Consider the following 557,241-nt stretch of genomic DNA (forward strand, 5'->3'; position numbering starts at 1 on the left):
AAAACCAAGTCAAACACTTGCACAAAGTCATTATATTTCAGTCTAAGGACGTTCATCTGAGTTTCCTTCACATCTGATGAAGGTCACAAAATAAAAAATATGCAGCCTTGGTTTACAGTAGTCTTGAGTCTTTGTTGAATTGTATCTCTCCCAGATGTTGTTTTGAGCAGAGAATGTCCTCATGAGAGAGAGAGAGAGAGAGAGAGAGAGAGAGAGAAAAACAGCATTTGTCATTTCTTCAAATGCCTAAAACAGCACATGTGCCAGTTCCCCTGACAAGAATTTCTAGTGACTGTGAATTATGATTCTTGTCTGTCAGGAACAAAGGCAGGGGCACAGTGATGTTGTTATTGGGGCTGCAAAACCTCTTACACAGAAGATCAAAGTGGATGGATGGCTGGAAAACAGGTGTGACTCGGAGGCTCGGGAGGCCGTTGTCCGTTTCCCTCTGGCAGTTCAATACTGGTTTCATTTGACCATCACCTTAGAGCCATCTTTGTCAACCCTTAAAGGTAGAGTAGGAGATCCTGGAAAGACAGTTCGGGCAGGCTACATTTTGAAAATACACAATTCAAAAGCTCAAGAGCCACGCCTCAAGAGCAGAGGAACGCGCAACACGTGTTCTTTTCTTCCATAACGTTGCTGCAACTGTGTCATTGAATTTAGCAAGCTAACATAAGCTCTGGCTCTGGCGTCGTCTTTTCCGTATCGTAAATTGTTGAAGCTGATTGGTGCAGAGGGTGGAGGGAGGGGCAGATGGCAGTTTGATAGACGCATCATGAGCCGATGAATCTGTTTGTGTTGTTCAAAATGATTGGATGATGTTTTTACAGGATTGTCCGTTCCACATGTGACTGACATTTTTCATTTTTGTGAAAAAACATTTAATCAATTGGTTGCAGTGGATGTGGAGAGGATTTCAAGCATTCCAGTAAAAAATGCTGCAGAAAAAGAACTTATTTAGGTGTTATCCAAGATTTTTATTAACTCAAACAAATTGTTCCTATCCTTAGAGTGAGTCTGTAAATGTACTAAATAGTGGCCAGTGCAGCCAAAAGTTCCAATTACAGGATAGTGTTCAATTCTAAAATGTGCAACAGTAGCATGAGCACAGTCAGTAAACTTCCTCAATAGTATCAGTCACAGTGATTTCTAGATCAAGATGCTGCTCAGCTGTACAGTAGCAGGGAAAGCAAGGAGTGCAATTAATTGCACAAAGGTGCTTTTATTGCTTAAAAGTCAGCCTTTTAATTTGTAAAGGGAAGGATGTGTCATCTCTGACCCTCACTTCTGAGAAATTGTTTCTGTGGCAAAACCCAATAAAAGTTTAATCATAGTGGCGGAACATTAGAAAACAGGATGAATCATTTATCTGTCACTGAGAATGACATCTCATGGGTTGACCACAACAGGAAAATTGTCACATAACGTTTGGAAGGCGGTGACAAATAGCACATATTATTGTCCAGTTGGAACAACATGTCAAACATCCTCATGTGGACTATTACTGCAACTGATCTTCTCTTTAATGAGCGTTTAGACCGTACGCCTCTAAACTTTGTTCCCTGAGCCCAGAGCTCACTCACACACACATCCCCCCACAAACAGCTGAAGACGAGTGTCTAGTTGCCTAGGCACTCTAAGCACGGCTGCATATGTAAGTGTCAGCACTGTGGAGATGATAATTCCTAGGCTTGCTACCATGGATAAACAGGGAGAATGGCTTCTGCATTATTGGATTCATTTGCACAACAACTGTCCCCAAAAGCCTTAATTTTCCTGAACAGCTTTATGTTTGGCAAGAGTTTCTTACAACAGCATGGTGAGTAGCAGTACAGAGGTTTTATAGTGCCGTGCATCACTTTATGGTGTTCAATTATGTTTGTGTCTCAGGTGCTTAACTCCCTGTATTTAGTAAATCCATTGTTGGCAGCTGGAAATGTTGCATTAGTATGTTACACACACAATTATACATATCGCCATAGAACCCCGAAAATGTTGGTGTTTACAAGGAAATTGACATTGAAATGAGCTTGTTGTTATACAAATAACTTGGCGCGGAAAGGAGGTTTGTTACATTTCCCCACCCTCGCCTCCCTTTACTGCATGTTTTTATCCATTAACATTTCATAGTGTTTGGCTTGGGGTGTACTTAAATACAATTACAAAAATAAACAAACCAAAATAACACAGTCTTTTCAGCCCCGCTGTAGAAGTTATAAATTTCCTGATTTTCAGTTCCTTCTATTCAAAGGGAAACATTAAGTTTAAGTAAGCATTATAATGAACTTGCAAATACACAGCTTGTGTTGTGCTTTAAAATGCAGATTGTGAGGTTGATTCGTATTTACTGTCTTCTATAGCACCCAGAAATACACAAATGTACCTTATTATGTATTAGCGTAAGGCAGCTAAAATGGGTGCCAGCGTGTGGTAACAATTGATGCAACATGCTGCTGTATAGATTTAATTAAGTTAACTTATTAAATAAACAAACGGTTATTAAATTATTCTCTTTACATGTAACAGTTCATATTTATTTAATGCATTGGATCCATGACTGTGGCCACATTTACCATGGGGATGAATCTACTGTATTATGAAATCCTTGAATCTAGTAATAATAAATTCCAATAATAAGAAAAAGAAAAAGCTGCAAACACATCACCAACTTTATAAGTAAATAAGTAAATACCACAATTTTGTTTTTCTAGCAAGCTGTTTCCAAACTACACATCCAGCAGCTGCAGTGCAACAAATAACAAGCAGCAGGAAAATGCTGCACACACATCACCAAAAATGATTTCAAGTTAATGCTGTTAAAGCAGATATCAGCTTCACGGCCGTTTCGGCTAATGCTGCGTTCAAGGCAGGCTTTTGAAACCGTAAGTTACAGCTTCAAGTCACAACTACGACTTGGTAGCGTTCCAGGTAACCCGTAGCTCGTGTTTTTACCATCCTGTTGTCTGTGAAAGTTCCCTATAACGGCCACTCGTAACTTCCGACCCGTGAACTCGTACCAGATCGAACTGGTATGACTTCACAGGAAGGAAAAACACAAAGTACGAGTTTCTTTGAACGCACCATGAGTTAGCAGCCCCCGCCCTTGTCAGGCATCAATTGGTCCTCGTGCTACGTCACCACATTCACGCGCATCCCTTGGCTGCACACACAGCCCTTCATGCCGTTCTCTCTCCTCATTGGATAACACTTGTATCCCACAAGGAAAATTTTCTCCTCGGGTTACAGCAGAGCAGAGTGACGGAGAGACTCGTGTTTAGGCTGAAATACTTCATGTAAGTGATTGCTGACGGAAAATAGGACTATTTAGGACTTATATTAACAAAAACATTCCACTGATATCTGCTTTAACTATTTAGCTAGCAAACACTTCCCTAATTGCAGATGCAGTGCAGTTTGGTTCCTTCTATCTTTCTAGCGTCCTGGCTAATACTGGTTCTACTTTTAGTTCTGTTTTTGGTCTCAACCTGCGCCTGAGGGAAATATCTGTCATCTAAGTTCTCTGTGATATGTTTACAAGCTAGTTGCTGGTTTGCCTGTACATGATTTGGCGCTGAGCAGACGACAGTCAGGTTTCTCCACCTTAACCAGCAAGAATGAGCCAAAACAGTTACACAGCACACCTGAAAACCAAAACAGTGAATTGAGAGTTCATCTCCACAACAGACCTCTTTTGCATTTAATAGTCAAGCCAAGCGGTTCTTTATATATATATATATATATATATATATATATATATATATATATATATATATATATATATATATAAAACTTATTATAGCAGCTTTAAAGTTGCCAGTGTCCAACTTGTTGAAACTTGTTGGTAGATGTAGATTATTGTAATGAAACAGGTCTGAACCCATCTGTTTTCTTCCCCTGATGATGATTTCTCTGATGTTTGTATTTTGATGAACTTGAGTGAGTGGGTGTTTAGTTTTGATTTACTGAAAACATTTCACCGCAAAAACTGAACTCCAGCTATTCAGACGAGGAACATGAGAATGAGTTTCATTTTTTAATTCCTTGAAGGACACTTATTGAGAAATGTTTTTTGTTGTTGTTTTTAAGTGACAGCAGAGTTGTTATCTTTGTCTTGAGGACTGTTGATTTAACACTGATCTTATGAAATCTCCTTCAGCATGAAGTGAGGAACAAATCCTTACAATCCCACTGGCTCTCAGACTGGCAATAATAGAATATACGGTATTCTTTTTTTATGTTGCTGATGGAAGTATTTCATGAGCATAAAATCTGACTTGTATGATTTCTCGCAGTTAGCTATTGATTCTCATTTGGGAGGCTCTGACTTTTGTCTGATTATAGAGTTTTCCTTTGCTTTGCAACTTTGAATGAGAATGCTTAATAGTGACAAGAGCCAGAGAGAGAGAGAGAAACCCTTTAAATCTCTAATTATATACTGATTTGCAGTTGTACTTTACCTTCTTTTTCAAAAAGGAAACTATTATATTCATGCGGTTCAGGGACGTCTTCTTTTTACTTTTATGATTTTCTCTTTTTTACCGCAAAGAAACAGATATGGAAGGGTCGAACCTGCCTTCATTTCCATGTTTTTGAAATGCTTCTTCCATGTCAGCTGAGGATGTGCAAAACTGCTTATACTTTAATCATGAAGAGTGTGTTATTCAGAAGATAAAAAGGAACTGATTCAACTTTGACTAGTATTCTATTAGTCTGTTGGCATCTGCATCTCCAAAAGTAGTGTAGAACTCGTGTTGCTGCTAATACGGAGACCGAGGCTCTTATTTCGCACTTCCTGTGTATTTTATGTCATAGAGATGGCAGCAGTGTATTGCATGGCACTTAAGGCGTTGCTTTGAAGCTACCTGGTTTATGCAAGCGTAATGGCAGACGCCTTTGGTCGGTGCCTCTACCTGGAGAAATCCATTTGCATCAGAGGGGGCTGCATGGAAAGCAGTGCTAGGGAGAGATAACGCTGCATCTTTTCAGAACGCCAGGCAGTCGGTTATTTTTCATCGGGGCCTTCTGGAGTTCACGGTGTTCCTCCGACAGGAAACAAGTGCAAAAAAAAAAAAAAACGTGCTTCACCCCAGTCTGTGCTCACATGGGCTCATTAGCTGAGCGCCAGGTGAGGGAGTGAATGATTAGTTGTTATTGTTTGATTGTAATTGGGATTATTAAAGTGATTAATTGGCTGTTTGGGTGATTGAGAGGTGGGATGTTGGCTGGTTCAGTGCAGCTGGTTGGGTCAGCAACAAAAAAAAAAGATCAAAGATTTTGGGCTATTTCTGAACCTTGAGTTTCCTCCCCCAAATGAAATGGTATCTGGATATCTATCTGCCGGAGTTGGATACAATTTTGCAAATCAGTTCCTCACGCCTGTTTCATGCCATGCCCGGCCGAAGAACTGCAGTCAAAGGGACAGCTGGAGTCATGGGAGATGTGGAGGGATCCTACCAAGAAGGAGCTTCAGCAGCCTCCAGCAAACTGATCTGTGTGAATAATTGGCTTCCAGCAAGAAGGATGGCCATTAACTCTTCTTTGAGGACAAACTGTAGAGGAAAACAACAACAGATGACAACATATGTCATGCATGGAAACCCCTTCCCCCAGGAGAATGCAACATGAATTCATTCACTTTTTTATATTTTGTTGTTGTTGTTGAAAACATTCCTCATTAAACCACACCATCTCATCTGCCACACCCAGAACACTGTGTGGTGTTTATCTTTCTTTCTTTTCTCTCCACTCATCTAAAATCTTCAGTCTGCTTATACTTGATTCAACTATTGATGGACAGCTCTTATACCAGTTGCATTTTCAAGAAACATTGAATCTTTTAGGAGAGAGATGCGGCGGATTTGGCATTAATATTGCAGCTATAGGGCGCACAGACAGAATGCAATATAACGCAGGTCTCCATTCCTCCAGCCCAAGGCGAGAGAATCTCGTGTAGGTAGGTGGAGAGAGGGGCTGGCTCTGGGTTTTGGTAGCATGTTATCTCGTGTTTGCTGCTAGGTGGAGCCCGAGTATACGGCGAGAGCGGCAATCCACATCCGAGATTTTCCTCTCACCTTTCACTGGCTCTCCAAAGCCTCTCTCGGTCCTCCATACAGAATTACTCCCAGCCAGTGCGCACAATTGGTTTGTCATAGTCGGCGGAGAGCTCAGTTTTTTCGGACCCAAACAACTTAGATCCTCTGCGGAGCTTTTTCTCTCAAGACGCCCCCCCTCTCCCTCCTCTTCCTCCTCTTCCTCCTCCTGCTCTTCTTTTTAAATTCTTCTGGATAGTCTTTTATTTTTATTTTTATATTATCTCTCTTTATTATTGTTATTATTATTACCACCATTGTGGTGCGTGAGAGAGCTTGAAGGCTGTTGGCGTTTTCATGGGACGTGATGTAGCCCCCGCACAGAAGGACGCCTCGTGCCATAAAGGGATGTAAGGGACAGTACCGTGGATACAACGCCAGGAACCTGCTGGGCTTTTTTTTTTTCCTCCTCCCGCGACACCACAACCAGGACTCGGGATTCTGGCCGCAGCAGCAGCAGCAGCAGATCAACCTCTTCCCCCTCAGAGAGGATATTCACCGGGAGCGACAGGAGAAACTATTTGGATTCGGTGTTGTCCGTCCATCCATCGCACGCAGCGCGTTAAAGGTTTACCCCGACGGGCTGGACAACAGACAGTTGAAATGATCGCCAACACTTTGGACGGAAGGACGTGAGCTGTAGCCGCTCGTTTTCCAGCAGCCGTTTGTCCTCCCTCCTCCCTCTCTCCCTCCAACCCCGAGCCTCGGTAAGTGTGATGTTCCTCAACAACAACAAAAACAACAAGAGTAGAAAACGCATCGGTTCGTTGTGTTGGTGCATATCCACACTGAGCTCGGCGCTCGGTTAAAGCTCATGAATGGAGCCACTGCAGCGGTGTGAGTCTCTGGACTAATGTCAGTCTTGGCATGCGCTCCCCACTCTTAATTACTTTAACTGGGCTTATCGATGCGTTCAGGTGTAATCAGCCCCCACGATCAAAAGCGCAGCATAGGCTATTGATAGCCAATATGAAAATTTCCAATTTCCCGTTGGACCAGTTCAAGCCATTCTGTTCAGAGAGTTACAGTGAATGAATGGTCCCTTTCCTCTCACATGGTGCTTAAAACAGTGTTTACTCCTCTAAAAGGGCTTTGCAGAGAACTTACCTATTGGATGCATGTACCTCTGAAGGAAGTTAGAGCATTTTGCAGTATTTAATTTTTTCCCCCAATCCCCTCCCCACCTTACCTTCCTAATTAAATTGAATATTCCTCTGTGACAAAGTCAGCAGCTGAGTGCAAAGCCTCATTTGTGGGGCTGAATCCAGAAATGTGATGCAGGCCTCTGTATGTATATATAAATATATATTGTCCTGTTGCAGTTTGTCTTTAGGAATCTACCACAGTGGATGGATGCACTGGTCTAAGCGTATACATTTTTCATGATAGGTCGACTATATGTGAAGAATAGAATATTGAAGTTAGAGGCTATGCAGAATTTTCATGTATATTTCACTGAGCAGCGCCTCGCAGTCCTTTGACTCTGAGGCATTTTTCTCCAAAAGTGCCAGTATCGGCTTTTTTTTTTCTTTGCAGCATGCCGTTGTGGGGGAAAAAAAACATAAATACTGCACAACAAATATCATTATTGAATGCACACATAGGGAAAGAGGGCCTTGCCTCTGCTGCTGAGGAAGACATGCTGTCCTGTGTCTGAGAGAGACGCAGGGTTGAGGGGCCACCGTACTGAACGCTTTGATGTGAGGACAGCACACTGTCTTTCAACATCAAAATCAAAGTGGAAAAGGTAACTAAGCCTCTCACTTTGAATTTCGTCTGAAGTTTTCTCGTCTCTGCCCAACGATTCCCTTCGTTTCCTATTAATCGTTTGGGATATGCTTCTATCTCTTGATTTCTTGTCTTCCTCCTCCTGGATATCATAGCAGCTGTGGACCTGCTGGTGATCTTTCATGAGTGGTTTTTCAGCCAGCGTTTGGCTTATTGTGTTTCAGTGGTGTGAATAACTTTTGTGTGATATCTGTCCCCCCCCCCTCCATGTAATTCACAATACCATCAAGATTGTTGTTGGTTGTATCCTTATCTGACAATTATATTCATTATGTCCCGGACTGCAGCACCATCTGTCACATAATCTGCATTGGTGCAAGTGCCCTCAAGCAGATGACACACACGCACACACACATGTACACGGAGACACACACACACACACACACACACACATGGAGACACACACACACACACACACACACACTCAGTTTCCTGTACCAACAGAGACATCCTTGACTTCCTTCTCCAGGGGGGAGACTCAAGGGGACATTTGATGCTTTCTGACTAAACACTGTTGTCGACCTGCGCTTTTTGTTTCAGTGCGACAACGAGCATTTTTGATTCAGCTAAACGCTGCTCCTCATGGAATATATTCTAGGCTATATTTATTATAACAGCAGTTGAACTTAGCGTCTGGTGTGATACCTGATGGGACGGCGCTGCATGAAAATAAAATAATTGTTCTCTTGCCTTTCTCTGAGCTGTTGCAGTCCATTATGGGAGGATAATGTGCTGTATGTGAGCCACGGTGGCACACACAGGTCGTCTTAGGTAAATAAACACAGCGAGATAGAGATGGATGGATGGAAGAAAAAATCAAAGCAGCTGATTCACACTGTATCCAGAATATATGAGACAGTTTGCGTCTCATTTTCTTACAGTTTAAGCCCAACACTTTGTGCTGGCACAGTCATTTCGTTCTAGTGTATTGTTTTTACACTAATATGGGTTAATTTGCTGCGCCCTTGTGGGTTTTCTTTGTTGGGTCATTTGTATTGTTCTTCACATGTAATCCCACTCTCTGTGACATTCCCCTTTTCTCACCCATTCATGTACTGGAGTTTTTTTTTTCCACAAAGTGAGTCTCTTTCAACTGGCATTTCCATTTATGTGATTTGATTTTTTTTTCTTTTTGGACACAATTGCCAGACAAGGGGGGTGGGCAATTTGCTGCTTCAGTATGAATGGAGGCACGGACCAATTTTGTTCATTAGTGCAGTTTATGTGGGGCACACCTAAAACGGCTCAGATTATGTACAGTGAAATCTTTTTTTTTTAACTGGTGTATCAATGCGGATAGCCATTCTTCAGAGTGTCGTATTGTCGGTCGCACACAAACACACACTCCATGTCGTGTTGTCTACGCCATGTGGGGGTAGTTGTGATAAATTGGAATAAATGAGACCCTCACTGTCATAATGCTGTGAATTCTCCTCTCTCCTCTAGTGGAAGCCGTGTTAAAAACTACGTCCAGATACCGTGACACTCCACCCTGGGCTGAAAAGCAGTGTAGCAGAGAATAAAACCCCCGTTTTTCTGTCTTTATCTAACTGCTTTGTCTGTAGTGATTTGGTGAGCCGCTGTACAACAGATTTGAACGCTCAAGGTCACACACGGCGCATGCTTTCCCCAGATGCAAGATTCATATTTCATCGCACCGAATATACAGTCATCTCTTTCAGGATCAAAGGCCGTGGATTGGTTGTGATTCACTTTTCATGTTCTTCCCTCCGCCCCGTGTGCGTTAACACTAATGAGGGAAATTATTTATTAGTGCTTTTGTTTGTCAGAGTCAAAAAAAACAACAACAAAAAAAATCATTGGGCAGTAGAGGTGGGGACAACAAAACATATTATTAGTACTGGAGAGTTAGCAATTACAGTTATAGGCTGTAGCAAGTGGTCTCCATGGCTACCACTCAGAGGCGCTTGAACGATATGCTGAAATCTCATTCCATTTATTTAGACGGATATTGCGACAGCGATATGAGTCATGAGTACTGGAAATTTCTGTACTTAATAAAAATGAATTTTCAAGCTATAAATGATAAAAGAATATATATAAGAATTATAGCTGCTGCGCAGCGATGGGTCGGGTCCGGGCTACTTTTGGGCAAATTTAGGCAATTCTGAGCAACAAACAGGAGAATAGGAAGACAAGACAGTTGACCTTATAATGTTCAATTTGCATCAGTTGAGGATTGAACCAACAACCTCGGGAACCAAAGACCATTGTCTATCGCACTGAGCTAATTGACAAGTGGCAGATCAACAGTGGCTTCACAAATTGAGTAAGCCATTCACTGTCGTGTAGGCAGATTTGAAACCACAGTAAAAAGAAAAATCAGTTTTTGAGGTAAAATAATGATATTTGTCAAACATCTACTATGAGTCTAAGATGTTAGGAGCCTTCGCGCATGGACCAGTCCAAGCTATTTGTTTGTTTTTTTTAAATTTAGAGGCTTGCTGTGATGCCACCATTAGGACAATTGTCTTGTGTTTCATATTGAGGTCAACTGACATTTTGATCTGTCATCATCATCATCACCCTTGCTGGGTCTCGAACTCACAACCTCTGACACCAAGAACCAGCTCCTAACTCGCTGAGCTAATTGGCTGGTAGTGAGACCTGCTGTGTAGCTTCATTTATCCACTCAGGGAGTCAGTGCCCAGGCAGCTGTTGTCAACGCAGATTTCAGAAAGTCAGAAATTCTATTATCTAAACAGAAATCTGTTAAAGCAGTACTAAAGAACTTTCAGTTTTGGTTGAGTTTGGCGGCGCCTGTGGACCAAAGCGGTAGTGTTTTGCCTGAAGGAAGACTCCATTTCCCATGAACACTAGCGTGAAGCCCTGTAAATATCCTGCATTAAAATTAACAAAAGACATCAAAACTAAGTTTCTGTATCCAGTGGATCATTTCAAAGTGAAAACACAAACATAATCCATTGCTAAAGTGCTGTTTTGCCTGTTCCCTCCTTGTTGTGACTCGCAAAAGTGAAAGTGAAGGAAGACTCCATTTCCCATGAACACTAGCGTGAGAGCAGTGTTCCTACCATGCTCCTCAAAGCTGCTTAGTGCCAGAGAAAGAGATACAGACCCCCTCAGGCCATGACAGAGGTGTCATTCAACTTGTTGTAAGTCGATGTATCATCACAAAAGTTATGAAAATATTTTATGAAGGTTGAAAAGTTCCTTAGTGTTGGTTTAATACATAAATTGCATTTAGACAGCAAAACAGCTTAAGGACATGTGACATTTTGATCCCTCATCATCATCATCATCATCACCCTTGCTGGGTCTCGAACTCACAATCTCTGACACCAAGAACCAGCTCCTAACTCACTGAGCTAATTGGCTGGTAGTGAGATCTGCTGTGTAGCTTCATTTATCCACTCAGGTGAGTCAGTGCCCGGGCAGCTGTTGTGATGAAATGGTCAAAATTTCAGAAATTCAGTCATCTAAACAAAAATCTGATAATACATAAATTGCATCTTGACAGCATGGAACTGTTGGTGATTTGTTTTTAATGATAAGTGTTTTGCTTCATAAGAGAAAATATTATGTTTATAAATTCCACTCTCACATTGACTGCAGTTGTTCCCATGAGAGCAGAATTCAAAATGTTCTAGAAAATTCAGTTTTTGAGATAAAATTCTGATATTTGCCAAACTTCATCAACCATGACTCCAGAATATTGTCATTTTTTTTCAGGAAGATTGAAAATGTATTTATCAAGAATTTGATGGTATATGTTTACAGTAGTGTTTATAGTCAAACGTTTTCATGCACTGTAGGCTCAATTTTTGCTTAATCAAAAATCCGAGAAACAAGTTTTGTGGAGGAGGGTCTGGAGATGCTCTGTAGCAAGTTTGGTGTCAATTGAGCAAAAATTGTGGGAGGAGATACATTTTAAAAGTTTTACAGTTATTGAAAAAAACAGAGTGATGGACTTCATAATTTGTAATAAGTTTAAGTGGACAAAAGTTTCAGCAGTATTGAGGCTACATTGTGGTGAAGTTTCAACTCTGTAGCATCTACCGTTGGTTTGGTAGGAATTTTTAAAGTTTTTAAATTTAAACGCTTATTGTGCCCCCCCTAGGAGGGGGGGGCACATGTCCTTGGAGTTGAGTGAATCTGGCATGGGACTGAACCTTTGTGCAAAGTTTGGTGAGTTTTCGCCCATGGGAAGTATGACTTCCTTGGAAGAAGAAAGAAAGAAAGAAAGAAAGAAGAAGAAGAAGAATTCCTAGGAATACAATAGTGTCCTGTCAGCTGCGCTGCCCGGACCCTAATAATGATGATGATGATGTAGTGTTTCCTGGGTCTGGACCCAACAAGCAGGTTCCTCTAGGTCTTGAGAATATGATTTGTGGGTGAAAGCATCTCTGTAGCACCACAATGCTTCATTTGGAAAGGTGTGTTGTGTTGTGTTGTGTTGTGTTGTGGATATGGCCAGATTACAGTTTTGATAATATTATTATTATGGAGTCTACAGTATTGCTGGCTTCAGGTCTCCCAGCCTCCACCCCTCCTGTTCACTTCAGTGCTAGGTACTGTGACTGCACGCGCTCCCTGTAGAGCTGAAACAATTAGTTGATTAATCAGTTAGTCATTTGAGAAATTTGCTGCTTTTTTGTCTTCCGTGATACAATTTGTTAGTGAAGTTTTGGAGTGCTGATGAGACAACACAAGTGAGATGAAGGCATTGTATTAGGCTGTGGGAAATCGTGATGACTGATGATTCATCAGCAGATTAAATCATGGTGTCTTGTGTCGGTGTGATGCTGCAGCTGGACTGGCTGGATATGAGTTCAGAGTCACTTGTTCAACTTGAAAACCAGCCACTACAAACACTGTGTGGAACTGGAGAGGTCATTAATTGCCCATCACTGTATTTAGTCAAATATTAAACTGCCAGGCTGCAGACGTCAGTGTCGCTCTCACATGTTTACAGTCTATTTAATAATTACTGATTATCTACATACGAGCCTTATCAGGACAAGTTAGCTTGGTTGACTTGAGGCCAAGGTTGCATAGATCCTGTAAAAACAAATCTCTGTTAAATCTCCTTTCACATGACATGACTGTTCTCATCAGATTAGACAGGTTTTTTTGACGTCTCATTGGCAGCCCTGCATGAGATCTTTGACAAGTTAGAAAATAAGGACACTGCAGAAGAGGAGTGTTCTGAATTCTTACAGAGGCTGTCACAATGATGGATTTGAAAACTTATTTTGCAGTCGAATGATTGTTTATCCCCACGGCTGGATGCTGACATGTTAAGCATCAGGAAAATATCTTCAGAGAAGAAAGATGATGCTTTATATTTGTTTGGCTGATTTGCTTCCCCCCCTGTGAATTTTAAAGGGACAATATGTAGTCATGTGTTTTTAGTTTCAAAGTTTCAAAAAACTCAAGATTATCAACAGATTTTGAGAAGCCATAACTTTTCTCTCTGCGGATATCTTCTGAAATTACCACGCAAACCAGCTAGCCTCATCCGACCCTGCCTTGTAATAATACCACACACCTCCAGAGGCTGTAGTGAGTCGCTCCTTCCTGATGTCATTTCACCACAACAGTTTCTTTGTGCAAAATCATAATTGTTGGTCTAACGCTAACTGAAGAAACAGTCAACCAGTTAAATATTAGACAACCAGGAAAACATTAGCACAAAACGCTAGTCCCCTTCTGCGCACCCTGAACAACAGGCACATACACAGGCCTGGTATCAGCTTAATGAATGTTTTGACGGTCCACCTATTTGGTGGCCTGCTGGGATTTGTCCTGACATGCCCAAAGGCCAGTCTGACTACGGCACAGGGGAGAGGGAGGAAACACAGAGTGTATCTGCCTGTTTCTCATGAGAGCGATGGATGATTTTCTGCTAGTCTGCTGCGCCTCTGTATGAATTTGACAATTGTCCTTCACACAGCAACTATAAATAATAGGTTGCTGTACATCAAGAGAAACCTTAAAGCCAGTCTGGCCTTGGTGGCAGAAAACACACTCGCTTATCAGCTCTAAACACAATTTATTATAATTTCTTTAAAAATTAAAAAAAAAAAAGATATTTAAACCTGTGGCAAAGCAGATAAGTCCGACCACCCACTGTATTGTATTCATGTTGTAGGCCAAATCTCACCCACTGCTGCACTGAGGCCCTTGGTTTTTTCGAATGTCCCAAAGAGCAGAGTTATCATGCTGTTAGGACTGAGACAGGTCAGTACGCGGGGGCCTTTTCTCTGGCAGGAATGTCACAAAAGAAGAAAAGCAAAAAGCTGAAAGTGAAAAAGAAAGCGTATGGCTGAGGAAAGGTCCTCGAGGTCTGTGCCTCTCAACACTTTAGCTGCCCTGTCTCATAAAGACCCTGGACACAAAGGTTTTGACACAAGCTTTCACAACCCCCTGAACACTGAAACTGCAGGAAATGGCTTTACAGTTGAGATGGAGACTTCAGCTGGTGCTTGATGGGAAAAAAACAAAACAATTAGTTCTACGATTCTGCACAGCTCTGTGAGTGACCTGAACGTTCCCGAGCATTTTAAGTTTAAACTTCAAAGAAATCAGTAGATAACTCGCTGAAAGTGACTTCTAAACTCGTGTGTTTTGCTAGAAATAGAGCACATGATGAAACCTTTGAATATTTATGGTCCAGAGGCTTGAGCACTTTTCTTTTTCTTTTTTTTTTGTGGAAGGATGTGAGTGTTTGGCATCAATAGTTTTTGAGTGTTTATCACAGCTCTGCATCTAACATCGGAACATAAAAGCTGAGTTTTGATATCTATAAAATGGAAAAGTACAAATGCAGCCTGATATCTGTGATAGGTAAAAAAAAAAAAAAAATCTACCGCTGCAATAATCTAAGAGGTTTGAAAAACATGGTGTGAGGCAATCATAGCTATCTGTGAAATATAGAGAGCAAAAGAAAAATCAACACTGTGTGCTCATCTCTCATTTCGGTGCCCAACCTTTGTTTCCAAAGTGCGTCTATTATTTGCCAGCATGATGATGGGGATTATCAAATTAATTCTGGCCCCCTTTTCTGTGTGCCTGGTTTACAACCAAAAAAAAAAGTGGTTAGGATGAGACCGAGAGGCTGTGTGGGGTATTGATGAGCCTCTTTAAATCACTAACGGATTTGCGGGGGATTTTATAGCACTCCAGTGAGTCTGTGGTGCGTTGAGGGGTAGGGTGAGGTCATGGAAATATTTCACTGGCTCTATCTCTTTGACTTGTAATCCTGACAACCAATAGGAATACAGTACAAGCATTGGGTTTAGGCAGGGATGCTACATCGTGTGGAAGTACAGTAGAAGATAAGATCATTGGTTGACCATGAAATCAAATCAGTTTGGGCTACAGCGTCTTTTTTTTTTTTTTTTTTTTTTTACACTGCTGCCTTCACAAAGCACGATACACAAAGCTTCGACCGTGTTTTGAATTCCACTTGCACACTGCTGTAATTTGTGCATTCAGTTTTAATAAAGGCCTGAAAGGCTGGTGGGTCAACAAGCTCAAGCTTATACGTTGCTGTGACCGGTGACAGTGTGGTTTGAAAAAATCAAAACCAAAGTTGTTGTAGGTTGCAGTTTTAATTATCTGCAAGCAAACCTTCCGTCCTTAATTTGACACTTAGTTCAGTTGTTCCTGGGGGGTTAAAACACTTAACGGGTGCATTTTAACAATCAACAACCTCCGCAGGCAGAAATACAAAAGCTGCGCGGCAGCAGGGGATGTGAGTGCAAAGAATTAACTAAGCTTGTGCAGATACAGATGTATATTTGTTTTATGAACTGAGATGCCAACTTTGTGTTGCAGGACGGATTCTCAGCATCTCTTTCAGATAAAAACCCACTGTAGTTTGTGCGACCGCCGAACAGTAGAGTAATCAAATCCATTTCTTTGACATTTTCAGGAATTATACCTGAGCTCCAACAAAGCAACTCGTTGTGCAACGTTGTTAACTCGAGCTTGGCTAAACTGACCCAAGGAAAATGAATTTTTAAGGCTGGAAGGGATACTTTCTCAGCTGGAGTGCAGATATGGAGCAAAAATGTCAACTTAGCATTTAAAACAATCCAAGCCACTCTTATGACCCTGTTGGTGGTGTTAAAAGGTATCCAAAAGCTATCAAACTGACAAAGCCTGACGGAGCCACAGTATATCAACCTCTTTACTACTCTGTAAAATCTGATACATTTGTCTATGTGCATTTTACAGTATGACACCAAGTTTTTTTGCAACAATATTGATGGCTTTCCTTTGTACAAAGGTTTTTTTTCCCCCACCGTGAACTTTAGACCAGTGAAGAGGATTCAAACAAAGATGCAATGCTTCTCTGAGGCCGAAGCTCTAAAAGAAGTTAATTTATGGCCTGTTTGGGAGGCAGGTTTGGGCCTGAATACATAATGAGGTAGTGCACCTGCAGCTGCATACAAATGAATGGAAATGACGGTTAGTATTTACGCCTCCCTAAACCACTGGGACCTCCTGATCTGACCACTAATTGGCCGGCGAAGAGAAATGAAGATAGCTTCCTTGTTCACAGGCTGCTGTATCTGCAAATATCAGCTGCAGATTTGCACATAGATCCCGGCTCACCAGTTGTCAGAAATGTGCGGCCACGACCGCAATGAAGCAAAAGAGGAATGTTCTTTATTCATGGGTTGCGTTTTTTTTTTATGTGATCATATTAGGTAGATGAGAGAATTGACATGAATAAACCTTTTAGTCGTGTCAAAACAATGCTCTGTAGAAATGAGGTGATATAAAGTAGTGCAGCTGCTTAGATTGGACAGCTTCTGAGATCATGGGCTCCTAGTTGCAGTCATGCTGAGCACCTTACCTCTCCTATGCAAAAGCCCCAGACTGACAAATGCATTGAATGTCTACACATAGCATCACCATTTAGATACATTTTGTACAAATGTTTTTTTTGTTTCTTTTTAGTCATGTTGTGGCTCTTTTGGACGTTCCGCCCGGCTCAGTTGTTCTGCATCTCTTTGTGGTTGTATGGTGTTGGTTTGTAGTTGTTCTGGGTCTTTTTACAGTTGTCTGTTTTTCTACAGACGGCCTGCGCACCAGAAGCTGCCTTCATCAGCTCATGTTGACTGAATAATTCCATTTCAGTGTTTCTTCCATATTTCATATTGTAAACAGTTTTCTCATCTGTACATAACATCTATTGCACATCTGCCCGTCCTGTGTGAGGGTCTAAGGGCAGAGGATGTTGTTATAATGCTACTGTATGTTTTTTTTTATTTCAATGTAAAGCCCTTTGAGACAAGCTATACAAATACATTTCATTTCATTTCAAACCTTTATTTATTCTCGAAAGGACATTGAGGTTTTACCCTCATTTGCAATGTCGTCGAGATCACAGCAATATTCAAAGCGAAACACAATGCACAGCACAAGTCACATATAGTTAGGATAAAACACAGTTACAAAAGTTAAATACATCTGATTCATATCAAAATTTAAAAACAGTTACAGGCTGTGGTAAAGAGGTTTGAGATGATATTTTTATAATGCTGATAGGATGGAGGAGCATTGATTTTAAGTATGAGTTGAAGATCGTTCCAGGAGGCAAGGGCAATAGGGCATCATAGCAAAATGCAGATTTACCAAGTTGAGTTTGTACCCGGGGGACTTTAAAAGTAAGCCAGTCATTGGAGCGAGTTGAATATGAACCTTGATTTAAATCTAACAGTTTTGTAATGTATGGTGGGAGTTTTTCCGTAATGGCGTTAAAGATGAAGAGATGTCAGTGATTGTTGCGTCTTTCTGACAGGGAAGACCAACCTACTTTTGTGTACAGATTACAATGATGAGTGCTATAACTATCGCCGGTAATGAATCTAAGAGCAGAGTGATAGACCACATCTAGAGGTGAAAGAGTTGAAAGGGCAGCATTCCTATAAATAATATCACCATAGTCCAAGACTGCTTCAACAATCCTCTTTCTGCAGATCATAGGGAAAATAGATTTATTTCTGAAATTTGTCTTGGTATCACTCTGTTGTCTGTCTTATATTTGTTTTGCATCCTTTAGTCATTCCTGGGCATCTCTTCAAAGTCATTTTGTGTCTTTGTAGTCATTTTGCATTCCAGTGAGGTCGTTTCACTTTCCGCGGAGAAACATCAACATTGACCTAAGACACCTTTAACCCTTTGTAACTGTCCAGTAATCCATCTGTTAGCTCATTGACTGACAAACACAAGTTTTAATGAGATTCCACTGCTTTTTTTGGAATAATATTCAATTTCAGATTTTTTTCATTCATGCCACACTCTCAGCCCTCCGGTACGAAATCTTCTGGTAATGGAACACAAAGCTTGAGTGCCTTGCAGAAATGTTGATTACAGTATCTTCATGTTTTTTAAATTAAAATACCATTTCCTCCTTCATACCTGATACGATTCACGGGAGGTAACAAGCCATTTTTGCTGGCAGATAATTACAACATTTTCACACAGGTGGAAAGCTCCACAATGAAGCGTTTCTACTCCGAACATGTGAGGCCTCTTCTCCTGCTTCTTGATTAAGAGGAGGAGTGTTTGTCATGCATTACACCGGGGTGTATTCGTCGACTTGATCAGAATCTGATTCCTCCGGTGACTTCAAAATGTATTGCAGCATTTCAGCATCTCCCTCTGTGCTTGTGACTTAGACCAGATTGATTTTCTTAATCGATAAGATAGGATTGGATTTAGGAGTGTGGGAGTAGGGGGGTGGGATCTGGCAGGAAGGACCGTCTCAACCAGCAGGCTCCTCAAGAGCACTCCTTTTTTTTTGCTCGTTCCCGTCTTTACCAGCGTGTGTTCGCGAGGAGCGGTGCATTTTAAATCTCGCCTGCTATCCTGCCTCATCTCAGGTTGGTATAATGACAGCAGAACTGTGTATACACTGGCAAATATAAACTTCCCTGCCAGCCCTTTGTCACCTCTGGAATGGAGATGACTGAATTGATGCACCGCCCCAGTGGAGCAAAACCGTTTAAATGACAACACATTTTTGTCTCACCTTGAACTTAATTGACTGCCTGAAAGCTGGCGTTTGAAAAGTGCTGACGGAACGACTTCTCTGGCTGTTCAGGAACGGCAGCTATTGACAGAGATGGTTTTGAGTTGTTTTCAGACTACTGTGGCACCTGAACGCATCCCTAGAACACATATGTAAGGATGCACATACGCTACGCCGCATTATGGACAGTCCATGTCACGCATATTACTCCTAATAGGCTTAATGTCTGTATGCATTAGTATGTGTTGCATTTCTGCAGGGAGGAGAAGTGGTAGATGTGCCCCTTGCTATTCAAGGGGGAATTAAAAAACATGCATCATTATTTAGTCACAGTTCTTGCAGGTTGGCTTTAGGAATAAAAATATCTCATTTTACTCCCATTTAGTCACAAGAAGCAGTTGTTAACAAGCCACATGATGACAAGTGGGTTGATGACCCAACTGTCCACCAGTGTCTCTGTCAGTCTTGACAGCTGGAGGACTGGGTAGCAGTTACGCTGTCACTGGAAAAGACCGGCCACCCCCTTCATCCTCTCCCCCCCCTCATCCCGTCCACTTTGTACGTTGGTCTTGCCTGTGATGCTGAGCCTCCGCGGCGCAACGGTGGCAACTGTGGGATTTCTTCGAGGGGAGCCACAAGACTGTAATCAGTCATTATGTCAGAAGCGATCCCCGTGAGCCCCGCCGCAGCTCATTCAGCCAAATAATAAGCAGCCCATAACAGCGCCGGCGTGCAGGCAGCAACCGGAGGCCCCACGGGCGGCGAGCTGGGTGGGGGGTGGGGGGGCTTTCCACTTCTGGTCTGCCTACACGGGGACGTCACCTTGGTTGAAGGGCTGGGATGGAGCGTTCGGTACGGCGGGGCTGCAGGTTTTTGGCTGTTGTTCAGAGCTCTCCCTTCTGTTAAGGGCAAACGCACCTTGAGGCGCTAACGGGGATTGTGTGGCATCAGTCGAGAAAATGATCCTCATTGTCCGACCGCATGAGCAAAAGAGTCCCGTAGACAATACAGATCAGGTAGCGCCGTGGCAACACTGACCTCCAGCACTGACACATTCTGATAGCTTTATCTAGCGCTTCAATATGTTTCTTTTTCTAAAGGATACACATGTGGAAAGGTTTGTCTTGTTTACCAGTAAGCAGGTTGTGTAAATGCCATGGAAACTAATGAAATAGTATGTCCATGACCTATTGATAATATCTAAAAGAATGATATATCCTCTATTAGGGATGCACATTTAGAATTTTTTTTCCGATAACCGATGCTCGTTAACCGAATATTAAGTTTAAAGAGACCCCGAGGAGTTTGTATTTGGTTATAAAAGAGTCTCATATTGATGTGGATGAATCTACGTTACCCACTTGTTAATGGGTTAATTTTCGATAAATATATCGTTTTGTCTTTATAGTTATATTGATATTATTATTTAGTGGTTGGCTCACCCAGCACTTCCTACTTTCGGTTTTGCGGACGCTGCCCGGCGGTTCATGGGAATAACGCCGCTGGATCGTCATTTATAGTCAGAACTGAATCGTCTTCCAACCTCCGACTTTCATTCTTGTTGAATGAAAACATTCCTTTAAATGTTAAATGTTTTCACTTGCGTCTGTCTTGCCCTGGTCCAAGAATTTCACCGTGCGCGCGGAGGCTCATGGGAAATGTAGTGTGAAAACACTTTGCTTTCCAAAACTCCTCGTAGTCACTTTAACACACACGTGCTCTGCCTGATCATGCTCATATGGAGGTTAGATCGTCCAATATTGAATAGTTTTCATACAAAGTGCAGCCAAACACCAGACTGAAGAGAGAGGAGCAGCTGGTCTGTGGAGCTGCAGGTGAACCGGCTGAAGGGGACAGTGACAACCCTTTTTTTTTTTTTTTCTCCGCGCAGCTCTGTTGTTACGCCCTGTGAAACTTTTTTTTCCTGGGAGATATGACTGAAGGCCCGTGGAAGACTGAAGACACGCCCACATGAGTTAACGACAGAAGGAGCTAATAATAAAAAATGAGAAAAAATGGTAGTATTAATCGGTCAAAGTTCTTGTCATCGATTAACGGTTAAACTGTTAATCATGTGCATCCCTATCTTCTCCTATATGACAATGTTATAAGCCATGGGATGTGAATGAGCTTGGTTTCAGCATCTCTATAGACATTTTTGCACCATTAAATCAGTAGAAGAGCACAACAAAACTGCTGACATTGAAATATTGACCTAAGAAAACACCTCCCACTTGCAAGCCCCGTTCTTTCTCCCCCCTCCACCCTCATGGAGTTTTGTCATTCCATAACAAGGGTCACAGTCTCCCATTGTCTCACTCTGGCATTCCTGGGCACCGTGGTATTGACTGGTTCTGCTGGGGGAGCGGTGCCATATAACATCCATACATCATTGGTAAGACAGGAGTGACAGACAGACAGTGGGAGTTGAGATGTCAGATCCTCTTCTCCAGTCAACTGACATCCACTCCCTTCCTGTTCCTCACAGTGATACTCTATCTTCTGACAGAGGCTGCATTGATAGCTGCAGTCGCCGCTTCCGCACCTCTCCAGTCCACTTGACGAGCTCCTGATATACATTTTTTTATGGTGGATGGTGCAGGAATAATTCGGCTCCCAATTAATGTTTTTTTTTCCGCTTTAAAGGTTCCCAAGCAGCTCAGAACACAGTCATCGACTGCCACAGTGTAATTGGTTCGCTACTGTATGCATGCAAAGATTGATAGCTAGATTAATCTCATCAAAATGTTAAGCTTTTATAATCTTCTCATGGACCCCTTTTACCTTCTCATACATAATAAATGTTGCTAAAAGTCAGCGCGACATAGGGCACGTAGCTTAACACAGTAGCATACTAGTTCCACTTGGAAAATATAAAACTACAGCATGCCACTAGACAATGAGCTCACTCAGGTCAGTGTAGGGCAAGCCTTTATGGAATTTCTGCCCATAATGATTAATAAGGTAGGTGTAGTTGCAGCCGGAGAAGTCATCAGTGGAATGCTGGAGTAAAGCAGATATCTGTAATCTGCTTTCATTACACCTGTGCATGCAGTTTCTCTTTCTTATTGTATTGTTCTGTTTTTTCTCCCCTATGTGCGATGCACTCTCTACAAATGAGCAGCCTATTATTAATTGGTATTGACAACAAGGAACGCTCCGCTCCACTATTTCCTATCGGCTCAGTCTCCACTGAGGGGTATCGGAAAGCCGAGGAGAGTCAATCCAGCGCTTTTGACGGCTGCCGACCAAAGGTCCATTTAGCAGGGGGGGGGGGGGTTCTGTTGTCACTCATGAGCACTTTAAAAGGTTAGGCTCCTGTAATCTTGTTTATGTTTTTGGTCAGTAGTAAGCCCCCCCCCTAAGCCAGCTTTGTGTCAAACACAGCTGGAAAGGCCTTTACAATTTCACCGGAGCAGAAATAATTGGTCCAGCAGCTTGGATGCAGCCATGACACACAGGTAATTTGCTAATTTCTGTCTCTCAGCTGGTGTTATCAGTGCAGTTTTCAGAAAGTGTGTAAAAATGATTCTGGCTCTTCATGTTGCTTTGGTAGAAATGGAAATTAAATGGGCTTTGATTTGGGTCTCTGTGCCAATAGCTTCAAGCCATGATCCCCTATTGTTTGATTGTATCTTCAAATGGGAAAATCAAATTGTGATAGTATAATAATTAAACACATTAACCCCCCAAATCTTTGTTGTCTTAACCTATTTCTCATATGTTTCTGTTTGTACAAACAAACCGCTCAATGATTTCAGTAGCACAATCTTCAGCAGTGTGAGTCCTGTTTACATGTTGCCATAACAATCCAAACAGGCACCTTTTCCCCTGAATTTAGCCCTGATGACTTTGAGTCAGGCCACCTCCAAGCTGACGGAGAAATCTGGATTGGAAAGTCCGTCGAAGCCACTTTTAATTATACTGCCAGCAAAGGATGAAATTGACCAGGAATGAAGTGCTTTTTGTTCATCGATTTTTTCTCTCGCATCTTTGGACGCACCGAAGAGAGGGAGAGACAATTGTAACCTTCTCCATCACTGCACTGCAGACAAACAATGGAGGGGGGGTGGGGGGCATTGGTCCACGCTTGGCCATTTTCTTCGGCTTTCTCTTTAATACAATGAGAGCATGTACATCAAACCATCCTTCTCATCTAATTAGAGAATGCCATTGAACCAAACTCAGGCACTGGGGCCGGTCTGGACAGAGGCCACACAGCCACTTTACCTTGAGAGAGTTGGGATGGTTTCTGTGATCTGTTGTGACATCTGACAAACCTTGACCAACCTTTGGTGTGGATTTTTGTAACTTGCATGACAAGGTGTGGCAAGACTTGTGGATGGGTCCTTTAAGCTCTTCCTACAGATTTTCCCCTGAGGATTTAGGCCCATTTCAGGCGCTGTTCCAGTGGTCTTAAGCCTTTATTGCGGCAGAATCTTTTCTCACCTGGGTATCGGGAGAGTGACTGCCACCTTGATTGCCCTCGGGTCCCCGCAGGTTTCCTGTCCGACTCGGCTACCTCAAATGGCACCGGACTATAAAAAGATCAGTTTCTTTGGAAACAGATGACAGCCCGGCTTTTGTTGGCTTGTTTTGAGATTACGCTTCCTCCCTTTTCTTCCTCCTCCTTTTCTTGAGAACTTCCCCTGACCGAAAGCTTTGCACAGTCACACCAGCAGATGCGACAATTCGTCATGCATAAGAAACCCCACTCCGGCGGCCATCTGTCTACTTGTGTCTGTTACCATGCACCGGCAGTTTGTTTTCAAATGCCCATATACAATTTTAATGGCATGAAGAATATGCTGAACCAATCTCATGACCTCTGAACCTGATTCTAAAATCTCATTTGTGACCTATACGTGACCTAAGTAACAGAAACCAGAAAAATGCTGACTGTCACCATGTATAGGTTCTGAGAGTTGAGGAAAGGATTGCCATTTGGTGGCCTGCTATACTGTTACCTCCACTGGATAGCTGGAATGAATTATTATGCCCAGTTAAAATGAAATTTGACTCCTGACCTGATTCTTAAATGGCCCAACAAAAACAACATACCATAACAGGTAAAAGCAAAGAGGTCAGAGGGATCGCTTTAATAACCAAATTCAGCAGCCTTTTCTCCATTTCACCCTGTCATCCAGGAATAAGAATGCATAAATATAATGTAACATGGTGTAAAACGCGACCAATGCTGTTTCCAGACAAGAGCATTAGTATTGGCCGATTCTTCAAAAACCTGGATTATATTTGGCTTTCTATAACATTTCTACATGGTAAAGGTTAGGAAAAGATTGTGATTCATGTAAATAAACTGTTGGCGATAGGAAACTAAAGCATCTGCTTGAGGGGATGGTAATGGTTAAGCAGTTACAAAAGTAAGGCATGGTTAGGGACGTTGATACCGTTAATAAACATGGTCAGTTGTGTGTCTACAAGCGGGGGTTAACTTGACATGACAGTCAGTCATTCTATACACCTACTCCACTTGGCTTCTGAAAGGCTACACTACTTCCTGCTTTGTCACTGGACATAAATTATAGTTCATTCCAGTATTTTAGGACATTATTCCTAAAGTACAAATTCTTGTTGTTGTCTTGTTTAAAATATGTTCAAATTAGAAAATAACAACAAGAAGATTTTTGGAACATTCAAAACAAATTAAAATCTAAGTTTCCACTAGTGTGAAGTCGAACCCTTAGCACTGGTAACCACAGCAGACTGCTGCTTACCATTATGGTTGTTTCTGGTTTCTTCTCCCACCCCCACCTCGTTTTTTTCCCTTTGCATAGTCTGTTCAGATGACTATATTTGAGGTATCTGGTGAGAGTCTTGACGTGGGAGGTGGGATATGGGCTTCATGGCTGCATTTACAGTGTTATATAAAGGATATCCATACCTTGTTCTGTATGTAGTTCAAAACATCCAAGCTTTTTACTCCACCTTTCTTCTATTCAGCCCTTTCGTGTAATTTATAGCATGAACACACAGTTCCCCCCCCTCCTCACAGCGGCCATTCATTAACAAGGATAGCTACTGCTTCCTTCCCCATCCATTCACGTCAGTCCCATTTGCTCATTGAATGTGACTCATCGAGAATATGACCCTTATCGCTGGCTGCGCCCGCGAAGAATTGAACACCTATCCACAGCCCATACTGTGACATTAAAGCAGTCGATGGCCACATGCTATCACATCAGCCTCTAGCATGAATTAATGCAGTGCAGGCTTTCAGTGATAGAAAGATGTCTATCATTCTTTGCTGAGCCTTTTCCCTCCTCAGGGCTACGTGTTTAATATGACTCTACAAATGTGATTTAGTGGCCAGATAGCCTTGGGACTCAAGAGGTCACAGCTCCACAGACCTGTGGTGTGTACTGTAGTATGTGGCAACAGTGTGTGTGGGGTAAGGTTATCTCGCTGGTGCTGGATAAGTTGTGGAACTAGATGTAGCATAAGAAATTCCTGCAGATAAAGTGTGGATGGGGTGAAGGTTTATGGAGCAACCACCATTGCTTTTAGCTTCACGTGCAAAAAAACGGCGCCATTTCCTGCAGTTTCCTTCACCTGTGATAATTTGTTGCCGATCCCTTTGAGCATCCTGCATCCTCTCACGGAGCATCAAATTCCTACGACGCGTATTGCCTCAACTCTTCATCCCGCCCTGTCTATATTCATCCTCGATTCAATTACTTTTTGGTTTCAGCAGAGACTCGCTCTATACTATATTGCTCTCCGATGCGTGTCGCTACCCCACAGATTTATGTCGGAGCTGAAGGATGGCTGTCCAATTTTCTGCTTGGATAGCAGTGCTGGTGGCATTGTGTGTGTTTTAAAAGCTCTTGCCGGACGCGCGTTAAGGACGTATGGACCATACAGACATGTAATTCTTCAAGCCACTGGCCATTTCTGTCACATCCTGCAATTAGGTTGTGTATAGCAGTGATTTGTCGTGTTGAATGAAAAACTTAGTATGAGTATATAGGTGCATGTTTGTGTGCATTGGTATGCATCGGGCCGTATTTGTTCAGTTACTGCATCTAAGTACTTAAATGATAAGATGGAAAAAATAAAAATAAAAAACAACTTTTTATGCTCACTGGTTATTAATTTCAGAGATAATATAAAATTGTACCACCTCAGTGGTCACTTTGTTCATCCTTGTAAATAAGGAATGTAAATAAATTAGAAATTAGTCAAAGTGGTTACATTTGTTGTTTTTAACTTTACCAAAATAAATGATGGTGGAAATTGTTTTTTAGTGCTTTTTTTTTTTTCCATTCAGTGTTTTTCCTTTAGCACCGATTTGCCACATACTGTAGATAAAAACAGGACTCTGCTACATTATCAGTGTAATTCCAAAGTGTCTCCACGCTTGGCCGGTATGACTCGCCTCTGTTCGCCCATTACACACCATAGCTCCACATAAAAGCCTCAGCATCAGGTATCTCAGAAGACTCCGACTCCGTCCACAGAAGTAACTGCTGGCAACATAAATCCGTCACATACCGGTGGACATCCAGCCAGCATGGGGTCACACAGCCCATTACTGTGTTGATGCAGTTATGGTTATGTCTTTCTTTGTAGTCACAGTGAAAGGTTGACGTGCCCCCAGATGACCGCCCCCACGCCCCCCTCCCTCCTCCCTCCTCACGGGGGTCCTGCGATATCTCGCTTGTCTCCTTCCAGGCCTGAATGGGCACATTGTGCCGCTGCTCCCAGACCACTAGCTCCTCCACACACCTGTCAAGCCTTGTCCTTGGCGCCTTGGGTGCTGAGAAACTCCAGAGCCCCCCCGCCGCACACATGGTCACTGAACCCCACACGCACCCACGCACTGCACTGCACACAAACGCAGTCGTATGTGCACAAATGATCGCATGTGGTTATGCAGACTGATGGAACGACACAGATATGTATACACATGCAGATATGAGACATGCACAAATCACATAAACAGAGCGTGCATACACACCTCAGCACACACACACACACAAAGACTTGAGTTTATTGGAAACACACCTCACTCCCCTCGCCTATGCCAAGGTTATATTCAGTGTGCAGGTCGGCCTCAGAATTCAGAAGGGGTCAAGTTCCATATTTGTCAGGTTGGGGAGGGCAAGGGCACAGGAGGTTGGCTGGGTTGCACATGCTCGCACATGGAAACAGGACTGAGAAGTAAACCGTAACTCGATCCACGTCTTCAATCAGTTGCAGATTTTCTGTTTTGAAGTTGAGGGGGAGAGCGTTGAAGGCTCACATACAGAACATATGTGTGCTTTACATCAGGACTGAAGTGAGAATCCATCAGATAGCATTTTAAAGACTAGTTCAACCACGGGATGATTTCTGTATCAAAACAACAATAACCACAATTTTGATCAAACCATAGCTGTTTGTTAGAATAACAAAAATGCCACAAATGATTTGTGGTTAGAGCTCCTGGATTGTGAATATAACTGGTTTCCTTAGTCTCTTGTGATAATGGAATGAATATTTTTGGATTTTGAACCATTGGGTGCTTGAAAAACAGACACCTTAAAATCTTTTGGGATGTCAGTATTATGGAGATTTGTCATTATTATTTTATCAAATTTTATAAACCAAACTGATACTAAAACTTGAAAATAAACAAAACCATCAGTTGTTGCAGCCATCAATCTTTGGAACTAGTGTTGTCAGAGAATAATAACAAATACTTGAAGGTTCTCCACAAAGCAACAGTTTGTAACTTTTCCCTGTCGTCCATCATTATAAAACCAAATCCCTTTAAGTTTTTTAACAGTTTTTTTTTCAGTCAAAATAAGTAAGACGACGGCACTCTGGGACCATACACCGAAACTTCTTCTCAGACATTTAATAAACTCAATACCCTCTGGGTTAGTCTGAAAAAAATATTTGATATTTGATTTAAGAAAGAAAAAAAATTAGCTGCAAATGACTTTCTGTCAAATCTGTGTCAAAGAGACATTGTTTGTATTGTCATTTCTAAGAGCAGTATATAACTCACAGCCCATCGAAGGTAATCCTTTTTTCTGATATCTGCAGCATCTCACCACAGGCAGATCCTCTCTCTCTCTCTCTGTCTCCCTGGCCTTGGCCGGTAACCCTTCACAGAACAAATGGGACTCCGTGTGGTGTTATCATCAAAGGAGAAAAAAAAAAAAGCTAAACGGCTGATTGTACATGCACACAACGTGCACCCTCGTGAAGGACCTATGGTGTCAAGTCCCACTTGTGTCACCCATACAATTTTCCCCTCTATTGACTTTTATGTTCTCCTGCAAGGTTGGTCATCGTGGCGGGAATATGTATGTATTCCAAATAAAGACAAGCGTGATTATCATAATGATATTCCCCCGCTAAGGTAAACAGCTCTGTGGCCCCAGCAGAGGAGAAAATTGCCGTGTGAATGTATGGCATCCTGACAGCTTCTTTTCTGACGATACATTTCATGCATTTAGTATTGGGGCGTGATAAACATAAAGCCTTTTAAGTATTGACTTTGAGCTCGGATTGCTGGTGAGATCATGTGATAACAGAAAATCCCCGTTCTGGCTGGGAAAAAGCAATCTAGGGCCCGAGGACTACAAAAACACGATATTTACATAAATATTCAAACACATGAGCTCGCATACACCCACGTATGAAATTTTAAAAAGGAGGTGCTGTGTACCACTTTAGCTGAATGCATTATTCTGGGGGGCTGTGTGTCTTCATGGCTGCTTTTTTATTTTTTTTATCCTTCCACAGACACAAACAAATGGACACATGCATGCGATACATAGAACACCCTACAGACTCACATCCCAGGGTTCATCCATCTCCAATTAGGGCCAATTAGAGTCTGCGTATGAGGAAGTCTTCCGGGGACACACTCCAGTGTAACGTGCTATATATTCTCCATCACCCCTTCCCATTGGTATGCCAAGTCTGAGTGCAAGAGAGAAATAGGAAGTGTAGGAAAAAAAAAAAAGAAAGGTAATGATAGAGGACATGTAGAAAGAAGTGGGCACTGAGAAAGTGAAGAGGCAGTGATTTAGAGTCAGACTAAAGAATGAGGAAGCAAACACGTTACTATACATAATCCTCCTGCAGTTGCCAGCATCCTCAGTCAATTGTTATCAGCTTCCTTGAGTTTAATGTGACCCTTGGGGGTAGGGATGCTGCCCATGCATTATAGATGCTGCCCGTTGCCCCCACGCCCTCCCCGACTCCCTGACTGGCTATGATTACTTAACAGGCAACGGCACTGCAATATAATATGTTAAAATTTACATTGCATGAACAAAAGACTCATTTACACTTCATATTTTGACGCGGCGATGAATTGTTCACCTTCCCGAGGTGTCGCCGTGGATTTAGGTGTGTGCGAAAATATACGCAGACACGTCGTCGCGACATGAGAGGTGTAATCGTTACATTGGGAAGTCATGGTGTGTTCCACTGGAAGTGCAGTTTACCTGAGGGGCGCGAGTGGAGACTTTATAGAGCCGGGGTTGTTTCTGTGACAGAGTGGAGCTTCATTTTTGAAACGTGGTATAATCTATGAAATAGCAGCAAGAAGATGAATAAGTGCTAATGGCGGATATTGAGTACTTCACATGGAGGGGATGTAGGTTACCCGATGCTGGGCCTGGCTTGTACAAGACGCCACTGTTTCAGTAGGTTTTCTGTTCATTAGCCATATCTCCTTTGCCTTTGGCCTCAGCATGCATAGGCCGGCTCGTCAGTTACAGTGTCACAACCACAGGGTCATTTAATTTCGAGCCCTGCTCCGCCGATTAGGGCTTTTGTTGTGAGCGGCCGCGACTACTGTAACACGGGTGTTTGGGTCAGCGATGGGCACAATAGCTTAGTTACTCTCGCTGACTTCCTCACTATTGCCTCTCTCCCCTCTTTCTCAGCACATTTTCCACTTGGCTGATAAAATAAGCCAGTCTTTGATGAGCTTTGGGCAGGCCACGGTGCCGTGCCTCAGTAAATGCTTTTATAGAGACACACCACAGGCTGTCAACTTGGATCAGCCGTACAGCGGCTGCATGCGTCCAGTGCTTTTCCTCATATGTTCTTTTGTCTCCTGATAGCAGGGCTTTTTGACACACAGCGATAAGCCGCTGCTGATGAATTTCAAGAATGTCCCAAAACCACAATGTCAAAGTTTTTGCCTGGAGGCAGAGAGGTTATTCTTCGTCCTGACCTGTTCTATTGAAATGGTCCGATTCACACCCCAGTTCCTGTTCTGTTTATATTTATATAACTGGAGTCTAATTGATTCATAAAAACAGTCATTAGATAAAGTTCAGATCAGTTCAGTTTATTTTTTTAGTCTCACTTTACAATAATCAATTACAATATAATCAATCAATCAAGGGCAAAAGTAGACAGGCCAAACAAGCAAAAGAACACACAAGAAAAAACAGACATGGACCGGACAATTAGAAACTCAAGTTCCACCAAAATATTGGTGAGAAAGGTATGTTTGAAGTGATTTAAGTATTGCAGTGGAGGTGGATTCTTTAGTATATCAGGAGGCTATTCCATAGGTAAGGATACAGTAGGTGTGGGAGGAGAAGGCCCTGCAACTAACTGATTTTTTTATCGACTGAGGGAATGACCAGAAGATGTGAGTTAAGGGAGCGAAGAGACCGAGGTGGAATATAAGGTGTGAGTAATTCACATAGGTAAGAATGATGGGGCAAGGTCATTTAATGCCTGATAAGTTAAAAGAATAATCTTAAAATCAGCTCTGACCTGGACAGGCAAGCAGTGGAGAGATGCTTAGAGTTATATGATTGCATTCACTAGTTTTGATCAGAATTGTAGCGGCACAAGATGAAGGCCAGAGAAAAGAGCATTACAGTAGTCAAGAGCATGGAGGACAGTTAAGTTAAAGAATGACAGATCAGACTAATAATGTTATTATTATTAAAATGTTCTATAGGTAGTGTGAATTATTTGACATTTTGATATTGCTAGTAAGTATATACAAATGTAAATGAGTCAAGTGAGTCATCAACAGAGACTTAACTCAACTCAACTCATTCATTTCACTTTACTTCATTACTTCATGTAATAATTGCTTCAGCTGTTCAGCTGCTGCCCTGTGGAGAGAGAGTCCATATCCATTATAGAGTTTATGTTACATGTGATCAGTTGTTGGAAACTCACTGACAGCTGAGATCCTATTGTTTTATTGAAATGAGCATTTAGGAAGCATGACGGAACTCTTCCCATTGTCACAGGCAGCGTTACTGTCGAGAAGTGGTCAGAGAATACGGCCCGATGCTCGGCAGCGATATCCAGCATACTGTTGTCACAGTGAATCACTTGTTTTTAGGGGGGTGTGAAATCAAATTTGGGTGTAAGTTCATGGGCAGCGACAGCAAGATAGTCAGGCTGTGTTTCATCACTTTGTAATTTAGAAAACACTCTGAGCACCATGGGAACTAGAGGAAAAACAGAGCGCGCTGTAACATGTGGAAGAAAAGAGGCCATAGAGGCTCTGATAGGACCGTGTGTGTGTGTGTGTGTGTGTGTGTGTGTGTGTGTCTGTGTACATTTCATCAATGGGGAATCATTCACTCGCAGATATGAGGTGTTCCTGGCTAGCTACTTGGCAGTCCAACAAAAATCTTTAACATAGCTTTACTGACCAGTTGCATATCCTCCACAGTCAGTGAAAGGTTAACAATGTGATATAAAAGCACAGATTGAATGTACAATAAAAAATACAATATCACTTTATGAAACTGAATTGTTTAACCGTTTTTTTAAAATATATTTTTAGGCTTTATTGACCTAGAAATCAGATAATTTTGAGATTATGCTCAGTACATGTACACTGGACCACAAATCCAGACTTACAGTATATAGCTATATACTACAGTATTGCTCAGAAAACCCCCCAAAACAAAACAAAAAACAGCACAGTCCAGAGTAACTCAGTGGTTTTGCCTTCATTAACAAGCATCTTGGCATTAATAAGCATGTGTTCTCCCTCAGTGTCATGTTGGGTCATCCATGCCTTGTACTTCAGAGGAATGGCATATCTTTGGAATGAACATCCTAGTAGTAATGGTGCAAGATTGCCTTAGGTGCCTGGAACTGCCTGGTGTGCATTTCTCTGGTCCAAGCGCCTTTGAAGATATTTTGGAAGCTTCAGTTCCCGACTAATGCCAGTACTTTAACAGCAGTGATTATAAGAGAGCAGGTTTGAATTTGGCTTTGATAGTGTCTGTGCTCAGCGAGGACGACCAGGCAGAAGAGCTGTGAATATGTAAAACTAAAGATCAGGACAATTGCTGCAATTACAAAATTAGATCTGAAGGAAAAACAGGGTCCAGTGCAAAGCAGATGATGAAAACCAGCTCGGGCCCATTAAGCTGTCCGGGGGATAGAACTTTTATTTTCTGTTGTCTGCGAACTCTCCGCTCCCTTTGTGCAACAGTTTGTGCTCAGGATTGTTACAATATGGTGCAATTGTGTTCCTTTCCAAACACTTCCAGGCTTCCGCTAAATGACTGGCAGATGCTCCGCTGGCCAAACTAGCTTCGGCGGTTAGGCTGCGTCGACCTATGGCATCTGCTTTCTCCGCCAAAGCCTCCAATCCCATCAAACATAATGAACAACAGATTTGATGAAGCACGACCCCGGCAAGTGTTTGGAAAGCCAAGATCGGTGGGGCCGTTGTGCCCACATGTTTGTTTGTACAAGTTTGGCAATATAATTGATTAAATTTTTTCCTTTGGTAGCATCAATTTGGAAAAAAATCCCCCCAAAAATGTTTTATCTGGCACACTCGTGCACAAAATCAACCCTGATGGCAGCCACAAACGACACCTGTTTATTTAATATAAGTTAGTTATCAGTTATTCTGTATATGACTTGTTAGGAACATTTAGGTCGTTTTTAAAGCTTTTTAACAGGTAGGTTCACATGTGACAGACAGCTCAAAAATAGGTTGAAAAGAAATTAAGGTGTTTTAATTCCCTCAAATCCAATATCAGCCTAATTTGCATAGTAAACACAGTACCACTGATTAATCCTTCTTAATTTTGTCTTATTATTCAAGACCATAACCTGCTACAGACACCTCAATTACAGAAGTGTTGGTGCTCATCACTTTTATTATTGCAGGTGAGATTTAATTAGAAATCATGTAAAGATAGTTTGCATCACAATAAGGTGAGGGAGCGAGGTGGCATGTTTTCCAGCGCTGCAGGTAAAGGAAGAAACACTCTTTTCCCTCCGCTGTGAAAAAAAACTGTACATGTTGCCCATTAATTCATCCATAATTAAGCTTCACCACTTCACCCATGCAGCGTTTACGCTCACATCAGCCTGGCGAAGGTTTATTCAGAGTATTATTGTAGAAAAATGTAATGAGCGGAGTGACATGCAGGCTGAAAGACAGAAAGTGGCATGTGTGAGAGATGGATTGAGACAAAGGCTAAGTGGCAGAGCGGCAGGGCAAAGTGTGCAGAGGGGGGGGGGGAGGGGGGGGGGGGGGGGGGGGGGGGGGGGGGGGGGTGGCGCAAAAGGTGAGCGAGGGAGGCAGTCATCAAAATGCTAATGTTGTATGGGATATTTACTGCGGAGTGTTAATGCAGTTTAAAACAGGCTCTTTGTCCTGCGGCCCATCACCAAGCCCCTGTTGGGGCCTAATAAATCAGCCATTAAAAGCTGATGTGACCTGAATAGCACTTCATACAGCAGACAATCCGGCTCTATCACCAGCGTGCGAACCAGACAACAGCTGAAAAATTTATGAAGATGCCACATATTAACGGCCGTCCCAGAAGAGAGCGAAAAATATAGTTTGCGTGTGATGCGGCTGTGATAAACTAACAATCCAGGCATTAAAAAGATGTGATTTTGGGAGTTTTCCGCGCGTTATCATAGTAAATCTTAAATGTGCGCAGGCCTGTTAACGGTGACTTAAAGTCAAGCTGGCAGATATTATAAGTTCCTGCTGCTGGACTCTTTAATTATCTCCCCTGTCACCTATTTTGACGGAATGAGTGTCGCCCGCTCTCTAACGCTCCTAACTCTGCTTCCTCTCTTGTGTTTCCTTCCAGGGCAGAACATGTTTTTATTACCTGGCATGTGATACACTGGATTTGTGAGGACAACCACAGAGAATCACTCACCTCTTCAAACCAAGGTATTGTACTTTTCTTTTCTTTTTTTTATCACAGCATCAGTCCTGATAAACGGAGCTGAAAATGTCTCATTACAAGTTGCAAATAAATCCGCAGCAGATCCCACAGTTCACACACAAGCCCCCGTCCTCTTCCTCTTCTCCAACATGGTACAATAATGAAAAAGCGTTCATGTGGGCCAATCGGGCTCCTTCTTTGTATGCAATAGGATGTTTATGAAAATGATGGGTACTCATCTTCATCCTATGCAAATCTGGGCAAGGAGGGCTTCTCTTTTTTTTTTTTTTTTTTTTTTACAGTTTTTCTACTTCTTCTACTTCTTCTAGGTTGGTTACCACATCAAGCTCGTGCTCGTGTTTGGATTTCATTCCCAGATGCAAATGATGTTTTCAGTGTAATCATGCAAAAGCGCAGCTGGCTTCCATTTCTCCACGCCCTGTGTCTCTTACCCCCCCCCCCAGACCTCCATGCACCAACCAGCTCTGTCTGTCTGTTTGTCATTGTTGTTCCTCTACAGCCCTGTGTTTGCTCTCTGCCTCTCCAACTTACCCCCCCCCCCCCCCCCCCCCCCCCCCCCCGTCTGCATCTCTTGCTCACTTGTCATGCCAGCCTAAACCCTCCCCTCCTCGTCCAATCGACACACACACTAACTCTTCCCTCCACATCCACCTTCCCTCTCCATAGTGAATGGAGCCACGCTGCCTCCTGTGGTGAGGCTGGATTGAATTCAATTAGGGAGATTGTTTGCCCTCCAGAGTTTACTGGTGGGCTGCGTGGATGATAGGTTTGCCTGCCGACATCCCCACTCACTCACTCACTCTCACACACACACACACACACACACACACACACACACACACACACACACACACACACACACACACACACACACACAAACACACCCCGCTACATCCATCTAGCCTGTTTCCCCTCCATCTGACTCCATGCCTCCACCCCTCCTTTCCTCTTTTCCTAACTACTTCCTTGCGGCAGTGCATATTTTTTTTCCTACCATCAGTTTTTTTTCCCCGTGCATACATTGTTCACAGGTTTCGAGGCCCTGTTCATGTTTTTATGTTATTTTACGCCATTGTATTCAATAAGATCAAGGCATAAAAACTGGCACCGTGGGAGAATGTGTCATATCGCCTTTTTGATACGGCCCCAGGGGCTCGTACGCCTCATGCGACTGTTTCAGCAGGGGCTGATGTGATGGGAGTTTTCACCGGAGAATAATTGGGAGCCACATTTGAGCTCAATCCCGGCAACTACGAACACTTCCAGGGATAATCCCATTTCTTCCTTTTTATTAATTCGCCATTTCGTCAGCACATCCCGCACGGTAAATGTTGCTGACACAGGAGTAACGGTCACATTATAGTCACAAGGTGAAAATAGAATTTTGTCGTCATTTGAATAACATTGAGAGCAGCGGGAGGCGGCTGTACGCGGCGCTGGCTTGTGCTTTTCAGATGTGAAGTGTAAATCTGGCGCAGACATAATGGCCTCGGTCTCCATTCCGGGGGGGCAACCCAATTCAGCGACTTGTCCTGCAACCCGCTGCTTTTTCCTCCTGATGTCACGCTGTGTGACCGTGTACTGGAGCCTCTCAGAAATCAGATACTGTATTAGTGCTGAAAGATGTCAAATGAATTAAAAGGTGGGAGCCGCTTTGACGGTAAATATCCTAATGGCACTCGACGTGGAATTACGACCTTCATTTGATGCACCTTCTTTTGCCTAATTTGTGGTCACTTTGTATTAAATCCAGTCTGCTTCAGGGAGTAGCTACAAAATGCTGCTTGTGAATTGCATGCACTATTTTGTGTGATAGCATTTTCTGCAACCAAGATGTGAACCCAACATGAACACTTCCTTCCAGCCCTCTGCACCCTCCTATGGTGCTTTGCATACCCAACATGGTTGCCCATAGCATCCTCCATTCAGGTTAGTTTGACCATAATGGGCTGTGATGACATTAGCCCGGCCAAGTTTTGGTTCTGTTATCTTAAAGCCCTGCCATTTGTTTTCATAGTGTGATCTTGCCCAAACTGCTTGAAATGATGCAAAGCAGGTCATTTGAATGGGGAGGGAGTGAAATCCTTTTGGCCGATGTCAGCTGCGTTCTCGAATTTGAATCCTATCCAGAGGTAGTTGACTTTGTGCGTCTCTGTTGTTGTTGACCTGTTACTCGGGGCAACTACGGCCAGAACCAAAGCAGCCTGGCTCAAGGGTGCTAGCGCCAAAACCTTCTAAATGACCGAATTATTTCGAAGGCACACATTGCATTGATGTAGTGCATGCCTGATAATGGCAAATTTGTTGACCCTTTAGTGCAAATTGTTGTTGTCAAGACAACGGCAACCTGCTGGAAATGTAGCTGCTCAGATGTGTGTGTGTGTGTGGCCATATTTGTCCCAACAGGTGAGGAGTTCATGTGAGAACGCTCCTGAAGCTGCATGAAAACATCACTTAGTCATTTCATCATCACTTTAGCACATTGAAACTGTAAAGTATGAATATGGTGCAAAAACATGATGTGTTTACATGCCAGATCTTCAAATCATCTCATTATTAATGGTTTTAACCTGAAGCAATTTCACATACATTCATTAATTTGCTCTTAGAATCATTAAAGAGCATTAATTAGGCCATTTGTGGATGGGTGCCTCTTTTTTGAATAAATTAAAAGTAGGTTCACACAACAGCATGCCACATTAGGACGTATATTTGCTTTTGTTTTGCTCCGAACTCAGGCAGCTGTAACTTTAATTATTCACAGCGTTGTTGAGATATATTTATCTGTGTGCATGGCGGGTCATACTTGATCAGCAGCTGGTGTGTGTGTACACGTACAGTCAATGTCTATGTACCTCCCTTTAATGTAGCGATTGCTGAGACGCTGTGCATGTCCTCCCCCCCCTGCTTCTTCCAATGCAATATTCATGTCTTCAGCGGCTCTTCGTCACTTTCCTGCACTGCATTATCATCATAAAAGCACTTTTTTTCCTCCTACTGTGTTTTCCGGAGACATCCATGCATTTTAAATAGTGTATTTCCCTAAATAAGAGGTTTTAAAGGAGCTATTTGTAAGTTTTACTATTGCAGTGTAGCTAACATTAGCATAACAGCTGTACACTTACTAGTCTTGCCAAGAGCGTCAGCCATTGTTGCATGTATAAGACAAGGGGTTTTAACAGACACTGAACAGCGCTACTTCTTCAGGACAACTACAGTGTTAGAAAGTGATGGGCCGGGGCTAGCAGGTTAGCATGCTAACTTTAGCAGAAGAAAGTAAGTGAAAGAAAAAGAAGTAATACAAAAGTTTTTGTTGCTTTTTTTCACCATTGAAGACAACTGTAAGTGAGTAAATGAGTAAAGTTTGAGCTTTGACTGATTAGTAAACAGCTGAAATGCTAATTTTGGCTAGGCAAATATAGCATAGCTCCTTTGATACCTTACAGCGGATTGTTAAACATTCAAACAACTGCAGAAATCAATAGCTCAGTTGCAATCATTTTAAGTTGAAAACCATTAATGGAGTTTTTGTTTTGTTTTGTTTTTTGCCATGGGTTATATCAAGAGGTCGATACATCGGCTAGCTGCTTGTCCAAAGTTAGCAAAATCCACACAGCAACCTTCTACTCAGCTCCCTAATTAACACATATCTTGGTTTAAATACAAAAAAAATTCACAGTCAGGCCCAGGCTCCGTCTTATGTGTTAATTGGTGAGATTCAGTTAGTGAATCTTGTTAGCTCTGAACGCAGCCAGGCTAGCTGTATTCCCTTGTTTCCAGTCTTGCTACAAGCTAATCTGACCGCCCGCTGGTTGTAGCTTCATATTAATGCAGACGGATAAAGTGGTTTAAAAAAATCTTCTCTTTCAGCTCACAGATTTCACAGAACTTCAACCCTTTCTTTAACATTTTGTGGAGTAGCCTACAGTGATTTCTAGAAAGAAACACACTTTGGTTACAACTTAGTATCTTTCTCTCTCCCAAATAAATTCACACCCACACACACACACATGATGCTGCATTGTTACTGCTTGTCAGAGTCCACCTCCTCAGCAGCGGAGGGCTATGCAGGTGAACACTTCACTTGTCTTGATTGCCAGAGGGAAGAGTCCCTTCGACAACAGTGCCCCCTAAGTCTGACAGAGGGGACGGTAAATTTGGACAGAGCTATTTCAGTATGAGAAGGGGTTAGTGCCATGTTAGCACAAGTGTCTTGTCATGTGCCTGGCTGCTCTCCTGTTACCTGCCCTGACAGTTTGGGGCATCTTGATGAAACAACACCCTTGACAGCGAACTCACACAGCAGCTCCTTGGGTCTGTCTCCATCTTCTTCTGCCACTCTTTCCTCACCCGCTGTGTCTGTTTCCCTCCTCCTCCTCCTCGCCGTGACCATTTATGCTAATGTAAACGAACAGGATGATCTGTTGATGACGATTAGATTCAAGCACTGCTTGCACCTCTGGGGCTCGGGTGATATCATCTGACATGACAGAAGGATCCAAAGCAGCAATGGCTTTAATTTAAAAGACACTGATGTTATTTGAGCTCCAAGGCATCGGGGTTAGAGATATGGTAAGTGGATACTGAAGCCACATGCTGGTAAAGTAGAAGCTGTTCAAATGTACGAAGTCCAGAGAGATGGCCACTAACTTGAAGAGTTTTTTGTAACACTGAGCCTCCCTTGAACTTCTACTGCTCCCTGTCCAAAGCTGCAGCTCCAGCAAGGTGTGCGGCTCTAATCAGCCCTGTTTGATGTGTGGAGGCAGCGGGCTTTACGGAGGAGCCAAGATCTCTTAGGACATTAAGGGGAGAAGAGAGGGAGGAGAGGCAGAGATTACTGCTGGTCTTTTTATAGAGGATCACTCCATCTTGTTCTTTTTAGCTCACTCATTAGTTCTCGCTTCCCCCCGGAGGGTGATTCTCTCTTTCTGTCTCTCACCAAGACCAAGGCCACTTTTCTCACGTTGGCGAGGAACCTGTCTGGCTATCAGTTAACCAAATATGACGCTCCAGCCTTTCTGTCTTTATCAAGTCATAGGCAGAAAGCACTCACGTAGACAGAGCTACTCCTGTTCTGGTAGGTATGGGTGAGAAGAAAAGAGAAAAAAAAGGGGAGAATCAGCCCAGGAGAGGAAAGGGTAGACAGATAAATAATGACTGCACACACTTGCCTTTGTTGGCAGCGGAGGCTGTGGATCTGATGACATGCCTTTTCTTCATTTTCTCCCCCTAATTCCCTCCATTTTCCTCCCTACCTTTGGCTGGTACCTGTGAAATCAGACATCCCAGTCTGTGCCCGTCAAAAAATAACCAACACTCTGCCACTCGGCAGCTGGCTGTCAGGGGAGTTCAGCCGCCTGACAACCGGGCGCACACACTGAGGTAATCAGAAGTTGTCAAACGTGAAGTGTCCTCTGCTATGACTGAGAGCGCTCCGTGTTTGCCTGTCCAATGTAGGTAGCTCTGGCGACAGTGAAGGTGTACTAATGGCCTCTTTATCAACAGGGATCATTAAATAATGTCCCGCGACTGCGTATTTGGCAGCAAAATTGTTGTTTAGCACAGGAAAATGGAGACACAGATGGATAATAGGAGCCCGTTGTCACTGCCAGCCTACTACCCAAACCCAGTTGCATGATGGAGCACTTTCCTACACTTTCATGACCTCTTATGATTATACATCATTTTCAAGTGTACGCCGAATGTTGCTCCTTTTCCATGTTCCCAAGGGCTTTATGAAAATTTAATTTACATATTTTGTTCTCCATATGCACGACCTGCTCCGCAGCTCCTCGTTAGAGGAGGAGGAGGACGCTTGTCTTGTAAAAGCGCATCCAGAGAAATTATTGATTTGCATCTGTTTACCCAGGATGCAGCACAGCACCCTCCCCCATGTGTGAGGATCCCATAGGGTGTCATCACACCCGTCTGTCCTTTTTTTTTTTTTTTTTACACTAGCTCTAAACCGCGGACAGGGGCTGTGCAATCTGTTTCCGCCTTCCCTTGAATTTTATTTACAGCCCCGGCCTAGCAATAAAGCCCAAAATTTATGACTTACTTTTTAATTAGAAATAATGTCTTGTAGAGTTAAAGTGATGGATGGTTTAATCAATATATAGACTGCGGCTGGCCGTATGATGAACGTCGCTATTGACAACGCGCAGTAGTAGCCTAACTTAACACTTTGTCTTTCAAAGAAATATGTAGTGTTTTGTTTGGTGATGGAAGCCGTACACGACCCCCTCTCTATGTCCCTCTTCATTCTGTCTCCCTCATCTCACTGCCTCCTGCTTCTCTGTCAACACTTTCTCTTAACAGGCAATGTTTTCTCCGGAATAAATCAACCCTCTTCAGTCACACTGTATTGAAGCAATTATTTTACTTCAGTGAAAAACCCCCATTGTGTCATGGTCCTCATTTGCTCAGGTTTAAATAAAATAAGTGCTGAAGGAGGGTTCTTGTGAATGGAAGCTGACAAGCTAGGAGAAATGCAATTCTCAAATAGGTTGGGATTTTTTCTTTTCTTTTAATGGGAAAAAACATTCTTTTCTCCCCAGGTTTAGAGAAAAGAAAGAGCAGGAAGGTAGAACAATTAAATAGGAATCAGGTAAATGGGATTTGTTTCCTGGCACTGTGGATGATTGCGTAATATACACCGGGGATGGAATTATGGCACTTGACAAGTGAAGTTCAATTTTGTCACTTGTGACTCATTGTGAAGTGCTCTACTGTGAACGGGGCTGTGGGGCTTTTCATTTGCCAGACTCTAAACACCAAACACCGATCAGACGTGGGACAGGTGTTTGATTTCTCCATTGCCAAATAGAAAAAATGACATTTTCATTGCACACGCCAAAGCTGTGAAAGTTTTCCCACACTGACTTTACATACAGTACATGTCCCATTTTTAATAGATTCTTGATTTAAACGATCTAATCTATGAACAGAATTTTCCGTCAATCAGACGTGCAGGAGATGCACTTTTAATTTCGTTGTTGTGGAAATGACAATGACAATAAACGTATCTATCTATCTATCTATCTATCTATCTATCTATCTATCTATCTATCTATCTATCTATCTATCTATCTATCTATCTATCTATCTATCTATCTATCTATCTATCTATCTATCTATCTATCTATCTATCTATCTATCTATCTATCTATCTATCTACTGAACTGTGAAATGTTCAAGTGTGCTTTATGTTGTATTTTAAAATCTTGAAAGAATGCGCCAATTTCCATAGGAATTGTCTCTTTTTTTCTAAAACTACAAAAAGATCAAAGATAATTCTTTTCAATATCCTTTATCAAACAATAGTCACATAAAAAAAATCCACACATAGGGCCTTTAACTTTAAAAAAGTCAGTACAGTTTATTTGTTCATGCACGTTTCAAAAGCATAACACCAAGGGTGAATATATTACACAGGCTCGAGTCAAAGTTAATAAAGTTAATAATTAGAAGCTGGAAACAGTGACAGAAGGTGAATCACATTTGGGCCACAGTATTTTTGTGTCCTTCCTTCACGGTCACATATTAATCATTGGAACGGGATGCTTGTCGCTACCATCCAGACCACCTACCTCAGAGAGAGCACTAATAAACAGGATAATCTTATCCACACACACACACACACACACACACACACACACACACACACACACACACACACACACACACACACGGAGCAATATAATATCACCTGTCCTCCAAAACCAACCACAATACCTTTCTTTCTCATTGATTAGTGTTGCGTTCACTGCCCAGGGCCAGCAGAGGCCTCAGTAATGACTTTCTGCTTTGTTTCACGGTCTTTGGAATAGAATAACCATGGATGACATGGATCCTGTGCTATGAGTCCCTCTAGTCAATGGTTAACTGTTCTGCGGCAATTCAAAGCATCCGGGCTCTGTCGCAACTGACCGCTCTCCTGTAGATCTTGACCTGGGTATGTTTTCTTCAACCTCTCACTCACCCCCCAGCCCCCTCCCCTTATCCTCCATTTCTGCTCTTTCCTCCATTCCATCGTCCTGCTGGCATGTCTTAGCTTATCTGCCTCCTTTGTGCAACATAAGCTTGTAGATAAGCAGTATATTGGGCAGGGTTACTCATGTCTGTCTTGTTCATTCATCAGAATCCCCTAATTCCCCCCCAGAAACCTATTTCCCAGGCTGCAGGTGGCCCGTGTTGCAACACGGAGGGCACGCCTGATCTCTCCAGAGCAAACATAGACGTTTAGTCACCGCCGCCGCTTTTGTATTCCCTACGAGTGCCGGCAGTGCCCCGATACGTATGTGCACTGTGAGTGTACACATGACTAATCTGGGAGACAGTGCAAAAACATGCCACTGATGGGTACGTAGCTTCAGTCGAGATTAGCCGGGAAGTCGGGTTAGGGGGAATTATTCACTTGTTGCATTTGCCCCTTCGTCATTCTCTGTTGACAGATAGGTGGCATGTACAAAATAAACAGAATCCTGCCGAAGGTCTTAAACAGCGGTTACCCGTAAGCTCTAAAGTCCACAGGTGTTTCCAGTTGCGCTAAGTCTGGAAAATGCATGGCCTCCAGCGGGCTTTAGGTCGTCTCTCCTCAAAGCATGACCCAGTTCCGTGACACACAGCACTGTAACCACGTCAGAGGAGGAGTTTTATTAGAAATGAGCAGTTACAAACCTGAGTAAGAGTAATAATGCCCTGGGACTCCAACTGGACTTGCTCATTGGTCGGGGTCACCGCCGACCATGATCTCTGTCCTGGGCAGTTAATTAGGAATTAGAACATGGCGTGACCCTCAGGATGTTCTCCATGGTTAGAATAATGAACACCTGGAAATGGCGAGGAGCGAGAGCAGGAATGAAAAAAAAATCCTTTGGCTTATGCACAAGTCATTCCATTAAGACTTCTGAACTCTGGTGGCCTTTCTAGTTGCACAGCTTTTTTTTTCTCCATCATTTCTTCCCAGTCTTCTGACATCAAAGTATGTATGTTTTTTTTTTCCTTTTTTTCTTTTTCATTAATTCTGGACAAATGCGGGCATGAAGCGGTGGTCTCCGACTGGATAAATTGGATTCCTATTTGACACGAGATCTATGATATAATAGAGTTTGAGATACACTGAAATTTATTAAGCACACATTACATTTAATGAAATCCTACCCAGTGCCAATGAAATACTTTGCAAACCAATTTAACTCTCTTCCCTCTTTACATTAATTAGATTGCTGTAATTTCATAATTTGACGATTCTTTCAAGTTTGCCTGATTATTTAGCCCCCATTCCGTAATTTCATTTAGCAGTTTATCAAGTAGCCCGTTGAAAGAATGGCACAGTAATATATCATCTTTTTGAAAAAGCCTTTCTTGATTACCACGTTTCACCGTGCTCTTGAGTTATCGCAAATATCCGCCTGCAAAAGAAATAAAGTCAAAGTGAAAAAAAAAAAAAAAAAGTTCAAAGTGTGAGATAACGTGAATAAAAGAAAATAAAATATAGTCTCCAGCAATCCACCCTAGTGTGTGTGTGTATATTGTTTGGGGAGTGTGGAGCATAGCCTGGCTGTAATTCCTAGTGAAATCAGTGTTGCCTGGCTATATCTAGTTTTCCATTTGTATCGTCAAAACAACAACAACAAAAAAAGTGCCTGGGCGCTGTTTGTGTATTCAGAGAGGAATGCGTGCAGCGCAGGTGGAGCGTGGGTTCCACTGCTAAAAATACAGTCCTCAAAAATTACATATACATGCTCTCTTTAAAAAAGATATATAATTTAACCCATAATTCTCATATTGCTTTCCTGGTGCAGCTTGCTGTGTCTGTATGAGGGCGGCAGAGATTCCAACATTCCTTGTGTATATTTCCCCGTGTGCCATATCATAATGATTTGGCTGGATGCCTTGATTCCAATTGGTGGATTTTCACACCCTGAGCGGGTAGAATACGATACATCTGCTCACAGGACACATTATTTTATCAACTCGCATTTTCAGGTCACAGTGCAGTTCAGAAGGTTTGTGTGTATGTGTGTGTACGCTGGCAGTGAGCATGCCCCAGCACACACAGTCCCTAGATGCAGTCTGGCAGGCCCAGTGAATCATCTTCCCGTCACAGGTGGAGGAAATACACCAGCGGGATTGGCAGTCCAAAGGGTGGCGTCTGGCCCGCTGTTGAGTGAGGTGTTTGGCTTGCTTTCTCGGGAAATGAGGATATTTTTTCATGCAGGACAGGGAAAGTTTTTCTTTTTCTCTACCCTGAGAGGAGCGGGGCGGCAATGATGCAGCTTTTAACGTATATACTATATATATATATATATATACAGTATATATATATGTGTGAATTTCTGAACATATCTGGGATCAGTCTTCTTGTCTGCTTGTACAGTTGTGGGAGTATTCACCTGCTTGTTTGTACTTTTGCATGTCTTCCAGTGTACAGTAGTTGTACTTGCTCTCCTCTCCTCCTCGGTGTGTGTGTGTGTGTGTGTTTCATCTGAGCTCTTGTAGGAGCGTGCTTGCGAGGGCCGCTGATCAAAGGCATGAATCCTCAGGGCCATCGGGGGCCCAGCGTGAGCAGCAGATGTTTCCCGTCTCTGTTAGTGACTCAGTTAAAGCTATCCTTATTTAACCAGGTCCGACTAATGGCCCCCACACCGGTGTCGGATGCGCCCCGGATCACTTTTCTTCTTCTTTTGTGCGCGGAACATAGGACAGAACGCGAAACGGCGGGGATATCGTGTTCCTCTGTGACACTCTCATTGTGCTCCTCTGTGAATTTCTGGGCGGAAAAAAAAATTCCTTTCATAGTAATTGGGTGTGAATGAAGCACTCGCGCTCGCCTATTGTCTACAGTACAGTGTTGCATTCAGGCCAGTGGTTAAACAAGCCAACAGACGGGGCAGGAAAGGGCAGAGGAAAACAGAGGGTGGCCGGTCGTAGGAAGCAAAGTGCAAAGGCAAAGAGAAGGCATGAGTTCAGAATAAAAGGAAGGAAGACGTTGAATATTAAGCACAAAAATCCGAGAAACAATATAAAGGGTTTGCAGCATGTGATGATAAAAACAATTTGCAAACAAAGGAGCGGAATAGAAAACGGACAAGCGCATCGGTTTAAGAGGAAGAGCCAGCTCGGGTCCAGGTTCTTCATATGGCGTGCAGGAGATTGATTGAGAGATGCGGTCGGTCTAATTGTGCTGCACCATCTGCCCAAGTTCCAGAACCTGCCAGGCATGTGACAGTTTCCAACGGGCTCACTGACGAGCAGATGTGTGCAGGAGTGTGTGTGCGTGTCTAAGTGTGCGTATGTGTGTGTATTTAAACATGTCAGTCTCTCTTTACTTGTGATCACATCATTTTTTTCCCAGGAATTAAGATGAGGATTCCTGTCTGCAGAGAACTGACATGCGAACGCACGTCGTGGGAGTTCCTACAATCAAATGTCCAGACGCGTGGCGCTCTCCTCGGCTTCTTTTGTTCTTCCTTGGCTCCATCTGCGACGTTGCAGTGGTCATTGTTGCAGACTGTATTGCGATTGATACAACAGCCTGACAAATGTCATAGCCCGCTGAATGAATTTCCATAAATCAATCAAGCGTTCTCCCCAGTCATTTTCCACAATGAAACAAAGGAAACAACAAAATGCTCAGCACAAAACATGCATACTAATTCATCCAGATAAAGTCATTTGGTATTCAGCAAGGTGGCCGACAGGGAATCTTTTTTTTTATTATTATTTCCTACCAGAAGTGCGGTCGTCACATGTATTAACAAGGCACCTACGGAAAACCCACAGGAATTCCGCATATTAATTAAATCAATTAGTCCAGTGAGATTTGTGATTTAAAAGGAATGGTTTGATCATTTTGAAAATGCACTTATTCACTTACTGTTAATGTGTGCATTGTGGGAGACGTATGACCCAAATAATATCCCAGCCCCCTCACACAAACCCACCCAGCCCCAAATGGACCATTACACTTCTATAGTTCCAACCACAAAGTTGTATTTAGATCAATACAGTGCAACTCTCAGTTCAGTTCTAGCGACTCGATAAGTAATTAAAACAGAATGTCACTTAAACGTAAGAACAAAGACGACGAGGCTTCGCTTTGAAGGTGAAATATCTCCACTATCAGACACCAGAGAGCAAATAAACAAGTAATGAAGCTGTAGGGCGCTGCTCTGTATTCACAGATAGAAGAAGTGATAGGTCTCACCTGAAATTGGACACCTTTGTCTCAGCAAAGGGACACAAAGGATTAGCAAATAAGGTAATTGCATTTGCATATCAAATCACTAACAACCATCCCCTTGCTGCTTCCTGTGAGCCAGGGCTTTACTATAATTACCTATTTGTTAAGGTAGTAATCTACACATTGTATCTGTACTCCCTTACATATAGTATAAATATATTTATAGGAACCGGCTGTTTCAGGAAAATACAATTTCCTAGATGTTCGTTCATCGTCCTCTATAAAATCCAGCTGAACTCTGTTGTCCCCCGTGTGAATATTTAACGGCCTTATTCACTGAGTTATCAAGCCGCAGTATCTCCAATTTACATGGAATCCTTGTAAATGTCCAACAGTGATACAAGCCACTAAACATGACAATAAAGTAATGGATTGTTAATTTACATGCCCAGGCCGGAGGTTTCATAGGTGCCAGTCCTACAGATGATGTTAACAATATGACAGTCGGAGCGGTCGAGGGCTTAAAGCGATGAAAACGTCGGGCCGTTGGGCCGCGGAAGAGTTGACATAAGAGAGGACGATCAAATATAGAAAGATAAAGGAAATAAAAGTCAGTGTCTGCTGTGTGTTTCATGATGTCCTGCAACCCCCACCCCCGTCTCCTTGCCTTGATTTAGCCACCATCGACAGGGGACGTTGGCATGTGTTTCATATTCTGCATACTCATATCCCTAAGTCCCTCTTGTAATTATTATTCAGTAGATGCACTGTTTGGCACAAGGACAAAAGTTTGCATAATTTATGCAAGACCGTCATCAATTTTTGAAAAACGGCCCCGGCCTCTTCTCATGCTTTTAACTAAATAGATGCACTCCAGCCATGGACATAAAACGACCGCAAGGAACAGAGAAAACTTTATTTATATCTTTACCTAAACTCTGATCCGACGCAGGCTGGAGAGAGAGTATATTAGGGTTGCAGTGTCCGGCCGAAATATAATTTATTCGAGTCGTCCTCCTGAGCCTTGCTCCGCTCTCCCATCGGGATAACGCCGACACCTGAAAAACTTCAAAATAATACTTTTGCGAGGCGTCTCCTCTGCCTTCTGAAGAAGTCAGTTTCTCAGATAAAGTGCTCGGAGATGAGCTGGGTATGAGAACGTACAGCACACTTCCTCTGGATGTGTCCCTGAGGGCTCTCACCTGAGGACTTGGAGTTATTTCCAGCTGAGTGCTCACAGGAGGAGGTCCTCTGAGGAAAAAAAAGAAAGAAGAGGGACTTTGTTATTCTGCATCCCAGGAGAAAGCGCTCTATATTTACTTTAATGAAGAAGAGAATGATGTAAATAAATTCCCTTTTATTGTGAACCTCTTCTCTTGTCCATATAATCCCACTTTCCATCATGCCCCCCCCCCCCCCACTCTAATCCTGGTTGTAAATGTTTTCCCACTGCATTGTCCCTCAGTAATCTATGGGTTGGACATTTTAATCCACCCGTGATGCCACAACTGGAAGAGGGATGCTGGATGTATTTTTTTCTGGCTCTTTTGTTGAATGTCCTATAAAAACGGAAAATTGGCATTTGTCCCTGAATTTCTAAATGGGCTATGTTTAGTGGAAAGGAGAACCATTATCCAGAAATCTGGAGGTAAATGGCAAGATTGAATAATAAGCTCTTGGCTCCTTGTTCAGTCCGGTGATTGAGTACAAAAAAGAACTTACAATGCTGTGTTTATCTGTTCTGCTGCACAAAATTCCTTGCTGCCTATACTAAAAGACATTAATCTCCAAAATTGTAATTCTGTTATTATATTTTCCTCATATAAGCACAATTCAGAGTTTGAATAATTGTTCTATAAGATGTCTTTGGTTAAACCAGATCATTAATTCTCATCACACTGAACAGATTTAATCGATCATGTTTGGCCAAAAAAAAACAACCTCTCCACCACCTAATCATTTTCACTTCTTGTGCACATAGATTCATTATATACTCCACGTCGTTGCCATACAGTCATTTCAGTGAAGACACATCAAATGAGATGAGGCTTCTATGCGGACTGAGCCCCATCAGATCATATTACTTTTCTCTCCATGCAGACTTCGCATTTCCATTTAAACCTGCTGCTCGCTTCTGTGGAACCAATCAATAACCCAGCGGAGTGTGTTACTTGCATGATAACTCATGTGGAGATCACAAAAAGAGTAAAAAGCTTTGAAAGGAAGTTGCTCCATTAGAGACGCAGTCAGGATGTCTGACGGCAGTTTGCCCTTTGACCTTCAGAGAGCGAATAGGATTCTGAGGTTATTATTAATTAGTGTTTGTACGGGATGATGCAGATACTGTTTATATATATATTTTTTTTTTATTTTATTTTATTTATTTATTTATTTTGGGGGGGGGGCTGGCTTACTAGTAAGTGTCTTTTCCCAGTTTCTCATTTTCATTCCGGAGGAAAACAGATCGATGTGCTTCACTTGGTTTAGGGGACCCTTGGGATATATTACTTGTCCGTGACAAGAAGCTCCGAAGCCGAGGGTTTTTGCCAAGATTTCAGGATGCCAGACAAATACATAAGATACATCTCACTTCATATCCTGACCACCAATGGCACTGTGAAATTTAAATACGTTTGTATAAATACAGAATAATATTTGGGCATTTCCGGGCCTCCACTTACCCTGTGCCATCTATTGTGTTGTCAGATGTGAGCCTGACCATTTATTATAGCCTATAAGAACTGGTGTGGAGACAGTGATGGAGGATGCTGAATACTCAACTGTATTTCTAAGTGGGTTTCACTTCAAGATAAACAATAATAAGTGGCCTCAGCAATACATCCTCACTTAGTGTACACAGCAAGGCTGAGCCAATATTTGTCACCTTTAGCTTAAGGGCCTATAAGGAAGAAAGTCTAAAAGGAATAACTTGAGGCGACGCACACCAGCGACCAGAGACAGCCTGTGTTTGTCCTTTTGTCCATCAAGTGTACACACAACACTGAAAGTTGATATGAAGCCATATGGCACTCTGAACCCTCAAACTGCAGTTGTCTAACTGCAAAGTGCTTCATTTTTCACGCTAGCACGAGGTCGCTTGTATTTATAATTCATTTAGCGGAAGGGCGAGCTTCACACGCTGTGGACCCGACATTATATGCATATTTAAACTATTTAACACCCACAAACTGCGATGCCTTGTCTCTGCTAGTGCTCTACAACATTTTCATTTTTCTTTTTTTTTTTTCCTTTCCGACTGTAGCTGTTTGAAGATGTGACCCAGGATATGTTGCCCTATTAGAAAGCAATAACGGATAAATTGCTTTGCAGATGTATAATAAAGGAGCACTGTGAAAGACTGCAGGCGCTAAATAATTTCATTTTCAATCGTTAGAATATGACACATTATTAAAATTCAAAGCCAGTGTCTTTTTTTTTCTAACTTTTCTTTTTTTCTCCCTCCTTGACCTGCAGGCCGTCTTGTTTATTTGCTGGAATATATCATCCACTGTCTGACTCATAGTTTAGACATTATCGCTCCATACGTTTGGACTGAGTGGTATGCAGTCAAGGCTTGTTCCCTAGCTGCATCGTTCCAACACAGACGCAGCATTCATGCCTCTCACACTCAATTTAGTGTGAAACTCGAGCCAAGTTGCGGGGCTCGCCTTAATAGCGCTGCTCCGGTGTCTTAATGCGCAGGTCGTGCAGGCGGTAGCGGCGCGATGTGCAAGCGCTCCATGGGAATGAAGACATGCTTCCGACTCTGGCATGTGCGCCTGGTGTGTTTTGATTACAGCTGCACAGCGCTGACACACCGCTGTAAGAAAAATGAGCTGCTCAAATCCCACATGGAGAGGAAGGAGGGAAAACAACGTTTTTTTTATCACATTTAGCCGGAGGTAACGGTTTCCTTCTTGTTCAGCCAATCAGTGGGAGCACCAACACTTAACCGTGGTGATACTGAGCTTGTTTCATGATCCGTCCTGAATCGACTTTTCGATAAGCCCCGCCTCTCTTGGTTACCGTTGCTAGGCCTGTTTAGGTTGCTGTTCAGATCATGTTGGCTGCGTGGGCTTCATGGCCTTGATTCAAGTGCATTCAAGACACACTGAAAGTCACTGACAAGATAAGGACCACTTACATAATACTCCACACAAGAACAATCATTGTCAGCATTGATCGCCGTGTCGAAAACACCTGAGGCGAAGAGCAGCGGCATTAAATTTACAATTTTTTTTTAATGAAACCTGTCACATAATCATAATCCGCTCAATCTGAGCGAATGCTTACAATGCACATTTATGCATGGAGCGTCTCTAGCTCGCCCTCGTTCCCACGCTCAGCGCGGCCCGTGCCGTCTCCGCGGTGCCACTCGGATTTTTAAGGTTTCGTCAGAAGAGAAAATATGTCAGCATCAGGAGGAAGGATCGCTCAAGTGTATCGAGCTATTGGTGCCATTCAGCGCGAGCATTAGTGCATGGATACGAGCTCAGATAGCTGCCTCAGTCTGAATAATGATTTGCACAGTCAGAGCCGAACAGAGCCGGGCCACTTAACATGTGCCAGTCTGATTCTGGTGTCATGTTCCTGTGTTTGACAGAATATCTTTAGGGACGGTTGTGGAAAAAGCTGACGTGCTGTTGTGTGCCTTACCTCACATGTAACTCTGGCAATGAATATAATGTCTGAGTCTTTCGAAAGAACAATGAAATGGAGATTTTGAATCAACCCAGTGGTTACTGCAGACAACTGTATGCGATCATCCTTTGAATTACACCTGCTTCATTGTTTTTTTTTTATTTTTTATTAGAAAGTAGTTTAATTATCGTCACCACCTCATTTCCAGTATCTAATTTGTGCAACTATAAGTATCATGAAATTGCATTAGCCTTTGTGAACCTTATTTTCCATTATGATTATTCTGAAAAGTCTCTCTAATGCTCGCATCGCAGCTTAAGCACAGCGATGGGGACACACACGTACAGAGACTATGTTTTTTTTTGGCTGATGTCTGATTTTAGCTCTGGGCAGGGAGAGAGGTCAAAAACAGACTGGGCCCATATGCAGATGAGGCAGCAGCGATCGGAGCAGGAAGGATTGCATATTCAAGCTCCTGTTCTTCACACAGTTAAAGACAACAGAAAACAGGGGCGCAGCCGTACATGTTGCCATCATCAATCAACACGCCGACTCGGTCGCTGCGACGTGTCAAAGACAGATGAAAGGCGTGATGCTCAATGATCAGGCTGTAAGAGGGATCTGGGATCAGGAAGCGTTTTTGGTAGGAGGCGCCATCGGAGCTGAAAACCAGCAGGGGGAACTCATCATCTCATGGACTGTGTTTACATGCACATTGCACATAGGAAACGGGGCTATTAAGAGAAATCAAGCACAGAGGCAGGAAATCAGACATCATGTATTGTAATGATTACTCTAAACACTGTGTTTGCATGTTCATGGTCAGCAGCAATCAGACTTCTGTCAGACCCACTGCTGTATTTGTTAACCAAAGCAGGCAAAGTTTTATTGGCAGAAAGGCCTGTTTGTTTCTTGTGTGGACGTAAATCTTTACGAATAATTTACATATATATAGAGTTACAATATAAAAAGCTGAGTAATTTCCTGAAACAGCTGGCCACTGTAGTTTGTATCAAATGCAACTCAATGAAGAGTGAGTGGGGACTATTTTCAGCTGCGGAATAAAACACTTCTGCTGCTCTCGGGAGTATTACCGAAGCAGGACGACTCAGCATAAAGTGGAATGCCTATGTAGGACCATTAGAGCCAGCCCAGCAGTGTGACTCATGTTTTTCAATAGTATTTGGACAACAATGGAAGTGTACGCACAGAGGAATTTCAGGCTTTGGCTATATAAACTCTAATTGTTAAAGATAAAACTACCACTTGTTTTGATCTTTACACGGGATTTGTTTAATGAGAGAATAACATCACGAGACTTATTCATTAAGTATATGTAAATACACTGAAATTAATATGGAAGACACTACAGCATTAAGCTCCCTCTTAATATTTATACCTTTTTGCTTTAAATTCCATAAACTCCACCACGGGAAGCTTCCAAAATAAATTCGAGCCAGTGATACAAATCTCATCGACATTTCTGAATCATTACGAGTCAGGTGAGTTTAACTCTTCCCACTGGCTGCATCACATTACTTAGTTTTCAATTTCGAATTTGGAAGTATCCATCAAATTTGCTGAAGCCTCTCAAACACAAGATGGTAACAGACTTTTAGAGGGAAGGCAGCCCCTGTACTGGGAGTTCTAAGTCATCTGTTAATCAGAGACAACCATAATTATACTTGTTGTGTGGCAGTGCCTCGTTTTTCAATTTGTACACGCAGCTTTGCCAAAAGTTGCCTAACTATATCCATTCTAAAATTCTTGACATGAGCATTGTGGTGTTGGCTGCTCATGTAATATTTCCACTCCTCCCGATGGACATATTGGGTAATAAATATGAAATCCACCAGTAATGTCTCGCACAGATGATGTTATTAGACTTGCCAGCCTGAGGCATCAGCTGTGTGCATTGGACGTCTGTCAAAGTCTGTCAGAGCCCCCGCCCCCCACCACCACCACCCCACACTCCAGACTCCCCCCCTGTGCTGATACCAACTGGTCCAGGAATTGCATGCCAGACTCTTGGAGAGTCCCAGAGACCCCTTTTTGCACCGTGGCCAAGTCAAAAGAAAGAGTTTGGCATTCAAACAGACCCCTCTGCACTCATCATATAGAAGCAAAAAAACATTCCTTGCACTTCGCCAGCCTCACTTGGAGAGTCAGGGTGGGGTGGATTGTGAAGGGGTAGTGGGTAGGATAGAGTTTCAGAGTTTGCTTTAAAGGTGGTCACCCACCCCCATCCACGCACATTCCTGATGGCCTGTTGTGCAGGTTGAATAACATTCCAGTGTCGGATTGATACAGAAATGAAATGAGGAGAATGGGAAGAGAAAGGATGGAGGGGTGGGAAGCCCCCTTCAGCTGGGCTGGGGGCAGAGGTAGCTGACACGACTCCCCAGAAAGGCAGTCAATATTGTTCTGTGTGAGAGGGTTTGTGGTTTTGGATCAAAGGGGGATAATCAGCGATGCAAAAAAAAAGAAGAAAACTGCCACTGTGAGATTGGCATCAGTGTCAAGAAGATTTGCCGCTGACGCCATGAGTCGCTTTCCACAATCCTGGGATTTTCTGTATTTGCAACAAATGGGAATTCAGATGAGCATTATGGCGTCACATGTTTGCCCTCTGGGTTTGTGAAAACTATGGTCGCCACTCTGCATTAAATCGCATTTAGGATCTAAATCAACTCTAGCAGCTGCAGGGCTGCATGTAGTTATATCGGTGCTTTGGCAATATGGTTACAATGACGACAAGTAAAGGTATTTACTCCCTTCAACATCCTCATTTAGTAGCATGCTAATCTTTGCTAATTGGCATCAAACTGTCTACTGGAGGCCGACTGCATTGGTTGGTCCCATTGGTTTTGACATGATGGTGTCAGGAGACATGAAGTCAGGTAATTAGCAATGGTATTACATTCAACCAGAGGGGGTCATGAATGTCTGTATTCAATTTCATAGCAATCCATCCAGTAGTAGTTCAGTAGTTATTGAGATATCCCAGTGTTAGCCAAATGGTTTTAATAAATGACTGACCATCCTCAAGGCCACGCTGCTAGTTCATAGTAGAGAGATTTATCCATGAATCTTATTTGGCTGCAAAGACACCATGAGGATGGCTAATTGGGTTAAAAAAAACATCATGACCTTGGCAGGAAACAAAAAAACTAGCTGGATGACTTTTCTCTAAAACCTTGCGGGACAGTCCTTTTGACTAAATTATATACAGGTTCCTCCCATAGACCTCCCAGCCTTGATATGCCCAATATTGATTGGTAAAAGGCCGGTGCCATCAACCAAGAGTCCTCTGTTATCCCGTCGGCATAAACAGGAGGCAATCTCATTAAAAAGCCTGCGCTCCGAGTGGGTCTGCAAAATTTCCACATATTTGGGGTGCGGTACTCAGGGAAAGTCAAAAGCAATTACCGACTTCCTCACTTTCATCCTGTGGAGAGGGTAGAATGGTGTTTGTGGCCATGGCATAAGTGGACGAATAACATTACACCAGAGTGCAATTAGGACGTGGACCAGGGAAGCACAAGTTCTGATGATTCTACTCCGTGTCAATTAAAGTGTGTTTTAGAGAGACAAGGAAGGAATAAAGGGGAGAGTAGGGGGCTGGGGATGTGAGAGAATCTGACAGAGCAATACAACATTATGTGTGCGCGCCCGCTTGCTCTTCCAAGCTGCCCCAGCTGCAGACAAACACACAATATTTCATTTTGTACAGGGGGATCTGGGTGCAAACCCTGTTATTATGCTTTTCAGTCCAATCATTGCACAATTGTTAGGCCTTCCAGGTCCTGCCATCCAAACCCTTGATTTGAATCCATATTGTGCATTTTTAATTCTTGGACTAAAGGCTGTTCCTGTAACAGATTGTCCAGTCTAGCAGCCTGTAGCAGCACACGGTGTGTGTGTGTGTGTGTACATGTGTGTGAGCTCCAATCACAGCGCTGTAAAAGCCACGGTTTACAGTCTGTTCCTGTACTTTGACATTCGCTAACTATCCCCCACCGCTGTGTGGCCGCCTCACCCCGGGAGACCTCCGCTTTTAGATTTAGAAAGGTTGCCTGCTGAGTCCAACCCAAACACATTCTACCGCTCAGCCAAGAGACACAGGGCAAGGTCACTGGAGTGTGTGTGTGTGTGTGTGTGTGTGTGTGTGTGTGTGTTTTCACGCCGCTCCCCCAATGTGTGTGCGTCTGAGTGTACAAAAAGCACAAAGGCAGGTTACAGAGCGTCCTGTGTTCTGCAGGTTCTCTTAGATGTTTTACCTGTCAAATCAGAACATGAACTAACTAACCCATCCTCACCCACCCCCCCACCCCCCCTCACCCCCCCTCACCCCTTCACCCTCATACACAACGCAGATGGAACAGCCACTGATAACATCAACATGATGTCAATGTGATTCTCCCTTTGTGGTCCCCCAATTGACTTCATTAAATCCCTTGTGTTTACAGATTTGCACTTCACACCAAGTCTTTAATGACTTAATTAGAATTAGTCAGCATCTAGTGGAATTAAACCAGTACAGGCTAAATGGCTTTTTTTTTCTTTTTCTTTTTTTTCCAACTTGTGCAGCATGAAAGCCCATGCTGCTGAGTCTTATTACACAAGTGCTACATTAGTTGGAGTCACGATTTATGCAGAGCAGCTAAAACAAAATCTCACATTTCTTCACTTTTTCTTCCCGTGTTCAGTAATATGTACTAAATATAAAACTGCCAGGGGGGAAAAAGAGGAAGAAAAAGATTAATTGAAATTCCATAGACATTTAGATTGAGGTTGACACAACCCTGGGCGCCCAGCTATCTCATCAGGTTGTAGAATCTGTGGTGAGACTCGGCACCTCAAGACCAGCTGTGATTTGTCAGGCCTGAGAGCATTCGCCACGACAAGAGAAGAGAGTATTGCTCTTTTTGTCCGGGGATATACCCCATGAGGATGTTTGCCCAGACCAATCAGACTTTCATCAAACTCAATTCTATAGCAGCCTGAGTGAGGACTGAGGGACACTGCAGCCTGCCAGCTCCCTGCACATCCTCCATACTTTACCCGGCAGGCACCTCTTCCCCTACAGCTTTCGGAAAAAACAAAATGCCCCAATTACTGATGATTATCTCTGAGCATTTTGTGATAAGTTGGACTCGGGAAAGACAGGAGGAATAAGTGTTGGCAACAAGGAGTGCTTCTTGGGGGTGACCTGGACCGTAATGATTCGGAAATGGTTCATAGGAGCTCGGCTGGGCAGGCAGCTGTTGCCAGTGCACTCTAGCTTTGTTTTTTTTTTCTTTTCACAGCAGTCTGTGTAGGCTGGACAGTCAAGTGCGTGAAAACCAGCAACAAAAACTGGTCTAAAATGAAACATTTTACATCTATTCCTTCCCAAAAAACCTTGTAGTATCGTCTGCTGGTTGCTGGTCGATCACTCCAAAGCCAGGTCATGGAGGTCTTGACATGAGAGGCTCTCACATTTCAGCCAGCGTTTTCTAAAAGCTGCCAAACAACAAACCAGGAGGGGGGAGGCAGGCAAGAAAGCAATTCACCACGATGACCCTTGACCTCCGTGTCAACTATGTTTGGATGATTATTTACCTCGAAGCGCCGGCTGAGTAAGAACGTCTGATTCAACAAGGAAGTGGACTATTGTCGACTGAGAAAAAGAGCAGTTGAAGTGTTTGCTGGTTTATACCCCTACATTTTTCATCCTTTTTGTCTTTTATTGACTATTTGAAGCCAAGTTTCACACTCATTCAGGTCAGAGCAGCACAGAGAACACGCTGGTATGAATGTCATCCAACTACGAATGACTAATATTTCAAAGAATAACCAAACAATGATATGTCATCACTAACGCTCTATTTCTGTGTGAAGGGTTGAGGACAGAGGTTAACTCACAATAGTGGGCTCAATCCCTTGTGGTAGTATAACTTAAAAAAATGTAACAGTCATTTTTAGAAAGCGCAAGAATTATTCATTTATTGACTCTTTTATTTTGAAGTTCTTTCAGTTTAACAAGGTTAAAGCAGAAGTAAGCCATATTTTTGTGTTAATATAAGTCTGAAATAGTTATATCTTCCAACAGCAATCACTTACATAGAGTGTTTGGTCTGAAACACGGGTCTGTCAGTCACTCTGCTCTGCTGTAAGCCGAGGAGAAAACTTTCCTTGTATCCTACAAGTTGTATCCAATGAGGAGAGAGAACGGCATGAAGGGCTGTGTGTGCAGCCAAGGGATGCGCGTGAATGTGGTGACGTAGGGACGAGGACCAATAGATCCATGATGAGGGCGGGGGCTGCTAACTCCATCGGCTGACAAGACGTTATGGTGCGTTCAAGGCAACTCGTAGCTTGTGTTTTTTCGACCTGTGAAGTCGTACCAGTTCGATCTGGTGCAAGTTCATGGGTCGGAAGTTACGAGTGGCCGTTATAGTGACTTTCACAGGCAACAGGTCGGAGAAACGCGAGTTATGGGTTGCCTGGAACGCTACAAAGTCATAAGTTGTGACTTGAAGCCGTAACTTACGGTTTCAAAAGCCTGCCTGGAATGCAGCATTAGCCAAAACCACCGGATCGCTTACTTCTGCTTTAAAGTGCTAGACAAAAGATAAGACTTGGACCTCAGTGTTGCTGCCAGAGAATCAATAACATCTTGCAAACAAAACAAAACACACCAACAACATATTTCTGCATTGATTATTTGCTCATGTTTTGGTATTGGTATTTGCACATGCAGGGACATATCCAGGAGCAGGACATTTGGCACAATAACAGGCAGCAGGCTTCAACAAAAGCTGTTTTGACTGAACTGTCAGCTGTTAAGCTTCAATAACAAAAAAAAAGAAAAGGAAGAGCCTTGAAGAGTTCTCTCTTTTACCACAAATAATACTCACAGACAGGGACCTCATTAGCGTTTATTTAAAGTGTTTTCATGTCGCAGTAAAATGATGTCATTGGGAGTAATGTAGAGTGAGACATCAATAAGGGAATGCAGGGTACGGTTAAAAAACACTTGTCATGTTCAAGTAAGCAAAGAAGTCGATGGCTGTTCCTGTGTTAGTAGCTTTGCTAATGCACACACACACACTTCCTTTCATTTATATCCATGAGTTGAACATTTAGTAGACACTGATGGACATGCAGAGTACGTGTGTGTACACACTCCTGTTCTAACCCTCCCTCCTCCTCCTCTACCAGTCCCACTCTGCCTCTAATTGAACTGCAAGTGGAGTCCAGGTGGAAGCCATTTGAATTCCCTGTGGTCGCGACCACTGTGGTTGCCTGTGACACAGCCATACCTCTCATTTCCAGACCATTTACAACATATTCTTGCCATCAGTAACACTCACGGCGCGGTCATTATGCCACCTTGACACACAGCCGTCGAAAAATTTGTGGTCAGAAACACTAACACAGACACGCAGGGCCAGATGGAAGGCAGAATTAACATTGTAATCAAGTCAGCACTGAGCGCACGCGGCATGATACATAATGTACGTGCTGAAAATGTGCATCGCATTTGCCTAGCCGGGGATGCTATGCAGTTCATGTTTTAAGATTTCATTATATTCTGTGCACTTGGCTCAGCATCAAATAATGATATTGAAATGCATGCGCCATTGGGATCAGTGTTATTGACATTGGAATTTGCTGTACCCCTGATTCAGAGGCTGAGCTGAAATGGCTGTTGTTATTTGTGTGCGTGCGTGTGTGTGTGTGTGCATCTGTGTGTGAGTGTGTGATTGTTTTCTCCATTCTCAAATCTGGCAGGGAATGAAGTGTCTATTGGAAAATTATGCAAATGCAGTTAGAGGGAATACAAAATGCAGGGAAATTGAGACCTGAAAACCGTCACGTTCAAATAAAAAGAAAATAAATGGAGGTGTTTTGTGAGCAGATGTCCTCCAAACGTGGCTCAATCAAGTTCAGGTTGTGAGCAGTAATTAGACAGATGACTCGGCTTGGCTGTGTTTCATGTGTGGAAGGGTGTGTCCTGTATTTAGTTTCTTTGTTAGCTTCTGTAGCTCATAGTCTCAGGGTCTGCAGCTGTCCTCTGACCATATGCTGTCCACTTTGAGAACAGTAGGGTTGTATTAGATGGCTGGTCATACCATGTTGTTAGCCAATTAGACGGTCTAGTTTTGATAGCTGCTCTACAATTCTTTAAGCTAGCTGGTATTATCAAACATATAGTTTTAGCATACAATTGATCCCATTTTAGTGTTAACTCTTTCGCGACCATTGACGAGTTAACTCGTCACAGCCTGCCGAACGTTCACGACCATTGACGAGCAAACTCGTCAAAACCGTTTTTTTTACAGATTACGATAATAGACACTCTGAGGTACCCTGTGTGTGAATATGGTAGTCCTCTGATATGTAAAACTGTTTTAAACTAAAATCAAAACATAATGTTTTTTATAAACTGTGTGATTTTGGTTTTGTTTGAGTAATCGTTCTCCTTGAATGCTGCTCTGGGGACAGCGTGCTGCGCTGTGCGGCTGTCGGCTACAGTGTTGCCACTTTCTCGCTGAATCTGGCGACTTTCCAAACCCTCTTTTGACAAAAGCGACCGACGACAAATGTGGCGACTTTTACCGGTGCTGTTACAAACGTTTATGGTTTGGAGACTCGGATCTGAAAGCCCGTTATCACGGCTGTTTTCACGGCGCTGTGCAGCAGAGCGGGCGCTCTGCAGCGGGGGCTGTGACCGGCCGCCCCCGCCCCAGAGCACTCATCGCCGGCCAGTCACACAGCAGTGTCCCGGAGCTGCTGCGCTGCGGCCAGAGACCCACACCGCTGCACCGCTGCTCTCCAGGCTGCCACACCCCCCAGATATGCCTACAAATATATTTATTTAGCCGTAGAAATGATTTGGGAGACATGCCACACTGCAGAGTAGCGGTAAAATGAGCAGATTGCCACTTGACACAAAAGTGCGTTTTTCTCTGAAACTAGAGCGGGAGCTCCGTTTTTGGAGAAACCCAGCTCTCTTCTTCTACTTCGTCCTCACGAACGAAACGGCGGAAAAACTCGCCGTTTTTTCGTGGAGCACGTTGTAAAGTCACTCTTCAATCACGTGAAGACCGTTTGTTTCTAGGTGACGTACAGAGTTCGGTTCGACGTGAGATAAAAGGTAAACAAATAGCCAAAAACATGTGGTCCTGAGCGGATGTGCTGAGGAATTAGTGTGGTCGCGAAAGAGTTAAAGGGGAACTATGCAAGTCCTGTTGCTTTTTTGTTGTTTTGGCCTTTTTTTTTTTCTCTACGGAGCTCCCCCTACAGTTTTGGAGTGCATATTTTCACTGTCATAAAAATTGACCACTCACCTTCCTCCCTCCCCCGTCGGCCATGTGCATTTGTTTTCAACGAAGCCGACAAAAAGGCAATCCGTAGAGCACTGTCTACTGAGGTGGGTAACGTTAGCAAGATATTATGGATTACTGGTGCGTGTTTGTGTCGTTGTGTCTTAGTGCCGTAAAGCGGTCCGTGCTTCCCACGAGACAAGATCTGGGACACCAGGGGCGCTGATCTTACATGATTGGTTTTCGGCCAAGAGACGTTAGGTGGAAGGCAGGGAGTCTCCATTCTCCCTGTAACAAGTCATTTAACCATCACAATTACTCCAAACATGTTTAATTAAGGGGCAAATCTTGCATAGTTATATGCATATTTGGCCTATAATATTTGGTAATTAGCATCAACTGTCACTTAACTTTCTCAGCCAATGAAAATATCCCCCCAATGAGGGCAAACTACAATATTATGCAATCACCAAAGTTAAGACAATCCTGTCATGGATCCATTCCATAATTGTTGAGACATTCCAATCTAACTTCTGTTGTTGAGACATTCCAATCTTCTCCTAACGTGGTTGAGAATAATGTTCCAGCTGTGGCGCCGCAGATGAGGCCATGATGTTTCACAACATATCTACCACAGCTGTCGCCCTGCCAACACCATCAACCTGCTCCCTTGAAAAACATGGCTGCCACCACAATGCATCAGCCATATATTGACGCTGCCGTCTGAAAGGAAATCCATACAGTGCATTTCATTTACCTTTAAGGTTGCAGTGTTTTGTATCTATAGGCTTCACCCTCTCTGTTTCTTAGTATTCGTATTTGTTGCAATGAGCTCGGTGCAGGTTTGGTTTCTGGAAGCCGTGCCGCCTCGTAAGATTGGATCCAAAAAAAAAAAAAAAATCAGGCCTGACCACATGATGACTTGCAGCGTTAGTGGGCACAGCATGCCAATTGCTCCTGGTAGGTGATTAATGGCCAACAGGTGAGGTTGTCATGGTAACCTGCCCACCTGAGCCACTATAGCAACAGCATCTGAAATTAGGCTGTACGTTTGGGTTCGCTCACACCACAATTCATGACCTTTAAACGGCAGCTGATTTCCCTCCTTTCCCTCACATCTTCATCTCTTGTCTTTTCTTTTATGTTTTTGTGTTCATCCACAAACCCATTTAATCCATCCTTTCCAATCTCTCTCCATTTATCTCTTTGATTTCCCTCCTTTGCCTGTCCTCCCACTCTGCTATCCTCCATCCCTCAATCTTATGCATTCCTCCCCTCCCAATTCTTGATAGTCCATCCCTCTCTCTTCCCTGTCCTGCCTATTACCCTGCCTCTTCCTCTCTTTTCTTGCTTTGCCGGAGATCCATTTGTGCTGCATTAGGCAAGATATGCTGAGAGAAAAAGCGGGAGAGGATAAAAAAGAAGGAAGACGTGGAAAATGGATAGTGCATTAGAATGGAGAACTGTCTCAAGGCGGATTCGCCCTGCCCTTAAACGATGCATCTATCTGCATTTATTCACCCCACTGAACGTCCGCTCAGGCCTACGTGCATGTATTTCCCTCCCTCATGGGAATGTAACCCATTCCTATTGTACGCCTCTGTATGTGTTAAATATTTGTAATGGTAATTCGTATTATATGTTTTGCAGCTAGGCTTTTTTTAGACATTGTGTGTACAAGTAATTTCCGCTAATGGATTGTGTTTCTATTGTCTTGTAGTTTGGAGGTGTTGTGTGTGTCAGGAGGGGCTGCTGTGCCTTTGTGTGCCTGGAAGGGAGGAGGGATGGTCCCATTATTTAACCCAGCCATCAGTCACACTCAACAAGCCTATCATATAGAACCATTCAGAGACTGTGCAGGCTAAAGTTAGCACTATTATCTGCCTGTCACTGGCTAGCTGTGTTGGGGTCCCTTGTGGAAAACCAATTGTATGAGTGAATGCCTTGCTGCTCACGCTGTCAAGCTCCAGGGATGCACACAGTGCCTTAAAAGAGCACTCTCCATTTACCTTCAGTATTTCACACCTTTCAAGTCACATTAGAAAAGCATGATTTTGACTCTTCAGATGTGTTTAGAGTTACAAAATTGACCGCTCAATCTTAAACCATCTGCCAAACCAAGTGGAAAAATATAATATTTTTTGACTCTGGAAGGAAAGGATCATCTCGGTTTTAATCATCTCAGCTCATCTCCTAAGATTTCCGAATGAATGCTCTTCAATCAAACTGTATGCAGACAGTGTGCTTGATTAATATTCATTTTGTACGAGACACTTCATTTGCATGAACACACTTTTCTGTCTCATAAAAACGAGCAGACCCTCCCCTCTGGTGTGATAAGCATCTGGACATGAAACAGTTGAAAATCTGAGACATGGTACTTAACCCGGCAACACGATCCCACTTCATTACATAGTGTTACGTGGGAGGGCTTCAAGCAGGCGTGACTAGTAACATCATACTTAGTGTGCCCCAATCAGATAACACTGAGGATCAAGTTTCACTTTGTTGCGGCAGCATTGTGTGGAACACCTCTGGAATCATCTTTGGCTTCCTCGGGTCAGGAAGTGACAGATGGGGAAGTGCCTCAGGTGGTGATGTGCATCAGCGTGATGGCGGTCTCACCAGTCATATTCAGCATTACAGCGAGGAGACTGCTGCATGTGAGGGATTTCATAGCCATCGCTAAAGTCATTTAACATGAAAATGTTTAGGCACTGCTGGATGGGTGAAGTTACACACATCCAGATGTTCTCTGTGCATGCAGGAGTCAAAACAATTTGTGTATTGATTGATTACATAATTAACACAAACATTCTCTGTTGTTAGCTACTTTGGAATTGAAGCAATTCGATGACATCACCTTGGGCTTTTCAAAGCTGCGTAGGCAATTTTCACTATGCTCCAAAATTTTATAGACTAAATAATTAACAGTTTCATTGAGAAAATAATCACAGGACTAATTGGTAATGATCTGCATTAGCTGCAACCAAACATATTGAGCAACAGACTCAGACTAGGAGAACGATCTCTATTCATGGGTCTTTCTGCCCATTATGTGTTACGTTAAAGTCATAATCAGTGTGTTTAGCATGATTTGTTTAAATTGAGACAAGAGGTATGTGATGTGAGGCAGTAGATTTGACACTTTTTATTTGTCTGTATCTTTAACATTCTGCCTGTTTGACGGCGTTAACAATAAATAGAATGCAGATACAGTAGATCCACAGTCTATTGTGTAGTAGTGGTGTGTTTAATTTATTGGTTTTAAGCAAAAAAAAAACCAACAACTTAGATTTACAATTGGTTGTGTTCATTTCCAATGGTTTCCCAATTGAATTTCCAGAAAATATACAGTATATTTGATAGATATTGGGTGCTGTTGCTTGGGATTTGGTGGTATAGGTGAAATATTTGAATCTGATGTAAGTCATCCCATGGCACTGAGATCTTCAACAGTTGCAGAAGGTGTTCTTCTGCAACTGTAGTGCATGAATCAGATGTTTTTCCACTTGCAGAAGGTGTTCTGCAACTGGAAAAAATTCTGATTCATGCATTACATGTCACATATCAGTCATAACAGTCACAGAACTTCTCCTGAAGGCTTGTTCTTCTGCAACATCTGTGTTTCAGAAAGGATTTGGCTTCTTCTTCTCCAGTGAGAACAGGGTTCAGAAATTGCAATGGTGGGACCGTGACTCATATGTAAACTTGTAGTTGTGTATTTAAATATGAGGAGTATATGCAAACACCATGTAAAACAGTTGGCATACTGGAGTGTACCTCTGGCAAGCTTACTTAGTATGAATAAGCAAAGCCAAACACTTTCTTTTGTAGCGTTTGACACTGAAATCTTGTCGTAACTGTGAGTGTCGGCGTCACCTTTGCAGAAAGGTGTTATAAATATTGCTACAAATGAATAATGAATGTGACACAGACATTTTTTTCATTGTTTTTTCTTTTTTTTCTTTTTTTGTATTTTTACTCTGAATTACTCTCAAGCCCCTCGACTGCAGCCTTAAATTTAGATCTGACTTAAATCTTCCATTAGTTTCCATTTCCCTCAACGCTCTTTGCCTCCCATTTGTCTCCCCCCACCAAATCACATCACATCGCTTATCAACCACTGTTCTTCCTGTCCATATCACCGGGCTCTCATTTTTTGCTTTAACTCGATAGAAGAGTCAATTAATTAAAACTGTCAGGTTTCTTCTGGGCCCCCGTTGGCGCACACATGATTACTTCTTAAATAACAAAAACAACAACATCACTGATTAGGAACAAAAAAAAGTTGCTGTGCAGGAAACGGCGAGGCAGTAATGAAGAAGTCTCCTTGATGTGGCGGAGAACAGACGCTGCCATCGCTGCTAGGCCCGCTAAATGTTGGCCAGCTTATCTAAGGGAGTTATCCTAAATCCCCCTCAGAACAAGTACCCTTGAAACGTCAGCACCATAATGTATCATAAGGCTCCTTCTGGAATACAAGACGAGTTGGCAATGCCGGACTGCCGCTCTGTTTTCTTTTTTTTCCCCTCCTCTTTTTTTTTTCTTCTCTTCATTGAACTGGGTCCAAGCCCTTCTCATAAATATGTATTTATGATGTGTTCTCTCGGTAGTTGATAACAGTTCCTGTACCTAAGCCCACACTTTTTTTTTTCCTCAGAGCAAATGAACAACTGTGATAGTGAAGTGTTTTTTTTCATTTCATGTGATAATTTCCAAGTCACACCTGTGTAAGTAGTTGAAGTAGTCGCTGCTTTATCTGCCGTGCATAAAGTGTGACACAGAGACACACACACACACACACACACAAGCATGTACGTGCTCCTGCAGCTCTCTGCAAACTTACAAATAAAACCACATGTCAACAATCACAGCAGACAAATCAGTGATAGTTTGCCATGTTTGATCATATCATATATTTTTATCATGGCGCTCTGCCTCAGCCTTCTCTTCACTCTGTAGCCCCGCCACCAGTTTAGAAAATGTCTCGCCGTATAAACTTCAGGTCCAATTTGCCGCATGGACAGTGTATTTAAATGTGATTATTTTGGGAGTAATGTATTTTTTTGTCAAGGGAGTCACAGTATCTGATTTGATGTCATATTTAATTTAGCTCTCCAGCAGCTGTCAGGGCGTTATATTAAAAGCACTGTTTACTCACAAGGATGCGTCTTTGATCAAACACACACTTTCACATCGCTATTTTAAAGTATTTAAAGTCCTGTCATGATATATATCTATATGTGTACGCAAGGAATAAAGTCAACAATACAGGACATCTGGTTCCGGCTCCCGTTTTGTTCAGATGCAGATTCTGCTGATGAGCACACTGACTTTTAACCTTTTAATATTGCCCAAATGGTCTGTGTGTCTGTGCACAGACAGATACTCTGGTAAACCCATTAATATCTGCAACAACAACAACAACGAAAAAAAAAAAAAATCTGATTACTTTAATCTAGGATTTTTTCATTTGGGATTAAGAGCTAGATTATGATGGGAAATGTCAGCATGCACTGACACAGGGAGGGAAAAAAAAACTCCATACAGGGATGGACTGTCTGATAAACGGCTGAAATTGTAGTGTTGGTATAAATTGAGATTTTGATGTCAGCCTCTCAGAGTGGTTCGTCCTTTGATGCAGTGCTCAAGTTTTGACCTTTTGTGACCAGGTTTTTATTTCTGGCGTGCTGCAATGGAATTAACTCCCTGCAATATCAAATGCAGTATGGAATGCCTAATGTGCATGGATAATGACTGTGTAGGGGATCGTAGGCAGCGTTGTGTTGTGTTGTGTTGGCTCTTTGGCTTGTGTCATTTTGCAGAGATTATACGTCTGCAGCAGATCATGGCTGATAGTGGATAATAGGAGGGTTCGGATGGTCTAATCATCAAAGCTGACTTAACCTTAATATCATGATATGGGTTTGATGGGGATAATCTTGAAAATCTCATCAGAATTTAGATTATGAAATCTTTTATCCCCCCACCCCCACCCTTCTAACAATGTTTTCTATATTAATGCTTACCTTATGGGATGTGGAGTTGCAAATTTTCACGCATCATTTTTTTGAGTGTTCCACACATCCAGAGTGTTAATTTCACAGCAGTCACAAGGCAACACCATGTAAATCACATTTGATGTTTTCCGCTCCTTTTATGTTAACTAGCAATAGCTTCGCGATGACTTCATTCAGTGTCAGAGGTTCACTGACGACGGCGCCGAGGCAGAGGTCGGGGGGGGGGGGGGATGGGGGGGCGATGCCGGCTCATTCATCCATCTCTGGGCGGTTTGTGCGGTCTGCGGGCACAGTAGTCGTTTTCTTAGGCTTGTGTAAATACATTAACAGGTGTAAGGACTCAAACTGTGACGTTATGGCACATGCCCACAGGAAAGGGAAAACACCGCCGCGTTTCTTATGTCGGTTACCATCCGGCCTCGCAAGAAAACACACAAAAGTCTGGAGCGAATATGCATGTGCAATGACACACACATATACACACATGCTAGTCTACCAAAGCCCAGAGCAGTGCGTGCTTCATCGCTCACTCCTTGTCTCTCTGTGGGGGTGATTTGTTGTTAAGGTGGGGGAGTTAACACTTCATTGAGCAAACAACAACAGAATATCCAAAAATATATATTTTTTGCGGTCTGCACACTCTTTGTGTTTGCTTGATCACACCCGGTATGACTTCGAGCTGGCTGGAGATTGAGCAACTCGCACCGTGTCACTTGATGACAACTTGAAACCCACAGAGCCATAAGGACTGTGCATGAGCATGATAAAGCCATGGTGCATCCATCTGCTGTGTCTCTTACTGGAAATGTCACACTTTTATTGTTGCTGTAAAACAATCATTCACTAAGTAGAAGTTCTACAGAGACCCTCGGCCTTGTTGGTAAATTCCTCTGTTAAGCTAACATGTCTTTTTTTATTTTTTCATGACAGATTTTGGAAGGCATCTGGCACCAGTGCAACAGGACTTGTGGTCTTGTGGGAAGAAGAGCGGCGCAGTGGAGGGAGCCGTGCCATAAAGGAAAGCACCCAATCGGGGCATTTGCCACTAAAAAGACTGAGCACTGAACTCAACTGGGACCTTCAGCGGGGGGCGGTAAGAGGAGGAGGCCATGTGGACCGCACGCCTGCTAGTCCTCGCCAGCCTCTTCGCACCAGCCGCTCTGGGTGAGTCTGGGGCTCATCAGAGTAACAGTGCCTTGTGTGTCTGTGCAGATCCTGCAGATGTGGGCATGAAAACATAAACCTAGGGCTTTTGTTGACTGGCATGGTTCTGAAGCCGTATCAGAATTTCATCCATCTGTTATTTAAGTGCCAGATTCTGTCAGCCAACTGCGATAAAAGACTCTGACTTTATGTCTCTCGTTTTCACCGTCCTATCTATCTCCACTCACTAATTAGTCCTTTTTTTACAGCCTAAAGTCTGTGAAACTTTTTTCTCTCTACTCTTTTTTTCTTTTCTTTTTTTTTACTGTTTCTTTCTCTGATTTTCTGTCTATTTTTAGATCTGTCCCTCTTTCTGCTGGCTCCGTCTCTTGATCTCCTGGCAATTGGAAATGAACTGAAATTACTTTCAAAGAACCATTTACACTGCTTTGGCTTTGTGACGTATGTTTACGGTAGTGAAAATTGGAGGAGGAGGGGGGGAAAAAAGACTTTATCATTTAACGCATCAGAATCTTAAGATTAATTTGCAAGGTCTTTCTTTTCCAACGTCTCGGAAACTGCTTTTTTTGTCTGCAGCGTTTCCCTTTGGCCTTCTGTGAATTGTTCTTGAGGCAAAGTAAATGAAGTCATTTAAATTAAGATTAAAATAAGTCAATGGTGGTGGTTGCCTGCTTTGTGGGTGTGTGGAAGTGTGTGTGTGTGTTGATGGGGCGGTTGGTCACAATCAGTAAAGGTTTAGATGTAAGGAATGTTGGGAGCGGGGCAATGGCCCATAAAAATGTTAATTTGGTATGGCTAAAACCATTAATGGGAGATTTGAAGCTAATTGAATTGTTTTTGTGCTGTGATATCTGTGGGAAGGCAGTAGTGGTGGTTGGGTTTGTCATCCGCTGCGAATGAAAGCACACTTCTCTGGCATTGTTAGTTGTGTTATTGCTCACTTGGAAGAGGTCAGTGGGCAGCTATATGTCAGGCCTATCTCCTTATAGAGCGCTACAGACCAGGGCCTGAGGCATTACCAGGCATCTGAGGCTGCATTTTTAAAGTGATATTAAAGTCAGAATGTGTCCAATGACTGTGTGAATGCTGCTAATTTCATTGGTCCAATGTCGTGTGGTCAGGCAATAAATAGACATTGTCACACAGGCAGTTAACCAGCTGGACACCAACATGGTTAGCCATTGTTCTCAGTTATCTGTAATTGAACACACACACACACACACACACACACACACACACACACACACACACACACACACACACACACACACACACACACACACACACACACACACACACACACACACACACTGACTCTGTCTTAGCTGTGTTGTGATAACATGACGTTTTAAGTGTGAGCTTTGAAACTGAAGGGTCGTTCAGGTCATTTGTCCTCGCCACAAAAAACCCCATAAAAGGGAGACAGCTAATGCTAGCTAGGACTACAGTAGGCCTAGTTTCAATAATACAGGATTCATACACTTTGTGTTTGAGAGCTGTTGGTGACACGAATACGAAGTAACTTTGGGAATCAGTGCTAATGGTGGAAAGCTAAGCTAACTAGTTTCCACTTCCCTTGTGGAATCCAGCTAGCCCACCATGCTAGCTCCCCCTCAGGAAGAAAAAAATCTAAATATCACGGTCCCTTCAGTTCTACAGGACTGTGTGATGTGTTCAAATTTCAGTCCACTGACTCCCCAAACTGCTGTCAACCTTTTAAACACTGACCGGCCATATTGATCCCTCAAAATAACTTTTCTTCCAACTCAACAATTTATCGGCAAGAGATTTGCCACACTAAAAATAAAAATCAAACAAACAAAAACAAAATGCTTCTCGCTGGCTTTACTTTGAGTTTTGAATCATTTCTCCATTTCTATTCTGGTTGTTCCTCTTATAATCTCAAGATAATTTTTTTTTTAAAGATTCCTTTAAATAGCATAATGTTGAAACGATCACATTCTAGGACAGTTTAGTCAGAGACATAGTAACATTCAACTATTTTCTGTATCCAACATCAAGTTCAAGGCTCATGTGAGGCCCCACACACACTGTTACGAGGGACACACACAGGAAAGCGGATCCACGCACAGCATTGTCTGTGTGTGGTCAGCGCAATTGGTCTTTATTGTTTTAACCTTTTGACCTTGTGTTTGATCAGCAAGTGCAGTCGACAACAGAGTGTGTCAATCACACAGCATGTAATCATCTCTGGACCGACCCACGCAAATCTGTTGTGTGTCTGTGTGTGTGTGTGTGTTTGTCGTCTCGCCTTTTTAAAAAGCTTACACAGCCTTCTAACCAAAACATTTGGAACAAAAAGCATTTAAGCATGTCCTGGGATTAGAGCGATGCATTTTGAGGCTCCGTTGGCTGGACAAACATTAGCTGTGGTCTGAAAAGCAGCCATAGCCAATTAGAAAGTGTCATGAGGGGATGGATGTGAAGTGGTTTAGGGAAGATGTATGTCTGAGAAATGCTTCTGAAACGTGTCCGTCTTAGACACCCAGTGACAGTTTATTTAAAGGACGCAAGCTGTGTTTCTGCATGTTCTAGCCCATTTACCACAAATGTAATATCCACATTAGCGCTGTGTTACTTTTTCCACTTTACTGTCGACATTTTCATCCATGGACTTCTGGATTCTGTATTTTCCTTCTGCCTTCCAGACTGCCATTGATTTGAGTTTATGTCAGTGTGGTATGAAAAGGGAGGAACAAAAACATTCATCAATCTTCAAAAAATTGTTGGAAACATGTGGGAAATGTCCATCATCTGCATGCATGATTTGTCATAAATGGGCTGAAACATGCAAAAACACCTGCACAACCCTTTAAATCAATCATTCCGCTTTGTTACTCCAACCCTCAATAATCAATCACTCATTGATCCCGAAGGAAGAGGTGACATCAAACTGACAAAGCAGCTAGCTATGTTTTTTTTAATGGTGTAACTAATGCGCTAAAGGAATCAGGGGGTGAGCATTTCGGGCCTGTTTGAACAGCAGATTAAGTGGTTGACACCGCAAGTAAATAATTTGGCAGCTTTATTAAGAAAAAGCAATCACCCAGCCATGGTGCTATAAGCAGACACAGCCAGATGTTTCCAGTGAATTGTTCTCCAGCTGTGGAAGCTTTACTGGGAATATTCACCACAATGTCATTGTGCATGTTTCTCCCTGAGAGTGTTGGAAATGTGTACTCCAGGGGATGCTGGCCTACTTTGGGATCTGTAGTCCCTTTTGTCTATCTACAGTCAGGCATGGGCATGTACACACACATGTGCACGGATGAATGGAGTCAAACACAGGCACTAGCTCTTCTGTTGACACACATGCCAAGTCTCACATGTTATAATCACAACATACATGCAGAAAAATGCACACAGGCGCACATAGCGTGTCAGCTGAGAGCCTGGCCGTTGAGGCCGCACGTCGCGCCGCCCTTTCTTGTCTTTATTTGTATGTCAGCGCGCACCCAGCAGTCTGACACTTTGCACTTGCGTGACGAAAATGAGGAATATTTCTGGACAAGCATCACAGTGGCGAGATAAAAGAAAGAAGAAAAAAAAGAAAGTCAATGAGAGGACGCAGCTCAGGGAGCGATGGGGATGTGTGGCTGTGTGGGTGGTGGACTTATGTCTCCTTTATTTGTATGTGTGTGTGCTTATGGACTTGCATGTTATTTCAGTTTTTGTGTGGACTAGAAAGCCTTGTTGGATTAATAAAAAGTTCCATCACAGATGCTGTCACTGGGTCGAAAAATAAGTAAAAGGCATCCTTGTCATTGTTTTTGGTAACGGTGAATAACAATGGAAAAGCAATGCTCCGAACACTCTGGCCATGCCTGAGCAGCACATTAATCATGCGTCTCTGTGCATGTAAAATGCTCCAGGAAGGATTTTTATATTCATTCCACTTAATACCACCCCATGGAATCAGAGACAGAGCTTCTATAATGGATGACGACTGCCGGACCAATCCGAGATGCGAAAGCGTGAAGTCTGACGCATATTTTTCATGGTCAGATACCGGTGCATACATCAAGCCTGGAAGCAGATATTGTCCTGCCAGGGGGTGGGGTGGGGGGGTGGGGGGGGGACATAATGAGCGATGGATGAGACAGTCAGGCAGATGTGTGCCAGACGCATCTGTTCAACATATGTGTGTGTTTGTGGGTTGCTGCGGCTCTGAGAACAATACCAGGTAAATAGCGATACTGCAAAAAAATACAAAGGAAACTATGAAAGAAGACAAAAGCATCCATGTTGTTTTATCTTCACCTTCCTCTACCTTGTTTATTCTCTTGAGCAGCTTACGCAAAGTTTGAATCCAAGCCAGCGTTGCACCTTGCAAACACCCTCTGTCGCTCACATCGGGGCGTCGGCGCCAATATGCTAAGGTTAGCTGTATCAAACCAAACAAGAGCATTAAACTCCGTCAGTCTCATTGTTCCCGTAGCCGATCCACTTAATTAATCTCCTTGTGCCAGGGCACTGACTCCATCCGCCAAGGCATCCCTGGATTTGCCTAATTTGCTTAATTAATTAAACAAATGATTTATTTGAGCTCATATTTCAAAGCGGGAGAGAAAGTTCTTTGTAGAGCCCGCTGAGGCTTGTAGTGCGTTTGTCGAGATGCCTCTTGAAGCACTGAAAACAAGCGAGCTCCGGATGCGGATGGATGTCAATCATTTGCTTGCGGCAGCAGAATGTACAGACAGATACAGCACTTCAATGAGAGTGAATTCTATATGCGTTGGTATGCGACATTAAATCAAGCAAATAACCTTCTGTGTGTTATTGAGGGGAAGTAAAGGAGCGACTGCAGCTACATTGTTTCGCTTGAGTGAAAATAAACAGAAACACGGTTTAATGGCTGTTGGGTTTGTGCAGCCATATTCCCAAGCAGAAGAAGCCAGGTCTTATTTATTATATTTTGTGGTAGATGCTTAAATTTAGGAAAGTAGGATTCAAAACTGGAAGCACTTTGATTTTTTCAATCTGTAACTCATAGCACTTGTAAGATAACTGCAGTTGTTGGTCAAGTGTTAGGCCAGATCTGAAGCACAACACAAATTGTAAATTTGACTCAGTGAGACTGCAAAAGGAAACAACGGTTAATCACAGTCTATCCTCTGGCGACCTTGAACGTCCCTACCCAATCCCATGGAGATGCATCCAGTCCGGGCCGTCGTTTCCTGTCTCGTCACACGCCTCATTCACGCTGGATGAGCCGTGCCGATGTGATTAGGGGGTTTGGAAATGCGACGTGCAACATCCCTCAAACTGAACGCTTGAAATGCGGAATGTGTTGCACATGCTGGTGCAATAAATGTCAAGGCAAGGCCACAAAGGTACTAAATGGACACAGGCAGGGAAACATCATCTCATGCTTGTTAAAGCAGATATCAGCTTCACGGCCGTTTCGGCTAATGCTGCGTTCAAGGCAGGCTTTTGAAACCGTAAGTTACAGCTTCAAGTCACAACTACGACTTGGTAGCGTTCCAGGTAACCCGTAGCTCGTGTTTTTACCATCCTGTTGTCTGTGAAAGTTCCCTATAACGGCCACTCGTAACTTCCGACCCGTGAACTCGTACCAGATCGAACTGGTATGACTTCACAGGAAGGAAAAACACAAAGTACGAGTTTCCTTGAACGCACCATGAGTTAGCAGCCCCCGCCCTTGTCAGGCATCAATTGGTCCTCGTGCTACGTCACCACATTCACGCGCATCCCTTGGCTGCACACACAGCCCTTCATGCCGTTCTCTCTCCTCATTGGATAACACTTGTATCCCAGAAGAAATGTTTTCTCCTCGGGTTACAGCAGAGCAGAGTGACGGAGAGACTCGTGTTCCGGTCGAAACACTCTATGTAAGTGATTGCTGACGGAAAATATGACTAATTAGGACTTATATTAACAAAAACATTTCACTGATATCTCCTTTAATGTTAGCCCCCACCCTCTAGCCCCGGTGCACGGTCACTGCACTTGATCTGTGTTGGCATTTGAATACGGCGCCATACGTGATGATAAACAGGAGGGACGATAAGACAGGAAAGATATTTTTAAACAATGAATGAATAAGTGCAGCTTTTTAGCAACAGAGGAGCACGCTCACTTGCAATCCACAGATATGAATCTAATGATAGAGCAATTTATTGCAAGCGCAAGGTGTCGTTTAAGTAATTTTGTTACTTGACTTTCAGATAAAAGTTTGATTGCTTTGAAAATGGGTTTGACGATATTCTTAAAAAATGCCTCTAGTTTATAGCTTAAACTGATTTTGTGTGTGTGCCTTTACCTCAGAATGGATTATAATTTCTCCCATAAGCCACACCAGGCTTCCTGAAAATAGATAATAGTGTTGCAGTTATGGGGGTAAAAAAAAAAAAAATTACTTCGTTTTTATACCCTACCCTGAGGGTGGCCTCCACAGCTGTCATTTGGATGCCATTTTATTCCATAGCTCCTTTCTGAATGCTGATTTGTTTTTGCGTTTTGTAAAGCAGTTCTAGTAGGTCTTTGCTCCGCCAGGACCCCGTGGCCTTATTTGAATAGAATTGTCAGATTCTGAAATTCAAAGTAAATAAACTGGGTTTCAAAATCCACTTTTCTTTGTTTTCACTCTAGCATCTCACTTCCATGTTACCTCACTCCCTGGAACATTTTGCGTGGCATTTGGCATGGAGCTCTGAAATCCCCTTCTCTTTTTATGTTCTTCTATAATGAGTGAAAAATCAATACCTGCTTGATACGGGGGAATAAAAAAATGGCCTTTGCTGCCCGTGGCATCCGTAGTGACTGCTTGACATTGCCAAATTGCTGTCAGAACTTGCAACCCAAGAGGAATGAATGACAGCAACATTACGAATGTCAGGGTGGGGTTAAATACCTCTGCATGTTTTATAGGTGGCCGTACCGGGACCTGTGTATATCTTCCAAATAAATGAATCAGACTGGCCGTCCTCTGAGCTCAGTTGCACGGGCATAATTTGGTAAGCACCGAATGATGCCATTTAAAGTGGACTTGCAGCTGGCCGAATGGTGTTTAATGAGGACAGATATTGACAGCAAGGTCAAGTGGCAGTGGATGTTAGTTTACATTACAGGCTGCATAATGCTGGCGTGCGCTGGGGAAGGAGGGCATGCGTGTGTTTGTGGTGTCTGGTGGCTGCAGAGAAAATTGCTAAGTAACCCGGCGGACCGGCTCACAGGGCAGAACTGGTGGGCGTGTAATACCACAGGGTTCCCGCCACGGCGCAGCAGCAGGGGTCAGCCAGTCATTCTGGGGTGTGGGCGGAATGTGAGGAGCAGGAAGGGCAAACAGAAACCATGCGGAGAAGACAATGCAGCGACCTGCACTTTAGTCAATTTGTGAAATTAATTACTTTTTTTTTTCCTTTCCCGAGCCACATTGCGAAACGCGTACTACAACACAACACACTGTGTGTTTTGCATCCTACTCCTGTAAACTGAATCCAAAAACGTGTTTCTATCTGAATTGTGATGATGCGAGGACGAGTCGGGCACATTGTGCAGCACACCACGGTGCCGTATGTGCAGCTTATCATCACGGGTGAGGGTATGATGGTGGTGTCAGTGAAGCATTGTGAGGCTGTCTGTCCGCCCACCCACATAATGAATTGCTACTGCAGCAGCGCATGACTACAATAACTGCCTCAAGGCCACGCTGTATGCATTTTGCTAATTATTCAGATTAGATTCTCCAGGTTTAAACATGTTGCTAATGACATGCATTGATATTTAGTTCCGTGTGTGTGTGTGTGTGTGTGTGTGTGTGTATGTGTGTGTGCTGGGAAGGTTTGGGAGGTTATCTACATTAGATGAGTGTGTATCCTCCTCTCCTACAGTATTTCAACATGCATCCACATCTGCACAACCCAAGATCACAGATAAATTAGTCACCAGCATAGAGTAGGATTTTATATTTTACATATTATAATAAAGCAATTATCTGAAACAAATAGTTTTCTGGAACCCCCCCCCCCCTCTGCCATGCAAATAGATGTAGTGATACACTGTGTGAACACCTGGCTATTATGAAACTAAGTCTTTTAATACAGCTAATGCAAAGCAAGGACCCTTCCATCTATTTGTAGCTATACGACGTTCTAAGTGGTTCCGTCTCCTTCTTCCACGTCAGACAGACTATTGATCAGGTTGTGCTGTTTTTGACTTTGTTGGGAGACATTGAGACACGCAGCTCTGGTCTGAATGGAGGCTCTCCAGGAGAACTGTGCATGCCTTCTTGCCCTTACGTAACATGTTGCTCAATGGCCACACAACAGTAAACAGTGAAGTGCTGCTCCAGTCACTGCAGCAGCTTCCATACTCTTTATGCTTAAACTCACTTATACTCACTTTATGTTGATGGAAGAAAAAACACCCTGTCACCAGAGCAGGAAAGCAGTCTTGCAAACAAAGACCAGTTTCTTTCACATGTTTTCTTTCCAGAGCGGTTAGAGAGCATCTAAACAAGCGGCTCTCTGCTTTCACTTGCACATTGTCAGGAAGTCTTGATTATAATCCCGTACCGGTACATGTGGGATTGTCGCTGCAGAGAGAGAAAACACAGGAAAACACTTTTTATTCTGACCAACAATCGGATTAACTGAAAGAAAAAGTGCAGTACAAGATTTAGTCGTTATTGCCTCTTTTGACATTTCTTTCTCCTTCTTAGCACTTGAGTTTGTCAGGGTTGAATTTCTTAACGTGTTCACACACAAACGGAGAATAGCGGAGCTCAGACGCTGCTTGGCTCAAATGAAATTCCGCTGCCTTGTGACCCTGGTCTCTATTCCCTCAGCTCTGTCATTGAGTAAACCAAGCATGCACAGTGACCGGTTATTTGGCCTCAGCAAATCAATATGAAGTATTGTAAAGTCTGCATTTGGAACAAAGGGGGTGGTTGGTGGTGGAGGGAAAGGAGGGGGTGGGGTGGGGGGGGGGTCAAATGATACTGTGGCACAGATTAGCCCAGGAGACCTTGAGGATAAGAAAAGGAGAGAGAGAGCGAGTGATAGAGAGGTGGTGGTGGTGTAAGGGGGGCGATACTGGAGATGGCCTTCAGCATGGCCCAGTGGCCTTGTAGGGGAATTCAATACCACCATTGACAAAAGAAGGCTTCCATTGTGGAGGAACCGGCCTCCTTTGGGAAGCTGTTCCATTTCCTTATTAATTGTGCTCTCATTAAAATAAAAGGAAGCAGAGAGGGGAATGGATAGCCACAGAGTAATGGTCCTGTAGCTCTTCAGTGCGGCCTCCTCATTTGGAAGGATGCCAGGGTCAAGTAGTTTACAGTTCCAGTGCTCCACACAGGATGGGGAATCCACTGTAGCCTATGTGTTTTATGTACTGCACGTTTGGTACACGCACGCTCACTCCCTCCCTTCGTCTTCCGTCTCTTCCAAATACAAGAACACAAATCTTTCTAACTGCCTACGGGGAGACGTCCCCTCCACCACCAGCATGTCCTCCACAGATGGAGAGCATCAAGGCTTCAGGAGGTCAGAGTTTGGCTGCCGCAGCTGTCAGCCATGGGAGGAGTGGAAAGTTTAGGCCATGGATCACTGATAGTCTGACCAAACACACTCCCTAAAGCAGCCTATGACCTTTTAGCCTAGAGGATCAATCTGGTTTATTACAACTTATGCAAGAAACCGTGAGGAGATGATCAGATTTGGCCTAAACAAGACAGGAATGCTCCCATGAAGATATAAAAGTGAAAAAGGAATTCAACCAAATTGTTTGTAATCATTCCTATTTGCAGAACAAAAGTGTAATTGGACGGTCAAATATGAACCAAGAAGGAGTCTTTGAACTCTGATGGATGTTTTACAACAGGTACATGGTTCTTGTTGCCATATTTCCCAGTGTCAGCGCTGTACAAGGAGTGAACGATGAATTTCTGATCCATGCTGCAGTAAACCCCAGTCGTCTTGAATGTTCCTGCCATGTTCAAGCAACTGTAAAGAATATAACATGACAGTTGATTGATTGGAGTGTTAAGCATCCCCATGGGTGACGCAAGACAGCACCAACAACACACAGTTTTGTACACCTTGACCAAACAGAAATATCTTTATTAAGCTTCTCATCATCTTATCTTTAGATGACTAAATATAGAAATCCAATAACTGATTGAATCTGTTCTCTATTTAAACTGTATTTATTGAAATGTTGTAGTCAACAGCTCGCTCCCATTTTACACAAATAGAACATCTATCCCTCTTTCTGTCTGTCTTCAGGAAAATCTGAAAAATACACTAACTTAATTATCTTAAAGGTTTGAACTGTAGCAGCACTTCATTGACAATATCACTGCATCCTAAATCACATCTCTTTGTGTCCGTCTCATTCTAGCAGCCTCCTCTAAAATGCTTATATCCTATATTTTGGCAGTAGTGTGTCATACTCACCTCTGCAAGGTAGTCCCTAATATAGAATTATAATAGCGATGGCCACAGTCTGAAATGTTCCATCGACCTCTTTGAGGATGTCCTCCAATAAAAAGCAGCCTCGCAGGTCGTCTCTTTAAGCAGCTTATTACGACCCATAGTTCTGTTTTATTCTTAGACAACCTTAAGTGGTTGTAGCAATTATGGTGGAGGCAAAGGAGGAAGTCAGGTGACTGGTACAGGGCTACGGTACATATGGACTTTATGATGAGGTATCAGGAGGAGGGAGGATGGTTGGATGGATGGGGTTGTTTTTTTTAATTTTACATCACACCCTTAAAGGGATAGTAGCATTTTTTTTAAAGTGGGGTTGTATGATCTACAAATAGCCCCTAAGTACTTTAATTGCAGTAGAAGACTCTCTGCACTCCTCCCGTTAGCAACGCCAGCCCATAATAGCCCTGCCCAGAGATTTACAACATACAGTGTTGTGAACAGACCCAAAGAAACAGCCTATTTTCGCAGCCTAAATGAGGTTTTACCTGAAAAAAAATACACAGTTCCATTGTTCGCTATAATATAATTTTTTCCAGCCCCTGAAAGTGCAGGAAAAACACAGTTTTATTTGGACCTAACCAACTGCTGATCGGCGGATGCTAACCCTGGGCGGAGGGATACGTGAGTTGGAGAGTCTTCTACTGCAATTAAAGTACTTATGGGCTATTTGCAGATCATACAACCCCACTTAAAAAAAAAAAAAAAAAAAATTAATGCTACTATCCCTTTAACCTGTGTTTATTATTGTAACCATGGTGACAGAGGTCCTGTAGGCCTGCTGCTTGTTTGCTCCCGTGAGGTTTAGAGGGTTTTGATAAATGTCCCATGGGGATGTTTAGATTTTACTTTATTCTCTGCTATCTTTGTTTTTCTTCTCCCATATGGATCTGCAGCTTGTTACAAGTTTTGTTTATGCCCCCCCTCCAAAAAAACCCCCAAAACACTCCTGTTCTTGACACGGTCCATTCTCAGCAGAGATGGAAAACACCATAGTGAAGATGAGTCTTTAGTGGGGGGCGGTGGGGGTAGAGGGTCAGGAGTCATACGTTTCACAGACATCTCCCTATGCCTCAGACCTCACAATACACCAACTGTGTCAAATGAGAAAAATTGCAGGTGCACATTCCCCAGTGGTGCACTCCCTCTTCCCTCCCACTCTCTTCACACATTAACACTTGCAAGTACGCACACACACACACACACACACCCCCCGAACCTCCGTGATCACTGCCCCTCATTCGGTGGCAGGAGGAGAGGAGGAGGGAGGGGGGGGGTGGGGGGGGGGGGGATTAGACGGAGATCCTTTTTCACTGTGATAATACACTCCTTTCTCTGCTCCGAGATGGACGGAGGGAAAGAGCTGAAACTGGAGAGGCAGAGTGAGCCGTGTCATTCCACAGCAGGCAGCGCATCAAACAATACGCCATGCCATTTTTATAGGCCCACTGCAGATGTTTCTCAGCTGCATGTTAGCCCCCATCTGCACAATGGTGGCTATTTTGTATTGGGGTCACGGTGAAGGTCATGGGGGCTGCCATTTAACTGGGAGGTCTGGATTCTGCACCCCCCCCCCCCCCCCCCCCCGCTGTCATTTTTTTGGTGTCATAAATGAGTCAGATGAGAATACCAGCACAGTGTTCGCATTCAGCAGCACTCAGATCTGTAACGTGCTGATATTCGTTGCAACATTACACATCTTGTTTACATCATTGAAAGTAGTGGCTCATACATATGACCCTTAAAATGAAGCAGTGCAACATGGGATACATTGTGATTTGAAGTTGGAAACTATGTAAATGTAAATGTACTTTATTTATACAGTCCTTTACAACAATCCTTTCGGTGTACCAAAGTGCTTTACAGCAGGTTTAAATAAAAAGAATAATAAGTAAAAACAATTAAAAACAATAAAAGAACAGTGAAAGCAATAAAATACAACAAATTCAAATAAGATAGAATAAGATACAAGTGTCATCATACCAAGCCATCCTAAATAAGTAGGCTTTTAGGCTAGATTTGAAGAGGCCAGGGTCAGAAATAAGATGGGGAGCTTATTCCAGAGCCTGGGGGCAGCAATGTAAAAACAAAACTACTAACATAAAGCATGATGGGAAATGTAGTGCCGTAACTCAAAACATATAACCAATAAATACAAACAAGTGAAAAAAAGATGAAGCCAAACCAGCATGGTTCTTGTATTCATGTAAAACTGACATTTTCCTCTCTTATGTTCAGTCTATATATTTTTGATGTGTCAAAAAAAGTCTTTTCAAATTCAAAACGATTTTAATTTGCATTCTGGAGCGTTTGCCAGAAGATGGAATTTCTAGGTTTTTTTAATGCCATATGTAGCAAACACATGCAGTGACTGTGCTTTAACCCTCAGAGTGAAAGCGGAGCTTTACGCATCCCGTCTGTGGGAACATCTCAGATGATGACCAGATGACTCCGCTGGTCGCAGGAGTGTTTAAGATTGATATGCGTGGTTTTAGAGGAAGCAGCTCAGTCCTAAAGAGATATGCAGCCACTGGAGCGTTTGTTTCCCAGGAACAGCTTCTCCAAATAAATTAGTTGGGTTTTATTTTCTTCGGAAGTGCAAGCCTGTCTCAGTGTGTTATTGTATCACTCATCACGGCTCTACACCTGCTTGTGTGAAACCGCGTGTGGCGTGTTTTGCCACAAAAAAAAATAATCTCGCATTCCTCCCCCATTTCATGCTTCCTATGCTTCTGGTCGGGGCTCCAATATGCCACATGTTAAGATTTGCAGCCGGATGATTTGATGCGTGAGCGCCACGCACATGTTGCTTCATACATATTCACTGCTCTTTATCTCTGCACAATAACCCCGTGTCTGATACCTTTCATTTTGAATACAGAAGAAAAGACAATCAAAGGGAGATCATCATAGCCCGGTGCCTCAGATGTAGCGTAGCCACCCAGGCTAATTTCAGCACTGCTGCCTTGATTGCATGCATGTGGAATGAGATTACTTTTCACTCTGTGGGTGGTTGAGGAATCACTTTTTTTTTCTATACTGTTTTTTCACAGTTTTTGTCTTGACACCTTTTTTTAAAACCCACTTTCTACTTCTTTCCTCACAATGTTTTTATCTCACTCATTTCCTTGTTACTTTCTATCCACAAATCCACCTTTGTAGCAGTGTAAGTCACAGATTCCCATCCTCTCTTTTCTGTTTCTTTTCAACTCTTTGACGAGCAGAATGTCAATGCTAAACATTCAGCTTAGCTTCTAGGTTGCACCATTAGCCACTATGGTCTCCTCTGAAATGGTAAATGTGTGCAGGATGGGACGAGCAGCGGCCTACGGCGCAGCTTGTCCTATGTGAGACGACAGGCTGGGGGCACTGAGACAGGACTGACATGAGATTGAATCAGTGCAACACCCTGCTAGTGATGTCGTAGCTTAAGGAGGAGGAGGTGAAACAGAGCAAACAGGGGGTCTGGTTTTAAAAAGGAAAAAAAAAAAATGTCATCCTTGAACAACGTCTTGTTTTGTATGTGTAGGTGTGTGCGCCAGATATCGACGTTCCCTCGGGAGAAACGGCCCCGCCCCCCTCCCAGCCGATAAATAATGTATTAAAAAGTGAGCATGTGCACACACACACACACACACACACAACCGCACATGTGAGAGTGAACAACAAACCACAGGGGAGGTAACAAAAGAAGCTGGTTGCAGTTAAGTACGGATCCAGACGGCCTTTAATCTGTTGATGCCACCCTGCACATCAGATTGCACCACCCTATGGCTTCATGTAAACCCCCCCTCCCCACTTCAGCCTCTTATCTATAGGCATTCAAATACCTTTGAATTGTATCTCTCAGGGATGTAATGTGCTCATGTATAGTGTAGTATAGACACTCCAGTGGATACAGGAAGAGCTGCAGTAGAACCTGATGCAGAGTCAAGTGCTGCACTGTGTTTGAGACTAAACATGATTACTGTGGCCGCTGTGTAGATATTATGTACGTGGCTCCACGGGTACAAACGGTTTGAGGAAAAAAAAGTAATTAAGTAATGTCTGTGTTAACCTAAAACATAACAGATGAATATGCATGAAATCACATTTTAATTTTTTCATTTGAATAATTTTTTGTTCTTCATTATGTAAGTAAACATTACAGCACCGTGCTTTAATTTGTATTAATTCATGCTTTTTGCCCCTCAGATATTACACTGCAGTAAGAAGGGGGAAAAAAATACAGTTGCAGAAATATGAGGAAAGAGAATTGGCCTAGGTTTATTTCTAAACGCGTTCGGTCGCAGAAAAACAAATCATTACAAACGTAATTCTCAGAGTTTGGTTCTTGTGCGAGGATGCTTTTGATAAAACGGAATGCAAACAAGTTCATACAAGGACGATGTGAGAGGTAGCTTCAGTTGCCGGATTTTTTTTTTTTTGTCTTCAAATGGCTCAAAAATTTAAAAAGCCTCATTCTTACTTCCTGCAAACCCAAAATCCAAACAAGGCCAAGTTTTTTTTTCTCTGCACAGCCTTCATCACACAACACAAAAGGAAATTGCATCTCCAGATTTCATCTACAGGCAATATGCTGCTTTATGTAAATTGCATCGCTATCTTTCCTCCGGTTTGTGCTTGTTTTCAGGTTGAGAAATATCCATCCCAACTAATTATTATTGCATGTTGAGTTGATTTGATGTGATGTGTTGAGGTTCATTTTGCCGTTGCCATCTGATTGGGGTCATTATACGTAAAGTGCTTTTATGCTGTCACCATGATCAACACACACACACACATATACATATCATAATATACAGGAGCAAAAAAATACATGATTACCATTTCATTTATGACAACAGGCAGGATGCTGACTTGGAGGCCAGTTCATGCTGTAGTTCAGCTTGATTTGCTCTAACTATTGCACTTTTAATACAAGTATAATACGAGGAGCCCCAGGGATCCACTCAGGCAGTGAGATTGTCTGCTTTCCTCTTCATTACCAGAGAATGGATCTCTAGATGTTGTCATCAGTTTGTCCTGGACAGCATCTCATGGTTGAGGCCAGTGAGCAGTTGTAGGTTGCTCTGTCAGACAATGTCGTTGTTGACATTTCCAGAGTCAGTACATCTTTAAATTAAAGTCCTATGAAGGTCTGTTGTTTTAATATTAGAAAACTGCTGATTCATGTTAACCATTAATGATGGTTACAGGCAAACATGTCAAAAGTTATGTGTATCACTGTGGTTAAAATATGTATTCCTCTAGATATTTCATAATTACTGACTATTTCCAAATTCTTCTCCTGAACACATTAAAAATTCACTTAACAACATTTGCCCGAGAGCTGCTGAACTGCTGAGCTTGTTATTTTGAAGATCAGGTTTATATATAATGACATATTGATTCTGCATCATTATAACTTTTGATACTTTTTGTATATTCTGGTCAGACTTTTTGACTTTTTACTTCTTTATAATGAATATTTTTTCTATGAAGATACTTTTTACTTACTTAACAGTATTCACATCTTTTCTTTTGAGGTAGTTGACAGAACTTTTGTAGAGAAGAAAAAAAGGAAAGCGATCACATACAGTAGAATGGATTAATGCTTTGATTACTCTTTCTGTCTACATCAGCTAATGTCAGATGATTCCTCTGTAGCAGGTTGGTCAGGAGTTGTTTCAGAAATTGAACCTTTTGGTAAAAAAAAAAAAAAAAAGTACCTGACAGGATCAGATCTACTACAGTCACACGCTCTCCGACTCTCACCAGAATAGCTCCCTCAGGATGTTGTAGAAAGTGTGTGTCCCTTCATGGTGTTAGCTTGGTTCCTTGTATGTCAGTGTGTTGTTGTTGTTTTTTTTCTTGTCCCAACACTGAACAGCCTCTTGTTTCCTGAGAGGTTCAGATTAGTGAGGTCGCACTGCACTTTGTCTCAGTTCACAATGCTAAACTCAGCCTGGCTCTTGCCTCCAGTGTGCTGTTGGGCAATTCCATCTGATGATGTGGTAAAAAGAAGAGTGAGGGGAGGGGAACCCCCCCCATCCCCCCATCCCCCCCATCCTCCTGCAGAAGAGGAAAATCAGCCTGTTGTTTCTTTTCTTTGACCTCAATTACTGTCAGGGCATGTGTTACTATGGGGGCCTGTTGAGTCACGCCTGCTCTGGGAGTTGTGTGCGTGTGCGACAGTGTGCCTCTACTACGTGTGTTTGTGTGATGGGAGATTGTGTTCATTTTAGCCCAGGAGGCGGTGTACGGTCAGTCGGGGGGGCAAGGTGCATTAGTCGTGGCTGAGATGCTCCCATGAGTGATGCCGGCACATGTGGGCGGGTTTCAGGAAGGAGGGAGGAAGAGAGGGAGGGAGGGAGGGAGGGAGGGAGGGAAGGAGGAAAGGAGGAAAGGAGGAAAGGAGGGAGGAAGAGAGGGAGGGAGGGAAGGAGGGAGGGAGGGAGGGAGGGAAGGAGGAAAGGAGGGAGGAAGAGAGGGAGGGAGAGAGGGAGGTAGGGAGGGAGGGAGGAAGAGAGAGGGAAGGAGGGAGGAAGCAATGAAAGAGGAGGAAACAGCAAAACGATGTCAGACATGACGGGAGCTGAACAAAGCCCAGCTCGCTGTCAGGAGCCGCAGCTGCCAGCATCACACACTCACACACACTCTCACACTCTAGCTCAGTCCATGTGAAAAGCAGAAGTTGGCTGATAGAAGCCAGGACACACACACACACACACACACACACACACACACACACACACACACACACACACACACACACACACACACACACACACACACACACACACACACACACACACACACACACACACACACCTCTGCTACATGTCAAGCAAGGCAAGAACTGGGAAAAGTTTGCACAAAAGTCAGTATTTTTCACACTATACAACATTCCCAATGAAAACTGCTGAGTTTTAAAAACAATACAGCTCATCTGCTTTAATGGCGCTGAATGGGAATCACACATTTCTCCTTCGCTGGAGTGGATTTGACCTAAGAAACTAATGTTGTAATTTGCACACCGAAGTGGTTTTTAACATAAGACCTTGATGGGGCGACTTGTTTCCCATTCCCACTTCCCCTGCTTTTTTTTTCTTACCACAGCCATGCACTTAATGAATTGAAGTAGCGATTAATTAAATGGAAGTGCTTGGTGGATGGAAAGACACTTCACCCCTGTGTTCTGAGTATGTGAATCAAGTCTTTATGGAGTAATGGCAGGGTACTTGTATTTGTTACTCGTGTATATGCAAACATGAGGTTACTGTCTGCTGGAAGTATATCACGGAGGGAAGTCGCTGCGCTCCGCACATTTCCCCTCCTCCCGTCTCGCAAAACCCAATTTATTAACTTTCACAGTTATTAACTTTCACTGTGTCAATACATTGTTGCAGAGGGGAAGAGAAGGAGCGATACACCGCTAGTCTGTGATGATACCATCTTGTCAGTTTCATCGGGTTCAAGTTGCACGCAGCTTCTCATGAAAAAAAAAAAAGAAGCAGATCTAATATTCACACTGTGAGGAGCATGATGGAATAAGGTGCAGCCGTTTATTATGGCTGCACAGTATCTGGTCCTCCCTCGGAGCTCATTTGTTAACACTGAAGTGCTAATTTCCCTCCAGGCATCATGGGCAGTTTGACTGGCAGTTTGAAGCTCTGCATTCACATGTTGTTGTTGCCCTGCGAGAAAGAAGAGAAAAAAATAAAAAAATAAAAACTGCACATCAGTCCCCCACCCCCCCCCCCCCCCCCCCCCCCCCTGCTGGAATTTGTAAGTGCGTGGTGCGCTCTCAATTAATGTGTTGAAACGCGTGTCAGCGAGCGCGAGCGGGAAGCAAAACAAATGTCTGGTTGATTGGCCTGTGTAGAATGGATATCTGGGGCCTGTCACAATGAGTAATGCTAATTGTGCTTAGCAGCATCGTCGGTCAAAGTGTCATAAGCCATCAGGTGGATTTGAGAAGTTTGTCAAGATCGTTCCTGCGCTCGCCTCATGAATTCATCATCACTGAGGTTCTGTCTGTCATCAAACCTGCACGTATCAGTCACACAGCTTATTTCACTTTTTTTTCCCCCAAAAGTTGTCCGAGCGGCTTCGTAGTGGAAGGTATATGAGCGATCACACACTGATTCCAAGTTCCTTAAATTCTCCTCATGCAGCACCAACGTTGTTTTATTGATGCCGTTCTCTTAAATGCTCGATCTGCAGAGTTCTTTGACAGTTCAGTTCCTGGATAATTTTGCTCTCCGTGCGGAAGCCTTTGAGATTTTGCTCGCCTTAGGCCATGTGTAAACGTAATTTACTTGGGAGAACAATTTGCCTGAACTGTTTCTCACTTCAAGATAAATAATCCCTCATGCATTATTGAAAATGCTTTCCTTTTTTTTCTTCTTTTCTTCCAAGTTGCAGTTCACAAGATTTCTCCCCCTCATTGCAAAGTGACTTATTTTCCATATATTTTTTTCCCAACTCCCCAGAAAATGTCATTTGTTTCAAAGTAGGAGGTGGGTGTGACAGGCTCCCATTGGTCTAATCAAATAACGCCATCCAGATTCATGTGCTAATTAATCACTAGCGCTGGGGGCCGTACCCATCCAGAGACTCTCACTGGAAAAAAAAAAAAAAAAGACATTTGATCTGTTGAATCAGCTCCTGCTCCTTCTCCTCCCCTCTCTTCCATCTATCCTCCATTAATTCAGCCAAGTCAGAGTTCATTTAAATGCAGCCCCCCACCTCTTTCTCCCACACACACATAAAGTTTTCAGTTTGTATCATCTTCTACAAAAACTCAGCCTCCGTTTAAAAAAAAAAAAAGATGTCTCCTCACACATTAACATCCACAACATTTCTTTTCCCTGGGATCATATTTGGCTTTTTGCCAGACTGACTATAATTGCACAGAGCATTAGTATTTATTGGGAAATTACCTGCTGTGTCTGAGCTACAGTTGAAGCATGAAAATGATCTAAAAGAGTTTTTTTGTGTGTTGTTGAGAGCTGTCACACTTCCCCAACATCTGTTTATCCCAGTGACGGCGGCTCATTTAGTCAGGCTCATTGTTATTGTGTGTGGTGGTTGACCTTAACACTGTTCTCTCTGACACATATTCTTGGGAGATGAAATGAAATACAAGCCCCCCCACCCTCCCCTCCTAAGGCCTCTGTGTTTGGTACTAATGATGACTTTTAAATGTCACTGTTACTCTGCTCTAGTACATCGACACTTCTCTGCCTGCTGGTTTGGGTTAAGGTAACGGGTCCCAGAGTAAACTCTGCTTTTAAACGTCAGGGTTTCTCCTGTTACTGCTCAGCGTCACCACTAACAGACCCACAATCAAAACTCCAGAGCATTTTTTTCCCCCCTCGGAGCCATTTTTAAAAGCTCTGCGGGGCAGCGACATTTTCCAAATGGCCATTTTTCTCTCTGACCTTTCTGTTGCCCTTTTTGGTGAGTAATTGCGTTTTTTGAAATATTCATTTGTGAATTTTGTCATCTGCGAGCATCATGATTAAAAAAAAAAACAGCGCTCTGTGGTGTGAAAAGTAATGGAAGTATCCAGGCCTGACCCCTTACAGCTTGCTTTTGCTTTACCCAAACTACTACTACTTTATTTTCCCCCATATTCAGCAGTGTACTTTTCCGAAGAATTATCCAGGGAGAATCTGCAGTGGAGGGGGAAAAAAAGAAGAAGAGATACGCGGTGCATATAAATACTCCTCTGAAGTATTAGCTGGGAGAGCGAGGAAGCGGGTGGAAGTGAATAGAACACGGGAACGTAGATAAGAGGATGGACTTTCAATAAGAGTATTTCGATTTTGGATAGCTCTGTCAATGCTGTGTGCAGGTGGACAGCGATCCGGGTGTGAGTGGGACAGGATGCCGGCTCTGGCATCCGAGGAATATGAGCCCTATCAATCACCGCCTCCGGGCACAAATGTAATTACGCTAAAGTTGTTGACTAGCAGGGTAATCCGAGACATCACTGGCATGCATCCGCCCGCTTACATTAGGGGATTGCGTGGTGCCCATGTTGACAGCATTGTGTTGCTATACTCTGATGTTTCTCTTAATGCCTCTTTTGGGAACGCAAGATTGAGCCCTCCTCGCTCCCGGGTTACAAAGCCTAATGGACGAATTCCAAGCTGTTTGATTTTATAGCAAACCATATTGATCAAATTAATCAATTTCACAATATAAGGTTGTAGAAAAGACCCTATATAATTGGGTTTTTTGTGTGTTTTTTCTACACACAAAAAAGAACCTGCAAACAAAAGCATGAGAATCAATGAACAAAGGCAAGATTGGTCTTTTTCATTGAGTGTCAATTATTCTGTCATTTATTGAAATGCACCTGCCTAGGTGAACTTGTGTTATCCCCTTTCTCTGCTGTTGTCACTTTCAAAGAAGTTTGGTGTGATCCAGACCAGCACTTTTCAGGGGGGCGGAATAAATCTTCCCATTAAGAGGAAGATAATTGATGGCTTTCATCACCAAATTGAATACAATTATTCCTTTCTGTGATGTTTCAATGGCAAGTGCGCTTTACTGCACTGGGGCTTGAATGATTTATGAGACAAATTGAAATGACACGATGACGGGGGGGCAATGTGTGGCGGGGGGGCTTTTATTGTTGCCTCACCTCAATGTGTGGCTTTGAGTTTTCTCCTATGTGTGTGTTTGTTTACTTTCAGGTAAAGTTTAGAAGTGGTGTCTGACATTTGGAAAACTGAAATGGCATGGATGTACAGTGTATACTTGCAGGAAAATGCAGTGTAATGACTACCTGTGTCAATCCCACAGACCCATTACATGTTCCGTGTGTACTCTGTGTGATTTTATTTTTGTAAGGATATAAATTGACAAGCTGGACCCCACAGAGTTCTCTTTTTCTACTGAAGTATGTGGTAGCTGGTGTACAACGGTGAAATCTCCATGTTTAAAGTTCCTAAAACATGCGACTCTGTCACAAAACTGTTCTCAAACTGATTATTACACATAACTCAGTTCAACCAATGGGCAGCACATGAAGCAACGCCAGCAAACTGTGGATTGTTCACATGTCTATAGACGTTTAAGTTTGTTTCCTAAAACCAGCTCTTAGTCGCTAAATGCTAACAGCTCCTTACTAACTGTATCTGTGCTGTTGCATGATGCACATGTAGCATACGCAGTAGTTGGTCATTAGAATTTTCCAGTCATAAACAATGCTGATAGAAACAGTGAAGTTGTGGACCTTATTCAAAAACAATCATTTTAATAAAATGCTTAAAGGGACAGTTCAACATTTTAGCAAATTGGCCCATTGCCATAATCCCTATAGTCATAGCAGTAGGTTCGTTACCTTTAATTGTCGGTGCAAGCTATTTTTAGAACGGCGGAGCAGAGCCGTGAGCTGCTCAGAGCTACGCTACGGAGGCTCATGGGATTTCTTGGTTACCCTCATCAAACTCATCAAATACACAATCCAACAACTCCACAACGCTCTGGTGGACAAGTTGTGTGACCTGCACATTCACCACACTATGAGATAATAACACAACGTTACCAGACAGAGTTGTTTTAGAGGGAAATACATGCAAAACCGCTGATGCGTGTTCCTGTTGAGGGCAGTTTTTCATCAAGCATCAAGCAGTCTATTTCCCTCTAAAACAACTCTGTCTGGTAACGTTGTGTTATTATCTCATAGCGTGGTGAATGTGCAGGTCACAACTTGTCCACCAGAGCGTTGTGGAGTTGTTGTGTATTTGATGAGTTTGATGAGGGAAACCAAGAGCCTCCGTAGCGTAGCTCTGAGCAGCTCGCGGCTCTGCTCTGCCATCCTAAAAATAGCTTGCACTGACAATTAAACCTACTGCTAAAACTATAGGGATAATGGCAATGGGCAAATTTGCCAAAATGGCAAACTATCCCTTTAAGTTTTAACAAGCAGGAGATAAGCAGTTTCATGTTAACGAATGGTCACTGGAACAGGATGCAGATAAAATCTCATGAAAAATCAAGTAAGTGGAGATTTGGTCCCAGATGCTGAAGCTGCTTGCTGTTCATGCATCTGTAATGTTTCCTAATGTGATAGTTGCAAGAGATGTCATAAAGCCTGTTTTCACAAAGAGCATGTGGCAGCTGTTCTGGAGCTTTCAGTCAGGTGACCTTGGAAACACAGATGATCACAGCGACAGTTTCATTACAGTGGAGAAAACCTCATCTGCCTGTGAAGGTCATGTGATATGATTGAAATACAGTAAACAGACTTTGTGGAAATATTGTTTCCAATAAACCTGGAAGGTAAAATTAGTTCTTTAATTCGTTCGGTGCGACAAATTGATGAGACCCAGAGAATCTCGTGCACAAATGTGACAATCAATCACGGTATTGATTTTGGGTGATAGGGCCTTGCCTTGTTTTCACATGTGGAAACACTCTCTCTCTCTCCATCTGTCTGCCTGATGAATGCCTGTGCTGCATGTCGTCTAGTGGCTGCTGCAGCCCTGACACTCGTCTGAAAGGATGTTTATAAAAATCTATAACTGCCACGCTGCTCCCACAGTCACTCAGGCCAGTGTTTACGTTTCTCGCTCATTTTTTATTCCCGCTGTAAACACCGAAACACTCCTCCAGTCTGTCGTCCTTTGGGGGGGGGGGGGCGGGGGGCGGCAGGTGCACGGGGTCTTTGAGCCTCTGCAGCGTGTGTGCGTGGGCGTGCGTGCGCGCTGTCTGTGTCAAGGAGAGCGAAAGCAGCAACGTCCAGACCGCCGCCGCTCGGCCCCACCAGCCCTCATGGCCGTTTTGGCTCTGCAATAAACACTTTTTTTTTCTTTTTTGCCAAATAGAATCTCAGCTTTGGCTTGAGGCAACAAGCACCTTTTGACCCTCTGCCTCCTGCCTGTGTGTAGCTCCACCAAAACGCACCGTGTCACCTTAACATGCAGGAAACGAAGCGGCTCTTCTGATCCGGTCTGAAGGGAAATTGAAGCAATTTACATGTCTCTGTGTTTCTCTGTGTCTCTAATTTTTCAGCTGGATGCCCATATAATGAATGTTTATTTTCTCACAGCCGAATGCAAACACCATGTCTATTTCCTTATGTTTGATTTGTGTCAATCTCACACTCTCTTTTTCCAACACTCTGACCTCTCCAGGGCCCTTGTGGCATTGCTCATCCTCCCACGCTAAACAAACCAGCATCCCATCCACCCACACTCTCTAGACCAGGGTGGGCGACCTCTCCTCGTGTGTCTCAGAGTCAGACCTTTTGATTGCAGGTCCTCCCATCTGTTCTTGTATTTTCCTGCAGGAATATTCAGATTGTTTTTTTTATTATTAGTCGGCTCTGACCTAACCCAAGCTCCAAGATGAAGTGGTTTTCATACTTAAGTGCAGAAATCTTGCAATGAATTAATGAATATAAATAAATCTTTTTTTATTTTTATTATTGCTCTGCAGCCTTCAGTCGAGCACCCATCCCCATGGCAGTGGTGAGGAGGGAGCTGTCGTGCGAGGGTTACCCCATCGAGCTGCGCTGCCCGGGCACCGATGTCATCATGATCGAGAGCGCCAACTACGGCCGCACCGACGATAAGATCTGTGACGCCGACCCAGCGCAGATGGAGAATACCAGGTGTTACCTACCAGACGCGTACAAGATCATGTCGCAAAGGTAAGGACTATTTGTGTGCTACGATGCACTGTAAAGGGTTTAATCAATGATACAATAACAGCTATTAATTCATTTTGAAAGCTCTGTCAGTGGTGACACTAAATGAGTTGTTTGGGCTTCCATTCAGAATAATGAAAAGTGAATATTTGCATGCATGAATATGTACACACACACACAGCCATACTCAGAGTTGCACTTAAAACCGAAATTCACTTTATGCCGTTAAGTAATTGAGTCAAGTAGCTGTGTTTGTTAAAGAAAACATAATCAGCAAGTCTTCAGTTAATGAGAGATGCTGTGATTCATACCTGGGGTCTGCTGAAGTGGGATGAAATGTGCTTCTCCTCGAGACATGTTTACTTCACCAAATAACTATTGATTTTGCATTTCACTTTCCAGAAGATGGAAATGTAACATATGAAAAAAACGTATTTGAAATGGTATTTAGATGTTTAACATGTAGAACACACAGTATCTCCGATCCGTCTTCATGCCATAGAAATCAGGATTGGCCTTTTGAGATTTGTTAAGAGTGTGGAAAAGAAACAAACATAGGGGTGATGTTAATGAAACCACTTGTGGTTTAAAAAAAATTAATACAAAAGCCCTCCTGTGGATAGGTGTGTGCTTTAGTAACATATTCTCAGCTCCGGATTAATTGGGTCAAGAATCCCGGTGAGCAACGGAACACCTTCAATCATGTAAACCTCTCCACAAACCTGGCCACTCGCTGGCTTATACCCGCAGTAAATTTCCTCCGACACAAATCAATGTTCATTTGAAACGATGTGAATACATTAGCAGTTATTTGTCAAAATAAAAATGTGCTCGATGAGCCTTGTTTTCAGAGTTATGGCTCCCGTTGTTCGCAAACGGGAGCGTGAGGACCTATTCGTCAGGGAAGACCGACTGTAGTCTTCCCATACTTGGGCATTTGCTGTGTAATCGATTGCTAACATTAAGTTAATATATACATAAGTTTCAGGGATTTTAAAGCAAGTAGCCTTGATTGAAGAAAAAGTAGAGCTCAAGGCGAGTGTGGAGTGGACAACATACAGTATGTATAGTCCATCGTAAGGTCTTTTGTTGACATATTGCAGTACTCCTCTGGTGGATATCATCCTGAATACAGTTTCTCATGCCTCTGAGGTCAAAACACCCTTGAGCATTCAGAAGGAATAGACTTTATCTAAATTGCTCTTTGGCGCTAACGTTTGTCTACCTCCTTTTATTTCCAAAGCTTAACATATGTCCACCTCTTTTTTTATTTCCAAAGCTTTAGTTCCACATTGGACTTTCAGAATACTAATGGACCTTTGGACTTTATCAAACAATTGCTCTTGGCTTTGCAGTTCGCTACCATAGAGTTCAGATAATCAGCTGTGTGAAAAGCAGCTGATAGTTAAAGAGAAAAAAAAAGAAAGGGGGGGTAGTTTGAAACATGTTGTCAGATAATTGATGCACCCTGTGGCTCCCTTGTTCTCCAGCCGCCCACTCAGACTAAAAAATCCCTGCAGGAATGAATCAACGGGTCTGCTTCTGTCAAGAACACAAAACTAACATAAAGTAGCAGGGAAAAGCACGTCTTATTAGCATCTCGTTGCTACCGAGGCTTTTCACTGATGCTAAAAGGTAACCACAACCCCGATTCAGAGCCGGAGCACTTTGTCTTGGGAGAGGAAGTTGCTAAGTGGATGGAGGGTGTGGGTGGGATGAATTGAGAATAGGTGGGCAGGGGAGGGAGGGAGGGAGGGAGGGAGAGGATTCAGAGATATTTTTGCTGCTGTGGAAAGTAGCAACACGGCTACCCATTATCATGCAGAGGTTAGCACAACAAACACACGCCACCCCCGACTATTTCATTGTCGGGCTGTCAGGGCCGTTGCTAGGTACTTGCAGCTAAGCTCATTAGAGCTAAAAAGAAAATGAGAGTAAAAAACAGAAACAAGCTTATTTGAACTTAAGATGAAGCAGATGTTAAAGCAGCATAAAAATGTGACTATGTATTTGACATTTAGATGTTGCTTCCTCTTTTTAAATGACAATGAACTTACTTTGATCACATTTGTAGTCTGTACACCAGTGTTTATCGCTTTGTAATTATTTAATTTATTGCACAGTGAAACTTTTTTTTTTCTTCAGTAGCTTGTCTGCTTTATAATCTCCAATGACTCGATATCAGCAGTGATAAAATGGAGCTTTTTCATTCATATCTGAACTGGATTTTCCTCTCTAATCTCACACTTTCCTGTCTCCTGTCTACTCATTATGCAGTGTATTTGCATGCACACTATAGCTCAATCACTGGAAACAGCTCAAACTATGTAAATTGTGTGATTAAAGCATTTACATTGTTTGCAGTAACCTGATTTCCCCAATAATTGTGGCTTCCATGATTGCTCGGGTAATTTCTGATAGGCTGTGTTGTAGTAGGCTATAGAAAACAAGAGGAACGCAGGAAATGGACAGACTTCACTCATCTTTTTGTGTGGTTGGCAGTGATGAATGAACATAAATGGGCCAGCAGTGCTAACCAGCAGTGTTAGCTATGACACACAAACGCTTGCTGTTTTTATAATGGCATAAACACGTACTTTACCCTCTTAATTATAGCTGTATAATAGCTGTGTCCCAATTGGTGGTCTACAGAGGCACCTCCAACGGCCGCGTCAGCCATGGGTAAATGGGACGGTCCAGCCATTTTCTGATTTCTGAGCACTCAATGTCCTAACATTAAACATTTGAAATTTAATTTCTTTCTTTTTTAATTGTAATTTCCAATGGCTGCTCAGCTCCTCACCTCAGGCTACACGGCCAGTGAGGCCCCGCTCAGCGACCAACCACCACTCCAAGTCGGCCCCAGAGCGAGGCTGCCGTGGCTATAGCGTGGAGCCGCCTTAGTGTTATGATAGCTAGCATGCTAGGTGGCGGATACTAACGGCACGCAAAGAATCTTGGGATACGGGAGGACACGAAGGATGGGTGCGGTGTGTCTCCTAGAACAGGCAAAGGAAGGCTGGATTTGGAGGAACCTTCAGATTGGGACAAGCCCTGTTGCTATGTTGTGACATAATCAGCCTTCAAATAAATTGGGACACAGCTAATGAGTCAGGGGCCGTGTCCACTCACAGCGTCTACTTTCTATCCAGATCCTATGAATTTTGGCCTTCACAGCACTAAAAAATGCTCTGGGCAGTGACTGACTCTTGGTCGCTGCACTCATAGCACTATTGGTGCTTTTCCACTACACTTTCACAACACGGAACGGCTCGGCTCGGTAAAGGTGCTTTTCCACTACAGTACGAATTCTTTAGTACCTCCTCAGCGGGGGCGGGGTCGACACGGGGGTGATCGCGGAGGCGGAGTCTCTTTTTTCTATCCGCTCGTCAGCTCCAAACTCACTGGTCTGCACCTTGTTACAGATCACAGTGGTTTTGCACACAGCAACATTTAACTCAGGTGAAGGAACAACAACAGTCTGATACAGATCAGCTGGCACTGTTGCCGCTCTGTTTTTGAAATTTCCGGGTTTGATTCTCATGTCGGACGGCGCGCTCGCGCTGACGCTCTGTCCAATCAGTGGAAGGCAGTCGGCTGACGTCACGTTATAGTATCGCTTGTGCTCGCTTGGGACCAGGGCCGAGGAGGAACTAAAAATGGTACCTGGTACCAGGTACTAGGGCTAGTGGAAAAGCAAAAAAAGCGCGCCGTGCCGTGCCGTGCCGTGCCGCGCCGTGCCGCGCCGTGCCAGTGGAAAAGCGCCATATGAATTGAAATCTGTTCAAATTTCAGATCAGCGCTCGTCAATGTCACTTTGAACGATCAAAACCCAAGGAGCGGGACATTCGTTACCAACAACAACACAACCGGAGACATGGCTCGGTTTATATCATGCACCGTCCCGCACTCGTTTTGAAGGTAGTCCCGACCTTAGGGTCCATGTTGAAAGCTGCCGTGCTGTATTTCTTACACTTATTGTAGCGTTCACACTAACAAGGCAGGAACACGCAAGTGTCAGAGGACTCATTTTGTTTTGTTGGTTTCTATATTTTATGCAGCACACTCTCAGTGTCGCCAACAATTCTTTCTCCAAGCTGAATACTATTTTCATCAAGCTGATATTGACCAATATTATCATTCTAGTGGAGTCAGGCTGTAACAGAGACACCGGTGTGCACCTTGTTAACACTGACGTCTCTGGTGAATGTCTGCGGGCCCTGACATCCCCCCATCTGATCCGCTCGTGTTAAAATTTTGAGTGATGCAATCTGCGAGACATCTTGTAAACATTAATGGTTTTTGATAGGACTGGGGCTCACTCATGTTTGTACTTGTGGCCCCTCCAGGAGCAGAAGGGACCTAACACCCTCACAGTGGGCTGATGACAAGCCGGAAAACCTGTTCTGACAATTTGACTCGAATCTTACTTGAAGGTGACCAGAGTATGTGCCATTTACAAATGAAGGCCCACCATAAGGAAATGAAAACTGTGCCCCAAATTAAGTTTTATATTTTTAGAAAACCCTATCCTCCCTTCTTTGTGAAGGTTAATAGGCATCAAAATTTTAAAGTTACACTTTGATTGATTGAGAATTTATTCATTTCCCTTTGGTATAACGCGGTGAAACATGTTGATTTCTTTCATTCTCACTGCTAAATTTGAACATTCAGCATGAAGTAGGCTATATCACCAAGACACAGCTGTTAATCCAAAGATTGGCAGCTAATCTAATCTAATTTCAGTCTTAATTTGACAAAGAAAATAATAAACTGGTTAGAATGTGTAATAATCTGAGCATTACCTTAATAGAATTAGCACGCTTGTGAATGCACTGATAGTATTTGACTCTTGTGGGACTCTAGCCTGCTCTCTTTTTTTCCTCCTCTAGCCTGTGCACCACCTGCCTCTCCTGTGGGCACCGGTTAAGTCGTGGTGACTGGCAAGCGGAGTAGTTAGCATTCACATCCCGTCTGAAGACGAGCCAAGCTGCTGCCGGCTTAGTCTCTGTGCCAGATTTTGCATCCATCACCAGTAAATGCCCAGTCATGTCACCGGCTCTCGCGAACTGTCAATACACATTTAGTCTCCTCCAGCTACTAAGAACACTCCATTGATAGTCATCTATCAAACCCAAGAGCTACCTGTTTCCAGTTTGTCCCACTTCTAAAGCTTCTAGCCGCTGTCAGGGCCAGGTGGGTGCTTCCATTACAGTTTTTAGAAGTGAGCACATCCCATGCTCCTGGTATGGCAGCGATCAGCGCGCCACTGAGCTTGTGAGTGCAGCGTTGCATCTCAAAGTGACGGTTGTCTCGCACCACGCTGTTACAGGGTGGAACTAATGGCTCTCTCTCATTAGCCGTCCCACCTTTTTTTTTTGCTGCAAACATCACGGCCGTGCAGAAACTGCCTCGGGATAAATATCATCGCCTACAGGTGGTGCCGTGCTGTAAGATCCATTGAGGCTAATGATGTAATTGAAACCACCAAAGATTGATATTGCACAATTTAAAGCCATTTACACTGTAAACAGGGCACAATGGAGGCAATTCATGTTGTTACATGGCAGCCTTGTACTAAAATGATTTAAATTAATTTCTTCCCCACATCAGCCGACACTCGATGCTCTGTGATGAGTGTTTTCCTAGAGCAAACTAAGCACTCTGGAGGAAAAGGGCCTTGGTAAGAGAGATGACCAAGAGCTCAGTGGTCAGTCTGGCTGAGCTCCAGAGATCCCGTGTGGAGATGGGGAAACTTCCAGAAGGACAACCATCACTGCAGCACTCCACCAATCTGGGCTGGAGTGGCCAGACGGAAGCCTCTCCTCAGTGAAAGAGACATGATAGCTGATTGGAGTTTGCATAAAAAGAAAGAGCTGAAGGACTTTCAGGCTCTCTGCTCTGATTAAACCAAGAGTGAACAGTTTGGCCTCAGATCTAAACATGTCTCATCACCTGCTGAAGATTCACCTTCCAACAGGACAATGACCCCGAAGCACAAAGCCAAAATAACACAGGAGGGGACTCTGGATGACCTTGACTCGAACCCAATCGAACACCTCTGGAGAGACCTGAAAATGGTTGATGGCCTCAATCTGACCTGACAGAGAGGATCCGCGGAGAAGAATGTCAGAAAATCCGCAAATCCAGAGGCACGAAGGTCGCCGCGTCACACCCTCTGCACAGCTGGAAGGTGGCGATCGCTGCCAAAGGCGTCTCAACCAAAAACTGTCAATGTCAGACTTGAGTTTTTCCTTTTCAATCATCTCGCAGTCTAGATTGATGATGGACAAAATGAATTCCATGATGATTTTGGTGATTTCAGGATAAAGCTGCAACATTACAAAATGTGAAATAAAAAAAAAAGCTCTGGGGTCTGTGTACATGCACTGTAGACTTGTGTTTTTGTAATCACAGCCTCCTCCCTCTTGGGATATTTCTGGAACGTATTGTTTTGGGAGCCGAATCGTCTGTTGAATGCACCTCTCTCCAACACATGTAGTACAGATCTAGTGCCACTTCCTACTGTGTGAAATCGCTGGAGAGGCTGGACACTTGTGCTATCAAAACAACACTGACCCTTTTCTCATCAGAGCCTCCTTTGTCTCTCTCCTCCCTTTTTTTTTTTTTTTTGTGTTCCCCTTTTTTTCTTTCCCCGACGGCGGTGTGGCCTTCACGGCCAGTAATTACAGGCTATATCAAAGCTATATATCACCTTATATCGCAGGAGGCTTGGGCGGGCACCTTAAGGGACAGCTGATAGCATTGTGTCAGGCTTGTGCATGACCCCTGAAGGAGAAAAGCAGGTTGGGAAGGAGCACAACACCTCCCCTACCCAACACGCCCCAAACCAACACACATAGACACCTTCTTGTTCCTGCCCGCCCAGCCTCACCTCATGCTGTTTTTTTTTCTATCACTTTAATTTTGTTTCTGCGGTCTCTCTGGGAATTCACCGCCGCTACGCCGCTGTGTCATCAAACTTGTCATTTCGAGGGAACAAAGAAGAGCAGAAGATATTTTTGTCGTCTCGCGTCTCGTGATGGCGCGCGACACTAATGATGAAGGTTAATGGACGCAACAGCTTGATGAGTCTCGTGAGGACGATAAAGCTAAACGGATGCCACCTGTGATATGAACCTGATGGCACTCTGACAGTTGACATTTGACAACCTTCCTGTTAATGACACGGACGCACAAAACAAATGCATCCTGAGCCGTTATTTTCTTCGTCGAGACAAATTACTTTGCCCCCCACCCCCTCCCTCCCTGTCGGATGAAAACATGTGCTGACAGAGGGACAAGAGTGATTGAGGGATAAGGAGGGAGAAGCAGATGGGAGGATCCTTTCTCCTTTGCAGATGATCTTTCCCATACGTTCCAGTTCTCATTATCCTTGGCTTTTGACCTTATTTCAGAGTTGAAGGATTTGATGAGATGTTTGTTTGAGCAAGGGAGAAGGATTAGCTGAAGAATCCCCTTCTTCATTTAAATCCTCTCATCTAAAGCAGGATGTCAAGGCCGGGCGTAGCCTAGGTTTCTATGGAAGAACAGAGAGAGAGAAAAAAAGCAGAGGTCAGCTGCCAAAAATACGGAGGTATGGAAATCAGGGGAGGGAGTCGCGCTCTTTTTCCACAGTTTTAATATTAAATTTCCCTATTTAAGTCATGGAACAAGTTGAGATGAGTGATTCAAGCTAAGTGTTAATCATACACAGAATATGCAAAAAAGTACCAGACTGGGTTGTTGTATTTCCTAACAGCTTAAAAGACACAAGCACGTGTCCACCTGTCCTCACGTGCCCGCAGCACTGAGGGTGGCGAGGTATATGAGAACACCACCATCTGCTTCTCCTCTCCTCCTCATAGCTCTCGTCTTAGGTTGGTTTTTAGCATAAAGTGATGAAATGTGGATCAAATAGATGGTTTAACTTGTTCTGTATGTTTTGACATCAAAGAAAATACCATAAAAGAATGAAATGTTTGACAGCGCGCAGACAGGATAGTACAAATAATTTCACACTGTGTCATCTGGCTGTTGAGGTTGTAGGTACAGGAGCGCGTTGTAAAGAAAGTCGCTGTTGATTATCTGTCATTTTTCATTAAAGATCAACAGAAGTCATCACAAGGAGTATAACTCAGGTTGGAAAAACAGATGTATTATGTCTTCTCCAACTCTGGATAGTGTGTTTCAAAGGTCAGTAATGAAAATGAAAAAAAAGCTGAGGTAACTCTGATGACATCACTACGACATCATCGATGTTATCTCAGTGATAACAGAGATTTATTTTATTATTGTTTTTACAGGAAGCCTACATTAAAACCAGAATGTCAGGATATATGGACACGTGTGACCGTTGTGCAAGTGACTCCCTTCAGTTTAAAGGATGTTCAGTGTTCAACTCCCACTGGGAATTTCATTTAATCTGGTGTCAAACATTCACTCCGCACTTGAGGATGAACTGGTTGGGGTCAGAGGTCACTGTTACATCATTCAACACGTTTTTGGACCATAACTCAGGAATTCTTGCGCTAATTACAACACAATTGAACACTAATCTCTAATGGGATGAAATGATGAAGTGATGACATTTTATAGCCAAAAGGTCAAAGGTCAATTTCACTGTGAAATCATAATGTTCCGCACCTCTGGCCATTATTTAACACTGTAGCACAAAAGGGGGAGATTGTGTGAGTGTATTTCCTGCAACCTGACTGGCTGCTGGAGGTGAAACCAGTAATTCTGCTTTCTTCCTTCATTCACCAGAGTCTTTAATATAAGCAAATAGGCAGCTGCCATTGATGGGAAGAGCGAGCTTATCATGCTGAGCAGATGTGAGAGTAATACCATCATTGTTCATGCATGACCCCCAAAGCCCAGCCACAAGTGGCCTCCCTTGTTTAAAGTCGAGGTTTGCATAAACATTTAACTCCCCAAACAATGAGATGGCGCATGAATTAATGCATGACTTAATGTTGGAAGTGCAAATATCACACAGGTGCTGCTGCTCTATATTAATGGCTCTAATACGCAGATTTTAATAAAGGGGGCTCTGTGGTCCTTAATTATAAGGAATGATCCACAACCGCTGCTACTTTTAGGGATTTGATTCCTACTGGGCTAACCAAATTAGAAATACAAAGCATATTCATGCACTTAACAGCATATATTATATTATATTGAGAGCGCATTTTGCATCAATCACACAGCAGAGTTTTGCCGAGGTCCTGGCTCCGAGCTTTTTCTCCCAGCCCACCCCCTACCCCTCCCTGTTTATGCAGGATTCATTGGTTTGTCTTGCTTACTCTTGGTTGGAGGCTGTTTTTCCATGATACAATTATGTGTTGAGCACCTGACAATTACAGAACAAAAACATGACCGATGAGCGCAGCGGGGGGACAACTGCCTGTTGTAATAGTATGAACAAACAGAGAATGGTGGGTGGTTTTTTTTGCAGCCAGCGTTAATATGCAAAAGGATATTAATAAGAGCTTTGACAGGAAGAGGAGATAAAGACTCTCTTTTGCTATAAAGCAAACATGCAAATTGATAATAAACACATTTTGAAATTTGTTGGATTAACTGTAGGAGTTTAAACTGCCTTTCCATCTGTGCACGACTCCCTCCTGCCCTCTTTTCCATAAAGACTTTTCAAATCAAGGAGGTTTATATCTTCCACATTCTATTCTTCCCCTGCATTAGATGACATCACCCGACATTCATTATCCTGTCTCATTTTTCAGCCGCGTCCTGCCTCTAACCCTACTCCAATCCTCCTCGATAAGAACGTGCCGCACTTAATTTAGGCCAATTAGTTTCTGTAAATTTCAAGCTGGCTGCCTATCCGGCCGACCCGGGTCTCCAGACGTGGCCGTACAAGACCACGGTGGTGATTAGTCGGGAAAGAGGAATCCCAGGGTGGCAAATGGGAAATGTTTAAGGACATCTCCCCATGTGAGGCGGATTGGTATCTCTCAGGAGATGCTGATAAAAGAGCAGCGGATTGACTGCAAACCAAGCCAGTGGTTTGAATCGACCGTAACGGTGTCCATTTTTGGATTCTGAGCTGAATGCCCTACAGACTTTATTATACCCGTACAAGTTGAGCGCTTTGGCAAAGAATCCAGAAGTTTTGGAGTTTTGAGAAATGTTTTTTTTTTTTTTCTTTTTCTTCTCAGCCCCCTTCATATTCTCCCCTCAGAAAGCCTAGAAACTGGTCGTGGGGTCTTTTGGTGTCAGATTAATAGCCATCACAGTGGTGGCTCACTAAACATGGGGTTTTATAATCTGTTAAAAAATGGAAGTAGGAGGCCTCAGTCCATTTGTCAGCTAGGGGAGTGAGTTTCACTTGGATGAGTCCAAACAGTAAAGAAAGGGCTAATTCAGACAGGAGCAGGTGGTTAGTCAGAGTGCAGGGAGCACACTGGGCCTGCTCCCGAGCTCTTCTGATATTTGCCCTTCTCTGCACTGCGCTCCATAGTCTTTCATCCTTATTCTTCTAGTTTTCTGCTCCTTTTTTTTTTTTTAATTGGCAGGTGGGAGTAGCCAACATACACATTTGATGTCCACTGCTCTGTGTCTTCCTCCTGCCCTGGAGCGCCCGATCCATTTTTTTTCCCTCCAACATAGAGAGGGGGCATGCAACTTCTTGTGACCTTTGATAACTTTGCCGGCTATTCATCATCTCTCCCCCAAGATAAAAACAACAGCCTTTCATGCTGATTTGTGGTCCTTTTTTTTTCTTTTGGAATGAGATCCAAAACGCCTTGTGGCTCTTTCATCCCCCTTTAGTCTATCACTTTGCCACATAATCTACTTTTTACTCTGATAGTATTTCTACAGATTAACATCTGCAAATCTCAAGATGTAGTATTTTAATTAAGAGCCCGACTGGAGGAAGTTATCATAAGAAATGTTGTCAGCTTGAGGGACAGTTAACTGAACTGAGTAGATGATTCTGTTAATTGATGCCAAGTATTACATTTTAGCTAAGGCTTTCATCTGTGGGGACCGGTCCCCTGGGCTGCAAGTCATTCCAAAAATGTGGTGGAAAAGGTGAAGTGAAATTCAAGTTGTAGGTGTCGGTATATTGGTGAACTCAATTTCAGCTGGTGATGAAATGATGATAAAACTGCACCATAAATACCACTATTGCTATGTTTTATCATTTACACACTACGTTATCCAGTAAGCTTGAATGTGGTTATTAAAAGGAATCAGTTTCTTTGATTACGTAGCAACCGACATCCAAGTCACACACACAATCAACACCAGACTGCTACATAACCAACCAGAGTGTGTTTGTTACCATGGTATTCTCCCGAGGTAGACATCACAGACCATTAGCTGGAGGATATGGTGACTTCCTAAGGGATGCATTATTGGACATACAGTTCAAAGTGAAAACTCTTAAGTCAATATATATAGGTTCTCTCTTCTCTCCACCACTGAATGATCTCTGGACCTTTTGTTCCTGCCGGTCTACTCAGTCTGTCCTCGATCAAAACCCCTGGGTTGCCAAGGGCAACGGCTGCGTGAGTCACAACAGTGCTTTCAGCCTGTCTGGCAAAACTAGCTTAGAAATTAACTCTAATAATCATTAGAAATGTCTTAAAGATGGTGGTGTAAGGTTGTGCAGCAGTGGTGTGATTAGAATTGTTCTTGATGAAATCTGATGGGGTGAACAGGAAGTTTGTCTTTGGGGATTTAGTTTTTTTTAAATTACAACTTTCTCCGTGAAGTGATGTAAACAGGATTAGAATGGGGAATTGTCAGTTTGTCACATAAACAGCTTAAACAAACTGCTTCAGTCTGAGTTTTGGCAGTGGCGGCCTTTTTTTTTGTGGCGTATAAAAGTAAGCATATCTAATTGCATCCAGCCTCATTAATCACTTAAGTGAAAGAATGGCAAAACATCAAAATAATGTAATACATGACTCATTTAGATGTACTACAGGGCAAGTGTGAAACTGAGGATCATTGTGTTGCAGAGTAAAACTTTCAGTATCTCTACAAACACACAGGTACATCAGTCGTCTTTGCATTTGCACCTTTTCCACTCTGAATCTCCCTGACAACAAAATTATTGTCGCCCCGTTTTTGTCAGTCACCGCTGTGTTTTGGCTGGAGCTGTTTAAAATGTAAGAGGCCGGCAAATTGTGACCGGCCGAACCGATGATTAATCACCAAACCCCCTTTAAACAGCATGCTGCGCTTCTTGGAGAATCACCTTTAAGATGCAGCGTGGGGCGGGCGCGGGTGTGACGGACAAGGCATCGCTCCATCCTTATGAGAGAACATCATCTTGACAAGTTGTCTTTGTTGCGGTAAAAGGTCACCACAGTGAGGCCACTTGTCAACACAGTAGAAACCTACATTAACGGTTGAATTGATTGGGTCAGCGTGCGACTCGGAGCTCCTTCCCCTCCCCAGTGCCACAAAGGTCACGCTCCTCTGGGCTTTGGGGAACAGGTGTATATCTAAGGTATGAGATTTGATTTTTTTGGTTAATGTCAGATTATTTTAAATGTCAACTCCCCAACCAAAATGGGTTGTGTATCCCAATGTCAACGCATCCCTCCATATGAAAGTATCTGGTAGATCTTGTTTTGCATCCAGTGACCTTCAATAATTCATTGCATCTTAAGCAACTTTGATTAATGATGTTTTACAAGCCATGTTTTCCATGGACTGAGTTTGTGTGTGTTTTTTATTTTATTATTTCTTAGGTTTTGATTAGTTTTTATCACTCGCTGGGAAACTGAGTCATTCCTAAGCACCGTGCAGCTTTTTGTCGCACTTCCAGGAGTCAAGCCTCTCTTTGACCCCTACGTTAACAGGGCTCAGCTTCCTTGTGTTTTTGCCTCACTCCAGGCATTCATCATGGATGTTTAAGAAAAAAAAAAAAAGGGTGATTGCTCTCTGTGTGATTTTGTGTCGACGTGAAGGGTGATGTTTGTCATCTGGCGAGGTTGGCATCGAGCGTTGCCCGAAAATGACTCATCGTGGAGAGTTGAGGCCTGCAGTGAGGCGCTGTAGTCCCACGCCGACACGACGGATGGCTGGAAGTGCTTGGCTGGGAAAAGCCTCCAGTCGTTGCTCAGCCCAGCATTACAAGACACTGTCTACCTCTCTTAATCCTGCTATCTCCCCCCTCTCTCTGTCTCCCTCCCTGTCCTCTCAATTACTGTTAGACTTCAAATCTCCTCTGCTCTTCTTAGCACTTCTTTTCCACCGTCTCCCCTTTCCTCCTATTTCACTTTAATGCTTCTCTTCTTCTTCATGTCTTTGTCACCTCACCTCTTTTTCTAATGGGCTTACACTCGCCATGACTGAGTAGCCACAGCCCAAATTCTGCAGGCACCGTACACGCGAGGAGAAAAAAGTGTGAAAGTTGGATCTACATTGGCGCCACACGGCCTCTGACCTTGGCGAGATGAAATCAAGGGAGCGAGACAAGGAGCGGTTTCACCTCCGTGACTCTCTGATGACTGCTCACGGTTAGCACCTCACAAAGGACCTGTTTTATTAGCCCGGTCTCATTCACCTGCAGTCGCTGCTCTCATCTGCTCCCTCATTTCCATTTTTTGGCAGGAAGATAGAGCTAGAATTGTGTTTAAGATGTGTCTGATACCGGCTTCAGAAATTACATTCTTCTGATAAATGCCACAGAGTTGTTTGTGTTTATCTGGTGGGGTTTCTTTTGTAGATCTTGGAAACCCATTCACAAAACCTCGTTCTACATTTTGGCTGAGTCTTGCTCAAAATGAGTTCAGATGTTTGCATTGACACATGACAAGCTTCAAATCCTAATCAATTAAATCAATCGACATGCATTGATCTCAGATGCTTGAACCTACCTGCATGGTAACAGGAAATGGAAAACTACAACACAACGTATCAATCTTTAAGCCGAAAAACTGATGACACTCTCTCAAAATCAATGTTTCATGGCACGATTGCATAATTCACTTTGATCTCAGCCAATCAGCTGAATATTCATAGAGTAAGTATGGGCTGAACTCTTTACACATCCAGTGGTCTGTATGGAAACACAGCAGTGGGTTGGTTTCTATAGGGATTTTGTTGTGCGTGCCTTTCAGTGCATTTAGAGTTCATGACAATGGATGGATTTAATTACGCACCACTCGTCAGTTAAGTGACTGACATTGTTTGAATTGTTCCGATAATCATAATCAGGCTAATTGGCCATTTGTCACCAATGACATCCTGGTTTAATGGCGCTCATTTCTTTTGACCTTTCACTTTATAACTGTAACCTTTGTCACTGCTGTGAAGGAAGGCCATGGAGTTCTGATGGTGCTCACCATATTCTATAGATGTACACCCAAGAGGTGACCTGCTGATTATTTTATTGTATTTTATTAAATTATTTATTTATTTATTTTTAGTTTAGGTTTATCTGTCTTCAATTCTCAATTTTTAAACTCTGTAGTCTCAAAACAGTTGAGTCCAAGTCTCTCGTTTGCTCAAACCATAATTATCAAGCAAAAACATAGTTTCTTTTAGTTTGTATTTATGAAAAAGTAGAATTTTTAAAAACATCTAAAAGTTTTAGTGTGTGACGACAGCAATCTCGGATGTATAATCCCAAAATGAATTTCCTCTCTGAGCCAGCATCCGTCAGCCCTCTCTGACCTGTCAGCTTGTTATCAGCCTCCAAAAACTGTCTAAACAAAAGTTTTCTTCAGTTGTTGTGTGAATCTGACTGCACTTTGTTTAAAATGCAATAAAAGTAACGGGCTCCAAATGCAATAAATAGCAAGTTGTAACTTATCCTAAGCCTTTGACAAAGCCAGCTCCCCTCGCTGTCCTTTTACTCTGCAGGTTTTACTTGACACGTCTCAGACTCCTCAGGCTTAAAAGCTCAGGTACAGAATCTGCTCTTGACCTTCAGACAGTTGACAAAACAAGATGCATTTACCGCTACTCACCGTCCAGGAGCTTCCTGTCATATTACATGATCTGGATTAGGTTTTTATGATTTCATCGACAACTATCACATGTTACTATTTTGATCTTTGCCGTCTTGATATCGTAAAAAATGATACTATCTTTAATAATGTGGCAATATATATTTTACAGCTCTGCAAATCAGGTGACTCCACATTGACCTCCGGTGCCAGGATATAAAATATTCAGCAGTAAACTGTTCTGTGTCGTCGCCCCGACTGATTGTCCCCTCGCCTCAGCCTCATTCAGCGGCACACGTTTCTCTGGACGCTTTGTGTCTCTCCTGCTGGCCCCCATACTCGCCTGTGAAAGCTAATTATGCCGGGCTATTTTCTGACCAGGGTGCATGTCAATATTACACAGTGGGAGAGCTCTCCTTCGCCTCACGCTGCATTGTTATTCATGAGCCTTAATTCCTTCGATGGCCTCCTCAACCACTGGACCGTGGTTGCTCCTCTGTTGTGGCGGCGGTGTGAGTTTAAGGAAAGGGCTTTTAGCTGCCACAGAGTAATGTTACACCATGAGGAAGAGTCACTTTTAGCTCCGCCCACTCGCCTTTTAGTTTAGAATATGCTGCAAGGAGACATCATTAGGAGGTGCAGATACTGTATGAATCTAAGTCTCTGGGTGCTGCGTGGCGGTGGTGGAGGTTGTTAGGGATCTTGTCTGTGCAGTGGTTTGGCAACATTATTCTGGATCGACTCCTTATTTGGATTTTAGGATAATTACAAAAGGCAAAATCCCATCTGCATCAATTTCACTATCTAAGCTTCCTTATTAACACTGGAAAAAATTGAGGTCTAACAACACGGATGAGGGCAAACGCTGCCCTGAAAATTCCTGATAGCTGCATTCAGTCTTTTTTTTTTTTCAGTCAACTGATTATGTGATTTCTATTCTATCCAGTAATTTCCATTGCCAATAAAGGAGAAGATAACATTTCAAGTTTTAATTTAATTGAGTTCAAAATATAATCACTTGATACAGATAGGCTATTTCAAGGATAGCATTATGTGGTGGAGCCAAAAAGGAACAATCCCAAACATTCAAAGAGAAAAACTGTCAGGAGAAACTTACACTACTCAGAAACAGTTAGGGGTGTTGCGCTTTTGGATGCAATTTCAGAATGCACAGGTGAACTTAATTTGACCTTTTCTAAACTTTTGAATGCACATGTCCAACTGTTCAACATTTCAGTACTTACAACATAACATGCTGTTCTCTAACAAGCTGATTAACCACAGAAATCACAACAAGTGTATATCCCTTATATCCCTTACTTCTTGAGAGTAGTGTGTATATCATTTGTAACCCACATAAAATATAGGGCTATTATATGTTGTCAAAACATGCAGATGTCCTGTTTTTCCAGTAAAGAGCACTTGATGCTGTGTATATTCAGTATAATGTTAAGTTCCATTAAAGCAGAAGTCAGCGATCCGGTGGTTTTGGCTAACTTCCTGTCAGCACATTCACGCGCATCCCTTGGCTGCACACACAGAGAGGACCGCCCCTTTATGCCGTTCTCTCTCCTCATTGGATAAAGGTTGTAGGATACAAGGAAAGTTTTGTCCTCGGCTTACAGCAGAGCAGAGTGACTGACAGACCCGTGTTTCAGACCAAACACTCTATATAAGTGATTGCTGTCAGAAGATACAACTATTTAAGACTTATATTAACACAAACATTCTGCTTACTTCTGCTTTAAGCCTGCACCTGTATCACATCAGGTCACATCCTGTTACAGCAATTCCTATTAACATCTCTTGCAGACATCTGTAACATTTTCCAGAGCTCTTTTTTGTGATGTTGTACACATCCAGCAGAGGTGTAAATGTTGATTAATAATGTGTTAAAGGAATTAAAAGCGTCAGCTGCTCAAACCAACACTCCCTTTTTGTGAGTCACTTAAGGTGTATACTCCCGTAGGACCTAGATTTATGTCCGTGTCTCATCTGTCCAACCAGGTTAGCAACACGCTTAAAAGCCTCAGTGATTGATTTGAATTTCATTCTGTGGTGTAAGAAATTGCCGGTGCAATTTTTTGGCAAAGTCATAAAAACAGTTGGAATTTGTCTGCGCTGTATCACAGATGGGAAGGAAACATGTTTGGCCCCACCACTGCACGAGTAGACTTTATGTGTCTTTTTTTTATTTTTTTTTTACCTCCACTCAAACAACCTGACAATAAAACAACCACGAATGGTTAAAGAATTTAAAGGCGCAGCTGCAATCTGAGACAAAGGCCAGGGAGAAGGAGGCAGCAGGATACACAGGAGTTTAGAAGGAGGAAGTGAGACGAGGCTGCAGAACGACAGAGAGGGAGGCAGCAGAGATAAAAGATGCTTCATCTGCACTCCGCTGCCTTTTTTTCCTGCTGATACTGTTGCCGTACCATCAGGTTTCTCATGGCACCTTGAAACGCTGATGGAATTTACTTTACGTCCGCCCGCTCCCTGATACTCCTGCTGGAGCTCTGCTCCCTCTCAACTTTGCACATCTGTTGGGGTTTGATTAGTTACGGGATCAGAATTTAAATTTCTCCTCCTCAAGGATTTTTGGTTTTCGACATCCCAACTTTACCGAGACAGTCTTTACGGACAACTGTTGTTTGTCACGGTCTGCGAATTTTAAATACGGAGCGTTAACATTTTCCGGTCATCTTTTTTTCCAGCTCTTATTCGCCCGCTGCCGTCTCATTATACTGTCTTTTATTTTTTTCTTGAGCCGTTTCAAAAAGCTACCTCAATTGCTTCCTTGGCTGTCACACCTTAGGCCTTCCTCATGATGCAAGTTCAGATGAAAGAGCTGAGGACTGTAGCAAAGGCAACGACTTGCTGTCAGTATATTTAATAAAAGATGATAAAAAAAAAGAAAAGAAAATGATGGAAGTGTTGATTCCAGTTGGGAAATTACCCTGCTGCAGCATGAAATGGTAGAACTCATGGATAAAAGACCCAATACAAATGGAGAGTAAGAATATGTCGGTTGAAAAAAAAAGTTATATAACAATAAAAGCAGTATAATGGCATAACCGAATTGGTCATGAATAGTCCTGCTCTTTTCTTTATGCTTCTTATAAAGCCTTGAGCTTGAAGGGAATGCATCACATATTGGATACAAGGACACACTGCATGTTCTGTATGTCATAACTGCAGCGATAGAACTGGAAATACATTGAACCAGGCATTGCCACTGATAATAATAAATACTTGACTGACTCTTGATCCTCTTTTATAGCCAGAATGGAAAACAAATACTATTATTACTGACTAAATAAACTGTTATCTACTTGTAAAGATGTCACCCGCAGCTCCTTTGTTGTGACATGTGAGTGCAATACTCTCGTCTCCACTGGCTCCCTGCTGGAATGGCGGCTCCACTTGCCTCACAATCGATTGTCGAGGAGGTTGCGTGTTTACCCGCGTACAAAAAAAAACAGTGAGATATTTGGTCCGCAGAATTGGAAACCATGGCAACAGAGCTTGGGTTTGAACTTGAGATGTCTTTGTGAGGCACAGCGAGGGTTAGGGCTCAAAGTTAGCTCGCCCCATCCGCTAATCCCACTCCGCGAGACAGGCCTCCGGTCATAAGAGATCCCAGCGAAATGATGGAATTAGGCGGAGGGATAACATGTTCGCTGTTCTGTGCAACAGCAGAACAACACCCCCCCCCCCCCCCCCCCCCCCCCCCCCCCCCCCCCCGCGCTGCAAAAAAGTGTCATTCTTCAAAGTGTTTTGCAATAAATCTTCCGCCGCAAACAGACGATGACACCAAATGCGTAGCGCCGAGTTTGGGAAACAAGCCGAGCTGAAACAAACAGACAGGATGACACACTCAAGACTTTGTTTTCCAGCAGAAACCACCAGCACCCCCCCCCCCCCCCTTTCTCCTCCTCAGGCTGTATCTCAGGAGACCTGTTGGTATGGAAGAGAAGTTAAAAGACAGCTAAATGTCTCGGCTTCCCCTTGACAAATTCAGTTGGACAGCGGTGCTGCGTGGGGTGGGCCCCCGTCACCTCTACCAGTGCAGAGGAAGGACCAGAACTATATTAGTCTTTGTACTTCTCGTTCTGTCCTTGTTCACCTCGCTTGCACTCCTGGTCTGTCAAAGAAAGCTCTGCATAAATCTGAGGCAGTCACGCCGAGGGCTCTTAAAACGGGGCATCTGAATTAAAGTCTTCAGAAGAAGACTTTATTCAAGGAGAGAGCCTTGAATGTTTCCACATCCAAAAGGAGAAAGAGAGTTTCGGTATGTAAAGGATTAATCAATCAAAAATGTTCAGTTATTTTCCAGGCAGAAATTGCACAATATGAAACTTTGACACTTTTTTCTCCTGTGGACATTTTTGGGCCTTTTTCCCCACAGTCTTTTGTTTTGCTCATGAACATGTGACATTTACATTTACAGTATGACTTAGTCTTCTCAGTAACACTTTACTTGGCAGATGGATGCATACTGTTGCACATTCATAAGACATAAGGTGTTCTTAATGCATTGACAGGCTATTAGACTTTACAACAGACAAGGAGACTTTTATCGCTCTATTTATATCCTGTTTTGCCTTTTATTTCATGTGATTCTGGGACAAACTCATTTCCCTCCTCGGGGATCAATGAAGTTGAATTGAATTGAATTCACGACAGGTTCATAAGGCATTTATACATCTGGTTGCATCGCTATGGAATAACCAAATTTGGATGTTTTTTTCAAAATAAAAGTCCTCCATTTGCACCTAATAATATAAGAACATGTACTATACAGTCAGTGAAGGCTTCATAAGGGCTAGGAGTTATTTGTAAATCTTTCATGGATGGTTTATGAATGTTACTTTGCATGTCTTTCCTATACCGCTGGTGAAGGATTCAGAACTGAATTACAAATGATGCTACCACTGGGATGGTTTGGTGTCTGGGAAACTTTGGGTGACAGGAACAAAGCCTTTGTACAAGTTGGTGTAATGTGAGTATGCCTACTTCCAGGTGCAATAAAGGGACATTGACGAAACATCTGGGTAACACACTATACATTTGACTGTTTTATGAGGCCTTCATGAACCGTTGCAATAGAATGCTGAATAAGGGTATTTTGTTCTTAGATTTACAGGTGCAATTAGGGGACTTCTATTTTGAAAAAAATATTCTAGTTTGTTATTCCATAACAATGTAACCCGATGTATGAATAATAATGAAAATAATATGTTTTATTTCGAATGCATTTTTCATCAAAAATACAAGTCATGCCTTATGAAGCCGTGGTGAATGCATTACGAACACCTTATGAAAGGTTTTATTAATCTGCTATGCACCAATCCGTCAAGTAAAGTGTTACCGACTTATCTTTGATATTGTGATTTCCAATGCACATGAATAAACATCCAAAACCCTGCATAGAAATCAGAGGATAATAACTGAAGTCTCAGGTTAAGTAATCCAGTGATGCAGACAGGTGAACGTTGCAAAACCAGTTTATTAATCAAAAAACAAAACAGTGTTTTCACAGATTATGCTTTGATCTTGATATTTATCTGTTAAAAAGCATCAACAGGCTCAGCTTGTGCCATGCTCCTATCACCACTGACTGCTAGCATACATCTTATTATGAGTGAGGACCACTGTGCCTTCATGAAGCAGTAAATTACTTTCCCCTCAGACTTAAGTTGTGACTGACAGTACCTTGGGCGTATTGACACACAGGAGACAGGAGAGTTCAGTCAAACCCGAGCTGTTAATCCCAATCGTGCTTCCTTCAGGACAATTCCTTAAGACCTGCGGTGATTTCCCGCATGCCGATGCAGGCCTGGACCCTTGCCGAGCTATCGACGCCTGACCCCTTCCTGTAGCGAGCGCCGAGGTTACTCATAACCCCCCTGCTCGTCTTTCATTATTGAGATGTGAACGAGGAAGGTCAGGGGGTGGCTCCCATCGATCGGTCAACACAGGAATATTTGATTGTCGCCCGGGCGGCTCTGCCAAGACACTCTTCATCACGGCAAACCAAAGTGGCCATTTTGAATGAACAAAGAGGTTGAGCATGTACAGTAAACATGGACTCCTTAAAATGGCTGTTTAAAAAAAAAATCTGCAAGGTCACGCTCAGCCTTTTTCATTCTCTTCTTTCACCTGAGGGATTACAGAGCTGCAGCTGTGCAGAGAAATGTACTCAATGCTAAACCTTGTGGCTTGTGCAGATAGAGCCGTTTGTTTCTGAGGCACCTGTTTGTCCTTTTGTCATGTGTGGTAATTAGCAGCTAAACACCCTCCTGGAATCTAAGAGCTGGGCTGACCCGCTAGAGAAGCAATGCAATGTTAGGCTTTGAGAAATGGCTTTGAAGAAGGAAAGTGCTGGAAGCACATACTGGCCCAAGTTGGACATTGGAAGTTACCATGGTGACAGCGACTAGAAATGAAAAATCTGTGCTTAAAGGCAGGCCTTGGTGTGTGTGTGTGTGTTAGAGTGAGTGTGTGAACGTGAGAGAGAAAAGGGGGATCAGTAATACTGTATGCTCATTGATTTGTGTGTAGATTATCAACAGTGAATGGATGGCTATTCAGTTGGACTGTTGTTGTTTCTTCAATTCTTATTTCCAGATGAACTTCAGGGTGTCTTTTCTCCAGTTTTCCAAAATAAGGACTTGAATGACAGTCCAAGGGAAGGATTAGAATCTTTTTTGTTGTTGCCGTGCAGCGCATGCAGCCACATAAGCCCCCTAAAGCACTCCTTTGACTCACACCAGCAGCAGACGTCCCTCTTTGTGCGTAACAAACAGGACTTGATGCCTTGAAAAAGTCAAACTAGTGGCATTTCTGCCTCTCTCTTGCTTTTCATTCCCCGCCCGTCTGTCTATCTGAAGGCCAAGCACAGCGGTGGCACCACCGGGGGTATCTGGCCCAAGAATCTGGCGCTTGCAGAGATGCTCTTGAGATAGGCTCAGAGTCCCAGCAGGAGCGGTTCAGAAAGGCTAACCCCGCTCAGCGCTGTAATGGGGCTGTCGCCCGAATATTTCAGGGTAGAAAGGAGCGTGTTGGGTGTGTGGTGTGGACGCATGTGACTGTGTGCAGCCGGCTCACACAGATACCAGTGCTCATTCATAGGCTATTTCAATTCTGATGCACAGATGTGTACACACACACATGCATCAGACATCTCCATCCACACCTTGTCAAATTATCCTTTTTCTTCAATATGTGACACATTAATATTCATACAACCGGTTGTAAAATACGACCCAATCCTCACTTTTATTTCCCCCCCCCCCCCCCCCCTCCCACACACACACACACACACACACACACACACTGGAATGAAGCTTAGCCCCAAAATGGCGCCTGCAGGCTGAAATAAAAAGTCCCCCGGGGAGCCCCCGTCGCCCGGGAGATAAATCAAGCGTCACCGGGAAGATAGGGAGCGGCATCATTTGTTGGCAAGAATAGAAAAAATTCATCCTGGAAATCGTAAATCATTAGACGGGCAGGCCCCAGTGAATAAGCCTCACCCAGCAAACTAATCGATTCCTCAAGTTATTGCACATTTCAATCCTCCCTCCCGCCTCGGTCCGGCACCTGCAGAGAGATTTACATACACACACACCAGCAGATTAGACGCTTCTTGTTTTTTCGACAGTGACACATATTTAAAATCACACGCCGAGCTTTATTTATATGTTTACTTTTTAATGGGAGAGATGTATTTAAAAAATGTGTTATTAAAGCCTGGGTAATGAATATGACTTTCAGCAGATTAGTTTCATGGTGTGGATGCCTGGAAGAGGAGGAGGAGGAGGAGGGGGCAGGGGGAGGGAAAGTGCTTTTCCAATCAATGCCTATTCTTCTCATGGCAACAGATTTCAAAACATGTCTTAATGAACTATTGTCCTGAAGCTAGTGGAAATAACTTTTTCTTTTCACCCATTTGACTCAGTAACAATCTATCTCAAAATAAAAAAAGACCTCCTGCCTGGAGACTCATGCACACAGAACAGATCACATCCAGCCTCCTATCGGTTTTCAGGTCCAGACTTTTATTGCAGTTGCTAAACAGTGTGTTTCGCTGTATGAAATAAAATGGAAAGCTTCCCAGACAACTGACGGGTTACTTACTGATCACAACTGAAGGGGAACGGCCACCTCATGGGAAATGATCAGAGAATCCTTCTATATTGGATCTTATGAACTGTCACAGTTTGTATGCTAAGTTGTCAGAAATCCCCGTTCGCCTCGTCTTGAATGGGAGCAGTCATGGTGAGGGGGGGGGGGGGGTGTAATGACAGAATCCTTGAGCTGGCGTTTTAATCAGTCACTTGTCGTGGCTGCTGCATCATCTAAATCATACATGTCTGTGTGCATGATAACATCATTTACACAGCTCTGCTCCCCAGCCAGTTTATTTTTTTTTCCTGATTGTTACCGCAGTGTAAATGCAGAGACGGTAATAATGAGCGATCATCTGTGTGGAAACTGTATTATTTCAATAAACATTAGCGGCGGATTCAGTTGATTCACAGTATAAAACAAAGAAAATAGAGTGCAGATGATCAGATGATGCATTATTTATTGGAATTTTCACGCTGGCTACAAGGTCGTGGTTCAGCGTGTGTGTGTGTGTGTGAGAAGGAGTCTGCCAGAGCGATATTTAAACTAATATTGGCAGAACTTGGAATCACTATCAAGTTTAAACAAAACATTGTTCTTCACTCTCTTCTGGAGCTGCGAAATTTTCAAGATGTGTATCTGCAGACATCCAAGGAAATGGGGCTGAGGATTGTTCTGCCAAGTTTATCTTTGCCCTTTTGAGACAGACACTCGTGTGTGTGTATTGTGTATGTGTGTGTGGTGTGTGTGTGTGTGTGCTCCACACGGCCACTCTCCGAGTCCCAGCCTTGAAAGCAGAGATAAGCTGTACATGTGAATGCATGTATGAAAAAGGGCCGAGCATTGATGTCAGAGAGGATTCATTACATGAGCTCTATTGTGTTGGAAAAGAATGGTTGTATATTATCAGCGTGTGAAAAAATACAATTGAACTCTAACACTCCTCTAAATTAATTATCTTATAGGGCCAAGTGTTCTTTGCATAATTTAAACAATACATCTGTAATATAAACTCCAGCTGCACTCCATGCTATTAAAGCAGCTCTGCTGGATTTATTTACATCAGGACTTTCCTTCATGTTGAATTTGGAGGCATCAAACTCCCCAAGGACTCCCCAGCATGCGCCAAATTTATACTTTAATGGAATTTCGGTGCACACAGCCAGATAGATGTCGACAGCATGTGCAGAATCACGGACTGACCTTTCAGGTGGAGAGAAAAATTGCATCACCTAATACCTGTTGTGGCACCAAAAGAGATGGATTAATTTCAAAGAGGCGAGCGGAGCAAGTTTGATCTGTCTGCAGCTGGATTACTGCTCCATCAAAATAACAAGAGCCCCAGTCCTATTCAGGATTCTCTGCTTAGGAATTACAATGGCCCTCCTCGTCACAGGGGCTTATGTAAATACAATCAAGTATTTTTAACCGAAAAAAAAACAAAAGCAGCAGAACGTACGGTGTGTAGATACAGACAGTATGCTAGTCTGCAACTGCTCTGCAAACACATTGGATTCTCTTTTGTTTTAGCTGTTATTTAGTAACACACTTCATAATGACTACACACTATAAAGCATCAGTTAATAATGTGTTTAATGATTATTTTTCATACTCAGTTGATGAAGGCTTCAGATTTATAAATCAAGTATTATATCATTTACAAAGTGTGAGTAAATGATTAATGCACTGTTGTGCGTGTTAGTAGATTTATGCTGCACTTTACACATGCAATGATTTAGACATGGACTAATGGGTTAGTGAGCGTGTTAATAGACGTTTTATTATAGATGAGCTAATTAATCGAGACTTAAAAACGTTTATAATTGCTAATAAATTGCACACTAATTAGTATCAATGTAGGAAATATGGTTTTTAAATGATGAATTAAGTATTAGCTAAGGCTTGATAGTGTGTAGTTATTATAAAGTGTTACAATGTATTTTAATATAATATACAAATATAAAAGCAAATCATATCTTATCCTATGAGAGATAATATAACAGGTAAAAATCAGTCTTGTTAATAAATAAGACTCTTTAGTTTGTCTTGATGTAAGTCCACATGTATTTTAAGTGTGCTCTTAACGACGTCAGTGTCAGTTCAAATTCCTCCACTCCCACGAAACCTCCCCTGGTTTAAACCGACTGAGAAGAGCAGCCAACCTGAAGTAAAAGCATTCCCCTAAGAAGCAGCGCTCATCCTGGGAGGAGTGCATCCCCTGAGGTCGTAACCTCTGTGTGACCTGCCCTTGAATCCTTCTGCCTTGTCTGACAAAGTAGCAGCAACTGGCTCTCCTGCTTCTTTTCTCTTCGGCCGACAAAAAGCAACATTATATGGTGTTTACAATTACAACACAGCACACATTGATATTATACATGGTTTATTTAGTGATTGTTACATGGTAGTATATTGTAAAATGGAATAGTTCAAAATTGTGTCAAATTGGCCCATTGCCATAATCCCTATAGTCATAACAGTAGGTTTGTTACAGTACCTTTAATTGTCGGTGCAAGCTATTTTTAGAACGGCGGAGCAGAGCCGTGAGCTGCTCAGAGCTACGCTACGGAGGCTCATTATGGGATTTCTTGGTTTCCCTCATCAAACTCATCAAATACACAATCCAACAACTCCAAAACGCTCTGGTGGACAAGTTGTGACCTGCACATTCACCACGCTATGAGATAATAACACAACGTTACCAGTTGTTTTAGAGGGAAATACATGCAAAACCGCTGCTGTGCGTTGCCTTCAGGGACAGTTTTTCAGCAAGCAGACTCTGCATTTACCTCTAAAACAACTCTTAATGTTGGATTATTATATCAAATCACTGGGAAAAAGTATAATGAACACATGAAGAGCTAAAGTAGATGTGTAATTATAATGTGCATGTGTTAAATGTTCTCGCTGATAGAAAAAAGAAACCTGTGGGTTGCTGCTGTGTTGCATTCAATCGACTGGAGGACTAAATGTCTGCAACTTGAACTTTTAGTGACCGCAGCCATAGACATGAGTCTTTCCCCTGCAGACTGTTTTCATGTAGTTGACACTGTTGAACACACATTATTGAATATACAGCCTCTAAAGTGCTCTGAAAATAGCAGTGGATACATGCCTTCTGTTAAAGGATGTGGTAATAAAAAAAGTGCCGTGTATCGGATTTCATCTTCAGTCGGTGGGTGAACGTACAAATAGAGCGAATCGGAGGAGTAAAAACGCAGCGACCATTGTTTATATTTGTCTCATCCATCACTCTGAGCCATATACAAGCATGATCTCTCGTCTCGGTTACAAAGTATTATTTTTGTCATCACCTCGGAGAAAGTGCCCACTCGTTCCAGCATGTGTTTATCAAGCTGAGCTGGCACTTCGCTTTAGGTCGTCTCTCAGCCCAGATCCAGGCGGAGGACCTTGTGGACCAATCCGTATGTCACCCCCCCCCCCCACCGCCGGAACCTCTCAGTATGAACTCTACATTTTTCAAATCCTCCAGAAGTCTGTGTTCCAGTTCATCATCTCCCTCCATCCAGAGTCGTGGCGCTTTTCAGCCACTGGATTTTTTTTTTTTCCCCCTCAGCTTGTTGTTGCATTGGGGTGAACTGCAGCTTATCTCCCAAATACAATATTAGAGAGAGGGAAAACTGTGTGATGTAAAAATCTTATGAAAGCTACTAATCTGTGTGAATGGCTAAGAGGGATTACGCTTGTCAGGAGGGAAAAAACGAGCTCAAGATGCTCACTTCTTCTTCTTTTTTTTTGGAGGGGGGGGGGGGGGGGGGGGGGGCTAGCACTGAATTTATGTAAGAAAAGTTCATGAGAGATGATCAGTCTTGACCTTTGTTTGACCACTCCTAATGTAACTCTTATTCCATACTTAATAGAGCCTGATAAAGGTCATTCATACAGCTCCTGCACATAAACATCCATCTTCCCTACTGAACACTCACTCTGTGCTTTATTCATTTCTACTTAGTTCCACACACTTAATCCTGTGAAAAAAAAAGGAATATGGCTGATGTTTTGTCACCATAGTGTTTGTGCAAACAGTCTGACAGAGCTTGATGATTTTTATTTTTTTTTCCTTTGGGTTTGTGGCATGTTGCTAATGCCACCCGGTAGGCAGGAGATGCAGCAATGTGTTAATCTGAAATCCGCTCGTCTCTCCGTCACGTTTATCGATCATCTGTTGAATGTGGAGGTGTGTGTGTGTGTGCGTGAGTGTGCTGGAATAAACATGTACGTGTTCATCTGTGTTTGCGCGGCGCTACACTCTGTGATCTTAAGTACTTGAGAACAGTGAGCCCCTTCAGTGATTCATGTTAAATCCTCCACACCCACACTCGGCCATTCAATGTATGTTGCATACATTCATTTCCAGTCTTCCTCTCGCAGCTTTTTTTAATCTGCCTTGAACAGCTCCCTCAGTGTTTTGGGAAACAAGCTGTAGCTTCCAAACATAGACTGAATTTTGCAGGTGGACTCAGTAGAATAAAGTAAGTATTTATAGATTATTGGTTAGAGGTGTTCTCCCGTATACAGGTGTGAAGTAGCTCTGTGTAGGCTGAACATGTATCTAACACAGAGAATGGCTAAAACAGACTGACTGGCATGTCATGTTTGCTGAACTGGTATATCTCCTTAATATTTCCTCTGGGGTGGAACAGTTCACAAAATCCACGTTTCGGTATCACAGTTTTGTAGTCACGGTTTTCAGTTTGGTTCGGCATATGTTGTTGTTTTTAACACCACAGAAATACCATCAACATAAGATATATATCCCAAAAATATATATCTACAGTATAATGTTTTGTATAGTCACTGTAATAATAATACAATAAGGTGGTCCACTGCAATTATTTTAACAAAAAAAAAAGGACTTTATACTTTGTGTCCAATAAAGCACTTCACTGAATAAAGTATCCCTACTCTATACATACCGTAGATGTATTATATATCTCCTTATAGTATAGAGCACATTAAAGCTCAGGCTGTTTATATTTGCATTTGTCTGTCTCATATTTACATATTATTACACATACTATTGCAAAACATTTTCCCAATATGCCCCACTTGGAAGAGGACCAGAGATATCGTTTGCTTGGTGAGGTTAGTTGCTAAGTAGCTTCTTGCTGCTAGCCTCAAGCTTAAGTAAGTAAGCAGCCGGCTAAAGAGGTGTGGTAAACTCACATCTTTCTGGTTCCACTCCTTTTCAAACCTGCAGTCTATTTTCCAGAAGTTTTGAGGCTTGTAGGTGTTTGGCATATTTTAAACAGGCATGGCGTAGGAATGGCTTTCTCTGGCAACTCAAACCATGCAGCCCAATTTTATTCAAATGCCTGCTTATTGTGCATCTCCAAACATCCACACTGCTTTTCCTTACAGAAGCCTGGATGTCAGCTCAAGTTATTTGTGTTTTTTTCCTTTGTATCCCAAACAATTTTCCTGACAGTTGTGGCTGAAATTTTTGTTGGCCTACCTGACCCTGTCTTGGTATCAACAGAACCCCTCAATTTCCACATCTTTATAAGAGTTTGAACACCGATGATTGGCGTCCTTAAATCTTCGGATATCTTTTGTGTATCCTTTTCCGGTTTTATAAAGTTGAACAATCTCCTCCCTCAGGTCTTTTGATAGTCACTCGCTCAGAATCCAGTAAAGTCAGCAGTGGATGAAATGTGCAGGTGTTTGTCAAGAGCCCAGAATCTCACTTTTTATACGCAGACACAAATTACAGTACAGGCAAACAAGTCCCAGGTGTGTTGTAGCCATTTAAACCTGCCTGTGTCGGTCCGTCTGTGTATTATCACACCAAACCTTTGAGGGTATGTAAACTCTTGATCGGGACCATTTGGGTTATGCTTATTGTTATAAAGCCTTGTGATAATTCATGAGTGTTTATAATGTAATGATAGTTATACACGTTTATAAGCCAATTAACACATTATATATTTATAATGCATTATCAATGTGGGCATTGTCAGCGAGTTACTAACAATTATAATGTATTATAATACCTGACCTTATAAGTCATGATAAAATGCTTTATAGTGTGTTATGATTGTAGTTATAAAGGATTACAATCATTTCACTATAGTTGTACAGTGCTATAACTGTGTTATAACTCATTGTAAGTATGTTATAATGCATTATAAAGATAGGTGACAAGTAAAGTGTTACCAAATATGTTCATCCCCCCCTTCCTTGCGCCTCTGGTTGGGTTTGGTGATCCGTGTGCTTGTACAGGAGGAGTTAACTAAATCAGCGCTGGTTTTCCGTGAATTCAATCGCACGCGCCCCAACCCTCCCGAGCACTTAGAGAGCATTAGCATGGTTGTTAGAGTTTATTTGATAATCCCCAGCTTGGGGTATCTTTTCAAAAGTAACTCCAAATAATTGGAACATAGTGAATAAAAAGATACATTATATTACACTCTGCGGCGGCTCGACAACAGAAAACTTGATACATACGCCTTAACAAGCTTCTCTACGTGAACAATAGGCTTCCGCTGGGACCTCAACCGATAATTCCTCTTTCTGTAAAGGAGCTGCACTAATTGACACTCAGCTGTTGCCCTTTAATACTTCTCGGTTTGACTCGAGAGCGAAATGCGGAGTGTTCAAGGCCAGAGCTTCCCTTCTTCTTGTAGTGTTTTATTTTTTCTTGAGCTTTTCATGGGAGTTTTAAAGATTTTTTTTTTTGTGCTGCTCCACGAGACAGGCTGAATGAGAGAAGATGGATGCTGCGGCGTGGAGCTTGGAAAGATAATGAATGAAGTCGACCATGGGTGGCAAACACCATCACTAAAGCGTAATGGGTCCCAACAGAGGGACGTGGATATTGACCCATCCCTCACTTTTTTTTCTCTTTTCTTTTTTCCCCCATCCCTTCACACTCCCCTCCACCTCCTCTCTTACAAATACAAACTCTTACAAGTGTGTGCACAGCCTCTCACACACACACACACACACACACACACACACACACACACACACACACACACACACACACACACACACACACACACACACAGTGTACACATAAAACAAAACAATACCAACATGCTCTCTGTCTGGGCGCTCGCCCCTCGGTCCCTGAAGCGCCCGTGCATCTCTTTTCTCTTTTTGATAGCGGCATGTGTGTGTGTGTGTGTGTGTATTTTTCTTGGAGGTGAGGCAGTTTGGATGTGTTTGCTCTTCTTAACTGAAAGCAAACGGAGAGTTTGCGCTCCCTGACAGGGACTGTTTCATCAAACATATAGGAAGTGAGGGAGAACTCCAGAGACGTCCCCTCCGTGCAGAACGCCAGCTGAACCGTCTCCCTTCTTATTTGACTTACTTCAGGCAAACTTCTTTGATATGGATTCTATGGAAAATCACTCAAAGCAATTTGGCATGTTGGAAGCAGATTCAGCACAGCTTTGCGGTTCTCTTCTTTTTTTTTCTTCCCTACCTGAACTTTAAAAACCTTTCTCTCCCTCCACTTGGTTTGTATTTTTTCCTCCTGATATAAATCACTGAAGCATTTGTCTTTATCTTTTTTTACTCTCCGATGTGGACAAATCTGTCCAGCTTCGACAGTAACCACACTCTCCCTGTCTTATCTTGGGCTTTTTTTGTTTTCTTTCTCTTATTCAAAGATTGATTGATTGATTCACTCATTCATTCATATTATTTTATTTTGGTCCTGGGGTCAGAGGTCAGCAGACTGAGTGACTCAACCCACATACTGCCATCAGAGGCAGCAGTGGGATCAGCCAGCGATTATAGTGATTACAGTTAGTGCTTACATAGGGCTGTGGTGCTTTGTGCCACATCTCCCCCTGTCAGCTGGCAGTCTGAGCTCCAGTCTGCCAGTTAGAACAAACAGCAGACCAGGGAACAGGAGGGAAAAAGGAAAGCTCTGAGGGAGGAAAACCCAGAATCCTGATAGGAAGAGTGCCATCGGTGGGCGGAAATAGCAAAATCAAGTTTTTTGTCCTTTTTTTTTTTCAATATCTTCACTCGTGTAGAGTGTTTCATCCAGACGACAGTGTAATCCTTCATCATTTGCTGTCACTGTATGTCTAGTAGTGAGTTGGTAACACTAGAATTAACAAGCTTTGTATGCATCCTCTTGTATATGGTTTGCTCGTGGAAGCGGCGCTTCAGTCCGTGTAGCCGGCAGAACCATCCAACCACCTGCTGTCTACTTCCTCCTATAGTGCGGATGTAAACTGCATACATATGTGAACACATCAGTCAAAGGGAATCCATTTCCCTCCCTCGCGCCCCCACCTGCCGGTTCAAAGGGGCTCCATCAGAGCCAAGTGTCTGATGAAATCCTGATTACCCCCCTAATTGGTAATTGTGAAGTCGTCGTGGCACGTGGCGTGGGCAGCTTCTCCCACGATCGATTCCCTCTACCTACTCCGCCATTGATTTGTGCTTAATACATTTAATTGTAATTATTTCTCCACCTTATTTTATTCCCTCACAATGCCTATAGGTGCCTTCAGGACACTAACAGGAAAAGCGATCTGAGAGGGGAGGGGGGTGGGGGGGATTTGTTGCTGTGTGTGCAGAAGTAAAAATGCACAGCAGTGATAAAGGGGATTTTTTGAATGTGGGTCAAGATTGATGTTAAGGCTTGGGATTAAGTTTGCAATCCACGGTAAATACACATTATGATGTTTAATCCCTCAAGAGGAAGTTATTAAAATCTGTGATTAAAATTGTAGATTTGGTCCCAGCTTGACTTCTAGAGGAAGGATGGACGACAAAATATATTTGAGTTGTCCATTTCAGAATTTCAGCTGTCCAGTTTTCAGTAAGAAACAGAGAGGAACAGCTACGTGGAGGCTGTTAGCCAATGAACTGCATGTGCATGTCCATGTCCGTGTCTGTGTCTGTGTCTCCGCCAAAAACCTCTGGCTAGTTACATCTCCTCTATCCATCTCGCGTCTAATTCTATGTGACACTTAATCTTAACTTGTGTTCTCAGCCGCTGATTACAAAACCCTCCCGGTTCTAAACAGAATAAACCGCAACATGGTGGCGAGGAGGAGACAGCGGTGGCGTGGAGACGAGGCGGCATGCCTCTGTAATTGTTTCTCAGTTTCATGAGCTTGACCTCCTTATTTATTTGACTGGCATTTACTGCCCGGGAATTAACTCTTCGCAGGCCGCAGACAGCCGAGCGCGGGTGAGTGAGTGAGTGACAGAAGGTGAGGGAGGGTGAGGCCGGGTTCATGAACCCATAAAGCTCACATGGGAGAGACTCGGCAGACCATATCTCATTACCGGCCTGGCTTGAAATGAGATGGGGCCCTTTTTTGCTTGTCCCTCACTGGTTTCCATTGATTAGTCGGCAGCCAATCAATGTTAATTAAGGTGTAGAGAATCCTTTAATTGTGGCGTATGAATCATTGTGTCAGACCCCGCCTTGACCTTCACAAGACTTACACTGTGAACGGCCGCGCGACGGAATAAATACCTCTTTATGTATTGTGAGATAATGGTAGTGTGGTAAACGAGTATGGATTTGATGGATGGCCATGCTGTGTACTGCAGCAGGCAGCTCAAAGAGAAGCTCAGACCAACCTTCATATCCTGTTTTTCAGCTTCGCAAACAGAGCGCGGACAGATCAATACTTGACAAAATGTGTAAGAGTTAATGTTGTGAGATAAGTGTTGCTATTATGTGCAGCGAGAGGCCTCTCTGTGCATATGAAGTGGGGCTCTGATTGATGACTGCCAAAACCAGAATGGCACATGAGAACACCACCGGCACTGTAATTGTGTTTTTTAATGAAGACCTACATTTCACGTTAGAGCCGATTTCGCACTCAGTTGATTGTGTCTACACCCCCCCCCCCCTTTCACCACCACTGCACCGCTGCACCATCCATCATGTGGTATTAGCAGTGTGACCTGTACCTGCTTTCAGTGTCTGACAGCAGGTGTACGACTTTCACCTTTACTCCTCAACAGGTTTTAACCACCATGCTGATTTCTGAACCTTTGGAAAAAAAAAGAAAAAAAAAAAAAAGAGTGAACTTCATCATGTCGCACACTCACACTGCTCCTGTGCACAATCCCTGTGTATTCACTTCTGTTGCCTTAATCTGGGTGGTGGTGGAAACTAAGTCCTGTTTTCTTGCAGTCTGTGCTCGACTATAAATCCAGTGTAAGGCAACGTTACAATAAACCTCTTAAAACAGCTTATACAAACCAATATACAGCAACCAACTCCTCCAGATATATTTGTTTCAATGCATTATGATGTGTTTTCTCACTTTATTAAAACACAAATTAAATCCATTGACAGTGTCAATAATGGATTCATAACCCTGAATTAATTGTTTTTAAGCTGTAATAGCTGCTACTCATTGAGAATTTCAATTATAATACAGGAAAATATAGTGAAGCTAATACTCATGATGATAATAATGTGAAATGTGAAGCCTAATAATCAGTGACTGTCGACCAGAGATATGCTGTATACTGTGAGCTCTTAGGTCTTTAAAGCACTTGACCCCACTGTACTGTACGTCTCTACACTCTGGCCTCTCATCTGGTCCTTGTTGGCTGGAAGCGCTCCTCCCTCCTCCAGTCATTTTAGTGGTGCACTTCCATAAAGCTGGGGGACTTACAAGAGTCATATTCAAATACGAGATCAAAGACAAAGCGACTGAGGGCAACTGGACAGTGTCTTTTCATTGGGTCTTTAATGTCTGTCTTAAGCACTATTCTTTTTTGCCAGACTGCAATATTTTACAGGTTGAGTCATAATATCGGAGTCAGTTAACCTGAAGCTGATGTGTAAAAGTGTTGGATCAGTCCTTTAAAATACCAAATAAAGAAATCCTGACTCAGTTCATATATATCAAAGAGAACACACTGGATGGATGGATCTCTTTCATAACCACTAGAGCTTCATAATCTTCAACTTCATTAACCACTAATCTAACTAATGTGGTCTATGCTGTGGCCAATCAGAGTGATGCGATTGTGTGCGGTTGATATTTGTGCTTTGTTCATTTTAACTGAAATGACCTTCCCTGTGTTTTCAGATGTAACAACCGGACCCAGTGTGCCGTGGTGGCCGGACCCGATGTCTTTCCCGACCCCTGTCCCGGAACCTACAAATACCTGGAAGTCCAGTATGAATGTGTACCTTACAGTACGTACTCAGTCTCCAGTCTCTCTCACACTCACAATAACACTCCTAGTCCTGACCCATCATCACTCCCATTAACAGCAGTGACTCATCAACAACACAATCAACATGCTATGCTAGTAATATTCCAAATGTCCAAAATATCAAATGTGTCATCCATCGTAACGGGACGGATAAGGATTGCAGGAGGAGATGTGAGGACGAGTGATAACACAACACCCTGTATGATTACGGGAAATATTATTGACAGTGTTGTTTACATGTGAAAAACAATCCAGCATATCAGTGTGATGCAGCGTTTTCCCATTGACGCCACATTTTTTTCCCCTTTTCTTTATCAGTCATTCAAGTCTTTTGTTGCCACCGACAGGACGTTTTCTTCATTTTCCTCATCCCGTACGGCATCAATTGTGTCAGCATCGCGCCATCTTCACATCGAACATCCCCTGTGGAATATTGGTTATGTAATTTATTGATGATAAAGTAAAGGAATCCCACGTACACGCCATAGATACCGTATTTAAAGTGATACGGCGGGCAAATAATTTGAGACTGATGTGGATTTGTAAGCCAGAGTGACGCTGCTGTGTGGGGAATAGTGTTTTCAACAAAATGCTAAAAGGAATAACAGTGCGTATCCATTAATGTATTCAGTCAGAGATAGTATTAGCTGTGTTTCATTTTTAGATGGTGCCTGTCACAACCTTCCCATCAGCTCCCCCAGTTCACAGCACTTTTAATATCTTTGAGGAATCATGTCTGATCATGTCGTGTCTCTGTTGCGGCGGCAAGAAAGGGCTGTTTGACTTTCATCAAAATGAAACGCACTTGTTTTCCAGTTCAGTTCAGCTCGCTGGATGCCAGTTAATGTTTCAAGCCACCGAGGCGTTTCTGACAGGAGTAAATAAAGAAGGGTTTGATTAGAGTGGCAGGTTAAGAGAAACAGAAATGATAAAACAGCACCGTCTCATGACCCGAGTGGGAAACATTTGGGCCGGGACTGGACGGATCAGCATGGGGGCAACAGGATGAGCATGCAGAGAGGAAGTCCAGGTGAGGCCGGGGGAAGTGGAACGGACATGGCCGTATGACCTCCGGCGTTGTGTTTCCTGACCTTTTGGAAAAGTCAGAATAATTACGTCTGCACAAAATCCTGACATATCGCACAGTTTGCTCCGAGACGATATAAAAGTGGAAATATTCACTCATGGGTTTTTTTTGGTTTTTTGTATCTGTGTAGTCTGCAGCTGCTGGGCCCATGTGAACTCTCCTAATTCCAAATCAAAACCTCCTCCTTTTTTAACATTTGATGTCGTGACGTGGCCGCCTCAGTAGTCTGTGACAGGAGCTTTCATGTTGGGAAGTAAAAAAAATCATTTCTACCTGTGATCCAGAGCTGACAGATGGCTCCTTTATACCTGGCTCTTTGCAGTATCCACATTTTTACTATCTCAGCCGCCCAGTGTCAGTGTCTCTCTCAGATGTCCATGTCCAGCGCTTATACAGTAGCTGACATGTAATGGGCAGAAGACAACTTTAATCAAGTCGCCAAAAAGCTCTTGAACAGCACTGGGGTTATTTATTTGATCTTGTTTTGCCCAATCCACATTTACTTTCCTCCTGATCACCCACTAGTTTGGGTTGGGATCCCCTTCTGATCCTGTCACTTCCACTCAAGCAAAAATGATGTCTCTTTTCCAAATGTATGTGGTGGACATTATTGCAAAAGTGTCATCTGTCCACTGCTGAATCTTGTTTTTTTCCTTGTGCGTCCTGACCTCAGCGACAGAAAGGACTCGCCTTCCTGTCTGACGGGAATTCAGCGTTCCCAGTCAGTTGACTTCCCTGACTTCCATTTCTAGGAACTGATGCAGGAGTGACTCTTAAAATCTTTAAAGGGAAACTTTGCATGTCCGGTCGCTTTTCCGCTGTTCTGCTCTCTGTTTTGTGCATTTGTTTTTTAACGAAGCCGCCAAGAAATCAATCCATGCAGCGGAGGATAACATCATATCATATACGTTATGATGTGTATATTTGTGTAATCTAATCCATCATAAACAGATGTGACGGGTTATGTAGCGCGTTTGTGTCGTGGTGTCGCAGAGACGAGAGCTGGGACACCGGGTCAGGGGCTCTGATCTTACCAGGTTGGTTTTCAGCCAAGAGACGCTGGTGGAAGGCAGAGAGCTCCATTCTCCCTGGAACTAGTTACAAGTCATTGATTTAAAGCAGAAGTAAGCGATCCGGTGGTTTTGTCTAACTTCCTGTCAGCAGATGGAGTTAGCAGTCCCCGCCCTCGTCCCTACGTCACCACATTCACGCGCATCCCTTGGCTGCACACACAGAGAGGACCGCCCCTTTATGCCGTTCTCTCTCCTCATTGGATAAAGGTTGTAGGATACAAGGAAAGTTTTCTCCTCGGCTTACAGCAGAGCAGAGTGACTGACAGACCCGTGTTTCAGACCAAACACTCTATAGAAGTGATTGCTGTCGGAAGATAGAACTATTTAAGACTTATATTAACACAAATATTCACCTTACACTGCTTTAACCATCACAAATACTGCAAAGCTGTTTCATTAAGCTAAAAATGTAGCATAATTCCTCTGTAAGGCCACTTATGTCCTTTATTGGGGATATTTATCACATTATGTTGGGTCTGCTGCCTCGTCCGGATCCATCCCCATTCCCATCATCTGCCTTAACTTCCAACCTCCGCGTTCATTTCTAATAATATCCTCATCTTCCTCCAGAAAAGCCCAAGTGAAAACACGGGCCGTTCATTCAATACTGTTGGAGAAGTGCTTCTGGCAGCTTTGTTGCTCTAACATTTGGGACGCCTATTAGAGGTGCACTGGGGAGGAGAGCGGCTGCACCTTGTGTGGTAGAAGTATTTGCCCAGAGCGATCGTACAGTAGCACAAAAAAAAAAAAGAAGAAGAAATTCTGCTGGCAGCGCATAAACATTACAGAAGTCATGTAGGCGTTTATTTGTATCTTGAGTGGGGAACCAAAGTGTAATCACTAGCGGTCACTGGAGACGCATTTCGAGATGCATTTTATAGCCGGGTGTGAATGCAATTCATTTGTGACCGCCCAGTGGACTATCTTCTTACCTCCCAGAGGAAGCAATCAGATCCTTATGGCTGGAATGAGACACATTTTAGAGGCAGAGCTTTGTGTCGCTGTGTCTCGCTTAAATTTTGTATAACTTTACCGATCTTACATAATTAATAATACACACAACTGACAAAGCATGTTGATATCTACCTTTAAAAAAAAAAGAGGTCAAACTGGTTAGTAATTGGTGACAAATCATCAGGGTGTAGAGGTATGGTTTCACAAAACAGCTCAATTGTGGATGGGCTTTTAACACCAGTCTCTCTGCTGAGTTCTTGAGACAGAGTGAAGGATCTGACTGTTTAATAAGAGAAGCAGCCACCCGTGACTCCCAACTCTCCTTCAGCGCTCCAAGTCCGGACTCTGTATTCCACTGACAGCCTCTCCCTAATACTCTTTTTCTTCCAAGTATCCCTCTCTTTTCACTCAGATTTTGTCCTTTAAGTGCTCTCACTGCCCCCCCACCCACCCTCCTCTATTTGCTCCACCTGTTTCCTCGTGGTGCCGCAATCTCACTCGCCCCGCCACCCGTCCCTGCCACCTTCTGCATTCTGCTTGCGGAGCATCTTTTTTTTTTTTTTTTCCTTTTCCGAATAGATTACCGCTCACTTCTTCCGTATCTTTATAAGCCGGGGCGAGATTGCACAACCGGAGACGGCATTAATAATGGCAGAGGAGTGTGCTAAATCGATGGACACATGCCGCAGATACAATATTGATTTTATTAATTTGCAATTTGATCCGCTCCATCAGTTGTAATGGGATAAAAATGTTACAATTACCACTAAGAGTGTCGTCGTGCGCCCCGTGCTGTGTGGCGGTGTCACGGCGCAGTGGCAATCCATCATATTTTTTCATTTGAGCTGCTGTCTGGATAATTATTTGATATGAGTTGTGTGTGTTTCTTGTGAGGAAATAGCATCACGTTGAAGAATGAGAAAGGCAAAGCAGCGCTGATAAAAAAAAAAAGGTGCAACAATAAAAACAGAAATTGATACATCTTGTATTGTGCATAATACATAGAGCTGAATACAATTTGCTTGTATCTACTGGTGTATGTGTGTGTGTGTGTGTGTGTGTGTGTGTGTGTGTGTGTGTGTGTGTGTGTGTGTGTGTGTGTGTGTGTGTGTGTGTGTGTGTGTGTGTGTGTGTGTGTGTGTGTGTGTGTATGTATATATATATATATATATATATATACAGTATATATATCGCAGGAATGTGAGTATCTGCACTAACTCATTTGTCATCTGCCAGAGTACTCTTTCTACTTTGTAGTAGTGCTATGTGTGCATGCTCCCCCATGCACTTTACAGATTAGTAAGGCTACCCTCAGGCAGAAGTAATGTGCTGACCCTTTATGATGACTCATAAACATGACTGTGCTCCATTGGCTGACATCTGTCTCCGCCTCGCCCTCTCACCCCCAAGACTTTCCGCGGTCCACGGCTCTTCTCTCAGTGCCCTATTAAAGCCTCTGTCTTCCTCTCCGTGGAACTTTCCTGCCTTTTTCACAGCTCCTCCCTAAAGGTTGAGCTCATGAGAGGTCGCCACAACCGTGTCTCCCTCCAAAACCCCCACACGCTGCCGCTCTGGCTTCGTCGGCGGTAATGAAGCGCTTACATCCACTCGCTGGCCTCACCGGCTCGTCGTCGCACCAGAAAGCCAAGTGGTGATGCCATGTCTCTCTGTTGTTGAACTTGAAAGCTTGCTGTTACTTTTTTTTTTCTCTTTTTGTCCTTTTCCCCTGAGTCAACCACCTCTTTCCAGTAATTAGATGTAGCTCTTTGTGTAGTTTCCATTGCAAATTGACTCATTTGGTCCAGATGACCGGTCAAAACCTTCACCCTCCACTCCAAAAACCCCCAAAATAAAATAGACTTACAGTACAGTAGGGGCTAATTGCATGTCCTGCCAGGGAACCGCTTGTTCAGTTCACTTTTCAAAAGCGACACTTGGGTGTGTGCAGCTGATGAAGTGGAGGGAAAGTGAGAGACGGCGAGGCAGAGACAAGAAGGGAGTGGGAGAACAAAGGAAGAAAACCTGCTGGCAGGCTGTTGCTATACATAAGCCACTAGTTCCCCCCACTGTTTGGAGCTAATAAGGACAATGTAGAATCCTGCCTCACACAGTGGGATCCAGCTCAGCCCTGTCAGATATGGCTCATGCTTTGGGAAGCTAAGCCAGGGCATATAATCATGCAATCAATTTTCCTGATTTGAAGGGAGCGCCGTAATCCTGAGCCTCATTCCTCATTTGAACTTGCCATGTAATGTGCTCTTTTATTTCCAACTTACCTAATTTGTTTTTAATTCATTTTGCTAATAATAACAGCGCTTGCAGGTTCAGGAGGGGGCCTAATCGAATAATGGAATAGATTGTTTTGGCAAGTTTTGCTCAGCACCTGCTACCAATCTCCGTGTCCTTCTGTGTTGGCAGGTGAAGCCATGAAATTGATGCTCTACACATGGATATCATTTACAATGCAGTTTTGGGGCATAATGTAGTGTGATTACAGGGCCTGTTAGTCAGTGGTCACACCTAAGGTAAACAGCACCTGTGCGACCAGGATGGGACTGCACGGCTGTGATCGTTGTTATGCCCCAGAAATCTGTGTCTGATCAGTCCGCCTCATGTCCGCACACACATCTAAGGATTTTTAGATTAACAAAAGAAAAAAAAGATGTCTCAGCTGATGCTCGAATGAAAATGTGCTTTGATATTTGCCCACACTTAGTATTCAAACATCATCAGCGCTCTACCTTACAAGCACCCGGGCGGTTCTCTTTGCCCGGATAATCTTTCTGCAACTTTTAAGCTTCTTGGAGAGTAGATCACTCTATGTGGCGTTATCAGTAAATCTGCTAAGCAGATTGTATGGAAGTTCAGTGGCTTTTTTGCCCTTGAGCTCCTCAATCCACCTTCATCAGGTCTAGTGTGGGAGTCAGCACCGTGACAGCAGATACATCACACAACCTCCCCCCTCCCCCCCTCGCTCCCCGCTGAATGCCAGTGAGCATTACCCTGCGTGTTCAGACAGTCTGGGCTTGTTCCCTCCTTCTTCTTCTCTTTGCTCTTCCTCCCTCCACCTGAGTGACCATCTCTTCTTCTCTCCATGTGTGATGCCATCTCATCACTCAGTGACAGCTGACCACTCCCAGACCCCAGACCCAGCTCTGATGACCATGACTTTCTGTCACATATCTCACACCCACAGATTTGCAGCAGTGTCACAGCCTGATTTTGCAGGGATTGATCGTGTCACAACACATTCCTCTGAAACTGCAGAGACTATATACACACACACACACACACACACACACACACACACACACACACACACACACACACACACACACACACACACACACACACACACACACACACAGCCTATATATGTATCTATATATCTATTTAGACAGTATGTGTGTGTATATATAGAACTAGTCATTTTCCCCCCAGCCTCAGAGTGGGCGTGTCTGTGTGGTGTTTGATGGACAGCCCAGTCAGCATGCTGATTTGCTGCAGAGATGCAGAAACACAAAGTAAACAAACATGGCCTCTATAGCTTCCAAGCCAGCGGCAGTAGGAGACATGTTATATAAGATCTGTGCTACACAGCGCAGCCAGCTGCTGGCCAGCTGTGGTTGAATGGTGATGTTACTCCCACTGTTACACAAAATTTGAGTGAAATCATTTTATTGGCTTTGGGCCAGACGGGAATAGTAGACTGGCCGACTGACTAACAGCACAGACCGGGGCACAAGCAAGAAAGCAAAAAACTATTACAAATACAAATGTCTCCCTTTGGGTGCAGAGGAGGGAGAGTAGAGAGTGTGTGATGTAGGAGCAGAAAAAAGACACAAAAAAATCATACAATAGAAACATTTTGGTCATTATGTTTCAAAATGTATGTATCACAATTGGCTGATAGAGGAGAATATCTCAGATAATTAAAGCAGAAGTAAGCGATCCGGTGGTTTTGGCTAACTTCTTGTCAGCAGATGGAGTTAGCAGTCCCCGCCCTCGTCCCTACGTCACCACATTCACGCGCATCCCTTGGCTGCACACACAGAGAGGACCGCCCCTTTATGCCGTTCTCTCTCCTCATTGGTTAAAGGTTGTAGGATACAAGGAAAGTTTTCTCCTGGGCTTACAGCAGAGCAGAGTGACTGACAGACCCGTGTTTCAGACCAAACACTCTAAGTGATTGTATAAGTGATTGTTGTCAGAAGATACAACTATTTAAGACTTATATTAACACAAACATTCCGCTTACTTCTGCTTTAAGTTAGTGTTTGTTGCAGTGACCAGTGTTTTTAATTAGAATATGTGAGAAACGAGTCATTTAGACATGACGTAATACCATCACAGTCTCATACAATTAATAAAAAAAAGTTAGCAAACAGTCCAGCTTTATCACCTGCTTGATAATATACATACAAGCTACATATTTACTGTTACATAATGTTTACACATTACAAAGTGTGGTACGTATAAAGGCTGTTTTGGGGGTTAACAATGGTCTTTCTAGAGGGGGGAAAAAAGATGGAGCTTTATTTTCCCAGTTGGGAGGTGGAGATAATTGCGCAGTGATTACCAGTGTGGATAAATGGTGGTATGAACGAGGTGAATCTGGACATGTGGAAACTGTTTCCCCCCACTAATGGCTATATAAGGCGGTGTAATCTATCAGGTTCTTGTTCTGTAGCAGCTGCACTCTTGCTCTGCAGCGTACACGCAGGATCATCCCCCTGTTTCTTCACGGGTGGAGACAAAAGGAAAAAAAAAGCTGTGACATATCGGAATTAATGCTCTTACAAGCTTCCAGAAATGTTCATAAACATTTCCATTTATGCGACACAAGCGCAGCCTTTATTTCCACGTTCCCCCCCCACCAGCTCACTCACTCACTCACACTCACACACACACACACACACACGTGCACCCACACACGTCTAAAGACTTGTTGGGGTGCCAAGTGTCGAGGATATAGCACTAATTAGAGATTGGTCTCTTCAGGGGGTCTCTCCTTTTAATGATCACCCTACTAATCAAAGCTCCTTTTCCATTTCCTTGTTTTTTTTTTCTTTCTTTCTTTGTTCAGCGGGTGCTCCACCACATCCACCACCTACCCCCCACCCATCCACCTCTAATATTCCTCTGTTCTCCTCCATAATTTCAAGGTCCTTGAAAATCAAGACATATTTTAGAAGGTGCAATTAGGTTATTTCTGCTCCAGTTGCTGCAATGTTCCACAAAAATGTATTTAATTTTGTTTTGCCTAGGCCGCACTTGTCTTTTTCCTCCCTCTGTTGGCTGGTCCCACGTGGGTAGCAGTCTGGATGAGCGCCAAGTCCTTGCACCTGTCCCTCAAAAAGAGACAAACACACACGCACACATACGCATGCCGACATGTGTGCGCGCAGACAGAAGAACGAGCACACACGCATTAGCATCCTGCATTGTCAAGGTTATAAGATAGCATAGCTGCTTCCCAGTAGGAGGGAAGGAGAGAGAACGTGATGGAGACGGAAAGGAGACACCAGGGAGGAGATTGAATAAGTACGAGAAGGGAGCACAAAGAGAGCAGACAAGTGGTTGAAAGAAAAAGAGGGCTGTTGAGAAATGGAACCTGTAATGATGGTATGGGAGACTCATGAGCACCAGCGGAGGGAAATGATAGGAAAAAAAAATGAAGGAGCCGAGGAGAGAATTCAGAGAAAGAGAGATGGTAGCCTGCGTGTCCTCCCCCATCCTTAGGCACATGCTATTCAAAGCCCCGTAATTTGTGTCATTAATTAAAAAGCTGATGGGATGGAGTTAAGGGGTTTGCACTCTGCAACTCCTTGGCTGAGAGAGAGCGAATGGAATAAAAAAAAAGAAAGGAAGGAAGGAAGGGTGGAGGGTGGGGTGGGGGTGGATATTGCAAAAAATATTGCAGCCATTCCGCCATGAATCTCTATTAGTGGCTAATGATACCATTCTGATACCTCTCAACCATTAGTGTGAAATTGGGAATCGTTAATTATTCAAATGAAAATCCATACGGCTGCCGCTCACATGACGGGGTCTTTGCTCACAGCAGCTAAAGGTCTCCATTGTTAGCTGCTCTGTATGTGTCTTAAGCAGCCAGCAGACTACAATGAGCATGCAGAGCCACTGCTCCGCTGAAAATGATATGGGAAATTATGCATTATCTGAACAAATAGACTGCATTATAAATCTGCAGTTCTACAGGGCGAGGTATGGTAGTAACTCCCAGCATTTCCTGCTTACACTACGTGCACTGTCTAAGCTGAATTACGTGCACACAAACCAGTTTTTTTTTCTTTGCATTTACTGTAAGTTTTTTTTGGGTTTGTAATGAGCAGCTGCTGCATTCCTTTATAACCAGGGAAATGTGTTATTTTAAGGGGAAGCCATACATGTAGGTCGCTTGTTCGTCTTATTAAATTTGCTACAACAGCTTGACCAATTAGATAAGCCGCAGAAACGGCCGTGTCGCCTTTTCCAGCTTTGTGTTTGGCAGGGTGAACCAGCGAGCAGCCAGACTGTTACAAGCTGAATGCACACGGATCAGCCAGTTATTGTTTTTGCCCAAACCTGTTGCCAGATTTGGCTGCAACGTGGCCACTGGTTCATTCACCTTAACCGCGGCCTGGTAGAACACCTACTTTACAGAAACCAACCTGAGAGATTGATAATAAAAGGGGGTGGGGGGTAATTTAGATGGAAGATAATGTATTGATTTAGAGGTGTTGGGTGTTTCCAGATCATTGGAGCTAGCTGTGTTGGAAAGTGAAGGATCAGCATTTTAACCCCCCACACAGCCTCACTGGAGCTTATCAATGGCTAAAAGATAAGTCTGTTTGTATTGGCTGCTTCCAGGTGTTATTGTGTGCAGGGTGTTGGTAAAAAAAAGCTAATTTGTTCCATGGTGAATCTACACCAGTTATCAAACTGTTGTCAGTCTGAAAAACCCAGGAGATCTGAAAATGTATTAAGGAATTTATTGGGTTTTTCTTTTCTTTTTTTTTCATTGTCACTGATGGCGTTCTCTCCTTCTGATTTGCTTTGGCATCCAAAGAAGAATAGTCACAGCTGGTTATCTTCTCCCTCAAGGAAAGAAATCTAAACAAAAAAACGCAGCAGACGTTCTTCAGTCTTGATGGTGCGTCCAACTGTCACCGCCAGAACGGAGTGATGGATCAGGCAGCAGATTCCACCCATCGTCCATCAAATTGGTGACAACTAATTGTCGAAATTCAAACTTAAAGCATCAGCTGCAGTTGCAGCTCTGAGTGTGGCCCCAGAACCATTTTGGAACTGTTATTTATTATCATTAATTAAAAAAAAATTTTTTTCAAATTTATCTCAATCCCATATCTACTTTTAAAAAATTAGAGAGCCACTCAGTGCTCATCAACTCTTATTCAAATAATAAGCTCATCACCTCATTCAGTGTTTTTAAAGTTGATTTCATTGAAGCACAGTGTGTTGGAGAGCAATGTGATTAGCATTAACATCACCATCACACAATTCACTAGAGTGTCTCCATTATCTGCATTTTGTATATCTTTCAGATGGTCTCCATGCGAGTGGACAGTGAGTAAAAAGCTCCTGTTGTTAGTCTTAGTGGGATGAGAAAGGAAACGGAGGGACATGCTGAACTGTCTATTGTATATGTAATCCATTAAATTGTCCTCATGTGTCCTTGATGATCAACACAAAAGGCTCAAGTGTTTTTGGGCAGAAGCACACACACAAAGTTTTTTCATCAGAGCCAGTGAATGAGATGAGTTTCTTTTGTGGATGTAACCCTTTTAGAGGAGCTCCGAAATAACTACTTTTTTCTATTTGAATTTATGGGCATATTTTGACACCAGACAGGGGACAAGGAGAAGAGAGAGAGAAAAGGATGAGAGAGCTAAGTGCTTTTTAGTTACTCAGTGACAGCCGTGACCAAAATCGTATTAAGGTCACAATGGGGGTGGTTGGGTGGAGTAAAGAAGCTTTTCAAATGAATCAATTCCCCTTCTCACTCTTGCCTTTTCTCCTCGCTGCTCGCCTTGTATCTCCACAAGTGGGTATGGGAGGCCGGTCCGTCTCTGCGGCGTATGTAGCCATACATGATGGGACCTGACGTGGACAAATAGGTGTGAGTGATGTGAGCGACGACCTTGCTGCGTGGCGTTGGTGTCAGACGAGGGGCCAGATGCTGCGTGTAGCCCTGGGAGTGGCACGTTTCCTTGTCGGGGGATTTCATCCACATCCTTTTACTTCCTCCTCACCCCATCTCCCCCGGCGATTGCGTCGTATACCACTTCTCACATCCCCGCCGCTAATGCCTTTTTCTATAGATCATTACCCTCCTCTCCCCTCGCCACTGTTAGCGACCGCTCAATCAGAAACGCCGGGGCCCCCCCGCGGCCCCTGTTGTGTGGCTGTTGCTCACGGGAGGTGAAGAGGCTTCGATCGCCAACGTTTTGGCAGTTTGCTTTGATTTGATCTATGGCGTCCGCATGCGGTTTCCCAGGTATTGGCGAATCTGAGTCACCAGTAATGTCAGGTTGAGCTTTCAGCCCCCGGAGCTGTTGTTGCTCAGGCCTGGTTTGGACTTATGGTGTTTCAATGGCAGCTGGAGTATTTGCTGTTGATGAGGTGCCATGCTGTAGCTTTATGATCTGACAAACACACACTACTTGTTGAAAGCCCCCCCCCCTAACACCTTTCACTCCGCCCGACACTGCTTCACCTCATTTTTCTGTTTTGCATTGGCTCACTGCCTCGCATTAATATTGTTCTCCTCTAATAACTTTCCCATCTTTCAAACTTTCCCCCCACCGACGCCTACCCACTGACCTCCATACCTCACTCGGTTGCACTCTCCATTTGGAGGAGAAGACTCTTGTAAGCCCTGGTAACAGAGGTTAATCCTCTCTTATTAGAAGCAGGATTACTGGAGGGGAAGGGACAGGAGCAGGCTTGCTGGGCGGATGCTAACCCCTGCTACAAATGGAAGAGACCAGCAAAACGCCGTGACTGACATAGAAAGCCTGTCCATAGTGGAAGTGATATATAGAGTTAAGATGTAATAGCCTAAGTGGTTTTTCAACAGGCCTTCAGTGTACTTACTGTTGTACTTGAGTTGTAGAATCGAAACAGCTCTCACTTTTCACTTAGAAGTGGCAATATTCAAATTAAATCAAATACGTGTTTCATTAGAGAATACAGTTTTACCTCCAAGTTCTTCCAAGATCTCTGTACTGTTTAGTTTTTTATGATCTTCTACAATAATGGTTTGATTCATTCTCTCTGGTTTTGTCAGATGTTTTCAGAGTGAAATGCTGCAAACCCCACCGTACACACCGCAACCGGCAGAGGAGCAGAGTTAGAGCCGCTAGCTGGTTAACATGGGACATTTATGAGCTAAAACATCACATATGACTAGTGGTGGTGGAGGCGAGAAAACATCCAACACTATAGTCTTAGATTTGCCAGGTGGATTTCAAAATAAAGCTGGTGTTGCTCGGTGTTGCGTAATGTTAGCCATCCTGGCTTTTTGAGGTGTTTCTCAGTTACTTGTTACACCAAGGTGAACAAAAAGAAATCAATTCACACAGGTTTCCACCACTGATGCTATCTCATAATAGAGGTGTGTAGTGATATGCTAGCTTCATCAGTCAGATGATAAATGATAGAGGAGTATCAGTTTGAGACCACAACACTGCACAGTGTGATATGGACCCTATTTGCATTCATCCATTTTTCCCCTCTAGTTGTACCTTTTAAACTGAAAAGCTTGCAACCATATGTTTGAATGTTTTTTTGTTTTTTTTATGACTATGGAAAAAGTCGTATGCCGTGCATCTGTTTTACACATTCCCATCCCTCGGCCATCTCCAACAGTTTAAAACCTGATTGATCTTGTCTTTTTCCTGCAGGCTGGAGTGTGTGATGCAGTTTCTTTCTCTCCACTAACCTGATGTTCTATTGTGTGACTGTTAGAGAATAAAGACAGTTATCACACCATTAACCTGTTCTTTATTTGTTTTTTCTGTCTTTCTCTCCCCCTTCATGCCTAAACATAGAAGTGGAACAAAAAGGTAACTAAATGCCAACAACTTTTCATTTTTCACCTGCATATTCATTTTGGGGTATATGCTTGCTTTTTGTTTTTGTTTTTAAATCTCCTTTGGTGACGGGTTCAGGCATTTTTATGGGATCACTCTCATTATGTGGTTCATCGATGTGGTCTAACATGTCATTCATGGGGAAAATGAAATAGTAGAAAGTGTATTATAAATAAACCCAAACCAGCATGATTATTATTGTGTCTGATGTGTACATGTTGCAGCATCTAAAGCAACTCCTACTTCATTTCTTGTTCTTCATCAAGTCTTCTGACATTGCCACATACTGTATATATAATGGTTTTCGACCAGTGAGGTCACTACAGGCCTGCTCACCGCTGAAATCCCATAACTCTGATGTTTTTCCTTCCTGTAATAACTGAAGATTATTCCAGCTCTGCTTTATCAGCTGCATAATATTAAAGGAGAGGGCTATACAGAGTGATCAATAACTTGTCCAATAAGCTGTCAGCATTTTTGATTATGGCTCTAACATGATGATGGCTATAACCTTCAGGGACTCACCAGCCAATACTGGGAGACGGATCATAGCAGTCATATTCTTACCTTATCAGCAGTGCATGATGCTTGCAGAACATATGCTAAATCTTCACTGGCGCCCCCAGGAGCTTTGTGTTTTATTGCGCGAGTGGAAAACATCTCCTTTGTCAGATGTTAAATATAAAGCTGGATTGAAGTCAAAGATGGGAAAAAGGAATCATTAAACCAGAGTCGAGAGTTCTGCTTTAACAGCTACGCAGTAAATTTTTTTTTTTTGAGTCTCAAAGACGCCGTTAATTAATGACGTACCTCTGAAATGTGTGGCAAAGAGAATGAGAAATGAAGGTGACGGGAGAGTTGAAAACATTTTTGTTGGAAGCGATTGCGCCGCTGCAGTCGCAGTTTCTGTCAATTCCCCATGAAAGCCATGATTGCTTTTTTGTATCACTCCCTCTAATATCTTGTCATTTGCTGCTCCATCCCTGTGCTCACACATCCTTAAGAAAGCATATTTTACAACCTCCTCCTCAGAGTCCTGCGTGCTGCCAGCACAAACCTCACCCACTCTGACCTTGTACCTCAGCACATCTTGCCTTTTTTTTCTTTTCTTTTTTTTTCTTCCTCCTCCTCCAGCCGTAGAAACAGCACCTCTTAGCATTTAGCAGAGCAACCGCTGAGATGTGTGCTGAGGCGCTATGTCAACGGGACGCATCTTGCCACATTTTTCACCTGCAGGTAGACAACATGTTTAATCTTAAGAGATTACAAGAGGGGGAAGAAGCCTCTGTTTTCGCTGTCTCTTTCTCCTGTTCCTCCTCGGAGCACGCAGCTTTTACCCCTCCATGGATCTGCGGCTAGAACCTGTCAGCGCTGTGTCAGGCTTCTGGCCCATTACAGCGGAAGGAGCCTCCACACACACACACACACACAGATACACAAATACACATGCACTTTGTTTGTATTTGTGATTTATTCTGAGCCCAAACCTGTGGGAAAAAAAGGCAAACTCCACTGTATGAATAATTTATTGTACCTTATCAGACTTGCACTTCAGCCTGTGTTTATTTTATTTGTTTATTAAAAATGTAAAGATTCATCTAAATCCATGAGCTACTATGGATTTCTAGTCATTGCAACCCTGAATCCAGATGTCATCTTTTTAGGGAGACAGAAAATTACAATTGCCTCAGTCTCAGATAATCCATAATGAGCAGAAATTAGCTTTCGCAAACGGAGCCCACTATTGACCTGCTCCAGCTGTATTGCCTTGGCCTAGCTTTATCAGATTTGAGTACAAACCAGTTCACATATAATTAGTTTCCCGTGTGCGGTGTCGTAAATCATGCCGCAGACTAAAAATGTCATGTGAATGAAATAATGGACCGGCAATCATTATATAGATGATGTAATTACTGTATTTTTCCCTTTCGTTTCGTTCTCTTCCTCCTAAAAAGCTGCCTCGGCCGATAATTGAAGCTATTTATAAAAATCTTTTAGTTTTGTGTTTGCATGTTTAATACTATTTATTAAGAAATAAGCACAGTGTTTAAATGAAGAAAATAATTAAATCTTTTTTTTTCTGGTGCAATTATGTTTAATTTGGAAGGAAAAAAAACAACAAACAATCTGAAGAGAACTTAAGTAAGTGCGTGTTTGTGTGCATGTGGGTAAGTCAGCCTGTGATAACACCCTCTGATTTGGATTAAATCAGAAGTGATAACCCTCAATTAATCTATTCACCTCTCCCCACAAGCTGGAGCTGTGTTCATTCAATGACACTGTAGCTAATTGCCTTAAGGATCAGAGAGTGAATCAGAAGTATCTTTTTACAAAAGCCGCAACAAATGAAGACTTAATACATGTGTAGGGATAAGTGCTGCATTGAAAGTATAGTGACCACAGTATAAGGGTATGGTTGAACTACTTGTTCCTTCACAGTGGAGAAGACTCAGACATAAGCTCATTTTTGTTGCATTCAGTTGCCTCTCTGGTTTAATACCTGCCAATGTAACTCTGTACTTGTTTTTCCCCCATTTTGGCTCCTCAGTATTCCTGTGCCCAGGGCTTCTGCGCAGGGTGTACCAGAGCGAGCACCTCTTTGAGTCGGACCACCAGTCAGGAGCCTGGTGCAAAGACCCTCTCCAAGCCTCCGATAAGATCTACTACATGCCCTGGACGCCGTACCGCACCGACACGCTGACCGAATACTCCTCCAAAGAAGACTTCATCGCCGGAAGGCCCACCACCACCTACAAACTCCCGCATCGTGTGGACGGAACCGGCTTCGTGGTCTACGACGGGGCGCTCTTCTTCAACAAGGAGCGCACGCGTAATATCGTCAAGTTCGACCTGCGGACTCGTATCAAGAGCGGCGAGGCCATCATCGCCAACGCCAACTACCACGACACGTCTCCGTACCGCTGGGGAGGGAAGTCGGACATCGACTTGGCTGTCGACGAAAACGGCCTATGGGTGATTTACGCCACGGAGCAGAACAACGGGCGGATCGTCATCAGCCAGCTCAACCCCTACACCCTGCGCGTGGAGGGCACCTGGGACACGGCTTACGACAAGCGCTCGGCTTCCAACGCCTTCATGATCTGTGGAATCCTCTACGTGGTGAAGTCGGTGTACGAGGACGACGACAACGAGGCCACAGGAAACAAGATCGACTACATCTACAACACAGAACTAAGTAAAGATGGCTTTCTGGACATCCCTTTCCCCAACTCCTATCAATACATCGCCGCTGTGGATTATAACCCCAGAGACAACCTGCTGTACGTTTGGAACAACTACCACGTGGTGAAGTACTCTCTGGATTTCGGCGCATTGGACAACAGACTCGGTAAGACCATTTTTATTCATCCATTTCCCTAATATTCATTCAAATCAGTGCAATGTAGTATTTCAGCGGTCCGTCCAACCACACCCCTAGAACAACCCTACTCCGTCCCTGAGGGATTTAGCATTTCAAAGTTGGACAACTACATTTAGCCTTGCGAGTTGAAAGGCTTCAAGAAGGGCAAAACTCTCAACATGCTGTTTGTTCTGCTCAACAGTTTTGTGTCGTGGGTTGTAAAGAACAGCTTGGCATCGCAAAGTGTTTACACTTTCTTTTTCATACTTTCGGTCAAGTATAAAGACGTAATTTAAAAATACTTATATAGAGAATGTGTCACCTCAAGATAGTGTAGGCTGGTGACAATTGGCAACACAGTATGAAAGGCTGCTCATTGTGCCCCCAACACACAGACTGTAGATGGCCAAAATAATTCACATAATGTGTTTTTTATCAGTTTTCATGTTACCATAGTCTGATAGTGGCGCAAAAAGATAACTAAATGAACAGACTCTCAGGTCTCTGACTCGTTGAGGGTTTAATACTGAGAATTTCTCACATTTGTGTTTTTTTAAGCCACAAGCTTGAGTCTTTCGCTCTCTCTCCTTGGTGCCTTTGCAAAGGAACTAACGGCTGCTCGCATTAAACTTCCACAAACTCGTTTGAAAAGTCTAATTTCTCCACTCCATTGTTCTTTTTATAAATTGGCGCTTGTTGGGAAGCATGAAACAGGAAAAAAAGAACCCGTTTTGACACACCAAGGTAATTCTTTGTGCTATCTCATCAACAGCTCTAGTCAAAAATGTCACAAGTTATTTGACTGTGAAGTCCCTACCTCGGCTTTCTCCTCTGGAGCTTTCTCTACCTGCCGCTTGCCACTTTAATTTGTTTTCCTTAGCTGGCTGCGACTCTACCCCAAATTTTTTTTTCCTCATCCCTTTTTTTTTTTTAATACACTGCGTCCTGCTTCAACACACCCCATAATGTATTCATTTATTCAGTGACCGTGCCTACAGTGTTTGCTTTTGATGATACACGGCTACCCATAATATAATTTGATGTAGTTAAGGAGAGTGAAATTGTGTTGTTATGTGCTTTCTGTATTACATGATTGTCCATCAATTTTTAACAGTGGCACACAATGATCACACACACTTCCATATGCACGCACACACACACACGCACACACTCACATGCAAGTGCACATTCTCTGCACTAGACTTCCTAGTAAGATGTTGAGCTGTGTGTTTGGCTTTTGTTGCACAGAATAGGCTGCGTTCCAAAGAGTTTGCTGCATGAATATAGATAGTAAAATGTTGCATTAAGTGGATGGATGGAGTCAGAGAACAAATATAAATGTCAGATAAACAGACTGATAAGGAATGAAAGAGTGATTGAATGGACTCTGGAGTAATAAACTGTTTAGTTTGATCAACTCCCGGACCAAGTTCAGTACGGACTCGGGGGTACAGGCTTATTCTGGATAAAGCAAGCGTTGCCGGCTGTGCACATTTCCCCACAATCCTCTCTCCTGAGGAGACTAATTTTGAGACAGTAGGATAGTTGCAACAAAATTGTTTGAATCAGCATCACTGTCAGCCACATCACGGCACACAAATTAGCTCCTGTCTGTTGCTGCGTTGTATTGTTTGCTCCATTTATGTGCTTCTCCGGTGAGGATGCGTAAAAAGATCAGAGAGATAAATGTGACTGAGGCAAAGTGGAAATATCAGTCACAACAACAGTGGCTGCTGCAGGAGAGAGCCACAGATGTGCAGAGGATGTGGTGCAGATATTACATACTAAAAAATAAAGTTTGACCACAGGCAAAGGTACTGGATCAAAACAGGATTTTTTTTTTCCGCCAGCTGAAAAACCCAGTGGTTTGATAATCTGAAGAAGAGGCAGTCATTCAGTAAATCTGGCCAGATAAACCAAAAAGGAGTCTAACGCCAGTGGAGTAGCTACTTCCCTTTTGCCGTAGACGTGTAGCCTCTGAAATTCCATCCAGTGTCATGATCACAGCGCCTGTTAACACTCCCAGAAAGGTGTCAGTCTCTGATCGCTCTAACGCACGCTCCTTTCCACCTCCATGAGCATGCATGACCTGCCGTACCAGTGGAGCATGCTATTTGGGCAACAGAGCAGGAGAGACACGGCCAGACCCACAGCTGGGGCTCCGGTGCCGTGTGCCAAACCACATGGGCCAGGGCACAGCAGCACATGCTGCAGCGCATTAGACAGGGGCACGGTAATGATATCTGGACTTCAAACTTTTACTGTCTCTTTTAATGATGTTTTATGCTTTTTGATCCTTTGGAAAAACCTGTTTTTGCTGCTGTTTGGGCTCCGGGCTTGATTTTCTATCTTCTAACCCTTCCAAAAAAAAATAAGAAAGAAAGAAAAAAGAATCGGAGAGTGACATTTGTTGATATTAACGAAAATAAACTTCTGCATTCAGAATACCTCCCACAAGAACCCTGTGCTAATCTGTATATGCGCTGCAGTCACAGAGCCCAAACAGCCTGTTTTCAAGGACAGATGATCTATGCCCGGGAGTGCTTCCATGACAACTCCATTGATAATTAAATTCACTGAATTGGTGATAAAAAAAAGTGCTTCACAGACTGCTGTTAGCAGGCAGATATAAAAGCTCTCTTACCATCAGTCCCCTTTTCATGATCAGATTGAATGCAGAACATGCAAGGACAAGTGCAACAGAACGCTCTGCGGTTCCAACACGAAAATAGCCAAAGCATATTGCAACACTTGAATAGTGAGGAGCATTCAGGAAGTGGAGGCAATTTTTTTTTTTTTTTTTTTTTAAACAGCAATATGACTTTTTTATTAAATAAATGCAAACTCATTCACAAAGGTCACCCTGATCTTCTGAGAAGATGTCGATTGTCCACCGTCCACTCCTGTGGGTGGGGACAGTTTGGAAGACACAGAGAGGGTTTGCAGGTCGGCAGGTCTCAGCGGAGAGAAAGCTGCGTGAAATCAGAGTCCAGATTACAAGCAGCAGAACTGTCACTGACCAGTAAATCACCTTTGGGGGGAAAAGAATAGGACTGTTCTATCAGAACTAGTACATCACATCATCTGAACGCTGTCCTCCTGAAAGCATGTTGCTGCTTATCAAGCCAGCCATGTGTCTATTCTTCAGACACACATAACCTGGTCACAGGTCAATAAGCAATCTATGACGGATATATCAGCCATGATCTCCAGATATGACTTATATGCTTATTACTGTGATCTTAGTGATGTTTTTACTTCTATATAAACTACTTTATATTCTCCATCTCCAAAAGTTACACATAATATCAAAAGTAGCTTGTCTGTGCCACATAATGATACTTGTTGCATTGGCCCTTTATGTTTATGGTAAAACTTTATTTGACGTAAAATGCATTATAACCATACTTATAATGAGTAATAATGCAGTTATAGAACTGTATAACTATAGTTATAAACACTCATAAATGATCATAATGCTTTATAACAATAATCATAACACACTATAAAACATTTCATCATGACTTATAAGGTCAGGAATTATAATAGGTTATAATTGTTAGTAACTCACTGACAATGCCCACATCGATAACGCATTATAAATATAGTTATAATGTGTTATAATTGGCTAATAGACGTGTATAACTATCATTATAAACATTCATAAATTATCATAAGGCTTTATAACAATAAGCATTACACATCACAGAACATTTTATAATGGCTTATAAGTCAAGTATAATAGAGTTATAATGCTCTATAATGTGTTGTGATTATTGTTATAAAGTCTTATGATAATTTAGGAGTGTTTATAATGATAGTTATACATGTTTATAAGCCAATTATAACACATTATAACTATATTTATTATAATGCATTATCGATGTGGGCATTGTCAGTGAGTTACTAACAATTATAACGTATTATAATAACCTTATAAATCATGATAAAATGTTTTATAGTGTGTTATGATTATTGTTATAAAGCATTATGATCATTTATGAGTGTTTATAACTATAGTTATACAGTTCTATAACTGCATTATAACTCATTATAAGTATGGTTATAATGTGTTATAGAGATAGGCGTCAAGTAATGTGTTACCATGTTTATGTTTTTATTATTATTTCTCGTCATGTTTTAGGTTTACACGGATCTGATCCACTAGATCAGCATCTGTTTCAATATTGGCCTTATTAAATGTTTTGGGTGTCGGAAACATGAGAGGGATCCACATCAATTACACTTTCTGTGTCAGTGTAATTTTTAAAAAATTCTCTGTTTTCACCACCAGTTCCACTCATTCAGTCACAGCAGGATACTGGATGAGTATGAAAAGCCTCATGTTACGTTACATAAAAAAATGACACCAGTGAGCACTGTGCTGGTTCAGTGTTGGTATCAGATCAGATGGAACTGAGGTATTGGAACCTACAGTATCAGTAACACACTTCAACAAAGTGTATTTTTTTCTACAGTTATTTAAGTTTCCAGGACTGTAGTTACATGCAGGGTTTTTTCTTCAAACTCAACAGGAGAAATGACTCCCGGCCTCACCTTTACCTGACTTACTCTGCCGCTGCGAGCTGGAGGCAGCGGCTGCATTCACTCCACAGGACTGCAAAGACGAGGGCAGCCACATGAGAATATGTGCTTCAGTCTCTCACACCTGCTGTTGCTGCTGTCAGCGGCACCAGTGTGCTTTCTTAACATAAGAGCATGTGCTGCTCATTAACACTCTTTCCTATAGGTACATCCCTGCATTAATGTACCTTTTTGATTGATTACAATGATGTGTTCACTGTTTTTATATGAACACGCACTGGGAGACTGTTGGTGATTCCTATCATTCACCCTGAGTGTTTACAGAATAGAGTGATCACTGTCTCTGAGTGTGTTGATACTTCTCTGCAGTCTGTCTGTGAAGTGTTCCCTTCATCTCATATTTCAGCGAGACAAACCTCTGAAGCCTGAACGCGCCGCTGCAGGAGTGATTTCTTTTGTTGACTCATAATTGGTGCATAAGATGCGGGCGCTGTGGCTGTCACAGATACATTGGCCTGTCTGGTGGCTCTGTAATTTTGCCACATGTTGCCATCTGGCCGGGGCACGGCGCCAGGCCTGCTGGCGCTGAGCGGCGCTCCGCAGACGCGGGGACCCGACCCTTCGTGGCGAAAAAACAGCCGACGTTTTGGACGCTCAGGCCCGCCTTGGCTCTGTTTTTGGAAGTGTCTGACACGTGCTAAATTCATTAAGACTGTCTGAGCAGTGGATGCCTGGCTGGCAAAGTCTGGTGGAGATAATCTAAGCGTGACTCAGTGTGCTCAGAGGCAATAAAAAAAAAACTGTTGTGTTGTTTCTGCTAACCATCCAATACCTTTCATTTTTCCTTTTGATTGACGCACTCTGACGTTCCATTATGCAGGTTCTAGTGACACCCCACAGTTGTCATGCGTCATCATAGATTAATTTCTCTCTTGATTACAAAGCTCTAAGGAAATATCTTGCTGAGCAATTCAAACTAAATGCTACTCTTCCACAAAAAAAAAAAAATCAGCCTTTTGCATGCTGCATGAAGCCCTTTTTGATGTCGAGGCTTAGGAATGTAGGCTACATGCTTATTTGCAGGCTACGCACTTATCACATGCCTGATGCACCTCTTGCAGAGGGCAATTTTGTTCGAGGAAAACTGCGAGGCTTAGGATTATACTTTGGAATGATTTCTCCAACACATGTGCACACACACGCACAAACACATGCACAAATGCACGACCCTTTTAATGCTGCGACACAATGGGGCTCTGTTAGTAATGCAGCTTTAGTTTTTTTTAGCGCAGAGACAGAGAACGCTTTGTTGGTACACAGCCTCTTTCAGCCATAGTCCCTCATGTAAGAATAATTTGTGATATATTATAAAATGTAATCATTGTTATCCCATTAGTGCTTGTGTTTTACGTCTCGTTATGGATTTTGAATGACGCCTTTGTCCACAGGAGCAGTCGAGCTCATATTTCAAGTGGTTTGCAGCGTGGCGCGTTGGTTGGCCCGGTTAGCGATAGCCCCGTTATACATCTCATGATTTTTTGACTGGCGTCCCTCCCGCTGACTGGCCATCCATCACCAGCCTCGCCGGCTCCACCTTGATCCAGAAACCATACACAGATCACCTGTGTAGTGAGAGCAGTGGCAGGCAATCCTTCAATTAAGGCCAACAGCCTATTCATCTCTCCTGACATGTGCAGAAATTGTGGAGGGAGGAAAAAAAAACACAAGCTACAAGTAAAAATCAAAGACTTTTGTCTCATGTGAAACACCTGTTTTTGTGCTGTTTTTTTCTTTACTCATTTATGTAAACGTACCACTAGCTACCCTCACACACACAGCCAATCAGCACCACTAGCTATCCTCACACACACAGCCAATCAGCACCACTAGCTACCCTCACACACACAGCCAATCAGCTGGGCCGTGTGTGATCTAAGCCTCTGTTTGGCAGCGGTTTCAAAAATGATGAATGTCAACTCATAGGAGTAAAACAAAACAAAAAAAAACTAGGTATATAACTGAGGTTAAGCTGTATTGTTCGGGGACACCCCTCCTCCCCACTGCTCTTTCACTCACTCCTGATGTGTGTGTGTGTGTGGCTACTGGTTTCTCTCGAGCCCCCAAAATTGCCACATTAAATTTAACAGGCTTGGTGGCACACAAGCTCAAAGTGATTTATTTTGGCCAATCAGCCGAGCAAATCTGATTGGAGGCCTCTGAAGCATCTTTAACTCTCTTTATCACCGGTGTCAGAGTTCCTCTGCACAGCTTTGCCTTATCCATTTTGGCCCATTCTACTGTTGGGTGACAGTTTTTGAAAAAAAAAAAAAAAAAAACTGACTGGAGGTTTTTTTGGCAAACGGCGAGGCCTTGGAGGGAGCGTGTCTTTGCTCTTAGTGAGTCTGAAATCCCCCCCTGCTCATGTGCTCACACTCCCCTGTCCTCCTTTTTGTTCCCCGCTAAGTCTAACAATGTTGGGTTTTGTCAGTAGCTTTACTCAAGCAGGTTTGAATTCAAACATTTCTTCATCTTAACCAGAAAATGTTGCTATTTTCTTCAGTTTTGAATGCAGACAAATAGTGCTATGAATGTTTAGATGCCTGACATTATTAGGGTTCTGAGACAGTTTGAGATTATATGAAATAAATAAATAAAAATCAAATGAGCAAAATCCTCTTTTGATGAGCTCATTTGCATGCAGCACGTTAAGGAAACAATGGCACTTGTATTTTAGTGTCTTTGTGTGCGTTTACAGCACATCTGTGCAGGGATTTTCAGCCACCAGTGCTTCACTGTAGTGCATATGCAAGCAGACGCGGCTCACATCTCCTCTGTCATTTAACTCAAACACACAGCCAGCGTCTCTGCGGGCTGGCGTCTCCGTGTGCATACATATCAGCCCAGTGCAAACGCTTCTCCCAGGGCTGCGTGACCTCCATAGATGCCCTCTCAAGTCCTGGGAAGAGAGCCTGGGAATGAGAAATTAATTGCCAAACAATGCATAGCTCCCATCCATTACGGTTCTCATCATGTCAGATGATATCGAAGCATTACCGGATGTCTGGCTGCATAATTTACCGCACCTCCAATCCAATCCAATCCCTCCACCACCGCCACCCAGACACACACACACACACACACACACACACACGTCCCTGTTGCACTCTCTGATGGATTTGTGGGCCCACCACAAAAGGCTCCATTAAATGACAGGACCTTTATCATCATTTTATTTTCCGACCATTCTCCTCACTGTGCGAGGACACATGTAGTGTTTATTTGGTGGGATCGTGTGACATAAACAGTGGGGAATTGATAACACTGGGAGTGAATCAGGCCATTATGGAGCAGGTACTGATGTTGGGAGATGGCTCAAAATAGTTGTTGAGCCTCGATAGATGGTTTTTTCTTTTTCTTTTTTTTGTCTAATTCACTCTGGTTTTGTTTCCTAACTGTTCCACTGGGACAGATCTTTTATGATTAAGCTCAAATTTGTCAGATTTCCATATTGGACCAAAATATGAAATGATCCTCATTATAAGCAGACAGATGAAATAAGAAATACTTAATCAGACTAGTCCTGTTGCATGGGTTTTCCTACATGAAATATAAATACCGCATTTGTATAACTTCTCGTCTTGAAGTGCTGCCAGTTCTTCCTTCTGTCATTCTCTCACACTCTCTGAAGCTTCTGAGCTTCTCATTATGACACTTTGTAACACCGGTAATCACTGGCAGCTTGACAGATGATTTGGTTCAAGGTTCATGTTTAAAGCAAAGACATCAAGAGACGCTTCCAACTTGCTTTCAGTTGTTAGAGATGAATATTGTGTGACTCGCTTAGTTGAATATTCCAGAAACATTGTTGGCTGAGTTAGAAGAGAGGATCTGTAGAGTAAGTACAAGCAGCCGGTTAGCTTAGCATAGCAGCCGGTTAGCTTAGCATAGCACAAGGACTGACAACAGGAACATTGGACCCATCCCAATAAATCCATAAACCATAAAAGAGCAAACAATAGCATAACAGCTAATGTAATCAGAAGACATAAAGTGTGTTGCTGTCTCAGCCAGCAACACCAACATTCACTCTCATTTCTATCACACTTTTTTCATTAAATAAAAAAAAAAGTTAGCATGCTAACCAGCTAGCCCCCGCTAAACCGTTTTCCAATAGCGACTAACTGCAGCAGGTGTAAAATCGCCACCATCCACTTATGGCAAGAAACCAAACAATCAAACTTAAAAATAGACCTACCTTTCAATCTCTTGAACCAGATCATCTGTTGAAGACACTTCCTGGTTAACATTCTTATAAGCTTGTCATCTGATACTGTGTAGAGTTTGCTAACCAGTGCGAACCTTGGTTCTGACAATGTTAGCACTAGTGCCTGAACCAGTCGAGTTGAAATAGTGAGGACCATAAACAACTGCCATGTAAATTGATCATAATGATGAACCAAGTTTGCCTGCAGGTAAAACAAGTTCTGACATCAGACCTATAACTTTAAGAGAAGCAGACTACAGAGTGAAAGCAGCACCCTCAGTTCAAACAGCCAAATATATGGTAGTAATTTATTTCTGAGAGACCCATTAACAGACATGATCATGGATTTGGGCTTCAAGTACACTTCAGTCTAAAAATACGTGTCCCAGCTCCCCAAAATCCCATTTTGCGGACTTTAAAACAGGCTCGTCGAAAGCAAGTGGGTGACATCACGCTTAGACTGTCCAATATTTTCTACAGTCTGTGAAAATGCCTACTAAAGATGTAACCATGCATAAAGGTTCAAATACTAAAATTAGGAGGTAATTGGGTTCAGCACAAGGCTGGAAGAGTCACTTTACCGTCTGATGCTCGTTTCATTTTTACCCCCGAAAGCCCTTTCCACCTCTTTTGATCTTGAGTCTGCAGAAGTTTCTCACAGAGCCGACAAACCCGCTCTCGGTGCGGAAATGGCAAGCCATATAAACCGGATTCATTTCATAATAGCATAGCAGGTTTTTTTCCTGGAGCGAAGTAGAGCGGGCTTATCTAATTGTGGAAGCCACGAGCCCAGGGATACAGAGAGAGAGGCTAATTAGTTTGAAACGAATGCTTTGAAATGAAGCACAAAGCTCCGTGTGTGGTGGAAACAGACTTCATGCGTTTGGTGAAGGGGATTTTGTGTAATAGAAGCGGAGCGTAAATGATGAGTGGAGTTGGTGTTTCAATGAGAGGAAGCCAGGAGAAGTTTGCCTCTGTCTTTTATGAATGAGAAGGTCGTCTAGGTAGGTGCAGGATCACTCTCAAGTCCATTGGTTTAAGACTCATGAATAGCTGACTAAGTTTTATTCACTCTTAATGAACTTAGTCTTAGCATTGAAACTCAACTAATTACTTTGAGGGTTCAGGTTATTCACTTGAGCTATGTTAAATTTTACCTTGTATCATTATGCAATACCTACTCTAATTAAACCTACTGCACAGAGGTTGCATTTGTTTAATTGACATTGAAATAAGAATTTTGTAAAAGCAATTTAGTGTTCAGGTTTGCGTTGTTTCTTTATCCAGCCCATTCTAAAAGTCCCAGCTAAAACAGTTTCTTGCTGTAAGGTCAGTGACGAGTCCCTCGGAGCATACTAAGAACTTGTTCACCTCCATTGGTGCTCTTGAGCTTTGTTTTCTTTTTCTTCTTTCTTTCATTCTCTGTCCTCATCCTTTTGGATAGAATGGGAAAGCTAGCAAAGCAAAACAAAATGTCCTTGTGTTGTCTCCAAGGCGATAGTGGCTGCAGACTGTGACTGCTGTCTGCTGCTCTGCTTTCTTCCCCCCTCCCCTCCCTCCTCTTCTTCTCCTTCTTCTTCTGCCTTTTTTTTTTTCGTGCCCATCTCGTGGAAAAGATGTACATGTTTGCTCAAGGACGCTGTCTTCTCTTCCACCTCTGCTCTCTGTCTCGCGCGTGTGTGTGTGTGTTTGCAGGCATATTTAACATACCGTGTGTAGACAGAACACTCTGAAAAATAATTTAACAGTGGACTTAATGGGATCATTGGGGAAGTATGGAATTACATTCGAGACAAGGTTCCCGGTGACTTTGAATTGAACTCATGCTGCGATGGTGATTTCTTTGTGCCATATTTTCTCTCTGTAATATCATATTACCTCCGGCACTGGAGACAATGCTGTGATAACTTTTATCATTATTATTTAAAAAGTGACTGGTTAACAAAAGAGAGACAATGGCAGCCAGTTATTGACTTCCCACAGTAACGACCGTCACAGTGACACAATGAGAAGAAGAAACTGCACATTCTTTCTCTTACAAATAAAAGAAGTTGCGTTCATAAGCATCTAACACACAATGCTGCACACTGCAGAACATGCTGTAGTGTTGTGCTAGAGCAGGTAGATACTGTATCTCTGTGTCAGATTAATGCATTGCTATCGATGCGTCATATTTTACCAGGTCACAGGTCAACATCTGAGTGGTCGATGTAAAACAAGATGTAAACACAGTGTTTGACACCAGAAACATGCCAGTAACTTGTGGACTCGCCCCAGCTCTCATGTTGCATTCACATGCTGTTGGCAGAATACGAAAACTAGGAATCTGTCCTGTTAATTCACCTTGGCAATGTGATTCAAAGCTTGTTAGTCCTACTGTCAATCTGGTTGTCACTGCTAGCGACTTCACTTGAATAAGCAACATTGCTGCTTTACTTTGCACTACTTGTACTTGCAAAATGCATGCAGCTCCTTGTAAAACTAGAGTGTAGCTAAGGGCTGAACACTGTGACGCGTGTGCAGCATCAGTCAGGTCACCAAATGGACGTGTCTGATTGAAAACAATCTTTAGAATCTGAAGGATGACTCAGTTATTAGTCATGATGATCCTATAGTTTACATGGAGGCCACTCTGCTGACTCACTGCTGAGCAGTGGACCGGGTCCAGAAGCAACGTCTCCCTGTGGGAAACAGTGTGATGAGGCCTTAGTTTGTGCTACAGTAAAACATTTACACAACAGGAGCACAGCAACAGAAACAAGAGGGAAGCAAAAGTCTTTCATACAGAAACATGAGTTACACACACACAGACTTTTTTTTTTCTCAAACTTTATTGTGTTCAAAATGTACATACATTCTCAAACAGGAAACTGTTGCATTCTTTTTTTTATTTTTAGAAGACATTACTTTTCTTACAATAAAAATAGAAAATTAAATCTACAAGGCTTAGTACTGAATAAGTAAATAGCTATGTTAAATATGTGAAAAATAAATAAATAAATAAAATAAAAGGTATAACACAAGTTGAAGGCATTGTACTTATTGGGACTCTTCACAAATAAACAAATTACATCGTATTGCAATTTCCATCATACCATTAATTTTTTCATTTCCATCTGCCAGTAAATTTAAGGAACTAAAATATTTGTTTAGTTCATTTTTAAAACAGATTATTGACAGGGATTTATTTTTCCATTTACAACAGTGTATATGGTATTTGCCCAAAAGTAATACTATATTTAACAAATTTGACATTTTTGAGGGGGCATCATCTTTGAAAAAAAAAGGATGTGCTCTTTATTAAAGGGTGTGACATTTTCTATTTCATTTTTTAACCAATCAAACCCTTTTTTCCAAAATAGTGTACACACAGACATATAGTATATGACTTAATTGATCAATAGTGTGAATTATTACTTACGAGTAGTGTTCAAATCTTGTTTTAAACCATCCAGCTAATGGATATCTTTGATATTTGTAACTGCAATGTTTTGATCCAGATATCATCTGTCAGTTTGGTTTCCTTATAAAACCGCTCCGCCACATGTCTGTACACCATTTACTGACTTGGCTAAAGCAACGAACCCCCTCAGCAAAAAGAAAAAAAAGTCAGTCACAGTCAGAATCTCTCCTGTATCAGCCACCCTGACCACTACAATAATTCCCTTATCCTAATAGGCCCATCTGCACAGCTTTCTAGCCGCTAGCTTATCTGAGCCTTGCACTGTGACCTCCACTGACCCCAATATGAGCTGTGAATTTCCATGATCAGATTTCCATGAGGTACTTTAATGGTCTCCTCCACTATATGCAGTTTAAGCACCACCGGGCAGATTTCAATTATACTGAAATTGATGCCACTCCGCTTTACCATGAGTGTGTGTGTGTGTGTGTGTGTGTGTGTGTGTGTGTGTGTGTGTGTGTGTGTGTGTGTGTGTGTGTGTGTGTGTGTGTGTGTGTGTGTGTGTGTGTGTGTGTGTGTGTGTGTGTGTGTGTGTGTGTGTGTGTGTGTGTGTGTGTGTGACATATTTTGGATTATCATCACTCCTCCTCACACACAGATGCATAAATAAGCTCTTTCATAAATAATCTAATAAATAGACTGTGTGTGTCCTTGAAGATATTTCTCCCTCCTGTTTTCATGATCATTACAGTCTGCTATGGGTTGCCATGGCGCAGATTGATGATGATGTCTAATAGTGGTTGTAGAATGTAAATGGTGATGTCTCTGGCTGGTGGAAATGTTAAATACCTATTTGAGCATTCATGTGATTTTTTTAAAGCCTGGTTGATGGGTGGTGGTGTCAGTTTACGTTGGTTGATGAGGGCTTGTGTTTGAGTGTGCGGCTGTTGGTGTGTGTACACACTTTTGTGCTGGCGGAGTCAAGTGTTTACATCTGTATAACGGTGTCTTTTTCAAGTTTTCGTGTTCTCGACTTAACATTTGCTTCTGTATACTCGGCAGATTTTTTTTCCGCCCCTGTCTGTGAGAGAAAATTATACAAGCTGCATTACCAGGTAGTCTGGGAGTAAAAAAGCTCTTCTTCTTGCCTCTACTTCAGATTGCAGCTCAATGAGATTCTTGTTATAGTTCCACTTTACTGATGGAGTGGCTCCGCAGGAGTGTCCAAGATACCTGCGGATCTTAAAAAACACAACAAACTCCTTTTGTTAGCGAGAGAGAAAACAAATACTCAATCAGCCGAGAAGTCTTGCTGCGGCAGCAACCTATTTAATCAACCTTGACTGTCGTTGAATGCTGTTAAGCGTTAAACGCATCGACTGCTGATAGTGCGTGTGGCTGGTGTCATTACAGCCTCTGGGCGTCTGTGCCGTTCCCCAAACAATGGCGCTAATTTATGCTGTCTAACTTTCAGCTCTCTCAGATTCACAGAGAAAATGGTCCTGATTTGCAAATTGAATCTGGTTGAGCTGGATTTGGGCGGTGGTGTCTGTTATCTGAGCTCTGTGATGTCCATTACACCTGCCATCCTAAACTCGACCCTCATTAAAATTTGTTTTGCTCCCCTTTCATACAAAGACTGGGACCATTTGTCACTTCTGTCATTTTGATTGTATCTCTGCATTAGGTGGAAACAGCGCCCCAAATTGCAGCTTTGCAAAGACCCAGTGTGTGTGTGTGTGTGTGTGTGTGTGTGTGTGTGTGTGTGTGTGTGTGTGTGTGTGTGTGTGTGTGTGTGTGTGTGTGTGTGTGTGTGTGTGTGTGTGTGTGTGTGTGTGTGTGTGTGTGTGTGTGTGTGTGTGTGTGTGAACGTAGTCTCCCATGAGAACTTATCTATAGGGTCTACAGCAGTGTTTCTCAACCAGGGGTACTTGGACCCCTAGTTCTTGGTGTAATTGCAAGGGCTACTTAAAAAGATAAAATATCATTTTATTGCCTGACATGTATCATTTTAATAATAATAATAATAATTGTTTCGATTTATATAGCGCCTTTCAAGACACCCAAGGACGCTACTAAAATAGTGACCGTAGCCATCATCATTGCCTAAACTGCAGGAGCTAAGCTAAGTGTGTTTTCACACTGGTGCTGAACCTCGATGATATATTTTTTTCAGCTAGTATGGTTCACACTGTTTTCACTCTGCTTCAAACCCTGCACCACTGGAAGAAGAAGCCAGAGGTTCTCATGTTTACATGACCCCACCATGCTAAAGTGAAGGTCTGAGGAGTAACGCTGAACTTAAACAATGGAGACACATGTACACAGTACACACGTACGCAGTACACACATACGCAGTACACACATACGCAGTACACACATACGCGGGTTATTTGTAGACAATGCACTCGGCTAACTACGGGAGCCTTTGTAGCTCTAACTGGTGGAGTATACAAGGCAGTTGAAATTTGCTGTTCATTGCACATATCTTAAAAACACAATATTGAAATCACATATTTGCCTTTAGAAATGTTAAAGGGATAGTTCACCCAAAATTCTAATTTCACTCATTATCTCCTCCCCCTCATGTGGACTAAGGGCTGGGAGAAGTTTCAGAGTCCTCCGTGGCTTCTCTGAGTTACAGCGGGGCTCTGTGCAGCACTGCATGTCCATATGACGGTTGAGAACGGAGCTCAATTTTCTTCGTCCAAAAAGACACACCAAAAAACATCCAAATACCTCCATGCTGCTCGTCTGTAATGTCCCTCTTGTATTGAAGCCCCAACATGAGAAATTGTTCCAAAAAAATTAAATAAGTCTATATTTTAAGCTTGTTTGTAGCGGAAGCTCCCAGTGTTGCTCTGCCGGAATCTTGCGCGATTTGCAGAGCCGTGAACTGGGTGTCCATGCAAATCGCGCAAGATTTGCACAGACACAGGCAGAGCAGTGAACTTAAAGACACAGAAGAAAGGCCAGCAGCACTCGTGTCCTTCTCATTGTCCTTTATTGCATACTTTTTTAATTGGTCTATTTACCTGTGGATTTACCTATAATATTTGAGATGTCTGGGTTGTTGAATATTTGTTATATTTTTCTATATATTGTTACATTTTTCTACATATTTCTATTTTTCTGATGTCTGTTATTTGTTATTTGTCTCGAATATTAATACTGATCAATCAAGTGATTAACCACACCTGTGAGTATTTAAATGCATCACTTCCTGCTGTATTTTGCACACTGAGGAAGGCGTTGTCGAAACCGGTCTGTGCATGTTAAGCATCGACGCAGTACAGTATGTAATAAAGGACAATGAGAAGGACACGAGTGCTGCTGGCCTTTCTTCTGTTTCTTTAAGTTTATCTTTTGGCCGTGCACCTCTTTAGTTTGTTCCTGAGAGTTTTGTTGGAGAGTGCGTGTTTTTCTTTGTTTTCTACTAGAGCAGTGAACTGAGACACTGGGAGCTTCTGCTACAAACAAGCTTAAAATATAGACTTATTTAATTTTTTTGGAACAATTTCTCATGTCGGGGCTTCAATACAAGAGGGACATTACAGACGAGCAGTATGGAGGTATTTGGATGTTTTTTCGTGTGTCTTTTTGGACGAAGAAAAGTTTCGTTCACAACCGTCATATGGACATGCAGTGCTGCACAGAGCCCCACTGTAACTCAGAGAAGCCACGGAGGACTCTGAAACTTCTCCCAGCCCTTAGTCCACATGAGGGGGAGGAGATAATGAGTGAAATTTGAATTTTGGGTGAACTATCCCTTTAATTAATATGCAATTAAAAGGCTATTTCTATTTCTGTTTAATTGGTTTTGGACTTTTTTGCCCCCCACCTTATGCCTGGGTAGTGTAGTGGTGAGGGGGGGCTGAGTCCAGTGCCTACGGTAAACTTTCTTTCAAACTTAACATAGTAACAATCATGACATATATGGCAGATTAGGGAATGATGCAGAACAATGTGTCAAAATAAAGATATTTCACAGAAAAGGCCTCTGATATATGATGAAGTACGGCCTCTCTGCGTGTCCTCTGACCCTCTGTGGTTTAACTGAGTCCACACTTTCATGAGAAGCCTGTAACTAAATGAATTTAGGGGCGCTGGTTTCCAATCAGGGACACGAGGGAAGGAGTATCAAGCAGACAGGATGGACGAGCAGATTGGATGATTGATGGCGGAGTGTGCAACAGCTCTTTGTGCATTTTAGCTGGGAAGAAAAGGATTACCGAGCCGGTGCACGGGTACATGTCGTCACGTGTGCACTTGTGTGTGTGTGTGTGTGTTTGTGTGTGTGTGTTATGATAGCCCTCATCTCACACAGCTCAGGTAAACAGAGTCATTAGCCAGCCGCCTCCTGGAGTGCAACCACAGGGAGCACTCCCATCCATGAAATAGGTATTCCAGTTTGTCCCGGCTGACCCAGAAATAGCTTGTAGCCGCGAAGCTCGGCTATTGACTGGCAGAGATATGCCCGTCGTCAATGGCTACATTTAGAGTGCACAGCTGGAGGCGTGTGTACGTGTGGCCCGGTGTGTGTTTGCGTGTATTAGCTTAGCTAGCGGGGGGTCCCGAACCAGGCGCCCGTTCATGCCTATTCAAGTCACACCTGCCAGCTCCAATTGATCCTCTTTGAACTATCTTCTCTTAAACTGACACGACCAAAGGAGGGAAGAATAGAACCCCCCTGCCAAAGCTCTGTCTTTTCTTCACCAGCACTAAAATAAATTTTGCTCTTCGACACAAATGAAGTGTGACTGAAAAGACAGAAAAGAAAAAAGACATTTACTCTCAATCTTTTCCCTGGAATATGTCGTTCATTGTGTTTTGTTTCATTTTTCTCAGAAACGTCCTCCTCTGTGATGGTCTACATGGACACCACCACCACCACCACCATGAGGACCACCACCCGACCCAGCACCGTCACCATGATGACCACCACCACGGCCAGGGCCACCACCACCAAGGCGCCGGCCACCACGGCCGCGGCGGCCCAGTGGCCTCGGACCACGTCGACGGCGCCGCCGCCGCTCCAAACGCTGGTGGAGGGTTTGACCCCCGAGGACGACGACAGAGCGCCGCCTTCATCCAAGCTGCCCAACATCAGGCTGGAGTACTGCAACCCTCTGGTGATGATGGACATCTCCTGGCCCAAGACCAAGCAGGGGGTCGTCGCCAAGATGTCCTGTCCAACTGGAACCATAGGTAATGCTTCCCCATCCAGATCCTCCATTTCACTCTCTACAGAGCACGGCTCTTCAACCCCCAACTAATGGAGACATGAAGCAGGAACCCCCTACTTTAAATATTTATTTTTTTAAAATGTGTATTATATTAAACTGGGCTTAGTATACCCTGGATTTAATACTAAGCTATCAAACAATACACAGGTTCATATTCATGTTTTTATTTTAAAGGTACAGTGAGTAAGGTGGCCATGCCGCTGTCATTTATAAACATACCTTGTTATATCAACAATGTCTGTCAATTGCATGATAATCATTAGCCTCGTAAACCAGCCTCTCGCGGAAATGCATTTCATTTCATTCCGAGGGAGAGTCTGGCCTCATTGCCGCTGTAAGCGTTTGGCCTGAAACCCTCAGAAGGCCGAGCCAATCAGCGTCGCCCGCTGTGATTGACACAGCACGTTGGCCAATCAGGGACCGACTGGTGCAACGCCCCGTCACTACACCAACTTGCTGATTGGCTGAATGGGGTTGTCTGTCAACGCTACTACCAAAGATATTAAACCGTCTTTGCTACTACTCCCGCCCAGCTCCCGCCCACCCCAAACGCTTAGAGGGGGGATGAGGCCAGACTCTCCTGAGAAATGAAATGAAATGCATTTCCGCGAGAGGCTGGTTTACGAGGCTAGATAATCATGGACACAAGCCACGCCACGCCACTAAACAACAATAACACAAACGCACCGTGCCGTGTCACAGCCTCTCGCCGCGGAATGTGATGGTCTCTGGGCCACAGCAGGTCGGGAACACCGGCCCCACCGGTGGTCGCAGTCCGTCTGTGGTACGGGTCGGTGCCGGCGGTCTGCTTTGGCCCAGAGACCATCAGATTTTACCGCGGGAGGACCTTGGGGAGGACACGGTGTTGCTCCAGATGAAGACCGGCGGGACCGGCGGCTGAGAGCTTCCTGTTTCTGCTCCGAGCTGCTGCAGCCTCGCGGGTGAGAGCGGAGCAGCTGCTGCATCCACATGCAGAACTCCGTTTGTAAAAGCCGAGTTATGATAAAAACTTCCAGATCATGAGCTGTCAGGAGTTTTTGATCGACATCTATTTCAGTTCTGCTCGTCGTAGAGTCCCCAAATTTACACATAAGGTGTGTTAAAGTGTCTAGTTTCATAATATAAAAAAAAGAAGCAAAAAACGTAAAATTACGTTATTGGCACTCAATGAGTTAATGATAAACGTGGAAACAAAACAATATACAGAATTGTATAATCAACAAAAAGTGTCATGACCCCCTGCAGTACCTCTGTGGACCCCCTAGGGGTCACGGACCGCCTGTTGAAGGCCTCTGCTATAGAGAATAACACATGACATCATTTGTAGTCACATGCTGCCAACTTGATAAATCATCCAAAACCTCTGTTTAAAAATGCAGCCCTGCTAGTGAAATATATATGTTGTTTCCCTCTGCGAGGATGTCAATACTCTCGTTAGGAGGATCCAGTCGGCTGTGAGCCCCTTCGCCTTGATGTCTTTTCGCTGGTGTGTGTTTTGTTTATGTTAACACTCCCCCTGCAGCTACTCGTTGCCTCGCTTCCCGTCCTCCCTCCTCACACTTTATCCCTGAATCACCGACGCAGGGTTAAAGATAGCTTTGCAATCGCGTACGTATGGAAACTAGTTACTAAACTAGTACACAACACACCCGCATTCATTTCCCTCGTCTCTGAGGACGCAATCGTTGTAATTAATTAGTGGCTAAACATATTTGTGCTTGGCGCTTTGAAAGAGCTGTAGTGCTTTGTTTATCCAGCATCATCCGACCGTTTGTCCCTGGATGTTGTGTTATTCCGGCTCGATACTGTGATTGTTAACTCCACTGTAAATAAAGATACGTTGAATGTGGGCTGCTTTATGTCAGAGTGCTGATCTCAGGTGGCAGACCATATTAAAATGAGACCTGACCACTGTGTATAGACGTTTACATTTTTTAAGCAAAGAGGCTGAAGATCATGCAGCGTTCTGGAAATGAGGACACGGAATAGCAAGGAAAGAATCAAAGCTTAAAAGGTAACCTAGAAACCATTTTATAGCGGCTTTCTGCTGTCAGACAGTATTGTTGCATAAATAAAGCAACTCAGTGGTTGTGATACATTATTACACACTGGGGAGAAAAAAATACAGACATAATGCACAGTAGATATGTAAAAAATGCTAAATGTGCTTCTGCTAATGAACTTTCTGGAGCTTTTTCATAGACCCAGTTACTCTACATCGGGTAGTGACATCATGCCCTCAAATCTGGCCATGAGCCTAAAAAAAATATTGCTCATTTCATCAATCATCACACAGACTCACATACACACACACACTCACATACATACAGGCTTCATTAATGGGCAACAGCAGCACCCGTCGAGACCTCACTAACAGCCGTCATATGGCAAGATAAGAGGAACACATACCCCACCTCCTCTCGGCGCACTCTTCAAAGCCATCGCTCTTCACACGACACTGCCAAGCAGAACACGACTGTGTGCGCTTCCTCTTCCACTCTTTGAAAGTTCCTCGAGCTCCCCCTCCATCTACAACACTTCTCTCGCTGTCATTCTGTCCCCCCCCCCTCCTCCTCCTCCTCCTCCTCCTCCTCCCTAGACCCCTTTCTCTCTTTCTCTCTGCTTCGTGCTCCCTCTCCTGCCTCTCAATATAGGAGCAAATGCAGAGTCCCTCATCTTATAAACCCATCAAACATAAGGCTGTCCAAGGTGGACCGGGGGAAGGAAATTATATGTCAATCAAAATTTATATCTGTTAATGCCGGTCGTCTCACCCACCAACACACCCTCCCTTTAAGTACAAGCAAGGGCAATTTAATGTCAGCGTGCCGTGTAGCCTTGCTGATGTCAGCTCTGAAAATATAGACACGACTTATTTGAAGTGCGTGGGAGAAGGAGTCAGGAGACGCTGTTTGTCTTTCTGAATCCACCGCATCCATAACATCCGTGGCAAAATAACAGCAGAACAGACACATTTCAGTCAGGAGAGACAGTCCTCTCCAACCAGCTTTAATTGACCTTTCGTGATGAATCCAGCTATAGCAGAGTTAATTGGCACCTATTTTGGTGAGTTTTCTTTCTCATGCAGGGCTCGAACTGTCACACACGTGCAGACGCCGTCTGACTTTTAATGATTAAATACAGACGCTGTCTGGGCAGGCTTGTCTGGCCTCAAGTGAAGCAACTTCATTCCACTCAGTGAAAGATAAAACCATCCAATTACATCCTGCTACATCCATTCATTTAATCACTTAAAGAATTGTGTTTCTTGGGAAGTGGCAGTTTGATTTGGACTAGTTTTGCAAATAAGAAAAAGAACTCAACATATAGAAGAATTGAACGTGATCCAAATGTTTTCCAGCTCTATCTCAACAATGTGGAGGAAAGAGTAAGAAAAGGGTCAATTTGATGGTCATGAACTTTCAGAAACGCAAACATTGATAGACATCTCTCTGTTCTTCATCAAACACAGTTGTGTGTTGTAATGTTATTTTATGCCATTGCTTTCAATAAGCAACTGTCTTTGTTCCCTCTCCAGGCACGGCTTCATACATGTGCATGGGTCCAGAGGGATACTGGGACCCCCAGGGGCCCGACTTCAGCAACTGCACCTCCCCGTGGGTCAACCTCATCAGCCAGAAGGTACCCAGAATGCACGACGTAATGGGCAGAAAATGTTTCCCTTCAACCGGCATCACACTCGCTTTGGTTAAGAAAGTGTCGTTTGTACTTGAGATATCATCACACATTTCTCTTCAGACAACACCCACAGAAAAAAGCATAAAGATAGCGTGGAGGAAGTGGCATTCAGTTTAAATGTTATTTTGATGTGGAAATTTGTTCAAGACGGCCTTTTAAAAGAACCGTGCCCTTTTGACCTCTTCTAAATGGCATTTGGAAAGCTCAAAGTGCAAATCAAGGCTGAATACTTTATATGGGTTGTACTCAGAGGACTTCAGTTTTTGTGGGTTTTCTATTTTGTCCTTTGTCTCTTCTTAATTGGTCTATTAATGTCATTGATTAGCCAGCAGGTTTACTCAATGGAAGTGGTATGCCATGTGTGTATATGTGTGTGTGAGTGCGTGTTTGCTGGACGTGTGGTTGGACGAGGGCGGAGTGAAAACCAATACCACAGTGCCATAGCCTAATGGACGGCTGTGGCTAACAGCTAATCCAAACCACTTTCTCTCCTGTGACATGATACAGCGCTTATTTGCATTCCATACTTCTCAAGCACAAACGATTTGTATCTGGTCTTCTGCAGGCGAATCATTATGCAAAGCCCCGTATAAAGCTTCCCATGTTTAAATCTGCAATGGAATCCAATCAAAAGAGGGGAAGGTAACTGCTGGTGAGGATCAGGGGTTCCAGGTTATGAATTGCAGGTAATGTTGGAAATGTTCTCCCTTAAACTCATAGGACCCCGAGGCGCGCATGTTATAACACTTATGATCTACTCAACGGCATAAAGCTCGGCCCATTAAACAAACGGCAGTTTGCAGATATGGATGGAGAATGGCTGTTGGGGAACAAAATAGAAGGGAGAGAGATTACCAGGTGCATTTCTGCGCAGCACAACGCCATTTGAGCGGTGCAATAAAGCCCCACCACAGGCTGTTGTTTGCAGAAAATAAATACAGCAAAGTTCTGCCTGAACTTGCTTCTACAGGCTGTTTTGGTTTGGCCATGTTGGTTTCTGATGTAGAATATTTCCAGTTAAAATATAGAAAGAAGGGACTGAGTTATATTTTTTAAAAGTGTTATAATCTCTCCTTTGAAAAATAAAAAAATCACCCTTGAGCCGTGTGGCTGTCGCCTTACAGACAGGAAGTCTTTAATGAAGATCAACCTGTCAGAGATCTGGAAAGTCCATCTGGCATTTTGCGATTTTATATCCAGAGCCACTGTCCTGTATGTGGCAGTGCTCATTACCAGATGGTTCAGTCGACATCAGATGAGCAGAAAGAGAGGAAAAAAGCAAAAAAAAGAAAAGAAAAAGGAAAGTAGAGCTATTTACCCTGCATCCCTGAGCGGCCCTCATTAAAACACAAGAGCAGGAGGAGAAAGAGAAAAACATCCTCCAATGACACGTTCCTCCACATGGATCTGTGAAGACCAATCTAAGCAGCGCAATCACCGTCACTAATACACAAGCTTCACAGGTGATGTCAGATTAAATCGGTATGAACCAGATTTATAGAGGCTCATCTCACTGCAACAATTACTTTGTACTTTTACGTCAGTGACCTTTCAACCATAAACATACACAACACAATGCTTCTAGCTCTGGTTCAATGTTTTGGTGCAGTCTGAGTCTTATCAGTCTGATTCACTGACTTTCAAATGGCTTCCATGTCTTTTCAACACCCATCAAAGTTGTCTATTCTTCAACAGGTATTTCAGGTTATTTATTTATTTATTATAAAAACGTGGCCTTGAAATATATATACACTGAAAATGATGACATTTCTCTACTGTTGAATAAAATGATTTTCTCTGAACACCATGCCCAAGCAGCTCGAGAATTAAAAGGACCTGAAGTGGCTGAGATTGAGGGCCAACTCTTTACAATCCCAGGTTGAGATGTACACTGTAATTTGAAAACCAGGATAAAGAAGTGCGCCGAGTACAAAGGTGTTTGTGAACCACCTTTCAGGGTTTGTTGTGGGTCTCATTAGCCGGTGAAAAGATGCCTCCATAACTCACAAGTTGTATATGAAGAAGTTTCCTCTGCAAAAGAAGTAGCAGAGGAAACTTTCCCCCCCTATCATCAGCAAAATGACATCATAAATTGAACCCGCTCCCCTTAGTAACTGTTGCTACACCTGTCTAGATTTCCACTTCTCCAAGCTGTAAGTAAGCATTTCTTTTTTTAAACAATGAAACACTAATTTTTGACAACTGTAACAAAAAGCAGAGTGGGAGGTCTCATTTCAGCCAGCGGCAAATCAGTTTTGTCGACAGAAATGACAAGCATCAATTAATTAATATTTCCAGGTGACTCTTTTCAAATGAAAACAGTGGAAATGGCTCTTAACTTGAAGGCTACATGTATGATGTAATGCTTTTTTTTCAACTTTTTATTAGTTTCCATCAGAAAACATAAAAACAAGACAAGAGCAGAAAGAGCTCCCTACAACAACAACAAGGCAATATATATATATATATTGACCAAGGGTATATATATATATATATATATATATATATATATATATATATATATATATATATATATATATATATATATATATATATATATATATATATATATATATATATATATATATATATATATATATAGCTGCGCAATTGACCCTTGGTTAGCTGCTTCATTCAATGTATCCGTTTGCTAGTATATTTATACAGTCATAACATGCTCCTTGGATTTGGAAGTAATGCTCACTCAGCTAGTCCAGCTGGTGCTACAGTAGCAATAGCAGTTGATGTTTTATCAGCTTTGTAAGTTACATTCATTCATTTGTGCTACTATTGTTAGGTTTTTGGATTTGGGAATGCCCAAAAAAAGAGAAAAAAAAAACTGTCCAAACTAAGGTAACTCCACTTCCATAATTTAAGTGTGTGATAGTGAAAGTTTGGGAAAGATAAAAAGGTAGAGAAGAATTAAGGCTAGAGGGGAAAAACAGGAGAGGTCTGCAAAACAAAGTGAAGCAAACAGTCGTAAAAAAAACCAAAAAAAAAACCACATTAATCCGTCTTTTTTTTCCCCAGCAAATCCCAAGACATAAAAATCGCATAAGCTTTCTAACATAAGGAAAAATGAATATCCACGAGCATCTGTCCTCTGTGTACCACATACACTGCTTCCCCCCACGCTACACTGCTCCCCATTAGTTTCATAAAGGTCTAAGGCTATCTGGGGAAATTCCCTCAATAGTTGATTTTATAATTGCTTCCGGGTACAATATTGAGTACCATCTCACCACAGTAATTGTGTGCAATACAGCAGCACTCAAGGAAAATGTGTAGACTAAACTGCATTTATTTTAATCGGCTACATATTTATACATTGCAAATTGGCATGCTTCCCCATGTTTTCCAGGCTGTAGGCTGTGAATAATACAGTGATGGTAAAGGAAATGTATGTATGAGGCTGGTGTTTGTTCAGCTGTGGAGTAATGAATCTTGAATGAAGTTTTCGTTCGTTTGTTTGCAGATAAAAGTCGGAGAGACAGCTGCAGTCATTGCCAGGGAGTTGGCAGAGCAAACTAAGAGTAATCTCCAGGCGGGGGACATCACCTACACAGTGAAGGCCATGGTTCAGCTGGTGGATCTCCTGGACGTGCAGCTGAGGAACCTCACGCCGGGCGGCAAAGACAGCGCAGCGAGAAGCCTCAACAAGGTAGAGAGAAAAAAAAAAGAAAACGCTTTTGTGAGAAATATCAAACCTGCCCTATATCCACCTCTCCTAAAAGAATATTCTCACTGGCGAACAACCTGGATAAACACGACCCAAAGGAATCGTGACCTGTCCCTCTTCTTGCCCGCTCTACTCAAAATGAGGGAATTTTCGGTGTAAGGTTTTATTCAATATTGCAATTTTTGTGAGTTAATGATTTCATCTTGACTCTGAAACCTTTTGGACTTTCCAAAATGGAGGCCTACCTACCACAGGACTCTAATCAGGTACAAGCTGAACACTTGGTATTCTCTCAGTTCGGCCCTGTGCTCTCCGGCAAAACGATAACCACCATTTTTTCTGTGCTTGGGTGTATCCTTCACTTTCAATGCTTAGCTCAAGCACATTTCCCTCTAATATCATGTTTTATGCCACTGCTTGTGCTTTGGTGTCGTTCAAAAGATGCCATCCATATGTTGTGTTAGTCAAAAGCACTACATATGCACCACTTGATTTCATCTAATGGGACAGGCAGAGATCAGTGGGCTTGATCTAAGCTGTGTGGGGGATGCAGGTTGTTGTTTTTTTTTCTTTTTTCTTTTTTGATGAACTTGAAACCAACGTGTTCATCCCCCAATTCACAGCAGAGCACATTATGGCGAAGTCAGGCAAAGTGAGCTGAAATAATACTTTCTGTCTGCTGAGTAGCCAACAGAAAAGCAAACATCAGTGAAATTCAAAATGTCAGTCGTTAATTTGCTGGAGCGGCTTCACTTGTAGAGGAGCCTGAACACCTGTTCTCAGATAGCTTTTTCAGGATGGTTTTTATTTCATTGCCACAACAGACACAGATGTCCCCATTGAGATTTTAGTGCCAGTTTTCTCCAATGGAGAGGGGAGGCAGTGATAAAGATGGCCAAAAGGCCTCAGAAGGGAATGTAACGGGTAAATTCACATTGAGGAGCAACTAGAGTTTATAATACCTCTTGAAAAAAAAAAAAGTTTCTCATAAAACACAGCATTCAAGGTGGAGGAACTGCTGCGGCTGAGATTGCTGTTGTAGTCTTTAGTTCCTCCCATAAAAATCAGGATGTGGTATGAAGGAAAAAACAGCTGGGCTGAGAGTGAAACAGCCTCTGAAACCAGATAATTTATTCAAGGGGTCATGGACTTACCTTTGATTTATAATTCTCTGTCCACTGATACACACTCCATTCTTGCAGTATGGTTCATCTTTGAAAAAAAAAAAAAAACTCCCCACTGCTTTCTCTTGTGTTCATCTTCCTTTTTGCCAGTGAGAGTTTTCCCCGAGGAAGCACCGGAGCCCACAAAACTCTTCCTCTCTGCTCTGGCAGTGGCTGATGTTTACCTCCTGAGTTCAATCATTTTGACACAATCTGCATAGAGCTAAGCGAATTAAAGATTTTTTTTTTGATAGCGAAGCACAGTGCTCTCTGCCAGCAGACAATGAAAGGATTGAGTTGGCAAACGGCGAGATCAGTGTCGTTTTCATGATCAAAGGGTAGCTGGCTAACGGTACGGACGGGACCATTTCCAGGAGAGTGGGCTGTGATGTAGAGCAAGAGGCTCCTTTATGAGGGAATGCTACTCTTTGGAGCTAATCTGCATGGGATTTAGCATGGTACCAGAACCTGGCTGTTAAGCCACACACTAGCTCTGCTGGCTGCACTGTTTGAATCAGAAGTCAATTCACACTCCACGCGGTGCTATCTTTGTGCTCTCTGTCTTTCTTTTTTTTCTTGTGGTTTCCTAAATCGTCGCTAGCATTATCTCTCCTTCAGTGGTTACAGGAGTTTGAAAGGATAAATTGCTCTCCAGAGTTCTCACACAAAGTGAAAAGTAAAAATGAAAGAAGGTGATAACATTCAAATGACATTTAAGAGCATCATAGGCGTTATCCCACTTGTCTCGTATGTCTCCATTCAGTTTAATTAACACAACAGTTTGTGCTGATTTCCTGATGGTCCGTGTGTCGTCTGTTTTTCACACAATTTTTATGAAGTTAGTGTCTAACTTTCAAGAAAGAGATGAGTTTTTTTTCTCACTTTGAACTTCAACCACAAATGTATTTCAAGTGGAATTGTTTGAGTTGTTGACCTTTTGCTAACTCTTGCATTTTCTTTGGGTTGCAGCTGCAGAAAAGAGAACGCTCTTGCCGGTTTTATGTTCAGGTATTTGGACCAAATTTTCCTCATAAACCCCTCTCCATCCCCTCATTATGGCAACCTCGCTGTCGCTTCCATTTTTTTTTTACTGTATAATTTGAAATTTGACCTTTTTTGAAGTGGAAATAACCAGGAAGGAACTGAACCGTAAACCACACTATCAGAAGTCGGCATACAGTATTTGTGTTATCACATACATGTACTGTATGTTTGGTAAAACTAATGTTTGATCAAAAGGTCAAATTTCATCAGTATCATCACATCCAAGTAAATAACATCAGTGCCTCCAACCCACCCATTTATGAGTCACATGTAACCATTTCCCCCTGCATGGATATGTCTTGATATTCCCTTCCCTCTCTAATATGCATGGCCTGAGCATGTGGCTGAGAATTTTAGTATTTTCAGATGCCGTATCTCTATTGTGGATTTCTCAAATGTCTCAATCGCTAAAAAAAAAAAAGTCCCAAAACTATCACATCAGCAGTGCTTTCCAGTGAAATAACTCACATAAGTGGATAGCATCAGTCAAAAATAAAGCTCTCAGGCAAGTAACACACTTCTACATTTCTCAGCAAGTGCTTAAGAGCTGAAAGAAGTGACCTCATTATACAAGCAAGTCAACTTCTAACTACTAAGTCAGCCAAAGTCATGGCATGTTATGATTCTCCCTAATGCATTATACATATGTGTCCCAATTTAGGAGGGTCTCATAGCTTCACTCAGCTATTTCTCGGGCTACTAGGTGATTCTGTTATCCCCACGATGACATTTCAGCTGTCGCTCCAAAAATCATTTCTACCTTGACAAGAGGAGGTGGAGGAGTTGACATCCCTGTCTTCCGTACAGATGGCTCCAATAAAGCTGCACATTAGAGCCAGATGTTGTGTTGTATGTGCATGCTCTGCAGCACTCATGTTAAGCAACATGTATTTTGCCTGAATTCCTCTGAGGCGTGTCAGGAGGCACTTAGTTATGTATAGTCATGTGATTATGCAAATGAGTGGTATGTGTGAATATGGTTGAGTGTTCTCACATGTGCAGATGAGGGCTTTTCTACCTATATACTGTATAGGTATGTTTTGTATTGTAAACAACTGCAACACAGTAGAAAGACCAACCAACCAGATTGTTTGTGTTGCCAAAAACCTGATATACAGGTGTGGTCCAGAAGAGTTTTGAGTGACACATAATTTTCATTTTTTTTGTTTGAAACAAACTCATCAGGATGTGACTGAAGTGTTGACTTTCAACATTATTTCAAGGGATTTTACAAAAATATCCCTTTTTGCAATCATGGCTATTTTTAAAACAAAGTGCCTACATTTTCAGAGGCTGGAAAGTAATTGGACAAACTAACATAATTATAAATATGGGGATTATTTTTAGTACTTGGATGAAACTCTTGCTGGAAATCCAGAAAGTATGGACATCACTAAATTCTGGGCTTCCTCCCTTGAAATGGTTTTGTGGGTTTATTTCTATAGCTGCTGTCGGTTGCTGCTTGTTTTGGGGTTTTTCTGGTTTTTCAGTAAGTGAAAAGCAAGCTCCACTGGGTTGAAGCGAGGCTGTTTGGTTGATGTATATTCAATTTCTTTGCTTTGAGAAGCTTTTGGGTTGCTTTTGAAGTGTGTTTTGAGTCATTATCCATCTGTACTTTGAAGCACCGTCCTATCAGTTTTGCAGCATTTGGCTGAATCAGAGCAGATAGTATGGCTCTATACACTTCAGAATACATCCTGCTATTCCTGTCAGCAGTCACATCATCAATAAACACTCACGACCCAGTTCCATTGGCAGCCATACATGCCCATGCCGTAGCACTGCCTCCACTATGTTTGACAGATGATGTAGTGTGCTTTGAATCACGAGCTGCTCCTTTGATTCTCAGTGCTCGTCTCTTCCCATGATTCTGGTACAAGTTAATCTTGGTTTCATCTGCCCGAAGAATCTTGTTCCAGAGCTAGGCTGGCTTTTTTTCCCTTCATGTTTTCTGCCTCACTCTAATCTGGCCTTTGTGTTCTTGAGTGTTCCCAGTGGTTTGTGGGAAACCCTCCATATTTGCATTCCATAAGGCGGCTGTTGATCATAGACATTGAAATGACTGTCGGTGAACTGCAATATTCACATCTTGATGACTTTTGGTCCAAATCCATTGCAGCAGTGTGCAGAGGTGAAATTAGTGTCATGACAATTAACATGGGCACTGTAGTAATGAAAAAAGAAAAAGCTCACGCACATTCAAAATGTAGCCAGGTGCTGAGTCCAAGAAGGTAACGGGACAAAAAGGAGGGAAACTCGCCACACTGTACATGATGAAAGGACAAGGACAACGTTTCGAGCATTTGGCTCTTTGTCCCTAAAAAGTAAGGGAAACTCCTTTCATAAATGATTTGATATTTTGGGAGAATACAGTGTGGCGAGTTCCCTCCTTTTTGCCACTGTAGTTATGAGCCATAGATGTTATAAGAATATGATGTTCCAATAAATGCACTGTTAAAAACTACAATGCCCAACATACTGAGGGAGTTAAAGTGTTAACAGATGTACTAACACTGTCAGTTTCAAGATTTCCAGGATATTGTGACGAGAATAAAAACATAAAGGCCGGTCTTATCGTTCTGCTGACATGCACAGAGTCACAATGTTCAGCCTGTGCCAAAACGATGTTTAGATGAAGCGTCAGAGGAAACGACAGCCAAGCTCCCGGCGTTTTTGTCTCGTCGCCGCATCTGGGTTTGTGTTGACGTATAGTCGACGGCCGCATTCACGATGGCACACGCCGGCGCCGGGGCTGTTCCACCTCCTCTGCTCCGGCCCTGAGCTGGGATGGCAAATTCAAACAACAAGTGAAGTGCTTTCACTTGATGAACCGGAATAATGGAGGAACATCTGTGGCCTTAGGTAAACACAGACATCGACTGCACACGTTGTCAGCCTTTGAGGGACTTTTTCATTGATTAGGGAAATTGGGCAATGTTTTCTCCAACGGGGCCCTGGTGGTTGACGTAAGTGGGATTAGCAGAGGAATACAAAAGCAAATGAGAGGTGCACCTGCCTCCGCCGTCCCTCGGCTCGGGGGCTACGCACACTTGCGGAAAACAGGCTTTGGCGGGGTACTTGTGTGTGTGTGTGTGTGGGAGGGGGGGGGGGGGGGGGGGGGTTGCTGATTGTGTGAGTGAAGGAGAGTAAAGTACACGGCCGATGCGCGATGCGGAGTGATTCTGGCCGTGATTGAGTGGTAAACAAGTAGATGACACTTGAATTCACCTGGTGCTGAGATCTTTATCTCATTAAGCTATCAGGGGGCGTTCAAGACAAAGAGCTTCATTCAGTTGCAGATCCACAGACCCGTGACTGCCTCCCTGCCTCAGTCCAACCTTCGCAGATGAAACAAATGATTTAATGCGACTACTTTTGAATCCCGCAGTTGTTCATAAACAGCGATATCTGCTACACGCCACAGCCGGTTTAATCCCGCTGAACAGAATTTTTGCCTTGATAAAGCTACAAAGCGTATAATGATCAACTCCCAGTGTTGTGCTTTTTCCCCCTGCAGGAATGTTTCTCTGTTGTGCCCTTTGATTTCAAACAAACATGATAAAAATGACGGCCTTGCTCCTGTGCCTTTTGGCCATATTAATGGCTGCTTGTTTATAGGTAGTGACATTATGGTCGTCCAATTACTCTGATTATTTCCATGAATGTTGTACCACGCTGGAGTCTAAACACGCTACCTCCGAAATGACCTCTTCCCACGGCATTTGTTTCGTTTCCAGTTCAGAAGTGTGTGGGATTGACGGTGAAGTAAGAAGCCATGCATACCCTGTGGATCAAAATGATATCTGGTGCCTCAGCAGAAGACAAGCCAATGTGAATATTGCCAAATACAGAGGGAGGATATACTGTACCGAGCTCCGACCCCTCATTAAAACGACACCTGTGCATGTAAAAGATGAGCAGTGGGAGTGTCACAGCGCAGGATGACCTTAGAGCAGGCCAAACGGAGGGAGCTTCCTCCTTCGGGAATGTAACAAAGTGATAAAATTTCCCTGGTAGTCAATTTGTTAAAAGATGAAGATAACCACATCCTCATAAACAGAGGCCTCCTCATCCGGCCGCACTGCAGAGTTCTGCTTGAATAATCTGTGAGAGCTGTTTCTGCTCACAGTGGGGAGAGTGGAAAGATATCTCTTTTTTTGCCATCGAGGGCACAATTTTCCTTTTATCAAGTCTTTTTTTCTGTTGAATTGTAGATCTATGTATAGCGCATAAAACCAGCAGCTATTAAATAAAAGCCAGTGTTTCAATAATCTTTTGGCAGGACAAACAGATAATGGTGGTCATTAAAGACTGGGTGAAAAATAGCAATTAGGTGTTACATTACCTTTACTTTGAGAGATACTCCTGGTTGACCACTGTTGATACAACACAACTGATGCTCTCATGAGCTTTTCTATGTGGATCCTGGGTGTTTTTTCAGTGTTGTGTGCACATGGAGGCACGTGTACACTGTTTGACTGATTGACAGTTGATGAAAATGCAGAGAAAAGTAGTGAGTCTAGGAAGAAGAGTGCTGTACACAAAATACTTACCGTAAAATTCGGTGTATAAGTTGCACTTTTTTTCCTTTCTTTCATCTAAAAAGTTGGGTGCGGCTTATACACCAGTGCGACTTATAGACCAAGGTAAAGGTCAACCCCGTTTAAAACTGGTATTAACAGCGTTCTCAGTGATCAGACCGCAGTCAGATAGAGCTGGACCACTTGAAAGTAAGGCAACCAGGTGCATTGAGGACGGATTGTGATCCGATGGGCCAAACCACCTCCTGGAGGCGGTCGGGGTCGGGGTCGCATTGTGATCACGTGTGTGTGAACACAGGTGTAAGCGGTAATGTGTCCTGTATCCGCATACGACCACGCGGGCAGAACGGCGTTTCTGATGACGGTAATTAACGAGACTCATTTGGGCCCGCCATAGTCTCCGACAGAAAATAATATTATTGTTATGGGTTTTTATTTTTAAAACCACCGTCTCTCATCTCTGTCAGTCAGCCCCTCCTCCTGCTACTCGGTCTCTCTCTCTCTCGAGCAGGCGCTCACAAGCACACACACGTGTGCATGGAAAACTAATAAACGCTATGCACTATATCGCGCTGTACAGTGTTTAATTACCCCGCGATCTCTTTTCTTTTTAAATATAAAATAACAAGAAAGAGCTACACCGCAGCACAGAAACATGTGGAACATGTATAATGTTTTTATTACCAAATAGCAATAGAAAACCTTGTTTTCCCAGTTTGAGGCCCTCAAAAATAGGCTGTGGCTTATATACCAGTGCGACTTCTATTCCGAATTTTACGGTAGCTGTAATGTTCATTTCCACAACACAAAATCCATCTGTGCAACACTGCCATGCTTTACTGACCAGTTTATGTACAATGCTGGCAGCTGACTGATCTTAAAGTACCTGAGCTTTTTGTTTTTTGTTTTTGCCACCAAACATAATTTCATTTTTTAATGTTCATGAAATATGCAGATGGTTGCTCTGAGTGCAATCAGATCAAGTGAGTCCTACTGTTTTTATTCACTTTTAACTTTAATATTTGGTATGTCCACCTGTTGCAGCAATTGGAGCAGCATATTTCTCTGGCATAGTATCTCTATAGATAGTCTCAATATATTTTCTGAAAACTTCAGCACTAATGTTGCCCCATGCCTTCTGCTACTCAAGCCAAAGGTTTTCCCTTTGAACGTATAATAGATCTGTCCAGTTTATCTTCCAACTTGCCCCAAATTTCCTTAATGGGGTTGAGACTTTGTAAATAATTTGGCTTCTTCTGTAAAGGAACATGATTGTGTGACATTGACAGTGAAATAGACCTAGCTTGTTTTTTGTAAGGCAGATTACCTAAATCTTCTTATGATGGCTCTGTTCACGACCGTACTTTTGATTCACCATCAGTGAATGTCAACACTTCCTGGACATCATGTTTCAAATTACAAGCCTGGAAAAAATGATTCCATGTGGAAGGCTTTTAATGTGAAAAACCTGCTCAGGTAACAGTGAATGACAAAGTTTGTAAATGAAAACAACTGGCTGTGATTATTAAAAAATAAAAAAATAAAAAGTACACCAATGCGGAAAATAAATGTTGCTGACTTTAAAAAGACAACACGTTAAACATGAGTTTTAAATTTGATCGAACAGCACCAGCAGCAAATTAAAACAGCAGGAGCTCAGAAAACAGGAAGGCCTCGTGCTCAAATACTATGAAACACACTTCTGAAAGTAAGAAATAAAGGTATTTCTTTAATATTAGTCTGTTTTCAGATGAAGGTCTGTCGATCTCTCCAGCTGAGGCAGGCTCCTGCTGGGGGAATCGTTCAGTAGTAAGATGAAGCCTAAGAAATAAGACAGGAAGCACAAAGGTAATCCCTGAGTAACTCACGTATAGATATATACACAGACACAACCACCTGCTTACTGGAGAGAGGAGCTTCCATGAAATTTTAAAGAAGAAGGGCGCAGAGATTCTGAGAAGAGACAGATGATTTGGTTCGCAGGTTAAATGAAACAGACAAAAGAAAGAGAGAAATGGTGCAACGGCTTCACCTGTACCCAGAGACATCCCGCCAAATAGAGGAGGACAGCCAGAACAAGATATCCCACCTTGTTTGTGTTGTTTTCTTTCTTTCTTTCTTTCTTTTTCTTTCTCCCCCTTATTTTGAGATCAGCTCTCGACGCTGGTGAGAGAAAAGCCAGAGGAACCAACCGCTGAACGGGAAGGGAGGAGGTCTGGAGAGGAGAGGAGAGGAGGGGGGAGGGAGGGAAGAGAGAGAGGGAGATCAACCTCAGCCAGAATCAATTTCCCAGACCCAGAGTTCATTTCATCAATCAGCACACAGATAGAAGCACACACACCACGGGGGTTGGCCTGGACACGCGCCAAGCCGACACACTGACGTCCACCTCTCCCTTTCCTTCCTCCTGCACGGTGTACACATGGCCCCATGCAGCAGCTCTTCACGCCCAGTCCTCGTCCCCGTTTCAAATGGAACATTCCAGCGGCGAGTCCAGTTGACAATAAGTTGTTGTTTTTTCCCCCTTCATTTTAGCATTTAGGAAAATAAAGTAGTTTGCAGCAGCAGCAGACTGACAGATGGAGTGGCAGTGTGCTAATAGGAGGAAAATACTGTAGCAGCAAAACACCATCACAGCTCTATACGAGCATGATGATGATGATGATGATGATGGTGGTGGTGGTGTGTAGCCTGGGTGCACCCCACCACCCACCCACCCTCACTTCAGTCCAGTCCTGTACACTTTTCCCCCCACCGAGGCTGGGAAACGATGCCGCTCTCACACCGATCTCCTGTTTTTTTTTGTCGAACAAGGCGTTCGACGTTGTCAGACTGTAATTAGCCTGCACCCCCCCCCCCCCTTATGGGAGCAGATTACACAGAGGATGGCACAAACACAACACATGAAGTAGCATCGTGGGAAAAGAAAGCAGGTGGAGAAATACACCATTTTACTTTTTTTAAAAGTCAGTTTCCCCACCACCTTGGACCTTTTAATTTCCTATTAGCATTACCAACTCAGCTTAAAGTTAGCGTATGACATTTTGGTTGCCTCCAGGAAGAAGTCACTGTGCCCATTTTTGTATGGATGAAACAAACAAGATGCTGTATAATTAGGAGCTTAACAAGGCAGCTACTGGAGGTGGAACTGCTGTTTCCAGCTGCGTGGACAGACTCAGACTCAGGCCTGGACCCTGACTGACTGAACTGAGGTCAGCTGTAAGAGACTGAGTGTGAGAGTCTGTGAGGGTCCAGATGCTGTAAACAGGAATGGAACAGCACTTACCCCCTTTCACGTTACCTTGACAACAAAATATTGTTGACTCTCTCCGGTCTGGGACTGATAACTTAGCGTTTACTTTCAGCACACACAACGTGGCGGACAGACTTACAACATCTTTTTTCACATCAGATCTGACCATATCGTACAGTAATCACAAACTACACACAGTTGTGACACGCAACGTTGATACTCAGCCTACAGTCAACTTCTTTTTCCTTGGAGCTCTCTCTGTCTACGTTTGTTTATTTAGGGCTACCGTTTGTTTGTTTTTTTTTTACTTCTGTTCCAACGGCTGTCTTTACTCTAGACCTACATGGATCAAGTGGCCCGATTCTGATTCCGAGGTGGCTGACCTGGGTTACCATGGCCAGCTGTGGTCACTGTCACAGGAATTATTACACTGTTTCATTTTCGTGGTTTCCGCACGTCTGTAATCTACAAATAACATCAACCAGATAGGGAATGTACCAACTCCGGGGTTGAACCGGAAGGAATATCGGGAGCAGCCAATACGAGTTGTTGCAATCCCCGTTGGAATGATGGTAGAACGGGCCATTTGGTGCAGGCAGATCAGCGATGTCTTCCGTCTCTCCGGAATGAGAGTGTCACAAAAGACGCTTTCAAATCCTATTTGAGCAATGACACCGTTCGCATCGAATCAGATCTCTACAAATCAGATCAGAATCGCATTTGAAACCACCTCCATATGCGGTTTGCATCCGTTTTGGAAAAGTCGGATCTCATGTGGTCAAAAACCAAACTACAATCCGGATATGCCAAAGACTGGATTTGGAGTGGCTGTGTGAGCAACAGTTTGAAGTCTGATTAGGGGTTGTGCTAACATTGAGAGGTTTTGGTGTTTTTCATAGTTTTCCATTTGGAGCCAACTGAATCCATCCATTTACCCTTAAGAAACCATAAGAATAGCTTTGAGGTCTTTTTCCATTGAAAGCTTGGGATTCAACACATTGGGGTGTTTGGAGTTTAGAAGTAGGCTACAGGCTGCAGGTTTGCTGTGCACCTTCTTCATGGCCTCAGAAGAGAAAAGGAAGGGTGAGTTTATCTGCTATCCTGAATGACAGCCAGTGCTTCTTTTCACTAAATGTGAGGATGTTGTCCCTCAAATAAAATAGTTTACACAGATACCTCTTACCTCGACCAATTCGAAATCTACAATGACATTTCATTGGATAAACTTTTTTATTCGCCTCTGGGTGCAAAATATGTCAGAGAAATATTTGAACACCTAATAGGAGGGGGAAAAAAACAAGAGGCTTTCATATGAAAACACAAAAAAGTGTATTTTTTTTAGATGTATTTGGCATCACCGCCAAAAAAAACTCACCAGATTTATAAAAAATATTAAAAACCCCAGAGGGGTCAAAAAAAAATATGAAGGACATGACACCCTTGTCCTCAATGATAGCTTCAGCACTGTTTGTCATACAGATAGCTGAACAAAACACTCAGGGACACGAGGCAGAACCACAGAAAGGGCATTTTTCATTCAGTATGACCTTTAACTAAAGCTATTTTACCTGTCTAAATTGTTGATAACAGTTGCCAAACTATTTTGTAGAGCACAGATTCAGTTCCATGTACAGTGTTGTGATGGAGAAGTGTAATTGTCCCCTCAGAATTTTCCTTTTCATACGAGCTTCTCTTTAGCCTTCAGAAACATTTGGGACGAATAAACTTTCTTTCTTTCTTTTTTTTCTTTTGATGATGAGAAACATTAAAAAGAGAGTTTTTTTTTAATATCCCATCGTATGTGTGGTGCTTGCATGTACTAACAGTGCACAGGGTAATTGTCTTGTCAGTGAAACATAGTGTGACTCACCTCCCTTCCAACATGGAGACAATACTCAACAGTCATTAAGCCATAATTTATGACATGGTGTTAATACGCATATTAATAGTAGCAATGGATAATTAGCACCACAGTGACTTGGTTATCTATTGCATCACAGAGTGAGCTTGATTGCTATCCTTAGGTTGATTATATATATATATATATATATATATATATATATATATATATATATATATATATATGCCTGAAGGGCTAATAAGAATCAGATCTTCAACCTACAGTAATATGAATTTTTGATACGTCCAACCTCACAGACCTGGTCTTTCTGTGCATGTCTTCTACATGTGAAAAAGTGAGACTGCCTCTTTCCTCCCTTCAAGTCCATCAGTTCCTGCCCCCAAAGAATCATTATTTCAGTTTTTTTTTAAGAAGTACTGGGGAGGAGGGAAAAAAAAGAAATCTTGCAGTTGTGAACAAAGAGAAAAAAAAATGTCAGTGTGCCTGAAGAAAAGGAGCTCCTTAATTGAGAGTGAATCAACCTCTGCCTCTAGCAGAATGTCAGAAGGTGTGAATGGAGATTGGCTGCAGATAATGAATAATTACATCAAAGTTGGTAGATTGCTTGTGCACGTGTGTGTGTGTGTGTGTGTGTGTGTGTGTGTGTGTGTGTGTGTGTGTGTGTGTGTGTGTGTGTGTGTGTGTGTGTGTGTGTGTGTGTGTGTGTGTGTGTGTGTGTGTGTGTGTGTGTGTGTGTGTGTGTGTGTGTGTGTGTGTGTGTGTGTGAGAGAGATTTTGAGCGTGTGTGTGCAATGCAGGGTTTTGTTTTTTTTCCAGCGTGGTATGTGTGCGTGTGTGTCTGTGAGCTGCAAGGTTGTGTAGGTCTCTGTATACAGGCAGGTGCCGAGGTGTGTTTTCACTCTTGCATCAGGCTCTCACAGTGTGTTTGTGTGTGTGTGTGTGTGTTAGGGGTGGGGGGTTGTGCTTGGTTGTGGGTGGCTTAATGTGTGCAGGGTATGTTTTGAATGAGGGAAAGCCAGCTGGTGCTATTTGAAATTCTCAGCCAGCGCCAGTGAATTGAATACAATCAGTCGTCCGTCTCCTCTTGCTATCACATTGATTCCAAACAAACATACAGCTTAACAGTAGAAGGTAATTGTGGGGGTCCATTACACTCACTCTCTGTGACTGTAAAGTCAGATTTTACCCTCTCTCTCTCTCTCTCTCTCTCTCTCTCTCTCTCTCTCTCTCTCTCTCTCTCTCTCTCTCTCTCTCCTCTCTTTTTTTGATCAGGAATTCATTTGCTACACTGGAGCACGAGATCTCTCTTGTTGCCTTTGGCTTTATCCTCATGCTGTTTTGGAGTCACACTAAAACTCTTACTCCCTTTCATAATCCGTTGATCAAAAGGGGGATCTAAGTGAAGTTCAGAGAGAAGTTCTGTGGCACGGCACCCCCTGTTTTTACATACATCATAGCCTCCATCTTCGGGATGTCACAAGTGTGTAAAGTGGCTTTTGAAGAAGTGCAAAGTATTAAAATGTGAACCATTTTTTTCTTTATATATATATATATATATTTTTTTTTTTTATCAGATGTGTGATTTTCCCCGCAGAGCTCAGAGTTACTATTATTAGCAGGGAAGGAAATTCTCATAATTATGCATTTGACCACCTACTGTACTGTACTGGCTTAGAATGAGCTTTTATCTGAGGGCAGTCAGGCTCATTTTGCTCCTCGGAGCGCTGGTACTGGGAATGAATCGCTTTGCTTGACCAATTAGTATTCCATTCATAAATCTTGCCATTGGCATTTTTAAATCTTTAATGGCTCTTAATTTTTCATCTTGTCTTGAGAATGTTCTTGTTTCTTCCCTGCTTACTCGCTTTCGCATTGTTGTGGGGGGAGATTAAGGAAGACGTAATAGTTGTTGAATATCATTAATATGCAGCAAAGATCGGGCTTACTGGCTGCTGATAGCTACTACCAGCAGATACTTTGTAAATCCATTGGTATGTCTAAGTGTTGTGTTTTTTTTTTGTGTGTGTGTAGTGCCTCTGTGTATTGGGATTGTCTGCATGGAAGAACATTTATCACAGCAATTAAAGACTCCAGCCTCAGGTCATGTTAGAAGTGGCCTGTAGTCTTGTAAGCATTGGCTCTGATTCATTTACATGATTAATTCTTCCTGTAGATAAAAAAGGAAACGGCAACAAAAGCAAGCTAACAACAGATCCAGTGTCATTTCACATTCAGGCCGTCGCTGCTCCAAGTTGATGATCCATGTCCAAAGGCATGACTTGGAAATGAATTGGGGGAAAAAGGGTCATGAAATTGCTCAGTAGAAAGCAGATAATAGAATATTCCCTTCAAATAAAAAAAGAAGAGGAAAAACTCTTCATGCTTCTTCCTTGCACAATCCCACATGATTGTGTGATGTTTTTTTTTTCCTCTCCAGTCCTCAACTCTCTTTCATCCTCCTTCACTCAAACCGTTTACCAAATCGCCATGCAAACAAAAGCAGTCCCTGGTTCAGCTTAGCTTCTTTTTTTTTTCACTAAATCAATGATGTGGACTCCCTGCAGGCCATGGTGGAGACGGTCAACAACCTGCTGCAGCCGCAGGCCCAGGCGGCGTGGAGGGAGCTGAGCACGGCCGAGCAGCTGAGGGCCGCCACCATGCTGCTGGACACGGTGGAGCAGGGGGCCTTCGTCCTCGCTGACAACCTGCTGAAGACCGACATAGTGCAAGAGAACACCGACAACATCCGTGAGTACTTCAGACCTTTATTGGTTCTGTTTTCTGCTGATGCCGAGTCCAGATGTGAATGCAGTACGGCCTTTTTCCCAAATGTTAGATCTGTATAAAGGGATGAAACTTACAGTACTCGGACCATTCCTATGTATTTTTTTTTTCTATGTATTACTTGAAACTATCTGTCCATGCTGCATGATCATTTTCTTGACAAGAAATCTTAAAGTAAGTTTGTTCCAGTCGACTCTGGTAAGTGCTCAAATTCAAATGACTTTATATTAGAAAACACAGTTCTAAGTGAGATGCACTGACACATACATCTTACATCAGGAGACTGAAATGGACCTATCACAAGCTGTGGTTGAAGTCTTTACTGTATCTGTATGCTTATGTAATCAACAGCATAGGTTTTCTAAGAAGGTAGGGTCACCTGAGGTTGAAACCGTTTTTTTGAGTGAAATAATATAGAACAAATTGCTTGTTTTGATAGTAAATTACTGAATTTTAAAATCTCCCTGCTAAAGGAGGCATAAAAAAACACATTAAGAGACTGAAACTAGTAAATAACTTTTAAAACAAGTTAATTAAATTCATATATTCCAGATCTAAGCTTTGACATCTTGACAAGCACTAGATTATTTTCAGCGTCGACACACATACAGTTTAGGAATGGTACTGTAGGATAACACGTGCTGAAAACAGATAAAAACCTATGTATACTGTACTCTATACACTCGACAGTCTGTCATTGCTGTGCTTCTGTCGTCAGTCAGTTCCAGTCTAATTCCAGTGTAATGTGCTTGATATGTGTATCCGGGCTCACTGTAATCGTAGGCAAACAAATGGCTTGATTTGTTTGGCACGCGGAAAAAGTGTTAAATGTATCTGCATTTCTATTTTATTTGTTGTCAGGGATGACAACAGCGTAAATGGAGCACTTGTGGTACTTACTTGGCTGTCACTGTTTGCATGAGTAAACCAGCTCGTGCAGAATTGACTTAATTTCTCCTCAAGCCTGTGGGAAGCAGATTATTAACCGAGCCGAATGACTCAACATAATCAGTTTTGATATTTAGCGAACGAGGAGCTGAATTTAAAGAGCTCATATCTGTAATATTTCCCATCGGTGTCTCTTTCGGTGCGCGAGGCGTTCCATTGTACAGAAGTCACCAAGTTCACCACACCGCTATTGATCCAGGGTGCCGTCGTATTGACAGCAGAGCACTGGAGGCCGCGGAGCCGCTGTGAAGGTCACTGGATGAATGGTTTGGCCTGGGCTGCCTATGGCTGATGGCAGTTAACTGTAAATTGACAATTATCTCAAATGATTGTGTTTATATTCGTGTCAATTATTAGCTGGAATTAAGCAGTAGTCGTGCAGATCAGGGATCAGTGCTCATTATTCAGTGTATAAATACCAAGTGAGCACAGATAATGGAACTTCTGTCATTACTGTTTTCCCTAGTGGGGCTTTTGAAAACCGGATACATCAGTTGTTGAGTACAATTTATTAAATCTGCATCAAGAATCATTTACAAAGCACAAAATAGTTTTTTTTTTTTTTTTTTTTGCACACAGTCGCTACTGGGGCAAAGGGAATTAAGAAAAAAAATCATGTTATGATGTATCACCATCTTCCCTGAACATGTTTTTTTTTTTTTTTTTTTCAAGTTCCTGCTGCCATGGTAACCTAAAAATATAGGTCTACTGACTTAAAAGGAAGCGTAAGGAGAATTAATAAAATGGATTTTATTGTATCTGGCACACAATTCATCTGGGTATTAAGGAGATTCTGGGCTCGTTTGGAGAAGGGGGAATGAGACGATGCCTGCACAACTTTATAGCGCACAGTGGTTGCCTGGTTAATTATGTGCTGGTGACATGTTTACTAGGCCTTCTCTCTCTGTTTGCTCTGCTTCTTTTTTTTCAGCCAGTTGGCTCCTGCAATCCCTCATGCCATGCAGGGTAGTTAAATGAGAACAAGGAGGCCCATTTAAACATTGATAATCACCACAGCAGCTCATTATTGATCTCTCACATTGAATTACTAGTAAAGTGAAGAGTGCAATGTGTTGCAGGTGTGTTGTTGTAGCTCCCACACATTGTACCAGGTGATGTGCCCTCAAGTGTCGGAGTGAGCCGGTTTACAAAGTGAATCTTCAACAGTGGGAACGCCTTGTTCCAATTTTAGGCTTAAACTGATAATGAGATCTATTTTCTTTGCTTTCAGAGAAAAGGGATATTTCCTCACCCATTGTGTCTGTGTTTGTGTTTACACGTCACAGTGCATGTGCTCGTCGCGGGCTTTGTCTGCACGCGAGGATGCTTCACTCTCTGCACGATAATCTTATGAACAGATTTCTGCCGATTAGCATGTTATTTAAACCGGCTTTGAAGGTATAGCCTTCGGGTCCAACAACTACTATGGCATCAAAGAAATTCCCCAAAGCCCGTCGTAAGCTCTTTTGCACAACCACACAGGGGAAAGAGAAAGAGAGAGGGAGAAGAAAAATGCTTCCTTTATTCTAAAGGCAGGCCTGGAATCCAGGGAATGGTGAGCTATCTGGGGTATTGTCTTAGCTAAGTTGAATAGGAATGTATCACCCAAACCCCCTGGCCTTTGCAAGTGACTGGAGAATGTTAATACAAACGTTTTTTTCTTCTTCTTCTGTCCCTTATGAGAAAGTGTGGGAAGCCACGGCGTGCATGCAGATACAAAGGAAGGATTTAATGTGGCCTCCTTTGTAGCTTTTTCCGGGCGCTAACCTTTATCAAAGTCAGAGGTGTCATAGTCCGGCGACACGTCAGCTGAATGTCTTATCAGGCTTAATGATGTTTCTACACCTCATGCTTGACAAAGTTGTATCTCAAGTTGAGATTCTCCGCTGCAATGACTCGTCTGCCAGGCGGCTGAAGTGTCGACACATTGGGCGCCATTAGCATAGCACAAGCCAACACAGTGTCAGTGACGTGAAAATGTCGATTTGGACGACTCAACTGTCCCTGGGTTTTTATTACTAACAAATCCAACCTTGATAAACATGAATAGATATGAAATAATATTTCAAATGAAAAAAAAGGCACATATGCGTGGGGGTGAGGGTTGCTGTGGGTTTTGTGTTAGAAGTTAAAATAGCGGTGCTGTACACCTGTAGCAGCGAGATTGGACATTTACCTGTCAGCCGGTGGCTCCAAAAGGCTGATGAATGGAGCCGCTGACTTTGAAAGATAGATGAAGCAGCTGGTGCCAGTTGAGCTTCAGTTGTCTGCCTCGAACTAAAAAAACTGTGCTCCACTTCTGTCGCAACTTCTGTACAGGAAATGAAGACGGGCAGGCCTCGCGGCGCGCCCACAACCAGGCTGCGTGTCGGCGTGCCGCCGGTTTTTCACACCGTCTCTGATCTATATGCAGAAGCTGTACAATTATGGTTCAAAAGTGTCACCGGCTGCGTAAACTACAGCTCACCTCTTTTCCTTTGGAGTGTGACATTTTCTGCAACTTCCTCCTCTTCATTTCTCCCAGGTACTGTAATGAATCAGCAGATTCATCTCAGCGCGTTGGGAGTTAATGTGACATTTAGGAATGCCTAGACTTCACACAGGTCGCGGCACTTGAGATTAGAGCACACTCAGCTGCTTTATTAAACTGAGTTGTATCATACTGTACTAACTTTGATGGAATGAGTTTTTTTTTAAATTTCAGCCAGGCTCCTATCAGCAGCTCATTTTCCTCTGCTGGATGACGCCAGAGTCTTTGAACCATAAATTAGGAGCCTCCGCTTCAGACACAACAGCTGTTGAGCTGCTGCAGAAGCGAGCTCGTCTTCCCTCGCTGCTCTTTATCTCCTCCTAGTATCTCTCTGCTCTTCATGTGGAGAAAGATTCCTTGAAATGAAGGCATCTTTTTTTTTTAATTCAAAGGATAAAGACTACCTTTGTTTTTCTTCTTTTACGGTTTAAAAAGAAACACTGACACCTAAATGCTCGATAATCACTTGATTAAGAAGCCCTATAGTGAGACACTAACCTCCCCCCGGCCCCGGCATGCAGAGAGTGGAGGGGGAGGCCGTCCTTCAAAGCGCTCGTGAATCAAGAAAGGATGCGTTGCATTTACTGCTCGTCGGAGATCGGCTGATTAATAAAAATCAGCTGCTGCAGGAGGACGGCTTTGTGAATCAGTGAAGTGGCTGGAGGTGTGTTTGAAGTTCGCTGCTGTCTCAAGTAGCTCACAGAGAGGTCAGGAGCAAAGCATCCGTGATTAGTAGTTTTATTGTTCATTTGGTTTTACACTTTGATTCTGACATTTTGTGCCGGCTGCGAGAGCGCTCCGTTTCAAGTGTCAGCGCCGGCACATTTCAACCGCAAGCGTCAAAGCCGTTCATGTGAGCGTAGGGATAAAAGGTAGAGGCAGCGGGGAACTTCCAAGTGTTTATAACTCCACATCAGCAGAGAACTTAAAACTGTGGCGTACGGTCAGTTGAGCACATTTAATTCCATTCAATTTAATCAGTATGAATAATGGACTTTTAGCTCATGTGACACATCCATTTATCCCCAAGTCGTATGTATTGTAGATTTCAGAAAAGACTCTCATATCGACGAGAACGACTTATTTATTTTTATCTTCTCTTCTTATTCTCTGCCAGAATACAAATGAGTGTATTTCCTAAAATGTTCAACATTCAGCTGTTCTGCCTCTGCAGTTCCTTGACAGTTTCTTCTAGTGTAAGTTTGTGTATGATGAAAAAAAAAAAGTGAATACTAAATGGTTTTCTTGCTGTGGTTTGGTGTGTGTCTGTATGTGTGTGTGTGTGTGTGTGTGTGTGTGTGTGTGTGTTTTGCAGAGCTGGAGGTAGCGAGGATGAGCACAGATGGGCATTTGCCTGATCTGAAGTTCCCCCAGACCGGAGGACAAGGCAACTCCATCCACCTCTCCGCTAACACACTAAAGCAGCACGGACGAAACGGTGAGTTGTGGAATTAGCTTCATCTGATCCCTTATTGTTAGTTAGAAGAAGAAGATGGCTTTTACACAGCTTCACTCAGGTTGGTGATAAAACAGAAATGTTACTTGACAATAACAGAAATCCTTACAAGATCCTCTGTAATGAATCAAAAATTCTTTTTGTTATTTATTTTTTCTTTTTCTTTTCCACTTCTGGATGTGACACTGGTTTTTGTTGGAATTCCATTACACTACCTTGTGAATAACTTTCAAATAGCTTTGTTGGGCTGCAGATAAAGCACTGGGACGGTTCTGCAGTCTTCAAACAGGGCCCCGGCTGTAGAATTAGTTACGTTCAAGGGCTTCCTCTAAACTGTAAATGAGGCAGTTAGACACAATACATAGCTATATTCAGGAGCAATGCAGCCCCATTTTTAGATTTTATTATCAGCTCATGCAAATCAGGAATCGACTCAAGCTGGGCCCGGTGCCTCGCCGCTGGATGACTAAGTCCATGTCCAGCCGAGCCCAGGCGGATCATTATAGCCGAGCGGCGGATATTTCGCCGTCATCCAGCGCTATAGCACCCAAATTGTTTTCTTTTCATCTGAGTGAGTGATCTCAGTAACGGCAGGAGGGAACTTTCTTTCATATCGGTGCTCAAAAACGAGACGGCAGGAGGCGAGAGAGGCGTGCAGGAGAGAGAAAGAGAGGAGAGGAAATTATTAACAAGAAAAATGCCTGCCTTTGTCTGTGCCAGCAGAATAGAGTGGTAACCACATTTTTTGAATACTAAATTGAAATAACTGTTTGTTGATGTAGGAAAGATTTCTCCGTTTCTTCCCTCCTCCTGTGGAACGTTGCCAGCCTTGACATTGGTTTCTTTGTTTGACAGTTTTACTATATACAGTTTCTGAGTCTTGTGTTAACAAGGCCACGACTGAGAGATTGTTTCCAGTTTCTTTCGTTATTATTTTCCAGTGGGTTTTTTTTTTCTGGTGTTGCTGACGTTCAGCAGTCCAATTTATAAGCCACATAAATAGCATAAAGCTGGACTTCTTGCTTCTTGATAGACTGCAGATGGAAGCGGGGAAAAAATGGATCATTGTGCACAAAAATGTGGATGATGTGGACATACAATACTTAACCACAACAATTAACTTGTGTGGTTTGTGTAGTTGGTGACACAAAATCTTAATGTGACAATATCAGTTATTATAATATTTGAGACAAGAGAGCTATTCCAGCTTGAGGTAGAGCATTTCCTCCATCCACATGACATGTCTGTACTTGGGAAGGACACATTTCTCCAGCTGTGTGACCAGCTAATGACCTGCAGCATACACCACACTGCTGCCATCTACCCACTATAATATCAGAAAGCAACTAAGTAAAGTGGGTTGAGCCTGAAATAGGTCATTGTTTATTGTCTCGGGCCGGATAATCAAGCTTTGAAGCTGATGTTGCACCAAAACCGTCTCCCTTCAATGAGGCGTTAGCTCGTTTTCAGTCTAAAAGTTTTTTTTTTGCTCTACAACTTTGAGAGGGAGAAAAAAGGGGAAAAAAAATGATCTCCTGTATCTTCAGACCCTGGAAGGCAGCAGGACAGAATGTTGGCAGCGGTGGTGGGAGCTGTCTGAAAGCCCCTTAAAAGTATTTGAGAGGATCTCTTGACCCACCCAACACTTTTGGGATGAGTCAGACATCAGACTGCGAGTCAGGCCTCTTCTCACGCATCAGTGGCCGACCTCACTAATGTTCTCGTGGCTAGAATGGAAGACAATCCTGCAGCCAGGCTCCGAATTCACAAAAAGCAGAGGCTGAATGAGGAGTTTAGCTGCAGTGGATGTATCTAATGTATTTGTTGTCTCTTGTGAAGCACTGACCGACTCTTTGTTCGATCGTCATATTGCAGGGGAGATCCGGATAGCGTTCGTCCTGTACAAACACATCGGGGTCTACCTTTCAACAGAGAATGCCAGCATGAAGCTGGGCAGCGAAGCCATGGCTACCAATTACTCCCTCATTGTCAACTCACCAGTTATCACGGCCGCCATCAACAAGGACGCTAACAAAGTCTACCTCTCTGACCCAGTCATATTTACCATCAGACACCTCCAGGTAATCTCCTCTGTCTGTGTATGTATCTGTGAGTGGAAATGTGTTTTGTTTTCACTTTGATGTTACCGCTTCTGTGTTTAATGTGCTTTTTGTCCTTCCACACAAAAACACACTTGCACAGACACTTTCTCGACAGAACCCTTCCATTACAATTTTCTCTGTCCCTGAAGTGCGACGAAAAATGTACAAATCCCTTCTCAAACCAGGAAAATTAAGTTAAATGAGGAAGTTTTATTCAAAGAAAGGTGTGAAAAATTAAATTGTGGAAAGCAAAATTGCTCACAAGGTGATGCCGGGGATGCATGTTGTCGTTTATTACTTTGAACAAATACCAGCCTGATCTCTTGAACAAATATCAGCCTCTTTGAGCCTCACTGGAGGCTGCTTAGTCATTGTGGGAGTCGCGACTTCTCCCTCTTGACTCCATTATCTTCTCCACACTCTGCTACCCTCGAAATATCCCTGTTTTGTCTACGAACAGCGCCTCCGGCGATTATCAGGGATGTTGAACAACCATAAGAGAATTGCAGCGCGTCTCATGTGTAGGAGGGACCTGGAAGGAACCAACAACAGCAGAAAAACACAGAGGGATATATATAGAGAGAGTAAAAGGACACCTGGCTTATAGATGTCAAAATTTAATGGCTGGAAAATGTCAGGGGGCAACGTCAGCGTAGTTATTGCCGTGACTCACCTGCCTTAAGTGTAATTTGTAATTCGGACTGTAGATTCAGTAATTTTACTGTTGGTCAAATGTTGGGGCAGTAGCGCTTTTATACCCTTTTCTAACTCAGCTCAATTCATTTCAATAAAACAGTGCCCTTTTGAATAAGTGTGTTTTCTGCACTGTGGCTTCTTCCACTTCCCACACTGGAGCACACACAGGGACTTGCTAACACAGTTGTCATTTCACCACATTAAAGTGTCATAAACATACAGACATTTACATATAGAGTACATTTTGTGTACACCGAAGGCTGTACAATTAATCATATAATAATCATAATGAGAAATTTGGCTTCTGCAATTAATTAAACTTGATTGGATGCAATATTGATGTTTTGTGCATAGAGCACTTGCTCTGGTGCATTTGATCAAGAGCTCCCTACTCTCTGGTAAAGCACTGAACCAATCAGAGGTGTTGTTAAGTGAACGCTCTGATTAACTGGTCTCTGCTTCCCGGGCTCAGCTGTGGCTACAGGCAACTGCGTTTTTCTCAGACTTTTCTGTGGAGATGAATTCTTTTTATTTTGTTGTACACTCCCACAAATTCCCTCACACTGTTTTGTTATAATGCTTAGAAAATGTATATTTGCCTTGAAGAATCAAAGAATGATAAATAATAGTGATAATCATAATTGCCTCATTAGCCAGAAGTGAAAGAAAAACAATAATTTTAGCTGAAATAATATTAAAGTAAAGAGTAAATACTACGTGTAAAATGTTCTATATACTGTAGGTGGTCTCCACACCAAATTAAAGGTTTTAATTATGTGGGTCAACTTGAAAATGAACCTTGGTTATCTTGACTCTTTCCAAGCAGGGGTTCCTGTTTTTCCGGCTCCACAGTTAAGCCCCCCTCTCAACCATGAGGTTTTGGATCACTGGTCCCCTGGGATGATGATGTGTCCTCTAGTTATTGTTTCGCTTCTTTGCCTCACCACTTAATGGCACCAATTACAGCCATTAATGGGACAGAGGGTCATCCTATCTTCTTGCTGTGGAATATTTTACACAGGGTTTGGGTGTGTGAAGGGTAAACTCAATCAGCGGCAAATTTACATTCACAGAGGATGAACCTTATTAGACTAATTACCCTAGAGCAAGTGTGAAACTATGAAAAACCCCAGCTCCACACGGTGTTTATAGTAAGAAAACGGATGCGTTTAACCTTGGAAGCTGTGAGTCACCAAGGAAAGGTGCTTTTTCTTCTTTGTTTCCGAAGCTACAAAAGAAATTGGACTCAAGAGGAAAAGGCTGTTGATGTATCTATTTATCAGCAGTTATGTTTTGCTGTGCCTGTGTGTTACCCAACCTCAGTCGCGTCGGATGTCTTTTATAAAATGGCAAGCGAGATAGCGGGGAGGCGTTGCTCGTCGTTAGGGCCGTAGCCCGGCGCAGGCAGCGGTGGTGCCCATTAAACAGTGGGGCAGTCCATTGTCACACAGTGAAAGTTAAAGAGAAAGGTCAAAAAAACAACGAAAAACAGGCATGGGGCCGCTTGAAGCTGTATGACAGGAAAACCACCTGCTATTCACTTCTGAATGGATATGGATTGCAGTGGGGAAAAAATAGCCTGTTTTGAGACTGTGTACTTGGCAAACAATGGGAATGGACAAAGCTAATGTGTTATTAACTCCAGATCCCTGTGTTTAACCTAGCAAATGGACACTTGTGTATGTTTTTATCTATTAATTCTCTTTTATGTCTGATTCTTCTATGTCTTAACAGCAATCTGAGGAGAACTTCAACCCAAACTGCTCATTCTGGAGTTACTCAAAGAGAACAATGACCGGTTACTGGTCGACGCAGGACTGCCGTTTGCTCGGCACCAACAGGACGCACACCACGTGCTCCTGCACCCATCTAACCAATTTTGCTGTCCTGATGGCTCATGTGGATGTCAAGGTAGGCCGGCTCTTGCTCCTCCGAGGAGCCATTTATCCTTAAAACTGTGCCATTTACAAAATGCGCTCGGGAGAAATGAAAATGCATTGATCCATCATGGTTTACAGTCCGTTCCAAGATGATTGGTTGACAAGAAAAGTAAGGTCCTGGCAGTGTGCAGCATTGTGAGGCCGAATGCATCCTTTCACTGCTGTTTGTCAATATGTTTTATATTTCCCTTGCTTTTTAGTTCAGAGGATAAAATTGACTGATAACTGTTTTCTGACCTTCACAGCACTTGTAGGCTAACATTTAAAAAGGCCATTACACACTCTATTCATATAGTTTAAACATTGACCTTGTCAGTGTAAGTGTGTATTGATTGCAGCCATTTTAAACCTGAATGGAGGAAGCAGCCCAAACATACAGTATATATGCTATATGCCTCAGTGTTTGGTGTGCTTTGTGTTAATAAGCAGCATACAACAGTTATTAACATCACATTTTGTACATGGGTAATGGGAATGATTATTTGCTTTGACCTTCAAATCTGCTTTGAGCTTCAAATTCTGAATATGGTCTCAGAACAGGCATTTGTTAGCCTAGCAAAGATACGGCTTTCACTGTTTGTGTTCCACATCGCTTGTGTTGTGGACTTGTTGTGGAACACCTCATCACATCTTATCTTGTAGCCGACCTTGTAGCCTTTTCTGTTAGCAAGGAACAGTTTAGCTTTGTAGCAAATATGTCATTTGAATGCGAATACATTACTTTTAGTTTTCTGTATGTCAATATTAAAGGAATAGTAAGACATTTTGGAAAATTGTTTGCTTCACTGGCAAAAGTTAGATAGCAACCTCGCATCTGTGGTCATTAGCTCATAATGAGAATTAGCTTAGCCTTAAAACTGGAAGCATAAGGAAACAGGTAGTCTTATTCTATTCAAAGTAAACAATCTTAATCTTAGGCATAGTATCATACAAACACAGATTTTTTTCCGCTTGTCCATGCACAAATTACAATCAAAGCAGAACAAAGTAGATGCTAGCTACTGGTGCTATATGGCAACAAAGAGTTGTTTCTAAAAGAGGTTAGATGCAATAATTATTATTATAAGTTTGTAAAATGAACAAGTTTGTTCATATACTTTTCTTTTGAGTCTTATTTTGTCTATTTTTTGTCCACCAGTTACTGTAGATGGTTATTATTGGAAAATGTATAACTGTTGTTTAGGATTAGCCAGGCTACCTGTCAAGTCCAGTCTTACTTTAAGTCAAGCTAATTGGCTGTTAGCACAAGCTCTGTAGTTGGTGCACAGCATGCTTACTTACAATTGCTAAGAGCAAAACATTAATGTACTTATTAGAGGATTTATGTAACTTAGTGTCAGACTCAAAATATTGAACCCCATATCTTAATATTAAGACGTTAGTTAGTGTAAACCTCAATGCTTCTTTATGTATTCATTTATTTATTCATGTAAATACGAAAATGAGACAAAACATTTACATTGTATCCCCATATTGCAGGGTTTTCTCAGTGTACCATTTTTTTTGCCTTCAGGGTAGCCACAGAAACAAAGTGGAATAAGTAGAGCACAGTAAGTACAATGTCGAGTGGATGGGCAATTAACAGGAAGGTGCCAATGGAAAATGTACCAAAAAACCCCAGCTTTAGTAGGAAAAAATAGCTGATATGTAGGGATTATTCTGGGTAGCTCTCAGGAAGCTGAAAAGATGGAAATGGAAAGGAGGTAGAGAGGACAGAAATGGAAAGATGGAGTGAGTTGAAGATGGAGAAGGTGGGAGAATTATCGGTCAGGGAAGAGGCTGTGTTGTCGCTCTGATGCTGACTGACGGCTTAATTATTTCTGTCACAGGAAGTTTGAGGAGCTTGCTGCTGACATAGCAGAGTAGTTCTGGGTTTCTGGTGTGGCATCTGTCTCTCCAGAGCCTTTCTTCTGAGTCAGTGGGAGAACAAAAACAAAACACACACACACACACACACACACACACACACACACACACACACACACACACACACACACACACACACACTCACACTATCCCAGTTGGCCTCTGTCCATGAAACCACTAGACCTTCTTTCACCTCCCTCTTATTCCCAGTCCAGCTCTATCTTTCACACAGATATGGCGCAGAAACCCAATTGCAAAAACATTCAAGCAGATGATTGTGCATAAAATCTAAAAATTTAGTATGTATGTGGGTTTTTTTTGTTTTTTTCCTGTATACAAATGATTCCATGGGGGGGAGGACTGCTACGGGGAGGTTTACTCCCAGCTAAAGAGAGCCACTGTTTGTCACTCAGCAGCATGACTTTTGGACCCACTAAGCTCTCTGCAGGGCTGAAGCCGAGTCTGGAATAGAGAGGGAACCGCAAAGAATGGGAGCCTTCACGCAATGAAAGAGGAGGAAAAAAAAAAAAGAAGCAGTAAAAGGAACGCTTTCAGTCAAGCCAATCCCTAACATTTTGGAAAGCCTGGCTTGCTTGTGGCAAAGCATTCACTGGAGGAAAGTGGTCAGTGGTTACACCCCAGTTCTGACTGATAGTGTTTTTTTTTTCACCTTCTCTTATTCTTTATCTTTTCCACTTGGATGTAATAAAAGGCAGCTTGTTGGAAGGTGCCACTGAATGGTAGATTTGGAGGCTTTCTATTTGACAAACTGTCACCGTGTGGTATCTGAGAACACAGTGAATGGAGGGCAAGTGGGAGTGTGTGTGCGTGTGTGTGTGTGTGTGCGTGCATGCACAAGAGAGAGGCAGAGAAAGAAATTTTATAAATTGAAGAGACTATCTGTTTTTGTAACCATGGCAACCGAACATACCACGGCTCATCTCTGCATTGTTATTACTCATTACCCTCAGAGCAACAGATTATATTCTAACCTTGTTTATTTCTCAGTGGCATCTCAGAAAGAAAAAAAGAGCAATTACAATTTTCTTTTGGAGGACAGAGGCTCGCTACACTAGAACCATCATCTTTCATCTTGCTGATGTTTCCTTTTTTCTTTTCTTTTTTCTCTTTTTTCTCTTTTTGGCCAGTGGATCATGTGCATGCTTGCTCAGAATAATGATAGTGTTATATGCAGACATCTTTATGCTTCTCTTAATAAGCTGACACCTGTATCGCGCTTGCAGTGTTACATTTTTAGCACCAAAGTTGGGATTGCATTCAAAGTGCCACACACTTCCCTCCGAGTGGCTAAAGTGTTCCCCCTCGTGTGTGTGTCAGAGAAGGAACACTGTCATTTTTTTGCACTTGATGGTGATTTTAAGTTGCTGCATGATTTTTGGATGCTCAAATTTTAACAGTTTGCACTCAAGGAAAATGCAAACGAGGGGACTTGTGTGAAGCGACTCGTAGCAAAAGAGGCCGGTGCTGTGTGAAAGGGTTAATTTGCAGGCACTGATTGTCTCGGTCTGATCCGATGCATTGGCATTTGAAAAAAGGAATAATTATACATTAATTTTGTACAATCATACCTGATGATGTCTGCTCCAGGCCTTACTTCAGTTACCCACCATGAACTAAGGCACTCCCAAGGTCCTCCACTGCTTGTTAAACTTTCATCCTAAGAGACCAAACATTGGTTATAAAAATTAATATATGTGCACTTTTAAACAATAAACCTTGTAATCAGAGCCAACCTGACACTGATTGTAAGTGTGGGCAAGGTAAGACCTTTGCCCACAACTTCATATTCATTAAAAGAAAAAGAAAAAAAGCCCTTCAACTCAAATGTACTGTACAGAATGTGAGATTATTAGACACACTCAGCAGTGGGGGAACTCCAGACTGTGCCTCTCCGGGATTAATTATGTTTGAAGTCAATTAGTTCCTCCGAATAATTTCCAATTCACATATTGTAGATGTTGGAACATTGTTGAAAATTTGCAAGCGAGGACCCAAAGATGTTTAGAGCCTTGGTGGTTTCTGATGTAATGGTCTAAACCAAATTAGCAAATTAATGAAATAAAACTCACAAGAACTCATTACTCAAAAATAATATCCAACCCAAACCTCCTTCTTCTCAGGAGTACACCCACTCAACATGATATCGGTCACATGCAGTGTTGGGATCAGGTTACCGCCACTTTAGACAATCACAAGGGCATCAAGTGCTGTCACTGCTGCCTGTGTCACCACTCCAGCCCCCTTTTGTTTGCTAATTTTGAGCAATCTAGCCAGAGAGCTGATGCCTCCGACTGATCCCTGCAATCCGAGCGGAGCGGCGCCGTCGGCCGCATAAACAAATTAGAACCGTACTCACAGACGGCAGCTGCGTGTGAGAGATTATAAGTCTCTTTTGTATCTTTTCAGAATGAATGCAAGCAGGGTTTTTCGGAGGGTTCGATGGTAGAGTGGGCGTACTTTGATGTGACTTTGCTAAGAACTCTGATGATTTTAACCTCGAGATGTCCTGCTACTGAGCCTTGAGACATTTTTACTGCGATCAAAGATGCTTAAATGCATTGGAAATAAACTCACTCCACTCCACTCGGTACTGAAAGGCAGGGGGGGGGTTAGCCCTGTCAGCGGTGGTGTTGAACTTACGCACACCAAGCAAATTGCTCCAAATGAGATCCTTTGACCCCACGTATCAGCTGATAATAGTGGTGGTGTTTACTTGTTTTCAGTGCGTAGATTAGTCTCTTTGTTGCTTAAACCTTTCTGGGTCACTTGGGCTAGCTTCAGTGGATGGCCAAGCTCAATGAGTGTCGCAGCAAACACATCACGGACCGCTATCTCATCAGGGTCCGCTTTTAGACATATTTTTAAGACTCCCTCATGGCTCATGCCCATTCAAGCTCCCAAGACTCCTTATTGAACCCTTTCCTTTGAATTTAAGTCTTCCATTTGTGAGGATAGCTAGTGGGCATTAGGAAGAAGAAAAAAAATCTTTTAAATATGGGCTAAAGCACAAGCCCCAGCCAAAGAATTATAGACCTGCTCTGGTTCCACCTACAGGCCATTATTTACGTAGTAGATGTGTGTGCTAAGATAGGCCCCAGGGAGGCATTGAGCTACTGGTAAGTGGCACTATTCCCGACAGACCAGTAAGTATAAATCAATGGCACATCCCAACCAGATGATGGAGAGGGTGATATTTTGGCAACATCCATCACTGTCCATGCAGAACGTCTCCACGCTGGCACCATCAGACAGTAACTATTATGAGGAAGGACAGTCAAGGTTGGTTGTATGTTTTATGAAGTTACATGGATGCACTGGTACAGTGCTGCACACACAACAGGAGAGTTGCTGGTTTAAAAATAAACCCATTTATATGTTTAACGCACAGAAGGAGAAGATGGAGACCATGTTAACTGCCATAGCAACCGAAATGCATCCTTGAGCATTATATCATAGTTATGGTAGCTCGGAACACAATGTGACATTAGGTGCATGTGCTGAATGTCAGCTCCCTCCCTGCGAGCTCCAGTCTCTCGCCCCTTGCCTTTTTGAAATGTGACGAATTTGCCAGAACCCATGATTCATACGCCCTCTTCGCAGCTGTTCCTCGTCCCTATGCAGATCATAAATCCTTGGTCATACCGTAGGTGAACTTGTCACATGACTCCCTGCAGTGGGCCACTACCCCTTAGTGCAACTGTCTGCCCCGCCTGACCGTATTTCATGAGTCAAAGCCCCAGCTCTGGAGGCATATAGGGAGATTTATGCATTTTAATTGGATTGGCTTCATGGCCTCACGCTGAGAGCGTTTCTTTGAGGAATAAAGGATTGACGCTCACTTCTCTTCACCACTCTTGCGCCTTTTTTTTCTCCAGAGACCTGGTTCATTTTGGCCTTAAATGCAGGAATGTCACGGTTATTAAACACATATGATGTGATGTGAGGTTCAAGATGGCTCGGCCCCCGGAACGACCGGCGCTCATCCGCCGCGGCGTCTGCTCCTCCTTCGCCCAGAAACTTCATTTAGTGCCGAGTGTGAGCGGATCTCGAAGCAAGGCTCCTCAGGAATGAGAAATACTATGTGTGTTTAAGAAACAAGAGAGAAATGTCAGGGTGAACGATTGCAAGACAAATCGGTTGATAGCTAGGCAACGTGGATGCTGTATGACTCTGCCGCAACCTCGCAACACAGTGAGTGAATTTCAGAGCAACTAGAATCCCATCATGGAGGCTGCTCGTGTGAGGTTGGGTGCAGAGGCTTTGCAGATCCCATCATTTGCCATCCCGCCTGGGCAGAGCCCCCAGTGAAAGGCGACTTTTCAGCAGCGACATTGTGCCTAGCGACGTGTCAGCCATCATCCACCTCCCCCAGAACAAAGAAATCTTGCTCCAGTAAATCCATCAACCTGGGTGTAGATATACTCCCTGCCCTTCTCTCTCTGTTTCTACAGCTTTGTCTCCTTTTCCCTGCCTGGCCCTCTCTCTCTCTCTGACCTGGCCTCTCTCCAACTGAAGGTGAGGTTGTGATGGATAGAGGCTGCGGCCGCGGCGCCGGAGCCCTTACAGCGTACGGCGTCGGCTCACGGCCCCGGTGACACCCATCGCATCAATACCTCTCGTCATGCGCTGGACTGAAAACAGACTTAGGTGTCACAACGCGCCACACACCTACAGAGCTCAAACATCAACATCTGTTACCACCCACCGCCTTGGTGGCAGTGCTCCTCTAAAGTAAAGGGGAGGGGGGGGGCTGAAATCAGGCTTACTTTCATATACAGACAAGACACACATACACACACAGAGACGTCTGCTCCGTATAACATCTTGCCAGCCCACCACCCCTCCACAACCCCTCCAACATATACACAACGGCTCATCAGGCAGGAAAATCAAAAGAGTGCTCTCCCCAGACTCAAGGAGCACTGCGGCTGTTATTGTACCAGAGCCCCTTAATGATCAGCATCTGTTCCCCTCTCTGCTAGCGTTAGCTGAGCTGCCACTAAACAAGGCTTTTGTGCAATACTTCATCCCCCCAAGTTTCCTCACTGTAACCTAACTGGGAAGAGGAAGGAGGGGGGGATGCACCGCCCCAGGAGGAGGAGGAGGAGGGATAAGAAAAATGTTGATATGTTGATGTTGATCGTCCTCCAACCTGGAAATCCTGCTGACTGAGGTCGAAATATGATTTAAAGAGGTGCTTGTTTGTTAGACATATTAGACATACTGCACGCTTTTGCGCCGTTATTTCTCAACGTAAGCAAATATTGTCTCGGATTTCGTACGGCGCCGTAGCTCGGAGTCATTCATTATTTTGCTAGAGGCCAAAACTTGTGCGCGCATGCAGCCTTTTGATATCAAACAGCCGAACTGTAGTTGAAGCCCTGGCAGTTAATGCACGGTGTCAGTGTTTGATGTATACACCGTTAAGTGGAGTTTATCTTTAGCCCTCACCTAAATCTCCAACAGCCTGTCCGTGCGGATAAACTGTTTGCCTTTTAAGTGTTTTCAACATTATTCTGTGTTGAAATAATGTCTGTTTGATCCTCATTAGCATTCAGGCGTAGTCATCATGTCAAAGCCTCAGATAGTCCATCCCCGAGTCCCAGCAGGGATGACAGTCGATTGTAAGGAGGTTGGCAGATTTCTTTAAAATTACCCACGCCCTCCTCCACTTTCACTTTTTTTCCTCCCCCCTCTTTTTTTATTTCTTAAATCAATGCCCATCAGGCTGAAAAAGAGGACAATTCCTTTGGGAAATTAGGAAGCCTCAGAAGCTGACCAAAGTGTTTGGATGCAGTAATTATGTTTAGTTAATAAATCAAGATGTCACTCCTTGATGCTTATCTTCATTACATGTTTTACATATAGGACACTGTTTTTTCTTCTTTTGGCATCAGACTTGACATGTCTTTTCTTCCCGTTTTGTAGCATGATGCAGAATAGTTTGTTAATGAGTGATTGTGTACTTCCTGATTCCAGATGGGACTTTCAGAGGAAATCTGTCTCAGTAATGTTTGATTGCGCAATGTTAGATCTTTTTACAGCAGCGTTTTTTGTTTTTTTTATTGCCAGATGTGTTCCCACAGACATGTCGGATGATCTCAGCCCCCCCATCATGCTCCAAACGTGTTCATGTAAACTGCTTATTATGTCACAAAGTGGGTGTGACGGGGACAATAGGGTCATCTGTTTTTCTACAGTTGTAGTTCCTTTCAGCCATTGAGGCCACCCTTTGCTTTTACAGTGAGAGTTCACCCTTGGGTGCAAGAGGATATCCATGTAGACTGCTTAAGAATCAAAACCTAAAACTTTGGATGGAGTTTACTGGTAGGATGCCACCTACCAGTCTTAAGTCTTGGCAGGTTCTGATGTTGCGTGAGACGGGTTCGGTTTAATGTGCCTCTCCCCACTTCTGCCCAAGTATCCCTACATGCACTTAGCTTTTTATGGACTGATGTAAATTTTCCCCTCCAAGGCCGCGGCGGAATCACCGTCGATCCTTATCTCTCCTGTAAAGCCACAAATTTATTGTCGGCGAAAGGCTTTTTAGCGGCGAAAACTAGCTGTGGTGACAAATCACGGTTGGAGAAGAGAGGAAATGATCTAAAAGCAACAGTGAAAGTCATTGACCACGGTGCGGTTTGATTGTATTCCTCCGTGGTGACGGTCTGAGACACCTGCGGCCCTCTGGACCGCTCACTTTGTTTCACTTTGTTGCCAGACCAAAATGAAACAATAGGGAGGGGGCAGCTCAGATTGATTCACACTGACTAATTCATGATCCATATCTGCCACCTGTGGCTCGCTGTGTAGTGGTTTATTGAGGGTTGAGTGAATCCACTTCACATCCACCACCTTGCCCTAGAAGAGGGAAAGAAAAACGAAAATAAAAGCCGTGGGGATGTCCCGTAGACACAACGGTGATTTCATTTTATGAACATTGGTGTGTTTTCGTTTTACAGATGTGATTGTGGATACAATTATATATAAATGTGTATACTTATTCTGTCAAAGTATGTATTTTTCTGCTATAATGCGAACCGACAGTGAAGTGGGTGTTTTGGTCTTCTCTCAGAACACGGGCCCCTTCCACGACATGCTGCTGGATGTCATCACCTGGGTGGGGATCCTCCTGTCCCTGGTCTGTCTGCTCATCAGCCTCTTCACCTTCTGCTTCTTCCGCGGCCTCCAGAGCGACCGCAACACCATCCACAAGAACCTGTGCATCAGCCTGTTCATCGCCGAGTCCCTGTTCCTGGTGGGCATCAACCGGGGAGACCAGCCGGTAAGTCGTGTCACCGTGGCTTTGTAGCTTAGCCATGAAAATATTAGTGATGGAAGAATTTATTGATAAAGGCATCAGTTGACATAAAGTGTATGTGCATGTAGAGGTAAAAGAAAAAAGAAGTAAAGGGTCATTTAGAGAGCAGAGACCTAAACCAAGGTCAGTTTCAGAAGTCATGCACCAATCTTTAGAGGAAATTCAATTCACATTCATAGTAAATGATTCTTTTCACCTCACCCATGTTCACAAATCAATTCTCCTACTGAAAAATAATAAGCCACTGAGGGAAAACACAACGTCTTTGGTGAATGCAATGAAAGGAATAGTTTGGAAATACTCCTTTAGGCTTTCTTGCTAAAGGATCAAAGTTAATTTGAAGTCTCAGATGTTGGTTTGAAATCTGTGCCATTGGGTAATTGGGTTATCTTACAGAGCTGAAGGTGGCAAAAATGCAGTGATTTTAAAAGTGTAAAATGTTGACGTCCATATTGTTTGGCAGAAACATATACAACAACTGGAAGTCGGTATTTATATTATATAATCCAGCAAGAGGTGCATTGACGTCTTAATACAGTACAAAACAAATAAGTAACTCTTTCTTTGTAGCCTGCAGAAAAAGAAAAGAAAAAAAAAACTCTTGAATCATTAAATTTGTTGAAAATCTTTTCATATGTACATACTAGGGCCCGACCGATATGGATTTTTTGGGGCCGATGCCGATTACGATTATTAGGGGGGAAAAAACCCGATAACCGATTAATCGGCCGATTATTATTATTTTTTTTAATTAAGTTTTAAAATTGTATTACTATAATAATATATCTATATATATTATATAATATATAAATTAGGGCTGCCTGGTCGACCAAAAAATCATTAGCCGACTAAAATTTCATTGGTCGATTGGTTGCATGAAAAAAAAAAACATTTGAAGCCCTGTCTTGTCAAAATGAAGTCAAAATCAATATGGGCTTTTATTTTGAAGGGCCAAATACAGGAAGTCATGACACGTGATACTTTTTTGTTGTTGTTTTTTTTACACGGCACGGCGTCTCTCTCTCTCTCTCTCTCTCTCTCTCTCGCTCTCGCTCTCGCTCTCTTCAATCAAAAGCGATCAGCGGTTGCTGCCGTGCCCGGCACCGTGTCAAAGCGCTCACCGGCGGTCAGTCTCACAGCAGTGTCACGGAGCAGAGACATCATAGTCCCCGCTGCAGTCAGAGTCCCGCACCGCTCCACGCCGCGGACCCCCCGCCCCACCCGTCACACAGCCTCAGCTCAGTCACTCCCTCCCTCATCTACTGTGTTTATTGGTGATAAATGAGCATACTGCCGTGCCGGTATATAACGGTAAAACCCGACCCCGACCGGCTTGTTGAATCTCGGACCCAACACGGCCGGAGACGAGCATTAATTAATTAATTCACAACCCGACCGCGGTAAAAAAAAAAAAAAAAAAAAAGGTAAACAGAAAGCCAGTGGCAACACTGGTTTTGAGACAGATCAGTCACTCTGCTGTGTGCTGTGACTGAGGTGGTAGTGGATGGAGTTTGTCATGAGGTCGGCGCCGGTGCGGGGGAATCTTTTCAAATTAAAACCAAGTTTTATTCCCTGCATTTTATTCCTGAAAATATCGGCGACAATCGCCGAGTTTTGGCCGATTACCGATTAGTTTCAAACGGGCTATAATCGGCCAATTTAATCGGCTCGCCGATAAATCGGTCGGGCCCTAGTACATACTCCCCAGGGGCTGCTAGACATGCTCCCTGGAAGCTTCGTATTAATCTCCAGTGAAAAATGTTCAGTTTTCTTACTTTGATTTTTTTTTTTTCTTGAAAAGACGTAACCTCTGGTGTCACACATTGCTGCGAGTGGTAGTTCCCAGTGAGTGCCAGTGGCCCTGAACTTTTTTTTTTTTTGATTCCTCATGTCTGAATGAAAAGACTTGAATCTCTTTATTTTACAAACACTCTCTTCCTCGGTTAACGCACTCAAACGTACTCACACATACAATGACCCAACTCATATCTAAATGACTCTTGCACCTCACATACGTACACTCCCGGTGCATTTTTCCAATTTGTATACACTTGAGATTTATCTATATGAAGCTGTTTAATCCATTAAAGCTTCTTCTGGTTGGGTAACTCCAGTGTGGAGTGCTCCTCTCCTGCTGTCACTGTTCAGTCATTGTCAAGTGTGCGTGTGTGTGCTCTGCAGCCATGCTGTAGACAAAATGTGCAGTCATTACATGTATGCAGGGATGGCAGAGGCGCTTTATTCCACCTACAGCTTCTTGCAATCATGCCATCTTCGCTTGCTAATGAGGCAGAGTACACAGTTAGTTTTGCTCTCCGAGGGGGGAGAAGAAGAAAAAAAAAAAAGGAAAGGAGGGTGAGTCACTGTTAAAGTACTGTCTGTGCACGGTATAAAATGATCTCCGTGCCTATAAATTTATAATGGGGTCAAGCACTGGAATACATCTTATAGCTAACAGTCTTTTTAATAATTTGAGTTATTTATTTATTGTCATCATATGTATCATATTATCCCACACGGTTCAGTGAAGAAGAGTGATCTGTCCTTCCATCCAACCTCATGCTATCAAAACAAATCTATATTCTGCCCTTCAAATATCACTCCAAGTATCTCAACCAAAACTCACAGGCCCACAGTTTAGCAGCACGGCCACTTCCCTGTGAAGTTATAGGTAATACTTTGGCCCCACACCTTTTCCCTTCCATAACATTTTATGGGGTGTGATTCACAGCCCCGGCTTCCAAGATCACTCTCCTGGACCGCAATTAATGTCCACTCAACCTTTTTAGTTATTTAATTGAATCCATTTCGGTGACAAAATACGCCACTTATGTTCAACTGTGCCAATAATTAGATCGATCTACAGTATGTGAGTATTGTGCGGGCGTCGTTATTGTTAAGGGAAGAAGCGTGCGGTGGCGTGCTGCTGGTGTCGGAGGAGGAGGAGGAGGAAGTGTAACTACATTGTGAGCTTGCACCTGGCCGCGGCGTACGACGGCACCCAGCTCCAAACGGCTCCTGGGCTGTTGACTTCACTTCTTCATTCATAACTCTCTCTTTCATCCATGCCAGCTTAGCAAGCAAACAAACAAGACCACATGGACCCCGCTAGCTGCAGCTTCTTCTTCTTGCCAGTCACTGCAGGCAAACATCCAATCACTTCAGCCAAACAAAGCTTAGCGATGCTAATTGTTGGGAAGACACAAACATGGAGGGGTCAGGAAATGCTGCGTGGTTATAGGCACTTGGATGACACACGTTTGCCTGTCATATTATGCCCTTTAGCAAGGCATTTAATCCTACAGAAAATGAGTTAAATGCCCAAAAGGGATTGGATTGAAATATGTTTGGGCAGTTAATGCTCATATTTCAAGTCTTTCTCCCCTCTGCCTCTTTATCTCCCTCATTCCCTCTGTCTGCCCATAAAACTCTTTTCCCAGATCGCCTGCGCCGTCTTTGCCGCCCTGCTCCACTTCTTCTTCCTGGCGGCGTTCACGTGGATGTTCCTGGAGGGTGTGCAGCTCTACATCATGCTGGTGGAGGTGTTCGAGAGCGAGCACTCTCGCCGCCGCTACTTCTACCTGGTGGGCTACGGCGTCCCCGCGCTAATCGTGGCCGTGTCGGCCGCGGTGGACTACCGCAGTTACGGCACCGACCAAGTGTGAGTACATTAGACTTCCCAATCTGTCCCAGTGCTGCAGGGGGGGGCTGACATTTCCAGTCTGCGTGTTAAACTTGAATGTTGCCATGGCGGCAGCTTTTCTAGACAATTCGTTTTAGAAAATCTTTTATTTAACACTCAATTTTTTGCGCCAGTAGAATTCAAACCCATGCATTACTGAGGAGTACGTGGACGGCTTCTTTGAAAAGCGCATTAGTTCACTTAACCAACAGATCCTTTCAGGGAAGTATTTAATATTAAAGGACAACTACGCTGATTTTACACATTGAGATTCATTTGCTAGTCATGAGGCATAGCTACAAAGCCTGTGAAAGCAGTTGTATAATGTCTTTTGTATCTCTGGAGGCGCATGGGGGCACAGGACTGGAAAGATGTGGGTGTAGAAATACATGCAAACTGCATGATGGGAAGTGTAGGATCCAGTGATTTTGCAGCTTCTTCCATTCTAAGGGACCCGATATGGGATATCTACCACTGCTGCATTGATTGTTATCAGTATCTTTTTGATCTGTGTGTTGTCACTCAGAAAGCGAGCGATATTAATTGTTCTTTATAAAAATGTACAGATGTTTAAGACCAAAGGGAATTTTTTGTTTCCTGTCACACATGCTGTATTACACACAGGGTTCCTACACAAGTATGGAAAAGTATGGAATTTGATTTTATACATTTCCAGGTTTGGAAAAGTATGGAAAATGGCAACTATTATATGGAAATGTATTTATCTGAATACTTATCTGGGTTTGACCTTATCTGAAGTTATTTGGGTTAATTATTTTGTATGCGCTATTGTACCTAGCTACAATCTCCTGGAAATGATTTGGTGACATAATGGCATACAAAATCAGAATAATGGAAACAAATGATTAATTGCATGATTTAATTTTATGATACACATCTATTTACTCAAATGTCACAAATTATTTGAATTTTTTGGACAGAGAAGTCTGCAAATAAGGGTCTGGAAAAAGTTTGGAATTTGGAATTTTAAAACGTGTAGGAACCCTGTATACAGCAATTTGACGGTCAAGGACATTCAAGCACCTCATGATCCTAATGGTACAGTACGTTCACACCCAAACTGTCAACGGACGTTGGCGTTGGAGCATCAGCAGCGGCGAGCGTCCAGAGCGTCAAATTGAAGTTGAGAGAACTATTTTATGTAATGAGGAGCGTCGCAGCCGAAGCAGCAGCCAATTGCAGACCAGGATTCTCACAGCAGGAGAGATTGAGGGAGCCTGAATGGACACATCTGTCCCGCCCCTTTTGGCCGCCGGCCGCTGGAGCTGGCAGGCGGCGAGATGCCAGCCACCAGAGCGTCTGCAGACCATAATGACGCTTTTGGTGTGAACGTACAGCAACCCTGAGCTACAGTATAGTGTCTACCTGATTCACTTCATCAAGACACCAAAACAACTCTCCCAGAGTATTTAGAAAACAGTGGAGAATCTAGTTATTGAGTGGACAAGTGATCTACTTGGATTAAGTGGAGAAAAACAAACAAAAAAAGGCCTTTCTTCACTTAACCTTGTCTCTCTGTGTGTATCTACAACCGCAGACACCCTGCTAACAACTTGACAACTGTTTGTGTTGGTTCGAGGGGCTTTAACAATGTTGCAGATGATGCTTCAATAGCTATCGCTCATCATCAACTTTTAATGAAGCAGAACGGTTACTCAAGCTGCGTACATTTCCCCCGCTGCTGAATTGACATTGTTTTGACAGTGAAAAATGCTAACTTCAGGAGATAGTATTGCGGGATGAATGTCAGCCCATTGTGGTTAATGTCTTCAGCATTTTTTAGGATGCACAAATTACAGCGCGCGGATGGAGGGGTTTAGAAGGAAGGAGGTGGGAGTATGTTGAACAGGGAGATGGAGAACGGAAGACACGGAAAAAGACGAGAGATTAGCAAGAAACAGAAACGGGGAGCAGCAGCCTCCAATAAGGAATAATCCTCCAGCCTCTTTCCTCTTTAATACAAAGTGGTCTATAAAGCAGTGTAATGCCGAGCAGAGGATCACCCACCATTCCTCTCTGTTAATTTGAAACCCATTTGAAAATAATGAAGACCAGCATCAGCAGTTTGTTTCCGAGATGTTTATCATATACGGCACACACACACACGCGTGCACACACCCACGTCCACACACACGCAACTGGTAGACAGTGCATTTGTAGATTGGCGGAGCAATAGTTCTTGGTGATGGATGAGGTGATAGCTGCCACCGCCTGAGCCTTGGCATCATGTGAATAATTAAAGCCTGCCACCGGTGGAACAATTATACGCAGCCATTGAAGGATGAGGGAAGGGACAAGGCGTGACACGTGGTGAATAGCAGAGCGTGGGGGGAGGGCACGCAGCCCCCACCTCCTTGGCCGCAAATTGATTCAGGGACAGCGGCGTGGCCTTATTTTGAGCAGAAATATCCAACAAGTTTTCGGTGAAAAAGTGACCCTGGTGCAATAGATGAAGCAGCGTCCAGTGACTCATAATAACTGAGCACATAACAAAAAGAAGAAGAAAAAAAAAGCAGGCCGCAGCAGCCTGAAGGTCAGCTAGCTTGTGAAGTCACCTCTTCAAAGTCAGAGATCAAATAATAATATGTGGTCCCAGGAAAGAAGTAAAGAAGGATCTCATCTCAGTCGCTCTTAGTAATTACAGAAGGTGCCCTTGAGCAAGGCACTGCACTGGCCCGTGGTCCGGTGGGACAGCTTTAATTGTCAGCAAAATAAGCATGTGATTCAGTGTAACTGGTCCGGTTTTAATGAAAGCAATACATCAGCCATGTGTAGGCTTAGGAACTGGAATTACATTTTGAGTTTCAGTAATCTAGTTGATGTTACAGTGATTCTGTTACAAGGGTTCTGTTAAAGGTCCAGTGTGGAGCTTACTCACAAACAAACACTCATGTTTACGTTCAGCATGTGTGTCCTTGAGCGGCTAAACATACATACGTGAATTCAGTTCCAACATCTGCAAGGCCTTTTTTTTTTTTTTTTTGTATCATATTGAACCTTGTTGTGTTTACATGCTACATGTTTACAGGCTGGATGTTCTGGGCTGTAATCTGATTGGACTATCTGCTAGCTAGCATAACGCTCTTTGTTGTGCAAGCTCTTATCATATCCTGTGGCTTCAACCTTGTTGCTGTTGGGGGCTCATTGTAACACTTTAACAATGGATTAAAAAAAAAAATGTGTGTATGTATTATATATATATATATATATATATATATATATATATATATATATATATATATATATATATATATATATATATATATATATATATATATATATATATATATTTATTTATATAACTTCTGATGATAAGGGTCTGGGAAGCATCTCCTACTTTTAAAACATTAATTTTATGATTTGTTTGTATACTATAATGTCCTATTTGAAAAAAGATAAATGCCAGGCCATAAGTCTTACCATATCTCCTCCCACAATCATTTAGTGATAGTTACTTTGTTAAAGTTGAATAGATCTGGAGGAGGAGGGAAACCAAGGAGCCACTGGTGGTATAAACTCCAGGGTGCCTTTAACCAGAGCAGCACACCAACATACAGATGTTTAAGGGCAAACTTTGCCTCAGGACTTGAGACCCAAGCAGAAAGCTGTCAGTCATCTCCTAGGCCTGAATATTTCACTTTCCTTTCCCTTGCTGGCTGGCTCGGTCACCAGCTCACCATCGCACCAGTGAAATGACTATCTCTGCTGCAGAGATGTCCTTGCAGATAAAGTTGCCTTTGGTCAAAGCCCATCCTGTGTCAGATTGGTGCCACGGATGAGGGAGCTGAACTCGGCTCAAAGGGCTGGCACAAGCCTGGCTAGTGTTGCGTCCGGCACATGTTAATGTCTTCTATTGCTCGGTCACTAAAGGAATTGTGCAAAAGGGAAAAAAAAAAAAAAAGTATCACAGCACGAGTTGAAATAAAACTCAATGTGCTCCAGAAGCCAAATGCAACCATGACTCAAGTGGAGAAAGGGAGGTAGAGAAGGCACAAGAAGAAAAAAAATGACAGCCCGCAGCTCCTGCCGCCCACCATGTCTTTAAATCTTTCTATGATCTGAAGAAGAAGAAGGCAAAAAACGAACAATAGAACCTTCAGCATAATTTATAACAGCGCCGTTCGGAGCGAGCGCTTTGATGAGCTGCCAGAGTTCTGTGCGTGTTCTTCAGCTTTTGTTTGCGCTTGTTCACTTCTTTGTGCGTCCATATGTGTTTTTCTGTGTTGCCTCCTCTCATCCATTGATATCAGTGAGGGGGAGACGTATCAAGTCGCTGGAACAGCAAAGGAACAGTCAATTTTGGTCCTGTCACTTCTTATACAGTATTCTCTCTTGTTTTGTCTGCCAGTTCTTTGCCGACAAAAAAGTGAAAGATGTACAAACTTGTCCACGGCGGTTGAGTTTTTGTTTTTTTTTCCGCCTGGATGTTGAATTGGTTTGGGGCTATATGGCTGTGAATAACGAAGACGCCTCATTTTGTTTTTCCTCCGAGGGAGTGGGACCAAAAATAGCAATCATCATATCATGGTTAGCTTTGTTTCGCTCTCACATCGTCTGCATTGAATCAGACAAGGTTTACGGACAAAAGACACCTATTTTAAAGCAGACTGAGACATGTATAATTTACTCTTTTTTTTTTTTACATTTGTGTCTTTTTTTCAACCAGAGTCTGTGTTTAAAGGCCATTGAAGCCTCCTCATGCACCTCAGTTTGCCTGAAAATGCAGTGGAATTACAGTTATTCTCTGCCACTTCCATTTCCCCTCTCTGGCCTCTTCTGACTGACAACACGCCTGTATGAACTGTAATTTTCCAGTGGCCAAAAATGGAGGCGTGTATCTGCTGCAGTAGCGGAGATTAAAAGATTAATAATTCAACAACAGGTCATGTATCAAGTTTTTTTTTCTTCTTTTACTTTTCCATTTCAAAAGGGAGGCACTGTGGCCTATCCACCGGCCCTGTTGCTTCTGGCCTGTATTTAATTTAGCTGGTGGAGGAGATCTGACCATGTGTACTATTTTTGATATGAAGTACGAGGTCAGAGGAGCAGCGTTATTTCATTATTGACGTAATTACAGCAGTTGCAGTTAACGGGGGACGTGTGAGACACTTTGTTGAGCGCTTAAGGACTGTGTGTGGTCAAGTCTGTCTGGGTCAAGGTCAATCCAATTCCTTTAGAGTCATACAGTTAGAATTCAATTGAGAACTAATTGAGTCATCCATAAATAATCATCTGCGGTCATAATTTTACGCTTCAGCCATAAAAATCGAAAAAGAATTTAACTGAGGTTCAGTTACTGTCTGCCATCTTTCTCTGTTTTAGCTACTTCCCTTCTCTGTTTGCTGTTTTACTTTGAATATTCCACCTGTTTTGCCTGTGAAAGTCCGTCACTGCTGGCTGCCGTTGGCACTGAGAGACCTCTCTCTCCTCCAAATTCTTATAATATTTCAACCCCCTCGCTACGAACTGTGTTTTGAAGTGTCTATTCCTCTGTGTCACTCCAGCCTCTCCCTCCTGATGTATATCCCCTGAGCTGGATATGAAGCTATAACCTCAAATATTTCTTCTCTCCCCCTCTTTCCTCACTTTCTCCATTCATATTGACCATCCCCTCTCTCTCACTTCACCCCCCCCCCCTCTCTCCTCTCACTCTGTCTCTGTCATTGCAGTTGCTGGCTTCGCCTGGACACCTACTTCATTTGGAGTTTCATAGGACCAGCAACCTTGATAATTATGGTAAGCGTGTCCCACCCCCCTGTCTGCTCATTAACCCTACTTAGCCTGGGGGTCGTCGTTTAAATGGTCCGCCGAGAACCCTTTTTTACATTTTTTTTATTCCGGCTCCCATCCTCCCTCCTCCTCCTCTCTGCCCTGTTGAGCATATATGCCACCGGCAGGCACAGAGCCGTCCAGAAAAACGAATGAGGGGTGTAGAGAATGTATTGCAGTTTGTCGCCCCGCTGCAGTCACCGGCTGAGACAATTTTGGGGGGAGGAAGCAGAGTGGGGTGGGTGGGTGGTGGGGGAGCCAGAGACAGAGTCGGGGAATGAACTCTGCTCAGTATGCAGTGTTGGAGTAATCCGCACTGCGATTATGATTGATTCTGTTCCCGTTCCAACTTGTACTCTACTACCTTTTCCCATCTCCTCCTTACACACACACAGACACACAGAGCCCTGGGTGCAGATACACAAGCATTATGCAAGGAGGACACACACACACACACACACACACACTTTTGGTGTCGTTCCCAACTAGGACAGGCCTAATTTTCTAATAAAATAGCTCATTTATTGATCCAACTGCTTTAAATCTAATGTCAGACTGCTGTTCATTAAGCATTTCAGCTAAAGCCAAGCCGTAAAGATTACACTGCCACCAGAGATGTGCTCCTAATTCTCCAAGACACCAGTCAGCCATCATTACACACATTTGGAAACAAGTAAATCAACTTATGAATATCCCTGACAAAAAAAAAACAAGTGACAATATGCTCATCCAATGGGATTATTCACTTCAAAAAACCCACAAAATGTCTTTTTTTCTCCAGCAATTTTTAATACATCTCTCTCTTGCTATACGGCTACAATCTGGTTGCCAAATCCAAACATGCATAATACACTTTCACGCTCTAGTTTTAGGAGTAATTACTCACAATACATCTGTGTGCACATCATGACTCACTCCTTTCACTTTTAGATGAACAAACAAGTGTATCTATGCTGGAAAGACGGTTAGAGCTCACATCCAACTCTGCGGCTGGGAGATTGGTGATGGTGCAGTTCAGGAAAGTGAGCTTTTGCAGGGTTTTTCAAAAAAATCATATCACCTCATATTAGGTGAATGTCACTTGTGAAAAGAAAATATCTGACAAGTGAGGAAAAGCTTACTAATTGCTGTCATTTTTGAGGAGTCATTCTGAAAAATCCTCTTGTGCCGCGACCAGATTCGACTCATTGTATACTTTTATGAATATGGACTCGCAGGGAAAAAGGAAATAATGAGATACGCCAGACTGAGTCTGTTTAATGTAAGTTTTTTTTTAAATATCCAACAGTCTAACATGAGTCCATTTTTTTCCCTGACTAATTACAGTATGTTTGGCAAATGGTGCAAAAGTTCAACTCTCTGAGACGTGCCTGACACAACTTCTTTGAGTTTGTTTTTGAGTTGTGTTCCCTGTTCCTACTTTTGTAAGAGAAATATCCACTGGATGGAAACAACATAGTTATAGTTAAGTTCCTCAAGCAAAACACACACACAAGTGTTTTTTTCCCCCCAGATGTAATAACAGCAAAAGAAAACAGCAGTGTTACAGTCATTCTCTGTGGCTGCCTTTAAGTGTGAATATGAGGAAGTCAGATGGAAAGGCTCCCTCATACAAGTATGCAGCTGTCCTGTTCCACCCTTCCCTGTTTAGTCCGTTGTACCACCGTAGTGGTTTCATAGGATTTTGCGCTCTGTTTGGCAAAGTGGGAAACCGAGTCCGGCTGCAGCATCCCCAGCTTTGTGCGACAAAGTGCCCTGATTTAAAATGAATAGAAGCGAAACAGGAAACATACAAGCTTCATTCTGTCATTCTCTCTTCTCTCTCTCTGTCTTTCACAGCTCAATGTAATATTCTTGGGCATCGCTCTCTACAAGATGTTCCATCACACGGCCATCTTGAAACCAGACTCCGGTTGCCTGGACAACATCAAGTAAGAGCACTCTGATCACTCAGATATCTATTGTTTCTAACAAGAGTATGATGTTCTCAACAGCTGTATGGTACTCAGTTCCAGCTCAGTTTACCTTAACTTTACTTCCTGTTTCTTGCTCTTTAATGAACTGAGCAACTTTTAGTGGGTACTCTGTATTCTAGCCGGTGTTCCAGTGCAATTCAAGTTGTCTTGCCTCCCCCTTTGATATTTTGAAACCTCATTAAAAGCACTTAAGGTTGTGAACACCCAACCCAGGGGCCTGAGTGTCTGAGCCTGCAAGGTAAGCACCTCCCATTATGCTGAAAGGTTATGTCAGGCAGGGTTAAAATCAAACAGGTAATTCTGTTGTGTCTCCATCATTATCTGAAGAACACTGTTGTCGGCGCGAAAAGGCCAGGAGACAATCTGACAGACCTGACCTGGTGTTATCTTGGTGTCAACACGCTGTCGATGAATATTCATATTGCGCGCGCGTGTTATGTGTGTTTGAGTCAGTTTATCTAGCGTATGCCTGGCTGCTTTCAGATAATGTGGGGCCTCAGGGACAATGATGATTATAAAGCTTTGATACAATCCTTCCTGGCGTGTTTACACATTAGAAGTTTAAATATCTTGCCATACATTTACTGTAGGAGTGAATCAACCTAACGAGGTTCTTCAAAGTAACAAACTTTAAGTAACAAAGATGCTGCTGTCAAACTTTCAAATGGTAGATTTCTGTACTGCCAGAGAAGTGCCACAGCCTAAATTGGGGAATTAAATAAATGATATATCTGCTTGTAAAGTTTCTTATTAGAATTCATTTGGAGTCCCATATCCATGTCCCTTGTTGCCCTGTTTTGGTCTCCACCAGAAAAAATATGGTGATCATCAGAAGCTATAATTATAGTAAGTAAACTGCTGAGATGATGAGTAATCCTCAGTGGGTTTGTACCTTTCAAATGACGCATTACTAAATTACATCCAGTAACAAATGTTTCACCAAGTTGTGGAAGATGACATTGAAAAGTTGTTTTTATCATCCCGTCCCATTGCCCCGTAGGATGACACAGCATTTTCTGTCTCTGTCTTTGAGGAAAGCTCCAGCTACCATGGTGTCAAGGCAGAGCCATGTCCCACAGATGGTGTAAAGTTGTTGTGCTGCCTGTTTGCCATGATGGATAAGGGTCTCTGCACTGTTTTTGCTGTCTGCCTTGCTTTTTTTTAAGCCACTCTGGACACATTAGTCTACTTTATGGCTGGCGTTTCGGAAGGTTTTTTTTTTTTTCTTGTGTGTGTGTGTGTGTGTGTCATCACATCACCAGTGTCTCAGCACAGTGGCCCCTGTCTGCCCTGCTTCTCTCAGCACAGTGATACACACATAAAAAGATAATCTTCTTCAAGCATGATATAGCATGCTTTAGCTGCGCCATGTCAAACCATACTGCGCCACTGTGTTTTTCCATCACAAATGCACTGCAGGATATTCCCAAGCCAAACTGTGGTTTGAAGAGCTGTTTTTCGAGCAGGACCAAAGTGTGACCTGTATACTCACAGCACAGTCACCTGGCAAGATGGAGGAGGAGGTGACGGCAAATGTTACTTGTTATGTCTGTGAAATACAATATTGTTGCCACTCTTTTTGTTATCCTTGGTTATATTTCATGAGCTTGAATATAACCTAACTTTAATGTAATTGTTGATTCAGTGTAGAAGCACTAAACCAGGTTGCACTGCACACACTAGCTCTAAGATGGAGGTGGCTATTAGCTAACACATAACCAACTAAGCTAACATTAGCTTGCTATTACATCAAGCGTTTGAACAGTTTAGAAACTTGACACATCTGACCTGGTCCTGGATAAAAGGCTGTTTAGTAAATAAATTACAAAAAATAATAAACAAATAAATAAATAAATGAAAATAAACAACAAAACATTATGCTAGTGTAATTTGACTGCTAAATTAGCATAGCATACATAGATGTTTCCTATATTTTTCTAAATAACAAATTAATTCATGTATGTAAATCAAACACAGCTATACCTACTTTTATCAACAAGTGCTGAGAGTAAAGCATATTGTCCCCTAAAATCTTTATCTTAAGAAACTATGCTACAGAACGTCATGCTAGTGGCTTCCTTCCTGAAACACTAGTAATAGGCTAGATTTGTGAAGCTGCTGTAGCCTAACCAAAACAGTGTCATCGTTGAACTGATCGGAGCCTCTCTGTTTTCTGATCCTTTTCCATTTGGTGTGCTTTGTCAAAGCTATAATGAGGTCCCCTACTTTCCTGCAATGTTAATAACATGTTGATCCAAATTTGACACCCCCTGTAGTGGCTACATGGTGAAAACCATCCATTTTCCATTCTTTCTTTTTTCCCGTTAGATTCTGCTGAAATAACTGGCTGTGTGTTTTGGTCCTGTTAGAAAAATGTGAATCGATACTATGCACTTTGCAAAAATGAAAGAAGTGAAATTGGGTTACGGCTAGGGATTTGTGAAGCGGCTGCAGGAAGTGTTGACACAACCATCAAGGTCAGACAAGGGGAGCTTCAATTGTAGATGATCTGAATCTAGGTTTGGGTTCCTGTCCTCACAGTGTGGATTCTGATCACCAACTGATCTGCCAATAGAAACCAACATGCCCAAGCATTTAGATTCTCACACAGATACGTTGTTATTCATACTGTGACATATTTATCTGTGCAAACAACCCTTCTCAAATATCCAACAACTTGCAAAACTTGTACCCTATTGAATATGCGTTATGGAAATAATGGAATGTAAAAAAAAATTAAAAAAATAAATCTGAGATGATTATTGAAGGTAATGCAATAACTAATTTCCTGATTAGTTCACATTTGGTCAACATTCTCCAAGACCATTTTTTAAGATGCATTGTGGAGTTTTCTTGCTATCCAGAAACATATCGACTTCCAGAGTTCTCAGTGTTGTATGATTTATAACACCGGCCTCCCATCATGTATTAAACAACTGACCTCCTGACCCCACAGCTTACTGACTTCCATTGGAAAATGCTATGAAGCCGTGTTGCCTTTGTCAGTGCTCATTCATCTGACGCAGTTCTTTTTTTTTCTTCCTTTTTCTCTTTTTTATTTAACTCATAACCCATTGCTCAACCCACAACTGCAAAGACGCACTGAGTTAAACCCGCCTGAGAATTGTCGACTAAATGCTGCAGCTTCACTGTACACATCTCTACATCACCAACAAGTCATAACAAAATGACAAAAAAACGTGTTTTTCCACTTTTTTAGTCGGATAAAAATAACATTCTCCGTGCTCTCCAACTATTACAGCTGATCTTTTCAGAATCATTATTGCTGTATTTTTTTTTTTGCAAGCTTTTCTTTGAGTTATCGAGGTGAACTGGTTTGATGATCATGATAGCATGGGCTAATTAAGTCAATTTAGCTTAGTTTAATGAGGTGTATCTGCTTTTGTCTCATCTTTCTGCTCTTTGGTTTCTCTTTATGTTTTGATGTCACTTTTTCTGTTCAGATTTCATCATGCTGCCTTGTTTTAATATGAATGTTTCATCTCTCTTCCACTGTGTATCTCTTTCTCCCTCCCTGCTTTTTCTTCTTTTGATTAGCACTGGCATCCTGCCTTTTTATCTTATACTGTGTTTATCTTTAACATCTTTCTGTTTTTCATCTTTTCGTTTTTTTTCCCCTCCTTCTTCATTTTAGCTACCGTTATTATGATGGATGTGTTATTGTAGAATGGCACTGGTAAGATGCAACATTTCTCAGTAGAGAGTGTAGAATAGAATTAATATTGTGTTTGATGTGTTTTTCTCCCCCGCCTCACCCATAATGGAGACAGCGGCTGCCACTGCCCCGTGATTCATGGAATACAACATGACTTTTGCAACCAGGGTGACTTAAAATACCAAACCTGCCTCTGAATGCAGCATATTTAAAACACGACACGGGCTGAACATTTTTTTTTCTTTTAAAGAAAGGTGTGAATTCTATCTCGCGTAGCTTCTTCCCTGTGCCGATAAAAAACTTCAAATGAAATATGCTAACGAGGATGATGTCAAAGATAAAAAAAAAAAAAAAAACGTCTCCACCGACATCAAAAACTTTGCACTATTGATGTCTTAAACACTTTGAGGTGATTAGCATTTTAAGCATACCTTTGGTTAAATAATTAACACCCTGTCGGGCTGATCACAGCACTTCCTCTCTTCCTCCCAGAAGCAGCCTATAAAATGACTTTATGCAGATTTTAAAACAGGTTGAATTGACCAATTGCAATCTCATACATAAATGATCTGTGACATTGCAATGAATGGCACCTCTGCAAATTAAGTCATTTTGAAGGAAATTGGTGGTAATTTGATGCCACATTCTGAAGTAGTTCTCTGACAAAAATTGCTCTTTTTTCCTCTCTTTTTTTTAAACATTTCAGCTCTCACTTTTTCTGTGCTTCAGACATGTAGAGGTGCTCTGCTCTGCTGCAGCCCTTGGGCGTGGATAGTATATCCATATCCATATATTGTGCAGTCATTCAGATGCATCTGCGGTCTCACAGTTGAGCATAAGTGCTTAAATTGCTGCATCTGACATTTAAAAAAAAAATCAGTTTGACATTTTTTATTATAATTATTCATCAACTATTTCCATCCTAATGATGCACAGAGGATCAGTGAGTGATATTGTATCACTGGCTTTTGGGCGTGCATCAGTCCTGGCAGGGGGAAAATGCACCCACTTCATTTGGAAGTGAGTTGTGATGCTTCTCAGTGGCTCTTGTGCTGTCTCAGAAGTTTTCTTTGCCTCGAGGCTGCTACCATGCAGCTCTCAAATTCATCCTCATATTTTTATCAGATAACTCCAGAAGAAGATAAGCCGCGTGCGATATGAGTCATAGCCTCTTCATATCCTGTCGTCTCGGACGCATTTCTCATGACCTCTTGTGTCTTTATCATCCACCATCCTTTCACCGAGTAAACTGCCACTAGTTAGAGGACGGTATTTTGTTCTCTCTTTGTGCCCACACTGCTTGTGTTTCTGTGTCCATTCCGGGGGCAATCGCCTTGATGAAGTACCTCTCCCACCAGGTCATTAAGACAGCCCTGGGAAAGTTATGTTTAATGGTTGCCCCGGCGAATTCATAAATCATTTATTTTGCCGCACACCTGGCCCATTTATAATATCTTAAATGCGAAGGTCTGCCAGCATTTATGAGGGCAGCTAGATACTTCTGTGAACCGAGATAATTATGGTTAGCGCCAGTAAATCACTAACAAATCCATTCCCAACATGTCTGAATGTCTGGCCTTGATGTTTGGATGTGGATGCTGTGAATGTAGCTTTAATCCCCGCTGCCAAAATAAGCCGTCTTCCTTCCTCGGTGTATTGTTTCCCTCTAATGTCTAAATTTGTACATTGTATTTGTGGCCACACATTTTGGATTACACCTCTCCATCTCTTTTGTTATGTGATTTGATTCATTTCTGCCTGTTTTTTTTCTTTCTTTTTTGTTGTTATTTTCTCCTTGTCATCTTGCTCAGCTATCAGGATTATGAACCTGAGATCAAGTAAGACAAAATTGGAGGGGGGCTCGTTTTTCCCCCATAATGCCATGTTTGACCCACTCCCCCATATGAACAAAGTACTGTAGGACCTGATCCATCTCACTACCTCTCTGAATCATGAACATCATTTGTTGAGTGCTCAGTCATGTTGAGGGCTACATTAGTGTTACATATACATGGCCACACATGTGACAGGTAAGATGGGTTTTAAATAGCAACTGTATCTTCACAGTGCACTATATAGACATATTAGTATATATACATATAAATGAATAATAAGATATATAGATAAAGTACTCAGCATTTGGCCATAGGAAACCATATATTTTTTCTATCTGCATCCAGTCCACAAATGCATATCTGTTGCCTTCCCATCCATCCAGATCTCCATTGTCATACTGTATATATGAATCTGCAGTTTTATCATCATCTGTGGCACAAAGAGTGCAAATCAGGGAAGGATCAAGTTTCTAAGTGAAGGACAGGGAGAGAAAATAAAGATGATTAAATTCATTGTTGTTTCTAATCACTTAGTTTTCCCTCTGTGTTTGTGACGTGCCCTTTCTCCCGTCATAGAAAAAACCTTGGTTTTTCACTGTTTTCTGATTTTCTTTTGCATTTTTAGTTTAATTCACTGGCAGTAAACACTCCAGTTAAAGTAGTGACTAACTCTAACTTTTGCCAAACAGATTAGCTGACTGTGTGATGTTTCTTTTGTATCCTAGATCGTGGGTGATTGGGGCCATTGCCTTGCTGTGTCTGCTGGGTCTGACCTGGGCCTTTGGTCTGATGTATGTGAATGAGAGCACGGTGGTCATGGCCTACCTGTTCACCATCTTCAACTCCCTGCAAGGAATGTTCATCTTCATCTTCCACTGTGTGCTGCAGAAAAAGGTGCAGATTCATTTTTAAGACCGGCTGGTACCTGACAATGATATTAAACCGTTAACCACACAGAAATCGCATATTGTGACACTAGTCGACCTGATATGTTATTAAATTTATCTCATGCCTGAGTAAACATGCTGAAAAAATATAAACCTGCCCTGTTAATTTGTTTCTGCTCTGTCTTTGCTTTGGTTTCACTTTGTGCAGGTGCGTAAGGAGTACGGAAAATGCCTTCGCACTCACTGCTGCAGCGGGAAAAGTGTGGACAGCTCCATCGGCTCTGGAAAAGGCACCGCCTCTCGTGCTCCAGGACGCTACTCCACAGGGTCACAGGTGGCACGACACTTTTCATGTCCCCCCTTTTGTTGTTTTTGTCCTTTTTAACCTATTTTGTTACCTGCTACTTTTACTATGCATGTGTTTTACTACAATTTTTAATATTAAATCAGCACAAAATGAAGGTTTTTAAGGTTACAAGTCTGCATACAAGAGGTATGAAGATACACAATCCTGAGTAATCCACAGATCAGCACAGAACAAATGAGGAGAGATTTTAAAGGTGACAGCGTAACGTACGTGGGGCAAACGTCCTTGTCTGGGAGTGACAACAGCAGAATGCAGTGTGTGCTGGTTTTAGCATTCCTTTAGTACATAAAGTCAGTCTGCAATTCATTTTACTGAAGCAGGGTCTCGGCTGCACACTGGCACAGGAACACTGACTCACTGACTAAAGTACTGGCTGGGGCTTCGTGAGGAATGTGTTCATGCTCACGAATGCAGATTCCGAGCGGCTCTGCCAAAGATACGTGAATTCCGTGCGCAAGTGGTAAGTCTGCTTGTAAAGTAAATTGTCAATCGATTCCTCCCACATTTACATGAAGTATAGGATAAATTGCCATGATACACTATAATTGAACATCACATCCACATTCCAAAGAGTGTCATTTCCTTCCAGTGTTTCAATTATAAATAGTCCTCAGAGTCGAGCATACAGTGGCAACCCACGATACAAGCTGGATTCTGCATACAGATCAAAGCCGTTAATTATACACAGTGCTGTGACAAGATGGCTCTAACCTCATGCTCAGTCGCTTTAGATGAGTGAGACAGGAATGGAAACACTCACAAAGACGTGGTTGTTTATTGCTAATTCTGAGGCAACTACATGAATGTGCAATCAGCAAAGTGCACACTAACCTAACCCACTGGCTATGAGAAATTCAAGATTTTATCAGTCCAAGAAAAGACAAAAAGAGAGAGAGAAAGAGATTGCAATGTCACTTTCCACCCATCTGTGTCTCCAGACAACCTGACATATGATATGTTAATGAGATAAGCTGTGTCACTGTATGTTGCTGTTGGGACGTAGGAGCTCGCGCGTCACACAGGGAGCGGTATCGATCACGGAACACCTGCGCGTGGGCTTTTTTTTTTTCTCGTGCTTCATTAACCGTGGGATGTGATGATTAAGCTTTTCCATATAAATGTCAATCTGCAGTGGAGAATTTCAAGGAGAGATTAGACGACGTCCAAATGTAGCTAATGGCAATGGCAGCGGCAGTGACTTAATTAAGCTGAAACCTGTCTGACTCTTAAAAGCATTTGCGCCATCGCCACTGCATGACATCACTCTTAAAGCTGTCAGTTTTTGCTCAGACCCCTGCTATTATGTGTGTGTATGTATATGTATATGTGTATGTATATGTATGTGTGTGTATATATATATATGTTATATTTTGTATGTGGTTCGCAATGGATCCCTGTAATAGGAGAGCAGAGAGTGCAGTGTCAGAGATCAGCGTGTGAGTGAGTCATACCTTGACAGGTTAAAACGCAGGATAATTCCAGTTTATTACATCGCAGGTCTTATTTTTGAGTGCCGGGCATCGTTTCTATCACCTATGATAGATATATAATAGATAAATGATGGATGGATAATTGCTGAGGTCTGGTAATGTGTGGACAAGTGGTCACAAACTGTTATTTATTTGGAGGTAAAACCGAAGGTAAGTGCACTCAGAAGAAATTGCCAATAATCTCTCATTGCTCAGGGAAACTGTGCACATACACAAGTATGCTAAGTACAGTTAAATCTGGGAAATAATCAAGTTTTATTTAATCAAAAGATTGCTGCTGACCCTATCAGTTAGACAGAGTTAACAGAGATAACGTCCTATAAATAGCGTCACTCCAGGGAGCTGTAGACGGCGCTGAGGATCCAGGACTGCAGTAAAGGCAGACAGGTGATACAGGTAAGGCAGGTTAAATATCATTAACAGAAGATGGTGATTGGATGTCGGGAAAGCCATGAACAAATATTCACAACAGAAAGTTTTAGGTTTTAGGAGTTCACAATTTGCCTTCAACCTTTTACCTCCGATTAAAATCAGTGCAACTTGGGCATTTGATTAAAACTTGTATGATTGTTTATTGTGTATGTAACCAGATCTCAGCAACTTGCTTGAGTACAGGGTTATTTGGAGTATTTATGAAGGACGACCAAAACTACAAAATAGGACCCAAATCATCCCAAATTATTGTAATAAACCAACATCATTCTTCTAGTAAAGCATTTCGCTGCTTAACATCACCTGACCTGTTGTACTGTATATTCCTCTGAACTCTAATGAGAAGCTGCTCTGGCACAGGATAGGAAGTGTTCATCCAGCCCACAGGACTCCATCATAATTAACCAGAATGAACTCCTCTTGGATTGAGCCTCTGCATCCTGACACACTGATTCAGGGAGTTTGACTGATGGTTTTATTATTGACTTCACCTACCTCAGTTCTAATGCTCATCTTCAATTGGGGGGGTTACTTATTCCCACAGCTGAAATGTTTCATGGTTTGTCTGTTGTTGTTGCCTCACGTGTTTATTTTCTCCCTCCTTCAAAACAACAAGTCGACACTTGTTTATGTCTGGATCATGTTCATTTAACTTTTCCTTTTCTTAGTTGTGCTGCTGTCTGGTGTTCAGAGGGAATATTTTCCGATGTCTTCTGACGCCTGTCCTTTTTGTCTCCGCAGAGTCGCATCCGTCGGATGTGGAACGACACAGTCAGAAAACAGTCCGAGTCCTCTTTCATGACTGGCGACATCAACAGCTCTGCGTCACTCAACAGAGGTACAGTACTTGGCTCTGCACCAAATATTTTCCCTCTCAACACACCGGCCTTCACCAGACTACATAATTAATACAGGGTACTTTTTTTTTACACAAAAGGTGACTATTTTCTTGATTTAATGTCACCCCAAGGGCTCCAGACTATCAAAAGCCTTTTTTCAAATAAGTAAAGCTTTCAACCACAAACCTTAACCGAACAAGTCAAGTCAAGGCCAATCAGTCACTTCACAATAGCGACGCTCAGATGCTTAAAATGATTTAAATTCTAAATAAAAGGCTTTTTTTTCCACTCACCAAATGTTAAAAGACGCTCTAAAGCAGTGGTTTCCAACCTGGGGGGCGGGACCCCCCAAGGGGGGCGCCAAAGATCCAAGGGGGGTCGCGAAGCCCTCTTGATTTTAAGGGGTTTAATCATTTTAATGTAATTAAAATGTTAAATAAATGAGTAGGCTAAGCATTTAATTCATATATGTGACAAAATCAACTAAATTCAAGGGCCACATTAAACATTTATTTGTGTATTTAAATAGATAAACAAATAAATTATAGGCCTATATCAATAGATGATTGAATATCAACAGTTTTAAAAAATACATAATATACAGCAGGGCAATATCAGTCACAATGAATTTGAAAAACAGCATGGAACAATGGGAAAAAACCTGTAAAATTACAACATATTCTTCAGAACTTGTACTTTTAAAAACACAATTATGTTTTTAAAAGTACAAGTTCTGAAGAAATATGTTGTAATCATACACAGGTTTTTTCTCATTGTTCCATGCTGTTTTTCAAATTCACCAAAGTTTTCAATGGTAAAAATATGGGTCCCTTAAGAAAAAGGTTGGGAACCACTGCTCTAAAGGATGAGAAATGAAATGCATCAGAACTACTGTCAATAGACATGTGACGCCCCAATAGCTGAATGTGTTTGTCAACTTTTTTTTTTTTGCCTGGATGAAAGTGAACGTGATCGTGAATACAAGGCAGAGATCGAGAGGATAAACTCCTTTGGTGTCACACTGCTTCAGAAACTTGTTTATCACGTCGGCTGTTTTTTGAAGCATCAACAAATCATCTCCGCAGTCGAGTCATTTAAAGGAGCACACAGTGACAAAAGATGTCGGTTCTTAAAGACATTCATCAAAACGTCCGACAATAGAAATTACAGGAGAGCAAATTTCATACTCATGCATTTTATCCGACTTTTTATGAAGATAAGTAATTTTGGTAAAAGTATAAAAATGCCTTTTTCACCCCTTCTCAAGTGATGTGGCGTCTGAATGTTAAAGCCTTGAAACAGAATCTGGGTGTCCTGTCAGGGAGGGAAAAAAAAGTGCTGAACAACAACCTAAAAAAATCAATTCAGTGGAATTCCCTTTCAGAACCCTGTTAATAAAAAGCATTTTACCATAATGCATTTGACAGCGGCACAGTGGATAGAGTTAACTTCCCTCTCTCTGAGGTTGCTACAGAAAATAGATAGCAGGCTGCATCACATCAAACAGCAAAGAGCGCCCTGGCTGGCATCTTTCCCTAACACTCTCCCCAGTCGTCACATCTCTTGATGGAGGGCTCCAGTTCCACACTGCTCCCCATCGAAATTCGCTCTGGGCGCCTGCACGCGCAGACACTAATGCATAGTTAAAATGATGGATTAATGTTCGACACAGGGAGGAAGTGTCAAGATCTCGGTAATTAGGCACTCAGCTTAGCACCATCAACAGATACAGCTTTTATCCATTGCTGAAAGAGGCCGAAAGGGAGGTGGGGTGGAAGGCGGAAGGAAAACCGACATGGATGTTCCATAAAGACAAAGGCGGAGTTAGAAATTATTAACGCACTTTTTTTTTAGAAGCCCTGACTTTTCTCCCAGGCTGGATGGGGATAGAGACCACGCTCACAGGAGCTCGGGAATGTGCCAGAAAGTGCGTTCCGCCGCCCCAGAGCATCATGGGGAACAGATGCAAACGGAATTGCACTCATCCACGCCTGCTCCCATGTTGTTATTAAGGAATTACGTTGTGGAGGGGGTGGATATTTGTTGCTGATTCCTCTTTTTCATCCTCCACCGATAGAGCCCCACCACCACCACCTCCATCTCCCCTCCTCGCCCCGCTTTCCTTCGCACGTGAGGGAACAAGCTTGCAGCTGACACTCCTCTGGAGAGCCGTGGCGTGCAATCATCCTGATAGCGTCGCATGTTCAATTTATCCCAGCATTCAGGATTATTGCTAAACAATCAGTGCGGGTTTTTTTTTGGAAATTGTCCAATTTATCAAACACAGACACAATAAGTGGGTGATCTGTCACTGGGAGGATTTAAAAGGAGGACGCTGTTTATGGAATACACTGTAATTAGGGCAAGCAGCAACAGCAACAACAAATTACTGCGTTATATATTTTTTTGTTTGTAATTTTTTTTTTTCTAAATCAAAACAACGCTGATTTCCAAGCAAAACCATATTATGCCTAATTAATACTAAACTAGAATTAGAACAATAGTGGAAGATGAGCCTAAATCAGCAGTACTGTACTCTGTTCATTAAGCACAGTCCTCCAAGATAGTAAATATTTCTGCAATTAAAATTCCATCAAAAAGTACACAAGCAACTTTGAAAAGATGAGGGGAGTCACAAGGTAACGTAAAAACCTCCATCCGTGTGACAGATTCGGAGCATTTGAAAAGAACAGGACGCTCAGCCGGGGAAATCTAATTGCTGTGTACCAGTACTTGGGATAAAAGATGTTTATCCGCTCTGGCAGAGAGTGTGTAACGGAAGCACATGCATATCGACCTCATAAGTCTTAGATTGGGGTTCTTTAAATATAATATCATCACATCATGTTGACAGGGGAGAGGGTGGGCTTGTAAACAGGACATGAATGCAAGTCACAAACATTTTCAGCATACTTGACATTCTCTATAATGTATCCAAACACTTAAAAATAAATTATTTTCATCACAGCTGACGAAAAGGAAAAAAAAATAAAATAAAACAAACATCAGGGAATGTGCAGCAGTCATGTTTAAGGTTCTGCAGCTAATCACGGGGGCTCAGACTCTGAAGGCTGCTTTGGTGTGGTGCTATGTGGTCGGGGGGTAAAAAACTGATGAGTCATTCAAGCAAAGATCCTGGCAGCAAGTATCTGAGGACAAGCATCACATAAATAGAAGATGAGCCTGTGTTGTGTTTGCGTAAAAAGGAGGCGCGGCTGAAGCAAAGTAATGACCGTCTCAAACTAAAGAGAGGATGCGGCTTCAGTCGGAGGCAGCAGCACGTAGAGGATGAGACCAAATATGAACTTTGATCTTCGGAGAAAAGGAAAATAATGAAACCACTTCAGCTCATAAGTCTGGCAACGCCACAAACAATAACACTCCCTCCCCTTTCATTCTGATATCTGTCCTCGCACACCATATGTGCAATTTAGAATAATAACGGCGCTACATTTAACACTCGAAAAGTCTTGGTTATTTTTGAAACAATGATATGAATGACTCATTTCTCGTGTGCAGGCACCGCACCTCAACTCAGAGTTTTGGGTTTTGGACAGGAGCAGAGGAGGAAGTTGATATATAGAGTGTAGAGGCTGCTTTAGGAGGAGGATGTCTGGGGCCGCACTTGTTGCTTTATAGCGAACAAACGGCCTGTGACGAGAATTGAAAGCACTTCCTTTCTGTTCATTAGTTCAGCCTCAAAGACCAATCACCGTCCTGAGTGGTTCCTGTACTCTTGTCCTGTTTCAGTGTAGAACTGTAACACTACATGTGTCGTGTTGGCCGTGTCAGTGCTTCCTTTGATTTCTTTATTTTTCTGTAATGTATGTCTGTTAGCTATTGTACGCTGCCTGAATGTGGAGCTCAAAAAAAAAAGTGGAGAAAACAGGCTGAAAACTAATGGCCGGCATTAACAATACAATTAATACACTTTCCATTGGTCCCATTAGCCATGTCAGTTCAGCTCTGCCACTTTCATGTAGCGAACCCCCCTCACATTAATGTGATCATCTGGATGTTAATGGCTGTCATTGCTCAGCTGCATCTGCCCAACTGATATGAATGTTCTCTCTCTTTCTCTCTCTGTCTATATATCAATTTATTCTCCCACCTACCTTCTTCTGTCTCTCCACTCCTTTTTTTCTATTCTGTCTCACTCTGTCTCTTTCTGGCTGCTCCAGGGGCTATGGCTAACCATCTTATACCTAATGCACTCCTACGTCCTCATGGCACTAACAATCCCTATAATACATTGCTTGGGGAATCGGCAGTCTATAACAACCCTCTGGGCATGTACAACACACAAGGTGTGCTAGCTTCTTTTCATTCTTTAACATTGTGGCTGGGGCAGTGTTGTTTTATGTTCATGTGCAGTCCTGTAGAAACCGTGAGGCTGCACTACAGGGTCTTTGTTCCTGGCCAACCACTTCATCATTGGAGAGCTAAAAGTAATAGATTTGCACTAAACTAGAATTCCTGAGTGCAACCTCGAAGGTTTTTTACAGGGCTTTAATTAAAATAACACTGCTCTAGATGTTTGTGTTAGCTTTGAACCAACTGTAGCTTTATCACAAAAAATCCCTCAGGTTTTGTCCTGTGGGGTTTTTGTAATGGAGGTGTGTCATGGCTTCTGGTCAGGGCGTGCAATTTGGTCACACTCAAGTCGTAGCTGTTTGGCTGACAAAGAGAAAAAAGAAAAGAAAAAGAAAAACCAAGAGTGTGTCCCCATAGGGAGCCGGATACATCCCCAGTCATTTATTTTAAATGTGCTCTAATGTTGTCAGTGAAGCTTGCGTGCCATGTCTCCTGTCTCTCTGTTTTTACTGTCAGCATTTCTTTCGTTTTTAAAGCGCTGTTGGATTGTCAAACATTGTTGTTCTGTGATAAATGTCAAAGAATCTGATGTAAAAATCCAAAACACATGCAACACGATTATGCGGCGCAAAGCCTGAGCAAACAGGAAGGATTCCCTCACTTTGGCTCAGGGCTTTGATATTTCTGTAAATATAATTCCATCTGCAGTTGAACAGACACTAAAGCCTTTAATGGTGCTAATTACAGCTTCATATATTAAAAATGTGGGACAACAAGTCAACATATTTGATCCACACATTATTTTTTTCAATATACTGGTTATTACACTGATATAAAATATCAGACCCGATCAGTCATGGAGCAATCAACTGTTTTCTGAAATTTCTGAAATCATCAAATGCTTGCCTTCCCTCTACAGAGGTGTTGTGATTTTTTCTAACTCTCTCAGCTCAATAGATGATTGCTGTATCTCCAACAGTCCGTAAACTGAGAAACTTGTGTAAAACTGAGATTTAAAAAAGAGCTTTGATCAGTGGATAATTTATGTATGCGATACAAGTGCTGCAATGGAGCTCTTGACAGAGGGCTATAATTCACTAACACTGCCACAGATGTAAAATAAATATCTGGAATGCTGAAAATGCTAATGCATCAAAAGATTTACAGGCACATTTGATGCTCAAATCCATCAGCCATGTTTTACTCTGAGGGTCCTTCAAAAAGACGTTTTTTCTTCTTTTTCTGTATACTGCTGTGTTGCAGTTCTTTCTCTGGTTACACAAAGTTTTTGCATGGTGACTTTAAACAACTGCCTACTAGAAACATATTCTTGATGCATCATCTGCATACTGTATGTGCACATTTCTCTTTCGACCTGTCACTGTTATGCTTATTGTGTTTTCTTTTTCTTCTTTCCTTTCCCTCATGCTGTCCCTTAAAGAGCCCTACAGAGAGACAAGTATGGGAGTCAAACTAAACATTGCTTATCAAATGTAATTGACTTTGGCTTTACTTTCTTTTCACTCGATGCTGACAAAAAGGGCTGATGAAAAAAAAAACTGTAATTCCCTTTGGAAGTATTAGTATTCTTTTTTCTGACAAAGGCCCACAGCCTTTTTCAAACAGACCTGTAAGAATTTGGTGATATCACTTCCTGAATACCACTGATTTGTGTTGTTTGCACAGCCAGATGTATTTTAAACACTTCAGGCATTTGCTGTTTCTTGAAGGCACATATCCATTGGCTCATTTGGTATCACAATCAAATCCAATTACAGCCAACATTCAGACTCACCTCAACATTTCATAAGGCACCTCAATATGAATCGATCTACATTTTATTCAGCAAATACTGAACAGCTGTGCCTTTTGTTCATTCACTTTTTAAAATTAATTATAATACATTTATTTCTACCGTTCACTTTGATCGAGCTGGCGCAGCCCCTTCGAAGGTCTCAGAAATACGTCTTGTCAAATTTTCAAGAGGTCAGACTGTGGGCTTGACACTTTTAACAAGCTGGCTGGCCTTGTCTGAGGTAGTTTGAACTATCATCAGAAATATCCTTTGATCTTGATAGCCCGGACTTCAAATTGATCAAGTATGAAATCTACATTACATGTTCATGCAACGGGGAGAACAGAAAGTCTCCTTTTCCTCCAGGGTGGTTTGATTTTGAAATAGTTGGAAATGATGGTTCACAAGGATAAAACGTATAAATAAATGTTTTCTATCCTCCAAGTATTTCACTGTGAAATTTGAATGCTCATATGGGACAATATGGCCGGGGTCCAAATTTACAGCCGGTGCTGTGGTTTGTGTTTACTTTGTGAAGTGTGAAATGCATGGCTATGTTTTTTTTGTTTTGTCATTGCTTGCTTAGTGCGTAAGTGTTGTGTTTTTGTTCCGTGCTTGAGCTTTGTGTTGTTGTGTGTCACACATATATCAGTGTTTTCACCACTCGCCATTGACTTATCAGTGAAATTTATTGAAAAGTGAAATGTGGTCATAGAAATTGTCTTTCATAATAAGGTAAGTTTGTATGACGCTCATTTGCGGTGTATAGGCTTTTAATGTAAATGCAGTGCTTTATGTCTTATCTAATCCCAGTCCTGTACAGTCCTTATTTCCACAGAGTGCACTTTATAGAATTGTGGGTGACATAAAGTGCTGAGAGTGCTTGAGGGTCAGGACATATTCCTGAATATATGGGCTACAGTATGTGATGGATGTAAATTGTGTTTGTAAAAAAAAAAAAAAAAGGCTGACATTTAGCTGTGGCAATTACATCCCATCAGATTTCACCCTTCTCATTCGCCCACTCTACCTCCCCCCAATCCCAACCCATGTTTGTCATTCCAGAGGGAATCCTGAACAATGCCCGGGATACAAGTGTCATGGATACTCTACCACTGAATGGTAACCATGGCAACAGCTACAGCATTGCTAGCGCCGAGTATATGAGTGACTGTGTCCAGATCATTGACCGGGGCTATAACCACAAGGAGACCACCCTGGAGAAGAAGATCCTGAAAGAGCTCACCTCCAATTATATCCCCTCCTACCTCAACAATTCCCACGAGCGCTCAACCGAGCAGAACCGCAACCTCATGAACAAGCTGGTCAACAATGTTAGCAACGGCGGCAAGGACAGCGGCTATGGGATGGGCTTGGGAGTGGGGATGGGCATGAACGTGGCGCTGGGCCTGGATGACCACTCCACCTTCGGTCCGCACCACGACGAAGGCCTGGGGCTGGAGTTGATCCGCGAGGAGTCCAACGCCCCGCTATTGCCTCAAAGACCGCCCCCCTCCCTACAGGCTGTGGACAACCTCCACAGCCACCTCCACCAGTCGGTGCCGCCCCCCCTCCCCCTGCCCCACCACCCCTTCTCCTCCGCCACCACCACCTCCTCGTCCCGGCGGAGGATCCCCCAGGAGAACAGCGAAAGCTTCTTCCCCTTACTCACCAACGAGCACACCGAAGACGAGGGCTCGTCGCCCACCCACAACCACCAGAGAGACTCCCTCTACACCAGCATGCCCATGCTGCCCGGCCTGCCTGACGTGTCTGCAGAATCCGCCGACGGCTCCAAGGACGGCGGGGACACCAGGAGCCCGGAGGCCAGCTCGGACGACGTTTACTACAAGAGCATGCCCAACTTGGGCTCGCGCAACCACCTGCATCAGCTGCATTCCTACTACCAGCTAGGGCGGGGCAGCAGCGACGGCTTCATCGTACCCCCAAACAAAGAGGATCTATCTCCAGAAGAGCCCCCTCAGGAGCCCTCGCACCTGGTCACCAGCCTATAGGCCCAGACAACCCCCCAACTAGTGTCCCTCCTATTACCGTAGTCTTCTCTCCCCCCCGTGTCCTCTTGTTCCATCAGTCGTTGGCAGTGGTAGCCTTTCTTTTTATTCTGTGTTCCGAAGACTGAGGCGGAGCAAAGGACTATTCTCTCGCTGTGACTGACCACGGCCAGGATAATAATTGTATGGGGGCCTAATCTGTGACTATATTTGGTTAGATATTGCGGGAATCTGTTGATGTTGTGTTTCCCTCCTCAAACCCCTGTGTGGTTTGGCGTGTTTTGTCTCGGTGTGAAAAGAGACAATTGCTCACACAGGATTTTTAGGTCTCTGAGATATAGCCTGACAGTCGAAAAGGAACTGCACAGCCCCAGCGCGATACAAGTCTAAACAATAGACTTCACCGGAATAAATGAGAAATTAAAAAAAAAAAGGACTATTTTATTATACTTCTGTATCTATATTGACTTTTTGAAAGATTTTCTTCCTCTTTGGTGAGTTGCAGCACATTTTGTTTGCTGAAGTGTCCCTTCAATGAAAAAAAAGAGAAAAAAAACAAACAAAAAAAATACACAAACATTTTGAACAATTACCATGAAGGATTGATCGTATGCTTTCAAGCATAGCTGTTCTTTTTTTCTTTCATTTTACTGTAATAACAGTTGTTAAAAAGAGGGAGAAAAAACTAATAAGAGAATTATCAGATATTTCTATGTAATTGTACAGATAACTAGCTTTGCACATAATAGTATGCTTTTTTGTTCCGAGCAAACCCTTTGTCTCTGTAAATGTAGTGGTTAGGAGCAATTTTGTTCTGTTGTGCTGGCCTTTCTGGGTTTCTGGTACCAGTCTGTCAGTCTGATTTCATTTTGGGTTTTTTTTTTCCTCTTTTATAACTTTCCAAGAAATGACCATCTAAATAGAAACAAAATAACACAAAAAATATCACAACACTTATCGTGCAGGCATTTTTGTGTAAATTATCACCTATGTTCTTCGGTCTGTTCTCCGTTTCTGTTTGATTTCCTGTTTTATTTCCTTTTTTCCCTCTTTATTTTTTACTGTGTAGATAGCAGAGCTCTGATTCACAGATCGTCAAGGAGGCAGAGTCAGTCCAGTTAATTATGGGGTGTCCCTCAGAAAAGTTCATAGTGCATTCTGCATCTCTATTGGCATTCAGAAAAATGCTTGTGCTTCTCAGAAGAGAAGGAATTGAACATTGACAAGCACTAGGCACTTGTACAAAAAAGAAATATGGCTGTTTTACTTATTAAAGAAAGTGCTTTTGGAGTGAGAAAAACTGGAAGTGTTTTCTTTTTCTTCCTTGTGGAGAAAAAAATATTTATTTATTTGTTCAAATAAACAGTAATAAAATGGAGAATGGGAGTAACTTTTAGTGGCACAGATATTTTTTATTATTGGCTATGACTATGGCTTCATATTTATTCCTTTTTGTATCGGTTTCCAAGGTGAATGACCTCATAACTAATATTTGTTGTAACAGTGAAACTTGTTTGCCAACAAATAAATTACTGATTAAGATTTATCGCTTAGCTATGACAAAAGTTCTGCTGATTTGTCTTGGAACACTTTTATATGGAGTACAGGGAGGGACCTCCAAATGATGGAAATGATCAATTCCTTTTTTTAATTACCAGTTAATACCCCTCATTAGCCCACTGTCCATTTCAGTGCCAAATAAATTTTGCCCAGCAACAGTGGATGTGCTCTGTATGCTCTGGTCTGCTTTACACTAGAAGCAGTGATTTCATAAGCTGTAATAAATATTTCAATATCATTGCTTGTGTAACCAATGCATTCTTTATGGATACTGTACAGTATGTTTAACGTGACTATGATCGGCTGTGCAGGGCAACAAAGTCAACGGGATCATTCCTCCTGGCAGAAGACATGAACACAGGTAAGTGTTGTTTATCCTACGGTAACTTTTCGGTCGCTTTCACACAATCACATTTTATTGTTTCATGGTGTTGAGGCTAAAACACACTGTGGTGATGGTCACGATCAGATATTCAGAAGCCTATATGTTCTTCAGCATTAATGCAGAACATTGGTTGTTGGACTTTAAAGGATTTGTGAGTTTTTCAGTCACTCCTTGGCTAACATGAGGAGCAACATCAGCAATGGATGTTTAATTAGCCCAGCACTCTTCGCATCAAACTGTACACCTTTACTTGCTAAAAGCTTCTCCAGCATTGGAAAGCAATGTCATTGTCGACTCATACACCATCTCATATACCGATCTCAGCTTTTCCTTCCTGAATTCCCCACGCTGACCAGCTCTTTAGCACTGTCTGCCTTGAAGATGCATTGCTTGGTTTTACACTACTCACAAAAAGTTAGAGGTATTCGACTTTTGGGTGAAAGTTAATGCTACAGTGACACCATATCATTAAAGTCGGACATTTAAGTAGAAGTATGGAATGATAATATATCATCTTAAACAATTCATTACATCAGAAGCTAACATCAGCAGTGGGTATACCACAACAAAAAACGTCTCAATAACATGTAGCCAATGGACGTCCACTTCTCTGCCTCTCCATTGTTTTCCAGCTTTACTAAGCAGTCATTCTGAGTCATAACCAGCACTCAACAAAAGCCAGACATACTTAGGGACTAGCCAGTGAATGTAGTGCCCCCAATTAAGTCTCAGATTCTCAAATAAAGTAACAAAGTTAACACTGAAGCTGACCAGAAACATTACACTAAATGAATGCTAATGTTGCTTTGAAAATTGACTTCATAATGTCTATAATGTAAAATAAAAACACAACTGTAGACAATACACATCAGAACATGAAAGTGAAGCATGTAATTGTATGACAACAAAGGAATCATATTGCTATAGACATTTGTATAAACCTTTCAGGGTACAATTTTACTGTACAGCAAAGTCCATTCCTTTCATTTATCCATTGACGTTAATTCAGGGTTATTGTATTCCAGTTAATGATTGTGTTTTTGTTGAAATCAAGAGCTTCTCGACTAAAAGAAGGAAACAGAAAGACATTAAAACAATCCCCGGCTAATCAGCATTTAGTCTCCAACTTGTTAGCAAACCCGCAAACTAACATTTCCAGCTGACATTGAGCAACATGAGCATCCCATTGGAGTTGTTCCTACCCACTCGATGAATGTTAAATCAATATTTGCTTGCCTAGACAACCAACTGCTGAGAAAAATATCAGGGTCTTTGGCTATGTAAACGTTCAACTTTCGTCTTTAGTCAGTCGTTTATTTTGCCCCTGCTGCTCAACGGACAAATTAAATGATTAACAGCAGAGTTTTCTAAAGCCAACATTTCAACCACTGGCAGATAAGGGACTAAACTGAAAATGTGAACTAAGTGAATGATACTGCACTTAAATATTATGTCACTACAGCAGTAAACCAAGTTTACAAGGCTCTTTATACACTAGTGTTCTATGTAGTAGACATCCCCACTGGACCCATATACAGCATATGCATTGAAATAGACCAAGTTCTTGCCTGTATCTTATTATAGCATGCATTTGAAGTGTGCTGTAGAATGAACTAGGAAAAAAAGACCAGCCTATTTGCACAGAGCTGGTTCTGTGATGGGGAGCTGAGTCATTGTGAACAATTGCCAGAGATGTGAGACTCCCTGTTATCACAGCCGGGATCCTGCGTCAGAAAGATGTAGGAGGAGGGGGGGTCCAGAACTCCGGACCTCCAGTCCTCCTCTCTGGCCATATGCTTAAGCATGGATCTTCACTTAGAGATATGACTCGGGTGGACAGAAAGTGCTCTGGCTGTCACCGCTGCATCACTTTGACTGGCATTTGCAAACCCGGGCGAGTTCATGAAATGTGCTGAAGATGTGACTCTGGTCCCCTCTCCACTTTCTTAATGAGTTGTTACGCAAGCCCATGAGCCACCCTGGGCCCCCTAACGCTGCCCACAAACATGCTTGCGTGGCACAAAATGCCACTGGGAATAAGAGGCACTGCAGCTCACTTCCCATTGACCTGGGTTACTTATAATGCGAGACACAGACACACATTAAAATGATACAGATTGAAGTCAGTGTATACTATTTGTATTTTTTCAAAGCCAAACTGTATCTTTTATCCACACTCTTTTTCAGAATTTCTGAATGGCATATGTGCGATGTATTGATTTTTCTGGCTAAGCTAAGCCATCACATTTTAGATTGAAATCTTTAACTGCGAAAGGTTTTCTGCTTACCTCTCGAACAACAAAGTAACTCTTGACATATGCTCACAGTTTTTAAAGTAGAGCACCGTGAAGCTCCCAAAGAAGTAATCAATGAACTATAATAGTGCTAGAATTTTTTATTTATTTCATTTTTAAAGCTGTCGCACTCTTTGAAGATCCTAGAACATACATACAACCTTATGTTTATGTCTATATCTGAGTATTTATCTGACAGGTTATCACACTGTAAGGGATTAAAAACATTTGACAAACTACATATTTTAAGCCCCTGATGAAGTTGTCAGTGGCGAGCTGTTTGATTGGACAGTGCAGACGATGGGAGATATCCTTGTGGTTGACAGTGAAGGGTGATGTCCACTTTCCACACATCCCTCCTCTAACACTTAAGTCTCCCAACACCTCCTATCTCCTAATCCAGGACTGATTTATTTCATATGATCTTTAAGTTCATCTGTCTCTGCTGAGAGTGTTACTACACAACGGATTTAATCTCCTCTGTGAGTCTACACGCTATTTTCTTGTCTTATGTGGTGACTGTACATCCAATTACAGAAGAAAGATCTGTTAAACAGTTCCAGTCAGAAGAGGAAACTAGAGTAAAGACACTACGGGTGTGCTGATGAGGACAACTGTCCATTTGTGAGCTGCCTGTCCGAGGCCACTGCATTGGAAATTGTCTCTCTGTTGTCTCTCTGATCCTGAGCAGTGGTGCGTGCCCATGGATGTGCGGCGTGCGTGAGGACATGTGTCCTCATGTATGGACACGTGTGAGAATGAGGGCACAAGGCAACAAGAGCACCTGTGTGCCATCATGTGAACAACAATGTATGAGTAGCTCAAATGTGAAATATAGAATAGCACATTCCATATCTGGCCCCCCTGGTGAAAAATCAATGGCCGAATGGCTGGCAGAATTCCAAATGAAAGGTGAATCAATGTCATCTCCAGCTCTGTGTATTGGGACAGCTTGACAGCCTTAGCACATAAAAGAAAAACCCTCTCTGGCTTTCTAGTCAAGATAACATTGATTTAAGGTGGGGGTGGGTGGGTTGGGGGTTGTCAATGTTTGCCACTTCGCCTCCCAAAGTGCTCAAGACTTTGGGCTGTGGTTGTACTTGAGATATTAAAAGTTGGTCAGCAATGCAACTTATGTAATGTTGAAACTAAGACATCGATGAAACCTTATAATGTTTATCAAATAGACAAATATCACCGGCACTAATTTCAGTGTAAAGACTTGACCACTGTCAGTCAGATCAGATCAAATACACCCACACTGCCATGAGGTTGTGATTATTAAAACATAACGAACAGCGACAGATGTTTGTTTTTTCTCAGATTTGATAATGACTGCTACTCTAGTCTTTAAAACTATTTGTTACAGCTTATTCAACATGAGCATAGTATCTTACATTTCCTTAACTCTATTACAACTGTTAAAGTGCAGCAAATACTAAATCTATCAGCACAAGTTTGGTGACTCCATAGCCGTAGCATTGCTTTCAACCTAAGCCAAGATGTAATAACTGAGACATGAGATGTTTTCAGTTAAAGCTGTTGCATTGTTAGTAATAAGAGGGAACTATGGGCAGAAACTTGTGCCACCAGAAATTGAATTTGAATCATTTATATTTGAATTTGAATTGCAAAACTTGAATAATTTAATTGAAAAATGTAATTTGAATCACATAATTTGAAATTGTATTGTTTAATTTGAATCATTGCATTGAAAAACTGTATCTGAATAGTATAATTTGAAATTGAAATCCAATGAAATTTGATCCTCACTGAAAATCCAACTCTCTCACAATTCAAATTCAGTTTTCAAAATTCAGATTCAATTTATTGTGACAGACATCCGGGTAGTTAAAGGATGAAGGAAGAGCAATCGAGCTCAGATATACAGGACTCCTCTCGCCTGTGTATCTGAGCTCGTAGAGAGAGTGTAGCTGTTCTCAACTGGTTCAACTCTGGTGCCTCCACAGAAATCAGAGCCACGCTCCTCATACAGGAGCTGCTCCTGTCTTTGCTGCTGCGGCGACAGTTGCCCATAGGGAACAGCCTTTTGTTTCCTGTGAGTTGATTATGTTGTTAGCTCGGGATAACAAAGCTCATTTTGTCCATATTGTCATTTTTAGGTTTGGTACACATTAATATGTGGCCCTAATGCCACCATTACTTTAAGAAAGGGTGGTTTTTATGGGATGTTTAGTCTAAATCTAGCCAGCGAGTTCTGACATTTGGAGAAGTTCAGCTCTGCTGCTCCAGTTCGTCGGCTCCAAAAATGTCAAGTAAACTAAGCTGAACGAACAGCTGTTTTACTGGGTTAGTTCTCAGTGTTTGGCTGCAGAGGAAATGCAGTGGGAAAATGGGACCAGAGCACGGAACAATGGGGTCGGCTGTGGGTCAGGAGGTACAAGAGGTCATCCATGAATTAGAAAGTGGGTGGTTTGATCCCCAGCTCCTCCAGGCTCTATGTCCAAGTGTCCTTGGGCAAGACCCTGACACATTACTCCTGATGGCTGTACCACCGGTGTTTGTGTGTACTGTGTGTGTGGTATTGTCAAGCACTGAGTGTTGAGAAAGACACAAGTAATATATAACCATAGAAATTAAGACATTTTTTTGTTAGGTAGTCTGTTCCCATAAGCAGATTCAGATCTAACAGTATCCAAAAGATGTTAGTTGTGTTACAGTAAGTCTAAATGTTACCTCATCAAAGCTTGTTAAAATCTTAATTCAAAATAAGAGTCTTACAGTAGGGACAATGTCATCAGCTAGCAGGAAACAGACATGAGTTTTAACCTCAGTGCAGTTATAAACTCCACAGCTTGTGTTCAGTTGACTGGCATTTCAGCATTGGCAGCTGGTTATCAGCACTTTGACATTTGAGTTTTCAGAACAACACAAGACAAATAACAGTTGTCTTAAAAAAAAAAAAAAAGGTTCTCACATCAACTGTGGCCAAATTGCAGGTGCTTTCTGTCAAAACAACTGTAAGATGATTGTTTGGCGCTGCAGGAGACTCCACCAGGCAAACACTCAGTGTAAAGGAGCAGGTGAATGTAGTGTTGTTAAGGCTTCAACCAGCAATTATGTCCAATTCTTTCTTTTTATGACCAAGTTTGGTCTGTTACATGTCACAGGATAGATGAAAATTGCTCATTGCAATTTTCCAGACAGTGTGCAGACATCTTTTTTTTTTTTTTACATTAAAAAAACATAGAGAAGCTGGGGTAACGTGATTTTTTTTTTAGAAGTGTTTGCAATGTTGATTTAGTCAGTTAAAGATGTCCAAGGTAGCAAAATCAAACTTCTGGTCCAACATATCTCGGCCCAAGTCTGGCTCATATACTGTAGTTCCACATCTGGGCAGAGTCAGTAAAGGAGTATGATAGCTGGAGGTTTTCTGTGTGTGTGCCAGAATAGGTCCAAATGTTGAGGTAGCATCTTACAGTCGTGCTGCAAACAGGCCAGATTCTCAGGCTCACAGAAACATCATCGTTAAATCTTCCCCTCCTGCCTCTCTCTCCGTATCTCACACTCGGAGCCGGTTACTCTCGTCACTTTTGGTCACTCGTAAATACACCTCATCATGTCCTAGCGCGACCTTGTTTTATGACAGAACTGGATAAGCAGCAGAAAACCCTGTGCACCTTCAATGGCTGACAGTATCCCAACAATTACTCTACAGGGAGCGGCAAACAGGCCTCTCATGCCACGGGCAAACAGGTTACGTGACATTCACTAGAATCCTCTGTGAGTTCATTTGGGAGGTAATTTTCAGTGTGAGGGGCCACGAGAGAAGGAGCATCGTAGCCAGGAAACTGGTAATGGCCACCCAGGGAATTTTTGTGTGTTACTGCAGGTCATAGAGCGGAGTGTGTTATACATAACCAGCAGGACTGTGCAGCATGATGTACAGCAGTTCACTTGATACTTTTTTCTTTAGTTTTTTTGGTGTGAAGGCTCAGAGGTCACTACAGCTGTGGTCCTGTTTACTTGTTTACAGTCTTGACATTAGCTGACATGTTGCAGCGTGCTGAAGAACTGGATTGGATTGTGTTTTAACTTCAATACTAATAATAAGAGTTGTAATTTTTTTTTAAAAGAGATGGATTAATTTCCTGTCAGTTCGAAAGTAATTGAATCAACCACGCTTATGTATTTATTTTGTTTACATATTAACCATGTCAGTTAATTAATTGATCAGATGATTGATAGGTAATTAAGCAACTATTCTAATAATCTAATACATTTTAAATATGAGCATTTAAAACTTTTCTTGTCATGTTTGGATGTCAAATTAATCATGTTGTAATAAATTTTCCCGGGGCAGTGGGAAATAAAAGCAGACATGGCGTAAAACAAATGATTATCAATTAAAAAACTGAATAAGCGTTAGCTGCAGCGATACTTAAAGAAAAGTAAAGTAATATATCATCACACGTCTTCTACAGTTCCCCACATTTTGTGTCGCACTCTCAAAGTGTATCAGTGCATTGTAGTGGAACACAAAGGTCCTTTTCGGTGGGTCAGCGATAAAAATTTTGTTGTTGCAAGGTTGTGACAACCATAATGACACTGTAATTATCCTCTCACACACCTCTAGATGAATGATAAAAAAACGCGGCGATAAAGGTAAAATAGTTCTGTCTCGGAGCCAGATGGCAGGCGGTGATGATGTCTGGCTCGCAGTCAAGGTGGACGGCAGACGGGGCCAGTATTCTGACAAGCCAATAGATTCCATACTCGCCGCTGCCCCCCCTCCTCCATCCACCCCACCTCTATGGCCAATCAACAAAGATAATCTTTTGAATTAAGAGAAAAAATCCAGGGTGAACACTTTGATGAGATAAGTACCCTTTGTCAGTGCAGGCAATGGTATTTTAATTAAATATATGAACACATGGTCCTGCCCCAGATGCTCAAGTCTAAACAAAGATAGCATCATCTAATCAAAGCCAGGCCCAGAGTGTTTCAAGGGCAGAATTATTTTCTATTAGGACCCCTCTCCTCAGGGATTGAGCCAATTTTCTTTATTATGATAGAATCAGCATATTGTAGATTGAATCTGGAGATAGTGTCACGGCAGGGTTGGTGCGCCGGTCCCAGATGCACCACCCGCATCTTAAATCCTCCAAACATACTGATTGTGTCTTTTCTTCTTCTTCTTCTTCGTATGTCCAAACTGCAGTAATTTCTCTTTTCCCTTTTGATTACTGTTACAGAAAACCAAAGAATTAAGTGGTACAGTGTTTTGATATTTAGTCCACGAGATCACAGTGTGTGGTTCACATTATCTCACTGATCCGTTAATCTCTTGACCTTGCTTGATTATGATCGGTTTCCTTCAAAATATGCCATCGAGAGCCAAGATAAGGCCGTCTGCTGCGGAGGGCTTCTGTTTCAACATGCTAATCAAAGGCTTGGGAACATTGTGAAGGCAGAAATCAGCTCTATACGCAGCCCCTGCTAAGATAATAAAAAATATTTTCATCTGGATTCTCTGTGGATACTGTTGATTGGACACTACAGCGATCCAGCAATTTTAATGAGATCTCCTAAAGGGATGCTCTCACTAATGTGTACACATCTGCTTTCATCACAGGGGTTGGGTATGGCTGGATGCTAATACCAACATCGGATTTTTATCACGGATGCTAGGATGCACTGGTACACAGTTAGATATAAATGATGGAGCTGTAAAGTGCCGTGTTTTCTAATTGGGTCGCTGAGCAGCCCAGTTGAGTCTGGATTTCCTGGAGGAGCAGAGACACCCTCAGGAAACCAAGGGCTGCAGAAAATCTGCCAAAGTAGAAACCTTTGGATTGTGAAATAAAAAGTTTTGATTTGAATCTGTGCAGCAATGTTACAGTAGTTTGTCATAGGAATGGGTAAACAGGGATGTTCATTAAGGGGTGATTATATTTTATTGTTGAAAAAGCTAACACAGTGGAAGAATGACAAATTAGATTTGTTAGTGTCTGAGGCTTGAAGTAGTTTGAAGGAGTTTGATTTCAGGTTTTTGAACAAAGCCCTCAAACCTCTAATTGCCTGTTTGTCCTTGTGCATTCTTAATTGTCTTAATTTCAACGAGTGGCTCTGTGAAACAAGATGGTGAGTCAGACTGCTCTGAATTCAATCATTGTTGCTTGTTTACACTGCCACAATATTTTTCATCATAAAGTTCAGACCTTCTCAGGAACTATAGCAACTACATCCAAATGTTTGAAATGCAGAGATACAGTACAGAGATCTGTGCGTCTAGGAAAAACATTTAGTCACAGGTTAGCCTCTCGAATTTTAATACGAATAGAAGCTGTTTCTCTTTTTCATAAACAGCTAGTAGTTGTAATTAAATAAAATCCGCTTAATGTAGCAAACATGGCTAGCTTCTCTTCAGACCAATTATTTAACCAAGGTCTAATCTTAAATTGCATCCTTGGCTTTTGTCTTTTGAGAATAATTAGAATGATGTAATTAAATCAGTTCAGTTTGGACTGGGTTTTTGGGACGAGGCCATGTAGTCTGATACAAAGGGGGGAAGCGCATCTGAAGTATTTGTAATCACATTACAGCGTCTGAGGGCGAGGCACAGAGGAAAAGCTGTGAGGGTTAGGAGAAGGTTTAACCCTTTAAAAAGAGCATGGCGTAAGAAGGTCTTCACCTGCCAGTATACTGATGTTTCTATCAAGTTACATATTAATGGATTGTGTGTAGGTTTGATAGGCTTTGGAGAGACAAAGGATGAAGTGAGTTGGACAGTGGGCCGTTGGGTGGGGTGGGTGGGACAGAGGGTCACAGTATGGAGGGGTGTGTCTCCCAGGGAGAAGGCTGCGGGCCAGCATCCACACTGCACCACATGGTCTGCTCTGCAAAGCACAAAAGAATTACATAAAGCATTTTGAATTGCATCATCAAAGTGAAATCACTGTTGTTGTTGCTGAATGTGGCCAATATGGACGCCCCAGTAAATATACAAAAATATCATCACTCCCAAAACACCTACAGTACTACCTCCTTTCTTTTCTTTTTCTGGAGAAACTAGCAGAAAAACAAACATTAAAAGAGACCTTACCTTTTTTTCTCAAGTGGTCTATGTTGTTAAAGATGTTGGGGAGCTTTTTCATGATTTCAGTGAACAATATCAATAACTACTGAGAATCTGTCTGGAGGAAAAGACAGAGGTAGAACAAAACCTGGACATCCTTTTGGAAGGCAATATATCTGATGCATTGTTTTCACTAAATAGTGAATTTACCAGTATTGCATCAGTGTATCCACCAACTGAGAATCGACTGGAACATGATGGACAGCCACAATATACTATATATGGGATTCAATCAGTTTTGCCTGTGGAATAAAATATGATGCTTTGTGTTATAGGTGAAACTCCAATGAAAAGGCTCTGGCCATTACAGTACATCATAGAAAGGTTGTCTGTTGACTCTAGGCGCCACCTTTTATAGGTACTACTGTATGTAGAACCCACTGAAAGGGTTCCAGGTACAAGAGCAAAGGGATGTTGTTGTGTAGTTGAGCAGTGAATCATTAGTGGCATCTGTTACAGCTGAAAGGGGTTCGGCCCAGACTGTAAAAAACATAGACGTAGCATCCCCCCCCCCCCCCCCCCCCCCCCCCCCCCGTGGTCCTATCAAAAATTCACAGAGGAAATTTTCTAGTTAGATTTGTTACTTTGGTCCTGGGCTGTCACTGAAGTTAAAATGTGTTTAATTTTCTAACAATAGAATAATTACTGAAGTCTCTCATCTAGTTTTATGATACTCCCATTTCCCTTCAACTAGCTTGGGGTTCTATCATAAAGTTTTCATAAATATATGCACAGTTGCTCATAAGGTTCGAATAATTTTCTTTTCAGACACATTTCTCTTTTTATTTCTATTATTCAGATTAATTGTGGTTTAATTTTCACAGTAATATGTTTGGAAGAGATTGATCAATGAGATTTTGAGATTATATCCACTTTATTTATCAAGAATAAATTACATTGTCACCATTATTTCATGAGAAGAGGTAATAATAATAATAATAATAATTCCAACTTTATGGGCAACAGCGGTATGTTTTTGATTGATTAAATTGACTCATCTGTACCATTGCTTCTGTTAAATAATTCCCACAGACCTGTTTGACCCAGCACCCTTGACTGCCACGTATACTGTATATCCTTTACATTATTTCTGACAATACCACATGGCATGTTATATTGGTTTAAATTACTGAATGTATTTCTCTTACCTTCAGGGCGACCATTGATTTTCATTCATTTCTGTAACCCATGACAATCAGTCTTTACACTTGCTGGAGTTCAGTAATTCATCACTGTGGGGAATACCTTGTATGTTTTTATTGCTCTGTAAACTGTGTAATTGTTTCAGACTGTGTAATTGTAATCTGGATTTTTAAAAATCACCTTAGAAAATCTGTGGTTAATGTATCAGATCACAGACCAATTCTCTGAGAGCACGTCTCATGCATCATGGGAAAATAAACGAGTATACCCGTACAGACCACAAGTCTAAAGGATTTATATCAAGTCATGAGGTATATCCATCCATCCTCTTTGAAAATGAATGTGGCTACAGACGCTGTGGCAAAAACAAAGGGGCGTATGTCCGATAAAGACATTTTTTTAAAAGACAAAGGGCAGCGAACACAATCAGTTTATCTAAAATCTGTGGGACTTTGCGTTTGTATCAAAATGTCATGGGACCGGGAGTCAATAACTCACATTGAATGACTGAGAGAGAAGTTGTGGTTTCCTTTAATGAAGCAAGAAAACAGTTTATCTGGCTAGATTGACCTTAGGCAATTACTTTAAGCGCATTCCACAATCAATAAAACACTAGTTCTGTTTGTGTGTGTGTGCGTGCCTGTGTGTTTGCAAGCTTCTTTGCTCTTTGTAACTCTACACATTTGATTGCATTGGATATGTTGCTTTTGTACAATATTTTGGCCTGTCATGTTTTTCGAGTTTCAGCGCTGTTGAAGTATTTCATTTGAAAAGCATTGCAATACAGGTTGTCACTGCGTACCTTTGCCATCATTTTTAATGGATAAGAACTGATCCAATGATAATGACAACATTTTAAATTTGAGGTTCTTGGCCTTTAGGTATTTTGTATGTTTTGTGTGACCTCACTGTGGGCTCTGAACAGCAGCTGTCAAAACCAAAAGCCCACTGGCTCTTTTTTAGACAATACAGCTATAAGTGACCCATTGCAAATACTCTAAGCTCTGTTCCTGCCTGGGGTTTTGCAGTCGGGTAAAATAAGAAATCACATTGCAGATGAATATCAGCACAATGGCCCTTTTGTTCTGTATGCTGGGATGACCTTGTAAGATCTAAATTCCAGATACAGTGTAGAGAGGATGCCTCAAATTAAAGCTTTGCACAGGAAATTGAACTGTCAGACAGATGGAGAGGGAAAAAGAGCCGGTTTGTAATATGGTTGATTTTTATGCCGAGGGTCCGCTTGTGCAAATGTCAGACTTAATGGCAGTTATCCTGTATGAAATACTGTATTTGCGAGGGAGACTATATATTCACGTATACCTACCAAGCTTTTATCATGGTGATCCACTGTTGAGGCGGAGGCGGTGCAGTTATAGGATGTTGTGTATAAATAACATAGAAAAGTCATATGTTCACTGAAATGAATGCTGATTTTAATAATGAATGAATAGTAGTCGGAATGTGGAGATGCCAGAAAACTGTATGAAACAGGAAGCATAGAGATGGAAATAGAGATGCATTTTCAGGAAGTGATATCAGTATAATTATTAACCAAATGACCATTTTAATTTATGTAGCATGGACTTTCATGTTGCTCCTACTATTAGGAGGACCAGAATATATACGTAGACTACTTATTAATGATTTGTGTTCCTGCTATGAAGGCAATCAAATAGATTCAGTTCCAATAAAATTGTTATTTAGTAAATCTATATGTGTACTGTATATCAATTCATCATGCATATATGCAGTTCTTGGAATTTCCTTCCAAAGTAAAGGCGTGTGCCCACACAAGATTTTTCAACTGTGTTTATCAGTCTCAACGTGCATGTCTCAACGATGAAACAGATATCTTGTTATTTAGATGTGTATCTCTCTGTGACTGTGTAATGGCTTATATGAATGGCAATGTATGCACGTAACTGCAACCCTGTGCATATTTTTACATTTCAGATCTGTTAGAGAGCTGATCAGTCATATGACCATCCACTCTCAAAGATTTTCAAGTCATATCGGCCCTGTTCAAAAAACATCCTGAGGCTAAAGTAGCTGCTAAGTGGCTAAATTATTGGAGAATATGACTTCACACCTTCTGAGTTTTCAAACTAGTATTCTAATTCATAAATCATGTTGTGTCTGAAAGTATTTCCTCAGTCCTGAGACGTTAGAGGCACTACTTGTGTTGCAGGTTATACTGTATGCTGCTTCATGTCAGAGTACTGGAGAATACTACAGAAATGAACTTTTAACATTGAACAAACACGACAACAGCAGGATGTACGATCTGCATGTTTGATTTGGCCCAGATTTTACACTGCCTGTCCTCAAGCAACCCCTGCAATTTATCCAAGTTGGTACAGGCAATATTGTTTTTTATTAAATCCTTGTATTTACATTTAATTACATTTCAAATGAATTTTTTAATTTGATGCAATACATTTTTTTCATTTAGTGCTACTGTAGGTATTCAAATTAAACTACATTCCTTTTTTAATTCAGATTCATTGACTAAAAACAAAACAAAAAATAGATTTTTAATTGGTGAGTGCAATGATAGGGATTTCGATTTCGATTTCCAATTTACTGTAATTTGTTTAATTAAACTCAATTACATTTGAATACAAAGAATTACATTTTTTTCAGTTTCAATCTAATACAATTGAATAATCCAGTCAATTTTGCCTTCACACTCCTGTATTCATTAATGTCTAATATCACACACACTGACGCAGACTGGTCACATGTCAACAGATGCTGGTGTCGTCTGTCACAAACGGTGAGAGAATGGCTGAGAAAATTGTGTGACGCTGTCGTGAATTTGAATGAATTTTGCAATATGTGGTGAAGCTAAACCATGGTGATGATATAAACGACTGTGGAAGATGAATTCACATGCAGCGATGCTCAGATATGTTCCAGATGTAAAATTGTAGCTTGTGAAAATTCGAGTTTTTGCTACTTTTGTTTTTGTTACAATGAGACCAGAGTCAGAGACAGAGACAGAGTCTTGGGATTTTTTGACAATCAGCCTGTCAGTATATACATTCAGGCCACAAGCATCCCCTTCTTCAAACTCGTCAGCTCCCTGGTTTACACTGACAGCATTTCTGTTTTTTTGTGGTTTGTCACCTTGTCAGGTCACACCTATGCTGTTTGACAATGTCAATAAAATATGTCAAAAAGCGAGGCTGCACACTGGCAGGGACGCTTTTCATGCTATCTTTGTATTTTTTGCACACTGAATTCAAATGCTGAAGCTACTAGTCAAGTTTTGAAAGGACTGGCATGCAGGATTCTCCATCTTTAGGAGCCTGGGCCTGCCGCCTGTCTGTGTGGAGTTTACCCACTCTCCATGAGTCTGTGTGGGTTCTCCAGCTCCCTCCCACACTTGCACATTAGGTTCATTATCAACTCTAAAGTGCCCATAGGTGTGAATGTGGGTGCTTGAGGTTGTTTGTCTCTAAATGTCATTCTTGTGATGGACTGGTGTCCTGTCCAGTGTGTAGTATGTCCTCACCCATTGTCAGCTGGGATTGGTCCTAGCCCCCCTGTGACCTCACATGGATAAGCGGTATCGTTGATGGATGATAGTCCTGGCTGTCGGTGCTGGATGTCTCTCTTACACACTATCGTAGGGTTTGATCTTCTCTTCATCTCTCCTTTTGATGCCATCTCACAATTCAGATTTTGACTTTTAGGTTTCTTGTCTGCCCTGCCTTGCTGTATTTTTCCTTGTGTAGCTTATAGGTATCATACTGGGGACCATATATACCCGAACCCCAATACGTTATACACAAATAATGCTTTGATCCAGAACAGTTTTTTTCTGTCCGAAGTTTCTCCTCATTATTTGGGAGCTTATTTCTAAAGAAAAAGAAACGTTTGGATGTGTGTTTTGAGCATGATGGAACAAAAAAACATGTTGGTGGCTGTTTTGAGCCAATCACATCCATGCATGAGACTGCCACAGTTTGGTTTTGGTGAAGACAGCCCTCAGGCTCAGTCGCTTACCTTATCGCAGAGGAGCAACAGCACATACTCTGGTTCACACTCCAACACAGTAGGTGGCGGTGATGTACCTTAACGGGAAAAGAAGCGGCTATAAAATTGTGGATACGTTTTTTTTTGAGTGTCACAACCCCACGAAACGACTCATTTCACTTCCAGAATTTGATTCATTCAGGCGGATTATGTTTGGAAAGTCTAGAAGAGACCTTCTGGATAGAGAGAATGCCAAAACTCCTTCCAGTGACTTGCATAAAAAGATATCAGCTTTAATAAATTATGAACATAAGAAGATACTCTCGGCAAAGATTAGTAAGGCATTTTTACTTTCCAAACAGAAATATTTTGAGTTTAATGACAAGCCATATAGACCCTTAGCCTGGCAACTCAGAAAACAGGAAAAAGATCGCACAATATATAAAATTAAATCTGATATAGGTGAGATTCTGATCAAACCCAAGGACATTAACGATCGATTTCTCCAATTTTATAAAAAAAATTGTACACTTCCAAAAATGATACTACAGACTATTCAGCTATGCAGGATTTCTTAGATAAATGCAATCTCTCCCAACTAGATGAAAATTTCTGTTGAAGAAGAATCACTTCACTTAAAAGCAATAAAGCTGCAGGCCCTGATGGCCTTCCAGGTGAGCTGTATAAAAAATGTAACAAAACCCTCTGCCCATATCTACATAGGGTGTTCACTCAAGCCCACACTGATGGTGTCCTACCTCCTACTTTAACACAAGTGGTCATTACAGTGATACATAAAAAGTGTTCCAGAAGAGGTTGGCTCTTCTCGCCCTATTTCTAACCTCTTACCACTCCTATAAATTCTGTAATATTCGCCTATCCAAGGCGTACCCAAAGTAAATTGAATGCTGTTCTTGAACTGTTTGGAGAATATGGATGCTTGGTCTCTTTTGAAAGGTAACACTCTGAAGTTTTTCCCCAAACTGAAATAATCACTATAAGTGCTACTATCATTGATTAATCTAAGTGGGAACACACTGAATAGAATGTTTTTATTCTCGCCTGAATTTTTTTTTTGCAATCAGATGCCTGAAGATGAGTGTAGCTGGGAATTTTAGCTGGAAAACACAATGGGACCACAGCATGAAGCCTTACCTGGCCCCAGTTCAAATTTGATAACAATCCTGCTAAAAATGAGTATTTTACACATGTTTTTCTAAGTGTATATCTAGGCGTTTTCCTAAAGTTGCCATTGAGAAACAATACATGCGCCAAAGTGCAGCTTTTGCACAGTTACGCATGAAGATGGCAGTGCTGCCTTTTCCCAGGGACCGTGAATGCAGCACATCGTTTTTTTCGGAATTTCATTGGCTATTCAATGCATCAGTTGCCATCGGGATCGGTTCCTATTGGCTGAAGTCATTCAGCGCTGTCGGAGGGGATGTTCCTCATGAGACACAGCCACTCATTCGCTATTGCAGGCGGCAGCCGGGGACAGGGAGCTTGTGATTGGTCGAGTGAGCTGTCAATCGAAAGGTCAGAGTGCAGCGCCATTTTGTGAAGTGAAATAAACATTGTTTTCATGTAAACGCCGGACATATGAGGAGAAATAAACGGATTTACTGGATATACAATGCGTAATTTCATAAGATGCAGCAGCGGGATGAGGTTATCTACCGGTACAACCGTGTGTTTTGGACTAAATACTTTACTGGATTGGATTTACTGGACTTTTCTGTCCTGTAACGACATCCAGTTTGTGGGGAAACCCTGTGATCCTGAGCCTGCCCTGACACAAATCGTGAGTTATATCGGCTTTTTACGAACTTTGTTAGCATGTTTATAGTCTGATTCGAGTGTTGCTGTGATGATTATATTTAGGAATGGTCGGCATATCTTTAATCACAAGAGTTTTAGCTTTCCAACGATATGTGGCATCACTATTTCAAGTGACTGGTGACATCCTCTATGACACCTCCCTGTTTAAAACCCCCCCGGGGGCCCGTGGGCGGGCCGTTGGAACGGGAAGAAGATGGGAAATTATTTTCTAAAATTTTGGCCAATAGATTGAGCCTTTTTAGATAAATTAGTTAGGGATGTGAACGTGTACGAAAATATGTACACGTGTACACTGTGCATTTTTTTTCGTGTACACGTGTACATGCTTCAGGACCGCTATAGAGCTCCGGACCCCACGTGACCTCCAGCGTTCGAGCGGCCATTTTGGCAGGAAACTGATCAGTGCGGAAGCATTGACTGTAAGCGCCGAAGCCCACATGATCTCACTTTAATTCCAACACATTTGACTTAATATAAAAAAAACTAAATGGATTAAATATTACCGACCCTTATAATGCCCCCGGGGTGCTTTTCAAAAATATTTTTGCCTAACAGGACGTCCTAGACCTGCAGTATCTGGACACAGTTACCTGATCAACTACTCTACAAGCATACAAAAGCCAGCTTTATGCTCTTTGTGCTCCACAAAATGACACAAGCAGGAAAGACGGTGACAAAAAGAAAAGAAAGAGGCAAACACATACAAGATGTGAGTCTCCTTCGCCTCCAGCCTTTCCAAGCTGACCCAAAGCCGGTCGCAGCGCACCGCCGCACCCGCCGCGGGCTGATCAGCACCGGGGAGAGCTCCCGGCCGGCACCCCGATAGCACCCCGGACAGCTACGAGCTAACGTTAGCATGCTACACTGCATTAACTGGGATGATACGACACTTACCCTTCTAGTGAGGATACAGCAGGTTTTTGCTGGTAGATTCCACAGCTGGACGTTCATCACAAAGCCAGACTGCGTCCATGTGTAACCCTCCAGGCTTGTGTATGCAAAAGCAGCAGCGCGATGCAAAGTTGATCAGGTAGCTTAGCTGTGTCCGCATACTGCAGGTCTGGGACGTCCGCCGTCGGCCGGAGATACTTTTGAAAAGCACCCCGGGGGCATTATAAGGGTCGGTAATATTTAATCTGTTTAGTTTTTATATTAAGTCCAATGTGTTGGAATTAAAGTGAGATCATGTGAACAGACGGCTTAAAATCTTCCACTTTAATTTAATTATTATTTTTGTTTAGTCTGATATGTGCAGCCGGTGGAAGCACTGACACTGCAGCCACCGTGCCGGTGTTACACCGGAGCGGAGGAGACCCGACGGCGGATTCGTCCCGCCCCCCTCCCCCGAAACGCACCGCACCGTAACTGGAGAGATCTGCCCGGTGAGCGTTCAGAGTCGACCCCCGTACCCCCGAACCCCCGTACCCCCCCCCCGCTGCAAGTTGCCAGAGCCCCACGGAGCCCAGTCTCCCTCCTCTCCCACACTTCAGCACCTGTCCTGGGCTACAGCTTGGCTTGCTCCACCGTCCTTTATTTTTGAAGTATAACTAATAATAATGCAACGTATAGCCTAACTATACACGCGTATGAGTGATCAGAACAGTAAATTGTTCCTACTAAGGAGTAATAAGTCATTTAAAACGAGGAGCGAGCCGAGCCGACACGGTGCAGTCTATGGGTGCAGCCCAGGACAGGTGCTGAAGTGCGGATGAGAGGAGAGGACAGACCGGGCAGGAGCAACCAGCCCAGAGGCGTCTCGTCGGTCCTCGGCCGTCTTCAGTGTCTCGAGACACCCCTTTCAATTCTTTTAAGGTTATTTGTTTGTGTTTAGGGAGGCTATATTTGCATAGAATCTTTTTTGGCAACCAGAAAAGCAATGTCTGACCCGGCGTTTATTTCGGATGGGCGTTTAGGCTACTCGGTGGCGGCGCCATCAGACTCGCTCGCAAAAAAAAAAAGGAAAAAAAAAACTCACTCACGCACATTTTGTCTGGAGGAGGGAAGCGCGTCACAGCATCATTTTTATTAAATCATAGTTTTCTCTAAATTAAGACAGTGTGAGGGACTATTTTTCACCCAGCCCCCCAAAATGTAGGACGCTATGTAAAAAAATAAAAAAAAATAATAATTGCGTGTATCGTTTAGGGATTTTTTACTAAACGTTTACAGTTTCATTCCGTGTAAACGTTTACACGTGTACACAGTCACACCCCTAAAATTAGTACATCCAGACCAGACTGGTTTTATACCAGGTAGAAATTCTTTTTTCCATCTTAGACGATTATTTAACATCATGTAGCCTATGCTGTATTCTAAGGAGAGGTTAGGCTACATGGAATATACCCTGATGTCCCCTTTATGTGACAGATGCTTTGTAGCAGAAGACATGTTGCTTCACAGTTGCTTCTTCGTCCTGTGTCCCAAGGTTAAGACCTTTTGGTTAAAAAAAACAACTTTGGATTCATTATTCATATTCGGGAAGAAACCGGAAGTGGGTACACTTCAGCCAAGCTAGCGGGCTAACTTCCGCTTTAGCTCTCAGCTAACTAGAACGGGAATAAAATTATTTAATTGTGCGGCTCTTCTAGACTTTCCTGTTTCAAATATTTTTATAAGAGCACACTGTAATATTGTTACATATCTACATCATACACATCCAAGAGTATAATGTATATCCATATAGAAATGTGTGCAGTTAGGACATATTGTTTTTTTTAGAACATATAACAATGGCAAATGAAGGAACAGATAAACATGTACAGAGTACAGAAAAATAAACAAATATAACAAAACTGAAATAAATATCCCTCCCACCCACCCTACCCAGCCTCACCCTACCCAGCCTCACCCTACCCAGCCTCACCCTACCCAGCCTTACCCTACCCAGCCTCACCCTACCCAGCCTTACCCTTCTGTCTAATCACTACTTTATTATAGTAAAGACGAAACATTAATTTCCACTACGAGGTATGAGATAGTGTTTCTTTCTTTTTCCAATGCATGAGAAGTAGCTTCTTTGCTAATGATGAGACTATAGGAGCGGAAACATTGTTGGTAGTTGTTTAACTTTTTAATATCGCCTGATATTCCCAGAATAATAATGGGTGGTTTAGGCTCTAACTGTGTGTTAAGTATTTTAGAGACTAAACTGAAGACCCCTATAGATATGTTGTTAAATCACAAAAGCACATCAAAGATACAAAACATGCAGTTAATTTTCTTTGGTGCTGCGGGGCATGATGCTTGTTTAAAGAATTTAGTTCATGTTGGTCAACTCCATCATCCAAATCATGATCCCATACAATACATCACCTCCATGACCTTACAGTGTCTCTGTCCTGACGTATACGACTTTCAGTCAAAATCCCTCTTTGTTCTATCTAACTTAAAGTAATGACTCTGAAGCTTACCCAGGCCCCATTTCAATTTATATCTGGCAGCATGGACAGTCGTGGTATTCTCTTCCCAGGGGACACTAACCAAGACAAGTCTCCTAAGCCTTTGACAATGCACCATTTCTAACAGACCATACACGAGTGAACCAAATGGCCTTGTCTTTGGGGGCAATTTATGGCAACAAATGACTCATTGAAAAAGAAAGTCTACTTCAGTCCTTCCAGGCATGATCATATCTTAGAGGAGAACACAGCTGTAGGTCTGGTTTCTCTTCTTTAAAGTATCCACTATACACAGTATGTTTGTTCCTTTTCCATTCGTCTTACCTATAGTGCTCCTGAACTTTTTCTGTCCTAAATTAATATAGGCAAGCCAGGTTTTTATATAGAATAACTAAATAAAAACACGTTGTTCTTTATCTTCCTGTCAAGCAGGTTATGTCTTCCATCCTCTTGGGAACAAACTGAATCCCAAACCTTCATAAATGTCCTACAGGACATTTCATGCAGTACTTTTTTCCCTCTCTCTCTTTGGCAGCGTCCTTTATGTGAGTGATGACTCAAATTAGTATCTAACTAAATCTGCAATAAGCTCCTGTATTAGGATAAAGCTCCCATAGGACAAATGATGTGCCTGCATTAAATTAAGTGAGCCTTCTGATGCCATCATATCACCCAGAGCATCTGTGTCTGTGTTTCTATAATTATGCATGTCCCGCTAAGAGAACTGTAGAGGCGGTCTATGCCACAGCTTATTTAGTATTCCTGCACAAATAGTGTCAATTAAGTACCATTCCCAACAGGCCACCTCGACGGTAAGTGGATTGATTGAATTGTACATTTGAGTGCATTTTTGATTGTTTGTTTGATGTACTGGCAATGAAATTATGAGCTAATTCACTCCTTTGACATCCCTGCTGGCAGATGGATGCTTTCCAGAGGTTGAGAGGCACCGGTGCAATGTTTGTTTATTTCCTTCTTCTTTTTTCTTAAAGCTATCTTCTCACTGTGTCAGAGCAATGACATTTGGAGTAGATCAGATATGGCAGTTCCTTCCTATAGCTACAGCCTGTTGCCAAATGTCTTTGCGGTGTGTCCAGGAACAATATTTTTGTGCTTTGTGCTCAAGCCGCAGTGGAAGCTGCAGTAATGCTGAAAATCTTCTTCTTTGGAAAAAAAATGCTAATTTGCTCACTGGTGGCTGATTGTTGTGTTGTCAGACAGGTCTGGAGCTGTAACTAAGCCCTGTTAAAACAATAGACAAATGATTCCTGCTCTCATATCAGCACACGATGGATAGTAACACCAGAACAGATGTTTTTATTTTTTTATTTTCTATTTTTTAAATTTTGGTTTTACTGAACCAGATGAAACGTGAATTGAGTCAGTTGACATTTCCAAAGTTTTATTGTTTTCCTTCTGGAAGTTTCAGCTGAAGGTGTCCGTCACCCGATATCACATCATAAATAATTCATAGCGGCGGCTTTCTGGGTAATTTGTCTGTGAGTTCACAGCGGGCGCCGTGCAGACATTAAAAGACAAACATCCAGCTATAATAAGTACAACTTCATTGAATTCTAATTTGTCATTCCTACACCAAATGCGACCATTAGAGGAAATGGATAGCTATTTAATTGTCTTTCTGTGGCTATACTTCAGTGCTTTTTTCTGACAGCAGTGTCTAAAGCCTTGTTGAATTAGCCTACTTCCTCCACTTTATTTTGATTTGAGATCCACAATAAATTCCTCACCTTTCTGTACACCCCTCCTGTTTTTCTCTGCTTGTGTGTCCACCCTCCCCTCTCCCTTCTTCCTGATTTCCTTCCTCAAGATTATGAATCACATTGTGAGGATTAATACTCTCCTTCAGGGACACTTCTCTGTGGCCAGCTCTAAGGATTTTAGGTGAGCTGAGCCATGTGCATATGCGGAGGCACATACTGTATCCCTGAGTGTACTGATAGTCAGTGGGCTGATCATCAAAGAGAATGGTCCTGTGTAGTTCATAGCTGTAGCTTTAGGTGTCAGGTGATCTTTAAACACTTTATTTTATATTTATTTAGTCACACGAGCTCGTGCCTCATTTGCATGCAATATCATGTCCCCACAGTGTCTGCAAGGAGCATGAATGCAATCATAAGCCAGCGTGATCTTAATTATTAAAACTCAATTCTTTATTAGCTCCGTAATTCCGGTTCAGACCCCAGCGCTCCCCAACACACGACGCCAATGAACAGTTCATCAAACTGACCGATCCAGGAAAAAGGAAGCAGCGTTTAGCAGCCTGATAAATGGGGTCAATATGCTGCTAACGGGGGGACGCTAAAACATGTCATTTTAATCATGGAGATGCTTGTGGGAGAAATGGGAGCAAATTATTTCATTACCATTTTGAAGCATCTTGCTGCACTGCGTAAAAAAAAGAAAAGAAAAAAGGAAGACATACAAATCATCAGGCCTTGCAGCCTTGCTTGTGTGAGGATGCTGGGGACAAAGAGTGGTGGTGAGCACTGGGCTCAATAGGAAAACTGTCTGTCACTTCACATGGCGCCCCCCCCCCCCCCCCCAAGAGAGTGGAGGCATAATAGCAGCGAGTGTACAGTGTTTTACTCTGGAAACAGCATGCCGTCAGTGTCAGAGCTTGTGAACTTTGCATTTTTTATGGGCTGTCATGTTTTGTCAGCGCGTCTAGGGATGCAGCTTTGGTTGTGCGTCGTCTTTTGTGTATTTGTGTGTGTTGAGATGAGTTTCCACATAGAGCACTGATTAGGCAAGTCCATGGCTAATATAACCGCTCTGGAAAAATGTTTTTGTTCACAGGCTGCCTGGCAGAAATGGCAGCTCGTCCAAGCACCGGTGTATTTGTCACAAGTAATTAATTTTTCTCCCATAAAAACGCCCACTAGGATGATGGAAAAGGTGGGTTCATTAACCTTCCTCACCCCTAGCTTCCTGTGGCACTTTACAATGCATTGGTTGCTGGTTCCACCAATCGCCCGTAGCTGAAAATGTTCAGGAATGAAACACTCTTCATCCAAGACGGCTGTTTAGCCCGGGGAATAAAAAAAGGATTTGCTTGGCAACTCGGGCCAAAAATTTCAGACCGTTTTTACGGCACTTTCACACTCTTTACATCTCTGTTTTTCCCCCCCTCTCTTCATCCTATCCTGCCTCCCCAGTTTCTCCTTATTCCCTCCCCTCTGCCGCTCCGCCTTCCCTTCCCCGGTGCTTCAGTTGGTTTCTGAATCACTTTTTTTTTTTTCAGTTTATTTCAAATTGACATTTCATGGAGTTTAATCTCCAGGGAGGGAACAATGGGTACATTCCATCGCACAGTGATATGAAAAAGCCCAAGACCTTGTGAATGGGAAGTGAGAGACAGAATAAAATAAATAAATGAGTAGCTCAGAGTGACCCAGAATACTGATGACAGCAACCACAGCGGTGGGTAACTTTACATTTCAGCTTATACACGTCCTCCCCTCTCTGTGACACTCTCTTCTACTCCTTTTTTTCATCTTCTTTATTGTCAGTCAAGGCATTTGCTGCTTTGCTTACTCCAACGGGCTAAAATATGCAGGGATGTTATCCACAGATTGAATGAAGCTTGTTAAAAGAAAAGAGAGGAGCATCTGTGAGCGCGTGTGCCCTCCCACAGTGCAGGCATGTGTAGATCACTGCTTGAGGAGCATCTTGACAGCTCCACTTGCTCCCCTTAGAGAAGGAAATTGACTTGTTTATGCACAAGGAGCAAATGGCATGATGGGTTGCAGCCAGTCAGGTTGCCTGTGGGCAGTGGGAAAAAAAAGCTCTCCTTGTATCCCTGTACTGCAAAAATTAACTGTGTTTTATGTGTTTGGCTGTATTCCCTCATTGTTTTGTTACTTCCTTTAATAATGATGTTAGAGAGCATCCTACTGTAGCTTGCTAACCAGCTCTGTCTAAGTGTAAGATGACTCCAGGGAAACAATAAATCACGGATGCTTGTGGACAATGAACTGCAGATGCTCCTAGACCACAGTGAAGTTCAGCCATGTTTGACTTTTCTCTGCTGATAAGGCCTGTTTTTTAACAACATGGCATTAACCCCACAAAGAAGTAATGCATATTATATGTAAGCCCAAGGCAGCCTCAGAGATTCTTGGCTCTCATATATATATTTTGTGCTGTTTTTCTTTTGTGGTTGTGTTGTTGTTTCCAGGGCGACAGGGCAGCCAACCACACAGCCTGGGTCATCTCGGGGGGTCCTTGGCTCAGGGTTGAAATACAGTCCTGAACCCCACACTGCCCCCCATGTATCATCAGTGTGTGGTTGTGTATGTGTGTGTTGTAGCAACATGCTATAAGTGTAGGGGAAGACACTGTATGAATGTGTGTGAACTGTAGTTTTCTGAGTCCAGAGCAGGATTTCTTGTTGCTGATGTTCTTGTGTCAGAAAAAAAAATCAAAGTAAAATTCAAAATCACGTAATTAAAAGCTAAAGAAGGGTAATAGGAGTGAACACAGCTCTTGTAATAGATTGCCCGGCCACCTCTAAAGCTGCACTTCTTGCCGTAATGTAACTGCTTGCTTTAAGCTTCATGCTTAATTTGCTCTTGATTTGTTTCATTTATTCCAATGACAGAGACGCTGTGTATGAAGCCATAATAGTAAGAGAAGCAGCACCATCCTTCTGGTGTGACAGTCAGCATGCCCTAATTTAAATCCACTATCTCACTTTATTGAGTTTTATTTGAATAAATTGGTTTAAGTTTCAGGATTGTCACAAACAGTGCTCTGCAACTCTCCTGTGAAAGTGCTGCCAGTGTCTATCTCTTTATATATCTTTATTTAACTAGCTATCCTCACCGGATAATTACAGTGAATTTGTACATCCCTGCGCAGACGCCTTTATAACAATGTTGTACCTGATGGTGCAATAACTCAGGCAGATGGCTTGATCTTGGCTCTTGGACTTGGAAGACATATTTGAAGGTGGTGCATTAAGTCTCAGTGTGCTCCCCCCCTCGACTCAGGCTTGGCTCTGCTAACACTCATTCATCTTCACCGTCATCACTCACATCATTCACAGTCATCCCAGCGCCCTCGAAGCCCAAGGGTGTTGAGGGAGACTTACAGAGAGATTCTGGAGGCTCCATGAGTGGCACCATTATCAGAGCCCAGTAATGGATTACCTCAATGGCTGGTCTGTCACGGTCAATGTTTGCCCTGACATTTCATGTAAAGTTCCCCTCCCCTGGTGAAATCATATTGCAGTGGCCAGGTGGCAGTTGTTTTGCCAAATTGGTTGTCACTGTGTTGGAGGTGTAATTCCCTCCTTACTCTCTCTGCCTGTCAGGCCTTGTATCTTGCCAGTTTGGCTACTAAGACTTGGATGTTTTGATGGTATTGCTGAAAGGAAATGGATGGTGGCATTGGCATCCAGGACATGGATAATTGGGAACACTGGTGTGTTTTAGTGGATGGTAAAAACCTTTTTTTTCCTCTTTGTTGTCAAGATCTGTATGTAAGTAAGTAAGTATGTAAAGCAGTCAATTAACATGAAACATTATATGTCTACATCATTCTGAGTTCAGAGATTGTTCCCTGTGAGCCACGGTTTATTTACCATTTCTGAAATTTTTCCCATGGACAGCATCAGCTCCTTTAAAGCTATTTTGCTCCTCATGATACAGAAAATCACCGCCAGCAAAATGAGTTTGACATTGGTCCATGGTCCAGGCAATGGATGGTGACATATCCAATATCCAGAGAGTGGCAGGGCTAAATATTTTTGTCAGGCCAGCAGCTTTACTCTGAAGAGATGTGGATGACGGGTTCATTTGGGTCTGGATTTTGAGCACAGCACCTTGGAAACTCAAACTCCAGGTAAATGATTTTCTTTGGTCAACCGCTGGCAATGACAGGGCGCAGGTGGGACAAATGTGGCAGCTTTTTAGCTTCGAAACACCCCAAATGAATGCAGTGTCGGCCGTCACTTGCTTCAGTCTGTTCTAGCAGGCTATAGGTAGCACATAAAAATGTATGCCAACTAAAAATCCATCGTGTGATAATTAAATTTGCATTAATGTTTCATCAAAAATACTATGTGCAAAGCTGATGATGAAAAATTAGCTTGCTTGCTTGCTAGCCTTCTGCCTCTTTCTCAATGCTCATACACAATCTTCTCTGTTGCCACCTACTGTCAATCTTGGGAATGACATGAAACAGCTGGAAGGATGTGAATCACAGGTGCTAGTAATGTTCAAAAACTAATACACAGGTTAATATGCCTTTACCTCTGTTGTATTTAGGTACGCATGATTTTTACAACTCTTCCACTGATGTAAATGAAAATGTTATGTAGCGGTACGTAGACAATATTACTGAACTTTATGTTCTACACTGAGAACAGAGAAGACAGATTCTAGGCTTCATAGATAAAATGTTGTCCATATCCTGTGGGAAATGGGGCTGCATCATTACTCATGGTTGGAAGCCCTTGTGGATACTAAGGCCATACTGCAGGAGCTGATATATATTCCCAGTCAGGGATTCCTAAAGATACATAAGCTGGGCAGCACTGGTGTTCAGTATTTTACCATGCGTGGAAATTTGGGTATTCCTTTATTTTCTTCTTGCTTGTTGAGTACAAAGATGTGCAGTTAGGCATGTGCTTGTATACAACTGTATGTCTTGGTCAGCATCTGTCCATTACTGCTGTTTTAGTTCAACCATGCCTTGTAACATAATGGTTTTAGCTGGCTGCCTGCTCCTGCAACCGAGCCACAAGTCAACTTCCTGCTGGGATAACAGCCTGCGGTGTGTGTCACAGTGGAGGAAATGACCTGGGTAAATCAATGGTCTGTTTTTTGAAATGCCAATCAGACTTTGAACAGAGAGCAATTTGGACCGGACTGAGCTGTCTGCACTCTGAGGAATGAATCCAAGGTCAGACCTTTTAGAAATCCACTGTCACCCGGAGCCTTACAGTTTGAAAGACTAGATAAAAAAAAATATGTCAAGAGAGAAATCTTGAGAGAGTGTCTAATGGAAGATAAAAATATACGTGTGCTGGGTTGACCTTTTGTTTTATACTTTTATGGTGGTTTACTAACCTTCCACAGATGCTTTTATATCTTAGCATTGAGAAATACAATCACCTACCTGCAGAGTGATGCTGCTCTGTTACTGATGTTTATGTGTGGTTTCTAGGAAGACAAAGGTGTGCATACTAATTCTCTAAATTAAAGTAAATCCTGCCTTCTACTTCTACTACTTTTGCTGGTGCAGTACAGAGTTCCAGTACATTGCAGATACAGTATACCATATTTACATGACAGGGAATGACTTATCTTTGCCTTTGAAGTCACTAGTACTGTACTGTGAAGTGAAGTGGAAATACTACACATGCAGATGCTGCTCCGACTGGCGCGTTCCAACGATGGTGTTTATTAAGAGACTGATGCAGCTCGTGCAAATATCTTCCAGCCAGTTTATCCACCTTTTATCGACTCTTTTCCCCCTCATGCACTGAGGTGAATCAGAGCAACCCCTTGTTCTCAAATACAGCATGAAGAGATACAAGTCAATTTCCTGTATTCCGGGCTAGAGCTCAGGGCTCTAACATCGCACTGAAATCAAATAACAGCTGTGTTTGTGTTATCCTGACCATATTATGTAAAGAGTAGGTTGAGGGACATAGTGGATGTGTAGAATTATGTGATGAGTTTACAATTTATTTGTAGTGCTGGTCTCTTCTTCAGTTGCGCTGCATCTTGGGTTTTTTATTTATTTATTTTTTTACACAGCTGATCTTGGTTCACATATCTGAGAGAGACAGCAGTTTTTCTGCTGCCTAGTTGCAAGTCTGAGGATATTCAAGACAAATGGCCAAGCATCAACATTTCAGTAGTCATTTCATTTCTGTTTTGCTGACATACTAGACCTGCTGCGGTGTTTTCATCCTGTAAGCATTCGGCTTGACTTTTTGGGGCTTGTACTGTGCATGTATGGTAAATGTACAAGAGGAAAGGAGGAAATTATTTTGCACTCTCAGATTTATGAGGGAATTCTTGTCTTGCCAACATTACGAAAACAAGGAAGGTATCACCATCATGGTGTAGTGTTCAACAAGGCTTGAAAATGAAATTATTTTTTAAAATCGCTTCTCCCTGAACAGAGATTGAATTTTTAACACCTTTTTTGTGTTTCGTTGTCTACGACATAGCCAAGTTCATGTAGGGGCCAGAAATGGAATTAATTATGTGAAGAAACGTTTCTCATGCTGATCCACTCTTGATAGCCTGTATCACACAACTGTTATCAAGGTAAAACTTAACAGATAAGTCAAACCAAAACAGCAATTTGAGCTGCTCTGCCTTTTTTAGGGAAGCAAACAGTAGATATTATTTGTAATATAGTATGTGCCTCTTCTCACATTTGTCTTAATAACAGTGTCTATGTTTCCTATGTTGTCTGTAGAAAGTGTTTTTCTTTCCTTTTACGCAAGAAATTAAAATAAAATGTTGATTTTTTTTTATCAACAATAGTATCCCTATAAATGTGGCCTAAGATGACTTCAATAGAATAGGGGATGTGCATATTTAAAAATTAATTTCATCATTTGTAAATGCATGAATAGAATGATTTTACATTCTTTTTCATTGACAAATTAGCCTACATGTCAAATTGCTACATTATTTTTTGATTAAAGATCACATGACAAAGATATCTGGGACATCTGAATAAGGCTCATTGTAATAGCTATAGATGTTAATAATCATTTTCTCCTCTTGCCACCACCACCACATCTTTTCAACCCATTTTATTTCCTTGCACGACACTGAAATAAAACATGTGTCCACTGAGAGGTTAAATGATTTTGCTTAATGAAGAGCGCCATCTTATCTGTCCCACAATCGTGAGAAGCGTGAAGAAGCAGGTTAACAGCTGATTTGACGGTTGCGCTAATTGACATTAATACATGTCCATTTGTGTCCGAGTTGGTGAAGTGCTTACTCCGGGAACATGGCCTACCATTAGCATTCTGCCATCTCCTTTGACGTGGAACCATAAACAGTGGGCATAGCACACTACTCACCAAATTAAAGCACTAATTCACACTGAAGGCTTTACAGTCTGATGAGTAATGCCAATTTCAAAGTTGTGTACAGTGTAGGCTACAAAGTAAGGCCCTGAATAGATTTTACCCATGTATTGAGTATCACCAAAATAACTCCTTATACATTATTTACTTGTGGGGATTTATTTTTTATTATTTTATTTTATCTATTGCTGAACAAAGGGGGAAATCTAAATGCATTTTTCTCAAAGTGTCAATAATCAGACAATCCCCTTTCCCCCTCTCCACACAATGTCCTGCGCTCTAAAGCCAGCCCTCTTATTTTTATCAGTTTTGGTAACATAATTAGATATTGAACCAAGGCTCTCACACAATAGATGAAAATAAACTGGGAGAGAAAAAGATAGAGACTACAAACAATTTGATTTGTGATGTGTCCCTAACCAATAGAAGACAGAAATTCCATTACCTGCTTCTATTCCTCAGTTTGCACCCTTGATATTTGCAATATTACTGTGCTTTTGTCTCACGGTCTGCAACGACTCTGTCCTCATTGACTTATAGTGACAGGTGACAATATGTCAAAGACTGCTTTTCATTATCCAGGTGAGGTCTATTTGAACAAGGCACTATAGCTAATCTCTTTGAGTCACTACGTATAAGCATTACTCAGGCCATTCTTTGCCAAGGCCTCAGATATTTGTTGCCATTCAGTGCAAGTAATTACTCCTCCACACTGAGTCCTCCTTTGTGTTGATGTGATGTGGAAAAGTTTGAATGCGTGCCTAACACCATTCATGCTTTTAATAAGGCTTTAGACTGCAAAACTAGCAGTGACCCCATCATCCCTTCCTGATTTATAAAATCCTTTGAAAACTCTCAAAAAGGCTTGCGTTATCTCCTCAAGTCACAATGACTTTGAAGCACATTCTGGAGAGATCAGGGAGAGGATGCCTCCCTCTAATTGTTTCACTTGGCAGCAATCAATATACAATTAGTTGTTATTTTTATTTTGCCTTGTAAAGAAATGATTTGGTGGCATTTTCACATTGTCACACACATGCTGAAGGTAGACGTAACTGGAACATTTAGCGCAAAATAATGCTATCCAATACAACAACCCTGCAATAAATGCTACCTATGTGAAGCAATACAGTGTGTCGTGGAGGTGTTGAATCACCCCTATGGTCTTTTTAGGGCTTATGATGTGTATAGGGGGTTGATGATGAATGCTAACCTCTCCCTCTTAAATCCAATGAACACTTCAGTCCAAAATGCAGTCGATGCAAAAATCTGAAATACAACCTCAAAATGGCACAGATGTAAATTTTCAGCAGAGCGTTAAACCTCACTTGAAAGGAGTTGTGTGTGAGTTTTGCTGTTGCTACCTTGCCTACCTCAGCATTAAGAGCTTTTTACGGGGACAGTTTCCATTCCGAAACACCTCCATTCTGACACACCGCTGTTCTGACACCCCCCCACTCCAAAACACCACTATTCCGAACATCCCCCCGAAACACCGCTGTTCTGACCCCCCCCCCCCCCTTTTTTTTTTCTCCACTCTGAAACTACCATAACAACACATGTTGTAACAGTTAGAATCCTGACAGCTAGCTTGACAACCACACTTTCCAGAACTAATGTCAGACTAGTAGCAGAATCATGGGGATTGGTCAATTAAGCACTCTTTTTTTCTAAACACAAAGTGACTCAAGAACAAAATCAAATACAACACAAAATGTTTTAATTAACATTCAAATGACTGATAGAACCAGTTAGATAGTCTGGGGGTCATATTGTAGGCCCCGACAATTGTGACCATTTTGATCAAAAGTTCTCTTGTGTGTGGGGGGAGCCGACAAAGTGGAATGTGACTAAAATTGAATGTAACCAATAAAGAAGTGAGCTGACTGAGAGCACACAGCATAACAAAGCAGTGTGGCTACAGATCATGTTTGATCACGCGAGATTTCTGGCTTGGGGGACGAGATTCTAGTGTAAATCTTTGTGTGTGGTGTGCTCACAGTCTCACTCATGGATTTATTATAATACATCCATGGTCTCACTTTACCCCGCAGCATTTGTCTCACTTTACCCCAACACCCCCATTTTAGAAAAAATGACCTCTCTTAGAAATTCAGGCTCATTTTCAGCCAGTATCATCACATGGTTTTATGTGTTGGTAGTTCATCATCATGTATCATAGAAGTTTTTCTACCTGAATCAATTTGCTTTGGCACAACAGTTGATTAAGTTGACAGCAAGAACATTTACTTTTACATGCAAAAATAACATTTTTGTGAAAATAACATGCTTTCCACAGCATCATGAGGTCCTCTTCTTCATGACCTTGGGGAAATGGAAGGGGCTTGAAAACATAATGGTCACATGACCAAAAATGTGTTCTGTTTTCTAGATACAGGGGGTGTCTCACATTACCCCACTCTCCCCTACTTTACTCGGTGCTTTGGTTGGGTTTTGCCAATGAAGAAGTGAGTTGGTTAAGTTTAGTAAAAAGACCAGGGGCCTCATTTATCAAAGAGGGTGTAAAACTGCTACTAAATATTTGCGTTCGGCGAAAAGACGAAAATGGCGTACACCCTAAATATTTACACCTTTTTCAGATCAATCAAACTGTGCGTACGCACAACTCTCCGCAATATATCACACAGGACTCAAGAATGGTGCACACGTGAACACACCTCTTACTCCACCCCCGGAACGCCTATATACAACTATATATGGTCAGCACGTGCATATTTAATCAGCCATGTGCGCTCTGTGGTGCAGCAACTTTTGTGACAACGGAGACAACGGGCGGAGGACGGGGGAAAGAAGCGGAACTTCTCCGCTTCTCCGAAAGCAGATACACGGGCAATAAATCAGTCAGAAAAATGATCTTGCATTTTAATAAGCTACAATAAAAACAAAAACCTCCCAAATCTCAACAAAAGGGAGCAGAAAGAAGAAGAATCTTATGTAATCTGCCCCTTTGTCCCAGAAAATCTTTTTTTTTTTTTTTTACCTAGATGTTAAAACAATGTAGGAAGCAGGACGATAGTTACCATTATTTTGCATGCCTTTCTACACAGTTACAGCTCTACTGGACTCGGTTTCGGTCATTTTCCATTACAGCTGAGTCCTTCACAGTTCCTCCTCAGGCCGCGTTGTCTCGCTCTTTATTCTCTCCTCTCGTCAGCTCCAAACACACGTGCACCTCGTTAACTCAGGTGACAGATTAATAACAGTCTAGGCTGCAGATCAGTGTGCGCTGCTGCCGATGTGTTTTTAAACTTGGATGGTTTGATCCTTGTCGGACGTCAAACATAGCCTAATCAAAAAAGCAAAATCCACAATCCGCTCTGTTTATCATAAACAACATAAAGCCTAGTGTTATTATAGAGCGGGTTGGATTGCCAGCATCAACGGTCCACCACTACCACAATTACTTCATAAAATCCTACTGTGCTCTTCTAAATGTACTCCGCTCCTCTCTCCCTCTCACACTGCAGTTCTCTGACTCAGCAACGGTGTCGCCAATTCCTCCTGTTCCTCAAAAAAGGCGTACGCCAGGGTCAAAATGGGTGTAAATGTCCGCACTTTTCCCCGTCAGGTTTTGGCTTGATAGATCCCAAATTTGGCGGAGAAAAGTGCGTACGCACAAAACGAGGGGAAAATGGCGTAAAAAAAGGTGTATCCACAATGATAAATGAGGCCCCAGGTAGAGGCTAGACAGGCCTAGAAGCATAATGGGCGTTATATTAATATGAAGTATTTGCTTGTTTTGCAGTTAATTATGCACATGATCCCTTTGATCCCCCAAAGAAAAAAGAGATCAATGCGCTGCCTCCGTTTCTTTTCTAATTGCGTCCGTCTGTGCGTTCAGAGTGGGGGGGGGGGGGTTGGAATGGAGGGTTTTCCCCAATAACCTTTTCAGAACAGCGGGGTCTTTAGAAAAAATAGGAAACCCCGCTATTACGATGAATATATGTCTATTTTCGGAAAGGCGGGGTGGAACTGCTTTTTACCTAGCTACCAGTTGCCAACTGCATCTTCTACAAGACATTTCTGGCTAGATTGGAGCAAGCTAGCTAACAGGAGAAAAGAAGGAATGGAGACTGTGGATAAAGGAATAAAGTCTAATGCTGAACTTGCAATATTTTTTCTAGACTGGTTAAGAAAATGGCTATGAATGCTAATTTTAGCCAAGGGTTAGGTTTACCTTAAACAGGCTATTTATGAGGTTGCCCAATGTGGTTTCTTGTCCAGATTAGTTGGTAGTTATTGTAGTTCGACAAGAGAATCAGTGTTTAAATATAAGATGGCATAGCACTATCTGAGTCTCAATAGCAAAGTGTCAAAATTGGTAGCTGGTTAACATGCTAACCGCAGCATGAACAAGTTTGGTCTTTCACTGTGCGCTTTCCACTGCTGGAGACGTTTTTGGGGGACTAAATGTAAAAGTAGAAAGAAAGAAGATTGATGCTGAGCCTGTAGCCTATATTTCTTCTAGACTGGTTAGTAAATGGCTGCTTTAGCAAAAGCAAAACCTGCAAATGGCACAATAGCAATTTGAAAGATTACATGCCTACTTTTTTTTTTGACATTTTGTAATTAATTCAGTGGTATTTGTGTAAAGATAAGCCTTTAACTCTGCTAATAAAACCATTAAATAATTATGATTAACATAGTTATACATAGCCTACACATCTGTAAGCAGGAATGTTGGTTTGTTTAGTGTTTTTTTTTTCCATTGTTCACAACTTCTGAGCCATAGAATGAAGGATTTGAGATGAGCTCAGGGTGATAAATATGATATCATCAGAACAGAACATCAAAAAAAGAACAGGCTAGACATTTCTGTCAAAATGATTGTGTCTTGCACTTGGAGCCAGATGTGTCCGGGATGCAACTCAAACTGGCCACACATCAGAATAGTATAACAGGTTTAACAGACTGTGGGAAAACATTTGTTGTTTTGATCAGTCACAGACAAAACACCAGGCAGTAATTCAAACATAATCAGTGGAAAAAATAGGCTCATCGTTGTGCATCTATTTGTCTGAGGTGTTTCCTTTGGAGAGGACCCTTCATGTTCATTGTAACTAAAGTACAGCCATGTTTTATTTTAATTATGTAAATGAATGCCTCTGTGGTTTTACCTGTATAGGCCTAATACAACAGTTCTTTTGCAGCTGACATTCAAAACACTGTCAGAACATTTGAAACCTGAAAACTTTCTACAGTCTTTTTTTTCTTCTTCTTCTTTTTTTCCACCCACTAATTGCGTTCTCTGTTATCCATCAGCTTCTCAACATTCTGCAAGAAATGTCAAACCAGCTGCCAGGAACCTGGATGTCGTCTTTCAATTTTGAAACTCCAAAGGGTTGTTAAGTCTTGTTTTCATCAGGAGTGTTTCATTAAGAGGCATCTCCAAATGAGGCATTCTTTTTCTGACAGGGAAAAGGTTATCTTTTCTTAAATTAAATCTTGGATGGAGTATTGTGCATCTTCATATTCTGTTCCTTCCCTGCAGCTAATCTAGAAAGTCTGACTGCTTTACAACTATGTTTTTCTCAACTACTTTGACACAGATTTTTTTTAAAAAAGGGGGCCAAATCACTTGCATTTTACCAGCGCTACACAGGCTTCAGGTATGTTCTGCAATCGATTTTTAACTGCTTAATAACTTTTAAAACAAATGGCCTAGTTCCTATCTTGGTTTCTAACGTATACATCCATATGATCTCCAATCAATAGATAAACCCACGCTGCCTGCACGAAACTGAAGTCAAAGGGAGGTTGAGTATTCCCAGTCTAGTCCGTTTACCACTGAACAACTTGAGCTGAATTATGAATGTCAGGCTCTCTCTTCCTTAAAGTTACAGTGAAAAGCGTGTTTAGACTTTCTTTATCTCTTGACATATGTTGTGCAGTGGTTTTCCACATCCATCCTTGTACGATGTGTACCGGTAAAGGTGCTGCATGGATCCCACATCACGCAAGCACAGTCACTGCTGGTGGAAATTCAGGCCTTAGGTCACTTGATTTCACACAGTTGGCATTTCTCACCTCAATATATTGTCCATGTGCATGGTGGGGGAAGAAAAGGCCACTCAGACTACTCTGCAGCTACTCTCCAACAGATTGAGTCTTAAACTTATTCACAGTAAAAGACTTCCAGGGCCATCCATCAGTCTGGATAGTGCCAAAATCTGTGACTCTCCCAGATAATGACTCGTGGACTGGTCAAGCTGGACCTATAAATGGAAAAATAATTTTTGTATGGGGCCAGCATTAGAAGCCTGCCTGAGATCTCACCTATGGCTTTATCAAGGGAAGATATATATGATCAGTGTTTTGAAAACAGAGCTTGGGGACTGAGAAACCACAGACGCAAACACACATACAGTATGCATGTATCGATCAGATCCAGGTGAATGACTGTTTGCACAGTTCAGATAAGACATTAGGTTCAAGGATGAGTGTGCCAAAGTAAACCAACGTGAGAGCGAAATAGAACTGAAAAAAGAAAGAGATGTTTGTGTATCTGTTCTGTGGAGAAAATCAGTATGTATTGTGTTGAATATGGATACTACTGGTAAGTGAGATTACACTTCATTTTCATTCCTGTGAAAATGAGACTTTAATGTTTGTTGTCAAATGTTTCCATTCATCCTGAGTGCTTGTCATCTGAATTTAAATAGAAGTTTCACCTTGTGGTTCCTGTTGAGCTATACCTGTTTGTTTAAATGTAGCTTCTGAGCTTGGAAATGAGGTATTTACAGATAACTTGGGCGTATATCCACAGTGAAGCAGAGCTCGTATTTGCATGAGGGATACAGATAAAAATAATAATAATAAAATTCTCATTAGTGCTGCTTTTATCTTTATTGCATTGTTGGACTGTCTCTTCTCTGCTTTGACAATGAAATGGCATTGTGTGTTACACTGGGGAAATATTTCTTAGAGTTAAAAGTTTGAAACAATATCTTAGATGATGACACACTGTGTAAGTTACCTCACGGTTCGAGGTCCATCCCTAATGATTTGTAAATTAGTCATCTTTGGATAAAAAGATGAAATGCATACATGCATTCAACAAAGAGATCAAACTGCGGGATTGCCAAGCATGTTTTTAACTCATGGCTATGAAAATAAACTGGTATGAGTTTGTTCAGGGTAAAATGGAAGCTGAAGCGTACAGCAGCTTGCGCCAGTGAATGTAGGCCATCTGTACAACAAATGTCAAAATCATCCACTGCTCTCAGATTCTGTCAGTATTGCTGCCAGTATCCCAAAAGACTTGTTAACACCCTTTTAGTCAGATGAAAATCTTCACCAATGCAAGTGAGTGCTCTACCAAGCCAAGCTGGTGGAGCAGCACCAACTACTGCAGATGATACCAGTGTTGACTTTGGCCCAAGTTAATATGCTGGCAAATGGCAGCCTTGGCACCGTTGTTCTTGTGGTTCTGCGGCAGCAGGTGTCACACCTGGCTGTGTCCTGGTGGAATATGAGCCCATTGATCATCTGTCCACATGCAGAGAGGAGAGGAAAAAGTGCTTTTTTACACACTAATTCAGAGGGACCAGTTTTCCCAAACACTGCATATCCTGTCGCTGCCAACACAGCACTGGCCCAGGGAGGGTGTGGGAAATCATGTGCGTCATCTGATGGAAATCGAGTCACCAGTTGAATCTTTTTGCAGAGGTTAACACAAGCCCAATACATCCTGTCCTCCAGCAGATATCCAAACCAACTGGCAGAAGCCCCTATATGTCGGTGACAAGGGTGCAATCCCTCACCAGCTTCCCACCATGATCATTTCCAATAAGGGGATAGGCGAATTGTTATGAATGAGTCACATTTGACCGTCATATTAACACAGAAAATAATGATAAAGGACAAAAAAAAAATCACAAGTTATCACGTAATGCTGAAAGCTACAGAAAAGACTTGTTCCCTTTGAGGGGCCATGTAGTGTTAACATTTTACAACCTGTCCACTGACTACCAGAATATCCTTTGAAGTCCTCATGATTTTGATCACACTGACAAATCAAAGGAGTCTATGTGACTGCTGGGATGGCCACTTTTTATTCATTTGAACAACCATTTGAGTGTGGAGAAATATTAGATTTATAAAGGTCTGTTCAAATTCAATGAAGCTCTATGCTGCTGACATGTGACAGTAAACCAGACTCTGTGTCTGTATCAACAGGAAAGTAAACGGTGTTGAAACACTAATCATGATGACAAGCCGTATGAGAAGCAGGGCTGGACTGGGACCAAAAAATCTGCCCTGGCATTTTTGGCCCAGACCGTCCCATCACAAATGGTGGGGGTGGAGGGGGCTGTCCATTCAGCCTGCAGTGGGCCAAATACTTAGGCAGTGCACCTCAGTTTTACAGTGTAAGGAAGCAGTTTACCTTTCTTGTCGACCAAACGGCGCTGCTCGCCCTCTGCCATCTTCACTTGTGCAGATTTTAAAATACCACTGGTCACCACACACGAGTTGCCCTGCAGGCATGTCTTTCAGAATAAAATCGCAATAGTCCAGGAAAATTACAAAATAATCAAAATCACGATTAATATTTGATTAATTGCACAGCCCTAACCAGTGTAGGCCTGCTCACTCGCCCTCCTGTAACTTTTTTGCTCCCCCTCTTGCGTTTTTGTTTAGGTTTGTCTTTCTCTCTCTTTACTTTGTCCATACTCTTTAGAGCTTCGATCGGGTCCAAAAAATCAAGCCCGACCGAGGCCGTGCACGTTGTGTCCGAGACCGGCCCGGCCCGACACATTAACTGTAATTATGAGCCCAAGCCCGATTTAAACCCAACATTTTTTTTTCTTTTTTTAATTTGTGGGCTGTTTAAATTGGGCGGCTGCGCTGTCCAGGGTCCTCAGTGGTGCAGCTGCTGCACCCACCACACCTCCCACTTTACATCAAAGGTGCTCAAACTTAATTCTCCAGACTTTTTCTATATATTCTCAGCTGCTGCTGCACGAGCAGACCGGTGATGCATGCAGTCAGTGTATGGCGTGCGCGCCGCTGCTGCACGTGAAGGAGACGTGATGCTTTTTTTTTTTTTTTTTTTTTTTAACTTTGTGCAACATGGCACACTTTCATTACATACAGGCTTACTTTTCTAAAAAAATAAAAAGTTAAATGAAATATTGCTGATTATGGCATAGCTTTCTGTCCACCTAATTGGGCTAATAAAGTCATGAAAAAAATCAACACACAAATGCTTGATCAAATGCTGGGCATGTGGGCTCAGCCCAAACTGGCCCGGCCCGCGGTCAGGTCGGGCCGGGCTCGGGCTGAGAATCTAAACTCTAATACTCTTACCTATCCACATAGCTTTTTCTCTGTAATGGCCCGCAGCATCAGGTGACGTGATAGAGGGAGGGGTGGAGCCTACATGTGATTGGGCCAGCCGAGTGTCGGTATAGAAAATGAACCAATGGGCCGCTGTCTGTTCCATGGGGTACTGTTAGCCCACAATAACTTGATTTTCCCCTCATGTCAGCCCACTGGTCAAATGCCTGCTACGCCAGATTACCAGTTCAGCTCTGGTGTGTAGCCTATATAACTGTAATGATCTTTAGGATGCGTGCGTGACTCTTATTGTAAGTCTACAATACAAAAAAAGTTCTCCACAGCTGTCTGTGATTTGTGTGTTAGTTTCAAAGTTACTTTCATTTGAGCTTCACCTTGTCTGAAAGAAATGACAACCCCACTGCTGTGACATTAACTTTCCCAGTGCCAGATCTCAACACCCACAAAGTACTGACTGCTACATACGTCACTCACTGGATTGTCACTTCAAGTTGCATTTAGATTTTCCAGGAAATTCTTGTTGTTTTCCTCTTATTATTGAAACTCACTTAGTTATTCACCACTGCTGTCTGAGAGAGCAGTGGTAAGAAAGCGACGCCAATGCAAAGCCTTGGTTTTGCTCAATGCGCTGTAGCTGGAAGCACACGCGCAGTGGCTGCCAAGGCCGTTTTCCTCCTTCTTGATCAACTTTGTACATTTGAATATTGAGTTTTTATCTCATAGCGAAAAAAGAAATGAACCAAATTTGCTTCGTTATTTAAATCCTATGGGTTTGACTCTGACAAGCAGTTCTTTCGCTTGAGTGTTAACGTGCTCATGAGTCCAAATTTCAAGGTATTGTTTTTCACACAGCACATTCTCACAGCAGTCCATACAGTGATGGTGATGTCAAAATAGACTACACAGGTTTAAAGAAAAAAGAGAGAAAGATAAAAAAAAAAAAAAGTGTTGTTCTGCCTCTGCACAATCTGTGTGGGCTGCGCTGGCTGAAGTCAAAACAAAACCAACAGTCGGGAAGAGGCAGCAGCATCTGTCGAGGAAGGCTGTTATTTGTTTTCCTCAACTTTTCTGGTTTTTCTTTTCCCCAGGACATCTCTCCACCTGCTAAGACGAGGACCTGAGACAGAACTGAAAGCCAAAATGACAGCTGTGTGACCCTATAAGGATGCTGAACGCTCATCCCTGCCCGGCGTCCATCGGCTGTCCAGTCTGTCCGGATGAACACGGTTAACAAGCACCTGTGTGTTTACTCCCCGCCTCATCAACAGGAAGAGAGAGGAAGGACACAGGGAAAACAGCTGAGCCTGCTTGCATAGACTCTTGGGGAGATCTCAGCGGTGTTCGATCCGGCTTCTCTCCCCATCTCTCAGTAAGCAACCCTCTATATATTGACTGTTCTTCTTTGGGTATTCATCTACGATCATTTCTCTTATTTTTCTGTTTCTTTTTTTTTTACTTCATTGATTGAGCACACAAGGGTCCAGCCAAGTAACAGTGCCAGTTTGAACTTTGATGCACATAAGTAAGTCAGTCAGTGAACTTTTCTGTACTCGAGTTCCCCTGAGCAGGCAATGAAATCAGCAAGGATTGCAAAGGAGCTTGTTACTTCTTCCTCTAGCTTGTGAGTGGAGGAATATTTTTACTTCTGTACATCACATCAAACTTTGGCACTCTATAATGATGGCAGCAGTGAGGCAGTGATGAGGGTGTAAAGGACCAGTGGGTATTCTTTTAGCTTGCGTGATTAAAGTAAGAGTAGCACAATGAAGACGAGATGATGTGGGATAACTAAGCTTACTTTTCTTGTGTGTGTGTGTGTGTGTGTGTGGATTAAGAATATGATGTTTACACCCTCAGCTTCGTATTTAGTGTGCAGGAAGACCTTATGTTGTACAGTCGCATCTGAACAGCTTGTAAATTATTTGACTTTTCTTCTTTTCCTTTTTCGAATGAGGAATCACTTGCGTATCATTCTTTGCAGACATCCCATAGACGGTAAATAATGTACTGGTGATGAGTTCCTCAGGGGACTGAGACATTAAATTAACTATTTGCTACACTGAATGTGTGCTGTGGGTGTAGGTTTCTCCTCACCACTCTGCTTTACTCGCTGTATAGTACACATCCACCCAGCTTCTTGTCAGGTTCAGGTTGTGTTCCCATTATCATTTGCTCCTTAAGGTGCAAGAAACCCAAATTACAAGCTAGCGCTACCGCAAACGCGCGCCCCTGTTTTTCATTAGCATGGCTCGACTAATGCAGGGGTTTACTGACCTGGGAACAGCAGGTGTACTCCAGTGCACTTGCTGGCACTTTCCAGCGGCAGCACTTCATTAGTCCAAGCAATTACTTTTGGGCAGTCGGGGTTTCACCTGGGTTCCATGAGCGCGAGTGTGTGTAACTAATTGAGAGTATGGACCTGCAACGCTTTATGAACAAGTCACAGTGACCCCTGAGTGATTGTTGGAGGGGGGGTGGGGAGCTGGAAAGTTCTGTAGTTTGAAAGAGCACGGAGGACAAAAGAGAGCTTGATCAGTCATGACACACATTTATATACATTAGTCAGCTGTTTTGAGTCTTTTTTCAGCATGCTGTGAAAGATCTGGCTTGTATTACACACGTTTTCTTTCTATCTATCTATCTATCTATCTATCTATCTATCTATCTATCTATCTATCTATCTATCTATCTATCTATCTATCTATCTATCTATCTATCTATAGAGTATATACAGTCGATGCACTTAGCTGCTCCTCCCCATGCGACACATTCGGTTGATTATCAACAACATCATCAACATTTTCTGCTTGGCTCCATTATACGATAAATAAATGCATTTCCCATGATTCCATCTGGTCTCTAACCTCTGTAATTGATGCTTCACTTATTAAAAAAAAAAAAAAAAAAGATTAATTTTAGGACTAATTAGCTCATGAATAATTTGAGCACATCAGTCAACAGGTGAGTAAATTCCAAAGTTTACAGCGAGACACCCCACAGGACAAACTCACAAGGCCACAGCGAATGCAAACAAAAAAAAAACAAGGCGGCTGAAATGTAGGGCAGTGCTCCTGTTGGCCCTCTTCGCCTCCAGGTGACTTGAAGACAAGGCTACAAGGAGCAGACATGTGCGCTCTGCTACAGGCCTGAGCTTAAGGGAACATGCTGTGTAATGTACACCACCTGTGTGCTTCCTGGCCACGGCATTACTGTGGCTACAGTCGCCAGGACAGGCTCAGCAGAGCTCATTTGCATACTTTATGACTCTGGGTAAAAGGGGATAGCAACCGTGAGAGATAAGCTAGAGAGGAAGGGAAAGAGAGGAAGAAAGAAGTGGTAAAAGACGAGTCACAAGGCCCCGGCAGTTAAAGCTGGTCAAATCTATCTGAGAGCCCTGAGATGTGCTGATGGGTAAACACCAAACATATTGGAGGTAGGTCATTTCTGACAGTTTATTTTCTCTATCAGGACACATGTTTTGCAGCCGAGGCTCCTGTGATGCTGTCTTTGTTCTGTTGTTGTTATTATTGTAGCTCGCACTCGATTCCCGGGGCTAGCTCGGGCTCAGGTCTGGGTATCTGTGCACTGTTCTCTGTTTTTCCTCCACTTGTCTTGTCTGTGGCAGATCAAATGGAGTGCCCCGAGAACTGCTTATCTTATTTGAAAGCATTTAATGAACTGGTCTTGGGGCTGGCTCCTTTTAAAATGGAAATAAAGGAGCTGAGAGGGAAATAAAGGATTTCAGTGGATACCTTTGCGTTCCCCAATAACCAGAGATAATTAAGGACTCGTTCCTTAGTGTCTGATGGTAGTTATTGACTTAGTATCCTGAATTTAAAAAGCGCTCATATTCCAACTGCTTGTTAGCTGAGTCAGAGGGGGAGGCACAGTGAACTTTAGCCCACGCTGAGCAACCTTACATCATGCTAATGATTTACATAGGCTGCTTTAACAAGAAGTAGATACAGTCTACCTCTATACCCCATACTGTATGTGCAAAATAAATTCCACTTGAATGGCATGTCTTAATGATTCATTAAGTGCTAACATTTATCCTATCTTTTTTTTTATTTATGAGTTTCATTTGTTTCTAATGAATGACTAATTAGCTGCTAAAAGTGATTGACACGTTGCCCCAGGAAACACAATTACCAGAGCTTAGAAATATTACTTCTCTTAAACTAATTACCTGTAATGACTTACTTAATATCAGTGATTACTTTTTGACAGACTCCAATATCAGGGCTTAAAGTCTGTGTGATTAAAGGGAGGATTTGGTGCAAATTGGCCGAAGCAGAGACGTAACAATGGAACCATATCAGTGCAGTTTGTACCTGGGTGGATTACGAGCTGCAGTATGTTGTTACACATAGCAGGAACACACTTTTGCTCAGTGTGTGCTTTGTTTCTTTCGCTGACATGTGATAGCAAAAACAATAATTTTTTTTTTTTTGGAAAGGCTGTGAAAAAAGAAAAAAACATTAGGATGGGAATTACAAACCAGCTGTTCACACAATCCAGCCTGATTAATCCACTTATGTGAGTTTAAAATGTGCTGTGCTAAAAATATATTTAATAAAGCAAAAAAAAAAAGTCATTAAACAATTTTGAAGAAAAAAAAGCAGATCCCTCATGCAGGTGTGACCGAAGTCCCCAGACTGAATCATTTATTTATCGTCAAAACTAACATCTGTATGGTAAGTGTTACGTTTCCTGACTCCAAAGTGCCGCAGCATTATGTTTCCCACATTGTCCTCTCAAGCGTGGCTCAAATGAGTAATTATGGGCCTGTGCCCTTGTCAGTCAAGCAAGTAAATGAATAGGTGTGTTTTAGTGCCTGGTTTTCACGCTAATACTTTTTTTTTCATTGCACATGTATTTATTTTTTTTGATGAGGGCACTGATTAGTTTTCAGTCTGCTATAACAACAAATAATAAATCAGTGGAAAATGTAGACAGTAAAAAGATTGTGTCACTAAAATAATCCTGGAGGCGCAGACATTGGCTTAAGTGAGGTATAATTGACTTGTTTTGTAGTATGTAAATGTCTTGTTGCAAGATTATGCTTGCCCATGAGGGGTGCTGCTGACCATAAGAGCAAAAAGATTGGAGTTGCTACTTAACTTCATAGATCATTAAGAAGTCAGTTTTTTTCTACTGTGTGAGCTGATGTATAAGGTTGTGGACTGTGTGGCAGGTGTTTTATCCCAGAAAGTTTTAGTGTGAGGGTCTAAAATACAACCACGATTCATCTTTGGGTCAGTAAACTTTCTTGGCAGAGCTGGAAGGTAAAAAGAGGCGCCCCTCAGGGAGAACAGGGTCTTGCTGTAAACTTAATGTCAAGTTCTAACAGAGATTTCTTCCAGCTTACACACAGTAAATGCAAGCTGTAGTGGGCCACAGCCGTGCAGGGCTGAAGGGCTTGGTTCCTGAAGACGCTAACCTTCGTTGACACCCGCGCAAAATGATACAGGTATTAAAGAGGAACTATGCAAGATGTTTACCTTAATTAAACAGCTACAGAGTAATTGACATGGTTAAATGAGTTGTTATGGGGAGAATGGAGGCTCTCTGCCTTCCACCGAGGGTCTCTTGGCCGAAAAAACAACATTGCGAGATCAGCGCCTCCAACCCGTTGTCCCAGATCTCGTCTTGTGCAAAACGTCTGCTTTGCAGCACTACGACACAAACACCCAGTAATCCGTAATCTAGACATGGCTCCTCTGCTGCTTTCTCGCTGGCTTTGTTGAATGCGCTCAGAAACTGTAGGGGCGCTCCGTCGAGGAAAAAACAACCAAAACAGCAAAAAAGTCTTGCATAGTTCCCCTTTAAAGCGACAATGTGAAAATAATGTGCGTAGATGCAAATATTGTGGCTCGCAAGTGGATCAGTGTGCAGCTTCAGTAACCATGGCGATGGGGCAACAAACAAAAGCTGTGCATCCAGCTGCATTTGCCGTTTTCATACTGATCATATGAATGGACAGAGAACAAATAAATGATGGAGTGGTTGGAAAAGTTTCAATGGTCTTTCTTCACTTCCTGAAGCGGGTCACCATTGGAATCATTGAACCCCCATGAATTGAACTTGCAGTCCTATGTATGTGCAGGAAGCAATCAAGTAGCTCTAAACTTTTCAAAGACCTGAACAGACTTTGGAGTCAGTGGCGCTGCATTTTTGATAGTTTGGGCTTTTTGGTGAGATATTCCTTTAATTGCCATTGCGCTGTAAAGTCATAATTGACAAGTGCTGATACTGAAGAATGAGGTCACGTTGGTCTTCAGATGTTTCAAACAATGTTTCTCAACTGTAATTGTCTTGCAATTTGCATAAATTTACATCTATCTTTTTAGCATTTCACTTTTCTACCTCCCTCCAATTCAATGTTCAATGCGAATCGACGAAGATGATGCTGTATAACAGTTTTAGTAATTTTATTGCACAGACTATTTTGAATTATTATTATTTTTAACCCGAACAACATTATTTTTAACCCGAACAACAGGGATCAGATAAGGATTTGTTACACGCTATAATTTAGATGTCCTCATAATTTCTCTTTTTTTAGGACATTTAATCAGTTTGGTTCATTGTATAACAATGAACCAAAACAGCATGATCAGGGGTCATGCTGGTGATTAAATTGTACTGCAATTAAATCACCAGCATGATCACAGAGGTGACAGAAAAACAACAACTGCTCACTTTCAAAAACAGTAGCGATAGAGGAGAGGGTTTGGCCTCATCAGGATGTATTACCTGCTATGGAAACAAATCTCCTTGAATGTACCTTCTTGCAGTGTTCAGTATGAAAGCTCTGCTGCAGTAAATTTGTATGGGAGCTTATGAAAGACATTGTTAGGAAGACAAAAAAAAAGACATTGAATGAAGGAGCACAGGGACCATTATACCCTTCACAGGGCTCTAGTGGCCCCCTCATAACGGATGTTGCAGGCATTCTCTGCTGTCCTCTGTTCTCATGCTGTATGACAAATATCTGTTTACTCTTTCTATCATCCTAGGGGCTGAAATAATGCACTTTGCTGTCCCTAGTCCCCAAATGCCAGGCATGCTTCAGCACTTATATCCTCTCAATACTTCGCTTTCCTTTTTTTTTAGAGTACACGCTCCTCTTTTCTCCCTTTTTTGCCCCTTTTTGGGACTTTGTTTGGGACTAATGACACCATGAAAAGCTGATGATAACGTCTGATGGCCAAAGCCATTTGAAAAAAAAAAAAAAACAAGTCCAGAAAGTGGCAAAAAGAACTTATTTCAATTATTCTCTGTGCCCCCAGTCATAGATTAAAATGATGATCTGGAACACACTCTTCACACTGTGTGGTTTTTGTTCTCAGGAGATCTGTGTTCATTGTGTTTTCTAACACTGCAGCTGCAATGCAAATCACAATCATACCCTCTCTTGTTACTTGTTATCTGTTCTTTAGATGTGGAATTGAAAAAGAGTCCTTGAGCTGGGCTTTTCCACAAAACTCCCACACACACACACACACACACACACACACACACACACACACACACACACACACACACACACACACACACACACACACACACACCATTTTTTATAGACACATCTCTTTTCTCAGTTTGCCAACATAACTCACACACACACATTTTTTGACGTATGAGTTGAGTATTCTTAGAGATGTTGTTTATCCTTCATGCTTGACGTGATTTAAAGTGGAGGTGGTACCAAGCTGTCCTTCTCTTGTGCATTACATGTTTCAGAAGACGGGGCTTGAAAGCGGCGCAAGCGTATGCAGCACATACTCAATTATACAAGCATTTGATGGAGCAGAGTGTTCATGCATATACTAGGCCTCCATGCAAAGACCTCGGCCATTCTAGTCTAGTGCGCTGCCATAACTACTGGCTCCTTCCAGAGATATACAAAATAAGCCATAGACTGAAGGCTGAAGCAAATAAAGGACACTGCAAGGAGAACTGATCTGGAGGGAGTGATGTTATTCTTGTGTTATGAATATGGGATACATGTGGTAGCCCCGGCAACAGCAGTAATGGCATGATTGAATGCATTTGGCCCCTACAACACAACAAAGTGTTATCAGCAACGAGACAAAATGTTAGAGAGGAAGGTCTATACCCACCCTGTTAAAATGTTGCCAATAATCCATACAAGATTGTTGAATGGCCTTGAGCACTTCTTCTTTACCCCATTAGAGTGCTTATTTGGCCATTTGCAAGTGAGGGAGCCTCAACTTTCCCATGACAGTAAATAAAACATCCATGAAGTCACAGTAAATAATGTAAACACACAGAGGGAAGAAGATGGAACCTGGACAGAAAGAGGAAATGGAGCGTTAAAAGGTGGCACATTTGTCAGGACTACCCTTGGGCTAAAAAGCCCATCCTCAACCCCCCCCTACACACACACACACACACACACACACACACACACACACACACACACACACACACACACACACACACACACACACCTAGTGCATATACTCTAATCTTAAAAGTCTCCACAGAGCATTAGTTCAAGGGCTTTGCAGTTTGTTTTAAACACAGCTAGGAAACGCACCTTGACCTTTGCATATTAACAACTAATAACTCCTTTTTTCAAAAGTGTTTTTTGTGTTTATGTATTCAAAAGTTATACAGTTATTTGTATTTTTTTTTATATGAATCAAGGTTTTACAATAACCTTTTATGTTTTTGTATGGCATTTATGCAAATGTAGGCTAAATATGTCCTCCTTTGAATGTATTCAAAATGTATCCTTTAATATATCACAATCACAAATCTTTATATTATATTAAATGTTCTGTATGTTAAAGTGTGGATTTTGAAATGATATTGTATCAATATAATGTGTGCTAAAGTGTGGACTTTGCAGTGGATTTGACCCAACTACCCCCACCCATCTGTGTTAATTTAAAAATTGTAAACTGGGTAAACTCTCACATGTATAATTAGTCTTAGACAACTAACATACCTGTAGTAATGAATGGGACCTCTGGGGCAGGCCAGTGAAAGAAAAGGAGGGGCGGTCAGTTGTGGGGTTGTTAATGAAGCTGATATTTGATGCAGCAGTGTAGAATGCCATAGCAGATTTAATTGTTTATTTTCTTTGTAATCATTGTCCAGTGGCTAATAAAATTTGCAATTAATATTATACAGCAATCCTTGGTGCACATGAAAAGTGAAGCTGTTGCCTGTGTAGGTATTGTACTGTTTTTGTAATTTATTCTGGTGGACAAAAACGGAAAAAAAAAAAAAAAAAAAAAGGTTTTAGGGTTAGGGCCTCTTCACCCCGCTTTTAAAAGGAAGCAGAAGAAGTTTGGGTTTTGATCTAATAGTTATATATGCACTATAGTAAAACAACCACCTGGTCTTAAATAAAGATTCTTCCAAACTGTGTAAGCAGCACGTGCTGAAACACAGCTCCATCCTGAGATTTGCTGAGTGTAGGTGATAATAATTCTTAGAACAGGTGCTGCACCTTAAGCCCCAAGGCCTGGGGAAGTGAATTATTAGTGGCACTCCCCCAAGATGCATTGCTCCTCTGTATTAAAACCAAACTCTGCCTTTTATTCCCTCTAGGGTTTATTAAGTGGGCCAGTTGCCATAGCGACGCTTTGGCAAGATATTGCCAGGATAAGGCATAATGGGTCTCCTGACGCAATTCACTCTGCTCCTGTGGAAGAACTTCACTCTCCGGAAGAGACAAAAGGTACACTTGCACCCACCAGCCCCCTTTGCAAATCAACATACTGTATATCTGCTAAAATTGGTCAGCAATGGGGGGAAATGAGGATATGGTCCCAGGGTTGTGTTATCAAGGGCAACTAAGTTATTCATGGGAGGGAGAGGTAATAGGAGGGATTTACTACGAAAATTGTCTCCTATAGAAGTAAGCCGACTTTAACTCTCCCACCGGAGAACAAGAACAATCTTACCTTAATGCCGCCCAATTCAAAGTGTCACCTTCAATTTTTGGAGATCTATCTCTTTCACACGTTATGTCACATTGCCTGTATTTTACCCCTAACAGAGCCAGTCTTTGGCCTAATGGAAGTGGATGGGGAGTGACGAATGTTAAATGTTTTGTTTGAAGGGCAAATACTCTTTCTGTCCGAGTCTGAACTCAGCGGTGCCATCCAAAGATTTAATGAGATTGCAAATTACAATTAAAGGTTATCTATTCTCAGTCTTCACTCCTTGCATACAAACTGACACTTGCTCTTTACTGTGCATTTCAATTCTTTTTTTTATACAGTTTAACTGCTTTTCATCATTCACACCCAGTGACACTTCACATTGTTAGTTTTGCTGTCGCTACATAGCAACATTAGCTTTGACTTACCACCTGATAACAAGTGTGTAGTGAATCATCAGCTTAATGTTTGACAAAAACGAGATGATTCATCTCAAGGGGTTTATCCAAATAAAGAAATTTCATGTAAATGTGTTTACTCATTAAGAGTAAAGGAATGTTAACTCTTTTTCTCCGTTGACATTAGCATGCTAATCAGCTGTCTCCGGCCTGCCTTGATACAGTAGTAACTCACTGCAATCTTTTTTTGCTAGGAAGCAGTGGGAGTATTATAACCTAGAGTAGGCCTGTTGTATGGACAACAATGGCCAAAGTTGTTGTCAGGCCACAATCACCACCACCAGCCCTCTGGCAAGAAAACACTTGACGCTAGAAAGATCATACAACTACACATGCTTTAAAATGCTAGTTGAACCAATTCAAGTGCCGTTCAGCCACCCACTGGGATTAACCTTGAAATGAAACTTCACTGAAATCACTTTTCGGCCATTACTCTTCAATATCCGCTTCAAACCCTTTCAGTGCGTCAACATTGATTCACTTAAACATGATCTGCTGCTAACACCAAATTTCTGAAACAAACAATTAATATTTAAAGACATCTTAAAATGAGACTCATTGTTTATGAGCACAACACTGGTGGATGGACAAAGTAGTTTAGTCCAATTAAATTCAAATAATTGCATATTGTATGAATAGCAAATATATCCCCAAAATATATTTGAATGTAGATTTTTAAACATGAGGATGCGTATTATAAAAAAGATAAAATAACAAATTTGACCCTGATGATAAAGTTTTAGTTCCACTCCCACCACATAGCCACTTGTGTTTATCATAATAACTTCTTCCTTATTCTCAGACACCACCCCACACATGACCAGCCATATACAGTGGTGGTATACTGACTCTGACGTCACCGGCCTTGGCTCAGAGGTCACATGCTGCAGGAAGATAACAGTTACACCATGTGTTGCAGCTGCATTTCAAGGGTCAGGGGAAGATATCGAGGGATCTAGTTAGGCTTTTGAGTCATTTCTTTAGGCAGGCATAAATGATATAAAGGGCCGCATTGTGTTCTTTAATTCAAACCCTTGCAGGGGATGTGATGATAGGAGCCACATCCACCCACTTGTTTTGTTAGGGGGTAGGAGCACAGCATGTGTGTCTGTTGCCAGAGGAGAACAAAAGGCATCGGCAATCTGCTGTCATGAAAGTTCAAATTGTTGCGGAATAAGTTGAGGCAAAGTCCTGTGCAATTTCACAACTTTGTAAATATGCCCCTTGTTAATTTTCTCAACCGACAGAGAGCACATGGTGGCATCCTTTCGTTTCATATCAAGAAGAAATATGCGCCTACTTTTCTCTGGGAATGTGTGAGGGGACAGTGGTGGTTTTGTGCAAAGTATGTAGGATATTTGGCCAATGTCAACATGAAATATTGTTATTAGACAAAACCAGTGGGAGTTAGCAAGGACAATGGTGCTTCTGGAGGGCCTGTGGAGGTTAATGACCAATTATATGAATGCCTCACCAAGCATTTTAAGATTTTATAACAGGCATGAAACTGATTTTATGGTCCAGTATTTCACATAATTTCATAGGAGGAGATTATCTATTCACAAAGACGCTGGTGTCTGATGGCAAATGCCTGGGGAGCCAGACATTGAGAAAGTCCCCATGATCTCTGTGTTCCCTCTCCATGCCTTTTCTTTGGAATACATTATGATAATTCACCCTCTCACTAGAAACTACATCCTCAGTGACACACAGACTGGAGGGAATTAAAGCACCAAATTTGAAATTCCACCCGGTTTCTCTTAAAGTAAATGCAAAGTGATTTTCTGCAATTTTCTCATCTGTAATTCATTGACAAAATGTTACAAGTGAAGTGAAGCAATATGCCTATATACCCAAGTCATGTAAATTGTGTGTTCAGTCGCCTTCCTCATTCCTATTCTACTGCAGAAACCTTGATTTAGTTTCATAAGGTTGCCATGGCGCTGTGGCATACCAAATAACATACATAATATATTATGTGTTTTTCTTCACCTGTGCCTGCCCTCTGGTTTAATTATGGAGACAACAAAACCAGTATCGGTCAAGTCTTATTATTACAGATAATGTGCGTCATCACATACAATGTCTGGACATGATGCAGGGGCAGGAGCAGGGGATTGGTCGACTGCAGCTTTTCCAGCTGATTCCTCTAAGCAGGTCACTTCACCAGAGATGTTGAGAGGGATGAGTATTCAGGCAGGTCAGCTCAGGTTAGAAGAGAGGGCTCGGCGGCGGAGTGCAGGGCGAGGGGGAGGGCTGGTGGGGCTGTGGTGTGGCAAGGGAACGCATAAAAGCCCATATGGCAGAATGTGTGGGGTGAAGAGTCAAAGCAGGATGAGCTGCAGCATTGTAATGTCTCATTGAAGACCGCGGTTGGATATTACTTGTGCTGAAAATATTTCACCATGGGGATGAATTGCTTTTACAAAGGGAGCGCTACTGTTGTACAAATGTTACTTGGCCTTCAGCTTTCAGACTTGCACGATAGCTTGATTTATACATAAAGGAACTGCACTACTTTGGTGTTTCCACAGTAACAGCAGTGGTTTAAAATTCACGTGTGTTTGGAAAATTGGTAACCCTGAACTTGTATTAAACATACATACAGTACATGTGTTGGAGAGATCTGACTGTGAAGGCTGTAGCCTACCGTATGTGTCACATCATTTTCATACCAATCAAACCATTTAGTGACCTGTGCTGCCCCGTGGCTGGGGGCTTTGTAATCCTGTTTCTCCACTCGTTTCTCAGGGTTTTCCATTATACATATACACGTGTGTGTGTGTGTTAAACCTACTTTGTCTCTGGAATATCCCTCAAGGCCAACTGAGATGAAAAATATTAGAAACTACTGAGTGAACAAGTAAAGCCTTGAGGTCATCCATTTGTGCTTTGTAGGTTTCTCTCCTCACCCATTCCCCGGGGTTGAAATAAAAGCCTGGCATGTCACATGGGGCAAAGTGGTTGTATTAGAGCGAGGAAGTGGTTGGTACTCTTCGTCCAGGAGAGGACTGAGGGTGGCGAGCAGATGATAAGGAATGTCTGATAGCTTTTGCTTTGGGAGTCACAAGCAGAGGTTGCTCTGTGAATCCTGTAAGTGCTTGGTAATAGGAAGACCAAGAGGAAAAGATACAGGCTATGTCCTGTCGAGCCATACTTTAAATGCACTCACACGGATACACACACGAGGTCATATATCATATATGAGGTCACTCATGAGGGCAGTCATTAACCGCATGTATTGCCTGTCAGTTATGGAAGCACTGCATGATCATTAGCCTAGCAAAACCACTGGCATTGAAGGGAGACAGCTAGCCCAGCTTTGCTAAGACGTGTGTTTTATTTTGTGCAGGTGCGACTGGTCGTGGAAGTGATCTGGCCTCTATTTCTCTTCTTCATACTGGTGGGGGTGCGATCCACCAACAAGCCCATTTACAAAGGCCAATGTAAGTAGATACCCAGTTGTAATGTTAACCTCTCTTTCATGAGTCATTTACATTTGAATGCTCTGTGAGAACTCATAACTCAAGGCTAATGCTAATGAAATATATGCCATATGATGATCCAGCACGAAGATGTAAAACTGCTAACCTCTTTCAGGACATCACTGTATCTAGTTTTCCAGCCAGTGATGACCTATAGATTCTCAGCTCCCTCTGCTCCTTCAGGTCACTACCCAAATAAAGCCATGCCATCGGCTGGTGTGCTGCCGTGGCTTCAGGGTATGATGTGTAACATCAACAATCCCTGTCTGAGTTACCCAACACCAGGGGAGACACCAGGCCAGGTCAACAACTTCAATAATTCAGTGTACGTACTGGAGTGTTCCCTTCTCTGTCATTTAAGATGAAACACATGTATGTTTTGCATATTTACATACTTTACCATTTATGAACTTTTTTTTGTCTTTCTGGAAACCAGAATTGCTGGAGTGTTGATCGAGTTGCAGAACCTCCTAGTGAACAGATCTATTCTCAGCAAAGTGCAGTTGCTGGCTGATGATGTCAACCAGTGGTCCTCAGTCCTGTCACAGACTAACCTTGACAATGGTAAGTTCATGAAATCACAGAAACGGGTGAAGAGCAGCATAGTCAAAGATCTGAATTTCTACTGAGGAATTGCTAAAAAAAAAAAAAAACACCCAACAACATTGTTATAGTAAATAATCAGCCTCAGTAACAATTACTTTGTCATGTCTTTGTTAAGTACTTCTCATCAAGGAAAGTATCCCCTTCATGTGGATGACAAGTTGGAGGATTTGTTATTCCCCTTTATCCCTCAAAAACAATGGCGTGTGATTATTTATGATGCAATTTGCCATGCAGACTGACAGATCGTTTGTCTTGATAAGTTGCTGCTTTGCATTAGGCTCATTTAGCCTGATGATATTCAGATTTTCATACAGCACCTAATTTGCAAGAAGGCAAAGTGGGTGGTGGTGGCTGTGGGGGGGCGGAGGGGGCCGTATGCTGTTCAACAAACGGCTCGTGGGCCATTTGCATTTTGGGGTCGCTGGCTTGTAATATACAAGATTAAATCCATCAAAGATCTAAGCCTGGGCATAATTAATGGGATTCACTATCTGAGGCGAGAGCACAAAAGGGCATTAACAAGAATGGGATGGAGTACTATCAAAAGACTGGGATGGCAAAGGTGATTGTGTTGTCCTTTTTTGTTTTTACCAGGGGTTGATTAAAAGACTTTTACGGTCACTTCAATCAGGAAAGCGACAGTGTTAGGAGGAACCCAGAGCATGTTCTACCTCCACATAATCTCCCCCTGCCCATCTTCCCCCAGTGCTCCTGCACTCATGAAGGGCAACGTCCTGCATGTGTTTGGTAGCAGCTGGTGGGGGTTGTTGTATTGAGTGTACACGCAGTAAATCAAACAGCATAATTAATTCCAGACAATATTGAATGATTGTTATTTTTAACAAACATTTATCTTAATTGAACTTTAAATAATATAAGTCAGCTCTCCCCCTCATCCTGATAATTGACTGACTTGCATTTATTACGCAAGGCAAAAAGGGGTTATCTAATTAAATTACGTAACTGCTTCATCATCTCAGCAGCATATAGCGGAGTCCCAGAGAGAATGAAATGCATGTGGAATAGAAAGCGTGAGACTAGGCCATGTGTGAATGCGCTGTGGTTGGATGCCTGCTATGCTAAACCACTGAGGAGGAGACAATGAGCAGTCGATTGGCTCTGAAGTCGGCTTTTTCAAAATCCTGATTTCCTGTGGGCAGCTAATCAGGAGAAAATGGCTGGTTGACAGTCTGCTGCGTGTTTAGCAACAAATGGTCTCCCCCTCACACACTCATGCAGCTCAAGTGCTCAAGCCATACTTGCACCAGTGAAGGATTTTATGGCCGCAGTCATCTAGAAAGCATAATTTAAACTTAAATTCATCAGACTGTGTTACCACTCAAAGCACTAACAAAACCAAATAAGAGTGCAGTTGATTCAGATTTTCCATTCTCTTTTGGTCCAAAGATTTGACCATTGTGTCTATCAGCCCCGAGTACAATTATGCTTAGCAGCTGCACTGCAGTACTTTTGAAGACAGGGCTGTTAGCTTTGGCTTTAACCTTCAACAACGGAAAAAACCCTCCAGTGCTTCCGGACAGCTGCTGTCCGATTACTTACATTGAGAGCTCTCCTTCATGGTTGGCATAGGTATCCATCAAAGGCAAATAACACAAGACCCACATGTTTATGCACGCACTCAGATTTGTGTACTGTACAGTGGTGTGGAAATCAAATGCTGGAGCAAGGGAAGTCAGAATGTTGGCAGAGATTGAAAAGGACTGCAGGTTTGGATGCAAAACATGTACAGTGCAGATGGTCAGTTTATGGCCCAAGCTATAATAATACTTGAAAACAAGCAAATGCATGTCCCTTAAAGGGTTCCATATTGTTTAGAGTGGAATAGGCTATCTGTTTCTGTTTCTATTATAAAGCAAGTCAAGGCGCTATAAAAAAATACAATGAAATTATCATAGTGCTGTATCTCCAGAGACATGCAAACAGTTCATATTCAGAAACTGTGCCTCAAAACAAGCTGTCTTGACTTCAGGGATTTTGTGATGTCACAATTATGCAGTCCACCCTCATCCATGCCACAGAACGACCCACATGTTTTGTTTGTTGTTTTTTTAAAATAAAAAATACTGGAGTATTTATATTTACTGTTTTCACTAAGCTACATTACTTTGCCATGTTCCTGCTAGAGTTCCAGAGAGAAGCGTGTGAAAGATGTAAAACTGCACTGAAATGGTTTTGGTTCTTAAAACTACAAGTACACCTACAGTATGTTCTTATGGATAGCAGCACAAGGAAATTGTAAAATATTGGACCTTTAAGTACTCCACGCAGGACCAGCTGTGAGCATCAAACATATCAACTTCTAGTACGCTGCTGAGTCATTTTTCTTCCCTCTGTATCAGTTGCGGTTCTGCAAAAATAATGAATCTCTGTCTTTATGTTCAAGCTCAACCGGTGGCCCTGAGGAGTTTTCTAAGAGACGATGAAACTTTCTACACACATCTGACACAGAATTTGTCTGTGTCTGCATCAGTCGCACAAAGCCTCATGAATGCGAAGATTCTTGTCAATCCAGTGAGTATCATTTCACAGCTCTGCTCTTTCCCTAGTAATGATCCAAACAGCTTTTTAAAAGAAGAATTTCCAACTCCTATAAATAAAGGAATTAAATTGCTACCACAATATTCTAAAGGCCGGATCTACTTTGAGCAATGTGCATGAATATTTCACAATAAAATGTCCTAGCCAAAGAACTGAACTGCCTCTGGGATTGATAATCAAGGCCAAATGTAGTATCTGCTTGACAAAAAAAAAAGAAAAAGTCATCTGAAGCTTCCTACGCTAGGTAATTTAGAGCTAAATGAACTTGCAACAGCAATGAGTAACAAATGTCTTGTCTGTAAATGTTCCCCCACTGATATTCCAGTAATATTGGAGAAGCCGCAAGAAGGTAATTATGTTTTACTGACATTGACAAGGATGCTTGTTCACTCATCTGTGCTGTGTATGAGGCGTTCATGATGTTTGCAGGGTGCAAACTGGTCAATGTGGCCAGAGAATAAGAAGTTCCCAGTACAGTACACAAGCCCATTATCTGTCCTCTGCTCTATGCTGTATGCTGTCATGTGTGGACCACTGTACACACTGTCTGGCATGACACAAATTTACTATGTGTGTGTGTGGGTGTAGATGTTTGTGGCTGACACATTTCTACATTTGCTGCTTTGTGTCAGTGTGGTGTTTGCACACATTTGTATAAATGTCAGGATTAATTCAAGTGTGATTGGAGAAAGATAAAGGTTTAATTAAAAGAAAGCAATACTGATCTGAAATGTGATTTCGCACGCACTCTCGCACACTTGCATAACATCCCCATGGACACGACACATGAACAGATAAGATATGGTCAGATGCAAAGTTTGCCTGTTTGTTAAGTTCAGTTTTTTTTTCTTTCTCAGATGATGGGTGTTCCAAGGCCTGGAAACCTCAAGAGCATCCTGTGTGAGGGGACAGATCTGGATGAGTATGTCCAATTTAGCAGCCAAGCTGAAAAGGAGGCTTTTCAAAATGTCAGCTGCTCCCTCACTACACAGCAACTGATTAACACCCAGCAAGTGCTCCTACAGAACCTGGATTTGAGGAAAGTGCTATCTGAGGTGAGAATTTTGCATAGTAACTTGACACAGTTAATCTATTCTAACTTTAGATGATGCCCATCAATTTATAAAATGTATTACCACTCACTGGCCTGGTGGGGTCACTTATACCCACTGTAATGTCTACTTTTGAAATGCTCTCATTTTGCTCAGCACTGTCTGTCACCAACACATTACACTGTCTGGGCTAATGAAGTGTGTCTAAAAAATGTGAATGTGAAACTCTTGTGCAACCGAGGAATAACTTTGGCAGATGCATTTGAACCATCTGTCAGGTTTTTAAAGTCAAACTGCATTGTCTGTTGTGGATTTCTAGCATTCACACAGTCACAGTCGGTCATATCAATACCTGCGGAGTCATTAGCAGCTGCTGCACAGCACAGTGCTCTGATCATCCCACATAACACAACACATTTGGTGTTTGCAGACTCTCTCCTTCTCTTTCTCTCTTGGGTCCAGATGTGGTGACGGCAAATGATCAGATTGTTAGAACTCTCAGGAACGACTGGTCCTTTAACCTTCATATTTTACCCAGCAATCCGAATTTTAAGTGTTGCAGAGAAACATACATTGTTCTGAAGTCACAGATGGCACCACACAACAACTAACAATGTCGGCCCTCCAGCTGGTTAACTGCCTGTGTGGACATTGGAACTGAAAAGATATTTTAGAGCCATCTGTGACAGAGAAATTAATTTTGTTTGTACACACCTTTACTCAGTTATTCACTGTTTGCTGGTACAGTTTGGTTTCTAAACTATTGCATAGCCCCATTAGTGTAGGTTTGTTGGGATAAATGTGGTTCTGAACAGCTGAGCAAACGGCTTTAAGCAACCTTGTCCCCTAGAAATCACATTTAAAAACAACAAATGTGCTTTGTAGGAAACCTAATTGTGACTGGATTATCTGCTAGGCTATTCACATATTCAGGATAGCCTATGTTGTTTGCTTAGCTACATCTTTAGTGAGTCACAAATACACTGATGCTGAATGTATGGGTACAGCAGGGTCCAAAAGTCTGAGACAATGATGATTGTGTTGCCTAAATCTAACACCATACACAGAACTGCCGACAATTTGTAGGAGATTGTGTCAATGATTCAGTGATTTATTAACATAGATTTCTGTCCATTTCCATCAACATTCAAAATTAACTGTGCAAATAGATGCACCTGATCGAATGGTCTGTTAAATATGAAATCACAGTACAACACACCTGAGACAATATCGTGGAAGCTTTTATATTCAAAATTGATTAAATGAATTATTTATTAAATTAAGGGCCTTCAAATTTATGGACTTAGTGGATTATAAAATAGCATTGATAATGTACAAAGTGTATAACAACTTGTTACCTTGTAAAATTGTAATCATGTTTAAAAAAAGGGAATGTAGATATGAGCTCCGAGGGAAACGTATGATGGAAAAAACAAAGTCCAGGACTAAAATAAAAGATCAATGTATTTCTGTAAGGGGTGTAAATATATGGAATGCACTTGACGACGATTTGAAGATGTGCCGGTCAATGTATGAATTCAAACGTTTGTTCAAGAATAAGGTATTTGATAAATATGAGAGATGTGGTTGACGTAACTGACACTATTATGGAATTATGTTTTTGGGATATTGTGCAAAACGATATGATTTCTGTTTGATGTTTAGAATGATGTGATCTGATGAAGTTGATCATGTAAGAAGGGTAGGCGAAAATAAGCGATAGCTTCAGCCTATTCCTTTTCGGTTTGGCTCTTTTCTAGTTGAGCTGATGTTTTTTGTTGGACTTTTAACTTTGAATGACCTGACCGAAATGAACACATTTTCATTCATTCATTCATGATGCGTCCTCCACACAGCAACTTCTGACATTTATGGGTGAAATTGACAGGTAAAGACATTTTTTTCTGTGCTGTCTACATGTGTGAGAGACACCTCTTTTTAATGCATTTTAACACTCCTCATATTCTTTAAAGGTTTTTTGATACATTCCTTAAAGGGAATTTTGGGTAAGATTTTGGGTGAGATTTGGACACAGATCACAAACAGCGACCTCCAGCTAAAGGTAGAGACATACGTTCATTTCTCCTTTCTAGTAGCCTATGTTGTCGGACACTCATTGTAACTATCTGAGCCTGTCAGTGTGAAAAAAATGCACGTAGGGCAAACTTTGACGGGAGCCACTTGCTCGGTTGAAGAGCGTTAGCTGGGCTGCAGGCTGCCTGCCCTGCTCAATACTGGAGCCACCTCAATAATTGTATTATCCATCAATCACATATACAGTAAAACATATGGGCCCAGGTTGAAAAAAAACGAAGTTTCCCTTTAATGTAAATATGAGCGTTTTAGCTCAATAGCTTCCAGGTCATGTGACCTATTGACCTCAGCCCAGTGGAGCTACACCTGTTGTAGTAGCCTATATATAGCCTACAGTATGAGCACTTTTTAGCGTCCATGTCATGTGACTTTACTTATTTTTCAGGTGGTAAAAAGTAGCCAACTGGTTTGGTCAAATCTCCTATAGCTAACTCTTATGAGTGACAAAGTCATTTTGAGGCAGAAACCCCCTTTCTGTGCCAAATATCTTTATTACACACACAAGCCAGATATAAATCATGTTAATACAGTCTATCTAACAACGATATTGGACACCAAACACAGAGACAGAAAATAGTATTATTTACAATGATCGCAATGCTTTTACATCATAAGCCAAGGCACATGTCCTAATAGCTGTTTTATCCCTATAAAAGCAGCTGTAGATAAGAGCAACACTAGGCTTTTTAGCTTTAACAGAATGTGCGCCCTCCCGCGGACGGAAATCCGTTTTTGGCCAGCAATCAATTTTTGGCAGGACGCCAGCCCCATGTTGACTGTGCGCAGACAGGTTGTAATGGATGAGGACACAACACAACAGGAGGAGAACTTGAGACAGGAAGGACACTTAGTCAAAAAGTACAAGCCATGTAAGTTATTTACTTAGTTTACTTGGAGGTAGGCTAGGTAGGCTACTGTACGTTGTTTGCTAGTTTGCTAACTAAACTCAAGGCTAACCTTGTCTTGTTTAGTTAGCTTGCTAGCTAACTAAGATAGCATGCAGTGCAGCAACATTGAAATGAATGGCAATATGTGACTTGTTGATGTTGAAGCTCAGAGATGATATCATCCATGTCAGAGGTTAGTAACAGGCCAAATAACGTTAGACCCTGGATGAACAGCTAACCCCGGACCCAGAGGGGAATAGCATTAGCCTATCATAACAAAATATTAGTGGAATAAACAAGCAACGAGTTACTCTGCAGATAATGTTATTTAGAGGCTGCATTCCGCTGCCCTGTAGACTCGCATTAACAACCTATTGGCTCTTGGCTAGATCTCATTTCGTCGGAAAGGGCTCAATGACACCAAAGTTATCTGGGAGTAAATGATTGTATTTTATGCTAGAAATAAAACGGCACGTTACATTATTTGAAGAACTTAGTTAGAATGTTGTGGGAAGGTTACCCAAAATGTAACCAACCAGACAAGAACCTTAGGGGAACATACTCCAAAAAAACATTACTGGTTAGAATGTTTACGGATATTACATTAAAAACCACATTTTTGTAGAACTTTCTTAGAACGTTGTGGGAACTGGGAAGGTTACTCAAAATGCAACCAAACAAGAACCTTTAGGAGAACATAGCCTACTAAAAGTTACTCTTAAAAAACGTTACAAGCATCTGGTTATTAGAACGTTTTATAATGTTACATTATAGAACTTTCTTAGAACGCTGTGGGAAGGTTACCTAAAATGCAACCAAGTGGGAACCTTAGGGGAACATTCTAAAGGTTGCCTTAAAAAACATGTTATCTCATCTGGTTATTAAAATGTTTTGGGAATGTTACATAAACACAAACATGTATACATTGTTCTTCAAATGTTCTTTAGGGAATGTTTAGTCGAAAACTTGTATGGAACGTTTTGGGAAGGTTACCGGAACGTTAGGCTATGTGTTAGCTGGGTTACTTGTCTTCACTGTTTTGAATTGTGTGGTGCTTGGCTGTTGTGATGTTTTCCTTTCTACCATAGAAATTTGTCCAGTTTGGTAAAACCATAAGAATAAATTAATTTATGGTTGAAATCTACATGGGCAAGATCCCCAGACCCTCTCCCTTTTGTGCCACCAAACTAAAACCTACACCCGTCAAATTGATATGTGTGTTTTGCACATACATTTCAGGCACAAATAAGTAAATTAAGAAGAGGTAAATTAAAAAGTATCAATTATACACTGTAACATGAAACCTTCACAGCTTAAATAGTTCAAGAATATTGCAGAAAAATGTTCTGTTCTATTTCTCACACGGTTCGCAGTAAATGAAATGCGAAGACAATGATGTTCTTTTCCAGCCAATTCGGTAACCAATTAAAAAAATTAAATGTTATGCTTGTCTGCCTCTGTGACTCGGAGAGATAAAGGAATATCTGTTAAAGTAAAAACTTGATAATGCACCCACTTCTGGGCCAAATCTACCACCAAGAGCTCAACACTTGTAAAGTTATTACTGCACAATTGTCTTAATGTAATTTTAATTTTCCGCATCTTAAGTGAGAAATCATTTTCTGTCCCATAGGGTGTAAGCTTTCAAAAATGTGGCTGCCATGTGTGCACCTTTGTGTCTTCCAGTGATTTTACTAGAATGCACGCAATCAGATGGGAATTATTTATTAGAACCAATGTTTTCCTGAATTCTTTTAAATCCCTCGGTTCCCATTGGGACGATGAAAGCCTGCACTTTTCTTTGAGTTTATCGCTGAGAAAAAATATATGGGACAGTAAATCCAATAAATAAACGATAAGGCAGGAAGTTCGTAGGAGAGAGCATTTGAACAATTTAAGCCCACAGGCGTTTTCAGACAGTGGGAAAAAAAAAGAAAGAAAAAAAGCTCAGGCAAGATATGGAGGAAAAGCTCTTCTGTGCCTCAAGCAAATGGATGGAAAAGAACACAAGGCTTCACACTTAAAGCTTGACATTGCTGAATGATTGTGATAACAACAACAACATGAAGAAAAGGACAAGGGAAGAAGTCAGGGTTTATCACTGAGGTTGTGAATGGCGGATGGTTAAGACATTGGTTGTGCAACTTTATGTATGGATTTCCTGAAAATCATCTCAGAACACAATACACATGGTAAAGCTGGAAAAAAACACATTAGAATATGTAGCTTTCAATATGGGTCATTCAGAGGTTAGTCCGTCTCAGATAGAGTAATCTCCTTTGTTGCTCATTAGCTCAACAAATCTTAACTCTCTGTTCCATTATAATTTCATACAGAATGTAGATTTTTTATTTTAAAAAAAAATCAGCTTACCTGGTTATCAAAAGACACACGACCACTGGAGCCTTCAGTTCAAAGAGCAGTGGAGTATGATAAATGTGTTTGGCACTACCACTCACTTCATCTGCCTTCCTGCTAATGTCACAGAGTAACAGTGTTGAAATCTCTGCCTCCATTGATCTCTCACAGGTGATTTTCAACTGTTTTGCTCGCCTGAGAAGATTGCTTGCTCTTTCTCTCTAAATCCTCCTCTTGATGTCTTTTCTGGACACACACACACACACACACACACACACACACACACACACACACACACACTGATCCCAAATGAATGTACTTGAGACTCAATCAGTAGCAAGGCTGTTGTCCAAACTGTGCCTAAAAGGGATTCTATTTGTGAATGGAATTTTTATTTTATTTTATTTTTTTAAAGGGGTTAGCTACAAGTTTAATTCCTCCCGGCCAGTAGGTGTCTCACTCCGTACTTAACGAGCAGCAGCTCTGGTGTTGGCAGCGGACTGAAAACACATCTGAATCATTTCACACTAACTCACCTGCAGTTTTTTTTGTGGGGGGGGGGGGGCTTTTTCGCCTTTAAAGGGACAACGAGGAGTTTTGGAAAAGCACACCGTATAATTATTTGACCGGCGCAAGACAGACGATATGTTTTCATTCATCAAGAATTAAAGTCAGACGATCACATACCGTCGTAGTTCCGACCATAAACGGCGATTCGGCAGCGTTATTCTCATGACTCGCCACGAAACCGAAAGTAAAGAAACGTTTCCGCCACCACTAATAATAACAAAATAACGATAGAGACAAAACGATATATTTATCGAAAATGGGCCCATTAACAAGTGGTAACGTAGATTCATCCACATTAATGTGAGACTTTTTTATAACCAGATAGAAACTCCTCGTTGTCCCTTTAATGACAGGATAGTTCGGAGATAGACAGGAAATGGGAGGCATAGAGGGGGGGGGATGACGCGCAGGATAGGGCCGCTCAACACGGGACTCGAACCGGGGTCGCCTGCAGTGACTATAGCCTCAACACATGGGGCAGCTGCTAAACACTGCCCCACCTGCAGCTGAACCTGACAAACCCACAGCATCACGCTTGCACTGGAAACGTTACAGTACCGGCTGACAGTTAGCATTAGCATTAACATTAGCATGATGCCATTTCTCCACAGAGCTATCACAACGTACTAATGCTGTTGTCGCAAAGGTCATTTCATGTCGACGTTGCCAATGTAACCAGATGTAAATATTTATATATTTCGGACTCGTCAAAATTTTTACAAAACAATTATTTCTATACATTTCTTTTCAGGAAAATGAATAGGCCTACATTATTTCTGCACCCCTCTAGACATTCTGTGGATGTATTATTTTTGAAAAATTAATTGTTTTGATGAAAAAGTTGTAGCTATAACTTTAAAATAATCGTCTTTATACCCCTCTCTGCCTACTGATCTCCCCACTTGCATACACATCAGAGCTTTTTGTAATTTCATATGTGGAAAGACAATACAGGTGCTCTGAACACAGCCTACACTTGACACTTGATGCATGAAAATGACAGTGGTTGAAAGGGCATGCCATTTAGCTCTTTCTAATTGGACTCATACTGTGTAGCTTCAGAATGTCACTGTAACACACTTTCATTAACCAGTGCCAGGAATAATGATGTTAGGATACTTAGGATAATTCACAGGTTGAGATACACATTCAAATCTCATAAAATCTGAATGAATGAATGAAAGAGTAAAGAAATTCAAGTGGCCACGTATCAGATATAGTACAGGTTTTATTTTTGTCCGGACATGGTTAAAAAATGTGAAAAATGTTAACAATTGAGAGTTAATTGCAAAATAACTAATTTATATATCTGATTATTTCCTGTAGGTGCCTTCATCTTTGGATCTGAATGCAGCAGACACCACAGCACTGATTGGGAAAACAACACAAAATGCATTACCAGTGATTCAGGAGGTTGGTGTTACTACTGTACATGATCATATTATGTACATTGGAGTGGAATCTATATTTATAATCTGTGATCAAATTACTCTTTTAATTAAAAACATGATTTCAGAATGTCTGACTTGTACCTCCTTGTATCCAGGTGGTCAGGTTGCAGAACTCCACAGTCTTCAAGGCTGCAAGATCATTGAATTTCCGAGAAGACATGATTGGCAGTGTCAATATGCTCCTGTGTGGAAAGAAGCCGGACTTCGATACCAATGTGACTCTGAGTTTACGCTCATCTGAACAGATGACTAACAGCATGTTCATCACAGGAAACAGTTCCGGTAAGTGCTGGAGCAAACTTGTTTGGCTTAACAGTATTGTAGTCGTAGCAACAGCCAGCAAAAAAGTGTGCGTTTTTATGGAAACCAGTTCAACCAGCACAATATACAATATGACATGGGAATAATGCAGTAAGTGTGTTGCACTTGGACGACTGGAAATCATACTTGATCAGTTAGTGTGACAGAAGATGACATCACTAATCAAATCATGTCAGTCTTTTATTAAAACAGTGTTGTGCAGATTTATGCTGTTTTAACAACTTCATAGAGAAAACAACAGAGCTCCTGTTGTCTTGGTGGTGCAGCTCACAAATATCCGTTCAGATGAGCAAATTTAGTTCAACAAGGTTCAGTAGAGATTTTTATGGGTTAGGGGTTAATGGATAAGGACACAAAACCATAAAGAGTGTAATGTATTAGATCAAGTACACTGAACCATAAATGACTGGTTGATGTGCTCCTGTATACGGTAGATAGATTTAATGCAATTTCCAGCATTTCTCGATTCTAAAAATACACATGCAGCAGAGAGAAAAGCCACTGATCCTTATTTCATGAATTAGTGGTCCATGGTACACCGTGAAGTCAACTGTGCAGGATGCACAGGATGTTATTACTTGTGCACATCCAGGAAACAGCCACCTGTGGTACACTTGGCACCTGCACTGGAGTTGGAAACTAGGTTTGATTAGGAATTCATTATCGACGGCTGTGTCAGGGGCTGGCATCAATCGTAGCCAATCAAATCATCTCTTTCCATCCCATTTAAAACCTGTGCACTCCCCACCCTGACATAATGATGTTTTCTTAATAGAGAGGAAAGTCCAGAGCATCTTACCCCAAATGGAAACTGATGTTGTTGTCAGAGCACCGCAGAGCCACCAGGCGCAAATATATGACATCCTAAATATGAACATATGGCAACCCCAAACTTCCCTACAGAAGACAGATGGTGTCACTGAAACACTTTTTGGGTGGGAGTTCTAAAGTGGTATTTTGTGCTGTTCAGAATGGGATGCGGTCAGGCCTGCCATATTGTCAGCATTATTGTACTCAGATCTCAATAGCTGTATTGATTTCACTGAACTGGGCTCAGTTGGCCTTCCACTGGAGTTCACTGAAGAGCGGCCAAGTTCAAGCTACCATGAAGTATGACACCTGTTTAGAAAGAATGACACCATCCTCACCAGAAGTGTGGTTTTGACACACATGCACACCTTCCCCAGTTGAGTTTGTCTGATTTTTCTGTGTGCACAGTCCTTATGTTACAGCCCATCCCTAGAGAAAAAACAATAGTTAGGATATATATATATATATTATATATATATATTTGTTTTCTTTTTTAAATAATTGTTTTATAGAACACCTTTAATAATTAGTACAAATAAAATAGATTATAAAATAATATTAAAATAAAGGAAAACATAATAAAAAACAATAGAGTCACAAAGATAAGTAAACAGAATCAGTTAAAGCTATGCAGGATTTGTAGCTTAACTATGCTGCATTTTTACCGTAATTAAACAGCTGCTGAGTAATTGTGATGGTTTAATAAATGGCTTAACTTGTTATGAGGGAGAATGGACACTCTGCATTCCATGTGAATGTCACTTATTGTGTCTCTTGGCTGAAAAACAAGATCAAGCAAGATCAGTGCCGCCGCCCGGTGTCCCAGCTCTCCTCTGCGCACCGCGACAAAAACGCACCCCGTAACCTATAATCTATTGTTTATGACAGATTAAACTACACAAATATATATGTCATAATATCTACCGTTTCATTGATTAATTTCTCGCCAGCTTCATTGTAAACAAATGCACACGGCCAGGAGGAGGGTTAGCAAAAACAGCGGAAAAGCGACCAGACTTACATAGTTCCTATTTAAAAAAAGGCCAAACAATAAAAGTGAGTTTTAAGAAGTGATTTAAAACAGGATACTGAATACATTCCACAGCTGAGGGGCCTTGGCAGCAAAATTACACATTATACATAGAGAATCATTGAAATTTGTGGAGATTTTGCTAACAAACGAAGAAAGAGCCATCATAGGGACAATATAGCAGAACACATTAAAAAAAGGTGTGATATGCAGTGCATGAGCATGATAAAATGTTGCAGAGTAGCCTCCACAGTTGTAGCCAACCAGTGGCGTTTGCTTTCTGCTGCAGTCCAGTGCTGGTTATGAAAAATGTATTCCAGGTAGCCACACTAGAGGAAACTGTGGTAATTTCACACTGCTGCTTTGAAAATCTCGACTACTTCCCAACATTCAGTATGGCTGTAGGTGAATAGCATTCTTATGGCTGCTAGAATTTAATTTATTAAAGAGGAAAGATAGAGTCTACAAGCATTTGTGCATGACAGAGTCAAGTACTGATATGAAACAGCCTTTGATCTAACCCAGCGCACATACTCTGCTTTCCTGGCATTGCTGCATTTAATGTGTGTTTTTGATGCGTTAAGTTATCTGTTGGCTGAGGACTTTTATATCAAAGTCAACCAGGCACTGTGTGCATACAGAAAAGATGCTTGTAATTTCTGTAACTCAGTTCTGTAGCAGTACTACAGTACTACTACTACTACTTGTAATGTAAACCCCTGGAACAAGGCACAGCTCAGGCAAGCTAGCTCACACACACTGAGATGTCATTTAATCAGGGAAAAAAAGAAAGAAAACACCTGCTTATCCTTAAGCAATATATGCGGCACATTGTTGCCTAAGGCCTGTTGGTCAGGGCCTGAGGCTATACTGAAGTAGTAAGCCATCCCCAAACTCCTGGATGATGCTTCACAATTGATTAAAGGTAATGTTTTCTTGGTCCGCAATGAATTGAAATGGGTGTCATTTTACTTGATTCTAGTTTCTTGTTTGGTAAATCATCCTGAGCTGCCATGTAGGACAGGATCCTGCAATCTGTATGTACTTGAGGCAGCACTGTGGCAAGCCATGCAATACAAACAACATTGACATGTTCCAGAAAATCCTGTGTAACGTCACATGGTATGTGACATTACACAGGATTTTCTGGAATATGTCAAAGTTGTTTTTTTCCCCTATTTTTCCCCACGGATATACAGTATGTTTGCTTTCAACTGCTGCTTTGAAAACACAATAGTATATTATTAAAATAAAAAGGGCTCTTAAGACATACTTTTAAATCAAATTGTTGGATAGATTTTCTCAGAACTCGCCTAATTCTTCTTTGACTGAAATCAATGCTGAGAATGAAAATGAGATCCTAAATGAGGAGACAGAGACATAAAAAATAACAGAACAGAGGTCCGCCCCTGGGAAATGTCAATAAAATATGTAGTCAAAACAAGTTCTGTTCATTTACTTGTGTTTAACAAAGCCCAAAAGGAGTGAGGCCAGTTTACTATAGTCCATAAAGTGTCTATCTTAAGGAACAAATAGAAAATCAAGGTAGCATGCCTTGCTCTAGTGAAACCCTGCTCCTTTCTTTTTATTTATATATATATTTCTTTTTTTAAATAATTGGTGCACGTTTTTTGAAAACAAAGTAACATTCAGGCCGTCATCTGTAAATGTCATCACTCCTACAGCTTTTGTACTCGCGCGTTCCTGTTATGGGCACGCTCACACCTCCGTGAGTAACGGTCAGCACCGTGGTTGTCCTGGCCTTGCCTACGCCAAACATGCTGGACACCATCCGATCCTGACAAATTTATTTTGGTTTCATCTGACCAAAGTGTGTGCTGCCAATATCCATCAGGCCTCTCTTCATGCTCTTTGCCAACATTTAATCTTGCAGTTTTGTGCCGCTTTGTGAGCAATGGTTTTTCTTCCTGGACGCCATCTGTGGAGGTCGACTTCATGCAACATAGTTTTCCAATGCAAGATTGCGTAAATGGCTAATTGCGCGTGGCATCATTTTTCATGATAGGCCAATACGCCTTCTGTTATTAGTCGTAAGGCTCTTCTTGTACATGCTGCGGCTATATTTAGAAGCCCACTGATAATCTTGTGCCCTGTTTTCATCTTTGTGAAGTCCCACAGTCTGGTTTCAGACAGCTCCTTACATCCATGTGGAGCCATGTTGCATCAGACACAAGCCAGGCCACACTCTGAGGAAGCTGTGGTGTTCACAGGTTGTTTTAGCCTTGTTCATGCCTTGGCTGGAAATCACAGGTGTACTCATTCCTGTTGCTGGAACAAGGTTGCACTGGACTTTGAGATCTTTATTTTCAATGAAGTCAATCTAACCAGTTTGTTTTTTTAGTTATACATACAGTAACACAACACACTTATTGCAACACTGCACAGTTTTGAATCAATTATCACTTTCATTGTTTACTCTATATGGAGTGATACTTAATTACATGCTGATATTTCACTATTACATAGATATACATAATACAGTACTTGGGAAATAAATGTTTTTAGTAACCCTACTTGCACATAAACTATTCTTTGTTGTTAGTAAATAAAAGTAGCACAACAATTATACGTGGTGGTTGGGGAAGACTTAAATCACTGAATATGATTGTCCCACAAAAACCGTGAGAGTGACTTCTTGGATATGAACGTCTTGCTGCCTCACGCTCATTAGAGACCATGCATTTCTGTTTCATTAAATGCCTGTTCTTTGGAGAAAACTGCACAAAATTAGATTTTAATAAGACGCCTCTATTCCCTGGGAATAAAGTTATACTGTGAAGTGGAATTGCATGCTAGTGCCAGCACAAATTAGCAAAGACATTGTATCACCCATACAAAATAATCACTAACGTCTCTGTTAGCATGCTAATGGTTGTTTTGGATTCGCTGTGGCATTTCGTTGTGTTGCTCTATGTACAGTTAAATGAATGTGGAATATGCAGTGTGTCTGCATAATGGCCAATTACAACTCCTTTGTAAGTGTAAAAGTACACTCAAAGGAATAGTAACACAGTTACAATAAAGGCCAACGCTAAGGTTTTGTTAACAGCTCAGTAATGTTCCCCTCCTAATTAATCACCCACAGCAAAGGAAAACTTTAGAATCATTAGATAGAAAAGCAGGGCTGGCGAAGTCCTGTCTTTCAATGACAACAAACGTTGATTTTGATGAATAACAATAAATAACATGGTTATATTACACATTTAGTGGAGAGAGTTTATTGAGCAACTATATTTGGTTGAGTTTCTTCAACAAGTTTGATTCTTGTTTTTATATTGGTTTGTATAGAAGCAGTTTGGATGCTGAAAATAAAGACAAACAACAGCAGCTCTGTTATTCACATTAGAATATTTCACCGTCAAACCCCTTTAACTTAATGCGGCCGTCCTCTGATCTGTCAAGATATCCTCTTTTATTGTCTTGTTTTTCTTGGTGTAATTTTCTCTGACACTGCTCCATAAAATTCTCTAATAATTAAGTAAGACTTAGTACAGTCATCCTAGGAGTATAAGCCTGTGGGTGTCTATTTTTAGTAAGTAGTAATTGGTACTCTTTATTTCTAGTTGTAAGGATATCTCTTGAATACTGGCGCTAGTGGAGCCATAACACTTGTCTGTTGGCAGTTGTTGTGAGGTGAGTGAGAGAGGCCTGTCTTATACCACTGAGGGCTCTATTTTCGTAAACTAGGCGCAGGCGCGGCGGATCTGCCCTGCGTTTCGCCTTCGCCTCGCCAACGGGGAGTGTCCAGGAGCAGTTTGCAATTTTCGTTCATTGCACGGTGAGGCGCAATTGGCATAAAGGGAGGAGATGAGGCGTGGAGTGGGTTTAACACAGCTGAGTGCGTTCTTGACTAGGGCTTTGACATCGAACTTCGAAATTCGAATATAATTCGAATATTAAAAAAAAAAAATATATATTCGAATGAATATTAGGGCAGCTCTAAATATTCGAACCTGTAATAAGCATTATTTTTGGTAAATGTGTTTGCCTGAAAACGTAGTTTTCAATCCAGATTCGAGGCTTTTTTCAGCCTGTTGAAGTTAGACGTTATCACGTCTTCTTCTTCTTCACTTCTTCACTGATAAACAACGCAACGGCAGAGCAAAAGGCTGCGAGTGCGACCATAGATACTCTACAAACCAAGGAGGGAGAAGTTGAAATATACAGTGTTAACTCTACATTCATGTAGGAGTGGCTGCCTTTTTTTTTTTTAATTGTCGCAAATACACCACCGCCGCATGTCTTCTGTTCATTCATCTCCGCATAGCGCTGTTTCTTATTGGCATGCGCGCACACACACAGAGAGAAGCGCGCATGCATGACTGCAGTGAAAGCGAAACTTATACGGTCCGATCGCCCCACCCCCGAGGCGACCGGATTGTCCGACGAGGGGAGGGGGATGGGGGGGGCGATCAGACCGTATAAGTCATAATATTATCAATAAATATATTCGAATATTAATATTAATAAACAAACAAAGTTCGAATATGATTTTTTGGGCAAATGTCAAAGCCCTATCCTTGACCAATCCAATCCAAACCAAAATGAGCTCCTCTCCTCGCCTTTAAATCCGCCGCGGGCGGGGCGCAAGTTTGATTTCACCGTGGAAGAGGGAGGCAGCAGTGAGGCGGGAGGAAACTGATGTTCTCGCAGTGTCCCAATATATGGTCAGGCTTCGCCGCGCTGCGCCCCCCTGAGTTGCGCCAAGAGATTAGAGCCCTGAATGTCAAAGCTGCTTCTCTTGGTCTCTCATAAGAGTAACTCCAATGACACTTATTGAAGCCTATTTGATTTTCTGTTGGAAAGCTGTAAGGCAGCACTTGATTTGTACTGCTTGTAAGATTTGTGCTGCTTGTTAAAAAAAAAAAAAATAGTGCCTCCTGATTCATGCATTGAGTTGTTCACTTGAAACCGGCATATTAAGTATACAGTACATGCAAGTTGCATGTGTGTCTATCTGACTTCGTGTGTACACACTTGTCTGGCTCTTACTGTGCATACCTGAATTATGAGAAATGCAAACTCAGGGTAATATCCTTTCCCGTGTGTGTGCACATCTGCACATGCGATTGCATGCGTAAGACAGTGTGTAGCTGCAGCACCGGTATTTCTAATGTGTCAACGGTGCTGTCTCACTGTAGTGCTGAACTGAGCCCATCTCCAGGGTGCAGCTCAAATTGATTAAATTTGCCAGGTAAGTTGAGGGGCTGACTTGAGGCTCCAAGCAATTATTTGACTGTGGCTAAACCTGGAGTAAAGAACAGATTCTCTTGTTCTTTCATGCCACCGCTTTGTAATAAAGTAAAGATCTGTTGTCAAAAAGAACTGCACAGCTCACAGCTCTGGAGATTGTGTAACCACTATAATTTGATTCTCCCTTTAGCACACAAAATATCAGAATCTGATATATCTTTCCCTTGAATAAAGGTACCTAATATTAGGGTGCTATGCATTTGACACCACTGTCTGTATTCATGCATCACTGGTAAATATAATTCTTTATTCCTTGCTTCTTGTCATTAGTATGAACAATTTGTCAAGGCCCTTGTGCACTGCTGTGTGTTCTCATCATCACTTTAAAAATATACCATTTCTGAAATGATGATGTGTACCGTTTATGCAAGGGAAGTGTCCATAGATGCAGAGGACTTCAAATTAAAACATATACACATGCTGCAGATACATATTGAACTGTATGAGGAGATCTAGAAAAGAAAAGAAAAGAAAAGAAAAGAAAAGAAAAGCGCATTGTGTTATAACATAAGGTGTCTGTGACCTTCTGCTTAATGGGTTGAAAGGATTTGTAGGTGTAGGTGTAGAGTTGATGCGTGGTATAGAGTTAACTTTATATCTCCTTATTAGTAACTTTTTATATTTATTTGTGACCTGTGCTACACAAGGTTTTGAAACTTTCATCTGACATTCTGCTCCAGGTTCCATGTCATTTCTACAGATGTGTCGGCTGCACACTGATGCTGCCAATCACCTGTTCTACAAAATCCCCAAAGATTTTCTATTGGATTCACATGTGGTGACCATGGAGACCACTGAAGTCCACTCAACTCATTACCATGTGCATGAAACCCATGTGACATTATCTTTGCTTTGCTTTATGACATGCTGTGTGTGCATTGTCATGCTGGAAGTATCCATGGGATGGCAAATTGTGACCATAGGTAGATAGGTAGATAGGAATTAGCACATGGTCAGCAACAATACACAGACAGGCTCAAACCAACTTCTTGCCAAAAGCGAAATTTCCTTCACCATCACACCACCACCACTGACAAGGCAGGTTGGGTCCATGGATTCATGCTGTTGACAGCAATTTCTGACTTGAACATCTTTCTGTCTCAGCCAAAATCCAAATTCATCAAACCAGACTAGGTTTAGTTTGGTTGAGCTTTTTGCCCCCTGCAGCCTCATGTTTCTGTTCTTGACTGACAGCAGAGAAACTCAACATCGTCACCTGCTGTTGCCGACCATCTACCTAAAGGCTCAGTATGTTGTCCATCCTGAGGTTCTTTTCTCCTCACTGCACTTATAAAAAGTGGTTATCTGAGTTACTGTGTCATCTCTTACCAGTCTGACAATTCTCTTCCGACCTTTCTCGTACGTCGCCCTCGCTGGCTTCTTTTTTTTTTTTTCTTCAGTTTTGGCAGCATTCAGAACGAAATCTCCAGGAACTGTGAAATCTCAGGAGATCAGCCAGCCTGTCAGGCACCAACAATCACACCTCGATCAAAGTCAGTGAGATCATTTTTCCTCATTTTGGTGTGTGATGTGAACATAAACGGAAGGTTCTGACCCCTACCTGCTGGAGTTGTAACACTGCACTGCTTTCACATGATTGGCTGACCGGATAATTGTATTAGGAACATGGTGTCCATGTGCACCTAATAAAGTGCTTACAGATTTCAATTACAGTGTGCTCTCCTGTACACACTTGATGCCGACCTTGTGACCCCCGTGCATTGAGGCACTGTCTACCTGTGACCCTATGTTAAAGACACCAGAGAGTTTTCTTGTACACAAGCCGGTGGAGTGTCCTTGAGGTCTTACATACTTGATGAATGCATTTTCCTCAATATGAAATATAACAGATTTATTTGAATACTTTCAGTGCTGCAATGTTTGTCAAGGCTGGATGCACAAGGATGCACAGATACAAAAACGTTTAAGTGGATGTGTTTTAGAAGTCAAAAAGCAGTGTTTCCCCCACCGTTCTGTTGGAGGGGCGCCCCGCCAGCGCGATCCCCCGCCCCCCTTGAAAAACGGGAAATCTAGGAGCCAATTGCGGTCCAAGCGGACCTGCTGGTCTGGCTAGTCCAAAACAGTTCCAGCCCTCCACCCGAAGCAGCCAGTAAGAAGCTGCAGACGGGTCGACCAAACGGCGCTATTCTCCCTCTGTCGCCATCTGAGTTATACCAACGCTCACCCTCAAAAACTCATCACAGGAATGCGATGCAGGCTTCGGGGGCGCAGAATCGCGGATGCACGTGTCTTTCAGAATAACATCGAAGCTGAGTCGTTTTTCCCCCCTTATAGGTCTACATACAGTAAGTTAGTTTAGAGCCTAAATTCAAATTACGCTTTTTTCCAAACAATTCAACAACAGTGTAGTGAGCTGTGTGTCACACATTTTTTTTCTGTCTTTCAAGTATTATGATTGCAGCACGTTGCATCTGTGCGGTCTGTGGAGGGAACATCTGGCCAGGTTCATACTAGGTAGTGGCCATTAGCTCATTAGCTCTCTGCACACAGACCTCAGACCTCCCTGGAGCACCTGGGAAAGATGGCCAGCAGGCAGAAAGGGCTAACATTTAATTGCACTGAAAATGTCTCCTAAAATCTGCTCCGATGGAGAAAATGGTTGCCCCGGTGAGATGAGAAGTCTCGATGCGGCACTGACGATGGGAAAAAATTTAGTGGAAAAAAAAAGGACTTGAAAAGGCACTAATGTGATGACAGGTGTCTGGACAAAAAAGGACAGTTAGCAACAGGTCTGAAAGACACACTCCTAATTTACCAACAGACTACATAGGGCGTTGATCAATTGGCTGATGAAGTACCATCCTACAGGAATCACACATTTTCAATCAGAACATGGCAGGCACCCTACCCCAGGTTGCATTCCATTCAGTGCAGGTCCTGGTGTAACCTGTTCAGCTCTCTACCACCCTGGCAATATTCATGTTGGCAGATAAGTTAAAGTAGTAGTGATTGTTCTGCCGCTGAGTGTATTGACTTTTCTCCTCAGCCTTGTAGAAGCTTTTCCATATTACTCAGGTCTGAGCTCTTGTCTTGTATTTTCCTTTGCTTGTGGATGTGCTTTTTTTTTTTTTTTTAAGTAACCCCAACTTTTAGTAAATGTATCCACTTTGCAACTCTCTGGTCACTGATGTGAAATAAAGCTGATATCCACTCTCATGAAAGCTTTTCAGTCGTTAAATTCAGGTGGCACCTTCCCCAGAAAAGACGATAGAGGAAGCAGCAGTGGCAACAACACCAAATTAGAGAGGAAGCTTTCTGTTCAGCAGCAAACTTCAGGGAAAAGAAGTTCATCCACAAATATATTTTTTATTTTAGGTGCACACACAAGCACTCATGCTAATTGGTATTTCTTTCCTAATATAACGTCTAGGATGCAACAGGAGTCTTGTCACAATATTTCTGTCAACAAATTTTTGTTGTCATTTTTCTTCGTCCAGTTTCTCCAAACACCGATTTCTACATTTTTAGAGAGTCACATTTAACAATGAAGTTCCTTTCTCACCAAAGAGCTACACTGGAAAATAATAAGATTCAGGCAGAAGAACACTGGAGCGAAATGCAAACATGAAAAAAAAAAACACAGAACACAGAGGTCAACGATTAATTATACAGTAGAAGTAAAAGAAAATGTAACAAAGGGTGTGGTAGTAAAACCAGAACAACCATTAATCATTAAGAGTTTTCTTATGAGCAATGTTTTAAGAAGATAAAAGGTCAAAACTGTTCTGTAACTGCTAGTTTTTGTCCATCACTGTATATGTTATATTGTCAGCTAAAGTTTGGTGGCGCCAGTGGACCAGTGGTAGTGTTTTGCCTGAAGAAAGACCCCATTTCCCATGAGCACCAGCATGTAGCGTCATAAACATCCTGATTTCCCGCAAAGACCGTCTCTGTTTCCCGGTCGCGTGCAACAACTCAGTGTTGACCTGTTGATCTGTCTGTTTTGTGATTTTACAATCAGTATCTCCTGGTTCACGGTGTCAACGGGGTGAAATGGTCTGAAAACCTCTGACCTGTTGACTGCAGGCCTCAGCCCAATTACAACGTTTTCAAGGTGTAGTGCGGGAAATATGATCAGCCGTAAACGTGTATTTTTTTTTTTTTTTAATTAACCGGGTGTTTTGTTTTGTATTTTGTACACGATTTCCTGTCCCGCAAGAGCTGCTCTGTGCTCTAGGTTTTTGAGGGCTGCCGGATGCTGAAGCCGGTTGAAGCACACACATTGACCAGAGTAGAAACGTCTCGGCCCTGCAGCCGTTTCGTTTTTTGACAAAACTTTTAATTTCTTTGGTTTTCTTGCTGCTTCTGCCATCATAGGTGTAATCCCACATAGGCGTTCATCTCGACTTCCGTGTTTTTAACGAATGGAGAAAGGGGGAAGTGACATATGCTGTAAAGCAGTCAGCACATTTGTAGTTTTTTGTGTGGAGGGGTTCCTACCATCCACCTGGAAGCTGCTTAGTGCCAGTGAAGGTGACACAGACCCCCTCAGGCCATGACAGAGGCATCATTCAACCTGTTGTAAGTCGACCATCACAAAAGTTCTGAAAATATTATATGAAGGTTGAAAAGTTACTTAGTGTAGGTGTAAAATCCAGCTTTGATCAACAGGTTTCTCTAATCAAATAAATGTTGGTTTATGAAGATGTCCAGGTAGTTAGCATATGTTATCCATTTGTTATGTTTGCTTCACCCCCCTCTCTAAATTATGGAAAATGTCTCATCTGTTAATAGATGTGGAGTTTAAAGGTCAAACTGTATGCTTAATGATTTGATGAAGCTCATACCATGTCCATATTTGCTCACCCAGGGTTGAGGAAAAGCTACCGAGAGGATAGCAAAAATATGAATTTCAAGCTCATGTGCAATATTTATAATGTTTGCTTCTTGGCTGCTGCAAATTCTGTGATTCTGCACAGCTCAAAGGGCTTATTTCTCCTCTGTCTCGCTCTACCATACGCACAGTGTAAATGCAGGACTCAGGAGTTATTTTCTTGGTTTTGCCTTCAATTTCCCTGTCCTCTGCCCCCTCTTGTTTTCTTCTATAGATGCTTTTTGTCAGACCTTAGTCGACACCCTGGAGGGCACACCTGGTCTGCGCAACATTTGGAGCACCTTCAAGCCGTTAGTGCTGGGCAAAGTCCTCTACACACCTGATACACCTGCTGCTCGCCTCATTGTGAAGGAAGTAAGTTTAGAACTGAGTTTGCATGTACTTGAAAAGCAGCCGAATATCTCGCAGTGTACCAGTGTAAATTATAATAGCTACAAGATGAGTCTTTTGTATGCATGGGATCAGATCAGTCGCACCATCATTGTGAGAAACCTTAAGTTATATGAAAATCATTGGATTGTGTAGAAAATACAATTGTACAGTCCCATAGTTTGTCAGGAGGCCTGTTCATTGAATGCGATGGCTGTATTATCATGACATGATATTCTTGCAAGATACTATCAATGTGATAAGGGCATAAGCAAAACAAACAGGCAGTGAGGCCGTTGCATTTAGAATACATTATGACAATGAGCAAAAATCTGCCGATTTCACAGCGAGAGGCCTGATGTTGGCACAGGAGGCTCTCCTCACAACAGACATAGTCAGATTGTTTACAAGTCAATATTCAGGGGTAAATAACCCCATTTACATTCGACTCCATGGGTGGTGACAGTGTTACAATATGATGACTTCCTCTGGGGATTAGCTGAAATGTGCAGATGTGAAGCACTTTCATGTCTGGATTGGCTCAGAGCAAATAGAAGTGGCTCAGTGGGTATGCTTTCAGTCAAGGAGAGGTGAGATGAATATGTTGTTAAATATAGTTTTTTCTTTTTGTTTCAGGCGAACGCTACGTTCAACGCTTTGGCTATGTTAAAAGAGCTTGCTGATTCGTGGGAGGAACTCGGACCACGCATCTGGGACTTCCTTCAAAACAGCCCTCGAGTGGATGCAATACGGGTAAAGACACCGCAGCTGCACTGTAAAAATGACCTGAATCACTTTGGCCTTTTTGGCTCAACTGTAGCACTGTAATTGTGAGTGGACTTGCTGGCTGAGTGACTGACAGAGCGATGGCAAGCTGCAGTCCACTGAGCCACTTCTGGTTTCTGCAGGGAGGCCGAGTGCAATGGAGGCTCGGCTCGGTGTAAACTAATTTCACACATGTATCATTATTACTAAAGGAGGCAGAGGGATAATTAAACATAAGACACTAAGCAGAGGGAGGGAGGGAGGGGGAGAGAAAGAAGTCAGTGGTAATAGGCTCTCATTCTAATGCTATGACGTCAAACAGAAGTTTCTCATAAAGACCTGCCTCTAATAAAACTGTGACCCTCTGGGTTGGAGGTAAAAACAGTCAACAACATTAGACAAATACTAAACTATGGTGGATCACAGATGCAGGCTGAGAGCGGTGTATTACGGAAAAAAGGAAACATAGTATTGTTTAGAGCATGAGCCTTGGTAGCTCACCTGGTGAAGTGCTTGCTTTGGGCCCAGCAAGCAGCTAGGACAGAAGAAAAGGCAAAAGCATAAAATAATAATTTAAAAAAACAAAGAAAAAAAGTTTTTATATATTCAAAAAAAAAGAAAAAACAGGTTAGTTTTTGATTGCAGCTGGTATGAGTGAATCATGCAGCTCTGCTCTCTAAAGTTATACTTGATTAAATTCTAACATCCTTTTAAATTGCAATACTTTTATATTCATTTGAATTTGTGCTTATTCCACCTTTGTTAAACAGAAGTTTGCTGTTTGTTACACAGAAGGACCTGATGTATGATGATTAGCAGCTCATTCACACCTTTTTATCTACGCTTCACTCACTCTGTTTTCTAAACTTGGCTAGTTAAACAACAGTTGTTTCACCTTTGGATGTGCGAAGGCTGCTTCTTTCAAAAGAAAGTCAGAAAAGTCAGTGCAGTCATGAACCTTTTATATACGTTGATGAGAATATTGCGTGTATATGTAAATTTTTATATCATTTTGTTGTAGGCTACATTCTGTTAGATATGGAAACTGAGGGAGGAAAGTAATCATGTATAAGTCATGGACATTTTATTTATCCTGGCACAAAGGATTATCTATAAAAGTAGACTTTTTCTTGTTTGGATGCAGGGACCTCTTAGAGTCTCTGCTAGTTGCCTAGCAACCTCACGGTGACGCTAATACTCATCATCTTTCTTTTGCTCATAATAATATTTTTTTTTTTTTTTTTTTTAAATTTGTCCTTTGTTTGAATAACATAGAATGGTCACTACTCATTTGCATCTTCTTTTGTACGCTTTAATTTTTCTACATTTAGATTTTCTTAATTGGGCTTGGTTTAGAACAGCCTCCATGTTAACTTTTGAATATGCAAGGATAAGAAATCCTTCACCTGGTTTCAAAAATCAATTTTTCAGAAAATGTCAGTAAAATTGGAAGAGATGAGGTTTATATATATACACAGGTGAGAATATACATGTCGTGTATATCATTTTGTTGCACCCTCTCTTAGATATGGAAACCGTGGGAGGAAAGTAATTATGGATAAGTGCAGGATAATTTTCGTCCTGGCAGAAAGGATTATCTATAGAAGTAGAGGACATGGACTCTTTGCCACCACTTCTCTCCCTCCCTCCTGCTCCTCTTCTTTCTCTCTTTGCCTCTTGCCATATTTCCTTGACACTGACATTACTCCAGTGTCACTCCAAATGAGCTTATAGGCAGCTGGAGGGAAGCAGACATTGGGAGCTCCATATAGCCAGGGTATTCATTACCCTAGCCCTAACCTTTACACAAATGGGCCGGCAATCCTCCTTTGTCTTCATTTTCTCCCAGCCCAGCTCTCTCCCTGTCTCTCTCGCTCTCCACCTCTCACTATGAAGCTGGTGGCTTCGGAGGTTTGTCATCTTCAGAGGTCCTTCAAGGTCGCAGACATGTTTTACGTTGATGGACCAATTACCATCACCACCACAACTACATTTGATAGAAGATAGAAGATTTAGGGTACAGAGCTTAATGGAAGGACACACTGTACTGTAGCATATTCTCCCAAAAGAGTTTAGAGATGAAATTGGTAGAAAATACATTTGACATTGACATAACCACCAATGCTTTTAGTGTGTTTACACGTTTAGGTTGTAAACCTTAAGGTATCCGTCCACATTGATCGTAGTTATGGTTGTAACAACAAGCATGGTTTACACTCCGGGTCCCATGATTCCTTAGTAGCTACTTTGGCAGAAATACAACAGAGTAGTAAAGTAAGTGATACATCTGTTTCCAGTGTAGCTGTACAAAGCCCATGCTATTCTATGAGCAGGGTACTGTAAAGTTGGTTTCATTTCTGAGAAGTTTGAGGTGTGTAACCTCAAGACATTAAAGCAGAAGTAAGCAGATTTTTTGTGTTAATATAAGTCTTAAATAGTTCTACCTTCCGACAGCAATCACTTCTATAGAGTGTTTGGTCTGAAACACGGGTCTGTCAGTCACTCTGCTCTGCTGTAAGCCGAGGAGAAAACTTTCCTTGTATCCTACAACCTTTATCCAATGAGGAGAGAGAATGGCATAAAGGGGCGGTCCTCTCTGTGTGTGCAGCCAAGGGATGCGCGTGGATGTGGTGATGTAGGGACGAGGGCGGGGACTGCTAACTCCATCTGCTGACAGGAAGTTAGCTAAAACCATTGGATCGCTTACTTCTGCTTTAAAGACTGGACAGAGGCGGTGCTTAGTGCTATGACTGTACTGACTGGAACATGTTCAAAGTAGAGCACTGGAAAAGAGAGTAACGACACGCATTGGTCCAATGGAAGCGCCTCCTGGTGGAGGAATATGGGTATTGCAAAAGCGCCCAAGAAATGACAACTCTGCATTGTTGGTGAATGAGCAAGTGTGGTATTTTCAATATTTTAAGGACATTTATAGATCACCCACGTTAATAGCATCATTGAGGATCCTTTACAGATAAATATTAACACATAGGCGAGTAAAAAAAAACAAACAAAAAAAACAGTTGTCTACATTAATGTTTCAATCTACATTTTGTAATAAACAAATTATAAGTATAACTTGATATGACCAAGACACCTAAAAACAAAAACACGGCTGTTTTCATCAATTTACAAGCAAGTGGGCAACACACATACTGTACATTGGAGTGAATGAGTTTTCTGGGCGCTTTTGCAACACCCATATCCTGCCACTAGGGGCGCAAAACCCTTATCACGGGAGTCAATGGTGGTGTCGCTACTCTCTTTTCCAGTGCTCTAGTTCAAAGAAGCATGTGGAGATGACCTTGATGAACTTGCAGATGTCACCTGTTCTTATGCTGCTTTCTGCAGGGACATGATTATCCCCTGCAGGCGTGTAAAAATCTTCCCCAATAACAAGCCGTGGGTGACCAGATCAGTTAAGGCTACCTTACAGGCTAAGAGACTGGCTTTTAAACAAGGGACTGCCTCTGAGCTGCACACAGCCACCAAAGAGGTGAAATCTGAGATTTCAAAAGCAAAGCAGAACTATAAAGAAAAGTTAGAAAACAAGATGGCCACGAAAAATCTTGGATCTGCCTGGTCGAGCATGAAAGCCATTGCAGGCATTAAACACTCAAAACCCAGCGGTATCACTCTTTTAGAGTACAGAATTAGTTTTAATTCAGGTAATGAATTTGCAAATGCCCTCAATTGTTTCTATACCCGCTTTGACACCTTTGATTTTAGCCAGGAAATACAGGATGTGAGGCACAAAGTCACTGACAATCAAAGCTTTTTCATCACCCAAAAAAATGTTGAAAAATCATTATTTTCCCTCAAAACAAATAAGAGTCAGGGTCCTGACAATCAGGGCTGCCTCTGACCAAAATGGTAGCCAGGCTAGCGCCGCCTACTGGTTCCGGCAAATTTAATTTGCCTCAACCATGTAGTCAGGAAACTAGCAATGCGTTTCGGTTTGCTCCGTCCGCCAGAGCGGACGGACCAATCAGCGAACAGACGGGTAAGTGAAGGCGATGACGTTGAACTCAAGCGCTCAAGATTAACCTATGAGCTTAACCGGTGTATAGCACACGTGACCACCAAGCAGCAGCGATTAGTTGAAGCAAATGTAAGCAACCGCCTCCCGGAAGCAAACAAATCCCTGTGGCTCGTGTTCAGACGCTATATGAAATGTAATGAAATAAGCGGCTGATGCATCAGGCTACCAAAATGGGGCCCTAAGCGAAAAAATTTCGTCGGGCCCTACTAGGGGTTGCACGACTTCAGATTTTTTAAAGTCGACTCTAATGTTATGAAAATCGAGTCGATTCATATTTTTCCCATCATAAATCACAGGAGGAGGGAATCTGTATTCACTGACAGACGCCCATGCACAGAAATGAGTCCACAGAACAGCAGCTTTATAAACAACAAACTGTAAATCAGTTTGTTTTTTTGTAACATACACTCCTATACAAGTGCAAAAGATAATACTGTAGCTACTGTCTGTTAAACAATTAGGGAGGAAAACGACACACAGGCCTCGTCACCATCACAGTCCTGTCAGTCACAGTTTTCACTCACAGCTTTTTTTTCTGGTTGGTTGCTGCTGTTGTTGGTTGTTGTTGTTGTGCGCGACGTAAAGCTGTCGATATGAGCAGAGTTTTTTTTTTTTTTTAATTGCCGGCAGCCCGGACACACTGGCCGCGGAAGCGCAGCGCCTCACAGGCGCTTGGCTGGTGTCAGGCAGCAGTTTCTCCTGATCTCTCCGCGCCGGTCAAACATCGACCCGTCTGTAGGCTGCTCGGTTTTCCACACACACAGGTCTGTCTCTAGCGCTGTATGTATGGATGTGTGTCTTGTGTGCAGACACAACTGACAAATATTTATAGACAGACAAGCAAACTTAATCATCATTTATTTTATTTTGAAAATTGACCGGATTCTCTCGCCCTTTCTGTGCCCGACTTCCTGTCTGGTACCATCTCGTTCTATCCAGCTTGACGGCGCTCGTATTTTTTTCATTCAGCCACTCAGCTGTTGTTTCAAGCTGCTACTCTTGTGCATGATCAGCGACTAGTCGACGTCAAGCTGAAAACGTCATTGTGGAGCAGTAAAGTCGACTAGTCGATTAGTCGACTAGTCTGTGCAACCCCTAGGCCCTACTATAATCCATTATAATGCAAACTACAACCACTAATACTGGCAGTTTAGCAGTTCTATACTTATACTAATATTATTTATTTTTTTTACTATTGCTATTGCTATCTATTATTACTATTATTGTCATTAATATCATCATTTTTATTATTATATAGGCTACAACTACAATCCTAATAAAACATACTAATTCAGCACCAAAGAGACTGATATTTCAAAATGTAGCTACATTCAAATGTAGTTCCTTCTGTCAACCAAAGTAGCCTATCAAATACACTCATTTCTATCAATATTTATCTCTAATATCTCCTCCAAAGCTGCCTGTCGTAGATTAAATTCACCAACAGATCAATAGATAAAATGAGCGATAAAATAGATTATAAACTTTAGCCGAAAATACGACCAACAACTGATACATTTACCACTGCCTTTCAACAGAGGTGAATGCATATGCAGACAAAGGTGTTAACAAGACATTTAATAAATGGTAAGGGCCGCTGGAAAATGACTTTCATCTCCAGACCATAGTCCACATGACTCTAGCTAAATGGACTGGAGGCTAGCAGCATCTCTCCTCCTACCTCTTGAGTAGCAGCAGCAGCTGTGCTGAGCATGGAGGTTTAGTGCTTGCTTATGCCACAAAGTTTTACATTTTTACTAGTGCTGGCGTTAACACCATTAGCAGCGTTAACGGACATTAACGGCGGTAACGGCGCCGTTAATACGGCCCAGCACTAACTTCAACAAATACCCACCTTCGAGAGAAGCACCAGTTTCCTCTTGTTTTGCTTTTCTTCCCCTCTTGCTCGCGCCTGACTCGTAGGTTCTTTTAGAAGCCGTGATCACGTCTTCACCTGCAGCTACTTGACAAGTGCCTGCAGCACATGCATCTGACCAGTGATTGGTCAGATCGACGGGTGACGGCGCGTGCGGTGTCAGATCTTCTCCTGCCTCGCGCTGACAGCTGATCTAGTAGCGCGCCCAGCGTGCACCACGGCTGTGCATGCGCATCCTTTGTGCAAAACGGGGCCCCTATTGGATCGCGGGGCCCTACGCACTGTGCGTGATCTGCGTGTAGGCAGGGGCGGCCCTGCTGACAATATCTGTGGCCGCCTGCTGAAATCCTGTGCAAAAGAGCTAAGCTCCATTTTCCAGTATATCTTCAATCAGTCCCTGAAGATGCAACATGTGCCAAGGGTCTGGAAAGATGCTGTTGTTATCCCTGTCCCCAAAGTCAGCTCACCTAAAACCCTCAATGACTTCAGACCAATAGCATTGACATCTATTGTTATGGAAACCTTTGAGAAACTGTGAAATCTGAAATCCTCAAGAATACTGAGCAGGACCTTGCCCCTATGCAATTAGCCTATAGGCCCAACAGAGGTGTTGAGGATGCCACAGTCATTTTACTTAATCTGCTTTTTAAACATCTGGAGGGGAAGGGAACGCATGTGAGGCTTTTATTTGTTGATTTCTCATCTGCTTTTAACACAATCCAACCCCATGTTTTATCTTTGAGGCTCTTAGAACTAGGGATGGGCATGATTAATCGATGATAGATTATTGATCGTTAAGAATTTTATCGATCACGAAAATATTTTATCGATTTATTATAAATGGTAAATGGTCTGTATTTATATAGCGCTTTTCTACCTGAACGATACCCAAAGCGCTTTACAGTACATCACATTCACCCATTTACACACACATTCACACACTGATGGCGGAAGCTGCCATGCAAGGCGCTAACCACGACCCATCAGGAGCAAGCTGGGTAAGGTGTCTTGCCCAAGGACACTACAGCAGCAACCGGGACAGAGCGGGATTCGAACCGCCAACCCTCTGATCATTGGACGACCCGCTCTACCACCTGAGTGGCTACATAAGGGATCATGTAGAGGGCAGAGGTTGTCATGGAGAAATAAACCACGGGTTTATTTTTTCATAACAACCAATAAACTCTATAAAAGTATTATTATACAGGCCTATTATTATTATTATTATTAAATGGTTTTAGAGTGAAATAATTCATTAAATATGACGGGGCGCTTGTGTCGCAGACTCGGTGCAACAGAGACGAGAGCTGTGACACCGCGGCTCCGCCCGCTCTGATCAGCAGGTTTGGTTTTCAGCAGCGGTGTGGAAGGAGCCTCCACTCTCTCTGTAAGTTACAAGCTACAAGTCATTTATCTAACATCACAACTAGTCCCAAGCTGTTTAACAACAGTTAAATGAAACTTAAGGTAAATATCCTGCAGAGTTTGTTTCTCTTTTCTGTGCTCCTGTGATCAGAGCACCGCTCCGCCGTATGTTGGCGACAGAAATAATAATAAAACACACGCTTTCACATTTTGAAAGTGCTTGTGATTATTTTTTTTTTGTACAAGTGCAGCCAAACACGAGGCTGAAGAGAGAGGGACAGCAGAGCTGCTCTGACAGGTGAGCCAGGCAGCGCAACGGTGCTTTTTTTTATTTTTATTTTTTTACTGTAAATGATGCTGGTGTCGGCACCGTCCCTACAGGTGAAGCACAAGCACACAGACGTCCGTGTACGTTGTTGTCTGACCTTCTTCCTTCACGGGGACTGCCCCGGATTACTGGCACACGCCATAGCCGCACGCATTTTGTTTTTAATTATGAATATTAATATTAATATTAACGATTAATCGATAATTGATCGTTAATTTTCCCGAAGATCGATCAAAAAGATTTCTTCAAATGCCCATCCCTACTTAGAACTTTATTTTAACTAATTCTAACTTAAGCAACAACCTTGTGGGATGGACTCTGGACTTTTTAACAAATAGGACACAAAAAGTCAGAGTGAGTTCTTTCTGACCAGGTTTCTTCCTTCACTGGCTCCCCGCAAGGATGTGTGCTTTCTCCTCTCTGGTTCATCCTCTATACTAATATGTGTCGTAGCAACAGAGAGGATAGACCATTTTAAAGTGTGCAGACGACACTGTTATTATTAGTCTGTTACAGGATAATGAGACGAGCCACGGCCCTGTTGTCAATGATTTCCTTGACTGGTGTGAAAAGTCTTTCCTCCAGATGAACATTGTTAAAACTAAAGACATGATCATTGACTTTCGCAAGTGGGCCAATGATCAAGAGACGACAACACTAAAAGGTCAGACGGTGGAATGTGTCAACACATATAAATATCTTGGAACTGTCATTGATAACAAACTGAACTTTGAGGCAAACTGTGAAGCTGTGTTTAAAAAGGGACACCAGCGCCTGTACTGCTTAAGGAAACTGTCATCCTTCCACATGGACAGAACCATGCTGACCTTGTTTTATTGGGCTTTTATCGAATCTCTTTTATCCTTCTGTCTTGTGTCTTGGTTTGGAAACTTGTCTCTTAAAAACAAAAACTGTCTAAACCAAATAGTGAAATGGGCGAGCAGGCTGATTGGTGCGGCCCAGCTCTACCCACCATCCCTGTACACTAGGCAGGTACAGAAGATGGCTGGCTCCATCCTGAATGATGACTCCTCCCATCCTCTCAGTGCTGAGTTTCAGCTGCTCCCATCAGGCAGGAGGCTCAAAGTACCAGCCTGTAAAACCAAGCCGTACAAAAATAGTTTTATTCCATCAGCCATCAGCCACATTGACATGGGGAAGAAACCTTGAGAGCTGTTGGTTTTTAGTTGGTTTTTATTTGGTTCTATTGAGTTTTATTTGGTCTTATTTGATTCATTTTAATCTCTTATCCCGAGCACTGTTGTCACTTTATTTGTATGTCCTGTCGCATGAACTGTGCTGTTTGTTTGTCTTTTAATGTCATGTAATTCACTGCAAACTAAATTTACCTGAGGGTACAAATAAGGTAACCTTTGACCTTTGACCTTTGACCTCCGTCTCAAAGGTGACGTGAGGTAAAAACTGTACAAATGTTTGTTTTTCATGAATAATCACACTAAGTAAATAATATATTCCATTTTCTGTGATTTGTCCACATAAAAGCTACTCTTTTTTTATGAACCCCTCTTTTATAAGCTATTTTCTCAGTCTTTTTTTGCCTTTATTATAGTAGCAGTGAGAGAGGGACAGGGATGTTGGGGAGGCAGAGAGGGGGTGACATACAGAACAGCAGGGTCAGTGGTTGGATGGAACGCGGGCCACTGCAGTAAGGACCAAACCCTTGTAATGTCCATTTTACCAGGTGACCTCCCAGGGCACTTGTAATGTGAAACAGGAGCATCATGATGAATTAGCAGTCAGTTAATACAGCTTGGAAACAACGTTAAGAGAGCAGATAGCTTGTTATTAATAACAGTCAGGCTGTTATTAATAAGATAAACCTATATTGGATTTAATGCTTGCTGCATTTCCAATTCATATGTAAAGACACTTTTAAGTGCGGGAGTGTTGGACTGCCTATTAAATGACTTACAATACAAGCTACTATAGAGAGGCCGAATTGCTGAATGTTAATACATCACATAGCAATTGCTGAAGAGTGCAGACCATTAACAGCATCAGAAATGGCGTCTCAATCCCGCACACCGATCCCTAAAGGATGGCAGGTTGTACACTTAATACTTTAATTGAATCCTACAACGTTTAGAGGACATGCTCTTTTTGTATTAAACCACATTTATGCCATGCACATTAAATTCACATTTCAGAAAAATATCAAGACACCTATGTAAAAACATTACATAGATCAGAGTGAGCTCTCGCAGGCAATTCGCCACGGGTGAAGTGATTTTCTCTGTTTTGTAAAAGCCAGAAAATACATTTAATTTCTTCACTTGAAACCCCTCTCATGACGAAAAACCGTTTCGTTTGACACACGCCCAACAAGGTTAAATGGCATTTCTGCAACACTCTGGGCCAAATGCCACTGATCATTAAGCCAAATGCGGCCGTAGCTTGATGAAGATTTCAAATACTGAGCAGTCACGGTCAGTTTGCCAGCATGACTCTGCTGCTCTGATTTCAAAATGACTCCCAGATTTAAAAGCAAAATGCACACGTTTGATGGGTCATATCCTTAATGTAGCACCCGCTAAGATGGCTGTACTGATTTTTTAAAAGGTCGAACGAGGCGTAGAGATGACTTAATTTGACACTGTGTCCTAAGGTTAAGCAGAATATCATCAGAAGTGTTGACACTGAAATGCCACTGAGTGCACTGGGCAGAATATATCTGAATCTCAACTCAGAATTTCACACTTTAGACGCCCAAATCTTGATTGACGCACACTGCCCTTTCCTCTTCAAAAGTCAAAGTCCACATGGTACACTTTTAAATGTGAACCATGCACATAGAAGAGCACTGAAGCAGAATGCAGACCAATATTAATTCAACAATAGTGCTGCTCTAAAAATACAAATGTAGGGTTAATTCAGGTAAATTATAACTTATATGTTAAATATTACTTCACGTAGTAGCACTATCATTATGGGAATAGCGTCATATTATTACATGGGTGTTAATTTCACAGTAGCAGTAAACATGCTCCCCTGAATAGGGGAATGGCTGCGGCCTCTAAACAGAGAACAACATGTTTAAACCAACAGGTGGGTGTAAAATGATCCTCTTATGCAAGCGCTATTGTTTTGTTATTGCACATTATTATTCCACATACATATTATTATATTTAATCACACGCCAGCATATCACCTTTCATAATTCATGGCATGATTAGGTCAATTGCAGCTTGATCCACAGCCTGAGCTGACAGGAAGAGACGCTGCAGACATGTTTCTCATGTTAGTGAAAGGAATTGAAATGTGGTAGTCTGTATTTCCCCGAGTCCCTCTTGTGTATTTGTGTGTGCCTGTGGACGTACAGTATGTTGTTTGTGTGTTTTTCACATGTGTGTTTATTTACAGGCAGAGTTTAAATTTGCATTAATGCTTACTCTCTGGGCCTCCAGCGTCTGCACCGTGCACATGTGCATATTATGCCGCGTTGCTGTGTTGTGTGTTTGCACGTCTGTGAACACACACATACACACATGCATGTACTGTATACATGAGCATTTCCTGGCTGTGAGAATAGTTGAGCCTGAAGTACAACAGTGCCATCTATCTTGATGCTCCTAATTAATTCTGCAGAAAAAAAAAAAAAGAATGAATGTCAACGGCACCACAGAACAAAGCTGACCTCTCATACTTGTTCCTCTGAAATAATACACTCTCCTCTTAAAACCCCTTTGCTCCTCATTCATATTCCATTGTATCCATGCCACACTCACTCCAGACCTCTCACTGCTAACCATTGTCACAGTAATTAAAACCATTCAAATCTCCCCTTCTCAAAATTAGGCTCTGCTGGCGAATCCGGTGTTTGCCGCTGTCCTCAACCAGCGTCTCAACGGCACAGGATGGACGGCCGAGCTGCTGGCCAACTTCCTCTACAACGGGCCCCCCGAGGACCGTCCGCCTGGCATGCCGTCGTACGACTGGCGCGATGCTTACAACGCCACTTCACAGATCCTGGAACTTCTGTCCAACTTCCTTGGCGTAGGTTCTTTTTATTTAGTCTGTCTTTTATTAAACGCAAAGCGGCGTCATGAACCTGGCCGGGCTCGCTCCAGCACAGAGGGTTGTGTAACCACGGGTAAAGTGAAACATGTCTCTTGACATTTAAGACGTTTTTAAACATAAGTCTTACTGGTGAGGAAAATTGACAACACATATTTTTCCACCCTCCCACTGCTTTTCTCTTCTATCCACTCCTTCCTATGTTATTCATCTGATTCACTTAATATTACCCGTATGCTTTCATAAGGTAGTAGTTGGGAGTTTTATGACATCTAAAGTGCTCAAACAAAACTATGTGAAATTGTTGTGAAATCCTGGTATATCAGCTTTCTTTTGTGGGTTGCTGGTTTGCAGAACTCTAGCCAAACTGAACAGCATCGTACACATCAAATATTAATGGCAATTTATTTTACTGCATCAATGGCCATTTCCCAGGCAAAGTATGTAAACAAGCAGTATCAGCTATTCGATTCCCACTCACACTTTCACGAACAGACTTCAGACAGTGATCTGGCAAAAGTCCTGTGTTCCTGACATGATTGCAGCACTTTAATTTACTCCCGTATCTTTTTGTTCTCAACTGTCACCCTACTCTGGCAGAACAACAGGGGTGCTACAGAGTGTAAGCAGGGTACTTTCCATCTAAGATACAATGTGTCCATGTTTAGCACTGTGTTTTTTCTTATCCCCTTTGTGTCTGAGCTCTGCTCCAGATGAAACCAGAAATCAAGCCTTTTCCAGATGACATGTAGTTTTTTTTTGTCTTGTTCACTGTATTGGGAGAACAAACAGAAAAGACTTTGGTCTTTTATTCATTAATCCTTTTTTTTCATTTACTTAGCAAAGTGTCAGATACACATGAATATCTGTCACTTCATTGCTACCATAGTAATCATGAAAACCATTGTTATGGGTTTACAGTGAATCTGTAACGGCATCAAACAGAGTGGTGTGTCTAAGCAGGAACACATACACATACACAGAGTTGACATTGATATATTGATCTGTGGCACAGTTTGCAGCAGAAGCCATGTACAAAGCCCACACACACCCCCTGCCTGATTCACATAACACACACAGTCGCTCCGTCCTCTGGCAGGTAAGATGGCAGGTTGTGCCCTTGGGATTAGCCATGCACGGCCGATGGAATTCCAGCATAATAACATTCTATTTTCTGTTCTAATGCGAATTGCATTGCACAAAATTGATATCATAATATAGACAGTTATTAGACAACCTTTTACTGTGGGTTTATACATGTGTACGGAGATGGAGACTTTCTTTTAGAGCATAAACTGTCAGCACTGACAACGAAATGTAAACAGCTAATATCCGTTGATTAAATTACATTGTATTGTCGCTTGATATAATACACTCAAATGAAAACTAGAATATCATTTTTCATATCAAATCTTAAAGACAAACTTCATATCCATCTGATTAACAGTATCAGTTATAGTGATTATATTACAGGCGAATAACCAATAAAAAAATCCCTCTATAGAGCGTGAACATAAGTCGATCATCTGTGAAATGGAACACAGAAGATATAAACTTTTTGATAATATGTGCTTACAAACTATTTATTTGTATCCTGGTACATGGAAATGATTAACTCAAGATCAATGTCCAGCAATCTGCTGTTTTATAAATGGCATCCCAGCATGAACACACCAAATTAGAGCTGCAGTTTTCCCGTTCCACCGCCTCGCTGTTTAACAGGATCATGGAACTAATGGTGCCGTTTCTAAAATATAAATAAGAATACCACGAGTCATGTAAACAGCATAACGGGTTGTTATGAAGAGATCGTGGTGGCAACAACAGCAGCTAACAGAGCCATTACATCATCCTCCTCCCTCTGGGAGTAAGGACTTCATTACAAGCTTTGGATGACACTGGTCTGAGGATGTTGCGTTAGATTACAATATTATTTCACTTAAACATTACAGTAATTTAAGGACAGCCTAGCTGTGCTGTATGCAACAGTAGATGACTGGACCACTCTCATACAGGAGAGGATTACATTGATTTGTAGTATGCGCTGTCCCTCCACAGAACTGATCGCTAGAACTCTCGCAGCCCTTTGACCAGCATATGTTAATAATGTCACGGAGATCCACTCGTGTTAACGCTGTCACTTCACTATCAGCTGTCAGCAGCAGCCGTGACACAATACAACCATGGCTGCACAGCTGCATGAGCCGCCCCTTGATGTTTCTCTGAATTAGGCCAAGATGGGATTGGGGAGATATCGGAGGGGGGTGGGCAGTTTCTCAGTCCAGAGCTGGAGTCAGATTGCTGATACAAGACGGCTTTACCCGTAGCTACTGGTCCACTGGTTACAGAAGGAAAAATAAATGCACAAACATGCTTTCTCTAGCTTTTCAAAGAACACAAAAGCACAACACACAACGGTGGTAATGATTGGACAAAGCATTTAAAAATAAACAACAAACACTCTATGTTGTTCGTAATGCAGTTAACTGCAATATCTTTAATTACTTTTGATAATCCTGTATGAAAATCATGTTCTCCCCCTGGTAGTTTAAAATAAATGTCTATTATGATTTTAGATTAGTCAGCAGATGTGATGGTTAGCATGAAACTCCTGTCATCTGGTTTATGTCGAGAATTTTCTTCCATATGTTTCACTCGGCACTTGTCCAAACTTGCTCTGCCGCTCTGATACCCCGGCTAGTATGTACTGAACAAACGCTGTTATGATATTTTGTTTCCCCACCACGGCTTGATATAGAATACAGACTAGAAAATCCTGGGGGAGAAATGATAAAACTATTGCAGCACTGAGATGTGAGGACAGCTGTCAGGTGTGACTGCCTCCCAGGATGGCTTGCTCATTATCGTCTGGTGAAACAGAGGGACAGGGCTACAGAACAGGGAGTGCTAGTGAGGCTGGATCTCATTTGCTTGTCTCTGCTGAAGCCCAAAACATTTCCCACCCCCTGGCAGCTCCAGATAATTTGGAACTGCACTCCGCGTGGTTTAGTCAATAGCTGAGTGATACTTTTGGCCAAATATCCATCTGCAATTCCGGCAGTGAGTTCCCGCCTGCCTCTTTTTTTTATTTTCTCTTTTAACGGTTACTAAAAATTTATACATATAAAATGGTATGATATAATGTATGGTTGAAAACTACTAAGCATTTCTGCATTTATTCACAGTGTTTAGAGCTGAATAAGTTTGAGGCGACCCCCACCGAAGACCATCTGGTGAGCAGAGCACTTGAGCTTCTGAAGAATGATACGTACTGGGCCAGTGTTGTCTTTGGAAACCTCCAGCCAGGCGCCGGCCAACCCCCTGCTCACGTCCAGTACAAAATCCGCATGGACATTGATGAAGTAGAGCGTAGCAACAAAGCAAAGGACAGGTATGTTACCAAGCCCAGTGGGCCATTTTTTTTTCTCACGCCTATTGATATATTGTTCGAGGACACATTTAAGATTTCCATAATTATTTGGTTTCTTGCAAAGAGTTAGATGCTTGAAAATACCAGTGTTTGTACAGGTGATATGAGCCCACAGACGGGGTGGTAATTAGGGGTGTCAACATCTACATGTGTAAACGGGTACACGGATAACAAATCATAACCGTTTAGAAAAATCAATAGCCGTTTACACGTCTTTTTTCTTCTTCCTCCTCCTCGTTCATTTCTCACCAATATATATATATAGTATTTTTAGGGGTGATAATGTTGCCTGAAAGCCTCATAATGGAACTGCATGTCAATCCCCCCTCACTTTATCTCTGCGTAGCCGTCTCTCTCCAGCTGTCCTTTCAAAATAAAGGCAGAGGGAAAAAAAACCCAAAAAACACCGACTCCTCCGGCCTGTACTGCGAAGGAGGCTCAACATAGCCGCTTTGTGTTCATGTTCCAGCTCAACAAAACCTCTAGCCCCGCGGTCCCCCCGGAGTTAACACGGTAGGCTACTACGAAGCTTATCAACTTGCTCCTGACGCTCGGCTCAACAGGTTAGGAGCGTAGGTTATCCCCTCAGATGAACACCTGCAGGCGGAGACGCTCAGAGAGAAAGTCAACAGCAGCGGATCAGTGTGACCTCTCCCTCCGGTCAAACGCTCCGTTCTGATCCAGATCCACTGGACTTTCAAAGTAAAGGTGACGCAGCTGTAAATCAGTTAAATAGTGAAACAGCGGCGCTTTTAGGCTATAGCCGATTTTAGGATGAAACTCTAGGATGAACATAACCTGGTCAGGACCAGGTTATGAGCTAAGCATAAGTTACCATGGTGATCTAGTCGGGTTAAAAGAGAGCCACCTTTGTAGTGCAGGAGAGCCTGGCTTTAGACTCAACATACCTCGCTAACCCACTAAACTGGCTTCACCCCTCCGTCTCCTTCTCTCTCTCTTCACGCTGTGTGCCGGTGAGGTGCGTTCACGCTCAGCACAATGAACGGAGCGGAGCCCCAATGAGCCCCGCCTCCGCGGGCACAAGCAGCGCGTCAAACAGCATCTTGCGGCCCGGAGCTGAAATCAAACGCACCCCTTCTGCTGCGGTCGAGTTGAACCCTTCTTTTTACAGCCTATGGTTGAACCGAGTTGAAAACAGCGCCACTGAGCTTCCATAGAACTTCTTTGATTTTCAGTCAAGATTCCAGCGCGGCGGCCGCCTCAAAATGTGTAATGCAGAAAAAACCCTGGTCTGAGTTTGTAAATGTTTTCGATCTGAACCCGGTGTGTCCGGTCGTGTTCGGCCTGGTCCGATGACTGAGCCAAGGAAAGAGCCGGTAGCCTATAGTAGCTACAGTCTGTGGCCGGAGGCCCGGAGCATACATACATTCAGAAAAAGTGTAGGCTAATTGGTGCAGATTAAACTTGTAAATGAATGCTGCTCTCGATCCGACCCTTCCTTCTATTCTGACTCTTTTAAACAGTAACAACAGAACCATTTGATTATGTTATAGATTTTCTATCTGTGCTGAGCAAACAAATTTTTTAAAATTAATAATAATTAAAAAAAAGTCTCTAACATATGCCGGGTCAGTTCGGCTCATATAGAGCAACCCAGTATCACCGCAAAGCTTGAAGTACGCACCGACAACCCCCCCCTCCCCCCACGATAGAAAGAGATCATAAATCTCCCGTGTAACCGGGTACACGTCGGTTAGAAGCCCCGTTTACACGTGTAGAAAAAATTGTAAACGTTGACACCCCTAGTGGTAATTATAGCTTTGCATACATACTGGAAAAAGAAATGAAATGAAAGGTAAAAAGAAACAAACAGAAATCAGCTAACCTTTATGCTCATTTCTACCTTTATGCTAAGCTGCCTCTTGTTTTTAGTTTCCAATTTAAGTTAAGCAGTCATGACTGGAAAGAGGTGGATACCATTACCCTGACTCTGTCCAAAAGAAACCAGTTATGACAACTAGCTCTGTTTAAGATCAGTAATTAACCCAATTAAATGCTAAAGTTGGCTAATGTTATTTGGCCTCAGATCCACATTTGATGTACAGGCCTAAGTGTGGTTTTCATCTGTTTATCTGACTCTTCCCAAGAACTTCATGATCGATTACTATGGCAGCGAACGAAGCTTCGAAGCTTCGAAGCTTTGATTTTTTTTGGGTCAGCCCTAGTAAAAATATCACCTGTAAAACAGCCATGATTGTTTGACGGTGTTTCTGACACCAGTCAGTAGCACTGACTCTTTTCTAGTTGTGGTTTCTTTGGCCTTTTGCTAAGACAGATCACGATGTGTCTGCTTTTAATAAGGTTATGGTCTCCTGGGGCCCGAGACAACTCCTTTAACGACCTGCGCTATATATGGGGAGGCTTCGCCTACCTGCAGGATATGATGGACCACGGCATTATACGAACACAAACATCAAAGAGCCAACCCCTCGGTGTTTTTGTCCAGCAAATGCCATACCCATGTTTCGTGGATGACGTGTGAGTACAAAAGCTTTTATCTGTCAGCCTTGTGATTAGAGGAACAGAAAGGTGGAATTACAGCTCATTCTGCGGTGTTGCTTGTCTCTGCCACCACATAGTTGAATTATGGTCTTATCAGTCACCTAGTCCCTTCAGATTTCCTTGTGGAAACTTCAAGATGCTCTCTCTCTTATTTGTCTAATTTCCCCTTTCTTTTAAAATCTGTAGCTCTTTTGCTTGTGCCATATGCCACAAATGAAGGGACAAGGATGGGTGACTCTTCATGATGACAAGGTTAAAAGTTAATAATAAAAATGTAGCGTCCTTCAAAATAAATGTAATCATGTATCGTGGGTCAGTGATGGGAAAGGAAGGAATGAAGGCAGGAGTGGGCCAAAACTATCGATTTTAGTCAAAACCACAGGAAATTCCTGAATAGTTGATGGATGCTGAATTATTTAAGAAACCACCACGAGTCCCTTCCTTCCGTATTTTTCCACAGCGTTTTACTCTTAACAAAGTGAGCGTACTGTATCCCATGTCTCGCCAAGATTAATAGCAGCACTCCATCTGTGTTGCGTACGTATCCACTGATGGTGCTGGCTTCTATCATGTTAGATCGTCCACCTAGGGACACGAATGATGTGATATCACGATGAATCTTCCAAAGCCAAGATTTCCTCAGAGTCTGAGAAATGACTCCCATCCACACAGCATTATGATCTCCATTAATAAAGGAAAAGCCCAGTGATGCCATCAAGAGAAAAGATAATTACCAGGGAGATTTAAGTCTAGCAACACAATGCGCCCTTTTTTTTTTAGTAGACACAAAATATTCACTCCCTGTGGGGAAACACAGTTCCAGAGATTAGGGACTTAATTGTAAAATATCCTTTGCTTTGGATAGCACAGAATCTACAGTCAAACAATCTACAGGGGGTGTTTGGATCAACATATTTGAAAAGACAGAAACAAAAGAAGATGAAAATTACAGCTTCATATTGAAAAATACATTTGGGCCGCACGCTGTCTGTGTTGCAGAAAAACCTACACAAAGATCAATATTCATTATTTGATTCTCACCACCCACTGGAGCACAAGCCGGGGGGGTTATCAGAACCCTTACAACACCAGGCTCACAACCTGCCCGCAAGGACAGAGGAGGAAGAGAAGTAGAGTAAAAACACGTCAGGGAAGCACTAAAACGTGTGGTTACTGAAACTGGCCCTTCATCAAAGCCCAGTTACACTGTGAGGAAGATGCCCGTCCACCCGAAGGACAAAACACTGAACAACGCTGCTGTATACACTTAAAACTGCACAGATCTGTATATTGTGGAGGGAAATAAAACAACTGCTTCATAAGCACACAGCAAAACACAGGAGCGGTGGTTCCTAGTCAGCAGTCTGCCTAGATCTGATGGGAAAGGGACACTCATTTGAAGTCTCAGTGGAGTCGGTGGTCCTTTATTGCAGCCAGGGTGCCTTTGCATTCACACTGCTAAAAGACTGTGGCCGTATATATCTGTGGCCTGGAGGGACTGGATCTCAAATACATCCTCATTGCATCTTGGGGCTCGCCATTTGTGAAGATGAAAACCCTCTCAGACTTTTTGGCTGCTAATAATATATGACAATGATGTCGTTGAAATGCATGTTTTGAATAATAACGCCTTGTACTGTACCGGATCATTGCCTTGGAGACCTAAGAAACAAGAGCACATCTGTGTTATGAAAAGCATATTCAAAGTAATGGCTTTATTGATTTAGTTTTCATCATTTCGGTTTTCCATTGCTTCTCTATGAAGTGCCTCTCATTTATATTCACATTGGGCCTTCAGGATTAGATGTAGTTTCACTGCTTTGAATGTCATTCTGTTGCTGAAACAAGGTTTAAGACACATACATGTATTTTATATTTGTTTTAACTGCCTCTGTGGCTGCTCAGGCTTTGACAAGAAAGGCAATAGGATATTTTCAGGAGTATTAATTGGATGGAAGTTTAAATACATACTGCACTCAGTGGAGATACTCATCTGAGAGAGACTCTGGCATTTCAAATTAAAAAAATAAATTTCATTTAATCCATTTCAGACATTGTGAGGTAGACATACTGCAGATGGAGGATGACACAATATAAAAACAGTTCAAACTTAGCGCCAGATTCCTCCATATGATAGAGGTGCACAGCGGTTTCACAGATGTTCCACATTCAGAAAACCTTTCAAATAAAAAGGCCAGATTTCCTTTCACCGTCTTTTACCTTTCATTGCTGTGTGATAATTATCTGAAATTAGACGGGCATGGTACAGCTTATTTGCCCACGCCAGTCCTGTTGCCTGAATTTCACCTTCGTAAAACCAAGGATTAATAATTACAGAAGATAAATGGGGACCATAAAGCACCACAATACCCTCAGTCCCTCTACCATTTACTCTTTCGCCTGCCTAGCCATTTGGGCATTTCTATGAATTATTAACACTTGAAAACTGCTATTTCATTCATAAATAATTGAGAGTGAAATCACACAAAAGGAAGATGCGCTAAAACACAGAATGGCATGATGGGGAAGAACCTCTGTGGTAATTATTTCCATCTCGAGATGTGTTTTGTCAGCCAAAAGAAAGGAAAGAACATTGTGCAATGTGCATTCAAATGAACACGTTTCTGGTCTGCTGTAACCTTTTGTCAGTATAGAAAAAGGCTTAATCTGACTTTAAAGCTGCTTTCCAGATAAAACATCTGGTTAGGTTTGCTGTCAGGTGCAAAATAATGTAGGTTAAAAATTACAAACTAGTGTTTGTGTAAACTAAAAGCTAATTTACTGTTTTTTAATCATTTGTTTAGCTTTGCATATCAAATAGCAATTTGCTCAACAGAAAATATTTTGACAGAAGCTCAAGAAACGGTTTTCCTCTGAGAATACCTTATCGTCACTTTTCTTTTTTTTTTTATCTTTGTTCAGTTCCTTTCAGTCTCATGAAAAAAAAACAATTTTTCTACCTCACCGATATGAACTTCAACTAACAATCTACAATTACCTGCGCTGACCCAGCAGCACTCATCAACACTTCTAACATCACACCGGAGCTTTGAAATAATTTCCTCTCCACATCGCCCATTTCCTCCTCACAGCTTTTTGGCTGCTACTGCGCCTGATGAACTAGCAGCGATCTGGGCCACTCCAGCCTCAGCTGACCCTGTTGGCATTTTGAACTGGAGATAACCAAACCTGTATTAGCTCCCACTGTCTTCCTGTTCACGTTGCGCACAGGGCCTGATATGATGCTATGGGATAAATCTTGACCCCTGAGGGGCCCGATAGCACATAAACGGGTGCTTTATCAGCTGCCTCTGCGCCTTTGCACGCTCCCGAATCAGAGGCATCTCTTGTCTGAATCCTGAGGCTGTGCTCCCCCCCATCAATAGGTCTTTCTTTCACATTCACATTCACATTGGCTTGATGTGAGATCCAAGGCAGCTTTCAGCAACACATAACACACGCCTGCAGTGGACATGAGGAATATCCGAGCGAAGGATACGAGGGAGATATGCTTTTGTCCATCTACAGTGGCTAATTAACCTCATGTGTGCACTGTTGGTAATCAGAGCGGGTGAAATAGTTGAGCATAATTGGGACATCTGAAGCTCATAAGAGGCAAAAATCAGCTGCTGATGTTTTGTTTCAGGTTTATAATGACAAGCTGTATTAATAATGTGAGGAAATTCCCTGTATGCCTCAGCACACATTGAAAAGCTCCCTTTGTAGCTTTAAGTGGAGGGCTTTAACCACAGCTCTTTAGCCAGGCTTTCTAAAAATGGTGTCTCGACTTGTAGAAGAGGAGAGGAAGTGCAATTACATGTGCAGACAGCACAGATTTGCCAATGGTCACTATTAAGTTTTCTAAATGACCAGATTGCAAAGCCACAGTGTGCAGCCAGTCAACATGTTGAGTGGTATTAAAGCTGAATGCGCAGTAAGAACCGTGCATTAATCAGTTTGTTTAGTCATTTGTTTTAGTCTTGTGTGACACTGTTCAGGACCTGGCATTTTGTAGCATCAGATGGAGGCCGAGTGGCAGATGCTGCAGTTTTCTTACTATCACATAAGGTGCTGTGGGTATTTGTAACATAATATACAGTAAATTCAATTTGCACATTTAGTGTTTTTCTGTTTTGCTTGTGGAATTTCTACTTTGATCACACGTTGCTTTACACTTTTGCTCTGTATGTTCAAAGTGATATCTCTCTACAGGGCTGTTTCAAAAGCCTTTTTTGCCAGTATGAACTCCATAAAACATAACTCCACATCTTTCTTCAGTCTCTTTTATTAGCATAAGCATCCAAATTAAACAGCACTTTGTTAAAATTAATTTTAGCCTTGACCACAGGAAGAAAGAGATGAAAAGCAGAAGCACTTTCTTTGAAACATTTCAAAAAGGTGATATTTTTTCATACATGACTGAAGAATTCATTCAATTTGGCTTGTTCATGAAAATCTATATCATCATCATCATCATCACTGCTGGTCCTGTTTCAGTTTGACAGCCCCAGCCTTATTTGCAAAGTATTCAGCTAGGACTAATAAAAACAGAACATCTTTATCAATATATTTTCATAATTTTGCTCTTTTTTTATGGCTGAACATACAGTTTGATATTGTGCTATAACTTTTAAACTCTAGCTACTGTATGTCTCAAAAGTGCTTCATTGTATGTTAACGGAATTATATTTTATTTTAAAGATGGACTCTCGCTGTTGGGATGAAAAATGAAAAACCACATGACATATGGGAGCTCTTTATGCCATAACCACACGCGCATCTCTCCTTGAGCAATAATTTGTACCAGCAATGAGATAATCCCCCATCGAATAATAAAGCCTGTTCCCTTCAATTAATAGCTCATTTCCAGCCAGCCAAGAAACTCAACGGTGTATTTGCTCAAAAAGAGACAGGACGTTTTAATTTTTTTTATTTTTTTTAGCATAGCACGCCAGCCTCTGGGGAGGCCGTGCTCTACTATCTCGATTTACTGAGAAATCAGTCTTCCAGCTTCCCTAAATTTAGGTCAGGCTGCCAATGTAAGTGGAGCCCTGTAACACAGACCCGCCCGGAGTTCTGTTACTTAAGCACCTTTGATCGATCAGCAAATGTATAATTCAGCAGCATCTGGTGGCAAGGTTGTCAGTGTCAGACACAGTGTGCATGACTGATCTCTCCCCCTCCAGTGCTCCAAGTCACAGAAGGAGTTAACTCACTCCGGCTGTCAGCTGTTACGGAGACGTAGGGGTAGAGTCAGGACCAGGTAATGCTAGAATTAGTATTCAGCTTGATGCCGCTGCTACTTGAGGCTGCTTACCTTCCCCAGAAAAGGTACTAATGTATCAGCTTCATTTGTTGAAGTGTATTGATTCGGTCGGTCTTGTCAAATCTCGTTTCATTTCCAAGTTCAAAGAAGAAATTTTATTTATGTAATCTGGTATGGGATTTTGGTTTGAGTTGCTCGGGGCTTGAAGTTTAAGAAACTCTTTACTCGCTGCTTCCAAGGCCTCGTTTGAAAATGATCCATCCCAAGAGAGCAGGGGACGTGTCCTGGAAAGCCCGTCTCTGTCTCATTCAAGTTCTCATATAACTGAACTTCCTCCAAGGTCTCGGTGGAACTAACTCAATCTCTTTGTCGTGTTTGTAGGACAGTCTAATACCGTCATTATTGATTTATTGACAAAATTGCCAATAATAAAACAAATCTGCACAGACTTAGAACTGAAAAGAAATGTACAAATAAAGAGACGATGTCTTGCCTGTTGATTTAGGCTGTTGTTCTTTGACTGTAGAAGGATGACAAGCAAATGCTTTTAAAAGACAATTGTAGTCGACAATTGCACTTGAAATGAAAATAAGACAAAAAACAAAAACAAATTACTTATTCAAAATTGCTATCAGGGAAAAAACAGCTCTTTTGTGGGGCTAACTAGCAATTAAACAAAGTAGATGTTTGAATGAAACATTTTCACTTGGCAGGAATTCAACAAGGCCTTTAAAAAAATAACAGAATTACGGGAGAAAATCATTCCATACAAGAGGTGTACTTTGATCATTTGTTTATGTTAAATGGCTCGGAAGAAGAGCATCGCTCTGCCAATTACAGCGTATTCACTTTGGGCTTCATCTATGCATACGTACTGAATAGAGCTCGGCTTGCGCTATATGCCTAATATTTAGGGAAAACAAGCACGGATGATAAGTGAAATCAATATTTTGTCGAAATCTATTTGATATTGCTCCTTCTCTGTCTAATAAAGCAAAGGAAGCACTTTGTTATGTCGACAGAGGAGGAGATATTGACATGGCATTTTGGTGGCATTATGAAGCCAGTTTAATATCACCCCATTGTGTTGTAACAGAATCAAATCATACATTATCTCTGGCATGAGGTGTTGCTGTAAATGGCTGGACTGAGCTGGCGCACCAGGTTTATGAAGGTTAGCTGTGAACACACCAGATTGGTTTTACTGTATATTCCATTGATTCATCTTTGATTGCGTTGCTTGTCTCTCATGATTGTATTGTTTTAGTATCTGCAAAATAGTTTCCATTTCCTTTGAGTTTATAAGAGTGAGTGTAAAGGTTTCAGTTGCAAATGGAAACCTTTGGCCATAGCTGTTGGATTACAACTTACCGTGATGCCTCCCCCCAAAAAACTGTCTGCCCTACTACGGCCACTGTGCCCTTCATGGCCATGTTTGTGTCAAAATCTCAAGGCTGCTCTAAAAGGGTCACTGCACAGTCCTTGTCGCTTGGATTGGTCGTGCTCACATCCTATACTGCGAACCTCCCTGCTCACTCGCTCGCTACAAACATGATCTATGTACTGATCTACTCCTGGAGGGAGCTGCTCTAAAGATATTCTGTCTCAAACTTCTAGCACTTACTGCAGCTGTTACACAGAGATCCTACAACAGTGCATTTTTGCTACTGCTGCCTCTTAACATCTGTGCATGTGTATCATACTGCAATATCATAACTGACAGAACGGCAGGAGTCAAGGACAACTCGAGGTTGTAATATTTGTTTGTTTGGTCATTAGCTGCTTTTCTTCCTGGGGTCAAGACATCTTACAAACATTTCTTTCAAACATTCAAATAATAATAATAATGAATAATAATTATTATTATTATTAATAATAATAATAATAATAATAATAATAATAATAATAATAATAATAATATTAACTTGAATAACTGGAAGCGAGTTCACACTTAAAAACTGTTGTTATGTTCTGCTGAAATTTTCTCCAAAATGAAATATATTCCTAGAGGCTATTTATAGATTTCTGGTAAATGTATACGTGACTTCTTTCTTTTTCTTTCTTCAAGTCATTGGTGTTATTTACTAGTATATCAGAAAGCCAAATGATTTATTTAGGCCTTTGTGCCATACAAAGTCACAGAAGGCCTTGCCACTTACAAGTTTTCTGGCCTGACATATCTATCAGTTCTTTGTATTACCAGTTTCTTTTGATTTCTCAATTAGTTGATGATTGGTCATTAAAGTGCCAGAAAATAATGAAAACAGTATGAGATCATTTCTGCCAAAACCTGAGGTGACATCAGATGTTACCTAACCTTCAGTGTCTCAAACCCAAACATGTACTTTGACATCACTGATTTTCACGTTAAATATTGAACAATTTTACTTTTACAAACCAATGTAAAAGCAATTACCTGCTGACCAAAATAGTGACTGATTTAATTAGCAGATATCAGCAGCCATTAGTTTGGTGTTTGATGCATTTTTTACAGCCATTTGAGAGTGAGTGAAGTGGTGCATGCACAGTAAATTTTGGACAGGTGTTGGATCAAACAGTCCAAAAAAAAAAAATCCCATGCAACAGGTTCTCAGGTTCTTTCCCATGATATATTTTTATTTGCAGTTGAGGTGCGGTGTTTTCATGAGTCAAAGATCTTACCTCATAGATCAAGCACTATCAGCACTATTAGATTGCATTAGTTTTACTACGCAGACCTAATCATCTTGTATGCACTAGTGCCCCACCTGGCATTGTTGCCTCCATGTCAAAGACAGGAGACCTGACCTTTCCTGATTGCTTCCCTCATCAACCAGCTTCATCCAGAGTATTGGAGGCATCCTCCCTATGTTCCTGGTGCTGTCCTTCATGTACACCGTGTGCATGACCATCAAAGGCCTGGTGCTGGAGAAGGAGCTGCGGCTCAAGGAAGTGCTGCGTGCCGTTGGCATTCAGAATGGCGCCCTTTGGTCTTCAAGGTTCACAGAGAACATTGTTCTGCTCACAGTTCCCTGTTTGCTCATAAGTGTCATGGTCAAGGTCAGTAGAACGAGACACTCAGCGGGAAGAGTGGAAATACGAAGCATCAACATGTGAATGTAATACTCTAGTTAGTGGTGAGGTGACTGTTTTACTGGATGTCCAGAAAATCAAATATGCTGAAAATATTAACCACAGACATCATTTCACATAGAGTTTGAAATGATGTGTTTTTAGGAACATCAAATTATTATTATCATTATTATTTTTATACAGTAATTCCAGTTACAGGTATATACTGTAGCAACTAGTCACCTACAAATAAATAAAGCAAGCTTCTGACCATGCATCTGCATCTAACCACATGGTCAGATTGTCTTGTGGATCAGGTCAGAGGTCAGATAATTGTTTGTGCTTTGTATTTTGTCATTCTTGCCGTTGTCAATCATAACCAATCAATGAGCATAGAGTCAAATCACGATCGCTGATTTCTCAAATCACGCCTTTCCTTGGCCAATCAGTCGAGCGAGCACCCAAAGCTGTAATTTAGTCAAATTAAACGCCAATACGATTTGCCCTTTTATTTCCTGTAATTGCATCACCCCTCGCTCTCTGCCTTACACACAAAGAACACAGCTATGTAATTTCAGAAGTCAACATGTGGTACTGTACATTTCCTTGATTATGCCAAAAATTAATTATATCCGGCCACTGGAACACTGTTTACTATTTTACCTTATGTCAAATCCAATTTGCAGGCTAATTACCATAAGTGGAAGGAACAGTGGTTCACCAAAGAGCTCATATTCAAGGAGGGGCTTGTGTGTGTGTGGTTTAAAATGCCATTTGCAGTCCCAACATTTTTTTTTTGTTTTTTTTTACAATACACACTGCTGGAAAAGATACTGCTATGATTTTTATAGAAAAGAGGCTTCTTTTCTGTGTTTATCACTTATTAACAGTATTTGAACTCATGCATAACGTACACACAGGTTCAAAAATAAGACAACACAAGTGTCAACATCATTAAGCGCATGCAACATGGCGTCATTAGCCAACGAGTCATACTGTATGACATCAATCAATGGGCTAGGTTTGAAGAAAATGCACAATAGAATCAATTAGCTGATGTTGAGTTGTTTATGTAACGATCCTTCCAGTGGGTCAGTGATTTAGTGGAATATAATGCTCTTGCTTATCTGTTGAAATGATCCTCTGCTTTAGGATCGATCAGAAAAGAAGCACAAAAGAGGAGGCCCCTCATGACACATGATGTAGGAACATTATATTGGTCCTTTTTAGATCGAGCACACATCCGTCAACGACTCCTTGTCTTATAGACATTTGTTAATGAATTTTTTTTTAAAGAAAGGACGGTTAATTTAGATCGGCCTAATCAATTTTTGCAGTTTAATTAGAAAATGTAGCTGGCAAATAAAAACTGATATTTGAACAGCTGGGTGAAATGTAATTTCCCCTTCAGCCTAATGTGTTTGCAAGCCATCAACAATTTGTAAACATTAATAACAATAAATTGAGTTAGTTGAGTGCCTTGGAGGAGCAACTGCAAGCACAATGTGTATTCAGATCACAGGCCCATTCTAAATTATAATTTCACAGCCATTTTCAGCGCATTAATAATAATAGCAAATCAAATGGTAATTATCATAAGGCTGTATCTGGATTAGGTGTGACAACAACCAGTTTTGTCATCTGCACCTGAGTCCTCTGCCATTTTACACTTGTTTTCTCTTCCATTATGGAGAAGGCAATGCATTTATTATGTGGAAAACGAGACTGGTGTATTTGCACTGCTCCCTCTCTTGGCTCCCACCTCCAGCCAGCTGAATCAAGATCATCCTTACAAAGATCAACACCAATCAGTAATGATCAATACAAGTCACACCAGTGATTGAACCCTCTCAGTCGACCCACCTTCCAAATGTTTTGCCGAGCTAGAAGTCGGTCATTAAAATCTGATTAATTTGTTGTGTAACGCTCAGCGCTGAGAAAAGACTGCAAATGACAGTGCCACAGAACCACCTTCACAGTAGGAAGACAGCTATGACGTCTCATCAATCATAACGTCACACAAGTCAAAAAAATAAAGTACTTATAGGCAGAAAAGGGAACATCACATGTCCATTGACTCGTGCTGTTTAAAATTTTGACTAGTAGATTGTTTATCTACGAGAGAGAGAGAGAGAGAGAGAGAGAGAGAGAGAGAGAGAGAGAGAGAGAGAGAGAGAGAGAGAGAGAGAGAGAGATGCCGTCAGGCTTATCCCCGTTTACACCTGAAAGAAATCTGAATCTTCAGAAAAACATGTCAATGCAAGGTGTAAATTGAATGCATTGTAATTACGATGGCACTTTCGTAAGATCTCACCCAGCTGTAAATGCATATATAGTTTAATGGAAGCTGTAATTAATCAATGTTGCTTGTGCAGTGCAGAGTTCATCTCAGCTCTACACAATGTTTTGGCTTCTTTTAGCTCATTGTTTTGATTTCCGTGGTCACGGCTTTACTGCTTTGGTACAATCTTATCCCTCTCATTAGCACTGTCTCCAACAGCAGGCTGGGTCTTATCAGCAAACCAGCTCAGATAAACCCTCTGTACACTGTCTGTCGGCTCCAAACAGCAGACAAACACAAAGCATGGAGCATTTAGCAACTGAAGAGCCAGATATTTTCTTTGGGGGGTGGTGAAAAAAAAAAACAGACCTAAAAAAGAAGAGAAAATAGTGAACTTCAAATGATCTGCTGGTCAGAGATACAACTCCATATGAATGTTTACTTTGCTGACGTGACACGCATATCAACCTGTACTGTACCATGTCTTCTATCTTTTCAGATGTCCTTATTCGAATATTGAAACAAAATCTTAATGCTAATGCTAATGACATTTTCATATCAGATGTAAACAGGGTCACTGTCTTGCAGTGTTGGGCACGTTACCTTTAAAAAGTAATTAGTTAAAGTTGCTCTCACAAAAAAGTAACTGAGTTAGTAACTGAATTACTTCATTATAAAAGTAAAAGTAACTAAGTAATTACTTAATTATTTTGTAAAATGCTCAAATATGTCAATTTCCTTGGACTCGCCGGACCCTAACCCCCTCATAACCCTGACCCCCGTTTATCTGGAACTCACCAACTCACTGTTCCAGATAAACCGATTTTTTCCAACTAGTTGATAGACTGAAAAAATTGTGTATATAACAGTAACAGCGTTCTAACAGGGGGAACAGTCATTTTTTTGATTACTCGTTACTGAAAAAAGGAGCGCCGTTAGTAACGCCGTTATTTCCATCCCTGCTGTCTTGTCTGGTCTGGCTCCCATCACTCCTCAGGTTCCTCCGGTCCTTGGCTAGCTCCCTCCCCTTATACATGACCTTAGCCTGGATCTACTCCGTGGCCATGATCATAAAGGGTATTGTCGCAGAAAAAGAGGCGAGGCTCAAGGAGACGGTGAGGATCATGGGCCTGAGAGGTGCCATCTATTGGCTGAGCTGGGCCGTGTCTAGTGTGCTCCCGCTGGCACTCAGCGCCATGCTCCTTACCCTTATCCTGAAGGTGATTTCAAAAACGATTGAAACGGAGATTCAAGGAGAACCCAACACTACTTTTGGAGAGTTTCGGCCAAGTCTCATAAACTAATGAGGCTTTTGTTTGAAATAATGAAGATGTTAATCTAAAGTGAAACCCAAGCACCAAAATGAGATAATGTTACTTGACGATGACACAGTTGTATTTGAGAGTTCATTTAGCCTGTGCAAATTTAGAGGGCTTTTTCTATAATGAACATTCATACAGCTCCATGTAACAGTGTCCTTTCTAAAGGCTTTTAATCATAATTGCATCCATTACAATAGCACCATTATCCTAACAGTTCAAGTGCCTCTTTGAATTAGGCTTTGAGAAGACATCGGCATTATTGTGAGATGTAGGAGAATGGATGGATTCACAAGTAGCTCTCTAAAATTAGAGAAGGGTTCTCCTTCAGACTGGCAGAGTAAAAGAGTGACATGTTTAATGACTCTGAGATAATGCAAGTGGATTTCAGTCCATAAGAAAAATGTTTCCAATATTTTTAACCCATTTCGAAACACCTTTTCCTCTGCCACCTGTGTTTGAAAAATGAACCATCATAATCAAATCATCAAATTGACGTCTTTCATTGAATGTCTGTGTGTGTATTTTCTCAGATGTTCACACTTCTGTCTTTTTCCCCATCTCATTTCATTTATTTCTTCCGACACAGTACGGGAAAGTGCTGCGGTACAGCGACCCCTCGGTCATCTTCGTCTTCCTGCTGGTGTTCTGTGTGGCCACCATCACTCAGTGCTTCTTCATTAGCGTCTTCTTCTCTAAGGCTAACTTAGCAGCGGCGTGCGGTGGCCTCATCTACTTTGTCCTCTATCTGCCGCACGTCCTCTGCTACGCCTGGAGGGACGTCATGGGTTTCGGGGCCAAGGTTGCCGTGGTAAGTCCGTCTCTAGCGCCGCTGACAAGGTTTTTTTTTTAATATAATATATTTCCCCCCCTTGCTTTTATCATACATGAGCGTTGGCTCTTACTTCAGTTTTTTGTTTTTGCCACTACGTATAATCACACTTTGGCAATCACTCTCATTTGTTCTTTATCCATTTCCTCTTCCTTAAAAATCCAAGGTCTGATTTGGTTGGTCCTGGTTGTTATGAATGGGAGTAAATTGACTCTGTCAATAATGTCCATCATTGATTTGTCATTATAGTCTGCACCAGTCTCCTAATGAATAATGTGCCAAGTGCGTCTGAGTTGAATTGAGGCTCCAATAGAGCGGTTGCTTATTCAGACTTATTTTGGCTCCAACTTAAAGGATGTTATGAAAGCTGGACACACTCAAGTGACAGAAACATGGAACATTTGCATAAGAGAAGAGACTAGACAGACACACACAGAGGAAGTTGGGGGTTTTCTCCTACCCTTTAAGGGATAGAGATAAATAGCACACCATTGCTCAACTTTCAGTGTAGCCTTTCTGCGTGACCTTTATGCAGTGCCGGTATCATTTGTCCGCGAGCTGTCCTTTTCTGCAGACAAAGACACAAAAAATCTTGAATCTTCATTGCTGTGCGAGCAAGTGCATCTTCAGAGAATTTCAAACAGGTCATGTTTTCTTGTTTGTCAATTTCCACCAAAGCAGTATCAGGTGTGGGTGGGCAGGATAAACAGTCTCATGTTTTTCCGAGTTATCAAATTGAAATTTGGCAGCCGGTAATATCTTGCACTTTCTAAAACCTTGCGTTAGCCAACCAGCGTTGCCAACATATCTGCTGAAATTGCTTGTCTCGGCACAAGCTGGAAATCATGTCATTCCTTTTACTTTAAGAACCTTTTCAGTCCATTTCCTCTTACAGACTGCATGCAGGTTAGCTTGGCATTTTACATACAGTATAAGGCACTGCAAACCTTATTTAATCGCTACACAAAGTGCCATTGCAAGGTTCTCCCATGGCACTGAGATTTCTCTCCCCTGCTCCAGCTAGATGGATAGCCCTCTAGCCCTCTAATTAGCATGAGCAATGTTCCTCTGACCAAACCACTATCCAGTTCATCCCCACACTTTATCAGAGATGTGCATGTGTGTGCAGAGGTTTCTCTCTCTCCCCCAGCTCGGATGAAAACGACGTCATGCCGCCGCATACAAATTCTCCCCCACATTGTCCTTGATAATGAAGTCTTTAATCGGAACGGAGTTTCAAAAAGATCACCTGAATTTATATGAACAGTTTTTGATTGCGGCTCAGTGCCAAAGGAGAGCTACAGGCAACGTATCAGAGGGCACAGTCGCAATCCAGCTTCCTATCTACTGTACTCTGACTATTTTCTCCCTCTTTTACCTCTAGATTTTTAATTAGGTAGAAACAAGAGCAAGCCCAGAGTCCTTCTATGTTCTGCAAAACCAGAAATATTTTTCAATTAATCTTTCAGTCCTGGAAAAGTCACAAGGTAAAAAAAATAGTAATACTTGCAAAAAAAAGAAATGATTTAAAACTTCTCAGGTTATCCCCTTGCTGAAATCAATTAATTATTCTATTAATCAACAGCTGGCCACTGACTTACCTGTATGGATTTGTTCCAGACTTTCTTTGTCATACTGGGGCTCTTAATGTGATTTAAATAAAGAGCTGCTACTGAGATGATGTCTTGAAATAGCTTGTGCTGGTATATACTGTATGTGAAGATATTCAGGCTGCCAGTGCTGAACAGCTAAATGAAGTAATGTTTGATTTCTTATTTGAAAAATGAGCCCACAATAATCAGTTACTTTGATTAGGAAAATAGTTATGAATTTCTCATCAATTTGGCACATAGATAAATGAACAGCTGCAGCTGCTGCGTCATCTTTGTTTTTTGTTTTTTCCAAAATCCAGTTCGTTCTGATAAACACTGTTTAGGCAGGCTTTGTATTCTGACCGGACTCCAACAGTTTTCAAATAAAATCTCATCACACAGAAACACATTAGTCTCTGTTGTGATCCCCGTCCGTCATTCCAGCTCCATTTGTCAAAAAAAATGTCCTGGAAAATGACTTCTCAGACGGAGCGAGGGCCCCCCTGATTACTCCTCCTCTTAACAATGTTGTTTGTCTGCAGCCAGAGGAATGGTGGCTAAAGTCTGCAGTGCTGACATGTGTTCAATAGAGGGGGCCTGTCCGCCTCCCAACTCATGCCCTTTCCCAAATAGCCAAAGGAGAAGCTCCTGTGGTTTTGTCAGTCGTTCACATAGAGGTCAAGGATGGGTGCCCAGTAGCCCTGCTGTCACCTCTCATCTCCTGACTGACTGTTGATTGTTTGGCAGTAGATGGGCAGTGGAAGACAACACAGGAAGTGGCCAGCAGTAACAGTAGCCAGGCTAGAGGTCTGGCGTCACTGCAGAGCTTTTTGGGATCCTCTCCCTGGTAGCACGATGCAGTATGCAGCATCGGGTTTAGACTCGTCTCTGAAGCTTTCGGCGGCCGCTTCTTGCCGGAGAGAAAACGCTGTGAGCAAATGAGGCGTGATAAAACAGCTGGCAGGCAACATGGCAACGCTGAGTGATAGGCCGTGGCAGATGATGTCTCATGGGCAACACATCATTTGCAGTTTCCTATGTATGAAAGAGCCAACAAATCTTAGTCTGCAGCTCGCACACATTTGAGTCTCCATCTTTGTTTCTGACTAAATTTGAAGTCCTCCGAGATGTTCAAAGGCAACACAGCAATTAAAGCAGCTGATGTCTGTGCAGATATTGTTCTTCTGTCTGCTGCAGTTCCCTGATCAGTTATGTGTGTGTGATGTGGGTGGGAACAGTATCTCTCTCTCTCGAATAAGTCATCATTGAGTTCAGTAATCAAAGGCTGCCACTACACATCACGATGACAGATTCTTTGAGGTTATATCACAGAGTTTTTAAGGATGACTCATGAAATGCACTAAGGAGCTAGTTAGCTTAGCATTAAGACCCACCGGGAAACAGCTCATCATGGACGATGTCCGGAGTCACTCACTCATTCACTGCTCCCTACTTGCTAGATAGGGGATTCTATATGACTATATGGTGAGCTCACTGGTAAAATGAAAAAATACTTTCGGACACTACTACACCGCAATCATAACCGCAATCTGTGACCGCAAAGCATTATGGTATATATTACTTGCTTAGTGACCATCGGTTGTACATTGCTTTTCAAGCTACATTGTGGGATATTTTGAGTCCTCCATATAGGGTATATTATTACTTACTAAACATTCGGACTGCACTACTAAATGGCGTAGTCACTATATAGTCCAGTCCACCGTATACAGTAGTGAGTAGTGAGGGATTTCGGACGCAGCCATGCTGTGATTACTAGTAACAGAATCGGCCAACAAGGACATCTGAGGTTTGGTTATTCAGTAATAACATTTGTATCCTGTTTGTTGTTTAATCTGCACACACGTTTCCTTTCTTAATTTTAAGATAACCCCTCATCTTACTCTCAGTATTAAAGCAAATAAGAGTAATTCCCTAAATGATGAACAATGAACAAGTATTGTTTTAACTTTCTTCATTCCCAGAGTATATTGTCGTGTGTGGCCTTTGGCTACGGCTGTGAGAACTTCTCCAAGTACGAGGAGCAAGGCATTGGGATTCAGTGGCACAACATTGGCAAGAGCCCAGAAGAGGGCGAGCGCTACACGTTCATCGTGTCCATCATCATGATGCTTTTTGACGCAGCTTTTTACTGGACGCTCACGTGGTACATCGAGAATGTCTTTCCAGGTATTTTGGAGCAGATCTGTCCACAACAGTGTCTACTAGATTTCTTTATGCCGTCTTGTGGTGATGTTATCTTCTAAAAGAAGGAAAGGTGCCCAGCTTAATCAATAGCCAATTGCTGCCTAACAGACTAGTCTTCATGGTCTTCTCATCAACTCTAATTAAAAGAAGACAGGAGTTGTGCCAGGCTGTCAAGAGGAAACCTACACTGTAAAGTAGCATATTCCCTTAAACCAAGTTGTTATTAAAATGTTAATAATGTTCTCCACGCTCAATCCCAGGCCAATATGGAATCCCAAAGCCATGGTACTTTCCTTTCACTGCATCTTATTGGTGCGGGAGAGCTTCAGTGACTGACGTTGACCCTGGTTTGCTGAAGGACTCCGGTGTACAAAATGGTAAACTGCAATATCATTTTCAATTCTCACCTGTGGTGTGTAACTATGGCGTAAGCCGCTCAGGCATTATGTACTTGTCAGATTCTCAACAGCTCCCTCATGCACTGGAGGGAGCATAGTTCTAATAAGAAGTGTAAGTTAATTGGGATGGGTTGCAAACAAACATTAGCACCTTCTTTGTCACATGGGGTGATAATAGACTTTGGCACTTTGAAGGAAAAAAGGTGAGTTTCAAGTCAGAAACTTGTTAAAAAAAATAATTTCCAATTAACTTTGTGTAGAGTGAACCAAAGATATTTTTGTCCTTCACTGAAAAGCAGTGAATCAATCCTCCTATTTGACTATATATGGCATCAAATGAATCTTCACATACACGGTTGCCCATAAAGTTGGAATATAACTTTGTTTTTTACCTCTTCTCTTGAAATGCTTGTAATAATGTGATTTATTCTAATAGATAATGTCATGTACAGTAGATATCTTCTCAAAACTTTATTTATCAATCTCTTCCAAACCAATAACTGTGGAATTAAACCACAGTTAACCTTTATAATAAAAATAAAAAGAGGAATGTGTCCGAAAACAGAATTATTCCATCTTTATGGGCAACTGTGTAGATACAATGAATTTAAGAGGAAAAGCAACATTTTGTGTTTTGTCCGCCTTGGTATTAAAAGATAAGAAAAACATTTTTATTAGTGTGTGCAGATTGCAATTGAAAAGTTTTAATTAATTTAAAGTTTAATATTATTTTGTATTTCCTTTTGCCTCACTTTTTGGTTCTCAACATATAGTATTGAAGTGATTTTATATGGGTTTCTTTTTTTTAATGCATGTGTCTCTAAAGAATATATGGAGAAACCACCACCCAATATGAAAGCGGGGGTCTCGATCCGTAATCTCGTCAAAATCTACAAGACCGGAAAGAAGCTTGCTGTGGACGGACTAAGTGCGGACTTCTACGAGAATCAGATCACATCTTTTCTTGGCCACAATGGAGCTGGAAAAACAACCACGATGTGAGTTGCATTATCTGTTCCTCCCATGCTTTGCCACTTGGCTCAGTGTTCATGTAATTTCACAGGGTGAAACTAATCTAACTTGTACACAATGCCGACTGTACTGTTGCTACATTAATTCAGTGGTCACTGCTTTCAAAGAGTGACATCTTCTGAGAGGACATTTATCACACACAGTCAGCTGTTGTGTTGATAGTGAGAGTTATCTAATTGCTGTTTAAAAAAATAGTGGAAAAGGTTGGAAGGGGCTCAGGATGACAGCAAATAAATGAAACCCAGTGGCCCAGAAAGAATGAGCGAGAGGGAGCAAGTGATGCAAGACTAAGGGCTGAAGGGAAGACATCCGCTCTGAGCCACTGTAACGAAACATTACAGAGCACAATAACAGAAAGGACAGGGGAAGGACTCTGTCACACACTGATGCGCTGTGTATGTGTGTGTGTGGATGCATTTCCAGAAAGATACGAGAGCATCTTTCTATCTGTGTGGTTCCGTGTTTCACTGGATTTCTGCTTTTCGGTGGTCTGCGGAAACACTGTTGTTATTTCTTGCACTGCAGTGCTGTGATACTGCATGTGGCATTTTCCTGCTCAAGGCTTGTCAGTAATTAAAACATTATTAATGACCTGAGACTGAGGACAAGTTAATGGAGACGATATGGACAGTCAGTGCTCCAAATCGTCTGATACAGCACAACGGTGCTGCTTCCATTTTTCAGTCTTTGTGATGGAAAAATCTTTTTTTTTCCTTCATTATGATAATTAAATTACAACGCGTTGGTGACATTGGACAAAATGTCTATGGGAATGAATCGAATTCAACATTATGTTCTACCAGCTGCTTCTAAATTACAGGAGCGATGTGAAAATCAACAACTCAAATTAATCTCCGAGCCATTCAATCAGGATATTTGTGTCTTGTGTTTTTTTTCCTTTTCTTTTTTCTTCCCTATAGGTCAATCCTGACAGGACTGTTCCCGCCTACTTCAGGAACAGCCCTCATCAATGGATATGACATCCACGCTGACATGGATAGTATCCGGAAATACTTGGGAATGTGCCCACAGCACAATGTCTTATTTAATGAGTGAGTGACTGTAGCAGATAGCCATCCATCCACGTTCTCCACTGGTCATTAGTGTAATCATGTTTTGCCTCTGGTTTATTAAAAAAAGGATAAGAAAGAGGGTGAAAAAAAAAATCATTACAGAGCAATTTAATCATATGTATAATGAGAGCCCAGTCTCTGCTTATTTTTCACATCAACACATCATTATCACTTTACCTTTTTATGTTAAAAAACGAAATGAACTCGGTTCACTCGGTCCACTAAATTTCCCTCCTAATAGCGTCATTCCAAGCTATTATTCAGTTCACCTTTACAGTCCCCTCTATTTCTCTCTCCACAAACTGACGACTGCAACTCGACACAAGTCCTACATCATAATTATGGCTCAGCACCTGCAGATTACTTTCATTAATATTAATCCAACACAGTCAAAGCATCTGTATTAAACAGAGGTAAAATATTCATGCAAACATTGAGCCAGACGTTACAACGTATTACTTCAGTTCCCAGAAGTGCAGTTAGATTGGAGTTGGATCATTCTGCAAAATGCTTAGATATTTCAAACAACTGCATATAGGCTATAGGACGCCCTCCCTGATCGCTCATGCCTCCTCTCATGTCAGTCAAACGGGCGTTATGATATTATTTTCACCTTCCCCAGGCTGACAGTGGAGGAGCACATCTACTTCTACGCTCGGCTGAAAGGACGCAGCCGCGACGAGGTGAAAATTGAGATGGACCAGATGATTAAGGATGTTGGTTTACCACATAAGAGGAAGGATCTCGCTAAGAACCTGTCAGGTGTGTCTGTTTGCGTGACATCTTTTGCATCTGTGTATCTCAGAAGTGTCTGAGTGAAATTATGCCGAGATGTAAATTTTGTTTTTGATGTGCGCATCCAGCTCGTGTTGCTCGGCGCATTCACCCCACCCACCCCCACCTCTTGGGAAAGGAATATCATCTGTAGATTATCCTTTCTGTTCAGGAGAAAAGCTGAGCTGTTGCACCGCTCCTCTGCCAGAACACGTGCGCGCAGCTGTCTCCGACGTACATACACACACATGCGCCGTACCTGTGTGTGTCACAGGTTGTAATTCATTGTCTGGGGGGCATGAGCAAGTCCTGCTTGATAAATTGTCCCCAGTCACGGATTGCTTGTGAGCGAAATCACTGAAATATGACTTTCAAGGTTGATCTATGCTGACATTTCCACTACATTAGCACTACATTGGATGCATTTTGAAGAGCTGGCTATGAGCGCAGACTGGAATAACCGTAGTAAGGTGTATCCACTTCCCCCTTCCATCAATCATTTTGCACCATGCAAAAGACAATAAAACACGGAGTGGTACATCTCAACACATTTATTCCATAATCAGTTCCCAATACTGTCTCCAGACATAATGCTGACAGATGCTTGTGTGGGACTTTTCACTGATTCCAGATAGACTGTCCACCACCCAGGACAAAGATGACTATCCATTTTATGTCAGTTGCAGTTTGTACACTTTTTTGTCATAAAAGTCCATTCAAGACCTAATATATCACCAAGATACCGTATCTGATATGGATTGTTCTCGTCTTCTAGGTGGCATGCAGAGGAAGCTGTCCGTGGCTATAGCTTTTGTCGGCGGCTCGAAAATCGTCATTTTAGATGAACCTACAGCGGGAGTGGACCCCTACGCCCGCAGGGGTATCTGGGAACTGCTGTTAAAGTACAAACAAGGTATGGGATCAGTGCTAAGAACCAAGGCTCCACCAGAGGCTTTGAAGTCCCCTATGTTTGCAGGATTGACTAGAATGCACGGAGCGCATGTTTGATCTCCTTCAAACCAAGAAACTTTCCAAAACCGAGCCTGAGACTTCAGGTAAACTTTTAACTGACAAGGCTCAAATGTATCCGGTATGAGAGCTGTTCAAGTAATGAACCATCTAGAGCAAGCAGCAGTTATTTTCTTAGCCTCGCTCTCTGTGACACTCAATTGTGGGTGGAGAGAAATTGTAATTTGTACTGGAACAGACTGAAATGCAAGAGAAGACAAGTGAATCCAAGAAGCTTTAATTGACATTGCTATTTAACAGAGTCCTTAATTGTCTGCCATATCAGCCTGTCACTCGCTGGCCTTATATACTTTGCGGTTGCTACTGGCTGTAAGCAGGACACAGACATTATAGGAATACATTCTCTCAGCAGATGTCTAAATGTTTAATGTGCATTGAGTGACATTCAGCCTTCACTGTGTCATTAGCTTCTCTCCCTCTAATCAAGTCCTTTCACTCCAATTGGGAGCAGCAGATAACTCTGTTATAATGAGAACACCCACATTCAGGCTGGTTGAGTGAGTCATGTTTTTGTGCCTCTCCAGTCTTATTTGCACCACAGTCTTACTTAAAAAAAGGCTACAGGCAGTCTATTTGTGTGGAAAGGCTGAAGGCTGAAATTGGATGTAATATTTTGGTTCTTTATAGATAATTAACAGTGCAGGTTTTTCACAAAGACAGGTTGACCAGATTGCCCTTAGTGTATGTTGTTTTCATTAAATGCAGTAGGGGCTTATCTGGTTGATTAGAGCTCAAGGTGTAAAAGAACATGGACAAACTGTACATGCACTTTGGGTTTAAATTAAGCCCCGAGTGTATTTTCAAGATGAATACAGTCAATTTATCTTCTAATAAGTATGTAGTCTTCAGAAGAAATGCAACTATCTTTGCATTCAAGGTGGCTTTTAATGTTCCTTTTGTCATGTGTCATTAGAAAATTACAGTGGAAGGTGATGATTTAAAGTAAAAATGAGCAAATTATGATTTTTTAATTATTATCCATTACTGGAAGTTGATTACTATTAAATTACCCCACTCATTATGTTGTAAAATGGGCCTCAAGGACGATATCCATATAACATATTTTATACATTTCGCCTTGTGCCTTCAGCTTTGCATGTTTTTGCTGCAGCAGCATCATTTTTATCACCTAATTCATTGATTGTAATTGATAACTACCCAATTTACAAGTCTTTTCTGCCGCTCTGAGAGGATCTTTTGTTAATCTCACATGGCTCTTTTACTGCAGCGACATTTTGTTTTACATACTGCAGATGCACATGTACATACACAGCTCCCAATATATTTTAGATTACATAGTGTAGCAAGTGAAACTTGTATTTTAGGATATCTCCCTCACAAATTACAGAATTTCTCATTTTAACAGCTTGTATATCAGCTGCCAGTGTAAAAAAATTTTTACATTCCTCAAGTTGGTTATCAGGGTTTAATTGGTAGTTATGCAGTTGAATTACATAAACCTATTCCTCCATATATGCTATAAAGAGTATATTACAGCCATATATTATAGCATCGAGAATCTTAAACTTGAAAACACAGTGAGCTGTGCATATAGACTGAGATTAAATCTACCACATGTAGGCAGAGGAGAGAAGCAAAAAGGACTTTTATTATTAGAATACTAAGTGAGTACATATTGTTTTTCATTGCTAACCTTGTTTCACACCTCTGATATGTATAAAAGAAAGTGTAACTTTTCTGTAGTTATGATATGAAGAGTGATGTCTATGACATGCTAAAAAATGTTGATTTCAATATACATAATTATGCTACGTTGAATATATCATTAGAAATACATAATAGGCATTAGGCAGAATGGTTTCCTTTCCCTCCAGACTTACCTTGAAAACACATTTACTGACAAGATGCAAGCCGAATGTTTCTATCATCTCCATTTATTGTACACCCAGATTGCAGTTGTATGCGTTTTAGAATTTCTCTGGCAGTTATGAAAAATTCAAGTAGCATGCCTAATGCATGTTTTTTTTCCCCAGGAATGCAGATTAATGTACGGTTGAAGCCAGTGTTGCAGTACAAATGGCATAAAAATGTAGCAGCCTTTGTTTCATGCATGCAGTCTTACTTAAGTTGTTTTTATGACAAAGTACAAGAAGCCATTCGGAGGGGTTTTTTTTGGGGGGGGGAGGGGGGCTGTTAATGTGTTAAAAAATCTGAGACTTTCAATGAAATATGAGATGATGGAGGAATGATGGAGGAATGTAGTAAGTAAAAAAGTACATGGAGCATCACAACATTTAAAATGATACTCACATAAGGATATTTTTTCTTCTTTTTTTTTACAACCTGAACAAACTGTCAGCGATTCCATGCAGTAACCACAATGCCTGTTTTTGGTTTATGCCAGTCAACAGATTACGTTGCCAAGCATTTCGTGAAACTCTTGTAGTGAACAAAAACAGGAACAAAACCTGGCGCTGTACATTTGTTATTTATTATTTTAGTATATTGGGTTGTTTTTAATCCTAACTACAAGCCCATCTGTTTATTTAAACTCTGTGGACAGGCCATAAACTGCAAGGTTATTTAAACATTTATTGATCCGAATTGATTGCCACAAACAGCCGTTAATACAGTTTTGTCCAGTAATTCATCTCACTGCCTGTGTATGCAAGATCTGTCGAGCCTCACTCAACCACTGTGAAATCCATTTCTATCAGCTTGATTTAGGAGGAAGGAAGCTAAATAACAGGAGCCAGGTTTCCTAGCCTCACTTTTTTTCCGTATGTGGTGCCAGTGCTACCAGTTTACCTGAACACACCCAACTCTGTTTGATATATCACTTTGTGCTGTAATGCACCACAACACGCTATAAATCAGAATACCTTTGTGGGCCATCTGCAGTCCAAACACATTTATTTTGCTCCCAACTCACGGATGATGCAGTGCGTTTTGATTATTATTATTTTTTTCCCTTGTAAACCACAACAAATCCCCAGGAAAATCATCTGTGAGTTTGAGCATCCCATACAAAATGAGCTGGCTCAGTCTAAACTAAAACCTCAAGCAATCCCCCCCCCCCCCCCCCCCCCCCCCTCAAAAGCATAGCTTCTTTCTCTCCCCATATGTTAAATTGACTGGGTTGTGGGCATTCATTCAGCTTGGGTATTTTGTTGAGTTTGTATTATAGAGGGATCCAGACTTGCTTGGCATAGCATAAGGCAGCAATACTTAACTGAAAAGGCATGGATTTAACAGCTCAGCTGGTGGCAGTGCATAAAAAAACGGGGGGAGAGGTGAAAAGAGAGAGAGAGGTAGGAGAGGGGGCAGAGATAGTTGGCCAAGCTGCGTCTGAACTGGGCTAATGACCTCTGTGTGTGCCCTTGTTCCTGGGATAGTACGACCTGCAAAGACACAAATTCAACCAGCTTGCAGCAAAAAAAAAAAAAAGTTGCAATGCTCAGCGGAGGATTTGACCTTTTGCAATAAACACCCACACATCCAGTGAAGAAAAGGTGAAAACTCCATCCAGTCAGCTACTTCCTACGTCTAGATCTCCTTATCATGTTTTGACATGAATATAGGCTACTTGATGTGACTCAAGCCATTCAAAATAATATCTTAGAAAGATTGAAGGTCCACAGTCGTGCCATTGGCTGTGTGAGTTTAGCCAGCATCAACATCGTAGTTTAGCATGTTAGCGTGATGACATTTATTAACCATCAACGCTATGGGGCCACTGAAGTATTTAATGAAAAAAAGTGTCATTTTGCCTGATAATGTCACAAAAGGAAGTTATTGGATCACCAAAGTTTATCTTAAGAACTGACCAGCAGCTGTAAGAATATCCTATTCCTAACTACAGATGTTAGTCTAAGGGCCACATTATTTAAAAAGGCAGAGGATAGTCATTAGTATTAATCATTTCATCACTCTGTACTACAGTAAATGCCATGACAATCCTAGAAATCCTATAAAAATAAAGATATCTAAGACCAGCATTCAGATGGACGAACACTGCTAGCACAATATGAAATCACCTTTTATTGATGCATTTGGCCTTATTGAAGGACCAGTGTGTAGATTTTAGTGGCATCTAGTGGTTACGGACTGACCAGCTGAATATCCCTGTCTCACCAAACATGCAGAGGAACCAGAGGCTTTCAGGGAACATAAAAAAACAAACATGAAAGATCCCTTTCTAGAGCCTGTGTTTGGTTTGTAGTGGAAGCACATGGAACAACCTGCTCTCGTTTTAGATATGGAGGGTTCATTCCAAGCTAATGAACACAGTGATTATACACCAATTAAAACATAATTCTGAATATTTTATCCCAATCTGACAATAGATCCCCCTAAAAACTACACACTGGGCCTTTAACTGTAAAAAAAAAAAAAAAAAAAAAAAAAGGAAAAAAAGAAACTGTAATTATCTTGAACCAGCACTAGCACTCTCTTTTCAAAGTCACTGACATCTCTGCAGGTTTCTTTCTTTGTCACTTAATAATCAAGATATTGGTTTCTGCTTTAAAACACAGTAGGATCAAAAGTTACCCAGTACTCTGTGATACTGCTTTCACGTCAACTGTAGAGACATGACCACGCTGTGACTTCATTACAGATCTGGTCCCTTTCATGATTTCTGGGGTATGTGATAATTAATATGTGTTATCTGATACAGCGTGATATGAAAGGATTAGCACACCTGTGAATAACCTTGCAATGCATGTTGTAGTTGTCAGTGCAATTGTGCTCAGTTTGATGCCTCTCGAAAATCCAGGGACTCACAAGCACAAAAGGAAGCACTGAAATAAAAATGTGGTCTCATAGAAATGCCGGGAAGTAGGCTTCTGCGTGGGTTGTTATCATAATTTCAATTTTGTCCGAGACTCCCACCCATGCACTCCTCTTGAGGTTGGTCTGTTGCCATGTGGATAAGTGTGGCTAACAAACATAGTGGAATCAGCAGTTAGGTGAAAAGTGACTACCATGCAGAGACAGATTGTGATATTGGCTTGATTTGAACGTTTTCTCTTTTTTTTTTTTTTTATCCATGGCCTCTTTTCCCTGTCTGGCTTTTTTCTCTATGATGACAGTTGTCAAATCAAACAAGGTCCAGAGAGAAAGATGCCACAGAAATGTTCTTTATTTTTGTAATTTTCAGTTTGTGCTTTGCCTTTTTTTTCTGTGTTTGCAATCTAGTGTTTTCACTATCTCTGTTTCCCTCTTCAGGTCGCACCATCATTTTGTCCACTCACCACATGGACGAGGCCGACATCTTAGGCGATCGCATTGCCATCATATCCCACGGCAAGATGCGCTGCTGTGGCTCCTCGCTCTTCCTGAAGAAGTGCTTCGGCAGCGGCTACTACCTCACTCTGGTCCGAGACGGGGCCGGAAAGATGACAACACAGCGCCGGGGTATTATAAACACTCAGGCCACAGAGGTACGAACAGATAGCATACGTAGTTTCTGGATACTGATTAGCCTCCTTGGCATTTGAGTTGTTTGTCTGGTAGAACGGCCACTTTCAGCAGATGAAAGATGATAAAAAATATCAATGGATATCACAACAATACAAGTCTCTGGCTGCCTGGTCTCATTAACTTCACATAAACACAAATGAAGTGATTGGGACCCCTGTCTAACCATACAGTTACCCCTCTCTTTTTCATCCTTACTAAAAGAGCTTCCCCTTAATCTGCTAGAATTGGACAGGTATCATTCTCTTTCAACTTCATGTATCAAGAAAATAGCTTTTTTTTTTAACCCTTTGACACAACAGTAACCTCCTCTAGTCTATTATTGAAGATGGCTCTCTGACTCTTTCTCTCTTACCACCCTCCCCCCTGTAATGATCTGTGTTTAGTCTCTCCCAGCATGAGAATTGGCAAATGCCTACGTGCTGGATGATACTAATTGTCACCGGGGAGAGGGGTGATTCTCGCTTTTGCTCGCCAATGGTGCCTCGCACACTTAGTTTTAATCAATAGGAGCAAATGAACAAGATGCACTGATGCCAGCAGGGCTAGAGCAATTACCATTAGTCTGCAGGCTCTTTGAGGTGAGAAGAGTCATTTGTTTGAAATAAATAACTAAACATCCAAACACCTTTGTGGGCAAAGTAGAATAGTATGCCCTTTTCCCAGATGACGACTTTGTAATTCAGTGGAAGTTTTTGCAATTACACAGAGAATGTAACTGGAAAAAAAGTTTGATCATCCTGATTTCATTTCATGTCTTCTACTCCATTAGATAAATGTCATGAAGTCCTTTAAAAAGTGCGGCAAGGTTTATTCGAACTTTGTCGAAATTAATACGTCATCTTCATTTCAGCTGATCGTCTTAGATTGAAAAGACGATGGTTTTATGTTGCATCGCAGGTTCAAAGTGTTCCCTATGGTTGGCTTACGCACGGCTTTGTTTAGAGCAATTAAATAGAAAACTTGTGGACGGCATCCATTATTTGATTAATGCAAGACAGGAATTGTCAAGGAGGCACTGTTCATCATTCTAAGCGGTAAACAATGATAAAGCCTTTCTAATCCAATTCTGATTAACAGGAGAAGGACTGTCCTTCGAGGAGCAGCCCAGACGATGGCATCGGCAGCCAAAACTGGAGCAACTCTGATCCCTCCGGTAGGAACATCACCTCTGTTACTGCCAGCTTTAGATTTGGCACCATATGCATTTTTGTGACATTTATTGCAAAATAAATGATTAGGTTAAATTAGTAAAATATAACTGGCAGCAATATGCAGTCGGTAACTCAGTCAACTTTCTTCAGAACAGCACCAGACAAACTGATCTCAGATAATCTCAGATTTATTATTTTTATTATTATTATTTTCCCCACACAAATTCAATACCAAATCAACAGACACTACAGGGATAGATGCTGCCTTGAGATGTTTAAAGGCTCTAACTAGTAGAGTGCACTTTAAAGTAAAGTGTCACAAAGAGGTGGGAGAGAAGGCTTAAGTGGCAGATAGCGTTAGGACAGCTCTGTGAGTGCAGAAAAAAACCTGGGGAGACAATCAGGAAAATAATGGACATTTGGACCGAACATGGTGTATTTTGAACATCTCAAACGGTGACAGATTAAGGATTATCTCAGATCCTCTGCAGCAGTGTGTTGTTGTTTTTTGTAGACAGCATTAATGCTTCATGTCGTCTTGTTAGTCGAGCTGCTCTTCAGCTCTGCCCATTGACAGCTGATGTGACATCCGTGTGAGGTATGGTCTCGGGTGACTTTTTGCCCACTCTTCCAGAGTTTGGTGAGTCTTCACAAGGAGTTTTGACCTCCATAATAATAAGTATCAGCAGCCTTGGGTCTTCAAATTAAATCCACAAGTTTCTGTAAACTAGATTTAAAGTGACATGTGTTTTTATGCCCAGTGCTGCCCAGAAAGGCATCACCTCATTTCTCATGTAGACCGTATCTTATATTCACCATGTTGTTGTCAAACAACTCACGGTCATCTGAATAGTTCAGTTTTGCTTAGTTCGTCTTTCCCACGGTGTAGCTAGTCTCTTTTTCATAATCAAATACATTCCCTTTTTCCCAGTTTGTGGAGTCATGTTGAAGGATACATGAAGTTTCTTGAGTACAGCTGATGAAAAAAAGAATAATCCAGCCCCTAGAAGTCTTGTAGCATATTCAGAAATCCACAACCTAATGCAATAAGATAAAGTTTCACCCTCATTATCTCTAATCAGTTCTACAAAGCACAGATTAGTGAATCTTTAATTACACATTTTAGGCAATTTTCTAATGTACCACTGCCATATTTATCAACTTTATCTCAGTTAGCATACTCTTATTTTGAATCTTTAAAACTGAGGATGTTACATTACCACTCCAAAACTGACAAGCAACGTTTTAATCAACCAATTAATCACCAAGCTTACAGTAGAGTGTTTGAGGCAAATGACTTAGACAATTAAAGAGTTGCTTCTGTTTTCCTGACTGGAATTCTAACAGCGGAGTCGGAGCAGATATTGGCCGACAGAAACATATGATGCTGGTTATTTGATTTGTTTTGATCATTCTTGGCCTTGATCGTGTAAACAAACAAGCTCGCGATCAGAGGCAAACTCTCAGGTGGGCTCCAGGTTATTATGCACGGAGGATAAATCAAAATCAAACCAGCTGGTTCCTTCAAAACAACTATAGGCATTATGTTTATATATATAAATATGAGCTAAAATAGCAGTAACTTTTCCGCCTCTCTCTTCATCACCAGACACACCCTGGGAAAATCTGACAGAGACACACACGCATTTTCACAAATAATTCAGTCTGATGTGTGAAGCAGATCCATTTACTTCTTCATAAAGCACCGAGCCGTTGGTTGTTAAGCTGCAGTAATTATGTATGAGAGGTTCTGGATCAATAACGGATGCAGTGCATTCTGCAACACTGTCCTGATTGATTCCCTCTAAGACCCGGCTTCAGAATGGATGAGACAGGAGAATTATGTCCACCGATGTGTCTCAGTACGTTCAAAGGTCAGAGCCCGGCTGTGTGACTGTGTGACTGTGTGTGTCGTCCCGAATGTTCCACAGTAGTTTTGAAAAGATTTTCAGTGAAGTTTCTCTGCGATTTCATCAAATCAATGTTGAGTTCATCTAGTGGATGTTGTCATCATTAACATATTTTATGTCTTTGCAGCCATGGTTGTGGTTTGAGCTTGAACTCCATCTGTTGCATCACTCAGTGGGAAATGTATTTTTTTTCCCGCAGAGGTACGTGTGTGAGCGCAATCTTTCCATCCCTTGTGTTGTTGAGTTCTTTTGTGGGTATTTGTCTGGCAGATTTGACAGCTGTGGGTCAGCTTGTGCGGCGCCATGTCCCCGAGGCGGTCTTCTTGGAGAGCATCGGTCAGGAGATCAACTACATACTGCCCTACGTTGGGGCCAGAGATGGGACCTTTGCGCTGCTCTTCCAAGAACTTGACCTGGCCATGGCTGACCTCGGCCTGACCAGCTACGGCATCTCTGACACCACGCTGGAGGAGGTAGACTGAGCGTGGGATTGACAGCCTTAATACAGAAATAAAACAGGCACACATATAGGCAGGCTACCCACTTACATAACAGAACATTAAAGTACACATAAAGAATAAAGTTCGGCTTGTTTTTCTTCTCTTTTTGTTTCTTCTTTTCCTTTTTTTCTGCAGTTTCACTTCATGACTTACTCAATGTTTTTCCTCCTCCTCCTTCCTTCCTCTGCTCTTCCCGTCTTTGTCTGCCTCTTACTCTGTAAGTAAGAAATCAGGTTTTAGTGGACACTTGTCCAGTCTTTCCATCACAAATTACACCAATCTACTAAATGGTAGAGCTGTAACAAGCAACTTTACGTTTTAGGTAATGACATAAAAACTGTGAAATCTAATATATATGATATATAGTCAGTTTTAGAGCCAAGTGATTTCAATTGCAATTCCCAGTATGTCTGTTAAAGAAAGGCTGCCATGATTAATAAATCGTTCTTTGACAGGTCAAGATGTCTGCAAAGCAGAAACCCCCATTTTTAATCTTTTTTTCCCCCTTCAAAATTCTTTGTCTCAGTTAAATGTCACATACAGCATCTGTTGTCTTTCCTGCACGTCAGTAAAAGAAACAGATCTCCACCTGAGCCTGATTCTTAAGCAAACATATTCTTACGTTTTTAAAAGAAATAGAATGAGCAGCAAATAAGAGAGGAAGAGGAGATGACCTCATGTGAACAGTCTGTTTCTCCTACATATTCTAATATGTAATATCTAATAATATTCTAATCTGCAAGATTTTACACCATGCGTATTTCAGGTTTTTGCATCATGTTTGTCAGATTTTCTCTCCTTATTTGCTATGATGCACAAAAGAACTTTCATGAAGGAAATACATCCCTGCTGTCCAAAGAAAACCATGAGAATTTCCTGATTTTTCATATTTCCAGAAGGATTTAGTTGTACCTAAATCCAGATTAAAGATTGAAAAACATACTGAGAGAAAAATACTATACTCCTCCTCCTCCTACTATACTATACGTCTCAAGCTAAATAAATCATAAAAAAATAAGGGAAGCTAAAAAATGTGAATTGTCAAAAAAGCTGATAAATAGCCTCAGGGTATTTTTCTCAGCTCGTGAAGAAGTCAATTTGGAAATGTATTTTTTTCACCGTACAGTCTACAACCAGAAGAGGGAGTTGGTGAAATCCCCAAATATTTAAAATTAGACGATCCAAACTTCCATGAAATACTTGTTTTTGTGAAGCAACCACGTTTGGACATAACTAAATATCATCAACAGGAAGACATCTTTTGAGATTTTTTTATTAAATTGTTAATAAAATAAAAATGTATTCGTAGTTGTATATGATCCCATTAATCTATAAGTATTGACCTTCTAGCAGCAGAAACATGAGTAGTAGTATGAATAGTATTGTTGAGCAGATTACAGTGTGTTTGGCTCAACAAGGAGTCTTGGATGATCAAAAATGAAATGAAAATGCTCCTCATGTAACACAGTCGTGAATCAGACACTAAAGGCCTCCGGCGATGTGAATAATTCCTTTTGAGTATCTAAAATTGAGACACGACAAGGTTATTTCACTCATCCATGTTTTCTTTTGAAGTCCAGCTCCACTTGGACTGAAACACAGGGATTCTCTATGATTCACTAATAAACAAGGGCTTTTATTATTGAAGTGAGTCACATAACTTTTCATCAGGTCACTGCAATGAAAAGTTTTTTCACGTACCTGTATTTGAGAGTGTTATGATGTCAGAAGTTTGTTTTTATCTTGTTTTGACTGAAATTGTGAAACATGCCCTGAGCAGCAAGTCTCCAGTTAGACCCCTGGCCGGCTGGACCCTCTATATGTCACTCCTCTTCTCTTTCCACACATTTCCTGTCTGTCTCTGCTCTCTCCATCAACTTTAAAGGCCAGAGGAAAAAAAACACTCTGTCTGGTTCCTCCCTGGAGTGTGGAGAGACTTTTTTGAGGGCAGATGTTAAAATGTGGCTTAACACGTACATCAGAATGGAACAAGGAGATAAGTCACCTGGCAGTTTTTTACAAATAGGGAGATTTATTTATTTTGACATATGGCTTGAATTAATAAATGAAGTCAAGGAGGGCACTTCTCTTAGCAAGGCCGATTGGCAGGTGTTCAGATGAAGGTTGGGGTCTCTGTGGATGCACAACCCTGGTCTGATTCTAAGCAGGAATTTGACTTGATAATCTGCATCAGATATCAGAGCTGTGTGCACTCAAGTTAGGTGGGTAGGTCAAACTGGAGCCAAGAGAGCAGCCTGAATAACATTCACCGACTGTGCTGCTATCACTTGGTTTGCATTCATTCTGCCTGTGTGGATGCTTACAAGGTGATGGGAAACATAGCATAGCATAGCAGCCATAGCAGCCATAAGATAGGATGCTCATAACAATGTCTGTCTTCACAGATATTCCTGAAAGTGGCAGAAGATACTGGCGTGGACACGGAAATACAAAGTAAGCACACACACACACACATAGAAAAACATATACTGTGTGGAGTCACATCAAGTCAGTAAATCCCATCATATTCCTCTTAAAATGTTATTATCTTCTTGTCTGAGCTACAAATTTGCCACCATCGTTCAGACAGCTAATGATGCTCCGCTGTCTTTAACATTACTCTGATGTATTGCAGAATTAAGTCTCTGCTAAAGTTACACAACTGGCTTTTCTTTTAAGGCAGAATCTGGCAGCTGCACAGATTCCCTGTCTCCTCCAACATTTAGCAACAATGCTACTTAATCACACTGTATTAGGCTGAGCCTCCATCACAGCAGTGTTTGCAATATTTGCTGTAGTGACTTTCAGATCAAAGTCGTTTTTCTTGTTTCATTTTCTTGTTGTCTGGGCTCGTGCAGACATATTGCATATATATGGAATGATATTGCACTTTCTGTCTGTTATTGTATGCTGTTTTCTAAGAGTTACTGCTCATTGATTGACCTCAACTGATAAATCTTCTAGTGCTCTATTTCCAGAATTTCTGTTTGTATCCAACATGAAAAAAACAAAACAAAAAAACAAAAAACAGTTTCAGTTTATCTCAAAAAAAGGATTCCGTCACGTCCCTAAAAACACCTGGGCTTGTGCTTTTACAGGCAATAACATGGCAGTGTAAAGGGCAGGTAGCTATTCATATTGTTATTTATAACCCTAAATTGGGTCAGGCCAAAACAACATATCTTATTTGTATTCCCACAGCAACAAAGGAGCCGTTGGTGAGAGACTGGAAGAGAAGCTCTCGCGAATCCAAGCGGAACAGCATTGCAGGCGCCCACAATGCACCAGGACAAGTCTCTGGAATAAGTGGCAAGTCAAACAGACCAGACCTCATGCTGTGCACTTTTCTCTGGGTTTATTTACCTGCTGATTTCCCTAACACGATGTAGCATTGCTTTTGAATACCTGTGATCTGCTTCATATGGTTTCTACTGCCCCTTTCTGTTGCCTCTTTCTGGAGCTCTAGCGGGCAAAGGTCATTTGGCCAATCAGAAGAGAGAATAAGAACCTCTCCTCTGATTGGCTGACTGTTTTTGAGTGGCGTGTGGTCGGGCCAATCACAGGCAAGTAACTGAAACCTAAGCTGCATTCATAAAAATTGAAAAGAAAAAAAAAACTGGGCGCGGTGGGCGGAGTTACCTTGTGTGTGACATCACAGAAAGGAGGAAGTGCTATCCGCTCGTCTTAAAGGGACAGTATGGGACTTTATTGGCTTTTTATTGACAAAAATCAAATATCGCTTTCATAAATACGTATTTCACTGAAGTGGAATCGCGCCCGCATACAAACGAGCGCTTTCTCGTACCTTAGAATGAGATGTTACAAGTCGTTACAAACATACAGGGGGGGGTTCACCGAACCTTCTCTGCCATGTTGAATCGCCATGTTTTACGTTCAGTGTCACCGTGGCTGTAAGTAACCTCAAACTCGGGCCGCCGGAGCTTCTCGGCTCGGGGAGAAAGTTTTCCAGACAGCGCCTGTTAAAACTGTCACCACCGTGTAGCTAGTGTGAGGAAGGACGGAGGCACTGGTGTTGCCTTCAGGTGCAGTCAGACACCTGAATGACGCCGTGAGTGACGCCGTCGGCAAACCAACTGGATGTTATTTTACTCGACGAGAGAAAGCCGGTAAAACGTGGGTCAGGTAAACAATACGACATCACCATGACAACATATTGTCACGCCTGTATTGTTTTGCCTCGTGCTGCCGGACCGTTTGTTTACATAGAGGCTTGTTTATCCTGATACATGCAGCGTGTGTTGTTTTTCTGACTTCTGCCCGAGTTTACGTAAACGCAACAGCAAGAATACGTGCCGACATGCAACCGCACCGCTAGATGGGGGTAAATCTCACATACTGTCCCTTTAAAGAGAAAGTTCCTACAAATGGGCGGTGTGTGTATCTCTGTTTATGACCAGTTTGATGCATGGGACAGTATATACGTGGCCTCCCCCAGCACCAAAAAATAACCAAAATCACATTTTTCATTCCATGGGGCCTTTAAAGGGGACATATTATGGAAATATCTCCTTTTGAAGGCTCTTTAACATATACAGTATCTGGGTGTTTGTCTTGCCTTCCGGCCCCAAAAAGGTGAGAATTGACAAAGTGATGTAACTAGGTTTCAAATTTGCATAATATATATATAGGTATTATTGGAAACCTTGAAGTTTCCAATAATCATGCCAGATTGATGTTCATAGATTTCTCATCCGCCTTCAATACAATACAGCCTCACCTGTTAATCCAGAGACTGAGAAACAACTTTGGCCTGAAAGGCAGTATTGCTGGTTGGATCCTAGATTTTTTGACATGCAGAACTCAAAGAGTCAGAGTAAATGGGCAGTTCTCTGACTTATCTGTAACATCTACTGGCTCACCTCAAGCATGCGTCCTTTCCCCTCTGCTGTAATACTGTACACAAATGACTGCTGTAGCACTTCTGAAAACTGTCACATATTGAAGTTCGCAGACGATTCTGTTATAGTGAGCCTGCTGAACAGTACTGAGACTTCACATGGTCCTGTGTTTGAATATTTCCTGAAATGGTGTGAGGAATCTTTTTTATCTTTGAATGTCTTGAAGACAAAGGACATGTGTATTGATTTTCGACGTGTGCAGCCCTCTCCTGTAAGTAAAGTGATCGAGGGTCAAGAAATTGAAATTGTTGAGTCCTATAAATATTTAGGCACTATTATTGACAACAAACTGTCATTTGATAAAAATACAGACTCGTTACATAAGAAAAGCCAGCAGCGCCTTTTTTGTCTTCGAAAACTCTCTAAATTCCAGGTTGATTCGTCCCTGATGATACTGTTTTATCGTTCTTTTATTGAATCTATTATTACATTCTCCTTCATTTGTTGGTTTCAATCTCTGAAAGTTAAAGACAGAAACCTACCTAATAAGGTTGTCAGTGTCAGCAGTAAAATCATCGGGTCTGCACAACAACCTTTACAAGAACTCTACAACAAACAGCTGATTAAGAAAGCTAGCTCCATCCTGTCCGACTGCTCTCATCCCTTACATAAACAGTTTCAGTTCTTACCATCAGGTTCACTCCTTAGACTCCCATTTGCAAAGACAAACAGATGTAAACACTCCTTTTTACCTTCCGCTGTTCTTCTTTTAAATGCCAGGAGGAAAAGGTAGTCGGGGTGAAACAGCCTTCCCTCCTAACTGATCTTGGGTCTGTATTGCTATCTGTAATTGTAGTTGTGACTATTGTAATTTTATTATGCCATGTGTTTTGTATATTTTGTTTTATTTTATTTATGACAGATAAGACTACACAAATATGCACATAGTAACATGTATATATAAAGTTATCCACCGCTCCAGGGATTGCCTTCTCATCAGCTTTGTTGAAAACAAATGCACATGGCTAAAGAGGAAGGGGGGCAAAACAGTTACAAGCAACCGGACTAGCATTGTTCCCCTTTAACAATGCAGAAAGTCAAGTGATCACTAATATTAACAGATGATTCATTTTAAATAGAAAAGAAGTTCAAAGACCTATCACTCAGTCTTGTTATTTTCTTCCTTCTTATCCAGACACAAAGGAAAGATTCACAAGTAAAGTGGAGGGTGAGTACTACGTTCTGTACTTCATTTCAGACTCTCATACAAGCAGATGTCAGTTTTTCTGCCCACCATTTATTCTTCAGTTAACTTCATTTAGTCTGGATTTAATTTGACTGTTTCACCTCAGTAGGCATTTTGAAAAGAGAGGGCATAAACAAGAGCTCTGTCTTCAGAATGAGTCATTTTCAAAAAGAGTTTCCACAGTCCATACAATTTTATCTCGCCTGTCTTTTCACCTTTTCAATTTTGCTCGCATGAAAGAAATTCACTTTCACACAAAGTCTTTCATCGTGAAAAAATGGTTTTCAATCGGAATATTTTTTATCATCTTAATTACTGCTGTGAAAATATAACGTCTTTGGCTTTTCCAGTAACGGGATTCTTGGAAAGTGTGCAACATAAAAAACAAGGTTTCTGCAGAGCTCTTGTTTATGACCTTTTTTCTCCTGAGTCATGCCAAAAGCATATTTGGAAATGTATGCTATGTTTTTAAAAAGCAAAAAACAGTTGCCAAACTGAAGAATGAGCATGTGGCAAGTGGCAGTTTTACCACTTAACTTATATTTGATTGGAATCCATTAGCTGCGGCAGAAAGCGCGCTCAGCAGGGCTTTTTTTTTTTTTACATATGCACAGTTGATGAATAACACAGTGGGTTAACGTCCATTGCAGACTTGAAGAGGAACGCCAGTGTCAGTGGGAGGGGATCCATGGTCATCACCGGGTGGCAGCTGATCAGGAGGCAGTTCCTGGCGCTCTTTATCAAGCGCTTCCACCACGCCCGGAGGAGCCGCAAGGGACTCATTGCCCAGGTAATGGCCTCAGTCTGTCATATTGATGAATTGAAGGGTTATACTAGGAGGGGTTACATGGGAGGATCAAGGTAGGATTGTATGAAATACATGTTGGCTTTCAAAATCAGTTAATGACATATGTGATAGAGTAAGCTAATTTCAGATCTGGTGGGAGAAGTCACGTCATCCATCTTGATGGAGTCGGCAGTCGGGGAATTTAACTTGTTGGAGGGAAAAAACCGACACAGAAGGCAGCATGAAAGTGAACAGTTAGAAAAATGTGTGGAGCAGCAAACCAGAATGATGTAACATGCTGTCAATAAACTGCACATCCAATAATCATCTCCACCTCCCAAAGGATGCCATGTGTTGTATCAGAGAATACCTGAGGGGGGGTGAACGAGGCTCAAGCCAGCATGAACGTGTGTTTATTGAGGATTTTGCTCTTTTCATCAATCACTTTGTGTGAGTAGAAATGTGTCAATATGAAGGCATCATGCCTCAGTGTTATGAATACATTATACTAGTGGAAAAAGTCTTTTGAGCCACAGCGGCATCAGTTTTTACCTGATCGCCGTGATTGGCACCGGAAAAGCAAAGTGACACCTACGATTAGGTATTCTCTCACTTTACTCTGCGCTAATCATGTGTTTTCATTAGCGACGTATTAAAAGTGATCGCATAACAATTACAGACATGACAGACTGCTATTAGCCCATTACATGAACGTCTATTTTATTTTGTTTCTCATAAACATAATTTCAAAAGTCAAATCCAATAAACCCAAGTAATTTAAACAAGTCAAAACCAATTTCGGTTACTAGCAATTTCAAGAAAGTTAAGCAGTGTTTTTGTTTTTTTTTCACCAAGTTTGAAAACCTGTGTTCTCTCTGAAATTATGTTGACACGTGTGTATCAGCCTCTCACCTAGAATCACAGTCTATGTATATCTTGTTGTGCCGTCAGTTATGACAACTGGCATGCTGAAATAATCAGAAGTGAAAGTGGCTGAAGCAGCTCATCCAGTCCAGGCTGTGGTGTGTACGTCAGCCACAGAGGGAGAGAGAGAAAGAGAGAGAAAGAGAGGGAGAGTTTCACCTTTGTGAGGTGTATAGGTTGTTCCTGTAATTTGCTGCAGTACCAATCCCCATTAGTCACTGTCAATCTGGGAACGTCCCTCTTTAGCGAGGACGCAGAGCAGGATGGATAAGGGTGCGAGTGTGTACGTACAAATGTGCACAATGTCTGCAAGGGCGCACCTGCTACCTCTCTTTATTCATTTGGCTAAAGCCCCCCCCCCCCAATCCACCTTCCCTCCGATCATGTCAACAGCCCCCATTGTCAGCAGATATGATTGTGTGGTGAGGTAATCTCCTCAAATACAAGCGGTTAGGGGGAATATAAAAGAGATTATGGCGTGTAACACAAAAGGAGTGATTTATGGGGGATGAAAGTTGGGGGACAGGCGAGTCCTGGCAATGTCAGGATCAGGGAGAAGCAGCCATTGGTTGAACGTGGCGGCGAAGAAGTTGAAAGGTTCACACTGAGCGCCGACTGCAATGGCCCATTGTATTGGAACAGGAGACGACGCATGTTTTGTAATTCACAATATCTGCTGTTGTATCTGTTTGTCACTGCAGCACATGAAGTGTTCCCTTTGTGTTTAAGTTTCTGTACTCTTCTTGTTTACTGTGAACATTATGTTTCCACCGGAGATAACAGCAGTTTTACTGACTGTCTGCTATATTTTATTTGAATAGAGTGTCGAGAGAAAAAAAACCAAACACATTAACACTTCAGAAAAAATATTCAAGGTGATGCTATTATCCACTTTAACACAAGATGCGGCGATAAAGCCATTATTCACAAACACAGCTAGAAAGACAGAAATGTTTCCCGAGAAAACAAACTCAATCTAATGAGGTGCTTGACTTTGCAGAAACTAAAACTCGTCTTAATCGTGTTTTGTTGTTTATACCCGTTTTGCATATAATCCCATCCTCTTCTTTAAATCCCCGCTAAACTTGAGAATGCCATAAACTCATGCATTGTTCATGGGAATGCTTTGGCTTTGTGAGCGTAATGACTTCTCCCTGCTTTTTTGCAGATCTCTCAATGGAAGAAGTACCAGCTGTCACCTGCAATTACTGTTACTGAGAGAGAGAGAGAGAGAGAGAGAGAGGGTGCAGTGAAAAAAAGAATAGAACTTCTTTCTTTTGCAGTCTGTCATTAAGCTTTTAGGTCTCATTGCTGCTCTTTATCTTCCTTCCAAGTACATTTCCATGGCCATGCAGCAAATTTAGGATTTTCAATTGTAGCATCTTGAATTAGCCTGGCAAATTGCATGCCCTGCAATTAATCAAGTGTACGCAAACCTCTCCCTAGCTGCGGGGTGTGTTCCAACCTACAAGTGATTAAACATTAAAGATATCTTGGATTTTTTTCTTTCCCACTGACCTTTTGGTCAGCTGTAACAATGGAATGAAAAGAGAATTACATAACAGAGAAAAGAGGATTGGATGGCAGGGTGGGATGGGGAGGTTGAGAAGGTGGTGGTGGTGGTGGTGGTGGGGGGGGGGGGGGGGGGGGGGGTAAAGGAAGTGTGGCAGCGTTTGGTGTTAAAAAAGGAAAGAATAAAAAACAACACAAAAGACAAGAGAATAGCAAGAAACTAATTATATCTGAGTGGCCAGATGGTGGTGGCAGTGTTGGAAGTGTTTAATCAAACTCATAAAGCATGCAGAAGAGCCCAAACAAGTTGGTGGGGAGCATATTAATGTGCACACATTATCGCAGTGGTCCTGCTTCATTGTTGATTGCATCAGTCATTTTGTAGCACGTAATGACAGTGAGGGGGCCCGGGGAGGGGAGTGATGAAATTGATCTCATACTGAATCTTGTCCTTTCATGCTTTACACACATACACATGCATCTGTATCACCCGCGCCGACAACCGCTGCAGACCGCATAGTGTTTGCTTTGTTTCCCCTCTCCCCTCAGTTTAAAGGGAACCAGCGATAATTGTATCACTCTCCTCCTGCTCTCATTTTGTTGTTTGTAACATTACTGTACATGGGTCATCAAATGATCACAGCTTTTTTCATGAGTTAAAAATGAAACAGTGTATAAGAAATGATTGGAATGAAGCTGTGAGGCCGATTTGGATAGGTTGTTGTCTAAAATCCTTTCACATTAGCGTCTCAAAAATAAAATAAATAGACAAAAAAGTTACTTTAAAATGCTAAGGCAGTGCAGTTTTGTGAGCATTACTTTCTATTTTTACTCTCCGGTACCATGGCAAGTACCTCGCTGAAGAAATACCCGATGACTTTATTGAAATCACTTGCTTTTTTGTTGAAATCTTTATAACATCTCACTGTGTGACATCAAAAGAAGTCGTCAGATGTGGCAGTATGCTTTAATGAGATATTTTGACTTAAAACTCGTTACTCTCCTCCCAGGTGGTCTTGCCTGCCGTCTTTGTGTGCCTGTCTCTGATCTTCTCACTCATCGTCCCGCCTTTCACCGAATATCCCAGTCTGGAGCTGCAGCCCTGGATGTATGGTCTGCCCCAGACCACGTTCTACAGGTAACCACGGGGTGGTGACGCATTTAAATGCTCACAACAGAAAAAAAATGTTACATTTACTGTAAGTTGTATATTTCATTTGCTGCTGGTTAATCTGATACAACATTTACATAGTTGAAAGTTTTGGCTTTTATATTCTTACTATTACCAAGAGACAACAAGATTTTCCCAGGGAGGAATCCTCTACTGTTTCTCAGAGGGTGTGAGTTGGATGAAGTGGGCAGTTATTGTTGCAAAGAGGCCGGAGAAATGAACAGTAAACCTAAACCCTTCAAGAAAGTGTGTTACTCCAGTGACAGAAAATCAAACGGAAAACAGTCACCGTGCTGCTCATGGTGTTTGATTGCCAGGAGATTTTTACATGGTTGAGGTCGTCAATCTGATCACGGTCCTGTGCTCGGCTGCAGCTTGGTATTCAGTCATGGAACATCACAGACAGAACTGGTGACAAGGCACAGCCACGGTCAACAGCCACTGACAAGAAAGGATTATTTACTGCAGAGGATTTAGATACAAAACAAAAAAAACAACACGTTTTTGAGAAAAATAGATGAATAGCTTAGACAAAATATATTGTGGAATGTGTCATCGACTTAATATGGATGTGACTTTACTATGATTTTAAATATTCACATTTGTAAGCTCAAAGTTGCTGCTGTCTGATTTACCTTTCTCCATAAAAATGCCAAATGTACTCTAATATACATCATGGTTTACAGACTATCATAGTCATCTTGATACAAGCTGTTCTTGTGACATGAAGCTGTCGTTGCTTATTGAACTTGAAGGTATTTCATTTTGTCTGACAGCACTTGGCAGAAATTCATTTTGAGGATGTCAAAATACAATTAACTACAGCCTCGCATGAAACTGGTTTATTTAAGATAGAATCTTAGCTCTTGGTCAGAATGACACGATACACCCCCTGTATTTGTGTGACAGGATCTAATTGATGCAACATACTCTCGTCCACAGAGAGAAAACAAACTTGGATTGATTTCATTCCACATATTTTGTTTTTAGCGCGGTGATAAATCTTCTGCCTTTACTGACTTTTACAGTGGAATTATCAAGTTTTGACACTGTGCAGTTGTATATTTATATTGCACTCATGTATTTGTTTAATAAATGACATTGCGCTTACTGGGTGACACATATTACACTTTCAAAAGAAGCTCATTGAGGAAACTGGTGCTATTACATTTTCAACTAGCTTTCCACCGGAAGCTAGAAAAAATCTATGCATTCGCAAAACAATCATCACTGTAGAAGCTCTGCTCTGTTTTCATGCCAAAAATGTTTTTCATCTCTACATTTTTTATGCTAATTACTCATCTGAAACCAATCAATTCTGTCTCTGCCCCTCTCTGTCCATGGTGCTGAAACAGTTCAACCACTCTACCTCTGTCCATGGTGCTGACAGTTAACCAGTCTGCCTCTGTCCATGGTCCTGAAGCATTCAAACTGCTCCATCTCTTTTCATTGTTCGGAGGTGTTCAATATATTCTGCCTCTGTCCATGGTGCTGAAACATTAAACCCCAGTCTCTGTCTGCCTCTGCCCATGGCAGTTAAACATTCAGTACATAGCAACAAGCATCTAGCCAGGTGATTCAAAAACTCCAAGCCATATACTAGAGATGTCTGTATGTAGATATTATATCCCATCATGTAAGAAGGCATGCTTATATCCACTGAAAATAATTCCATCATAGTGGTACATTTTCACCAAGGGTTCTCAAAAGAATAACAAGACATTTCCATCATACAGTGAAAAGTAAATCCCCTCTTGTAGACTGTTCCTAGAACAAAGCGTTGATATGACCTGTTAACAATTCTCCACTTTTGGCTAATTAAGAACACCGTGCAACAAGTAGGAAGAAAATCCTGGCTCACAATTCATTTGTGAGATTTCAGAGCCAACTTCTCAACAGACTTTGCCACATCGACTCTTATTCCATACATAAACCACTCATTCAGTTTCCTTGGGAACTGTTCTTGTGTGACACATTTTGAGACAGCAGAGTTCTTAATTTTTATGACATTCCCTTTGGCCAATTACTAAATATTGTCTTCTCTTGAGTGACTTTAAAGCACCCTACCTGGTGATGACTGTGATTAAAAGTAGTGTGCCTTTTCATTCATTTTCATGCATCCAATCCATTCAGGAGGAGCATTGTTGTACTATATACCCCATAAATCCCAATGATCCATTTTAACGTAGTGTGATTAAAGATAATGATTGATCTAATTTAGAAATTCAAGGGGCTTTGGACTCTGCCCACTAGTGTTTAATAATGTATAGCTGTGGCAACAATGTACCATTTATATTTTTCTCTTCTGATAAGATGGATTTATTGTTTCAGAAAATGTAAGGTAATGTTTACACTTCAATTAACAGATCAACAAGACATTAGTCTCTTTTTCCATATTACTGTCGGCGTCGTTTGACTTCCCTCTGTTATCTCAGTTTCAAATATCCATGATGTTTCATTTTGACTAGATGAACTATTCATTAGTTCCACTGTTTCTGCATATAAGCACAAGTCTTCATTTTGGAACTATCCAATAGTTTCATTATCTTGAATAACGTGGTAACCCAGCCATTGTTAATTGCAAAACAGATGGCTGCACATTATCCATTTTTACAATCAGACCACTTGAATTACACTCACTGGTGGCCAAGGAAATGACCGTATGACCTTCATGGAGACGCCTCTAAATGAGACAATGAACACTGTATTAATCCAAATGGTTGGCTGGGCTGTGGCCACAGTTGGCAGAAAGCCATCATGATGGTCTGTATGAAACACTGTATTTTAACTCCCACAGCACCCATGAGATAAAGGCCAGAGCGTGTGTAGTTAGTAATGAGGAGGAAATTGGAAAGGGAAGATTGTTTAACTGAGACTCGGAGCTCAGATATGTACAGGACACTCAGATAATGATGAAAGGCTGTGAAGAGTCTGTACTGTACACAGAATCTTGAACAGGCTCATATCAGTACGTGTTCGCACAAGGGTGCACCTCAAGGCAGAGCTGTGCTATATAGGAAAAAGTACAAATCATACCACTCAGTGGTTTCTTACAGTCAGTGGTGTTTTGGGAATTCATGTTTGACTCTTGGGCCAAAAAAAAAAACGGTCTGTAACTGCAATGATTTTTCTCTCACTGTTGATTAAGCTAACTCCAGCGGCAGCATTGCTATCGAGTATTTACTTGGGATACACCACACCTGAGCCCCCAGTCAAATTTCTCATTTCCTTTCAAACCTTCTTGGAAGTCAAGATATGTTTAAGATTAATGGCAGATATAAACTCCTGAGCTTTGCCAGTGTGGAAAACAGATCAGACAACTTGTAAACTCTTAATCAGCAGTGACAGGAGAAAGATTAGAAGACTTGTAAAGTCCTAACCAAGTCTGACACCCTGTTGTTGTATTCCAAGCAAACGGCAGATTTTAAATGGTTTTGTTGCTTAGAGTAGTTGATTCGGTAAAACTGTAAAATATCCCACTAAGATTATTCTTCTGGGGACCAGACTGTCACTGACTGAATTTGAAAGTCCTCGAGTATCAAATAATCGGCCACTTGATGTGACACCATTCAAACCAAGAATAGAGGTCAAGAGTTAGACACAGCGCACTCAGCTTCATTGTACTGTAATCTCAGCCGCTATTGACTGTTGGCTGTCGTCTCTTTGTGAATCTGGACATGGCACATAACCTCACAGATGTCTGGTTGCAAATATCAAGCATTTTGATATCATTGAGGCTGAAGAAGTCATTCTGGAAATCGATTCAGCTGTTGATGATAGACCACCGCTCTCTCACACAGTGGACAGTAGATCTCAGATGACCGGTCATGATCAAAGAGACTCTGATTAGTGTTTTTGTTCTGAATGTCTGGATGGCCGTTTTATCAGTCCTATAATCTACATTTTCATACTCTTGTTTTCCTGTGGCCTCTGCAGCACTCACCCTCCCCTCGATTTTTTCAGTCCTGTAATCATCTCGTGCAGAAGCTGAGTTCACACTGTCCTTGTAGCAGTCAGTGCCACAACACTTCTTTTGTTCTTGTTGTTGTTTTTTTTGTTTGTTTTTTCAGAACTCAACATGTTATTAAGATTTCTTTCATTTTCTGAGTGAAAGGCTGTTGTTCATGGTTTGAAAAGATGTGTGCCCTCTCTGGGATATAACACTCTAAACTATTACAAATTCCAATGTTTGCATGTGTATTTACATAAATGATATTTATAATTTACACAGCGATGATGGGCCAGATAATGTGGAGGTGTCTCAGGTGGTGGAAACGTTGGTCAACAACCCCGGCTTTGGGACCCGCTGCATGGATGGAAACCCTATACCGTAAGTGATAGTGCAAACAAGACATCACCGTAACAGTACCCCGTTGTGCACATGTATCCATGCCAATTGGTACTTATTAAGTGTTAAACATTGCAAGCTGTGTATTTGCGGCTCGGAGTCGCACACCTGTGTACATGTCTGATCCATGTCTGTGTCTGCTTCAAGAAATCCTGCTGCAGAAACAGAACAACCTGCAAGGGAAAAAAGAGGCCATCTAACCCAGAGCATTGGGAAGGAGAGCCACTCTGCATGATTTTGAAAACCAATTTCTAAGAACAAATTTGATCAATAAATGATTAGCCTTTTCAAGCACTCTCCAGATCATCGTGATCAGAATAAGTTGAATAATGAATGCCATTTTTAGAGCTAAGAATGAAATGGAATTATTACTGAGCTTTGGGCATGAGTAGCTGGCAAATGCTTGTGCATCCTAAATGGACTGAGAGGCCGACTGTGTTAAGTTCTTCAAACAATAGACACATCTTTTAATTTAGGTATTATCCAGCAGTTATTAAAAATGTATTACTTGTGACTCATGTTGTTTATACTTAAGTGGATAAAAAAAAGAAACTCCCTCTATGATGTTCTGTGCCACATCCATTCAATGTAATACTCTTAGCGTGTTTTTTTTTTGTTTTTTTTACACAGCATATGCAAATGTTGAGAGAATATTATGCATTTGATGACTCATCAGTTAAAGGGATAGTTCAACATTTCCGATAATTAAAAGTAATGAACCGACCGCTATGATTATAGGGATTATGGCAATATTGCCAAAATGTTGAACTATCCCTTTAATACTAATGAAATATTAAATACTGTTCTGCAAATTTGCCAAAATGTTGAACTGTCCCTTTAATACTAATAAAATACTAAATACGGTTCTGCAGGAAGTTCCCATGCTCCTCCAGTGGATCTGATTGGTTCACTCCACCTGTCGATCAGTCAGTCGCCGACATCTTCCTCAACGGGAACTGGAACATGTCTAACCCCTCCCCCTCCTGCCAGTGCAGCACGCCTCAACGGACCATCATGCTACCGGACTGTCCCCCTGGGGCCGGAGGGCTCCCACCACCGCAGGTTGGTCCTCTGTTTGGGGGGGGTTACATGTACAGTATGTGTGGTAGTCAGAGCTACCATTAGATTAAGATGTGGAGTGCGAGTTGCTGCTGTGTCAGTGTCAGTCTGAGGTCTCTTGAGCAAGACAGTGAAACCCTGCTGGAATCAGGGGTTGGTTGCTGGTCGTTCAGCTCTTTGCTCAGATCCCACACACACACGCTGGATGTGTGTCACAGAGGGATAAACTGCGGGAAGAGTGCGAAAAGGTCTGGATGTAAAAAAAATAAATAAATCAGTGACACAACAGTACAATAAAAATGCTTATCATGGAAGCTTTTGGCTTACAGTCTGAAAGTCCCAGTCAGCATCATTTTGATTTGAAAATGTAAAGGTACTTACTAACAAGGAATTTGCATTGCATTGCAAAATGTAAATCAGCCTTTTATGCGGCGTCCCTTTTGTGAACTAGCGTGCATGCATGAAAGCAGGGCCAAAATTGATTCCAATGAAAATACACTGAATTGGTCTTTGCCACTGATTCAGCTTGGTCCCCATCTTGCCCAAAGATTCAATTAAAATATAAATATACTGTGTGTTTGACTCTTTTAGGTATACCAACCTTTCACCCTGTAGCTTCTTTTAGGACATGCAGTTCCAGCTGCAGGTTTATCTGCTCATGTCACAAGCCCCGAGAGGTTTGTGTATCTCATCCTGCATAAGCCAGTGCCGATTCTTTATTGGCCATTACTTTTAACTATATACATGGCCAAATGTAGCTGGGGGAAAATGTCGCGTGGCTAACCTGAGATTTAATCCAGGCCTGGAGTGATGTTTGCCAAGTGAATAAGTCACGATGTGGAAAGGAAGTGGAGTCTCATTTGGAGCTGAATGGTTTTCACTCCTGTCTCCCAGTGTTAATAAGAAATGTAAGCTTGGGAGAGAAGAGTCGGTGAGGTTGCCACCTCTACTCCGGTGTCATTTTATAAGGCCTCATCTGTTTGCCTCTGCTTTGTGCATGTGTCCGCATTTTAAGTGATTTGAATTTCAATATCTCCTTCCTCACCCCACTGACATCTGCCAAAATTTCCTCTCGGAGTCATATGATGGTAGAGAATTGCTCTGTGGTAGGTTTACCCCAAATAGAGTGAGAAAAGAAGCAGAGGGATCCTGAAACTTGGCTGCATCCGCGGCATCACTTCTACAAGCTAGCTGATTTACAGTTTTGTAATTTCATTTTTTCATTTTTTTTTCATTTTTCATACAGACGAATGATTCATGACCTGCAGCAGACACAGGTGGTGTGGTCGTGGTACAGGTCGGATTGCATTCTGTTCACATTCAACAGCATTGTAAGACAAACTGTTGTTTGGCAACAGTTTGCAAATCATTACATCTGTCTTTGCCATAGCCATAACATTTCTGCCGGTCTTTTCAATAACAGTGAACTTTGAAACTTTGAGTCACACCAGTCACAAATCACACATTGGCAGGTGGAGAGTCTTGGTACTGAACTGTGGAGGTGGGATGGTGTGGGCAGGTTGGCGTAGAACAAAAACTGAATTATAAGCGTGTGTGTGTGTGTGTGTGTGTGTGTGTGTGTGTGTGTGTGCGTGCGTGTGTGTTGATGATAGTTTAATGCCAGAATATTTCATATGTATTCCCTACAGAGATAATGTATGATAATGTATCTGCATGTTGGATCTTGATTAGTACATCAAGGCTTATTCCCACCAGTTTGCCCACACATGTTGATTGTGTGTGTATCTATACTTCTCCTTTCACTCAAGTACTTGATTCAGTGCTAAATTATTTTTGACTTACATTTGAATATCATTTTCGCTGGCCACTAGTTTAAAAAGTGCTCCATTCATGCTCCACTTAAGTGAATTAACTCAACATAGAAGAATTAAAGTAGGCCAGAGATAAATTTAGTGGTACAACCATTAAACAGGCTAATACATCTGCTTCACAATAATTCTATGATTAAATACAATGTACTTGTAATGAAATGTATAGCCTATTATACACTCTGCTCACAGGAGTTATAGATTTCAGTCTATCACTGTGTTTTCACACTGGCTGCTGCTTTGCAAACTAAATGATGCTGTAAAACCAGTTGAAGTGTTGGCATCAGTTTTCATTTGCACTTGAAACAAACGACACACTCTCAAACATTTTTTTTTTTTATTTCCATAAAAAGTATTGAAAGAAATATAGTAATTCAATGTTTTTATTGTGACTGCACTGTGTACAGCTGAGTCTCTAGTGTTATATACAGTTGATATATTTGCTTTATTTCAGACACGGATTAGGTCCATAGAGACAAGACAATGCAACAAACAAAAACAAAACAACAACACGACAGTAAAACACTTAAACAATTGTAAAAGCTCCTATAGAGATTGTTATTCCAGTGGTTATATCAGATGTATGCCCATAGCAGCTTTGCTTAGGGCTAATTAATGCTTTTATACCAGTGTTCTTGGACTTGTCCAAATGAGACATGAATTTGTACATCAGCTGTCTCTCCAAGGGTGGGAACACCACAATTTACAAACGGCTGACTTGCACGGTGCCATCTGGAGACACAAAGCAGCAGTCCCATAGCATCACTGAAGGCCACAGCGAGCCTCTGCATGCTGCTGTTCTTATATCGGGGGTGGGGGGGGGCGTGGGAGGAGAGCAGAGCCGTCTAAATTGTGAGTGCCGATTGTGTGTTGTTTTTCACAATCCCTTTTCACGTCATCATCTTTAGCAACAATACACTTTTCATTTAATTTGGATAAAGTTTTATCGACTGGAGGACAACAACCGTTAAGATAGATAGGTCTGGTCTACATGTGTTCAAAGCTATGGCCGCATTTTTTAACATCGTTAATCTCGGATATACTACTTACAAGATTAAGGTGTTTGATTTTGTGGTTTGGCATCCAGGTTTCCAGTTAGCACTGAGCTACAGCTGCAAGCATTGTGGATTATGTCTGATGTTAATAACATTAAAAGACATCTTGACAAAAGCAGAAACAAAACCAGCATCTGCATCGAGGAGATGCAGTTGAGAGGTGGAGACGGCAGAAAGCAGAGAAGAACTTGAGGACAGATGCCCGAGTGGCTAATACAGCTTTATACAGTTCACTTTGTTTATTACTACATGGTTATAGCTCTGGTGGCGTAGAGACTGTGTGAGTGAGTCTCGGGGGAAACCATAGCCACAAAGCTGGAGCAGGGCAGAGGTTAGCATGTAGCATCGTATCTGTCAACCTCCAGTCTGGGGGGAGGCTGAGGGGAAACTACTTGCTGCAGTATTTTGAATTTGACTGCAGCAATAGTTAACACCTTTAAATTTAATATTAAAATCTTTTCAGTACTGGGAACATACGTGAAGTAGTTGCTGCAAGCCCTGCACTGTATGGGCTAAATATCAGCGCACATGAGATGATTGACAACAGAGTTTCAGACAAAACAGCCTGTCTTATAACCATTTAAGCATCTGGATAGATCATCCATATGGACATTAAACATATGGAGAGAGTATTCCGCTGTGAACGTGACAACACACATACGTACTTTCAATCACACATGATCCAACAACATAGATATTGTTCTAGTCGCATGACTTGAAAATCGAATTAAAGTTCCTCTCAGTGAAAATACCATTTTTCTTTTTCTCCACTGTTGTTGAAAAAGCTTGGCAACTTTTAGCATTAAGTCCATCGTAGAAGTTTAAGCAGTCATCGTGAGTTCAATGTGCAAAGCGCTTATGAAGTTGTGAAGCGTTATTTCATCCGGAGTCCTTTAGGGAAGTGACGGAGCGTTATAAAGAAATATTCTGAGCCATTTCTGAAAAACACAGATATATCTGAAACAATCTTGTCTCATTATTGCCGTGGTCTTTCCCCCTTCTGTATTTGACACACTTTGTCATCTCAGAAGGACAAATGGGACGTTAAAAAAGACAGTTTTAAAAAAAAAAAGGGACTCGGGGAAAAAGGCAGCCACTTCTAACGAGCAGGACATGAAATGGCACAGAATGATTCTGCCGGGCTCGCCTGTCACTCCTTTATTTTCTCCTTCCCGATCCCCTATGCCTCCCTCCTATATACAGTGCCACACTTTGTAATGTGCCATTTCACACCCGCCACAGATCTGTAATGCCTCGTTGAACCTGTGTGAGTCTGGCTGCGCGCTCCTTCCTGTGACAAGGCCATTCGGGGGCCATTTAAAAGCAACTGTCCAGGTATCATGTTATAGGATGATTGTCGAGACAGTCAAACAAGAGAAGTGCCCTTTGTGTAACCTTATTCCTTTGCCTGACATTCGGCCCTACCTCGTGACAGCCCTGTCAAGGACTCCCCCATTTGTTGAGGCGCCACTTGTGTCTTTGTCTCCACCTCGGTTCCCCCGCCAGGCCATCAAGGTCTTCCTTTTCTAACATTTCCTCTATTTAGCTCTTTCTTCATCTTCACCTGCTTCTTCCACTTAAACAGCCTTATTCTTTTTCATTGATGTGCTTCTCAGCCCCAATCTCTCTCTCTCTCTCTCTCTCTCTCTCTCTCTTGTTTTATGAATTGCTGCTACTCTTCTACTTTACTGGATTTCTACTTTATTGTGTCATGCTGTAAGTGACTGGTACTTTTTAGTACACTTAGCCTTAGTAAAAAGACCATTTACAAAGGCCAATTCTTGCCTGCATCCTATTACATTCACTTGCATCATGTCTCCCTTTTATTCACAACATCTTATTTTTGTTCCCATCCAGATCCTGTAAAGGGTTATTAAATGGACTCTCGTTTAGCATGGAAACAACCTTGAGGACATTGAGTTATTATCATGCAACGAGATCATTGCCAGTCATCTCCCTCTGTGGCTAAAGGAACTTTCAAATTAGGCTGAGAAGATGTTACAAGAGGAGAATGTAGCAGTAGAGGAGTGAGGCGATGAGAGCATTTGTATGCAATATGCATGCCGTTAACAGTCGCTCTCCTCTGTTCATCACCTTCTTTTTTACATAATGCAACACTTTATTTACCGGGGAGGCCGGGGTCAGTTTTTGTAATGCAGTAAAACCTGCAGGCTGTGTAACCTTTTATTTCATTATCTGAATTCTTAAAAGATTTATAGCATCTGGAAAAAGTGTGCAAATGAAAGCCATTGACCTCAGGCCCCTTCTTTCACTATTAGTCAAAAGACCTCTCTTCACTAGCATTCAAGCTACTTTCCTTAGCCCATAACCCTGTACGCTTCATTCTCCAACCATCTTTGCCTCCCTGCTGTTAACTGCAATCCACTGGTGGGCCATAACACACGCTTTACAGTTTGAAATGTGCAGTGCATAAGAGATGGATCCACCACATGTAGTGTTGTATATAGTGTGGCTGTCAATGCTGAAATATACAATACAGAGTCAGAGGAGTGTATTATTTTCACAGATTGAGAGAATGGTTGCTTGTGCTGAGGAAGGAGAAATGTTGTGATGGATATGAATAAATGAATATGTCATGTTGTTAAACTCGCATGTCCGTGTGCTTTGCCTTTACAGTCAGCGCCGCGTTGGTTACCTGTAGACCGCGGCCAATCACAGGGGGGGCAGGGGCACATATTAATAATTAAAAAAGTCCAAGGCAGAGACCACCCACAGAAGCTGAGCACATTGTGTGGATGTATTCCCTTTGACCTGAAAAGCTTCTCCTGTTGAATAAATCATGACAAAGTGTACCGGCTTCACACTAGTTTTTTTCTTTTTTATCTTTTATCCCGCCCATCCTCTGAATATGCCCTTGAGAAACTACAGAAAAGACAAAAAAAAAAAAACATGGACACAGCACCACGGGAGGTAGTGTGAAATCATTGTTTCCATGGAAATGGCAGGCAACAGTAAGCCCATTATCAATTCCGCGGTATTGACTCTCGTTCACTGGTGATATTTAACCTTCATAGATGAATAGGCCGTCATGCGTGCAGAGGAATTGATAAAGCCGCCACGTTCATCGTATTACGATTGATGTCTTTATCATTTGGAGACTGGCCTAACTACAGCTTGCTTGCAAATGACTCTCCTTGGACTCATCTATCACGGTATTGAAGTTGAGCATTGGCTTAGGCATTTGTGTAAGAAAAGGGAGTTCTGCATGTAAAATAAAAGCTACAACTCGTTTAGAAGAGTATTTGTTGAGCTGTGATGAATGTACATGATTGTATAGTGCAGCACAAAGCTGTTCCATGCACTTGTCTGTGGTCTATTTGTTTAGATTTGGAACATTCAAATCAGCAGAACTGACGTGTCATTATCATCTAATTGTGTCATTTATTCATGCTGCCGGATGTTGTCAGGTTTTCTCTCAGACAGCAGCTCAGTCAGCTCCGAGCCCCTGCCGCTCCGTGCTCAACCTGGTGAACACAACAGCCTGACACATCCTTTTCTCCGCCGGGGCTTTGTCCATGTGTCACTTTGACTCCCCCCAACACCCGCAGATCCATTTTAGTGTAAAAGGAGCTGTCCGGTGCCACCCTCTCAGCAGAAGGCAGCAGAAGCCCCAAAACAAAAAGCAGAAAGGTCATTGGCTCGCGAGGTGAAGCAAGCTGTGGATGAGGCAGCAGTTTCCTCTCTTTGTCGTGTCTAAACATAACACAACATAACACAACAGGACTGGATGGAAATCTGTCGTCAGGCGCAGACATGTTTGACTCTGCAGCTTCCTGTTGTTGTTAGAAAACAGTTGTCGGTAACCTAGCAAGTGCTTCACACACCACTCCAGTTATTATCTAACTGAGTTGTGTATGACTGTTGTGATGTGATCATATCGGACATAATCGCACAACACAATGGAATCCACTGAAGTGAAGAGCAGCTCCTGAAAACACGCCTGACGACACACAATTGCACAATAGACCACCTGTCACTTCCACTAGCGGCTGCACCGGCGTTACACCCAGATGGAGAATTTCAGAGCGACTTAGCACATATTGTTTTGCATGAAAACACAATTAACCTGATCATCACTTGGACAATTTCCTAGTCAGAGCACCAGTAACCACACACCTTAAAGGGATAGTTCACCCAAAATTCAAATTTCACTCATTATCTACTCACCCTCATGTGGACTAAGGGCTGGGAGAAGTTTCAGAGTCCTCCGTGGCTTCTCTGAGTTCCAGTGGGGCTCCGTGCAGCACTGCATGTCCATATGACGGTTGTGAACGGGGCTCACTTTTCTTCATCCAAAAAGACACACCAAAAAACATCCAAATACCTCCATACTGCTCGTCTGTAATGTCCTTCTTGTATTGAAGCCCCGACATGAGAAATTGTTCCGAAAAAAATTAAATAAGTCTATATTTTAAGCTTGTTTGTAGCAGAAGCTCCCAGTGTTGCTCTTCCTGGTCCGTCCAGATCTTGCGTGATTTGCATTGATGCCCAGTTCACGGCTCCGCAAATCGCGCGAGATTCCAGCAGAGCAACACTGGGAGCTTCCGCTACAAACAAGCTTAAAATATAGACTTATTTAATTTTTTTCGGAACAATTTCACATGTTGGGGCTTCAATACAAGAGGGACATTACAGACAAGCAGTATGGAGGTATTTGGATGTTTTTCGGTGTGTCTTTTTGGACGAAGAAAATTGAGCCCCGTTCTCAACCGTCATATGGACATGCAGTGCTGCACGGAGCCCCACTGTAACTCAGAGAAGGTCCACATGAGGGTGAGTAGATAATGAGTGAAATTTGAATTTTGGGTGAACTATCCCTTTAACATGACTGGCATTCTGCTTTCTCTCGGAAATTGTTTTTTTTTTTTTTCTTTGTTGCAACGTTTTGCCTTAGAGGTACGGCTCGATATGAACAGAGCGAAGTCTGTTATCTCTCCAGCGCTGGAATATGCCAGCTCATTCAACAGATTTGATTACTCCTTAGTTTACATTTTCCTCACCACTCTTTGCTTCCTCGGCTATCAAGCTACCACTGTGTGGTGGAGAACCGATGTCAAACAGAATGTCAAGCACACTGAAGCCGTTCCCAGGTAATGAACAAGAGATGCGGGGCCCCCGGTATTGCACAATCACATAATGTTCCCATTTCAGTCCTTTTTTGATAGGGGATATGGACCAAAGCCAAAATAATTAGACCCACACTGACTGTGTGCTTGGGTATAAACACATTGCACACACAGCAGAGCGTACAAGCTCTTATTTTGGGTTTTTGTTTGTTTCCAAGTTCCTGTGGCTTTTCGAAAAGAGAAGCATGTTTGTTCAGAGATAAGCCAAGGTTGCTGTGCCGTTCGTCCTCCTTATCGCTGATTCATAAGCCAGATGGGTCCTCCTCTTCCTCTGCTTTCTCCTTCTGTTTGTTCTTTGCTTTATGACTTCAGTTTTCCTCCTCCTCTTCTCCTCCCTTCCGCTCTCCTCTCCAATTTTTTGCTTATGTTTCCACCCTTTTTTCTCTCTCCTCCCGTTCTGTTCTCTTGTCCTGTTTTGTCTTTGTTAATCTCATTTCACTTTTCCTCCTTGTTTTATCTCAATATATCCTCTTCTCTTCTTCACTTTCCTCCCTGTGCTAGCAATATCACATGCAGTAAAACCCAGACAAGAGGAGGAGTACTGTACAACCCTAAAGGGAGTTCTGGATGTAGACTTGCAAAGATGCTAATTTACTACCTAATAGTTGGACATGCACTTCTTTACTGTATAAACATTAAGGTAGCTGACACACGGGGCAACTGATTATTCAACACACCATGTGTAGATGTGTACCCACAGCTTTCACATCAATCTGTTTGTACACAAGGGCAGATAACCAGAGTAACTAGAGGGTATGTTGGTAAATTGCACTGCAGTCGGGGGTCTCAGTCGTGCTTTATCAAGGATCACTCTGCTAATTAGCATAGTGTTACCTTGCTAAATAAGCAGGGCTGAAACAGCTTGGTATCGATGTGAGTGTGTGAAGCGGGTAGTATCAGCCTGCTCGTTGCGGAGTGTATTCATGGCAGTGTGTCGCACCCTCTCTTAATTGGATGTTTGAATGTACCCATTTATCCACAGAAGGGCATCTAATTAGGGTCCTTTGACATTAGACACAGCTTGTGCAGCTTTGGCGGGGGTCTAGATTTCAGCCAGGCTTCCCATAGCCAAGCTTAATTGACTATTATGATAGGGGTTGAGAATGTGTTCCATGGTGCTGTGAATGGATATCACCTGCAAAAATCTAGCTGAGTCTTGTTGATTTTTTTTGTTTATTTTGCTGCATAAACTGGATGTGTTTTTATGTGTGACTGAGCAGTCAGGAATCGGTCAGACTTTCTGCTTCTGATGCTGCACCACACAGTTCAAGTGCTTTATTTTTAATGTATGGCCCGTCTCCTCAGATTAACCTTTCAGCATCTTAACTTCGAGCTGCTCTTTATCAATATTTTTGGATTAACGTTAGATGACTCGATATTGTAAAAAAACAAACAAAGAAAACATCACTCATAGGGATGAATATTACAGCTTCTGGCTTCTACTGGACATGGACACAAATCAGAGTCAAATGTCCCTGTATGCACAAACCCACTTGGCCAATCAAGCTGATTGTGATTCTGTTCTGAATTATCGCTGGACTGCAGCTCATTGTTTCTCGTCTCAAGGTCTGCAACGTTAACATTTTGGTTCCCTCTCACTGCTCTCATGGAGCTTGTTTTCTGCTGTGGGGAAGCAGCTGTTTCCAGTGAAAAAGCTCTGATAAATCCCTTTAGTGTTATCTCCCAGACCTGATGACGGCCTATTAGCTTGGCAGTGGCTAGGGATTACTGTTTGAGTGTCTTCCTCCTATTGCATTTTTTTGTACAGACACATGCCTTCTTGTTGGATTCATATAAATATGTATTTTCTTCTTCTTTCTTTCTCTGTGTTTTAACAGACGTTATGTGGGCACATGTGGAATGTGCATTCTTTAATGATGCTTTCTTTAATTTCACTGCAAAACTATGTCCGTGTCATGTGACTCCTCATGTGATTAAAGAAATCACCTTCTCTTGAATCTTTGTCTAATGAAGAGTGGAGGTGCTTTTTGTGGGGTGTTCAATAGATGAGTGAAAATTTGAGCCCTGCAGTGATTTGTTTGTTTGTTTCTCAGCACAGCACCTTCTATTTTTGCCTTGAGGGTGTGTGCACACCTCTAGTTTGTAAACCTGCTGCATTGCACCTGCTCAGCACCAGCAACAGACAAAGTTAGATCATCTGGCAAACTAAGTCCCTTAAGCAGTAGCTGCTGAAGTGAGACATATTTTCAGATAGAAACCAAAAGTGGATACCAAAGTTGGTACTATTGTATGGCTGGAAATATGACTGACTAAAATACTTTTTGACATATCTCCCAGAGGTGTAATTAAATAAACTGTTTATAGAAAAGGTAAAGGTCACTTAAATGTTTTGTTGTCTTTCTTTTCCTTGGGAACAGAGGATCCAGAACACCACAGACACACTGCTGAATTTAACTGGGCGGAACATGAGCGACTTCTTGGTCAAAACTTTTGAACACTCTGGTAAAACAAGGTAAGGCATGTCAGTTTATGTTCTTGAACGTGGTGTATCATTCAAGGGAAAAGTGAATCAGGGTACCTCACCGCATTGCTGTGTCTTTCCTCTAAGGTGCTTGTTTTTTGTTTGTTTTCATGTTGTCACAAAGAGAGCCAAATTACTACCTTGTGCTGCTGTTGTGGTGTTGCTGCATCCACTTTTAGGGGGTCAGCAGGGAGCAGTATGAATGAAGGGACAAAGTCATGCACACTGTGCTGCCATTTCCATCTCAACGTGTTATGTAGTTGTCATGCTTTGACAAATCCCACTGGGTCACTATTTGATATGCTTCCGTATGAAAGCATTCACAGTGAAGTGTCAGTGGGAAAAACATTAATTGTGAGCATTAGTTTGAAAGTATCATCAGTATTTTCACTTTAAATCTTCTTTTTTTATGTCTTGCATCTTGTGTCTTTGAGTGTGTAAAAATGTGTTGTGGTGTTCATCTTATTTGCTGTTATTTTCTAAACTTCAGGTACGGGGGGATCTCTGTGGGAGGGGTCAACTCTCAAGTCCGTGTGACTGAAGGGGAAATCGAAGCTGCTTTCAGAGACCTCAAAGACCTCCTCAGTCCATTTCAAGTACGTACCAAATATTGCCATTCACAGAGTCAAACCTGTTGATAGCACATGGGTATTTGAATAACTTTCATGAGTTGAAAATTCATACAGTCAAGTGCAAGGTCAAAAGCTGTACACTTGCCCAGAGGCATTTACAAAGAGAACCAAAGTCTTAGTGTTTGTTTATCTGTAAGGCAGTGGTAAAAAAGAAAAGGCGGGGCTGATGTTTTGAAATTTTCTAGGGGGCGCTATTTAGCCATTTGACCACGCCCATTCCCAACGACTTTAAGTATCACATTTTTCGCGAGGCCTGATGTGCATGCCAAATTTGACGCATTTTGGGCCATGTTGAAGCCTCCAAAAATGCGATTTAAGGGAGAGTATAATTTTGAAAGAAAGAAAGAATAAGAAACGGAGCAGTTACAATAGGGCTTTTGCTGGGCGACTTGCTGTCGCCGCTCGGGCCCTAATAAACAGAGCAATTCCAATAGGGCCTTCGCCGACGCTTGTCGTCGCTCGGGCCCTACTAAGAAACAGAGCAGTTACAATAGGGCTTTCGCTGGGCGACTTGCAGTCACAGCTCGGGCCCTAAAAATAAACATTACAATTTCAATAGTGTCCTCACGGGACACTGTCCCGCTCGGGCCCTAAAAAACTGCTCCCTTAAATCACGTTTTCTGAATAACTTGACCCCTATTGTCTGAATCCACTTATGCCTTCATAGAATAGAATAGAATAGAATAGAATAGAATAGAATAGAAATTCAGATCGTCCAGCAGCTTACATAACAATGATATGACATGATGTAAAATGATATAAGTAAACGTGTAGAACATAACAAAAGGCATTGTGCATTTTGATGGCAGCAGGAATGAAGGATTTTCTGAATCTTTCTGTTGTGCAGGTCAGGGAGATGAGCCTGTAGCTGCAGCTGCTCCTCTGACCTGTGAGTCTTGTGTAGGGGGTGTTGGGTGTTGGGGGTCACCCAGGATGGCCTTCAGTTTAGACCCACCACCGATAGCAGTAGTTCAAGTTCAACGCCAATGGTACCATGCTTACACTTCAAACTAAGATGTGTTAACATTTAGCTGAAAGCAAGACTGCGACTGAGTATAGCCTCATCTATAGCCACCAGCAGTAGAATTGTAAGCTAGAACGCCAACAATGAGGCAAAAGATAGAAGTGTGAATGCCTTTTATGGGAACTTGAGAACTGCAGGGAAGAGCTTTTAATACGCTGAGCCTCGTTTTCATTATTTATGTATTTATTCTATAGTATTATAATGTATTTTTTGTATTATTATTTTACATTTTATTACCCATAGTATCATATTTGTGCCATCAGGATTTGTTGATTTTCGAGGGAAATCCATGAAGGTCAGAATTGAACTCAAACAGGCCTGGGGTTTTTCTACTCTGCATTACTTAACATAAATCAGAGAAATCAGTTATTATCAGTATTGAGATTTTTTTGTGTTGTGATTCTTTGTCCAACACTGAATGTTCACTATAGTATTTTTGTGACTGAAGGTGCTGCTTTAGAAACTGCTTTTCTCCCGTCAAGGCTGCAGTTTGCCCGTCATCTTTTGAGTGCACCACTCCTAATTGGACCACAGCGCTCTTTGTTCGCTCAGCTTTGTACCTTGGATACAGGTGATGTTATTTGCAATGGACTGTTGGACCCTGCTGAAATCTTGAACAATTGAGGAAGAAGAATGAAGGCAAAGGAGAGGAGGAGGTTTAGATTCTTCAAATCCATTTTGTTGAGTGTCCATGGCAACAGTGCATGAGTCTCTGTGCATCGCTTTGAATAAACGGAGGAAACTGGGTCTGTATGGCACGGGAACACACATGGTCACGCTCACAATGCTGAGAATCTTTTCTCCACTTTAACTGCCTCAGTTCAATGTACTTACTGCACATTCGAACACTTTTACTGGAGCACAGCGTCTCTTGATGCTGACTTCATACCAACTTACTTCTCTCCGCCTTGTTTCTCTCCCATCCTCCGTCCCTCCCTCCCCGCCTCTTTCTTGCATACACACAGCGTCTCATTAACATTTCAAATTTTGGATGTTCAAACTGCTTTGAGATCAGCACATTGCTTCGCCCTCAGGCAGCTCCGGTCTCATCCCTACCCTGGCTCCCTTCTCTGTCTCCCGGATCTCGACGCTAATGTGACTTTAATTCGTGCAGCAGCGATGATGTAACTCTAATGGCCAGGCATTAGCTGTCCTGGCTCTCTATTCCTTGTTATTAAAGTGCTACACTGTCCTTGGGAAATGTCTGGCTCTCTGCTGCTGCTCGGCAGGCAATGTGATGTGAGGTGGTAACGGGAAGTAGGGTGTTTTTTGCTCTTTGAGCCACCTGTGCAGACGAGGAAGTGGGCTTTGAAATTTTTCGGTGTAATTGCATTTTTTCCGTCTGGCAGGTAGAAATACGGTTCTGTGTAGCAAGAGGTGATGGAACCACTGAGAACAAGAAAGCCCATGTGCTTGAAACTGTAGAATTAAGCAAAAAAAAAAAAAAGAATCTCCAATGGCAGCAGGTGTTAGATGGTATTAATGTCAGTACTGTTCTCTGAAATGTTTCTTTAACCTTCACAACACTTTGCTTTAACAAACCATGAACTCCTTACCGCAAATTGTTAATACACTCACACAGAGGCAGACACATATTAACACACTGTCACACAGACCGGATGGCTACTGAACTGTGCGGGCCACTTTGGAATACTATCCCAAAAAAAAAAAGTCACCACACAGTCGAGTGGCTTTATTGCTGTGTCGTTAGCCGTGGCAGCGGCAGCTCCACCCGGACAAACCAGCCTTGTCATTGTCCTTGAGCAGGAAGGCGTTTGTCAAGGATTAGACCCAGGCAGCTGCTGGCCCTCTTCTCATGGCGTTTCAGCCACCACTAATCCTCAGGAAGGCCTGTCACCGCTTGGTATGATGTAAACCAGGAGTGAGGTAAAAACACAAATATACGGTAAAGATTCCCTCGCTTCCGCCAGAGGAAGCATTACAGACAAGAGTAGGAGTCTTGTTTTCTGCCCGGTTTATGAATAGGTAATGACTTGGAACAGAGGGTATGTTATTTAACACAAATACTCCTGTCAGTGTAGATAGGGGCGTTTTTTTTTTTGTTTGTTTCTCCCTCCTCTTTCACACTGTGATATGAAAAGAGATGAAGTGTTCATGCTGCGCTACTGAAATGATGTGTAAACATTTTGTTATGCCAGAAGGAGAATACTGTATCTTATGGCAGGGCAAGAGAACGCTCGGTATACTTTCTACATCCCCCCCCCCCCAAATTTCTCAAAACTGTCACAATGTGGTGGAGGGTTTGCTCTGTGAAAGAAAGTAAGAACAGACATGCTACATACTATGATCTCCTCCCGTGTCCTGAGGGAACTGTCTTGGGGGGGCTGGAGATTTGTAGCGTCTATTTCTCTTTCTGTTCAGATGAGCGCTTGCACCTGAGCAGGCTCTTGCATTCTTGGGATGTCTTTTTTTCTCCTCTTATTTCTTCTGCTCCTCCACTCCCCCTCTCCCCTTCCCCTCACCACCCTCCACTCAGTTGTCACCCGCACTTTTCCACCACCGACCTCTCCTCCCTCCATAGCCCTGTGATGAAGGCAGGGTCCAACAGGAGGTCCATTTGCATTTATATCACACATGTAATGTGCTCAGCGCTCATATGGCCGGGCTGAAAAGCATGGTATCAACATGACACTTTGGAAATCGCATGCCTGTCATCTCAAGCCCTCATCCCATGGCTCATTTCACATGAAACATGAGAGGAGTAGAGCAGATTTTTAATGCAACCTGCCCAGCGCAACCATTTTTATTCTCATCACAAAACCTAGCAGACCCTCTCGGAAAAATACTTTTTCTTTATTTTAATGCTGTTATTTTCCATTTCAATCTGTGTATGAACACACTCAGAGACTTCCGGTCCAGCCATGTTGCTGAAAAACCGATTGGTACTTTTGGTAATTAGGCAATTTATGTTACTTGTGCTTCTTTTTTTTCATGTTCTTTCCCTGCTCTCGCGATTTTAATTATTTCACACTATTTAATAAAACAGAAACGTCAAAGAAGGGGGAAAAAAAGTATCCAAAATAACAGGGGACACACTTTTCCCTCACATCTGTGGGAAATAAGTGGCTCAGCACATCCAAATGCTGTCCGGAAGTCTTAATTCTTGTCTCCCTCTGCCTTATGTTTTGCATTTCAAAGAGCAGTAGTGGTTTTCCAAGTGCATCCAATTAAGTCTCCTACTCAGTTTTTTTTTTTCTTGTTTTCCTCATCTTTTTTAGGATAATGTGACTGATCAGATCTTACAGAACTCAGAGATGCTGCTGAAGAAGCTGGGAACCAGGGACAACGTAAAGGTATGCTATTAATTGCTGGGTGCCCCTCTGCTCTCCTGTTAGATTAGATCCAATGAGAAGACATTTTAATGATCTCAGAGCAGGTTGGATTTTTGCAGAGGGATAGTGGTTGACTGGGAGAAACAGGGACACCCACCCATAACTGCACAACTCACCTTTTAACATTTAGTTTACTTAATTATAAATTGTGTTGCCATCGAGTCACAAGTAGATACGGTAATAATGACACTTAGAATTATGACTAAACTGCTATTAAGTCAGGATATGGCATGACACTAAGAGTCTGAGGCAAAGATAATGTTCCTACTTGTTGCAGAGATTACAAAAGGATGTGCAAGTCAATAATTAATATCAATTTTTCTATTAAATTTAATGACTGCAAGCACAACCTTGAGCCTCCCTGACAGCAATAAATAAGAGTGAACGTTAATATCTCATCAGAGCTGTGCCTCCTCCCTCAAACAGTTGGATGGTAAGAGTCGAAGCAGACAAGCCTGTGCTCCTTACTGTGATCTTGAATACATCAAGTGGTATTTCAGATGCAGAAATTACAGGATGAAGCAATTATAATAAGGGGAAATATCAGTTTTCGTCAATCAATGTGTGTGTGAGAGATACAGAAGGAACAGAGGGAGGAAAGAAAGAGGGTCTGTGTGTACGTGAGCAGCCAGAGAGATACAAGTGTATGTGTGTGTGTGTGTGTGTGCCGGCACATCTGTGAGTCTGCTCAAGTTTCTCCATATCCTCCTCTGTGATGCAGTGTTGTGTTGGGCTGACACTCAAACACCATCCACTCTTAATTAACGCTGCACTATCAGCGGGGAGTCCTCTCTCACTCCCTCTCTCTTTCATCCATTCTTTTTCTTCTGCACCCCAGCTGCCACAGACTCAGAGAATCACTTACATTAAAAAAAAAGTGTTTTTTTTTTCTTTTTCTTTTTTTATTGTCTCAGCAGCTCGTATGCCACTGCACATGGGGATTTGACAGTCATAGCAAGCCTTTATCATCTATTAAAATGAAATGTTTGTCAGCTCTGCTGCTTATTCTTATGGAACAATATTTTGCCCTGCAAAAATGTTTTCAGAAATGTTTTGACCCCTCTCTTCTGAGACTATTTAGCACTAAGTGGACAAAATGTTCTAAATCTCTGTAGTCATCTGAAGACACAAATAAATACTAAATGGAAAATATCTATGAGACCGTGCAACAGTAGATCTGTTGTACATCCCAAACACAGTCAATGAATTTTCATTGTGGATAAGCCAAGAGTTTATAAGTTTTGATTTACTTCCTGGTGGCCATGTTGGTGACAGTCAGTCCTTCAAAACAAACAACCTTGCTGTCAAAACACAACTGGGACTGAAAAAAAAATCAAATGTATCCATCGCCATTTTGAAAACAAATTCAAATTCAAACTAACCTTAAGGCTTAACCCATCATGACTCACTTAGCTCTTTTCACAACCTTCCTGTTAAGTCTTTCTCCATCGCTCCATTGTTTGTCCACAGCCAAATGAATCTTCCATGGTGGTGCCAGATGTGGTTGCTAGGAGACATTTGAAGCAAGCACAAAGCCCCTACACGCTGTTTCTCTGTGCTAATGCGTGTCTCTTACCTCGGCAGGTATGGTTCTACAACCAGGCATGGCACGGCGTGGTGTCGTTCCTCAGTGTGGCCAACAACGCCATCCTGAGGGGAAAGCTGCCGCCGGGGCAGCAGCCCCGCCGCTACGGCATCTCCGTGTCCAATCACCCACTCAATCTCACCAAGGCGCAGCTCTCCTATGTGGCCATGTGAGTCATCAGACCAAAAACAAGGGTTAAAGGGGAGATCTGATTTAGACAGCATGAGGGAAGTTTATATTCCAGCTTTGTAGAGCGAAGGCACAAGGTGAAAATTCCTTGCTGGTAGTCATGATTACATTTCTGTGCTTTTGTAGGTCAGAAAAACAGGGCAGGAACATGACGTCTAAAATGTAAAATATAGGGGCGCCAAGTGGCGCAGTGGGTTAAGCAGGCGCCCCATGTATTGAGGCTATAGTCCTTGTGCAGGCGGCCCCGGTTCGAGTCCTGCACCGGATGGCCCTTTCCTGCGTGTCATTCCCCCCCATTTCCTGTCTCTCACGACTGTACTGTCAAATAAAGGCATGAAAAAGCGGAAAAAATATGCTTAAAAAAAAAAAGAAAGTAAAATATAGTTTTTGGGAACATTTATCAGTGTGACTGGGCTTGTTGGCATAAAATACTGACAGCACTGTATGTACAAGATAAAAAATATCAGATTTAATCCTGATAGCACACATGTATTGAGAATGTAAACTGTGGTGTGATCTTTGGTGTTTACAGTGTGTTTACAGGTATTGTAGCCTCTGCAAACCATGCCTGTAGTTCCCTGCTTGGAATTCCAATTTATTGCTGCTATGGTGCAATCTTTTCTCTTGTTGGGCGACACAATTTTTTGATTTGCGAGCAATGCATCATGGGATGCAAAAAGGAGAGACTGACGGTGACTGGGGAATTGAGAGAGAGAGGGGGCAGAAAGAGACAGAGCAATGGAGGGGGGAGAAAACCCAGACAAAGGGAGAACAGATGAGTAAGAGACAGTACAATAGAAAGTGTAAGATGGATAGATAGATGAGGGATTTGTTTGAGTATGCACAGATTTGGAGGCCCACGGGAGATCCGTACAGTGATATACCATTTTTTTGTCTCATGCCTTGTCCCACTGTTAGCCAGGGGACAGCTCCCCATGAGAATCAGAGATTAATGACGTGCTAAATCACAACATAGCGGCTCATACCATATGGATCTTGCAGCTCTGTACTGTTTTGTTTTGGGACCTGGTTTCGGTTTTTGTTGTGTATTCTTCAACATCATTGATAATAAATATTTTCTAATTTGCACGTCCGCATCCTTCAAATAATCAACACTTTGGAAAGTGTTGGGATTAAACCTGACTGCAACAAATTACCACACCACAGCACCATAATCACAAATCCTGACATTATACAGGCAATTCAGTGGCTGCCACCAATCACCACCAAGTAGCAGTTTTATTCCTTACCCCAGTGCTGCTCTAGCCCACTCCTCAGTCAGGTATTTATGTAGTGATCAGGTGCTGACGACAGTCCTGAGTTAGAGAGGAGGACTGCAGGAGATAATTACGACGGCCTTCCTACCGTGGATTCAGGATGAGCCTCTTTTCCTCTCCACCTCTCTGTGCAGTGTGCGGTGACTAAAATTTATGAACTAGGATCTCCAGATTAGCCTGGCCATCCTTCCATTGTTGGGTAAGCGTGCAGATTTCAGACAAGAATGGGGGAAGATGGCAGAGTCCACTTGAGCAGATGACTAAGCACCATGGAAGCGGGTTGCTTAAAGCTCCACTTATTAATTCTTTTTATGTGAACAATAGATCAAATTACGATGTGTAAAGTGAAAGGTGCTGTCGGTACTGACAAACCTGCAAAGACTGATCACCAGACTCCATGGCTCGCCTCAGCTCTGCAGAGTTTTTTAGTTCATAGTTTCACTGTAGTAAGCTGTTTGTATTTTTTTTACATTACCAACATTGGTATTTACAGCTGTTTACTTACTAGTCTTGCTTCTGCCATTATTGCATTGACAAAGACGAGAGGTTTTCCTCTGAGCAAGTGGACAATACAGTGACCTGTATTTTCTTGTAGAGGTGATGAAAACAGCACTTTCCTTTACTACGTTTTTCTCAACAGCTGAACTACTGCACTCCAATGTTCCACCACAGCTGCAGGTCAGCAGCCAAACCTCAGTTTGTTTTGATTGGAAGATAAAGCACTGAAAATATTCTGAATGAAGCTTACATTTCGACAGATATTGGATTGTTTTGGTGGCCGTCTTTTAAAGGGGAACTATGGAAGTTTGGTCGTTTTTCTGCTGTTTTGCTAACCCTACTCTTGGCCATGTGCATGTGATTACAACAAAGCCAGCAAGAAATCAATCAACAGAGTGGTACATAACATTAAATACCATATATATATATATATATATATATATATATATATATATATATATATATATATATATATATATATATATAATATATATTAAGACTACACAAATATACACATCATATGATGTGTATATTTGTGTAGTCTTATCTGTCATAAACAAGAGATTATGGGTTATGGGACGAGAGCTTGGACACTGGATCAGAGGCTTTGATCTTGCAAAGAGACGCTATGGAAGGCAGAGAGCCTCCATTCTCCCTTTAACAAGTTACAAGTCATTTTTTTTAACCTCTGAAGCTGTTTAATTAAAGTAAAATTGTAGCATAGTTAAGGTAAAAATCTTGTATAGTTCCTTTTTAAAAGTATCTGAAATAAGTTAGTTTTTTTCTTGCTGGCCCTGTGACCAGCAGGACATGACTCTGTGCAGGTAAAACACTGCCTATGCATGAATACCTCACACAGCCCCAACCTCAAATGACCTCAACTATCTCTTAAAGGGCCCATATTATGCTAAATCCACTTTCTACAGGTTTTGTAGTGGTTCTATGTGTTCCCGTGGTCTTTCTATGACGCCTGGAGGTGAAAAAAGTCTGTTCACTCCCTTAATTGATTCTTACACTTTTTTGAGATTGTGTCTCCAAACGGGCGAATTGAAAGTGCTGGCAGACTTGACGTCAGGATGCGCTGAACTCAGGTGACTCCACCTCCCGGTACTTCCTTATACTCCCCCTGGGCCAGTCTGGAAAAACCTGAGCTCCGCCCACTGAGGCATTTCCGGAACAGCGACAGTCCCCCCCCCCCCCCCCCTCTACACAAACTCTCTCTCTCTCTCTCTCTCTCCCTGTCCGTCATTTGACATGAAGCGGTAGATACGGGAGGAGCGGTACGCAGCCGCCAGATGATCGTTTTGAATCATTGACTGAAAAACAGCCGCCCGTCATTTAAAAATGAAATCGCGGATCATAACGAGAATCGGTACCGGAGAATACTGGAACGGTAGCGCTTCTCATCAGCGGTCCTCATCACGTAATGAGAGCATCAGCAGCAATCTGAACAAGGAAGTCTCCTCTCCCGGCGTAAAACCACCTCAATATTCTCCGGTAGCTTCTCATCAGACGCACCGTGCAGTTTGTGCTGCTCAGTTTCACTTGTTTTTTTCACACAGAACTTTCTGATGGTTGTAGGAGTCTCTCCATGTTTCTCCTTCTTCTGCCACAGTAAAAAGGGAACATTTACATTTTTTCAGACAAGATGAGAGTCTCAGAAACTTTTTTTTTTTTTTTTGACTGAGCATCTATTTGATCATTCGGAAATCAATGCCCGACCCCATCCCCAATGTCAACAGGATGTCAACACAGAAACAGCTCATTCTCAGCAGAGCTCTGGAGAGACACTTTTAGATTGCTGAGATGTAGAGCTGCAGATTGATTTGGGGACAATACACTACAAATACAATATGGTTGGACAACTGAGACCCATGTGAAATGGTTGAAAAACAGCATAATATGGGACCTTTAAATCATCGTGGCTACATTCCATTTGAATGCAGCTTCAGGGTCACGTTGTTGTGCAAGCTGGCATTGGCACACCTAATGTTAAAGCAGAAGTGAGTGATCCGGTCGTTTTCGCTAATGCTGCGTTCCAGGCAGGCTTTTGAAATCGTAAATTACAGCTTCAAGTCACAACTTACGACTTTGTAGCGTTCCAGGCAACCCACTCGTGTTTTTCCGACCTGTTTTACCGGTGAAAGTCACTATAACGGCCACTCGTAACTTCCGACCGGTGAACTCGTACCAGATCGAACTGGTACCACTTCACGGTCGGAAAAATACGAGTTTCCTTGAACGCACCATAACAGTCCTCGTCGCTACGTCACCACATTCACGGCGTTCCTTGGCTGCACACACAGCCCTGCATGCCGTTCTCTCTCCTCATTGGATAAAAACTGTAGGATACGATAAATGTTTTCTCTTCGGCTCAGAGCAGAGCAGAGGGACTGAGAGACCCGTGTTTCAGTCCAAACACTCTATGTAAGTGATTGCTGTCGGAAGATATAACTATTTAAGACTTATATTAACACAAATATATCACTCACTTCTGCTTTAAATGAAACTGAGCCATTGTAGACGCTATTAGTAGCACCTGTGCTTTTACTGTCAGGCCAAGTCAAAAGATCCATTTCAGGTAAAAAATCCCCATCTTTTTTTTTTGGTCTCTACAGGCCTCTCTCACTTTCTGCTGGTGAACTGTACTATAATTTACTTTATGACAGCCCAAGAGAAGTTTGTGAATAGTGGTGTTTTTGTCTGTATGGCCCCTGAATTGCAGCAAGCTAAGAGAGCCACCAAAAGCAGAAAGAAAAAGTCTCCCCATCCCTTTAAAAGCAATCGAAAATTCAAGGCACCGCAGCTTTAAAAATGAATTTCTATTTCTCATTGACACCCCCTTAATATCATGGAGAGACAATTGCTAGAGCTGTTACATCGATAATAATTCATCGCTAATGGCCTTTTCCCTCACCAGATTTTGGGCACCAAAATTGCACTGCAGCATCTAATTTGAAGTGACACTCCCTTCTAGTGCGCTTCACGGCCAATTCCAATGCAAGTGATGTCACGAACCACAAAACCGTGGAGAGGATGCAGGTGGAACAAGAAGTCGATGCCGAAGTCCATCAAAATTACCACCTGACTCGTGCGTGGTCTCTGCGCGTCCTCTGTGAAAATAGGGCTCCTTCCTGTTTGAAGCGTCACTTTTCAGCAATGTGTCAGTTCTTCATTTGCTGAGGAATATTAATTTGGCACCAGGACATAAACGTTGCTTGTTCCCGCCTTGTTGAATTTGATCTGTAATTTGATTTGTGCATGATATCTGCACAAAAAAAATTCATCCCATTCAAAAACGTCATATGGTTAAGCTGCCAAATTTGCTACTGTCAAAAGCTGTTCTTTACATTATTTACATAATGCTCTGTAATACAAATATAGGCCTGAGTGTTATGCCTGGGGCTTCAGGTTTGTAAATTAGTGCTCCTTAGACATTAACATTTAAGACCATGCCCTGCTGCTCCTGTGTTTTGAAAAAACTAGCAGAAAGCAATCCATACTGTCAAACTTTACTCCCACAGCTCATCCTTCTTGCTCTTCCATTATTAGTTAATTAGCAGATTGCTTGTCCTCTTCTTCACAGCAATTAGCCAGCGTCAAGCGTTTCAGGGTTAGATCATTCACAGCTTCGTCCCTTCCAGTACATTATCTCCCCACCCAACCGGAGCACACAGCCCTTGAAACCTGTTGAAATGTGGGCACGGCACCCACCGAGCTAAATGATTTCATATTTATGTTCTAATTGCATCTGGTTGGAGATGATAAATACGGCCATGCAGCTGCACAGGGTATCTTATTTAATATGCTAATTTCACCGTAGGATGTCGTGTGAGAGATTATCGAAAGTGTGTGTGTGTGTGTGTGGGGGGGGGGGCTGAGGGTGAGGGCGAGGACGGCAGTGGGGGTTAAAATAATACACAACAGTTTTATCCAATGCTAACTGAGCAGACACAACGAAGGACATTTTCAAAGGTAGGATTAAGTGAATGAAAACATGTAACAGTGGAATGAAGGTCAGCGTCTTGGAGGATGAATTTGTTAGTTTCAGCCTTGGGACTGCGGCTGAAATGTAACAGTTGTGCTAAGTCCGGCACATTTACACTGATGCTTAATGCGTCACTGTTGATGAATGTGCACTGTCCCAATTCAATAAATAAAGAAATGAAGAAATGAAATGAAGAAGACTACTACATGTCATAGTCCCTCCTCTGTTCAATGGGTTGCCAAGAGACCAGCAGGAATTGGCCAATCATGATCTTTAAAAGCTTGTTCATTATACCCAAACACCTTTGTCAGTGCTTCTTTGTAATTCATGCAACTGCTTGTCTAATTAAATCATCAATACTGAACATTAGTAATATAGATTATTTCTGCAGGTGTTAAGAAAACAAGTTTAAATGTATCCCAACATTGCGGAAATATAATGTATTTATTGCATTACAGGAAATGAGCCAAATGTTACTTCAACTCTCTGAAGTGTGACTGGCTCATTTCCTGGTGAGGAGGATGTCAGCCGTTTGTTTTTGTTTGTGACAACCTTGAATACACTTTGGGCCACAGTGCAGTGCTGCGATACCTTTTCCTTCACTCCCACTGGTGTCAGCGTGGCCATTGTTAATATTTTTGGTTTTGTGAATGTTGGCAAATGAGGTCAGTGTGAATGCCGTGCGATATAGTGATGACTTGTGCCCACTGAAATGGAAAATCAACTCAGCCAGTGTCCCCTAAAAGTTGAATCAATTTTGTAGCTAAAGGTCTGTATTGGATACGTATATCGCATATTTCAATTCACCTTCCAGTACCCTAAGATTTAAGCATGTTAAAGCTCAGTGGTAATAGAAAATTATAAATAAAGTTACTGTAGTTTTAGTTTTTTTGTGGCCTTGATTTGCTGAGAGGATATTTCTGAATCAGCATACATCCTCGGATCGTCTTCTCAGACATAAAACATTTACAAATGTGCTCGGGACAAAGTTTAATCTCAGTATCTATTTTGGTGTCTTCTTTTTTCATCCTCCCTGTACACAGTAATAGCTCTGCCGTCAACTTCCTGTTTGCTGTGCTCTATTCAATCACACAGGGCCACAACCTCCACTGATGTGGTGGTGTCCATCTGCGTTATCTTCGCCATGTCCTTCATCCCTGCCAGCTTTGTCCTCTTCCTCATCCAAGAGCGCGTGAACAAAGCCAAGCATCTGCAATTTGTCAGTGGAGTAAACCCAGCCGTGTACTGGTTGGCCAATTTTGCCTGGGACATGGTAAGTACCTGTTTTGACAGGTTGCTGCATCAGCTCATTACCGATGCTTCTTGAGATACACCTCAGTTCTTCACTTTTATCACCTGATAAAGAAATTCTGGGAAGTGGAAAATGAAGGCAGGCTTCAGCGCCACAGGCCTCATTTTACCCTAGTTTGATTATTTTCTGCTTTACTGAAGTTGTGTTTTTTTGTTGTTGTTATTGTTCTCCACCTACGGCTATATTCTATTTTTTTTAAAAAGATCCAACTGTTGTATTTGTTATTGATAATGTAGCTTTGACACCACTGGCTTCTGGGAAAAGCTTCGCCTGAGCAACAGTTATTGGCTGAGGCGTAATTATCGACAGCGGCTACCCCTGCTGGTTACGCTCAACAGGCTTTCCAGCAGTTTCCCCCTGAGGCATAATGGAAGTCAACACTTTATCAGTTATCTTTGGTAAAGAAATGGCGTCAGGGCGCTCATCATTACGATGGATAAATGCTGTCTGAGTTGAAGACAAATGCACCTAAGGAGCCAATCTAATGATTCTAGCCCGGAGCTCTTTGTATTAGCATGCATGCTCCATCAACAAAAGGTATAATGCAGAAAATCCAGATTGAAAGCTCTTTAATATTTAGCTGCAAACTTTCTCTGGGATCTGTAAATAAATCCTAGTATCTTGCTACATTCTGTTTACGTTCCCCTGTACTAGATCCTTATCTACCTGTGGAGCTCTGCTGACAAAGAGATTATCAATCCAAAGTTGAATGTATTATAGTGACATCATCTCTTCTTTTAGTCCAGCTCTTTTATCTTATTTGGATTCTGAATAGATTTAAAGAAATATTAAAAACATTGGAGTCTTAGTTGAAAACAATTATAAGAGTTTGTGACCCTTGTTTAGTTCATTGTTTCACTGAGCCTTCACTTGCCTCAAAAATGAGAGTGTCTGTCTGAGTCTGTTGTTCACTGAATTAATCAGAAAACAAAGAAAGCTACATTTGAATGCTAATTAAAAAGTCATTGACAGATGTCATAATTGCACATCCTTAAAGGGATAGTTCACTCAAAATAGAAATTTCACTCATTATCTACTCACCCTCATGTGGACTAAGGGCTGGGAGAAGTTTCAGAGTCCTCCGTGGCTTCTCTGAGTTACAGCGGGGCTCCGTGCAGCACTGCATGTCCATATGACGGTTGAGAATGGAGCTCACTTTTCTTATCCAAATACCTCCATAGTGCTCGTCTGTATACAGGCATGCAAACTTGCCACCTTTCGGCGAAATTCGCCGTTTTGAAATCGAAATGGGTCATTCTTCTGAATCGCGTAGATCCGAGGAGAAAAAATTTGATGGGGGGGGGGGGGGGGTCTCGGGCCGAGCCGAGCCGAGCCGAGCCGAGCATGTCAACTAGCGAGTGGGACTGTGTACCTCAAAACAACACAAGACCCGGACCACAGATTTATTTGCCGCCACTCTCTTCTCGTGACAACAAATGACTGACAAGAGTGGCGTGTGAGAGAAGCCCCATCACCAATCAGAAGTGAGGAGGGCGAACCCTTCTCTCCCTCCCTCCCCCCGCCTCGTATCTCCCACTCGGTGGAAATTGCGGCAAGGTCAGAATTAATATCAACAGTTTCTTCTGAAGCTAAAATGCTAAAATTTGACTGATGATCAGTGTTGGGTTACCTTTTTTCAGTAACTAATAACGTAACGCGTTGCTTTTTTAAAATCAGTAACTCCGTTTCCGTTACCGAACGCTGCGTTACTCCGTTCTTTTCCGTTCCCTCTGGTGAGGTTTTACAACGGCACACAGTTCCCATAACATTTTAGCGATCAATAAAGTTTCATTGAATTGAAAGACAGAGCACAACAAAGCACTCGGTGCCCTCTAGCGTCCTACATGTAATCAAACACGCTCCATGAAGAGGACGAGACAGGTCAGAGCACGGCATGACGGCGAGCTAAGGTAACATTAACTAACGCAGCATCCGAGTCCGAAGCTGTGTGTCAGTTCAGGCTGCAGCTGGGACACAGCTCCAGAGTCACAGCGAGCACACGCTACACGCAAGCACCCACTCCACCTAAACAGCAGCGGTTAGAGTGCGACACGCTCTGTGTAAACACAGCTGATCGATCGATAAAAATTACCGCTTGAGTGAATTTTATTTTATGTTATGATTTATATTTTGTATAATTTGCAACTCTATGTGTCTTGTCCTTGTGCAGGCCAAAAAGAAAAAAAAAAAGAACTTTTTTATGATGTTGAACTGTAAATAGTCCTACTGTTGATCCTTATGAAGTTTTTTTTCTATTGTTTACCAATAAATGTTTGTATATGGTAAGTTATTTTGTAGTTTATTTATTAATTCAAAATGCCTCTGGTTGCACTTATAACACAAACTACGAAATTCACTTTTCCGCGCGCGCGCACGTCCGCGTACCCTTGTCACCTTTTTCACCCCTGACCAGTTTGCATGCCTGTGTATATTTTAAGCTTGTTTGTAGTGGAAGCTCCCAGTGTTGCTCTGCCGGAATCTCGCGCAATTTGCGGAGCCGTGAACTGGGCGTCAATGCAAATTGCACGAGATTTGCACAGACACAGGCAAAGCAGTGAACTGAGACACTGGGAGCTTCTGCTACAAACAAGCTTAAAATATAGACTTATTTAATTTTTTTGGAACAATTTCTCATGTCGGGGCTTCAATACAAGAGGGACATTACAGGCGAGCAGTATGGAGGTATTTGGATGGTTTTTGGTGTCTTTTTGGACGAAGAAAAGTGAGCCCCGTTTGCTACCGTCATATGGACATGCAGTGCTGCACGGAGCCCCACTGTAACTCAGAGAAGGCACGGAGGACTCTGAAACTTCTCCCAGCCCTTAGTCCACATGAGGGTGAGTAGATAATGAGTGAAATTTCAATTTTGAGTGAACTATCCCTTTAAGGTTTTGTATTCACAAATGGGTAACACTTTATTTTAAGGGGTCCTTGTTCCTGTGTATCTACCTAATTAATTACAGTGTAATTAACTATGTAACCGTATTTAATAACATGTACTTACATTGTAAATACATAGTGTATTTTGGTGTACTGTACTTACAGGTCCTTGTTACACTTGTAATAAGAAATGCTTGTGCAAAGAGAGAGGCCACTTTGGCATTTCTTATTACAAGTGTAACAAGGACCTGTACACCAAAATACACTATGTAATTACAATGTAAGTACATGTTATTAAATACGGTTACATAGGTAATTACACTGTAATTAATTAGGTAGATACACAGGAACAAGGACCCCTTAAAATAAAGTGTTACCCACAAATACCCTGGAGATCGGTTTCTCGATGCACAGGCTGCTGCTTCTGGAAGAGACTTACTGTATGTTATTGTGTTTGTTTTGACAGTGTAACTACATCATCCCCTGCTTGATTGTGATTGTGATCTTCCTCTGCTTCCAACAAAAAGCCTACGTTTCCCCTCCCAACCTGCCTGCTCTGATTCTGCTGCTCGTCCTGTATGGGTAAGTTCATTAAAAATGTCGATACTGTGCATAATCACCTTAAATTTGCCCATAAAAGTTTAACTGTTTTAATCAGTCGAGAAGAGATAACAGAGTCTAATTTTGTGGCTGGAGTTTGGACTGAGCTTTACGACACATTTGGCTTGACTTGGCTGTCAGTGCTGCTTATGTTTAATTATAAAGGTGCATCTCAATAAATTATGGAAGAGTGCATATACATGGGTTAGGATATTAAAAATGCCCTTTTTAATTTGTCTTTTGTAATATTCAATTTTTTTGAGATACTGAATTTTAGGTATTCATTAAATGTAAGCCACAATCATTACTATTAAAATAAATTAAATAAATCAAGACACAAAATGTTTCATTCAAAATGGATCTATATTAGAATTAGAAATACTTTATTTAATCCCCGAGGGGAAATTTAAAAATGTCACAGAGGAGCAGCAAGACAATACAGACAACAACACAGATCACAAACACTGAGTAAAAATACATGAAGACATAAAAACACATAGTGTATTAAAACACAGAATAAAAAGAAATAAATATATGAATAAGAGATGCGTGTAGAGGGTTAAAATATATGTAATGTATTAGTTTAACTTTTTGTATTGAATTACTGACATAAATAAACTTTTCCATGGTATTCTAATTGATTAAAATGCACCTGTATTATTTGAAGCTCTTTAGATATTTAGGGAGCAAAACAGATGAAAATCATCACTGTTAAATAATTCACAGCACTTTTCCAGGCACGATGGCTAACTAAGTTTTAGGTTGACTGAATGTATTCTACATAATCTGTTGTTATGACGACAGACTTGACTATACAATCTAGATACATACTACTAGATTATACTGAATGTAGTTCGGTGCGCACAATTTTGTGTAACTTCTAGAAATAAGTAGGCACTGTGCCTTTGTGGTGTTCACAGCATCAGAACTCTGTACATGCGGTTGCATCATCATCCGTCTGTGTTCCCAACAGGAAGCCACTTTGACACAACACAGTGTGAACATGTGTAGATCTGTCACACTGTCAAAAAAAAAAAAGCCAAGCGAAGTCACAATGCAGAAGTGAAGTCAGTGATTTTCCGCCTGACCTTTTTAAATAGACCTGCAAATTAGCCCAAATTAGTCCATTACGTTTCTGGAGTTCAGATCAAACTCACTGATAAAAACTTCATTTACACAATCTTCCTCTCAGTTTTCTAATATCCTCTGCTCTAATGATTGCAACACTTGACTTCAGAGGCGTAGCGGTGCGTATACACAGAGTTTACTCACCATGGAGTCCGAGCGGGGGCCTTTAGTATACCAACCTAAAACCACCCATGGACATAAAAATAAGTACCCATCTTCCAGATTAAAGTTGCAGCCAGTTATGTCACTGTCTTTCCTGAAAGTAATAAGACTGAAACATAAAATACTCCATTACAAGTATAAATTCGGCAATGGAAATATCGTCAAGTATCAAAAATAAAAGTAGGCTACTCATAATTCAAGGAAAAAATGGTCCCTGTGAGTGTATTAGCCTATATATGATTGGCCTGTCATTGAGTTATTATGCTATTACTGATGAACTAATGAGGAGGCAGCATTTTACTGTTCGAGTTGCTCTCGATGGAGCTTGTTTTATAGCCAGCAGTTTAATCTGTACCAGTGCATCATATTTTATACAGTCATCGTATCTTTTGCATGGAAAGTCTTAATCTGCGGAGGAAGTCTCTGTCAAATAAATGAAGGGAAGTGGATGCAACAGTATATGCACCACGACAACGGTAGGGCGCTGCTACACTTCAGCTGCAGTCTGAGCGTGGGCGGCCTTCATCGTGCAGCAGTGCTTTTTACGGTTCCCCGTTGTGGACATGTAAATGATCAGCGGAGGCCGATGGAACGCCGGAACGCCACAGATGACCTAGTAATCTTTATTTATGAGTCGAAAATGGCCTGGGTTCAGTAACTGGTGACATAATGTATGGTTTATCCTGACACAATAACCCCTAATGGTGAGTTCAATGACTGAGCCACCGCAGTGCAGATCAGCTTTGTCATTTTAACTTTCTTTCTTAGTTTCCTTTGAATCAGGTCAGAGACTTCTCTTACCGTGTTTGTCTGTGTAACAGTGTGTTGTTCTCCGTAGGTGGTCCATCACCCCCATGATGTACCCTGCCTCCTTCATCTTCAGCGTTCCCAGCACGGCCTACGTGGTGCTGACCTGCATCAACCTCTTTATCGGTATTAACGGCAGCGTGGCCACCTTTGTTATGGAGCTCTTTGACGATGATGTAAGTGGCAGCCACAAACAAACACACATTTATCCTCTGGGGTGGGCGGAAAAAGAAGAGAGACACGTTCTGTATATACTGTAACTATGTCTATATTTATTATTTGCACAACTTTATGGCCACAGAAGACAGTGTCTGTGAAGCAGCAGCATCGACATTAAGCCCCCCGTAGCTGCATAAAAGTTATATTTGGAAGCTATAGCAGTGGATGGCTAATTGACTTGAATCATAGATAAGCGCTCTGTGTTATCAAAGCAAAGGCTTTCATATGCGTGTGGGTGGAGTGTGTACCCACCTGGTATAACTTCTAATACATTTCCTTTATCCTCCCAAGGATTTTTCAAAGGAATTATTTCCTCTTTTCTTCTTAATGTTTAATCGTTCGGTGAGAATTGGGTCTTCGGAGAACTTCTCCTCATCCATCTTTCAGCGAGTGTTCATTTTAACTGCGAGCTGCCTGCGTCTCCAGGGGATCCAAAGACAAAGACACCCAGAAAAAGAGCTAAATAAGAAACTTGAGAACTCAGTTTGGAGAGGAAAGAGTAGGGGAGAGGAAGAGGAAGGGGGTGTTGACATGTCAGTCATTTTAGCTTTTAAAGTAATTGAAATCACATTTCATTAACGGAGGAGAAATTAGTCTACTCTGACTGTTAATTTCTGTGAAAGCCCAGAGTCTCAGTTCCTTACAGGTGGTGATAATTGGGATAAAAATGTTCCACTTCTCTTGATATCTTTTTTTCATTTGCCGTCTGAACTAAATATGTCTAATCTGATTTGTAGACCCTTATTGTTATTTGCACAATTAGCATATATCACCCACACATGATTTTTTTTGTTTTTCCACTTGATATTTTTAGTGTGGCACTGATCAGTCATTACTTGTTAACAGACACCACAGCACTTCACTCACTGACAAGCTGCTTACACATCTGATGCTTCACCAGAATGTCTCCCACAGCTCTGATCCCACACTTCAGACGGAGCGTAAATGTTGTCTGCGAGACGTCTCCGCACTCTCTGTCCCCTCCGACACGCCCGCCCCGACGTGATGTCTCCTCTGGCGCCACTCGGCGATGGCATGGGATGTTTTTCGTCTCCTAACGAGGGCTGCCTCATTTGCATCCTGATTTCATTATCACTGGGGTTCATTATTAATTTGTATTTTCAGCTGGTGCGTCTCTCCCCTCAAAGAAAAGTCACGGTTGCCGTTTTGTTGTTCACTTTATTTATTGATACAGTGTTAGCGCAGCATATTACTCATAAAAAACGGCGCCACTGGTGATAATTGAATGGACAGCTTGTTGCCCACGGGCGGTGTAAAGGGATGGATTTACTGTGCGCTCCTCTTGTCCAAGGCATTAGAGACAGAGATTGTGTTTGTCTGAGGCTCGACAGGGACACAGGTCCAAGATAATTCAGCTAATCTGACTTGATGTCACTGCTGATAAGAAAACCTGATGGGCCAACATCAATCAAGGAACGTTACAACTCTCCAGGTCTCCATGTGTCCCATGTTAGGAGCAGCAATCTCTCAGGAACAGACTCTTCAAAAAATAGCTAACATAGATACCATGGTGCCCTGATGTGGCCCAGTTGGGCAGAGATGGTAGATCCTGCACACAACAACCTTCTCCTGTTTCAAAAACCTCATCTTATCATTTTTCGACTCCCTGGCAGTGACATTAGTTAAACAACATCGCACCAATGTAAAGCTAGAGGCTTCAATCTGCTCTCTGTTTTCATGCACAGGGTGACTCTAGATCCCTTTTGGGCATAGCACCATTTTTTTTCCAAGAGAGGAAATAGAAAAAGTGATGGAGAGAGAGCAGAGCTGCACTTTTAGAGACTCTGTGACCCAGTTTTGTCTTGAGACCAATGGGAGATTTGTTTCCCCTCAGGACTGTCCAGCTCCCCGCGGACTGCATCAATCCCAGCCTACCTTGTGTGCTCGGAGCGATGTCTGAGTCAATACCTCCACCACGTGCCACTCAGAGATAACCACAGGCTTGGATAGATTTTCCAGGATAAAACTATAGGTGTTGCGGTGTGGCCAGGTACCAGCTGTGTCATGTACACAGCCTTTATCGACAGGATGTTTTAAAACAGACACAAACAGTGGCAGGTTTTGGTATGTAAGATGTGGCTCTCCGTAAACCAAAGCACAAGTTTAGTAAAAAAAAAAAAAAAATCCTGAATTTGCTGGTTTACAGTATTCCGCTCTTTTTCCACAAGCTCAAAAAACAACATCATGAATATCATCTCCTGAAAATATCTAACTGGACTGTCGGAGCCATATATATATTGTGTCTGTCTGCTCTCGTTGTGATTCGCAGCATTATGAATGAAGTCGTGCTGTGGGAATAAGCGCAAGTAGCGATGTGGGTCAGATAAGCGCCTCGCAGACTGTGCCACCTTCAGAACCATTTGAAAATGATTTATGAGCACGTACCACCAATGTGAGGGGGGAAAATTGTGCGGCGTTTTGTCATCCAGGACTTACAGCCTCTTAGATCTCCTTGATGAACACCCAGCGAAGAGAAGATGTGTTATTTCACGTATTGATCTCAAATTTAGGTCTCGCTCCCGTTGCATTCCTTCTGCCAGACAGATGAACCCGCATCCAGCCAAGGTCACAGCTACTGTTTGTTTATTTGACTTTCTCTATCTCTGCACAGGCTTAGTGTTGAATGTAAAGAACAGTGGCGCCTTCAGCAAATCCCTTGATGTGCATATATACAGTATGTATGTGTGTGTGTGTTTACTTGTGTTTGCTAACAACTAAGGGATGAAAGTGGTTGACATTAAATGCAAACAGATAGTGTTGTATACAGTATATAATAACTAGAAACCCCCCCCCCCCCCCCCACGGGGGGGCTACTGCCGGGCAGACCATCTCTGTCAACATGGGAATCAAACCCACGATCTCAAGTTCAAGACAGAGCTGATCAGACAGACACATGATCATCTTTCACTGAGCTCTGATATGGAGGAGCTGTAACCACATTAAGTCACCTGTGTACTGGTGTTTGTGTGTGTCTGTGTGTGTGTGTATCTCTTTAATCACATGAAGTTACCTGTATGTGTTTGTGTGTGTGGGAGAGGAGTGCGCGCATCCACACAAAAGTGGAGAAAACAATGTGTGTAGAGTGTAATTTGTGGTTGTGGTGACAGGTTAGAGAGCAAAGTGTCAGAGGATTTTTTGAACCTCTCTCACTCTAGCTGATGATGTCACCCACTCTAACCCTGAACATTCCGCGCAATACACACTCATTATAAATTTGAATTTTGTCAGAAATTTTAATGATTTTAAAACTGCCAAATATCAGAAACTGTTGAAGATATCAATAAGCTGAGTCATAGAGGAACACTTAAAACGTAAAGTCTCTAGCAGAAAGTATGCTGAAGCTTTAGGGGCTGAAAGAAGTAAGAAGATTTGAAGAGTTTCAAGACTGTTCCAATGCATTCTCTATGGGAGAAAAAAATCTGAAATAGTTGAATATTGCAAAAAGTATGAATAGTTGAAAAGAGAAAAGTCATACAACCATGTCCCGAAAAGGCTGAACGTTTTGATGTGAGAATTGTTGAAATAGCACAAAGTATGAAGGACTAGTTGAATGTCAAAAAAAGGCGGAAGTTGTAAGAATAATAAGTATAAACAAAATGGCCGAACAGAAAAACAATAGTTATTCTTATAAGTATAAACAAAATGGCGGAGAGGAAGAACAATAGTGTGAATGCTTTCACCATTCACATTAATAATATTACAGTATATATAAATATATAATTTAATATAAATATAATGAAATACAACACTTTCAGTATTGTTCAACACTGATGTGAGCTGCAGTGTTTTATTCGGAGCGTTATGAATACTGATCTCCCTTCTGGTATCTGTCGGAATTGACTCTGTGTGTGATTAGTGATCAGTGTGATAGAAATTCCTCGCAGCCTTTGGTCTTCAAGCAAACGTGCAAATGTAGATAAAAGGGATGATGAATTATTGTTGAACACATTGCTGGACATCTGAAGGTTCGCCTTGACACCGTGATCAATGAAGCCTTTTCATCACGCTCTCGTATCTGCCCGAGAGGCCAGTGACCACCTACTCATACAGAAAATACATATACACTGTATGTCTCACATGTGTATGTGTCCGCTATTAATCTTAAACATTGCTGTGTGTTTTAACACAGGGAGCGAAGATTAAGTTGGATTTCTTTCTTCTCTTTGACCTGGACACCCTTGTACAACGTGTTATGAATAGTATACAGTATGAATATTAAGGGATGGGAACAGTGCTCATTTCATAAATAGTTTAGCTGCATATATGTGAGTTTATGTTAACCCAAGACCAAAGGAGCTTGGATTTAAGATTTGCTCATCCTTGAGATTCCATGATCATGTGGAACGGTGAATGCAGTTACTGAGAGTTAGACGAGAAGATCAGAACCACTCTCACACATGTTGGCTAAAAATATAACCAGTTAGTGATTAGCTTAATTTAAAATAAAGACTGGAAGGAGGAGATGGTTTTTTTTTTTTTTTTTTTTGTATTTATTTTTTCTCTGTACAGAGTGTCAGGTGTAGAGAAAGACAATTAGCCTGGCTGAAACCCCTTGCCAGGGAACCAGACTCCAGGAAGTTACCAACACAAGATGTAACGTGTTAATTAGAGAGCTTTCGACTTGCTGGTGGGCAGATATTATTAACTTTGGACAGAGCCAGACAAGCTGTTTTTTGCCCGTTTTTCTAGTCTGTATACGGCGCTAACGGGCATGTTGGCTCCGACTGCATGTTTACCATACAGAAACTAGAGTGTTATCAATCTTCAACTCTCACTCTCTCCAGGCATCGATCCGAAATCTCAAACTTTTCCTTTAGGTAGCAGGCAGACGTGCAGTGGAATTGCTCGACAAAAATATCTTTAAATCTGACATTTGGCTTGTTTTTTAAGGCTGACAGAGTCATAAGGCTGCACGCACTCATCCTCAACTGCCAGCCGAAAGCTTACTGAGTGAAACTAATAAATCACAGAGCAGTTTCACGCATCCATGAATAAATTCTGCGACAATAATGGCCATCATCTGGAAATCTTGCACACAGCTTTAACAAAATGCACTGCTGTCCCTGCTCCACCTACTCTTTGCTCAGGCTCACCCAAAAAAACAGAAATGATGAATTTATAGTCTCTCTCCATGTATGCAAGGGCTTTGAAGACTTTGCTGCAATGAAGCCGTATGCATTATGCATGAATTTGCTTTTGAACGCCACACCGCGCCAAATGTAGTAATATTTTGTCTTCCCTCTCTTCTCTGCCTTTTCCTCCCTCGCCCTTCCCTTCCTCCCTGACTTACTGTACTTCCCTCCTCATTTCAGCTACTTTGCTACAGGCTCGTCCATCGCGTTCTCATTGAATTAATTACTGCTTTTGTGCCGCACTAGATTGGCATTGAGTCGTAGCCCCAAGGAGGAGGAAAGGGAAAGAACAATATTGGGGAGAAGGACAAGTTGTAGCTAGGAAATGCCCTGAGACATGATTCCTTTCTTTTTTATGTATCCCTGTGAAACAGTGGACCGATAATGCTTTTTTGCTTTGTGTTTGCGTGCATCAGTCCTTGTATAGAGTATCAGAGGGAGGAAAAGAAGCAAACATGCAGAGCGCCTGTAGGTGTTTTCACATTTTTGTCTTTCTCCTTAGTTGTGTTTCTTTGGTCTCCGGATGCTCCCTCTCTACCTTAGTGATGATTGTGAGGATGAACATCTGCTCGGATGAGTCTGCGTTTGCATATAATGTGCGCGTGCCACCTCACAGTATGTTCCATAATGTTTGCTAAATTCTAACATCAAGAAGGGAAATGAACTCCGATGCCCCGTGCCTCCTCGTCGTGCCACTTGGAGTCTCACAACACAACAGCACTCAGCATGCAAAGGGAGTGCAGGTTGTTTGTTAATTATCCACGCTTGCATCAAGGCGACTACACACTGCCTTCCAACCCTCTTGAGCTCCTGGCCCCGCTGATTCAAGTCAACGTATCAGGCTTGGTTCATTCACAGTCAGAGCTCAAATATTCAAAGCTCACTTGCCGCTAATTTGTATCTTGTGTGTGTTTGTGTGTGTTGCTTTGCCTCGACAGAATGTCTCCCACATCAACAATATCGTGAAGCAGGTGCTGCTGATATTCCCACATTTCTGTCTGGGCAGAGGGCTAATTGACATGGCCAAGAACCAGGCAATGGCTACACTCTTCAGCAGTTTTGGTAAGAGGCCATGAACACTATCACAGCATGACCAAGCACTGAGAAAAACAAAATGCCCATTTTTATCATTAAAGGGACAACGAGGAGTTTCTCCATCGGCAGAACGAAAAATTCTGCGACAATAAAAAAGTCTCATATTAATGTGGATGAATCTACGTTACCACTTGTTAATGGGCTCATTTTCGATAAATATATAGTTTTGTCTCTATGGTTATTTTGTTATTATTAGTGGTGGTGGAAATGCTGGGCGAGCCGACCAGCGTTTCTTTACTTTCGGTTTCGTGGCGAGTCATGAGAATAACGCCGCCGAATCGCCGTTTATGGTCGGAACTACGACGGTATGTGATCGTCTTCCAACCTCTGACTTTAATTCTTGATGAATGAAAACATGAGTCTGTCTTGCGCCGGTCAAAGAATTTCACGGTGCAGAGGCTCATAAATGTAGTGTGGAAACGCTTCGCTTTTCCAAAACTCCTCGTTGTCCCTTTAATTTTGTGTAATATGAATCTCCAAGATTATATTTTCCTTAAAAACAAAACCAAAACATCTGCATCTGCCAAGTGGGCGAGAGAGTTGGATTCTTTTCATGATAAAAGTAAAAATGAACATGACTTAAAGGGGAACTCTGCAAGTCCGGTCGCTTGGTCGCTTTTATCCTCCACGGAGCTCCCCCCTACAGTCTCTGAGTGCATATTTATACTGTCGTAAACACTACTAACTTCCTCCATCCTGGTCATATGCATTCGTTTTCAATTAAACTGGCAAGAAGGCAATCCGTGGAGGTGGGTAACGTTAAGGGGGTTGTTAAACATTTTGGCAAATTGGCCCATTGCCATAATCCCTATAGTTTTAAGAGTAGGTTTGTTACGTTTAATTGTGCAAGCTGTTTTTAGAATGGCAGAGCAGAGCCGTGAGCTGCTCAGAGCTACAGAGGCTCAAGGAATTTTTTGGAGACACTAGGTGGAAGGCAGAGAGCCTCCATTCTCCCTGTAACACATCATTTAACCATCACAATTATTACAAAGCTGCTTGGTACAAATCTTGCATAGTTCCTCTTTAAGTAACGGGCTCATTGTACAAGATCATGTGATGCTGATACATTTGCACAAAAAGTCTTACTTTACTACAGTTGTAAATTTAGTCATAGTTTTAAAAAAGCTATTTAAACCTGTACAAGCCTGGAAGTCTTTATATTATAATATAGGTGATTACAGAGACATGAATATGGTGAAAATGCTTTTTCCTTTTTTTAAACTTAAAAAGGAGAATATAACGCTTGTGGTGGTTCTATAGGAAACACTTTGGAGCCATATAATAGCCACAGTTCTGAATACGTTTGTTGTCAGCAGCTGTTGCAGTGATGTGTGGAACCTAAAATGATTTGCACAGATGGAATCAGGAGATTTAGAGCTTTCAGGCAACTTGTAATCTGTCATGGGCGTGTGAAGACAGAGTCCAGTTCAGACTCAAACACACTTAAATCAGGTTTTCAGGCACTTAACAAGTTAAAAAGAATCTGAGGTTTATAGTCTGTATCTGATATAAAAACAAGAGCTACACACTAACACCAGCATGGTAACAGGTTCGTGTTCAGCTGTTACATTCTATTACATGTTCTGAGTTTTGCATGTTAACAAATACAAACTGTGAGCCTGCTGATTCATAACACTAAACAAATCTCGTCAACCAATCACTCTTGCACCTGCATGTGGTCTGATGTCATCTTGGATGCAGTGACATGTCACAGTGTGAATGTGTCATGTCATTATTTGGTTATAAATTGAAGTATTAAAAGTAGTGGGATTTTGATAAAGGATATTTCAGTCTATGCAGGAGCTGACACATTCCACTCCTCAAAAACATAGTGGAGATGAAAGCAAGGCGACCAACTGACCCAACCCAGTGTAATGTCCCTAGCCGGGCTAAAAAGTAGTGTGAAATCAACTCTTGTTGACCACAGAGTCTCCAAAAACACTCAAAAGTTACTTCCCTCTCAAGTGACACTGCACACAAAAATCCGGCTCTTTACCCCACCAGTTAGAGAAATATTTGACCAGTAACACAACCCCTCGAACCTTCTCCAGAGCTCAAGCTTCTCTCCACATGCAGGCTATTAAACTTATACAGGCAAAAGGGAGAAGAGGAGAGAGCGGGGGCTGCAGAGGTGGAGTCAGGATTGAGGGGATCATCAAGAGGCAAAGAGGCACATGAAAGAGGAAGAGGAGTCTTATCTGTGGAGAGATGGAGCAGGAAATAGTGGTTTGAGGAATCATTTGCGGCGGCAGTGGAGAGCAAGAAGAGAAAAGCAATCACAACTTAAAAGGACTAGTGTGGAGAGGGGCTATTTACCAGAGAATGAGACCAAAAGCGCTTTCGTTTTTCTTGTCTCCTTACTCTCCCCCCTCGGGCTCAAGGGTTGTAGAAGCTGAGAGAGGGAGGAAAGTGAGAGCAGAATTGAAAATGATTAGAGTCGGGGGGCTGTCACCAGTTTACTTACGTGTTCATTAGCCAAAAGAGGCTTCAACATGAAAAGTGCAAGATGTCAACAATTTCCTCACATGACATAGGTGACAGCATTTTTTTTTTTTTTTTATGTTTTATTTTTAAGGCTAAGTGGCATTTTAAACTGCTGGCTTTCACCAATGAGTGTGCTTGAAAAAAAACCTTCAAAGAGCTGACAAATTCCACCCCTCCACTAACTTTTGACAAAGATAGCTGTATTTGGCTGTCCATGAAAGAAAAACACACACATCTGGCAATTCATTTTTGTTTTGACAGTGTTTTCTGGTAAATCATTCTCTGAACTTTTAGATGAGGGCTGGGGATGACATGAAATGAAATGACACAGGGTAATAACACGTTTAATTACTTAGATTTATTTACCCTGTTTGTTTATTCACTTTTTTTTTTATTCTTGCTTTTCCATTCTTTCTTTCCTCCCTTCTTTATCAGGGGAGGATCGTTTTGAGGATCCGCTCAGCTGGGACATGGTGGGAAAGAACCTTTGTGCCATGTCCATCCAGGGAGCCGTCATGTTTTTGCTGACAATCCTCATCCAGTATAAGTTCTTCTGCAAACCGAGGTAAAAGCTGTGAAGTACTGGCTGAGAAAAGTTTGTATATCTGAATATGATCTTACATTACATTCCAATATTTGTTTGTGTTGCAGTTGTTGTTATGTAACATTTTGTTCCAGTCAGTTTAGTTCCCCCTGATTAGATATTTACTGTATATTAAATTTATATACATACCGGTATAGTATATGTATATACTGTATATATATATATATATATATATATATATATATATATATATATATATATATATATATATATATATATATATATATATATATATATATAAAAAACATCTGTTGCACAGTGAATCGGCCAGGCAGCTTCTATCCCCTTTTCTTTTTTTTCTGCACTTTCTAAAGTGTTTACCTAGTCCAAAACCACTGTTGCCATGGATACTAATGCCCATGGCTTTCACTATTTATGAAAATTGCAGAGATTGTTTCACTGAGCTTAAACTTTGACCCACATAATTTGGCATGCAAGTTCATGTTAATTTTAATGAAGGGTGTTATACCAACCGCGGTTGACTTCTCTCTGCCAGGCTTATTTCAGGGAAGTCATTATCTGCTGAGGAGGAGGATATCGACGTCGCCCGCGAACGTGACCGAGTGTACGCAGGCAAAGCTGAGACGGACCTCCTGAGGATCTGTGACCTCACTAAGGTATCCTTAAATGTTACTTTAAGACGTGATAATGCTTCTACCACTTGATTGCTCAGTCATTTTCTTTCTTTTTGATTGATTTGTTGTTGTTTTTTTAATCCTTCATCTTTTATACATTTCAGGACTGTCTGTAATTGTTTATGGGAACAACACAGAGAGATAAATCCTGATCCTTCAGGTCATCAGGGTGCAGACCTGTGTCCTCTGCCCACTATAAATCCTTTGATCTTCCCTCTACATTTTTATCTTTGAACTTTTGCATGGAAAATATTCTGTAACATACAGTGAACACATTTTATATGAGCACCGCCTACACACCAGAGCAATAACCACTTTAATGCCCATTTTTCATTTAATTTTCATACTTTTCATCTATATATGTTTTAAATTTTTTCTTTTAACTCATATTCTAATTCTTATTCTTTAATACATGCATTTTAATGCACATATTTTATGAATGTGCTCTTTTTATCCTCTTTCAAAGCCTTCTATTTATCTTCTAACATTATAGAGCAATAACCGACACTTTTTAAAAACATTTTTTAATAATTATTAAACCAAAAAGTCTCTTGAGCTACATTATCTCTTTTACAAGAAAGACCCTAAATTGCAGTGATCCACTTCATGCTCCTGGATGTGGGAGAGGTTTTTTTTGTTGTTTTTGGCAGCACCTGCACCTGCAGTTTTAGGGGTGCGGGGGTCCATGCTCCTTTACCACTCAGGCCCTCCCCTGGATCTGTTAGGTGAAGCTGAGTGTGCTGTGACAGTGTGTGTGTGTGTGTGTGTGTGTGTGTGTGTGTGTGTGTGTGTGTGTGTGTGTGCGCGCCTCAACACCACCGAGATTAACGCCTCCTCCGACGGCAGATGTTCCCTCCCTGCAGCAGCGGGGCAGCAGGAAGTGTCACCACAGCTGCCTGCTCTTTGCAGCTCCAGTGCCAACAGCTGGACAATCTAACGGCCTTTTGCTCCTTACCACCCTCCTTCGCTCCTTCGCTCCCCGGGCCTTCTTCGTCTCACCATACTTAATCTTTCACTCATTGCACAGACACAGGCGTGCGCCACACTCCCTGTGGTAATTACTGAACAAGTGCTGGGTAAAACAGTTGGATGAGTAATATATTGCTTATCAGCTCATAAGGTGAAAACTTTTCGAGAGAGAGGTTTCCCTTTGCAGGGGAAAACTTGAAGAGTTAACTTTTTTTTTATACACTCATGAAAACACTTAATCCCCCCAAAACAGGTCTACTGCAGTGTAAAATGAAACTCTAAAACAGTGCCAAAGAATACATTAGATTTGACTGAGCTCGTCTGTTGTTGACAAGCAGCTCAGCCATCGTTCATGTGCACCTTCATGGCTGAGGACGTTTCCCTCAGATGAGACACAGTGGTCCGTCGCCGCACAAAAAAAACAGCAATGCAGTGGCAGACGGCATCAGGATTCTTCCTGCGGTGCCCTCATTGACTCCCACCACAGCTGTGCCCCATCCATTTGGGGGTGCAGATAACAAATTGATCAATGGGCGCGTGGCGTCGCCGGGCCACGCGCCACAGGCTGGGTCCTGTCATAAATCTAAACATGCCTCTGAAGCGATCGACAGGCCATCAATCATGTGTCATATTCCTGCTCCTCCCCTTCCCTTTTTCCTTGCCGCTCTAAACAGGAGCGCTTTGCTATGCGCCCTCACCTGCTAGCCTCCACTTAGCTGCTGCATTAGCGTCAGTGCTGTAATCGATGGAGACTGTAATAGAAGTGTGTCCATCTGTGAACATTTTCCAGGCCCAGTGCTGTCAGTTTAACCTTCCAGTCAGTCACTAAGCTGACAGAAAAAAGTTTTAAAGAACCTTGTGACTGGGGGCGGTGTTTAAGCTCAGTTGGTAGGGCACCTGCCCCATGTGTTGAGGCTATAGTCCTCATTGCAGGCGACCCCGGTTCGAATCCCGCGCCGAGAACTCATGAGAACTCAACAGAAGCGGCTGTGTCCTGATAACTCTGTACCTTTTTTGCTCAGTTCTCAGACGCAAATACAACTGCCAACTGGCATCGGCAACCCGGTACCTGTTAAAAAACTTGTATTCTGTTTTCATTAATCCTGTAAATACCTTGATAATTCAAAAGCAGGTATAAATGTGAGGGGCATTTGTAAAGATGGATACGGAGGGTTGGGGGCCACTGCTTTTAGCTGGCTCAAGATGACACTTATATAATGTCAGTTGTGGACTGGTTGTACCAAATGTTGGTGAGTCCCTCTGAAATAGGCGGCATCACTATAGTGGTTTACAACTTCTGAAGTCTGGCCCTCAGAGCTCAAAGCTTGTGATTTTTAAACCTAAATCTTTATTTAAGGATTTCACAACTGCAGCCATTACATTCCATCACCTACTTTTTTCATGATTCATGAAAAAAGTAGTAGACAGTGTAATACGGGTTGATATGTACCGAGCGCAGTTGCCAGATGGCACCGGTAAAATAATAGATCTGTGCAACTTCTGCTTTTATCGAAATTCTCCTTTTGATGTGCCAACTGTGTAATAAACGCAGTGTCATTGTTTGTCAGGCTTGAAGTGGCGCTTCTAAATTTACATTTTGCCTGGTAGCGCGCGGAATACATCTGGGACAGATGACTGTCGTAACGATGGATATTTGGTTTAGAGATTCCATACAGGAAATGTATCCTTCACACTGAGGAAGGTCTGCTGTCACTTGTCTGTTTTAATGAACGTTCACCATTTCAGGCGCTGACACTCACATACAGGCATGCTAAACACACACAGTGCTCGTAGAGAGCTGTGTTTTCAACTTAAAAAAAAAAAAAAAAAGCAGTAACAGTCGTCGCTCCCTCACAACTCAAAGGGACGGAGTGAGTCCTTGATTTTGACTGTTACTGTAAATGTCTTGACTGTCACACTCAGCAACGAAAAACAAAGACCTTGTCTTGTCTTTCCGTGCCGGAGCAAGACAATGCTGTTTTCAAACCACTTTGAAATCATATCAAACCCGTACATAGTCTTAGATGTGGAAAAATGCCTTGTGCACTAAATACCTCATCTTCTTGAATGTTTTTTTTTCTTCTACTTCTTTTTTTCAGATTTTAACATATCTTGTTTGCTTGAGGTTTCGGTTTCTTTCCTCTGGTGAGATTTTTCAAATGATGCAAACTCCAAATGCAAATGCATTCGGATGAGTTTGGTCAGCGTGGGAGGATGTGGATGCACTGTGGAAAAGTTTGAAAAACTTCAAGCACCTTTTCATTTCCAGTGTCGCTACATGAGCTTAGCAGGATACTGACTCGCAGTCAGAATGTGAGTTTCATTTTCCTCTTTGTCCTAGGAGATGGAATTCTGCATCTCAGGTGGTCTAGATGTCTTCTTTTTTTTTGATTGAGTCTTGACAAATATCAATTGGATTGCAATGAAATTTGACATTTAATGTCAACAAATACTTCCTGTCATCAGGAAGGCACCAAACAGCAGTAACTAAAGAAACACGTTCCCCTGAGCGGTTGGTGGAGACCAAAGCAGAGGCAAAAACAGAGTGTATAGTGAGGACTGTACACAACTCCAAGTGAAGTCTTTCACATCCTCTATCGTGTAATGAGCATTGCGCCCTGGTGTGACTCATCCCATGTTTAATAGACTTCTTCTAGTACTTTTCCCTCATGTCATCACACTGCACCACTGCATGCAGCCATGCTTCAAGTTGGTGTCTGTACATGAGACAGTGGGGGACTTGTGAGTTTGTTGAAGGTTAGTGAGGGTATTGAAGTGGAGCTCAGAGTGGAGACAGATTTGCTCATGAATGCTGTCACTGCAGTCACAAATACTAATGTTCATACCCCCCCCCCCCCCGTACAAGTGTCTCTCTGTTTTTTTTAATACCTTTTCCCATCTGGCTCGTTCTAAATGTTGCAAATGATCCCCTCTCGTTAAAATTTGTTTCCTTCACTTTCTCTTCTCTGTCCTTCTTTTTCCACCTGCTTCTTCCATCTCACCTCTTCCCTGCTGCTCTGGTGTATCGCTCCATATTTTCTCATGCCATACTCTCTGCTATCTTTCACACTGTCTGCTCCCCACCCTTTCCCTGCCTCCTCTCCCTCTTTCTCTCTTCCTTTCTGTAGCAGGCTAGTTGATTCATTCTTATTGTCTGCTCCCTGCAGGTATACCCTCGGAAGAGCACCCCTGCTGTGGACAAGCTATGTGTGGGCGTACCTGCTGCAGAGGTGAGCCAGATGCTGCTGAATCACACGGGCAACTGCGGAAGTCACATTTCCTCATTTAAGACGGATTTGTTGTCAATGTGGACGTCAATCAACTAAAATAAGACACATTATAATAATAATGTAATACATTTTCACCCCATTATGTACAGTAATAACTGCATTTTGTAATAATCTGCCACATTTTGTAATAAAATTCTTGAATGCAATATGTAATAAACTTTGCCGCAAGTTGTTACACACTGCATCGGTTATTACAAAATGCGGGTGTTGCACGTTTTTTTAATGAAGAAATGTAATAATTTGTTGCATTACAATAGTAACAACTTATTTCAAAATGAGGCAAATTTATTACATATTGCATTCAAGAATTGTATTACATAATGTGACACTACAAGGACAATATTTAAAAACTATGAACTGGAACTTGATTTACAGTCAGATATTTCTGAGAAGAATCAAAATATCCACCAAACACTGCTTAGAGAAGGTGGTAAGAACAACACAAATCTACTTATTGGACTTGTTTCCTGCTATAATGCTCCTGCCAAGCATGTGTGTGTTGAAAAACACAGGCAGGCTATTAGAAGAGAATTTCATTTCTAGACAGTGGAATCTGTGGAGCAAAGGCATGAGCACACCGTGATGTTTAGTTTAGCACATTCATAAATTGGCACAAGGAGACTCAATTAAACAAATTCGACAGGTGAACCTTTTGGGCAGGAAAGCCTTCAACATTGTTATATATTACAAATGCCCATATACTTGTACTCACTGCCGCACACACAGACGCTGTAGTCGTGGAAGCTTGATTTAAACATAATCTCTGTCGTGATTGGTGGGATTTCCTCTGGTTCCCATCCTCTCTGCCACTGTTTACTCAAAGCCCAGTGTAAATGCTAGTGGAATATTGTGATTCACGGGGCTCTGCTGATCACACACTGCATTTCCATGCATTATTTACATCAAGCTTAGTCTCCCTCTATGCATTCAGAAGCACAGGTCACAAACAAGCAGGGATCAATGAATGACAGAAATCAAATATTTATGCCGCAGCCAGAGCACCTAAGGCGGGTCACGTGACCGCCGGGGCGCCGCAGAGACAACTTCCTGCCTCGTGCCCTCCGGAGAGAAGCAAAATCAGCAGCGTCAGGGAGAAAAGAAGAAGAGGGGATAATGTTTGTTGTAGCAATTTACAGAGGCAGAGAGAAATGCTGTTGGGAACGGTCGACTTCTTACAGTATTTGTTCCTGTGTGTCTGCAGTGTTGATTTACCGTCTGTTGTTTTGTTTGTGCGCAGAAATATCAGTCTGTTATTTTGGTAAACAATGAAGCAGTCATGCGCACTATACATTCTAGTTTCAATTATATATTTATAATATTTATTCAGTCTATAAAAGGAGTTAAGAGAGAAGATTTGTTCAAAGAAATTATATCTACATAAAGGAAAATTTGAAATGTCATCCATCACAACTGCATCCTGTTTGTTTTCCAATGAGGCTTGCATGTATGAAACACTGTGTCCTAATGGAGGCCTCCCTGTTGTCTCCACCCAGTGTTTTGGCTTGCTGGGAATCAATGGGGCTGGGAAAACCACCACATTCAAGATGCTGACAGGAGACATCCCGGTCTCTGGTGGAGAGGCCTTCCTAAATGGATACAGGTGAGGCGCTAAGTCCCGCTAGTGCACAGAGTAACTCATCATAATTAACCACCCAACATGGCGTTTCAGGTGGGAATCGAGCCGAGGGTTTTTTTATTTTTAGCTCGCACCTTTTCGGAGCCACTCCAGCATCAGTGCACCACAGCTTTCTATTTCTCTATCTCTCACACTTTTTCTCTCTTTGTTTTTTCTTGGCTAGGTGGTTTTGATATCTCTTATAAATTCTGCCGTCTCTGCCTTTTCAACTCGGGTTCCTCTCATGTCTCCTCACTGCGATATTCTCAGAAAGAAATGCAGAAGACTCTGCTCACTCTTTCTTCCTACCTCTTGCACATCTTGCACATGTATCATTCCTTTTCACATCCTGGCCCTGTACCTTGCTATGTTTTTTGTTTCTGCCTTGCAGAATCAGTCATAAGAAATCTTTGTACATGCCTAAAAAAAAAACCTTGACACTGCCAATATGAGACTCAAGCACTTGAGTGAAGGAAGATGTTCTCCTCCTTATTTTTAGGAACAAACAACATACATCTGCATGGCAGCATGGTTGAGTGTGAGCTGCGGCTGCTTGTGCATCACGGCGGTTGCTATAGTCCATGTGTGTATATATATATATATCTGGTATTTAAGTCTATGTTCTCAAAAGAAAAGGAGCTGAATAGAGCAAGACCTAACACAGCATTATTAATGTTGATTAATGTGGGTAATGGAGATCAAAGAAGAATCCCACAGACCTTTAGAGGAAAAACTGAAAAGAGAGAAAAACAGATGTGAGCACTCCCACTCTTCTGTTTTCAGCTCATTACGCTTTCTCTGCATTGGCAAGAATGATCAGCAGTAGAGAAGAAGCAACAACTCTCCCTCTTATCTGTGATTGTGAGCTCACGAGGACTAGCTGCTCATACCTGCATTCGCCATCTGTTTCACCGCCCAGAGTCGCTGCCTGTCGAATGCTAAAGAGCAAAGCCGGCCTGCTAAGACCAACAGCAAACTGACAGCCGCAGTGGACCATCTCACTCGTGTTTCAAAGCAGAATATTGACACCACTGTCATGTAATCTAAATGAGAAGCCAGAGCCAGCTGGCGATGATCTTAACTTAGCATACTGTACAGGCTGAAAGTGGGGGATGATAATGTGCCCTCGCCAAAAGTAAAAGGAATCCACCCACCAGCACCTCTTAAATTGGCCAATTTTATATATATATATATATATATATATATATATATATATATATATATATATATATATATATATATATATATATATATATATATATATATATATATATATATATAATATAAGATCATATTTTTTGCCCAATTCATGCAGAAAATGTGCTAATTCTCAAAGGTTTGCATACTTCTTCATATAACAAATAATCAAGGAGGTGCTGGTAAACACATTTTTTAAATCTCTAGACAGAGCTGTGCTAGCTGTGCTTCCAGGCTTTATGCTAGGTGAAGCGCCTAACCGAAACAGAATAAGAAATTTTTGTCAAAATGTCTAATCTTTAAATGGGCCGTGTAGTGGTGTAATAAATTAAAGTGACACAGGTTGCCACCAACTACTTCAAAATTAAATGGAGGAGAAACTGTGGACAGCAGCTGTTTGGTAATTAGCATACAGGAAAAACAGCTAAATTCTTCATTAAAATAATTTTTATTTTGATTGATTAATTTTCTTTAAGCATCTCCATAGATGCAGTTTAATGGCTTTAGTTTGGGGCAGTAAACCTAAATGGTTACCACCAGCAAAGTCAACAGTTAGGGTCTTTATTTGGTGGGCAGCAGTAGAATCTGTCCACCAGTGCTAACAAACTAAAAACATGGAGTTGTGATGGGTAGTTCCTGATAAAGGCTATAACCTACTCTTATCATGAACCTTTATCAAAACTAAAACAAAACATAATATTAGATCACCAAAGCTTTCAGTCCACCACCTGCAGCCTCCAAACACATCAAATTACATTTAGTTTCCCTGAGGCTGACCATTGCTCTGGGAAAATAACATTTAGGGGGGAAAAATGGGTTCAATATTATGTCTGGAAAAACAAAGCAGCTATAAAAGGAAAAAGGAAAATCAGCTGTAACATTTGCTCCCTGCAGGTGGTTAAAGTATTAATTTCATAGATTGTGAAAAGAAAAAGTATGTCTTTGTCTGGAGCCATTACTGCCATTATTTCAGTTGCCTCTAGAGCATGCATGTTGCTGTGCCTGGAACTGATTGGAAAAGATGATTTCCCAGAGTTTTTGTGTACAGTTGTTTTAGTTAAGTTTTTATTATTTTTGTTTGCCTGTCTTTAGTTTCAAAGGCAGAGAGTACGAGTCCTACAGTACAGTATGTGTGAAATGAACCTCTCTGCTTCTCCATATTAGTTTGGAAGAGATTCAAAGAGAAACACAGTCCTTGACACTCTCTGCTCTGATTTTCTTTTTCTTATCAAGTTATTGCGGATATTTAATGAATCTTTCCCACTAAATCAATTTAAATCTTAGTTCTCTTTGAAATGCAATAGTCAGAATAAATGAAGTGTATGCTACTTGGCCTACTAACTGTTCTCATTATACATATATCACATCATACTCTCTGTCTTGCTACGTTTTTATTTATTTATTTTTTATAGTCTGTAGGTCTTTAATGTCAGACACTAATGGAAGCCATTGTCAAATAACATGCTTGTTCTTTCTCTCAGCATACGGACAGAAATGAGGGATGTGCACCAGAATATGGGTTATTGTCCTCAGTTTGATGCTATCGATGACCTGCTTACTGGACGAGAACATCTGGAGTTCTACGCCAGGTTACGAGGGGTACCAGAAAATGAGGTCACCATGGTAACCACCCTCCTACTTCTTGTCCTTGCACATTTAAAATTAATTGTGAAGCACTGTTTGAACGTGAATGTAGATTAGTCATCATAATTGGGGATTAAAACAAAATATATGCCGAACTATGTTTATTTCCTCTTTCAGAAATGTTTTTATTGTTATCATCAAATGCTTTTTCAACCAGAAATCATGTAGGGCAAGCTGGAGCACACGTCAAAGTGATAGATAACCTCAATGGGAGAAGCCATACATAATGAAAAATGGCCGGTGGTAGAAAAGCAGCAGCTGTGGGTTATGGCTCTACATTATTCACCATGCCTAGTGGTGTGGCCAGCCCTATGCGGCCTCCCTGCACTCCTCTTGCACGGCCCGCTTCTGCAACAGTATGATCAAAAGAGGAAGAGGCTGGCGGCGACCATAGACCTCAGACCTGGCGCCAGGACTTTGATCTCTTAGCTGCAGTCCAAAGGGACCCTGTTCTGCGCTGCTAGCATAACTCTTAATTTTACACTTGCCCATTGTCATATCGCCAGTTCGGTGGTGATCCTCCAACCAAACCCTCGTGTTGTCATATTTACATAATCTTCAATCCAATATATCCACATGTATTTGCAAGGAATGCATTGTAAATGAAACGCAGGGCCCACTGTCTGCATCCAGTGTGCCACTTAAACACGCCCCTCTGGACCTGGTGATATTGTGCACACTGGCGATGCTCCTGAACGCTGGTGTTTGACGAGAAATTGTTGAAATAGGAGGGAGAACAGTAAAGTGCCTCACCAGCCTGTGATTAAGGTCTTACAGCGATGCCAGCTGTCATGCCTCGTCCTTGAAAGCCACCGAGCTTAAATACAACGGAGATCTAAGCCAAAATATCATCCATCACGAAAACACTCTTCTTGACACCATAATGTTCACTTTGTGTCGTTTTCTTTTTCTTTTTTTAACCTCTTCTAAAGGTGGCTGAGTGGGGGATCCAGAAATTGGGTTTGGTCAAATATTCCAACAAGTCTGCAGGAACCTACAGTGGTGGGAACAAACGTAAACTCTCCACGGCTATAGCCCTGATCGGTTGTCCTCCAGTGATCTTTCTGGTGAGATTCAGCTTTATTGATGTGTTGTACACAGTGAGAATGTGATACGCTTCTGTTTTATTAAGACTTAAGACTGTAATATTTTAAATCAATATTGATGTGGTGCAGATGTTTGGATTACAGCAGATCTGGGAGTTTTTTCTCTCTCTTTACAAGCGCACAGAGACTAGAATGTGGTAAGAAAATGATAGAGTATAGGAATTTGGGCTAATGTATGCTTTCTGAAATGAGAAATAGAGAGAGAGAAGAAAAAAAACAAGATATGGATCAAATTCGCAAATCCTGACTGAATTTCCCCAAGGATCACAAGTATATTATTTGTGGATGAGGACGGTGTATGTTTCAGGGGTCACTCACTGGTCATGTTTTAATTCATCACTTTTTCTCAGGGAAGTACCAATTTGCGCAGCACAGAACTACTTTAACACACATTAAATTCCTATCCATCAGGAGTTAAAACTGAGGGCAAAAGCATTTTCTCTGCGATGGAAGATTAATGAAAGCATGACTCAGAACATACTGCATCACATGTTTTCAATTAAGCGGCTTTAACATGAATTAGGAGGTTGTGTCCATGTCATCTAGAGGAACAGACTTTAATGGCTTTAAATCACATTGGGGACTCCCCACGGGGGGCTGTGTGTTTTGTATAAATTTTAATTATGATTAATTTCAGGTTTGACTTATCCCACCGCATCACAATGTCATATAAAGCTGAAATGATAAAAGATAGAGATAAAAAAAACAAACTTAGTTGTATATATTCCCAAATAAGTTGAAACATACAGTAGATCATTTTACCATTTAATTTTCCTTCCTGTAAACTGTTATAAATACATTAGCATAAAAACAGTGCATCAAATTGTGTGGCTAATAGCAAATTGTATTCAGGTAATGAGCAACCCATAATAAATGGCAACATTCACTGAATAATCTTTCCAGTCATTTCTGTTTTCTGGCTCAGTTTGCAGGCTATGGAGCTGCACTGTTCCAAACCTCCTTATTTACTGGCCTGAGCCAGGCTAGCCTTCACTTTGAGGCAGCGGGATAATGTGTTGTCAGTGTCTGTGTCAGTTTCAGTATTGTGTGCTAGCCCAGGGAGCCCAGGCGGCCTCCAGGCAGTGCCACATAAGGTTTGCACAGGGACTCATTGGGCACGGTGATGGAAGGACCCCATGGGATTTGTAGGATTGTGCTAGTGAGGGAGAACCAGGCCTGGAACGAAACCAGCCAATGGACTGAGTACTGTCAGTCTCTAATCGTGCATGGACAGACTAGCCCTGAGGAAAAAGAAAAAGCAAGTCACTGAGACTTGTGTGTGTGTGTGGGTCTGTGTGTGTGTGTTGTGTTGGAAAGAGCTTCAGTATGTGTCTCCATGTTGTGGGCATCAGGCCTTCTCTGAATTCACCTACAATTGTGCCTATGTGCCATGTGCCTATGTGTGTTTTTATGTATATAGGACAAGTCTCTGGGCCTCAGTGTGACAGTGTTTTGGATGATGGTGTAAGAGCTGTCATACACATTTATTTATACACAAATCCACAGTTGTCCAGTTAGGTTGAAGAATGCTGCTTATTACTGCTCATTATGTTTCTCTAACAATTTATGCACATATTTCCTTTTATTTTTCACCCAGACACATCATTAACCGATGTGGTGAAATTAGATTATTACCTTCAATTTTATACCACGTTCCCAAAACAAATGATGTAACGGGAACTGCTGTAATGACGGTCTGTTTTCTCGTAGGATGAGCCAACCACTGGGATGGACCCCAAGGCCCGGCGCTTCCTGTGGGACTGCATCCTCAGCGTCATCAGGGAGGGGCGCTCAGTCATCCTCACATCACACAGGTGCAGGATCACTTAGAATATACTTATTTTCTCCACCCACAAAGATGAGAGTAGGATGTTTTGTCTCTTCAATAGCAAAGCAACCAAATGATCCATTTAAGTGAATGTGTATTGTAAAGTGTCCAAGCAAATTTCCATCAGTACGATAAATAGTAAACCAGCAAAGTGGTTAAGAAAGAAAACCAAAACAAGAGAAACAACATAGTCATTCCATATGTGTCTGGAGTATCAGAAACACTCAGGAGGATCTTTAACCAACACCGTATCCCTGTGTATTTCAAACCCAGCAACACACTCAAACAGAGACTGGTACATCCCAAGGACAGAACACCACACACCCACAAAAGCAATCTGGTTTATGCTGTCCAATGCAACGAGGAATGCAAAGACCTCTACATTGGAGAAACAAAACAACAACTGCATAAACGCATGGCCCAACACAGGAGAGCTAAGTCCTCAGGCCTGGACTCTGCTGTCCATTTACATCTGTCAAGGAGAAAGCCCACTCCTTTGATGACAACAATGTCCACATCCTGGACATTGGGGACAGATGGTTTGAAAGAGGAGTAAAAGAAGCCATCTATGTAAAAGTAGAGAAACCATCCCTAAACAGAGGAGGAGGTCTGAGACACCACCTATCTCCAGTTTACAATGCTGCCCTTTCATCCCTTCCCAGGAGATTCAACAATCTAATCTCAAAGAACAACTGTTCACAAATGGCCTCCTGTGACTCCAACGACTGTCGTTATAACACAGTAGGGCACTAACGAAGTCGAAACCAACTTCCCACCAACGACTGTCACTCCAACGACTGTCGTTGGCACATGGAGCACAAAGGGTTTCCAGTGACATCATCGGTCTTGTGAACGCCCCCACAAGAGGTTAAATACCTGGGTCTCCACACCAGATAGTTGGACCAGTCCCAGCTTGGTCAGATGCTACATGAACTGATGAAGCCTCTTGGATGAGAGGTGAAACGTCTTCCTAGACAAATAACCAAGTCCAGTTGCTTTTGATTTAAACTCTTTTGAAATTGTTGAAATAGCACAAAGTATGAAGGAGGAGTTAAACGCAGAAAAAGAGCGGAAGAAGTAAGAATAAAAAGTATAAAGATTTAAATAACAATAGTGTGAATGCTGAAAGAAATTCTGTGTAAAATCAGATGTTCAGCAGCGGTGAGCACCCCTATATATTCAGAATGGTATGATTTTTTTCATAACCACATTTTGCGATGATTTGATATTCAAATCAGACCTCTCTGAATCCAATTGTAGAATAGTTGACTATTTGGGGTCACCCTTAATAAACACACCAGTTTTCAATGAAATATTAAGTATCTATGTTAGATATATCATGAAATTCTACCGAATGAAATTTGCTTCGACACACTTTAGATATTTTGATTATAATTGATTTGAGTTACCCTTTAGTTTGAAGGCATTGTGCCCTGTGTGGCAGATAATACTGGCTGCCAGAACCACACTGACAGCTTGAAATCCTTCATGAAAATAGAAACTGTCAATATGAGTGTTGGAGTCTTTTCATTATACAATAGTTCCCTAACTTCTTTCTGTAATGTTGGCTATTTTTGGACATGGTTGTGATAAAGGAAATGGATTCATAGGCCACTTAATTTTACCATTTCCCAAACCGCTCGGGTTTTGAATCATCTGTGTTCCTGGCAGTTCATGTGAATAATCCTGTCTGTTGTTTTTATTTGGACTACATTGCCCTCATTACATGTGTTGCCTTCATTCAGAAATAAGAGCATTTGTTGTTGTCCTAGGCAGCGTGGCTGAGCTGCTTCCAATCGTCCATGGCATGACCAGGTGGTTGTGTTTTGTTAAGTGGCGGATCCACCAGGTTTTACAAAGTCATAATCCTAATTGCACCATTCCTCAGGAAGGCTTCACAGGTTTTGCCTCAGCTACAAATGACTCGCACTCCAGCCCAAGACCCGAAGAGGAAAAATGAGATAATAAGAACTACAGATGGTCCCTTTCCCTCCCTCTAATTACCAGATTTGTCGTCCATTTAAGGTGTTATAGTGACATGTAGAGATGCTCTAACCCAAACGTGAACTGTAACTGGGGAGACATCTCAGTGAAAAATAGTCAGGAGCTTTATCAACACAATAATGACTTTACATACTCTAATATTGACAGAGAGTGTCTCTTTACAAATGTCATCTGTGCCGTCGTCTCGGCTCTGGCGCAGTTTGAATGAGAAGGAGGAAAGTCACGGAAAGTCAGTGTTATATCTCCTTCAGAGAAGATTGCCATTGCTTCTTATCTGAAAAGAAAAGAACTCAAGCATCTGATATATTTATTATTGCTACTTCCCACTCATGCTGCGAAATTTCCCACTCTTTCTTTCAATAGCATGGAGGAGTGTGAAGCACTGTGCACACGCATGGCTATCATGGTGAACGGTCGCTTCAGGTGTCTCGGGAGCATTCAGCATCTGAAGAGCAGGTAAGGGTCCTTTTGTCATAGATTACGTTAGACCAAGAGTAGAATTAAAAAAACAAAAAACAAACACACAAAGTAAAAAAAATCTTTGATGCTCCTTGTGTCGAGATGAAAGAGGTCCCACTGAGGTGTTCTGTTATTTATACTGTATGTATAAATAACATGAGGCCGTGTATATTGGCAATAAAAAAGAATACGGTTCAGATTTTTAGGAGGGAGAAAAGGAAAGAATGCATATCTGTCTTCTATCATTTATTGCTGCAGCTCATGAGGGCTGTACAGGAGATGCACCAAGAAGAACACAATTTATCAAAAAGTGCAGCACCAGTGGAACTTCACATAAACTCCACAGTAGCAAAGTCATTAAAGGAACAGTACTGCATTTTATCATGAACACCTTCTTGTCAGGAGTTGGCCGCCATGAGATGATAGCTATCACTCCTTTACGTGTATGTTCATGTCAGACTAGATTTTTACACTTTTGTGAAGGTCATTAATTACATCTTAAGGAGTGCTAGTGGGCAGATTCTGTTACTTTTGCACAAACAACACCAGCTGTTTCCAGCTGTTTAGTTCACCGGCAGCTGACTTTAGCTTCATATTTTATTGTACAGAAATGAAATATGATATCAATATTTTCATCTGGCTGAGCAGATATTCCAAAATGTTGAACTGTCCCTTAATATTTTATGCAACCCCACTGTCTGTCTGCTTTGAAGTTTCAGAGATATGCAGACTCACCATAATGGATTCATTTGTTTTGATTTTGCTTTATATGTTTCAGTGCACTAAGCTAAAGAAGGCCTTTTTTTGTCTAGACTCATCAATGTTATTGTATTGCTTTCACAAGATCCATATATACAGAAACTGTGCAGACGGTCAGGTCTGTGGGCCTCGGCTTAGTGTCCCAAATCTTTCTCCATTATCTCAGTTTCACATTTGTTTCCCTCCAGACCCATTAATTATTTCCAACACCATCCTCGTCCTTATGCACACCCCTGATAGGTTTGTTACATGTCCCTTAATGCGTTTTGCTACATCTTCATCGCAGATATCTCCTGCCCTTAACTCTTAGCACTCCAGGTCCGCTCTCTGATATTCATCTGACATTTCCCAAGGCCAGCACTTATGCCCCGAGCCCTGCATGTAACAGTGAGGCCGATCCATTACCTTAGGTACAGTCTGGTGACATTATTACCACTCCATTGTATGATCTTGCGAGGGGAAGGACATTCCATACACACACACACACACACTCACACAAGAGAGCTCCACCGACGACAGGAATATGCGGTGGCAATCGTTTGGTGGAGGGAAAGATCAATACACCTGGGAGGAGGGGTGGAGCGGACCATTTTTCAAGTTGTACAGGGGATTAGGGGGAAACGCCTGGAACAGCAAGGAGGGGGCAGCGGTGTCAAGGGTATTTCCCATCAAGAGCGTTAATGTCATATCATTTGCTGTGCTTTTAGATCGCCGGGGAGAAAGACAAGGCGGAGCATAGATAGGGTCACAAAAAGAGTGAGAATGAGTTGAGAGGCGAAGGGTTTGAAGCGGAAGAGCGGCACACCAATCAGTCCCTCCGTAATTGACAGATTCTCTGTGTCAATTAGACCCTGTCTGCAGGGGGAAGAGCAAGGTGGTGTAAATAATTTATGAACCACACAGGTGTTATAGGATAGGTAAGAGCCAAACAGGGGAGGAGAACAGAGGGTTAACACATGTCCTCCTTCACTCAACATGCTATCAGGTAAAAAGGGAATTGCACTTCACAAGACGAGCAAGTGAGAGGAAGCCAGATAAGCATGAACGTGTACACCGATTCTCGCCGTGCTTATTTTAGATCTTGCACGGACAATTTACACGACGCCCGAAATGCTATCGCTCAGTTCTCGTCATGCAGTGAATAATTTCTAATTAAGCGTCTCTATCTCCGAAGCGCTTTGTGTAATTAATGTTTCATGAGGTGTGGGACCCTGTTAATGACTGAAAAGGCAATTAAGGACTGTCTTCACTGTTTTCTTTTCTCGTCACTATCCCCGCCACATGTTTGTGCTGCCATGTTACCCCCCCACTTCCCCCCAACCCTTGTCGTAGCACGTGAGCCGCCGTCGTTTAAGTAGCCCCCGAGCCTCATCAATCCAGCTTTGCAGGGGTGGAAAAACACAGGATGACCGATATTTCATGTTAGAGTCCATAATGTGTGAATGAATGTAGGAGCCGAGCCTCACCGATGCACAAGCTGTCGCCGGTTTGCAGATGGGAATGGTTCCATCAGCCGGCATGGGGTTGAAGTCGGGGAAAGCGGGGGGAGGTCGTCGAGGCAGGTGGCACACGCCGTTGTCACATGGCATGAGCGGTTGACCTGCAAAGCTGCCCCCCCCCCCCTCCACCCAGCCTCTCCAACCCCCCAGCTCCTCCATCTCTTTTTCATCACAAGCCCCTGAAAGAAGTGCAGCGTCTCGCCGCAGGGGCAGCTCGCACATTTTGACCCCCTATTGCTCATATGTAATACATGTTCACCCTCCCACATTCCCAGCCCTCGCCCTCCCCCACCCCCCAGCCCCCTCCCTTTCCCCCCGCCACTCTGCTTCAAAAACCTCTCACCGTATTACTCTATTTATTCCTCCCTCTGCTACTCTCAGGTGGCAGGGCTTCCAACCCAGCCATCCAAGTGCTTGTTAGTGCTGCCCCCTTTAGTTTGGTGGTGACCCGCCCATCTTTATCGCAGAGATGCCCCAACAGCCGCTTCAACAACCCCGCCTCTGTGTATCAATCAAGCCCCAACTCAGCCAAAAATAATCCATTTAAACTGCTAGAGAGGTGCTTAGCATGTGAGACAGGCTCAAGATTTGTTTTGGACCGTGGAGTCTGAGCAGTAGGGAGGCCATTTTAAGAAGCTCCTTCATTATCTTTCTCCATGGTTGTTAAAAACATCCTCCTTACCTGTCCTGATATTGAGCCCCTCAAATCAATCACACTTCATGAAAGGCTGACAGAGAACAGGAGAAATAAAAAGCAGGGAGAAAGGAAAAAAAGCGCGAGAGGCTGTAAATAGTGCTTTAGCATAGCAGTGTGTGTTGGATGAAAGCTTCCAGGTGTTAAGTAAACCCAAATGAAGTGGTGGAACCAATAAAAGCAGCTTCAAAAGCTCCCCTATAATCTTGTCAGTTAGGAAGGCCACCCACTAGCCGATGCAGGATTTTCCCCTGATTGATATCATTCATATCTCCCCGCTTCATAGAGTACCCGCCGTAAGTACACACCACAGCCTAGAGTCTTATTTTCTCCTTGCTTAAGGCACGTCATGATATAAAAGTGGGGGGTAAAGTGCCTTTAATGCATTAAGGTAATGTGCTGTGGGCGCAGGAGAGTTTTTACAAGAGTGGTGTCTAAAAAGTTTTGGATCAATCCCCTGAAGTTGACGTTGAGAAGTCCAATAAACTCCTTCCCACTCAGTCTGTGTCAGCTCTGCAGGTGTGCCATTAACTAAATAGTTTATGGCTTTTAAGTGTGTCTCACCGACGGAGATGGATGACAAAATAATTCTCTTTAGGGTTTACAATGCATCAGCAACGTAGGTACGTAATTAAGACTGCTGGAACACTGACAGACGCAGATGGTGTACTGTATATACTGTACCAGCCCCAGAGCCGGCTGCACTCAGAGTATAGAACATCTTTACCCTTGATAGTTGCTAGGAATCTTAAATTGTGCGAGCATGTGGTCCTTGGACAGACTATTAGATTTTGTATCAAAGCTTTTTCTGCTCACAAACAAGCGAGAATCTACATCTACACCCGGCCCTTCAAGGTCTACTGAAATGACTATATAGCTAGGTGCTACACATGTTTTGAAAAGCCTGTAGTAACAACTTTTACAAGCCAGATGACGGCCTCCATGTTAGATTACAGTATTACTTGCAAACACCTTGTAAATACATGACATAGAGGTAGACAGACACTATTAACAGACATATTAAAGAGCTTTTAGCTATCTCCAAGGTTAAGGATAAACTCCCACACTCACCTTCACTGCTCAGATTGTCACTTATAAGAGTATTGCAAATTGAAAAACATGGCTGTATTGATCAGCCATAAGAGGTGGGAATCACCAGAGGCCCTGCGGTACCATATTATCACGAAACCTGTGTCTCGATACAATATTATTTCGATATTAAAAATATTGCAAAATGCTGTGATATATTGCAATTTTTTTTTAGCTTTTTTTTTGTACATTTTTTGGGGCTTTTTTGTTAATTGATAGGATAATTGAGAGAGACAGGAAATGGGGAGGCAGACATGCAGTAAATGGCCGCCCAATACGGGATTCGAGGCAGGGCCGACTGCAGCCTCTGCATGGGGCGGCCGCTTTAACATTTTTTTGAATAAAATTAACTTTTTAGTCTGTTCAGATCAATACTTGGCGTCCGTATATCAATACAATATCAGCATGCAAAATATCGCAATACTATTCTGTATCAACCCCCCCATCTCTACTATCTATCCAGCCCCCATCCGGCGATCCATCCCTTCATCCCTCTATTCTCACACCACCAGCTGAGCTTCTGCCCTCCCCACCCTCCAGGAACTTCGGAAGTTTTTTTGGGTGACTTCCTGCCTGATCAAAGCATCAGACCACCCAAGCCACAGCGTGACCTCTTGCCCCCCCTCCCCCACCCCCTCCCCTGCAGACACAAACGCAAGGCTTGGCAGCAGTGAGGGTGACCTTTCTAGACTCCCTCAGATGAAGGAAGGCAGCAGAATTATTTTCTGCCTGTCATGCCCTTATCTGTGTCTGGCTGTTGTTTGTTTTAAATTACATGGAAGAACGACTTTCCAGCCGACCAGGGTGGAGGAGAGGATTGAGGCAGAATAATGAAAATGAAGAAGAGAGAGCTGCAGCGCAGACATGACAGTGGCTCTGCCATGCTGTGTTGAGCTGCTGCATCATATCTCTAATGTAAAATATTATGAAAGGTTTAGTTGTGACAATGTGGCACAGCCTTGACTTTAAACACAATCCAGTCATTATTTCCTCCACGGTTGTATTCAACCTCAAATTGCAACGATCTTCGCTTTTTTATTTTTCAAATCACCAGCTACCAGTTAAAAGCTAATTAATTGTTTCAAGCATGCAGCGCTGTTGTTGCGTCTGTGCAGTGTAGTGCAGGCGCTGTTTAAAGATCCAAGCGTACCTTTCCCTACACAGGCAGAGTTTATTTGAGGAGAGCCCAGACAGACAGTGTATCAAAGATGAAAGAACTTGTTTTGTTGTGAATACAGAGGCAGAATAAAAATGATGAATATGAAAGAAAGATAGTTTTCCCCAAAGTGCTGCGTGAAGCCCCTGAGCGGCTGCACAAAGAAAAGGAAATAAAAAATAAGGAAGGGTAGGCGAGAGAATGAGGGGAAGCTAATTGATAAGCCCTTTTACTGTCACTGACAAGCAGCATTTCATTACCCACATACACTCCAAACGCTTTCGCCAAACCCCCTCTGCCACAATGCTTCCTGGCCTTATTGGATTTTTGCGAAAAATGTTTTTGCATCTCGCCCGAGCTTGGCAGACCACAGACAAAGCACATTACTTTAGCTGGAAGCTATAATAAACAAAAGTGGATTATGGTCATAGTCTTGATTGGATGATGAATTAAGCTTGATGTGCAGGGACGGCTGTGATGTGGTGGCGGTGGTGGTGTCTGATTACAGACTGTGGAGTCTGTTGCATCTTATAAAGATCATCTGAAATTATGCAGCTTCACACAATAGGATAAGTGTTCTGCTTATACTCAATCTAAAAATGTGCGCTCTACCCGTGGAACATGGTGCAGTGTGCAGATGAAAGACGATGCGTCTTGTATAAGGGGTAGGTAGGTGGATGGCGTGTGGTAACACATTGTTGGTGTTGAGGTTACAGTAACGTGGGATGCCATGAATTGTTATGAAAACTGTTTTTTCATTATTTGGTAGGTAACCCAGAAATGTACAGATTTGTCCCATTTGTAAAACCCTGTTCCTAAAGTGGTCTTGACCGTGTAAGGTTAATTGTATTGTCACATTTCACAACTGTGAAAGGAAGGTTCTGATACCAGACACACAGCTTTATTTGAGCATTACTTTAGCATTCACATCAATTGAAAACACTAAAATAAGGTTTGCACAGCTACAGTGTTTTAGTTCCTCTACCCTCAAATAATTGAAATCCTTAGCACCACCAGTCAAGATTCCTCTGCACCTTATGAAGAGCCCACTGAATATACTGTGTTACATCCCACTGTTGGATTTCTCTGCTAATCATCACTTTATTATAATCATATTACATTGAGACATTTAGGAGTTTGAACGCTAACTGAAGGGAGCTAGAGCAAACTAACGCTAATACGGTTAGGCCGGTTATTGTTGAGAATCTGTTTCTCTGATTATTCTCCTCACCAATGAAGCTCCAAGTGCATTGGACAGCTAAAAAAAGACCAGTATTTCATTACAAGGTAGAGCAGGGCTCAGGTCGGTGTGAAGTACAATTTGGAGTGGTTGAAGGGCTGTCCACCGGGCAGTCGCTTAATGAAGCGCTCACATGCTGATACTCGCTGTGATGTGTACTACATCATATTCCCCAGAGTTCCACGGGGGGATGCTTTTTGATCACCTGCGGCGTTGAGCCCCTGGGAAGATCACAGTGCAGGCACGGTGCTCAGATCCTCAGTATAAGCTGAGGGCATGTTGTGGAGGGATAGAACACCATCAGATCTATTGCATCATAGGGTGGGACACTGTCCACTGACTGCTGTAAATAGTCTGCATGCATCCATATCAGTTTGCTTCCCCATAACATTGTTGCCAATCTAAATGTATGGATTATTATATGTATTTGTTAATAAACTGCCCGTCCCAAAAGAAAGTCACCAGCTGGATTTAACTAAGCTAATAGGTAAGAGCCTTTCATTGGATAAACGGAGAATTCGCCCCTGAAAACGATGCTTTTTAAAAACTGGAGATTTTGGAAAACTCTGTTTGCACATTTGTATGTAAACAGAGAAAAACAGAGATTTGTGTAGCCGACGTCAGACCCTGACATATAACCATAACCAAAGACGGTTTAGAGTAGTGAAGTATCTATGCTGTGTACCGTAACCATATTATATAACTTAATAAATAAAAAAATAATAATAATAATAATAAAATTCAATGCAGACTGATGTGTCCATTGTAAAACATTTATTTATTGATGTAAATGTGGTGACTTCTGTACATACAGAGCCCTGAGGCTGTGCTGCTCTTCTGTCCAATACACACATGAAGCTTCACTTTTCATTCAAACAAACTAATGCTACTGCCACAATTGTTAGATTTCATCAAAGAGACCAACATTTATCTCCTAAAAATAATTTAACCAGCCGGTGGTAAACCTCTAAAAACCTACGGGTAATTTATTATCCAAATGACAGTTTTGTCCCCCGGGATGACGACGGAGGTTGGCCGGCCGAGCAGCTCTGCAGACCAGCTGCTGTCTCTGTGATGTTGCGGTCATTGCTCACACAGGTGGAGCTTCATGTCTCCAAAAAACATCGGAGCAAACTTCTAAACAGCCGTCATTTGGATAAACTGGCCGTATATTTTGGATCTAAACAGTTACTTTCTCGCATGAAAAAATATTTAAGCAATATCACATGAGAGGGAGTGCTGTTGTACTATATATCAGCACGGGTGTGATTCGGTCATAGATCACACCGTGCTGATATACGGTAGGCTACAACAGCACGACCTCGAGTGTGATATTGCTTTTATACAACAGTGCTACGAGCGCATTTTAGAACAGTAATAAACTACAAGAGATTATTATTTGTTTGTTTATTTAATCATTTATTTGGCTCCGCCAACAGAAATAGTTCCACAACTGGAAGGGAGACAAAGCTGTTGCCAGGCAACACATAAACATTTCATACTAGCTTGCTACTAGCTACAAGCTTTTCCACCGAGCTGCTTCCAGTGCTGGTTCTGGTTCTGGTTGAGCCCGTGTCTGATTAGCACCGGAGCAACAGGACCAGCGTGAAGACATACAGAGACGTTATCGATACCGTATTACATTTGTTTATCTGCTATGTAATCAATATAAACACAGTTGAAGCTAGTAGCTGAGCTACGTGGCTAACAACAGCTAACGCTAATATCAAAACACATCGCCGTCAAAACGTAGTTCCCCCCACAGCGATTTTTTTCCAGCCGGGTTTAGTAGAGATTTATCACCAATTTATCACCAATTATTTAAACCCCATACATACCTGGAGACATGTGACTCCTAGTCACATGACCCCCCTCCAGTTTTGGGGGTGTGGTCATGTGACTCGAGTCTCGGGGGTGTGGCCATGTGACTTTGGTTTCACTAGAAACCAATCACAGGACCACCCACTCTGGGTTTAAATACCTGGGTTTCTGGCATTAGTCTCAGAACTGAAGAAGCCTCTTGGATGAGGGGGGAAACGTCTTCAAGCAAGAGAAGAAGTCTCCACAAGAATAAGATGACCTGGATGACTGAGAACCTTCACGGACATATCCCTTTAATCTGTTTCAGAAGGGTCAAATTATTGACGTGCATTAAGCATCAAAGTCAAAGTCATTTTATTGGTCTCCCGTGGGAGAGATTTGTCTTGGACAAAGGGAAGTGCTGCGACACAACAAGACAAAACAGTACAAAAACAGCTGCATAAAGTGCTAAGAACATACAGTAAAATGCACCTAAGGAGATGGCTGAAACTAACTTTGGACAGGCAGTGTATTTTGCTCACTGTGGTGTCAGACCACGTTGCTAATGCCACCTCCTCATTTCCTCACCCCGGTGTTTGATCTTTTGGCAGGAGACAGATGTCATGGGTTACAGTTGTAATGATGTTGTAGGTGAATGTTTCGTCAGCTCCTGTTGACGTACAGGTCTGTTCTTCTTACATAATACAAGACAATTCTTTCAAGGTGCATTCATTGTTGCAACGGTGATGAGCAACTAATCAGAATTCCCATATACATTTTGTGCACACTTGCACTATTCTTGCACAGTGCTGGCTTTTCATTTTCAAGTAGTCCTTGTTTTATGTAGAGGGACTGTGCTACCGGTGGGGTTCATTCACTGTGCTTCTCAGCACTGGCAGAGAGCTTCACTCTCCCTCTCACTCCCTTTGGGATCGTGCAGGCTTGCAGTTTGTTCACAATATCTCTAATTGCCACTGAGGGAGCCTGTGACTCTTGTTGCATGTAGCCATGTACGAGCCCACTATGGACACTTCCATGAGTAAATCCAACATTAGGGAATTAATTAGGTAGAAAACAATGGGTCATAAGAGTGCTAACGACAGAATAACAAGGCGCACCCTTATTTGGTGCTTGCCAGACGTAGCATACAACTGGGAAGATGCAGAATGCTAATTAGCTTTAGAGCTTAGCCATGGCTCATTTTCATCAGTGGCAATATTTCATGTCGAGGATATTGTTCATGTTGTAAAGTTGTACTAGTAGAGCATGTTTTTCATGGCTGCTGAGTGAAGCAATAATTAACAGGCAGTGTGCATTACTTCTCTTATTTGTATCTGTTTCGTTTTCAGACTGGCAGGATTTTTATGGTTAGATTATTATCCCACTTCCTGATAGTGGAACAAGCTGTGATCATAACATTGATCTTATCACCTAATGATCATTGGCAGTAACTATAACAGCTGGATATTTACACGTCAGTAAGACACTGAGCAACATTAACATTCTTTTTGTGCCATCTTTCAAGCAGCTCATCGAATGTGAATTCAATATCCACTCTCCTCTTAGATGCACTATTGATAAGAATGGTGAGACTTAGTTTTGACTGCAGAATTAAACCAAAACATTTGCCTGAAAGGTGCTTAAACTCACTGTGCAACTAGATATGAATTAAAGTTTAAAGGTTATAGCTACAACTTTTTCATCAAAACGATACATTTTTCAAAAATGATACATCCGCAGAACGTCTAGAGGGGTGCAGAATAAAAGTATTAATTTTACTGATTTTTTTTATAGTATATAAATAATTGTTTTATAAATTTTGACGGGTTCAAAATATACTATAAATATTTACATCTGGTTACGTTTGCAACGTTGGCATGAAATGATCTCTGTGCCAACAACATTAGTACGTTGATCAGAATCAGAATCAGAATACTTTATTGATCCCCAAGGGGAAATTTCTTTTTGTTGCAACAACATCTCCAGCTCAAAGTGTACAAGTTAAAGAGCAAAGTAGTCAAGAAATATAAAAGAAAGAAATATAAAGTAAAATAAAATAAAATATGTATGTATATATATAGTATGTGTGTAAAATATAAATATATTTATATATAAAAATGTACAAGTGCAAACATGGACAGGATTTATTGTACAATAAATATGGCACTGAATGTGGGTTATTGCACATAAGTATGGCATTAAATATGGATTATTGCACAGAAAGGAATGACTCAGAGTGTCTGACATTCAGAGTGAGGAGTTGTACAGTTTGATGGCCACAGGCCGCTGTGTCGCTCTGTGGTGCATCGTGGTGCTATCAGTCTGGTGCTGAAAGAACTCCTGTGTTTGACCAACACGTCATGGAGCGGGTTCAAGTTCAAGTTTATTTGTCATATACATTAAAAAGTACAATGTACAGTCAATGCATTGAAATGCAGTCTGCCCTGGCTCACTCTCAACCCTTAAAAAGTAAACAATAAAGAAAATAAAAACTAATGATAACAGTAGCATCATATAAACAATGACAGTAAAAAAAAACAAGCATGTACCATAAAAAACATCAATAAATAAGTCGAACAATCAATGATCTGCGACCTACACGTTCATTCATTCCTACATTCACAATCATTCACACTCATTTAAAGCAGACATTATACAATATCAAGCCCCAATAAATACATCAATCAATCAATCAATCAATCAATCAATCAATCAATCAATAATTCAATAATTCACACGGCCTTCACAGTCATTTAAAGCTACTATTCAGTAGTCTGACCGCCTGGGGATAAAAACAGTCTCTGAGGCGCGAGGTCCGAGCTCTGATGCTCTGTAGACACTTCCCTGATGGTAAGTGAGAAAAAAGGTTATGTGCTGGGTGACTAGCATCCTTCATAATGCTAAGTGCTTTCTTCCTGCGGGTAGTGTAGATGTCTTGTAACTGCGGTAGTTGAGATCCTATTATTTTCGACGCAGTTTTTACTATCCTTGTTAGATGTTTATAATCTTGTGCTGTAATATTGCCGAACCATACTATAATGCATCCGGTCAAGATGCTTTCTACTGTGGACCGGTAAAAGTTAATAAGAGTTTTTGTGGACATGCCGTATACCTCTTCAGACACCTAAGAAAATAAAGCCTCTGTTGTGCTATAATCAGCACTTTTAATACAATCCATCGCTTGGACACATTGTCCAGGATGGCTTTCACCTTGTGAAGCATTCTCCTCTCTGACACCACCGTCAGAGAGTCCATCTTCTCCCCCACTACCAGGGGCGTCTCTAGGATTTTGACACATCCGGGGCTTAGCCCAGAAGAGCTAAGCTGATATGCGCGCAGAGCGCACGCTGAAATTTTTAGACATAGAGACATTCTCCACATATAGGTAACAACACATTGTTTTTCCATTTAACACATTAGCAGCTACAGTGAAAGAGGCAGGCTGTGCAGGATCCCTGTCTGCTAGCTAGCTGCTATCATGCATGAAAAAGAAAATAAACAAGATGGTTCGACGTTATAGCCTAACATTAACTTTAGCTACTTTCCCCTCTAGAAGAAGCCCAAGCTTAATTATTTTTAGGTACACAATTCTCACACACTACAATTGCATTTACAGACAGATGCTAATAATAACAGATAGTTTTTTTCCCATGTAATATCAACTAGCTGCTCGCTAGCTAACGTTAGCTACTTCCCTCTAGTAGTTCCACTCTTTTCGAAATTATACATTTTTACATAATTTCTATTACCTCTTTGATTGCTGACCACCTTTGGGGGGAAAAACATGGAAAACTTTTTTGTGACATCTTGTTACACTTCAGCTGCTACTACTCAAAGACAGCTGAACAGCTTGCTGTTGTCAAGCCTGCCTGTTGTCAAGTGTGCCTGCTGCCTGACGCCGCTGTTTTGGGTGAATGACGTCACGTGCGACCTGGAGGTGTTAACCACTTGCGTGCTAAAGCCAAAGTATTGTCAAAAAAAACACTGTTTTATCGAAGCATCAACATAAGATAACCGTAGTTTGAGGATGTGATCTTTAAAAAATTAAAAACTTTTTTTTAATTTTTTTTTTTTGAAAATTAATATTCGGGGCTAATTAAAAAGCATCCGAAGCTTTAGCCTCGAATGTTTTAGCCTAGGGACGCCACTGCCAACCACGTCGCTGGACTTGTGGATCAGTCTGTTGAGTCTGTTGGCGTCCGCTCCCCTCGGCTTGCTGCCCCAGCACACCACAGCATAGAGGATGACTGGCTACCACAGACTGAGCATAGTCCTGCAGATGTTGAAGGACCTCAAGCCGCCTCACTTAAACTTAAATTGAAGTTATTCTGGGGTCAGGTGCTTTTACCATGCAGAGGCCTCTGAACTAATGCACTCTTGTCTCATACAATATCAGCTTTCTTGTGTTAATACTTGTTTATAAAACGGAAAGGTGAAATCCGGCGATCTGATTGGCTGTTAGCCGTGGTATATTGAGCATATACCACGGCTACTATTCTAAAACCTTATCACAGCGTAGCTATCACTCCGCGTCAGGCACGTATGACTGGTATGAATGGAAGTTGTTGTCATGTATCCATGACAACGGACTGTTGCAGTCCGTAGCAAAAGACAGCTGATGTTTTTACGATGTTAAAAAACGGACTAAAGTAGTTGAATTCACATGTTTAAGGTTGACTTTCACCTCCGGGGAGGGTTAACAATGGTAGAGGGGATTGAGCAGTGACTTTCACCTGAAAAAATGCGGAGGAAAAGACGAGCTGCAGAGCTAACTTGGAGCTAACGTCTGGAGAGGTGGGACTATTTTTTCACAGTGAGGCTATTTTATTGGATAATATGTATTTCTGGTTGAATAAAACTACATGAAATTGATTGCGTATCCCTCTTTTATATTGCCTTTATTCGTAACCGTTTTATAAAAGCAATATATCACTCCAGTCCGTGGTATATGCTCATTATACCACTCTAAGGGGGTTGTCGTCCCTCCGCTTCGCGTCGGGCCGAACAACGCCCCTTAGCCGTGGTATAATGAGCATATACCACGGCCTGTCGTGATATATTGCTTAAATATACTACGTATTTGCTGGAAATGTATCGCAAAAGGTTAGGGTTAGCAAAAGTGCTGATACCTGCATTAACCTTAAATTTCACCAAGGTGGGAAAGTTTATTCCTCGACTTGTAACTTTGTTGTCTTTCTGAATTCAAGCTGTTTTGCTCTCAGCTTGCTTGTGACTCACCTGTTCCTGCAGCTCACCATATTAAGGAAGCTTGAAGTGGCTGGGGAAATATGAGACAAATTCAATTTTGTCATCTCCTGCTTTCTCTTCACCCTCTTTCACAGCACACACTCCAATTATCATCACAGCTTGTGATAATCAGGGAAGAGGTCGGTGACTTATATGACCAGCTAAGCTGCTGTTTGTTTTAATGTATAGCCTACCTTTTATTTTCTTCTTTGTCCAACTGAATGCTTACGTAAGGACTCTCGTTCTAGATTCGGTGACGGCTACACTGTGATTGTGAGGGTCGGTGGCTCTCCTCCTGCCCTGAGGCCGGTGGAGGACTTTGTCCAGCAGACCTTCCAGGGCAGCGTCCTGAAAGAGAAGCATCACAACACTCTGCAGTATCAGCTGCCGTACGCACAGGGAGCTCTGTCCACCATCTTCAGCCAGTTCACCAGCCAACAGCAGAGACTGGGTGTGGAGGACTACTCTGTGTCCCAGACCACTCTGGACCAGGTGAGGACTTTTAACCTCATTCTTTTTACCATTTTCACCACTAGACTGAGAAACGTATTGATTAATAGTAGAAACTTAATTTAATCAATGAATCAAACTTTATTTGTAGAGAACTTTCATACGGGAAGCAGCTGCTTTACATGATAAGAACAATAATAATCAGAGAGGACATTTATACACATAGAAAGACATTCACACACCCAAAAATAGAATGAAATAAAATAAAAATAAATAAATAAAATAGATAAATATATGTATAATACATAAATAATTCAAAGGAATACAAGTGGAAATACTACATAACATTTAAGTTTAGATCTAATAAAACATTAAAAGCAAATAAATAGTGCTATAACCCTAAAAATAATAAAATTCAGTTAAATGCCAGACTAAAAAGGTAGTTCTTTAGTTTGCTTTTAAAAATGTCCACATTATTACCATTACAACCAACCAGTAGTATATTTATTCAGTTCTCTTGATCTCTGTCTCCCCATCAGAAATATATCAATATATAAAACATAATTTCAAGGCTTTACCCACAGTCTCCATTATTTTGTTATTTGTGCACACGCTTTGCACAGCTGCAGTTATTCGCTGGGAAAACATGGTTCTAATGAGTAATTACACAGACTTTACAGACAGACAGAAGAAACTTGGGTGCAGATGCAGCGATGACCCATCTCTCTTCAGCCATATGTGATATTATCCCTCTAAATCTAGTTGGGAAAGTTGTTCATTCTGTATTTTGACGAAAAAAGCAGAGCCGAGCACGGAAGTGGAGTTGTTCAGTCATTTTGTGATTATGCTCGAGAGCAGCCCGAACCGGTTTCAGTCGGAACAGAAGCAGAAAAGTGCACGATCAGACTGGAAAATTTCTCCTCTGACACAACTGGAGAGTGCCTGTGGCCATTTTCTATTGTCCTACTGTAATTCTGTAGACTGACAGCTCAGTTTAGCGGATCATTAGGTCATTAATCAATGTATTCAGCATTTTAAGTGCTCTCAGTTAATGCAAGTCTGCAAGGTCCAGGATAAGATTTAAAGATCTATCACTGACTACATATTGTATCCTTCCATTTAGACTGTCAGACTGACCAAGGACTACACTGTGGTTTGTATAGTTGAGATAATGCAGCCGCCACATCCCAGTAGTGATCAAGACTGAGATTTTATAATGTGAATATATATATATATATATATATATATATATATATATATATATATATATATATATATAATATGTATATATACACACACACACACACACACAAAGCTCTCCTCAGACAGACAAAGCCCTTATTTTATTCCATCCCAAGTGCGTTAGCTGGTCCTGATTGCTGAGATAAACCGAGTCCAGCATGTTATGGTCCAGCTTCACCTTGTGTTTTTGAAATGGCCGCGGGGACCTGATTGCATCAGGCACTCAGAGGTGAGAGTGAGTGTGTCTGGTCTTGCAAGCCTGCCATTAGCTCAGCAGCAGATGACCAGGTGGGAGGTGAGGATGACCTCGGAGGGGTCCAGAAAGGTCATCGCTCCACTCCACCGTGAGGGGAAAAAGACCCTCTTGTAGGATTTAAAAAAAAAGAAACCAGACAGAGATGTGAGTAAGAGACTGAGTGATTGCCTGTGCATTCATTTGCACCGTGGCACTGTTGTATTTAATTCAAATAATGTGATGTGAAGAATACTACAGGGATGTTAAGCATGTCATTATCATCATAATCCCTTGTGGATAACCCCTAATTCGAGATAAAACATTTTCTACAGCACTATTTAAGTAAAATATGCCCTTTAGGGGGAGATGAGCCTTCCACTATGACAGCTCAGGAATTTATGTAAAGCTAAATAATTTCACTTAGTCTGGGTTACAGTCAAATTTGGTTTCTCCCAAGGGAATTTTTTTAATAGCAAAACTGTGTTTATGCTTCTGAGATCGTCAGTGTTCACTCTTACTATCACCTTTAACCTTGCGTAATTTCTGTTTTCTTTTTCGTCAGCTTGCCCCACATCTGCGCTGGTCAATATTTACCAGATCAAACGTAATAAATAAATCTTACTTGGACCAAGAGATCAGAGTATTCAAACAGAGGGGGAGAGGACTAGAGAACCCGTGGAGACCTAAACAGTCACCTTTCAGCCAATGATTTATAGAGAAGAGCCCTGACCTATAGTATAACACCCGCTTTGCACTACAATTAATATTGATTCACACAGTCCTGGCGTTCAAGCGTTAACGCTGATGGCCAAGACAGTGCAGAGCGGACAGAGCATCTGAGAGGAAAATGTGACTTTCTAAACTGCCTTTTAGAAGTAGATTGTGTGGCAGGAATGTGAAGTATTTTTTCTTTTTAGTGTGGAGACAACGCTCCACATTGTCACCACGGCAACAGTCATATTTTGCCCAATTCTTTACTTTTGTTATATACAATGTCATTAAAAGAATGTGGAGTGATTCTTCGTCTGTGTTACCATGTTAAAATATTTTTATGGCATTCGAGAACATCTGTCTTCAATTGACCTTCTCATATTTTATTTTCAATTCATGCCTATTACTTCCTGATTTTAGACAAATCAGTAACAACCCAGGTCTGACCAACCAAACAATTGACTCTCTGGTTGAAATAGCTGATGTAAGGAGCTGCATGAAACCGGAAAAACTTGAGATGTTAGATGAAGGTCAAAGAACTAAAATGCCATAAATTAACAAATATTGCAGTAGGAAGTCAGCAATTGCTCATACATAAGACATCAGAGAATAATATTACTTGTACAAGCCAATCTGATTGTCATTTGAATATGTACCATGCAGGAGGTACACATTTATTTTATGTGTCTAAACTTCAGTACTTTGTTTCAGTCGAGACGCTCTTATTCACCCCAGCCGCAGAGGCCATGTATTTAAAGTCAAAAAATGAAATAAAATAGATAAACCCACTCCAACAACAGACAAGGTTAGCTACTAGTTGCTGAACATCATGGAGGATTTAGTAGTTTAAGATACAGATTTATTTTTCCAAACTAAAACAGAGATAGAAGAAAGGTAAATAATTCAAGTTAGATTCATCAGAAACCCAAAATGAGATTTCTAAGATCTGCTCCTGCTACATAGTAGCTGGATGTGTTTGCCATATTAACCTAATATAGGGATAATATGGATAAGTGTTGCACAGCCCCCAAATGACCAAAAATTAATTAGTATGGCTTCACAGGGTGCCTAATAATACCTAACTCTTTTCTAATAACTCAAGCCTAATGAGGTTCAAGGACATGAACTCATGCCTGTTAATTGCCACTTATGAGAACTTTAAGAATGACTGATGTAAAGTGTCACATAATGTTATGTAATTTAAAGGATCCATCACCTGGTATTTATATTGGTTTCAGGTGTTGAAAGGGTCGTAAATGCACATTTTTGAGAAATAATATGCAACATTCACCTTTATTTATCCCTATTTGTGTACCCAATTTTGCTCTCACGAGAAAAATATGCAATGTTGTTTTACAGATTTTCATTGAAAAAAAAAAATTCCATGCATTTACCGCGACTACTGAAACCATGGAAACGTAAATATAAAATTCCACCGGAAGAGCAAAACCGGCTTACGTTTTTGACGTTCAGAAAAAGGTGGATATATAAATAAATAAAATGTAATGCAGGCTGATCGGTTCATTGTAAAACATGTATTTATTGATGTAAATGTGGTGATTTCATACAGAGCCCCCAGGCAGCGCCACTCCTCTGTCCAGTACACACAGGAAGCTTCACTTTTCATTCAAACAAACTGCCATAATTGTTAGATTTCATCAATGAGACCAGCATTTATATCCTAAAAAGAAGTGAACCAGCCGATGGTAAACCTCTAAAAGCCTGCGGGTCAGTTAATTAACGATTGTTTTGTCCGCCGCGGTGACGACGTAGTTGTGGCCGGCCGAGCACGTCAGCAGACCGGCTGCTGCCTCTGTGATGTCGCGGTCGTTGCTCCGCAGGTGGAGTTTCACTCTCTCCGAAAAACATCAGAGCGAACTTCTAAACAGCTGTTATTTGGATCTAAACGGTTACTTTCTCGCATCAAAAAATATTAAAACTTAATAAAGTGACATAATAACAGCGCTACAGCAGGAAATACAACAGCTTTTTGCCTGTTTTATAGCTACCGCTGCCAGCTGCTGCGTACAGCGTGCGGGGGGGTAGTCCCCCCACCCCCCTCCTGCTCCTCGGCTTCTCGGTGACGTTAACGAGAAGCCCAATCAGAAGTCGCGTTTTTTTTCCTCTCCTGGTGAATTCAAGGGGGAGGAGGCGAGAGTGAAGTTCTTTGCCCGGAAAACATGTCAGAAGATTGAGTTCTACATGCAATAACCTGAAAACAAGTGATTTTCAGGTGATGGATCCTTTAAGTTTGGTTGTTTAGTCAGTTTCAGTATCCCACCTCTGAAAATCAACTCCAACTCACACGGTCATGTGAACCGTATGTACGTACGTGTATATGTCATCTCACATTGTGCAAGGACTCCTTTGAAAATTAAAGCAGAAGTAAGCGATCCGGTGGTTTTGGCTAACTTCTTGTCAGCAGATGGCGTTAGCAGTCCCCGCCCTCGTCCCTACGTCACCACATTCACGCGCATCCTTTGGCTGCACACACAGAGAGGACCGCCCCTTTATGCCGTTCTCTCTCCTCATTGGATAAAGCTTGTAGGATACAAGGAAAGTTTTCTCCTGGGCTTACAGCAGAGCAGAGTGACTGACAGACCCGTGTTTCAGACCAAACACTCTATGTAAGTGATTGCTGTTGGAAGATACAACTATTTAAGACTTATATTAACACAAACATTCCACTTACTTCTGCTTTAATTGGGTGATTTCAAGTCATTCACCTCCTCTGTTCTGCCTCAGTGGGCGTCAAATAAACACCCAAATGCACCCTCAGTAATGTAATTAATGCCTGTATCCATCTGTTATTAAGAAAATGCCACTCAGTAGCACTGGTGCGTGACTCTCAGGTCATGAATGGATGGCTGGCTAAATACAGAAAGTACATTACGAGGAAGATCACATCACAAAGCCGGAGATCAATTTACCACGGCTGTCTCAGTCAAAAAATGCTGTCAACTGCACCACCGAAGCAATTTTAGGGAGGCAAATACCAACAGTGCTTATCATTTTTTTTTTTTTTTTTTTGCAAAATTATACAGCCTTGACTATGAATATAAAATGCTCTGCATGTCTCAGCACATCAAGCCAATATCACCCAGTGGCAGGGTCAGAGGCCGGGAGAGACGGGCAGAGGGTGTATTTGTTGCTACTGTCATTCTTATCCTCTCTCTCATCCTCCCCTGATAAGATGCCTTGACAACTGTGACCTTGATACACACTGCTGATGGTCTGACATCACACAAACAGAAGCCTACTTTAGTCCCAGGTATTCTCCAGGTATAGCGAGCCACCGGCTGTATGAGCCGAGGAAGCCAGTTCCAACAAAGTGATAGCTGAGCAAACAGTGTTATTTATTGGAGAAAAGGTTGTTTTGGCTTTTGTTTTGGAAACGCAGTGAATAAAGTAGCGAATACTCAGAATACCTCAGAGTGAACTAACAACCATAATCTGCTTCTGATGTCTGGAAGTTTATATAATATGGATAAGGATGAGTTTGAGTTTGAGTCTTTTAGTTCAGTCCTATAAAAAAAATAGCACTTTCTATTTGTCATTACCACTACCTGTGAGCAAGGCATTTCACTTCCAAACACTGACAGTAGATTAGAGTAGGTTTACTTGTGCTGTGTTGCATCCAGGAGAAAAATATTTTATGCATTCAAGGTGTATTTGTGTAAAATGACACTGAATTCAATGTATTCTGTAAAGCCATGAGGTGATCAGCTTAGTTTAGCATGAAGACCTGGAAACAGGGGAGAGAGCAGCAGTGTGGCTTTGTCTGAGCTTTTAACTAAGTTCTGATTTAGGCGCAACTACTTCCTGATAAACAGCTCCACACAGACCTCACTGCTGCTGGCTTTGTGAAGTAGAATTGGTTATACTACTGTATGTAAACCCCTGTAAAATCGCAATTAAACAAATCAGAAGTGGCATGTTCATGTGTACACTAAATGTATGTACTTTTCTTAAGGACTCAGGCAACCTGTTTCCCCCTGTTTAAGATAAGATAAACTAAAATATTCCAAGATAATCTAAACTAAGCTAAGATAAGATAATCGCCCTCTAGATCTAACTTTATACTTTAGGAACTTTAGAGTAGAAACCATCTTCTCTTCTGCCTCTCATAAGGAAAACTTTTTTTTAAAAAGGTTTTAATGTAAATTCATAACGACTAAATAATAATATCTTAATACATAAGTGATGAAATGCCTCCAGTCCACATTTTTACTTAAAAAGATATATGACAAAGTAAATACATCACAGTTTCCTTTGCTCAAAAAATGAAGTTCACAGATGTTAATACGACTTTTTTTTTCTTCATAATTAACAGTAAAACATAAGGCTACAGATTATATTTACTAATTAAAAACTGTAGCTTTAAACACAGACAGAATGGATCTTTATTACTCTGTCTTTATTATCTGAGCTTCTCATAAACTGAACCCTGAAAAGTCACTATTGTTTATTTCTGTTCATTTACATTCCCATGTATTTATTTTCTGTCCAATTTAATTTAGGGCTGCGATGAAAATTCATTTGGAGTTGCATAGAATTGGTCTTTATGCTTTTTTTTATTATTATTATTATTATTTTCTTTTTTACCATTGAGATTTCAAATACAGTCTAGTAATTCACATATCCAGCCAACTGAAAATCCTTTAATGAAAAAGCAATGCTCTTATCATTTTATATGATCCTCTTTGTTGCTTTTGTCTGCAGAGTAAAAATCTGTGTGTAGCTTTACCGCAACCGACAGCTAATGATAAGAGAGAAAAAAGCCTGGACTACGGCAGTGTTTACAGCACAATGAAATACACACAGCTTTTTATGAACGGATTGATGTCTTCTGACATTAAATGGGCATCACAGAGAGAAGAATGATTGTTTTATTCTCTTTCTCAGCTGGTCAAAGATGTCAAACTGACATTCACTGTGTGAGCCCAGTCGCTTACTTGATGCTTCATAGCCCTTGTCTGGCAACTCATTCACATGCACCCCGTTGTCTGTACCACTATATTTGTTTGTTTTAGAGGCAGAGGGTGGGGGAAGAGCTCAAATGAGATGGGTAGAGAAATGTCTGCAGGCCCATCACTACTGCGTGTATTTTAGTCGAAGGTGTTTATCTTGCCTTTACCCTTAAGTATTTCCCTCCTCCTCGTTGATATTCCAGGTTTTTGTGAATTTTGCGAGGCACCAGCATGGTGAAGAAGACTCTCGGGGCTACGACAACCCGGTGGACACTTCAGATGAGCTGCCGTTGCAGTCTGTGAAGACGTCCCAGGAAGCAGAGAAGGTGTAACACACAAGTAAAACATGGCACATGTCACTTACAGTAGACCAGCAATATACCTTAACCAAAATTGAGTGAGTGTAATTTTCACAAAAAAAAAAAATGTTTGGATGCAGGCCATTGCAATGTATTTTGACTTAACTTTGCACCCACAGAGCCACTGCCTAATGGTATGTAAGCTTTTGTGGTGTCTACATCAAATAACCAATTAACCATGTCTAATGCATCACATCTGAAACTTTTCAATGATAAATGTGTAAATGTGTGGTGACACTGATTCGCTACACTCGTAGCACTGATCATGTCATCTCCACCCACTCTGGGCTCCATGAAATGAAAAGATCTGGGGTCAAAATGAGGGAACAACCGTGACAGACGTTCAACAGACATGGACAACACGCCAGTTCAATTTTGGGAGTGTACTGCTGATCTTAATATGTCTCAGGAGTGTGTAGGGAATAAATGATTCCCTAAAACCATTGCACAACACATAGTATACCTCAACATTGACCTTCAAATTGAATTCTATTTTTTTTTTAATCAGTTGTTTATGGTTGCTTTCTGATGATATGTTGAACTTTATGTCTATATAAAAGACAAGCATTTTCCCTGTTGTTTTCTCAAACCAAATGTTTGCATATCATTGAACATCAACAAGAAGCTAAAGTAAGAATATTTTACAAATGCCAAAAGAAATGTAACCACAGCCCTCACACTCTGAACTGTAAGGCAGAAAGGATTAACAACAGTGTATTGGTTTTGAATGTATGAATGAGGCTGCAATCAATGATAAACACAGTTAAATGAATGATGCTGAGGTTACAGCAGTGGGACAAAAGAGTCTGTGTCAACCAACTGTCAAACATGTTTGGTCTCATGAAAGGCAGCACCCCATCAGCTCACAGCCTTTGTGAAGAAGCATTTCATCCAGTGATCATGAATGAAAGTGGACAGAGAAACATTTATTTACAGTTATTAATGTTCAGTTACCACTGATGCCAGTATCCCAAGAAAAGAGGCTAGTGAATATCTTTGTCGCAATGTGCCTTCAAAGTCATAATGTTGAAAATCATGTCAATGATGTCTCTGTATAGCAACATAGATGATGTGCAATGTTAAGATTTATATATTATACAAGCATACAGACCATTTTATTGCAATTGATTATTAGCTAAATCCTGTCTCCTTTCTACTGTTGCTGCTCCTGTCAAGCTGCCCTTTTTTACATACATTGTTTACATTGACTACAGTGGCAGTTATTGCCCGAAATAAGTAATGTTTGTAACAAGTGGTCCTTAATTTCAGACTGTAGCAAAAAAAAAAAAAAGACAGGTATCTAAGCAACACTCATTTATTTTTGCCTTAGCAACACTCCTGTGGATTAGCTAGCTAGTTGAGCTAACAGCAGCTGACCTTTATGTTCCCAGCTCACCTTTTTAAAATGAGTAGTTTGTAAAAGGTTATTAAATATACTAGCAACAAGGACATGTTATTCCACCAAGACATAACATGATAGCATTATTATTTTTGTTCTTATCTATAAAAATAAAGGATGTTATGTGTCTGCTGTTGGTCTAAGGCTAGGTATAGCCACTAGGCCATGCTAATAGACCTAATCTGCCTTCATGTTTGCTAAACCATGACTGACGGTTTAGTGAAAGGTCAGACTGGGAAACAGCCATTTATAACAGTTCTTCATAATCAGAACAACAACAACAGAAATGTTTCTTTCAAACCGTAAAATTGCCTTTCTGTCATTCCTTTCACTCTTAGATTAAATTATAATCAGGAATATTTCACATTCATATGTCACTGTTATATTCTAATTTCATTGTACAGTACTGAGAGATTGTAAGTGTGTCAATGCTTTAAAACCCTTCTTGTCTGGTTTACTTTTTCGAGGCGTGACATAATTTGTCCTCACACTACTATGCCCGTTCCAAAGAATAATGGATTTTATTTGTACTGAAAATTGTTTCATACCAAGACAAATTATTAAATATTTGCACAACTTGTAATGAGACTTTGACTTTAATATTTGTACACTGCTGCATTTGTCCACTCAAAGTCAACTTTATACATGTTGTTTTATTGTCTTCACTCCTTCATGTCTCCGTCTTTGAGTGTTCAGTTGCAGGTTCACATACGTCCACCCTATAAGTCAAACCATTGGATGGCAGATTTCAGACTGCACCTCGGTCAGTAAGGCATTTTATTTCACATTTAGCCAAGTAGCTCCTTCTCAAACGGACAAGATATTTTGTCTGCCAGATGTCTGAGGATGAATTCATTTTCTTGTCAAACCGTAGACACTTTAAGTGTGTGTGCTTTCTATTTATTTATCCTACCTTTTTTCCCTCAGCAAATTTAGAGCTAGTATGTCTAAGGTTAAACCGATTGGTTTCTCAATTTAATTTCATCACAACAAAATATGTAGCTGTTGTTTTTGTGACTGTCCTCCACTTCATTAAGATGTCTCACTTTTATGTAATTCTAAAAACATTTCCAATACCAATTTCCTGCTTTTTTCCTCTAGTGGATTAGACAATCAAACTTCAAATGATCTGTTTTAGTGTCTGCTCTACTTTTCACTCTAAATTATAGAGAAAAATGCATATGCATTTTTTTTTGTTTTCTCTCTTAGGTGTGGATGTATTTGGATGTTTTTGCTTGTGAGTGGCAGTCGGATGAAGACAAGGAGAGTAACAGTCCTCTGTGAGCTTCTGCTGTATTTTGCCCAGCTAAATTATTTACTGTGTATTTTTCTCAGCCCACAGGAGCACACTGCAAACAAGACTCCCATGCACAAGGGGACATCAGTGTTGTTTTCGTAATTTACTGTATCAATCAAAAATGCCAACGTTTTGCCAGTTCTAGTTTTCGGATGAGATCATTTGCAGCTTTTTCTGTGCTGTTCTGTTTTGTAACATCGGTCACAGTTTTGGTGGGTTTCGTTAAACAAAAGAACCGATTTTAAAATGTCACTTTGAGTGTGATGGACATTCTCTGATTTTTTATAAAAATGTAACAAAGCAACAAACTGTTGTTTACAGATAAGTTGAAAAATGATCTGTAATGAAAGATAATTATGAGCTGTACTACCCTCATCTTTTTCACATACACTAAATCTTATGGCAGGTAATATTTTTTCCTAAACTTGAGAACCTTGAGCACATGTTTGGGCTTCCTGCATGTCTCACACCTCTCCTCTTTCTTTACTCATTAGAAGGCTGAGCTGCGGGGCTTGCTGCCAGAGGCAATCAGCCAGGTGGGAACTTCACAGACTGGTGATAAAACTGGAGTCTTAAAGTAAGATTACTTGTCACATTCCGCCATTATTCCCTCACACATTTCGTCCCGGTGTGATACGTAGGAGGTTTATGAGCAGAGGTTACATTACAGATCGAGTTGGAGGAGCATGTCTGAACACCAGGCTCTTAATTTGTTTCAACCATTGATTCTCCACCTGCTGTGTTTCTTTAAAGCAGATATCAGCTTCACGGCCGTTTCGGCTACGGCTGCGTTCAAGGCAGGCTTTTGAAACCGTAAGTTACAGCTTCAGGTCACAACTACGACTTGGTAGCGTTCCAGGTAACCCGTAGCTCGTGTTTTTACCATCCTGTTGTCTGTGAAAGTTCCCTATAACGGCCACTCGTAACTTCCGACCCGTGAACTCGTACCAGATCGAACTGGTATGACTTCACAGGAAGGAAAAACACAAAGTACGAGTTTCTTTGAACGCACCATGAGTTAGCAGCCCCCGCCCTTGTCAGGCATCAATTGGTCCTCGTGCTACGTCACCACATTCACGCGCATCCCTTGGCTGCACACACAGCCCTTCATGCCGTTCTCTCTCCTCATTGGATAACACTTGTATCCCACAAGGAAAATTTTCTCCTCGGGTTACAGCAGAGCAGAGTGACGGAGAGACTCGTGTTTAGGCTGAAATACTTCATGTAAGTGATTGCTGACGGAAAATAGGACTATTTAGGACTTATATTAACAAAAACATTCCACTGATATCTGCTTTAATACTGTATTTATATATATATATTTCCACATGGCGGGCAAGATCAGATTATCCATGTCGACCAAACTATTCACTAAGGCCTAGTCCACACGAACACGGGTATTTTTGAAACCGAACTTTTATGGACCCCGGTTAAAAATCTTTTTGCGTCCACACCACCGGTGTGATAAAAAATAACTCCTTCCACATGAGACCGCAAAATCCGCCTCAAACAATGTCATGTGCATTCCAAAGCAGTAGGTGGCGATAGCACTCCTAACAGGATGGCCATTTTAGCCAATCACAAGGCTGGAAAAATTCATACCGGAAAAACAACAATGGCTATAGAGAGCCTAAGCGGAAGCAGGAAGTAACGTCGCCATGGGACCTCAACTCTGAAAAACTCTCCATGCAAGTGAATGGGAGTGAAAGTTTTATTTCGTGATCCGATTGAATTGCGCCATGAGAAAAAAATCTGTCCTCTACCTGTTTAAAACATCACGTTTCATCCCGAGAAATCAGCCGTCTATCATAAAACGGCAACAGAAGAATGTATTTTGTGTAAAGACCGCTCCACGGACTACAGATCTGTGTCCCACAAAAAATACGTCACCAACTGACACGAGAAAGGGCGCCATGTGGTCGCCATGGTGACGTCACCTACGCAACTTGTAGCCTTTCTGGTTATGGACTCTTCTGAATTTTATTTTACAATAGTTTTACAACAAACTGCTGATTTCTCGGGATGAAACGTGATGTTTTAAACAGGTAGAGGACAGATTTTTTTCTCATGGCACAATTCAAACGGATCACGAAATAAAACTTTCAGTCCCGTTCATTTGAATGGCGAGTTTTTCAGAGTTGAGGTCCCATGGTGACCGTTACTTCCTGCTTCCGCTTAGGCTCTCTATGCTTAATACTAAATGCTAAATAGCACCCGCTAACAGCAACCAGAGACTGGAAGCTCTGCAGCAACTCTGTCAGCTGGTCACGTCTAGAGCTCCACAAGTCTCCATGGATACAACTTACTGTTTTCCCTCGCACAGTGTGACGTCGAACAATGTCGTCAAGAAATTGCGGTTTTCCTCAGTTTTCCTGTCCACACATGAAGCTGAAACCGGACTTTTCTAAAAAAGTTCACCCTGGACTCCGGTTACAAAAAACTCCAGTTTCAGGAGCCACAACTGCGGTTACGTGTGGATGAAAGAACAAACCGTGAAGAGAAACACACGGTTTCAAAAATACCCGCATTCGTGTGGACGGCCCCTAAATCCTCTTGTTGTCCCGACTCTACGATGGCCACCACCTTTTAATACAAAATACCCACTTTTAGGAACACCAGGTAAAAACATAAATTTGTAAACTTCCCGACGATCGTTTCACATGTTAGTCTGGTAGAACTTGCTTTAACAGTCTTACTGTACGTACAGTACTCTGTTCTATGACTTGACATCTCATTGTCAATACAAGAACACAGTAAAAGACACAGTCAGGTGAAATGGGAAGATTACAGGAGTCAAGAGGAGATTCAATGATCTGCTCGACAGATGAGCTTTACAGAAAGCTCCTGCCACCTTCCAGACTATAATCACCCTCTGTACTGTGAGTCTGCTGTTCTAGCTTCAGGGTACCTGATATACACTGTCTGGAATAGGTAGTAATTGGAACAATGTCTCTGTTCGACTTGCTGCAGTCAAACTACTGTAGACACTTCAGAGGAACTTGGACTTTTTTCCTGTCTTGGGAGATTTTTGAAATGATCTGTTAATTTTGCCGATCGCGCCTCCATGTTGTATTTATTATTTTTTTCTTTGTCTTGATGCTGCACTGCAGCTATTTACCCGTGGGTTTACAGCAAACAGGCTGAACCGAACTTCCATTCACTCATCAGGAGGAGATACGCCATTATTTTCCAGAACTGTCGAACTCTGCAAACATTACACTGCTTTGTTCTCCTGTTGGGATGTGGAGACCCAAAATGTTCAGGGCTAAATAAATCAACAAATACAGGCAGAATTAGTAATTATGAGAGTGTGTTTTCCAAATTCAAATAATTGTTTTGAACTTTTAACCCCGACAAGTTTTTCAAAGACGGTTTTTATTTCATCCTTGGAGTTTTTAATTTCAAAGTTTCATATTTTCATCATTTTCAAAAAAAACTATTTTATTTCATGGTGACCCATTTCATAACAGAAGTCTCTATTATATCAAACTTTTTTGAAGCACTGCAACCTTTGAAAGAGAAATTTTCTCTTTTACCCAGCAGTCCATGAACTAGTTGCATGTCAAGTCATTACAAAAGGAAGAAAGAAAACATCTCCTCACTTCAATAACAGAAAAGTCTCCATAGAGCCAAGAGTGGGCTCATCAACAACAGGCCTCACTACTGCTGCTGAGTGATGTGATGTTTTAATATTAACCCACTGTGACAAATACATCACACACTATAGTTCATTAATGTCACCAAACTCAGATTAGTCCCAACAACCGTGATGTATTGCTCTGCATTACAAATGTATTGCATGCAGGAAAATGTATTCAATATTTATGTTTTCTCACTAAATTAGAATATAAAGCACAGATAGAATTCACTTGGCCTGTGGCGGTGGCACGGTGCTGCCTCAAGCTGCTGTGTACATAAAAGGAAGAAGATGACATTTGGGGATTGTTATCACATGTGCCCAAAATCTAAGTGTTAGGAAATTGTCCTTTTAAAGCCTTTGTACTGATCGGGGGAAAAAGCTATTTTGAAACCTAATTATCGCTCAGAGTTACTTCATTTTCTAACTTTGAACTTTAAATATTTGTTTGATGATTTGTTTTTGTTGGGTTTTTTTTTAATGCATGGAATTATTTGTCGATGTTCTTTCTCTTGCTCATAAAAGTGCTCCAAGACTTCCCTCCGCTGCAGACAGGTAGGTCTGTGCAGATGGTGGAGTCTGGTAAATGGTAGTTTTTGCTCAGTTAATTTCCCATGAAATGTCTGAGAGGCGGTGCTGAGTGTTTTGTTTCCACATGAAACGGGAGACCGGGCCAGATTGAAACATGTAAAATATATTAGTCATAGAATATGTCGTTTGTATTTTTCGGTTCTCAGCTATCGGGCGTTCATCCAGCAAGCATCTATTCCACTCACTTAAAAGAAGGGGAAAAAAGTGTTTCTGAAATCATCACTAAGTCTATATCTGTAAATATTTACTAATTATTGCCTGTGGCTCAGGAGTGGTGCTCCAGCAGTCACTCCAGACTAAAATATTTAATGCCGCTCTCTCCCTGTGTTCGTCTCTTTGTTTATTTCCAAGGATCTAACACTGGGTATGAAGCAGGCTTCATTATTTCTCTAATGAATAATGGTTCCTGTGTTACCCAAGTATGAGCACTGTAGGACACGTGCTTGTGTTTTTGCATCTGAAGCTCTACATGTATGTGTGGAGGCTGGGTGTTAATGAATGTCAGCGGCTTCTGGTGAACAAAGGGGAAAGAAAATGAAAAATAAATGTTGCATTGACTTTGGACAATGTGCATTTATTTATTTATTTCCTGGCCGAACTAGTTAGTGTGCGTTTCTCTGTTTCTCCCAGTGCAGACCCCAGTGTGTGATCCCGTCTGCAGCTGGTGTAAAATATCGCCGTTGTCTCATGGAGAAGCTGCTCCTCTCCTCCTTCCACTTAATTGCCTTTGTTGACATTTTTATGCATGTGTGTCAAGCTAAACCCTCCATCTCGTCTGCCGGTTTTGATTTAGAGGATAAAAAAAATACCACTTTGTCTTTCTGCGTCCTGTCCCTTTTTTTTTCCTCACTTAAGATATGACATAACAGCTTCTAAATTATTTTTCGCCAGATTCTTTTTTTTTTTATGATTGCCATCATATTCGAGTGTCTGTCAATGATGTTTCTGGTTTGTGCTCTTTCCTGTGACATGTCGTAGATACTCTCCAGCCCCCTCTGAGGGGGTTTTCAGTCATTTGCGTGCCCTGTCGGTTTAGACTGTTTCAGAGGTTTATTTTGTCGATTGTATGTGGGTGAGTGACCCCACTGGAAGCTGGCGTGAAGGGACCAAGGGGGGGTTGTGTCTCTAATCTTTAACAAGGCAGGGCTGCATCAGAAGTTGCCATGATGAAGTATTGTCACACTTTTAGTCCGGTGACACCAGTTTGCCTTCTCTGTTTTTGAGCAGCCTCCCACCTCTACGGGGGCCTCACGCTGAGGGATGATGAGGGTTCGAGCTCGCTGCGAGAGCCTCCATTCCCTTTTGATTGGTGTTCATTTAGGATCTCCTGCAGCGATGAATGCCACAACACCGCTGTGGAGTCAGACACATTTCTCAGCACCTTGCAGCCATTCTTTTCCTGTCCAGCTGCCATCCCCGAAAGTCTGCCGCTCCCATTTGTTGTGGGTGGGTGGTGGGTGGTGGGTGGTGGGTGGTGGGGGCTACTGTCACAGCACTATCGGGCATGAACTGTCTGCTGCAGTGAGTGATTAGAGCCGTTTTAATAACTTAACTTTCTTTAAGTCACCTTCGCAACCAGCCATGAATTATCTTCCCCACAGATTCATCATGTATCTGTTTTAGATTTTTTTTTTTCTTTAACATGCGGGTGAGTGGGTTCAGCGGAGGCGGTTATTACACCTACAATTAAACCTTGAGGACAAACTTAATCAGAAGTTAAAGCAGAAGTGAGTGATATATTTGTGTTAATATAAGTCTTAAATAGTTATATCTTCCGACAGCAATCACTTACATAGAGTGTTTGGACTGAAACACGGGTCTGTCAGTCCCTCTGCTCTGCTCTGAGCCGAAGAGAAAACATTTATCGTATCCTACAGTTTTTATCCAATGAGGAGAGAGAACGGCATGCAGGGCTGTGTGTGCAGCCAAGGAACGCCGTGAATGTGGTGACGTAGCGACGAGGACTGTTATGGTGCGTTCAAGGAAACTCGTATTTTTCCGACCGTGAAGTGGTACCAGTTCGATCTGGTACGAGTTCACCGGTCGGAAGTTACGAGTGGCCGTTATAGTGACTTTCACCGGTAAAACAGGTCGGAAAAACACGAGTGGGTTGCCTGGAACGCTACAAAGTCGTAAGTTGTGACTTGAAGCTGTAATTTACGATTTCAAAAGCCTGCCTGGAACGCAGCATTAGCGAAAACGACCGGATCACTCACTTCTGCTTTAAATCAAGTTAAGTATTTAAAGAATTCTCCTTGAATACATTTTTTTGTGGCTACATGAATAAAACAGTATAAAAATACTGTGCACAGATAGAACACAGCTTTAGAGTTATTTAATATATACAGTATTTATTAAATAATATTTAGTTATTTAATTTATCAAGGTTGTGTGAATACTGACAATAAGGGCAAGGGCGTAGAATTGGGTAGGGACGCTAGGGACACGTCCCTACCAATAATCAGCCGCTGTGTCTGCTGTCCGTAGTGTTTAGTCAAATGATTATGGCAGAAAAAGGGTTAACAGCCGGTCTCTGCTAGAAGTCCCGCCTCTAACCCGAATATCGATCTCCGATTGGCTCTGCCGTTTCTCGCTAACGTGCATGTGATTGGCTGTCCCCGCTGTCACTCCGTCTGCTTGTAAAAGTTACCTGCTCGTTGGTCGGACGGGACAGGAGGTCACGGTGCTTGAATCTGCAACCGCCAATGTAAGTTGTCAACATTTTTTTTTTTTTTTTTTTTTTGACTCAGATTTTTTTTTTTTTTTTAAATCAACTTTATTTTTGCTTTACAAAATACATAAACAGTGCATAAAACCATATGAGCATCATATTAGTAACAATTGGATAACAAATAGACGTGACAATAAAATAAAAACATACATAAATAGAAATAAATAATAGTAAAATAAATAAAATAAAATAAAAAGGAGAAGAAAAAAAATAAGACACACCAGGGGATATGAGCAATGGAAATTAAATTGAATTAAAGATATTAAAGTGGGAGCACAGATTTATAGTTTTGATAGCTTTCTTGTTATTAGCAGAGGAAACTGACTTGAAATACACCTCCAGTTCTTTCATGAAAACACAAAAAATGGGTTTTACTTTGGCAAATTTACACTTGTGGATATAAAACTTTGCAAGAATTAAAATGAGATTAATAAAAAAATATTCTTTTTCAGCTGGAGCGTCACTCTTTATAAATCCAAAAAGGACATTTTGCCAGAGGAGCTCAAAATCACAGCAGATATTATCTAAAATGAATCTACAAATATCTTGCCACAGTTTACGGGTATATTCACATTTCCAAAACAGATGAATAACAGTCTCAGTATGGGAGTCACAAAAGGCACACTTCAGATCTAGGTCAGCAATTTTGAATTTGATAAAGAAGGATTTAACTGGGTAACATCTATGAATAATTTTAAATGACACTTCTTTCACCTTATTAACCACAAAAAATTTTTGAGGAAGAGACCAGATTTTTTCCCAACATAAGTTATTTACACGACTATTCCAGTGAAATGTTACATGAGAAACAGAAGTGATATTACATTGGAAAAGAGCACGAATTTTACGATTGTTCTTACTAGCAGATGGGTTAAAACATACTTTACCAGCTGGTGAGTCAGTTACATCAGTAAAGGGAGCATCAAGTACAGAAACAGACATATTACTTTTGAATAACATGAGTACACCAGATGGAATAGCATCAAAAACTATGGCATACTGTTTAGGAGTTACAGGTATTCCATAATATTGAAGAAACTCCTCATAAGAAAATAAAACACCATTGCTGTTGAATAGCTGTCTTACCCAAATAATATTATTGCTAAACCACTCCCCAAAATATATAGATCTTTTCTTGTACAGTATATCTTTGTTATTCCATATAGAGTAGCGGTGTGGTGAAAAATTGTGCTTGTATATCATTGACCATGCAAGCAATACTTGTTTATGAAAGTTGGAGAGACGAATAGGGATTTTTTCTATGTTATAGTTACATACTAAGAGGAATTTTAGACCACCAATTTTTGAAAAAATATGATTGGAGATACAGTTCCATATTGAATTTGGTCTTTTCAGAAATTGTTTGATCCAATTGATCTTAAAGGTGTTGTTCAAAGAAACAAAGTCCAAAAAATTAAGTCCCCCATTCTCATATGTGTTAATGACAACAGATTTTTTTATGTAATGCGTTTTATTTTTCCATAAAAAGTTGAACAACATCTGATCTATGCATTGAATGGTTTTACTTTCGATATGTAATGAGAGAGCAGCATAAGTAAGTCTAGATATTCCTTCTGCTTTTGTTATTAGAGTTCTGCCTCTTAAAGATAGATCTCTTAGCAGCCAGAGATTAAATCTTTTTTGAGCTTTTTCTATGATCGGGATAAAATTTAAATCATTCCTGGCTTTCTGATCTTTAGTGATTGAAATTCCTAAATATGTTACAGTATCTTTGACAGGGATGTTCGCTATTGAGTTAGTAGCTGAGTCTTTCACTGTAAGTTGTCAACATGTTCGGCTTTAGTTCTGCCTGGGTCGCGTCAGCTAGACGGATTTTAACATCAGTGGTGTCATTTAGGCTACGTGAGCATTTGTGTTTGTGTCTGTCTGTCTGTTTGCGTGCGTGTGTACGTGCGTGCTCTGCCTGTGGGTCTGTGCTTGGAAAGAAAAGAAAAAAACATAAGACACTTCTTTATAAGTGAAAGTGTAAGTTACTTCAGGGGTATCTACTGTAGAGCCTCAACAGTACAGATAGGCCTAATGAATAAAAGCCAATATTTAATGGCAAACAGATAGCCTACACTTTTTTAAAGTTATTTTTTAATTTTTTACTAGCTCATTATTTCCATGTATCCTTTGTGTGAAAGGGAGTGTGGTAACTTGTACACACAAAGAAAAAGGATCACGCGGACTTTAAAGAGCAAACGGACTTTATATGCAACACACGAGCAGGCATACATTCATACATAGCGAGGTGGCATCCGAATAACACAGGAAGTAACATTCACCTGGAGTAGAAGAAGAATAGTACCCCAATAACTGCCTATGTGGAAAAGGGTGACCCCTAGTGGCCAGCTAACTCATTTTAGTTTGTTCACAACACTTCTCCCTCCTTAAGTTCTAATTTCCCCCTTTAAGTACATAACATGGAAAACATCATAACCGTGACTTAAAGTGCTATTTCCACCATACTCAACACCTGTAAATATAACAAAGTTAACAGGCAATATACATTCAAACTTAACATGCTCCATCACAGAGCTAGTCTCTCAGGAGGTTTTCTCACACGCTGTGACCTCCGCACCACCTCTGGTGACCCAGAAGGCACCACTGCTGTGGGTGCTTCAGGTGTGACTGGTGCGAGGGGACTGCCTGTTGTCTGGGCCTCAGTATTACAGTGTCCAGTCCCTCTGAGGGCCACAGCAACATCTCCTTGGGTCTCTCTCTCTGGAAGACCCACTTCCACAGCCAGTGGTCCCACTGGATAATCCATGGACATCTCTGTCTCAGTCCCTGTGTCATGCCGCAGGCGCACATGGTCTTGATGTCTGCGGAATGTACGACCATCAGTCAGCTTCACGACATAAGACACCGGGCCGCTCCGCTTGAGAATAACCCCAGGTAGCCACTGCTGGTTAATGCTACTGCTGAAGTTTCTTGCATAAACACAGTCATTTGGTTGTAACTGTCTGTCTCGTGCACGTCGATCATGTCTTTCTTTCTGTTTTTCCTGCTTCTCCACCACTTTCACTTTCATGTCTGGACGCAGCAGGTCCAGTCTTGCCTTAGGCCGACGCCCCATCAGCAGCTCCGCTGGCGTGCGTCCCGTTGTGGTCTGTGGTGTGAGGCGATACTTGAACAGGAACCGTGAAAGCTGAGTGCTGAGTGAATCTCCTGCCATCCTCTTCAAGCCCTCCTTCACAGTCTGCACAGCCCTCTCCGCCAAACCATTCGAGGCTGGGTGAAAAGGAGCTGTCCGAATGTGCTGTATGCCATTCTGGTGCATGAATTCACTGAACAGCTCACTTGTGAATGTCGGGCCATTATCAGTGACCAGTGTGTCCGGCAAACCATGGACAGCAAACACTTGCCTGAGCTTGTCAATGGTTGTGGGCGCTGTGATATTGCTCATGATGTGGGCCTCAATCCATTTAGAATGTGCATCCACCATTATGAGAAACATTTGTCCCTTAAACGGCCCAGCAAAGTCCAAATGTAACCTAGACCACGGGCGGTCAGGCCACTCCCATGGGTGCAAAGGAGCAGGTGGAGGCATGTTCTGATTGGTCTGACACTGCGTGCATGTTTTCACCTTGTTCTCCAGATCCTGATCCAGTCTTGGCCACCAAATATAGGATCTTGCCAGGCTTTTCATCCGAGATACACCTGGATGCGTCTCGTGTAATTCTTCAACAATCTGTGTACGGCCTGGTGGGGGCACAACGACCCTTGCCCCCCAGAAGATGCACCCATCCTGCAGACTCAGCTCTGTTTTGCGTTTAGCATATGGCCTCAGCTCCTCTCCTTCCACCACAGTGGGCCAGCCTTGTAAAAGGAAAAGTTTGACTCGTGACAGGACAGGGTCCCTCTCTGTCCACTGTCTGATCTGGGACGCTCTTATCGGTGTCTCTGCGAGCCTCTCCATCGAAAACACAGTCTCTGGAGGCACATAGGTAGTGACAGGTGTTTCAGACAAAGGCAGCCGGCTCAGGGCATCAGCGTTGGCATTATCTTTACCTGCCCTGAACACTATTGAATACTGGTAGGCTGACAGTGTGAGCGCCCAGCGCTGTATCCTGGCTGAAGCTAGCGGTGGGATGCCTTTGGTCTCGCTGAACAGACTCATCAGTGGTTTATGGTCTGTGTGGATTTTGAAAGCACGGCCATAGAGATACTGATGAAAGCGTTTAACAGCAAAAATGATGGCCAGACCTTCTTTGTCTAGCTGCGAATAGCCCTTCTCCGCTGCTGTCAGGGTACGTGAAGCAAAACCAACCGGTTTCTCTGATCCATCCTCCATCACATGTGACAGGACAGCCCCGACCCCGTAGGGTGAGGCGTCACATGAAAGGATTATCTCTTTATCAGGGTCATAGTGAACCAGGAGTGTTGTTGAGTGGAGGAGCTCTTTCACTTCCTTAAAAGCCTCCTCTTGCTCCTTACACCACTGCCACTTAGTGTCATTATGAAGAAGCTTGTACAGTGGGGCTAAGACTCTTGACAGGTTGGGCAGAAACTTCCCATAATAATTTACTAAGCCCAAAAATGATCTGAGTTCAGCGACACACTTAGGATTTGGGGCCTCTTTAATAGCTCTCACCTTATCCTCCAGTGGGCGGAGTCCCTCAGCTGTGATCCTGTGCCCCAGGTAGGTCACGCTTGATGCCAGGAACACACATTTGCTGCGCTTTAACCGCAGTCCTGCTTCCGAGAGCCTCCTCAACACCTGCTTCAGGTTAGCCAGATGCTCCGCCTCTGTGGCCCCTGTGATCAAAATATCATCCAGGTACACCGCTACATGCGGAATCCCCTGCAGCAGTGTGTCCATTGTTCGTTGGAAAATGGCAGGGCTGGACGCCACTCCAAACACCAGGCGATTGTATTTAAACAGTCCCTTGTGCGTGTTGATGGTGACATACTCCTTTGACTCCTCGTCAAGCGACAACTGCTGATAAGCCTGGCTCATGTCCAACTTTGTGAAAAGCTTACCCCCTGATAGGGTTGCGAACAAGTCCTCTATGCGTGGCAACGGGTACTCCTCCAGTTTAGAGACTTGATTGACGGTGAGTTTATAGTCCCCGCATATCCGTGCAGTTTTGTCCTCTTTCAAAACTGGCACAATGGGTGCTGCCCACCTTGAAAACTGAACAGGCTCTATTATGCCCAGCTTCTGCAAACGTTCTAGCTCTTCTTCAACTTTGCCTTTCATGGCGTAGGGGACTGACCTGGGTTTGAAAAATCTAGGCGCAGCCTCAGGGTTCACGTGGAGCTTTACTGTAACCCCCTTAAGTGTTCCCAGCTCCTCCCTGAACACTTCCTTGTACCGCTGCAGAATGTCCTCTGTTGTACATGCATATTTTATCTCATGCCAGTTCAGACGGATTTTGCGAAGCCAGTCACGGCCCAACAGACTGGGGCCGCTGCCCTTAGCAACCACCAGCCTGGCGTTTGCCTTCTGACCCCCTGCTGAAATGTCCACATACAGCACCCCCAAATGAGGAATGGGCTGGCCTGTATAAGTCCTGAGTTTGAGCTTTGATGGACTGAGGGGAGGCAGGTTAGACCCCCACGTCCGTCTGTAGATGTCCTCACTGATGACGGATGCAGTAGCCCCTGAATCAATCTCAAACTTAATGTCTTTCCCTCTGACAGTGACAGTAGCATAATAGGGCTCAGGTGGTTCATCGTCCGTTTCCACCCCAAACATGTTATAGGAGCATTCAGCCTCTTCGTCAAGGTGGTGTGTGGCTGCCTGAGACTGATTCATTTTTCCCAGCCCCGGCTTCCCCCTCCCTTTTGACCCTCTACACTTTTTAGCTAAATGTCCTTTTTTGTTACATGTATGACAGACAGCATCTTTAAATTTACAGTCATTAGCATAGTGTGCCCCACCACACCGGAAACATTCCACACGCTTTGCCTGCTTACCAGTGTCTTTCTTGACTTGGTGCACTGCTGCTATCTGTGCTCCTCCATTTCCTTTTTGGATATCTTTAGCATTATTAGCAGCCATCTCCATACCATGGGAAATCTCCAGAGCCTTCTTGAACGTCAGTGGTGGGGTTTCCCCCAGCAGGCGGCGCTGAATGGCATCATTATTGATACCGCACACCAGTCTGTCCCTGAGCATATCATCCAACACTGTCCCAAAGTCACAATGCTCTGACAGCTGTCGTAACTCAGCAACAAAGGTGGAGACAGACTGACCTTGCTTCCTGAAATGGCTATGGAACTTGAACCTCTGGACTATCACAGAAGGTTTGGGATTGTGGTGGTTTCCCACGAGTGCGACCAGTTCATCATACGGGATTTCCCCTGGTTTCCGCGGCGTGGCCAAGTTCCTTATCAGCTTATAAGTCTTTGCTCCACACGCACTCAGGAGAATAGAGCGCTGTTTAGCCTCATCCGTAATCTCATTAGCAGAGAAAAAGTGTCCCAACCTCTCCTCGTACTCAGTCCAGTCCTCGTTTCCCTCCACAAATTCACCGACAGTCCCGTATGTAGCCATCCGAGCTTGAACTCCGATCCCCGGCAGCTGTCCTGCTGCCACCGGCGCCTCTTGCCCGTCCTCGCGCTGCTCCGCCGACGGTTCCACCGCAGCCGCTGCAGCCGCTGGAGCCTCTCGTCCCGCCGTGTCTCCTCCGTCCGGCGCTGTCCGTCCTCAGTCTTGCCGCTCGCAGACAGCCGCCTAGCACGCTAGCTAGCACACTTTAGCCTAGCTATGCTAATAACAAAACAAAACGGAGACGTTCCCGTCGACACGGCCACAAACCGGTTCACCTCGTCGCCAAAAATATGTGGTAACTTGTACACACAAAGAAAAAGGATCACGCGGACTTTAAAGAGCAAACGGACTTTATATGCAACACACGAGCAGGCATACATTCATACATAGCGAGGTGGCATCCGAATAACACAGGAAGTAACATTCACCTGGAGTAGAAGAAGAATAGTACCCCAATAACTGCCTATGTGGAAAAGGGTGACCCCTAGTGGCCAGCTAACTCATTTTAGTTTGTTCACAACAGGGAGCAACTGTTTAATAAAAAACAAAAAATAAAGAACATTGGTGGGGAAAATAGGCCTACAAAAAACCTCAGATTCCAGATGCTCATTTTATACATCCATATTTTGGGGGAATAAATTACACAAATGTGTGAAAGTATAAGCCTTTTCTCCTCAGGCAATAACTGTACCATCAAGCTCTATGATGGTTGTATCCCTAATGTATCTGTTCATATGTCATGCATCAACATATTTTTGTCAGGTGACAGAGACAGACAGTAGAGAGGCTGGAGGAGATGGAGAAGGAGAGACCAGAGGAGGTAGAGGAGGAGAGGCTAGAACAGAAGGCGGAGAGGCAGGAAGAGGTAGAGAAGGAGGAGATGGAGGAGAGGCTGGAAATTCACATTTGAGGACAATGATGGATGTGTTAGTCATGATGATGCACAGTTCACTTCAGCCAGAGCAATGAGAACTCTTCTAAATTGTCTTCTTGTCTTTCATTAGTTGCTCATTAGTTACCCTAGCTACATAACATGAAATTATGATTGCAAATGCAAAAAAACATCAACTTTCAGGAGCGATGCCTCGGAGCACTTTTATGTCCCCACCGATGTCAAAATCAAACCTACTCCCTTGAATAAGGGTATTGCAATGTGTTAGTATTAACTGTAACAGTGATAAAATTGTGGTATTGTGCTAATATTGCACATGGCAGACATACTGTAGTACGTGTAGATGTTTTGTCATCTGGTTGCACTGTCCATGAAGTGTAATTGTTCTTACACTGTCTGTGTAATGTATTTCAAAAAAAAGGAAACAAACACAACTAACAGAGATGATATTAATATAAACATTATTTTTTTTCCCAAAATTTCTAATGATACCAGAGTCATGAATTATTCTGGGCAAGATAATCTGTCAGGGACCAAGCAGTGAGGCTCAAGAACACAGCTAAATTAATGTGTATTTGTTTCCAAATTAAATTCAAGTTACTTTTTTCCAAAAATTTAAGAAAAAGACGAACTGAGAAAAAAAGTAACTTAAACTGAGGTCAACTAAACAAACAGCAACTTATTTTAACTTGAATAAATGTATTTGCATCTATTCCCCCCAATATTTTGCGTGTTCTGGCAGAAATGCCCATATTTGCGTATTCATTAAGGAAAACACGCTAAATGGATTGTGTGTGTTATTTTGCCCGTTTGGGAGACGCAATCTTCGGGACGCCCAGTAAGTAGATCAGCTTTAACGTGTTTGCGTGTGCAATCAAGTTTGCACACGTTTTTAAGAACGCAAACCTGTATTAAATCAGGCCCTATGTGTAGGGTCATTATTTGAAACCTACTACTCACAAAAAGTTTGGGATTTTCGACTTTCGGGTACAATTTATGGAAAATGTAAAAAAAACTTCATGTTACAATGAGATTATATCATGGAAGTAGAGCATTTAAGTAGATGTATGGAATGGGCATTTCTTCATCTCAAACAAAAGCTACCAACAGTGGTGGTATACCACAACAAAAAAATGTCAATGTGTCAATAACTTGATGTGTGGCCAAAGGACGTCCACGTTTTTCCGTGACTCTTCCAGTCTCTCTGTGTCTCTGTTCAACCTGCTGATGACACTCTGGGCCCTAGTTTCATGGCGCAGCGCAAGGTGGCGCAGACGGCGAAGTGCACGTTTCGATCAGCGCAGCCTGGCGCACGGTCAGTTTGGCAGTTTGGTAGGCCACGGTGCACCAAGATGGGTGTGGCGGCGCAGCAGGGGGAGGTGTCACAGATTCCGCCTGGCGCAGTGGAAGTTTCATGCCAAGAAGTTGCGCCGCCGGTGTGCCGAAAGCTCGCCACCTCCAACCTGGTCTACTCTCGGCGCAAGGCGAAGCGCCGCCGGTGCAGTGGTAGATTGGCTGACTGGCGCGCAGTGCACACACATCACCAAGACCTCACAGGCAGGTTTCCACAGTTCCAGGCACATTTAGATGCAATAAATAATTACAACAAACACTATTTAATGCAACTAATGGAATCAACACGTGAATTTATATCTATATAGATTGTTCCGTCACATCTTACATCAGATCAAAGGCTGTTGGTTTGCAAAATGTGCCTGGACACGCCTCGTCTACAAAACTAGAGCACTCTGTGACACTCTGAGCTCAGTGGACACTTCCTTCTGACAACATCTCATGGTCTGAAGCCTGGACATGTCCAGGTGCTGTTGATGGATTGTAAAGGTGTGGTCTTGGTCTCATGATGTCAGAATGTGAGCAGCAGGATGAAGAGAACTGTTTCAATACAAACTGTCATTGGACCAGAACGTTTAGTGGTGGATTCATGGATCAGATCACCTTTTTAGAGAACAACATACTATGTTGTAAGTACTGAAACATTGGACAGTTTGACATGTGCATTTAAAGGTTTAGAAAAGGTCAGATTAGGTTCACATGTAAAGGTTATAGTGCATTTTTGGTGCATTCTGAAATTTCATCTGAAAGCCGAATAGCTACCCCTAACTTTTTGTAAGAAGTGTACGGTATATGTGAAAGGAGATTTACCATGTGGCCATGGAAATCTAATATCATTACAGCCCTGGTACAGATCAAAATACATCCAGAGTAGTGTTTCCAAGCCTTGGACAGTTGTATAATGTATCTAAAGTCATCTATCCTGTGACAAAACAGTCCCATTTATTAAAGTCCTATGCTCAACTACTCGAGCCTCGTCCTCATCACTTTCTTATAAGAACGTGAAACTTTTTGGAATGTTTAAAAAAAGCTGCTCCTTCACATTTCCCAGGCAACAGTTACATTCCCTCCTAAACACATTTGGCAGAATGATTTAGTAGTAATCAGTAAAACCTAATTTTTAGGACATAGAGTTAATTTATTTCACTTTCTGCAGCAGTGTGAGTAAACAGTTTTTTTTTCCCTGAGTGTTTAAATTCATAATGCCAAAAGTGAATCGGGACTTAGCAGCAAAAAAAAAAAAAAAAACATAATTAATTAATCTGCAGGAGAGTGTTTGTGGAGCCTGTCGTCCTGAAAGGTTAGATGCTTTGACAGGTTGGGGAGTAAAAAACAAATCTGCAGCATCAGAAATGAATGTTGTTTGTTCATATGCTCTGTGCAATACATTACAGTTACTGACATCCAAGCCAGAACGCATAGATGTTTCAAATCCAGTTAAGTTATACACAGAGAAGAAAAACTACCTGTATCTTTCCCATCAGGCAAGCTCTGTGGATTTGTACAGTGTTGGGGGCATGCAAACATGTGCAAGAGTCTTCTGACAGTAACATCTGTCCCCCTGTTTCTCCCCTCCCAGGCTCCTCCTCTGTCATCCAGTTGGGTGTGTTGTCCATTAAACAGCTGCCTTCAAGTCTCAACAGTGGTCGTGACTTTGTATGTAATCTTGTCTGGAAAGTGATGCACACGCTTGAAAGGGCACCAGTGATCTCGTTGACAATAGAGGCAAAATAACGAGCGGGCTCTGGCTTCCTGTTGCCACTTCAAAACCTCACTGTCTAATGGGTTGGTGAAGAGGCTGGGTTTTGCCAACAAGGTTGCTGGAGGAGGGGAAGTGGAGTAAAAAGAGAAGGAGGGGAGGTGGGGGAAGCAAACTGAAGGAAAGTTCACAGCCCAGACGCTCTCGAGCCCGGCTGTTTCTCCTTTCTCTCCTTTCTAAAGCCTCCCAGCGCTTTCCAATCTGTTTTGTAGCCGGGCATGCGACTCCACTCCCAGTGTTTATCTGACATCATGAAGGGCTTCGGCTTCCCCCGGTCCGCTGACAGCCGAACCCTTCACAGCGCACGCACAAGCCAGCTCGGCAGATGACAAAGCGCCGCTGAGCCTGTCGGCGGAACCACGCGGCTCCCAGCATGCTTTGCCCTCAGCACGTCATCTACCTGGTCTGGCGCAGGCTCAGCCTCGGAGACCGCCTCATTATTCACTTTGACAGGGTTTTATGACCCAGCAGCTATGCCCGGACTTGTTGTGGGAGCACGAGCAGATGCTCAAATCCGTAGCTATGGCGCTGTTATCAAACTGTCTTCCTGTTTATTTACACTGTTTATGCTTTTACGCTCAGAAGCAAATAGGTTAGTTGGGATTCTGATTTGTGTTTATTTGAGCAGAATTATATGCGGTGGGGTCGGCTCGCCGCCAGTCCTGTCAGAATTTGAAAACTCAACCATGTGTAGCCCGGGTGGGAAAATGTAGAGCAACTGCTTACTAACGCCACCAGAGGACACTTTCACAATTTGGTGAACTGGTTGGAGAGCAGTTCAAAAAGATACCGGAAGTCGCCATCTTGTTCACAGCGGTGCGACCACGCCACGGTTTTCAGAGGTTTATGAGGGTACATATAACATAAATGTGGCTGTTTACATGAAATATCTAATGGGTATATGTTTAAGAGTAATGCATGTGCAGACTGAAATGTTTTATGTTAATGTGGCCGTATGTGTTAGCGGTTAACAGATAAACAGACAATGAGAGAGACCCAACGGTTGTCGTGTAGCAGGCCGTCGTCAGTGCTGTTTGTGCTGCGGGAAAAATGCACAAGTTAGTAACGTTATGTATTAGCTACAATACTGCACATTCATTGTGACGTTTTGACCTGTGAATGTACAGATGTTACTGGTTCAAATTTGCGGGGTTTGTCCTGCACTGCAGGATCGCGTGATCGCGTGACTTTTCACCACAACTGTTTTCCTCTAGGTGGCAGCACCGTACTAAATACTGCTCAGACGTTTTGGGGACAATGCTGACAGCCTGATAGCCGCGATTAGGAGTGGCGCTGTTCATGATACAGAATACAAGAGGATGAAAGGAGAACTAGCTGCAGACAGTAAATAATATAGTAGCCTAGTTTTTCAATGACAAAATGTAACGACGGCAGCTACAGTAGACTATAGCCCACGTCTCACTCTCTTTTTTCGGTCATCTGTCTCGTCATCTCCAAAATGTGTTTTTAAAATGAGCCAACTACAGTACTGTGCAGTAGTGCCGCAGATTTCTCACTCCGCACCTTGTTTGAGAGTGCAGCTGGATGATTTCTTGTGAATGAACGGGTCTGTGTCACTTTGGGGCTGGGCGATAAAACATAGGATAAATAACTTTCCCTCGATAGAAGACGCGGCCGATACAAAGTCTATAGGTTTAATTCATCCATTTTTTGACAGACAACACAAACAGCCAGTGATAATGAGAGTGGTGACACCGTCAGCCATGCAGCCGGCCTGGACTTTTTATTTTTAATTATGAAGGATCATCTGCGCAAGGCAAAGATGATAGCATCAACAAAACACGGCGTAACACACGCGGCTGTATGGGACAGGCTTTTATTTAATTCAGAACAAACCGCTTAGCAAAAATGGAAAATATAGTCTAGGGGAGAGCCGGGTCGATTGATACACTTTTCATTTAAACGTCTTTTTCAAAGATGACGTTATGTACACAAACATTTTTATCATGTGATCAACAACTCACATGTGTATTTTCTTAGTTACAAGTGTAATTTAACACATATGTTGGATGATCGCGCTGTTTTATAACTTTGAACGTAAGTTGACATTTGTCTCAAACGCCCCACCTATGCGGGTCGTTAGAGACACAGAGGAGGGACGGTTGAAACAGCATGTTTTAAACAGAAACTACTGACATTACTCTCGTTTTTATGCAGCATATCGGACAACATACTAGTGTACTAGTTATTGCCAAAATGTCACATAATTTCTCACAATATAAATAGGTCAAATAAATATTTTTGTCCCGTGCGCAATTGTCAGGATCCGCATTTCGATTAAACTCGCCTTTCTTCTTTTGTACGAGTTGTTGGACAACTGCATTTTAATTTCATTTACTTATATCCCTGTCCTAAGTCATGTTTATGGATACACAGTTGAACATATTGTCATTTTTCCCTCGGCATTTTCCCCTCACTTTGCTGAATATCTGTTGATTCATGTCATAAACACGAACATTAAAAATATGTGGTGTTTATTAAAAATACATGTTGTTCATTCAAATCGGTTGTTGTTCATTGCAAAACAGTTAGGCTATTAATTTGGTGATTTATATACAGATATTGATCGCGCAGTGTGACCACAATCACTACGCACGGTGGCGTGAGGGACATTTGAAACAGCTGTATCAATCGTCCCTGCAGCGACTACTGACAATAAAACCTGTTTTGCCTCTAAACTTCAAAACTATGACATTTCATAATTTAGGACCTGTTTATGTACGAATTCATCTGTTGTTAGGTCATATTATCTGTGAAACGTGCGCTGCTCAGAGACTGGGCAGAACGCTGCTCAGAGACTGGGCAGAACTCTAAACTATGTGCAAAGTACCACATTAACATCTCTATTCATATAACGCCCATCGAAACAGCTGATTTACATGTCGGCCGTTAAGGCAAGGCAAGGCAAGGCAATTTTATTTGTATAGCCCGTTTTTACAAACAGTTTGTCTCAAAGGGCTTTACATGGCATCGTAGCAACATCCTCTGTCCTTAGACCCTCACATCGACTGAGGAAAAACTCCATGGAAACCCTTTTAACAGGGAAAAACAGGAGAAACCTCAGGGTGAGCAACAGAGGAGGGATCCCTCACCCAGGACGGACAGACGTGCAATAGATGTTGTTACAGACAAGAAAACAGTTTACAGTTTGTCACAGAATGTGCGGAATATGGAAATGTTAACACATGGCGATTGGCCATTCACGCGGCTTTGTTCTTGGTTTCGGCCAATCAGCTTATAAGCACATGGCTAATTATCAGCTTTCAACCAATCGCACTGTTTTAATGTGTGTGTGTGAAAGTTATTTTCTTTAGTTCATTTTCGTTTCTTTTGGATTTTTTTTTACAACAATGTATCAATATAATATTGTTTTCGTTTCATTTCGTTATAAAAATCAATCCCTTTTCTTTGAAACAATGAGATTGAGCAGCTAAAACTCAATAAACTCAACCATGGCTTGTCTTATTGTTAATCTGAACGCACATGTATAAAGGGCAGAGTCAAGGCAGCAGATAAATCACAAAACATCAACGCGTCCGTGAGCGCAGCGCACCTCATTTTCTCCTGTGAAGAAGAAGAGAAAAAATAACCCCATGGTCCGACCTGACCCAGTTATTTAATGTTTAGGTTTATTTAGAAGAAGTCTGATTATGACTGCTGTTCTGGATCAGATTATTTGCTCATAATTCGGGTTATTTTCAAACAGTGGCCAAACAACAGATCAATTAATTATTATAGACTATATTTTCCATTTTTGCTAAGCGGTTTGTTCTGAATTAAATAAAAGCCTGTCCCATACAGCCGCGTGTGTTACGCCGTGTTTTGTTGATGCTATCATCTTTGCCTTGCGCAGATGATCCTTCATAATTAAAAATAAAAAGTCCAGGCCGGCTGCATGGCTGACGGTGTCACTTTGTATCGGCCGCGTCTTCTATCGAGGGAAAGTTATTTATCCTATGTTTTATCGCCCAGCCCCAAAGTGACACAGACCCGTTCATTCACAAGAAATCATCCAGCTGCACTCTCAAACAAGGTGCGGAGTGAGAAATCTGCGGCACTACTGCACAGTACTGTAGTTGGCTCATTTTAAAAACACATTTTGGAGATGACGAGACAGATGACCGAAAAAAGAGAGTGAGACGTGGGCTATAGTCTACTGTAGCTGCCGTCGTTACATTTTGTCATTGAAAAACTAGGCTACTATATTATTTACTGTCTGCAGCTAGTTCTCCTTTCATCCTCTTGTATTCTGTATCATGAACAGCGCCACTCCTAATCGCGGCGATATGTGATACATAATCATCAAGTCATAAAGCAAGACAGGCTTTATCATATTACAATAGTTTCTGTGATTTAGGCAGTGTATACAGTAGTTAGTTCTAGTTTAATAGCCTAGAGTTTAAGCTGTGGATTACTGCACAGATCACTGAGTCATCCGCCTGTCGTCCTCCGTTCTCACAGATGCCACCTGGCGGTTGTTTTGGCACATTGAGGCTTTTCATTAAAACCTCTTGTCTCGCCAAAGAAAAAAAATGCATGAGTCTTGTGCCGTCTCGCGTGGACCACGCGTGAAGTCCGCAAATTTGAACCAGTAACATCTGTAAGAGTGTTTAATGTGAATTTGTGGGCTCTTTGTGTTATAGGGTCGAGCCACTGTAGTTGTTGCTTATAAGGACATTTTTGTACACTCTGATAGCAGTCCATAGACTTATATTTTTAATATATTTTTTTGTATTGAACTTCAAGACGCATTTTGTACCCTCTGGTGCTAGTCTACATTGTTTACTTTTGCACTCTTTTGTAATAGGATTATAGGGGTTACGGATATTTTCCGGTGAATATAGCAGACTAGACAGAGTTACAGTAAACGTCCCGTGTGCCAGGCACAGTGTGGTGTCGCTAATTTTTCTTTCTACTAGTACTGTAGATACAGCTGAAGACTATCAGCCAGTTTGAGTTTTAAACTTGCATCATTTATTTTATTTGAACACCATATTCTTCTGTTCAGAAATAAAGACCCCAGAAGATATTTTTGTGTCCTGTGCTGGTTCAATTTAGCCCGGCTACACATACGAGGGAAAAACCACATTAGTTTGAGTTTTCACCTCAATTGGTATGCAGTGCAGGGAAGGGGGTTAAAAGACAAGCCAGGAAAGAACCCATTAATGCACCACACACATGTTGCCTGCAGGTGCATACTGATCAGCAAAGCCTGATTGAGCGCAGTATGATTCACCTAGGTCTTTATTTTGATGAAGCGAGTCAGGGCCACACTTGAAGGAGCCACCTCGCCTTCCATTTTGGTCCCCAGTCCCCTCATGAAACACCAGGTAGCAGCCTGTGGCAACACCAGCCCTAAATTTATACAATGGTGGTGGTGGTTTCTTTGCAATATTTTTTTTCCTTCTTTAAAGTGGAAATATCACTTTTTGAAGGCTTTTTAACATATATTTGGGTGTTTGTCTCACCTTAGGTTACAGAACACACTTAAGGAATATGATCTTAGATACGCAATCAAATGAAAATTAAGAAAATAAGAAAAATAAAAGAAGAAGTAGAAGAGAGAAAAGAAAAGAAAAGAAGAAAAAGGTAAATAAGTATAAACGTAAAATAATGGGAGAGGGAAAATTCCACCAATGCAAAAGGTCATGTATGCATTCAAGCCTACTCATTACAAGAACTTGTAAGGAGTCATAATAATCAAGAAAGGGCCTCCATACCTTGAGAAATGATTGGGAAGATCCTTTAAGGCAAGGCATCTTTATTTATATAGCGCATTTCATACCAAGGCAACTCAATGTGCTTTACATAAAGACAAAACATTTAAAAAAGAAGCACAAGACAGAATAAAAACAAACAAAACACTGAAAACAGAGTTAAAAGCAAGAGCAAATAAAAGTAAAATAAAAGAAAATAGATAAAGTTTTAAGTTCTCAGCTATAAGCACGTGAAAAGAGAAATGTTTTTAACCTGGATTTAAAAGTGCTTACAGTTGGGGCTGATTTCAGTTCTGCTGGTAGTTTGTTCCACTTGTGTGCAGCATAACAGCTAAATGCTGCTTCACCATGTCTGGTCTGAACTCTGAGCTCCACTATCTGATCTGAGTCAGTAGATCTCAGAGCTCTGCTGGGTTTATACTCTACTACAGTGGTTCTCAACTGGTGGGTCGGGACCCAAAAGTGGGTCGCGGACAGCTGGTCAAAAAAGTAAATAACATTTAATGCACATCTGATGTTGGACATGTCTTTTATTTTGAAAAATAACTTATATTGAAAGGCACACGAGCCACATGAACACATGCAGTTGTAGCCTAATGGTCCTCCTCAGTTTCTTATTATTTGCTCCATTTGCTCTGAATGCAAAGATATCAGTTTCTTAATGTGGCCTGAATGCAGTGAATCTTGTTTTGTTTTGTGGGTCTTTATTTTGTGCAATTTGATATTTATTCACTTTTGTGAACATACTCTGAATGCAGAGATGCATTAGAAGTCAAATATATCATTTTGTTGGTCTCCATTTTGTGCAGTTTGAGTTTTTTTATTCACTTCCGTACATGCAGTTGTCATGCTCCTCCTCAGTTTCATTCATGTGCTCTGAAATGCAAAAAAAATTCTTGGTTTGAATTCTATAAAAGTGGGTCGCGACTTAATGACCACGGGAAAATGTGGGTCCCAGAGTGAGACAAGTTGAGAACCCCTGCTCTACTAAAATGTCATTCATGTATTCTGGACCTAAACCATTCAGTGATTTGTAAACCAGTAGCAGAACTTTAAAATCTATTCTGTAGCTGACTGGGAGCCAATGTAAGGTCTTAAGAACCGGGGTGATGTGATCTGATCTCTTTGTTCTGGTTAAAACTCAAGCTGCAGCGTTCTGAATGAGCTGCAGCTGTTTGATGCTTTTTTGGGGGAGACCAGTCAGAAGACCGTTACAGTAGTCTAGTCTACTGGAGATAAAAGCATGAATCAGCTTCTCCTGATCAGTTTGGGACATAAAACCCTTAATTCTGGATATGTTCTTAAGTTGATAAAAGGCTGATTTGGTGACTGATTTGATATGGCAGGAAGGTCAGATCAGCACGCCAAGGTTTCGGACTTGGTCTTTAGTTTCTAAAGACAGTGACTCAAGGTGTTTACTGACAGCAACCCTCTTCTCTTTATTTCCAAAAACAATGACCTCAGTTTTTTCTTGATTTAACTGAAGGAAATTTTGGCTCATCCAATTTTTGACTTGCTCTAAACAGTGACATAATGACTCTATTGGACTGCAGTCATCTGGAGACAGTGCAAGATATATCTGTGTGTCATCTGCATAACTATGATAGTTGACATTAGAGTAGAATTTGACCCAAAGGCAGCATATACAGGTTAAACAGAAGGGGTCCAAGGACTGACCCCTGAGGAACTCCACATGTCATAGCCACTCGATCGGATTGATAACTACCAATGGTCACAAAATAACTCCATTCCTCTAAGTAGGACCTGAACCATTTTAGGACTGTCCCGCTGAGTCCTGCCCAGGTTTCCAACCTGGAGATGATGACGTTGCAGGTTCTTTCTGAGTCTGCTGTCCTCCGTTGTCAATCCTTAACTCAGCACCCTCACCAGAGCGCCGTCTTATCTGCTGTTTTGGATTGTCTTGTCTCTTGTCCTTGACAGGGACTGCTGGTGCCTGACGCAAAAAGTAAAATATGTTGGCACTTAGCAGCTGTACTCCTGACTTGTTAAGGCTAAATCCATCTGCCTTAAAGAGGTGCCTGCGTTCCCAAAAGATGTTGAAGTTGTCAATAAAGTTCAGTGATTAACCTCCTTTGAAAAAAAAAAAAAAGCAGTTGAGCAGTACATATATCTTTAAGCCATCTGTTCAGCATCATCAGCCTGCTGAATCTCTCATCTCCTCGCCGAACTGTTGGCAGAGGTCCACTGAAAAACACCTCAGTATTTAAACACTGAACTTTGTTTATCAGTTCCATGAAGTCTCGTTTTAATAGCTCTGATTGTTGCTTCACAACATCAAGGGCTCCTGTGTGTATGATGAGCGATTTCAATGTTGGATGCTCAGCAACAATCTTCAGGATCTTTTTTGAAACATCAGACACCATGTCATTGGGAAGACACAGTACCTTGGTGTTGTTCTTGCTGCAAAAGCGTTTTATGTCATACACAGCTCCGTCACCCACTATCAGAGTTTGAGGCCCAGTGGTTAGCTCTCTCTGTAGCCCTTTAGCATCAGATTTAGCCTCATACCTTTCTCTGGTCCTGGGAGATGAGCCTTCTTTTGGGGAGTCTGGGTCCTGTGAAAGTGGAGCATATCTGTTCACAAGTAGAATCCCTGTGTCTTGGGGCAGTTTGCTCGTAGCCTTGGTCCGTGGTTGTTTTCTCCGTGGTTTTGGGGTTGAGGAGACAGTCCTGTGTGATAGCAGTGCAGGCCACTCGGTGTCGTAATCCATCTCCGAGTGCTGGGTTCTGCCTGATAATCGTCTTCCCATGTTTGAGGGAGGTATTTTGTGGTGCTTTGGCTTTGCACCAAGAGAGTTCCAGGGAGGACTGTTTGATTTACTCCCATTTACACCTGGCTCCGGCCGTGCCTTGGTTGTGCCCGTTAGCCTTGTGTTAGCCTGCTCCCTTTCACTGTTTTGGAATATCGGCAGAGTAGTATCATTTCCATATTGTCCATTTATCTCCACGTTCACTTCGAGCCGATGCATTTTTGTTTCCAGTACTGCTATCTTCTGGAGCAGTTTGTGGTAGTCCTCCGTGGAAAAAGGAGGCATCTTGCTGCTAATTAGCTTCTGTTAGCTGAGCTCCTCAATCCCGGTCACGACAGTGCCGGGTTGTGCTGCTGATAAGCCACACTCTCAGGGTAAAACAGTTTAAAAAACAGTCGTAGCCTCCAGTAACTATCATAAATTAGGCTCCCAGTGATATGTAGGTATCCAGGAAAAAATACAAATAAATTTCAAAAAGAAAAGATTGCAATGGAAAAAAAAAGAGAGAGTGAAGCGGAGAGCAAAGGAGTGAAGCGTCTGCACTCAAGCAAAGCACAGGAAGTCTTAAGTGTGTACTTCATTTTTTCTAACTTTAAGAAGTACATGATATCTTTGACCCAGTGAGAAAAGGATGGAGGTGTGTGTTGCTTCCATTTGAAAAGGATCAAGCGTCTCGCAAGAAGTGTAGTGAAAGCTACGACAACATGAGCCTTAGTCGGTAGTAAAGCTCGAGATTCCTCAGGTGTAACACCAAAGAGGGCACAAATCGGGTCGGGATTTAAAGCAGAGGTAAGCGGAATATTTGTGTTAATATAAGTCTTAAATAGTTCTATCTTCCAACAGCAATCACTTATGGCGCTTTTCCACTACACTTTCACAGCAAGGAACGGCACGGCTCGGCAAAGGTGCTTTTCCACTACAGTACGAGTTCTTTAGTACCTCCTCAGCGGGGGCGGGGGCGGCACGGGGGTGATCGCGGAGGCGATCGCGGGGCCGCATTGTCCGTGTCTCTTTTTCCGATCCGCTCGTCAGCTCCAAACTCACTCGTCTGCACCTCGTTAACAGACCACAGTGGTTTTACACACAGCAACATTTAACTCAGGTGAAGGAATAACAACAGTCTGATACAGATCAGCTGGCGCTGTTGCCGCTCTGTTTTTGAAATTTCCGGGTTTGATTCTCATGTCGGACGTAGCGCTCGCACACGTCCAGTGACGACGCTCTGTCCAATCAGTGGAAGGCAGTCGGCTGACGTCACATTATAGTATCGCTTGTGCTCGCTTGGAACCAGGGCCGAGGAGGTACTAAAAATGCTACCTGGTACCAGGTACTAGGGCTAGTGGAAAAGCAAAAAAAGCGGGCCGTGCCGCGCCGTGCCAGTGGAAAAGCGTCATTATATACAGTGTTTGGTCTGAAACACGGGTCTGTCAGTCACTCTGCTCTGCTGTAAGCCGAGGAGAAAACTTTCCTTGTATCCTACAACCTTTATCCAATGAGGAGAGAGAACGGCATGAAGGGCTGTGTGTGCAGCCAAGGGATGCGCGTGAATGTGGTGACGTAGGGACAAGGACCAATAGATCCATGACGAGGGCGGGGACTGCTAACTCCATCGGCTGACAAGAAGTTAGCCAAAACGACTGGATCGCTTACTTCTGCTTTAATCGAGTTCCAAACATCTCACTGAATGCTTTAAAAATACTTGTCCAAAAGGTAGAAAGGCTTGGGCATATCCAGAACATGTGCATTAAGTCTGCAGGTTGACCTCTACACATAGGGGCATAGTGGGTCAAGGATATCTTCATCAGCGACGATCTTACACGCCTGAGGTACAAGCTCTTCTGGTATGCTAAGGAGAAATGTCAACACACTTTCATCAGGGAAGGCAGAATCATCTGTAAGATTGATGGCCGATACATAGCAGTTAACACCCCTGACGACCTGTTAATGATTGGATATGATGATGTTGACTACAAGGACTTTGGCATTGATGTATAGGACAGATATGGAGTGCAGACAGAGAAGAGGGCGCCTAGACCTGGTGTGAGGAGGATGGACCACACAGGGTTGCGTGTTCTTACGCTGAATGTCTGCGGGATACGAAGTAAGCTACAAATACCTGACTTTGTTGAAAGATGTAAAAACTATGATGTACTGTGTTTCAGTGAAACCAAAACTGACGATACTGACACAGCGGAGCTGCTGGACAAGTTTAAAGCAATGGGTTTCCAAATGTTTGTTAATAACAGACATAAGTTCACAAACTGGCGCTCTGGTGGGGTGATAATTGCTGTGAGTAAAAGAATAGCTGACAAGTGTCGGCAAAAAATGATTAGCAGTGACCTATGTGTGTGCATAACATTGAATAAACATTTATTTAAATATGATAAAGATCTTGTAATCGTAGCTGTATATATTCCCCCATATAAAACCAGATATTCAAATGTAGGTTTGTTTGACGAACTGGCACAAATAATCTTTGATATTGGGGTCGAAAGCAATCATTTTCTGATTGGTGGTGATATGAATGCCCATACACAAGAGAGAGATGATTTAGCTATAGTTGATGGGGATGAACAATCACAAAATCAAGATGGAGTTTTCAATGAAAATAACTTATGTATGGGGACATTAGAAATGTTTAACATTCCACTAAAAAGGAAATCAACTGACACACACAGTGATGTTGGGAACTATGGTAGCGCGCTGCTTGAGATGTGCAGAAATTTTATGTTTTGTATATTAAACGGTAGATGTGGTGATGATATACACATTGGGAAAGCAACCACAGTGGAAGAAAGTGTCATTGATTATATGGTAGGCTCACCATTTATTTTGAGTAAGGTTAGATGTTTCCGTGTTCATGAGTTTGACCCTTTATTTTCGGATAAACATTGTATGGTAGAAGCATCATTGGATGTGAATTTTGTCAACAACAATATACAGATGTTACTGGTTCAAAATTGCGGGGTTTGTCCTGCAATGCAGGATCGTGTGAACGCGTGTCTTTTCACCACAACTGTTTTCCTCTAGGTGGCAGCACCGTACTAAATACCAGAGGTGGGAGAAAGTCCCTATGTTGCAAGTCCAAGTAGAGTCTCAAGTCTTTGCTCTCAAGTCTCGAGTAGAGTCTCAAGTCTTTGCTCTCAAGTCCCAAGTCAAGTCCAAGTCCTAAGATTTTTGTTTCGAGTCCCAACCAAGTCCTAAGATTTTTTTTCAAGTCCCAACCAAGTCCTAAGATTTTTTTCAAGTCCCAACCAAGTCCTAAGATTTTTGTTTCGAGTCCCAAACAAATCGATTATAATTAATGATAAGTAAAGATCATGACCACGCCTCAATTGTTAAGTTGTTTATATTTTATTGTTAATGTTCTGCCACTTATTCAGCTATTTATTTTTATTAATATTCTATTGTGATATGCTTTGTCAATATAAGCACTGCCTTCTCTGCCAATAAAGCTATTTAAAATTGACGTACAGTAACACGCCATAAATCTTGTGTGATCAAACGTGATCTGACGTAGGCTACTCTGTTGATGGTAGCCATGGTGCATGGATGTATTATATAGATCCATGCCATGGAGCCGTTAGCCACACTGGTTTGTTATGCTACGTGTGCTGCAGTCAGCTCGCTTCTTTATTGGTTACATTAAATTTCACGTCACATTCCGTAGAGCCGGTGACTCGAGATGGTCGGCTTCCCCCACACACAAGCCGACTTTTGATCCAAACGGTCACGATAGTTGTGACCAACAATCGTACTGGACATGTTCAATATTTACGATTGTCACCACCGACCGTTTTACGAGCCGATCGTTGGGAGAATTTAAATCTTAACACACCACAAACTACAGGAGAATCTCATAAAATACTCTTAAGAGCCAAGATAATCGGGCGATTTTTGTCTTTGGTCCGAAGGGGGAAAATCGGGGCAAAATCAGCCAGATTATCTTTATGTGTGTGGTAGGAATTAGTGTGTTGGCATTAATTATAGCCTACACAGCCAAGACTGATAGTGAGAGTGGGTTCCATATAGAACGTCTCTGGCTGGCTGCTGCAGTATAACATTGATGTGACACTTTTTAAAATATTTTAATATTTGTGCTTGCTGCATGTGACTTGACTTGAATTCAAGTCAAGAGGGTTAAGTCCAAGTAGAGTCTCAAGTCTTTGCTCTCAAGTCCAAGTAGAGTCTCAAGTCTTTGGCATCAAGTCCCAAGCGAGTCCAAGTCTTTTTTTGATTTGATCAAGCAAGTCTTAAGTCATCAAAATCGGGACTCGAGTCCAAGTCAAGTCTCAAGTCTCAAGTCCAAGTCCACACCTCTGCTAAATACTGCTCAGACGTTTTGGGGACAATGATGACACGTCACACAATGTAGCCGCGATTAGGAGTGGCGCTGTTCATGATACAGAATACAAGAGGATGAAAGGAGAACTAGCTGCAGACAGTAAATAATATAGTAGCCTAGTTTTTCAATGACAAAATGTAACGACGGCAGCTACAGTAGACTATAGCCCACGTCTCACTCTCTTTTTTCGGTCATCTGTCTCGTCATCTCCAAAATGTGTTTTTAAAATGAGCCAACTACAGTACTGTACAGTAGTGCCGCAGATTTCTCACTCCGCACCTTGTTTGAGAGTGCAGCTGGATGATTTCTTGTGAATGAACGGGTCTGTGTCACTTTGGGGCTGGGCGATAAAACATAGGATAAATAACTTTCCCTCGATAGAAGACGCGGCCGATACAAAGTCGATAGGTTTCATTCATCCATTTTTTGACAGACAACACAAACAGCCAGTGATAATGAGAGTGGTGACACCATCAGCCATGCAGCCGGCCTGGACTTTTTATTTTTAATTATGAAGGATCATCTGCGCAAGGCAAAGATGATAGCATCAACAAAACACGGCATAACACACGCGGCTGTATGGGACAGGCTTTTATTTAATTCAGAACAAACCGCTTAGCAAAAATGGAAAATATAGTCTATAATAATTAATTGATCTGTTGTTTGGCCACTGTTTGAAAATAACCCGAATTATGAGCAAATAATCTGATCCAGAGCAGCAGTCATAATCAGACTTCTTCTAAATAAACCTAAACATTAAATAACTGGGTCAGGTCGGACCATGGGATTCTTTTTTCTCTTCTTCTTCACAGGAGAAAATGAGGTGCGCTGCGCTCACGGACGCGTTGATGTTTTGTGATTTATCTGCTGCCTTGACTCTGCCCTTGACGTTATGTAAACAAACATTTTTATCATGTGATCAACAACTCACATGTCTATTCTCTTAGTTACATAGGCTATAATTTAACACATATGTTGGATGATCGCGCTGTTTATAACTTTAAACGTATGTTGTTATTTGTCTCAAACGTCCCACCTATGCGGGTCGTTTGAGACACAGAGGAGGGGCGGTTGAAACAGCATGTTTTAAACAGAAACTACTGACATTAGGCTACTCCCGTTATGAAGCTTATCTGTGAAACGTGCGCTGCTCAGAGACTGGGCAGAACGGTCCCACTTGCTTTCTCCCCGGCTACGTTGGTGGAGATCTCCCACACAGTAAAAGATTTAGGCAACACATTCTTCCAGCTGGCTGTTTTTCTTCCAGTTACAGAAAGTAGCCTATGTGCAAAGTACCACATTAACATCTCTATTCATATAACGCCCATCGAAACAGCTGATTTACATGTCGGCCGTTAACACATGGCGATTGGCCATTCACGCGGCTTTGTTCTTGGTTTCGGCCAATCAGCTTATAAGCACATGGCTAATTATCAGCTTTCAACCAATCGCACTGTTTTAATGTGTGTGTGAAAGTTATTTTCTTTAGTTCATTTTCGTTTCTTTTGGATTTTTTTTACAACAATGTATCAATATAATATTGTTTTTGTTTCATTTCGTTATAAAAATCAATCCCTTTTCTTTGAAACAATGAGATTGAGCAGCTAAAAACCAGACCAGTTCAACTGTAGCGATTTTCATACTAGTGTACTCGTTATTGCCAAAATGTCACATAATTTCTCACAATATAAATAGGTCAAATAAATATTTTTGTCCCGTGCGTAATTGTCAAGATCCGCATTTCGATTAAACTCACCTTTCTTCTTCTGTACGAGTTGTTGGATGACTGCATTTTCATTTCATTGACTTATTTCCCTGTCCTAAGTCATGTTTATGGAGACACTGTTGAACATATTGTCATTTTACCCTCGGCATTTTCCCCTCACTTTGCTGAATATCTGTTGATTCACGTCATAAACACGAACATTAAAAATATGTGGTGTTTATTAAAAATACATGTTGTTCATTCAAATCGGTTGTTGTTCATTGCAAAACAGTTAGGCTATTAATTTGGTGATTTATATACAGATATTGATCGCGCTATGTGACCACAATCACTACGCACGGTGGCGTGAGGGACATTTGAAACAGCTGTATCAATCGTCCCTGCAGCGACTACTGACACTTCAACCTGTTTTGCCTCTAAACTTCAAAACTATGACATTGCATACATTAGGACCTGTTTATGTACGAATTCATCTGTTGTTAGGTCATATTATTATTGCATGAAACACACAATACAACTTTTGATCACAAAAAAACTACCGCACCTAACATTTTACTTTCCGTAGTCAAAAACAGGTTCGCGCTAATAACTTTTGAATGGCGTGACGTAATTTCACAAGCTTTCCCAGGATTGGTCGGTGTTGAGTGCTGAACATAGTGACAAAATCTGACGGCTCAAGCTTGTGTGGTTTTCGAGGAAATCGCTGTGTATCAATCGTCCCGTGTATCAATCGACCCGGCTCTCCCCTACAATAGTTTCTGTGATTTAGGCAGGGTATACAGTAGTTAGTTCTAGTTTAATAGCCTAGAGTTTAAGCTGTGGATTACTGCACAGATCACTGAGTCATCCGCCTGTCGTCCTCCGTTCTCACAGATGCCACCTGGTGGTTGTTTTGGCACATTGAGGCTTTTCATTAAAACCTCTTGTCTCGCCAAAGAAAAAAAATGCCTGAGTCTTGTGCCGTCTCGCGTGGACCACGCGTGAAGTCCGCAATTTTGAACCAGTAACATCTGTATGTGCACAGAACCCAACAGATCAGTTAAACCTAATAATTGCAAACGGGGTAATGGGATAAAAACAAAGTTGATGAATTTATAAGAAATATTAAACTTGTTAAACTGGATGAACTGTTATATGATTGTGGTGATTTAACAGTGGATGAAATTACTAAGGAGCTATGTAATATTATGACTAACAGTGCAGCAATGACATTTCCCCAAAAAATGGCAAAAACTAGAAATGCTCAAAAACCCAGTAATAATGCATTGTGGTTTAACAAGGTATGTAGGTTAAAACGACAAGAATACCTGAAAGCAAAGAAAAAACATAAAGTACAGGGAAACGAGCGCAGTAGAGAAAATGTTAGGTTAAAAAGTAGAGAATATAAGGAGATATATAAAGCACAGAGAGCTTATAGAAATTAATGTAATAGAGAGTTGTTGAACATCAAATCTAATAACCCAAAGCTCTTCTGGAAAATACTTAATGGTCCTAATAGAAATAATGAGAGTTGTCCAGTTTCACCTGAAACTTTCCATGAACACTTTAAAAGATTATCAGACTGGGATGTGCAGATTGATAAGATACCTGAAGATACATGTACTGAATGCACTTATGGTAGTAATGATTTAAATTCTAGGATCACAGAGCAAGAAATAAAAAAGGTTATTTTAAGATTAAAACCTGGAAAGGCAGCAGGGATTGACCAAATTTTAAATGAGTATATTAAAAGTACAGCAGGTATTTTAATGCCATTATATGTTTCCCTATTTAATAAAATCTTTGACTCTGGCATCTTCACGGAAGACTGGACATTTGGTTTGATTGTGCCAATCTTCAAGAGAAAAGGTGATGTTACAGACCCGGATAACTATAGAGGCATCACACTTTTGAGTTGCCTGGGTAAATTGTTCACGAATGTACTAAATGCAAGGTTACTTAAGTTTTGTGAGGATAACTCTATTCTGAGAGAAACCCAGGCAGGATTTAGAAAAAGTTATTCCACAATTGACCATATATTCCTGTTGAAACATATCATTGATTTATTCTGCTTTAAAAAGAGGCGATTATTCTTTTCCTTTATTGACTATAGCAAGGCAGTTGACTCAGTTTGGAGAGATGCCCTATGGTATAAACCATTACAAATAGGTGTTAAGGGCAAATTTTTGGATGTAGTAGTAAACATGTACAGAAATATTAAATCTTGTGTATTAGTGAATGGGATGAAATCTGAGTTCTTTGTAAGTTTAGCAGGTGTTAGGCAAACTATCACCATTGTTGTTTGCACTGTTTATTAATGACCTGGAGGATTATCTAAAAGGCAATGGCTGTCAGCTTATTAGTTTTGATGACGAAATGATTGACCATTATTTTCAACTTATAGTACTGTTGTACGCAGACGACACAATCGTCATGTCTACTTCAAAGGAGGGGCTGCAGAAAGCATTAGATTCGATGTGTGGCTTTTGTGAAAAATGGAAATTGAAGATTAATAGTGAGAAGACATTACAGTTTTTGGCCATAGAAAAGCTGATATCAGTAAATTTCAGTTTACTTGCAATGGAGAAAAGCTAGAGATTGTCTATTGTTTTGAATATCTTGGAATCACTATGAATTATAAGGGTTCATTTAAAGCCGCTATCGATAAGCTGTACACGAAAGGGTCTCGTGCTATGTATGCCCTCCTTTGTAAATGTAGAAAATTTGATTTGCCCATAGATGTCACACTTGATCTTTTTGATAAATTGGTTTCGCCAGTCATGTTGTATGCGGCGAAGTTTGGGGGTATGGAAAAATCGATTTATTAGAAAAACTGCACCTTAAATTTCTCAAATTTGTTTTAAAAGTCAAAACAACAACTTGTAACAATATGGTGTATGGAGAGCTGGGGAGGTACCCACTTTGTGTTTCAGTTAAAAAAAGAATCATTGGTTATTGGAGAAAACTAATAGAAGGTAAAGAAAGTAAACTGAGCAAAATAATTTAGTCTGTATAACTCAGGTGTATTTGTGTCACCATGGATCCTGCAGGTTAAGCAGATATTGGATGAGTGTGGGTTGTCATATGTTTGGCTCTCTCAAAGATGTGTTAATTCTGACTGGCTGAAGCTATCTGTCGAGCGGAGACTGAAAGATCAGTTCCAGCAGACATGGAGAAGTGAACTTGGCATGACATCATGTGACATCTACATTGAGTTTAAACAAGAGTTTAAGTTAGAAAAGTATTTATTGTGTTCAAACCAAAAGTATAGACAGGCCATCTGCCACTTTAGAGTAAACAATATAAGAATACCAAAAGTTATTGGAAGGTACAAAGGACTCGATAGAAGTCGGAGGTTATGTGATCTATGCAAAGATGGCCAGATTGGTGATGAGTTCCATGTTTTGTTTGAATGCAAGAACACCTGTATTGTATATCTAAGAGAAAAACACCTCCCTAAATACTATGTTCGTCGCCCATCTATGTTTAAACTAATTTTGTTATTACAGTCTGATAAAACAACACGTTCTCACTCCCAGTGCGTCAACAGCCTGACGAACGGTCACTGTCCCTCCTCGCCACATGCCTGACTCATTAGGTGCCCGTTTTTCGTCAGGTTTTCAGTTGATTCCAATGCAATCTCCTTCGCGGCGATATGTGACGCTCAGAGCAAGTGATCCAGCCGACCCGGCGTGCGGCACTGGAAGACGCTGTGAGCAAGGCTGGATTAAGAATTCAGAGGCCCATGGGCTAGACTCTAGGAGGCCCTCACGCATGCGCGCGCACGCGTGCACACACACATGATCATCCATGGAGCACACATATTTGTATGTGCACCAATACAACAGACTAGTTTACTAGTGCACCATGTGTGGGCCTAGTAGTTGTTTGAAACTCCTGTACAGGAATCACACTGACTGGCTACAGCATATTATAGGAAAAGATCACATATTGTCATATAGATAAATTAATCACAAGACCTTCACCACATGTTGGTTCTCCCATTCTACGCTGCTGTGGTGATGTAGTGACAAACATAACTACTGCAGACCAGGAGACATTAAAAATAAAATCTAAACATTCATTCTGTTAGAGCTGAAATACTAGGAAACTATAGAGCCCCAGGTTGAATTTGACTGGAATTGTCCTTTAAAGTCTTATTGCTCTGGGTCACAGTTCACGTCAACTCACGTCATCTGCAGGTTATTGTTTCACTTCACCGTTCTGATGCTGTGTGTGTGCGTGCGCGCAGCGCTGACAGACGCACACATCTACAGGAGCGTTAGCGCATGTTCTTCACGGCGTAGATGATGAACCAACATATGAGACGTGTTACCGCAGAATAAACGACACGAGCAGCTCAGTGTCTTCAGAGTCGGAGTTTTCTCGTCCACTTACTGACCGTCTGTTATCAGGTCGCTCTGACTCCACTCTGCTCCTCACAGCAGCAGACATGATGCTGCTGGAGCCTCCTCTGTCTCTACACTGACCTGTCGCTCTACTGGACACTGAATCCTCCGCCTCCGACACTAATAATAAAAAAAACCGTCTCTGTGCGAGGCTTCAAACACATGGCGACCGGAGACAGGCGAGCTGATCACTTTATTTACCATTGGCTCCATTTCACCACATTTCCTCCCTCCCTCCCTCCCTCCCATCGCAATCCCGACTGGAGATCGTTTTTATCGCAAATTAATAGGCTATCTTTTTTTTCAAGTAACAAAATCAATAGCATCCAATAGTGAGTACAAAATAGATTAAATAAAAGTTCAGTTGTGCCACCACTTGTATCAAAAACCACAAGTGCAAAACTAAAAAAAAAAAAAAAAAAAAAACACAAAGTGACGAGGCCCATGGGAGCCCAGAGTCTGTCAGACTTAAAGCGTGAGAGACCCTCTTAGTCAGAAAAGCCGAAATAGACAAAACACATTTCCAAAAGTCGTACAGTTCTGATTCTTTTAATACATGGTTCGGGGGCCCAAGACGAACGTGTAGATGTGTGTTCTGTCCTGATCGAGCCATTACTTTTCGAGAGGCGGGTCTTCAAACAGCCGCATTCCTCTGTATCCTTGAGGCCGCTGTTTCCATAGAAACCGACCAAATCACTTGAAACTTGGCCTGTGGACTCATGGTGAGGCCCTTATCCATCACCCCGAGACCCAACTCTGTGGGAGCATAGGAAAGCCAAGTGGCTCCCTGGGGCCCCCCGGGGCCCCTAGAGCAACGGGACCAAAATATTCAGATAGAGGACTCTCTGATATACAACATATTTATATTTCATGATGATAACTTAAAGCGTGTATGTTTTGTTGAGAAAAAGCAGGAATGGATGGATTCACTTTGATGTTTGCGCCTGTGACCTTTGACACTTACCAATTGGCTTTATGCACAGCTCCCCTACTTCCTGATCGTACACCAGCTCCTTTAGCTAAAAATTCAGCCTGATAGGCCAAAGCATCTGGAAGCTATTAAAGAATTGCTGTTGAGACATTTCTCCTTTAATATGAGGTCAGAGAAAGGAGCATTGCTTTTTGGCTATTTGTGACCCTTCTGAATGTCACAGAGCTCTGAATCTTTGCACACACAATCTACTAGACATTCTGGACCACATTTTAAAATCTCAGCTTCCCGCATCAAAGTCTTGGTGTTTTATTCAAGGAAACGGGGTCAAAAAGGTCACAAATCAGTGACCTTTGACACTTGTGAAGGTCGCACGGGTTTGAAATTGCACATGGTGGATGGCCTTAGGCCCCGGACAAATGCATTAAACTTTCAGCCTTATAACCCCAAGAATGTGGACGTTATTAGACAAAAGGCTTCTAAATCTAGGCTTTGAAGGCCGAGAAACAAGCCTGGACGGTCAGCTGTGACCCTTCTGGACGTCCGACAGGTCTGAAATTCTACAGAAACTTTGTCCCTAGTGCTCTGAACAAAATCAAATCAAAATCTCAGCTTCCCGCATCAAAGTCTTAGTGATTTATTCAAGGAAACAGGGTCAAAAAGGTTAAATTTACCTCATTGAAATAAAAATTACAATAAATGTGATGTGGACCAGAAAGATGCTGGTGAAAATTATGAAAAAAAGAAAGAAGTCAAGCCAACTTTTATGCACTTTATTGTTGAATTTTAACAATATAGCACCGTTTTTTTTATTCAATGTTGAAAACAAAAAAGATGTTAAGACCTTTTAGTTACTAAGAAAATAATATAAGCTCAATTTGTTTTATTTTTTCATTTGCTGGTAACAGCAAGCTCAACCAATTAGACACGTCGCTGATAAATATGAGGATTATGGGTAATGTTGGGCTTCTCCGTGATATGACATTGGAAACAAAGCGTGTTTTCTTAAAATAAAGTTGATATTACACAGGGCTTTTGGACTCAGCAGAAGCACATAATATTGTTACACAGTCTTCCTTGGATGGTTACAGCGTTATGGCTAATAATCAGATCTTTCTTCAGAATATTGATTAAACAGAGCAGCTTTTTGAACGCGGAAGTGGTCTTCACCTGTAGAATCCACAACCCCCCCCCCGGTCTTGATTGATTATTCTGCACCAAACACCATGATCACTAAATAAATAAATAAATAGCCTAGATAACCGAAATGACGTCCTTGCCGTAAACTACGTCAGACACAGCACCATCAGGTTCAATAAAGCTTTAAGGAAAAGTTTTAAAAAAATAAAAAATAAAGTTTTCCTCTGCTCACAGCGTCTTTCAGTGCCGCGGCCGGTCGGCTGCTGGATCACTTGCTCTGAGCGTCACATATCGCCGCGAAGGGGATTGCATTGGAATCAACTGAAAGCCGAGCGCGTCAAAACCTGACGAAAAACGGGCGCCTAATGAGTCAGGCATGTGACGAGGAGGGACAGTGACCGTTTGTCAGGCTGTTGACGCACTGGGAGTGAGAACGTGTTGGATAAAACAAAAGTTATTTATAAGCTAGGTGCTTTTCTGAAACGTGTTCTTCCTCTGTTTAAGTGATAGTTTTTGCTCTGTCCTGGTCAGAGATGTATGTACAAAGTATGCACAGCCCCCACTGCCTCTTGCTATGTCTGATTATTTGTACTGTTTTATTGTTTGTGCTCCATACCACTTGCGTGGTTGTGAGAAAAATAAAATAAAGTAAAATAAAGTAAAGTAAATAAAGATAAATCTTTGCCAACCTAGCCCTAGTAAAGTGAACTCTGTGTACAACTTTCAGTTGGATTAGGCCGTGTTTAGCAGACGTAGATGATGTATGTATCAAATCTAGGATCATCTCTGAAAACTACTCCAAGGTCAGAATCCCAGGCCTTCCTTAAGTTTTCAGTGGAGTGTGGGTCAATTTTCTGAATGAGGTCATAGATCTGGGTGATCAGTCCTCTACTGTCTGATTTCAATTCTAGAATACAGTCTATATGTGATTTTGTGGGCTTATCTGGAAATGAGTGGAACGTCTTTTGTACAAAGCTTCTAACCTGTAAGTAACGGAAGAAATGGTTTTTAGGTAGATTTGTAGGCTTGGGAAATTTGCGAGAAAGACGTAAATGTGTCTTCTATGTATAAGTATATGTATAAATAGGGGAGAGGATAGAAGGACCTTGTATTCCAAAATGTTTTCTAAATTGAGCCCAAATTCTTATAGAATGGTTAACTATTGTGTTTGAAGTCAAATTATTACAGACAAGGGGCAAGGCCGCGCAAATTACTGAGCCTAAGTGATATCGGCATGATGAGAGTTCTAATTGCACCCAGTCTGTCCTTCCTGTGACTGGTTTATCTTCAAGCCAGTGGATTAATTTTTGAAAGTTGCATGCCCAGTAATAAAACAGGAAATTTGGCAGGGCTAGCCCTCCTGAATGTTTTGGTCTTTGGAGGTAGATCTTGCTGATGCGACTTGGTTTGTTCCCCCATATAAAAGAAATAATGATTTTATCAAGTGTTTTAAAGAAAGATTTTTAATCAAAATTGGGATGTTTTGTAAGAGATATAGAAATGTAGGCAATACTATCATTTTGATAAGGTTAACACGTCCAGCTACTGATAATGGTAGAGAGGCCCACCTGTTCATGTCCTGTAGGAGAGCAGTGAAATTCTTTGTCAAAGTAGTCGACAAAGTACGGGTAATTTCAATTCCATTCCATTTTGGATCCTTTTAAAGGGGGGAGGGTTAGAAAGAGGAGCATCTGTTTCAGCTTTTAAGGAAAACATTTCGCTTTTTTGTAAATTCAATTTGTATCCCGAAATTCTTCCAAATTGTTTCAGAATGTCTAGAATGGTGATAAAGTGATGAGGCTGGTTCAGAGACGTAGAGAAGTAAGTCATCTGCATATAAAGAAGCTTTAAATTCTAGGCTGTCCCGCTCCTACCTTGAAAATCCTTGCAGAGTCGCAGTGCTATTGCTAGAGGTTCAATTGAGCAAACAGGAGGGGGGGCAGGGGACACACTTGTCTTGTCCCCCTTTCAAGAGGAAAATAAGCAGATTGGGTATTATTAGAAATTACCAATGCCAGAGGAGAGGAGTAAAGCGACAAACTCTTCTTTAAAGTCCCTGAAAAGTGACACTGGATTCGTCTTCTGAGTTAATCACATCCCAGACATATGTGACCTGATCCAGCAAAATGAGTCGCAGTGACCCAAATTTCAAAATTGAGATTTTGATATCAATGGAAAGAGGAGAAAATAAGCTTTAAAATGATACCCTAGTCAAAGTCATACATTGGATAGTTTTTAAGATATGGCGATTTTAATGATGGTCTTATACTCACTGCTTTCGATTGAAAACCTGAGAAAAATGCGTTCAAACAATTTAGAACGTCTCTGGTTTAAAGCCTTCCGTGAATCTGGCGTCTGTTCCTTACCATGTGATTACACGTACCTTGTAGAGGCACCATTCAATGACCCTCGGAAAGCAGAATGTATCTATTCAGATGCTGTTTACAGCTCGTCTCTATCATAAACGGTTCAGAAGATATTTCATGTTTAGTAAAACATCTGCAAGCGTTAGCATGCTACGTTCGGTTTAGCATCGATGCTAACGCTCGGTTTAGCATCGCTGCTACCGCTCAGCTGAGCATCTGGCCCCGTACTACGTGATTTCACGTGGCTACCCTTGTTGTCATAAATGCACCATTCAAGGCCCCTAGGAAAGCAGAGAATCTCACGATTCAGATGCAGTTAACAGCTCGTCCCTATCAGGTTCAGAAGTTATTTAGCCTAATGTTGTGCTCCTCTCTAGAGGGTTAAAAGTTGTAAGTCAACTTTAATCGTCATTTACGTGCCTTTCCTAAATTATCTGGACTATGAAACTTTGGGAGATTGTTTTTGAATGTCATTTCTTTGAAATTACCAAAAAACATTTTTTTTGAGTTTTTATTGATTTTCCACGTTATCAGCTGATTATCTAAAAATAGAACGTTGCGACTTCCGACTCATTTTGCCAGAGCGGGTCACATATGTCCTAACCATCCTGCCAATTTTGGATGCTAGAAAAATTTGTTTAGTAGGTGAAATTAGGTTATGTCTGCTGCAGGCAGAGAAGCCCTGCCCACTTGCTGAGCTTCGTCAAGTTTCAACTGTAAATCAAATGGCCTACCGGCCGGCCAACTATGCTGATGCTACTGCCAACTGTCACATCGTACCCGAGCAGCTACGGGTTTGAACTATAAGCTTAAGCTGGAGTCTGAGTCCAGCTCTTATCTGAATGTCTCGGATACACACTGAGCAGTGAGGGAAATATGCTGTGCCGTCAGCACACCAATCTCCGCTACCCTGATAGCGTTAGCTCGGCGGCTAACACTAGCCCCGTTCGTTCCGTTCACCCCGAGCATCCATGGTCCCGAGCCACTGCAGCATCGGACCCACGGCTCACCGCCACAGCAACGGGAGCCTTGAAGGCTACACCGCAACAACAATGAGGGCCGCCACCGTCAGCACAGGACGACGGGCCTAGCATTAGCCGCCGAGCTAACGCTATCAGGGCAAGCAGAGATTCATCTGCTGACAGCGGCGGCCCTCAGTTTTGTTGCCGGTGTAGCCGTTGCTGTGGAGGTGAGCTGTGGGACGGACGCTGCAGAGGTTCACCGGACTGTGGCTGTTTTGGCTTTTAGAGTTTTGCCGCCGGGCGCCGGCTGGTCCCACTGTGGCTGTCTCATTAGTTTGTTTGAATTAAAAGTGGAGCTTCATGTTTCACATGAGAGCAGCGCTGCCTCTGGGATCTGTATAGACCATGTTCAAATAACACCACATTTATATCAATAACCCTACCCCCTCTGTAAGCCCGCCCTTAAAAACAAAGACCACTGAAGCAGAGTGAAACTGTGAAACCCTAACCTCTAAAATTAAGCACTGTACAGAAATGAGTCTTTTTGCATGTTTTTATCAATACATTTCAAACACTTTTAATATATTTTGAAACAAAACTCCAATTTCACTTTACAGGGACTTTAAAGCCAAATTTGCGAAAGGTGAAAATTAAAGGTACAGTAGGCCTATGTAAGAAATCTAAAGCAACTGGCCGTAAAATCCTCCTAATATGTCACAAAGACTCAGGAATAATGTTCATATAACATGATGAACTCACCAACAACAATTACAGCAGTAATACAGAGTATTCGCATTAAAAATCTTTTTTTGCAGACTGCAAATCATGTTTATGTTTTGAATTTACGTGTTTACATGTTGCGCCACCTAGCCCTCTCTCCCAGTCACGGCGGCGTCAGTGGCATTTCAGCCTCCGGTCTGGTCCACTGAGCTGCTGCTATGGCTGGGAGAAAAAACGAGATCACTGTGTTTTGAATTTGACTGCAGTAACCGTTTTTGGCCACATTCTTACATACTGTACCTTTAAGTGGTTCTACTCGACCCGGTCAAAAGCTTTCTCTGCGTCGAGTGAAATTACTACCTCAGCATATTTTGACCGAGCCGAGTGGATTATGTTAAATAGCTTTCTCAAATTCAAATAAGAGTGTTGGCCTTGGATAAATCCTGTTTGATCGGGCGAGACAATATTAGGAATTACACTCTCCAGGCGCTTAGCTAAGACATTAGATAATATTTTAAAGTCGACATTTAGCAAAGAGATTGGTCGATATGATGAACATAAAAGCGGATCTTTATCTTTCTTTGCCAGTATTGAAGCTTGTCTCAGCGTCGTAGGGAGAGTCCCTAGTGAGAGTTCTTCCTTTTTTTTTTTTTTTAATTTATTGACAAGGGACAATGTACATTAATAAAACATTGCAAAAAACAAACGTTCCTTAAACATTGCTTGGAGCATTGGTGCTAACTGCAGGGCAAACTTTTTTTAATAAAATTCACATGTAAACCCATCAGGGTCAGGTGATTTGTTATTTTGCATAGACTTTATAGCCGTGACAATTTCGGAAATTGAGATGTCTGCGCTCAGTTTGGTATTTTGGTCCTCAGACACAGCAGGGAGAGTCAAAATTTCAAAGAAATTACGAGGGAGATCGGAGTCATTACTGCATCCCAATGTCTAAAGGTCAGAGTAGAATCCCAAGAAAGTATTATTTATGTCACCATGGTCTGTCAGTATCTCACTCATATGTGATTGGATCTTTGTAATTGAGTGAGAGGCTGCTGCCTGACGAGCTTGCATAGTCTACTCGCTTTGTCCCCAAACTCGTAGGTGTTGTGCCTATTCTTCATAATGAAACGCGTTGCCTCATCAGTGGTTAACAGGTCAAATTCAGTTTGTAGTCTTAAGCAGTCTTTATACAGGTCTGGGGTGGGGCTTTGAGCATATTTTAAGTCAATAGATCTGCTATTTGTTGAAAGATATCTTGTAATCTTGATTTTTTTTTCTTTTATAAGTGTGGAGGTGTGGAGGCTATGACTTGTCCTCGAATGTATACTTTAAGAGTCTCCCATAGTGTGGCATGTGAAATCTCTGGGGAGGGATTTGTCTCCAGGAAAAAGTCGATTTGGGATGAAATTAATTCTACAAATTTCTCGTCTGATAGCAGAAGGGGGTTGAGCCTCCAAATCCTATTGGGGGGAGGACGATTTAGGAGGTCCAGATCAAAAAGGGTGGCGCCATGATCTGATATCACAATACTGGTATATGAACACATTCTAACCTTGGGTAACAGTCTGTTGTCAAGTAAAAAATAATCTATGTGGGTGTAAGTACGATGCACATTTGAAAAAAAGGAGTAAGCTCTGGTGTGGGGAAAATTATACCTCCAAACATCCGAAAGGCCACACTGACCCATAAAGTCTCTCACAACTCCCGCTGATCTAGTAAGATTCTGGGGGTTGGTTGATGACCTGTCAAGGGTGAGGTCCAGTACGAGGTTAAAGTCTCCTCCTATTATTAGGTACCCATTATCAATCTTTGGTATCGTCAAGAATAGTTTTTCGAAAAAATTACTGTCGTCTGTCAGTTTAGTGTGTACAAGTTCACTAGAACTACCGGGTTGGCAAAGAGTTGTCCAATGTACCACCCATTGTGGTCACTAATTACCTCTTGGGAGTGAAAATAAATGTTTTTCTTAAAGGTGTACAGAAAAGAAAATTGAATTTGAGCCCACTTTAGGTCATAAAATTAATGTGATAACTTATCTTTCAGACGTTGTAGGCCAAACTTTGTGCAAAATTCTATTTTTGAGTAAATCTGGGATGAAAGTGTGTATTTTTTTTTCCGCATTGGATAATGCAGGCGCACGGATTATACGTCAGCCTGTACACGATTCACCAGCCACTGATATTGGATCCGTCATCCGTCATTCAAACGTCTGAGACACGCACACACACACGGAGCTCGGTCTCGCCCCAAGCTTTGAATATCCCGCCCGCTCGATAACGACCAATCAAATTCGTTTTCCTCACTCGGGTAAACTCGTGTTGCAGCTCGTGACAACTCGGCGCGACAAACAGGACAAACGGCCATTTCTGTACACCTTTAATTAATATGGCCGTTCCCCTCTGATTAAAAACATTCTTTCTGCACTGTAAAGAGGAAAAACTAAGATATTCCTAAAGTTTGTGATGAGTGACAAGTTGTCTCTTCATGCAAAATAGCTATTGGGTTGAAAATAAAATTAAGATGCTTTATTTTAGAGCTTAAGTGGAGGCGGGTCATTTTAGACCCGTTAAGACGACCAATGTGAAGTGGAAGCTAAGACCACACACGGGTTGTTGACTCCTTTTACATTCCAGGATATGAACTTAGTGGCGTTGTCTATCCCCTTATTAGGGCCACGGGCCATTGCACCGGGCACTGGTCCCGTAGTTGAATTCACTCACCAAACAATCCAACAAGATTGTGGTAGAAGAGAATAACGTCCCCGGTGTTTTCCTCCATATCGTGGTTGTTGAGGGGACTCACCCAGCTGGTTGTCGCTCCTTCAGAAACGCGGTGGCTTCAGCCGGGGTGTTTAACTCGAACCGGGACCCTTCAGCTATTACACGGAGCTTTGCGGGGAAGCGCAGGCTGAACTGGTATCCCGCTCTCCTCAGCTCGGCCTTGATTCCTAGACACCTTAGCGCTGTAATCTGCATAAATGTGAATCTCCGTGCCTCTGTAGGTCAGGGATCCTTTCTCTCGGGCAAGCTGCATAATTCGTTGCTTCACTTGAAAGTGGTGGATGCAGGCTATGAAGGGTCGGGATGTGCCATCCTGTCTCCTTTGGATGGCCAGCCTGTGTGCTCTATCCACGGTAGGAGGGCGGGAGAAAGCGTCAGGGACAAAGATTTCTCCCAGGAGGGATTCAATGAAGGAGGTTGGTTTGTTGCCTTCGGTCCCCTCTGGTATGCCTGTTATACGAATGTTGCACCTCCTTGACCTGTTTTCGAGGTCGTCCACCTTTGATTGCAGTTGTTCGTTCACTTTAACGAGTTTGCCGACTGTGGACTCCATCGTGGTCAGTCTCCCCTGGAAGTCATTCATTGAGGTTTCAATAGCTTGGATTGTCTGGTCATGTCTGGCGATGGCGGCATGGTTAGCTGAAATTTGTGCCTCCTCCATGCCCGCGAGCAGTTTCTGTATGTCCCCTAGGGACACTGCCGGCGGGCTATCTTCATTTTCATCCTCTGCGGGCTCATTGCTCATTGCGATGATGGGACATGGCCTAGCTGATGTGTCCTTTCGCAGATCTAAACAGGGTTTCAGATACTTAGGGATCATACTGACTCCCCAGGTAACACGACTATACCAGGCGAATAAAAAAAAAATATTATATTTAAAAGTGAATTGGCAAGATGGGATGTGCTACCATTATCCCAGTATTTTGTTCTTGTTTCAGTCTCTCCCAGTCGGGATCCCGACATCAGCCTTCAATATGCTGGACCAGCTTATATCTAAATTTATATGGCAAAATAAGTGAGACTTAAAACGCTCACTCTTGGGAAGGACAAGGGTGGACTCAGCCTCCTCAATTTAAAATGTTATTTTTGGACAGTACAACTGACAGCAGTGGTAGCTTGGATTAACAATGACAGAATCTAGATGGGTGAACATAGAGCAGAATTCGTTGTAATACCTTTATCCACTTTAGTGTTTCTAAACAAGCAGTCCCAGAAGAAATTTGAAATTAAAAATGTATGGGTGAAACACACCTTAAAAGTAGCTGCCCTCTCAAGGGCTATGCAGATTACTGGAAATCCGGGTTTTCTTCCCTCAACAACAGATATCACTTTTAAGGCCAGTTGTTCTGTGACATTGGTGTACAGCCATTCTCTGGTGTACAGCCATTCTCAAGACAAATTCCTTCTACCCCAAAGTGATATGTTCCGGTATTTTCAGATAAGGAATTACATCACAAACCATACAGACTCGAATATAATAAACAGCGCGATTTCAATAGGGCTTTCGCTGGGCGACTTGCAGTCGCCGCTCGGGCCCTAATTAAAGCCCCTGTACAGACTTTTCATTAATTGTTGATTTTGGCGGCCCCTGTGGACAAAAGCGGCGGAATGAAGACTGCACTGTCATGAAGACGTTTGTCTGGCTGGCGCGTGTAGATTTGTTTTGGAAACGTCAGAAAGAAGACGGGACTTGCTTTTTTTTTTTTTTTAGCAGCGTAATGTAGCCTATCTATTGGTATCGTTTCGTCAGTGGTCCGACCCGACCATGCCTTCCAGAGGTCTAGAATTAGACTACTTAGAAATAGCGTATCTTCACACTGATGGGCTCATTTGCTGTTGTAGGTAACAGAGACACATCAGCAGGAACCAGAGACGTTTGCGTATCCAGTTAAAAGCTCCGTACAATGGCTTTAAAAATGCTCCAACGAACATAGAAACTACCCAATAAAAAGCATGTTTCCCATATACAGAAATATGTTACTAAATACACCAGACAATACTTTTTATATCAAAAACAAATGGGAGCTGGAGTTAAATATTATAATGGAGGATGGGGAGTTGGAAACAATGTGCATAAAGGTAACATGTGGAAGGAGTTTGTTTGCAAGATGAAGATCAATCAAATCAAATCAAATAAACTTTATTTGTCCCACCAGGGGAAATTTGTCTTGGGCAAGGGAGTTATGACAGCTGCCATGTACATGTAAAACATCCATACACAGTAAATAATATACAATAAGACAAATCCCAAACAAACAAAAGGCAAACAAATCCCAAGGTTCTTTAAGACGCCGTGGTTTCTAAATTTGTAGATAACCCAGCTGCAATATACTGTTGGAGAGGGTGTGGAGTGGTTGGCGACCACTCACACATATTTTGGGATTGCCCAGTGATGCTTCCTTTTTGGAAGGGGGTAAAGAGCGAGATACATAAAGCTCTGGGAATTAATATACTATTCACCCCAAGTCAGTTTCTTTTTGATCTAACTCCTGAAGGCATGTACACTAGAGACCAAAAGCACTTGTTACATATACTCTTGATGACTGCAAGGGAAATGATTACAATAAAATGGATGAATCCACAGCCACCTACAGTGGCGCTGTGGAAACAGAAGCTGAGGGAGGTGTATGGGATGGAGGCTTTAACTGCTCAATTACAATTAAGGTCTGATGTTTTTGTGAGGAAGTGGCTGCCTATAGCAAGATACCTCTCTGAGGGGAACCCCACAGTATGCTGGAATGTTTTAACTGTCCACTTATTTATTATTTTTCACTCATCAGTATTATTCAGCTTTCTGGGCCTCAAGGGTTTTTTTTTTCTTGTCTTTAGCACTGTCATACATGTGTGATGTTGTCAAGGGATGTTTGTGTTTCTCTTTAATTCAGAAAAAACAAAAATCTTCGCACATCTATTTCTTAGGCAGGTGCGTCGGAGGGTGACAATTAAGTCCAAATTAGAAAAAGAAGAGTTCCTGCACACATGGCCAACTTGCAGAATTAATTATGCAACGTTTCAGTACTAGGCTTGAAAAAGGTCTAGTACCGAAACGTTGCATAATAAATTCTGCAAGTTGGCCATGTGTGCGGGAACTCTTCTTTTTCTGTTTCTCTTTAATAAAAATAACAGCACATTTTGTACCTTGTGTGAGCAGTTGTGCACATGCCTGCTCCGGGCGACAAGGTGTTACTGTAGTTGTCCTCATTGTCATTGTTTCCACTACACAACTTTTGCAAGGAGTTCCTACTGAGACTTGAATTGACAAATTAACTCAAATATGTGATTGCCTGGTGTGGGAAGTGATTACAGCTTTGAATGGTATCCATAGCAACAAGTATATCTGGGTTGTGTCCCTGAGCAAAGAAGGCATGGATGTAGGAAAGGAGAGATTGCCTATACCTACAGGATCTTAAAAGTGTGATGTCAGTTCGATTTCACATAGAACCATGAGTGCATGCGTGCTCGTGTCTGTTCCCGTTCATGCATGTACGTACAACAATCGTGTCCCGTTGTGTGTGCGTGTGTGCTCAGTCCCAGTAAAAGGCCAGACCAATCGATCAGCAGGTGATCAAAGAGCACACTCCCGCTCGCTGCTCTACGCTCCGTGGGCTGCCTGTGCAGCGGTTGTTCTGAGGTTGAATTCAAGTGTCCAGAATCCACACGGACAAATAGATTGAACCCCAGTGGACTGAGACTAAGACACAAGGCTGCGTGTAGAGATTGAACAGGGCAAACACAGCTGTGATCGAGGTCTAGAGTTAGAAGATTTTTCTTTCCATTTCTTTTCTTTGTGAGCTCAATCAAGTGAAAGTTCTTTTTTTTTGCCATAAACAATATCAGTGAGTCAATTAAAAGCTATTTGCTAAACATTTTGATTGCAAACTCGACAGATGGACATTATTAGCTCCCTGCCATTATCACCAGGACCTGTAGACTTCGTTCCGAAGACAAGAACAACCTTCTGTCACCTGATGTCTTTCATGATCACATCAGAAGAGCAGCCAGCCGTGAGAAACCTCAACAGCACTAGTCTACAGGCGAGCACACTCTCTGGAAGTCTGCACACAGAGTCCAGGGTAAATACTCGCATGAGAGCCCTCGCAGACTTGATGAGTTTTGGCAAAGGCCTGACCTGACCCCTCCTACAAAGCCCACAAGTCAGCAAGTGTGGGCGAGAGCGGACTCTTTGGATTCAGCACATCTTTTGTCTTTTTCTACCCCTCGAGTTCTTTCACTTCATCTGAAACCCGCAAGGAAGAAGAAGTCTGAGCTGAGGTACTCAGCTTGACTGAGAGACTTCAGCTTTGTTCCCAAAATCATGATAAGTGACTCTAAATGCTGATAAAGGAAGATCCTACAAACAATTTGAGTGTTCTTAGAGGCAGCAGGTTGGTTAATTTCAGCAAAAACACTCTCCTATGCTAATGTAGATGCACAAAAATAGACAAATTGAGCTGAAATGTAATTAGCAACAAATTGCATCAAAGTTATGACCAGATTGATTGTTTTCTCAGAGTCTGGTAATTCGCTGAGTGATGCAGCGTGTGCATGTTCTTGCCTTAACCTCGCCGCTAGACGGTTAATCAAACCACTTCACTTGTCAAACGGATCGGCTAAAAATGAGCACAATGGCTCTCGGCTGTGAGGGAAGAGAGCTCTGCATGTGTTTGGTCCCCAGTCTTTGCAGCTGGTTGTTTGTGTTTCCAGCAGCTTTGATTAGTGTGCTCCAGCCCACTTGGCGCCCCACATCATGGGGATACAGTGACAGTAGAGAGCAGGGGTAGACGCTTCTCGCCACCCGGTCGTCTCTGAGGACAGGGAGCGACTCAGGAGGCAGAAATGTGTAACGCTCATGCTGTGGGTCTAAAAAATAAACAGACTGGTGGCATCATGAGGCACAAGCCAACAGTAGTGGCAGCCGGTCCACTTGTTAAATGCTTCAACTGATACATGTCTGGTGCCATAAAATAACTAGATCTGTGTAAGTGTTAATTTTCAATATTTGGGTTAATTTAAAAAAAAATTGTATTAGAGTTTATTTTGCAGATCATTAAATCTGATTCTCACTGTGAATGGAGATAAAGCTTAATCAGGGGATTGGAAAAGCTCAACCAGCAAAAACATTCATCTTTGGTTCAAAATTAATGAATAAAAACATCAGAACAGGCAGATAACATTCCTCTTTATCCCATTACAACCAGAAAACCACTTTCTGTGGATATGAGGAGACATGAGCTGCTTTCCCACCACAGGAACTTTCCTCAGGAACCTTTCAAGGAACTATGCAAATTTTGACCAACAGAACCAAGAACTAAATTTAGTTCAACTTCCACGTCAAAATAGTTACCCCCAAAATGGCCCTGGTCAGGGTTTAATACTGTACTTTCTGAGAGGTTCATAAACATTGGGGGTGTGGTCTGTGTACTGAACATCTCTGATTGGATGTGTACCCGCAGCATAATTCACTCAGCAGTATATTCAATTCCAGCAAGCCAACTGTTTTGTTTTTTACGTGGATTTGTTTGATTGTTTTCCACCATCGCTATCAACAAAAACTGTAATCCTATCCCATATTCACAACATTGTGGGAGAAAGAAGTTTTATCCCCATTACCTTGTAGTGTGTTACGTACTGATAAGACTTGACCTGAAACACAGTGTTGTGGTTAGGACTCATCAGTCAGCATAGGTCAGTCTGACCAGTGCAGCCATCACAGGCCACAATGAGGATGATCCTGCTTCACCATTCTGCATATTGTCATTATAATGGAAAACAAACCCAACAAAGGCAAAATGAAAAAATATCGGAAAGACAATGAATGACTGAAAGTAAGTGAATGAAAGTATCCAGTGTTTCTGAAGAAGACCAACCACACGATGTGCACATTTTAGTCATCTGTACGATCACTGACCGTTCAAAATCTACCACCCTCTTACACAAAATTTAAAAAAATTCTCTGAGAAATAAAAAACCAACCAATCACAAAGCAGGCCCATGCTTTACTTCGGTGAGTCAAAGGCAGCAGCTTCAGAAGGTCAGAGTCATCCTTCTCCTTGGAGACCTCTCAGTTTCCTCTTTGTTGTGTGGCGATGCTATGGTTTTGTGACCACATGACTGAGGAAATTGTGTGTACGACTTATGCAGGAGAAGAAGAAGGTGGTTGATGGAAACATGCGTGCTCAGTAAAAGAAGCTTGAGACTACTCCTCTGTTTATTGTTTTATTCATAAGTGTTCATTGAAACAACACGACACTCTTGATCATTTTTTAGTTTTGAAAATGACCTGTTGACACTGGCAGCATTGCATAGGCTTTCATCATCTTCACAAAGGTCAGAAAGATGACTTGGACCCTGTTTACCTTCACCATGGCAAGGATTTCTTTTGGAAGACCTTAAGCTTGGTCTTCCACTGGTCGCCATCTCCCCAAATGGGCATCTTCTACAGGACAGCAGAGTTTTTTGGGGGTCCTTACCCAGTTGGCATTCTGTTGAGGAGCACACAGGACCAAATGTTTTTCTCAGTGGGACTTGCACTGTTGCTCTCGACTTGAAAATCCCCTGTTAAGCTTCCGAGTCTCCGTATGTAGAGCTGTGTGGAGCTCCCTCGCCCTGCAGTGCGCCTCGAGCAGTGGAACTGTCCAATCGCTCTTCCTGCAGAGATTTTGATGCCAGAGCAGTGACTTGGAACACAATATGAAGTTGATCACATTTCTACACATCTTAGCATCCCCTTAGGCCCGATAAGGTGGCTGGCTTTCACTGATGTCATCATAAGCTTCATAACAGCTTCCCCCAAAATACTCCACAGGGCCTTCAGCACTCCTCCTCCTCTCTCTGCAACCCCATTGGTTTTCCCAACAGCTTCTTGAACTCCACCGCACAGAGGCTGCTGCCATCTCTCACTGAGGCAGCATGGAACTTTCTGTAGCCAGCCATGATTTTGCTTGTTTGACAGTACCAGATTCACACAGTGCACTTTGTAGTGCACATAGAGGAGCATGTTAATCTGTAAAGACCATGCATGCCAATCACGTTGGCTCTTTTATCCTTGGCCACACATATTGCACTCTGATGCTCATGGTCACTTTTTTCTGCAAAAGGGAGACCACAAAATATTTCCCAGCTCCTCCTCTGTAGTCGTATCAACACTGAGCAACTCAAGGAATCTTTTCATGTATTTGCATACGATGAAGATATCACACTATGACATTTGACATCAGAGTTACATTTGAGCCTCTTTTATTTCACTTTACATTTCCCTCCTGATGTAACTACCCGGTGCTGCAATTATGTCATTTTATGCTTCTATTATACTGCAAGTGACATGCGGGGCTTTGTCTTGGATGACTGGCAATATTTTCTGTGTGTGTCTGTCACAGCAGGGGAAAAAAATGCATTCACGAGTTCAAGGAAGTTAGCACGACTGTTACCGGAGTGACTCTCATCATCACCTCGGAATACCTGTCCCCGCCGTGCGAGACAAAGTGTCAGATCAGTTAACCTGGTCAGGATTTCTCTATCTGTCCGCCTTTCTTGCTCTCGGACTTCCACCCCCTTTACATCTGATCATCAAACGAAGCCTGGGCTGCTGCTTTTTTTTCCTTCTTTTTTTCTTTTTTACTTTCGGATAATTGGTCCATCCCTTCATGCTTGTATTGCTCAATTTTATTTCTTTATTTCATGAAAAGTGTTGTACTTTCTTATGCGAGTCCTCCATGCTTATCTGCTTTTATACTCTTTCTTCAGAGAGGAAAAGCTGACAAGTTAAACAATGCACTGATAGGTTGATGAGTACTTCAACGTCACTTTTTCAGAAAACAATTATTTTTTGAATGGCCCCTTGGTAGTTCAAGCAGATTCTATATCTGGTTTTAAAGGCCCAGCACCTCAGTTAGTGCTGCTCTCATTGCACCTCATGTGAAGGATCTGTACTGTAGGACATTGCATATATTAACTCCTCTCCTTCATTAACAGTTGGGACTTGCACCTTTTCTTCCTGTGTTCCAGAGGCAGAGATCCTGTCTCCATCTCACACTTATCTGGATCTAATGTGTCAGAGAACAGAGTTTCTGCAGCTCTGACTCCGACTCCGAGTCTGACCCTTCTTCATCTGTGATTGGTTCTGTATCAGTTGGTGATACATCTCCCGTCATCATTATTACTGCCAACTATCCTGCTCTAGGATAGAAGACCCACTTTCTTTGCCTCTGCATTCTGCTGCTTGCACTTGGGTGGCACGGTGGTGCAGTTGCCTCCCAGCCAGCGGATCCTAGGTTTGATTCCCGGGCTAGAGGCCTTTCTAGCTGGAGTTACGTGTTCTCATCCTGGGTTCCCTCCAGGTACCCTGACTTCCTCCCACAGTCCGCAGGACTAGGCTCATTGGCCACTCTAACTTGCCCATAGTGTGTGAATGTGAGTGTGTGTGTTTGGTTTTCATCTATGTGGTGACCTATCCAGGGTGTACCTCACCCCTGTCAGCAGGGATTGACACAGATAAGTGGTAAAGACAATGGATGGATGGTTAACGCTTGATGTGCATGTGTTATATGTAGCTGAGGAATCATAAGTAAAACTCAAACACAGTTGTCAGATCTTGTGTTTTTTATGGTTTTGATTCAAAATGTATATGTGGGTTAAATTATGTGTGGGCTAAATTAAGAAAGTAAGAAAAAGAAACTCATAAAATTAGGAAAAGAAATAGAAATCAAATGTCACTTACAGTATCTATTCAGAGGCCTAATGGGCAGCTTCCTGAAGTATCTGTGCACTAGCCTGGTAATAATTGATCCATTAGGCCTAAAAATCAAATATAACAAATACATACTGTAGGTTTCGCTGTACCCTAAAGAGGTAAGATTGTGATAACATTACAGAGACTAGACATTCAGAACCAAACTGCTGTGCAAGCTATGTCCAGAGACTGTGTGACCTTACTTTACTCTGAATCCCCAGTAATTTATGAATTTCAAGGACTAAGAAGAGACATACTTATTTGCTTTCTTACTGAAAGTTAGAAGAGAAGAGCAACACTCCAGAGCTGGAGCTGGGGGACATCTCAGCTGAATATAAAGACTGAGGTTACGAGGCCTGACAGCCTGAAAAAAACACACACAAATTGTCATTTATACATGAATCTTTATAGGGATTAAACAAATGAGGTAGTGTTAATAATTCAGCCTTGGAGGTACTGTTAGACACAGTTTTGAACTATGGGCATAGCTGTTTCCTGCCTGCTTCCACTTAATCACCCTCCAGCTATTGCTTCATACTTAACGCACATACATGAGAGTGATATTGATCGTTCCTCTGACTCTCCACAAGATCATGAATAAAAGTATTTCCCCAGCTCTCACACTATTTACTTTATTAGGGCTTATTGTGGACATGTGCAGCTTTACTGGCCTGGAAACCGTAAGAATATGTTAATTGTTTTTATTTAGGGAAAACTGTTTTCATATTTTTCCATGATTTGTCTGAGTGAAACTTTTCAAAAACTGTATCACCAAGCGATGCAGAGTCTCTATGTTGTTGGGCAATCTCCAAATCAACATCAATTCTGGCTTTGACTTATCCGCAGTGGGTGTATTTTCTCATCACAGAGCCTGTGTTAACCTCGTTTCAGACGGAAATGATTGTCACGAAGACAGACAGTTTTAATATTTAAAGGGTGAGAAGTTCACTATGACATGCTCTCACTCTCTCTAAAGCATTCAGAAGCTCCCACTTGCTCCTCAGTGACCTCACACGGTGATCATTGGGCTCTGTCCTGTTGCTCATTCTCCTGCTCTAGCTGGACAGAAGGGGACATCTGGGGATGACATTCTGAAGCAGATGCAAAGAGTCCATTATGGCTGCCCCCCAGCTCTGCAGCCATATTTCCTCTGTCAGTGTAACCACGGCAATGAGATTCTGAGGGAGGTGACCAAGAGCTTGGCCTTGTCTCCGGTGCAATCTGCTTTCAGGACGACCGAGCAGGCGTGGTGCTCACACACACACATAAACACACATACACATGCCACATAATGAGGGTCATTAATGTGTCGGTGAAACCCGTGATTGACAGGTGGCGAGGTGCTCTGAGTGGCAGGTCCATCCACAATCAAAAAGATAGAGATGATGGTGTCAGAGTCTCACAGGCGGTAGCGAACTGATGCGGTTCACAATATGATGTGTTGACAGTGTCAAAGCTTTTTTTTACCTGGCATGACCGAGCCACCCCGGTGAGACTCCTGATGAAATTGTTTGGGTTTTTATGTAAAAAGTTTAAGAAGCTTTTCCCCGTCCCCCTTGCGCCAGGATATTATTGATGCCATTTTAGTCTTGTCTGCTCTGCTCGGTTTGAAGTACTGTCATGGCTCAATATGATTATATTAGGCCATTTTCCAGGCAAAGGAGAGCACTTTCTGAAATGTGAAAGCACCTTGAAACACAGCAAGTTTCAGTCCGGCCACCGAAGCTTCTTCCCACTGTCAACAATCATGAAGATAAATGGCGAACACAACCTCTGTCTAAACCACGCCTTGTACTAATTGGTGCTTTGACAGCAGCTTGTACATTATAAAGGAGTGTTGTTATGAGTTACACTGAATAAATAGAGTGAATGGACTTTTGAATCGGCCTCAAAGCAAAAGATTCAAAGACTGAATTAGCAGTAACGATGTCTCTTTTTTGCTGAGAAACCTTTTGTTTCTTGAATCGTCTGCTAAATTAATTCTGATCTTTTTCGTTCTGACATTTAATATAATTGTTTGTTTGATCTGCCCAGACAAACTCAAAAGTCTTCAAATTGGAATCCACTCATTGTTAAATAGGACAGATATTTGCCACCAAGCCAGCAGTTACTCTGTTTCCTCTTTTGACTCCGCTCCAACAAGGACAAAAGAGTAATAACAATTCATGAGGTGGCTCAAATATCTGCGACCTCACATTCAGTCTGAAAGTAGGAAACGCTTTTGCACGGCAAGATTGCGCGGCATTGGCAGTGTTGGGGAAGAAGTCACCCTTTTGTTTGTAGAAAATGAGTTTCTCCAGAATGGAGACGAATGTTGCTTAATTTATAATATAAGGCCTTGAGTAGAACGAGTTGAACTTTAAGTCAGAAAATAAAACATTTTACTCCGGGGCCGGCTCTACGCAGGGGCAAGAGGGGGCAGTGCCCCCTCAAATAAATGTCTTGCCCCCTCAAATCCAAATTTTAGAAGTTGAGAAAGCACATTTTAATATACTCAACAAATGTGTATATTACCAAAGAGAAAGAAGTTAAGTTGGGGGTTCAGACATCCCTCTATCTAGACATGCCGGTAGTCCGACACTTTTTGATACCGCTATTCCGCGCGTCTCTTTTTTTTTTTTTTTTTTTTTTTTACAGCTGCGATACCCAGGCGCGTCTCTCTCTCTCTTTTCTTTTCAGCATGCCTATCACCGGTTTGATGAGGGAGTGATGTTCTTAATCTCAACAACTAAACTATCAAGCCACAAACAAAACTGACACACATGATAAACAAACAGAACTATGTTGCAGTTTGTTTGTCAAGTTAACCTGTCACCTTCAGCACCACGGACAGCGCCGCGGATGAGCCGCGGAGAATCTGTGAGCGTCTGGGCTCTGGGCTTAGGGCCTGGGGCCTCATTTATCAAAACTGTATAGCAGTGTAAAACTGCTGCTACTAAATGTTTTGCTTAGCCCTACGGCGAAAAGACACCCAAAATATTTACACCTTTTTCAGATCTATCAAACTGTGCGTGCACAACTCTCAGCAATTTCTCTTTGATAAATCAAACTGGATCCAAGAACGGTGCGCAGTTGCGCACGTGAACGCACCTCCGTCCCCGGAACGCCTAGACACAACCATATATGGTCAGCACGTGCATATTAATTAGCCATGTGCTCTGTGGAGCGACAACAAAGTGACAACGAAGGCGGAGGGCGGGGGGAAGAAAGCGAGATAGCTACACGGCATCGGGCAATAAATCAGTCAGAAAAATGATCTTGCATTTTAACAAAGCTACAATAAAAACAAAAACCTCCCAAATCTCAACAAAAGGGAGCAGAAAGAAGAATAATCTTACTCTTAATAATCTTAATCCTACAAATTGACAAAATTATCTGCAGTAGCACAAAAATCCGCCGAAAAAGGGACAGTGTTCTTTTCTAAAATGTTCTGTCTCCCCCCCTCCTCTTCTCAGAGTACACCAGAATGCTTCACTCACATTTTAAAATCACAAAAAAATTCTGGGGGGAAGCCCCCAGACCCCCCTACAGGTATTTAGCTACTCACCTTTTTCACCCCCTCTGTGTTTGCAATGCATCTTCAGGTAGGCTATATGCACCCCCCCCCCCCCCCATATAATGTGGCTCTTTGCATTAAGACAGTAACAAATCTGGGCTCTAAGACCCTGGTTGGCCACCCTAGTTGGACAGGTCTGAAGGTAGAGGCCTGACAAAGTGCAATCCACTTCTCCAGGTTGCCGTTGGACACATAGCCAACAACCCAATTCAATGAAGTTACTATAAGCACAGAGAAAGAAAAGTGCTGGAGCATGATGTGTTCACATGATGCCCCCTTCACATTTCTGACTGCCCCCTCATATACGCCTGCCTAGAACCGGCCCTGTTTTACTCATTAATCAAACTAAAATAATCAGCCATGTTTGTTGGTGCCGTTTGGAGATAGTTCAAACTTTTACTGTGAAAACTCCAAAGTGTCAAAAGTCCAGTCCTTGGTCAGCACCTGGAAAATATAGAACATTTTTTCAGTTAAACCTCCCAATATTAAACATTTATTTCTCATATTGCATGCTTGTATTTCCAGCTTTCAGCTTACCAAGCAGTAATAACTTTTTTTGCACAAACATTTAGCTTTGCTGTTTATTAGAGCTGCAAATCAATGTCTGTGTGAGTGTCTGGCCGAACTTATTAGGCTGAATCTGTTGTGACAAGTGGCAGGCGGATGTTTTAAATGTTTAGAGATGTAGATAAAATGATTGAGCTGTAATAAATCATATTACTTTGGGCTATATAAGAGGAAACAAATGGATGCTTCAGTGATTATACACGGCCAAATTAATGTTTCTTGTCAACTTGCAGGAAAATGGGAACACTCATAAAAAAATATATATATATAAATAACAGCAGAGCAAAATCAATAACAAAGAAATTGGTGCGCATTTGGATTTGGATTATTAAACCATTTCAAACTGGCAGCCACTTTTCTCAAATGTTAAAGTGTTTACAAGTTTGGTTTATGACAGAGGGAGGCTTTAAAAGCACTTACTTATTTCATTAAACAGGAGGAGGTTTTTCAATTTCCTGGGGTTAGGGTTAGTGTCTAATAATTTCCGAGGTAGTTTTCTGAACTATTTCATTTGACCAAGACCTTTCCTTCAGCTCCCACATAAAACATGTGACTAGGACCGCCTTCTTCCATCTGCGCAGTATCACTAAGATTAGGAATATCCTCTCCCAGAGTGATGCTGAGAAACTGGTGCATGCATTTATCACTTCTAGGCTGGACTACTGCAACTCTCTCCTGTCAGGATGTCCGAAAAACTCTCTAAAGAGTCTCCAGCTGCATGCCGCAGCAAGGGTTTTGACAGGAGTTAGGAAGAGAGAGCACATCTCTCCCACTTTAGCTTCTCTCCACTGGCTTCCTGTAGGATTTCCCCTGCTGTTAGACCGGCCTGCCCTCCCTTCCCATGGACCAGTCTGCCACCCAGTCCTCCCATTGAGCTGGCCAGCTTTTTTTTGTGGAACCAGTCTCTGTAACTGCCCCCCCCCCTGCCTTCATCAATTCTTGCTAACATTTCCATGTTTCCCACATTCTGTGTCATAAAGTATAAACTGTTTTCTTGTCTGTAACAACATCTATTGCACGTCTGTCCGTCCTGGGTGAGGGATCCCTCCTCTGTTGCTCACCCTGAGGTTTCTCCGGTTTTTCCCTGTTAAAAGGGTTTTCCATGGAGTTTTTCCTCAGTGGATGTGAGGGTCTAAGGGCAGAGGATGTTGTTATAGCTGCGTTTCCACTGCAGGAGTTCCTGGTAAAAGGGAGGGGGTAGGAACTTCTACAGGAACCGTCCTCTCAGTCGGCCCTCTCGGTGGTCGTTGTGCAGCGTTTTTTTTTTTTTGCTGCTCTTGTTGTTGTTTTTTTCTGTCAGTATAGACGCTATCTTCAAGTAATCCCGCGATTGCCTATTTACCACTCTTTGTTTTTTTTACCAGGCCTACTGCTACTCTCGTCTTTTAGAGAGTTATTCTCTCTTTTTTCCATTTTTAGTAACGTTGGGTTGTAAAAATGCATCTTATTTTGGGGCTTTCTCTTAACGTCACATGATCCTGCTTTGAGTCTGACCAATCAGCACAGAGTAAATCTCAAGCCCCACCAGGACTTCTTCAGGGCCGATCCGAGTACCTACCCCCAGACAGGGACTCCGTTCGGCCCTGTAAAAGTTCCTGTAAGCGGCCCTGTGGGGGAGGTTCCTGCAGTGGAGACGTGCGTGTCTCCACTGCAGGGCTGGCCCCGTAAAATTACCCTGAAGTTCCTGCAGTGGAAACACGCCTTATGATGCCATGTAAAGCCCTTTGAGACAAACTGTTTGTAAAAAAACGGGCTATACAAATAAAATTGCCTTGCTTTGCCTTGCCTTACACTGTATTTAGTGGAGTAACTGAGTTTTTACTACATATATTTTTTGCAATTCAAATTTTTTCACAGCATTGTGCAAAATACATTACAGTCATCTATTACAACAAATATAAAAAACATCCTTTTCGTAGAGCTGTGCACCACTGTAAACAATATTGCAGTAGTACATATTGTAACTGAACTTACAGAGTACGGTAAATCATTCCTGCACATCAAGGCGTTCCTGTCTGTCTGGCCACATATTTTCATCTAGATATTGTCATCTTTGCTTTGTATCTATCTTGTACCTTATGTCATTGTTTGCAGTAAAAGTAAAGTAAAAAGGGCCCTCTTCCAGCTCTGTGAGGTTGTCTTGTGCAGAGTAAAAAAAAACACCATTACAAGACAACCTGCTGTTAGACCGGCCTGCCCTCCCTTCCCATGAACCAGTCTGCCATCCAGTCCTCCCATTAATGCTGTAGTACAGTACCATACTGTAAATATGGCAAATCTTTACTGTAAGTAGGTTGCTGTAATACACTTCAATACAGTAAATCTGTAGGTCTAAATGTAAAATGTAAAAAATCCTTGTCCCACTGACTGTAGGCTTCCCAACATTTAAAATTTGCTCGACAGATTTTCCCACTAAAATTAGCGAATCGATGCAGGTTTTTAAACGCGGGTCGACCCGCTAACAATCAGCATTTGGCTCCTTTCCCATTGACCAAAATGAGCCGGGTGTGACCCCCGTCTGACCCTGTCGCCTCGCTTTCATCCGCGGTGCCAGAAACAGCCGCCCGCCGCGGGGTGTGAGGTTATGGAACAGCCGAGGCAGACAAGGCGTCTGGCTGACCTGCGGAGCACCAGGACCATAGAGGACAGCGTGGCCGTACGACCGTTCGTCCGTGGCACAAACAGACTGTTGCTTCTTTTTTTTTGGTCAGTGTTTCTTTTGATCAAATCCCAGTCTCGAATGCGAGCAGAGCTTTGTTTTGGTACGTGATATGAGACGCGACCGGTGCAATGACGTGGCGTCACGTAACGCTCAATGTCATCACGTAAATTAGCGGGTTGACCCGGGTCTGGTGTTCCCACTGCAAGCCGATCAGAGCTGAGCCGATTCGTTTGACGCGGGTCGGTGCGCCTTTCCCACTGCCACCAAAAGCCGATTGTTAGCGGGTTTATACAGGTTTTTTGGCCAGTGGGAAAGGGGTATTAGTTTCAAAGGGAATGGCAGGATTCATAAGTATAGTTCATTTTGACTGACGTGACATGATGTTATAAAACAGCAGAGAACTGTATGAAAGCAACTGATAAATGTCCAAAAGCATCTGCAATTTGTTGAAATGTATGAGAAATTGCTACTAAAGTGTGAGAAAGTGCACAAATGACTAACAGCTGACTAATAGTTATGGGAATTTTCATTCTGATCTGAGAAAAGCACCAAAGGAACTGAGAACAATTGTAAATAAAAATCGTTAAAGGTGTACAGAAATGGCCGTTTGTCCTGTTTGTCGCGCCGAGTTGTCACGAGCTGCAACAGTTTACCCGAGTAAGGAAAACGAATTTGATTGGTCGTTATCGAGCGGGCGGGATATTCAAAGCTTGGGGCGAGACCGAGCTCCGTGTGTGTGTGCGTGTCTCAGACGTTTGAATGACGGATTACGGATCCAATATCAGTGGCTGGTGAATCGTGTACAGGCTGACGTATAATCCGTGCACCTGCATTATCCAATGCGGGAAAAAAAATACACACTTTCATCCCGGATTTACTCAAAAATAGAATTTTGCACAAAGTTTGACCTACATCGTCTGAAAGATGAGTTATTACATTAATTTTATGATCCAGAGTATGCTTTTATGCTTTTTTAGGAGGTTATTTAAAGGTGTACAGAAAAGAAAATTGAATTTAAGCCCAATGTGTCTTTTGACACAATGATATTTGCACATATCAGAGCTAAGCTAACTGTTGTCACGGTACCTTCATCAGTAAACAGGATATCAATCTTCTCATTTGTATAAAAGAGAAATGTTGGCGCAGCCTTGTCTTTAAAGTTGTTTCCAGAAACGTAGAAACAATTTCCACCCAATTTTTTTTTTTACTGTGCTCTGACAGAGGGCGGAGGTGTTTTTGTTATTGCAAGAAAAGTGCAGGGCCAAATTGAGTTGTGAAGCCCGGGCCCCAGCATGTGGGTCCAAGGGCACATGACTGACATTTCCAAAGACCTCCAGAGCCACAGTCAAGCTGCTGGATCTCCAGCCGTGTGAGCGGCCCCCTCGAATGCCCATCAAGGCAGAGGCTGTGTGTGTTCCACCCACATTAGGTGGTCCCTGCTGTCAGGGAAACATTAACAAAGCAGGCTGTGCCCTGTCCTCTGCACTCAGACTGCAGTTTTTTTTTTCTTTTCTCTGATGATGTTTATTGATGCATCTCTGTTTACATCCTGGGAGGAGATGGCATTGTTTTCAGTTGCCTACAATAATATATCCAAACACACAGAGTCGCTGTTCTTTGTTTTTCCTCCGCTGCAATGTTTAAAAAAAAAGAAAATTCACTGACAGCAAATTGATCGAAAGCAGTTATCTTGCACATCTTGGTTACATCTCAGTAGTCAAATTCATTTAGCAGATTAAACACTGAGTAAGAAGAAGAAGCTCAAGAAGCAGACCTCACCCCCGCAAAGTCAAACCTGATGCCCAAAGTCTTTTTTGTTTTTCTCTCTTTGTCAGACAGCCCATGGGGAAATTAACTGATGAGTTCATGCTGGCAACAGGGTTGCTATAGAAACTTCACATATAAGACTTGAGTTTGTCACCAGATAGAGAGGGAGAGAGAGAGAGAGAGAGAGAGAGACAAAGAGGTTGCTGTGTTGAACACTCATTGGAGAGGCATCAAAGGTGGAGTCATTTGCAACACAACGTTAATGCCATGTTTTATTTCTTCTCTCCTGTACCGCATCCTCGCCGCAGCACCATCATCACATCCTGCTGCAGGCCTGGCTGGGATTCCTGTGGAAGTGTTTTTTTTCCTTTATGTTCCAGAGCAGTATGTCATAAATATCAAGGTAGACACCATCATTTTTTTTGTCATGACATTATGAGCCGAATTGAACAATAAATTATACTTATTACCCATCATTGAGCATTCCTCGTTGTCAGCGCGCCTTTGTCAGATAATCACTTTGGGAAAATAGCATGTTTTGGGTTGAACTGTCCGACTGTGAGCGTTGTCAGGGTGCATACAGTGTTGTTGGACTAAATGTGCGCTTATCGATCAGATGTTCTGTTACTGGCCCCTGGTGGTTCAGGCTAGAAATAACATTGCAGTATTAGACGTTTAATGGAATTTACGTTGCAGATAGTGCTGCTGTGATTTAGCAGGACAGACTGCATTGCCCTGCACAAGCCAACAAAGCTTAAAGGACTTCCCGGAAAGACAAATTCCTCTCCCTCCTTAATTCTTTTCTTACAAACTGTAGCATTCAAATCTGTCATTACAGTGATTGAAAACAAATGGATGGTACTATTACATCTAATGGAGTGAGGAAAAGAAATTGGGCTTTTCTTTAACAGCCTTCCTTTAAAGACATTACTTAGATTCTTTATAAGATCTATTTTCCGTTTAAGACCAGTTGGGAAAAGATGTACCTGTTAGAGATGGGAGATTAAAAGTGATTAAATGGGGGAAATTCATTTACAGCTGCGATAGTTGTGAAGGCTCTGGACCCTGATTTACGACTGTCAGAGCCCATCCTAATTTCAGTCTGGGTGACACATGAGATGAGCGGCGGCGCTAGTCAGGCTTCAGGCTCTGACAGCAGAGTTGCAGCACGGTCTTGCATCTCTCACTCTTTTTCCTCCCACCGCTCTTGATGCTCCTCTTTTCTATACGGCTCCTCCGTCGCTCTCTGTGACTTTCACAGAAGAGGAGTCAACATTGTCATGCCGAGCGAGACTTGCACATCTCTATCAGGTATTGGTGCCTCCTGGAAAAAAAATGGAAAAGAGGGGAAAATAAAAAAAAAACTGTTTATTTTGAACATCTTCCTGCCCATTGTCACTCCTGCACATACTGGGTACAAATGTGTGTAGATAGTGTGTGTGCAGCGTGATGTTCAAAGCCGGTTTGAGACGTACTCTGCCCTGCTCCCTCTTCATATTGTAAACAAAGTCAATCCAGGTTTTCTCAGAATAAACCTCACTTGGACTGAACTGGAGCTGGAGTTGGAGACAGGAAGTTGGAATGTCACCTTCTGCTCTTTGGCGTCTCGACTGGGAGGGGCCACGGAGAGTGCAACTGGACACAGTTGCTGAACCTTAGCCTTGGCGCAGATGGCAGGTTCGGACCAGTGGGTCGTGCCAAGCAGTGTAGGACATGGGGACACGGGTCAGGTCAAAGCCGTGATCTTCCATGTCAATTAGGTGAAGCCCCACCCAGCTGCTTAGCTTCTGGTGACATACATACACATACATACACAGTAACTAATGACAGCAGAAAATGACTCTATTATGGTCAGTGGCAGGGGCAGCCAAGTAGAACTGCCAGAGCGGTATTTTTACTGTTATGTCATGACAATTCAGATAAAAAGGGTATTTTATCTGCCGTACTCATATTTTCAGCGGAGTTAAAAAAAATATGTAAAAGATAAGAAAGTATGTCAAAAAAGATTTGGCCTCTAACGTTGTCGGACTCACAATGGGCAGTTAAAAAAAGATCAAAATAGACACAGCAGAGCTGGAGTTATCATCTTTTTTTATTCCGCACATTCTTGAGAGCCACAAAATGTTTCATGCAACTTGTTTTACATATTCTGAAGTTCTCCCTCAGTCCTGCACAACGGACTTTGATGCGGAAAGATCTGCACTCTCCTTTTACACAACACCCGGACGCCCATAAGTACCTAAATTGAGATTTGTGGTTGGCTGTAATCACTTCTCCTCTTAATATTTGCAGTGAAGGGATGGTGCAGTGATATTGTCTCTGTCAAAAAAAAAAACAGTTCAGCTGAATCTAATAAGGCTTCAGCAGTTGAAGTTAGTGAAATAAAATCTCTCCTTGTGTTGCCACTGGACACTCAGAAGAAAACTAAATGTTCGAGAGGTTGGAGGTTGCAAGAGGAAAAAGAGGGTTCAACTCATACAAGGAAACTAAGTACACATCATACAGACTGTTGGGTCTTAATCTAGATTTGCACTTGATTTTTAGAAATTGGCACCATTTCTGCATGTGAAAAAAAAAAAAAAAACAGAAAAGTGCGTGTAACACCATAACCACAGGGGGGCCTTCCTGTCAGGAAACATTTTCACACTTTAGACGCTGCATTTTACACCTTAGTGTCAGTCTGATGGGCCTCCAAATTGACCACTACAGTTGCCTCAAACTGTGATTGGCTCCAAGTAGTTGCGCAAACACAGCATTAGGTCGCATGCATAGAACCCAATTTTTAACCGCCTGGTGTGTTCAGACCAAAAAAAATAGTAGCATGGAACTTAAAAACTCAGTTCTCAACATAACAAACTTGCAAACTTTGACATCATCGGTGGGCGTGTCATAATTTTAGGCTGTGAAGACCAGCAGGGAGGAGGAGAGGAGGAGAGAATCAGAATTTGTAGTCCACTAAAGAAATAAAATGTTTGGTGACGATTTGTGCATCTACAAAATTTCAAGAGAAGCTAGAAAGCAGTACAAGAAACCGCAAGTTGTATACCAAACTTGCTGAAGAGATGGCCAAGGCCGGGATCGCTCCAACAGACCAAATAATGAATAAACTTAAAAAACTGAAGGATTGCTGGGATGGCAAAAAAAAAGCCATTTTGCCGCTGTTGTGTTTACTTGTGGAACATACTTCCACTTTGGTTCCACCTAAACTGGTGTGAACACGGGGTGCTTTGCCAGAAAGCACCAAGGTTCTGAGACTCCAGAACCGTGTCTGTCTGAAAGCAACTGCAGTTAAACATTACAAAAACCCAGTGGCAGCTGGTGGTGAAATTAGTTGGGCGGGCTAATAAATAAATTATACCCATTAAATGGTTAACACAGCAGTAGCTAAAAGTTACATCCCATCTGACTGGCACAAAAGTATAGCAACTAACTACTGCATTAAGTAGATGGGTCTATTCCAAAAAAAAAAAACTTCACCTGGTTATCTCACACACCCACACAGTTTCTCTCTCTCCCTCTCTCTCACACACACAGTCACACACATGACGATAATGCTAAATCAATTTTTTTTTAAATGTAAAAAGGCGATATGCTTATAGCTCATATCGATGGCCTTTCTGGTGCTCCCGGTGAGTTTAGAAACTTTCGTTCATGTTAGCAAAGACAGTTTAGAGCAGTAAAGTAGCTACCTGTGATGCTAGCGCCTAGCGCCGCTGTTTCTGTCTTCTCCCTCTCACAACAACACAACTTTTCCTCCGGTTCCTGTCATTGGTCTGAAAACAGCGGTGTTGGGCTAAATGAAATTAGCCCCAATGACAAGTAAACCAAGGGGGCGGGACATGACGCCTGTCAATCACTGACCCTGCGTCAGCCCCCTGCTGATTGGTCAGAACCGATCGGCCTGTGGGCTGAATGAATTTAGACCAAACAGTCGGTCAATGGCGAGGGCGGGACATGGCACCTGTCAATCATCCACAGTCAGAAAATGAATGAGAGCAGACTCGGTGAGCTGGGGCTGATTAAAATTAGCCCATTTAGAGATATCCTGTGTTTTTCTTTAAACTATTTGATACTGTTGTCACTTCGGATTTCACTAATACTTCTAACAATCTTTTGTATATTATTTAGAAAATATTTTTTCTCATCTTTTGTTGTGTAATGCAGGGAGGGCTTAGCCCCACTAGCCCATTGATACCAGCCGTCACTGCAAACACCCCCATGCAAATCATGCAAATTTCTAATCTACAACTCTGATTGGACAACGCTCTGACAAAAAAATTAAATAAAATTAAAAATAAAATTTCGGGCAGCGCTAGCAGCATTTTGTTTGCATGATTTGTGTTGAGTTGAGTTGAGTTATCGATTTTCACCGCCGTGCTGAGATATAGAGTTGTTTTATTTGAGCCAACACTTTAGCTCGACTGTGAAGAACGTTGTCGAAATGGCTGGGTATTGGCGGGATGGACAGGGTGCACCTTGGGAACTCATTTGTAAAGAGTACAGGTGTGAGGGGAAGGAGAAGAGACAACTTGTGATGGATGATGAGGGTACACAGCGGACCAGTGACAGGGGAACATCAATAGTTAAAGCATCAATGATGTATTGCATTTTGTAGTTTTGCAGTGCTCAGTTGACGTTGAAAGTAGTTTTGGGATTGCAGCAGCCCACACCCAGCACTTTACTTTGTCATATTTAGGAGGTGCAGTGCTTTTGAAATGTTATTGTCATGCATAATCAGTCATCAGCCCAGCTCACTGGGGGCTTTTTTGTTCCTCCATCAAAGGCTGAAGGGCGAGTGATTGACAGAGCATGACAGTCCAGGTCCTGTCTGTTTGATATTGCCCCCTAATTTGTGTGTGTGTGTTTATAACCTCAACTATACTGTGTTGGTCTGCATGAAAACTCATTTAGCAGCAGTGCCTTTTCCCAAAATAAGAGGTGACCCAATAAATTATAACACAATAAAGGACACCTGAATTTTGAAAGGTGGGGGACTCTTATCACATTCCTTTGTGCTCAGGCATCATATAATTATCCCCTTTTTGACCTATAGTCAAAACCTGCTGCTATATGTTTATCTGCACCTTGATTCTCTGGCTTTTCCTAATAGGAACAAGGTGTTTTTTCGATGCTGCCCTGATTATGCAAACTGCCTGTCACAACAACACATTTGCAAACACTACTTACAGATTTGATTTTTCCAAATCGTTATCTGAAGAGTTGTGTGCAACTGCTCGCTCTGATTTGTCTCAGGCTGTTAAAAGCCTTTCTCAAAAACCACAGCATGGTGAATTAAAGTCGTTGCTTATGTATGTGGTTTATAGTAAAACTGAAATCTAATGAGATAATGTGATTCAAAGACAGACCACAATTTAGTAAATGTCTTTATTTTCATGTGCTAACAATGCTCATGTGGAGTTTATTTATTTATTTATTTACTCTCTTTATTATGCTAAACATGAGTGTTAATCAGAGCTAAACATAGAATACAGCTGAACTGATGCTGGAAACATCCACAATAACATGCATATTTCAGTTGTACCTACAAAGCTGTTATGAATATGAATATGAATATGAATATTTGACATGAAATAAAGGAAATCATAATCACCTTTTTCATGCTATGGTGAGTCCTTAACACTTCAGCCAACACAAGATAAATTACCCCATGATTATTAAATGATTAAATTGTTCTACAGCCATTGAGTGCCATCGGAATTAAACTGAGAATGATTATCTGAAGTTAACATTCAACACAGAGCGGCTTTAATATCCACCTGAGACTCACAAAAGACATTCCTGCCCAGACATTGTCCAGACTCCTGAGTTAGTCACTCCCACTTCTCCTCTCTACAGAGCCTCATGAGAGAACAGTGACTGTTCTTCGCCAACACCTACATGGATCTCGTATGTAAGATTTACCATACGTTCACTATCAGAAATATCACACATCTGTGTCTATAAGTGGAACAAAGCATAAGGGAAAAACTGTAGACCTGCCTCTATATTATATAACAACATAATGTAGGTATATATAGTAATAATAATAATAATAATAATAATAATAATCATAATAATCATAATAATAATACATTTTATTTGGAGGCGCCTTTCATGGCACCCAAGGTCACTTACAAAGCAACAAAATAACAATAACAACAGTAGTAGTATATTTATAGCAAATACCTTTTAGAGTTTTTTTTTGTTTTTTTCATTTTTTCTAACATTCATTCATAACACCATCTATCTAGGGCCGCTGATTTTTTGAGGCCATGCCTGTGACATCATACTCATACTGAGCCGAGGTCTGCCACTTCATCATTGTCTCTGGGCAACAAAGAGCCAGCGTGCGTCTTCTGCAATGAAACAGTGCCACCTATGGAAATATCAAAGTATCAGGCCTGTATTTTTATTCAGAGAAAAACCTGCAGCAGAATCCTCAAGTTTTAAGACAAATCTCTCCACTATGGAAACACTGAGGGAGATTTAGACTGTGTGCAGCAATTTGCAGTTGTTAACAAATGCTTATAACATATTATTATGCTTGAGTTTCTCCCTTTATATTTTTATCTGACCTGATTCAGACTCCCTCTAAGGGGGTTGTGAGAGAGGAATTGCTCTGAGAATTAGTCATGGATAAATCCAGGGCTTACAGTATGTGACTGTAAATATCCATCTGACAGTTGGAAATGGCACTAATATGTCAGGCTTGGCTGCTGTCAGTCATGCTTAGAAGTTTCTGGAAGGCTTGTCCCTTGAAAGCTACCTTGGGATTCATCAAACCTTTCAGTGTTTTATTTTATTTTTAACCAGCATTGAACACTCACGGGATATGTTGATGATTATAAACTAATGTCTAATCTGGCTTTACATGTTACATTTCTTTCTTTCTTTTTTTTCTTTTAGTAATATACACGTATGTGCACAAAACATATAACATAACAAACATAACATGACAGGGGGAGGATTTGTTCATTAAGCCGAGTCAAACATAAGCACATAAAAAGGATGCTTCTTGAGAATATGGAATAAAACATTTCTTATCAAGGGTTTGGCCTTATCTTTGTGATCTATATGAAATCAGTTGACACGTAGCTGAGCCATTTCAACCAGTTCTCAAAACCAAAAAATATCAGTTTGGTTTTTAAGTTTGAATGTAATTCTCTTATAACATATATATTATAAATATCCATCCACTCATAGCTGAGCCATTTCAACCAGTTCTCTTTAAAAAAAATATTAGTTTGGTTTTTGAGTTTGAATGTAATATAACATATATATTATAAATGATATCAATCCACTCATTAATTGTTGGTTTGTCTTTAAGATAGATAGATAGATAGATAGATAGATAGATAGATAGATAGATAGATAGATAGATAGATAGATAGATAGATAGATAGATAGATAGATAGATAGATAGATAGATAGATAGATAGATAGATAGATAGATAGATAGAGGGCCCTGTAGGGAACAGATTAATTAATGGAGCAGTAGCATTTAGCAGGTGTGATTCCATAAGGCCTTAAGATCAATGTTAAAAGTTGACTAGAAATTTGAAAATATTATCATAAACATCTGTTATTATAAGACTTTATGTAACATATTTAAACACCAGCTATAGCAGAGTCTTACAGAAATACTGTTCAATAACCACAAAAATAAAGTAGGCCTAATAATTATAATGATAAAAAAAACATTTTAATAAATAACATCAACTGTTTGCATTAAAAACTAAAAAACAACTGCCTGGTGTCTCCATTGTTAAAGTCTAGCCTTATTTCCATGGATGTATTATAGATCCATCATCCATGTTTTTTGTTTTTTTTATTTTGCTCCGAGATTTTTTACATCTGGAGTCACGTGCACATGACGTACCATGCTCTTTTTCCGGTCAGTTGTCATGGAAACGTGACACTCACGGCAGAGCGATAGATATAACAGAGTGGCGACAGCCTTTGATATCGCCGCCAGCGCGGTCACGTGGTTCATGTAGCTCCCAATAGTTCCAAACGAGGCTGCCGCTGTCATGTTCTGCTATGGGACAGACAGCACTGAGCTTGCTTTTGGACGGTAAATATTAAAAAATAAACCGTACAAAGGTGTATTTACAACTGTTACTGAATTACTGTATGTACATCAATGTCAGTTTTCAAACAAAAGGCAAAATCTTCTTGCTTCAAGGTTTTATTTGTCACTCTAAAGTGAAGATTAGCCTGCCCTACAGTAAAAATGGCATAAGAAGAGGAGTAAAGCAATATATTAAGCGGGAATATATACATTTAAGCATCAAAGATGTTCAATCAAACCCACACAGTTTGAAACAACCCAGCAAACATTTTTTGGTTGAAAAGACATTTAAAAAACGTTTATGCCGACCGTTGAAAAGACGTTCAGAATTGGTTCAAAAGTGAAAGTTTTTTCAACGGCTATTTGTGGACGTCTATTCAACGTTCACATATAAACCATATTTCACCAGGAAATGCTATATTTAAATGTTTCTCCTTATTTAGTGTGCATACACAGTATATTGTTATGGTGGATCATAACTAGTAAATTTTGTCTAAATTTCTCATTTGAAAGCACTATTGCAAAAGACGTTTAAATGTGGTCTAAATATGAACGTTCATTAAACGTCTACATATAGCCGGTGAAAAAACGTTCACTTTTCAACCAATTTTGAACTAGTTTTGAACATACAGTAGACGTTTTTTAAATGCCTATTAAACGTAAAAATGCTCACTGTAATATATAGTTGCTGACTAATAGGATACCAATTCAACCACCAGCCTATCTACTTTGTCAACAGTTTACAGTAAGGACAACGGCTACAATAAACTTGAATTTATTCAATTATTGACAACAGTGTTAAATACAGACACATCTATGAAATATGACAATACAGTACAACACTAACAATCAGACATGGGGGATTTTTCTAGAAAAAAGTAGCAATATTTGAGGGAAAAAAGAGTCACAAAATATAGCCTACAGAAAAAGTCTTCTTGAGCAAATAACACATTAAAGTCCTTCAAGTAATCTTACTTGAGACAGTAACAGTGTCAGGAAACACAAATTTAAATTGTTACACAATACAGTTACTCATTTTCTATTTAAAATACTGTATTTTAAATATTTAACTATTCCATTACTCCCCAACCCTGCAAACAATTAAAAAAAAATATATCTTCTCTAAATAAAAGTGTTTAGATCAAAGGTTGTGGAATGCAGGGCTGAATCCACCACCACCACCACTAGTCCTCCCTGGAGCCTGTTTCAGGTGGTCTGCCATGGCGCTGTTGACATTTGCCTGTGGGGCTGGGATTCAACCTCATGACAGCATCTAAAATATTAGGGAAAGAGTATAGAAATTAAGAGATGCAAGGATTTCACTGTGCAACCACTCAGTAATATAGACAAACTTTATTATTAGCAAAAATTACCTTTAATCACAGAGTACACCACAGTTTCCCTGTTTTTCCCCTTTACTTTTACTTGCATACAGTAGCCCTTTTCCCACTGGTCATACTTTCTCTATATGTTGTTGTAGTAGGACAAACAACAAAGTTTTGGGCCATTTCATCCTCATTCACTCCCTCCCTAGCTTGCAGCCCCCTCGCTTTCAGCTGTGTATTCCGATGCAAAATGGCCTGAATATTAAATTTAGAAGGCTACATCGACAGTCCAATTGTAGAATTACATGCAATAGCGAACCAACATTAGAAACACACGCCTTAAAGGGGACCTATTATGCTCCTTTTTGCACCAACTAAAATTGTTCCTGGGTGTCTTAAAGACATGTCTGTGACGTGCTTCGGTCAAAATACCCCAAAGATCAAACATCACAGCATTCTCAAAAACAGGGCTCTGCAAAACGGTCTGTTTCAGTGGCCCCTCCCTTTAAATGCAAATGAACCACTCCCTCAGCATTGCGTTACCATGACGATGTCTACTACTAGTACCTATACTGATTTGGCCAAAATGTAGTATGCAAACAAAAGCTAAATCTGCAGTAGGCAAAGTGCCAGATCTCCAGTAGCCTATGTATCTGACCAGTCTACATTGTGTAATGAAATGTGCCCATGACCTAGTCTCACCCTAACCAAAGATGGTATAGAGTAGTCTTTGCCATGTAGGCTACTGTAACCATGTAACATGTAATATAAAAATGCAAAAATAAATATATAAAATAAATTAAAAATATATGCAGAATGGTCAGTTCATTGTAGAACAGTTATTTATTGATGTAAATGTGGTGATTTGTGCACATAGACTACAGAGCTCCGCAGCACTGCACCTCCTCTCCTCCTCCTTCTCACAGCTTCACTTTTCATTCAAACTGATTCAACTGCCACAAGATTTCATCAATGAGACCAACATTCTGCTAAATAGACTAACCACACGGCGGTAAACGTCTAAAAAACCTGCGGGTATGTTTATTAGCGAGGGTTTTCTCTACCGCGATGAGCACGGGCGTCTGCCCGGCCAAGGAGGCCTGCAGACGGGCTCTGCCTGTGTGAGGAGCCGCTGCAGCTCCAGAGCTCCGGTGCTGCGGCGGTCCAGCGTTACGTCGGTCCGGCGAACAACGTCGCCCCGGCGGTACGTCGCTCCTCACACAGGTACAGCTTCAATTACATGAAACTAAAACTCAGTAAAGTGGCGCGACAGCGCTAAAACATGCAGGGAAGAAGCAGGAAGTGCTCTCCTCCGCTCTCCGCTGTGACACCAGGCACAACAGAGCAGCATGGGGGGAGGCGGGGCCGGCTGGAGCAGAGACCTCGGCATGACCATGTAGGGGAGTCCGGCACGCATCGACGTAGACGCGAGCTCATGTCAAAAAAAACTCAGCGCAACCGAGTGTAACAGGTGTGCAGAGAAATCCCAATCATCTAGCAGGGTTTACCTCCAAATGCATTAACCTCAGGATATGACACTTCCACGGCCTCTAGAACCATTATCCAACATTTTAAACACATATAAAAGTCTGAAAAGCTGGAAAAGCATAATAGGTCCCCTTTAAAGTAGTCGGGCAGAAAGTTTTGTCAAGGCCGCAGCATGAAAACGTTACAAGCTACCATGCTAACCTTACTGCTAAGTTAGCATGCCCGAACGAGCGGCCTCGTCCGCATCGTTAGCAGCGTAAAATGAAACAAATGGTGTCATAATTTCTTGTTGGAACATAGGAAATACTGTACAGTAGTACATGCACTTACCAAAAATGCTGTATTTGACGACTCAGGCAGCGTGAGTAGGACCGACTCGTTCGCCGCACTCCTGCTCGCTCAGTGCAGCAGCCGGTCAAGTTGAGTCCTCAGCCTAAGTGTTTGCGCATGCGCGTTACAACAGTACACGGCGTCCTCTAATTTTACATAAATTCATTAAAATATCACCATTGCAATGTACTGGAAGCTTTCTATTAACAACACAAAGCTCATATATGACCATATTTATGATCCCACCGAGCATTTTCCGGTCTAAAAGACGTCTAATAGACGTCTAAATGGTCCCTAGACGTCTAGGCTAAAATCGGTCTACCACTGGTATAAAAGTGAAAGTTTTTTAGACGTCTAAGTTTATACTAGACGTCTAATAGACGTCTAAAAGACGACTACGTCTAGACATCTGGTCTAATCATAGACGTTTAAATAACCGCTAATAGACGTCTATTTATAGACGTCTAAATTTAGACGTTTGCCAGACGTCTATTTTTATACCACATGTATACGTCTCGTCTAATCTTAGACGTTTAAATAACCGCTAATGAACGTCTATTTATAGACTAATTTTAGACGTTTACTTTTATACCATATTTAAAGCCCATTACAAAATCTAGACATCAATTAAACATACTATTATATGGATATTCTAATAAATCTAGATATTTAAGTCATGTAATTACAATCTATCAAATTATTAACAAGAACCCTATATTAAAAAGGACATTAAAGTTGTCAAAATGCATCATGACCAAATTTAACCTGTGATCCTTACCTTGATGTAGTTGCAGTATGTTATGACAATCTATTCACATTATGTGTTTTTTTGGTCTTTTAAATAGGTTTCAGTAACACTAATGTCATGCTTATTTTACCACTGGATATAAATATATCTCTTGATGGGAACATTAACCAAACTATCCTACTGTAATCTCAATCAACCTACATTTTTAAAACAAATTCCAACCATCACAAACATATGAAAGTGCAATATAAATATTTTTAATTCCTTTACAAAACAGAAAATACAAAACATGGAGGGAGGGAACAAGTGGATCAAGAAGAAGGAAGAAGGAAGGATGAAGGGAAGGAAGGAAAGAACCAAGGATGGAGGAAGTGAACAGATTGGGTCAATTTGAGTCAGAACAGAACAGGAGGGTTAAAAACATTAGAAATTTGAAAAGAACACCCTTCAACTGTGAACAAAAAGACAAACAACTACACACTCTTGTAGCCCCCTCCACCGCTGCGAGCTGGGGCCTGCTTAAAATGTAGCCCCGTTGCTGAGGCAATGAGGTCATCTGTGGCATCCTTAAAGGACTTTCGTACAGCTTCTGCAAACAAAGCAATAAAATAAATGAAGAGAAATTGCAAGTGTGGTTGCCTATTGTTTTACGTGATGTCACAGAGATACTATCCAATAACAAAAGGTAGATGGTTTCAAAGGACTTGACTCAATGGGCATTGGTCACCACCCATTTGAGACTTTGGGCTCTAGTTTCATAAACCAGGCTCACAGTGGCCAAATACATGGCAACACGTACAGACCTCCACGGACTGAGCAGAAGTAGTCTGGGAGGAGGTTATTGTTAATCAGATTTGCCCTGCGTTGACCATGTGTGAAAAAACAAACCAACAAAAAACACACCCTTTTCCCACTAATAAAGACGCTAGTATCCTATATTTAAAGGAGCATTAACGCAAATCCACGGCCACTAGATGGAGCCAGTGGCGGAGCATATCAGATATAAACAAGTGCAATCAGTTGTCAGAGAGAGAGCAGCCTCGTTTGGTGATAAGAAGAACAAGTTATCTAGTGTAGGACATGAGGAGAAAAAATATGCACCCCCCCCCCTCCCCCTCCCTCACCGTGCGATTGGGGAAAGGAAAAAAAAAACTCCCTAGTCGACACGGCAGCTCTACGTCGCGCACAACCACAACAACAGCTACAACTTCCTCCTACAAATGCACGATGGAGTACGTGCAGACCGCAGTGGACGACTCCTCAGTCCATGAGTTTCATGTCTCAGACCAGATCATGTAAATCCAACTGCAGAAATATCCGGGGGACGGGAGCGTCGCCGTAACTGTAGTAACTCACACACACAGACGCATACACATGTCTGGAGAGGAGCAGCCTCTCTGTTTTCCAAAACTACAGAGTGGCCCGCGTTAATGTGCCGTTAAAATCATTTTTGTGTCAACACGTTAATAACGCTGAGAGGACAGCTGAAGAAAGACACAGGGGCGTGGAGAGAAGTGTTCTACCGAGCAATTCAGTGACTGTAAGCAGCCTGACACTGCTACATTACAATTTTCTATTGAATTTTTGCGATTCGGAGTTTGGTTTTCCGCGTTCCGAGTGCAATTAAACGCAGCAAGCGTCGGGCCGGCTTGGATCATAACATAGACAAATTCTGCATTTGCCCCACGGACACTACACTGTTTGCTATTTTCTTTGTAAATTTATTTATGGCTCCCCCGACCAATCTTTTGCATATTTCAGCTTATTTTATGCTATTACTGCTGTATTTGCGATAATGCTCCTTTAAACCCCTGTAACCACTGTGCACAGATCACATCAACATAAAAAAATAGTAATGGGGATGAAACCAGAAGCAGCTGTGCGTAAAGGACGCATCGCAGAGCATCTCTCTCTCTTTTTTTCCGGAGATGAGCAATGCCGAATATATATTCACTCTCTGATGCTGTTTGTGGTTGGCTGAGAGAGATGTTAACTTGTTATTTTGCATCACGTTTTAATCTGTGTTAAATCAGGCAGGTTGAGTTCCATTACACATGCCAACCGCCTTTGATCTGACATCAGATGTGACGGGACAATCTATATAGATATAGATGTATGTGCTGATTAAGATGATTGCATTGAATAGTGACAATTGCAATTGCATTAAAATGTGCCTGAATCTGTGGAAACCTGCCTGTGAGGTCTTGGTGACGTGTGCACTCTGCGCCTGTCAGCCAAACTACCACTGCACTGCCTTGCGCTGAGAGTAGACCTGGTTTTAGTTGGCAAGCATTCAGCGCACCGTCGGCGTTGCTCTTTGGCACGAAACTGTCACTGCGCCAAGCTGAATGTGACTCCTCCCCCTGCTGCGCCGCCACACCCATCTCTGCACACCTCTGTCTACCAAACTGCAAACCAAGCGCGTGCTGCACTGCGCTGGACAAAACTTGCACTGCGCAGTAAGTCTGTGAAGATTAATAAATTAATAAATAAAGCCTGACTATAACTGTATTATGGTTCCCTTTCATGAAACAACACCAATTAAGTTTCATAATTGTCAGTATTACAGAGATTACCTAGTACAGTCCAGACAAATTGTTGTTTGTTAATGTCATGTCAGTCACACATGTTTAACATGAAGCAATTTCCAAATAACTAGCAGACAGTTTTCTATTTACCTGTGACCACAGAGTAGAAGGCAGTCTGTGTGAAGGCCCTCTTCTTTTGCTTCCCACCTCCAACATATTAAATTGTGTCATGATGCTGTTCATGAAGAGTCTGCAACAGATAAAAAATGAAGACAATTGTTAACAGTAAACTTATATAACTTGTAACTTGTAACCACCCACTATTATGTTGTCTGTTCTACAGATATTAAACTTCTATGTGTAATCATACCTGTCCATGATTTTGTTCGTGCAGGTCTTCAAATCCTTTCCTCCAATATGAGACAGTTTTGCAATCTGTATGATATTACAAATTATCAACATTGTGAAAAACATGGAATTACTTAAGGAAACGCTTTTCAAAGTTGAATTCAGGGACTCTGTTCCTTTAGGTAAGGAAAATGTGACCCTTACAAGTCTGTAACTGGGAGTTTATGAAATCAAATAGACACTGGAAATAGTGCTGCTAGCTATATTTTAATCAATTTTGGGCTTATATTTTCAGGTAGTAAGTATTATGCATCATATGACTCAAGAAAATCTGCTATTGTATGTGCTACTGTGTAAAGTCTCATTTAAACCTTACTTTTGGCTGAGCATGCCATATTTCACAAACAAACAAATCGTTTTTGCAATGATGCTTGTACTAGCAGGCAAGCCATAGCTAGCGAGCTAGCAGGGCAGGCAAGCCATAGCTAGCATATCAAGCATATCGTCGGCATTTTGCAAACGGATTGATGACAATTAAATGAACAAACATTGCAGGAAAAAGCAGCATTTCAATAACGTAACCTTGACCACTCACCTATAGGAAGCTCTTCTTCTTTTCGCACACTCTTCTCCGCTCTCGACCGGTGTCGTGCATGGATGTGGTGTAGTGCTAGAAGCATAGACGGCCAGAAGTCGTTTTTCAACTTCCCGAAACTTATTTCCGGTCCACAAGACAACTTCCAGCGTGTTGCTGCCTCCTAGTGGGGAGGGGAGGGATCTGCTGACAGTATCTCCATATCCATATTGTCTACTGTCCCCGATCGCCTATAGTGCAAATTGCCATTTTATTTTACTGTTCACCAATAATTATTTTTTCAAAGGAATTATTTGCATTAATGCTCAATAAACTTAATTGCAAACTGCCTATATCTATATAGGTTAATAGTGATATCTAAATATTTCTAAACATGGTTGGCATAATCTTATGCTTAAAAAAGAAAGCATAAGATGTAAACATAACATAAACAACATAAAAAAAAATAAAGATAACTTAATAGTTTAAACCTGGTCTAAATCTAGATGCTAATTAAACGTCTAAATCAAGGCTAAATCTAAACTTCACTGTATATTGATCAATGGTCATTCAGATGATTTTAGTACAATATTTGGACACCATTGTGCAACTTACAGTTATATCTGTGGTCAGTATTTATTATTTAATGTATTTAATTCAATTGTCTAGATTTGGTCTAAAAATAGACGTTGATATGAGGTCTTGATTTAGACGTCTAAATCGAGTCTAAATCTAAACTACACTGCACTTTGATCAATGACTGTTATAAATGTTTTAATCCAACATTTGGCCATCATTTATACAAGTTACAGTTACTTTTTGGACGGTATTCATCATTTAATGCAATCATCTAGATTTGGTCTTAAAATAGACGTTTAAATGAGGTCTTGATTTAGACGTCTAAATCGAGTCTAAATCTAAACTACACTGTACATTGATCAATGACAGTTAAAAATGTTTTAATCCAGCATCTGGCCATCATTTATACAATTTACAGTTGTTTTCTTTGGTCAGTATTCATTATACAATTCAATCGTCTAGATTTGGTCTAAAAATAGACGTTGATATGAGGTCTTGATTTAGACGTCTAAATCGAGTCTAAATCTAAACTACACTGCACTTTGATCAATGACTGTTATAAATGTTTTAATCCAACATTTGGCCATCATTTATACAATTTACAGTTACTTTTTGGACGGTACTCATCATTTAGTGCAATCATCTAGATTTGGTCTTAAAATAGACGTTGATATGAGGTCTTGATTTAGACGTCTAAATCGAGTCTAAATCTAAACTACACTGTACATTGATAAATGACTGTTAAAAATGTATTAATCCAACATTTGGCCATCATTTATACAACTTACAGTTGTTTTTTTATTTAATATTTAATGATTAATGGATTAAATTCTATCGTCTAGGTTTGGGCTAAAATATAGACCGATTATAGACGGGCTAATGTCGGTCTAAACTTAGACTAGACGTCTAATAGACGTCTAATGCTCAGTGGGATATTTTATGAAACATTAAATGCGTTGAAATTACGTTTTGTTTAGACGTAATTTCGCCTCCCTCATTTAGAGAAAAAACGCCAATCTAATCAATACAATCTCTTTTGAGAGAACGGAAATGATTATCAACCAAAATTAAACAAATATGTGTTTTGCGCCACGTTGATGTTGTAACCGCTTTTTAGACGGTTGAAAAGAGGTTGAAAAACGTTCAAACCTTATATCAACCTGGTTTCAACCGGAAATCAACGTTGAAATTACGGTTTGTGTTTGCTGGGAACGTTCAAAACACACACAGCCAGTATCACAACTAAACATAAAGCCCGTTAGCTTAATGCTAACGTATAATACAAAACCTCATAGACGGGCTAACAGAAATTAGCATCGATATCGCCATTTCGCGGCAACCAAGCCATAGCAGTAAAGCTGCCAAAACCTGGCTTTAGCGCTGTCAACACGTCACAGTTTTAATATTTTTTTCATGCAAGAAAGTCACCGTTTAATCCGGAGTCTGTGGTCAGTTCATAACGTTTGTTAGGAACTTGCACCGATGTTTGTTCTGGGAGAAGTGCAGAGTCTGTGTGAGCCCCAGGGGCAGCGGCTGTCACAGCAGTAGCAGCCGGGTCATTCCATGAAATCGGTAACTTTTGTGTCCCCAAGAAGTAATCAGTCATAAAATTACAATAACAACAAATTAATATGTAATTTAAAAATATAACATTACCATGTCTTCTCTCCTTACTATAACATCAAATTAAAGTCAATTAAATATAATTTTAAATAATTAAAATTACTTTTATGCTGCTGAGGGTGAGGTTTTTGGCCTGTCCCTCACTGTTGTTGTTCCTCAACAGGACTTTTAATTTGTAAAATGTTGGCAAAATGTTAAAATGTTCATATTTACATATTGGTTTAAGTATGATCTTACTGTAAAACAGTGTTTTTGGTAATAATATATATTAATTATTATAAATATTTACCAATTTATCGGTGTCCCCTGATTTTATGTCAACCCTGTTACCCTAACCAAAAAACCCTAGAAAAGCAATGGTACATCCCAGATTTGACATGATTGACAGGAGTTTGCATCATCTCTGACCCAGGATGCTAACAGCTCAGTAACAAGTAGCTTTCTCTCATCTCTTATGTGCTATTTTTGATGGTTTTTCAAGGTTGGACCGGGGGGGACAAGCATACAACGTCAACCCTGTTACCACTTTTTAACATATAAATCTAAACAATTTTCTATTTCTCATAATATAATCAATATCTACAGGTAATTATCTTTCAAAGCACATAGCTTGCCCTTTAGCTAGCATTTATTTCAGCTAGCAATGGGCAAATTAGCTTGAAATAGTCAACCCTGTTACCTTTGCAGTGTAGGCCAATAGAATGTGTGTCCTGTCATCTATTACTCTTGTCAACCCTGTTACCATAACGTCAACCATGTTGTTGTCATTAATTTGATAAAAATGTTTTTAAAAAATGGAATTTCAACTGTTACCATTATGATTAAAACTATATAGACCAGGGGTTTTCAAAGTGTGAGAGAGTGAGCCCCCCTTAATGACAAATAAACAGCTGTGCCCCCCCCCCCCAAAAAAAAAAAAAGAGAGAGAGAATTAAACATAGCCTATTTATTATCAGTTACTATGACCAAAACAATATTTGATTCATTAAACGCATTAATTATCATGACAACATAAAGCACTGACTAATAAACCTAAACACTGATATAGAACTCTGTAACACACTCATCACACAATCAGCTCCACGCTCTCCCTGTGTGATCATCTGGGAAGCAGACAGTCTGAGGCTGAAGTTTATATCAATGCACAGGTGACACTGTGACAGGTCTCCACTGTACGTCTTGACCACATGTCAGCTGTTCAGCTGGTCAGCTCCGCCACGACGTGCATCTTTTTTTCTTTTCTTTTTTTTTTAGGAGCGGTATATTGCGGCTTTATGCGGGAGGACACGCGGTGCTACAGCTGAGCTCACTGGTCACTGTGAGAGGCACCGGGTCGCTTTGAGTTGCGTTCATATGCTGTGCAGCTCTTCTTTTTCTAACCAGAATAGTTCCCGACGTACAGTAGGGCTATCAGCCGAGCCTGAGGCCAGCTCAGCTGAGCTCCGCTCTCCCTGCAACACAGATCACTTGCTCTGAGCGTCACATATCGCCGCGGAGGGGATTGCATTGGAATCAATTGAGATCTCCCTGCGTCGGAATAAAGAAATAAGGCGCTGAGGGGCACCTTGGGCGTCAGTGCACAACGCGAAAGGGCCCTGACCAAGCGTCAGTTTATGACGCGTCGGGAGTGAGACTGTGTGTGTTGCTCCCTGACCCAGCAGGGGCTGGCTCAATTTGTGGCATCGGCACCGAGCATATCGCAGCCTGTGTGTTACAACAAGATCGTATTTTATCATATCGCAGTATAATTGCAAATTATAGACTACTGCAAAAACATTAATCATTTAGCCCTATGTGCAAGTGACATGTAACTCATCTTTTGTTTGAATGTTTTCAGTTTTTCTTTTTTTCTTTTTCTCATGTCGCGCCTCCCCTCAAACTCTCTGGCGCCCCCCAAGGGAGGCGCGCCTCACACTTTGAAAACCCCTGATATAGACTATATAGAAAAAAATCTCAATAAACTCTAATTAGAAATACTGTATATTGTAAAGTTTATGTCGGTAACAGGGTTGACAAGATTAGAAAACATTAAAACTGTAATAAAATATTAAATTCCACAGCCTGAAATGGCACAACATCATTTCTTGTCATTTTAAACTTTCTTTGATTCCTGGCTACTTAAAAAACAGCAATTAAATATAGTTTAAATTTTAACTTTTCAAAGTTGAAAAGTTACCGATTTCATGGAATGATTCAGCCGCTCTACTGAGCTGATCTGCCGGGGCTGACCGTCCTCCTCCCGTCGGAGGAAACGAGCCAAAGTAACGTATCCGCATGCTTTGAGAGGTTTACTGCTGGCTGGTTAAATTATTTTTAAGAGATTAATGTTGGTCTCATTGATGAAATTTAACAACTGTGGCAGTGGCATTAGTTTGTTTGAATGAAAAGTGAGCAGGGCTGCTTCTGGGCTACGGACTGAAATCACCACAGTTACGTAAATAAATAAATGTTTATCAATGAACTGATCAGTCTAATAATTTTTATTTTGTTAAGTCAACATGGTTACTGTACTTGGGAAAGATTATTACCACTTTATAACTTAAAATTGGTCGGTATTTCATCAACGTAGCTCAGTAGTTTCTTGCTGTGCAGCCATAGAAACAGACGTGGTCCAGCGCCGCGGGAGGAATGTTTGGAACTATTGAGGGCTCCATAACCCGGAAGTCGGCCCGCCATTTTTTACAACGGACTCCTATGGGAGTGTCGCCACTCTGTTATATCTATCGCTCTGACTCACGGATCTACTAGAACAAACGTGTGTGATCGCGAACTTTACGAGCTGAAAAATGAAACAAAGGACGGCGACGGCGTACGTTCTCCTATTTACATTACTGTATAAGCAGGACTGTAGACGGTCACATAGTTTTCTCTTACGTTTACGTTCTTTGTTACAACTCACCATAATATAGGATCACAATAATATGTCAGTCATCTGCGGGTGATGCTCTGTCATCTCAGGTCCAGTCTACTCTGTCATCTCGTTTTGCTGCTGGCGCTGCTGAAAACTCCGTTTCACAAACATAATAATATGTTTGTAATGGAAGCAGGTTTTCAGTGCTTTTGTGGCGATCTCGGGATATTCTGCTTAAATCCAGAACGCAGGAAGGTAAGTTTTCTGTGAAGCGATGAAGCGGCAGAGAGCCGGTCCCGCACATGTAGCATGTGAATCACCTGTTGCAATGAACCCGTCATTTAAAACAGGACTCGTGGTTTTTCTTTTAGAACAGCTTTCTCCTTGTTGGCAGGCGTCGGGTCTTCTGTCGTCTCATTATTGAGTTTTTCCCGGCCCGGCTACGTGTGTTTTTCACTCTTTTATGTTTGTGGACCTGCCTATCAATTGCGCAGCGCTGGAACGATGCACAAACGGAAGTGGCAACATTTTCAAAATAAAACGACTGGAAGTGTGAAATAGACGAAACAAAACGATTTTATATTTTTTTCAACCTCTTTCTGCGGCCCGTACCAAATGATCCGCGGCCCGGGGGTTGGGGACCACTGAATTAAAATATATAAGTATATAAAATATATTTTTTCATGACATTTTATCTCACGCGCTTTGTATCCAATTTCTGTCCGAAAATAAAATAAAAATTAAATTAATTATGTTAATGTAGTGTACTGTAGTTCAAGACTGACTTACCGCGACTCCTTAGTGGGGGTGGGAAGTAGCACAGCTTTGAGGACCTCCAAATTTATGCATGTAGCATTATAGGTTTTGTTTTCTTTTGTGTTGATTTGAGTTTGTAGTGTTTGTAAGATATTTTGTTTGTTTTCCTTTCTCTTTGTTATTTTTTATGCAGTGACCTCAGCTGATGGGGTAAAGTTTTATAACCTTTATAACCACTTTTTTTTTTTTTTTAAACAATCATATTTTCACTGCCCTTCGTTCTAAATACATTCTGATAATTTCCATTGCTAGGAAACATCCTGAATTAAAGGGATAGTTCACCAAAAATTCAAATGTGAGCTGTGAGAATTTTCGGAGTCCTCCGTGCCTTCTCTGAGTTACGGGGGGTCCGCCTAGCAGTATTTGTCCATATAATGGTTGTCAATGGATACCAATTTTCTTTGTCCAAAAAGACACACCAAAAAACATCCAAATACCTCCATACTGCTCGTCTGTAATGTCCCTCTTGTATTGAAGCCCCGACATGAGAAATTGTTCCGCCGGTGACACAGGAAGAGCAGTGAACCGAGACACTGGGAGCTTCCGCTACAAACAAGCTTAAAATATAGACTTAGCCTATTTAATTTTTTTCTGAACAATTTCTCATGTCGGGGCTTCGATACAAGAGGGAAATTACACACGAGCAGTATGGAGGTATTTGGATGTTTTTTGGTGTTTCTTTTTGGGCGAAGAAAGTTGGTATGCATTGACAACCATTATATGGACAAATACTGCTGCACGGACCCCCCCGTAACTCAGAGAAGGCACGGAGGACTCTGAAAATTCTCACAGCTCTTCGTTGACATGAGGGTGAGTAGATGAGTGAAATTTGAATTTTGGGTGAACTATCCTTTTAATGGGAAATGTGTACATTTTACTGATAAATCATTTTAGCTCGCTTAGAGGGGAGCAAATGTAAAAAGAAATGTTTCACTTTACCCCACTCTCACTGGGCTAATAAAGAGCATAATCATGCAGGTGATGAGGACTGTGCTCAGATCAGAGGTGATGGGCAGAGAAACTGGAATGATGTGATATGTCCTTGAAGTGGATGTGTGAAACGAGGGCTGCTTAGCGTTGGCTATGGTGATGTAAAGCTTTAGTAAAAAACTGTTCCACACTCTGTGTTTTTGTTGGCAGGATTTGTGAAAAAATGTGGTTGACAATTATTAATTTACAAAAACACTGTGGTGCACTATATCCGTTTTGCAAAGGCTGCAGATAGGGATGCACATGATTAACCGTTTAACCTTTAAAGGGATAGTTCAATATTTTGGCAAATTGGCCCATTGCCATAATCCCTATAGTCATAGGTCTGTCTCGTAACGTTCTGTTATTTTTGGACGGAAATCCCATTAGCCTCCGTCACGTAGCTATGAGCAGCTATTTTCCCCTGCTCCGCCGTTCTAAAAATAGCTTGCACCGACAATTAAAGGTAACAAACCTACTCCTAAAACTATAGGGATAATGGTGATGGGCCAATTTGCCAAAATGTTGAACTATCCCTTCAACAGATAACAATAACTTTGACCAATTAATATTATAAATTAAACAAAAGTAAATTGGTCCACACCAAACCAGAATGTGGTCCGAGTGATCAAGAAAAAAAGCCTGCAAAGACACACAGTGTGTTCACACATACTGTATATTCAGGGCTGACCACGTGTGATCACATCACCACAGACATATGTTAATAACATGTCTGAACAGGGTCTTGACTGCACACTTCATCAGAAGTGAAGAGAAGAGCAGACAAGAATGAAAAATTGTAAAAGGAGCAGTATGAGCAAGTGATAAGTTGTCCGTAGGGCGTTCACACTGCAAAAGGAAAGTGGTCCAAACCACTGTTTTGCTCCGAAAATAATGCTACATGCAAACGGAAGTGAGCAGATGCTCTTGGATGAGGTGTTATTACCTATGTGATACGCTTAGAAAGGGAGTCTTGCGTAAAGAGGAGGTCAGATGCATGCAACCTTAAAATTCACCACTAGATGTCACTCAATCAACACACTGGTGGCACATGGCAGTGGCACATGGCAGTGCCATGGTTTTATCCCTGGAGTTGACCAAGTCGTCTTGCTCCTAAACCTTAAGCTTAAAATGGTATAGTCTGGTCCACCTGGTACAACTAGGGACACTGTTTCAGGACCTGTGGTTCATCCAGGTCAAAGGACTTGTTGAGCAACCTTGTGCCCAGGGCTTAAAGGTTGGGTCACAAGGTTGCAGAAGGGGCAGCCAGATATGGATAATGGAGATCCAAAGTGGGGCAAAGAGGACTTTGCAATTATCCAGCTAATCATGACACATAAGGAGAACTGGAATGATCTGCACTGTGATGCCTCGAGGCACTGGATCTGTAAAAAAGAGCTTCAAAAAGTGTTAATGAGTTTTGAAATGATACATTTTGAAATATTTTTACGACGCATGTTATGATTATGCAAATGGATTTTGCTTGTGTGACAAAGAAAAAGAGATACATTTGAATAAAGGCATGTACACTCACATTCATTGAAACTTTGTCACCAGTTCACTTAACCCTTTGAACTTTACATGGTCAATACCAGAGAACTTTAACTGTAAAGAACTGTAGACTTCTGTTGTTTATCTTTTCACTGAGTATTGTACTTTTTAAAGTCACCGTTTAATCCGGAGTCTGTGGTCAGTTCATAACGTTTGTTAGGAACTTGCACCGATGTTTGTTCTGGGAGAAGTGCAGAGTCTGTGTGAGCCCCAGGGGCAGCGGCTGTCACAGCAGTAGCAGCCGGGTCATTCCATGAAATCGGTAACTTTTGTGTCCCCAAGAAGTAATCAGTCATAAAATTACAATAACAACAAATTAATATGTAATTTAAAAATATAACATTACCATGTCTTCTCTCCTTACTATAACATCAAATTAAAGTCAATTAAATATAATTTTAAATAATTAAAATTACTTTTATGCTGCTGAGGGTGAGGTTTTTGGCCTGTCCCTCACTGTTGTTGTTCCTCAACAGGACTTTTAATTTGTAAAATGTTGGCAAAATGTTAAAATGTTCATATTTACATATTGGTTTAAGTATGATCTTACTGTAAAACAGTGTTTTTGGATCCATGTACACTCACATTCATTGAAACTTTGTCACCAGTTCACTTAACCCTTTGAACTTTACATGGTCAATACCAGAGAACTTTAACTGTAAAGAACTGTAGACTTCTGTTGTTTATCTTTTCACTGAGTATTGTACTTTTTAACAGTTGCTGAAACAGAATTCTCGAAACATTTTGTGCTTTCTCAAAATTGGTAAAACGAAACACATCATCACAGCTCATTCCACTTTTTTCTCTCCATCTTTAACATACCGTATACAAAATAGAAAGATTCATATACAGAACAAACAATGAAGTAGCGGCCTCTCTCCACTGGAGGATTTTATCCAGTCTCTCCTCAACCAGCACCAGCGTCTCTGACAATGATAAGAAAAACTCAACGCAAATATTGTCATTTTTTCTTTTAACCGTCTCTTTATGAAGATGCAGCTCCAAAACAATCTGTCTCTAATACAGCAGTGGACAGACGGAATGTACATTTTTGTGATTTTAACAAAATTGAACTACAATTACTTTGTGAGTGTGTACTGTATGAAAAAAGTACGGAAAAAAAAAACTACTGATGACACTCATGGAAGTCACCAGTGCTCTATAGTGTTGGGTTTCTGAAGTCTAAAAACTCTGTGCTCAGCTCACACACAGTCTCACCTCCTCTGTCCAGATTGACCTCTTGGGCTACTGGGAAACATTGTCGGTTAAAGGTCACCACAAGAAAATAAATTCTAAATAAGCAACAATAGGTTTTTGTACCGTCTGTGGGGGAGTGATGTCAGTAATCACATGATGATGTCATCAAGCCCCCGCCTTCCTCCAGTGGAGAGTTGAAAAAGAAGATACAGGAAGGAACTGCCCTACTCTCTCCCTGGGGGGATAACAGGGGTGTGGTTGGGGGTGAGGGAGGGGGGGTGAAGAAGCAGTACTGTAGGTGCAGGTTACAAAAGACAAAAAAAGGAGACTAGTTATGTCAGCAGCCATCCCCATCTCCCCCAAAGAGAGAGGGAGAGAGACAGGGACAGACACACACCAGGATGAGTGCAAGACGAGCTAGCGATTGTTCTTGGCAGCTTCCTTGGCAGCCAGAATGAGAGGAGTCAGACTGGAGAGAGGCTTCGCCATCTTCAGAAACTGATGCTTGGAGAGTGGAAGGAAGGGGAAGGATGATGGAGAGAAGGGGGGAGAGAGAGAGAGAGGTTTTAGTTCAAACAGGCAGTGTAGGTTTAGACAACACAGAGAAACGAAGGAAATCTTTGCAACTCACCAGCAGAAATTCACTTTTGTCATTTGCTACTTAACGGGATAGTTCAACAGTTTGGCAAATTGGCCCATTGCCATAATCCCTATGGGAATGGCTAGTGTGACGTCACGAGTCACTTTCGTGTCCAACTCCTGCTGCTAACGTATACAGCAATGCACGTTCTTCATTGCTGTCCCCCCAAAACACGCACACACACACACACACAATAATTTATAAGTTACATAGAGACGTTATATGAGCTAACGTTTAGCGCTAGCTACTAGCTAACTAACGTTTACCTCCGTGACTGGACCACCGTGATCCACTGGTTAACTGGCCTCCTCCTGTAGTATCTACACATGTATACGGTCGCATTGTTTACGTTGTGTGTTTTAATTAACGTTAATCCTGTAACGTTAACACATCGGTCACCGTGACAGACAGGCTCATTAATGTGCAGAGGGACCATTAACTGTATTAAGAGAGGGACGAGGTTAACTTTACAGCTGTTTCCCTCGTCCCCACAGTGACTCCCGACACTTAAACCTGAGCTGCTTCTACTGAAAAACTCTGACAAGTCAAACTTTAGGATGTGTTGGACTAATTAATTAATCTGTCTAACCATCTATGACACCTGAAACGGTACACACAGCTGATCGATCCAAATAAATCACAGAGTGAATTTACTTTCAGTCATTGAAAACAGCTGGTTCTTGAATGTAACTCGGTCAAAGTCAGACATAACCTCAAGAATTTTTTCTGTTAGGTTATACATGATGTGATGTACAAAATCGCTTTGTTACTTTCGTCCCATGTTACGTTCATCTCTCTCTCTCTCTCTCTCTCTCTCTCTCTCTCTCTGTAAAAAAAAAATATATATATATACTATATTGTGCATTGAGTTCATATACATGAATATTTATGATTATTTATTCATAATTGAAAGCTCCCGCGGTGTTTTTGACCCAGCTCTGCCTGTTGTTTCTATACTGAATATCCTGCGATTGGACACGGAAGTGATGTTTTAGAATGTGATGACGTAGCCACTAGCCATTCCCATAGTCATAACAGTAGTTTTGTTACCTTTAATTGTCGGTGCAAGCTATTTTTAGAACGGCGAGCTGCTCAGAGCTACGCTACGGAGGCTCATGGGATTTCTTGGTTTCCCTCATCAAACTCATCAAATACACAATCCAACAACTCCACAACGCTCTGGTGGACAAGTTGTGACCTGCACATTCACCACGCTATGAGATAATAACACAACGTTACCACACAGAGTTGTTTTAGAGGGAAATTCATGCAAAACCGCTGATGCGCGTTGCCTTCAGGGACAGTTTTTTTATATATTTTTTTTGGGGGGGGGGGCTTTTTGGCCTTTAATTGACATCACAGTCAAGAGAGAGACAGGAAATGGGGAGGCAGAGAGGGGGGTAATGACACGCAGGATAGGGCCGCTCGATGCAGGATTGAGGACGGTAGCCTCAACTCAACTCAACTTTATTTATAAAGCGCTTTAAGAGCAGCCTCAGCTGAAACAAAGTGCTGTACATCAGTGAAAATAGAACATAAGACATATAAACACTAAAAAACACAAGACATAAAAACAATATAAACAGTAAAAACAATAATAATGTTAAAACAATAAGACACTAAAACAACACACAGAGTCTCAACACATGGGGCGGGGTGCTCTACCAACTGAGCTAAACACCGCCCCTAGGGACAGTTTTTCATAAAGCAGTCTCTGTATTTCCCTCTAAAACAACTCTGTCTGGTAACGTTGTGTTATTATCTCATAGCGTGGTGAATGTGGAGCTCACAACTAGTCCACCAGAGCGTTGTGGAGTTGTTGGATTGTGTAATTGATGAGGGAAACCAAGAAATCCCATTAGCCTCCGTAGCGTAGCTCTGAGCAGCTCACGGCTCTGCTCCACCGTTCTAAAAATAGCTTGCACCGACAATTAAAGGTAACGAACCTACTGCTATGACTATAGGGATTATGGCAATGGGCCAATTTGACTAAATGTTGAACTACCCATTTAACACACACACACACTAGGGCACTGACAAATACTGGATTTTAGTACTCGCCGAATACTTCCCAATAGTCAACGAATAGTCAAATATTCGCCAGATATTTTTTTCCCCTAATCCATACGGCACTTCAGCTGCCAGCCCTAACCCTACACTGTTTGCTTCTGTTATAAATACACAATGTATTCACTGTCATCCATTGTGGATAAGCATTTACATGTATTTAATATTTTATACATTAGGAAGTTATTTGCTATTCATTTCAACACGTTCTAAAATAAATATTTTTTTATCTGCCGGTCATAAGCAGAGCTGCGTCAGACACTCCTCTGCTTTAAATAGCCATATGAAGCCTTCGGTCGTAGAAATAAAATGTCATGTTGACTGATTGTAAAACATTTATTTATTGATGTAAATTGTAATAGATCAGTGGTTCTCAAACTTTTTTCGCCATTCCCCACTTTTAACAAGTGGGGATTTTCAAGCCCCACTTCCCCCCATCGCCCCAACAAAAATTACTTCAAATGTATTGAACTTACTAGCACCAAGTATATCAGTCATATTTCATGAGTCAAAATCAAAAACATGAAATAACACAAAGTTCAAAAAGAGAAAATAAAAGTGCAGATCAAAAACGAAAAGTAAAAGTAGGCTACAGTAGTCAAATAATGAAACAGTGTTTCATTTGCAATCTGTGCAAAAAACAAAAACATGAACAAGTGAACTTTCCCTGCATTAGTGGCTGCAATGTGCCTGTTTTGCACTGCACATCCTCGGGGTTGCAGGCTTGAAACTGTCATGAAACAAGTCATGCTCAATGTTGAGCTGAGAAGTGTGTGTGTGTGTGTGTGTGTGTGTGTGTGTGTGTGTGTGTGTGTGTGTGTGTGTGTGTGTGTGTGTGTGTGTGCGCGTGCGCGTGCGTGCGTGTTTTCATCTCTCTCGAGTCTGACAAAAGCTATAAAACGCACACAAATATGATCGCATTTGTCAATCGCTGTGTTTTATTTTGAAAAGTGCTTTATTTTGACAATTGACCGGATTCTCTCGTTGTTTCATGTGTGACTTCCTGCCAAGATTGACGCGATTGCTTGCGGCTCACGCACAAAACTGACCAGCCGAACCGATTGCTGCAGGGCGCGACTTCCACCACTGGTCTGAACTACACAACCGGTACTTGAGCACCGAAGGGAAGCGGTCTCTGTTCCGCGCTATTCGCGGTGCTTCGGCGTCCGGTGTGAACCCAGCAGCCTGCTACCAGAGCCAGTCTCTATTAGAAATTCTCTGCTGCTGCTGCTGCTGCTGCTGCTACCTTGTTGTCCCGCTGCAAATGTTGGCCCGCTGCAATTAACATCCCAACGTCAATCATTGTTTTTGCACTTTAGTTCCAGGTTACATTTTTTTCTCCCGGTCTCCTAATGCTATATAATAATTTTAGCTATTCATTATTACTTTGTTTGTGTGTGGCTGTTTTGTTTAGAGTGAATTATCTTTGTTTGCATTTACAGTAAGATAGGCATGAAATTGAAAATTTCCTCCCGTTTGTCGCGCCCCACACTTTGAGAAGCACTGTAATAGATTGAAGTGATTTACAATTTAGGTTATCACATTGTGGGTTATTACTGCAAAGGCAGTTGCTGTGTTATGTTTTGGTTGGCCAACAGTTTTGAGGTGTTTACTGAGCCCAAGCGACACCTGTAGTGTGTGAGTCTGTTGCCCGGAAGTCTCGAAGTAAAGACGTGTTATGAAGCCATGCCCGGCCTGATTCTTGCCTCCTGCACAAAACACTACATAAATGTGGTGATTTTTGTACATACAGATAAGATAAGAGCCCCAGGTAACAGCTCAGCAGTTCTTTATAAGTCTGTAACAACATCTATTGCACGTCTGTCCGTCCTGGGTGAGGGATCCCTCCTCTGTTGCTCACCTTGAGGTTTCTCAGATTTTTCCCTGTTAAAAGGGTTTCCATGGAGTTTTTCCTCAGTCGATGTGAGGGTCTAAGGACAGAGGATGTTGTTACGATGCCATGTAAAGCCCTTTGAGACAAACTGTTTGTAAAAACGGGCTATACAAATAAAATTGCCTTGCCTTGCCTTCTGTCCAATAGATTACACACTGGAGCTTCACTTTTCATTCAAACTAATGTTGCTGATACAGTTGTTAGATTTCATCAATGAGAACAACATTTATCTCCTAAAAAAATATTTAACTAGCCGGCAGTAACCCTCTAAAACCTGCGGGTACGTTAATTAGCGATCGTTTCTCCGGGATGATGACGGACGTTAGGCGGCCGACCAGCTCTGCAGCCTGGGAAAGGTGCCTCGCTGCTCCCGGGTGGCTGCTCACACAGGCGGAGCTTCACTGATCCGAAAAAAGTCAGAGCAAATGTCCAAACAGGCGTCATTTGGATAAACTAACCGCACATTAAGGATCGAAACGGTTACTTTCTCTCAAGAAAAAATATTAAAACTTAATGAAGTGACATATTAACTCATTGAGTGCCGCGCTCCTTTCCAAAGTTTTAGTCAAGTGTACCGGCAATTTAGACCATTTTTGACTTTTTATGTAGAGCCATAGTGTATTCTATATTATTGCCACCAACACATACTGTAGCTCATTTAAAAGGTGAAACTTTATGCTTCAAAGGACCACAAACCGTTTGTTTCTACGTGCCTCTGTTCCTGAGAAAAGTCAAGCTAAACATGGCTGGGTTTCACCAAAATCCCTCCTTTTTTTCTAGAAAAGGAGATAGAGCGTCTTTTATGAAAGGTGCTCTGTTTGTGTCTGTCGCTCTTCTGACACTCGCATTTCTGGATCAAAGGGCTCGTGTAAGATAAATATATACAACAATGGTTGTTCTATTCACAAAACCACCATCGGGGGCGGGGGGGCGCCACTAAACAACAATGACACAGACGCACCGTGCCGTGTCACAGCCTCTCACCGCGGAACGTGAGGGTCTGTCGGCCACAGCGGCTCGGGAACACCGGTCCCGCCGGTGGTCGCGGTCCTTCTGTGGTACGGGTCGGTGATGCCGGTCTGCTTTGGCCCAGAGACCATCAGATTTTACCGCGGGAGGACCTTGGGGAGGACACGGTGTTGCTCCAGATGAAGACCGGGTGGGACTGTCGGCTGAGAGCTTCCTGTTTCGGCTCCGAGCTGCTGGAGCCTCGCGGGTGAGAGCAGAGCAGCTGCTGCATCCACATGCAGAACTCCGTTTGAAAAAGCCGAGTTATGATGAACTTCCAGATCATGAGCTGTCATGACGGGCAATAGCCTATGTCACTTTCGGGCTGGGCGATAAAACAGGATATCCTGAAATAACTTTCCCTCGATAGAAATAGGCTACAAGATGTGTGGATATAGGTTTCATTCATCCATGTTTTGACAGACAACACAAACAACCAGTGACAGGGACGGACTGGCCATAGGGCAATATGGGCAAATGCCACAGCAGCCGCGACCGAAGATGCAGCCGTGCTGATGTGACCGCAAAAAAAAAAGTCAGTCGGGGTCAGCTGGTCAACACTCGAGACACAATAACATTAGTAACGCAAGAAAGGTATAGTTCACTTATGGCGCATTTCCACTAGCACGGTTCGGCTCGGTACGGCACGGCTCGGCGCGCTATTGCGTGTTTCCACTAGCACGCAGTACCTGCAACCGGGTACATTTTTGGTATCACCTCAGCCCTGGTTCCAAGCGAGCCGAAGCGTTACTAAAACGTGACGTCAGCCGACTGCCTTCCACTGATTGGCCGATGAGTGTCGTCACTGGAAGCGACGACCGACAACAGAAATGTTCCTGCTGAAGCCTGTTATTACCAGAGAATTTCTAATATTGAGACTGGCTCTGTTATTACGTGACTTTATTAAGTTTTAATATTTTTTCATGCGAGAAAGTAACTGTTTAGATCCCCATGTGCGGTTAGTTTATCCAAACGACGGCTGTTTAGAAGTTTGCCCCGATGTTTTTCGAGTGTGAAGCTCCAGGTCCGAGCAGCGACCGCGACATCACAGAGGCAGCAGCCCGGCTCCTGACGTGCTCCGCCGGCCAGCCTACCACCGTCACCCCGAGGAGAAAACGACCGCTAATTAACTTCCCCGATGGCTTTTACCACCGGCTGGTTAAACTCTTAAATGTTGGTCTCATTGATGAAATCTAACAATTGTGGCTGTAGCAGAAGTTTGTTTGTGGTTAGACAGAAGAGCAGCACTGCCTTGGGGTCTGTACGCACAGAAAACACCACATTTACATCAATAAATAAATGTTTTACAATGAACCAGGCCGATCTCAGAGCTGGCAAGACTCTCCGGTAAGGCATATTGAACGGTTAAATGCCGTTAACGGGACGAGAGCATGGATAGAGCAGTCAAAACGGCGGTTTAAAGCTAGCTACAGCGAGGGTAGGTTCACTTCCTGTTTTCAAAGTAAAAGCACCAATTCTATCGTAATGGCTTTCCTTATGATAAAAGGCAACGGGTATTTTATTTTGTGAAAATAACCGGAAGTGCGTTGCTCACTACGGCTAGCTTTAGTAACGCCGACTTCGTCGAAACAAAATTGTAAACAGCTGGTATTTTGTCAGATTTTCAACACGTTGGGGATCTAAACCACTACTTTCTCGCCTGAAAATGTTTCAAATGTTGCTAAAGTTATATATTTACAGAGTTTAGAGCGTTGCTCGGCGACGTGTAAATGACGTCACGGCGGTACTAGTGATACTCAGTTGTAATGGAAACACAACCAAACCGAGCCGAGCCGTGCCGTGCCGAGCCGTACCGAGCCGAGCCGAGCCGTGCTAGTGGAAATGCGCCATTAGTAGAGCAGCTCTCACTATAAGCAAAGATTTTATTTCAGTCTGGGATGCCAACGTGCAGTTTTAGTGAACAATGCATTTTCTCTTATCATCATTATTATGATCACTGATAGCCTATATGTGCGGCTATATAGGCTATACCGTATGTGTGTGTTTGTGTAGGTGCAGGGGTGCTTAAAAAAAACACAGTTGTCTGGACAGCAGGCACGGCAAATGCAGCTGCAGCGCTATTAAACTAGAGCAACATCAAGTCTCATATTTAAATTGTGTTTTATATTGATTTCATATATTTCACTGATTGCAATTAGGCTATAGAATGCTAGTGTGTGTTTTATTGAAAGCGAGGCTAGGTGAAAATCGCTACAGTGGGGTTTATATGCAGCGGTCTGTAGGACCAGCTTAATAGACACATCAGCGACACATTAGCACCTTCATTTATCTCTGATCAATAGGTGTGCTTGTGGATACTTCACTCAAGTAGGCTACAGCCCTGCCCCCCACAGAACTTCACACAGCTGTTCAGTCAGCTTTGAACAGAAAAACCGGTTCTTACAGTAGCTACCTCTCCTCACACTTTTCATAAGCCGGAGGACAAAACTGTAGGCTTCATTGTTTTGTTTCATTTCGTTAAGTGAAAATCATCTCTGAATTATGGAACTAAAAATAAAATAGGCCTATCTTTAAAAAAAGATCCTATGATATTTAGCCTAATTGCATTATTTTTATTCAAATGTGACTGAGACCTTTATCTACCTAAACAGAGGGTAACATGAATAAATATCCTGTTTTGTATTTTTCTGGAAACTGTTACATTATGTAACGTGACCGTGGCACTCTCTCCCCCCTCTCTCCCTCCCGAATTGGGCATATTATGATAAATATAACTGTAGATGAAAACAATAATTGAAGAAAAAAATAAGCTATTGTCGACCCGAGGTATAAATGCCCAGAAATCGAATGTTTCATTTGTGTAAGTTGTAAGCTTCAGAAACCATCACACATGGAAAAGTCACGGACTGAGAGACCTGTAGTTTTAATGTAAACAAAGTAATTTACGTAAGAAAAACACAAACGTCTGTGTGAGACCATCTGGGTGGTTCTAGTGTTAACATTAGCCTAATGAAGAATGAAGAAAACACATTACAAATGAACTATGACCGAATTGACAGCAGAAACAGTGTGCACTTATCTCAAGGAAATTTAAATCGAATGCAACTGTAACTTGTACATCTCCGCCAGTCAGGTGAAACGTCTTCCTAGACGAATAACCAAGTCCAGTTGCATTCGATTTAAATTTCCTTGAGATAACTATGACCGGGAGTCCGGGACAAACGAGAATATTCACAGGCTTAGTGCATGTGCACACACCGGCCGGAGTCAACTCGCAACAATGTAGCTTTCCCTCGATTAAAGTAGTTCTGTCATCTCCCACTTTGTACCAGATAAGAGACAGCACCAGACAGATAGGCTAAATGTTTGGATGCAACAAAGTCACTGTTAACAAAATCAGCATCTAGTCTGTCCCTTCAAGAGCAACTGCTGACAGATGTGCATTATTGCTTCGCTCGTGAGTCCAGCAGCATCGGGTCCAGGCTGCTGGCACGGACGTAGCGATCGTGGGCTGTGAGTGGATTGTTACATTCACCAGAACTTGCAGAACTCAAACTACTCAAACTTTGAGTCACCCGGCCAGGCTACAGGAGAGATCAAAAATATGCAGGGGACCCCCAAAAGGCTGAGAACCACTGATCCTGTTGAACGTAGGCTGCTGTAACCACTGTGAAACAATAAAAAAACAACATTGATCTGATTGACCGGCGTAGCGGTCCCTCTCTCCATCCACTCTCTAGCTCTCTCGACCACAGCTGCAAATGAAGTACCTATGGCCTATGAACAGCGCCACTCTCCATTGCAGCTACGTTGTGGTCAAACGTGGAATTATCCCAAAATCTTTTGAGCTGCATCTCAGTACGATGCTTCCACCTAGTGGCTACAGTGTGACCTACAATTTCACGCAACGCGTGAATCACGTGTTACGTGAGGGAAACGTCCAAATGAAACTAGTACCCACTGTATATTATGGCATGCCGTTCAGGAAATTAATATTTGAATATATTGAATGAAACTCTCTGAATATATGGAATGAAACTCTGAATATATTGAATGAAACTCTGAATATATTGAGTGAAACTCTGAATATATTGAGTGAAACTCTGAATATATTGAATGAAACTCTGAATATATTGAGTGAAACTCTGAATATGTGGAATGAAACTCTGAATATATTGAGTGAAACTCTGAATATATTGAGTGAACCTTTGAATATATGGAATGAAACTTGACTGACGTCATCAAGGCACTTCCGTGATCTTGTTTGTTAAAGTGTAAGATGTGTAGGCTACGGTATGCTGCTGCAATAAGTGAGTGACAGTAGCCAGCTCGGAATCTCGTAGCAGCGCCTTGAGGCTCCCGTTGTGGGCGATGGTCTGCCTGCCGAAAAACAACTGCCCCCACAGGCAGTCTCTTTTCGGCACAACACCGGCTGTGGCCGAGCAGAGCTGGAGCCGAGTGGGGTGAAGCTGCAGTACCAGAGGCTGCAGTTTTCCCCGGTGCATCAACTAGACTGTGTGTCCTTTCTCTCACTGCTACCTAGACACACAAATAGCCTATGGTGAAATCTTTGCTTTAGCAATTTCACAAATAAAATAAAACTTTCAATTCAATAGTGGGTGTCAGTTTATGTAGCCTAATAGGCAAATGCCTTGATGACGTCAGTCAAGTTTCATTCAATATATTCAGAGTTTCATTCCATATATTCAGAGTTTCACTCCATATATTCAGAGTTCATTCCATATATTCAAGGTTCACTCAATATATTCAGAGTTTCATTCCATATATTCAAGGTTCACTCAATATATTCAGAGTTTCATTCAATATATTCAGAGTTTCACTCCATATATTCAGAGTTTCACTCCATATATTCAGAGTTTCACTCCATATATTCAGAGTTTCACTCCATATATTCAGAGTTTCACTCAATATATTCAGTTTAATTCCATATATTCAGAGTTCATTCCATATATTCAAGGTTCATTCAATATATTCGGAGTTTCACTCAACATATTCAGAGTTTCACTCAATATATTCAGAGTTTCATTCAATATATTCAAATATTAATTTCCTGAACGGCATGCCATAATTATATATATATATATATATATATATATATATATATATATATATATATATATATATATATATATATATATATATATATATATTAGGGCTGTCAATCGATTAAAATATTTAATCGCGATTAATCGCATGATGATCATAGTTAATCGCGATTAATCACAAATTAATCGCATATTTTTCATCGGTACATTAAATTGATTTTTTCAAATTGTAATACTTTTTTCAACATGAGAATAGACAAATGCTTGCTTTGTGCAAAAACAGGTTTATTTATTGCTACAATGAGAAATACTCAGTTCAAGTAACTAACATATGCAAACTGCATAGTAATGTTTATTACACAGTAGTGTGTTGAACTTCACACTCGATCCATTTAACAGAAAAGAATGCCCCTCAATGCACTGCATAGCAATTTGCATCAAATTCAAAACAAACAGGGTGATGCACAAAATAATTTAAAAAATAAAGTGTGCATGAGTGTTATAGAACATGTAAACAACTGTTATGTTATATTCAGCAGAGGCTGAACAACCCAACCTCCATCTCCTCTTTTAACAGACCAAATAAACTTAACTAAACATCAGCCTCCATTTCTTCTCTTTTTTACCAGACCAAATGAATGTCAAGTTATTTCTTTCCACTGAGCCAGTTGTTCAAACAGACAAGCCTGTTGACATTTTCAGAAGCCAGGGAGGCTCTCTTCTTATTCACAATATGCCCGGACAGTGAAAACAGCCTCTCGCATGGCACGGAGGTGGCAGGTGTTGCCAAGTACTTGCGTGCAAGGCGGGCCATCATGCTGTGTGCCCCTTCATGGTTGGACCACCACTGCTGCGGACAATCCTCCATGTCAATAGTGGGCTCCGCCTTGTAGCGCTCCACACAGCTCTCAAGGCAGTCCTCTTCTTCATCAGATGAAGACCCTGGAGCAAGCAGGAGAGCTAATCTTTTCTTAGGTGGCCCAGGTGCCACTGGTTGTTGTTGCTGTGCAGGCTTCTCCTTCCTGAGTAAGGCAGTGATCAAACGCCACACCTCAGCCCTGTCAGGTTTGCTCAGACACTTTAGGTCCTTAAACCTAGGATCTAGAGCTGTCGCAATCCTCAGCCATGCCATGTTTGTTTTGTCCTTGCGTTGCTCCAAGTCTGCTGTGAAGGTCTCCTTGAATCTAACCATGTAAGCTGGGTCATCCTCAGAGGCCTCCATGACTCGTGACAGATGGCATAAGGCTGGCAGCACTACTGAACAGGATACAAACTTCTCTCCTCCGAGAAGTTCTGTTATGTACCTGCAATAATAGGGGAAATACAGTGTTAAGAACTTGTTACATTCACCCACAGAAGGGCTAAAGACCCCCCCCTTCTTTACACAGACACACAGACACACACACACACACACTCACACTCTCTCTCAGCTCTCTTACTCTCTCTCTCTCACACACACACACACACACACACACACACACATACACACCAATAGGGGGAACAGGGGACCTGTCGGGCCAAGCTGCCAAGAGGGGTCTTATGTTTACACTTATTTTGAAAAAACAAACATGGAATATAAAATTGACTTTTAAGGTCTTTTACCATAATATTACTGAAAATGTGACTTTTAATTATTTTTAAAGAAATTGCCAAGAGGGGACTTGGGTCTCTGAGCGACATTTACCTATCAAAGAGTGGACCTCCACATACTGCAGTGGAGCTGTCTGCACCCATTCATTCACCTAACGACCCATTCATTCACCTAATGAGTCCTTGTTCACAACAATGACTTTCTCAGTTTCTTTCAAAAATGGATAATATAACTTTAGAGTTATCATTACATATTTTAAAGTCTCTGTAGTACAAATTGTATATGAATATATAATCATGGCCACATTTGAGAGTGAATATTTTTTATTGAATTGCATGCAGTTCAGAAGTAACATGACTGCATGCACTAATATCAAGTTCTGCAGTATAAGCAACAACATTTACTTTAAACCGGCTTTAATATAGATTAATTCTTTTTTCTTAACAAAGATAATTTGCTCGTCCGTCTTTACTCATCCATAAATGCGTTGCCTCTGTCATTCTTAGCAGTCCAAGAGGGGATCTACTATCATCTCAATTTTAAATAGTCAAAATGCTCTAGACATTTGGTTTCAACCAATTAATAGGAAATAGGAATGCATTTTATTTATTGTTTCGCATTGCAGAAAAAAGGTCCACACTTGGTTCATATGGAATGACAGGGGTCCACTGTTGGCTGGTACATAATGACACAGGTTCCCACTTAGTTAGCATGGAGTGACATACACACTCCATCATGTATGAATATGAAAGAAATAAGCAAAAGTGATCATTCTTAAGATATTTTTTTTTCATCAAAACTTAACACAAACATTTCTAATAAAGTAGCACCAATAATGTTGTAATTATTTTTAAATGTAGGGTGTACTACTGCAACACACATTTCTACAGTCTATTAATTTTTCCCCTACAAGAGTTTTATACTCCTTGACTGCATTTTTGTTATAGGAAAAAATATTTGAATTAAAACTAAGGGTTTTAGGTCATTTTAATGTACTTGCATCATGAATCTGTATTTATGAGGATGTATTTTATTTACTGTTTTACATTACAGAAAAAGGTCCACACTTGGTTTATATGGAATGACAGAGGTCCACTGTTGGTTGGTACGGAGTGACACACACACTCCAGCATGGGTGGATAAGCAGAAATGAGATAAATTGCTAAGTTTTAAGATACATTTTTAATCTAAATTTAATACAAACATTTGTAACTATTAATACACACAACACACGCACACAAACACATGCAAACACACATATTTAAACTAAAGTAGCACTGGTGAAGTTGTAATTGTAGTTTTTTTAAAACATGGAATGTACTGTGAAAACTCAATGGCAACCTATCAAGATACTTAAGGGAATATTTCAGTTATTGACATTTATGGCTCAACAATAAAACATGTATGGGAAAATAAAGGAGGCGCTGGGGGGTCATCAGTTTGTCTAAGATACAAGGGATAATTCTTCTAGAGGATGGATTAACCTCACTAAGTAATATACCACTGCAACACACCTTTCTACAGTCTGTCAAGTTTTTGACTTAATGAAGTTTCATACTCCTTGACTGCATTGTTGTCATGGGAAAACTACTTTAAATAACTAAACTCAGGATTCAACATGGTCTGATGGCCCAGAGCCACAACGCGTTATTCTGTAGTCACCTAATGTCCCATATAGATGAAGCTCTGTGGTGGCCACCTATTGTCACTCTTCTACTTTTTAACAGCACATGGTTTCAATCAATTTTAATGTACTTGCATTCTAAATCTATATTAATAGGGATGCATTTTACTTATTGTTTTACATTGCAGAAAAAAAAGGTCCACACTTGGTTTATATGGAATGACAGGGGTCCACTCTTGGTTGGTGCATAATGATACCCACTAAGTGCCCACTTAGTTAGCATGGAGTGACATACACACTCCATCATGTATGAATAAGAAAGAAATAAGCAAAAGTGATCATCTGTAAGAGAAATGTTTCATCACAGCTCCACGTTACACTTGTTCCAGGCTCTGCCCGTCGTTTTTCTCTAGAAATAGAAACTTTTTCCAACTTTTTTTTATCTCTGTGTAGCGATCGCACTCGTCTTCTCCTTCTATTTCACTTCTTGCTCTGATCTACAGTCTCATTCGTTCTACACATCCCAGAAACCCCAAAATTACTCACAGTGTGGGCGACAGCGTCCCCATTTACCAGCCGCAGAAAACTGCGTTTGACGTATACAGTATGTACGTCAATGGCACTCAATGAGTTAAGTGGGAGGTACACAATAAATCTAATTCTAATCAAATTTATTTTGAAAACAAATAGTAGAATGGCAATCTGATTCAGTGATTAATTTGTTACACATTTGGGTTGCTTCCTAATGATTTTTTGATGTTTTAGTACCCAGCTAAACACAACAACAAGTGTGTATATTCCTTACTATCTACATTATGTATGTGCCTTGTAGGCACTTTACTTGCAGTGTTTTATAAATCTGAATATTTTTTGTCACATCACATCTACCCCGACACTTTAGAGCGCTTCTGTCTCGACGCCGTGTTTGCCTTCGTTCTGACCTGAACACGGCATGTGTTGTTTGGGTTAGAAACATGCACATTTGCAAAGGAAAAAAAGCAAAATCGATAAGCGGAATCATTAAGCAGGCACGCACACAATCCCAAGGAAATGATCACGTGGGAACCAGTTCTGAAGAGGAACCGGTTCTCAATTCCCACCCATAGACTTCAGTCCATGATGTGGACACAAAAGCATTCCTCTACATTGAAGTAGTGAAGTCATCAACACTCATGTATTTCACAGATCCTAAATCCTGGTACACACATAAAGATTCTCTAAATTTCAACCAATTTTTTATCTGTGAAAGACCCCACACGTGAAGATAAAAAATCTGTGATTGAACAGTTTTGATCGTATTGTGTGTGGTGTGCTGTGATATTCCAAACACAACACACCACACACATTAAGATTTTTCAGAATCTTGACCCTCCGGTCAGAAAACTCAGAAAGAGATCAGTATTGTTGTAGCTACTCTTTCGGGTCTATTTCCGGAATGGACAATGAGAGCGATGTAATTTTTTTAAATGAAAGCGGGACACTTCAGCCTTTACAACGATACCATCTGTGTGTGTCTGTGGCTTCGGAGGCCGAGCAGTAAAGCGGCTGTGAGCGGCGGTCACATGATCATTTAAACATGGCTGCTCTATTGCTGGCTGTTGCTGGCTATGATCGCTACCGTCTTTGCTATTGGCTATCAGGAAATCTCCCGTGTATGCGTGAATGTCTGTGTGAACCTCATGTAATGTCAGGGCTGCACCGTGGCTCTCTGTGGGATTACCGGTGTTGTGTCGAGAAGTGGCTTGCTGCGAGCAGCATGCAGAGCTTGGCACTTCTCAGCACAACACCAGCTTTCCACATGCAAGATGACTTTTGATTTGTAAATATTGAACATGTTTAATATTTACGATTATCAATTCAGCGCCGAACGTTTTCTGAGGCGATTGTTGTGAGAATTTTGACTCTTAACACACCACACACTACAAGAGAATCTCATAAAATAATCTTAAAACCTTAGGATAATCGGCCGATTTTTGTCTTTGGTCGGAAGGGGGAAGATCGGGGCAAAATCAGCCCGATTATCTTTATGTGTGTGGTAGGCTTAACTCTACCTCCACTCTCCACTCTAAATGTGGAACTGGCTGAGAAGTGAGTGAGGGCTTTAAATCTGTGCCAGACGACTTGTGTCAGTCCTTGACTGTCGGCAGTGTGGGGGATGGTTTCTTGTAGCTGACGATGGTCGTTAGCAACTCTGAAGGGCAATCTGGAAAAGACTAGCATCCCTCAGCCAAGATCTTATATCCAAATCAGACTAACAGACAGTGGAATTCCCCAGTCCTAGGTTGGCCATGTGCTACACACCTATCGACTTCTGTGGCAACTGTAAAGAGTGGGTGTCCCAGCAATAATCCACCCTGTCAAGTCTTTGATGAGTTTTGTAAAGGTGTGTGATGCCTTGTGATCAGTATAATATTTTGTCAGCCTTTATATGGTCAACCATGGTGTGCCAGTAGAAATGTTTCTGAAATTAGGATTTATCAGATTTCCAGAGATACAGGGGATAAATCAGCTATAGTGGATGGAATAACTCCAAAATACCCACTGTTGAACTACTGCAACACACATTTTTACTTACCAAACTATTAGCTCTACTGGAGTTCATGTATACCTGTCTGCATATTTTTGGTCCACAACAAAAGTTAAAACTAAAACTAAATTTGTGTTCTTTTTCCTTCTGTATATTACACACTGTATCACATAGTCATACACATCTATAGATGAAATTGGTGTATGAATTGAAACCTAATTTAAAGTTGTCAAAAGGTACAGGATTGGCACAGGGTCAGAGAGTTTATATTAAGTGGGAAGTACACAATAAAAGCTGTATTCAGTTCACACTGGTGCTCAGCAGAAATGGGTCTGGTTGCTTTCAGGATGTGTGGATTGTACATTCAACAATCCCATATTACCTTATTCATAGCATCTGAAGTGGATTATAAACAAATTCAATTAATTGTGTTCAGAAGATGGTAAAACGTTATCTAATTTATTTATATTTTAAGTAATTAATTTGTTATCTATTTTGGTTGTTTCCTAATGATTTTCTTTCGTTTCAGTACCCAGCTAAACACAAGTGTGTATATTCCTTATTATCTAGGTATAACCTTGTGCATGTTGTAGTAAGCAATGTGACTTCATTACATTTACACACAGTTTTCTAAGTAGAGTTGAACATTTTTAATGGGGTTTCAGTCTATGATGTGGGCACAAAACATTCCTCTACATTGAAGTAGTTAAGTCACCAGCACTCATGTATTTCACTGATCCTAACTTTAAGGTAGAGTTGTTGAACTGGGATCTGAGAAGTGAGTGAATGGAGTGAGAGCGGAGTGAGTGCCAGATGACCTGTGTCAGTCCTTGAGTGTGGGCAGTGTGGGGGATGGTTTGTCGTAGCTGACGATGGTCGTTAGGTATTTTCAGGTTGGGCTTCAGAGTTTCTACCTTCTTTCAGCCAACATCTTATATCCAAATCAGACCGACTGAGACACAGGTATTCCCAGGTCTTAGGTTGGCCATGTGCTACCTACGCACCTATGGCCTTTGGTGATTCAACTTCTGTGGCAACTGTAAAGAGTGGGTGTACCAGCAATATTCCATTTTGTCTAAAGAATTGTCAGTTCTTTGATGAGTTTTGTGAAGGTGTGTAATTACCTGTTATAATATTCGGTGACAGGGCCTTTATACGAGCCACCATTGTCTGCTAGTAGTAATGCTGTCTGAGAACAACAATTAACATGGAATAAGAAATTCGGATTCATCAGATTGTCATGGATACAGGGAATATGTCAGTGTGTGGACGGAATAACCCCCCAAAAAACCCTGTTAAACTACTCATTAAAAGGTATTTAGAAAATCAAGGGAAATAAAGGAACGCATAAATATAAAAACACATGCAAAGCCTTACAAAGCCTTGTAAAGGACAATTAGGACACAGCAAGAACTATATTCCTCAGACACGGTCCACACCACTGTCAACTTTTTTTATTTGTGTTGCAGCAGTTCAACATTGAGCTATTTGGGGTTATTCCATCCACACAATGCCTTATCCCTTGTATCTTTGGCAATCTGATGAATCCTAATTTCTTGTGCCATGTTAAGTAAGATGTTGTTCCCAGACAACATTTCTGGCAGAGAATGGTAGCTCATAAAAATGCTCTGTGACTCTATATTGCATGTACCCATGTTTCAGTCAGTCTGTTTTGAATGTAAGTAAGTGGAGTGAAATGCACACTCCATCATGTATGAATAAGAAAGAAATAAGCAAAAGTGATCATCCTTAAGAGAAATTTTTCATCAAAACTTAACACAAACATTTCTAATAAAGTAGCTCAGATAAATACAGTGGGGCCAGGCCGTTAAGTGCTTTAAAAACAAACATTAAAAGTTTAAAATCAATTCTGTAAGGGACAGGGAGCCAGTGAAGGGAGGTAAGAACAGGAGTAATGTGCTCACGTCTATTAGTGTTAGTTAAAAGACTGGCAGCAGCGTTTTGGACAAGTTGGAGGCGACTGAGCGAAGACTGGGAGACGCCAACATAAAGTGCATTGCAATAGTCCAATCTAGAACTGAAACATTTTAACTGTGTGAATGTGTGTGGCAATAGTTTAACATAGGGATCCTCTCAATGAATTATCCCTTGTATCTCTGACAAACTGATAATCCCCCATTCCCTCTGTATTTTCCCATATCAAATTGTTGTATATCAGTACCTCTTTGATGGTTTACTTGTACATAATATATCATCGTAGGTTGCCATTGAGTTTTCACAGTACACCCCACATAAAAAAACACGACATTACCGTTGCTACTTCATTATAAATGTTTGTATTAAGTTTTGATGAAAGTTTTGAGCTTTTGAGGTTAATCCATCCTCTAGAAGAATTATCCCTTGTATCTCAGACAAACTGATGACCCCCCAGCTCCTCTTTTATTTTCCCATACATGTTTTATTGTTGAGCCATAAATGTCAATAACTGAAATATTCCCTTAAGTATCATGGAAGGTTGCCATTGAGTTTTCACAGTAACTAACCCTAACCCCATGTTTAAAAACAAAACTACAATTACAACTTTACCAGTGCTACTTAAGTTGAAATATGTGTGTTTGCATGTGTTTGTGTGTGTTGTGTGTATTAATAGTTACAAATGTTTGTATTAAATTTAGATTAAAAATGTATCTTAAAACTTAGCAATTTAT

General features: G+C 41.8%; 2 protein-coding genes across 6 annotated transcripts; both read left to right on the plus strand.

The window, feature by feature from the left end:
* The first annotated feature begins 6,727 nt into the window (after positions 1 to 6,727).
* Positions 6,728 to 231,577, plus strand: LOC311002080 (adhesion G protein-coupled receptor L3). The gene is made up of 27 exons (XM_083993299.1): positions 6,728 to 6,799; positions 33,993 to 34,078; positions 67,190 to 67,423; positions 91,339 to 91,552; positions 125,661 to 125,770; positions 138,978 to 138,992; positions 141,568 to 142,368; positions 159,441 to 159,800; positions 163,377 to 163,480; positions 167,013 to 167,198; positions 169,349 to 169,387; positions 181,643 to 181,826; positions 186,656 to 186,778; positions 188,672 to 188,877; positions 191,329 to 191,505; positions 200,497 to 200,706; positions 204,183 to 204,403; positions 210,115 to 210,181; positions 212,054 to 212,145; positions 215,846 to 215,887; positions 217,678 to 217,704; positions 218,427 to 218,595; positions 218,797 to 218,922; positions 221,619 to 221,715; positions 225,898 to 226,023; positions 227,472 to 227,489; positions 228,891 to 231,577. Exons 3-27 carry the CDS (start codon positions 67,369 to 67,371, stop codon positions 229,838 to 229,840), a joined length of 4,719 nt encoding a protein of 1,572 aa, XP_083849425.1. The 5' UTR covers positions 6,728 to 6,799; positions 33,993 to 34,078; positions 67,190 to 67,368; the 3' UTR covers positions 229,841 to 231,577.
* Positions 231,578 to 267,124: 35,547 nt separating this feature from the next.
* Positions 267,125 to 449,724, plus strand: LOC311002053 (phospholipid-transporting ATPase ABCA1). 5 transcript variants are annotated; one of them, XM_083993263.1, is made up of 51 exons: positions 267,125 to 267,201; positions 271,034 to 271,314; positions 279,537 to 279,666; positions 283,682 to 283,775; positions 283,998 to 284,139; positions 284,251 to 284,378; positions 286,825 to 286,952; positions 287,837 to 288,034; positions 295,267 to 295,353; positions 295,487 to 295,673; positions 307,896 to 308,035; positions 308,687 to 308,803; positions 320,243 to 320,440; positions 323,647 to 323,852; positions 326,214 to 326,390; positions 334,497 to 334,719; positions 338,921 to 339,142; positions 342,741 to 342,945; positions 343,224 to 343,340; positions 344,188 to 344,359; positions 345,314 to 345,445; positions 346,089 to 346,228; positions 347,016 to 347,153; positions 352,460 to 352,674; positions 353,792 to 353,867; positions 356,046 to 356,248; positions 358,681 to 358,729; positions 359,477 to 359,584; positions 362,330 to 362,362; positions 363,031 to 363,170; positions 366,614 to 366,741; positions 371,006 to 371,104; positions 371,995 to 372,184; positions 382,591 to 382,685; positions 383,185 to 383,290; positions 387,590 to 387,664; positions 389,288 to 389,457; positions 396,336 to 396,513; positions 399,899 to 400,014; positions 402,161 to 402,305; positions 408,440 to 408,563; positions 411,516 to 411,645; positions 412,181 to 412,301; positions 416,456 to 416,518; positions 418,072 to 418,178; positions 420,872 to 421,013; positions 421,967 to 422,101; positions 423,851 to 423,954; positions 426,336 to 426,428; positions 440,164 to 440,407; positions 447,727 to 449,724. In XM_083993263.1, the coding sequence occupies exons 3-51, from the start codon at positions 279,601 to 279,603 to the stop codon at positions 447,853 to 447,855; spliced, it is 6,735 nt and encodes a 2,244-aa protein (XP_083849389.1). In that variant the 5' UTR covers positions 267,125 to 267,201; positions 271,034 to 271,314; positions 279,537 to 279,600; the 3' UTR covers positions 447,856 to 449,724. The 5 variants fall into 5 exon arrangements, with proteins under 5 accessions (XP_083849389.1, XP_083849388.1, XP_083849390.1 ...); XM_083993262.1 differs by lacking the exons at positions 267,125 to 267,201; positions 271,034 to 271,314 and adding an exon at positions 273,055 to 273,378; XM_083993264.1 differs by lacking the exons at positions 267,125 to 267,201; positions 271,034 to 271,314; positions 334,497 to 334,719 and adding exons at positions 273,055 to 273,378; positions 338,010 to 338,232.
* The last annotated feature ends 107,517 nt before the right edge of the window (positions 449,725 to 557,241 follow it).

Source organism: Trachurus trachurus (genome assembly GCF_905171665.1).
Source record: "Trachurus trachurus genome assembly, chromosome: 18".
In the NCBI taxonomy this organism is placed as follows: Eukaryota; Metazoa; Chordata; class Actinopteri; order Carangiformes; family Carangidae; genus Trachurus; species Trachurus trachurus.

What these genes read in the sequence shown, in the direction of transcription:
- LOC311002080 (XM_083993299.1), top strand. Translation starts at nt 67,369, where the DNA reads ATGTGGACCGCACGCCTGCTAGTCCTCGCCAGCCTCTTCGCACCAGCC. An exon ending in TACAAGATCATGTCGCAAAG is followed by an intron (nt 91,553 to 125,660) that starts GTAAGGACTATT and finishes CTGTGTTTTCAG; the next exon opens with ATGTAACAACCGGACCCAGT. An exon ending in AGTTACGGCACCGACCAAGT is followed by an intron (nt 204,404 to 210,114) that starts GTGAGTACATTA and finishes CTGTCATTGCAG; the next exon opens with TTGCTGGCTTCGCCTGGACA.
- LOC311002053 (XM_083993263.1), top strand. Translation starts at nt 279,601, where the DNA reads ATGGGTCTCCTGACGCAATTCACTCTGCTCCTGTGGAAGAACTTCACT. An exon ending in GCCCATTTACAAAGGCCAAT is followed by an intron (nt 283,776 to 283,997) that starts GTAAGTAGATAC and finishes CTGCTCCTTCAG; the next exon opens with GTCACTACCCAAATAAAGCC. An exon ending in TACACTCTTCAGCAGTTTTG is followed by an intron (nt 408,564 to 411,515) that starts GTAAGAGGCCAT and finishes CTTCTTTATCAG; the next exon opens with GGGAGGATCGTTTTGAGGAT.